Source organism: Canis aureus, chromosome 36, assembly GCF_053574225.1.
Source record: "Canis aureus isolate CA01 chromosome 36, VMU_Caureus_v.1.0, whole genome shotgun sequence".
In the NCBI taxonomy this organism is placed as follows: Eukaryota; Metazoa; Chordata; class Mammalia; order Carnivora; family Canidae; genus Canis; species Canis aureus.
Window position 1 is genome coordinate 6,362,965 of NC_135646.1, and position 576,716 is coordinate 6,939,680.

At 43.0% G+C, this 576,716-nt stretch overlaps 10 long non-coding RNA genes and 3 pseudogenes across 13 annotated transcripts; 7 read left to right on the top strand and 6 right to left on the bottom strand.

The window, feature by feature from the left end:
• The first annotated feature begins 16,462 nt into the window (after window positions 1–16,462).
• On the top strand, window positions 16,463–35,242 carry LOC144306001 (uncharacterized). Its single transcript, XR_013373035.1, has 4 exons — window positions 16,463–16,917; window positions 17,643–17,748; window positions 18,029–18,136; window positions 35,059–35,242. It is a non-coding gene; the product is annotated as an uncharacterized LOC144306001 (long non-coding RNA).
• Window positions 35,243–66,450: 31,208 nt separating this feature from the next.
• Window positions 66,451–67,915, bottom strand: LOC144305797 (potassium-transporting ATPase alpha chain 2 pseudogene; annotated as a pseudogene).
• A 377-nt stretch (window positions 67,916–68,292) lies between these two features.
• LOC144305798 (potassium-transporting ATPase alpha chain 2 pseudogene) lies at window positions 68,293–68,946 on the bottom strand (annotated as a pseudogene).
• Window positions 68,947–72,699: 3,753 nt separating this feature from the next.
• LOC144305939 (uncharacterized) lies at window positions 72,700–126,312 on the top strand. Of its 3 annotated transcripts, none has more exons than XR_013372968.1 (5): window positions 72,700–72,948; window positions 111,120–111,238; window positions 114,170–114,337; window positions 124,135–124,370; window positions 125,930–126,312. It is a non-coding gene; the product is annotated as an uncharacterized LOC144305939 (long non-coding RNA). The 3 variants fall into 3 exon arrangements; XR_013372970.1 differs by lacking the exon at window positions 72,700–72,948 and adding an exon at window positions 96,374–96,497; XR_013372969.1 differs by lacking the exons at window positions 124,135–124,370; window positions 125,930–126,312 and adding an exon at window positions 114,713–114,950.
• A 14,615-nt stretch (window positions 126,313–140,927) lies between these two features.
• On the top strand, window positions 140,928–314,500 carry LOC144305862 (uncharacterized). 2 transcript variants are annotated; one of them, XR_013372885.1, is made up of 5 exons: window positions 140,928–141,184; window positions 155,776–155,888; window positions 220,555–220,704; window positions 310,068–310,219; window positions 312,196–314,500. It is a non-coding gene; the product is annotated as an uncharacterized LOC144305862 (long non-coding RNA). The 2 variants fall into 2 exon arrangements; XR_013372884.1 differs by lacking the exons at window positions 140,928–141,184; window positions 155,776–155,888; window positions 220,555–220,704 and adding an exon at window positions 296,936–297,062.
• Window positions 172,709–180,090, bottom strand: LOC144305909 (uncharacterized). The gene is made up of 2 exons (XR_013372941.1): window positions 179,930–180,090; window positions 172,709–175,201 (listed from the first exon to the last, which is right to left on the bottom strand). It is a non-coding gene; the product is annotated as an uncharacterized LOC144305909 (long non-coding RNA).
• Window positions 240,154–240,634, top strand: LOC144306136 (ATP synthase peripheral stalk subunit d, mitochondrial pseudogene; annotated as a pseudogene).
• Window positions 255,760–265,064, top strand: LOC144306082 (uncharacterized). Its single transcript, XR_013373114.1, has 4 exons — window positions 255,760–256,322; window positions 256,775–256,892; window positions 263,443–263,580; window positions 264,622–265,064. It is a non-coding gene; the product is annotated as an uncharacterized LOC144306082 (long non-coding RNA).
• Window positions 279,692–286,766, bottom strand: LOC144306074 (uncharacterized). Its single transcript, XR_013373107.1, has 3 exons — window positions 286,343–286,766; window positions 286,011–286,178; window positions 279,692–281,050 (listed from the first exon to the last, which is right to left on the bottom strand). It is a non-coding gene; the product is annotated as an uncharacterized LOC144306074 (long non-coding RNA).
• Window positions 314,501–332,736: 18,236 nt separating the features above from the next.
• LOC144305863 (uncharacterized) lies at window positions 332,737–341,436 on the bottom strand. The gene is made up of 3 exons (XR_013372886.1): window positions 341,029–341,436; window positions 340,794–340,873; window positions 332,737–334,989 (listed from the first exon to the last, which is right to left on the bottom strand). It is a non-coding gene; the product is annotated as an uncharacterized LOC144305863 (long non-coding RNA).
• A 14,671-nt stretch (window positions 341,437–356,107) lies between these two features.
• Window positions 356,108–431,448, top strand: LOC144305860 (uncharacterized). Its single transcript, XR_013372883.1, has 2 exons — window positions 356,108–356,563; window positions 431,150–431,448. It is a non-coding gene; the product is annotated as an uncharacterized LOC144305860 (long non-coding RNA).
• A 15,712-nt stretch (window positions 431,449–447,160) lies between these two features.
• Window positions 447,161–459,539, bottom strand: LOC144306006 (uncharacterized). Its single transcript, XR_013373040.1, has 6 exons — window positions 459,288–459,539; window positions 457,986–458,123; window positions 456,525–456,631; window positions 452,512–452,643; window positions 447,888–448,044; window positions 447,161–447,749 (listed from the first exon to the last, which is right to left on the bottom strand). It is a non-coding gene; the product is annotated as an uncharacterized LOC144306006 (long non-coding RNA).
• A 415-nt stretch (window positions 459,540–459,954) lies between these two features.
• Window positions 459,955–495,561, top strand: LOC144305976 (uncharacterized). The gene is made up of 4 exons (XR_013373007.1): window positions 459,955–460,074; window positions 486,851–487,072; window positions 489,271–489,530; window positions 495,347–495,561. It is a non-coding gene; the product is annotated as an uncharacterized LOC144305976 (long non-coding RNA).
• The last annotated feature ends 81,155 nt before the right edge of the window (window positions 495,562–576,716 follow it).

A 576,716-nucleotide genomic window follows, 5' to 3' on the forward strand; every position in this document is an offset into this window, starting at 1 on the left:
CTGCGCACGCTGTTTGACCTCCCTGTGCTGCTGTTTCCACCTCTGTCAGTGTGGGGCGCTAACGGTGGTATCTAACTCGGGGGGTGTAGCAATTGAGAGTCTCTATCTGTACAAACGTTTTGGGGCAGCAGTTGGCAAATAGTAAGTACTCAACAAATGTCAGCTATGTTTATGATCTACTTATTTGATTCCCCACCACCCCCGAGACTATTACATCCTTCAGGGCAAGGACCCAGGTCTGTACCTGAAGCCCCAGTACAATGTCCAGTCTGTGGGGGGCCCTTGATCGACGTTCATAGAAGGAGTTAATTAAGTACAAGGTCGCCAGAGGAAGCTGATAAGGGCTGGGGGGGGGGTGAGGTCAGGAGGTTGGAGTAGGGAGTGTGGGTGTTTGGCAGGGCGCCTTTGGTCACGGGAAGGGTTTGGTGTTTGTCGTAAGAGCGGTGGATGTTTTTTGAAAAATCTCAAGGAAGTGGTGGGAACAGAATGGCATTTTGTAAAGACTGGGGCTGTTTCAACATCTGTTGAAATGTGTTATGCTATGTGCTAGACGCTGGGTTAGATATTACCTCGTTTACTTATAAAACCCCCAAAATAGGTAATACAGCTGAGGAAATGAAAGCTGGGAAGATTCAGTATTTTTTTTTTAAGATTTTATTTATTTATTCATGAGAGACACAGAGAGAGAGGGAGAGAGGCAGAGACACAGGCAGAGGGAGAAGCAGGCTCCCCACGGGGAGCCCGATGTGGGACTCGAACCCGGAATCCCTGGATCATATCTTGAGCCGAAGGCAGATGCTCAACCACTGAGCCACCCGGGTGCCTGGGAGGTTCAGCAGTCTGCCTGAGATTGCATAGCTGGAAAAGCTACAGAAATGCACTTCGGATCCCCTAGCTCTGCATCATTTAGGATGTTGACTCGGCTTCTGTAGCAGATTCCAAATTACTGAACACTTCCCCGCGATAGGTGTCTCTTTCTCAAGTAAAGGCTCCAGCTCAGATCAGGGCTCTACTTATGGAGTGGGTTAGGAACTCAGTTTTGTCACTCAGCCATCCTCAGTATGTGGCCGCAAAGGTTGATCCGGCTCCTGCCATTGCAGCTGCATTCCAGGTGGTGGAAAGCAGAGAAAGGGGAAGGAAAGATCATGCCCTCCTCTTTAAGGACACAACTGGCTGCTTACATTGCCTACAATGTTTCTACCTGGATTACAAGGGCCCAAACTGTCCCATGGCCTCAACTAGTAACTGGCAACTGTTACTTTTTTTTTTTTTTTAAATATTTATTAATTTGAGAGAGAGAGAGAGAGAGAGAGAGAATGGCAGAGGGAGAAGCAGGCTCCATGCAGGGAGCCCGATGTGGGACTCGATCCCGGGACCTCGGGATCATAACCTGAGTCAAAGGCAGACACTTAACCCCTGAGCCACCCAGGCGTCCTGGGAACTGTCACTTTTATGCTGTGCAGCCAAGAGCCCAGCCATTCTTCTGGGGATTTAATACTGAAGGCAGAAGAGGAGACTGGGTGCCGGGAGTAACCGTTAGCTTCTGACTCAGGCTCCTGCGCCCCGGGGAAGGAGGGCCCCTCTGTGGCCCCTGAGGCAGGAGGGGAGAGCCTGCACCATGCTCCCTCCTGGAGCTGCACCGAGGCATGCCCATCGGGTAGACACAGATGTGGGGGGCGGGCAGCCCGGGTGGCTCAGCGGTTTAGTGCCCGATTTCGGCCCAGGGCGTGATCCTGGAGACCTGGGATCGAGTACCACGTAGGGCTCCTTGCATGGAGCCTGCTTCTCCCTCTGCCTGTGTCTCTGCCTCTGTCTCTGTCCCTCATGAGTAAATAAATAAAATATTAAAAAAAAAAAAAAAGACACAGATGTGGGAAAGCTGCACCGCTGATCCCACACAGGGGCCGTGAAGGCCGGGTGACGAGGACTGGGCACGGTGACAGCGCAGTGAGTCGAGAGGTATTGGTCTGAGCAGAAGGTGAGGAGTTTGGAGGTGGACGTGCTGAGGGAAGCAGCCGTGGCACCTGCTTGGCCCCTCACAGCGAGGGGAGAAGATCCTGGAGTCCGTGGCACCACGTGGAGCGGCTGCACAGCCCAGGGCTCTCCCTCTCTTGCGGGAAGGGCCTGACGTGCAGGGCTGAGCCCCCACAGCCGTGTCGGTGCATTGGGGGTGCCCTGACCGCTGTGGCCCCGGGGCCAGGCTCCGACTCAAGGTGGGGCCTCCTTGACCACTTCAGTCCAGGGGCCAGTGTCTGACTCAAGGTGGGCCCCGGGGGTGTGTGGCTGTATGAACAAGACACGGGAGAAGGATGGTGCGTGGCTCAGTCCCGAGGACAAGGACCCGGGGCTGCACTGGGGCCCAGAGACTGCAGAGAGCGGCCTACCCAGGGCCACGCAGCCCGGATGACGCCCCGGTACTCCCTAAGGCTCAGGAGTGCTCCAGGGCTGCAGTCGAGGCGGCGGGGTGATGGAGAAAATGAGTTGAACCACAGAAGGGTTGGCGTGCGTGTGGGGGTTGAGATTCATCCCCATCTAAAGGGAGGGGAGGCAGAGGAGGGTTATGAATGGGACAGGGTGGGGGGGCTGCATGGTGTGTAGGGATGAGGCGGAGGAGGAGGGTCCTGTGAGGAAGACGGGAGCTCTCAGCCTGGGAGGAAGCGCTCAGGTCTTGGCAAGCAGAGGGGGTGAGAGTTCGGAGGAAGAATTGGCCAATCCACCGTCCAGACCCCTGCCCCCCAGCTTAGGATCCCGTCCAAGGTCACTGAAGCTGACCATGAGGAGGTCGTCATCCCCGCTTCCCCTGGGGGAAGGACAGCAGGGTGTGGGGGCCTGGGGCTGAGGAAGGGGCTTAGCACGACGTCTGGCTCTGAGAGGCCCACGGTACTTCTAGAATCGGTGACTCCATGGGTGAACAGGAGGCGGGGGGCGGCCAGCAGGTGTGCACAGCTCCTCCAAGAACCCTGACTTCAGGGCAGCCCGGGGGCCGGGGGGGGGGGGGGGGGGTCCCCAGCGGTTTAGCGCCACCTTCAGCCCAGGGCGCGATCCTGGGGACCCGGGATCGAGTCCCACGTCGGGCTCCCTGCATGGAGCCTGCCTCTCCCTCTGCCTGTGTCTCTGCCTCTCTCTCTCTCTCTCTGTGTCTCTCATGAATAAATAAATAAAATCTTAAGAAAAAAAAGAACCCTGCCTTCAGCCCGCTGCGGTTCCCTTCTTTCCCGGTGCGCTGCTCTGCTTCACGCCGCCGTCAGCCTGCCTTCAGGCTGGCCTGGGATCCACCTGCTTAACCCCCGGGGAAGGGAGGTGATTTGTCCTGGAAATCCGAAGCCCCCTGGGGGTGGCCCTGCAGAGGAGCTGTCTGATACCGCACCTGGCTCTTTCCTGCGCCAGTGTGGGCAGGTGCCCGCGGGGAGGGAGAAGGCTTCTGTGAATGCGGCTCCTTCAGATAACCAGAACGGCCGACTCCATCCCAAGTGGGCAGATAAGGGAGGTGAAAATCAGGTGAGAGCCGGCGCCTTTGTGCGCGCCCGGGTTCCCTTACAGCCCCTCCCGCCCTCCTCGGCGGGACTTCCTGCTCCCGCCGCTGATAACCCAAGCCCGGGGGGGCCTTGAGGAGGCCGGGCCCTCGCTGCAGCAGGCGCCGGAGGGGGTGTCCGGCCCCGCAGGGCAGCCCAGCCCGACGGGGAGGACGCCCAGGGAAGCCGGTTCTGCTCAAGTCGTCCCTCCCCCTCTTCTGCCCCCATCCCCAGGCCTTTCCAACCGACTGGCCTTTCTCGCTCTTTCCCCGCCTCCCCTTCCCCGTCCTTGCTGCTCCTTCCCTCTTCCTTCCCGGCTCCTGTCCGTCCGTCCATCCCCTCGCTTCCCATCTCATTGCTTTGTCCCCCAGGCCGCCTTCCCCATCCCCGGCCAGTGGGGTCACCGTAGACCGGCTGCAGCTCCTGGCTGTGGTCCTTCGGGGTGCATGGGCCCGGGCCCTCAGGGGACAGGCGGGGCCTAGGTGGGGGTGTGGGGGGGCGTGTGGGGGGCCGCGGGAGGGCTTCGGGAGTCCAGACCCGGCGGGCTGAGGGTCTGGGGGCGACCAACCGGGCTTCCCAGCGCAGCCCCGGGCCGGGGGCTCCCTCCAGTGGCCGACAGGGGACTGCGGGCCCCGGGCAGAGGGCCGAGGGCTGAGCTGGAAGCGGAGGGCAGCTGGGCGCTTAGAGACAGGCAGGTCGTTAAAAGCTCCAGCGGAGAGGCGGGAGAGAGACCTGGAGGCCCTGGTTCCATCCTTTCCTGGAGAAGTGGAGCTGGTCCAGAGCTCCTGGGTGGCCTGCTTGGGGGCCCGGTGGGAGACCCCGCAGGTGGCCAGCGGGGGCTGGAGCCACTGAGACCCTGGCCGCAGGGTGAGGCTCCGTGGAGGGGCCCCGGACTAGCAGCCAAGACACTTGTGTACACTGGGGGCTGGCCCAGAGAGTGCTCCTCCTCAACCTCCGCGCCCTCTTCTCTAACACATGCCTCCGGGCCCGACCCTGTCTCTGGTGCCTTCTCGCAGCCCTGCGTGACCTAGCCCCGTGTTCTGACCCTTGCGTCCACGAGGCCAATGAGCCCGCCTGCTCCTCTCCCTCCTCTGGCTGCGGGGCAGGCGAGTGTCTCCGAGGCGCCCTTCCACTCGCCCTTTGGAATGACCCGACACTCTGTGGATTGTATTCTGCTCCCTTGTGTCTCTGCCTTCGACAGGAGCACATCTCTGCGGGGGTCCGGCCCCTACGGAGTGGGGGAAACAGTTGCTTCCCACTCTCAGGGCCCAGGAGGGGGCGTGGGAGGGGGGTGGGCAGGTCCGGGAACCAGGAGGCAAGCATCCGCATTCCCTAGACTTGGTCACTCGCTTCCCTCCTCTGCAAAGTCAGTGACCCCCCTGGAGATGGAGCCTGGGCATCCACGTTCCTCTTGAGGGCTCCCAGGCCACCAAGCTCACCAAACTGCCCCCGGTCTTTATGAGAGAGAAACTGAATCTGACAAAAGATAAAAATGAGTAAGTGAATAGGCCTCTTTCCCACCCCAAAAAGGAGTGATGGTGGGCGCGCCCCTGCAGAGGCAGCACTGAAGTTGGGATACCCCAAGTGACAGAGATGAGAATCGTGAGGGCAAAGTGCGTGGTGGGGGAGGGGGAGGTGTTTTCCTAGCTCCCGACTCCAGGCCAGTTGTTTGACCTCTCTGTGCCTCAGTTTCCTGGTCTGTAACACAGGGCAGCAATGATAATGTCACATAAATATTAGCAGTCCTTATGTAGGGTGTCCAGCTTGGTGTGGCATGCTGGGAGGGAAGTGACGTTTAGGGACTGCCCACTATGGGTGACATGCACAGGATCCCGTTTACGGTGGACTCAGGAAGGTGTCATTATCAGTCCCATTTGACAGATGAACAAACCAAGGCCCGAGATGTGACACTTCCATTAGGAGCCCGGCTAAGGATTTGAACTCACAGCTGTCTGCTTCCAAAGGCTCATGGGGGAAAGTATAGATGGCGTGGGGGCAGGAGCCCGCGGGGGGCAGAGTCCTGAGAAGGCAGGCATGTCCTTGTGAGACCAGAGAAGAGCAAGACGGGAAGGAGGGAGGAAGGCAGCAGGGGGAGGAGCCTCGGGGCTCATGAGACCTGGTGACCTGCTCATCTCCCTGTGCCCTTGGTAGGCCGACAGCTCAGAGAGGGGCAGGGACTCTCCATATGTCCCTTGGCGTCGAAGAGCTGGGCTGGTGCAAAGATTCGGTGACTGAGAGTCCTAGGACCGTCACCAGGAGGCTGAGAAGGCCAGATGTCATCTGTGGGCGCTTCTAGGGGAGGATCCAGGGCGTGGCCGGCTGTGAGCGCACAGGGAAAGGGGGGTGGTGGTGGGGAGAAGCCGGGGGTCAGCGTGGGGCCTTCCTCCCCAGGCTGGGGCTGCAGTAGTTTTAGGAAAGGAGGCTGTAGAGGCCTTGGGAAGGAGGATGTCGCCTCCTTGTGGCCATGGCGGTGGGACTACGAAGCCAAGGCTGGATGACCAGAGGGATGGAGTCCTAGGACCGTCCCAGGCAGCCAGAGGTTGTCGCACTTGCTCCTCCTAGGTAGGCATCGGGCTCCCTCCGAGAGAGGGTGGCGGCTGCCAGGCCTCGCTGCCGTGAGTGGTCTTCTCCGCAGGAACCCCGGGGCTCTGAGGGTCCAGGCACATTCCAGGAGCAGGGGTGACAAGGACTGCACTGAGCTGCTGCATGAGCCGGGCCCTGGGCTGGGCACCAAGGACCTGGAGCTGAACAGGACCCGGACCCTGCCCTCCACCGTCCCCGCAGGACCCAGGCGGGGGAGCAGCTGACCATCACGCAGCCTGTCCAGGATGGAGGGACATCGTGTTAGGGGCACAGCCATTTCTCCTACCGAGGGGTTTCTGAGGAATACCCTCCCTGGCCTCTCTCCACACCCCTCTCTATCTTTTTTCATGTCAGGAGGAGGGATTCATCGGGTTGGGGAGCTCTGGAGGAGAAATGGAGCTCCTTCTACCTCTCTCTGCCCCTCAGAGTCAGCAAGCTTCTAGAACATTTGCATTCCAGTCTCCTCTCCCATGTGGCCGGAGGCTTGTCCTGGGCAGGGCCCCCGCGGTTGTTTGGTGCCGCTCATCTCTGCTATGGGAGGGTCTAACTCTGAGAGCCATGGGAGCAAGTTAGTGTGGCCACTGCTCCAAAGTCACCTTCTCCAGTCTGCTCCTCCGGTAACGTTTTGATGATCTTCTCGACTTTGGGTCAGTCAATTGTTTCTGAACTCAGGTATGGAAAAAGGGCATTATTTATCATTTCTCTAAAGCCCTAAAGTTCTCAACCAGTGGTGGTTTTGCCTGCCCGGGTGACCATTGTCACAGCTAAGGGTGGAGTCCTCCTGGTGGCTAGTGGGTAGAGGCCAGGGATGCTAAAACAAAAAATTCTAAAATGCTCAAGACAGTCCTTCAGAGCAAAATTTATTCAACCCAAATGTCCCAAGTGAGAAGCCCAGCCCTAAGGCATAGGGTGTTATGAGAAGTTACAGTACAGGTGCCCGATTCAGCCTTGTGGGGGGAGGTTGTGTGAAGCGGGAGTTCAAGGAAGGCTCCCGGAAGGAGGTCATATCTGACTTGGGCTTGAAATATAAGTTGGTGGTTTTCATGCAGGTGACGGGTGTCAAAGTCAGACATGGGGAAGACTATCGGGCAGTGGGAACAGAGTGTGCGAACTCATGGCAGCAGAGAGGCCGTCGTGCACCTGTACAGGTCATGAGCGCATGGTGCACGAGTGTGTCTGAGGCAGGGATTGTGCGTCAACAGGGAGATTAGGCTGCGGAGGTGGGGGGGGGGCAGGCACGGAAGGCTTTGCACGGCTTGCTATGGAGTAGGTTTTTATTAAGTAGAGAAAACCACAAAATACATTCAGAAACATGCACAAAACACAAACGTATACGAAAGTAGAGCTCAATAAATTATCAATCATGTGGTGGAGTTTCCACCTCTGGCTGCCATAAATAAAGCTCCATAAGCATTTTTGTGCTTGTCTCTTGGGGTTCATTCTTACAAATCTCCTTTGGGGCATAAACCTGGTAATAGAACGGCAGGGTCGTGGGGTATGCGTGTGTTCATCTTCAGTTGGTATCATCACATAATTTTCTAAAGTTCGTGTAGGGATCTACAGCCCTACCCATAGTGCCAGAGGGTTCCCATTGGTCTCCATCTTCATCAACAGTTCATATGGACACTTTGTTGAATGTCAGGTTTTCTGGAGTATGCGTACTGGCAGGAATTTCATTGTGTTTATTAAAAAATAAGGTTTATTGATATATAATTTATATATAGCAAAATTCACTATTGTAGGCCTAAAGATCTATGAATTTTCACTAACCTATATGTTTCTGTAATAATGTTACATAGAATTTCCACTGCCACCCTACCCACCCCCGCCAAGGTCCCTGCTTCTCTTTATGGTCGATCCCTTACGTTAACCCCAGGACCTGGCAAGCATAGATCTATTTTTCATCTTATTTTTAAATTTTTATTTATTTTTATTTTTTCTTTAAATATTTTATTTATTTATTCATGAGAGACACAAGGAGAGAGAGGCAGAGACACAGGCAGAGGGAGAAGCAGGCTCCATGCAGGGAGCCCGACGTGGGACTTGATCCCGGGTCTCCAGGATCAGGTCCCGGGCTAAACCGCTGAGCTACCCGGGCTACCCTATTTTCCATCTTTCTAGTTTTGTCTCTTCCAGAATTGCTCTGTAAACGGAATCGTAAGGTGAGTGTGGCCTTTTGAGTTTGGCTACTTTCGCTTAGCCGTATGATTTTGACGCTCACCCAACTTATTGCATGGATGAGCAGATGGGAAGTGTCAGAAGTGAGGTGGAAGCTACAGGAAACACCCAAAGGGAAGGCTCGAGATAGAAGCCACAGTAACAGGAATGAAGAGGCTGTCGAAGGGCTCACCTCTCTCTCCTTCTGCAGCATCACGTTCAGCCTGGGCGGTTGGCGGATACAGGGGAGTCGCGCGCACGAGGAGGTAGGTGATGGGTTCCTTGGTGGCGTGTGCTTCTTAGAACACTATTTCCTTTTGCCTGGTTTCAGAGCAAGAAAGCTCTGGTTCCAATGGAAGGTGTGGCCTCCCAGGGCTGCCAGTGCCCACCCAGCTCACCCGCCGGAGATACCACACGCTCGCCCTGTACCCCCTTCGGTCCCGCTGCGTTCCAGCGCAGCGCGCAGCCCCTGGGTTCTGTGCTCAGCGAGTGTTGCCAACAGCTGTGTGTGTCTGGGCTGCAAAGACCATAGTGGGCAAGCTTCCTCTCTGCTCACGGGCACGCTCCACTGGCCCCTGGGCTTCACTTAGGAAACACGGGTTCAAAGGCAGATTCATCAAGGATTCGTGGCAGGGAGCGCAGAACGCGAAAGGATGAGCGTGCGGCCCTGCCCAAGCTCGTGGCTCACTCTTCTGCCCTGGCTGCTCTTCCGCATCCCAGGTGCCTTATCCAGATGGAAATTAATGTCTCTGTTTGAAAGTTTTATTTGGGTTTGTTCTTCTGTAAAACGTTCCTGTTTCCTGATGAGCATTTTAGAGATTATCCAGTTATTTTCCACAGGGATACGCTGACGGCCAACCCCTATGATCCCCGCTCCCTTGGCCTTCCACCTCTCACCAATATCATCACCTGCAGTCCCTCTTTTGCCTACTTTTGGACCTTTATAGAAGGCGCCTCTTTATTTCTTGTTACATAAGCTATAAAAATGTATCTTGACTCCCTCACGTTGGAAGTTGAGGCTATTTGGGTCCATTTTCCTTGGCCAATTTTTCCCCTTTCACATTTATCTTTTCTCACGTGTGCTTTTACTGGCTGTGTTTGTTGGGGTAAAACTAGATGCTGAGACAAATATGTCTCGAACGCAGTGACAGTTTACTTACGGCTCACAGAGCGGCACCGGGGGATGCCTAGGTTGGCAGCTGATTCGTTGACTTAGGCTGATGGAAGTTTCGTGAATTCAGTTGACTAATCACGGGGGTTTCCATGGTAATGATCTGCTTCTCAGCCATCAGGGAAGAGTAACGAGCATGGACAAGAGGACACGGGCGATGTCTGTGGCCCAGACAGATGCACATCCCTTTGGCTGGAACTCAGACCCACGGACACATTTTATTGCAGGGGAATTTGGGAGATGTATTGTGCTTAGCTGCCCAGAAAGAAGAAGAAAACAAAACAGTTAATTTTGGTTCATAACTAGCAGTCTTTGTCCCTTGTATCTCACCAACTTTGTAGTCTTTCTATTCTCTTCTTCACTGATTTCTTCATAGACTGTTAGTTTTTCATTTATTTATTTTTTAAACAATTATTTTATTTACATTCTATTAATTAACATATGGTGTATTATTACTTTCAGTGGTAGAGGTCAGTGATTCATCAGTCTTATATAACACCCAGTGCTCGTTCCATCAGCTGCCTCCTTAATGCCCATCCCCCAGTTACCCTGTCCCCCCACCCCACTCCCCTCCAGTGACCCTCCATTTGTTTCCTAGAGTTAAGAGTCTCTTTTGGTTTGTATCCCTCTCTGATTTCGTCTTATTTTATTTTTCCTTCCCTTCCTCTATGATCCTCTGTTTTGTTCTTAAATTCCACATGAGTGAGATAATATGATAATTGCCTTCCTCTGATCGACTTATTTCACTTAGCCTAATATCCTCTAGTTCCATCCACGTCGTTGCAAATGGTGAGATTTCATTTTTGATGGTTGAGCAATTTATTTTATATATATATCTCACATCTTCTTTATCCCTTCATCTGTCGATGGACATCTAGGCTCTTTTCATAGTTTGGCTACTGTGGACATTGCTGCTATAGACATTGGGGTGCCCGTGCCCCTTCGGATCACTGCATTTGTATCTTTGGGTGTAATTGCTGGGTCATAGGGTAGCTCTATTTTTAACTGTTTAAGGAATCTCCACACTGTTCTGCACCAGCGTGCATTCCCACCAACGGTGTAAGAGGGTTCCCCTTTCTCTGCATCCTCGCCAACATCTGTTGTTTCCTGACTTGCTAATTTTAGCCATTCTGACTGGTGTGATATGGTATCTCATTGGGGTTTTAATTTGTATTTCCCTGATGCTGAGTGATGTCGAGCAGTTTTCATGTGTCTGTTGACCATTTGTATGTCTTTTTTGGAGAAATGTCTGTTCATGTCCTGCCCGTTTCTTGACTGGATTGTTCTTTGGGTGTTGTGTTTGACAAGTTCTTTGTAGACTTTGGATACTAGCCCTTTATCTGATAATACATTTGCAAACATATTCTCCTATTCTGTAGGTTGTCTTTTGGTTTTGTCGACTATTTCCTTCGTTGTGCAAAAGATTTTTATCTTGATGAAGTCCCAATAGCTCATTTTGCCTTTGCCTCCCTTGCCTTTGGAGACGTGTCTAGCCAGAAGTTGCTGTGGCTGAGGTCAAAGAGGTTGCCGCCTGTGTTCTCCTCTAGGATTTTGATGGATTCTTGTTTCACATTTAGGTCTTTCATCCATTTTGAGTCTATTTTTGTGTGTGGTGTAGGGAAATGGTCCAGCTTTATTCCTCTACATGTGGCTGTCCAATTTTCTCAACACCATTTGTTGAAGAGATTGTCTTTTCCCCCCATTGGATATGCTTTCCTGCTTTGTTGAAGATTAGTTGACCATAGAGTTGAGGGTCCACTTCTGGGTTCTCCTTCATAGGCTGATTCTAAAGCTGAAAGTCAATGTCCAGGGTTGACATGAACACAACCGTATGGTCAGGGTTCCAGTGCAGGACAAAAGCCACTCTAGATAGGTTAAGTGGGAAAGAATTTACTCAATGAATCTCAACATTTGTGAGGAGGAGAAAAAACAGAAACGAGGTTAAAATTTCAGGAACTGCTTTAGAGACCATCCCTGAGGATTCTGTGCCTTCCACAGTCAGGGAGCCACCATCTCCAGAACCACACTAGCCAATTCTGTTCCTTTAATGTGGAGGGAGCTGTCTTGACGGGGAAGCCACCACTGCCACTGGCTCTGGAACCATGTGGAACTCACCAGCAGCAGAACGGCTGCCTCCAGCCCCATCTCAGCGCCCCTGAAGCTTTTCGCTGGACACCCAGGTGTCTGTTAATGCTGGGCACAGAAAAACCAGCACTTCCAGTGCTGTGTGCACCATCCGGAAGCAGCATCAGCACTAACAACCCCACCTCTGCTTTCAAAACTCTGAGTGCATCTGATGGAACGTAAGTCACATTTCAAACTCTAGCTGTATGGAAACCTGGGACATGTAGCTGTCAGTCTAGCCTCTCCCATACAGAAATACTTAGCCATATCCAAACTATATATGTGTGCATCTGTACCCAGGCATATGCTCAGACATTATATCCGTAGCCAAACACGCACACATTTATACACATCTATATCTGTATCTATTCTCACATCTCCTTATATCAAAAGCCAAGGTCACACCAACATATCTACTTCCCTAGGTTTTATTCCCGACTTCTCCCTTTCCATATTCCCTGGTCCCAACCCCCAAAGTGAGAAACTTGGCTCCCAGTATCCTGCGTATACTCCTTATCTGTCCCCTCTCTCTGGGTCACTAATGTGACCTGCACGCAACCCCCACCCCTCTTGCCTAGACGCCGTCTTTATTTTGCACATAACATACTATATTCAGCAATTATTCACCGTTTATCTGAAATTTCAGTTCAACTGAAATAAATATGTAATGCCTTATTTTTACTTGCTGAATCTGATGAATCTGGATGAAGGGCTGTCCCAACTTCGGTGTCCCTGGGGAGGGGGGTGAGCGGAGGCCTTGGGGTGCCTTCGCGCCCTTCGGCGGCACAGGCACAGGTGTTGTTACCTGCTCGTCCAGAAACTTCCTGCTTGCAGGTCTCCACCTCAGAGTCGGCCTCCTGGGCGCCTGACCCGCAGCGGCGAGTCTGGGCTTTATTCTCTCGCTGGTCCTAAGACCCCTGACCACGCTGGTGGAAGTCCCGCTCCCTTCCCCAGCAGCCTGGGGGTGACTGCAAGGAGGACCTGGGAGGAGCTCGGGCTGCCAGCCTGCACGCTGTGCTGACCGCCGTGCCCACCAGGGGGCAGTCTTTACCCACAGGTGAGCAGCCCGCGGCCCTGGGAGGGTGAGGGGTGGGCTCAAGGGGTGCCCTCAAGGGGAGGGCGTGTGTACGTGCGGGAGGGCACGCTCGGGCGTGCAGGGGCCCTGCGTGTGTGCGCATGCGCCTGTGCCCAGGTGAGCGCCCAGGTGTGTGCTCAGGTGTGTGCCCAGGTGTGTGCCCAGGTGCCTGGCCCTGGGCAGGTCGCTCCTGTCATCCGGACCTCAGCTTTCTCACCTGTCCAATGCCCCCCTTCCCCCCATTTTGAGTCTGTGTGCCTTTGTCTCTCAGCACCACCTTTGGGTCAGCTCTAGAAATTTCTCGCTTTCTTTAAAAGAATGCAAAATTCCAGGCCACTGATTTGAGGTGGGGGCTCGGTGGAGAGAATGGGAGAGGTGTTCTTTCCTGCTACCAAAAGCAATACTTTAATTGATTAAAAAAAAAAAAAATCTGAATTTTCATTTCAGCCAGTTTTTTTTTTTTTTTTTTTCAAAATAATCGGAGCTCGTAAATCCTGTGCAAAGGCACTAGTGCCCCTGGATGGTGCTTCTCTACGCATTTGCAGGAATCTGGCCCCATCACTAATTCCCAGAACCACTGGGACTTTCCAACCCAGTGCCCCTTACGCAGCAGAGAAAAGTGAAGAGGGGAGAGAGCGAAGGCGTCAGGGTCAGCCTTCCTGGTCCTCGTTGGCCATTTGATGGCTGTGCCTCAGATCTCATCTGTGAAATGGGAACAGTCACGTCCACACAAGTCCTGGTATCACTATTATTCCTGTGCATCATAATGAATTATTATTAACGGTTGAGTCTTCTAGTCTCGGCTGCATCATACTAAAGCTCCGTGACCTTGACTCTTGTCCCTGTGGGATCTTCGTTTCCTCCTCGCCAACAGGGAGAGGGACAGCGCTCATTTTGTGCAGTTGTGAGGAACAGGGAGGATGTTTGTGAGACCACTTGGTGCAGAGTAGATCCTAAATAAATTCCAAGTTCCTTTCCCGGACTAGGGCTGCTGCCCCCAAACTGAGTCTGCTGCCCCTCTGATGTCCAGGAGGTCACAGTGCCAAGTCAACTGACCCACGTGTGACAGATCTTTCCAGGACGTCTGCCCTTAGGGGACAGCGAGAGTGCAGGCATCTAGGAAAGCTCAAGGGAGCCCCTGAGCCCCTGAAATATCACAGGTCTGGCTGGGCCGCTGCTCTCTGCCAGCCGGGAAGGGGCAGGGCTTGCAGGGGCAGAGGTGGTGTGTCCCCTGGAAGCCACCTCTTTGGAGGTGGGGCTGTGTCGCCTACCGGTGTGAGAAAGCGGGGTCATTCACTGTTCCCGCTGTGTTTTCCTGCACTCTCCCCACCTCCCGTGTGCACAGTGTGCTCCTGCGGGAGCCTCTGCTTCAGGCCTCTGGCCCTGCAGGCCGAGAGCAGCGAGTGCTTTTACACGCCAGGTGTCTCTGGCCTTTGATTCTACTTTTTTTTTTCTGGAGGCTTGAGTTCTTGGAGAGGTGAGCCCTTTGAGGGAGGAGTCCCTGAGGCCCAGTGGACCCAGTGGGCAGGCCTGGGGTGGACAGTGTGACGTGCTGGGGACCAGGTTTCTTGGGCACTGGGTGGCTCGGAAGCTGCAGAGCCCTGGGCACCTGGGGACAGTGTGGCCTTGGACCGGGGGTCTCGGCAGTAACCAGAGCAGGGGGCAGGTCTCCAGTGACCCCTCGTGCTTCCCTTCCCATGATGTTGGTGACAGAGAGGTGGGGCCGGCGTCTCACTAACCAGGGACACTGAATTCTCTGCCTGCAGCAGCTGGGGGCTCAGAGACAGCTTTACCTTGATTCAAAGACATTGTTATTTTTATTTTTTTTTAAAGATTTTTATTTATTTATGAAAGACACACACACACAGAGAGGTAGAAACACAGGCAGAGGGAGAAGCAGGCTCCGTGCAGGGAGCCCGACGTGGGACTCGATCCCCTACTCTCCAGGACCAGGCCCTGGCTGAAGGCGGTGCTAAATTGCTGAGCCACCCGGGCTGCCAAGACGTTTTAAAAATCACGTTTCTGCATACCTCCAGTTGTGGAGGCCGTTTGTAGCTGCCTGTTCTGAATCTCCCAGGGCTCCCGCACGGCTTGTCCACAGCAAACGCTCCCACAGCCGCGCTCCCTAGCTGCCGGCCACCTGTCGACGCCTCCCGGTTGCTCGAGGCCCAGCGCCACGGGCACGGCGGCCAGAGGCCAGCACCGGCTCCCCAGACCGCAGGAGCCTGGGGGTCGTGCCCCGGGGTCCAGCACCAGCTCGTGGGGCTTCTCGGGAAAGGTGCGAGGATGCATGACGATGAGAACAGCCCCCCAGGGGGATCGAGTGCCTACAGTCTGCTCCTGAGCCCCCTTTGGGCATATCATCTGCTTAGTGTCGTGCTGCAGCGTCCCCATTTGACAGATGGGCAAGCTGAGGCTAGTCAGGTGAAGTCCAGCACCCGAAGTAAAGACGCTAGCAAGCGGCAGAGCCAGGGCGCTGACCTGGGCGGCCGGAGCCCAGAGCCCGTCATTGGAAGCATCTGGAGCAAGGAAGTAGACGGGCTCAAGCACCCACGTGCAGAAATAATAAATTAGATCCGGGAATGGCAAGGCAGGCCGCGTGCGGTTCCTGCCTCGCACACGTGTCTTCAGGGGGCCTTTGCCTCCCCGCTCGCTCAGGCCCACCGGCCGGCGGGGAACAGCCGGGTCACTTGTGGTCTCCGCCGGGCCCTCTGGGGGCTTCGGCTCCTAGGCTGCGTCAGGGATGGACATTCCTTCTCTTTCTCTCTCCCCAGCGCCGTTTTGTTAGGGCAGAAAATCCTTGAGCGGTGAAGTCACATTTTCCGTGCCCCGCGAGCTCCCGAGCGCGAGGAGTATTATTGTAACCAGAGGAGGCCGAGGACAAAGGAAGCTTATAATTTTGTGAGCGGAGGCTTGGGAGAGGCCTGCCCGGGGTGGCTTCCCAGGGGGAGGGAGAGGGCAGCGCCGAATGTGGAACACCCGAAGCCGAGACAATCGGGAGAATCCCGGGCCTGTTCAGCGGGGGAGGCCTGGCACCCGGCAGAGACCCCCTGGGGGGTCGGCTCGCTGGAGGGGGTGGGGGGCCTCCCAATCCCCCCTGCCTCCTGCCCCAGGCCCCCGCCCCCTGGCACCCCCGGGGTTTCTGCTACGCTCCACGCCGGCTTGCTGTGGCGGCAGGGACGCTGGGCTTGGGGCTCTGGGCCCGGCTGGTGAGAAGCCCTGGTTCTTTCCCTCGGTTTCCTCATCTGTAAAATGGGATGGTGAAGGAGGTGCCCCGGGGTGCGTCCCCTCCGCCCGGTGACTGCGCGGCACTGCTCCCCCGCCTGCCCGGAGCTCCCACCCTTCCTCGCTGTCTTTGGGCCTGGCCGCAAAGGCAGGGGTGTCTGCCGATGGTACTGTCCTTCTGGGGCGCCCGGAGGCCTCCCCTTGCTCAAATCAGGAGGACAATAAGAGCTGGTAGTGAGTGCTCTGTGCTGAGTGACCTCCTCACAAGGGAGGTGCCCGGCCACCACCTGCATTTTACAGGATTACCAGCGGCAGGGTGCAGACCAGGGTGGCAGGAGGCCAGCACCTCACATCCTCCAACAGCAGAGCTCATGCCGACACCCTGCACCCTCTGTTTGCAGACCTCACCCTGGCGCCCCGCGCCCTCCATCTGCAGCGCTTTCCCTGGAGGCCTGCGCCCTCCATCCACAGGGCTCACCCTGGCGCCCTGCACCCTCTGTCTGCAGGGTTCCTGGCACCCCACACCCTCCATCTGCAGGGCTCGCCTGGCACCCTGCACCCTCCGTCTGCAGGGCTTGCCCCAGCACCCCGCACCCTCCGTCTGCAGGGGTCACCCTGGCACCCCACACCCTCCATCCGCAGGGCTCGCCTGGCACCCCACGCCTTCCGTCTGCAGGGCTTGCCCCGGCACCCCACGCCCTCCATCTGCAGGGTTCATTCTGGCGCCCCGCGCCCTCCATCTGCAGGGTTCATTCTGGCGCCCCGCGCCCTCCATCTGCAGGGTTCATTCTGGCGCCCCGCGCCCTCCATCTGCAGGAGTCATCTTGGTGCCCCGCGCCCTCCATCTATAGGGCTCATCCTGGTGCCCTGTGCCCTCCATCTGCAGGGCTCCCCCCGGCACCCCCGCGCACTCTGCAGAGCTCACGGGCATAACCACTGCGCCCAGAGCTGCCCACACGTCAGGACGGGACCTGGGACACTCGTCACGAAACACTTATTACCATCCTGGAATACAGCTGGAGCCACATGGGCAGGAGGACCTCTGAGACCAGTTAGATGCTTGGCTCACGGTGAGAAGGCCCCACTGGAATAGAGATAGGGAGGGAGAGAGAGAGACAGAGACACTGAGAGACAGAGAGGGAGAGAGAAAGGGGGAGCGCCCCCTTACCAAGGAGCCAAGTGTCCTAACCTAAAGTAGTGCTCTGGGAGGGGAGGGGGGAGGTGACGGAGGGTCGGCTCCCCCTCTGGCCTAGGCAGGCCAGAACCCCCCCACTCCCTTCGTGTTTTGATCTGAGGATGGCAGGGTCCTTGCCTAGTGTGGGAGGACCTCACAGAGGAACCAGGTACACCGTCGTCTCCCTCTCGAGTCCTGTGAGCACCTTGGCCTGGGTGAGGAGGGTGTGGGAGCCTGGGGGGGGGGGGCAATGTTCCTCTGCCACCTGCCTGGGGGGGCCTTCTGGGCCCTGAGGTTTAGAGGTAGAAGTACGAGGGGGCCAGAACCGGAGGAGGGAGGGGAGCCCATGCTGCTCCCCAGGGAGGTGCAGACTGACCAGAGATCTGCTCATTCTCCTCCAGAAACGTTTTCCCCCAAAACACTCACGTGCCCCCCTCCCGGGCCCTGTCCCCGGCCCTGCTGCAGCCCACACCCCCTGCTCTCAGGACCTGCAGCCCAGGAGCCGGCAGACGGGAATCCTGAGGGTGACTCTGCTCCTTCTCCGTCTTTGGATCCTCACCCCCCCGCCCCAGGGTGTTGTATTCTGAGGCTTTACAGGGGTGTTCTCTCCCTGTCCCGCAGCCTTAGCGAGCGCCGCGTGGTGAGCAGGAGAAGGCTGCAGACCCCGCGTGGCCGGACTTGAGAGGGGCCCACGCAGCCTGTCGCAGAGCCTGACCACTAGGACGAGGTCAGAGAATGTGCGAGTCTCCTGAAGCCCCAGTGCCCTCGGTCTGGGGGGCAGAGAGCCGAACCCGGGGGGCAGGGTGCCAGCCACGTGGGCCCCCCTTCACGGCTCGACCCCCAGGGAGCTTGCTTGAGAGCTGCGGGGTGGGGGCTGGGAGTCTCCACTCTGGAGCCAGGCTCCCTGGATCCAAGTGAATCCTTAGCGCTGCCGCTTAATATCCAAAAAACGTGTGCCCCTGTTTCCTCCTTTATAAATGGGATTAATGGTAGTGCCTTCTTCAAAGATTTTGGGATGAAGCTCTTGGAACAGAACCGGTGCACGGAAGCCGTGTGAAGCATCACCTGAAGCTAGACGTCACCGCCCCTCCTGGAGGATCTTCAAAGCTCAGTAGGTATGCTAAGGGGCAGGGCCAGCTCCAGGAGACTTGGGGTAGTGGCAGCATTTCCGAGAATCATTTGCCCAGAGAAACCTCTTTCTGTGCTCTATGGGATTAGGGTACCTGAGCTCCTGGTCTGGGAAACATTGCTAACCCAAGCTTCTCACTTTGACAGTCCAAATGAAAGTGGAGGCTGCCCACCCAGCGACTGGGGACCAGCTGGGGCTCTGGATCAGGGGCATTTGCTCCAGCGGGGGGAGGAGGCTACACTTGGCCCCAGGATTGTGCCAAGGGCATCCCGTTGTGCCCCCAAGAGCCTCAGCAGCCAACGTCTCTCCAGGGTGGGCCCCCCGGGGGAGTGACCTGCTGTTGACCCGGGGGGCTGGCACCCACACTAAAAAACGGCGAATGTGGATATTAGAGGGGGGCCAAGTGGCTCTGATCCTTGAGGGCCTGGGCTCATCAGCTTTTACTCCCAGGACGTGAGGATGCGTGGGACGGGGCAGCAGAAGGGAAGACGGCACACGTCAGAGCTGGAAGGGTCCTTGGGCATGGCTGGGTCTAGAGATTCCTTTTCTTTAAATGAAGGATACAATGGAGGCTGCTAGAAGGGACGAAAAGAGAGAAGTGAAGTGAAGTGAAGTGAAGAGAAGTGAAGAGAAGTGAAGTGAAGCACCCCAGTTAGTAGGCATGGGGAGGCCAGGAGAGCGTGATCTCGTTCTGGCCCTCGCTGTTACGGGCAAGGGAGGTCGTCCGGAGCCACGTCCTCAGATCTTTGCTACCTGCCTCTGCTCGGTGTGTAACGTGTGTAACGTGTGTAACGTGTGTAACGGCTCCTGTTCTGGGAGGTACCATGGGCCCTGTCTATAGGGGGTTGGCGGCTGCCGAGGCTCAAGCCCTAGGCTGTGTGGCTGGACCCTCTCTTCTTCTGAGCTAGTCTTCACCCCTTCCTGGCACTTCTATGGTGGAACCTTCTTTACTCTGGGGAGAATAGGACCCTCAGAATCACATGCCATCCCCGTCCTGTGTCTGGAGTCTGGGGGCTGGAGTCACTGACCTCCACCCTGGAAGGATGATCTCTGCTCACCAGCTGCTCTCGAATCCCACTCTGCCTCCTTGGGAAGCATGTCCCAAGCTCCAGCTGCCACCGTATCTTCGTGATTTCTGCCATGATGGCTTCGACCCGAGTCTTAGTGGGTTCCCAAGGTCGATGCAACCTCGCTGTCTTACCAGCCCCTTTTTCCTCTCAGTGCAGCTGGTCTCCTAAAGCCACTGTTTTCTCCTGAGCGTCCGTCTCTGGGGCATCCCGGGTTTGCGCCAGAGCTAACCCATGTTCCCTTGTTGGAGGCTCTTCTACCTGGGGCAGGAGACGCTTGGTGAGGGAAGATGCAATCCTCCCACAGCCTCGATTCTGAGGGGTCACGTTGGCCGCCCCAGCACCAGGGGTCCGCTTAGATTTCTGTAGCCCTTTTTGTTTTGTCCTAACGTGTTCACTTGCAGGGAATTTTTTTTGACTCTTTGGGAAAGCCACCCTTCTCAGCGCAGCCTCTCCTCTCTACCCAGATGGGGTCTGCCCTTGCAGAGGTTGGATAGATGCTGGTGATGGTCCAAAACTAAGTCTGGAGGGCCCTGAACGTTGTGCAGGGGCCTACGAATGTTCAGACTCTGGAGCGCCCACTCACCTGGAAGTTGGCATCTGCCTGGTTGCCTGGCCCACGAGTGTGGATGATTCTCTGAGTGTGCATGAGAGGGAAAACGGGGGAACGTGCAATATCTTCTTGTCCACGCTGGGACCAGATGACCCTGAGGGGTCAGGCCTTGCAGGACAGTTTCCTGCTGGGGAGGGAAGAGCCAATGGAACTTGGCATCATGGTGTGTGACACTGTAGGTCCCAGATCTTGTCACAGCCTCAGAGCCCTCAGGGGTCCTTCAGCTGCCCTGGGAGTCAGGGGTCCCAAAGGCCATACCTTGGCCCAGGTTGGTCACATGTCACATTTACGTGGGAACCAGAGGTAAAATGTGCATGGAGGTCCACTCCTGTGGAAAGGGCCAGGCTTTGCCCTGCGGAGCCTTCAGGCTGTGGGGACATACACAGTCCTGTTTACCATCCCATATGTCCTTCCAGAGGGTATGCCAGCGGCTTGTGGACACTGTGGGCTCTCATTGGAAAGCCAGGGGCTCGGTCCAGGAAAGTTGATTTTCGTCTCCTGAGATGCTTGCACAGGCCCCAGGCCAAGCTCTGCTGAGGGCTGGCAGCAGACTGGGAAATGCTCAGCCCTCCTGTCATTGTGGACTCCAGAAGCAGCCTCTAGGGAGGAGAAAATCCTCGTGGAGGGCGGAGAAGCCTAGCCATGCTGATGAGACAAAACAAAAGGGGGGAGAGTTACTGAGGAGGGGACGGACAGATGTTCCTCTGGGCTGGCTAGAAGTGCTGACTAGTGAATCTGACCGAGGGAGGCAGGGAGAGGACAGGCACGGGGAGGGAAAAACAAGGGAGATATTAGAGAAGCCTAAGGGGGCACAACTGTCTCCTTCTGGAAGGGAAGCCATGGAGAGCAACAGCTAGGACAGGAGTTGAACTTGTAAGGAGACAATAACTGGCGTGATGCTCCGGGATTCAAGACGGCGGTGCTAGAAAGATTGACTCCACTTGGTGAGTGGAGAGGCTTCAAGATTAGGCAGGGGGAGTGCTCTGGACTTTGGTTCCATCTCTGCTGGGCTTTCACTAGAACGCAAACCCCAGAGGACAGGCGTCCCTGTCGGTTTTGTTCATTGCTTCAACCCCAGTATGTAAAATAGAGGCAAGGACAGATTAGGGTCTCAAGAGAAAAAAGTTTGTTGAATGAGTCAGTAATTTGAGTGCAGGGATATAAGGAGAGGAACATTGTATCTTAGGGAAAGAACTGAAAGTCTCTTCCAAATCTACCCTGGAGTCCTAGAAATGCTTGTGACCGGCTATCTTAGGGAATGTTTTGGGTCGTGCACTGTAGGGAACCAACAGCGGCCTATACGTGGGGGAGAAAGCAATGAGGATATTGAAAGTTGACCCCAATTTCAGGAGGGGAGTTGAAGAGCAAGCCAGGGGTTTGGAGCATCAGGAACTCCGGCCTTGAGCAAGCCAGGCAAACATGTGCTTTTCCCAGGCACCTGAAAGCCACGGGTGAAACCCATCCGTCCCGTTCTCAGAGGTGTGGGGACGCCCAGCCTCCCTCCGGGGCTCCCACGAGGGGTCCAGTTTCTGTTTATGCTTACACAGTCTGCAGGCTGTGCAGGGTGGTCCTGCGAGGGGGGTGACTCAGGGTGGGTGAGGAGGGATGACGAAGCTGCAGCGGGTGGGCCCTCTTCTGTCGGCTGGTCGCTGGGTCTTGGAATCCTGGCCCAAAGTACGTGAGAGACCATTTCGGGTGTTGGTTTTGCAAACGCTCACTGAAAACTGACCCCGGGCCGGGCGCTGGCTCACGAGTCGTGTCAACAGTGGCGAGTTAGAGGCAGGTGTGGTCTCTGGTCTCTGCTCGTGGGGAGCTTAGCGCGGAGCGGGGAAGAGAAGGCCTCATCAGGTCACGCAGGCAGGCTGGGAGGTGGGTTTTAAGGAGGCATCAAGCTCCGCCTTTGCAGAGAGGCCTGTTAGAGGATTTGAGGACCTGTTTGAAACCACGACGCTGTCCAAACCCAGACCTGTGACCTCCTCCCCCAAACCCGATCCAGCCGCCTGGTGCCTATTAGAGCAACCGGTGCCCACTGAGCGAGCCAGGAGCACACCCCCTTAGGGACCAGATTGGGTGACCTGCCTCTAATAAACAGAATACGGTGCCAAGGAGGTTCTGTGACTTCCAAGACTATGTCAGAACAAGCCCTGTGCCTTCCATCTTGTTCCTGTCCCTTGAGTCACTCGCGGGGGCAGTCGCTGCCGCCTTGTGGAGGTCCTGGAGGTCCTAGAGGTCCTGGAGGTCCGCGTGGCGGGGGGCCGAGGCCTGCACCTCCAGCCAGGGCGGGAGCGCGCCGTATTGGGAATGGACCCCCCAGCCCAGCCCAGCCTTCAGAGGGCCGCGGGCCCAGCCAACATCCCGCTTGTCACTTCATGAGAGATCTTGAGCCGGAAGCTCAGCTTCGCTGCTCTCGATTCCCCCCTGGGCAGAAACTGTGCGAGATGATCAGGCGGCTAAGCAGACGGCGACGGCGGGCGTCAGGCGGCCAGCTGTGCGGCGTGGAGTCAGACTTTGGGAGCTGACAGCATTTTGATGGTGGTTGAGCCATTTAGGAAAACAAAAGAAGAGAGAGAGCCCCAGATTGAGCCGCGAGAGGTCTGTCCCTTAGGGGCTCGGGGTGGAGGAGGACGGGGGTTTCTGGTCCAGTGGAGGGGGCTGAGTGGATGGATGGAGGTTGATGAGCAGCTAGGCCTGCCAGGCCTCTGGTCTGACTCATGGTCCTGCCTTTTCTGTTTTTAGGTTGGGGTTTAGGGTAAGATTCATTTGGGGAGAAGCCAGCATCTGACTGTAAAACATCACAAACTGCTAACCTGGCGCCATTTCTGTTTTCATAGACGAGGAGGCTGAGGCTCAGGCTGGCCGAGTGACTTGGCCAAGGGCGAGTAGCCTTGCGAGTAGGCCCTGGGCTCCGTCAGGTGGTCTGGCTGTGCAGCCTCTTCCCTCCAGCGCCTTCCAGGGGGCCCTGGGGAAGAGAGCTAGGAGAGAGGCAGAGGATGGGAGGGGTGTCTTCCCTTGGCGTTGTACCCCTTGGGACAATGACATCCCTCCACACGCCTGCATCCCCTGGGAAGAGGGATGCTCTGCTAGGCCTGTGGCCGGCCTGGGCCTCAGTCTTCTGGTACGTCAAGCATCCCTCCTCACGAGGGATGGGATGGGGGGGCGGTCAGATGAGGTGGTGGTGGGGCTTGTCACCAGGGAAGTGCTTCCTAGATGGAGCAGGTAGGTCATGGCTGGCCAGGGAAACACAAACTCCGGGTCTGTTCCTGGGCAGGAGGGAGACCTGGGAGACCCCTACACTGACCCTTCTGCTAGAGCAAATCCCGGCCAGCTGCTCAGAATGCTGCAGCCGCTAAACTTTCAACACCCCGGGACCCCTGCAGGTCAGGATGTGCCCCTGGGTCTGATTTGCGGTGCCAGTGGACTCCTGGCTGTTGCAAGTTCTCCTGACTCTTAAGCACCCATCCTCCAGGACCCCGATTCTACAAACCTTTACCCCCAGTGATCTCCCTGCCAAATTTGGAGTTGTATGGAAGGGGTGGTAGAAATAAGAGGGTACCCACTGTTTGAGGGGAGGCTGAGGTCCGGGGAAGTGAAGTGCTTGTCCACAATGACACTGTGCTCTACCCACCCGTGTCCTCCTTGGTTTTCTTGGAGTGATGCTTGTCACCAGCAGACCCCACATAGCTGTCCTTCCTTGGCCCCCAGGCCTGCCCTAGCCTGTTCTTCCCTGACCGTCCAGCCTACGGCCACGTGACCTAGCTTTCGCCCTAACCCTGCTGCACCCCTGCACTCGGCTCTTGGACCCAGTCTGAAGCTTGTGCTCTATGGCTCTGTGATCTCCCCTCTAGCTGCCACCCCCCTTCCATGTGTGACATGTGACTCTTGAGTCTTCTCAGGTGAGTGGGGAGCTCTCCTCAGCCCCATGCCTGGCTGTCGTGTACCCTCATCCCTCCCCATTCTTCTCCATTCCTCCCCATCCCTCCCCAGTCCTCCCTGTCTCTCCCCATCCCTCTCCAGTCCTCCCTGTCTCTCCCCATCCCTCTCCAGTCCTCCCTGTCTCTCCCCATCCTTCTCCAGTCCTCCCTGTCTCTCCCCATCCCTCTCCAGTCCTCCCTGTCTCTTCCCATCCTTCTCCAGTCCTCCCTGTCTCCCCTAAACCTCCCCAGCCACCTCTATTCCTCCTCATTCTTCTTCATCTCTCTACATCACTCCCCAACTCTCCTCATCTTTCCCCATTCCTTCTTATCCCTCCTCATCCCTCTCTAGCCCTCCCCATCCCTTCTCATCCCTCCCTACCCCTCCTCATCCCTTCTCATCCCTCCTCATCCTTCCTCATCCCTCCCTAGCCCTCCCCATCTCTCCCTACCCCTCCCCATCCCTCCTCATCTTCCTCATCCCTCCCCACCCCTCCTCATCCCCCCAGCCCCCTCAAGCCTCCCGGCTGCTTCTGAGGTTTGGAACCAGCACAGACTTTCCCCTGACCCTATATTTTCTCCTGCCACTTCTCTTTGCTTGAAACCATTTGTAAGCAAAAAACCATTTGGGGTGTTGTGTTTATTTTTTCCTAGTTCCACGGGAAATTACTCAGAATGTATAAGTATGTGTTTTCCTTAGAAAATGGATTCCTTTACATCTTGGCTTTGTGGTTCCCAAGGAAAGCGGGGCCCACAGAAGCCTGGGCTGCCAAGAGGGCTCCCCATCCAGGAGTCCTGTTGGCCTCAGGATTACACCCTTGCTCCTCCAGAGACTGGTCACCCCCTCGCGCCCCCTCTAGGGCCCCTCATCTTCTCAAGTCCAAGGCCTCAGCCCCGTGGGCCAGACGTCTCTCCATCCGATTCTCCCAGATGCCTCGCCTGCAGCTCCTCCTGTCTGTCTGGGAGAGATGTTGAGGTGGATCAAGGCAGGGGAGGTCTCTGTAAGGGTCTCCAGCACGGACCCCAAGCCAGAATTTCCAGCTTCTAATCCTGGCTCTGCCTCTTGTTAGCTGGTGACATGGGCAGAGCTTTTCACCTCTCTGGGCCTTGTTCTCTTTCCCCGAAAATGGGCACATTGACAGTATTTGCGCAGAAAGCTGCCCCGGGGGTTCGGGGAGCGCATGTGGCGGGTGGTGAGCGGGGACCTGGCAGGGGGAGGCTCGGCGTGGTTTCTCCTGTGCGCGTGGCTGACACGCGCTGCAGCCCCGGCCCCTTCCTCCCGGCGGGCCCGAGGGAGACCCAGGCGGCAGGGGCCAGGCCTGGCTTCTCCCCAGCCCCCAAAGTTCAGGGCTCCCCTCCCAGGCTGGGCTCTCTGACCCAGCGCCCTTCCCAACCCTCTCAAGAGTCGCCTCTCTATTTGCACGCCCGTGTTCGCAGCGGTGGCCTCTGCTCGCCGTAGCCCAAAGTGGGAGGAAGACACATGTCAGCAGTGGATAAGTAACATGCGGTGTTTTATGTGTAATGCTTATAAATATTATATGGAGCAATATTCCATTCAAGTGGAAAATTATTCAACCTAAAAAGAATGAAATTCTGACACGTGCTGCAACATGGATGAGCCTTGAAGACAGTTTGCTACATGAGACAAGCCAGACACAAAGGGATCCTGGATGGTCCCATTTCTAGGAGGTCCCTGGGGTAGTCAGATGCAGAGACAGAAAGGAGAAAGGTGGTTACAGGGGCTCAGGGGCGAGGGGTGTGGGGTTTACTGTTTCATGTGTGGAGAGTTTTCATTTGGGATGATGAGGAAGTTCTGGAGATGCGTAGGGGTGATGGTTGCAGGACAGCGTGAACGTACTTGGTGCCAACGAACGGTACACTGACACGTGGTTGAAATGAAAAATTTTATGTTTTGCATAGTCTACCACAATCAAAAAGGCAGAAATAAAGATGTACAGATGACTAGTAATAATAGTGGATTTGCCTTTTGAGACCCTCTGCGAGGGGTGCTCACGCCAAAGTGCTCCTGCCCTGTGGTTGGGGGGACGGAGGTAGGTGAGGGACTTTGGGGCAAGGGATGGATCCATACACAATGACCGTAGTGCATCCCATTAAGGACTTGTCCTAGTCCTGAGAACGGAGCTCTGGGGAGCCCGGGGGGGTTGGAAAGTCGGCCTGAAGCCGGGTGGTGACGTGTGAGCTGGACTTTGCAGGCCACGTACGCGTTTCCAGCTCGGGCTGCGGGGAGAGACGAGTAAGAGCCCAGGGAGAGCGTGAGGTCGAGGCACCTGGGTTCATCTGTGTGGCTGGCCTGTGGGAAGCCAGGGGAGGCGGAGGACACGACCCAGGACAGGAAGCTCGGGGCCGGAGTGCGAGGCCGCCGGGCCCATGCCAGGGCAGCTGACACCAGACTGGTGGCTCTCCTCTCTTCTCGGATCCCAGCATACTGCTACAGGAAGGCAAGCTTCTTTTTCTTTTCGTCTTTAAAAGGGACAAAACTTCCAGGCGCCAGCACAAGCTTGTAGGGGGTATTTGGTGGCCGCCCAAGTCTTTATTACCTCTCACCCCAAAGGTGGTGGCGGGCTGTCTGGTTCCCGCTTGGCCATTGTCGCTGAGGGTAGTGCTCTGGGAAGCCTGTTCCTTCCTGAATTCCTTAGCCCCTCTGCCCCGGCTTCCTCGGGACTCGCCAGGACGCACCTCCTCCAGGATGCCCTCCTGGGATTAGGCAAGGACAGACAACTGAATCCATCTACTTCCCGTCAAACCCAGCTCTCTTCCTCTCGGGCAGAAGAGTGTGGTAATGAGAGACCTACACTCTGGGGCCAGAGGGGTGGGGTTGGGCTCAGCTGCTCAGCAGCTCTGTGAACTTGGGTAAGTGACTGAACTTGTGTGCCTCAGTTTCCTTGTAGGTAATGATGATACTTGTCTCCACCAGCCATGCGGAGGCCAGCAACCCGTGCCGGTCATGCTCTGCCTGGCGCTCACACAACCACGTCCTGGCCCCTGGCTGGGCTGTGTGTCCGCAATAGCCCTGGGCAAGGGACAGCTCTCCCACTGGGGTATTTCCAAGCTTGCCCACGTGGTGCACAGGGAAGAGGGGCTGCCTGGAAGAGAGGCTAGCCTCCCCGGGGGACCCCTCCGTGCCCTGGGCCCTACAGCTTTCATAGGGAGCAGCCTCTCTGCCACAGAGATGTAGTATCTCCTACACCTTTTGGGGACCAGGGGCTTGGCTGCTGGTGACCCGTGTGTAGGGCCCTCCTGGTTCCCGTAGCACTCCACTTGGTCCCAGGGTGTGACTGCACATCCATCTAGTATTAATTAGGCACCCCTGTATGCTGGTAGACTGCCAGGCACTGGGGGTGCAGAGCCAGATGGTGCCCTGCTTCAAGGGGTTTTCGTTCTCAGGGTCAGGGGTCAATTTTGAGCGCCGGGACCCCCCTGAGAGTTCACTGCATTCCTCCTTTGGGCTCTGCCGGCAGCCCTGGTAGGTGGTGTGGGGCTCTCACCTTAGGAGATGTGTTTTTGCCACGGGGAGATGCTTCAGTCTATTTGGAGGTGCGAATGGGAGGCTTGGAGGCCCCAGTAATGAGAGGTTGCCCTGCTGTCCCCATCTTCCCCATTAGACAGGAGTTTCTTGCCTTCAAGACTTTTTGCTCATTTGAGAGCCTCCTCTGGGGCCAGCAAGAGGCCCCGTAGACCCCCTGGCACTGTCGCCTGCAGCCTCCAATGACCTCTATACTAGGTCAGGGATGGTGAGCCTGCAGAGCAAGCCCAGCTCAGAGCTCCCAGGGGTGTCTCTGAAAGTGGGGTGCAGGGTGATGAGGTGGCCAGGTACAGAGGACAAAGACTGGAGACCCCCGCTATACAGGCCCTAGGGCTAGGAGGCCAGCACCTACCTGCCAACGCACCCTTTCTGTGACCATAACTCGGCAGCCGGATGCCCCACTTGGGGGACGATCATAGGGTGGATGGACCAGGCGTGGTGCCGGGCCTTGCGGGCTGCGTGCGCAGAAGCGGTGATGCCCCTCTCATTACCTCCTCATTTGGCCCTTCTGTTTTCACTTGCTCTGCTTCCTGCTAAATTCCCTTCCCAGGCTAAAAGTTTCCATCTCTGGGCTTGGCCCCAAAGTGACATTCTTCGGAAACTTTCAGCTGAGTTCATTTAGCTATTGTCGGGTGGGAGAGGGTGGGTGGGAGAGCCAGTCCGGTTCTGCTTATTTCTGATATTTCACATGCCAGCACGGTGAGACCCGGAACATTCCCGCTGGCTGCTGGGATCTTAGCTGGTGTGATGGAGGAAAGTGATGTAAAGCAAAGAGCTCAGGGCGGGGGTCTGGACCCCTTGATTCCAGCTCTGGCAAGGATGGGTCTTACCCTCTTGGTCTGCTGGTCAAGGTGCTTTAACTCTTCAAACTGATTTGCTGATTTTTAAGGCTGGGGGGTGGGGGGATCTTTTGGATAAAGGTTCTTTGCACACAGCCCTGATGCTGGGTGATGGATGCTTCATCGTGGTGTGATTTTTCTTTGCGATGGTTTCGGGGCAGCCATCAGAAATTTCTAGCTTCTGCAGATGCCTGGGTAGCCTTGTCAGTCTCCAAATCCTAACCAACAATGGCTGGACCACAAAAGTCTCAGGCTTGGCCTGATGGAAATCAGGCAGCTGGCCCGGAAGGAATGAGCCTTGTCCTGCCCACCCTTCTCCCCTGTTTGTTTGGTTTTACTTGTGTTCTGCGTCAGGGATGAGTTGGTGGGGAGAAAGGGTATGAAACTTAGATCCTAGATCCACACATGTTGTTTGGTTTGGGAAATTAAAAACAAAACATTTGGTTGATTTTAGTCCAAGAAAGTAATTTTTTTTCTTTTTTTTTTTCTTTTTTTCTTTCTTTCTCTTTTTTTAGAAAGACAGGTTGTTGGTCTGGATATAGCTGAATTTTGTTTTCGCCCTAACATAAAAGGTAAAAAAAAAAAAAAAAATCAGCCTTTATTTAAAAATAAAAGTTTGAAAAATGGTCTCTGTGAATTAATTTCCTGCTAAGATGGTCTTCTGTAAGCGGGAGCACTGCTGTACAAGTCAGATGAGTGGGGAGTGGCCGGAAAGGAAGAGGGAGACAGGCCAGTGTGGGATTTTCAGGTCCCTGGAGATTTCTGTGGCTTTGACACCATTTCTGGGGCATATTTGTAAATTGTCTGAAATGCTCAGATGGAGAGGTAGGGGCTGCAAAGTCCCCTTTTTCCCAGAGACCAAAAAGCAAGAAGGTCTCCTGGTGTCCTTGGGGTTTCTTAGGAGTCTCGCCTGGAGATAGGGGGGTGGGCGAAGCGACCTCCAGAGGGCCTGTTGATGCAAACAGGTAGAGGAGCCCACCTCTTGGGCCGAGTGCACAGGATTACAACCGCCTAATTCGCTGGAGGGGAGACCTTCGTGAGCTGTCTCTCCCCGAATGGGATCTCAGCTCGTTCATTCTCTTTCCTCTTCTGTCCTTTTTTTTTTTTTTTTGATTTTTATTTATTTATGATAGTCACACACAGAGAGAGAGAGAGAGAGAGGCAGAGACACAGGCAGAGGGAGAAGCAGGCTCCATGCACCAGAAGCCCGATGTGGGATTCGATCCCGGGTCTCCAGGATCGCGCCCTGGGCCAAAGGCAGGCGCTAAACCGCTGCGTCACCCAGGGATCCCTCCTCTTCTGTCCTGAGTTGAGAATCTATTTAGATTATTCTAGAGACTCAAAAAAAAATTATTCTAGAGACTCTTAGTCCACTTAAAGAATTGAGATATAATTGATATTAGCAATGTGTTAGTTTAAGGTATGCAGCATGTTGGTTTGAAACACCTGACTGTGCTTTTTATGCCTCGTGGATGTTGAGCTTCTAGGCACGGTGAGGCCCAGGCATTACTGTTGTCCCTTCTAAGCTCACTGCCATACTTTGTCCTCAAGATTCTTGTCTACAGTTTCACAAACAAGAATTTGAATGGCTGATTTGAAGATATGAGGGAAAGACTGGGAAAGGGCAGGGAGATATTTTGGGATGGGAAGTACCTCTCATTTTTACCCTGTGGGCACCTGCCTCTTACCTGGCCCTGAAAATGTCGGTGTGCAGTGTTACTGAGCAGCTCTAATGTGGGGGCTCTGCACGTAATTCATATCTGACAGCTTGAGGAACTGAGGTTCTTGCCCAAAGTCACACCTTTGGGGAGATGCAAAGCCGGGATTGGGATCTCGATTTGCCATTCCAAGCCTAGGATCTTAGCCGGCACGGTCTGCTGTCCCTGGGGCGCCAGTGGACATGACAGTCGCCAGTAATTCCTAGTGGTTGGTGATGCTTGCTGTGTGCCCGACTCGAGGAGGTCCTCACACCTGGGCCATGTCTCCCCAGCCCTGACAGAGCCTCTTGCTGTGGGGGCCCCAGTCTGATTGTTATGGGCCTGATGCACTTTGCCCTAGTAGGGGCCCCTTCCTCCATAGGAAAAAATAAATATATTTTAAATATTTTATTTATTTATTCATGAGACACACGAAGAGAGAGAGAGGCAGAGGGAGAAGCAGGCTCCATTCAGGGAGCCCAACGTGGGACTCGATCCCGGGTCTCCAGGATCAGGCCCTGAAGGTGGCACTAAACCTCTGAGCCACCTGGTCTGCCCTCTGTAGAAAAATATTAAACATTATATGATGACATTGGTATAAAGACAAATATAACTCAGGCCGAATGCATGATTACGTATTCGTTCTTATTATGCTGATTTTTGTCCTACGATATTTAAAGAAACTAAAACAAGAACATTTTTGAGGGATCCCCCAAACAGCACGGAGCCTAGGCGCAATGCCTGATGGGGAGATCCGTGTGCTGTACGTGATGGGGTGGCCCTGGGCTCTGAGAATGGCCTGGACCCAGCTGCCCCTGCTGCCACCTGGCATAGAGACTTTGGGCACTGGCTCCAAGGTTCGGGAAACCAGGACTATCTCTACTTCTTCCCCATTTCTCGAAAGTCTTGCAAGCCTTGCAGAGAATCACACCCCAAAGAAAGTGATCCCCCGGGGCCCCTTCTTAAGTCCCTAAGGTCACCTCCCTTCTCGCCACATGAATTCTTTGATCTAATCTCTTCTTTCCCCACCTCTTCGGGAGTAGCTGATGTAAGCCCAGTGACCTCGGCAACTCACTGTATCCCTAAGAAGCTCTTTTTCTTTCTGACAGAGGAAGGTTGCAAGCTTGAATTTAGGGAAGCCTCTGCTGGGGTGAATCCTGTGGAAATGGGGTTGCTGCTCTGGGATTTGGGCAGTCGCATCCTACCTCCCCCAACACCCTTTGCAAGGCTTGGCACCCCAAAGCAGTGGCCCCCAAGGACTTGATGGGGAGAAGTGACTTCTCTAATAGCACTGGGATGCACTACACTAGGGCTAAGTATTCACAAGTTATAAACAGAGTTGCAGACTGCGTGTTCTTTCCTCCTTCTTTGACCAAAAAAATCCTTTATAACCACTCAGAAGATCAGCTTCTAGTCTAGAACTTTAGACTCTAGAGTTCTGTGCCAAAATATACCAGAACAGGGAAATCTGTCCCTGGTCCCCGCACACCAGACCCACCCCTCAGCCCTCCCTGCCCCGTCTCCAACCTGAACCTGGAGCTTCTGTGTGCATGCACCAGGCGGCACCACGTCCTGCGGCCAAGCTTGGCCACCCCTCATATTCAGGTGTGTGCGTGCCAGTGGAGAGCTTTGGTCCGGTCTCTGGGTGGAGGCAGGCACAGGTACCCAGTGTGGTGCAGAAAGGAGTGCTGAGCTTTGGGCTGGCACTTTCCCTTTGCCCCCCAAGTCCTTGCCCTGTGAACATTGAGGCCAAAGGACGAGCAGGTTAGGGCCTTTAGGCCTGGCGCAGGGCGGGGGTCCATCTGGCCTGGCTCTGAGGGTGGTGCTGGCCTCAGCTTCCACTGGGCTACGCACTGTCTGGCCATATATTTAGATTTGCTGACTCAACTTGTAAGAAGTCTGTTCCTGTCCTAAAAAGAAGTGAACTGCTATTAGGGCATGTGGCCGTGGTGGCCCTTTGCTACACATGCCGGACACCCACACGTTGGAAACGAGCAGGACTCTTTATTAAAACCATTTCCGAGCAAAATGAAGTCTTAAGAAGCAAGTTTGCAAAGAGGCGAGCCCTTAAGAGCAGTAAGGTAGCTTTCTCCCTCATACTGACGGCGCTCGGAAAAAGTCGATAATTTCATCATCAAAGCTTTTGTAGGACATTTCTTATGACATACCACTTCAGCCAAACTCTGCAAGGGTATGAATAACTCCCAGGCTTCAAGCAGCTCGTCTTATTCTCTGAATCGAGAAAAACATCGTGAGTGCTGAGTGGTAGAAGTTGTGTTTTAATCCATAACTGGATTATTTGAATGAGGGACATTCCTTGGTTCCTCATTCGAACACTGCCACGACCAGTCTGAAATGCATCCCTTCGTCTCCCCGTGCACCCGCCCCCCCCCCGCCCCATATGGACACAAAATGGAGAGAATATCAAGCTTGGTGCCCGGCCCTATTCCTCCAGAGGAACGACTCTCCAGTCTCCTTAACCCGTTAGGTCAACCCCGATCACTGAGTGCTGACCGTGTGCCAGGCACCTGGTTGGCTCTTAGGAAGCAATGTGAATCCCACAAGTGTGGTCCCAACCCTCCGGATGTCTGCAAAACCTATTTTTTTTTAAAGACTAAGAAAATCCTCCGTCTCCTGACAAATCACCTATTGCTTTAAGTTTAAATACAATGAAGCTTCTTTAACAGCCAAGTTTCCCCTCTTAGCCAGGAGTGGTGTGAAAGTTTCTCAGAGTCTCTGTCTGAAAGGAGGTGTGTCCCTAGGACCAAATCCTTCAAGCAATGGAGAGGCCAAGAGTGTCTAAAAATCTGTCACAGGGGAGTTGAAAAAAGTCATTTACTTTCTCTGAGACTCAACTTCTTCGGCTCTACCACAGGGCATCTGACTCAGTCTCCCCTTCCTCCCTGCCGTTCTGTGCAAACTATTTTTTTATTTTTTTAAAAAGATTTTATTTATTTATTCATAAAAGACACAGAGAGAGGCAGAGACACAGGCAGAGGGAGAAGCAGGCTCCCTGCGGGGAGGCTGATGCAAGACTCGATCCCAGGACCCTGGGATCATGCCCTGTGCTGAAGGCAGATGCTCAACCGCTGAGCCACGCAGGTGTCTCCACAAATGTTTTTAAACAGTCAAGTGTTGGCCCCAAGAGACTTCACTGTGCTCCCCTGATGCCCACCTTGAACTGTCCCTCCCCAGGGGTAGCCTGGCCTCGCTGGGCAGCTTTCCTTCTCTGATCTCGAGGTCTTCTATCATCCCTGTACTGCTTAGGAAACTGCAGGCGGGATGGGTCCCAGCTGCTGGTGGCCTTTGGGGTTTCCCAGAGCTCTCTGGTTGCAGAACCCAGCCCGAGCCTTTCATGATGATCACTTGTTCTTCCATCTGTCCGACGCTTGTCGTGCCTCGCGGTGGTCTATCTATCCCCCGCCAGACGGATCCATTCATCGTGCAGATATTTATTGAGACCCTGTAGTGCCAGGCATTGTTTTAGCTACGGCAGGGAATAGAACAAGCCCCCAGGGGCACGGGACATACATTCCAGGGGAGAAGGAGAAGAGGGAGAAGCACACACACAGTGATGCCAGAGAGTGGTAAATGCACGAGGAATAGAAAACAAGGGGATAGAGCGTGAAGCAGAAGTGGTGTTATAGCTTGGGTGATTGGGCCTGGGGACTTTCTGAGCAGGTGACTCAGTGCCAGAACTGAAAGAAGAGAGGGCCCGGGCCCTGATGGTGTCTGGGAGCAGAGTGGTTCACGGAGAGAGAACAGCAAGAGCAAAGGCCCTGGGGCGGGAGCCGGCAGGCTGGGCTCCGGGAACGGCACACGGCCAGTGTGGCTGAGATGGGTCAGTGGAGGGTGGGAAGCCAGAGGTCTAGAGGCCGGGTCTTCCAGGAGCAGAAGGGTATGGCTTTTGTCCAATGCGTGATGGGAAGGAAGCCCTGGGGGGCTTGGAGAAGAGGACAGAACAAACACGATCCGATCTGGGTTTGATACGACCCATCTGGCTGCAGCGTTTGGAAGAGTCTGAAGCAAAGGAAGGCTGGAAAAGCAGGCGGACTCGTTGGGAGCAGAGCCTGGGAGCCCAGGGTGGGGAGGACGGTGGCCGGCCAGCCTGGAGGCCGTGAGGAGGGCTTGTCTCGGGGCGTGTGAGTGTGGGCACAGACCATGGATTGTCACCAGACATGGGGTCCGGTGCGAGCAGGTGCTCAGAAACGGGAAAGAAGTGAGAGAACGTGGCACAGCTCCAGAAAGCCCCCTCCGAGGCTCTCGTGGCGTGGCCCACTTCTCCACGGGTGTCATGGGGATACCCTGCGTCGGCTCATCCTCTTGTTCAACCTGGCGGCGCCCAGCCCCAGAGCTCTTGCTGTCCCCATAGGACCCCTTCCTTCTGGGGCAGTGCTTCCTCCTCTGGGGCTGTTCCCTCACCCCCATCACATCAACATCTGCAGCCCCTCTGAATTTGCTGGGCCTTTCCCCTCCCCTGGGCCCTCACCGCTGGCTTCTGGAGATGCACCTGTTGCAGCCACCGCGATGGCTCCTGCCGGGGCTGCCCTCCCCTGGGAGGAGTCGTGGCCTCCATGGCTCCTGCCACATGGTCCCCAGAGGCCCTCATCCCCCCTCGCCCCCCAGCCGGGTCTCTGATGGAGCGCAGTGCCGCACAGCGTGGTGCCTGGCCTCACGGGGGTTCCCTCAAGGTGCCAAGTGAGGCCATAGCCCCGAATGCCGATGGTGGGGGGTCCAGCAGATCAGTCTTCCCACTTCCTCCATCTGATGGGCTGTGGTCAGACGTGCGGTCAGGTGACCGTGCCCGTGTGCATGTGGCCTTTCGGGGAGCCGAGCGCCAGGCGGTAGTGCGCTGCCCGCATTTGCTCCCTTTTCCTCCTGCCCACCCACCTTCCTGCCGCGGGGCCGCACCTCCCAACAAGCCTGACCACCTCAGTGGTGCATTTCGGGCCTCAATGTCTTGGGGGCGCCCCTGCCCCAGCTGCGTGATGCCAGTGGGCTCTGGCCACCAGTTCCCAGTTCCGTGGCCCCCGCCAGTCCTCATCTGGTGTCTTTTTAGTCGGACCAGGAGGAACAAGAGTCGTTCTCTCGGGCATCGGACCCACCGGAGTGCCTGGGAGCTGCTGGGGCCACCGGGTGGGGGGACGGGAGCTGGCCTGCAGAGAGCAGACGGGAGCAATGAGGGGACTGAAGCCAGCGGCTCCTGACACTGAGCTGCTTCCCTGTCCTGCCCACAGTTCCCTTCTAGGAGGCGACACGCTGCTCCCCTTTCCTGGCGGGTGTGAAGTGGCTTTCTGTCATTTGCTGTGAGTCACGGTCCAGACAGCACAGAGCGCTCGGAGTATTTCACATGCAGAGAGTTGGACTCAAGAGATTGCAGGACCCAGAGACCAAACCAGGAAATCGTTGTATCAGGAGGATTCCAACACCCTGGGGGCTGGAGGGGTGGGTGGGGGGCTGCTGCAGGACGGGGGTCACCTGGCAGGGCTGAGACCATGGGCAGCCTGTGCGGGGGACATAGGGCCATGGGCTCCGAGGTGCTGCCAAAGCAGAGAAAGGGGCAGATGGAGCGTGGTGTCCCTGCTGCCCCTCGGCCCCCGTCGCGCCTCCACCTTGACGCTGTCCCCACGTCGGAGGGCAAGGCAGCTCGGGATCTGCAGTTCTCTGCGATCAGAAAGTGGGGAGCAAATGGGCAAATGCCCCTCACTCTGGTGGTCGAAGAGTCAGTTTATTCTACTGGGGGTCTGCCTTTGACTGTGAACCCCAGAGAGCCCCCCGGGTGCCAACCGAGCCTGTGCCATCCCCCAGAAGCTCCTCGCAAGGGACTGGCCACGATCGCAATGGTGTGGGCCATCCCCGGGAAGTCCTGCTCCCTCGGAGAGCGGGATTGGTTCTCCGTGTGCCCTCACTCCAGGAATCCACGGGAGGCTGAGTTCATCATTTAGGGACGCAGCTGAGCCACAGAGAGAACCGAGTGTAGCCTCCGAGTACCTCCCAGCGCGGCCGCGGTCACGGTGCGCTGCCTTCGGCTCAGGCTGAGCAGAGCTGGCCGGGCCGTGCTGAGTGTCAGATCAGCCTTGGGAGGCCTGGGACACGATTGGCCCGTGTCATCTAGAAGATGGCATTCAGGATGTCGGAGAAAAGGAAACACGGTCACGTTTTGAGTGTGAACCAAGTATGGACTTAGTGGATGCTGATGATGTGGCCGAGGGGGCGGGGGGCAGGCGCGGGCGGGGGTCACGGGAGGGATTTTCAGACTCCACAGTGGCCGGAATGACTAGCTAGGGGTCGTCCAGGCCGTGGGGTTTGAGGTCCAGCTGTGCTCGCAGAGAGGCCTCTGGGAACCTAACGGGGACAATTTGGGGTTTTGCAGATCATCTGAACAGAGGTTGTTTCACATATGTTGGAGGGCACGCAGCTCTCTATATGTCTATATTTTAAAGTAAATAAAAGGCTCTCTGAGCAAACCACACGGTATTGGATGGACTCAGATTCCAGTTCTGAGGCCTCTGCTTTCTGGCTTTACAGGAGCCTGTGGTGACCGCTCCGGGCTGGGAGTCCGGTTGCTGGGTCAGCTTCTGGCTCCTGCCAACGATTCACGGCAGTCCCAGCGGACGGGCGGCCTGCTGCGCCTCGCCTCAGTTTCGCCTTTCTGTGGAACAGGCAGACGGGCTGGGGGCGTCGGGTGTTGTGAAAAGAGAGGAGACTTTAGCTCAGTATTGTGGGTTGAATTGTGTCTCCCCCAAATGAAGATGCTGATGCCTTAACCCCCGGAAACTCAGAATATGACCTTGTTTGGAGACAGGGTCTTTGCAGAGGTAATGAAGTTAGAGTGAGGTCATTAGGGTGGATCCTAATCCAAGGTGACTGGTGTCCTTATAAAAATTTGGGCACAGGGGGCTCCTGGAGGGCTCAGTCAGTGAAGCATCTGCCTTCGGCTCAGGTCCTGATTCCAGGATCCTGGGATTGAGGCCCATGTTGGGCTCCCTACTGAGTGGGGAGCCTGCTTCTCCCTCTCCTCCCTGCTTGTGCTCTCAGTAGCTTGTGCTGCTCTGTCTCTCTTAAATAAATACATAAAATCTTTTTTAAAAATTGAGGCATAGAGGCAGACACAGGAAAGAGATGATGTGAAGTAGGCCACCTGTAAACTGAGAGGAGAGGAAGAACAGGTTCCTTCCTCATGGCTCTCAGAAGGAGCCAACCATGCCAAACCCTTGATTTGAGTCTTATAGCCTCCAGCCCAAGCCCACAAATGCCTCCTGTCTCTTCTCATTGTGGACGTGTCAGGAGAATCCTAATTCCCCTTTTCCCATGCTCTACTTCCTTCCCCACACTCACTCCTGTGTCACCCTCACAAGCACACTTCAAAGCTCTGTATTATTTTCCATCCAAAAAATTTATGGTCACACTTATGCCTTCAGCTCTGCAAGCTTCTGTCCCCCTCGAGTATAAAAGGAAAATGTCTCTTTGTTGGAGTCAGGGGTCAATAGGGATGCCATTGAGAGGGCCATCCGTCAGGGAGGGCGGTGAGCCAGTGGGGATGGAGGGGAAGGAGGCCGTCCCCGCTGCTCCCCCGGAGACCTGGATGGGAAGTGGGCCACAGTCTCGGAGGCTTGGCCAAAAGGCAGTTCTGCGTGAAGACAGACCAATGAAGAAGACCAATGAAATGACACCCAGGGGCCTCGAAGACTCATTCCCAAATCTGGGTATGTCAGATTACCTGGAGAGCTTTAACATTTATCATCCCCCTTTGATGTTAATGAAAATGCAAAGCACCACCGTGAGCACCCTTGTACCTACAGGTATTGCTGAGATTAAACTGTGCGAGTAGAATTAAAAGCACCCGGGTAGGCTTCTCATTTTTAGCTGGAGAACTTTAAAAGTCATAGACATCCCAGCCCTACCACAGACACTAAACCAGGGTCGTCGGAGGTGGGGCCCGGGACTCTGCATTTCCCAGGTCATTCGGGTGGTTCTGTGCAGCTGCGGGGACAGGGCACATCTATGGGTGTAGAGATTACATCTAGGAGCTGCCAGATTCTCTCTCCAGGAAGAAGCTCCACACACCTCGCTGTCCAGCACGCTGGCACTGGCCGGGGGAGACCAGGGAGGGTGGGGGGCAGGCAAGGGGAGTTGAGGGGCCTCAGGAATCAGGCAGTGCTGGTGGCCAGATACTTGGGAGCATTTGTGGAGAAGAGAGAAGCCAGAGGGGGACAGAGGTCAGAGACAGTATCTCCCAGTGGGGAGAAGCTGGAGGACTGGAGGACGCCCTTGTATCAGGATCTGGGGAAATGAGAACCAGCCCTCTCCTGCGTCGGTTTCTAAGACAAGCTTCTCTTCCTGTTGGAGGGAAGCTAAGATCTCACCTCTTGTCCCATCTGTCCTATATTCAAATCTCTTCTTCCTTTTCTAGTTATATGATCGTGGGCAAGACACCTTGACCCCTGATTTCCACCTCTTGAATGTGGAGCGAACACTATCTTCCTTACTCTATAGGGTAGCATGGTTATTAGAGTCAAGTGAACCGACGGTCATGCAAGTACTTGGAAACCATAAAGTGTTGAGTCTATTCATTCTTCAACGTCAACACAGAGAATTATCTCGTCTGTCACACCTCCCTAGACCCCACCCTTCCCTGCCAGGCCAGGAACAGTCACCTTAGGCTTCCTTCTTCTGTCCGGGATCACATCACAGTGTCGTTTAAATCCTAAGTATTTGCTTCCACATCTGTTTCGCTCAGCAGGCCGTGAGCCCCGTAAGGACAGGATAAACGTTCCATTCGGGATTGCATCTCCAGGGATGCCTGCCACACGACAGGCAGTTGGCAAATGTCATTAATGAACGAAAACTTTAGGTGGAGTGGGGGCACTGAGCAGCCCCTGTGGTCCAAGCCGTAGCGCTGTGCCCTGGGCGAGTCCAGGCATGGGTAGATAAGGGACCGACGTAGGCCTCTGCACTACTGCTGAACCGGTAGGAGGTCCTGCTTCCCGTTGGGCTTCACCCAGTGCATGGCTTCTCGTGCTTCAGCCAGCTCCCGCCAGTGCCTCCTGCACCCCAGTCTGCCGGGGCTCTAGGGCAGCGGCTTCACTTGTGTGTCCATTTCAGAAGGCAAACATGCAATTTCAGGTCATGCCCGGTGCCATTTGGAAGGAAGCTCAGATTTCCCTAAGTGGAAACAGCATGTTCTAAAAGCAATTATGGGCCGAGAGGCATGTTCTGGAGCGAGACCCATCATTTATAAGCAAAGGTTACCCTTCCTGCCTGGTGACAGGACAACCCAGGGAGGACATGCTCAGTGCAGTTAACCCCTACATTATCCCAGGACAGCCTGCATCATCCCTGGCACAGGCCTTTGGTTTTCGATGGCCTTGTGGGGACCACTGTTTCCCACGTTAAGACCTTGGAAAATGACTATACCAGGCCTCTCATTGGGAAAGGCAGGACCTTGAACAATCACACCCCCCTCGCTTTTGGTATCCTGATGAGGTCAAGCTAGAGTGTCTCTGACCAATTGTGCACTGGTAAATACTCCTGCCATGGCAGATTTCAAGTTCTGGTGTGATGTCATCGAATGCGGACTTGGGGAGAGATGCTTGCCGACCGTTGGGAGCTGGCATGAGCCATGAGAGCCAGCCCAGCACATCGCTGCTTCTGACTCTGGCACCTGCAAAGCTCTTCCACTGTTACCCAGCTGACTGTTCTCCAATCCTCATCTTCTATGCACCTGGGCAGGTGTACACAGGGCTGGCTACAGAACGTGCGGACCCCCGTGCAAAATGAAAAGGCAGGCCCCTCGTTCAAACAGCAGGGGAAAAAATGCCATTGAAGCTACTAAAACATGAAACTCTTTTCTTTCCCTGCCCGGTCTCTTGAGGTGTTTTTAACTTGCCATTTAACGTAGCTCTAAGTAAATAAAAAATTAGAAATTAAATGATTTGCATGAATTTTATCGTTATATTGGGCGATGCCAGTCTTAGATGAAAATAGAAGAGCATTTAAGTGGTGGAGCCACCAGAATGACACAGTTGTACATCATAGTTTACATGAGAATGGTGGGAACTCTCACAAGACGAACTCTCTGGTTTTCATTTTGTCTCTTGATGTGGGCACGTTCTGTAGCCCTTTCTACCGTAGCTTCCTGGCTGGGGATCAAAGACCTGAAAGGAATGAGATCCATGCATGGCTCTCTTTTCCCCTTCCCTTGGTCGTGCATGTTTCTTAGAAGCTGCTTCCTTCTTTCTGTGTTCAAAGCAAGCTCTAGTTTGAATGGAAAACAGCTTCTTGAGATCGCCAGCTCCCGTGTGACTCTCGCCACAGACATAAGTGCTTACCTTGTACTCGCTTTGAGTCTTGGGGAGCTACCATGTATCATGAGCCTGCTGGAACTTTGTGCTCAGAGGAATTACACATGCTGTCTGCAGATGAGGAGGCCAAGAATGGTGGGCGAGCTAATGCTCATCTCTGTTCCGCTCATGGGCACGGTTGTGTCCTATTGGGCTTCACTTATAAAACACAAACATAAAATTACTAAGAACTCCAAGATGGTGACAGCAGAGCCTCATCAAGGCCAACGCGGGGCGCTTCTGAGCTCAGAGGCTCCACATGTGTGCACAGGTTGCACAGATAGGAGCTGGACTTGGAGGCACCAGTCCTTGTGTCTGTGGTCCCAGATTTGCAGCTAAGGTCCTGGTGCAGTATGCGGTGGGAGTGACAGGAACCCTTGGAAGTCCTTGGCTTACAACCACTTTGTGTTTCTGTGGCAGAGGGTGAATTTTCAATTTGAGAAGCACTATTGCAAAGAAGGCAAACTCTGAAAGGAGGGAGAGGCCACGGGCCTCGGGGAGGGCTTGGGCTCAATAAACATTTGTTGAATAAATGGATGCATGAAGGAAGTAAAGGGAGAAAGAGGACCCAAGAAGCCTGGAGATGTTAGGGACAGGTGAAGTGCGCACTTTCCATCTAGTCCTATGTACCCCACCCCTTCCCACCTTTTGAATGAGATCACAGCATTTAACCCAGGACTGAGAGTAGAGGGGCACCGTTCCTGCTCGTTGAATGGCCGAGGTCTGTGAGGAGTCCTCCAGAGCCCAGGGACTCGTGGTGAGCTGAGGGCAGAGGAGATGAGATCTCAGAGCTCTCTCCCAGTCTCGTGGGCTCTGAAGTCACCCAAGGGCTCTTGGTGAGACCCTTTCCACATGCAAATACAGCAAGGCTCTTTTAGGAGCTCTCAGGTGTGTGTGTGTGTGTGTGTGTGTGTGTGTGTGTGTGTGTAGGGGGGAGGCATGACAAGTCCCAGGCTGAGGCTGGAGCAAGGTTGGAGGAGGGGGTGCCCACATTTCGGCTCTGGATCCCCTTCCAGGCCTTCAGAGGAGTGCTACCAGCCGCCTCCATCACCTGTTCCCATGTCTCACCAGGGAAAGTCAGGAGCTAAATCCCCATGGATTTGGCTGTCTGGGGCACAGAAATGCCACCTGGGTCAAATGCCTGCTCCCTGCCCTCCAGCTGGAAGGCTCGCCTCCCTTCCTGGAACCTCCGGAGCCTTTTATCTGCACCTCTGCCTCTAAGACGCTTGTCGCAGCCAACCTTGTGACTTGGTCGGCACTTGTTCTGCTGGCAAGCAGGGCCCGAATGATTTATCCCCGTGCACCTTTCTACACTCCCCACCCCAAGGACTGATTTAGCACCGAGCTGCCTGGGCCTGGCTTGCAACACAGTAGGCGGGATGAAGGCTGGAAGGTCTGTGTCCTGTGGTTCTAATGCAGGGCAGGAGGGATGCTGGGGTGGGGCCTGGGGGGCGGTGCTCTCCTTATGGTGGGGTGGCATTCACAGCCTGTCACTGTGCAGCTCCGACGCATGTTCACAGGTGCCATGGTGGGAAGGTGGCACGATCCCCAGGCAGGTCATCCGTTCTCTGCACGGTGCTGGAAGAGGGTGGCCGAGAGGCACATCCTGTCCCCAGTGGCTCTCCAGATGGGAAGGGACCCAGGCCGACAAAGAGCAGTGGACAGAACCCAGGAGCAGGGTCCCTAGTGGAACCGGAGCTGCTGGGGGGCCCTGCCATGGAGCCAGCGGAGTCTCATCTCGTCATCTGTCAAGTGAAAACAACAATTAGATGACAGACGAAGGATGTAGAGGATCTAGTGGCCTCCCGTGTCCACTTTTAGCATCCGCGTGCTCTGGTTTGGCTTCCTTTGCCCTGTTTTACTTCCCTCCTCCATGGGGACCCATCCAGCAAACCCCGGACAGGTCACACTGTCCCCTTCCTTCCCTCTGTCTCCAAGTGGAATTATAACAGAAACTAATATTTAGTGGGTGCTTCCCGTGTACTCCGCACCTTGCTAAATTCTTTTTTTTTTGTTTGTTTGTTTTGTGCATTAACCCGTTTAATCCTCATGGCAACCCAGTGAGGTAGGCCCTTCTTGTCATGCCCATTCTCTGAGGAAACCAAGGCTCAGAGAGGCAAAGCCACTTGCCCGAGGTTGCACAGCTAAGAAGCTGGAGAGCTGGGTCTGCAAGCAGGTTTGTCTGACCTCATGGTTGGTGATCTTCTCTACCGACCTCCTGAATGACTTCCCCATCTCCAGCGGCAGATCCCTGCTGGTGTCTGGCTGGTTGGTTTTAAAGCCAGTTGGGGCTAAGGGTCTGGCACTTGATGTACTGGCCTTTGGCCTTTTAACTGACCTCTTGGGCTTGTGGCCTTATGGTAGGGGCGAGAGCCCGTGATGCTGGAATGCAGGAGGTTCCCAGGCCTTGTGCTGTAAGACCAGCCCTCCATTCTCCCACGTTTCTCCTTGGAGAAGCCCTGTCCCTCCTGCTTTCTGCGTCTGAGACCCCAGCCCCACGCAGCAGGTCTCGTGGTGGTGAAACGTAGGAGGTCTGTGTTCTTCTCTGACCTTGGGTTCCCAGCACAGTCGGTGTCTGAGATCTATTTCAACTGCCTGCTGGCTCTAGGGACAGAGCTGAGTTGGACAAAAGGCATCCACTTTGGCTTCCAGAACCATGGAATCTCCTGGCCCCTTCAGTAATCAGATTCATATCCTCTCCCAGCTGATGAGAGAGTAAAGGCAGGAGGGTGAGTCTTTGCGGCAGATAGGACTTGGGACGCTTGGGCCCCGGGACTCCCATGGATGACCTCATGGAACAGCTTCCTCTGACCCCAGAGAGCTGGAGAAGGTCACGGCCCCCGAGAGGCACTGGCCGGCGGCACGGCTTCCTTCTCCCCACTTTGCTGGGAGGCCGCGTGGGCAGTCATGGGGCCTGTCAGCCTGCAGCTTCTCTGCCGTGACATATGGAGCACATCTCTTCACATTCGTGCCTGGGTTTTCTCATCTGTGAGGAGGGGATAATGTGTCCGCTCCACTTACTCCCACAGGGCGCTGTGAAAATCCTTGCGAGATAAGAAACACATGTTGATGAGTGGGAACTGCTTTAAATATAAATGAACATAAATGAAGTAGCCGTGGGCTCTGGGGTCATAAATTAGACCCTTCAGTGGTCATTTGAAGGTTCCTAACTAGGGGGAAAGGCAGTTTAATAGAGATATTGAAAAATCCTCATTAGGTTTTTAGTAAGACCATGGTGCAGAGTAGTTAAAAACAAATGGCCCACTCATGCGTCATTTTTGCCCTATACTGTATTTGTGCTTCTATTGTAAAGGGTAAACTCTTTTATTTTAGCCTAAGTCAGGTATTATGCCTGGATAAAAGGCAAACTTTTATATGGATTATGGAAAATAAAGAGCTGATGCCACTCTGGTCCCTGGGGGGAATTCATATACATTCTCATTTCCCCGTAGATATTAACAGAGTGGCCTTGGAGTAATTGTATTGTCACCTCGATCCATGTGGAAGCATGTGGAGAGGGAATGTATGGACCTGGGGATCACCATGGGGCTGGACCCTATATGGGAGCCCCAGGGCCGAGCGTCCCAAGATGCCCAGGTGGGGAATGGTTTCCTCTTTGTAACTGTTAGTTTTCTTTTTCTTTTTAATTCAACAACTATTCATTGAGTTCTCATTACCTGCTAGATCCTGTTCTTAAAAATAGCTTTATGGAAGTGTAATGGGCACACCACAGACTCCATGTATTCAAGGCTTACGAGCTGGCAAGTTTCAACATACATATATACCTGTGAAACCCTCACCAGAATCAAGTTACCAACCTGTCCGTAATCCCCCAGAGTTTCTCTGTGGCCCTTGGGAGTCCTCTCTCGCTCCTCTCCACCATGAGATCAGTGATCTGCTTTATGTCTCCATAGGTTGGTTTGAATTTCCTAGAGTTTTCTACAAATGGAAAAATATGTTTTATGTTACCTTGTTTGGCTTCTTTCACCCAGCATACTTATTTTGGGATTCATTCATGACATCGTGCATGTTAAGAGTTCGTTCCTCAGGGGCGCCTGGGTGGCTCATTCAGCATCTACCTTCTGCCCAGGTCATGATCCCAGGATCCTGGGATCAAGCCTCGCATTGGGCTCCTTGCTCAGCAGAGTTCCTGCTTCTCCCTCTCCTTCTGTCTGCCATTCCCCCTGCTTGTGTTCTCTCTCTCTCTGTCAAATAAATAAATAAAGTCTTAAAAAAAAAAGAATTCACTCCTTGTAACTGCTGCATAGTGGGCCATTGAATGGATAAACCAGAGTTTGCTTGTTCACTCACCTATTGAAGGGTTGTTTCAAGTGTTTGGCTGTTACGAATAAAGCCACTACGAAAATCCATGTACAGGTCTTTGTATAAACATATGCTTTTATTTCTCTAGGGTAAATACCCAAGAATGGGTCATATGGTAGGTGTATATTTAATTTTTTAAGACATTGCCCAACTGTTTGCCAACGTGCTTGTCCTATTTTAAATCCCACTGGCAGTTTATGGAAGTCCCAGTTTTTCCACATCCTCACCAACACTCAATATGGTCAATCTCTTAAATTTCAGCCATTCTAATAGTGGTTTAGTGTGTTAAAAAATACATGGAGCTATATTACAAACTTTAATAGTTTATCTGAGTGAACATTGATATGAGTCGGGTGCACCAAACTGGAAGTGGTTAGGAGTGCTCCACGGACAGGAGCTCAGGGAGAGATTTTATAAAGAAAACATGAAACCAAAGTAGGGAGATTATTGATTGGCTATAGCTTAAAGACGAACTGGCTGTTTGTGATCAGCTATCGTTGGGGTTTTGGTTTTGTAACCTGGAGGCATTTATGTGCCTCCTATAAGTTTGATTTGCTTACATAAGTGCCAGGGCATTAGAGCCACCTCAGTCCAATGGCCATCTTATTTAATTAGCTTCCCAAGTGGTATGTGCTTGTGGTTTTAATTTGCACTCCCCTAGTGAGTAATGATGCTGACCTTTTTCATGTGCTTATTTGTGGTCCGTGTCTCTTCTCCGGGAGAAGTGTCTGTTCAAATCTTTTGGCTGTTTTATTTATTGGCTGCTTATTTTCTTATTGAGTTGTGAGAGTTCTCTGCATAAACCTGTATCGAAGTCCTTTTCGTTAGAATTATGACTCGTAAATATTTTCTCTCAACGTGTGTCTGACCTTTTCATGCTGATTTTGAAGAGCAGATGTTTTTAATTTTGACAAAGACCAGTTTATCAATTTGTTCTTTTATCACCTGTACTCTTGGTATTATCTTTAAGAAATCACAGAATTTCTCATTTAGGTTTTCTCTATAGACGATTTTATAGTTTTACGCTTTACATTTAGGTTTCTGTTTTGAGTTATTTTATTTTTTAAAAAAGATTTTATTTATTTATTTGAGAGAGAGAGTGTGTGTGTGCAAGCATACAAGCATTAAGAGGAGAGAGGGACAGAGGGAGAGGAAGAAGCAGATTCTCTGCTGAGCAGGGAGCCTGCAGGAGAGGGGGCTTGACCCCAGGACCCTGGGATCATAACCAGAGCTGAAGGCAGACTTGTAACTGACTGAGCCACCCAGGAGTCCTGAGTTAATTTTTTTTTTTATATGCTGCAAGGTACTATTTCTGGTGCTCCTCATTCCTTTCTGAGATTCAATATCCATCTGGTTTCATTTTCCTTCTGCCTGATGGACTTTCTTTAACATTTCTTCTAGTGTGAGTCTGCTGATGACTTATTATTCTAGCTTTTTTATGCCTGAGAACATCTTTACTTCACCTTTTTAAAAGAAAGAGTTTTCACTAGGTATAGCATTCTGTTTTTTTCTTTCACTCCTTTAAAGGTGTGGTCCTACTGTCTTTCTCACATAAAGTGTTTGGGATGAGACATCTGCTCAGATATTGATCTTTGTTCCTTTGTAATCTATCTTTTTGGTCTTTTTTGATAAAAAAAAGATTTTATTTGTTTATTCACGAGAGACATAATCAGAGGTAGAAGCAGGCTCCCCATGAGGAGCCAGATGTGGGAGTCAATCCCAGGACTCCAGGATCGCACCCTGAGCCAAAGGCAGGCGCTTAACCACTGAGCCACCTAGGAATCCCTAAGAACATGCTTCTCTTTATCACTGGTTTTGAGTAATTTAATTATATGGTGTGATTTTCTTCCTATTTCTCTTGCTTGGCATTTGTTCATTTTTTGATATATAGTTTTCATTAAATTGGGAGAAGTTTCTGTCAGTTTTTCTTCAAATATTTTTTCTATCCTCTCTGTCCCGCAATTCGATGGCTCCAATTATACATATATTAAGCTGCTTGAAGTCGTCTCTAGCTTCCTGATGCTCTGTTTTCTTCCCTCCCCCTTGCCCCCACCAAAATGATCTTTTCTCTTTCTGACCTTTTGGATAGTTCCTCTCACTATGCCTTCAACTTTACTATTTTTTTCCTCCTGCAATGCCTGATTTCCCATTCATTCTAACTAGTGTATTTTTCATCTCAGACATTTTAGTTTTCCTCTTTAGAAGTCAGCCCCAATCATTTCTTAACTAGAGTCTTTGAACCAGCAAATCAGATATTGGCATCTAGTTGCCAGAATGTTGAGTACCGTCTGTATACTTTATACTGTATAATTGTGCACAGTGCTTTAAAAATCCCTTCAGATGTTTCTTACACTTAAAAAAATCAAGAGATCTCATGAAAACCATGAATTCCTTTAAAAATTAAACAAAATTGGGCTATATTGCAACATGGCTTCCATTCCCTCTGGGAACAAACAGCCTGAGAGTGGCCACTCTCTTTGGATGGATGAGACATTTCTACAGCTCCTCATGCTTACACACCCTAACTGAAGGCACTTTTGTTTGAGTACTTGTTGTCAAAGATCAGTTTTCCAGAGGCAGCCCTGAGATGTGTATGCGTGTACACATGGTTTGTTAGCAAAGGACTTCTGGGAGAAACTTGAGATGGAGTGGGACAGAGGACAGAGGAAGGGTGAGGTCAAGCAAGTATGGGGTTTCAGGGAAAGATGCATGGAGGAGACTTTGGCTTGATCCTGCCAAGGGATGAGGGTGGGAGAGTTTCATCCCAACTAGAGGGAGGGGACCCAAATTTTCATACTTCTTTATTAGTTAGGCATACCTGGCAAGGTGGGCAAAATGGGGAGGGCTGGGCATCAGCATTTCCAGTTCATGCTTTCCAGCTGCACCGAGGAATCTGTGTAAGGGCCACCTGGGAGTCTCCAGGGGTCCTGGATGGGATGGGGACCTGAAAGGGTGCTAGGCCCATAGCATCAAAACCATGCAAGCATCTGCAACTCATCTCCAAGACTTTATTGGCAGGAAGAGCAATTGAAATAATCAGGGGAGGCTCATTTCACAGGCAAGGAAACTTGGGTGCAATCAAGGGAGGGGGCTGACCCAAGAGCTGCTGTCTCCTTTTGTTAGAAAGCCTTGCTGATGTTGCCTCACACACATCTGTGCTTTGAAGAGTGATCTAGATTTAGCATTATTGTAGTCTCCCGGTGTCCCTGGGGAGAGGCACCTAGTAGTTTCTCATTCATTCAATCATACATTCACTGACTCATGAACATTTATGGAGCCAAACAAAATGTTCTGAAGAACTGTTTGAATGAGAGCACTTTGAGCCCTTTATAAAACAGAGCCTTACCCCTCTTCACTGACCTCCTACTGCCAAGTCCCAGGAGGAAATCAGGTGGTCTGCTGTCATCACTCCAAAATCCTTCAAATCTCCTTTGATCTGTGCCTAGGGAGGAGAAGTTCTGTCCCTTAAGTCACCGACCTGGGAGTTCAGGCACGTGTGGCCCTTCCTCTCTCTTGATGGGTCTCTCTCTGTCTTCTTCCTCTCTCTGGATCTTCACTTCCCTCCATGTGAGTGAAAGCCACCAAAGCAGGAATCAAGGGGCTGTGCACAGCAATCCTGGGCATCTAGGAGAGATGAAAATGAACAGATGGAAATAGGGGATCAAGACGGCCCCTTTGCTAGGCCACCCTGACCTCCTCAAAGCTTTGGAGAGGAGTATAAAGAACAAATCCCCCCTCTGGGGATCTGGAGGGCTGAAGGAATGGGCTGGACAAGGACCAGGGGGAGAGACTGGGCCAGGTGGGGGCTCTGATTCTCAGGCCATGGTCCAGCTGTGAGCTAGAGACTGGTGTGGAGGCCAAGAAAGAGGACAGGAAAGGAGAAGAGAGAGAGAGGAATGGAGAAAGGGGGTGGGGAGAGACACAGAAGGAAACCAGGAGAAAGAACAAGAGAGAGAAAGGAGAAAGAGAGAGAGAGAGAGAGAGAAAGAGAGAGAGAAAGTGGGTGTAGGGGGTGGGGGAGGAGGCAGCCGTGGGGGTGCTCTGGTTTGGAAATTCTCGGGGTATTGCAGATGGAGAGTGTGGTGAGATCGCCTCAGGGTCCCGAGAAGCTCCCAGTGGGCCCGTGCCAGGCCATAATAACAGCCTCTCAGTGGCTCCAACCCGCTTTGGCCTCTCAGCTCCCGGGAACACTCAATTCACACAGGCGCAAAATGCAGCCTTCCTCAGCTCGCGCTGCCTGGTAGCTACCGTGGTGTTTGCACGGTGCCCGCAAGCATCACGGGCAATTAAGAAAGTCGTCCGTCGCAGTCGTGGGCTGCCATTTAAGGGCTGGAGCCTGGAGCCCTCTGATGAGACACAAATGAGCAGGGGAGGAGTGTTGTTTCCCGGGAGAGGGACCCCTGCCATTAGCTGGCAGATCCCAAAGGGAGGTGAACAAAGGCTGCTGCGGGCTCACGGGAAGGGAGGAGGAGATGGGGCGGGCAAGGGGCCTCGAGTGTGCAAAGGACACGTGCACACACAGGGACACCTCACAGGCTGGCGTGCATTTGCATATACAGGCACGCAAACCCACCTCGAACACAGTCCCGAGGACAGGCTGGGGTGAAATATGTGTGGAGCGTGCACGCACACACACTTGCACGCATGCACACACATTTGCACAAATGCACAAACTCATGGGCTCACACAGACATCTGCACCAAGTCTCAGCATCATGGGGATATCCGTTTATGTAAACCCACGCTTCTCATCTGGCGCTCTCACAAGCACAAATGTACGTCCATACTCACACGGATAAAAGAGTGAATAAACTCAGGCACACACATACGCACTTACGTATATTCTAATCTTTTAATCTAAAAATCCCCAAGCAAGGCAGCTCCAAGACCTTTAAAATATGCACCCTAGCCTTCAAACTGCTTTCATGGCCATGAGGAGAAACGGATTTGGGGACTGGGCCATTAGTCTGGTGGAAGAGAGAAAAGAATGTTTCTTTGTTCTACTTTGAGCCACGGTCAGTATCATTTAGGCGGCTGGAAAATAATTCCTGAGGAAAGGTGACCAGCATCTTTCCAGGAGCCTGCCACCAGCCATTTGACCCGTTGTCATTGATGCCACGCTGATGGGTTTTAGGATGTCAGGGAAGGAGATTTCAAAATATCTTTTTTTAAAAAAATTGAAATGTAATTACTACACAATGTTACATGAATTTCAGGTGTGCCACATAGTGGATCGATGATTCTCTACATCACGCACGCTCACCGCGGCAAGCCTTGTCACCGTACGAGGTCATTACCGTAGTATTGACTGTATTCCCTACGCGGTACCTCTCGTCTCTGTGACCTGGTCGTTCCATATGGCGTGAAAGCAGGGCTCCCCTCCTCGCTTCAGCGAAGCATCTCCTCGCCTGTAGCCTGCCCAGAGCGGGGGACTCGAGTAGAGGGTTGTGTACGGTGACTTTCTCATTTTTGAAATAGGGTTTAGAAGTGTTTTCATCCTTTTCTGAGGTTTGGGGTTTCTCTCTCTCTCTCTCTCTGTCTCTCTCTCTCTCTGCCTCCCTCACCCCTATTTCCCGCACTGTTATTAGGGCAAGAAAATTGGAGACCATGTCCATTTTGAGAAGGTCTCCCAGAATAATTGTGCCGTGACACGCGGGGAGCGCAAACGAAAAACAGGAAGCCAAGCTGCAAGGGCTCGTTTGGAATTGGCAAACTCTGCAGCAAAGTTTTCAGCCAGAAAATCCACAGCTGGCAGCCGTTTCCCACAATGCCACTTCCCTCTGTGTCTGGTTAAGAATGGGGCTGCCATTGGCCTGCTGCATCTCCTGTGGTGGGGATGGTGACCTTCCACATCAGACCCCAAGACCAAGTTCAGCGCATTGGTTGTTAGCTCCACGTGGCAAATTCTGGAAGCCCCAGCAGCCTCTGACCACCCTCCCACTGTTGTGGCCCATGGAGCCAGGGCTCCACTGGAAACCTGCCAAGGACATTGGTTTGGAGGGTTTTTGGCAGTTTAGATTTGGGTCAGAAGTGGCTTCAAGAAGCCTAATTGACTTAAGTATTTTCATTGTACTTTTAGCACCTTCTTCACTTTAATCTTCCAATGTTTCTTAATTGACAATAGAATGTACCAGAAAGTCTGGAATATTTGAGCACTGGGGCATTTGGGATTCCTGAGTGGACACGATGCAGCTGAAGGATGTAGACATGGAAGACAAAGGCGCTCCTGCTGCCACTCCTGGGGCTGGCTCTGGGTGGGAAGGATGCCTGGGGTGTGCTGTTCCTCTAAAGCAGGGGCTGGAGGGTGGGACCTCCCCCCAGAGCCGTTTTGGTGTGTAGGGGCAATCATAATCAGCTATTGAAATGTAATCTTTAAAGGGCAGTTCCCCCCTTCCCCACCCCAGACAAGGAATCAAGATTATTCAGTATGGCTCCAAGGGTTATTATGGGGCTGCATCAGTTTACATTTTCCGCATAGCAAAATATCCCAAATCTTAGTGACTTAAAACAACAACCATTTCTTCAGCTCCTAATTCTGAGGGCATGCAATTTGGGCTGGGCTCAGCAGGGCAGTTCTGCTGATCTGGGACAGCTGGGCGGATCTCAGCTGGGGCTCACTGGTGCATCTGCGGGCGGCTGGCAGGCTGGCTGTGGCCTGGCTGGTCTAGGATTGTTCAAGCTGGCATGACTCAGCTTTCGCCCGTGTGTTTGTTCATCCTCCACCAGGCTACCCTGATCTTGTTCTCATGGGACTGACAGGGTTCCAGAAGAGTGGAAGTACGCAAGACCCCTTGAACCCTAGACTCCAAAAATGTCACGCTACCCCCTTTGCTGCATTCTGTCGGCCAAAGCAAGGTGTAAGCTCCGTTCTGCAAAGTCATGTGCAAACAGTGTGGGAATAAGAAGGGCTGGGGAATGGTGGTCATTTTTCCAGTCTACCATGGCGGGGGGCAGATTTTTTGGACTTGATATTCAAAAAACACTTTCTAATGAGTTGGAGCTGCTTAGAAGTGGGGTGGACGGACTAGCCTGCTGTGGGCCTGCTCTGGAGGGGGCACCACCTCCCTGGCGAACAGAATGGGATCACTGTGGCCTCCAAAATCCCTTCCAATCCTAAGTATTTATTAGAAACTTATTTTTAACAACCCAGAATCGAAGATTTTCATAATCTGAGAATCAGAAGAACTGGAATAATTTCCCAAGCCTCAGAAAGCCCCCATCCACCTGCCGGGGCCCTGTTGGGTTGGAGGCCGGGAGCAGAAGAGAACAGATCAAGCAGGCCCCCAAAGACAAGGGTGGCCGGGCTCCGACTTTCTGTTGTGGTCTCTAAAAAAATGATGTGTGTTGGAGGGGACAAAAGAAACAGCACATGCGTATTTTTCAGAGAAACGCACACGTGCAGAGAGTGGAAAATAAGAAAAGCCAACAACCTAACCCCAAATCGGTTCTAAAGGAGGAGCTGTAAACTTGAGCCCCAGAATCGGAGCCAGGGCAGGAAGTGGGCTTGGCCTGCAGGAAGGCATATGCTGCCTGGAAAACCATCGTGCTCCCGGGCTCCCTGTCTTCTTAATTCCCTTCAGCCTCTAGCCCCTCCTGACCCTGGGAACAATGCAGCTCTGTCCTGAAGGGTTTCCAGCCCGAACAGCCGAGACTGTGCCTTTTGTGATGGCCCGGAGAGGAAGAATGGAGAAGCTGGTCCGGACGTCTGCGTGTGTGAATCACCCACGTCACATGGCCCGGCTGGCTGCAGCGGCTCCCCGGGTCTGCACAAGGGCACGCGGGAGCGTGGCCCGAGCCCACGCCTGGGGCCGGTCGGCCGGCTGCAGGGTGCACAGCTCTAAGCTACATCAGTGGAGAAAGGACAGGCGATGGGGTGGGGTGGGGGTGGGCGAAGGTCTGGCACAGCAGGGCCGTGGAGGTCACCGTCAGGGGCCACGGGCCAGGCTCTGGGCCCTGGGGCTCTGCCTCCAGATCGCAGAGCGGTTGCGGGTTCTGGGCCCGAGGCTCTCGAGTTCACAGCATTTCTGGTTCACTCTTGGAAGCTGCAGGGCCCTGGCTTGTCCTTTTACTTAGGCAGGTCACCACGATCCCCTCAGCTCAGGGGGTTTTCCCCAAGGCCTAGAATTTGTCCAGAGTATGGAGAAAGCACCCTATTCTGGGGCAAAGAGGATACAGTGAGCCGGGCTGCTGCCCTATGTCCCAGAACTAAGGCCTGACTTGGGAGAGAGGAATGCTGAGGCTCCTGCAGGCTGCTGGGAGGGAGGGAGGAGGGACAGGAGCCAAGGGACAGGAGCGAGATCCCGGCTCCTCCGCAGAACAGGCTGCTGAGGGCGAGGATGGTCCTCCGAGACACCCCCCCCCCCCCCCAGCAACTCGGGGAGAGCTGGCCCAGCCGCAGGCAGGGGGATCGATCCCAGGACCCTGGCCGGGGACTCTGCCTACCTGGCCCGGCCGCGGTGCCTTCTCCCCGAGGGCCTGCAGGGGGCAGTGTGGTACTGCGGGCAGAACTCTGCTGCCTCATCAGATTTCCTTTCCGCCCCACTGGCCTCCTAATCTTTTCAAACCAAAGCTGCTTAGACACACACAACCTGAGCCCGGCTCGGCTCGAGTGACAGGGATTTAGCCCTGTGCTCCGGGACCCCTCTGCCGAGAGCCCCTGGCCCTGGATCTGCTCGGAGCGCAGGCCTGACCCCTCTCTCTGCCGTGTCCCTACCCCTGACCCAAATCCTAAAGGTGGCTGTGCAGCCGGTCAGACGGTTTCCCAGACTGGTTCTCATCTAGTCCCCACAGCAGTTCTGAGAGGTCGGTACGACTCCGGGCAACCTGGGAAGGTGCAGATACAAGGGGGACACTGGTCTTCTAACCCCTGGTCCGGTGCTCATTCCACCCCTCTCTGGTGCCCCTGAAATTCAGCCTTCCACCCAGCACTTCCCAACGGGCCATCGCTCTCTTTGGGGGTGTGCTTGTCTCCCAAGTGACAGGTGAGAAGGTGCCTCTGCTCCTTTCCTAGAGTCTTGTGTGACTTTGGTCCACTCTACCGTCTTGCCCAAGTCACTTGCCGCGTCTGGGCTTTGCCTTCTCCACCAGGAAAGTGATGGTCTCTAAGATGGCTTGGAAGCTCTGTCTTTCGAGGTTCCGTGTCCCCAGGTGCAAGTTAGTTGCTGGGACTGAAGACTCAAATCACTGCTCCAAGGGCAGCGAGGTGGAGCCACAATGCAAAAATTCGAATTATGGGTCTGACCAAACTCTTTACATTTCAACTGGTTGTTTCCATATGGTGGATGCAGCCTTTGTCTTCCGGGGCTCAGGAGGGGCAGATCAAACCACATGCGAGTGTTGTAGACAACTTGGGTGGCAGCAGCTGCGCCCTCTGGAGCCCCACACTTAGGAGCTCCCTGTCAGGTGCCAGGGGAGGTGGCGCGCTCCTTGAGGGGTCTCACCCTCGTGGCTCAATCTCTCGGGCGGGCAGCCGTGTAGAGCTGCAGCAGTTTGGAGGTAGCAAGGCCACCTCCGTGGCTGCCTCAGGAGAGCTGCTCTTTTCCAAGAGGGAGGTATCCGACAAGGGGGGCGGCAACTGCCCAAGGTAACGTCCCGGGGTGTGTGGTACGGGGAGGAGTGGAAGGACAGAGCAGCACAGATGGTGCCTGAAAGTCAGAATTCCTTCATGAACGTCACCAACCACCATTCTGTGAGAACTAAGTCACCCAGGTGGTATTGTCAATATTCTTGTTTTGTGGATGAAGAAAACTGAGGCCGAGAGAGGTTGGATGACCCGTCCGAGGTCACGTATCTCACCAGAGGGAGAGTTAGGATGGCAGAGCCCATGTCCTTAGTCACTCCTTCAGACTGTGACTCTCTCCATGAGATTGGACCTTAAAACTATGGAGCGTTTGTGAGGCATCTGAGGAAGAACATCTGCTACCTTCTATTGATCTGTTGAACTATCAGTTTATCATCTATCTATCAATCTATTGGTCTACCTACCTCATTATTTCTCTCTCTCTCTCTGTATCCCAATAAGTGGAAACTACAGAAAGACCTGAAGTTGGTTGTCATTTCTTTGTCCATATTTTCATCTGTTCTTCCAGGAACCTCATAAATAGGGAGAGCTGGTCTCCCAGAGAGGAGGGAGCTGAGGCTGTCAGAGGTCAGAGACTTGCTCAAGGCTCCACAGCTGGCTGGTGACTAGCCTGGGATAAGAATCCAGTTCTCCTGATTCTTGATCATGGTGTCCTGTTGACCACAACATGGGAGGAGAGCGCTGGCTTGAACAGTGGGGAGGGGAGTGCTGGCCTCCCATCCATAAGGGTCTCAGCTCCTGGGAATCCCAGGAAAATCTGTGCCCAGAGACCCAGTTGTGTCTTTGCCAGGCACACCCCAGGGGACATGGGCAGGCATAAGATCTCTGTCCTAATGCAGGTTTGGGTGGCAGGTTTGGTGGAATTTATCCTGCTCTTGAGGTCTGGGCTTTCTCGTCGAAACCACAGCCATGAACCGTATCAGGGCTGAGAATCGAGCAGGAGTGTTGAGCTTGTGCTTCGAACCACGGCTGAGCACCAAGCCATTGCTGTAGCCCCGCTGTCCCGGCGCAGCTGAAGACAGGGAGAGTCACAGGAGGGGGCCCCCCAAAGGGGGAGGGCTCAGGGGCATTTGCATAGGGTTTCATACCACGTAGGTGAGGAGAATCTTAGATTCCTGAAAAATGATTCCACCTGGTCCGTGTGGCTTAAGGGAAGCAGGAGACTGGACATAACGATTTTTAGGGATTTTTTTTTTCTACTTAAATTTTTTCTTCCTCTACCTAGTTTCCTGCTTAAAAACTGCAAAGGTCAAATGCTTATAATGTAAGAGTTCATTTATTGGCCTTGACAACAAGCTACACCCTTCCTCAGGCCTCCATCTTCCTCTTAATTCTATTTTTCTAACTCCACTGAACAACCCTGCGCCCTGGGGGGAAGTCCCCTGTGTGGCAGGCTGTTGTTGTCAGAGCATGGGTTGTACTTGCAACAGATCGGAGTTTGAATCTCAGCTCGCAGGCTCCAGGCTGCTGTGTGAACCTGGGCAAATCACTCAGTCTTTCTGAACCCAGGTTCATCCCCTCGTAAAATGGGGATAATGATCTCTAACTCTGCTAGTCGTTGTGGAGATCTAAGGAGGACCTAGGAGTTCTTACAACCAGAAGCTCTCAGAATCTGCTGGAATGAGGCAGTTTGGCGAGTACGGAAGAGAGGATCTACTGAATGCAGGGAAAGCAAGTTTTCTGAGGTTGATTTTAGTCACAAGGTAATTGCGTTCCTGCAATGTGACGTGTGAATGTGTGGATTAGCAGATGTGCTTTGGGGCATTTGTGGTCAACGCCTGCCCTGGAATTTGCCCGAGTGCATGGTGATGATGGCCATTCGTGTGGGTGTGTGGGACAAAAGGAGGTTCCCCAGAGTCAGGGATTTGGTATGATTCAAGCACCTTAGGAAGTAGGACGTTGGAGGACTCTGCTATGTGGGGTGGTCTGGGAAAGGACCAGAAGGCTGGAGAATGGAATCATATGGCATTAGTCTTTGGGGGAGGACGGGGAAGATTTAGGTCCTTTAAAAGAGACTGGAGAAGGTGGGAGAGGCCAGGAAATGGAGTGCTTTGGCACTCCGTCAGTAGAAGGTCTAATTTAGGTGAAAGAAGTTTTGGACAGTGGCGGAGAATCCAGCAAAATATGGGGCTTGGTGAAAGGGGAAGGATGACACAATTCTATCAGCTTTCCTTATGAGAGCTCCCCCTACCTCAGAGAACATCTTAAAGTTGCTTATTTGTTTATTTTTTTCATTGCTTTGCTGTATCTGACAGCAACCCTCAAACCAGCATGCCAGACTCAATTCAGTCTTGACAAACACTTAGCACCAGATGACCTGGTCTCCCTGTCGCGCCCCCTCTGAGCCCCGGTGCCCAGGCAGATGGGCTGTGGGAAGCATTGGAGAAACATCTCGATGTGCTTCCATGGTGATTGTCAGAGGGAGCCCCACGGCTGTGGCAGGATTGGAGGTAGGCCGCTGGCAAAGTTCAGGCACCAGCTTTCATACCCTCGGCAACATCTGGTGGCCATGATCTTCTCATAGCCTCCTGGAGGAAAGCTGCAGTGGAGAGGAGGAAGCCAAATGGTCGATGTCTTGTGTTCACATCCTGTGTCCCTGCATGATCCCCATGATTTCTAAGCAATTCAGCCTAAGCCGCCTGGGCCTGGTAGGAGCTTTTCCAGGGAGAAGCAGATTGAGTGTCATTTGTTTAGATTTAGCTTGTTTAAAAGGGATCGATTTCTTGACACCTCTCAGAAAGTCCTGTCAAGTGACAGTGTGTGTGTGTGTGGGGGTGAGTACTCATGAGTTGATGGGAATATAATTGGGTCCAACTGTGCCAGGAGATCGTGTGGCATATGTATCAAAAAATCAACAATATATCACATGGTAATGTAACATCTAGGAATATATTCTAAATAAACGATTAGGGGAATCCACACGGTTATATATGCAAGATGGGGGGACTTATTATACTGTTTATAATACGAAAAAATTGGAGACACTGTAAGTATTCAGTAATAAGGATTCGTTGAGTAGATTATGGAATATGAGGATATGTACAGAGCCATTTGAAATGGTGACCTGGGTTAGAGGTTACACATTGTTAAAATTGAGAGGATAAAGAATTATAAAATATGTGTGATTCCATTTTTATGAAAACAAAACCTTAACAAGTGCATATAAAAAGTCTGGAACTTACGTACATCATGTGGGAGGGGAAAGAAATTAAGGGGGATTTAAAAAAAGCTTTTCCAGTTGACTGAATTTTGATGTTTTGCTATAGCAAACAGAGATTGGTTCTTTAAATAAAGAAATCATAATAATTTAAATGAAATCGAGACCATGGACACAGACATAAATAGCGGCCAGCCGACATTTCCATCAGAATCTCGAAGTCCCTATTTTTCCTTTTCTTTAGACTAGATTAGCTTCCCCGGATTCTAGAGACGCAAAACACAATGGTTCTTAAGCAATTTTACCGATTAATCCTATGCTAAAGTACTAATTCGCCCAGGATATTATTTTCGACTATTTTTCGTTGACCGCATTTTTACTTTGTTTGGGCTGAAGGAAAACTGAAGAGGGATTCGTAGCCCTGTTTTCATTTTTGCACAACTGTCCTTTCCAGCTGCAGTTTTGGAGAGGAAACACACACTGAAACCCCACCAGGGAGGCAGCTGTATGCGTCCCAATCAGTCTGGCTGGAAGGAATCGCTCTTGGAAACTGACCCAAGGGCAGAAGCTCATTTCCCGTTCCCAACCCTGCCACCCCGGCTCCACTTCTCCTGGCTCTGTCTGAGCCCCCCTCCTGGAGGGCTTTTGGAACGGGGGTTGAGGCACCTGTACCTTAGTTCTGTCTCCCAAAGGAGGTTTAACTTGTCCATGAGAAATGAGTCAGCATGCAGAGCCTGGAGCTGTAAGATACTTCTGTTCTGAGATTTGGAATCTTCTGGATGGTTTAGAAAGACATGTGTTTGGCGGGAGAAGTCTCATGGCCTAAGATGGGGCATTTTCGGTTTCTGGCTTGATTAGACATGTTCTCCAGAGCAGGCAATGCTATCATGCTAAAAACAGAAAGATGCACTAGTGTGGGGTTTCCAGGTTGGTGAGAACAGATCTTGGCCCCCACCAATCCTGGCCCCACACTGTCGTGAAGTGACTGGAAATAAAGATGGAGCAGAGAGTAGGGAAGACAGAGGTGGCTGATTCAGGAAAAGTGGTCCATTTTGCCAAACTAGCTTGCATGGCTGGGGTGGTATTTGGGACCAGGATCTGGTCACAATTCTGTGTTCCCCCCCCCATTCCTGCAGCAGGAACAAAGTGACCTGGGTCTTGTCTCTCCAAGCTCCCATGCAAGTGGTTTCTGTCAAATTTTGTAACGTGAGAGCTTCCCTGGAGGTCGAGGCCTTCATGCTTAGCTGTAAGCTGTTGAGATGCTGTTTCCAATCTTTTTAGCAAGTGGATTGGTTTCCAGATTGACAGCCTTGGAAACCAGACCCCTCTGTTTTTCCCCAAAACAGGTATCATCTGTGAGCAGCACACGAAGGCAGAACACGCTGTCCAAGGCCAACTCCAGATTTTCCATGGTTTGGGGTGGGTAGGGGAGGGTGAGGGAACATTTGGAGAGCCCAGAGAAATGATGTCTAGAACCTCAAATTAATAATGATTATGAAAAGTCAGCAACCTGCATTAACTCCCCTGCTTAACAAGATGTTTCTAAAGTTAAGTAGCTGAAAAGTGACCTTTGAACAATTTCATTTCTAGCTGGTCCATGGCTGTGAGGTTGCCCTCCAAGGCTAGAGTTGATAAAAAGCAAAGAACCTGTTTATGCCCCTATTCAGGCCACAAGTAACAGAGACAGGAGAGCCCATGCTCATGAACCCGATCCTTCCCCTCCTTGCCAGTCATACATCTGAGGATCTGATGAGAACTGGTTCTAGAATTTCAAATGGATTGTCTTATTTAATCTTTTACAGCAAGAAGAAAGACAACAATAATAAGAGTAGCTATGGTTTATTAAGTGCTTACTATGTGCCAGATGCCTTAATATGTGTAATTTCTGATCCCCAAAAGTAATCTTGCAGGAGCAGTGTTGTCACCCTCATTCTACAGGTTAAGAGTCTGAACACTGAGTCTAGGAGAAGTTATCACTTGGCCAAATCTGTGTTATTCAGAAAAATGGGGATCCAGGTGGTATGCTCTCCTTTGGAGTCAAGAGTTCTCCCCTCCCGTGGTGCTCTGGGCAGACTCTCGCTCTTCCATCCTCCCCTAGATCCAGGACAGGTCAGGACCGGGGAGGAGAGATGGCCACTGCTTACCCAGCTCTTGGCTCCTTCACTGCACAGTTCTTGGCTGGAACTCATTGTCCTGGGTTATTACATGACTGGGAGAGGGAAGGGATTAATTTGTCTCTCAAACCTAGGAGAGGTGGAGTAGTCAGGATGAGGGATGACATGCATGGGAGGAACAAGGGTGGAGATGCGACATGAGAAGTCAGTTGTGTTGGTCTCAAGAAGGGTTTATAGACATTTCTCAAGGTGAAGGGCATATTTCCTTTGTCATTCCCATGTTCTTGGAGATGACAATGGCCCGGTCTAGGGAAATCGCTTTAAAAACAAGTGCACAGGTATTACAAGTTTCCGATTTCTCTGGCAAAGACTGATCGACAGGGTCCAGTTAGATCTCCACCCACTATCTTGGTTGTCAAAGAAAAGCATTTCAGAACTGCTCTGCCACTCTTCTGCTCAACACCTGTGGTCCTGGGGTCTTCCCAAATTAATTTGGGGAAAATTCTGTTCCTGTAGGCCCAATATGGCTGGGAGGAGTCAAAAAGCCTTGGAAGACACAGAAGTGTAAGGCCATTAACCAGAAAGATGTCCTGAGCCAGGAGCTCAGAGACCCTGATAGAAGATGGTTCCAAATCCAGGAACTAGGGGCCAGCTTCACCACAAGGAGGCAGCTCTTCAATGCTTGCTGATGGGTCACTTCTGAATCACCTCAGTCACCACTCATCCGGCCCTGCCCACCATCCCCACATTCTGCTCTGTGTCTAGTGCTACTTCCCAGCCCTACATCTCCCATTGTGCTACCTGGAGATGACCACAGTAAAAAGCAGTAAAAAGAACAATGTTCCCCGGGGGGTGACTCTACCAGGCACCATGCAAGGTGCTTTACCTACGTTAACTGATCATCTGCAGAGTATGTCCATTTTACCAAGACTCAGAGAGGTTCAGTGACTTGCTCAGGATCACACAGCTCCTCACAGAGTCAGAATCCAGATTCAGGTCTGTCGGACTCCAGAACTCACAACAAAGAAGAAACAGTAAAAGCAGTCTTTCTAGTCATAAATGCCAACATTATTGCTCAGCCATTCCAGTTCTCAGTGTGCTCTACAGAATTCTCAGTGCTGGGTGCTGTCAGCCACAGATGGGGAAGCTAAAGCTTGCAGAGGCTGAGTGAAATATCTACAGCCTCAAACAGGTCAGCAGATGAACCCGAACCAGAAGTGGGTGGTCCATTAATTTATTACCTCTTTTGCAAAAACTGCCAAGGGACCCAATTGGTTGCATGAAAGATATCAACTCAGGGAAACACATCAGTCAAACTGATAAAGATGTCAAACATCAAGATGCCTGTGTGCCTGTGAGCCAAGCGGTAAGAAATGTGGGTGAGTGGTGGTGTCTCAGAATGCTGGCCAGGGCAACTTTCAATTCACGGTCTCACAGAATGCAGAGGTGGAAGGGCTCTGGTGAGGAGCCATCTAGCCCTCACTGCATCCATGACAAGCGGTTACCTAGCCCCTTCCAGGATACCCACACGGTCAGGAAGCTCCATTTTCCAGAAGCTGCAAATTCTACTTCTTCCACTTCTTCGGGACATGTCTGACTTCTTGGATATTGAATCCATAGATGTAGAATGTCAGTCTCCTTAGTCTGAGATCTGATGAGTACAAATGAGGTCCCCGTAAGAGTGGGGATGCCAAAGGGTCCAGCCACTTTGGAAAACAGTAGGGCCATTTCTTATGAAGTTAAACATAGTTACCATAGGGTCCAGTGATCCTACTCTTAGCTATTTACCCAATGACAACATGTGTCTGCACTAAAAGCTGGATGCAAATGCTTCCTTCATAATCATCAAAAGCTGGAAACAACCCAAACATCAACAATAGCCCATCAACTGGTGGATGATAAGCAAACCATGGAGTCCCCATATGTGGAGCATTCCTAGCACAGCAAGTAAAAAGGACCTATGGCTGACTTGTGCAACATCATGGATCATGGATCAATTTCAAGGCCTTATCTATAGAAACCAGACTCAAAAGGCTGCCTACAGTTACAATTCCTCTTATATGACATCCTGGAAGGGGCGACAGATAAGTATATTTGTGTGGGTCCCACTTAAACCTGGATTTTTAAAAATAAATACAGCATGTTAATGTATTTTTTCTTTCTTATGATTTTCTTTTCTTTTTCAAAAAATAGTTTATTATTTACTTAATACAGAGAAAGAGAGAGAGAGAGAGAGAGAGAGAGAGCAAGAGAGCATAAGCATGGGGAGCGGCAGAGGGAGAGGGTGAGCAGGGAGCCTGATGTGGAGCTCGATCTGAGGACCCTGGTATTATGGCCTGAGCCAAAGGCAGACACTTAAATGACTGAGCCACCCAGGCACCCCATTCTTCTTTCCTTTCCTTCTTTTCCTTTTCCTTTTCCTTTCCTTTCCTTTTGTAGAGAAAGGAAGGGAGAGAAAGGAAGAGGAAGAGGGAGAGAGAGAGAGCATCTTAAGTAGGCTTCATAACCAGCATGGAGCCTGAGGTGAGGCTCAATCCCACAACCCTGAGATCATGACCTGAGCCAAAATCAAGAGACGGTTTGCTTAACTGACTGAGCCATCTAGGCGACCCTCTTATGATTTTCATAATACTACTTTTTTCCCCCTCTAAATTACTCTATTGTAAGAATGCAGTATATAATGCATACAACATACAAAATATGTATTAATCAATCATTTATGTTATTAGTAAGGCTCCCAGTCAACAGTAGGCTATTGGTAACTAAGTTTTGGGCAAAGTTATACATGGATTTTCAACTCTGTGGGGGGGTCAGTGGCCTTAACCCCCTCATTGGTCAAGGGTCAATTGTATGTATTAAGAACAAAACAAGAACAACAACAAAAAAAGAAGAAAACAAGTGGTTGCTAGAGGCTGGGGCATGACTACAAAAAGTATGGACTACAAACAGGCATTAGGGCACATTTTGGGGTGATGGAAATGTTCTGAGTCTTGATTGTGGGAGGGATTTTACAATTGTAGGCACTTGGGAAAATTTATTAAATTGTACACTTAAAAGGGGTAAATTTTACTGTAAGCAAATATATATATTTACTGTAAGCAAATATATATATTTTTCTACAGCTATATATATATATATATATATATAGTATATAGTACACAGCCATCAAAAAGAATGAAATCTTGCCATTTGCAACGATGCGGATGGAGGTAGAGTGTATTGTGCTAAGTGAAACAAGCCAGTCAGAAAGAGAAATATCCTTTGATTTCACTCATATGTGAAATTTAAGAAACAAAACAGAAGAATATAGGGGAAGGGAAGGAAAAATAAAGTAAGATGAAAACAGAGAGGAAGGCAAGCCATAAGAGACTCTTAATTCTAGGAAACAAACTGAAGGTTGCTGGAAGGGAGGAAGATGGGGGATGGGGTACCTGGGTGATGGGCATGAAGAAGGGCACATGATGGGATGATCACTGGTGTTATATGGAACTGATGAATCCCTAAATTCTACCCCTGAAACTAATCACGCAGTATATGTTAACTAAATTGAATGAAAAAAGAAGATGCAGACACAAGAGTCAGTGATAGTTGGATGGTCTCCATCTGTGTAGCTGTAAAGTCTTGGTGCTTGTGCAGTGATGGTCATGGGAGGACCCCTCCTACTTCTGGAAGTTTACAAGCGCTGCCTCACATGGGTGTCTGAATCCTTCCAGCTGCCTCAGGGACCGGGTCGTTATTCTCCTTGGGCCAGTAATTCTGATGTTCCTGCAGCTCTGTCCCAGTTTCTGTCTCTGAAGCTGTGCTTGGTCTATAGCCTTTGTCAAGGCCTTTCCAGGCTTTTCTCTAGGGTACTGATTGGTTCCTTACTGTTCCAAGCTACCTGATAGTTCTTTTTCTGCCAAGACAGAAATGGTTTCCTTGTCTTAGTGATCTACTTCTTTGTAGTTCCTTCTGAAAAATTGCTTGGGTCCTTAGATATCATGGCTCTTTTTATGCTTACAAAAGACCCTTTCCTCTCAATGTATGTATCACTGTGGTGCCTGGGGCTGGGGATGATTAAAGCAGGAACACCACCTTACTGTTCCTGGAGTCCCCACTCTCACTCTTGAAGTCCAGATCCAGGGCTATGGTCAGCAGCACTTTGATGTTTTTCTCCCTGCCCCTTGTGGATCCTGCCTTGCTTCTCCCATTGAGATTTGGCTTTTCTTGTCATGTTCTACTCACACACTTCAGATTTACCATGTCTGTTTCTACGTCTGAACCCCCAGTTTGGCCATGGTGCAAGTTCAAGTTCTTTCCCTAGGATATCCTAACACCCCATGCAAGTCAGTGCTGTAAGTAAATTGGGGGTTGGGGAATCCAGGGGAGTACCTAACTTCAGAGATTTGAAATAGCTCAATTCTAATGTTGGACTATAAGATGTGTTTTGCATAATGAAGATGTGTTTGCCTTCCAGCTGCTTCTGTCCACTGTCACCATTCCTTACTGTCACAGAGCTGGGTAAATCTAACGCCTCTTCTAAGTGACAGGCCTTCAGCTGTTTGAGGACAGTGATCATGTCTTTCTGAAATCTTCTCTCTGGCTACCTTAGCAAGAATGCCATGTCTGCTGGGAAACTGTATCTGGAATCCTGAATTGAGATGTGGCACCTGCACCTAAGAAGGACCTAGAAAAAAGGAGAGGTAACTCAGAGGTAAACAAATAGAGACTCCCACACCAGGCTGTGGGGAGAATAGGGGCTCCCCAGACCTACCTTATGTTCTGGACTTGCCTTTCCTTCCATCACAGAAATGTCTGGAGAACAACCTGTCATTGCCATGTCATGAGTGAGCAAAATAACTCCTTCCTGTCTGGAAATCTGGAGCGAAATGATACGGCCGTAAAAGTTCTCTGTGGAGCTATTGGCATGCTTTTGAATAAATTATTTCTATTTTTTGGCTCCAAAATGGACCTAGCATCTCTTGGGAGTATTGGCTTGGGCTGGAGTTTGTGTGGAAGCCCAGAGGGAGGAAAAATCCTGGTTTTAATGGAAGAAACATCGCAGACACATGGGGAAAGGACCAAAAACAAAACCAGAGAAGCATAATGTACCCAGCCCTCCTCAAAGCACATGGGAGTTGGCACTGTGCGCAATTCTGGTGTTCAAGCAAGGTTGAAACATAACCCAAACGTTGGCGAGTCCATGGGCCAACTCCCTACATTTCTGGAATGGTCTTCCTGAGAATTAGAAATACATTTTATCAACCAGAATTCCCATTAGTCTTTACCACACAGGCTGCCTCATCTGCCTTGTACTGGACAAGACCCACCCATTCTGAGTACAGCTACATTTTCTGAGCATAGATGGAGACTCCCCAGCCCTCCTTCCCCAGAATTCTTTTTTTGAGGAGGGCCTGTATTTAGTTGGAAGAAATATTTTGAGTCACTATGGGTGGAGGGTGACACCCAAGCTGTGCTGAAGTAGCAAAAGACACCTTTGGAACTGCATGTGTAGGGCAAGGAGGGGAATTTGTGTTGTTGCTGAGAGGCCAGTGAGGACACAGTAAAGGAGAAAGAGGTAAGGGGGCAATCAGGGGATGGGAGAGACCTTGGGAGTGAAGGGAAGGGCACGATCTTGACTCCCTCTGAAGGTTTAAGTTTTTAAAATCACCAAAATGGCTGGTGGGAATGAGCTTGGGGGTGGGTATGCTAGAGAGGGGGCTAACTATTGTGCCTAAACCTGAGTGGAGGGGGCCACAGACTGTCAGAGCCAGAGATACATTTGTTGCTTTTCTATTCTCCCATTTGATTAGAATTCCTTCCTCTGGGGGGCTGCATCTTTGTATTTCCAGTGACTAGTGCTCAGCCCCAAACATAGAAGGCCCCCAAGAAATGTCACTTAAAGAAAATAAAGATGGAAGGAGAGACAGTGGTATCTTCTCATTTTATAAGTCATAAAACATAAGATTTAATTGAGAATGTCCCAGAAAAATCAAAGTCCCAATATTGATTTTTTGTAAAGTCTTCTGATTCATCCAAAGGAAAATGGAATCAGTGAAATTTTTCTTTAAACACTGACTCCCTTATCTTGACACTGTGCCTTCCTTTACTCTGGCCCAGATGCACCTGCTCCTTGAAACCTCTTCCATTCCTCTAACTATAGACATCATGGTACATGACCGAGAATCGTGAAAAATTAGAATTGAAAAAGGATGTCAGAAGTCACTTACCGAAAGTCTGATCCCTAGACCTTTCTTATGTCACTTAATACTTTCTATCTTTATTTGTTTTAGAAAATGTCTCTTACTTTAAAATGAGTTCTCTCTGGGCCTGTCAACATAGATGTGCGCTCTACACATGAATAAACCAAAGTCAAAAGCGTGAAACAGGATTGGCAAAATGTCAGTGCTAGAAAGGGCTTTGCAAATGCTTTACAAGAAATAGATATTACTATTTCAAACCATAATGGCTTCCTGGTAAATGAAAGATCCTTTTGTTCAGTTGAGCCCCTTGAGTTAGGATATGCAAAGTGGACTCGGAGCTCTGGTTTTAGAGCAGGAGTTAGAGGAAGACAGTTTGGTGTTCTAGTGGTAGGGGTAAAGGGCAATCTGAGAGGGAGGAGGGGAGGTGAGATGGGAGTAGCTAATTCAAAAATGGCCAAGTGAGACAGCGAGGGGTGGGGGGTAAGGAGTCACATGCAGGGAAAGCATGCCGGCAGTCTCAGAGAGTAATGAAGATGGATGCCCAAGTTCTTATGATGTAACCCTGCCTCTACCTCCATTTCCTGCAAATCTTGAGCTGAATTTTTGGACCAAATTTCCCCAGAAATTCACAGAAATATTGGGGAGGGCATTGGATCTCCAACAGGAAGTAGGATAGGCATTTGGGGAATCCTCTCTAAAGCTTAAGAGCAGGGAGATCCCAGCCCATATCGGGGTTATACAAGACCATTTAATATCATGGAAACCTGTGTATGTACAAATATGTTTTTCTTCCCTTACGGCATCGCCTTGAAATTCTCGTATTTGAAAACAGGAGATAGAAGTGGAGATGAAAGTCATGCACGAACAGCCAAATCTCAGTTGTAAAGTACAAAACATCAGTCGAATGCCTTTCATGTAATTTTGTTTTTGTTCATACTCTAGTGTGAATTTTGATGATGTGATCATTGTACAAGAGATCTGAAGATATCACCAATATGAAGTTGGGAGACATGGGGGAAAAGGATGGTCTTAGCGATATATTATCCCCACAGCTTCTACAGTAAAGTCTGATGAAAAGTTTTCACACATGATTATACATCCAAAGAAGAATGGCATGTGGCATATCCACAGAGCAGTCCTGTGCCAGGAACACAGTAAAATTCAGGGCTGTGTTACTTCTAAGGCCATAGGAAAGGAATAATGCTATGATCAAGCATGAGACAATCCCTGCCTTGATGGCTTTATTTCTGGAAAGATCATGCTCTGGACGAAATTGCTCTGGATCTTCCTCATGATCAGATATACTATGTGTTGGACCCTAATAATTCCAATGAGAGCAGCTGTGTAGCCTGTCCATTGTAGGTATTTCCTCTGATACCTTGCCCATTCTTGTCTTCCCAGTCATTCATGCTGTCCTTTCCCATTGCCCCAGAGTTAATGAACATACTGGGGCTAAATCTCCCCCTGCATACACAGTGACAAAAGCAAAAGCTCCCAAAGCTTGTATGAGGCCAATGTGTAGGAAGCAGTACAGGGCAGGTGGCTTGTTCATCAGCCTGTCCATCTTCCTATGGCGAGGCTTCTGGTTCATAATATCATTTTCAGCTTTCTCGGAAGATAAAGTGATGAGGGAATTATATCTGTGTCTAAACTGATGGACAAGATGGTAAAGATGCCAATGGGCAGGGCAAGCTCAACAGTAAGGTAAATCAAAAAGAGGCAGACGAAATCAGAGAGGGAGACAAACCATAAGAGACTCTTAACTATAGGAAACAAACTGAGGGTCGCTGGAGGGGAGGTGGGTAGGGAGATGGGGTAATGGTGATGGACATTAAGGAGGGCATGTGATGTAATGAACACTGGGTGTTATATGCAACTGATGAACCACTAAACTCTACCTCTGAAACTAATAATACACTCTATGTTAATTAATCAAATTTAAATTAGGAAAGGAGGGCAAAGCTCAGCAGTGTTCTAGGCTAGAGTGTAAGCAATGATCTTTAGGTGATCTTTAGGTTAAGCGACCTTCCTCCACTCTGTGACCACAGGTGCAAAGATGTCATTGTCACTCAGTAAGACTGTGTGGCCTGCCTTTTTAGCTGCCTCAGAACCTGCTACCTCCACGACAATCCCAATATCTACATTCTTTATTTAGACTGGAAAGTCATTCACGGCCTCCCTTGGTCACGGCAACCCCAGTGTCCTGTCTCTAACAGCCTACTACAATGATCGGCTTTTGCAAAGATGATTCCTGAGTGGTTGGTTAAGAGCTCACCCAGGTGCTCGAGACACACGTCCTTCTGCTGCTCCATACTGGCCACTGCAGTGGCTTTAGCAGCCTGTTCGCTACCTTGTTCCACATCAGTGGCGAGGCACTTTTTGATGTCTTCTATCATCCCAGTGTTGGCTGAAATGGTACCTACACACTCTTGGTAGTGCTTTGGTTATGAAGGACAGATACTTGCAATCATAATGACCTTGATCCCAGCACTCTGGAATTCAGTGAGTGCATCAGGCACAGTGGATGGAAGGGGATGGGTCGTTGACAAGAGCTCACTAAGCAGAAGTTGGAGATGGGAAAGGTCATGGTATCTGTCATTTGAGGAGGTTTCTGAGAAGTTGTTTGCTGGCAGGTAGAGGTGATAGAGGCCAAGAATGTGTCTCCCGTAGGCCATCTAGCTCCATGCGCTGTGAGGGAAGCCTCAGCTGTGCCTTTGTCTGGGGGCTAATCTAGGGCATTGATAATGATGGCGCTGTGCTCTCTAAGACCTTCTCAGGAAGAAGCTCTCATCATCATGAGGGAATGTTTATCACTGGAGCCATCCCTCTCGTATATAAGGAGCTGGAATTTGTTGGTAGAATTAAAAGAGATTTCAGGCATTTTGCAATTTTATTTCCTAATTCCCATTATAGCACCTACAGTGACCTCTGAGAATTTCCAAGGGCAGTTTCGGAGGCATACAGTGTTATTATCTTGTATAAGGAGGCCTGGATTCCAGAGCTTCCTGCAGAGACTTGGTTTGTCGGTTCTTCATTTGTGTCAGCCATGTAGATCTGACTGTCAGACTGCTTGTGGGTCCTGTGGTGAGTTTCAGTTTTGTTGGAGCCAATGATAGAAGTGGAATGAGGGTCTCCACTGCATCTGGGTTCTTCACCAGGAAGTTCTTCTTGCCCATCCATTTTTCTGTCATCGACAAGGTGACAGTGACAATGACTAGGAGGCCCTCAGGTTCATGAGCCACAATGATATCAGTGAGGAAGATGGTGGAGTCCAGGCCATAGTTCATGTACACTTCTTAATGAAGAAAAGGATGCTGGTCAAGTGGCCTCTCCTGCCGCAATACAAGTGAAATGCCCAATCTCAGTATCTATGGGTGTCTTCTCATTTCCAATTCCAGAAGCCAGGGAGGCAGTCTGTCCAATGACCCTCTTTGGGTGTTTTCACTATGTCTTTAGTTCCATGGAGATGCACAAGGTAAATTTTTGGCATTGTTTTGCCCATAATGCTGATGACATGGGTGCCGGTGGACTGAGGTTGGTCATAGGGTCCTGGGCCACAGAAGGACACAGTTTCAAGGTGTGATCCACACTACAGACCTGGAGCCCAAGGTTCCATTTGTGGGAGCTTGAGGTAGGTGAGCTGAAGGGCCAGGCTTAGACTGGATCCTACACCCATGCCAGGCAGTCTGGTGGGTTCAGGGCCTGCTCCTGGTTTTCTCTCTTATTTCTTGTCATCTTTGATCTGCTTTTCCAGATTAAAAGCCTCTTGAGGGCAGAGGCTATATTTTTTTTATCACTGTTTTCTCATCACATGGGCATTTAGAATAGGTATTCCCTGAATGACTAAATAACCTCACAAAATCTGGGGCCCGTGGGCTTGTAGCCACCACTTGGAAAAGTAATGTAGCCACTGACTGGTAGTGATAAAGCTTGAATGAATGGGCTTATAAAGTGAACCAGGTCAGCAGTTCTCAACTGGAGCCCCTGGAAATCCTTTCAGGGAATAAAGTACACAAGTCAATCTCAGCCTCAGTTTCTGCTTCTGCAAAGTCAAGATGAAAATAGGGGAATGATAGCATTTTTTTTTTAAATTTTTATTTATTTATGATAGTCACAGAGAGAGAGAGAGGCACAGAGACACAGGCAGAGGGAGAAGCAGGCTCCATGCACTGGGAGCCCGACGTGGGATTCGATGCCGGGTCTCCAGGATCGCGCCCTGGGCCAAAGGCAGGCGCCAAACCGCTGCGCCACCCAGGGATCCCGAATGATAGCATTTATTTTGAGGTTGTTAGGATTCAATAATTCAGAGAGAGCACTGAGAACTTTCCTGGTACTAAGTAAACACTCAAATTTGGTTATTGATGTTACAGTTAGTAATAACAATAAAAAAGTAACATCTTTTTTACTCTAGAGACTGCAGCTCTATTTCATTCTATTTGTCAACTATTAACTATGTATGGCATATGAGTCCTTGTGGAAGAGAAAATATATTAGCCTGATTTAGCATGATTTAGCAATCCAAAGGTGGCAGGCTGGCAGCAGCATCACTGTCCCTGTAGATGGGGTGCTCATTATAGTTCATGATGACATTTTTGGTAGCTATTGACTTTGTAAGGTTCATGTAGAGGTATTTTAGCTATCTTCTCAAGAGAAATAAATATATCAAATCTTTTAACTGACTAACTAACTGACTAACTAACTCACCCTTTATGGAGATCTCTGAAGGATGGGAACATGTCTTATTTATCTCATTGACCCGCATATTTAGCACAGCACATGGCATGCAGGAGCTGCTAACTACAATTTCTGAATGAATGACTGAAACCTATTCATGGAAGGCATTGCCATTGCATATTGGTTTAAAATAATCCAGAATTGGTGGTGGTTTAGTACTAATGGATTCGGATCTAAGAGCTTTCTTAGACACCTCTCCACACCCAGAAGTTCCCATTATGTTATGGTGCATCCTGTAACCAAAAACCCTGTCCCTACTGAAACCCACCCCATGTTTGGATCTAGCAGCTGCCTCCACAGTGAAGGGAGAGTTAACCACCACACTTGTCCTAATTATAAGTCATTCAATATGGGCTTTGGAGGGATATAGTCTGATGTAACCCTCATCAAATCCATCAGCAATGCATAAACAATTTTAAGAGTTGAGCTGATGTGGCTTATCAAGGGACCTTAGTTGCTATGATGCCATGGCCTGGCTTGATGCCCTTGGCTAAAGCTAATCATTGGGTGGGTAGCTTGGCTCTCTCGATGGCCTGCCTGGCCTATTCTGGTGGTATGTGTCAGGGCAGCAAGAATGCATTGCCTAAGCTAGGAAGGTGGACCATCTCTGAGAGCTGGAGGAGGAGACAAATGGAGGAAGAGAGCTTTGATTCTGATGGTGGGACAAGAGAACAGATTGTTCCGAAGGAAATGTAAATAGTCCTTGACTCCAGTATCCTTGCTGTTATCCATAGTTACTCACAGTCGACCATGGGTATTGCTCTGGGGCAGGGAAAGGGTGGAACCAACCCACGAGCAGATGACAGGGGACATTCCAGATCCAGTGTGCATAGGTAGCCCTGGAATAAAGTGGATGTGGCTGGGATGCCATGGCCATAAGGGAAGCCCCGACTCTTAATCCTTAGAAAGAGGTCTCCTCATCCCAGGGATATATTCAGAGCCCATCTTCTCAAAGAGGCACATCCTGATGTGATGGTCGGAAGGACACCAGAAGTCCTGTCTTCTTCCCATCCTCACCTTTCCCCATCCAGACAAAAAAGGGTCACTGATAATCTCATTCCTGTTCCTTTGCTAGTTGTTAATTAATTTTAGCATATGGAACATTTAAAATAAGAACAGTTTCACCTCATTGTGTTGGAATATGAGCTTGCAAGGCAGGGCGTTTAAGGCTTTGAAATGTTTTCTAGAAAAGGCTGTATGGGGCTCCTCTGTTACCAACAACCTTTCCCACTGGAGGGAACTAAACCACTTCTTTGAGTGACTCATCCCGCAGGCGATAAAGTGGCTGTGGTTTAAGCCTCTGGTGCAATGGGCTTAATAGCGAGAAGAATATGTTCTTTTTCCTCTCTGCTGCCATCCTAACCTTCTGATATTCCTAGAATATACCCAGCTTTCTCCTGCCTAGAGACTTCACTTCCTTGGTTTTTGCATGACTGGCTCTTTTTCATTCTGCAGATCCCTGCTCAAGGTCAGCTTTTCAGAATGACCTTCCCTACCACTTGGGTCTAAAGTAGGTGCTCCGGCTCTAGCTCCTCCAGAATACTCTAGGACAACCTTCTAGTTCTTTTCTTTATGGCCCTATTCACAATTCTAACTGCATTTATGCCTCATTCACTCATTTATTGTCTTTAGAGTGTGAGCTCTGTGATGGCAGGCTTGTCTTGTTATTGGTGTATTTTGGGGGCATAGGACAGACCTAGCATACTTAAAACATTTGAATTTCTGTCACGTTTACTTTAGTATTTGGGGGTATTCTGGGGTTGTGAGTTGGACACAGTCTCAAAGCTTAAGGCTCAGTTGGGAAGATAGAAAATTTATCAGTTGGCACTCACGGTAAGGGCTTGGAGAGATGGAGGACAGGGTGTATCTGGGGAAACACCCAAACAAATCTGCAGAAGTTAGGGGGGCGGTTTCTCCTGGAAAATAGAAGAACTGAGACCCAAACAGCTACCCAGGTAGCTGAAGAAAGGGAAAAGGGTTCTGGGCAGAGGGTGTAGCATTTGCACAGGCCTGGAGGTGGGAAAGATGGCATTTCTGAGGATCTGGGAGCTGTTTAGTAGATAAAAGAAGGTGAGCAGCATGTGATGTGGATGCAGACATAGCAATGGCTAGAGCATAGCATGGTGCAGCCATACTAAATTTGCATTCTATTCTGTAGGAAATGAAGAGCTACTGAAGAGTTTTAAGTTAAGAGAGGCATGATGCAGTGTTCACTTTTGAGGAATCACTCAGCTTTGTGGGGAGCAAGGAGTTGGAGGGGCAAGATTAAAGAAAGGGTGAATGTGTAAGGGACATACTGGTGGTCCAAGGGAGCAAAACTGGTGGCCTGGACTAGAAAGGTCACTGTGGGGCTGGGAAGCAGGAGAACATTTCTCAGTATTTAGGTTCTAAAGATAGATGAATGACTGCAGGGGAAAGAAGTGGAGACTGGAGTGCTTGGGTGGAGTAAAGGACAAGGCCCATGTGACCCAGATATGTGTGGGGGCAGGGATGGCATTCATGGAGGCAGGAGAGACAGAGGGAGGAGAGGAACCACACACATCACTACCTTCAGGCCATCTCTCCTTTTCTCTTTCCCTCAGGAAATTCCAGCTGTCCTAGAGGCCCAGCACAAGTGCCATCTCCTCCTCGAAGTTTCTTCTGGATCTTCTTCTGAGCTACAGCACCAGCAACTGGCCCACAACCTCACCACTGTGTATGTTGTTCTGCATTATTTCATCCAAGTTAGTCTTGTCTTTCCCACAAGGTTCCATACTCCTTGGTAGCAGAACCATATGTTCCAGTGACTGCCATGGGGCTGAGTACACGACAGATGCTCAGTCCTTGGGGATTGTGTTAGTAAGAGTTCTCCAGAGAAACAGAACCAATAGGATGTGCCTGTATATAGAAATAGATTTATTATAAGGAATTGGCTCATGCAATTATGGAGGCTGGCAAGTTCAAAATCTGCAGTGTGGGCTGGCTGGAGATCCAGAAAGAACTGATGGTGCAGATGAAGTCTGAAGGCAGCCTGCTGGAGATCTCCCTGTTATGTGGAGAGACTGCTCTTTTTGTTCTGTTTAGGCTTTCAACTGTTTAGATGAGGCCCATTCATATTACAGAGGGTGAGCTTCTTACTCAAAGCCTTCTGATTTAAATGTGAATGTCATTCAAAAACACTCTTTAAATTGACACCTAAATTCACCATCATAGGGGTTACCCAAGTGATTTTATGCAAATTATAATCCTACTTTTAAGCCAAATGGGTGGTCAGATTGGCAAGGCTGTGACTGCTTAGATCTCACAGGCACAGGATCCTAGAGAGGTGAAGTGATTTTCCTAAGGTCACCAAGCAAGATAAGTCTGGACATCCAGACTTGTGTCTTTTCTACTATATCTCATAACGGACAATTTGTGTGTGTGCACGTGTGTGTGTGTGTGTCACCCTGTCAAGAGGCCAAGATACCTTATTGGAGCTGTGATTTCTAGCTTTTAATTTGGAGATTAGAAAACACAGAGAAAGGAGATAACTTTCTCCAGCTGTGTATTCTTTGTTAGTGAGCTTCTAAAAACAACAATTTGGATTGGAATTCAGGAAAGGTATGACACAACTTAGCCCTTCATCAAAAATAGCTAGTTCCAGGTCACTGAACCGAGGCAAGCTCATGCCTGGGGGCCCCCGGCAGTCTGGGTTTTTATAATGAGTCCAGAGGGCAAAGTAGAAATCTGTCAAGTTGTAAGAGACAGGAAAGATTTAGGATCCAAACTAGAAGGTGGGGTTCCCCCAAGGCCAGAAGTGCTCACTAGTCACAAAGCCTCACACAGGCCCAGAATCCAGAGTTCCAGCTTGGGATGAATTTGGGAATTCTGGATAAGCATAGGGAACTTAGGTAGGCAATGGAATTTAGATCAGAATACTTGGGACACATTCTGGATCAGGGACTTGCCTGTTAAACTCTGTTGCAGGGTAACTAGGGTGTGGTGATTGAGCCTGGGGGTCTGAGTGGCTTGGGCTCAATTGCTCTGTCTCTCTTTTTATCTATCTCTTGGTCTTTCTCTTCTGGTTGGAAGGTGCCGGCTAGCATGTGCCACTCCACGGCAGGCATTGAAGGTCTGCATGTGAGGACTGGCTTTTCAGGGGACCCTTACGGCTCTCTTCAAACTCTCCAGGCAGCAACAGGAATTCTAAGCAGGTGGCCTCTTCTTTTGCAAAGTCTTTGATGCAGCAAAATCCAGCATGATATAAATGGACAGCCCTTTGAGGCTATTGTAATAAAATTTGGTCTGCATAGTTTCAGTATTTGTCAAGGCAGTAGAATCAGATACCAGTTATGTCCACATGATGCCAACTACCCAGATGGAAAAGAACAATCCGTTTGTCACTTTGGCCCACTGACATTCCAAAGACCAGAAATTCCCCAACTTTCAGAATCTGTGACATGGTAGTGACTGGATTCATTGTGCATTCTTACTCCTAAAACTGCTGTATGGCTGGATTTCATTTTCTTAGCTAAAGAGATTCAGATTTAGCTTAGTACAAAAGAACTGGGAATCCCCTGGATGTCACATGAGGGAGCTGGGTAGTCAGTGAGGTTGAGCCACCTTATCACAGACTTTCAGACCCACAGGCCTTGCCTTGAGTGCTTGGATGACTATATTTAGCACCAAGACCCTGGAAGGTGGGAAGTATGGCAACTAGAAGGCATCATTAATTTCAAGAGCATGGTGAATATATGGAGTTGTAATCAAACTTGATCACTTCTATACACACCAGAGCCCTTGTGAAAAACCAAACTGTGATAACAATGGGCAAAGTGCAAAAGCCTGGGTGGTAGGAAAAAAAGAGAAAAACATGGAAACCTTAATGGGTAGATGAAGGACAAGTTGGTCTTCTTTTCCACTGTTTTTTTTTTCCATCCACAGAATAACTCAATAATTGGATAAAAGGAGTTCTGTAGATGTTACAGATTTGGAATTTTAGGAAAAAATGAGATAGGACTCCTTGTAAGTCTCAGTTTAAGGTGCAGATTATTTTGGGAGGCACTACAGCCAGTTCTCTGCTCAAGTGAAGGTCAGAGGGACGGGTGGTAGCAGCCATGATATCAGTTGCCAATATTGGTGTGTATTGTGTGATGGACTGGCTGGATATTTGCAGCCTGAACCATTGAGGAGCAGAGCTTCACCCCTGCCCAACCTCTTCTCCAAGACATGTGTGGATTCTGGAATAAGAGTTGTTGGCAGACAACAGCAAAGATTCCAGGATGGAACTTTCTAGATTTAGAGATTCTTTCTTGGTGGGAAGAGACAGGAACTTAAAGTCCAGCCTGGAACCACACAAACTAATACATCTGGAGACAGGAATCCCAGATACAAATATCTGAGCATTAAGGAAAAAGCTGGAAAAAATTAGCACTAAGAGAGACCTGGGGCAGGAAGGAGAACTGCAAATTTGTTTTGTACTTGCCCTTGACTTACCACTGGCTGACCCAGAGCTGAAGGATGAGGAGTGGTGGGTGGGAGGTGGGGCAGGGAGGCAAGTTGTTTAGAAGGAGAAGCCAGTACTATTTAAGGCTGCAAACAAATACAGCTGTAGGTCATGGGGAAGGGCAGTCAGTGACCTTGTGGATGCTGACGAACCATAGCTATAAAGAACTTAGAGACAAGAGTTTGTGTCCCTGGATTGACAAATTCTGAAGGAGGTTCAAAGAGGAGAGGGCCTGAAGCTCAACATGAGGTCAGGTTAGCATCACTACTGAACTGTTTCTGCTTTGCTAAAGGATAGCATTTTAGGATTTGCTGGTGGTCTGCACAGCATATAAAAGAAAACTGCAGAGAAAAGCAAGCAGAGAGCAAGATACGAATGTTGCCAGAGTAGAGGATAAAGAAGTGAGAACTGGAAGGATTCCCAGAATCTCTCTCATCTACTCTTTGAATGTCCAGAAGGAGGGGGATATGAAGGGTGTGAGGAGGAAGGATTTTGGCCTCTGAGCTTTTCTTGGGTTTTCTGATGCAGAATGAAGTGACAAGAGGCTTATGTTAGGTTCATGATTGTCCTCATTGCTCTCTTTTAGGGATGGAGAAAAGGAGAAAAGTTACAGCCTGGGTAGATGTTGAATTGGAGCAAACAGCAGAAAAGGTCATTTCAGAACACGTTTGTTGTGGGGGGGGGATCTCTGGAGCAATCCTGAGTGATCTTTCAGGGTTTCATTTTTTCCCTCATGTCCACGGGAAGCCTTGCAGGTAGGACAGTTTGAAAAGGATGACGTACGGGAAGAAGTTGACACTGTTGAAAGAAGCAGAATGAGCTGATCTCTACATGAAGATCTTTCAGGGTCTTCACTCAAGGAATGCCTTTTCTGAGGTCTCTCCCATGTCCCAGGAATGCAGAGTTTCCCTCACCTTGTTCTCATAGATCCTGGGGAGTACAGATTTCAGAGAGATCTGGGGAGCTGACAGATGCTGTTCCATCCAGAAGACCCTGCTAATAATTGTAGCTACATTTACTAGATTGTTGAGTCCTTACTCTGCTACTTGTGACAGGGCTAAGCTGGTTGCTAAAAATCACCAAGGAATGTGGTTAAAAGCAAAGAGTCTACGACTCCCTCCCAGAGATAGATTCAGAATCAGAAATTCAGGGGTGGGAACTGCAATCAAAATAAAAAAAATTTTTTCTTGATAAATCTAATGTGCAGTTAGGTTTGGAAACCTCTGTGTCTGGAGTCATTACTCAGAGTTGGGTTTTTACCTTCTAGACTAAGTTTTTGATGTAAAACAGATAGCATCAACCTAACATCTGCAGTGCTCTCAGACCATGATAAATAATGGCAGTAAATGTTGAACAAATATGTAAGATTTATACATACGTTACATAGAACTCAAAGATAAATATATTTGTGTTGCTGGAATGTCACAATCAATCTAGACAATGACAAAATATGTAGGCATTTAACTGGAACATGCCTTCTCTTTTAATCTACACAAGATGACCTTCCTCCCTACCACCATGGTTTTGGTTTGCTCAATTTTCAAAGCAGTTCCTTTCAAAGTGGTTTCTAAGACCGGGAAGCATAAGCCCTGTGCAGAGTGTAAGGGCTTCTTCAGGAGAAGCAGGGCTTTAGAATCCCGTGAGAAACGGGATTTTTCAGGTTGTGTTTGTGTGTGTGTTTGAGTTTCTGTGTGTGTACATGCATAGACTTCTGCAACATTCGATGGGTTTCTAGACGTTTAACAGAAATGCCTTATACTCAGCATGTAATCTAAGAAGTGCAAGTCAAATGGATGGGGCTGCCATCAACAGGTAGCTAATTTCATGATCTAGCGATGGAATTAAATCGATAGCCTGGCCACGACAGCCAGGAGGCCAGCACAAGAACTGGCAAGGGGGTCTCATCAGTCTCCTCCACCTGCGGAGGGGATGGATTGATCATCCAAGAAGGAGAAGAGTGAGGAGCTTGGAGGCACCTGTATGGCTCCTGAGGATTCCAACAGGCAACATTGATTTTGTCAGCTCCTCAAACAGGTTAGCAAGCCAACAGGGCAGCTTCCCCAAAGCTGGAGATAGTCTTTGCTGCAAACCAGTTGTTTGCTGGATAAACAGAACAAACCCCTGGAGAGTGTTGAAAGAGAGGGGTGCGGCCAATGCCTTTGGCTGACAGCACATTCAGAAGAGCTAAGAAAACAAGGGTAGAAACTCAAAAAATCTTTTAGGTTTCATTTACTCAGGCAAAAAGGAGTCCAGACAACAGCAATTAAGTGAGTTTGATGAATTGGGATGGCTGACCTGGGAAAGCAGGCCTGCAACCCTTTTTTCTTTGGCAGTAGACTATATGTCTTTACCTTCCTTCCCTGACCCTCCCCTCTGCTCCCCCACCACCCAAGCAAACACACATTCTTTTTCTGCCTGTGAAAATTCAATTTCACTTTTTTTTATGTGATTGATTTGTCTGCCAACGAAGGGAATGAGATACATTGGATTTTATTGTTTCCTAATTATTTCATGCAGGAAAATCTTATCTTTCTAGAGAACCAGTGCTGTACATTATGCTGCTACTTCTTTCCTTTTTTTCTTTCTTTTTTCCCCTCTTTTCCTCCCTCCCTCCCTCCCTCTCTCCCTTCCTTGCTTCTGCCCAAGGTCTGCCTAGCTTGTGCTGGGTCTATGTTGAGCCTCCATTCATTGGTCTATTCATTCACTTAACTATCTGTATTGAGCACCTGCTATGTGCCAGTCACTGGGCTAAGATCTGGAGATACAGAAGTAAAAGCCATGCTCTCATTCTTCAGGCTGTTCATACTCCAGCAAGGAAGATCTCAGATACTAAGCAATCAAATTACATATACATGATTTGTTTAATGTAATTGAGTCTCTGTTGTTGACATTTACAACTTTGTTTTTTTTTAAATTAATTAATTAATTAATTTATGATAGTCACACACACAGAGAGAGAGAGGCAGAGACATAAGCAGAGGGAGAAACAGGCTTCCTGCACCGGGAGCCTGACGTGGGACTCGATCCCGGGTCTCCAGGATCGTGTCCTGGGCCAAAGGCAGGCACCAAACCGCTGCGTCACCCAGGGATCCCTGACATTTACAACTTTGGAAATGGGTAAGTTGGAAAGATATTTGAAAACTGATTTTAAAACCACCCAAAGGACCAAGATGATGGAGCCAATCAAACATGGCTGAGGGAGTTCCCATGTTCCTATTCCACTCTTTACAGCACCTATAAGTGACCAGACTCTGAGAAGGACTGGTTTCTAAAGAGGGTGGGAGAGGGCTCCTGCACTCCTGTGACAGAAACCCAGGGGGCAGGCAGGTGAAGCCCAATGACCATGCAGTTCTAACCACTTGTGACTCTGACTGTGAAATTTCTCTCCAATTCTCCTGGGGCTTGGCATACCCTCCCAAGTCCAAAGAACTTGCTTTAGGCTATCTAGTTTTCCTGACCCTTGAGAATCATTCTCTCCTTCATGGCTTACGGAGATGTAGAGCCAGGTGTGCTGAGGGGAGGAAACAGGAGAAATAAAAGAGAATATCCATTTAACAATCCCTCAATTATAAGAATAAACAAAATCTGCAAGGGAAACGAACACGATTCAGAGGAGGGGCTATGTGTTGCCAAAGGGGGCTTTTTCCCACGGAGCAGAGTCTGTGCTTACTGCAGGGCAACTCAGATGAGCCTTGGTGTGCATGAAAGAAGATCACTTTGGAGTAAACTGTTTAATTTGATCTGGGGATGGAATGTACCTAGCTCACCTCCTTCTTCAAGGAACTGATACAGTTCCAGCTTATAATTCAGTTCACTTAAGATGAGGACAGAACAGATTTTGGCATTTCCAGGAGGTCTAGGATGGAAAAATTTCCTGTGTGCATGCACAGTCTTCACCCACAGGGTGAAACACCAAGCTCCAGCAATTTAGATTCCCATATGGCCATTTGGTTGTTACTGCGTGAAGAATATTGGCTGTGGAATGAAGTTAACTGCTTGAATTCTTATCTGGAAAAATGGCAAATATTTCAAATACATGGTGCTCACACGTGGTGTACAGTGAGTCCGATCCTTCCTGGATAAGAATGCGTATCTTGTGGAACGGACTTATATAGACCCTCTGTTGGTAGAGCAGCCTCTGGATTCATTACCAACAATAGTAGATTTGAGATTTTGAGACCTCGGGAATACATCAAATGTGACTATGACTATAAAAAGGGATTTGGGAGACGTATCTCTCAAAATATGGGGAAATATGTACGTTTAGAAGACTGAGCCTACAGACATTTTATAAGTAATAGGCAATACAGTTTGAGGAATTCTGTATGTCTTTCCAGGTTATGAATAGTTTTAATATTAAGAATTTGGGAGGCACCTGGGTGACTCATTGGTTAAGCATCCAACTTTTGGTTTCAGCTCTGGTTGTGATCTCAGGGTTGCGGAGACCAAGCCTGGCATCGGTCTCTATGCTGAGTGTGGAGCCCATCTTGAGATTTTGTCTCTCCCCCTCTCCCTCTGCCCCTTATCACCTGCTCCTTTAAAAAAATAAAATAAAGAATTTGAGCGAGCTATTCTCTGTTTACTAGGGAACCCTCTTTCTTCTTCCTTCAAAAGGAGAAAGTGAGCTCATAAAACAACCAGAAGAGGGACGCCTTGGTGGCTCAGTGGTTGAGTGTCTGTCTTTAGCTCAGGGCGTGATCCTGGTCCCGGGATTGAGTCCCACATCGGGCTCCCTGCGAGGAGCTTGCTTTTCCCTCTGTCTAATGTCTCTGCCTCTCTCTCTGTGTCTCTCATAATAAATAAATCTTTAAAAAATAAATAAAATCTTAAAAAAAAGAAAATAGCCAGAAGATTCAAATTAGAAACAAAGGAAAAATACTCTAACTGTTCTTAACAAAGGGACAAAAGTACTAGATGACTCTGTTAGAGATCTACTCTTGACTTAGTTGTCTTTGAGTCTGTTCATGCAGGTTAAATTTGACTATGTCTTAGTGTCTTCTGGAATTCTGTTGCATTGATGTGTACGAACAATCATGCCAGGCACTGGAAATAAGGATAGACAATATTTCAGGTTTCCTTAGGTGAGTCAGATGGGTGACCTGCCGACAGAGGGCCGTGAGTCTCAAAGTGTAGAACTGCCCTGCTCTTTATACCAACCACCATGGCAGTGAGCTTGACCCAAGGAAAGATGGGAATGTTTCCAAGAACGACAGAGTGTCTAAAGGGTTGTTCTTTTGAAATGCTGGTTTCAACAGATCATCCACATCATCATGATTACAGTCACAATGATTAGGATTCATTTGAACTTCCACTGCAGCCCTCAAGATGGTGGCATGTGTACTATGAGGAGGGAAGTTCTGGAGGCCTCACCATTTCCAGGGATTCAACTGAACAAGTCAGTCTTGCCATTTTTCATAAGGGTGATATGGGTTAAGAAGTCACGTGGGCAGCCTTGTTGGTAATAAGACTCTTTAAGATTGATGTCACCCCACCATGAAACAATTCAAATAAGGCAGGGAAAACACTCAAAGGAACAAAATCAACTTCTTCTCCAACTCCTGTTAGGGGTTCTTCTTGGGATTTGTTGCTGTGGTAGGGCTTGGTGTCAACAGTGTATGTGTGTGTGTGTTTGTGTATGTGTGTGTGTGTGTGTGTATAAGAGAAAGAGAGAGAATATTAGTGCCATATTTAACTCTTAAAAGTGAATACTGAAATATTGGAATTGGAGCTTATCTGCCAAATATTCTGGTTTCCTGTAACTGTGGACTTGCCATTCCAGAGTCTGCTTATGACAGTAAAAGGAAATATGCTGTATGCTACAGGCTTTCTGGACATGCAAGGCAGTGGTCGCTGTGTCTTTTCTCAACTTTCTCTTTCTCCATAGCACAAATGCCCTTGGTGGACATGTCCCCATTTCCCTAGCCCAGATGAGGAGGTGAAGATGGAAACTGGGGGTGAGGCAGGTGGGACAAGTGTTAGCAGAGACCCCAGCAGCTCTTCTGAGACCATGTCCTACTCAGGTTTGGTGAGGTTTGCTGCTGGGCAGGAGACCCACAGAACCATCTCTTCCCCAGCTCCATGCCGCTGAGCCACCCATCCTGAGAAGCACAAGTGGATATGAGGAAAAGTGAAAGAAGCTTTGTGGATAAGCAATTTTTGGTGATCCCAGTGGGCTGCCTAAGTTTTCAGTAATGCCTAGTGAACCAGAAATAGCCATCCAATATTCAAGGGACCTTAGGGGTCATGACTGTAGGGTCTGGTGATGAACAACCAGTGACAATGTGTAAACTGAGTCAAGGGAATGGAATTGGTTTACCCAAGGTCATTCTGGATGTTACCGGCTGAAGCAAGACCTTGTGCATCCCAGCCCAGAGCTTCTCCTCCTTAACTGTGAGGCTGTCTACTTGTGAGTGTCCTTTTTGGAGATTTTAGGGTGGGATCATTCTGCTTCCTGGTCTCAATCATGACCTATAGGACTTTCACCCTATTTCTGCTCAGCCAGATCCTTTGTTCCTCTCTTCCTGTGCTCTAGCCATCTGCTCACCTACCCTGAAATTTGTAAAAGAAAAAGAAATCTGAGTGACCCATGGAAAATTCTATTGCAGACAAAATCAGTCCCAATCCCTCCCTGCTTTGTTCCATCTCGAAATCAATTTTCTTTGGCCTGTCATCTGTAGGATTTGCACAACTCTGGAGATGCCCTGACTCTCAGCAGTCCTGCTGGGTCACCATTCCTCAGTCAGAATTTGAAATTTGCTACTGTTCCTTAAAACCATGTTTCAAGGAGTTTGCAATATCAGCTTGTCTTATCTTGCACTCGATTAGTTTTTGGCCTGATTTATTTATTTATTTAGTATTAGAGTTTGAATTGGCTAACAGACCTGTTGGTTTCATCCATCACCAACTTGATGCAAATTGGTTTTGGTTCTTAAGCAGGGCCTAGCCCCAGGTAAAATTGTGAAATAGTTGAAATGTGTCTCTGGCACCCAACCACCTTCCTTTCCAGCCCCCTCCTATCTCATGCCCTTTCCTTCCCTGGGTTTGCCTGGTGCTAGCTGTTCTTCTGGAAAGTATTTGACAGCTATAGCCATTTTATCTCATTAACCAATTACATTTGTATAATAACAGTATTTCTAGCTCAATGTAGGCATCCTTCCATGCCTACCACTCTTCTTGGTTGTCCCAGAGGACAGTGGCCTCTAAACTTGGTTGATCATAGAATATCTGGAGATTTTTGTTCCAAATATAGGTTCCCAAGCCTTATCTAAGGAAAAAGAATGGAATCCTGGGCTGGTGCCTGGGAAATGGTATTTTTAAATAAGATCTCCAGGCAAATCTGATAATTAACCACTGATTTCCAGTGGGAAGTTTCCTTCCAACCCAGAGATTTTGTGTTCCTACAATTTCATTTTTATCACAGCCCTGAGAGGAATTAACATCATCATCATTATCATCATCATCGTCATCATCACAATAGGTAATTTATTAAGCTAATTTATTAAGCAATCATTAGATGTCAAGTTCAGAGCTAAGAACCTTCTCTGAATTATCTCAGGGATGAGGCTATTTTAAATTTTTCTTCAACAGTGGAGAAATTTAAGGTCCATAAGACCTGGTTCAGAACTGACTAGGATGTCTTAGAATTCCTGAAGCTACCAGCAAGGCAAAAAATCCTCCCAGTTCTCCATTCTGAGTTCCAGGGCTCTTTGTAGGGCATAGAGTCAGTGGAGGTGGTCTCAGGCCATTTGAGCTGCAGCCCAGCTGTGAAGGCCTTCAGGACAGGGAATGTGTTTCTCAGTCTTTCCCATTCCCCCCCAACCCCAACACATCTAAGCACCCTGTCTGGCAAAGAGAAAGCAGGCCCTCGGTGGATGTTTGCTGACCTGGAACCAAGATAAGCGAGGTTTTCTGACTTCTGGCCTAGGGCATTTCTATCTACTACCTGGGACTTAATGAAAGCCAGGACTCTAAGGTATAAATTGAGAACAGAGCTTAATTAGGTGTTTCACAGACAGATCTTTGGGATTTTAAAGACTCAGATCATGCAAATGACAAAGATAATTATCTGTAATGATGAAATTTCAGGTGCCTGGATGGGCAGACCAGCTTTGGAAAGGTGTAGATTCTAGACTCACGTCTACACGGTCACTTGTTTTTCAACAAAGGCACCAATGGTCTTTTCAAAGTACTGGAGCAACTGGATATAAATACATAGGATAAAAAAGGAGACTCTTGGCCCCTACTTCATACCAAAAATATAAGTTAATCTGAGATGGGTATATATTTAAATGTGGAAGCTAAAACAATAAGCTTCTAATGGGCAACATGAGAGGATAACTTTGTAACTGTGGGGTAAGCTAAGATTTTTTTTAGGCAGACCACAATGTTAATAACTACAAAAAATTGATAAATTGGACTTCATCAAAACTAAAAAACAAACAAGCAAATTTCTGTTTGTCATGAGACACTACTAAGAAAGTGAGAAGGCAAATTATACTTTGGGAGAAAATATTTGCCAAAAGACTAGTATCCAGAGTAACCAAAGAGCTCTTACAATTCAGTTACAACAAGATAAACAACTCATTTTAAATAAGTGTGTTCAGGGGTGCCTGGGTGGCTCGATTGGTTAAGCGTCTGGCTCTTGGTTTTGGCTCAGGATGTGATCTCAGGGTAGTGAGATCGAGCCCTGCGTTGGGCTCTGTGCTGAGCATGGAGCCTACTTGGGATTCTCTCTCTCTCCCTTTGCACACCCCCCCCCCCCCCTCAAATGTTCACACCATGGAAACCAGCAAATGCTGCAAAGCAGGGTTTCACTGGTGGGGTGGGAGGGATGATGAGTAAGATGGATGTTCTTTTCTAGAACATCACTGCTTTACTGCCCCAGAATCAGACCCTGAATGCCTACACTTAGTTACATCTGTAACTGTTTGTATTTCAGACCTGAACTTTATCCAGCAAAATTCCTCTATGTGAATTTAATTTGCTTACATTTTATTCTCTTACAAACCTTTTTTTTTTAAATGTGGGGTTTGATTTGATTTTACCCTTGACTTTCTTACTCCTTCTGCTTCTTGTCATTTTAATTGCAATTGGAATTGATTTGGTCTAGCTTGGAGTTGCTCCACTCTCCTCCTGACCTCGTTCCTACACCTCCTCAGGGACTGCTACCCTCTCCCCACACACCAGGCTAGTGACCACACAAGGCCATCGGCTCCAAGACCTCAGTCTCTGTTACTACCATCCAGGGATCCATCTTTCATGTCTTTTTCTTTCTTGGCATTCCCGGGCTGCTGGAGTTAGTTAGTTTTGACTAACAGGTGTTGATGTGTTGATCTCTTGAAAACAGCCTTTTCTTGTTTGTCAGCTCCCAATGTGTCTCAGCATTGTCACCAGCCACCCTGAAATATGATGGCCAGAGCCGGAGACGATAGAGTGTCAGCTCTCTGGAAAGCGTCTAGGGCTCCATCAGTCAGCAGTGGGCTGGGAGGGCCGCGGCACGGTGCTGACCCGGCTGCTGGGGCTGGGAGGCACCCGGGGTGATTTCTTTCAGGAGTGCGTGGGGCACGTCAGTCTTCTCCTTAGCCTCTCCCTGTACTTGAAGATAATTGTGAGACAGCTATTGAGGTGTGAGCAAACCAGCTCATCCACGGACCAGCCCATGATCCTGGCAGCCGGATCTTCCCGTCCATCACATTTATGGAGTGCTTGCTGAATACCTGCAGCTCTGCCAAGTGCTTCAACAGCATTGCCTCATTTAATTCTGACAACAGCTCAGGCAGGAAAGCTAAGCCTCAGAGAGATTAAGTAACTTTTTCATGGTCATATAAGCAATTAAATGTGTGAGTCAGATTTGAACTCCAGATTGTGAGATTCCAGGCAACATAATCTCCTGACCTCTTTGCTATGCTCTCCAGGCTCTCTGGAGGATATGGTGATGTAACTCTCCATTAATAACACCTATCTATGTGCCGGACCTGGGGCTGGGAGTGCAGGGGTACATGAGACACAACCCTTGCCTTTGAGAAATTCTCAATCTAGTGGATGAGACACAGGTTGAACACAAAGAATTATAATCAGGGAATCAGTAGGAGTTCAGGGAGGTGATGTGAAGTGATTCTGGGGATGCTTCCTAAAAGGGGCTGGGGGTGTGTGGGGCATCTGATTAGGATCTGAATGTATAGGACCTCCCTCCTTACAGTGAGTGCAGACACTGTCTTCATGGAGACAAAGTTGATAAGGCTTCCATCCTTAACCATGCCCCTTCTCAGGAGGCAATGCCAAAGATGGGCCTCCCTGGAGCCTGTGGCTCACACCTGCTTCTAGACCATGTTTCTGGTACCTGAAAGTCTGAAAATTTCCTGCTCAAAAGGCCCTGAGCCTTCCCTGGGTCTATCTTCCCAGGGGTGGACTCCACGGTCAGTGTGCCACGGGGATGGCAAAGGAGAGGCTATTTGCAGGATCAGGGGGCCACAGCCTGGGTTTGGGCAAGCAACCTACAGCATCCACATGTGTCTCCTTGTATGGGAAGGCGCTGGAGGAGGGAAGAGAAGAGAGCCGAGCCATCAGCCAGAGTCCAGAGGCTGGGACCCAGAGACTTACCGCCACTTCTAAATTCAAACCTGGTCTTTGAAGTTATGATGAAGGATTTTGTTTTTTTTTTTAAAGAATGTTACTGGAATTACAAAAATAGTACAGAAAGGTCTTATAGATCTCTGACTCAGCTTCCCCTAATATTAATGTCTTATACAACCACAGAGCCATTATCGAAATAAATCAACATTGGCATGATACTATTAACTAAATGACAAGATTAAACACTAGTAACGAAGGCCGAAGCCAGAAAGACCCTCGTTTCTGAGAGGCTGTCTGGGGCTTCCAAAGCTGGAACCGCCAGCTTGGAGCGCGGGATTTCCAGGCACTCGAGGGGTGGGCCTTGCCACTGTACCACCACCCTGGGAAGCCGGAAGCCTCAGGGGGCTTAGAGTCTATCATTTACAACTGGATGAGGGAGCACAGAGTGTCCTCAAGGTCTATCAGGTGCATTTCATGAGAAGCTCCCAGGACCTAACTGTCAGGACACCATGAACATGAGATCATGTTGGATTTTGGAATATTAGATTATATCAGACAATGCAGGTGTTTGAAGAAGCCCAGTGCTGCAGGCGGACACACGCACACGTAACAGGCTTAATTCCCCTTTCTTCACTTTGCTCTCTGCTTGCTGCAGAGGGGACAGCACCGGACTGCAGTCCGGAGCGCCTGGTCTCCCCCGGGTCTCCATGGCCTTGGGCAAACACTTTGTCCCTCAGAGGAAACTGAACTGCACAGTCTCGAGGCTTTTCCCGTCTGACTTTGACATTCTCTGTTCTGTTCTTCGGCTGTGATTTCTTTTTTTCTTTCTTTCTTTCTTTCTTTTTAAAAAAAGATTTTATTTATTTATTCATAAGAGACACACAGAGAGAAGCAGAGACACAGGCGGAGGGAGAAGCAGGCTCCATGCAGGGAACCCAATGCAGGACTCAATCCCAGGACCCCAGGATCATGCCCTGAGCCGAAGGCAGATGCCCAACCCCTGAGCCACCCAGGGGTCCCTCAGCTGTGATTTCTCCTCTACTCATCTTCCCTCCCCCACATTCTTCTCGTTCTCCTCTGTCCTTCCCTAACTCACTTTTCTGCTTCTCCTGTACTTTCTCCTTCTCCTCATTCTGTTGCCCTCTTGCTCCCCCCCTCCCACTCCTCTCCCATCTCCCTTTGACACCACCCTTCCCCTCTCCCTGCCCTCCCCACTGGCACGTCCCTCCCTCCCATGTAGGGACAAGGTGGGCTATGCCTGGAGCTTCACGACCCACCAAGTGCTTGTGGCAACTGTTTCAAATGAGAGGGGGGGGATAGAAGAGGGAATTAAATCATAGTATTGGCAGCTGGCAATTTGCTTCAATCGCAGAAAAATGTCCCGGGCTTCCTCAAATATTGAAAGGCTGATGAAGAACAGATTTGCTCTGGCAGTGTGAATTCCCCTCCGTCTGCCTTTGGCAGAGGGACTGCCTTGCATGATATTATTATAGGAGCTGCGATGCGCTCCCCGTTTAGTGGAGCTGGGACGCGTTTCAGCCAACCCCTGTATTGATGTAACACTGTTTTTATTGGTAATAAGGGTGTATTAAAATATATATACATTTCCACTGATTCCTGGCTCTGGGGAGGCCGGGATCTGATGATGTCCAGGCCGGGAGGCCTGGGTTTTTCCACCCTCTGTCCATGGGGAGAGCCTGGAATTCAGGCGCTCCCCCTGTCTCCACCCCTTGTTAGGTCTCGCTGATTGTAATAAACATTTTCCTCTCTTCAGTTTCCTCAGTGATATAGAATCAGATATGTCAGCTGGAGGGGTCTTCCAGAGGTCATTTTCTCCATCCGCCGTCCACACCGACAGCGCCTGCATCGGGCAAGGCCCGAGTGAGCCACAGGGGAGAGATGGAGGGAAGGGAAGTTGACACGTGGAGAAAACGTACCTCTACAGATTTGCAGCTATTTTGCTGCACATGCAGGGGGACCCGGGAGCGGGTGGGTGACAAGGGGAAGGGGCACAGAGGCTGGGAGGGAGGCAGGCCGACTGGGGAGTGAGGGCCCCTGGGACCCCCGGAAAGGCCAGAAGCAATGGCTCCTGACAGGCAGCTTCTCTTTTTTGGCAGAACGTTTGGTTCTGTCGCAGTACGTCCACCCTTTTATTGGCAGGTCGCCTCCTCACTTGAGCACACCTGGACGTGGAGCTCTTGGGTTAAGGCCACGGCAGTTACGGTCAGAGAATTCCAGCGTTGGCTGGGCTCTCAGAAAGGACAGTACAGTTCAGGGATCTTAACCTGGAGCTTCTGAAAGATCTGGTTCAGTTTTGCTACCTTTGTCATTTCTCGCCGGCGACTCTAAGGTCCAGCTCCTCTGAATGGTTCTCTTCGAGGGAAACAACAGGCAATTCCACGCCTTGGGTGCAAGCTCTTCCTTTTGTCCAAAATACCCCTCCTCTGGAAAGGCCTTCTTATTTTTTTAAGACTTGCCCCCAAGGTCCCCCCACTGTGAAGCCTTTTTTGACTCTTCTCGGCTGGGTTGGACCTCCCCCTGGCCTGTCAGAGCTTATCACAGGGTTTGGTGAGTGTTGGTGGAGATGCCCATGTCCCATCTGGATGGTGGATTCCTAGAGGATAGGACTGTCTAGAACATTCTCTCTGGGAACCACTTTGTCCTCTCCCCAAGGGGCTGGGAAGGAGTGCTGGTGGCCTCTAGTGAACGGAGTTCAGAGATGCTGCCCAACAGCCTGCAGCAGCCATGAAAGCCCCCTACAACACGAAATTATCGGGTCCGTAATGTTGGTAGTGCCACCGTTGAGAAACCCGCCACGGGAAATCAGTTGACCTCTGATGGAATCCCTGAAACACAAGGATGTGTGCAGGGTTAACACCGCCTGAGAGGAGAGTTGTTTCCATCTCCTGGTGGACAAGACAAAGGTGTGGGCTCTGACAACAAAATTTTAAGGAAAGTTTTAAGCACTTGATTTGTAGTCTAAGAACTTTTTGTGAATCTCCGAGCCCTTGGATAAGATGGCACCGAAGGTTCCTTCCAGCCCTGCTATTCTAGATGTCAGGCACATTAAATGTCATAAACAGGCAGGGATAAAGGCCACCAGCTCTTCGAATGGGAGATCTCATTTAGTAAGATTACATCTTTTTGAAACCCCTCTCATGCTCTCAAAGGCACTAAATTTCTTTAAATGAGGATTCCCCCTTCCTCATTTGAGAAACTATTGCGAGATAAGAGAGACCACAAATAGATTTTTAGGTATATTATACCTAATCAGTCATATTCTTGAGTGTTTATCTTGGAACAAACACAAGGATGAACCACTCTGAAATAGTCAGCATATAGACTAAGGAATTTTCTGTAACTCCCCATAGGTCATTGTTGGGGAAGCATGCTGTTAGGAAGGCCAGGCCAGAGACAGTGCCAGAGTGAGGGTCCATCGGTAGGGGGCTGGAGCTGGGGTGCACAAGGTGGTGACATGGAAGGGAAGGAGAAGGTGGGAGTGACAAAAGAAGTACGTTTGGAGGACCTGGCAGCCTAAGGAAAGGCGAGGGACAGGAGATTGGCACGTGGTGCCACAGGGCAATGGGGGATGGGCTTAACAACATGTTCTTGGATGAACGAAGTCTTCTGGGGAAGAGCCCAAGGCCCCAGGAAAATGTTTCTATATCACTAAAAGCAATGGCCCCCCACAAACCCAGCCACTCATCACAATTATCTGAGACCCTTTAAAAAATATTCAGATTCCAAGGCCCCATTTCGAATCTGGAGGTTTCAGTGAGGCCCAGGTGATTCTGATACACATCCAGGTTAGAAAAAAACTGAGGGGTTGCTGGTGGCTGAGGAGCTGTGAGGGTGCTAGTCATTTGGTTGAAGCAATTGAACAGATTTGGGACCACCTGAGGTGCTGAGATGCAAGACACAGGGGTCTCTGTCCTTGAGGATCATGGAGAAGGGATCAGAATAGGCAGTGGGAACACACTGAAGGAGATAGACTATGCGAAGGATGTGTGAAGGTCTTATAAGTGGCAACAGGGATGATCACAGTGGCTGGGGTGGGTGGTCAGACAATGTCAGGTGGGAGTGAGGGAGATGTGAACCCTTCTGGAATGGTAGGTGTGATTTAAACGGGGATGGTAGACTTAGCTAAGGATTTCAGGCCTAGAAAGGCAGACACTCTAAAAAAGGAGGAGGTAATGGGTTGAAGGGATGACATGTCTCGAGTTTGGACAAAGGCTCTCACTCACTCACTCAGTCTATCTATTGTCTATCTATCTATCATCTGTCTATCATCTATCTATATATCATCTATATAATCTATTATCTATCATATATTGAGATTCATTAAAAGGAATTGGCTCATGAGATTAGAGTCTGACAAGTCCCAAATCTGCACAGCCAATGTCCCAGTTCAAGTCCCAAGATCAGCAGGATGCTATAGAATCAGGAAGAATTGATGTCACAGTTCAAAGACCTTCAGGCAAGAGATTCTTTCTTGCTAGGTTGAGGGTGGTCAGCCTTTCATTCTATTTAGACCTTCAGCTGATTGGATGAGACCCACCCACATTATGCAGAGCAATTTGTTTTACTCAGTCTACTGATTTATCTATTTATTTATTTTTATTTTTAATTTTTTAAAACTATTTTATGTATTTATTCATGAGAGACACAGAGAGAGGCAGAGACACAGGCAGAGGGAGAAGAAGGCTCCCTGTGAGGAGCCTGATGCAGGACTCGATCCCAGGACCCTGGGGTCATGACCTGAGCCAAAGGCAAAAAACGCTCAAGCACTGAGCCAGCCAGGTGTCCCCAACCTACTGATTTAAATGTTACTCTCCTCCAAAAACACCTTCACACAAACACCCAGAACAATATTGGACCCAAAATCTGGGCACCCTATGGCCCAGATCAGTTGACACAAAGTTAACCATCACAAGTACCTTGAGGATCAACATCCTTGGGATCCCTGGGTGGCGCAGCGGTTTGGCGCCTGCCTTTGGCCCAGGGCGCGATCCTGGAGACCCGGGATCGAATCCCACGTCGGGTTCCCGGTGCATGGAGCCTGCTTCTCCCTCTGCCTGTGTCTCTGCCTCTCTCTCTCTCTCTGTGACTATCATAAATAAATAAAAATTAAAAAAAAAAAAAAAAAACATCCTTATTTTGTGGGTGAGTCAGGGAGGCATGGATAGGTGAAGTCATGCGCATCAGGTCACATGGTGGTAAGAGAGCTGGGCTTCATGCAGCCTTTGCCTGACCTTCTTAAGCTCTGGCCTTACTGTCTGCCTAATGAAGAGGGAACAGGAGCTACTCTTAATTTGATGCAATAGACCAAAGTGGACGCCTCAGGCCTTCGAATATCTCTACACCACCTTGCTGGATGCCTGGGCTTCCTCCAGGGACTAAAATAATTTTGGAATACCATTAAGCATTTGCCTTGACTACTGTTCTTTGTTTCCTAGGGGCAGAGGTGTGCATGTCTTCTGGTGAGTCAGTCCATCAGCAAGCCTAATGCTGTGTGGTTTACCTACAACACTGCACCCTCACTGGGCCAACGGATGGCGAGCTGGATAAGTGTTCTGTTGGAGCAAGTTTGCTTTCCTGTCCCTATGTGCCCCGTGGGGTTATCCCCAACAGTCCTAGGGCAGCAAGAAAGCACTTGAACTCCTATAGAAAGTAACAGGCTTCTACAAGAAGCCATGTTTCCTTAATATTCCAGGGGCCTACTTCACAAAGTAGGTCATTATACTTTTAGGAGCACTAATGGAACTTTCTTCTCATACTGAAATTTGCTTCCCTTTATTCTGGAGTAATAGAATATATAGTCTCTTCTGACATGAACACTTTTCAAATATTTGAAAATAGGGATCACATCCCCCAAAGACCTTTTTTTTCCCCCTCTAGGCTAAATGCTTTCAGTTCCTTCCAGCATTCTTTTTGTGATTTGGTTTATAGATGCTTTTTTTGACCTTGTCTTCCCCTGGCTATGGTCTATGCCCTCCCTACAAAAACAAAAAACAAAAAACAAACAAAAAATTCCCAGATGTTCTAGTTCTGGTCTGACTAATGCATTTAGTAGAGGAGAAATATCACCACTAACGTTTTGGACATTAGGTATTTATTGATGTGTCCAGGTTGCTTTCATTTTCTTAATAGCATTTGTTATTTTTTTTTATACTGAAGCTGCAGTCAACTCTCACCATGCTGTGCTTCTACACTTAGTTTTTTAATTTTAAGTTTAGAATCATCTACTAATTCTCATTAATTTCTAACTTGGATCCATACTTCGACCCGACTCTGCCATCTTGTTTGTGGTTAGGGGACAGATTGGAGAGGTCCCGAGGAGGAAAGCCCTTTTAGTTGACACCTCTGTCCATGGCTGTTCTGTTGGTGAAGGAAGGAGAACGGAAGAACCCAGGAGTTATCCTGGTCAGTGGAAAATCATGAGCTTCGTGGGGTGGGATTAAGATCCAGGCCAATAGGAGGACAGTGAGTTGCCAAAGTGGAAAAAGAACACTATGCCATTTTTTCTTTTCTATTTTTGTTTGTCCCAGGGCTCTGAGAAAAAGGGAGCCTGCATAGGTTAGGGACACCAAAGTCTGGGTAGAAAGACTTAGTGCAAAGGGTCCCTTGCTGTTCAGAGCTCTTCTACATACCCTTCATGTTTCCTTTGGGTCTAATTGCTTTCAGAGTCTTGGGCCCAAGAGCAATGAAAGAAGTGGTCCTTGCCCTCAGGGAGAGAAGCCTATGATTGGTTTGGGGAAAAAGACTTGCATGTGTGAAACCACAGCAAACTGGCTAGGAATGCAGACAAATTTGTGCTAAGTGGCATGGAGCTGACCACAGCCCACATGGGGGTCTTGGGCGGAGGAGGTAGGAGAGGGACAGATCCACTAGGGAGTGGCCCAGAGGAAGTGGGAACGGAGCGGAGTCCTGCAGGATTTGGAAGGAGAAGAAAGAAGGAACAGCTTTACAGGGTAGAAAAGGGCGTGAACAAAGTGGGTAGTGGTGGAGGATTCTGCGGAGACGCGGGGATGGAAAACAGACTGGTTCTTCTCCAGGCAATGGAAAAACTCGCCCATGAGAAGTACTTTGTGGCAAGGACCTTTCAAAGACCCAGTCCTTGGCTCTGGCTCAGCTTCGCTATTTCTCTTCCCACCAGCCCAGTTGGGCCATTTTCTTCCTACTTCTAGACCGTGAAGTCTTCTCTGATGATCTTGCTTCTATCTTCCTAAACTCTTTCTTACTTGAGATGCATATTAAACTTTTTTTTTCCCATCAAATATTGGAGATGAGCAAGATACAAAGAGGCACGTGAATGTGGTCCTAATTTCAAATATTCTTTCCCATTGTCTTTATTTGTGGCTCCCTCCCTAAGAGCTCTTGCATCTCAGTTTTTCACTTAGAATGTATAATAATAATGTTAGTATTATTTTTTGAGGTTATTTATTTATTTATTAATGAGAGACAGAGAGAGAGAGAGAGAGACAGGCAGAGACATAAGCAGAGGGAGAAGCAGGCTCCTTGCAGGGAGCCCAACGCGGGACTCGATCCCGGGTCTCCAGGATCACACCCTGGGCTGAAGGAGGCGCTAAACCGCTGAGCCACCTGGGCTGCCCAATAATAATGTTATTAATAATGAATAAGAGCAGCTGGCATCCAGAGTGAACAGATAGGCTAGGTTCTATGGACACCATGAGTTAAATCACCCAGTGATGTAGGTATTATTAACATTCCCATTTTGTACATGAGAAAAGTGAAGTACATAAAGGTTAAATATATTGCCCAAAGATGCACAGAGAGTAAGTGGCGGCGCTGGGGCAAACACAGGCAGTCTGATCCCAGGTTCCGTCCTGTTTACTATACCCTCCTACCTCATCATGGAAAACACAAGCACATAGCCTCCCGGAAGAAAGAGTTGGAAAGGAAAAGTTTGTATCCTCATCTGGTACGTGCTACCTTTTGTGCTAAAGCATTGCATGTGTCTCATCTCCAAGCGTCCTTACTCCACCCCGAGAGACAGAGATTTTTACTCCTGTTTTACAGATGGAGGAGATGAACGCCAAATGACGTAGCTGGTTGTGGCACACAGCTGGCACAAGGGGCAGTCAGATTTCAAGTGAAGTCTGTCTTTCCCCTGGAGTCCAAGTGTTTCCATTGCAAATGTGAACTAGTTCCGGAGCAGCTGGTATAAGGAGGGTCAGAATGAGCCACGCGTGAACAGAGAGAGTTGGAGAAAAATTTTCCTAACTCCGAAAAAGCACAGCATTTCAGTCCATGTGACACAGCTGGGCACAGCTGGAAGAAAGCATTTAGACAGTATCTGTGGCCAACGTGCTGGGGACTCATGCATTTGAGAACAAAGAGTCTGGACTACGTTTACGTGCAAAGAATCTGAGAGAGTAGCAGGCATGTCGAGCACCAGCTACTGACTGCATCTAAAAGCATCCGTCCCCTTTGCACAGTAGAGTCAAGGGCTATCCACTCACAGTGACCTCTTTAGCCTAAAGCCACCACCAGGTGGGTAAATGCCACCCAGAGGGTCATCTTTGGATGACCAAGTGGGACAGAAACCTAATTTATGTGATTGTGGAAAATCTGGACCCTCTGTCTCTTTAGTTGCCTCCCTTCCTGATGGGCTAGGAGATAGGGAAGGCAGAGAGAGAGAGAGAGAGAGAGAGAGAGAAGAGGGAGATGCCTGTCACTGGCTCCTGAAAGAGCTGTGTCCCTCCATCTTTCCTGCATGTCAGAGTTTCCCGGAGGTGACTTCCAGGGCCGAGGGGTAAAACAAGGTTGCAGAGATGAAATTTTCTAACAATGGAATTGCAGGACCGCTTCTAGAGTTCCTGAGTCACTAGGTCTGTGGCAAGACCCACAAATTTGCATCAATAACAAGTTCCCAGGTGGCCTGTGGACTACAAGTGACTTCTTCAGGGTTGACAGCTCCCCTCTTTTCCTTTTTACCCTCTGCACTTGCATCCTGGATGCATGAGTTGAGGGTCCTGGCAAGAAATAGCATTCATCTCGGGTGGTTCAACTAAAACTTCAGGGAAGGGGCTGCTTACAAAGTGTGGGAGTATGTCAAAGGGGCACACAAGGGAAACTGAGGCACCTGGAGACCAACTCCCCACCCCCCCAACAGCAGGAAGCCATCCTAAGGCAGGAATGGAAGGAAACAGTGTTTCTAGGCTTGGAGAGGGATGTGTTTGTGGAGGCTGGGCTTTATTTGGGGGTTGGTGGTGCAGGAGAGTGATTGGTATAGTGCAGGAACATGCCAGAAATGTAGCTCCAGAAGGATCTCTGCTCTTCCACTCTCCAATTGCCCCCGGAGTGCCCCATTGGCTGAATCTAGCTGGGTGCTGGAGGGCAATGGATGCAGTTATTTCCAGGGGATCCAGGGCCCAGAACGGAGCAGAGAGTGGCTCTGGGGTGGGGCGGTGTGAGAGTGTGAAAATGGAGAATGACCAGCATAGCTAGTGAGCAAGACCCTGCTCCTTTTCCTCCCTCCGTCCCATCTCTCAATGTCAACCTTTGCTTCTTCTAAAAGCTTACTAGAAGCCACTGACCCAAGAGAGCAGAGGGACTGCCTAAGGTCCATAGTCACCCTTAGGCTGGGACCCCACCCCTGTCTCACCGGTGCTTGGAGACATCAGGACTTCCAGAGAGACTGTTAGTAGAGCTGTCTCTCCCTCCCAGGGTGCATCCTCCTTAGAAGCCTGCGCCCCTGTCTCAGATAGGCTGGTGATGTTTCCACTGGCCTTCTCTGGCTTCCACATGGTCAGGGAAGCTTGGAGAAAGGCTTGCTGCTTCTGGAGCAGCTTCATGACATTCTGATAGGAGAGCTAGCTCTGAGGGATTGGGGATACAATGTGGGATGGTTGGCGGGTAAGGGACAGAGAGTTTCAAGTTATTTCCAAACCAAACCGTAAGGAACACACAGTGCTTGGCATTGGCTCAGAAAGACCTCTATGGAACAATGAAAATGAAATCTCTTAATTCTTAGGAAAGAAAACAAAGAGAGAAGGGGGAGGAGACAAGAGGCAGAGGAGAGGTGTTTATGTTTGAGGACTGTCCTAGAATTGCCAGGCAAAGGGCCATGTTGCTACTGGCCCCGGCTGGCGCGAGTTTGGCGTCTTGATTTACCTTTTTGTGGCTGTTAGGATATTTTCCTGAGCCATGCAGCAAGATCTCTGGGTCAGATAGCCCCCTCTGTGGTAAGATAATCTTTGAACATTTTAGGGGAACCGTGGGCCGGCCAGCAGTTTTATAACTTGACATGGAAGCCAGTGGGCGGCAGACAAACTTGGAGGTTCTGACACCCTCAGAACAAGGAGGACAGGCTCTCTCCCTGGACTGGGAGGCGACTCTTGGCTGTCAGGCTTCAGGAACATCTCCTAGGCCAACAGCAGTCTGGTGAAGTGGTCTAGGCCTTCCCTAGGTAGATTCAGATCGTCTCTTCCCAGTTAAGGAAGGAACTTCTGGTTCCTTTTCTTCTTGAGATAAAAAAAAACAAAACAAACAAACCAAAACCAAAAAAAAAAAAAAAAAGAACTGAAGCCAGAGTCTGTCAAGAATCAAGGAATCAAGGAACTCTTATGAATTAGGGTCATACAGCTTGGGCTGGAGACAGAGAAATGGACTTCCTGCAGTTCAGTGGCTTCCCCTCCATGGTTCTGCATTTTCCTAGAGCCCTGGATAGAGACCTTGACCTTACCATCCTATTACAAGAGCCTGATTTTATCCTTGAATTCACCCCTCTGCCATTTTGAGCCCTGTCTCCCCAGAGCACAGAATCTTCTTTGTCTCTTTTGGCTGAGATGACACAGAGGCAATTGGGCAGAATGAGAGCTTAGGCTGTGCATTTATGATGTCAGTGATCTGGAAGGGGACAGAAATCATTTCTGCCTGGGTCCCGTGGAAGAGGAGGTGCTGGTGTGGGAGAAATCCTGGCAGCATTAGGAGGAGGCAGGCATAGGCTTCTTTCCTAGATGGGGTGACTGTTTGTCCTTTGTCAAGGTTTCCTGTAACAGGCATCTCTTACTGCCCCCATGACACCCTCCAGCTGGATGGACACCTAAATAAATCACTTAATCTGGGATACCTGGTGGAGTGGAAAGAGTGCTGGATGGCAGTTTGGGGGTCTCAGGGTTGAGTTAACCTTTTGTCATTGGCCAACTTGGGAAAGACTTGGTACAGCTGGTTTCCCAGAGCTCTAATAAGGGGGTCTGGTTAGATGAACTCTGAGATTTTGTCCAGCTTTGATATTCTGTGATTCTATAGCGTGGTGGTGGCCTCTTTTGTATTTCTTGCATTCAGAGATCTCTCTGGGATTCACAATCATACTTTATTTAAAGAGGAAAACAGAGAGTTGCCGGGGTGGCTCCATCGGTTCAGAGTCTGATTCTTGGTTTCAGCCCAGGTCATGATCTCAGGGTCCTGAGATTGAGCCCTGCATCGGGCTCCATGCTCAGTGCAGAATCTGCTTGCCTCTCTCCCTTGCCCCCTGCACCTCTCCCCTAACCTCACTCATGCACACTCACTCTCCCTCTCTTAAATAAATTAGATCTTTAACAAAAATAAGGAGGAAAGCAGAGATTTGAGAATTTACCACATTTGAGAAATGTATCTTCCCGATACCACTTTGGTAATTACAGAAGTGGGGCCCTGAGCTCTGCTCACTGTGATTTTCAGAGAAGCTCAACTATTAGCAAGTCAGGGCCCTTTACTGCCCTTGAGCCTTGTGTGCCATGGATAATAATTGTATTCAGATACCTTTTCTTCTCCTAGAAGCTCCACTTCCATAGGTTGATGCATGATTCTGACCCAGACCTAGGAGTTATCTCCTGCCTCCCAACTTGGCTACATGATGTTCAGATCTAAATCAGGAGCTAGGATCAATAGTAGGGCTAACAGATGCGGGGAACATGCGAGTGGGTCGGGCTGGTAGCAGAGACTCAGAGCTGATGGAAGCACCATGAAGGCCCCATCCTTGGAGTCTGACAGATCCAGGGCTCAACCTGATGGATGCCACTCACCAGCTTAGTGATTCAGGGCTACTCAGTTCATTTCTCCAGCCTCAGTTTCAATATCTGAGAAAGGTTTACCCCCCTTTCATGATAAAATCACACCCACTTTTGGAGGTAGCTTGGAGGGTGAAATAAAAGCCTGGATGTAAAGCATTTCCCTCATTTCCTCCTTTGAGTTATATATTCAATTCATGAGTTTTCTTTTCTCCTCATTCTTTCAAATTTCTGAGGGAAGTGAAAGAGGAGAGAGCCATTCTAGAGAAAAGAAGGTCAAAGGATGATTTAGAAGTGACCTTGACATACATAGGAAGGAGTCTCACATGCCTGCACGTTATACCTTAGAGAAAGGAGAGCAGAGGAGCCCATCAGAGGAAGCACCTAATTTTAGTAGACACAAACACTCAGGGCGAGGGAATCAAGGTGGGCAGCAAAGGTGGGACCTATTCTGTGGAGTCCTGCCCATAGATTGTCAGTGGTGGATGGGCACCTAGGAGTTCCTTCTCACACTTGTCCTCACCTTTCCTCTTCCCCACTTCTGGGTCTTCTCTCTGCCTCACTCCCTACTTATTTTGGCCACTGCGAGCCAGAGGAACCCTCCGGTCTTCTGTAGCAGCAGGCTGTGCTAGGTCAGGTTTCTGAGAGTGGAGCACTGGTCACACATAGACCTTTCCTTTGTTAATACTGGTGCAGAGAATTGCTCAGAAAATTATTATGCCAAAGGAGTCTTTCCCCAGAGTCAGGAGGTCAAGGGGTGAAGAACCATCTATCCCATTCTGTACATTAAAAGATGGCCCAGTAGCCTTTTTAAGCCTCAGTAGACTCATACCATCCAGTAGCTGGAGGGATTTAGACTAGATATGAGAAAGACTGTTCTAACAATGAGACTTCAGGCCCTAGATCAGGGGCACAATACAAATTTTACACTCCTTCCCCGAAACAGAAAGAGACCCTGCTTTAAGAAAGTGGGCTTTCAGGATCAGGGGGACAGGAGAGAGACACCCTCAAGGCATTTTTTTCCTTTTGGGTTCCATGAATTAGTTCAGATATGGCTGGGTCTAGTGACCGGGCTGCCTGAGCATTCAGGTGGGGATTTAGTTCTCTATGAGCCCCATTCTTCTTTTTTTTTTTCTTTTTTCAGATTTTATTTATTTATTCATGAGAGACACAGAGAAAGGCAGAGACATAGGCAGAGGGAGAAGTAGGCTTCCTGCAGAGAGCCTGATACAGGACTCGATCCCAGGACCCCAGGATCACGACCTGAGCCAAAGGCCAGACACTCAATCATTGAGCCACCCAGGTGCCGAGTCCCATCCTTATGCTTCCCAAGCCCCATGTCCCCAGCCCCCTCCATGCATGGGGCCCAGGCCCAAATTCACAGCATGAGTTCTCCCTCTCTTGTGTTCTGCAAAGACCTGCCTTTGTTCTGTTACCCACTTCCAGCTTTCTCTGCAACAAAGAGGAAGTCCAGTTACAAATGTCCTCTTGCAAAGTAATTAAGCTCACGGCATGGGGGCCAGTGCTCCTCAGGGCTGGTCAGCAGGGAAGGGTTAGAGTCCATAATAGGTCTGCCAGGAGGGACCTGCTGGTTCTCACGTCCTTCCATCCTCTGCTGGAGGTGGTCCTCTTACATGGCTGTCCAAGTGGGGACATTGTGGGCACAGGGGCCTTGGGATATGTCCTGGGTGGTGCTGGCACAGGGCACGGAACCTCTGCTTTCTGGATGCATTGGCCACTGGGAGGCTGCAGGCTCACCCACATGTGGCCGTAGGGAGTGCTTAAGGAAGGCCTTTGTTCACTCAGAACCTCTGAATAAGCTCATAAAAGAGAAGGCTGGGTTGCCACGGGAGTGGTGGGGGAGGAAGAAAAGAGAGGAATTGATTACTCTGTGTGTAGTGTAGGGACCCAAAGTACTCTTTCTTTGCAAAGGGAAATGACAGAGATTACAGTTAAAAGGATTTAAGTGAGAACTGAGCACCAGGACAAACAGAGAAACGTGCTGGGTTGCTTTCCTGTGGATGTTCTCCAGAAAGGAATAAGCTATATATTTGAGAATCCTAGCTGGAGGCAAGGAAATGAATTCCCTGGCTGTGTATCATACTTATTGGATGTGACAGATTGGAGATGGCCCAGGGCACTGGACCTTGGCATCTTCTAGAATTTCTGCTATGAGTTAGGAATATTTCAGAGATATCTTTTCCTGTAGGTACAACTAGAACCCACAGAGGTTTTTCGGAAGGAAGACTTTGGCCATCCAGAAGGAAGAACATTCTAACGACCAAAGTTGTAGAACAGTGGAAGGGACTGTTTTGTTAGGACAGTAAACTTAGAGCTTATAATTCCTTTTGGTGGAAAGGTTGTTTCATTAGGCCAGTGTTTGTTTACTAATTTATTTCCTTGTCTTTTGAATACCTACTATTTACCAAGTGTGCAGACACAAAAATGAAAAAAGCATAGATATTCTGTGTTTGGGGAGTTCATCGTGTAATGGGAAGGCAGACAGAGAAACAGAGCAATTGCAATTTTGCATTGCAAGGACTATATAGAAGCACCAAGAAAGAGCTATGGAAATGCAGAAGGGGGGAATAAGAAACAGGTCTTACTGAGGCAAGAAGGGAAGCCTTCTCAAAAGAGGCAATCTTTCAGCTGGCAGGTGTCTCCTAATCCACTTCCATTCCAATCCAGTCCACATAGGCAAAGAGAATGGATGCAAATATAAGTTCTCTGAAGAGCTAGTTATTCAGATGCAAGTTCATATTTGTGCCCTCAGAGCTGTGTGCCTCGGGATGGAGGAGACATAGATGAATAAAGCCTGGTCTTCAAGGAACGTCCATTCTTCTAGCAGCCTCTCTCCAGGATGTGTGCACCTGGCTCCGGTGTAAAAGGTGGATCAGAGAGAGGGAGTGAATAGAGTGACCACTTGGAAGGGGTGTCAGGGGCAATGGTAGGGAACCCAAGCTTTCATGGGGTGGAAGTGGCATCTAATATGTGGCTGGCCAAGCAAGGACATTAGGATACAGAAAACAAAACATGGAGTCCTTCTATCTCCGGTTCATAGCCCTGGGTAAGAGGTCTATTGAATGCCAGCAGGAAGTTGGGACATGCTTTACTGTTTGCTTATTGCCTGGGTGCAGCAAGAGGTAGGGAGGGTAAGGGTACTGGGTGGGGGGGGGAGGGGAAGACAAAAGTCATCTCTTTTGTTCTTTCTGTGCTATTGGTACCACTGAGGAACTCAAGCATCTCCGAGGGAGTATTGGGGTATCAATCAGGTCCAATCATGAGTCAAAACAACTGGTCTGATTTTTACCAGAGGTAATTTACCCCAAACAATTTACCCCAAACAAGTTGGGGTGTTGAGGAGATGAGGAGATGCCAGACCAAGATATTTGCCAAAAGAAGTCAGGTTTTGGCTTCTGAGTTAGTTCATGTAACACCAGCTACTGAAATAAACACGAACTGAAAAATGTATTTTAGCTCAAAGACAATATAATTTTTTTTCTAGCTCTCATAAGTCCAATAACAGTTTTTTTGATCACTGACTGATTCTTTTCTTGGATCCCTGGGCGATTCAGGGACCAAAGTTTCTTCTCTTTTATGGCTCTGTAACTTTAGCACATGGCATCAAGTTTGCATACTCATCTGTATCAAGCCAGCAAAAAAAAAAAAAAAAAGAAAGAACAGGGAATATGTGAAGTTTTCGTGCACCCGGCCTAGAAGTGACACCTGGGGCCCCAGTCCATTGGCTAGAACCTAGGGGGACACATCTAGGTGCCAGGGAGCAGTTAGGGGAATATAGTCTAGTTGTATGCACAGGAAGAAGGGAGAATGAAGAACTAAACAGCCAGATTCAGCCACAGGTCGTAGACAGGTTAGTCTTTCAGCAATCTTACTGATGAATGCTGGCTGAGCCTACCTCATGCCACGGGAGTGTGCAAGGAAGAGGAGTCGGAGAAGGTGGGGAAGACGCAGGAAATAAATGCCCGAAGAAATCATAGTTTATTTTTTGCTTCAGAGCCTTATGTTGCCATGGTGCTTTTGCTTTCAGGGAGGTTCTTCATTTATTTCGATCCTGTTCCTGGGAAGAAGAGGATGGTAGAGAAGATTCTTTCCACCTCTTTTTCCTTTTTTGTTTTCAATTAGTGAAGCAATCCATGCTCACTGACAAAAGAAAAAACAACAGAATTCAACGAGTATGTATGTTGGAAATATGTTCCTCTCATTTTTTGCTTGTCTCTTGACTTTGTTTATGGCATCTTTTGCAACAAATGTTTTATATTTTAATATTGTAAACTTTATTATTAATTTTTGTTATTTCCCCTTCCCTACTCCTAAGTCATAAACACGTCCTCCCATATTTTCTTCCAATACTTTCATGTGCATATTGTTAAGGTTTTTTAATCCATCTGGATTTTATTTTTGTGAATGACATGGCATAGAAATCTGATTTTATTTATTTTTTGACCAGATGATGAGCTAATTATCTATCCTTTTCCAACTATTTGAAATGATGCTTTTATCATATCTTAATTGCTTCATAATGCCTGCTGTATTGGTTTCCTCTTGCTGTTGTAACAAATTACACAAACTTAGTGGCTTGAAACAACACATATTTAATATCTCACAATTAGATATCAGCATCTCAATGGTTTCTTGGGGCTAGAGTTAAGGTGTTGGCAGGGCAGCATTCCATCTGGAGGCTCTAGGGAGAACCTGTTTCCTTACCTTTTCCAGTTGTCCACATTCTTTGGTTCATGGCCTCCTACCATTTTAAAGTCAGTAATGGCCAGTAAAGCCTTTGCTTTATTGGTTACTCTGGAACTCACTCTCAGGACACTCTCTTTCACTTTTAGGGACCCTTGTGATTTACAATGAGCCTACCTAGATAATCCAGGATAATCTCCTACTTTATTCAGGGTCAGCTGATTAATCCCATTTGCAACCTAAATTTCCCCCTGCCATGTGTTAAGGGACTGAATCTTGTCTCCCCATAATTTATATGTTGATGCCCTCACCCTGAGTACTTCTGAACATGACTATATCTGGAGATGGGGTCTTTAGAGAGGTAATTAAGGTTAAGTAGGTTGTTTGGGTGGGCCCTGGAATAATCTGCCGGGTGTCTGTAGGGGAACATTTGGACATACAAGGAGACATGAGGGATACATGAATATGGAAGAAAAGACAATATAAAAAGGCAGTAATAGTATGGCCATCTGTAGACCAAAGAGGGAGACCTCAGGGAAGACCAATTTTGCTGACATCTTGAACTTTCAGCCTCCAAAACTGTGAGGAATTACGTTTCTGTTGTTGAAGCCACCTCGTCTGTGGTGCTTTGCTATGGCAGCCCTAGCAAATGAATACACCATTTAATACAACGTATTCATAGGCTCTGGGGATAAAGGCATGGTGGGGGAGGGAAAGGCATCTTTGGAAAGCCATTATTCTTTCTACCACACAATTGATTCATAGGTTTTCTCTTCTGTTGCACTGATCTATTCATTTATTCCTGAGCCAATACTGAATTTTAAACATGGGTAGTGTTATTATAGTTATGTTATCCAATACGGAGAATTTCCTCTTCTGCACTTTGTTCTCGTTTACTCAGTATTTTCTCAATTGTTCTTTTTTTTTTAACATCTTATTTATTTATTCATGAGAGACACAGAGAGAGAGGGAGAGACACAGGCAGAGGGAGAAGCAGTCTCCATGCAGGGAGCCCGATGTAGGACTCGATCCCAGGACCCCGGGGTCATGACCCAAGTCAAAGACAGACGTTCAACTGCTGAGCCCCCCAGGTGCCCCTCAATTGTTCTTCTGCACTTGTTCTTCCCTATCAATTTTAGAATCATCTGGCCAAGTTTCCTGAAAATTGTGATTGCATTAAATTTGCAGATTAATCTGGAACAACTGATATCTTCCCACAAAGACAGTATTTTCCATTTAATTAGATCGTCTGTATGCCTTTCTTCATAATGTTCTTTTACATTTCCTGGTAGTAGGTTTTTCAGAAGTGCTTTATAACTGTCATTGATATCGGAAATAAGTCAGTTCTTCCTCCTTTATGGAAGGAAAACAGGCCCATAGAGTGAAAGGACTTATCCGAGACCACACAGAATCATGAAACTGGTTCTAATGGAATACAAGCCTATGCGTCTAGCCTCCTCCCTGTCCTATCCTTGGCCCTATGGAGCCACTAGGCCAGCTTCCATTAGATCCAGGGTGCAGTATTCTGTTTTTGTTCAATGCTCACGTGTCCATTAGAAAAGTGCTGGGCTGTGCCTGGGAACAGGCTGCCTTTGAGCTTGGGATGGTGGAGAGGTCATATAAGAGTTCCTCCTGTTTCATAGATGGAAGCATTATCGGGTAGAGGGCGGGTGAGGAGAAGCTTGAGGAGCAAGGAAGGGAGCATCTGTAGAATCACTTACTTCTTAACCCTGGCCCATTAAGCAACTATCATCTGGGAAGGAGTGTGTGCTCATAAAAAGTAATAACAAATAGAGCTCTTATCCACAATTCATAAGAAATAAAAATCCAGTTCCTGCTCACTAGGGAGCAGTAAATAGGCCCCAGAACTCTTCATTAGAATGACTAAAGAGATTAAGAATGATGAAAGAGAAATGTTAGGTTAATTTGACCTTGGAGGAGAATATGTACTATGTCCCAGAGATGCTAAGGGTCAAGGAAGGCAGAGGGAAGTGATGAAAGACTGAGTGTCTCTCAGGTTGGCAAGGCTACCTTCTTTCATGGCCCCAGCTGCAGGAGCAGCAGCAGGTAGCAGAGGTGGCCTTGACCTTGACCATCTACCTGGACACCCTTGGGGCTCCTTTAAGTAGCTGCCTGGTTTGGATTCCCTCAGCCTCTCACATAGCCTTAATCAGGGGTCATGATCCATTGGCTACACTCAAGGATACTGCCTTTGCAAATACTTTGGGGGATTTTCCAAGCAAGTATCTTTCAGCAGCTGCATCTCTAAATGGCTGGTGTCTGAGAAGTTGGGGAATATTGCATATTCCCAAACAAAGAGAGGCTTTTGAATTCCCAACTCTAATCTGTACCTGAAGGCCTCAATTTCACAAACCAGGAAATGGAGTTATGAGAAGGAAGTTATTTGAGTCAACATTGTCCATTAATCCTAAAAGTCTTAGAGCGTGGGGCTTCAGAATAGTTCACTCCTAGGATGCGGCCCTTCCCCTCACCCCTGCTAGGCTGGTGGGTCAGATTATGAGCCATGGAAACAACAGAGACTTATATGTCAATAGTGGTAAGTGTGTATGCTTTGGGAAAGAATGTGCAGGAAAAAGGGAAAGGTCCTTTGTATGTTCAGAGGCAGAAGACTGTTGCTCCTCCACTGACACAGAGGAAATGTTCTATCTGGAAACTGAGTATTAGATCATTTGTCTATCCAACCGTTCATTTGTCCATTCATCCATCCAACCATCCATCCAACCATCCATCCATCCATCCATCCATCCATCCATCCATCCATCCAGTATATGTATGCATGCCCTGCACAAGTAGTGTTTGGATGCTATGGAGTCATGAGGTGCTTTGAAGATAAATTTGGAGTTAATCCTAGAGTCAATGAGGAACCATCGAAGATTCTGGGATGGGGGAGTGGTTGAATGTAGGAGCTAGTTTAGGAACAGCAGGGCAGCATAAAGAGAGATCTAAGAGGCAAAGTTCAGGTATAGTCCTCTTACAGGTCTCCCAGGTGAATTTGAATGCATGTCTTTTCTGGTTAGGTTACTGAGCCACATTTGGGTCTTGACTGAAAAGAGATCAGACAAAAATGAGATGGATGTAAAAATTGGCTAGAAACCTGAGAAAACAAGTTCTCTGATGTGGAATTATTTGGGGGATATTCAGCTCAACAGACATTTGCTGGGTACACAGTCCTTGATTCTTCTAGTAAATTTTCTTTCATCTTTCAGCCCAAGGGGCTCTGTGCTTTCTGGTAGGACTGCCAGGGAGGACAGGGCTGAGTATTTGTTGCTCATTTCAAGCCACTCCAACAAATTCGGCAACCTGGTCTATAGAGCAAGTTTGGGAGTTGAGGTTACATTTTGTATGCAGAGAAAAGGGGAGAGTGAAGATAGGGGTTTGCTGGGAAATAGGCACCAAGAACCAACAGGAGGGGCAGTGGGAGAGAGACTGCCTCCGCTGTCTTCAATGAAACCATCACCTGCCCATGCCTCTGTGTGGAGATCCCTGCCTTCTGGAGGATTACGGCAGGGGGTGGAGGAAGGAGCAAGAGATTTAGAGTCACACAGATCTGCTTACCAGCTGTGTGACCTGAGCCTGGCTTGCCTCAAGCTTTCTGAGCCTCAGTTTCTTAACTAGAAAACAAGGATCAGAAGATCATCTGACTCATGGGATTATTTTAAGAACTAAATACAATAATGTATATGAGAATGACTTTGTAGAATGTCAGTCACTGTTTAAAGATTGACTATGAATAATAACAAGAATTTTCCAATGTAATTGCCATTGTCCTTGAATGTAAGCACTTTAACCCTCTTCTGAAAGTCTTCTGTGGTGATGCATCTAAAGGGGCTAATGTCTCATAGCTAAAGGATGACCCTGGCCCCTCCGTATTTACATGTGAGGGCTGTGTTCTTAGCCACACCACAAATCCATGCGTGTAGGGATGAGGCACCCTGCCTTTTTGGGAAAGAACATGGGTTTGTTTTTGTTTTTTGTTGTTGACACTTCATGACCTTGTATTGGTTTTTAAGGTATAATTTATTGTGCCATTACATCTAGTTGAACTTCTCATTTTTGTTTGTTTGTGTGGTTTCATTGCGTCTTGTTTTGTGAATCAAATCTCGAGAAGTAAAACACCACTTCAAATGATTGGAGTAAAGGAAGCAGGGGAGGGAACATGGCCCCCCAGTTGAACCTAATGAGATTAGGGGCAGAAGCCCACAACTTTCTGGAAATGTGGTGGCCAACTTCCACTTTCCCCTTGTCTGGAAGGAAAGCCTCGCTGCTTGTCTGTTGCTAGTACTGGCCTGGGGACATCTTTGCCCTGGGGACAAACTGCCCAAACTTGCTAGTCATCCATCCAGAGTGGCAGGGCCAGGGCTGGGGGCATGTGCCATTGTCCAGAGATGGGAACACGGAGGGTGGAGGGTAAGCAGGGAGAAGTAGTTTTCCTGGCAGCAGGTCCTGCTCCTGGGGGAATGAGGGATGTGAAAATTGTCTGTTTAGTTATAGCTTTTCCTGTTCAGCAACTGATAATCTCCATTTCTGTTGAAGGCACGGATTCAGTTAATGCTGAGGCTTTTTGCCTGTTAAATTGTTAAAATGCAAAACGACAACCTCTTTGCTGGTTAAGGATATTTATTTCAAGTCCTAAATCAATTTCAGTCTTCCTCTCTCTTTCTCTCACCACTTTTCTCCTCCTAGTGCACTCCTCCCCTGTGGAACTTGGGAAAATCCAATTTCCTTCCTGCCTTAATCTCTCTCCAGCATTTGCACTGGCTCTGCTCTGCCCGCACCTGCTCCTTCCAGCTGTGAGATTCCTTTTGGTAAAATACTTTGTGTCCTGCCAAGTTGTCGATAGACAAGACCCCCATGGCTGCTTCCTGGCTCTCTTAATGAACACAGTTGTTCTGTTCCCCCAAGTCCCCAGGAGCTCCCTGCTTCAATCTATTAGCCTGTGGTGGTTTCCACATTTAGAGTGAGACCCCTGTCCTGGGCCCCCAAGAGCCTGCTCTTGACTGAGGCAAGAATTTGAAATCTAGCACTCCCTGTGCTGGTACTAAGTAAGTGCTTTGAGTTTTACAGCCCTAACTCCTGTATCACAGGAATGTCAGGCTAAACAGAGACTCCAGAGCTGCCGTCTCCCCAGCCTTGGGGCTGCACTATCATTATTAATGACAGCAATCACCACCCAGAACTCAGGTCATAAATAATAAGTGTCTTTCAGCAGTCACAAGAATGGCTGCAAACATTCATCATCTACACACCTCTCAAAATAGCCATGGGAATGAACAGCAGAACTGTTATGGCCAATTTCTATCTCTATGTCAATGCTAACAACTTAGTTTTATTTAAAAAGAAGTCCAAAGCAGCATGAACTTCGGATGACAGTAATAGATACTCGCCAGAAAAGGATTCTATGGCTGAAGTTGGGAAAACTCTTTGCTATAGGAAAAAGTTAAATAGATTTCTTTATAGAAAGGCTTTAATATTCTTAATGTGCACGGGGCATCTCCAAAAGAGGTAAGTTGTGTTTCCCCAAAGTATTCGACCTTAACTTTTTTTCCTCTCTTGGCATACCATGTTACATCTTGCAGAACACTATTGGACAGTGTGCTGGAAAGGTTTAATAACTGGCTCTCCGGGAATGTTGGGGAAAGCCCTAATTAGGAATGTTTGCTGACTTCTGTGGGGTAAATACTCCCACCATAGCTGATTTCAAGCTACCCACATGAAACAGGAGTTGGGATGAGGTGCACACAATCTGCATTCTGAGCTGCTGTGAGTTGGTGCCACCTGGCTCGAGCCTACCCTTCTGGCCATTGGGAATGGGGGACGTGACTGGTGTCGGTCTCCTGAGGCAGCAGGAAGAGAATACGAAAGTCCGAGTCCACTGATTTTTTTGCTCACTGCTCTAATCAATGATCTGAGGGGACCTTCTCTGCTTGAGACCAGCTGATGATGGACGTTGGGTTCTTTGATGTACTTTCCTGGCCCTCCGATCTGATACTGAGAGCTACTCCAAGGCAGATCTGTCTTTGCTACAACTTGACTGGACTCCCCAAGGATCGATGCATCGGCGTCTGTCCACTCTCTGGACAGCTCTGTGACATCCTACTCAGTTGGAGTCAGAAAAACCTTCCTGACCAACTTCCCTGCCAATACTTGGAGAACTTCCTTTGACCTCGACCAGAAGGTTAGATGGTATTGTTGGACAGAATTCACATAAGTCATCTGATAACAGAAAGCAGTCGATTAGATTTATATCTCAACAGCATTTGGCATAGCGGAGCACTTTCTTCCTTTTTAATCATTTTCTTCTAGATTCCAAGATGACACACTCTCTCCTGGTTCCTCTCCTGCCTCTCTAGCCACTTCTGCTTTCTTGGCTTCTTCACTTTGCATCTAAATGCTTGGGTTCCTTCATCCTAGTTTCTTTTCCCCTTACTCCCTTCCATTGTCCTCTCTCAGATGATCTAATCCATTCTCGTGGATTTAAATGCCATCATTATTCTAACTCCCAAATTTATAATTTGAAACTAGACTTTTGGGATCCCTGGGTGGCACAGCGGTTTGGCGCCTGCCTTTGGCCCGGGGCGTGATCCTGGAGACCCGGGATCGAATCCCACGTCGGGCTCCCTGCATGGAGCCTGCTTCTCCCTCTGCCTGTGTCTCTGCCTCTCTGTCTCTCTCTGTGTGGCTATCATGAATAAATAAATAAAATCTTTAAAAAAAAAAAAAAGAAACTAGACTTTTTCTCTGAGATCCAGATTTATATAACTGACAGCCTACCTGGCTTTTCTATCTGAATACTTATAAATTTCTCAACTTTAACTTGTACAGAAAGGAACTCATTGTCCTCCCCACCCTGTTTCTCTATCAACGTTCTTGATCTCAATAAATAGCATTGCCTTCAATCTAGCTGCCTAAGCCTGAAATCTAGAATCATTCTTTTTTTTTTTTTTTTTTTTAAGATTTATTTATTTATTTATGAGAGACAGAGAGAGAAAGAGGCAGAGACATAGGCAGAGGGAGAAGCATGCTCCTTGCAGGGAGCCTGATTTCCTATATTCAATCTCACAGTTTGAAGGAATGAATTTCCCTCTACTTTTTTCCTTTTATCCTGAGAGTCATTGTCTTATATTATACTGGAGCCCTGAAACTATTTACTGGGTCCATGCTCTACTCCTTTAACTTATTAAAAGAAGGATCTTGGAGAGGTGTGTTTCAGCTGAATTACTCATAATTAGATTTTCTTTGGATGCCTCTCCAGCTCCGGAGGTTACCAACCTCCCCCAAGTGTCTTCCCTGTCATAGATCCCAAAATGGGTATCTCTGTTCAATGGATTCCAGTAAGCCTAGGCTCCTTTCACATTTTCCTTATATTCAGTTTTTCTCTGGTGGCCTTTGCCAACTCATGCAACCCTCACTCCCAAATACAGATGGAGGTCTAGTAGGACAAGGTACCTTGGAAAAATTCAGGTAAAATAAGGTATATATTTTGAGAAACACTGTTTTTTTTTTTTCTTTTCTTTCTCTCACGACTGTTTCTAGGGTGTTTTTGGTTTTATGGTGATTTCCTGTGGATCCCAGTCTCACTTTGGGAAGTAGGGAATGCCAAGGACTGTCTCCTCATTTTAAGATAGAGAACTGAGGCTCAAGTTGTGACAGGACAAATTCAAGATCATGTAGACAAAGTGACAGAGTCATGTGGTTCCTTTGACCTCATTTCTGGCAGGTAGAAATATAGGCCAAAGCTCAGGTTTCCTCAAGAATCTGCTGTGATGAGGGATGGGCATAAGGCAGGGCATGTACAGGTTCAGTGGGGACTTATGCTTGTACAACAAGTGAGGGGCATGCTTTGGGAAGAGTGATACAATTCCACACAAGTGAACATTTATCTAGAATGAGAAAAAGAATCACAACTCATTATAAATTCAAAAATGCTTACAGAACACCACGAGCACCATGGTATCCAGAAAATAACATTTATGACTTTATTAACATACTTACCCCTATGATCCTTTTTTCTACATTGTTGGATGCATACCTTTTCATTATTTTCTTTTAATATGTCACAATTTGGTAATATTTTCTTTATTTTATTTAAAGTAGGTTCCATGTCCAGCATGGAGCCCAACACAGGGCTTGAACTCACCACCTTGAGATCAAGACCTGAGCTGAGATCAAGAGTTGGACACTTAACCGACTGAGCCACCCAAAACCCCATGGTAATATTTTCTACAGTGAGAATACAAAGATAATTTAGTTTTTTTTTATAAAGTCGATTATAATTAGCTTTTTAATTATTGGTCATTTGTACATTTTCTCTCTGTTTTAGAACTTGTTATTGGTAAAAAAAAAAAAAAAGAACTTGTTATTGGTGATGTCATGTAATTTTCAGGGTTTTCTAATCCTGAATTTGGGAACACCTCAATAACTTCTCTGTCATGTATGAGCTATAAGATTTAAGGCATTTCAAATTTTCTTTCTTTGTTGAGATTTAAAAATTCTACTGGTGGTAAAATACATATAACATGAAACTTACCATCTTAACCATTTTTAAGTGTACCATTCAATAGCATTAAGTGCAATGATCTTATTGTGCAACCAATTTCAGAATATTTTCCAGCTTTGGAAAACTGAAACTTTGAATCCATTTCCCCCTCTCCTGGCTCCTGGAAGCCACTAGTCTACCTCCTATCTCTATGAATCTCTCTTGAGTACCTCGTGTAAGTGAAATCGTATAGGCTTTGTCTTTTCGTGACTAGCTTATTTCACTTAACATAGTATCTTCAAGGTTCATCCATGCTGTAGCATGTGTCAGAATTTCCTTCTTCTTTAAGGCCGAATAATATTCTACTGTACATACAAACCATATTTTGTTCACCCATTCATCCACTGATGTACAGTTGGGTTGTTTCTACCCATTGGCTATTGTGATGAACATGGGAGGACAAATATCTCCTTAAGATCCTGCTTTCAGTTTTTTTTTTTCTTGCTTTCAGTTTTTTGTGCATATACCCAGGAGTGGAATTGCTGGGTAATATGTTAATTAATTTATTTATTTTTATGTTAATTTATTTTAAATTTTTTGAGAGACCACCATTTGTAACTTGAAGTTTTTCACAGCAGCTATACCACTTTGTGTTTCCAATTTTTCCACATCCTTGCTGATACTTGTTATTAATTAATTAATTAATTAGTTAATTTTTTTGACAGTAGCCATCCTCTGGGTATGAGGTGGTATCTCAATGTGGTTTGGATTTGTATTTCCCTAATGATGAGCAGTGTTGAGCATCTTTTCATGTGCTTATTGGCCATCTGTATTATCTTTTTTTTTTTTTTTTTGGAGATGTTATTCAACTCCTTTGCCCATTTTTTAATCGTATTCTTGTTTTGTTGTTTTTGGTGTTGATCAAGCTTTCTTGAGCAGCGACTAATTTTAAATGCCTCTTGAATTAATTGTGCTCATCAACCAATTTCCCTTTCATAGTGTTTTTTGTAGTATCATCTTGTGAGTTTTGTTATGTTTTTAGTGCCAAGACAGCTAGCAAGAGATTAAACTCTTTTTTCCAATATATTTATATAACTTTCTTCTCTTTTAAAATTGAACTACCTACCAATCCAACAGTCTGTTACTCCTATTTCAAATATATCTCTATTAATGAATTGCAGCTTTTGGAACCATCAAAAATTTTTTGGTACAATTCACTTATTGGTGTCAGAGTAATCTCTTGATTTCTTGTAGGAATCTATGAAAACTAATTTTTATTATATAAGATGTTTATGGTTTTAAAGGTAAAGTTATCAAGTGTACTCCTGGTAAAAGAACACTTCTTTTTCATCTAGAAACTGATAAGAACTGGATCTTCCACTTATAATTCTATGCTTTTGATGCCAGAATAATTTTCCACAGCCTAGCTCTGGCTTCTTATATTTCAAACTTGAATTTTTCTAAATTATACAAATACTTCTAATTCTAAGGCCATAGGGATACATTTATGTCATCATAGGCTCTCCGGCCTGGCACCTTTATGCCATGACACTGGATGAGTCAGTAGAGTGCGTATATAGGAGTGTTTCTGGAAGCCATTCCTACAGTGGGACAGCTGGAACTAAGAAAAGGAGAAACTGTGAACCACATAAAAATATCCCACAAAACCCAAACTAAATGTACCCTAAATTCAACTCTTTTACACTGTTGGTGGGAATGCAAGCTGATACAACCACTCTGGAAAACAGTATGGAGGTTCCTCAAGAAGTTAAAAATAGAGCTACCCTATGGCCCAGCAATTACACTACTGGGTATTTACTGCAAAGGTACAGGTGTAGTGAAACAAAGGGGCAACTGCACCTCAATGTTCAGAGCAGCAATGTGCACAGTAGCCAAACTGTGGAAGGAGCCAAGCTGTCCATAGACAGATGAATGGATAAAGAAGATGTGGTACATGTATACACAACGGAATATTACTCAGCCATCAGGAAGGATGAATACCTACCGTTTACATCGATGTGGTTGGAACTGGAAGGTTTTATGCTAAGTGAAATAAGTCAATCATAGAAAGACAATTATCATATGGTTTCACTCATATGTGAATATAAGAAATAGTACAGAGGATCATAGGGGAAGGGAGGGAAAACTGAATGGGGAAAAAATCAGAGAAGGAGATAAACCATGACTCTTAACTCTGGGAAACAGACTGAGGGTTGCTGAAGGGGAGGTGGGTGGGGGGAATGGGGTGATGGGCATGAAGGAGGGCACATGATATGATGAGCACTGGGTATTACACGCAACTGATGAATTTTTGAAAACTATATCTGAAATTAATAATGTAATATATGTTGGCTAATTGGACTTAAATAAAAAAAAAAAATCCCCCCAATACCAACACCACCTAACATTAGAGGATGTGTAGGTGTGGGGAAGTTAGAATGGAAAGAAACAATGCTCTTAATTGATTATAATTCATATACCCTTCTTTTGCAAATTTTGCTCTAAAGAAAAAGAAAAAGGAAAGTCTACCACATAAACAATCTCTAGGACTGTTTCCAGGCCCTTGAAATTGACCTGTGTAAGCGAGGGCCCTGCTTCACCTTCATGAACTTCAGGATAATCTGGTCTGGATGCAGGGTGGATAAGTGGAGTCCTTGTTTTTCAGGTGGCGTGAGATGAGGAATGATCCTGCCAATTCTCATCTGGAGGACCCAGGGTCCCAATTCGGGACCCAGCACATTTCCTAGTCTTCCCTTCCTTCCTCTTTAATCACACACCACATGCTCTGTGTTTCTGGAATGGCCCATTTTGGCTGGGGACTATGGATTTCCTGGTAAGATGTCAGCAAGCTGTGATATTTTTATTTTACTGTCCCACCATTCTTCACCTACAACAAATGTCGCCTTAATTGCTTCAGCATGAGCCCCGGCTGACATTCCCCATTCCTAAGGGTCTCTCAGTCCCAACCTCACAGTAAACTCAAGACATCCGAATGGTGCTGCCAGACGTGGCAGCTGGAATCCAGACATCACGGCCTATTTGAGCAATTAGCTGAGCTCCCATCCCGGGCTGGCCTCATTAGGGGTATCCAGATGTCCACTGCTAGAGTTGCCTTCCATCCCCGGGGGCAGGCTGTCTCCCCAGGTGAGGCCAAACCAGTGTCTGTGGGAGGCATGTCAGAGCTCCAAGAGCCCTTTCTCATTTTCAGGGCTGCTAATTGAAGTGGAGTGGGAATGGCGGAGGCACTGGCCATGGCTGCTGGTCCCCGAGGCTCTCTGTTTCCCCGGCATAATCACCGTCTGCACAGAGCTCTCCCCATCTGGGGGCAAGCCCAGCTGCCACAGCTCAATCGGTTGTGAAGGGTGTTCAGGCCCAGTCATGCTGTTCGTCCGCAGCTCGGCTCCCACCATGACTAAATGGGAACATCTGGAAAAGGGCAGGGCAGGGCTGGGGTGAGGAGCATAAGGGCAGGGGAGGATTAAAACTGCTCTGTCTTTATGGGAAGATTTTCTGTGGTAATGTGCGCCTCTTCTTTCCCATGTGGTGGGAGGTGGGGAAAAGAGAATTTCATCCTAGAACGACCTGACAGGGGGCCCAGCCAGAGACACCAGCTGTTGTCAGGGCCACCAATGCACTCTGCATTGGAGCTCGTTCTTATCACAGTCTGTGTGAATGGCGCCCCCGGGGGTGTGGGGGAGCGTGACACGTGTGACCATAATGCACAAGCCCTGCCAGTTAGACCATGGGCCTTGGCTTGGCTGTTCCCAGAGGCAGAGCCTGAGGTAAGGATTTAAGCACAAGTCCTTTATTTGGGAAGTGATGCCAGGAAACACCAGGGGGGAGTGTGAAAATGAAGTGGGGAAGGCAAAGAAGAAAGCTGTGTTGGGTTTCAGTTGACCAACCATCCTGTTTGCCCAGGACTGAGGGGTTCCCTTGGGAAATGGGACTTCCAATGCTAAACAGGGAGGGTCTCAGGAAAACTGGGACAGGGTTGGTCACCTAGCTGTGTTAGTCAGTAGGTTACTCCTGCAGGCAACTGGGCCCAATCAAATTCATGGGGATGGATGACGGTGTAGACCCTGCCTTTAGATTGTAGACAAAGGAAGGCAAACAAGTGGGCCTGCTTATCCACTAACTCTGATCTGTCATCTATTGAGGGCTGCTCCCGAAGATGTCAGTTCTGTGATGACTCTGGCCTGCCTGCTCTGAAACAAGCATGATGCCATGGCCAGAGAAAGAAAAGAAACCCAGAAAAGAAGACAACACTAATCCTGCCTTCAAACAGCCTGGTGTTATAAGAAAGCAATCTTAGGGCTGAAGAGGTCCCTTCTGAAATGTGATTTTTCCCACAGACCTTTCTTCTCTGCAGGTGTAATTTTATCACAGATCTCCATTCCAGTCCCTTCTGGGTTCTTCTGCCCATATCTCCCTATACTCCTGGGAAGCTGGCCTTCAAGGTAAAGGATGTGACATGAGGTGTGACAGCAGCGGCAGCTGGTAGTGAGTGTTGCTTTGCATGGCGGGTGAAAGAGCCAGGTTTGACCCCTGCAGAGGCCACACACAGCGGATGTATCTGTCATAATGGGAATCCCAATTGTTTTATAATCTGTGCTCTCAGCGGGGGTGGATTGGCCTCCCTGATAGGGAGACTAATGCACCCTCACCCACCCTGTAGATGCCCCTGCCAGACCTCTGGAACCTGCGGATAGTTTGTATTACATGGCAAAGGGGAATTAAAGTTGTAGATGGAATTAGGGTTGTTAATCAGCTGACCTTAAAATAGGGAGATTAACCTGGATTATCCGAGTGGGCCCAGTGTAATCATAAGGGTCCTTAAAAGTGGAAGAGAGAGGCATAAGAGGAGAGTTGGAGAGGAATAGGTGCCTATGGAGGAGATGATGAAGAGCTGCAATGTTGCTGGCTATGCAGACAGAGAAAGGGGACTGCATGCATCGCCTGTGGAAGCTGGAAAAGGCAAGGAAAAGGATTCTCCCCTAGAGCCTCCAGGAAGCAGCACGGGGCCTTCGATACCTTGATCTGAGCCTGGGGAGATCCGTGTTGGACTTCTACCTTTGGGACCTGTAAAACACTACATTTATGTGGTTGTAAACTACTAAATTTGTGGCGATTCGTTACCAGAACACTTATACCAGGACCCTGGTACAAGCTCTCTTTGTTCTGTTTTACTCACTCATGCTTCCAAGTTAGAGTTCATTTAAACTTAGAGTTCCAGGGCAGAAAACCTAAAAACCAATGAATCAGACCAATGCAGTCCCCGCCTTCTCAGAGTTGACAGTCTCTGACTGTTGTGGGGGAAACTGAGAATCAGAAAGGCTCATGCAGTGGGATAAAGAAGTTTCTAGGAACGGGATTCCTAGTCCGCCTGGGAATAACTATGGCTTTCTGGTATTGAGGCCTGTCTTCAAGGTTTGAGGTTGGTTTCACACAGGAATGACTTCACAGGCCCTCTTCATAGGGCCCTGGAAATGTTTGTGGAATGTAATTGAGTTGAGTTGAATTTGCGGAAGTAGGTTTTTAATTTACACTGATGATTTCCCCCTATACCCTGAGGAAGCCCTAGCCAAGTTCATCTGGGAAGGCTTCATTAATGGAGATGTCACGAGCACCCCCAAGACCTCCCTGAAGGAGCTGAGTCACCATTTCTTTTGGGTTTATCTCTAACTAGTGTGGTTCCTTCCACACATAATTCCCAAGACCCTTTCTTACGTTCCTTGCTTTTTCTTCAGTGGCACATGGGTCTGAATGAATTTTATTTATTTGAGCATGTGCATCAGCTGTCCCAGTGTCTGTTCTTCCCCAGAACAGTATTTGCACATCCCCCAGAGCAGTCATTATTTTATACGACCAGTTGTGTTCTTTCCATTGACTGTCCTGTTAGACCATGAGCAGCCCAAAGGTCCAACTGTGTCTTACTCAGTTTTGTTGAGTGACAGTTCTTAGCAAAGTGCTGGGGGCTTGGCATACTCTAGAGGCTCTGTAGATGTTTATGAAGGAATTGATGAATGAGCCTCTGCCAGGATCACTCTCTAAGTTTGTGTTTCCTCCATGGAAATACAAAGTAGAAGTTGTGAATTCAGACCGACTAGAATGCTTTATGGAACACAGGTAATTGGGCTGACTGCTTAGAAAGGAACAGGGCAGTGGGGTGGCAGTCATGCTGCTGCGGGTGTAGCAGGTGAGGAGAACAGCATGGGCCCAAGTATAGAGTGTTTTGGGGGACTAATGACCAGACTGGTGTGGCTCCAGCACAGAGTACATGAACAGGGTCAAAGAGAACTCGGTTTAGGATTGTAGACTGAGTACAGGTCCTGAAGGGCTTTCAGTAAAGTGCCAGGAGCTTGGGATTAACTCTGGGCACTAGGGAGCCAAGGAAAGTTGTGGAGGCTGTCAGAAAGTGTGTTTTGGTGGTGGTAGAAGTGTACAGGTTTTGTGTAGGCATTTTGGAGAGTTTCCTCCAAGGTTAATGAGCCTGAGTTACCAATCTCTTAGGCATCTCAAAATGACTGTAAGTCAACTTCCTGGGGATCTTTAATCATGGCTCTTGTTGGGGTGCCCTAAGAGATATTCTAGGCAGTTTTTCAGTTGTCTTCAGCCTAGAAACTTTGGTTTGTGATTATTCCTCTTAGTAGTAAGCATGTGTAGATGTTCTGTGCTGGAAGAGGGTCTGGCGCTAGATGTCTCTAATGGAACCAGCCAGAGGTCTCCAGGCCTGCAGAGGATATTAATTATTGGTCTCAGGCAGCCTCTTGGGTCCAAGGGATGATGATACACCTGAGGTGTATGTAGTACATGACGACTTGGCTCCTTTGTGAGATTACCCAAGAGGAATTCACAGTATGTTCTAGAAGGCTTCCAGGAAGTGTGCTGAGAAACTGTTGTACAGTTTTGGATTTTCTCTCCCTGGATCACCACTCTGCCCCAGTATCTGCAGAGGGCGCTTCTCTCTTAGGAAGAAGTATCTTGATCCTAGGAGCTGGAGCGTAGCCCTACATCTGAATCTTCTTTCTCTTTGTTTCTGTGCCTAGGTCGGGCTGGAGACTTGATCTCAGGTCTTGCAGATGAGGACAGACATCATGCTCCCTCCGGCCCCATCCAGCTTCCCTTCCCCATAGCACAACTAAGGCCCAAGGATTGCCGATGAGGGCTTGATTGAGAGAGGATGGCCTGCCAGTGTGTGGCTGGAGGAGAGCCTGAGAGCGCTCAGGAGGGCGTGTGTGTGTGTGTGTGTGTGTGTGTGTGTAATTTGGGGGCCCTAGAGAGGAAAGATGAAGGTTGAACTCACCTACCCCTGCTTATTAGAAAAAGATGAGACAGCTGAGTCTCTGCCCTGTCTGAATGGCCTTCTAGCATACCCCTCAATCTGTCCCATGTGTCCAATCCTTCCCTTTCTTAGACAGTCTTGGAAAAGAAGCATTTGGCAGAGGGTCAGAGAGGTCAGGGGGATCTTTGTTCTTTTGGACCTTTTCTGGACCAGGGACATGGGGGGCAAAGTGCCATAACATGGTGGGTGGCTCCTCATAGGCATTTGTCCATGGGCTTTACAGAGCCACATTTGTTGGGTTGAAGAGAAAGATACTCAAGAGGAACTGTTTTTTTTTTTTTTTTTTTTTAAGATTTTATTTATTTATTCATGAGAGACACACACAGAGAGAGAGGCAGAGACACGGGCAGAGGGAGAAGCAGGCTCCATGCAGGGAGCCCTACGTGGGACTGGATCCTGGGTCTCCAGTATCACACCCTGGGCTGAAGGCGGCTAAACCACTGAGCCACCCGGGCTGCCCAAGAGGGACTGTTTGATATGTTTGAGCGTGTGCATAGGTTTTAGTTGACGAAGTACTCTGGAGGGGGCTGGTCTGTCCTGTTTTGCTGGCCATCAAGTCGTAGAGTCCCTGAGTCCTGGAGCTAGCGAGCACACCAGATAAAGATGCCCTTTGCATCCCTCTGTCACACACACAGAGCATGTGAGGTCCTGAGCGGTGGGGCTTTCTCAAAGTGGCACAGTGTGTCTCATGGTCCACACAGGCTGGGGACTGAGCAGAGAGGATGCAGGATTGGCAGGGAGCTCCCCCCCACCCCCCCGGGCTGTATTTTTCCAAAAGCCGGAGATGAGAGGATCATCTGAATGCCAGTCCCACAGGAGGACAGGAAATAAGAACTGACGTTGAGAAGGATTCTCCTGGAACCTCCTGCACGGCGCGCTCTCAGTTACCCTGGCTCAGGAGCCGTCCACGCGCAGCTTGCTCATGAAAAGGCGTGCAGCGTCTGTGCGGCTGGCCTTGGGAAGCTGCCAGAAGGCAGGGCAGCGTTTCCAGAGTGCTGGAGTCTCAGGGACTCCTTGGGGCCCAGCAGAACTTCCCCATTAGCTGGGGCTGGGGTGGTACTCATGATGCCGTCTGCCCCAAGCCCTGCATGGCTAAATGAGAATTGATACTAAAATATAAAGGCCACAAAACAGTCACTCTTCGGTCTTTAGGTTGGAGCCTTTGCCACCCAGGAGGGGGCGCTACAGGTTGAAGGGAGGGACCTGTCACTTAGACCAGGGAGGGATTTAGCTCAGAGTTCATTTTATTTTTTCTCCACTCTTCCTTATTCTCTATTCCAACAGTGAGTCCCTCTAATTAAACTGTTAAATCAGGTTTAGTTCCCTGTCTCGGTGGGAGAATCTAGCACATGATCTGTATGTATTTCAAAATTCCTCCTAAGAACGTTAGCATCATTTTTCCCATTTCAGTGCTGTGCCCGAATATTAAGAATAACCTCCACTTTCCAATTTTCACTCCATTGCTGATATCTCCCCTCCTCTGCCCCCAAATGTGGGAGACACACATTAGTGTCTACAAGGCCCAGAGAGGGGCCTTTATTCAAAATAGCTTGGCTGAGCGGCCCAGGATTTTGCTTTGGGAAGATTAATCCAGAGTTCTACTCCTAGCTCAACGTTGATGGATGCTGTGGCCTCAGGAAAGCAAGTTTATTTCTCCGCACTTCTGTCTCCCTCTGTGCAAAATGAAGAAGCTGGTTTAGATGGTCTCTGTAGACCATTCCCAGCTCTGCTCTCCGTCCTCGCCCCGCCAGGCTGCCCCTCCCTGCAGCCTCTGCTGTGCAGCAGGTGGACCCGCTAACACGTTGGATTTATGTGGGACACTGGCTTCCTCCAGAAGCTCGTTTCCGCTGCTTATTACCAGGGGGACAGGAGCCCTTAGCCTGCTTTGCTTACTGAAGCCTTCACTCCGAGATTTTATGTAGTGATGGCAGCTTTAACCCCCAGTACTTACTGCAGCAAACTTTCCAGTTGCACTTTATTAATCCCAAACTAGGAAGTGACTTGGAGCACTACTGGGTGGGGAGGAGGACAGATGCTTTGAACCTTCAGTAACTGCTCACCTTGGGTGAGTGAGGGTGGGGGTGTGGTTGAGTGAGGGTGGGGGGAGTGAGGGAGGGGGTGCAGGTTGGGAAGGTGAGTTGTACCTCGGTTTCTTCTTTCTGTTGGGATTTTGAATAGTCGGGTTGACAGTGGTATAAGCAGGGTGGGAGGAGTAGCTGTAGCCTTATGTGGAAAAGGAGTGGGTGAATCATGAGTACAAATCATTCTGTGGATGGTGAATAGGAAGAAGGAAGCAGGCTTCCCCTAGAATTAGTTCTTGGTAGTTAACCTCGGCTTTTATTAGTGTTTTAGGATAGTAGATTAAGACTGACTCTAGACAGCCGTGGTATTTTTCAGCAGGAACCCAAAGATTCTGTGGAGAGGCATCTTCCCAGGAGCTGGTTCATCTAGAATTTCTGTCACACTAGTAAGCACAAGAACTGAGTATTTCGTGTGGCATCAATCCTACCAGATGCTCAGGGAGAAAAGGGTGCGTTCCAGTAAATTAAGAAAATGCCACAAACTCATTTCTTGGAGAGGAACACCACGAAATACTATAGTAAACCCTCAGATACCTTACAGGGCCTGGAAAACAATTTCAGTTTTTTTTTTAACCCTCAGGCACTAAGTGTATTTGAGAATAGAACCCTCTACTTTTTAATATCCCATGCAACCAGTGTTCTGGGGGTCAGACTTCAGTCACCCTACTCCAGAGTGAACTCTGGCTCTAGAAACCATTGCTCTGGGTCTTCTTTGCTGCACAAATGCAGATCTGGCTTACAGTCTGTGTGAATGGGATTTTCTTTCTTTCTAAATCCCAGGGAAGGCGTGTACATGGGTTTATTTTTTTATTTATTTTTAAAGATTTTATTTATTTATTCATGAGAGACCCAGAGAGAGAGAGAGAGGCAGAGGGAAAAGCAGGCTCCCTACAGGGAGCCTGATGTGGGACTTGATCCCAGGACCCCGTGATCACGACCTGAGCCAAAGGCAGACACTCAACCACTGAGGCACCCAGCTGTGCCTGTACACGAATTTATATCTTAGTTTTGATAAATTGACCAAGGGCATCCTAAATCTGTAAGCTCAAGGTGTAAAACCAAAAATACATGAAATGAAAAAAAATGAATATAAATCGTTGGCATAACAGTTGGAGAGGTATACTACACTACTTCCTTTTGGGAGGTAAGTGGTTGGAAGAGGGAGGGAATAGAAGAGTGAGTGGGTGGGGGTGAGGGCGGCCTGCCTAAATTAATCCCTCCAGCTGGAGAGAGAGTAAGGATAATGAGGGCTGTTTTAGGCTACATTCTTTAGCACATAGAGCCGGAGGCCAACATGCTAATAGTTTTTTTGGAGAGTGCAATCTGAGGGCAGCAAGAGTGAGGGATACAGAAGAGGAGGCAGAGAAGGAAGGAAAGAAAAATCCACAGTGGTACATACAGAGTTGGCCACAGCCTTCCAAGAAGACACTCAGCAAGTCATTTGGGCACATGGGAAATCTCTCTGGAGCAATTGTAAGGAATAATCTTGGAATATCTTGGAACTCTCCTTTCGAGGCTCTGCTCTGGAGAGTAGTGGGAAGAATTTATCAGCTAGATCCTTGGTATTGTTTGCCTGTCATTATTCAGAGTTCACCCTTTTGGCAGCTGCTGGAAAAGGTGAATCCAGCTGGGTCAGACCTGGGTAGTGGAACTGTTGAGGCTCCGTAACCCCCAGAACACTCACCCCGAAACAGGTGTGTTGGAGGCCACATGGAAACCCAGCTCCTGTTCTGCGAGGAGGCTGAGTGAGCTGGCAGTTTTAGGAGATGAGGTGGTGCAGTAGTAGCAGCTGAGACTCTCCACTGTGCAAGCAACTGAGGTTTAAGGGCAGGTGGAGTCAAGTAAGTCTGGGAAGAAAAGAAACTGAGTCTGGTATGAGGACTATTCTGAGAAATAGAATAGAAATAGAAGAGGGTTATGATCCCTCTGGAAGGTGAGTGCAGTAGGTTACTTTTCCATTGTCAGACCTTGGGACCCAGGCATGATGAGAGAGGATGGATAAGGCAGGCCAGATAGTCAAAAAATCAACTTGCTAACCATCCCGCATTGCCTTCTGGAATTTGGGCAAAGGCCACATCCATGCAATGGAGAGTGGATATGAGCCATTTTATACTCTTTCTCCAAGCATCAATCTCTAGTCTGGCCCAGGACGTGAGAGGCTTTCTGTACCAGGAGGTAGTTTTGCCTGTCCCAGCATTCAGACTATGACAAGTTTATTTTGGTTCACCCTTGGATCATCTACTCCCAGAGACCCATGCCTCCTTTGTGCGGAAACCCTCCTTCTCTTTGTGGTCTCCAGCTTGACACTTGGCAGGCCTGGCCCAGCTGGGAGGCCGTCTAGAGTTACATCTTTGCAGGGGCTCACAAAGATTCTTTTCCCCAAGCTTCTCAAGTGTTTTGCAAAAGAAAAACAAAAAGAAAAAGAAAGAAAGGAAAACAACGCCTCCCCTTCTACCACATTACTTGGGCAAGGACTCAGTGGCTTCTGGGTCTCTGGCCTGCAGGGACAGAGCATCCTTTCCTTCTGGAAGGTTCAGCACTTAGCAGGGTGCTTCAGAACCATGAGGCAAAATGAAACTGGGTGGGGGTTAGAGGCCTGCAACTGGGCATGAGTTCTCAGGGCTGGACCAGGTCGGACCCTGAGCTACTCTCTAGTTGCCATTTTCACACTAGAAGCTGCTGGCTGGCTCGGGGTGGTTACATAACTTCCCTAAGGTCACACAGTGGCATGTGAAGTACTGGATTCAAACTCAGGGATGCCTAATCCAAAGTGTCTCTGAATTTCTTTCTTATGCTTTAGGCTAATACCTCTCTTCAAGGCTCTCAAGCTTGGCAGGCAGTGATGATATTTGACTCTTTTAGGTCTTTTTTTTTTTTTTTTTTTTTTTAGATTTTATTTATTTATTCATGAAACAGAGAGAGAGAGAAAGAGAGAGAGAGGCAGAGACACAGGCAGCAGGAGAAGCAGGCTTCATGCCGGGAGCCTGACATGGACTTGATCCCGGGTCTCCAGGATCACACCCTGGACTGAAGGTGGTGCTAAACCGCTGAGCCACCCGGCTGCCCAGCTCTTTTAGGTTTTAAACTCCCTGAAGATTGGCAGCATACTCCTGTCCCCAGAGGTGAACACTACTAAGTTAAGATAAACTTAAAACCTGAGAAATGTCAATGTTGTCCACATTGCTAGTCTCTCTTTGTCTCTTCTAGACACTGGCCCTCCTATGAGGAGAGAGAAAAAGTTCCTGGGGGTAGTCCTGCCTGCAGGTGAAGCCCGGGTGTCCTTGTGGCTTGAGGAATTTCTGATCTGTGCCGGGCCTGGCATCTATTTGCTACTGTGACTGCACATTGCAGAAGTCATTGTGGTCATTCCACAACTTCTGAGCATCATGGTTCCTGAAGAAAGACCACAGCAGGAGAAAAAGGCCTTGCTTGTTTTTGTTCTGGTTAGTAATTGTGAGATTATCAAAGTGTTATTTATTAATGTGTTTGCATATAAATAGAACCCATGAAAAAGTCATTCTAATTTTGACTTTACTTTGAAGGACCTTCCAGATAACTTATGTCATTGCTTGACAGAGTTCAAGCCATTTTTAGCATGGTTGTTACTACATCTAAAAGAAATAAGATCCTAGAACCAACGTTCTCTAAAGAAGGACCATCCCTCCCTAAATATGCAACAAATACCATGACTGTCCCATGGAGTTTCTTAGATGCTGTTTTATTTCAGAGGCAAAAGGAGTTTATTTCCTCTTTATAAAGACCAATACAACTCAAGAATAATATGTTGGCTCCAGAAAGGATCTTTGAAAGGATCTAGTCCTGGCCCAGACTATGTGGGGTTTTCATATATATTTTATAAAGACTTGGGCCTCATAAAGGAGGTTCAGGGATATCACAAACATTTATTTTATTCACATTTCATTCTGAAAAACATATAAACTATTTCAAAAGCTCCAATTAAGACAACATGTATCATAGAACACATTTTCAGATGTGCATTTAAAAGCCCTCAAAAGTTAACTTGTGTTGGCCAGGTAATTAAGGTAGTGCTAGTTGCTCTAAAAAAATTACATAATGGATCAAGTACACTAGAAGAATGAAGCCTAAAATGGGTGTTTCTGAATGCTGGCTGGCTTTCCTTCAAGCGGAGGTGTGGGGACCCAGGCTCCTTCCATCTTGTGGCTCCACCATCTCTCACCTCCAAATTCCAGGTTTTCTGCATCCCTCTTCATCAAGCCAGCAGAGGAGCAAAGAACGTGGAGAATCGTGTGTCAGAGTTTCTTAGAGGGGCTGTGCACATCTTTCCACTCCCATGTTATTGGCTGGAAACGTGTCACGTGGCCACATTTAATTGTGAGGGACTCTGAGAAATGTATCCTACCAGCTACCTGCCTTACCAGGTTACTCGCTTAGGCACATGCTTGGAAATCAGACATGGTTATCTGAGGAGTAACCATTTTAAAACCATTTATCTGTGTGAATCTGAATTTTGAGATGGTGTAATTAAATTCAGCATAAGTTCTCAGCTTTTTCTCCATAGCTCCGGATCTGATATTTTTGTATTCACCGAAACAGCCTCATCAGCCCCATTGTTGATGTAAAAGTATCAAGTAAATATCATACATTTGAACTTAGGAGGTGTTGTGTGCTAATGGGATGCTAGTTTACCCTGCTGTAAAAAAAATATGAAGTCCTGAAACCTTGAAAGAAATACTGATCAAGTATAATATCCTCTTTTTATAGGAAATAGGGACAGAGAGAATGAGCCACTTGCCCAAGGTCATATCCCAATAAAGAAACAGCTGGTATTTGAACTCAGACTTCCTGGCTCTTGCTCCAGGGCTTTTCCTTCTATTTCAACTTGTCCCAGGACCTCACGGCCCTCCTAACTTGGATGTTTTTCAGCCTGTTTTAATTTTCTCAGTCTGTGAGTGAGAGAACAGCTGAAGCTCGGGGGTTGTTAATTCTGTCAGAAGATGTAATGTCTTGCATTTTGTTCCAGCTGCTTCATGAATCAACATCCGAGAAGCATTTGTTGAGCATCTATTATGTCCCACATGTTTTGCCAGAGCCAGGGTTGCAGTGGTTCAACAGGCGCCTTCCCGTGGGGTCTTGCAGTCCAGCTAGATAATAAAAAAACGGAACAGAAGTGTGAATGTATACATCTGCAAATAGGCGAAACAAAGGAAGCAAACAAGAGACTGAGAGAGAAACCCTGGGTAGGTGAGCTCCGTCTCTCAGATGGGGCGATTGGAGGCCAGGGGCTGCTGTCCCCTCTGAGCGTTCCCAGTGAGATTCTTGACCTGCACATGCACGTTCTCAGTGTTTTGCACGGCGTAAGCAACATAAAACTGCAGAATGTGCCCAGATGCTAAAATAAGTACAAATAATTAAAAGATGAAAGTGAGTCAAGATGCCTCTAAGACCCTGACGGCTGATGAAGTAGCTAAGTCAACTATGAAAAACAAATAGCTTTTCCATGTTTGAAAGGGTAGGTTGGGGGAGATTTCTATTACATATTCATCGGCATCCTGGTTGCCTTTTTCTTGTCCCTGAGTTTTACATCTGCAACCTGCAAAACTGTCCTCTGCAGATGAGAATGAAGACGGAGGAGGCAAGGCCATGTGGCGGCAGGGGTACTGGAGTGGACGCAGACCATAGAGCAGTGAACATAGATCTATTTGTGGTGTGTGTGCAGCATGCATAGCATGTACGTGATATGTGGCATGTGCTCTGTGTGTGGTGTATTGAGTTGAGCACATGCTGTTCAGCCAATAAAACAGATTGAAATCCAATGCCAGGGAGGAGAGCATCATGGGAGTTCCCACCAGCTTCTCTAAAGGGGAGTGAAATGCTGGGAGTAAGCACGTGACATCTTAAAGGCCAGGATGCTTGGGGTGCCTAGGTGGCTCAGTCGATTAAGGATCTGACTCTTGGTTTCGGCTCAGGTCATGATCTGAGGGTTGTAAGATTGAGCCTTGCATGGAGCAGGCTCGCGTGGAGCCTTGTGCTCAGCACAGAGTCTGTTTGCAATTCTCTCTCCCTCTCCTTCTGCCCCTCCCCTCATTCTCTCTCATAAATAAATAAATAAATAAATAAATAAATAAATAAATAAATAATAAACAAATAAATAAAATCTTTAAAAAGAAAGAAAGCAAGCCAGGGTGGTAGATATAAAAGGGAACTTAAGGAGCACCTGGCTCAATTCTCCTATTTCCCGTGTGACAACAGTAAGGCCAGAGAAGGGAAATGACATGCAGGATGAATCAGTGATTGACGCTAGGACAAGAACTTCAGTGTTGCCATTCTCACCCCAGTCCGTGCCAGGACACCATGGGGTCAGAGTGAAGGATGTGGCCTTTGAGGAGCCTTGGAGTAAGGATTGCTCTAAAATGAAACAAAACAAAACAAAACAAAACAAAACAAAACAAAACAAAACAACCCAATTCTATTCCAGAAGACAAAGCCATGCCCTTCACCTGCTTTGGGAGCAAAATAAAGTGGTTCATACCGAAAGGGTTGGAGATTGAAATTCTAGCACGCTCTAGTGACCATTGTCACCCGGGGCTGCAGACAGTGGGACTTCATATGGAAACCTAGGTGGAAGAATGCAATTATTTTTAAACATCTCAAGTGGAAATGGTGACCCCCTCCTGTCATTCATTCTTTATGGGCACAGTGATACTTTTATTTATTTTAATGAGATTTCCCTTTTTGCCCCTTCTCTCAAAACAGTAAATTTTTTTTTATCTTTTTTTTTAAATTTTTATTTATTTATGATAGTCACACAGAGATAGAGAGAGAGAGAGGCAGAGACATAGTCAGAGGGAGAAGCAGGCTCCATGCACTGGGAGCCCGACGTGGGATTCGATCCTGGGTCTCCAGGATCGCGCCCTGGGCCAAAGGCAGGCGCTAAACCGCTGCGCCACCCAGGGATCCCCAAACAGTAAGTTTATACAAAGCAATTGAGTTCATTTATTTTGGGTGAAGACAAGGGATCTAACATAATGATTTTTTGAGTCTTTGAAGTCTTTCCCTCTATTCATCCTTCTTGCTTCAAGTGCCATTTGTGGATGGGTGACTCCTAAATCCATATTCCTTTTGTGGGTACCCCTGTTGGATATTCATCTTCACGTCCTTGTAATGCCAGATCAACATCATTCCTTTAAGCTGGGTTCCCCAGAAAGCTAGGTTCCCCTGAGACAGAGACTTATATGTTGTGTTAGGGTTCGCTAGAGAAATAGAACAAAAAGAATGTATATTTACATAGAAAGAGATTTCTTTTAGAGAACTGGCTCATGACATTATGGAGGACGGTAGGTCTAAAATCTGAGGGTAGACCTGCAGCCTGAAGACCCAGGAAGAGCTGATGCTGCAGTGTAAATTGTTGGGAGAAGGCAGTCCTTTATACTATGCGGCCCTTCAACTGATTAGATGAGGCCCACATCCACGGATTTAAATATTAATTTCATCCCAAAACATCCTCACTGAAACACCCAGAAATAATGTTTTACCACATATCTGGGCACTGTGGCGCAGCCAAGATGACCCATAAAATTAATCATCCCATGTGTGAATACTTTATTTCGGGACTCCAAAGAGGAGTAAGGGAAAAGGAGAATGAAACAGGAGAGAGAGAGATCCATTACAAAGATAGATTGCCAAGTTGGCCACGGGCAACTGGGTGACCCAGTTGAGAAGGGGAAACATTTCCCATCATCCCCATCACCTACTGGGTGCTCAGTGGGCATTAATTCTCCTGTGCTTCTGGGTTGGGCGTATGTGAGTGCCCAGTGGTTCTATGAGGCATGCACACCACTGCAGGCCAGAGAAGCCCTGGTGGGAGATGCCCCAGGGAACGTGCCCAGGCCAAGGTGGAGCCAGGCTGCACCAGCTCTGAACTGGTGGCCCCTGTCTGGAACTGGCAGCTGAAGCTTGGCTGGAATCAGGAGGAAGTGAGAGGCTGAATGGAGCTCATGCCCAAGAGGGCACCAGTGCCTTTGTCCCAATAGCCTTCTTCCCGTAACCCGTGCTTTGGAGACTGACCCTACATCTTCCAGCTACCAGGTCTTAGAGTCATTCTAGATTTCTCCATTTCCCTGACTCCTCAGATTAAGGGCTGTTACTTCCATTTTTTTTTCTTTAGTATGTCTCACGCATGTGTTCCATCTCACCAACCCCTGTATGGCCACCGCCACCCATCAAACCTCACCAACTCTTCACTGGGTTCTTAAAATAATTCTCCAGCTGGTCCCCTTGTATCCAACCTTGGACATCTCCCAGAATGATCTATCTGAAATGCATGGCTGACTGCGGACTGTCCCTTGCTTAAAATCCCCCAGCAGTTCTGAAGTTTGAAGACTACGTTTCTTCAAACTCCTCCGATTGGCACATGAGGCTCTTTGTAACTTGGCCCCTGTAGCCCTCTCATTTCATCTATTGCAGCGCTGCTCCTCAGATGCTCTGCTCCTCTAGGGGAGAATCTTGGAGGCCAGTCCGGGCAACATGCTCTGGCACGCTCACTGCCTTTGGTCATGCTGCATCCTTTGCCTGGAATGTTCTCACTCTTCCTCCCTCCTCCATCTCCAGCCCAAGTTTACCTAGTGAACATGTACTCCTCCTTCAAGACTTGGCTCGTGTCTCGTTTTTATTACGAAATTGTCCTGGGCCTTCCTGGTGCAGAATCGACCATGTTTGGTACCCTTTGTGCACCTCTCCAAACAGCCTTTATTAGGTCCATATGATATTTAATGCACTCACTCTTTACATATCTGTTTTGCTCCAACATACAGCAGTAAGCACCTCGGCAGCAGGGATCCTATTCTGGCCATCTCTTTGTATACACTGTGTCGTGGTCAGCCTGGCACAAAATAGATGCTCAGCAAGACGGCTACAGATGAGGAGACAGGGCTCCAAAGGGACTGTGTCTAGACCCCTGCTGGAAGGACAATCCTGCCGTAAACCCTGAGACAGGAGGCAGGGTGCAAAAACCGATGAGCTTTGTGCCTTTGAGTTGTGTTAGGGACAGCCTGGCTCAGTGGACTGGGACGCATTTGCCCCCGTGGAGCCCCCTCCCTTACCAGCTGAGTCTTAAGTCAAATGTAGCTAAGTTGTTAAGGTCGAGCCAGAGTAGGTTGTGTTGGCCCGAGGCCCGAGGAGCCAGTGCTTCTGGGTTCTGAGAATTTGTTCTCTAATCTCTGCTTACAGGGCTCCAAGCGGCTGGAGTCTGCATGAAAGGGGCCTTTGTCTGATATGGGAATGGCTTTGGGGGCTAATCTCTTCTTGGATGCATTTTAATTCACTTTAATGACTCTGCCTCCTGTCAGGCTTTTCTTCGGGGCTGGGGTAGGGGAGAGGTTTGTTAAAGAGATTAGAAGGAGTGAACCCGAGCCCCCAGATCTAGCCTTCCTCCGAGGGTGCTATTCTAGGGAAACCAGTGTTCTGCAAAATGTATTAGGATGCTCTGGGAGCGAGAGTGGGGAGGGAACAGGCTGGAGAGTCGGAAAATTATATATCTAATGAACACAAGCACAGAGGAACACCCCAGCGCCAACCTGCTGTAGCTTTCACCGCCCACCTCGTCCTGCCCCCGTTGTTGGAGCTGAGGCAGACAAGACAGAGTGATGTCATCCCCAGGACACTGTCCTTTCTCTCCCTCTCTCCCTCTCCCCACTTTTGTATAAACACAGCTGTTTGTGAGGAATGCTGGCTTGGGAAAACATAAACCATCAGCATTACGGACCTTTCCTCCCCACCACGCACCCCTTCCTACTGAATGTGGGAGACTGGAATGCTTTCAGCCCAGCAGACCCATTATCTTCACGTCAGCAGCACCAGGCCTTTCAGCTTTCTGGTGGGGGCCTGGGGTGACAGGGCTCAGGGACTGTGCAAAGCCCTGCAGGCCAGACAGAAGCTCTGGTTGCAGGTGACACCTGAGACCACTCGCGGGACTTCTGGAGGGATGCAGAGAGGGGAAGAGGGCTTCTCTCTCAGGCTAGGGGGTGTAAGGTGGAGGTTGGAGGGGTGGAGGGGTCCACAGGCGAGGCAGGGGCTCCCCGATCTGCTGGCTTGGCCCACCGAGCCCAGCCTCTGGGAGCCCAAGGGAACAAAATAGCAATGGTGGGGTGTGGCCTGGCCTTAGGGTAAAGCCGCTGATGAGCTGTGAAGAGGGCAAGGTCCCACAAGCATCACCACCACCCATCCCCCTTTCCCGGGCCTTCACAGCCACAGTTTGGGTCCAAAAGCCCTTTACCCTTTTAAGGAATAAAAATAAGGGCAGCAAAAGGGAGGAATTAAGGCTGAACTCAGCTTCTTTTGAAATCCAGAGATAATGTGGCCAGCAACGATTTATTGGGGATGCTTTTCCATTTTTAGATGGTGACCTCTGGGCCTTGGGGTTTAGGGTGGTTTTGTTGTTGTTGTTGTTGTTGTTGTTGTTTTCCCAAGCTACTAAAACTTGGCATTTGGCTGAGAACATGCTAGCTTCCTGGCCCCAGCTCCCATCCAGTCTACTAAGCCCCTCTCTGTGCCCCACTCTCCTGGGTGATTTTGTGGCCACAGGTGGAAAGGTGGAGAAGCAAGGGTGAAGACTCCCTGAGATGCCCTTTCCAAGGGCCAGGCCTTCCCCCCCTCCCCAGAAGGATGGCCACCATTGTGGAATGAATGGGATTCAGGCCTAGCGAAATGGCGCCAGGTGGGGAGCCAGTGAGTCGTCTTCTTCAGCCTCCTTTTGGGCTGCCATGGGAAGAGAGCACAAACTTTCACTCACTTTTCCATGTTAAGTGGAAATCTCGAAGTCCCTGCTCTGGAGCCACTGAGGCAACATTTGACTCCTGGTTGCCTTTCATGCCTGCAGTTTGCGAAGCAAGTGTAGATCTGCAGCCTTACACTTCCTTGGTACCTGCTAAGTGTCAGGCAGGTGCTAGATACTTTGCATCTGTTCCATTTTATTCTCACAATAACACGGTGTTATTAAACAGTGTTATTTTATAATTAGCGATAAAGAAACCGAGATAAAAGTAGTTTAAGGAACACTATCCAACGAGGTAGCTATGGAGCCAGGATTCACACCAGAGCTAATTTCAATGTCCATGCAGTCCAGGAATTCAGGAGATAGAAGGAGTAGAAAGATCCCAACAAACCTAAGGGGGAGAGAGAGAGAGAGAGAGAGAGAGAGAGGCGATTGCCTAGGTGGGGTGATTTGAGACATAAACATTCCATCTCTCACCTCCTCAGATATTCCTCCTGCAGCTTGGAACTCCATATTACAGAATTAAGAATACAGAATACAGAATTAAGAATACAGAATTAAGCCAAACTCTGTTTTTGAATGCAAATATTTCTGGGAGGGGAAGTCATTCAGCCCCTAAAATGCTCTATTAAAAAAAAAAAAAAACCAACAACTCTCATTTTCTTTTAAAATGTTTTACTTTAAATTGTGTTCTTTGTAAAGTAATCCTTAACAAAGTAGTTTGTATCAGAATAAATGTCTGGCAGGAGACCTCTTAAGGGAGTTGAGAAGTGTTAATCTTTGACATTTACTATTATAAGCACTTTTTAAGTAATTCCTAGAAACTGATAAAATCTGTTAGGAGAAAAGGATTTCTCTCTCCCTTTTTTTAAGTAGTAGAATATTTCACTCTTCTGATCTGAATAAAAGATAGACAGGGTGTTAACTTTCTGAGATACACCTACATAAATGTAATCGCATGGGATTCTGCTTCCAAGAAGAAAAAAAGAAGGATATTCGAAAGATAGTTTGAAAGCTTCAAATATTATGAGATGAGATGATATTTGTTAAAGCACTTGGAAAAACCCTAGAATGAAATGAAGAGAAGCTATTATTATTTCTCCTGGGGCTTGCATCCATCTACAAGAAAGGAAGAGAGGTGAGAGGAATAACCTCCTGAGGCAGTGTTTCCTGAGTTTTCTGTGGATCACTGTGCCTTAGGTTATCAATAAGTGCTCCTTGATGGCACCGTTTTCTGGTGAAATGCATTTGGAAAACCCTGGGTTAGGCCAAGTGAAGCATGTTTCTTTACAATAGGAGTTAGCAGAAATTATTTAATAAGTAATTGTGCGTTGTAATTCTCCCAGAGAGTGGACACTATAGTATAAAGGGTTTCCTAAAAGTAATTTTTAGGAGATGGGTGGGGGTGGTGGAGGAGCTGTCATTTCATAAGATCAGGATTCCCTGGGACATAGTTTGAGAAACACAATCCAAAACAATAGTCTATTTGCGATATGTTACGGTAGTTGAGGTGAGCTGGATTTACATGCTAGCTTTAGCACTGAAAACAGATGTAAGCTTGGGCAAGCCATTTAACTGCTCCATGCCTCAGTATCTTCCATCTGTCAGAAGGGACAAGCAATACTTTCTATTTCCTCAGGTGTGAGGATTAAGGGACAAGCAATACTTTCTATTTCCTCAGGTGTGAGGATTAAATACCACGTACCTGCTATAGAGTGAGAGCTCAATAAGTATTAGCTGCTGTTGCTATTTTTTTTTTGCATTTTGTCCTGGTCCCTTCTGTGTATGCTGAGCTCCAGAAGAAAGGGAAAAGCCAACCAGGCATCTCTCCATCTTTGTTCATGTTCTTTCCTCCACTCAGAGAGCTTTGCCTGCTATGTCCATGCTGCACAAACAGCAAGATCTATCTCAGTGCCACTTGCCCTACAAAGATCCTGGATCCTTCCAGCTTTCCATCTTCTGAACCATCAATATTCCTATGTAGGGTTCTTAGACTCACCATATTTGACTTTGTATTTTTGTGTATTTTCTCTTATCCTTGGAAAGATGTCTTACTTATCTTTGATTTGCTGGTACTTGGTGTAGTAGCTTCACTGGCTGGATCTCCACTACAGCTTGGCTAAACTGTTAAATTTCAGAGCCCTCCACCTAGGTGCAAACACTTCTTAGTGAGCTAAGTCCTTACCTATATGTGTGTCACCAAACTTTTTATAAATTGGCGAGGAGTGGTGAGAACAAGCCCTCCCACAGGTGAAGGAGGGGAAGCCAATAAGAGGAAAGAGGATTAAGTATGGACTGTGATGGTATGTCGTTTTTTCTTTTCCTTAGGAACTTTCCAATTAAAAATATTCTCTCCCATTTTTCCTACTCATGCCCACCCTGTGCATGGATTTTTGGGTGGGTATTGTATGCTTGGGGAAAGTAGAAGAAAAGCAAAGACAACTCCTGGCTGCAATCTCAGTTTTACTGACACAACTGTTAGACTCTGTAGCTGTGACATTATTTTGTTCATTCAACAAACATTTACTGAGAACCTGTGTGCGCTGAGCACTGGGCTGTCTTAGGCATTTAAGAATGAGAAAGTCGGACCTGATCTCTTACCCTCATGAAATTGTAGTTGGTTAGAGCCACAGTTAGATAAATAAAACACGCAATTGCCAAGCCCTGTACATAGGAGGCGTGTATTGATGTTTATTTATTGATTGATGGAATAAAAGAATAGAGAAGATGTTGCTCCAAGCCAACCTACATCTGGCAGGGCTGCTCTGTGGGGCTGCATGCATCTCGCATCCTGTGTAGCTCTAGGGCCTCTATTTACAGAGACAAGATTTGAAGTTGATCCTGTTCAGGGTGAGGTGGAAGATTGTTTTAAAACAAAACCATGTTGGTTCTGCTTCCACATGGAGAGAGCATTCCTTCCTACTTACCCAACCTTAGAACAGCACACACCTCTGAACCTATCTTTCTTTCTTTCTTTCTTTCTTTCTTTCTTTCTTTCTTTCTTTCTTTCTTTCTTTCTTTCTTCTTCTTCTTCTTTCTTTCTTTCTTTCTTTCTTTCTTTCTTTCTTTCTTTCTTTCTTTCTTTCTTTCTTTCTTTCTTTCTTTTTTTTCTGAACCCTTTTTTAGCTGTGGTTGCCTCTCTTGGAGCTCACAGCCCCGAGAGACGACGCCATGGTTGGTTAGCAGCTTTGCCATCAGCAGTGTGTCTGTCCCCTTGCTCTAGGCTTCATGGTGCCCATCCTGGTATTCCCTGGCCCTGGACACAGAACCTGGCATGCAGCAGGTGCTCAGCATGTGATTGCTGGGAAAATGAGAAAATGTCCTATGTGACATCTTTAAACAGACGCCCAGAAATGGCTTCTCATGGTCTGAAATGGTCTGAAATCTGAACCCCATTAGCCAGCCTTTTCCCTGACCCCGGCTTGAACTTGAGTCTGCTAAGCCGAAAAGAGAGAAAAACTTACAATGGGAAGAGGAGCAGACGTCCCCTGCTTGCCCATGCATTCTAAGCCTGATCAGGAGCCAGGTGGAGCTGGAGGATGTGGATCTTGATCCTGGGAACCTACACAGCCCATAGGGGGTGTGCAGGGCCTGCTGTGACCCACAGCTGAACCACTGAGGTCTGTTGTGAATACCCACAGCTGCTCTGGGGGCAAGAAAGCACCATGTGAAAGACACAACCCCCAGCACACTGGTGGAGACTGCTCTCTGCAGGCAGGGATAATTTTTGAAGGGCTGGGGTGTCTTTCCCAACTGGGAGAGGCCTGTGGCAGGAAGCCCCACAAGCCACGGAGAATGCAGAGATTGGAGGTAGAACATAGGGGGATGACCTGGGTTGGAAGTCACTCCCTCTGCTCCTTGGAGACAGAGACAGAAAGAGAGAGGAACAGCAGGAAATCTTTCCATTCTATTTGCATATGAAAATGAGACAGAAATGCTTATGTTTTATACAGCCACTCACCTCCTCTGATTCTGGGCAAAGCCTGGCAGAAAGGTAGAGAGAGCTCCCTCCATGGAACACGTGAGAACACGGAGTCCAGAGAGAAGCTTGTTGGCTCAATTCTTAAATTCCAGGAGTCTCAGGAATTCCTTTCTAGGAGAGGTTATAACTAAGCATATGTGGTCTGACGTGACTTCAGTGATTCTTCAACCCAACCTTCTTGTTTTTCACATAGCATGTCTGAATGCTGTTACATCTTGTCCCAGGGGAATAGAAGCATATTTGGGGATGCAGTTCTGGGGGTCGAAGAAAAGTGATCGCCTTGTGCATCCTTGGTGAAGAGGAGGGGGCTCATGTGGAGCCTCTGAGGTTCCACTATGCAATTTTGTTGGATCCCTTATTCCCTACAGATCTGCCCTCTGTGTTCCCTGTTACTCAGGGACCCCTGGCTGACTCAGGGGTTTAGTGATGGGCAGGGAAAGTAAGAGTTGCATATGGTGTGATTTGATGAAGGCACTCTCGGGGTAGGGGTGAGGGGTCCCTTTCTCAGGACCTGGCCTAATTTGTACCCAGCAGAAGTTCTCAGGGAAGAAGTGGAAGCGACTTGCTACATTCCAGCACCAGTGTAGCTGGACCCTGGAATGGAACGCATGGATTTCCAAAGGCTAAAAGGACGGGCAGGGGGTAAACAGTAAGGACTGGAGCCCTTGGCTCATTCTTCAAGGTGTTGCCAGGTACTAGGCTAGAGGCAGAAGGGTGGTGTGCTTCCACCTGAATGAATTTTGTTTTGTCCCAGAGGCTCTGGCTATCCATAGAGCAAAACCATATTTTTTTTCAGGTGGGGGCTCTACCGCCACTACTCTTCATCCCACCCCTTTCCTCCCAACCTGACCCCACTCTTGGTTCACAGGTTCAGGGGCAACAGAGAGGGGATGAGATGAGAAGGAAAATAGATGGGAGTTTGGAAATGGCCAATTGCCTTATTAGGTAGACCATGAAGTTCAGCTAGATAAGTAATATCAACTTGGTTTATATTTGGGAACTGAGGACTACAGAATGTGTTGGCCAGTCTCCTCAGAGGTTATAGGAACAGGCACACTATGTCAAATTTCAGTTCTTGTTTTTTTTTTTTTTTTTTTTTTTTTTGAGATACAAAGGAATAAGGAGTGTGGAGTAGCTTGATGTGACCTCTCAGCAGCATGGCATGTGGGTGCTTCCAGGACCAAGAGGTATGGCACTAGAGCAATCTCTTGACCTCATTTAGGATATACCATGACTTCCAGGAACTTGCCTTCTTCCATATGTATTGACTCTTGTCTATTGGTTAGGATGTTTCCAACTGCAAGAAGCAGAGTCTCACACTTCTTTAAGTAATAAAGACACTTAAGATGGCACATAGAGAACATCTAGAGGTAGTACAGACTCTAAGCAAGGGATGATGATTGGATCCCTTTCTTTGTGATTTGTGTGGTTCTTTTCCCTTCAAAAGGTTGGTCTTGGCTCCGGCCACCTTCTGTCATGGTTTCAAGATGGCTGCCCACAGCAGCTGGGGCAATACGCTCTCTTATTTCATATATAGGCAGAAGGGAAAGCATGGAATAAAAATTCTTTGCCAGCATGGAATAAAAGTCCTTTCCTTCCACCTGATTGTTCTCCTTAAGTCATGTGCCCATTTATGGACAAATAATAAGTGTTAGGGGGATGCTCTGTGCTTAACGGCTTAAACCTGAGTTCTTGAACACTGATCAGGGAGATGGGGCTGCCATGATTGAGGTAGTGTATTTAGAACCCACATTCGAAGGCACATAGAAAAAAAAGAGAAAAAAAAAGAAGAAAAAAAAAAGAAGGCACATAGAATAGATGAGGGAGAACAGACACTTGAACAAAACTGGAGCTTAATAGGAAGGAGAAAGGGGTGAGAGATGCTGTATGGATACCCAAGTGAGTTTATAATGCCTAGCATCGAAGCATGTCGAAAGGGAGCTGCCAGTACCTGTGTGCTTCCTGAATAGCCTGTGTGCTTCCTAATTTCACACTGTTTCATCTCTGAGCTCAGTGATCTTTTTCACTCTCAGCTGGTGTATTGTTGTGATTGCTTTTGACTGGTCCCCTCTCCCTGGACAGAAAAGTTGTGGCTAGGTGGTTTTGCTCAACTCAAAGCATAAGTTATAGCAAGTTTTGCAGGAAATGACTGCATGAAGGGATTCATATAACTGGCCAGCTCCTAAGAGCTTTATGGTGGACCTGGTTCAGAAAGGTTAAGGTCATGCACTGCTGAGCGGCAAAGCCTGCCCTAGAAACAGGTCTTATGGCTCACATTCCACTTATTCTTTCCATAACTCCAAGGAAATGTCAATGTGGCAAACATGACATCAGTCCTTTGGTGGTCAGAATATGTGTGAAGAATGCAAATTTTGACCTTGGGCAAGTTCCTTAGCTTATCTAGGTCCTAGTTTATTCACTACTAAATTAAAGGGATCTTATTAGGAGATATTGAAAGTACCTTCCAATTCCAAGAATCTATGAATAGCTTTAGATCATGCTTCTCTTCCAAGAACCTGACAACACTTGTTCTATTAGATCATTTAACTGCAGATTATTTGTTTAAATAGTTTCCCAGGAGTGACCCAGAACATCCTACATAATAAACCAGTTGTTAAATCATAAACAATATGGACAGGATTCATCATCATTGTGCTTCCCAACTGAACATCCCTGGGGCCTTCTAGTTACTTGGACACTTTGGCTAATGGGGTGTTGTCAGGGATTCCCTACATGAGTGACCACTTTTCTAAGAATTAGAAACAACACTCTGTAACAAACACTAGAGCTCTCCTGGAAAAAAATGTGCTCTTTTTTTTTTTTTTTTTTGATGAAATAAAACTGTGAAGAACTAAAGAACTTTGTTTTCTTCTTTCACCTCTTTCTTATCTGGGTGCTGTTGTTACTCACTCCACACTCCATTATGATCAAGTTCTCAGCTTGGACTATGAATTCCCACTTAACTAGTTGAGGTTTAGCCTGTTATAGTTCCCAAAGTATTTGTAGGAAATTTTAAAGCCTTCAGACCCAAAGGAATATATGGTTAATGATGGCATTTCTGGTTCAGCATAAGAGCTGTGATGGGGACAAGGATGTCTTCTTGGAGCATCTCAAGCAAGAGAACCTACTCTGTGTCCCAGAAAGTATAAAAAAACCTCAACATTTCAGTTGTCCTTTGCAATATTAGTTGGTGCTATAAGGAGGGCATGCAGGAGAGGAAGAGGAAAGGGTTACTTAAGTTTGAGAAAATTTATGTTCAGGGCTCTCACTTGATCCCCTCACAACAGCTCTATGTTATCCTGATGAAGAGAAGACAAATGATGTGCAAATACATAGTGTTTAGAAGAAAAAAATGCAGAAAAATAAGAATAGCATGATTTTATTTGTATTATCCAGGATTGTCTAGGCTATTCTTCAGTAACATAAACATCAAATCTGAGAGACATATCACTACCAAGGCTTATTTCTTGCTCATGTCCCACTCCAGTGTGGATCTGTTGGTGCTCTGGTGTGGTTTTCTTCCAAGCAGGGACTTGGAAGCCATGCTGCCTCCATCTTGTAATCTCATCATTTTAGAATTCTTTACCTCTGGCCAGGGGGATAAAAAAGAGGCAACAGGACGAAAGCATTGCCAACATAATTGCTTTGGACCAGAATTGACAAGTGACTTCTGCTCACACTCCCACTGGATGTAACTCAGTCCCATGTTCTCAACCTAACTGCAAAGGAAGCTGGGAAATATTTTCTGCTATCTGCCCAGGATTGAGTAATAATGTGGCAAATACATTATTTGCCAGTATGATATGGTTTTTGCTACACTGTTTATGTAAAAAAGAATAAGACTACCTGTGTGTGTGTGTGTGTGTGTGTGTGTGTGTTTGTGTCTGGAAACTTAGATAAATACAAAGAAAAATGTCTAGAAGGATATCACTAAAGTCACCTCTAGGAAAGGAAGTGGGATTGAGATGATAAAATAAGGTGGGCTTTCAGGGCTGAATCTTTCTTTTTTTTGTATTAAGTTGAAAATTTTTTTCTAAAGATATACCTATCCATTATTTCTACTATGAAACAAAAGATGTCCTCCCAAATGCACATCACAATTTGTCAATGGTTTCATAGCAAGAGAAATCTGCCGGACTCCAAAATTCTTGCTGTTTCACTCTTCAAGTCAATTCATTGTGCCCTCCCACAGTCTGCTTTTTAGAATTTTTCTTTGGTCTGTTGGGGGCTAGTGTTGGTGACTCAGATGATTTAGTGATGCCCTACTGGGAAGGAGGAGTGGAGGGTTCACTTTTCTGACACTTAATGAAGAGCACAGAGATGCCACGAAGGATGTTGGGATTGGTATCAGCTCTTTTTGCTTCCAACCCAGAGATCTAAAGCTCAGAGGGAGAGCCATTTAAGCTTTGGTTGGCTCCAGACAGACAATGATGTTGAGACTCTATCACCTTGCTCTCTTCTGCAGTGGCTCTATCCTCAGGGAGAGCTCTCTTTAAGGTGGCAAAATGGACACCAAATAGTCCCCAGCTTAGGTAATGGCAGCTGAGTATCCCAAATGGCAAGTATCTTTTTGCAGCAGTTATACTTGGAAGCTCTTGTGCTGAGTCTGTCTGGCTTGTCTTGGGTCATGTGCTATCACCCTGGAAGAAGTAGGCAGGGCAGCAGAGTCAGGCACAGGGCCCAAACATGGGTCTGGGCATGTGGGGAAGGGTGGTTTCCCAAATTACATTTACAAATTGAGGAGAGGACTGTTTATTCCATGGTTTTGGGCCAGCAAGGAGGATGGTTCCTGCCAGAAAGGTCTTTCAGAACTCTTGATGTACTCCCAGGAAGGCAGCCATGTGCTCACGTGGGACCAGTTGCTCCCCTTTCTAAGACGGGGTCTCAGAGATGGTGGGGTCCTTCATCGTACATGGTGGGGTAGGTTAGGAGCGTCCGGAGCGCCTGGGGAATGGAGCCGGGATGGTGATATCTGAATCAGATTTAGTTCGGGCTGCTTAGATGGAAAGACTGCCTTGGTCTGAGTCATTTTTACACTCACAGCTCAGGAAGGTGGAGGAGGGCCCAGCAGGAGCCAGGATCTGCAAATAAAGCCGCCATCCGGCGAACCATGCCCTCGCGGCATCTTGATGACAGAGCATGGCGCTGTGGTCATGCTGGCCTCCGGGTCACTATGGGGCTTCGGATTTGCCAATCCCTGCTGTCCGCTTTACCATGGCATATGCTGACCCACACAGGCTGATAATGCACCTCAGCGGGTCTCCAAGACACCTATAGGGGCTGTCCTCCTTCTGAGCCCTCCTGGTAGCATGCCGCCTGTCCTCTTTGCTACTTGTTTCACAATGCAGGGACCCTGGGATGTCACCCAAGACCCAGTTTTGCTCTTTGGGCACACGGAGACCTTCTCAGAGAGATCCGAGACTACCTCCAACCCCCAGGCCTCGTCTAGATGGGATGGCAGAGATGGGACAGCTCTGAATTTCCAGGAAGGAACTCCGTCATTCTCACCCCCTCCCAATACGAAGGTAAGAGGATCTATTGGACACAGTGATCCAGAGTCCAAAGCCGTGGATAGGTCTCCAGGCGTGAGTCAAAGAGCGCCAGAGGGGGAGCATTAACTTTATGAAGGTCACATGATTATTCAGTTCCTTGGTTATTTTGGACAGACTGAGGCAGCCAGAACCCAGAATTTGGTTCTCTCTTGGTCATGGCTGTCCTCTATGACTCCGCCTCCTGGATGGCTGTCTCTGAATGAAGTGGGAGGGCACCAACCCAACAAAGTCAGGAGGGCAAGAAGAGCCTGGGGTTGGGGACTATGGCTGTTCTTTAGGTTAAAGAAGTTTTCCTTGTTTGTGTTTCTTTGCCATTTGCCAAGTTAGAATGCCAGAGCCACAGGCACTGGAGGGCTCTCCCGGTTGTCCATTCCCTTTGTGCTTTTTTCCTGGAGAACTGCTGGGGAAAGTCGCAGAGAAGGGGTGTCCCACGTCACAAGCCGGGCCCCAGCTATGGAGCTAAAGGAGGTTGGAGGGAGGTAGGGGTCAGCCAGACACTTTATTCCATCAAACCCCGCCTCACCATCCTGGGCTGTCCCACTGTGAAACGGACTGTCCTGTGAGGTTGTGGGCACCCTGTCAATGGGGGTGGCCAAGTAGAGGCCAAAGGACCCGGGGACGGGGAAGCTGTGGAGGAGGTTTCTGTGCAAGAACGAGCTCTAAGAACTTCTAGAATTCCCTGAGTCTATTGCTCAGCAGAATAAAATTCCCCCAGGCCCAAGATCTATGGAGCTCCCCTGCTGTCCTCTCTCTGGTCTTGGTCTGGCTTGGATGACCTGGCTGACATCCAGGAAGCGCGGGCACGACGCCAGGCCAGGCGGTGCCTTGCAGAGTGCGTGAGCCTGCTGGGACTTCCTCTCAGGTCCTCGTCAATGACTGCTTGGATTAATCTCCAGGACGATGAGCGCTGCCAGGCTCGTCTCCACTGAGCTCTCTATGCCACCTCCCCCGCCACCCACCCCCTCAGATCCACAGAGCTCGGCATTATATCTGTGCCCTCAGAGAGGGGACACAGAGAAGGAGAAAGAGGCTTTGACTGTCTCCTGAGGCCCCCGAAGGGAGCATGCCTGCGAGGGTGAAGCTGGAGAAAGACTTTTCCATCTGTTTTCTGTCACATGCCCCCTCAGAGTGGACCCGGGCAGGGAGAGAGCGTGGAGGCGAGCAGGGAGAGGGCAGCTGGTGCTTGGCTCGTCTGGTTCTTAGATTGCTCGTCCCCAGTGGGCAGTGAAGCCAAGAATGGACAAAGACGCGAGACCACCAGATAAGAGAGGAGGTGTAGGACTGAGCCCCTGTGGTTGTGCCTGGGCTGTGTGGGGCCCACACTCAAGGGGGTGGGGAGTGCTGCTGAACCCTGGCCTGTGGGGCTGGCGTCCACCTCGTGACCTAGTTGCTTAGAAGGGGTCAGGGCCTGGAAAGTGCCACGGGAGCTGTTGGCGGAGCTCGGGCAGGCCTCTGAGTTTCCTGCTGTCCTGTGCTCCTTCTACAGGACAAGCGGCGAGACCCCCTGCTCTTTCTTACCTGGCTGTGTGAACAGGGTCCGCAAATGTCTGAGCTGCAAGAGACGCCCCAAATTTTCTGTCTCTTCCCCCCTCATATAGATAAGACTCAGAGCAATGAAGTGCTAATAAAATGCTCGGGAAGAGGAACCCACGGCACTAGGCTCGTGGAACGCGGACAATAACCCACCTTGCTCAGAACCTTTCTGCTTTTCCAGGGCGCTTTCACAAACTCCACGCCATTCCCATTGCACCCTGCCGTGGCCCCCGACGGCCCGGAGGTTCCCCGACGGCAGTGATGAGGGTCCGTTCTTAGGCTGGGAGCACCCTGGGGTGCAGGCCCTGGGTGTGAGCAGGAGGGCAGCTCCCCAGGGGCCTGGGCATCATCCTCTTCTCCTCCCCCATGCCTCCTTTTGGGGCGACTGTGGTCACCTGTCCCTGTTCCCCGTCCCTCAGCAAGTCAGTGGCAGAGTGTACCGTCCACCTTCCTGGCTGGCCTCTGGGTGGGTGTGAGGCCCCGCGTGATGCCCTATGTGAGGCCCCACGTGATGCCCGCGTGAGGCCTAGGAAGGGCGAGCCCTGCTGAGTCAGGAGGTTCGGCCCCCGCGCCTGTAAGCCCCTTAGAGTGTGTGTTGTGACTTTGACAGGTGCTGGATGGGGCAGGACGGGGTGCACAGGTGAGAGCCTCACTGCGCTCTGCATCTTATTACCCTCCATGACTGCAGAAGGATAATCAGGACACCGGCTCCCCGCATCCTCCTGCTTATCCCCCCGTAGGGCCTGGGAGCTGGGGTCTCAGGGCTGGGAGGGCTCTGGGCAGAGGCAGTGGCGCCTCCACTCCTGCCCTTCACGGCCCTGGCATAGTTGGTGCCCGGCCTCTCCCTGCAGGCAGCACCAGGCCCACTGTCCCTCTGTCCTGGGCTCTGTCCACTGCCTGCCGTCCTCAGGAGTCTAATGTCTCCGCTGCCCCAGGGGTGCCCTCAAGACCTTGCATTAATCACCCCTGGCACATGGAAATGGATCCCACGCTCCAGGAAGGCGGGCCCCCGGCTTTTCCTGGGCACTTGTTCCCTTACCTCTGCTGCCTTCGCTGTCGGGAAAGTCTCTGTTGCGCCCCCGACAATCCACAGGCCGAAGTGCTCTTTCCAACCACTCAGTGGGCGGCGGCATCTGGGGCCACCGTGTGAGAGAACCCAGGGCTCCCTGTGATTCTCCTGTCACCCGTGTCTACCTCTCTCCTTCCTTGAAGACGCGCAGCTCAACCAAGCATGTCACCACCACCATTTCATTTTTTTTAAGACTTTATTTATTTATTCATGACACACACACACACACACACACAGAGCGAGAGCGAGAGAGACACACAGGCAGAGGGAGAAGCAGGCCCCATGCAGGGAGCCTGATGTGGGACTCGATCCCGGGACTCCAGACTCCAGGATCATGCTCTGGGCTGAAGGCAGGTGCTAAACCGCTGAGCCACCCAGGGATCCCCCATCATTTGGTCTTTATTGCTGTGAAGAACACTGACCTGGAATTCCTAAAGTGGGAATGACAATTTGGTGAAGACAATTCAGGGATGAGGCCAACGTCACAAGGTGTGGAGTGTGGGGGGGGTGTCATCTGGGCTCCCATCTGTGTGTGTGTCTCTGTTATCACTTTTGTCACTTCCCTGGGCAGTCCTGCCACTTCTCCTGGGGTCTTCCCTAGCTTACACCTTCGTGGCTGCCTTCAGGTTCCATCTGTGTTCCCTCACCCTTCCTGTGCCCCAAGTTCTACATCCTTGAGCAATACTGACACAGTGAGACCTCAGCTACCGTGCAGACACACACACACCACACACACGTGCACATGTGCACAAGAGCACACAGAGACACTATATACACGCATACCACATATATACACACACACCACACATAGCATCATACACACACGCACACATACCACACACAGTTACCACATATAACACCACGCACACACACCACACATGCATGCACACATTCCACACACAGATAGAACACATACCATACACACAGACACACGGTACACATGCCACACACATATAGCACACGTATACACACATACTGCACATACATCACAATACACACACATACACATATGCCACACACACACCATACACACATACACACTCAAACACACACCACATACACACCACCCACACACCACAAAGACTGAGCACATGAGAGAGGCAAACAACATCAAGAGTAAGACCCAGAAGTAGAGACACAGAGGGATGGAGTCCAGAGGAGATCTGGGTGAGTGCAGAGGAAGGGAGGACGAAGTAGGGAGGGAAGAGAGAGGACAGATCAGAGTTTGTGTGTCGGAAGGCTGGGGTCTAAGTGTAGTTTCACCACTTACTGGCTGAGCCACTTGCCAAAGTCACTTAACCTCTCCGAACCTCATTTTCCTATCTGTAAAATGGACATTATTTATTTAATTAATATTCATGAAGGATCGCCTTCTAGGTGTTGGGGTACATCAGTGAACACAAGAATTAAAAATCCTGCCTTCTTGTGGATGGAGATGAGATGAAGGAGATACACACCATAAGCAAAGGACATCGTGAACTAGTAGAGAAATGCTAACGAGTGTTAATCTGGGTCTTCTGAAAACTGAACCCCAAGTTAGGATTGAACATGCAAGGAGTTCCTTAGAGGAAATGCCTATGGGAGGGAAAGTAGAGGGCTTAGAGAAACATGGGCTATGGGACCACCATGCAAGTATGGCTCTGAGGAGAGGGACAAGGCTGAGTGGAGACTTCCAGGGTCAGCAAGACCATCAGGGAGTCAAGCCTGAGCCGAACATATGGAGCCCCAGTCTTGTGGGTGTACTCAGTTGCTGGCTGAGGGTGGTATTTGGAAGGTGTGGTCTGAGCTCAAATGGGTGTGAGGTCAGAGCAGTTGAGGCCCTTGGCCAAGACCAACTCCGGCCCTTGTGCTGCACAAAGTTGGTCTGTAGGGTGCATTCTCACGTGACATATGAGAAAAGTAAATTCTAAAGAGTGGAGCAGGTTAAGGAAGATGGGGGTGCTGGGATGTGCACAGGTTGCAGTTTTCATAGGGTGGTCAGGGTCAGCCTCATTAGAGAAGGTGACTTTTGAGCAAAGATTTGGAGGAGGTGAGGGAGAGAATCATTCAGATGTCAGCGCCACCATCACGTTGACATCATCATGGGGTTGGCCATGCGTGGGAAAGCACTTTGTAAACAGTATAGACTCAGCTGACAGAGAACAAACAAAAAACAAGGCCATTTGTCCTGGCATCTTGGGACTTCCATGTCCCCAAGAGAGGAGATGCTGGCCTCTGTCCCAGACCACGCTGGACTCCTCTGTTGGGGAGGAGCTGCTTGGAGGACTGCACTCCCGTTGGGAAAGCAAGGTATTCTGTTTCCAGGACATGCCACTCCCAGGGGTCCAGAACTCTCTGAAGGGCCAGAACAAATAACCCCCAAGATCCCCAGAGGACAGAATCTTATTTTCAGCTTAACAATGGGAAATAAAACAAACTCTTTTCTCAGACAACTAGATGAATATGTTATTATCCCTGACAACTGGAGTTAACAATAGCTCCTGATAAGAGATCACTTCTGTCTCCGTGGCATCCTGGTGGATGGAGTATCGTTAGTAAAATCCAAAGGCAAGAAGGAAAGGGTTGGAGGTCACCAAGTATCTATTCTGTGCCAGGTGCAGTCATGTGTTTTTTATGAGTCTCGGAGTATCCTATCCCCTTTAAGAAAATAGGAAACTGAGGCCCCCAGGAATTCATAGCTGGTAAATGGTGGAGTGGGGACCTTAACTCTGCTGGCTGTGTTTCCAAAGGCCATACTCCTTAATACACTGCTTTCTACAATGGCTCATCATATTTACCCATTTCTTATTACACCTCTCACATCAAGTTGTATTTTAATTACTTGTCTGAGATCTGTCTCTTCATCCCTCTTCACTCCCTCATCTCTGTCTGTGCACTGTGTGCCCCTGAAGGGAACAGGTGGGTTGTATTGATCTCTTTGTGGCCCACAGCATGTGTAGAGGGCCCTGATGTGGCAGGCTCTCAAGCTGCGTAACGGATGGCCACGTCACACTCAACCAGATGTCTATACCTTCCAGCTGAGAGAAGGATGGCAATATACTTTGGTATTCTTTGGAACTAGAGTTTTTAAATAAGACCCTATATAAGAATCACCTGCAGGAAGTTTTAAAAAATACAGATATGCAGGTCCTGTCATTGGAAATTCTGATTTGCTGGGTGCCAAGCAGGCCCAAGAATCTGCATTTTAATAAACACTTTTACTCTATGAGAACCTACACCTAGGGTGGGCAACCGGTAGGCTGGGTCCATTTGGTGGCATTCCTAGGGGGAAATGGTTACTGGTCTTCCTCTTGCCTTTAGGAAAAGGGCCATGGAATAGGTGGTTCTGGTGTCCTTGGAAAATACCAAGGTGCCCTCCCTGTCTCTCGCTCTGGTCACAGGACAAGGACCTGGATCAGAGCAGAAGGGAATTTAGAGGTCTTGAGGGGCTCATGCATTGCCTTTGTGTGGTTCAGCTTCCTTGGCCTGTTCAGAAATGCCCCCTGTAATCCTTCAGAGGAAGGTGGGCGAATTTACCCAGAACTTGACCCTGTCCCGGAGATGTATTCTATAAGCTGGTAGAGACCTCAGGGACATTTTCATCTTGTCCCCCTCATTGGCGTATGAACAATGAACTAGTGCTTGAGAGCGGAAGTGATAGTTTCTGGTCACATGACTAGCAGTTCCAGAGCTAGCTGTGGAGCCCACGTGTTCTGATCCCCAGGTGAGTCCTTGCTCCCTACTTGAAGCCATAGATGCATGGTGCCCTCAAGCCCAGTGTCAGCCATCCAGCATGAACCAGCAGACCTTCCAAGACGTGCAGGGGTGCATGCTGGGCCTGACCAGTGGAGAGCTCTGGGAGATGACTCTCCTGTTCCCAAACCCTCAACGTGTGGCAGGGGTAATGCCTCCTGGTACATCACAACTAAAAGCTAGTCCCACTCCCAACTTTTCATACTCCACACTTGTTTTTCTCCCATCCCTCCCTCTGTAATGGACTAGAACTCACCCTCTTGTTCATTGTTTTCAGAAATTCGGTGGTATATGAAGTGATTTGAGATGTAAGCAGACCAATATTTTAAGAGTTAACATGCATTGCTTGCCCTATAACAGGCTCTATGCACTCTGGATATATTAACTCATTAAATTCTCAGAACTATCTCCCGAGGTACTAGTAGGTCTCCATTTATAATGAAGAAACCAATGTACTATGAGGTTGAAATCTCCGCAGGGCCACAGAGTGGGTACGAGGTGGAACCACGTTTCCAAGCCAGGCTCTTGCGTCCAGAGGGGGCATATTTGTCTGCTATGGGGGCATATTTGTCTGCTATTCCATGTTTCAGTTTGATTTTATTCCAGTATGTATGAGAAAACAAAACAATTTACATGCCCGTTGGGGGATCTGTACTCCAACTCCTATCTATTGTTGGTTCTCCAATAAGACAAGGACATTTTTTAAAAGAAGAGGAGCTGCCTTAAAAGCTGGTTTGGCATTTTTCAGATAAAGAAACTGAGGCTCTGAGGGCTGAAATCACCGCCCACCCCGCCATGTGCTACTGGGAGTTAGCGGCCGGCCTGAAGCTGGAATCTGGTTCTCCCAATGCCAGTCCCATCTCCATTGCTTTTCCCCTGAATGTCCTTTTACATGGACTTGGTGAAAGTCAAGTTTTTCACAATTTAAACCATTTAAACTTTACACATATAGTTTAAGTTTGGAACCTGGCATGCACTATGGTTTGCTTGCATGAAAAAATTAAGCTCAATGCCCTCAAAGCTTTTTGGTTAAAAACATGGTTCAGAATCTGATGGGGTTTCATTTAAACCACCATGACCATGTCTCAGTCCCCCTACAGTTGATTTCTAAAGGGATATGTGTTATCTTTAAGTGTTACCAGCTTTTTCTTTTCCTGCTCGTCACCTCTCCCTCCTAAAGCTTCTTCTCCCCAAAGAGGCTGCTCCCATTTGCCCCTGCCCTCCCTGCCTCCTTGTGCTGGGATGACACTCACACGCTGATGCACAGCCTGCTAGGCTGCCACTTACGACTCCCTTCCCTTTGGGGTGTCTCAGGTTCCTTACCTGTAAAATGATGATTAGGTCTGATGGTCACTAAGAGCCTATCATTGACCCAATAGTGCTAATACTGAAATACTGTTGTGTTATTTCCTCTCCTCCTCAGACTCAGCTGTCACAAGCGAGCCGTGCAATTTCCCATTCCTCAGGAAGTCCTCAAATAAAGCTCATTTTTCAATGGGGGTGGGAGGAGCTGCACATTATTCTTTTTCAAAATAATGACAGGAGAAGAAAAAGAACCAGAAAAGAAAAAATGCCAAAACACAACAAAAACAGAAGCAGGTCAAAACAGGAAAATCCACCCTTGTAGGAGGAGGTAGGGAGAAAGGTCAGCACCCACCACATTCTGAGGGAGCTTCAGCCTCTGGCTCTGTGGTTTTATATATTATTAGAGTTGTTACAACAAATAAATGGAGAAGAGAAGCTGGATGGTGCTGACAAGTGGGGCTCTGGATGGGAAGTCACTCCTGCCCAACAAAACGCTCTGTCTAAAAATACACAGCCAGGACCTCGTTGTTTCCATAAACAGATGGACACCACGGGCCTGGTGGAGGGGCAGAGGCAGTGGGAGGAAATTGTATCTGACAATGATAAAAATCTGGCATCTCCCAGAGCTTCACATCCTGGACGAGTCCAGCCTGCTGTCCATATCCCCCGCTTGTGCAAGTGAGGTGACTGTAAATAGAATTCTCTGGACTCCCACCACGGCTGCCCCTTGTAAGGAAGGGAGAGGGGAGGGCATGAAGCATATCTCCTGCTTGCCCACCTGCCCAGTGTCATCTACAAAGAGGAGGCAGATGAGATATGGAAGCTGCTGGTGGGGTGGAGGAGATGAGATAGGGCTCTATGGCCACCCTCATTCCTGGCTATAAGCCTAAGCAGACCATCCATGTTGTGGGCCTGGTTGTGTGACTTTCAGGAAGTCTTACTTCTTTGGACCTGACCTTCCAGATCTGTCAAAAGGGAGGGACACAATTCCAGAAGTAGTGCGTTCAGTTCTGAGAGACATGCTTTAAGAGGGATAATAACCAAGTGGTAGGGTCAAGTGGAGAGAGCCCCACAGATATGATCACCCTGTGGGGACCCATCAGGATCTGGGATCTCATATGAAAGAAAATGTGACTTGCTTTACATAGTTCCAGAGGGCAGAAAGAGAATGACGACTTTTACATACAAACTAGAAATGTACGTCACAAGGGAGATGTACATTGCCCAGATTGAGTGGGGACACCAGGAGCATGGAATCATTCATCGCTTAGGCATAGCGACAGAGATTGCAAGACCATCTCCAGGTATGTAAGTATTGGATGTAAGAACAGACCAGGTGACCTTGGACTCTAAAGCTCCTTCCGAACTCTGATTATTGGAGCGTGTTCTCCTCCTTCATGAAATGGGCCTCTGGGATGGTTAAGGAGATGTGAAGAAACTTAGCATGACTTAAGAGAGAAAATATAATGGTTGAGAGGTCATCCAATACAGGTTTTTGGTACATGAAAATAAACCACATTACTTGCAAAACTGGTGATCTGGGCACAGAAAAGATGATGAAAGCAGTGGTTCACTGTTGGGGGTTCACAGATGTCAACTATCTCTTTCTGGGGATCCCTTCAAGCAAAGGACAATAGAGATGGTTAAAGATAGAGCTCTGAAGTAAGGCTTTCTTGATTTGCACCCTGATGCACTTACCCAGTAGCTGTGCATCTCTAGGCAAGTTACCTAATCCTTCTGAGCCCTTGTTTCCTCATAGAATAATGAAAATTTCTACTTTATAAAATTATTGTGAAGATATAGTGAGATAAGACATATATAGTTGTGCTGGGTAATCCCCTTTTGCCCCTCTTGGATAATTTACTCTTCCCCACACTACTTTCTACCCTACAGGCTAGGCATCAGATCAGTGAGTTCTCATGTCTTCCGGTGAGTTCTCATGTCCTCTGGTTTCCCATTAGTTTGGCTAATGAGGAGCCCCAGCAGGACAGCAGAAGGCAGAAAGATAGTGAGCTGGTTATTCCTCCAACTTTCTCTCTGAGAGGACACAAGGGGTCAACTCGTCCCTAGACTGAAGGTTATAACTCCTGTCAGGTGGCTCTGCCCACTAATTTTCTCTGGGGTTGGATAACAGCTAACTTGCCAACCTGTCAAGTCCAAGGATAATAATTGTAGTCCACTGTTACTTGCCTTGGGGTATTGCAGGACTACTTGTTAACTTCCTTACACTCCGTCCACATTTATTAAATCATCTTTTCATTAAACCCACCTCAAATGATACCAATCTGGTTGTACCTTTTGTTTCCCACTGAGACCTGGGCTGATACTCTGTGACTGCCATAAAATTAACGTTCAATTTATTAACTCAACAAACATTAGTCAAGTACCTACTGTGTTTGAGGTCTACTCTACCTACTGGAAGTTTTATGGGAAATGTAAGCAGAGATTCCTGCCCTAGGCATTAGGTTCTGCGGTTCAATATTGTGCAAAGAGGGTAGTGGGGATTAAAAAGGTCAATCTCCATCCCAAGGATAAAGAGGCCTTCATTTCTGTCTCTTTAAAATGAAGGGCACTGGACCAGTTTCTCTGTAGCTTGTCCTCAGGAGTTGTCTCTGCATTGGAAGCCTATTTCTACCCATCGCTACAGAGATGGACAACTTATATGACCTGAGAACTTCAATTCAATTTAATTAAAGTTGTTGTCTGTTGAACATTTATGATGCTCCAGGTTGTGTGTGAGACTGCTTGTGGATATAAGGTGCACAATGGAAGGTTTTTATCCACTGGATGGTCACCCCTGGAATTGGAAATCAGAGAAAGGTCCAGGGGAAAGTATAATTGCTGGAACTTGGTAAGATGGTAGTTGTAGGGGAAGGCCTCCAAAGGGCAGCTCGGTCCTCAGCTAGGGCTATTCAGCCACTGCTAGCCCTTGGACAAGAATGGAGGAACTGGGGAATAAACATCTACATCTCTTGTTCTTCCTGTCTTCCAACCTCCCCCACTGTCAGCTGTCCGTAGTGGAACCCCAGAGGGATCCAAGGCAGCCAGAGGGAATGGGGGTTTGGTTCATGCATTCCTAAGGCATCATCGTCTAGGGTCCCAGAGCAGGATGTGGGTAGAGAGTGGACCTGGGGGAGCAAGAAGGGAAGACCTCGTCTTACTAATCATGTCCTTGCTCTCCTCTCTATAAAGATGCTGTACATCTGAGGAGGCCACCACGGTGTCTCCTTCTGTGATCTCCCTGTTTCTAGTCCCGTGTCTTGCCCCTATTGGAACCCTAAGTGTCGGTTAAGAGATTGGGAGTAATAGAGCTGAGGACTGGTGGCAAGATTGGGTGATTTCAGGGGGAAATGGTAGTCTCCAGTGCCAGAGTGAAGAAATTTGGTTTCAAGTGATCCCTAGGAACACCAGTCCTGTCTGGGCTCAGGGAGGTCACCTGGAGAGTCACAAATATCATGTGGGGATGATTCTGTATGAGAATTCTTGCATCTGCACCAGCATCAGGAGGACTGTTTGCTTTTGCCCTGTAGTTGGTGAGGCGATGGGGCCTCCGTGGGGCTCTCCTTAATCAGAGCCAGGACTTCCCTCCCCCATGTCATTATAACACTGCACATTCCAGCTGTGGCTCCACTTTTCTTATGTTTAATTTCAGTCCACTTATTCCAGCTATTATTATCATGGTGATTATTATTTATGGAGTGCTGACAGAAGGGTTGGCGACAAGGCAGATAAAGAGATGCTGAGATACGTGCCTCCCAGCTGTTGCGACTGCCACCACCTCCTCCTTTTGTTCTGGAAGATTCTGCTTTCAGAATCTATCCCTTGTTAGGTCTTGGATGGGAGGTCATAGGGCAGTATTTTCCAAGGGTAAGGGCATGTACCACTTATAGCAGAATCCGTTTGGGTGCTGGAAAAATACAGATTCTGGGGTGCCACTCCACATCTACTGAGTCAGAATCTCAGTGTGTCCCGGGGTCCTAGATTTAAGCAGGTGCCCCAGGAAATTCTTAGATCTAAGGAGAAATCCTGCTGTGGGAAACTCATTGAATAGAAAGGAAAAACAAGGAGAGAGGCAGGGTATAAACATGGGATTTGGTCCCCTTGTCAAGCAAGTCACAGAGAGAAGTGAGCAAGAACGTTTTCATGAAGAAATGCTGCCTACCTCTGTTTATAAACACTGATAAAAGGAATACAATATGAGCTAGAAAGCTGGGCTTGGGATTGCTTGGTTTTAAACTCCGAAGCTTTGGAAAGAAAGGGGTGGATATGAGAGAGGTCTTACTAATAAAGGCCCCTAAGCAATATTTATAAAACCAATCATAGTAACCATTGTTTATTAGGTGTATGATAGTTGCTGTACATTTTTCTCAGTACCTTCCATGTGCGAAACTCACTTCGTGCTCAGTACGACCCCTGGAAGTCTGTGCCAATAGTATCCCATTTTGAAGATGGGGAAGCTGAGGCAAAGGGCGGTTAAATACATTGCTCAGGATAAGAAAACTGGCAGGTGAAGCTGGGGGCAATGCCAGGCATTCTGCTCTCCTGGACACACTCTCTGCTGACTTCCAATATGGAAAAATGAGGTTTGAGTAAATGTTGCATCTATGGTTCGTTGAAGAAATTCTGAGTTGCCTCCTGTGTGCTAGGCACTCTCATAGTTACCAGGAATACACAGGGCAGAAGACATCCAGTTGATTTTATTGGTTTCTCTATGTTTCAGTGCAGCTTTTTGGGGAGTTCTATGCAAAATGCTAAACTTGCTTAAGTGAGTGGGGAATGTGTCCCTGGGCAGGTGGCGTTGCAGCTGATTCTTTAAAGACATGTTGGAGTGGCTTGGGCAAAGAATAAGGGAGAAGCGAATACCAGGGAGAGGAAAATGTACATGTGAAAACACAAAGCAGGGGAAAGAATGAGGTATTTATATGAATCATGGCTGTCTGGGGGGTTGAACACAGGGTCTGTGGTGTTTAGGGGGCAGGACGTGAAATTGGAAGGGTGAGCTTCGCACTTTGTTGTGCCAGACTTGAGAACTAACTAGGGCACTTGAGCTTACTCTATCCACTTATTCCAGCTATTATTAGCATGGTGATTATGATTTCTGGAATTGATAGGTATTGGGGGAACCCCGGGAGGAATGGCATAGTCATAAGATGACTGGTAACAGTGGGAAAGGGTGGAGATCTGTCGAGAAGGTGTCCAGGAGACCAGCTTTAGCCTCTGAGAAAAAGCTTAGGTAAGAATTTTGAGGACCTGAACTAATTTCAGTGGAAGGGATGATGGAGAAGGAATGAAATGGAAATATATTCACAAAGGGTGAAATGCTCTTGGAGAGCAATTTGATACTAGAGGCTGATGGAGAAAGAAACATACAGGATGCCTTAAAAAAAAAAAAAGATTTATTTATTTTGGTGGGGGGGAAGGGGCAGAGGGAGAGGGAGAGAGAAACTTAAGCAGACTCTGCTGAGTGCGGAGGCTGATGGGGGCCTGGAACTCAGACCCTGAGATCAGGACCTGAGCAGAGGCCAAGAGTCAGATGCTTAACCGACTGTGCCTCCTCGGCACTCCAAACAGGCTGACTTTTGGGTTTTAGGCTTGGAAGACTGAAAAGATGTTGCTCTGAAGGTAGAGAATATAGGAGTTGGGGGTAGTTTTAGGGGAAGAGTAAAGGATTTGGATTGTGCCATGTTGCCTTAAAAGGGCCAAGAAATATGAGTAGGGAGCATAGGAGGGAGATCAGGGATGGAGATATAAAAACAAGATTTACTTTTTATTACTGAAGCTATATAACTATCTGATGGTTCTACATGCGATTTCTATAGATCTCTACTCCCAGCTGGAGAAGTATTTTTTTTAAGGACACATTTGCATTTTACTAGTTGATAGAGAACATATGTACCAGGTAAAACCATCACTCAACTCAGATTTTTAGATACAACTTAATTTTTCTTTTTTTCAGAATTGAATTCAACTGCTGCATTTACTGATGGTTTAACCCCTCGCCCCCTTTATCTTTTTCACTAGTGCCCACAACCCCCTCTACTCCGGCAGCCACCTGTTTGTTCTCTGTATTTAAGTCTGTTGTTGATGGTTTAAACTTTTAACCCTGCTCCTCAAAGTAAATTAATTACTCATGGTTTGAAATCTGGTCTATTTCAGGTTAATTTTTTGAAATAGAACTTGATTTTCCTTTCCTTCCTCCCTTCCTTCCTTCCTTCCTTCCTTCCTTCCTTCCTTCCTTCCTTCCTTCCTTCCTTCCTTCTTTTCTTCCTTCCTCTCTTTTTTCTCTTCTTTCTTTCTTTCTTTCTTTCTTTCTTTCTTTCTTTCTTTCTTTCTTTCTTTCTTTCTTTCTTTCTTTCTTTCTTTCTTTCTTTCTTTCTTTCTTTCTTTCTTTCTTTCTTTCTTTCTTTCTTTCTTTCTTCTTTCTTTCTTTCTTCTTTCTTTTCTTTTCCTTCCTTCCTTCCTTCCTTCCTTCCTTCCTTCCTTCCTTCCTTCCTTCTTTCTTTCTTTCTTTCTTTCTTTCTTTCTTTCTTTCTTTCTTTCTTTCTTTCGTCCTTTTCTTTCGTCCTTTTCTTTGTTGGTAGTTTTTGAGGAGATGTAAGCTTTCACAGCATCATGGTGGGACATGGAGGGTCTTAAGTGATGCCTAGGAAACTTATTTATTTGTCTTCTGTCCTTCAAACAAATTTTGAGGGACGCCTGGGTGGCTCAGCAGTTGAGCATCTGCCTTCAGATCAGGGCATGATCCTGGGGTCCTGGGATCGAGTCCCACATTGGGCTTCCTGCAGGGAGCCTGCTTCTCCTTCTGCCTCTGTCTCTGCCTCTCTTTCTGTGTCTCTCATGAATAAATAAATAAAATCTTAAAAAAAAACCCCACATTTTGAAATGTTCATTTGTAGGTGTTTTAATCTGTTTTTCCCTTCTCAAGTTTCAGGGAGGTAACTTGTGAGAAGTAGAGTTTATATCATAATCACAGACTCTAGAGACAGACCATCTGGATTCAAATCCCAGTTCTGCCACTGTCCAGCCATGTGACCTCAGGTAAGTTACTCAGTCTCTTTGTGTCATCACTTTCCTTGTCCATAAAAATGGGATAGCAGTATGACCTACCTCTTAACATTTTTGTGGGAATTAAATGAACTAGCATATAGAAAGTGCTTAGAACTTTATGCTTTATTGCTTGTGCACTTATCACATAGAAAGGTTGTATACATTTCATATTTTATTAATTTATATTTTCTTGCAGGATGGATTATAGAGGCTACGTTAAAATTAAAGTTTCTCTCTGTCTTTTGTAAATGTCTAAAGCTACCAGGATTTTTTTTTTTTTTTTTGGTGTCTTATAGTGGGAGGGAAAAAGAAGGAGGCAAATATCTTGGGAGTGGCATGGCAGAGAGTGAACATCCCCAGAGAGGTTTGGGGGTCCTGCTGGTGCCCTGGAGAGGCAGCTGATCTTGGAGGCAGTGGCAGGGTGGGGGTCCAGGGAGGCTGGCCTTGGGGTGCAGTGGCAATGAACCTGAAGGGACTGGACTCTTCAGGCTGGCACAAGGACATCCTAGCAGGTGACAGGTGGGTCCATTACCCATGACCAGAAGACTGTCTCCAATGTTGGCACCATTCTGGGGAGAAGTGTCTTAGGAGAATGGAAGAGGATTTGTTCTGTTTTGCTCCTCTTAGTAGGTAAGAGACCTTGGATGAGGTACAAATGGATTTAAAGAAAATGACAATGGAAGTCTCTTGTACCTGTGAGCTAGTGGGTTCTTTGAACTCCACAGCCAGTTGCAGGGACGGGCATGGATGGCGGAGCAAGCACATGCTGCCTGTGTGATTCTTTGTTTCCAATGAAAACAAAACAAAAAACTCCTCCTTCTTCCTTCTTTTGCCTCCTCTTGGAGAACTGGAAGCAGAGTCCTAGGTCTCTGAGCTTAAGCAGGCCTCCCCAGAGCAGCATCAGGCAGGAAGATTCAGCTTCATTCCCCTCCACTTCCCTTAGACCCTCCTCAAGACTGACTGCCCTTCTGTGTTTCACTTCCTTTCCTGGTCTTAAATGCTCCCCTGTGCAGCTGTTCCACAGCTGCTGGCCCTCCGGTCACCTCCCACCCCCATCACTTCCCTGTTGAAGGGGGCTTGGGGAGAATGGGAAGGTGCTACATCAATGCACGACATTTCCTCCCCTGTCCCCTCAGCTGTGCAGCTCAGCTGTGTGTCCTCTGGCACCTACAAAATCAAGCACCTGCCATCCAGATGTTTGCACCTACAGGCCGGCAAAGCTGACTATAACTAGACCTTTAGAATGGAGACAGGTATTTAGTTGAGGGCAAGATTTAATGGAATTCTTGGCCTGAAAAGCCTTGGGTGGGGAGGTCATCTTTTCCATTTCTCTCCCTTCAGGAAGGATGAAGCTAAACATTCAAGTTCTTCCACAACTTCCCTTGGGCTCATTGTTGGGGGTTTTCCTTTATGATCAACCATATTTCTTTCTAATTTTGAGAGGTAGGCTAATACCATGCAGAGCTTATACATAATAATCATTTTACCTTTCCCCCAAGGTCATTACTATGGAGAAAGGAAGGGTGGTGATGTAGAATGAACATTGTCTTTGGGGTCCCACAAACCCATGTTCAAATCCAATCTTAATCATGTACTAGCTGTGACCTGCCTTAACCCCCAATTTCAGTTCTGTCTTCTTTAAAATTTGGATAGTAGCATTTGTTCAGATGAGGATTCAATGGATAATGTAGTGTTGTTGCTGGCTCAGAATAAGACCCCAGCAAGTCGTAGCTGTTGCTGTTATTGTTATGGACAGTCTGTTTCTTCATTTAGGCAAAAAATAATTCTGTCCAAAATTACTATCAGCGCATTTATGCTGAGTGCTTGCTGGTCTAAGTACTGTATAAAACAAGGCATCTCACTAATACCTTTACTTAGTGCAAAATTTCTTAGGTATGCTGTGGTCCACCTGCATCAGAACTGCTTGTGAGCACTTGCTAAAACTGCAGAGTCTATGCCCTGGCACATGTACTGATTCAGAATTTGTTAGCTAGGGTGAGGGAATCAGCATTTTGTCAAGCACTTCAAATAATTCTTATCATCTTAAATTCTGAGAGCTACTTTTAGGGTATATTACTAAGGTCAGATGGCTCATAGGTCAAAGAAGGCATATCACTTAGTGTTACCTGGAATCATAAGGGCACATAATGTTAGCATTGAAACAACCTCAGAGATCGCGTCATCCAATCTCTCACCAACTATAAGAATCTCTTTTAAAGAAAACTATAGAGTGGACTGCAGGTTCTCCAAGGCATGTAGGGAAGGTGGGATGAAAGAGCAGCCACCCAGGAACGAAGAAACAGTAAGAACGGTTAACCAAGGACTGGAGCAACTGGCAGTATTATGGGATACTGGTTGTATGCAGAGCCCAGCATTGGCTGTGGTGGGAAGACACAGAGGAAGGAGTAGATAGGGCTCGAGGTATCTCCACGATACTCTGCATCGGAACAGAAACTGAGAAATCTAGCCAGTCATTTCAGTGTTTTTAAGTGACCAGATGTTGCATGCCAGATTGTTGAGGAGTTCAGGGTCCCTTTGGAAGACAGAGCAGGGAGCAAAGAAAACACATGGAAATAGACAGGAAGAAAAGGAAAAGAGCCCAGCAAGATAGAGGTTAGTTGGTTATTAAATTAATGAATTCATTTATGGAGTCCTGCTAGGTGAAGAGCCGTGGATTTACAGAGAGTAATCAAACACAAATACTCTCTTCAAGGGGCTCATAATGTGTGGGAAGAATAAAGACACTGGAATAAGATTCAAACTGAGTCTCACCACTTAGTAGCTCTGGGAACCTGGCAAGTGCCTTAATCTTAACTGAGCCTTGGGTTTCTCAACTATAAATGATGCTAATAATACCTACCTTTCTGGTTGTGGTGAGGACTAAAGCAAATAATGTGTGAGAAGTATCTGGTACGGTGTCAGCACATAGAAGTACTCAACAGTTGTTACAGTTCCCTTCTGCAAGAGGAAACATAACTCCTACCTAATCACTCATATGCAGTGGCACCACAAGTGTCCAGTTAAGGTTGGTTTTGCTGTTGCAAGGGCAGGATGGCCTTAACTCTTGAAGATGGGAGCCCCGGTATGTGATCATAATGCTTTATTCAACCAGTAAAAACTCACAGAGCCCAGGAGTGACTGCATTGTTCATTAGATCCTTGAGGTATGCCTTAGAGCTTTTTGAGAGTCCTTATCAAATGATCTTGAGTCATGTTATGTGGAGACAGAGACAGTAAAACTACCCATCCCTCTGAAGGACAAATCTAGATTGGCTAACCCTTTTGGCCATTTTGTTTTCTTATTATTTAAAAAATAATAATTAGAAAAATGTAGGAAAAAATTAAAAATCACATGTATCTCTTCAATTTGGAAGCATTACAGAAGAAGATTCTGGTTTTGGGTAAGATGGAGACACTGCAACCTGTGTCTCCCACTGAATCCAAAGCCTGGATGGAATGTGTAGGGTAGCTATTTGAGAACTCTGAAAAGTAAACAGTATCATGTAGATTGGGAGAAAAGGTTAGAATTTATATTACCACTTAACTGGGGGGTGAGTTTATTATTTCTCTCCCACTCTGATATTTTCCTGACTTCAATCAACCCAAAATCTGTGAGCAGGTAGGAGGATGTAACAAAAATGTCCAGGAGAAGTCCTCAAGTTCGGGTTGAAGTGGGAAAGAAAGCTCCTAATATTCAGAGTGTAGAAGTCCCTCACTTTTCTTTTCTTTTAGTTTTTTATTCATTTTCTTTTGTCCCAGCTCAAGTAATTCCAAGGTAGCAGTGGCAGTGGGAGCCTGCTAGAACCTGAAACTGTAGGGAAGCCCCTTAATGTGCTTTATGGATCCCTGGTCCAACCCTCAGGGCTGCTCATGTTGTAGGCTTAACCCTAAAGAGTAGATATAGATTTTGAGAGCTGAGCTATAGGATATATACCACTACCCAAATTCCAGACTGGCCACTGAGTAGTATCCAAATAGTATGACAAAGGCTTTAAAAGTTGAATCGATCTTGGAACCACAACCCTTATAGAGCTAATTAGAACTTGTGGCCTAAATGCATTCTTTGTAGGATTAAATACAACTCAGAATCTCAGAAAATGATACTCAATATGTTGAGGATACAATCCAAAATTACTTGGCACACAAAGAACAGAGAAAGATGATCAACAGAAGTCAATGTCTCACTAACAAGGACAAAAATTTTAAAGCAGTTATTATAAAAATGCTCTAACAAGTAAGGGAGAACACTCTTGAAATGAGTGAAAAGATAGAAATTCTCAGCCAAGAAATAGAAGGTGTAAAAAAAAAAAATCCAGGAAATTTAAGAAAATGTGTTAACCCAGAGGTAAAAATAAAATCTCACTGGATGGGTTTAACAGTAGAATGGAGATGACAGAAGAGAGCCAGAACATGAAGATAGATCAGTAGAAATGATCAAATCAGGAGGAAAAGAGAAAAGATTAAAAAAAAAACACCCAAAAAACCCCCAAAAAACAGGTCCTCAAGGACCTGTGGAATAATAACAAAAGGTCAGATATTCATGTCATCAGGGCAATAGAAGGAAAGGAGAAAAAAATATAAGACTAAGAAAAAATTGTATGAAAACTTTCCAAATTTGATGAAAGTCAGAAACCTATAGGTTCAACAAACTCAGTGAACCTCAAACCTTAGGTAATTCCAAAGAAAGCCACATCCAGATACATCATAATTAAACTGCTGCAAACAGAAGACAGGAAAATCTTGAAAGCAGCCAGAGAGAAATGATACATTTCCTCCAGATTTGTAGGAAAATCTCATTCTAGTAACTGTGGAGTTCTCTGATTTCTCATCAGAAACCAGAGAGCCAGAAGAAACTGGAATGACATTTTTCATGTGCTGAAAAAAGGGAACTCTTCATCTAAAATTCAACATCTGTGAAAATATTTTCAGGGATGAGGGCAAAATAAAAAATTCTCTGATGAGGGAAAGAGCCTGTTATCAGCAGACCTGATCTAAGGGAATTGGTAGAGAAAGTCTGCAGACACAATGGAAGTTATGCCAGGAGGAAACTGGGAACATCTAGAGTCAAAGAAGAGTAACAGAGATAATAAATATCTCAGGAAATTTAATAGACTACTCTTCTCCAACGAGTTCTTTAACGTCTGTTTTAAAAACAACAATAACAAAATACAATGTCATCTGACAGAATTTTCAGTGTATGTAGATATAACCTAGGGCAACTAGGACAAAAGGGGGAGTGAAGGGGCCAGCTGGTAGTTTCTACATTCCACTTGAAGCAGTAAAATATTGAACCAAACTAGACTGGAAAAGTTAATTATGTGTATTGTCATTTCAAGAGCAACTACTGCAAAATCTATACAAAGAGATACAGTAAAAAAAAAAAAAATGAAGCAGGTAGGTTAAAATGGAATACTAAATATTATTCAAATCAATCTAAAGAAAGCAGAGAAGGAGAGATAGAGAAACAAACCCCAGAGAGTATGAAGAGAACAAAGAACAAAACGGTGAATTGAAATCCAAGCGTATCAATAATTTTTATATTATAAAATACTCCCTTCCAAGGATAGGTGTTTGTTAAAAGTAAAAGGAAATGGTGATGATCTGTTAGGCCAACACCACCTGGGGGAGAGCTGGAGTGCCTGTACTAATTTGAGACAAAGTAGATCACAGAAAAGAATTCCAGGGGCAAAGAAAGACATTAAATCTGGTAATAATGATAAAGGAGTCAATTCACAAGGAAGACCTAGCACGTCTAAATGTTTTGCCTCTAACAATGGAACATTAAAATACACGAAAGAAAAAAGCAGATAGAACTGAAAAGAGACAATTTCACAGCGGGAGACTTTAGAAGTCCTTTCTCAGAATGATAGAACCAATAGAAAATCCGCAAATAGGTGGAACCGGATGACGCCATCAGCCGACTGGACATGATCTTCACCCCATAGCGGCAGGATATACATTCTTTTTAAGGACACACAGAACATTCATCAAGATAAGCCATATCCTGGGTTATAAAACAAAACTTCACAGAATTTTTTATTTTTTGATAGAGAGAGAGAGAGAGAGAGAGAGAGGCAGAGACATAGGCAGAGGGAGAAGCAGGCTCCATGCACCGGGAGCCCGACGTGGGATTCGATCCCGGGTCTCCAGGATGGCACGCCCTGGGCCAAAGGCAGGCGCCAAACTGCTGCGCCACCCAGGGATCCCAAAACTTCACAGAATTAAGAGACTCAAAATCATACAAACTATGTACTGTAATCACAATAGAGTTAAGTAGATAACAGAAATGTTCTAGAACGTAGGAGGAAAAGAAAAACCTTTGTGGCTTTGGGTTAGGTGAGGGTTTCTTGGGTACAGTTCCAAAGCATGCTCCATGAAAGAGCAACTGGCAAGTTAGACTTCATCGAAATTTAGAACCTCTGCTCTTTGAAAGACTTTGTTAAGAGAACATAAAGTTGAGCCAGGGACTGGGAAAGAGTTTGCAGCTTACTTTTTTGACAAAGGACTTGTATACGGAGTATGTGAAGAACTCTCATAAGTCAATAAAATTTAAAAAATGAGCAATTTGAATAGACACATCACCAAAGAAGATGCACAGGTGGCAAAGAAGCACATGAAAAGATGCTCAACCTCATTAGTCATTGCGGAAACACAAATTGAGACTATGATGAGGGAATGCTGCTCTCCTGTGAGAATGGCTAAAACGAGCAAAGGCCACGGGTCATCAGGGGTCTAGCATGGCTCTGGATGGGGAGTGGTGAGGAGTGTACAGGGGGATGCGGTGTGGGTGTGATCAGATCACGTGGGCCCAAGTCCGGGTCTCACGACCTCTGAGTTATTCCATGGTGTTTCCCAGAGATGGGCTGGATTCTGATCCAGGAAATCTTCTGTTTCTCAGGGCACATGGGTGGCTCAGTGGTGGAGCGTCTGCCTTCAGTTCAGGGTGTGGTCCTGGGGTCCTGGGATTGAGTCCCACATCAGATTCCCTGTAGAGAGCCTGCTTTTCCCTCTGCCTGTGTCTCTGCCTCTCTCTGTGTCTCTCATGAATAAATAGATAAAATATTTAAACATTTTTTCTATTTCTCTTGGGGCCAACAGAGCTTCATTTTGAGATACTCACTTTTCCCCTTTGATACTCCTTAAAGCCTTGGGAAGGAGAAGGTGCAGAGCCCCATGGGTCCTGCTTCAGAAGATGAAAGGTTTGTAGGGTGTTGCATAGGTAACATAAAGGCATTTGGAAGTTTTCATAAAGAGGAAGCCCACCACAAAAAGATATGGGGCTTTGCATTTTCTTCTTTCTTCTCCATGGACAAAGCTTTTGGCCATGCCACATGGCTGCTTTGTCTAAGCACTTACCCTTTCCTCCTCCTGTCCTTCCCAGCCCCATCCCACCCGACCCTGACCTGCTGTGTGAAGCTATCCATTCTGACCCACTCCAGCTCCTTACTCCTGGTTCTGGGGCTTATGTCTAGATTTCAAATCCTGGTGGTGGTTGGAATTTGGGGATTGTTTTCCTTTTCTGACTTGATTTCTTTTTATGTTGCATCTAATATCTCTGAGTACAATCCCAAGCACCTTTGACTCCTCAGTAATTATCCCCTGAGATGGTGTATAGGGTTTCGTGGGGAAAGGCTGCATGCAGAGTTCACAGCCTGAAGTTATGACGGAGAGTCAGGCAGTGTCTACACAATGCATTTATTCGTTTGAGAAATGTTTATGGAATACCTGCCATATTCCTGGCACTGTTTAAGGCTAGCAATGAACTCTAAATGAGCTTTCATTCCAGTTGGGGAAGAAAAGGAAACCCTTAGGAAGAAAATCAGAGAAGCATAAGAGAGCACTGGGAACAAAAGGGAGAATGGCCACTTGGTGTAAAGAGAAGGAACAAGTCACTTTTAGCTCAGAGACATTGAGGTAAACCACGGATCCAGATCATGCAGCTGAAAGCAAATGTCCTTTGGTGTTTCAATGAACAGCCTGGGCAGGAACTTTTAAAAAGAATGAGATTTCACTGGGTGCCTGGGTGGCTTAGTCTGTTAGGAAGCCGACTTTTTGTTTTGGCTCAGGTCATGATCTCAGGGTTGTGGGATTGAGCCCTGTGTTGGGCTCCATGCTGGGCATAGAGCCTGCTTGGGATTCTCTGTCTCCCTCTGTCCCTCCTGCTGCTCGAGCTCTCCCTCTCAAACAAATAATCTAAGGAAACACATAAATAAAATGAGGTTTTAGAATAAATAAGCAGTTCTGCTCCAAGCTAGAAGTGTGGCAGGGATGCAATGCAGACATCCCCGTCCCCCCGATGAGTTAGCAGCTCCGATTCCCAACCTTGATCTCACCCAGCGCTGTCTCTAAATACACTGTCTTCTCAAAAGATGGTGCTGCAGATTAAGGAGAGACTCCTTGACAGCTGGTTCTCAGGCTGTCTGGGGAGTCCCTCTGGCAGGTCTCCAGGTATCCTCTGCCTCTAGGGCTCACCCTGAGAGTGCCAGCATCCTCTGAAGACCTCAGGCAGCCCCACTCCCTCCTGGTCCCAAGCACAGCAGGCTGGAGTGGTCACAGAGGGAAGGGAGTCCTGGTGGTCCATCAGGTCTGTGCTGTTTGGTTGTAGGGTAAGGACTGACATGACATCAGGAATGCAGAAAGCGTAGAAACAGCAAAGATGGAATGGGACAGTCTCCCTGATGCCTTGTACCTCAAGAAAGAACACATGGATAGCCTTTGGGTAAGGGAAAGTGGGTCTCGGTAATCACGGGTAGCTGGTACTTGAGCATTGTTGGGTTCTGTGTAGGAAGATTGGTGTGCAACGTAATAATACTCACGGGGACAACGATCCCTCTTTTAATTACTGAACATCTAGAAAAGTGAAACGGCATTCACTTAACCCTTTTTATGTTAGTTCCATTTGGAACAGTTAGCTCCAGTTCTTTGTAATAGTCCTATGGGAATGCTTTGGGATATTCCAGAACAGATTTTGGGCTGGGGTTCGGTGAGTTCGGCTTCTGTGTGTTAAGAGTGATTTATTCTGGTAATTTCTTACAAAAGAGAACAGAACTATGTAGAAGCGAGATGCTGAAGGACTGCCCATAAGAAACCCCACATTAAGCCATGGGTTTCTTAGATGATTTAGGTGTAACGGGTTTAAGGCTCTCAAAATTAATTTTATAGACCTCAAATAAAGAAATGAGTTCTGAGTCAGTGTCTTTAACAAGAAATTTCTCTTCCACTTTATCCAAGCTTTGCATTCTTCAGTGGAAATCTTTGAAGTTTGGATTGCTCATCTGTAAAGTGGGGCCAATATCATTACCACACTTGGTGGTTGTTAGGAAGAAGTGAGGAAATGTCGGGAGAGGGTCTTTAATCAACATTTATAAAATAAGGATATGTGTTAAACAGGTCCTGTGTCAGGATCGCTCTAAGGAGAAGGACACAGGAAAATAGGTGCATGGGTGGCTCAATTGGTTAAGCGTCTGCTTTTGGCTCAGGTAATGACCCTGGAATCCCAGGATAGAGCCCTGCATCAGGATCTCTGCTCAATGGGGAGTCTGCTTCTCTCTCCGACATTCACCCCTCTTGTGCTTTCTCTCCCTCTCTCTCTCTCAAATAAATAAAATCTTAAAGAAAAAAAGGAAATAAGAAAGCTTCTTGGAAAAAACATGCACTCAATTCCAGTGTTTTTTAAAATTTATTTTTATTGTGGAAAGGTATATATATATATATATATCTTATATATATTATGTACATTCATACTGTGAAACCATCACTACCGTGTATCTTACATGATCTCAAACTGAAACTTCAAACTCACCAAACAATAACTCGCCATCTCTCCCTTCCTGCAACCCCTGGCAATGACCACCCTACTTTCTGCCTCTGAATTTGACTACTTGAGGTGCCCCCCAGAAGTGGAATCATACACTATTTGTCCTTTTGTGTCTGGCTGACTTCTTTTAGCATAATGTCAAAATAATGGAATTAGGGGTCAAGGCTAATTTTTTTTTTTTTTTTTTTGTCAAGGCTAATTTGAAAGAAAATAAAAACGACCAGAAAGACTGATGAGAGACCTATTGGAGAAAACAAGGCACTAAATTCATTGATGCTAGGGAGGAAGAAAGACAAATTAGCGATGGCTTTTACAGCTAAACAACTGTGAACAGGAAAGAAAAATCTCTATTTATTTTATTTTATTTCAAATTTTTATTTGCTTTATGCGTTAAGTACAATTTCTTTCATGATCAGTGCTGGAGACATTGCTTGGATTTTCCCAAATGTGTACTGCACTCCATAAGAGGGGTACCGCTCTGCAGCTTTGATGTACTTATCTGTGGACAAAGGAAACTGCTCCCTAGATCCCCAGAAGTCTCTAATTTCTCTTCCAGCTTTGGTTCCCTGGGCTGCTGTGACCCGAATTTAACTTCTCAAATGTTTCTAGATTCCTCTGCTGTGACGTTAGGGCAGACCACTGTTACTTTTTTACCGAGACCCTATTTTCTCCCCACTTCAGGCAGAGCTGTTGAAAGCACAAATCTGAACATGTCACCCCCATTAAAACCTTTCAGTGTCCAAACCCCTCCCTCACCTTTACTCCTGCCACTGATCTCAGCGTAAGACTGAATTTCTGATGTGGCCTTCCCTGTCCTCACTTTGTCGTAAGTCACTCCACACTCTGCACTTCAGCCACCCTGGGGTGGTTTCAGATCCTACTAGAGCCTGCTAGCCCACTGCAATTCATCATTTGAAGATCTGTCTTCCCTCCTCATGGGGACAGGGGCTCTTATGTCCACTGCTATGACTCCCATACTTGTCACAGCACATGATACAATGGCTATTTACTTGACTGATGGATGAGTGATATTAATCAAGGCCCTTTATTCACTTATTTTTTTAATTAAATCATCCATCCCATCAACAAATGAATGGGAGTTTTATCTGAAAGTAGCATAAACCCAACTCTACTAGCTGAAGTTTTTAAAAAGTGGAGAGTAAAGTGGAAATTGTAACAGGGGGAGAGGTGTATCCTCCCCCCCTTCATTTCTGCTCACATCCCTACATCACTTTTCTAGCATTGGCCTTTACTCTATTCTCCAAGAGATAGGTTTTTCCTCCTTCAGTGCTTCCAGGATTCATATCTCTCTTGTTCCATTCTTCCAAAGGTAAACACCTTCTCCTCCTGCTTCAAATGGCAGAACCATAGGTGGGAAGGGGGCTGGGGCCAAGGGGACTCTGTGGCCTGGCTTGAGCCACATGTCCACATCCTAGATTGCACCTTTGATTAGGGAGATGTGGTTCTCCGATTGACCATGCCCCAGCCAGTGTCCACCCCTTGTGGCAGGAGGAGGGTACACTAATACACAAGTTGCTCATAGCATAGGATTAGGAGCACAAATTCTAAACCTAGATCTTCCAGGTTCCCATACCAGCTCTGCTGCTTAGTGAGCGACCTTAAGCAAGTTACTTAACTTTTCTGTGCCTCGGATTCCTTGTCTGTAAAAAAGAATAAGAATAGTATTTGCCTCATAGTATTATGTGAGGCTTAAATGAATGAATATATGAAAAAACACACAGGACAGTGTTGAGCACATGGTAAGCACCATGTAATTATTTGTGAAATAAAAATAGCCAAGCAATGTAATAGAAGAGATTCATTCAAGGAAATTACCACCTCGTTCATATTTACTAAGCATTTCCTATGGACCAGGCAGTGGTCATAGCTAATGGGAAAACGATAAAATTCCTTTTTCACATTCCAAAGTGTTCATGCACAGGATACAGAAGGAATAGTCTGCATCCTTGAAGAAATAAGTTGTTACAGGCCCAGAAGCCTCAGTGAATTGTGCAGTTTTTGTTGTGCAAGAACCTAGTCTGATTAACAAGAAGCTACCTCTTAACTGAGGACTAGATCATTGCCATCCAGCAGGGGGACACACCAGTGGGAAGGATGCTCATGCAGAAATGTTGCCGTGCACAGAGGTGAGGAGTGGTCTCAGGGTACACAATGGTGAGTGGAGGCTCACTGAAGCACTGCCCCCTGCACGCTCTCACGGTGGAGAAAATCCAACTTTAGGAAGAATGGGCTACTCTTTGAGCAAAGTGTTTTTGTTTTCCTAGAGGTGAGTTGGGTGAAGGGTGGCAGCAGGAGACTCAATCTGCTAGCTAGAGCTGGAAATCAAAGGATATTGGGGGCCAAACTGAAAGGGACCTTTAGCTACTATAAAGGATAGTACTTTCTTCAAGAACATATATAGGCCTGTGGAACCCAAAGGGGAGGAAGTCCTTTCCAAAGCGCAGATGACTCCCAAAGAATGAGTCAGGTTACAGTTTAAAGCCATGGGCTCTGAAGAGGCTCAATTTGCAAAGTCCCTAGGTTCTGAATGAAAAAATCTTTAATCAACATTCTGGAAACCACATACTTGCTGGTTGAGGCCAAACGTTAACTTTACTACACTGGTCTGGGGGGAGGGGAGCTCAGCGCATCTCTGTCAAGGGTATTGTAACAAGCCCTTCACACGCATTAAGTTTTTACATGCACAAAGATGAAGGCTTTGGTACCGAAATCGAAGACCCTTGGGTACTCAAGAATCTTCTCAGCTTATATTGGACAGATTGTCTTTTTTAGGAATGAAGAAAAATTCTCCCATTTTTGAGCCATTCTTTTATGTCAATTCTACAAAATTGCATGTAACTTTATATTTTTAAAAGATACAGTTTTGTAAATATTTAATATTCTGCTAATTTGATTTTGAATTATAAATGTTAATTATTGTTTCTGGGGTTTTTATGTTTTATTATACTTTGTTAAAAAAGAAAAATTGTACATTTTTGGAATGTTTTTATGAGTAAATTTAATGTACTGAAAATAAAAATTAAAACAACAACAGCAACAAAAGAACATATATAGGAAGTGGAAATGCATACTGATTGACTTTTTTATGATAGTCCAGGTTCTCAGTATTCCTATGAATACCTTTAAATTATCCATATAGTGCAGAAATGATGTTACTCTATTAAGTGTAACTGCCATCATGAAAATATTTTACAACAAATCATTTATCATATTACAGGATTCTGATTTTGACAGGGAAAGATGGCCACAGAGGATGCTGTGTAGGGACACACTTAGCACATGACCCAAATTATCCATGAACGATGTCATTCCATAGTCAGATCATATTTTCTCTGCCAATCTCCTCTCATTGCCTATAACTTGTGGCCACTGGATGGAATCTACCAGATTTCATTTTCCAATGAGACAAACATCTATATCGGCTTTGTCATCTTTTGTATTCCCAACACTTGATAATGATAGCAGCAAATTCTTACTGAGTGTAGAGACTGTGCTACATACCTTGCTAAGCCCTTTGTGTGTCTGTTGATTTAATCTCCTCAACATACGTTCATTTGTTTCTTCATCTTACAATAGGAGTCTGTGGCTTGGATAGGTTGTTCACTCCCAGAGATCATATACCTTATAGGTGGTAGGGCCAGATTTGAACTCAGGAAGTCTGAGTGGAGATCCCATGGTTGGGCCATTATGCTAGCCTGGCAGCTGTGCAGAGGTTCAGTTTGTGTTGAAAGAATAAATTGCAGGATGGGATGAAACCAAGTGGCTCATTCAGGGACTCAGCTCTTTAAATATGGCATCAAGGTCCCTGGGCCCTCATCTGCCGAACTGACCAGGACAGAGCCTCAAACTCTAAAAGATGATCCCAAGCACCCATAGTTGGTTGTGACAAAGGGGAAAAGCAGGGAATTTTCAGAACACTGTCACTGCTCTGGAGCAGGTAGGGAAGCACTTGATCTAGAACCTGGGGTAAGGATTTACTGATGCCACCACATGCCCTACAGAGACAACATCTCATTCATTCTAACACAGACCCAGGAACAGAGATGGTGAAGGAATTGTTTGATTCATTGGAAAGGCTGGAGCATGGGGGCTCACAGAAGAAGTATCCTTATACTCCTTTCACACTCAATGGGTGTGATTGCTCCTCTGGAACCAGAGGAGTGCTTGCTTTGCAGCTTTCCTGCCTATTCACCTTCCTTTGCCATGTATGGTGCTGCTTTGGGATATTTTGGTGTTTTGCTATTGGAGTGTGCTTCTTGAGACCAGGCATGATTGCCAGCTCATATTAGACACCTAAGAAATAAATATCAATTAATGTATGCATGCATTATGTGTCTTTTAAAATAAACTTTCTATTTTAAGTATATTTTTAGACATATTGAAAAGTAGCAAAGATAGTACACAGAGTTCTCATATATCCCACAGTTTCCCCTACTGTGGACATCTGACATTGTGATGGCACATCTTCCACAACTAACAAATCAATATTGAAATATTATTTTTATTATTTTATTTTTTCACATTTCCCGAGTGTTGGATGGATTTATTTATGTATGTATGTATGTTTTATTGAAGTTTGATTTGCCAACATTTAGTTTAACACTCAGTAGTCATCCCATCAAGGGCCCTCCTCAGTGCCTGTCAGCCAGTTACTCCAACCCCTTGCCTATCTCACCTTCCCCAACCCTTTGTTCATTTCTCCGAGTAAGGAGTCTCTCATGGTTTGTCTCCCTCTCTAATTTTTCCCACTCATTTCCCCTCCTTTTCCCTTATAATTCCTTTCATTATTTCTTTCTTTTTTTTTGTAAATTTATTTTTTATTGGTGTTCAATTTGCCAACATATAGAATAACACCCAGTGCTCATCCCATCAAGTGTCACCCTCAGTGCCCGTCATCCAGTCACCCCCACCCCCCCACGCACCTCCTCTTCCCCCACCCCTAGTTTCATTATTCCTTATATTCCCCATATAAGTGAAACCATATGATGATTGTTATTATTTTAAAGATTTACTCATTTATTTTAGAGTGCATATGAGTTGGGGGAGAGGCAGAGGGAGAGAATTTTCAAGTAGATTCCCTGCTGAGCACGGAGCCCACTGCGGGGCTCAATCTCATGGCCCATGAGATCATGACCTGTGCAGAAGCAGAGTCAGATGCTTCACCAACTGAGGCACCTAGGCACCTCTGAAACATTATTATTAACTAAACCCACACTTTATTCAGATTTTATTAGTTTTTCCTAATGTCACTTTTTTTCTGTTCCAGGCTCCCATTCAGAATAATGCATGACATTTAGTCATTTCTCCTTAGGCTTTTCTTGGCTGGGGCAGTTTCTCAGACTTTTCTTGTTTTTGGCACCCTTGACAATATTGAGGCATATAGCTCAGATACTTTGTAGAATGGTTCTCAGTTTGGGTTTGGCTTCTATTTTGTTTGGACTAGGGTTATGGGTTTTTGAGAGGAAGTTTACAGAGCTGCAGTGCCATTCTCAATGTACTGTATCAAGAGCAAGTGCTATCAACTTGCCTTATCACCGATGATTGTTGACCTTGGTAGCGTTTGTCACATTTTTCTTTTTTTTTTTTTGTCACATTTTTCCTCTGCAAAATTAGTTTTTAATTTCCCCTCTCTTCATACTGTAATCTTTGTAAGCAAGATTGCCCTACATCTAAGAGGTAGAGGGTTATAATCTACTCCTTAAGAGGGCAGTATCTCCATAAATTATTTAGTACTCTTCTGCGTGGGAAACTTATCTATTCTCTATCATTTATTTATTCAAAATTCATTTTTGTCAGTATGGATTCATTTGTATTTATTTTATATTTTGGGTTATATAATCTAATACTATGTCATTTATTTTGTTGCTCAAATTGTTTCAACTTTAGCCATTGGGAGTTCTGTTGGTTCCTTCTTTTTTAAAATTTTATTTTATTTATTGATTCATGAGAGACACACACAGAGAGAGGCAAAGACATAGGCAGAGGGAGAAGCAGGCACTATGCAGGGAATCCATTGTGGGACTCGATCCTGGGACTCAGGGATCACGCCCTGAGCCAAAGGCAGATACCCAACCACTGAGCCACCCAGGCGTCCCAGGTTCCTTCTTTTTGACATTTTCCTACTGTTTCCTACTGTTTTGTTTTTTGAGCACTTCCTTACTTTCTGACCCTATAGGATGCACCAGGCTCATCTTGTATTTTCCCTGCTCCAGCTCTAAAATCAAGAGCTCTAGTCCCTTTTGTTGTATAATGGAATTAGAAACCAAGATCTGGGTGTTGGGGGTGCTTGTTGCTATTAGAATCTCATTACTTCTAGGACCTCTTAGCTGTCAGGTCAGGAAAATACGTATGTGTATACTAATATATATATCTATAATTATTTTCATATTTACCCATTAGTATCTATATTAAGCTAAGCATGAGTTCATCTGGTTATCTCTGGCTAATCCAGTACCACATGGTTCATCCCCTTCTTTATCTGTAACCTCCCACTCCAACAGTGAGAAACATTGCTCCCGGTATCTGACATCCATTTACTTTTTTGTTTAACCCTGGGATACTCTGAGCTGTCTCAGAGATGTCAGCTTGCACCACTGTGAGAAACAACTCTACCAACTAGAGTACAGCACAGTACATAGTTCGCTCATAAGTACTTAAGTTACAACAGATTTTTTTCCCTAAGAATTATTCTACCCAATGCTAGACCTCTAATGGTTTTTTCTTAAAAATATTGTTTCAATGTGAATGTACTTAATGCCACTGAACTGTACACTTAAAAATGACTAAAACAGTAACTTTTACGTCAGGTATATTTTACCACAACAAAATAATATATTTCACTTTCCTTCAGATATTTTAATGAATTCTTTTCTAAATCGGGCTGATTCTCCAAAACCAGGTGTTTGTAGTATGAACCAACTTGTATTTGTAACAAGTTTCTTAAGTGATTGGCAGCCACTTCTGAACTAGTGGACTCTTTTCTTTTCTTTTCTTTTCTTTTCTTTTCTCTTTTCTTTTTTTTCTTTTCTTTTCTTTTTTTCTTTTCTTTTTTGAACTAGTAGACTTTTTCTTTTAAGAAAAGAAAATAAAGGGGCACTTGGGTGCCTCAGGTCAGGATCCCAGAGTCCTGGGACCAAGCCCCATGTTGGGCTCCCTGCTCAGCAGAAAGTCTGCTTCTCCCTCTCCCTCTGCCCCCTGCTCATGCTCTCTCTCACTCTTTCTCTCTTTTTCAAATAAATAAATAAAATTTAAAAAGAAAAGAAAAGAAAAGAAAAGATATACACATCTGGGAGGTCCTGGGCCCTGGGATCTCCAGCTGCATTTCCAGCATCATGGCAGAGGCAGGGGTCCTTTGGGACCTGCCAGCAGTGTTTGTTGTCCCTCCATGTGATGAGGAGAGGTGTGGTCTTCTCCACAGGCTGGCCCAAGGACCTCCACCAAGCCTTGCTCTTCATCCTCAGCCCAGCCTGGCTCAGCAGCCCCAGTTTTGAGCTGTCTGGGCATCTCCCACAAAGCCTGTGCTGAGTTGCAGAAATTCAGAGCTCTGCCTCCCGCTCTTCGGCATGATCTCAGCATGTCAGAGTTGCCACATGAAAGAAACCTGCTTGTTTCTCAGAGCAGGTTGCCAGTTGGATAACCAAGTTTTGCCTCCCAGCCCATAATAAAACCTCCATTAAAGCCCTTTATTACCTTTCCCAGTCTGTAGAGCAGGCTTGTCTGGGACCAAGGGCTGCTGAAGTAGGTTCCAACGTGGGTCCCCTGGCCCTCGCCTGCAGCTGTCTTCTCTGACACCTTGGAGGCCAGTAGCCTGGCAGTAAGTGGGGCTTTGATTCCAGAGTCTGACCTGCCCTGAGTAATTAGATGCTTTGGCTAGACCCTATCTCATGTCTGAGTCATTCAGAGGAGGGTGCAGTCAGTAGGTTCTGTGAGCCAGTCCATCCCCTTGTGCTGAAAGCTTCTGTCTCTAAGGAAAAGCATGAGCAGACCCAGGCCACTGTGTGGTGTAATTCCAGGTCCTCTCCAAATCACTGACAGCAGCACAGCCCAGATTTGGAGGAAGGAGACTTCACTTTGTCTGGATGAGCTGATGAATCATCCTTGCTTTTTACGCTGCTTTGTGTGTTTGAGTGTAGGGTATGTAAATGAGACTATAATCTAACCAGCCGACACTTCCCAGACGTGAGAGAGCATGAGAGCAACTGGGGACAAACTCTGGTGTTCTCATGGGTCTAAGGTCAAGATAGCCACTGGAGGATATTTGAGAGAGAACCTGAGGTCAGAAGATGGATTAGCCACTCATTGACTCAAGGATCTTGGGAAAGTCATGCATCTTTTGACTTTCTCTTTCCTTGAAAAAAAAAATGGAGTTAAAAAGATTGGTACATAAATTCAGTAAGAAAATGACTGAAAGTATTTTGTAAACTGTGACCTGAGAGGTCAGTGTATTATTGTTAGACCAGATCAGATGGGTAGATAATAACGCCACTTTTCTAATGTGCTCTTTGCTGGCCTCATCTTTCCCTCTTCTATGCAATTGCTCTGGGTAGTCTTCCTTATTCACTGCTTGTGGCACAGAACACACTCACACACCTCTTCCTCCACAATCTTCAGGATTATCTCTTATTCTAAAGCTACATCTCAAAGTCATCTTCTTTTTAATTCTACTTTATTAAAATTGCTTCTCTCCAGAATTCGTTCATATGTCACTCTGGTGAAGCTGTCTTCTTACCAACTTTATTCAGGTGTTCCTGCATGGTTCCCTGCCATGTTCCCAGGTCCCTCCCAGAGTGACTTGTGCTCTCAGCTTTTCCTTAGAATAGCTTGCTACAGAGCTGTGTCCCACCTTGACCATAACCATGGCCATTTCAGTCCTCAGTGAGTCCTTCTCCTTTGAAGTGCAACCATCACACCACGCTGCTCTTCTCACTTGTTCACACGTCTTAGCACAGCTTCTCTGACAGAACCGTGTGGTTCTGTGTGTCTGGCACAATGCAAGATAGACAGCACTTGCTCAATAGAAAATGTGTCAATTGAATGACAATGCCACAAACTGTAGAGCTGTGACTTCTTCTACACCCTTTGGCAGGGGTTCTTTATTCAACACCACCTGTGTTTCTCAGTTCTGATTGGTAATTTCACTCATGCCATGGGCCAGGGAAATTCTTCAGATAAGTAACCCTAACTGCACCCCTTGCTTCCTATGCTCATCTCTGGCATGGTAGAGGGGAGTTGTTCTCACCTTCTCCTCCTTTTGCTTCTTGGCTCTTCACCTGCTATGAGTTCAGGCTCCAGGGAGCTGACTCTGCATGTAGTCCTAGGATTCAGTGAGGGAGGGAGAGGTCAGGACGTAGTAGCATGGGCATCCTAGAAGACTCTCAGTGGTGTTCAAGCAGAAGGACAGTGATATTGATCTTTGTCATTCACATGGATTATCACTATGATTCTACACAGATGCAATATGTGAAATCCTAGGAATGAGAAAAGCAATGTTCAAAATCCTGGGAATGAATGGGGCAAACTATAGGAAGCTTTTGAACAAAGATCTATGCTTGGGCTCTGAGATGTGACACTTGGAGAATAAGTGGGGCCCCAGAGTCAGACTGGTTATTTGCAATCCTGTCTGAACTCCTTAACAGCTATGGGATTTGGGAATATTTGCTTGACCTCTCTACTGTCATCCTCTCAGTTTCTTCTGATGGATAATAGTAGTATTTGTCTCCAGGGTTGACTAAGTTTAACTACATTAATGCACACAGTAAATGTGCAGTAAGGGTTAGCTTTTGATAAATAACTGAGGAGTTTCTCATAAACCAGCCCATTCTCTTAAAAGTGTTTTCTTATACCCTCTTCTGCCTTAGAATCCCTCAGTTTTTCTCCTCCCTTCCATGATCAAATTTTGGAAGAGTGTAACTCAATGCCTTCATTTTTTTATCCCTCAAATCCCCACCCTTATAATTTGGCTTCCATTTTTATCATTCATGGAAGCTTCTATTTTTAACGTACTTGATAACACTCTAGTCTCAAATTCATCACAGGACTTCGAAGCCCCCGTCTCTTAACGGAATTTAGCATTCAGAGGCCGTCTATTTCTTGATGTCCTCCTCTTCCTTGTCAGTCCTTGAGTTATACAACTCTTAATACCCCTTCCTTCATTCTCCTTCTTTGATTCTTCTTTGGCTCTTTCTCCTTTGACCACATTCCTTCAGTAAGCCCTTAGCACTCCCCAGTGTGCTGTCCCCAGCCCTCAGTACTTTCAATCCCTTCTCTCTGCATGGGTGTTTCACAGGCACTGCTTGAAGATGGTTCACTGCACAAAGAGGTGTCTCTGATGTTCAACTTAGCATAGCATCAACTTCATGAGGAACAGGCAATAATTTAGTTCACGCAGGTGGTTCTGGCCACCATTCTACTCAGTGAGCTGGTGATGGCAAATGGGCTTCCAGTGTTTCTCTTATAACAGATCCTAGAACACAAGCCTGCTACACCTCTAGGTGCCCCAGTGGCCCCTCTACCTCTGGAACAATCACTGACCCTCCTGGACTTATGGCATGATTGGATCTCAGTTTCAGATGTTGCATCTCCCTGGAGGCTCATTTTGCCTCTGCTCAACAGTAACCTTGAGTGTGGCCTTCAGAACCTAACCTCCACAAGGTTGCATTACAGTCACCTCCAACATAGGTTCCTGGCTTGTCTCTTGCTAAGTTATTTATCTGTGACAGATTCAACTTGTCTAAAACTAACTTTATCTCTACTTTCCCAGTCCCGTACCTTCTGTGTTCTTTATTGGCACATTCTGCAAAACCTTGAACCAACACTTGGTCTTTTTTATCTCAATACTTCTTTATTCTTTAGGGTATTGGTGGTTCCTCTTCTGGACTCTGCTAATAGTTTTCCAGGAAGTCTCCTCCCTCAGTCCTCCACCCTTCTATTCTCTCTCCTCATTCTGGCCAGAAAGCTCTGTGTAAAGAGCAGAACCAGTCCTACCACACCCTTTCTCCAAAACATTTCTTGACTCTACATTTGATACAGACTGAGGTCCCAAACCATCAACTTATTCCTTAAAACAGAAGCCTTTCCTGTTGCCAAAACTTTGCCAGCTATGTTCACTCAGCTTGACATACATTTCCCCTTTTCTGAATATTAAAATCCATTTCATTGTCAGGACCTCTTCAGATGGTTCCTCCTCTGTCAAGCCTTCCTGGATCTTGCCGGTACAGAATTAAGGACTACCACTTAGGTTTCTATCACATTTTGTTTATATTTCTGTTATTACACTTAGCACAGTCTGGCTAGTGGTTACTATGTAAGAGTCTATCTTCCCCATGAAGTGGAGGCCAGGGCCTCAGTGGTCTGCTGGTCCCCATCATCTTTCAACCCCTCAGGGCCCAGCCCAATGGACTGCACTTGGAGGTTTTCTATAAATATTTGCTGTTGAAGTGAATTTATTTTGGGTGTGGTTGTATGAAAAGGTTTTCAAGTGGCAAGTGTGGTTCATTTGAAAAAAAACTTTGAGATTCTCATTCTGTTCTAAGGCAGACCATGTTTTGGGGAGAGGAGATCCTGACTATTTGCCAGCAGTATGTGCCACCCCCACTTAAGCCTCCCCTTTCCTTTTGAAGTCAGTTGCCCAGGAGTAGCTGGGTTTACAGCCCACAGCTTCTGAACCCAAATCACTAACAATTTGGATAAATACTGGCTGAGGCCAGCAGAGAGAAGCTGTGTTTGATGTCCAGTGTCCCAAGCAAACCACCAGGGAGAAATGGACTCGCCCTATAGTTTTTCCCAGGCTTACAACAAATGTCACATGTATTCTCTCCTCTAATAGTCATTATCTGTCCTTTGCCTGTTCCCTACTGTGTTTTTAGGGGATACATAGGAAGTAAGAAGAACAAAGCTTAACTTCTTAAGAAATCTGCTTGAAAAAAAAGAAAAAAAAAAGAAATCTGCTTGACACAAATGATTATTTTCTCAGATCACCTTTGTTCAGCTTTTTTATAACACCACTATTTCTCAGCACTTCCTTCTTGGTCTTCACTTCTGGCTCCTTTTCCTCTGCCCACTACTGAACTGTTGTGTTTCTGGAACTTACTCTTCTTGCTCCTTTATCCATTTCCATAACCTGAACATCTCTCTCCCTACTGAGAACATCTACATTGGTTCAGACTCTGATTCAGATATAATTTCTTGCTTCCCACCACAAAACCCCTTTCATTCTCTCACCTGTTATTTCTGGAATCTTATCTCCATTAAGCTATGTCAGGCCAAAGGATCCTTATTTCCATTTTACAGAAAAAAAAATACTGAGGCTCAGACACGAAAGGCAGACTTAAAGTCTCATAATATGGTGGCCAACCTGCAGGACCAGAAGAGCACAGACTCCTTATTCTGGGTGTAGGGTTGAGAGCTTGTAGCCATGACACAAGAATTTCCAGGCATGGGGCTTCACTTGAGACACAGCACAGCACATCTTGGAGTACTGTCCACATCTATTCCCTGGTAAGATGAAAGACTGTCCACATCTATTCCCTTCTCTTTTGTCCTCACAAAAGTTGTTTGTTCCTAGACCTTTCGTTTGCCACGTGCAATCTGTTTACTCATGAGAAACTCAGCTTGGATGCCACATCTCTTTTCTTGCTTTCTGCTACAAAATTCCCCAGATGAGTTTGCAGGTAGGAGAAAGTTGAAGGATTTATACAGTTGTTGTTGTTGGTGATACGTCTGTGTGTGTGTGTGTGTGTGTGAGAGAGAGGAGAGAGAGACTGAGAGTGTCCGTGAAAGGGTTGCTTACCACTGTTACCTGGACCTTGATCACTCTGAAGTTTTGCTAGCCTCATAAGTCAGAGGGTGGTCTCAGTTTCTAGGCATCTCAGGATTTATTCCAAAAGCCAATTTGTTCCCTTGTGTCATCCTGAATTCATTCATTGCCCTGCTGGGAGGAGGTCTAGGGGCAGACGTTGCTCTTTCGGTCATGTTCCCCGAGGGGCAATCATTTTATTCTCCCTCTGTTCCCAGCTCCTACTGGGCCAGATTTGAGAGCCAGACCCTAATGGGGGGCTCTCTGTCTTTTCCATGCCTTTTCTCTGTTGCTCAGAGCCCTCAGGGAGCATGGACCCTTGTCCCAGCACCGCCTCAGCTCTCTGGAATGCTTTTCATCCTCAGCCTGGGTGAACCAAAAGCTTCTTCCTGTTTGAAGCTCATTGAACATCCCTCTTGTTTCCTTTGGCTTCCCCTGGCCCCCAGCCACCCTCTGAGGCCTGTGAATGGCTGTTCATACCATGCTGTATTTTTCCTGATTGTACATGGATGAGGGACTTGGAAGTTCACAGAAGATGGGGGGTAATGGGTACATGGATCCACAGTTTCCTCAGTTTATATGGTTAAGAAGCCTGCTCAGGGCCACATGTACAGTTAGTTGGCAGAACTAGAACTCAGGTATTCTGACCCCGGCATGGTGCTTTGTTTTTTTTCCTCAGGAGTATAACAAGATGAGGAAGAAACATTAGGAAGTAAGTATAAGAGAACCATACATGGGAAGGGGCTTTTGGCATCTGAGTCCTTTCAGAGAAAAATGAAACCAATAGTTCTAATCCCATCAAGACCTCTCATGGGAACACCTGGGTGTCTCAGTTGCTGAGCATTTGCTTTTGGCTCAGGTAGTGATCCTGGATCCTGGAGTCAAGTCCCGCAATGGGCTCCCCACAGGGAGCCTGCTTCTCCCTCTGCCTTAGTCTCTGCCTCTCTCTCTATGTCTCTCATGAATAAATGAATAAAATCTTTAAAAAAAAAAAAAGACCTCTCATGGATTTTCTAGTAATCTGTGTAGTCATTACTTACATATGGAAGCTTCTCAAAGGAAGAGATACTGAAAAAAAAAAAAAAAAAAAAAAAAAGGAAGAGATACTGGGAGGAACGGCTCTTCCTTTGGGTTCAGGTCATTCATCCCAGGTCTCTGCCTCTGTAGGTCAGACATCATTATGTACCTAAGCTCCTGGAGAGGGAAGATCAAACAGAAGTTCCAGCCTCCATTCTGGGAAAACTCAAGGCTTTGTTGTGAAGACTGGCATCATAGATATGAAACTGGCTGAAGCGAGTGAGTTAGATTTACCAATCAGTGGAGGAGCCAGTTGAGATTAAAATGTACTCCTAAGAAGGTGAGGTAGTCTCTAGAGAACAAGCTCCCCTTAAAAATAACCTACCTGCTTTGATGCTACTCAGCACTGATGCTGACAACCACCGCTGATGAACCGCCTCTCCATTCCATGATGTGCTTGTAGGAAGTACAATGTTTTAGGGGAAATTAAGACCTAGAAGAGAAAGGATGGATGTCTAGGGAGAGGAAGGCTGAACCCAAGGGAAAAGGAAGTAAACCCCGGGGGAGAGGAGGTGCCAGAAACAGCTGGTGCTGGCGTCATGGATGTAAATTGTTCCATCACACTTGGGGTGTAGACTGGTGTCTCAGACCATTTGGGCTGCTGTAACTAAATACCACAGGCAGGATAGTTTATCAAGAACACGAACTCATCTCTTACAGTTTTGGAAGCTGGAAATCCAAGATCAGGGTATCAGCATGGTTGGATGAAGGCCCTTTTCCAGATCACAGACTACTCATTTACCTTCACATGCTGGAAAGGGCAAAGGATCTCTCTGAGGTCTGTTCTATAAGCACTCTAATCTTACTCATGTGGGTCCACCCTCATGACTTAATCACCTCCCAAAGGCCCTAATACCATCGCCTTAAGCATTAGATTTCCAACATATCAGTTTTAGGAGAGCACAAGATTCATACCCTGGTAAATGGGAATTTCCTTTATTCTTGTAATAAAATTCCTGCATGTGCAACAAAATCCACATCTAAGCCCCAGCTTGCAGGGAGGTTACAAAGTACATTTTTGTGTCCTCCACCCCTCACCATTTTTGGTTACATTCTTGGGTCAGTAGTCTTTCAGAACTTATCTTGAAGATACCCACTGGACAGACTTGCATGACCACTTTATTTTTATTTTTTTAAAGATTTTATTTATTTATTCATGAGAGACACAGAGAGAGAGAGACAGAGACTCAGGCAGAGGGAGAAGGAGGCTTTTCTCAGGGTGCCCAATGTGGGACTTGATCCCAGGATTCTGGGATCACGCCCTGAGCCAAAGGCAGGTACTCAACCACTGGGCTGCCCAGACCCCTGCATGACAATTTAAATTCAACTTTAGGTTTGGCCACAGGACCTAGTCACAGCTTCCAGAGTCTCAATATCCAATACTTAGTCACTGGCCAGCTGTGTGAGAGCCCTATCAGAGGTTCATTTCGGATGTAGCCTTTGGGTAAGGACACTTTGTGCTCTCCTAGAACTTGTCACACCTTACCCTCTCATATATGAAAAATACAACTGCAACCTCCCTGAAACTGGGCCGCGGTCTTCCTGTGCATAGCAGTCTTCATCTCCTTCTCTTGGGCAAACAGTCTAGAAATGTCCATTGATCATAACACTAACTAACCCAGGTAAGGTCTTGGGCCACTCATGATCCTATAAAGCATTGGTGTAAAGGGATCTTGGCTTTTTTTTTTTTTTAATTAAAGTGTGAACCATAATATGCTTCATCTTTGCGGTCATTGAGCTTCAGATGACTGGATGCAAATTTTTGTATTCATCAAATGAAATCTATTTGTTTATTTATTTATTTATTTATTTATTTATAATAATTTATTTTTTATTGGTGTTCAATTTGCCAACATACAGAATAACACCCAGTGCTCATCCTGTCAAGTGCCCCCCTCAGTGCCTGTCACCCATTCACCCCCACCCCCCGCCCTCCTCCCCTTCCACCACCCCTAATTCATTTCCTAGAGTTAGGAGTCTTCATGTTCTGTCTCCCTTGATCAACTTGATACTAAATAATTATTAAAAATCTGAACTTATTTTAGAATTGATCTTCTGTGTTGACTTAGGATTCTTCATAGAATTTTATTAGAATAAAACCTGTACATTTTTGGAAGTCACTGGAGAAGGTGACCAGACAGCTCCCAGCTCGGGCTTGGGGAGGGGGGCGCTTAGGATTCTAAGCAGCTGTGCATATGCTGACTCTACAAAGCACTGAATGACCCCCATCCTTTCTTAGCACTGACCTGTCTTGCCTCAGCCTCCTCACATCACAGCAAGGAAGAAAGAAAGGGATAACAGAGCCAGCAGTGGGCTGCTCCTCTCTCAGGAATTCAGGGTCAGTGAGATAATGTCTGTGGAAGAGCCTCTGCAGGGGAATCTGCTCTGCAAATACAAGGGGCATGCTTGTTATTTCTGGGCCTCCTGAAGCAGCCCAGGTAACCTGGCTCTTTCATCTTAATGGCCAGTTGATGCCGTGTCTAACTCCTTTCTGCCAGAGTTAAGGTTTTTCTTAAAAGAAATAATTAGCAGGTACTTTTAAACCTTTCCAGTGACTCATTCTTCTTTGAAATATTAACCTGAGGTTGTCTCCTTCAGAGAATAAAATAATGATGATAGCAATTTTATTTCATAGCTAGAGCCAGGCCAATTAGCACATGCCCTATGCCCAGAACTTAAAAAAAAAACCGAAAAAAAAAAACCAAAAAAAAAACCTAGTATTTTTTCAGCCCCAATGTGTCCATTAACAGGGCTTTTCCTTTGAATGCTTGGAGTCTCCATAGTAGGAAACAGGTCAATGAAAAAGATCAGAAGTGGAGATCCCATAGGCAACAGCTTGGGAGTCTACTGGACTTTGGACTCCTGCCCATCTAGCAGATAGCAGAAAGCTTTCATAGGCCTCGAGAGTCAAGTCTTCAACCAAAAAGAGAATGGGAGAGGTCTCTTTATCATGAAGTTTCACAGTCTTCCATTTGTTTTTATAACGTCTCAAGGATGGTTAGGAAGAGTACGCGGCTGACCAAGACTCTCTGTCCTTTGTACTTGTATAATACAAAACATTATTGACTTTCCTTTTAAAAGCCCATTCTCCCCCACCCCCATCCCACTTTTTCTACCACTTTTGACTCTTGAGGCAGGCAGCCCCTATAGGATTAGTGAGGCAAGGATATCACCCCAGACGAGAAGAGCTAAAGAAGATACCTTGGAGATCAGCTGTATCAAATTCTCTTATTGTCCAGACAGGATGACAGAGGTCAAGAGGGAGGTAGAACCCCTTTAAAAGGTCATTACATGTGTTTTGATGCAACTGAGATGAAACCCAAAACGTCCTGACTTCTTTGCCTTTCTTACTTCATAGATTCAGATATTAAACTTTTACCGTGTTTACAGGAATGCGGGCCAGGTTTGGGAGTTAGAAAGCCTACGATCTTGGCAGTGGCCTTGCGTGTCAGGTTAAGTTATGTCCTACTGTACTTTAGGTCTCCAGTCCCTATTTTGATCTTCAGTGGGAATGAAGGGAAGTGGTCAGTAACATTTTAGCCAGCCAACAACTGAGGCAGCTCGCTCTTGGAGGCTTATCACTCTGGTGCATGTCTCCAAGTTTCTTCTTTCACTTCAGTTGAGGGGAGGAAGGTGGTACCGACTCAGGAGTCTGAGGAAAGCCTGAATCTTAAGTGTTTGGCAAAATGTTCCCATGTCCAAAGGAAGATTCTGAACTGTTCCGGGAGTGGGAGATTAGACCAACCCCTCTAGTTGTTTGGCCAAGAGAATTGAGTGCTGATAAAACGGGCATGGAGTTCCACAGTGTGAGGTTTGTAACCAAAGGTAACCTCATGCTACCTTAACATTTATCTAGCAGTTTTATCTATGTGGGTTTTGGCCTATAATGTACTAAGCTTGAACAAAGTGCTCAAATTTGCTCACCCACCTAAGACTCTCTTTTCTCAAATATAGAATGGGAATAAAAATAATACCTGCCTCCTAGGTAGTTAAGATTGAGAGAACAATCTTTGTTAAGAGCAAAGAGACATTACGTGTACAGTGTGTGGCACATGGTAAATAATCCATGACACTAACTTTTATTGCTGTCATTTCTTGGCATTAGCGTTAACTTAATTCTTTTTAAGGAGGAATCAATGATCTATCTAGTAGGCTAGATGGTGTGTGAGTTGGGGGTGGGATGTGGGGGCTATGATTCTGTGCTCTGTTCCTTTCTTTGTAATGTCTGTTAACCAGCCTGATAGGGCTTTCCCTGAACCATTCTTCTTGTGCTCTCTTGTATGAAAGACTGCCAGATTTATCTTCTCGCAGCTAGACAAAGGACATCAGGCCAATTTCTCTCTCTTCATGACCAAGTCAGAAGAAATCCAATTGGAGGGGGACAGCTCACCACCTTCCACGCTTGTAAATGAGAGCAGCCCTCGTCCCTCACCCGGAGCTAAGTTATTCTGAGGCTATAAAAAGATCCCTGTCCACTTCAAAGGACTTTTTATCAGCTCGTCCATACAGATCCTGTTCAACTCTTCTCATTTTCAAAGGCAGAACAAAACCCCTTGGCTGAACCCCCAGCTGGGCTCTTACCTTCCTTAAAATATCTTTAACTTCAATTAAACTGATTCCTCCTGGCTCCTTTTAGCAAATAAGTTGCCTTCACAAAGAGTTCCCTAACACTCCCTCCTCCTCCGCACACCCACCCCCAGACCCTATCCCCAGTAGGTCATTCTGATCTGCAGGAAATTTTGAACAGAGTTGGGCAATGTGGCTCAGCCAGGCCCTGATGCCGCTAGACCTGTTTCATCCACTCTTGCTTAAGAACATAGCCCGCTTGATATCACGTCTGTGCCTTTGAGAGAAAGGCCATAAATTAAGCACTGACTTGGAAATTCACAGCCAGGGGTTGTAGACCTCCTTCCATCCCAGACTCCTTGTATGAGTTTGGTTAGGCCTGGGCTTCATTTCCCTAAAACGAAGGAGGCAATAATCTTGCTGTCATTGCCTGTTTCTGTCTTCCTAATAGACTATGTTCCTTTAGGGCAGAAGAAGTTTTGTACCTCTACATCCAAATTTCTTGGAAAACATTTGTTGAGTGAAGGTACTCGAGCTCTATCTAGTACACTTTTCCATCATGACCATTTCTATCTGTCTATGCCAGCTCTGGGCCTCTGGGCCTCCTTAGCTTTTTGTAGCTTGATGATCTCCCAAACCCTCAGCTGCCTTCCTCTGCCAGGGCAGCAGGTTCTGGGTGGAGGACACTGAATGCTGAGCCCTGTGGCTCTTCCCATCTCTTCCAGGTTGGGTGCAGTGCCACACTCCAGGTTGAAGATCCGGCTTCCCCAGTGACTTTTGAAGGAGTTCAGGTGATGCAACCCAGAGCAGGAGAGAGTGGGTAAATTTTGACCAATAAGGGAGCAGAAATAAGAGAGTGTCTACAGAGAAACCCTTGCTTTTTTTTCTTTCCAGGACTTTTTTTTTTTTTTTCTGTACAATGTGTGCAGAGATGTCTAGTGTGATTGGGTGACCCTTTGGACTTCTCTGAAGCATGTGAAGCTGTGGCTAGGCTAATGCTGTGGTCTAAATGTGCCTCCCCCAAATTCATATGTTAAAATTTTAACCCAAAAGATGATAGTATTAAGAGATGGGGCCTTTGGGAGTTGCTTAAATCATAAGGATGGGGCCTTAATGAATGGGATTGGTGTCTTTAAAAAGCCTTGGAGAGAGATGCCTAGCTCTTTCTACTACATGAGAACACAGTAAGAAGCACCAACCATGAACCAGGAAGAGAATCCTCTTCAGAAGGTGACCATGCTAGGACCTTGATCTTGGACTTCCAGCTTTGAGAGGTATGAGAAATAAATTTCTGTTGTTTAAAAGCTAAACAACAGAAATTGTTTTGTTTTAAAGATTTTATTTATTTATTCATGAGAGAGAGAGAGACAGAGAGACAGAGACAACTGGCAGAGGAAGAAGCAGACTCTATGCAGGGAGCCCAAGTGGTACTCGATCCTGGGGCTCCAGGATCACGCTCTGGGCTGAAGGCAGGTGCTCAACCACTGAGCCACCCAGGCATCCCTCTGGTGTTTTGTTATAGCAGTCCAAATCAACCAAGACGATGATACATAACCTTTGCATCTCATTCTTCCTTGTGTCATGGCCGTTTTCTTTCACTTTTGACACCTTGCAACTGTACCTCTCAGTCTAAGTCTACTCAGATCTTGTTTACTTGGGAGACCCGAGTTAAGGTGTCATCTGTCCAAATCAACCTGTCTGAATCCTATTTATTCATGGAGTTTCATGGAAAGTCAGACCTAGAAAAGATGATGCTATCCACTTACTCGTTTTGATAGAGAAAGGATGTGACTTGCTCAAAATTAGCAATTGGACTAGTACTAGAACCCAGTGTCTCTAATTCCTACCCCCAAGATCTAGGAATAGGAGCATGGAAAGGGAGGAACAAGTACTTTCTTATTCCTGTTTTGCAGCCAGTGGTTCAGGGAATGAGAGCTCTTCACAGTGGTGGCAGGATCACATCACAGTGGAACTTCTCTTTCCAAGTTGGTCCCTGTGCTGAATGATTTGTCAATAATGTGGGACCATGTAAGCAAGGCAGGACAAAAGACGTATTGTACAGAGAGGAACCATTTGCTTTTGATCAAGAAAAACAGAGACACCACCTTTGATGGGACTGAGAATCTAGGTATCTGCTATACACAGAGACTTTGGAAGCAATGCAAAATGAAATGGTATCTTTGCTTTCTCATTTGGGCTTAACTGTTATTCTAGTTAAAAGCAAGGGTCTGGACAAGACCTTTTGAAGGGTCCTTTAGGGCTAACAAGTGAGCCATTGTGCATAGCACCATATGAGCTCCTTCTTCTTTTTCCCAGGGATGAGACTAACAATTGTGAGTATGAGTGCTTATCCACATGACCGTTGTCTGTTTCTAGGATAAGAGAAGCAAAGAGAACAAGGAGCTCATAGAAACACAGAATGGAAGGGAGCTTGGGATTCACATAGTTAACCATTTTACTTTACGCAGATGAAGAAACCAAAGACCCAAAGGTCATGTGACCTGACCAGGGTCAAGCAGCTGATTGGGGGAGATCTGGATTTTGAAATAGCTTAATTTTCTAATTAAGAAAGGTACTTTAGAAAAGAAACTGAAGTTTTCCAGAAGACTGGATAGGACAAGAATCATAAAGAAGGCTCTCTCTCTTCCTTCTTTCCCAGTCCCAGGACTAAAACGAAAGGCATCCTCATGCTAATTTTTAGAACGTTCTGTGGTCTCAAATTTCCATGGCTCTCCCTCCTTTTCCTGTTTCTTTCCTGAGCTGTGTGAGAAGAGAGAATAATCTGAGAGAAGCACTACGGTGTTACAGGGATAGAGACAAGGGCCATCTTACTACCTTGGGAGCTTGAATGAATCATGCAACTCCTGAATCTGTACTTCCTTATCTCTAACATGGGGATAAGTATATCTGATTCATAGGATGATAGAAAGGAAGAGGTGAGATAACATATGTCTAAAAGTATCAGGAGGGTCTTAGACGGCACCAAATGAAGAAGTACACTCAGGATATTTCAAGGAGGGTTTACTTTGTAAAGAAAGGACTCTATAAAAGTGTGGTCAGAGTTGGGATACCACGTGGGTGGAGCTATCCCAGCATTAGGAGGGTTGGGGTAAGAGAGGCCTGCTAGGGCACCAAGGTAAAAAGGGTGAGAGGAGGGAGTAATTGCCAGAACCTGGAAGGAGAGAATCAATGGTCTACAAGAGGGTCTTGGATAGGAGCCACTGACCTTCAGTTGGAGGAGGTGTCCAATCCAATGTGACCTTGCAGAAATGGAGCCAGGGCAACGGCATGCTGACCCCTCTCTTTTTCCTCCCTCTGATCTCCTGCCAGGACTCTATCGGCTGAACCCAAGTGGGAGTCAGAGGGCATGGGAGCTTGCTGATGTAATCCATACAGGTCAGCCTCCCGGGGCAAAGAGCAGGATGGAGAAAGGCTGAGCGTGGATCCAGAAGGGCAAAGGGAACATGCCTGTTAAACTATGAAGTGTTTAACATAGGGTAGTGGATTCTGTGTTGTGTCATCCAGAACCACCACAAATGAAGCTTGTATTCCCCCAGATGCTTCCAGTGTTCCTGGCTGACTGCTTACAGCTCAGTCCTATTCCAAGACTTGCTCGTGCATGACAGGCCTTTTCTCCCAATGTCATACCCCTTTCCCCAGGGCAACTCCCACCCCCTGACTTATCTATACAGTGTGTATAAATAAAGGTTCAGCCCATTTGCCCAAATCCTGGACAGTTCAGAATGACCACCCCAACTGCAGAGCCCGCTAGAGGAGGGGCTGAGACTTTGTTCCAATTACATCATGGTTCAATTTCTTCTTTTGCCCTGCACGGCTTCCTTCCCTCCCCCATAGTTGTTGACTGTTGATCCTGGCCCGTGTATCCCTGAATGGGGATATTCAGCTCTGAGTCTTCTTATTGAGGAACCTGACCTGCGGCATATTAGGAATGTACCATTATTATTGACATGAAGATTTTGAATCACTGTTGTAAGCCAAGCCTTGCGCTTCGGCCATAGTCGTGCAGGTTGTACAAGACTGTACAGGAGCATCCAGCCAAGTAAGTCTAATGAGAGCTGACACGCTTTCTGTACAACACTCGGTAAGCTGTTTGCCCTGGCATGGGCTTGTCTTATTCTAATTTACACAGTTTCTGTATGGGCTTTTGCAGCCTTGGCTTTAGGCACTTGATTTTCAATGACATGTCCCCAAGGATGAGAGAGAAAGGAAGAACACAATGTCTGGGATGAAGTTGCAACATCTTCTAGAAAATTAAGAACAGGTCGTCTCATAGACTCTCAGAAGATGGCATCAAGGCTGAGACAAGCTTCCTCAGTTGGCCCTCCGGAATTAAGTCTGTGTTTCCCATTGCCTCCCAGCTAGTCTCATTCACTAGAGTGTGGCCAGTTAGAAGTGACTTAGAGAAGGAGTGGGGTTCACATCAACTTCTAAATTAAATTCTCTTGCACAAGAGATTTGCTTTTTTTCTGAACTTGAAAAGCCAATTTTGCCTTTCTGTGGTCACTGGAGAGGATCACTAAGAATGCTATTAATTTAGCTTCGACGCTCTCATTTTATAAGAAAATGAACTTGGGGAGGGAAAATGACATTCTGCAGGCCCTGCAGCTCTTTAGTTGCAGACTACCGGTCCAGCATCTTGATTGCATCAGGCTCTAGTCTCACTGAAGCACTGACATTCGATCTGGATGGTGAAGAAGTGTTGAGGAAAGGAAGCTGGGGAGGGGGCAGTGGCGGCTTTTCCAGCAATCTCAGCTCATCCTCCCCTTGACAATCCCAGGAGATCACTGGCAGTGGGTGTGCTTCCTTCCCTCCCTGGCTCCAAGTAAACTTTTGAACTCCCAGGGCAGGATCCGCAGAGGCCACAGGGAGCAGAAAGAACCAGGCCTTTGATGTAGCTCCAGAGGGAGGCCACTCTCCTTGACCAGTGGCTCGGGTTTATACTTGATGTAAACATTTCCCGTCTTTCCTTTGCTTAAAACATCCCTGCAGGAGATAAAGTATTATACATTTATAGCTTTGGCTTGCCAAGAACAGCCCCTGAGCTCATCTCATAAATCCCACCAAACCTCCCTCCAGTAGCGAGTCATGGTCAGTCCTGCCAAGCTTGGGGCAGAGCAGGAGTCAGGCATGGGCCAGCCCCAGGCCATTCGCAGAGCCACTCTGCACCCTTGAAAGCGTGAGCCTCCCTGTCTTTCTTGCCCCCTGAACTTTGAGTCACAACGTTCCCACCAGCAGTCCACAATTACCTCCAGAGATAATTTATATTCATCCTTTCTCTCTTGCTCCTTCTCGCCACCCCACCCCACCCACTATTCCACTCTGCTTTGTTTACATTAAATGCAAGCTCTTTCTAGTCACTGGTTCAGAAGACTCAGGCCAGGCTCATGCCTCCTGACTCCAATCACAGTACTTAACGTTTCTAGATGAAAGCATGTCTTCCAAACCAGCCACGAGACTTGGGTAGATATTTCCTCTCTGCTAGCTGGGTGTCTCTACCTGCCTCGGAGAGAGAGGACCCAGAACAGGCAGGGAGGTGGCTCCGTCTTCTCTCGCTACTCTCTCTTCTCCTGCCAGCATTGGGCTTCCCTACAGGTTGCCTCTGGTCTTATCAAGTTGTAAGTTGAAACAGCACGATTGATTTCTCCGATTTCAAAATATTTGCCTCTTTCGATGCTCTTCTTGGCCTCTCTTTTCCAGGTGTTCTTCCTTATGCTGTGCATCAGACTTGGTTCTCTTGTCGCTCTCTCTTTATTCTGAAGCTCCACCTGCTTCCCTATGCTTTCTCTCTCTCCTTCTGCTGCTTTCTCTTCCCTTCCAGTCTCTCTAGCTCATAGGACCGTAGGTGTAGCACAATGTCATTAGCAGGATCCTTAGCCAGGCACTCTCATGTCACAGGAGAAGAGCCTGAGACTTGAAGGGGTGAAGTGTCTTGTCTACTGTCATCTAGATAGTGGATGCCAAAGCTACAAATAAATCTCACAATGCCTTACTCCTTAACCAGTGTTTTTCCTATGGTACCACACTGCTTTTCCTTTTCCTTTGCTTTCAGGAATTCATCATTCATGATTGCTTTCTGCTCAAACTTCTGTTTTGGTCCTTTTTAGTTTCTACCTGTATCCCAATTTTTGTGGACCCTGGAGTGGGAGGGAATAGGAGAAATCCAGGGACTCAAGTTGGAAGGCTTTGCCTTGATCACTAGGGTGGTTGAGTTTGGAGCTTAGTTCCGAGGTCAAGTGACATTTTCGATGATATCAGATACCATGGGTATGGGTCCCAGGCTGCTTTAAACACCTGGGAGGGTGACCAGTGATGAAATGATCTTGTCACTGGTCTGATGCTTAAATGGAACGAATGCTGAAACATATTTCTTAGGTAAAGGACAAAACAGACATTTTGTTCCTTTCTCAGCCGCCCAAGGAACACAGTTGTAACCCTTTCTCTTGGAAAGAGAAATCAAAGGTTTCCAAGTAACCAGAGGACTCATGATTCATTTTCTCTCTGGAAATGAAACGTGCCTTGTCCTCTGCTCACTCTTCTCAAGAAACATCATCTTACTTCTGGGTACTGCTGTGCCGCACAATCAGTGTTGCTTCTAGGGAAGCTGAAGATGACAAAGCTGAGAGAGAAAAGTGATGCAGACAGAGACAGAGAGAAATACCTTCCTGCCTGAGCACACAGGAGACCAGCTGAGTGCTGCAGAGGGTTCGTTTTTAGTGGAAAGGTCAGGGACAAGCTCCTAGCCAGGTCAGAAGGTTCTGCGAGATAAGAACCATACTTCTCTGAGGGGAAGGCTGGTAGAGGGATCTTTCATGTCTCTGTCATGTCTTGCTTTGGGTCTAACATACCGCAGGCCATCTTACTCCAGGTATTGGATGTCACATTCCCTAGGATTGAGGGTCCCCAAAGAGCCCTTTGGAGATCAATTTCTCCCAGGAACATGGCAAGCTTTTGAGGGCCCTGTATTTTAGAGCAACCTCAGCCAGTAGCCAAGTTCCTTGAAAGGTAAGGTAATTCCATTATTGTGTGGGCACGAAACTCTGCCAGTCTAGGTGTCTGCATGAGGTAACAGAGAAAACACTGCCTTTGAGCCACACTGACCTACACTAGAATTGCAGATTTCTTTCTCAAGTCACTTGATATCTTTGTGGCCTTGGGTGAGCTCCTACAAGACTCAGTTTCCTCATCTGTAACACAGGGTTAGTAATTCTAACTTATGTGGCTATGGAGAGGAAAAAGAGGGTCTGTAAGTACCTGGACATGTGTCTGGCCCCCAGCAGGTGCACAGTCAAAGAAGATTTTAAAGTAGTTAACCCCAGGTAAGCATCTACATGACCCTGAACTAAGGTTTATTATTATCTATTGCTTCCAGGTAGAACTTTCTGGATGGCTAGACTATTTTGTATTGAATAGATATAATCTCTATATTATAGGGAATTTGCGATCTAACAAAAATGGTAAAATACAAATCCTTCCATGGCTTTCCATTTTCCCCTAGTTTGCACAGCCTACAAGAAGCTCATCATGAGGCCTCTGCCTACCTCTCTCTCTGTTTCAGCTCCCCTGGCTTCCTTGTAATTCTTGTGCCTCTCTCTCTCCTCTCCCACAGCCTGATTCCCCCAGATAACTCTTATTCATTTCTGAGATCTCAGCTCTGACATCCCTTTCTCCAGAAAGTTTCCCCATCCTTCAAACCCCCTCAGGTCCCTCTGAATTGGCTCCAATTGCCACCTGTACCTTTCACTCTTGCCACAATTATGATTAGATCACTTACCATGTCCTGTTATTTAATGTCTGTCTCCCCTTCTTGAACTTCACTTCCATGAGGGTAATGCTTGTCTTCGTCATCCTGGTAACCTCAGTACACCACACAGTGCTTTGCCGTTGTAGAAACTCAATGGGTATTTATCCATTTATTGTATGGATGAATGAATATGTAAGGTTAAATCTCACTGCAAGAACCAAGTTATTAATTTAGAGAATAATGCCGGGCACCAGGCAATGCCTGATATGAGACTGACTGGTGCAAATAGTGGGATAGATGCAGAATGCTCTGAGTTCAGGGTTGTGGGGATCAATGTAAATTGGGCAGGCTTCCTGGCTGCAGATCCTAAATGCGTGTGGGCCCCTTTATTCCTCTCACATTCCAGCTCATCAGGGTTTAAATCTACAGACAACTCTGCCCAGATTCTTAGGATGTTTCCATGGGCCAGAATATCAACACGAATATTGTGCTACTGTTGTGCCAAGTTTATCCAACAGTGGATGCTGCAGTGTATTGGCTAGAATTTGTTGATCTCTTATCATGGCAAGGTCCAAGGCCATGTCCAGTGGCTATTTCTGGTATATTCTTAGGGTCATACTTCTAGGATGGTGTTAATCCTCCTACTAACTTACAGTGGACAGCTAGCAGCTGGTGTGCCATCTTAGCAGCATCATTCTTCTGGAATAATCCACAATGCCCAGGGGAGCATACCCTTCAATACTTTCTGTTTTTCTATAGATACCTCACATTAGGGCAGGCACCAGGTGGAGCCCCGAGCATTGTTGTGTACTGGGGGCACAGAAGAGATCAACAGGGATTAGGGAAACATAAATGGAACAGCAGATATGTCCAGTGTCTGCAAAAAGGACAATCTAAAATAGGAGGCAGTGCATCTGAGAATTCTTTGCCGTCATCACATGCTCAAAGTATACCAGAGTGCTAAGTATTTCACCTGGAACTATGAATAATACATCTTTTCACTGCTAATTACTCTTTTTTAGCTCTGTGAAAATTGGCATGGTGATTATTCTGCAGGTATTTTTCTTTTTTAATTAAGATGTAATTGACATCCAACAAATTACATACATTTAAAGTTATAAACTGATGAGATGCAGTGAAAGAGTGAGACACCTGCACCCAAGTGTTTCTAGCAGCAATGGCCACAATAGCCAAACTGTGGAAGGAGCCTCGGTGTCCATCGAAAGATGAATGGATAAAGAATATGTGGTCTGTGTATACAATGGAATATTCCTCAGCCATTAGAAACGACAAATATCCACCATTTGCTTCGACTTTGATGAAACTGGAGGGTATTATGCTGAGTGAAGTAAGTCAAACGGAGAAGGACAAACATTATATGGTCTCACTCATACTGGGAATATAAAAAGTAGTGAAAGGGATCATAGGGGAAAGGAGAGAAAATGAGTGGGAAATATCAGAAAGGGAGACAGAACATGAGAGATTCCTAACTCTGGAAAACGAACTAGGGGTGGTGGAAGGGGAGGTAGGTGGAGGGTGGGGGTGACTGGGTGACGGGCACTGAGGTGGGCCCTTGAAGGGATGAGCACTGGCTGTTATTCTATATGTTGGCAAACTAAACACCAATAAAAAATAAATTTATAAAAAAAATAAAAAATAAAAAATAAAAAAAGATGAATGTATAAAGAAGCTGTGGTCTATGTATACAATGGAATATTCCTCAGCCATTAGAAATGACAAATACCCACCATTTGCTTCAATGTGGATGGTACTGGAGGGTATTATGCTGAGTGAAGTAAGTCAATCGAAGAAAGACAAACATTATATGATTTCACTCATACTGGGAATATAAAAAATAGTGAAAGGGATCATAGGGGAAAGGAGAGAAAATGAGTGGGAAATATCAGAAAGGGAGACAGAACATGAGAGACTCCTAACTCTGGGAAATGAACAAGGGGTAGTGGAAAGGGAGGTGGATGGGAGGATGGGGTGACTGGGTGATGGGCACTGAGGGGGGCACTTGACGGGATGAGCCCTGGGTGTTATACTATATGTTGGTAAATCGAACTCCAATAAAAAAATACAACAAAAAAATTAACTGATAAGTTTTGACAAACATATACACCCACGAAACCATTACCACAATCAAGATAACCAACACATCCTTTATTTACCATCAAGTTTCCACTGGTGACTTTGTACCTTCAACTCATTCTTAAGCAGCCACCAAGCTGCTTTCTGTCATATAGATAAATTTGCACTTTCTAGAATGTTGTGTAAATGGAAATTTACAGTATGTATTCTTTGTTGTCTGGCTTCATTTTTTTTTCTTTGAGATTCATTCATGATGATGGGGTTATCAATTATTTGTTTTTATTGCTGAGTAGAGTCCATTGTATGGATATAATATGATTTGTTTATATATTCACTTGTTCGTGGGCATTTGGGTTGTTTATAGGTTTTGGTTATTACAATACAGCTGCTATGAACATTCATGTACAAATCTTTATGAAGATTTTTGCTTTACTTTATCTTTATCTTTAGTAAGTATCTAAGAGTGGGATTAGGATGACTGAATCATATGATTAATTTCTTCAACTACCAGAGTGATTGCACCATTTTATGTTTCCACTAGCAGTCTATGAGAGTTTCAGTTGCTCCACATCCTTGTCAACAACTTGATAGGATCAGTCTTGAATTTTAGCCATTCTAATGGGAGTGTAATACTATGTTGTTGTGGTTTTAATTGGCATTAAGTTAATTTGCATTTTAATTTGCACTAAAGACTAATGATAAACTTGGCATCTTTTCATGGATTTATTTACCATTTGTGTATCTTCTTTGGTGAAGTGTCTTTCAATCTTTTGCCCACTTACAATTTTTTTTTCTTATTAATGAGTTTGAGAGTCCTCTATCTAGTCTGGATACAATTCCTTTCCAAGATATGTGACTTGAAAATATTTTCTTCCAGTCTATCACTTGTCTTTGTATTTCCTTAACTATGTCTTTCAAAATATAGAAGTCTTAAATTTTGATGAAGTCTGACTTATTACATTTTTAAAATGAATCATACTTTGGTGTATTTAAATATTTATTACAATTTTTTTCCTGTATTTTCTTCTAAAAGTTTTATCATTCTACACTTGCATTTAAGTCTATGATACATTTTAAGTTAATTTTCTGTATATGTCACAGGGTATGAATCAAAGTTGATTTTTTTTGCATATGGATATCCAATTGTTTCAGCATCATTTATTGAAAAGATTAGATTTTCTCTACAAAATTTATATTGTACCTTGTCAAAAATCAGTTGTTCATACATGTATGTGTCTACTTGTGAACTTTCTCTTGTTTTATTGATTCCTGTGTCTATGCTAACATGAAACTATTGATTGCTTCAGCCTTATAGTAAGTTTTGAAGTCAGGGAGTGTTAAACCTTCAATTCTGTTATATTTTTCATTTTTATATCTCCATATGAATTTTAATATAAACTTGCTATTATAATAATAAATTTTTTAACAAGAAATAAACTTGCTGATTTCTACAGAACAGTTTGTTGGGATTTTGAATTGAAACACATTGAATCTATATGCAAATTTGGGAAAGAATTATTATCTTGATAATATTTAATCTTCTGAACAATGCATGAGGTATATAGTTCTATTTATTTAAGTTTTCTTTAATTTTTCTCAGCAATTTTTTTTGGTACAGGCATTGCATATATTTTCTCAGATGTATGCCTTAGTATTTGATATTTTTTGATGTTCTTGTAAATGGCATTATTTCTTAATCTCACTTTTGATTGTACATTGTTGATATATAAGAATACAATATTGTATATTGATCTTGTTTCTTGCAATCTTGTTAAATTCACTTAAAAGCTCTACTATTTGTGTGTGTGCATGTGTAGATTCCAAGGGATTTTCTACACAGTCATGTCATCTGCAAATAAAGATGGTTTTTTACTTCTTCCTTTACAATACAGATGCAATTTAGGTGCTTTTAATTTATTTTTCTTGCTTTACTGTGCTGGTTAAAAGTTCCAGTAAAATATGGAATAGAAGTGCTGAGAGTAGACATATTGTTTTGTTTTTGATCTTAGAAACAAAACTTTAATATTTTATCATTAAGTCATGTCTTACTATGGTTTTGCTATCTGGGTAACACTAGCCTATTGAAATGATTGAAAAATATTTCTTCTCCTTCAAATTTTTGCAAGAGATTGAGTAGAATTGGTATTCTTTCTTCCTTAAATGTTTAGCAGATTTCACCAGGGAAGATTAGTATGCTTAGTGTTTCCTTTGGGGGAAATTTTTAGCCACCAAAGATACAGAGCTATTTTCTTTTATAGATACAGAGCTATTAGGGCTATTTCTTCTTTCTATTCCACCTCGTCCTCCTCTTTCTCCTCCTCCCCCTCCCCCCTCCCCCCTCCTCCTCCTCCTCCTCTTCTTCTTCTTCCTCCTCTTCCTCCTCTTCCTCCTCCTCCTCCTTTTCTTTCTTTCTTTCTTTCTTTCTTTCTTTCTTTCTTTCTTTCTTTCTTTTCTTCTTCTTCTTCTTCTTCTTCTTCTTCTTCTTCTTCTTCTTCTTCTTCTTCTAAAATATTTTATTTATTTATTCATGCAGACCCAGAGAGACAGGGAGAGAGTAGGCTCCCTATGGGGAGCCTGATGCAAGACTCCATCCCAGGACCCCAGAATCATGACCTGAGCCAAAGGCAGATGCTCTACCACTGAGCCACCCAGGTGTTCCAAGATTATTTCTTCTTAAATAAGCTTTGGTAGTTTTGGCCTTTCAAGGAGTTTCTAGGCTTCATCAAATTTGTCAAAATCATTTGAATAAAGTTGTTCATGCCATTCTCTTATTATCCTCTTAATATCCATAGAATCTGAAATCATGTAATCTTTATTCCTAATACAGGTAATTGTGTTTTATTGACTTTCTTGAAGAACCAGCTTTTGGTTTTGTTGTTTTTCTCTATTATTTTCCTGTTTTGTACTTCCTTGAGTTAGGTCATATTCTTTGTTATTTCCTTTTCTCTGCTTACTTTGGTTTTAGTTTGTTTTTCTTTTCTAGTTTCTCTTAAGGTAAAAGATGAAGAGTACTAGACAGGTATCTTGTTATAACGTCCTTCGATTTGAGTTTGTCTGATATTTTCTCATGATTAGGGGTTATGGATTTTTGGGCAGAATACCACAGAGGTGAAGCACTCCTTTACCACATCTACATGATCACGTGACTTATTACTGGGGAAGGTGGTTACTTATTACCTTACTTGGATAAGGTAGTATCTGCCAGGTTGCCATTTTGCTTTTCTGACATTCTATTCTTTAAAAATGAGTCACTAAGTTTTAGTGGACACTTAGAAGGGAATTAAACTCCAGCTCCTGGAGAGGAATATCAAAGAATTTGTGGACATAGGTGGAACTTACTAAAGTAATTAATAAATATTTATGGGAGATATCTTAAGACTATGTAAATATTCTGGTTCTTCTTAAAGTTTCCACACTAATTTGCCATTCATTCATGGATTTTGTCTGCATCTACTTTAGTATTGTAATGGTGACTTTATATTTCTCTGATTCCTTCTACATTCATTATTTGGAATTTTTCTGTTAGAAGTATTTATCCCTTCTCCTTCACCTATTCATTTACTAAATAATTTATTAATAGCAGTATGTACTCATGGATATTTATTTTATTTTACTGTTTGGTTTTTGAGTACATTGCATAACATTCTGTAAACATCTCTACATTTCCTTTGAGAGAATTCAGACACTTTATCCATTAGACAATGCGACTCCTCCACTCCACATTTCATATATTTGTAAAGTAGATTGCCATGAGATACAGGACATTGAAAATATATAATTCTCACGAAATGATTTGGCTGTCTAAACTTTACTTATACACATAAGTGAACAGAAACCTATTTTTTCTTTTCACAACTGCTTTTGCTCCAAATTCCTAAGACCAACTCTGAAAATCTCAACAACTTCCACAGGATTGCTATAATCCTGTCTCTGTTGCATGTGGACACACATCTCTGAAGTTGACTGGTTTTCATTGTGTTTTGGGGGAAGTATGGGCAGTAGCAGAATATGAAAACAGGAGATAGAGAAAGAATTCTGACCTGGACAACAATGGATCAACTGCTTTTTATCTACACACATATAATTGAAAATAGTGGATAGAAAATTTTGTGATTGGGTCAGAACTCTCATTGTTTTTCCAAAGAAAAAATAAAATCAGGTGGAAAAGAAATAGCAGAGAAGGTGATTTAACCTGAAACATAAAGCCTCTTACCATTTGGCAGATTTCTACCTTGCTACTTGATAATCAAGAATTTTCAAGGCTGAGCTTTCTCTTCACTGGACAATGGGTGAGTTCTCTGAGCTCACAAGTTTATCTGAACATGACTCTCCAGCTAAGGCTTCCAGATTCTAGAAACTCTATGAGAAAGTGAAAACTATATAGTCTATCAGGTGTTGCCATTACCTACCCGGATTCATGTAACTGCTTTGGCTGAGATTCTTTATTGAGTTGGTTTCTTTTTTGCTAGCCCTTCTGAACTGAACAGTGCTTTTGGCATCGACTAGACCCCATTGGATGTCCTTAGCAGTTGTACATTTATGAAACAGAAGGGGACCAAGCAGGGCAATCTGGGCTTCTGAATGACCCCATTCATTCCACAGAGGCATTGCTTCCTGCCTCTCAGCCTCCCCAAAGAAAGCTCTTTCCATTTCCTCTCTGGTTCTCCATGGCTCTATAACTTCAGCTTTTCATTCCCTTGCCACGTGGGTCATTTCCAGTCTAAGTTTATTTAGGCCTGGTGTCTTTCTTCATCTACATGTGTACGTTGGGTTTTTCAATGTGCTCAGTTTCCTCTCCTCACCAGCTGCCTTTTTCCATGGCTGACAGTGTTTGCACTCAAACAGGAAAGAAATACGTCCTCTTCTTTGCTGGGGCAGCCACCTGCCTTCAGCCTCTGGAGCACTCCTGTCACATTCTTGCTTTGGGTGAAACTGTAGAGCTGGGTATGGTAGAGCCAAATCCCAGAGACATGTACTTCAGCAGTTTACATCGTTTTGACCTCTCTTAGCTAGCTCTCTCTATCTCCAGTTAGGTTCAAATTCTTTTTTCTGGACTCTCTGGCTCATAAATTTCAACTTATGTGTGAGCTCTGTGTCCACATTTCTTAGTTTGCTCTGACTCACACCTGAGGGTAGTTGGAGCAGATGAGTGGACCATCAAGAGTGTTTTAAAATGCATAGGCACTTCTACGTATGCACACATTCATTTAATTTTTTTTTTTTTTGGCGTTGATGAAGCAGAGAGGAAGCACATATCATGAACAGATAATCCTAATGTATTCATTTATTCATTCAAAAGCCATATCCAGGGCAACTCGCACCAACATGTAGCTACTACTGTGGCTAAAAGGCACTGCCATGAACTCATTCATGAAGTTGACTATGCAGCAAACATCGGCTGAGAACCAATTTTGTGCCAGTTTTTTATTTTTAAGATTTTATTTATTTATTCATAAGAGACACAGAGAGAGAGCGGCAGAGACAGAGGCAGCGGGAGAAGCAGGCTCCATACAGGGAGCCCGATGTGGGACTCGATCCCAGGCCATGACCCGAGCCAAAGACAGACATTCAACCATGACCCGAGCCAAAGACAGACATTCAACCACTGAGCCACCCAGGTGCCCCATGCCAGTCTTTATTCAGAGTTCCAGGGTGGCAAGGATGAACAAGACAGGGAAGTGTTCCTGCTCTTAAGAACTAATATTCTAGTGTATTCATGCAAAATGCAAAAGAATAAAGCTAACACTTGTGTTGGATACTTTCATATAATATAGTAAACTCATTAAATTCTCACTGACAACCTATAAGGTATTACTGATGCTTTTATTTTATCTTCTTGAGATCCTCTAGTTCTCCTACCTGGTCCATTTCTCATTATTTGATCTATCGTGAAGTTCACATGGATGACACAGACATGCAATCAAATATCATGCTGTGAGACATATACCAAATAGAGATATGGTCAAGATGCTAAGGGTTAGGAAAGAGACATTGTTCACTGCTCTGGAAGGTAAGAGTCCTCAAAGTTTATTGTGCATGAGGATTACTTGGGAAACTTGCTCAAAGTTTTTATGCCTGGCCTCCAGTCTTAGAGATTCTGATTCAGTACATTTAGGTTGGAAAGCAGAGATGTGTGTTTTAACAAATGGCCTGAGTAATTCTAATGGAGAGAATATTCAGATCACTTTGTGGTCTAGGAGTAGGTAAGACTCCTAGGTCATTCAGGTGACTCCTTTAGGAGCCCAATGTGGCCATTAGTCTAATGAATGAAATACCATTGCCAGATGGATTTATTTATCCATTTCTTGATTTTTTTTCTGGATATCACTACCGTTTAATACCTTAATGTGAATTATATCATCAACTGCACTGATCCTTGACAGAAGAAATGAAGGCAGTATAAAACACAAAGTGAAGGTAAAGAATAGTGGGGAAAGGCAAAGAACCAATTCCCAGGGCTCAGTGGAGAGACAAAGCATGAGGCTCTGCGTGAGACTTTTCTCACAAGTCACTGCTTCATGGCTACATCCAAACAGGTCAGGTATATGGAGACTAGCTCAGTGCCCCTTGCCTTACTTCTTCTGCCTGAGACCTACTTCATGTACTATTTCCTCTTCTCTGAACTCTTTCTTTACTGATCAGACATCTGTCAGAATTCTCCCTGGAGCCTTCTTGGCCTTCCAGACATAACTTTACCTCTTCACATCATCTCTCAAGATTCCCAGGCCCTTTGTGTGTAGGACTGAGCATGTGTTCCTGAGTATCCTATTGATTACAGGTATGGCTCTTAGCCCACAAACTCAGGTGTGCAAGAAATACTGCATTTGTTTTCTTTAAATCAGCAAAAATACAACTCCGATTCCTCATCTCTTCAGACCATTTGGAAATTCAATCTGATATCCTAAGGATCTCTAGACAAGAAGGTCCCAGGGTCTTATGAGCACTGGAACTTTGGAGAGGCCCTTCTAGTCATGGACTATGATCTACATTGGTTAGGGCTGCCTGCTGTTCCTTCATGGTGTTACTTCCAGTTTGGTGGCTCTGCTTACGTGTGTCACACTGAGAACAAGGAGACTTTGTGGAGGCTGGACACCCATTGCATGTGGACTAAGTCCCTTTGATGTACTCACAGTTATCCTCTCTGAGTTTTTGCGCAGTATCTCCAATACTGCTACCAAGAAGGAAGGCATGGGGCTTCATTCATGGTGGGAGCTAGAACAATCTGTTTGAATAGTTTAGGTTTTGTTTAGAGATGAAATTGAAAGCCAACTTCTCTTGTCTTTTTTTGTAAAAGTCACTGATGAGAGAAATAAAGGACTTGTGCAGTTTTTTGCAGTTAGAGAGGAGGGTAAATGATTTATTTTTTGAGGATTGTTTGTTTGGGAAAATAATATTGACATTGAAAGTTTACTATATAATAGGACTTTGATTATACTATCCTATCCAATCTTTATAACACATTTAGAGAGAGATAGCAACCTCCGGGTTTTTCTATTATAGGAGAAGAACAAGAGGCTTTAAGAGAGTATGGGATTTTGTCTACTACAAGAAAATTTAGGTACAGAAAAGTGAAGTGACTTGCCCTTGCAGAGAGTAAACATGGGTCTCTTGGCTCTGAGACCAATATTTGTCTTCCCACATCACATGAGTCTATCTGCCATTGCTGTACATTTGACTAAAAGGATTATTCCTCTAAAACCCTCTTTCTTTAGGGAGTAGTGTGCATTTAGATTGCTAAACTGTTTTTCCATTCATGATGATAGCTGTAAAACATCTTTAATATTTGGAGAATGAAATCTTAGCAGATGTCTAGAAGTTTCATTTAAGAGTTTCTTTGGTCATTTGTTTGTAGGTATAACGAGTCAGAGAAAAATAAACTTTGGAAAGTTACATACTAAATTGCCATAACCACTGAGCATCATCCTCTATCTGACTCTTTTTCCTGACATTAAATGTCTAATTTGTTATAAAAAAAGACAAAATCCTACCTTCATGGGCAAAATGATTTTTGTGTTTTGATGGAAATCCTCCAGTGTCTAAAGCCACTTTGGGAAAGTTAGGTCACTTTCCAGTATGTGTTTTATCCTCTAAGTGGCCTATGGCTAAATCAACCCAGAATGATCCATGCATGGCCTCATTCAATTTCAGATTTTCTAGAGGAAGAAATCCTTCAACTTTTCTTCTTCCATTATTTCACAATCCTTTATCTTAAGCATGCTTTTCTACCTGTGCAACTTAACATCTTGCCTGCTGTGATTTCACTGGTTTCCTCTTGATACATCTTCAGAAAAGATGGAGAACAGCTGGGCCTCTGCTCTGCATATAATAACTCCTCTGAGACCTGAATGCTGTTATTCATTTCCTTACCTTTAGTGGAAGACATTTTTGCTGGACATTTTGGAGGGTCCACCGGATGCAGCTTTTAATAAAATATCCATAAGCTGGAGGAAAGCCACCAGATAGGAGATGACCTCTCTTAGAACCAAAGCATCATCAGGACCATAAAATTCAAAGGCAGAACCATCTGGAGGAGTCCAGGATGCTGGGAGCCACTTCCAGCCCTGTTTTTCTTCTTTTCTTTTTCTTTTTCTTTTTTCTCTTTCTCTCTTTCTCTCTTTCTTTCTTCTTTCTTTTCTTTCTTTCTTTCTTTCTTTCTTTCTTTCTTTCTTTCTTTCTTTCTTTTCTTTCTTTCCTTCTTTCTTTCTCTTTCTTTCTTTCAACAAGTCAGTGTTTTATTCCAACCAGTGTGGTGGGAACCATCAACCAGTGGCAAGATACTGGCACCATTTATATTTACTCTCAGGTAACTAACTTAAAAACAAAGGGAAATAGGTTTAGATATGAGTAAATCACAGCAAGGAGAACAAAAGAAGATGTAGGAGGTTGTCATCATTGATATTTTGGTGCTTGTTAATTCCAATATCTGATCATCTCACAATGATTTATTCAGTTCTGTGGTGTCCCAGGCACTGCCCAAGACACTGGGACAAAAACAAAAATTAGAGAGGAAAACAAACCATGAGATATTCCTAACTCTGGGAAACACACAAAGGGATGTGGAAGGGGAGGAGGGTAGGGGATGGGAATGACTGGGTGATGGGGCACTAAGGAGGGCACTTTATGGGATGAGCACTGGCTATTATACTAAATGTAGGCAAATTGAATTTAAAATAAAAAAGGGAAAAAAACCAAAAACCAAAACAAAACAAACATCATAATTATTATCCTCTTAGAGCAAATATCAAATTCCCTCAAACAAATCTTATTAATTACAATCCCTGACACTTAAAACTCTTTAACCAAGATACACGGATATAAATCCATTGAAGGAAAGTAGAAAAATGAAAAATATTTAAAAATGATAGGCAGCATAATCTTTGAAGAATCTGGGAATAAAACAACAGACTCTTACAATCGGAGGATACCTTTGGCAACTGTAAATACAAAGTCTTTGAGGATCTTGGTGTGGTCAAGGAATGGGGAGAAATATTCAAGGAGCACTGTCAGAGGGGAGCAGTGGTAGGAGAAAGGTCAGGGAAAGCCAGAGGCTGGGCTGCTAGGGTCTTGCAGACCAAGCTGCAAACTTGGGACACTTTTGGAAGCCACACACAGAAGAAGGGGTTTTTAGGGCCCCCAAGAGGGCAAAGACTTGGCTGTATCCTCAGCTTATACAACAGTGTCTGGCTTGTAAAGGTATCAATAATTATTTCTTACATTGATGGGTGCATTTGTGCTCATCTGATGTGCATCGTCTCAAATGCTATCTTGTCTAGTGCCTTCTTTAAAGAGTCAGGGGGTTGAAAGCACCCTTCTGAACCTGTCAGACCATTGGGCAAGACTAGCACCTCCTTCATAGTACATTTTACATCTATCCCTACAGCCATGAGACATTTGCTTCTAAAGGAGCTTTGTCTCAGGGCTCATGTGAGATTGTGTGGAGGTCAGTAGAATAGCATGTACCATGCTTCTCATGTGGAGCCAAAGACCGGGGGTAAGTGGCAGCTGCTTTCTCTCTTAAGCCACCTTCCCTTCACTAGTCTGAGCCAAGATGCCTTACGGTCTCTACATGTAACTTTGAACCAAAATGGGGAACTTTATATTTATCACCATTAAATTTCATCTTTTTGGTTCCTGTTCTTTGCCCTCTGGAGAGAGCTGAACACACTTGTTCTTTACAACGTGGGTGAGAGGCCATGCAGTCTTCAGAGCAAAGGCTCAGAGTGTTTTGTTAGGAAAGGATGGTGGGAAGAAGAGTGTGTGGTGGGGGGCTGCCACCAGAGACGAATTAAGAAAGGCCTGAATTTGTGTAAGATAGGGTGGACTTGGAAGTCCTGTTAATTTACGTTTAAATCCCAGCTCTGCCACCTACTGTGAATTGGGCACATCAAATAATCCCTCTGACCTTTGACATCAGGAAGTTGGAAACAACAGACTTCAGTGTTATTTTGACCATAAAAAGGCAAAGGTGGGAATTGGCTAGAACTCACAGCAGACCCTGACTAGATGAGGTGGTTACTACTGGCTGAGTGGTTAGGGCAGTGCCCTGATGGCATTCTAACACTCCCAGGATCCTCGTGCAGAAGACATTATTGCATCCGGTTCCTAGTTGTAGAAACTGTGTGGTTAAAGATTAGTGGCAAGTAATCACCAAGGAGTGATAGGGATGCTATAAGAGGTTTTTATCATGGGGCAGATGGCTGAGTCAGAGGGAAGAGCCTGTAAGCAGTGTGCCAGCGAGGGCCTGGGACCCTATAAACAGCAGAGCTGCCCGGATGTTCCAATGAGACCACAGAAGCAGAGTCAGGGCGGGGCTGGCCGCCTCTAAGTGCTCAAAAAACTTAAAGAGGCTGAGGATAGGTAGACTCTTAGGAAATCAGGGCATTCACTTGAGCTTGTAGTGACTTCAGGCTTCCTTTCTGCCCTATTCACGTCTGTTGGAAGAGTTTTTTTTTTTTTTTTTTTTGTTGGAAGAGTTTGATCAGCCCAACTGATCCTTTATATTACCTGGAAATGGCTAAGCACCCTTGAGGGAAGGCGAGAGCTGGAGGAGGTAGAGAGAGTAGCCACAATGTCATCTTTTGACAGTATTATTTACCAAACACCTAGTCTGTACGAGGCACCATACACACCGTCACACTTAACCCTCACAGTCTCTTTGCACTGAGCCTAGGTTTTATGATCCATCCATGATAGGGGCAGGCCTGGAAGTTTGACCTTAGACTCTCAGCTTCAGAAGCTCAGGTGAAGCTGGCTCAGCAAGGGGGAGGGTGGAGAAGGAGGTGTCATGGTCTAAGCTTTGGCATGCAAAGAGCTTTTGCAATGCAGGGCTAACAAACGCCCTTACAAAGAGCTGGCCATTTGTAAGGTCTTGTATATCCAGGGCTTCTGGTGAATCACCTGACTTCATTTTTCCACTCAACACTCTCAGGTCAACTTGGGTGGCATAGTCAATACATCCCGCATTCAGATTAGCCTGTTTGGACATGCCAGGAAAGCATAAAACGTCTGCATATAAAATTAATGATTTAGGTTCTTCTTCAGAGAGAAGATGGGAGATGAACTGTTTTAGATAACTTAACACATCCTTCTTTATATGCTCGGGGGGCTTGAGTTTTATTTTAAGCCCCACATGTTTCACGGGGCTCTCACAGCTGATGTAGTAGCAAGGAATAACTTAGCAGCCCTTGAACAAAGTTATGCAGTGTGGTGGTGGTGGTGGGGGGAAATTCTCTATTTCCTTATTTTCAGTTCCAGAAGAATCCAACCTTCTGTGTAGGCTGTCTGACATAGGCCATGGCCTTGTCGGTGGCTCCTTAATTAACAAAGAGGTTTTTATTTATCCAGTGCAAAGCTTGTCTTACCTCCTTCCCCCATCCGCTAAGCCAGCCATGCAAATCAGCACGTACCAAGACCTCAAAGAAATCCAACAGTGGACTTAAAAGAATCCATGCAGCTGGCCAAAGGGGGGGGGGGCGGCAGTTAATAAGCCTGGTCTCTTCTTTTCTTCTCCTTGCATTCAGTTTTTATAAGACTGTCAAGGCGTTTGCTGGGGGAAAATGCTGGGGCTCCCAGAGGCAGTCAGGGGCTTGGGGTGGTAAGGGGTGCACTGGGAAGGTAAAGGGAAGTGTGCCTTGGACCACAGCCAGTGATTGGACAATTCAGAATTTCCACAGTCTTGTGCTTGGGGAGAAAACTTGGCAAAGCTATAACCTGAAATATATAATCCTGGCTTTTTAGCCTCCAGGGCGTCAAGCTGCATATGTTCCCTTCCTCCTGGAAGCCTCAGGCTAGCTTTAATCTCTCTTTCAGAGTCCTAGGCTTGCTGGCCAAGAGAAGCTGGACTTGCATCTGCAGGCTGTGGCCCCCCCAATAGTGGTGAGGCCTCCTAGGCCATCCACCTCTCAGGGAGCAGCCCCTGCTGCTGGCAGCCAGCCCCACGCTGGCAGATTTACGTGGTGACTGACACCTCCACACATTCCATAGAGGGAGGATCTACTTTCTCCAGGAGATAGTGAGAGGACCTGGGGTGCCAGGTTTTCTGTGATCTTTGCTCTCAGCTGAGTCGTTGGGGAGGGAACCAGCTACAAAGACACCATGATTACTGATTGCCTCAGTAATCCCCTCTGAAACTCACTCATCAGAATGAGAGGAAAAAGATGAGTAAACAACAAAGTAGAAACTGTTTCCCAAGGCCGGGACCTTGGCTCCTTTTGCCTAAAAGCCTCCTTTTGCACCTCCAGTTAAAGCATTAAATGGTAGAGGGAAGGGATCAGGAGCTTCCTGGCTGTCAGAGTAGTGAGCCACCATCCGCTCGGTCCCTATCCACTGGGTCCCCATGTGTGGTGGAGACGTTCAATACTCACTTGTTATGCATGTGCTTCTTTTGTAGTTGGATTGGAGCCATGTGAATAGTTCTGGCCTGTGGCTGTCCTCAGAAATGATCTGTGCTCCTTCTGGGCCAATGCAGTGAAGAGCCACTGTGCTACCTTCATCTTTTTTTTCTTCTGATGGGGCAACTTTGAAAGGAGGATGCTGAGATGGAGAAGCCATTAGATCTCTGAGTCATTGGTTGGCAGAAAACCCCTGCCAAGCCACCTTGGACTTCCAGTCAGTGAGAATTAAATTTTTGTTGCATTAAGACACCAAGATGAGGCGCTGGCCTATGCCAACCACTGGCAATAATTATCCTAATAGGTTGGTGTTGGGATGATTGTTTCCAGGGAAAGTATGCTAGCAAGCAGTGGCTTCTCCAGTATAGGCCGATGGAAGCCTGTCTCTGCCTTGTCCCGCACAGCTTCTACAAGTTTTCACAAGGTTCTTCTGTGGGAGTCTAGAGTACTAGCCAATTCCAAAAAGAGGTCCGTGAAGCTTGATGATTGGAAAATACTTCCTCAATGTTCAGAGAGCTCCTACTGGGTCTATCAACATCCTGGCTGCACCAGTCACAACCAATGGATCTCACTGCATTGATTCAGTCAACAAATATTTACTAGGTACCTACAAAGGTCCAGACAGTCTTCTGGGAGGTGGCATTTACAGTGGCATTTCACCTCCTTCATGGCCCTGCTCTCCTCCTCCCAAGAAGGGAACATAATGGAAGGCATATGTCCAGGAACTGAGCTAGATGCTGAACTATGTCAAGGACCTCCTTCAGCTTCTCAAGAACCCACTAGGTAAGAATTCCTCCTCTGCTTGCTCTTACAGATAAGGAACATGACTTCCAGACAGCCTCTGGGTTAAAAGGCCAGGAAGTACAGAGACTTCTCAGTTCCCAGATTCCCTAGCTTCTGTTCTTTCTCCTATATATGGATATTCCAAGATTCTTTCCCAGGTTAGTCACATGAGATTCTTGGGATGTTGTCTCCATGGTCAACTTTGTCCAGTAAGCAGAGACCTTTTCTACTGGTCACAGGACAGCTGACTCAGATTTTTGGTGAGCAGGTGTGGCTCAAGAATCAGGAAGTAAGTATGTTTCTAAGAAACATGGATATACACTCCATAGAGTCAGAATTAGAACAGGGTTTGGAGGAAATCTGGACTGGTTCCTGGTGTTCTTCTCGGATTATAGCATGCCGTCCACTCCCTCCCCATTAGCATATTTGTTGAGGAGGATATAGATGCTACCACCTTTTTGGATACCTATTTTCTGTGGTCTACCCTCGTTGGCTGGCAGGGAGATTTTGTCTTCCATTCTAAGTGCATTTTCTTTGATTTAGACTTTAGTAAAGAAAGAGAGTAACTGTGAATTAATCCATCAAAGGGTTGCTATAAAATATGTCTGTGGCCCTGGTGTGATGTTTTAATAATAATGATTACTGGATCAGGGATAGGGAGAAAGGTGGGAATTAAAAGAAATTTTCTAAAGTCAAAATGCATATTCTTGAAGTCAGAATGCGAGAGAAAGGAACAGACCCAAGATGTGACTAAGCAGTCATCTTCTTCCAGAGCCAAAGAAATCGTCAACTCAGTAAAACATTGCCTTTGATGCTTTTGCTGTAGGGACTTTCTCTTTAATGGGGGGTAATTAATTATCATCATCCACTCTTACTTAGTAATAATTCTTTTATAGGCACTTGGGCATTCCACATGCATGCCATTGTCTAATATCTAGGCTTGAGGGAAGTGGTTCTGGGGTGGATGAAAATTGCATCCCTGGAGAGCTTCTGCCTTGGGGCATATTCTCCCTAAAACTCTGTGACTCACTGGGTATATGGAGCTTTGAGAGCTAGACTATTTTTTTTTTTTCTTCCCCAAGGCCTGTGAAACCCTGGGTTCTCACATTCAGGATGGCCTGAAGGAGTGGGAAAGAGTGGACATGACCCCATTCTAGCTCGGAAGGCAGAAGAACACAGTGAGACTCCTGGTTAATAATGAATGGTCATCCACAATGTGCTGGTTCAGTTCCATCTCTGTGCTACCCGAACAGTACTGGGGAGATCATTTCCTGGGCTGAGCCCTCCCACCCGAGCCAGGCGTAACATGTGCTGCTTCTCCTGACCTCACTCAGCTGTTTGTGAAGGCAACTGAGCTCCGCCAACGGCTGAGAAGGAAGGAGCTCTTCAAGGACAGGTGCAAAATAAATAGAAGCAATTAAGGTTGACCTCATGATGATGACATGCCTCAAACCAGTGTTGCAGCAACCTGCCCCTGTGCTCGTGGCCTTTTCTCTGGTTACTTTTTTGGCTGAGAGCCTGTTCTCTATCATGAAGGTGGATGGTGGAAGGTAGGATGGGGGGCAGGGACTGACAGTTAGAGGGCATCTGAGCTGCTCCAGTACTTGGCCAGGGCACTTCATCGGCACGCCCTTGCTGAATTCTCACCGCTGCTCTTGAGGTTGTACCACTTGATTTGCAGATGGAGAAAGGGGGCTCAGAGAAGTTAAGCGACACACCGAAGATCACGTGGCTGAAGCTGGTGTCCATGGAGCCTGGAGGCTGGGCTGGTGTCACTCTGCAAGACTTCCTCTTAGGTAGAAAAGTAAGGGCAAGAGCGAGTCAAAAGCCAGGAAGAAAATGAAGCCAGCTTCACTTCACCATCCCTACTCTTCCCATCTATCTTTATTATGTTTTATTTATTTATTTATTTATTTATTTATTTATTTATTTATTTATTTATTTGAGAGAGGAGGGGCAGGGGCAGAGAGAGGAAGGGAATTCCAAGCAGACTCCATGCTGAGCCTGGAGCTGGACACGGGGCTCCATCCCAGGACCCTGAGATCATGACCTGAGCTGAGACCAAAAGTTGAATGTTTAACTGACTGAGCCACTCAGGCGCCCCTCCTTCTCTCTTATTTCATTCCTCCTTTCTTCTAACTTAAACTGTGTCCATCCTGAGAGATTGGACATGGTGAAATGGCATGACTGACTATCTCCAGTCTCACCTTGCATTCTTGATGGCAACATCTCCTTCCCCTACTCCACCCATCTAGCTGCCGCTGGGAGTGATGCATGTTCCCCTCCTCCTCCAGGGCCAGAGCACCTTCCTTTCCTCTTGCTGCTGCTGCCCACCTGGAGCCTCGCCCTAGCTCCTAGACTTGCCAGGCTCCTGGTGACAGGGAAATCAGAGGAAGAACATGAGCTGCCAGGTCATGTCAGGTACCTGAGACCCATCTGGTGAACTAAATGGAGCGCCCTGCCCTTTCTATGTTTTCTGGACTGCTGAGAAGATGGAATTCCAGAGATAAAGTTCCTTCCCTCTCCTCATCATCAGCTTTCACTAATGGAGCCTGTTGATTTTGGTCTTTGGAAGGGGGTGGAGGGGGACCTTCAGGAGGGTGATGCTATAGATGCGATGCTATAGGGCAGCCCAGAAGCCACGCTCTTGGTGCTCACTTCTGGAAAGCACCTGTTACTCTTTGTCTCTCCTCTTTAACTACCATGAATGGCATTTTCCCAGCTGACGTGTGGTGAGATAAACACTAGCTAAGGAGCCAATATTGAACAGAGAGAAAGTACTTTACATCTGAGAAATTGATGATCTGTATTCCAGCTTCTATGGGGTTGGAACTGAGATGAGAGATGTGGTATGTGTGCATGTAAGAGAGAGGGATGGATCACTGAAGTCAGATATCAAGAAGAACTTCCTACTTGGGAGGCGTATGATGCTAGGGCTAAAGTGGAAGAAAAAGGGGGGACTCCTGGGGAATCTTGCTAGAATGCTGTTTCTGGTTCTCTAGGTTCAGGATGAGGGGGCCGAGATTCTGTATTTCTAATAAGCTCCCAAGGAATGCTTCTGCTGCTGCTGCTGCTCTGGAGTGCAAAGATTCAGTGCTCTTCTTTCTGCGGTGTTAGAAGTGCCCTTTAACTGAGCCCTCTAATATGGTAGCCACTAGCTGCTGTGGGTATTGAGCACTCAAAATGTGGCTAGTGAGTCCAAGGAAGTGACTTATACATTTTCTCAATTTCAATTAATTGACTCTTATTGTGTGGCAAGTGGCTACTCCCTTGGACAGCATGAATAAATAATCCCTGAGATCTGCCACTGAGGAGCAGTGTGACTTTGAATAGGTCCATTAGTCTCTAAGCACCCAAGCTTTCCCACTAGTAAAGAAAAAATGACGGTGAGGGATAACTCTTTCTGTCAGCAGGGTCATTGGCGTAGGGGCAGTGGTAAGTTCAAGAATAATTTGTAGGCTATATAGACCTGGGTTACATAGTAATGAGGTTGTTGTTGCTGTTATTATTATAGAACAGAGTGGTGGGAAGGAAAAGGGCATTGGAATCAGACAAACCTGGGCTCAATCTCCACTTGCAGACTTTCTAGCTATATTTTGGGCCCTCTCTGAGCCTGTTTCCTCATCTCTAAATCGCGAATAGCAGTTAACTCTTTCACAAGACTATAGAGGGAACTAACTAGGTAACAGGTTAAGAAGTGACTAGGACAGTGCCTGGACACAGAAGGTGCTCAGTTCATGTTAAATGTTAAATGTTAAAATGTCACAGTGGAGGTCCGCCCTCCGATGTCAATGGACTGAGGTTCAAATGCAAGATCTAGCACTACTAGTTATGCAAACTGAAGCTACTGATTTAATCTTGCTTGGCTTCAGTTTTCCCACCTTTCAGATGAGGATCATAATACTTGTCATAAAAGGTTCAGTTGTTCATTAATTTTGCTATTCAATGAACATCAGTTGAGCTCTCTCTTTACCTATCAGATTTTGTGCTAGGTGCTTGAGGTTAATGGCAAACAAAAATGGAAGCTGTCCATATGATGTGCTATGTGCTGAATCACTCATCACAAAAAAGGTTAGAGTACTATGAATCAGAGACCCCAAGGGGATGCAAACGTCTGTACGGGGGGCTTTGGGGCAGCCACCCTGGGAAAGAGACATGGCATGGGCATGACCATACATTCGCCAGCTGGAGGAGGAAGACAGGGAATATTAATTCATGAGCTGTCTACTCATCGTTGCTGGAGAGCAAAGGAGATAAGATCTGTATGGGGTCAAGCATAGACTATGCCGGAGGGACTCCACATGTGAGCAGCTCATCTTGTCCCCTTCCCTCTGTGGAGATTTGGAGCAGCCCAGCCTCTGTACTGGAACTTCCTGTCATCTTTGTAGCTTAGATCTGCCTGAATCTGGAACAATTCCTCTTTCCTAGTTGAAATGATTCATTAACAAATCTAGAGGCACCAAATAAAATGCCATGAGAAATGTACCAGTTGGTGGACATTTTACTTCATTTCCAAATAAACAAAACCCTCATAAATTCAGCCTAGATGGAGAATGAGATCTGAAAGGATTTTCTCCCCAGGAGATCTGGTGGCCTGATTTTGAGTTACTGGTCTGCGTGCAGTATCTCTGAGCTTTGGCTGCACTGTAGTCTCTCTTGAGCCTTTGCCACCGTGGAAAAAAAGGATCACTTATATCAGTGAAGCTTAGTAGTTTTGAATAATTAAAACATTAGGTTTATTTCACAAGGGAAAGGTTTGTTTTGAGAGAGGAGAACATGCCTTAAGCCTCTGGATCTTTGCATAGTCACTAGCACTGCGGTCCACTCAGGGTGCTAGTTATTGGGGTGACTCAGCTCCCTGGCCCCTGCCCCCAAGGCAGATTGCAGCCTCAAAGGGGATGAGAAAAGCCACAGCCTGCTCCACTATCCTGAAACCCTCGCTTTGAAACTTACTCCTTTTTCCCACTTTTATATATTTTTGAGTCTGAGTCAAATTCCCTGAAAAGCAATTATTAGAAGGCCAATTTGCCAAATCATCAGTTTCACCTATTGACTAATGTGCCAAATATACCAAATTGGATAATTTGTAATATTTGACTAGAATGGTTAGCCACTTTAATTGGGATGTCTTAAAATTAATATAAATATCTCAGTTTTGTTATGAATGATGCTGCATAAAGAAACATATTTTATCATTAGTCATGCTATTTCAGTATTTCACATGGGAAATTTCCAGTTTATGCTACTGTTTATGTTAACTGTTTTAACTGATGGCTACCTTTGAATTTCTGTGTATGTTTTGGAATATAAACTTTAGTCTAGTTTAAAACTGATTCACCTTGCAAGTTTTCTAATTTTAAATTAAATTTAGGATCTTCTTTATATTGAAGATTTACTTTAAATTTAAATTTAATGGAAAATACTGGTGTATTTTCCAGTGCTTTTGAATATAAATAGAACAATAAATTTAAGTGTCAAATTGCCTGGAGTACAAAAATTAAGGGATATATGAACACCTCTCCAAAGGTTGCTTGATGTTTAGAGAAATGGAAAATAATATTGTGGCACAGTATATATTAGAAGTGGTTAAGAAAACCTCATTCCCCACATAGTGTTGCTGTGTAGCACCCAATAAGGAGAAATTGAGGTTTCTTGATTTTGTAGATATTTTCAGAAATAAACCATCTCTCATCATAAGTAACATTGTCCCTTTTTGGCAAATCAGCTAAGTAACTGGTAGATATTTTTAAATGTCAATTTTGGTTTTTGCCGATCTTCTTGTGTTTTTACTATTTTGCAATGGGTCAATCAAGGTAGATTGCAATCAATGTACTTTGGTTTATTATTTTCAGTCATTAGTGGCCACATTTAAAATGCAAAACGATTGCTCTTGCTGCTTCTGTATCGATTCTTACTTGACTATACGCCTGGTTCTTGACACATGACTAGTGTAGCAAATCTCTTCTGGTCATCCCAAAAGCCCTTCCGCTGTTTTGGTGTGCCCCTTCCTCTTGAACCTTCCTGCAAACTGCTGGCAAGTCAATGTAAAAATCTTAATTAAATTTAAAGGAAAATAAGTTAACTTTAAACAGCAAGGAAAGTGAAGCAGAATTTCAGATGTCATTAATGTATGATTTGCAATTTAATTCCACAGCAAAACCATTCAAAATAAATCAGGATTAGCTGGAAGGAAATTTCCAGTTAAAAATTATAATATGCCCAAGAGATTTCCTGATTCCATGCTGAAATTTCAGTGGATAAATATTTCCATTAAACATCACAATTTGGAAAATTTAGTGAATTTGGAAAATTCAGTGAATTGGTAATTTGGCAAATTTATCTTTCTAAGAACTGGCTTCCTGGAATTTGCTTTCAGCAAGTTGGCCTTTCAGAGTATTAATTGTTACTAATTGGATAGTCACTGAATGATGGATTGAACTGAACTAATGGATGTCTACCCCTTTTCACACTCACCTCTGGATTTTTCTAGAATCCTCAATTCCTCCCACAAAGTGCCCCTGTGAATCTCTAACTAGCTGGATTTCTCAGGGGTGCAGATTCATTGAGAACACTTGATGGCCAAGTCTTTAGGAGGTGGAGGGAATATTATATGATTTTTGGGGGCCTTTGGCATACCAGAAACTTATGGTTTCAATGGGTCTAGATATATGAATATGGTGTCCTTGTCCTTTCCCCGGCTTTGCCTTTAAAAAATGCAAAACTACATGAATTCCATAAATGAGTTCCATTTATGCAGCTAGAGGGAAAAATTAAGGCCTTTCATTTAGTTCTGGAGTTGGAAGAGACCTACCACCACCCAATCTAGGCCTTCTTAGCCTCTACACTGCTGATGTTTTGGATCAGATAATTCTGTATTGTGGGGAGACTTTCCTGGGCACAAGATGTTTAGCAGAATCTCTGGGCTCTCTATACTAGCTGCCAAGTTGTGATGATTGAAAATGCCCCTAGATGTTGCTAAATATCTCCTGGGGAGGAGGGGAATAAAATCATCCCTGGGTAAGAACCTCTGATCCTACTCTCCCATCCAATCTAGAACTTTCCTTTACATTTTACAGCATACACCCTCTGAATGCTGCAGGACCCTGCGAACTCACCTTCTCACTTTGGTGTTCCTGGAAGTCAGCTTCACAGATATCAGGAGAAGAGCATGGGCTTGGGGACCCACCCTTGGGTCAGATAGAGTCTCTGACACTCAATAGGAGTGACCTTGGGCAAACTTCTTAACTCATTTCAGCTTGTTTCCTGACATGTCTTAATTCCTGCTCCATAAATTTATTGCAAGGACTAAATAACTATGTATATAAAATGTTTCACCCTTTGGTGTGCTTGGTAACTGTATTCCCTATATTGGGCCCCAATCCCCCCGTCTTTAATTTTTCACCTGCCAAGGTGAGTGTTTGTATCCCTCAAAATTCATATTCTGAAATCCTGATGCCCAATGTGATGGTATTACGAGGTCGGGCCTTTGGGAGATGATTAGGTCATAGGGTGGAGCCCTCATGAATGGGATTAGTGCTCTTATCAATAGGTCCCAGAGAGCTCCCTTTGCTGCTTCTACCTTGTGAGGCCACCAGAAGAAGTCAGCAGTGTGCAACCTGGGAAAGGATCTTTAGCAGAAGATCCTGACCTTGTCAGTGCCCTAATCTTGGCCTTTCAGCCTCAAGAACTGTGTGAGAAATAAGTGTCTGTTGTTTGGCGCCATCCAGTCTGTGGTGGTTTCTTCCAGCAGCCTGAAAGGACTAAGACAAGTCTCCCTGGCCAAGGCCCTGTACCTCAGTGCCACGAAGACTACCAAATTTTTGGACCGTGTGACCGCTCTGAATTCAGCTGTAGCAGGTGTCATCCTATACTTGTTCCTTCTTAGCTGACCAGGCTCTATAAACCCTGGCTCCTTCTCAGACAGCCCAGAGACAGCAGCACATTGCATTTTAAGGAGAAGTTCATCATTAGGTCTGCCTGAAGCTGGGCAGAAAGGAAGCTTGCAGCAGGCACCACGATGGAGCCAGGGGACTCTTGAAGGCCTTGCCTGGAAGATGTGCTCCTCCAGATGCTGCAACAGTCACCATAGAGGAAAGGGCTGGGTGCTCCCTCAGCCTGTGTCCAGAGAAAGTGGCAGATGAGCTGCCTAAATAGAAGCCAAACACTGTGAGCATTCCTGTCATCAGTCACATCTTTTTTTAAAAATTTTTATTTATTTATTTATTTGAGAGAGAAGGAGAGAGAGAGAGAGAGAGAGAGAGAGAGAATGAGAATGAGCTGGGGGAGGAGCAAAGGGAGAGAGAAGCAGACTCCCCACTTAGCACAGAATCTAACACAGAGCTCGATTCCAGGATCTTTAGACCATGACTTGAGCCAAAGTCAGACGCTCAACCAACTCAGCCACCCAGGTTACCCCCCCGCCCCCCCATCATCAGTGACATCTTAGTGCTGCATACCCCACGAGGTCTCAGACTAGGAGACTGTGGTCATGCTGCCTTTGGCATCTCTCTTTCCCTACCAGTTGCCTATTTGGAAATAGCTCCTGACACTTTCCAGGAAGTATAAATGAGACATGAACCCTCGAGCCTAATGATCTGAGAAGCCACATGACTCCTCCAAACCGCCAGCATTTGCTGAGCAGTTTTAAAAAGAACATTGGCGTCAGGGAGCCACCAGATAGTTCTCCTAGGGGACTTCTAAACTCTTCCTCCTTGGGGAGGCCATTGGCTGGGCTCACCTGGTATGCCCCCATGTGTAACCTGGACTTAATATAGCTCAATTGCTCCTGTTAATTTCATGTCTGGAAAATATAGGCCCTAAGTTGCTGCCTTGGGACACAGGAAGGATTCTGAGTCAAAGTCCTGGGGATCCAGCTAGCTGGTGCCAGAAAGAACCCCCAGTCAGAGATGGTAGGCCCCGGATGGAGCAGTGGATAGAGGGGATTTACTTCAGTTGATTTTGATAGATTTGAGAATATTTTCTTAAATGCCAGAGCTGACTTTTGTTTCTCTGGATGAGGGAAGAGAAATTGACTCTAAATGTCTATAGTTTGAGAGGATGGTTTCCCAAAGCCCAACTAGAACCAGATTGAAATCATGGATAATATTGGGACTTGCATAGGAGGGAGTCCTGTCTGTGTTCCCTGGAGCAGAAGAGCCTGTTGGCCAAGGGAATTAGACCAGATGGCTTAAATATGGAGCCACTGCATCTGGCCTAAGGCTCTGTGCAATTTACTCGCAGACAATCTCTCAATTTATGAGTCTAAATCACATTGAGCGCAATCATGAATCACCAGTATGGATCCCTTGCAAGGTTTTGAAGATAAGAGCTCCAAACAGATTTCCCTGCACCCAGGGAAGAAGACCAGACCTGTCATCTGTAGGTCCATGAAAGAACATTAAGCTGCTTTCTGAGCATCTCTGAGAAACTTTGGAAATGTGAAGAGGAGGAGAGAGGCATTTTTAAGGTCTTTTCTTCTCTGTGATCTGACTTGGCAGATGAAAAGAAGGGAAGAGTGAGAAGTGGCCACTCCCATTGGAGATACCCCACTAGGGGAGTCTCTACTCTTTATGGAAGGTTTGTGCTGTGCTGGACCTTCTTGAGACCAACATGGCCTCAATCCCTCCAGAAGCACTGAGTCTTGGGCTGGAAAGGATGTCTCTCTGGATCTAGTTCAGACTCTGATTCAGTTTCCTGCCTCAATTGTAAGGCTATACTCAAACTTTTCCTTAAGAACCATTTAGGTTGGGTTACAAGGGTCTTTTGAGATGGTCAACCCCCATGTCATGACCTCAGAGGAAGTCAGAGAGCTGAAGGATCTCCGAGGCCAGCCAGTTCAATGTGACAGCTCTGACGTTAAAAAAATCTGAAGATTGGAGAAATGTTATGACTTACCTAAAACCACACCTTGATTCAAATCAGAGTCTGGACCATGATACACAAGTCTTTCCTCCCAGTCCTCACTACTTCAGTGGAATTTTTTCCTGCCATGCTGTCCAGTTCCACCAACTTAAGGGTATTTCATTGCTTTTGTGGCGTTCACTTTTTTCTTTCCTTCATTCTTTTTTAAAGGTTTTATTTATTTATTTGAGAGAGAGAAGGAGCATGCATGAACAGGGGGAGGGGCAGAGCGAGAGGGAGACGCAGACTCTCTGCTGAGCAGGGAGCCCGATGTGTGCTTGATTCCAGGGGATCATGACCTGAGCCAAAGGCAGACGCTTAACCTACTCAGCCCCCCAGAAGCCCCCCACCCTTTTTCTTTTCTAAACTGCTATCCTTACCCTGGATCAGAATAATGAGCCATGCAAAATAGTACCATTCTTTAGATTCTCTTTTTTCTTTTTCCTCTTTGTTTTTTCAGCATGTTATTTTTAACTTAAAAAAAATAAAGACTATTGACATATAGCTGACATATAGTGTTATGTTAGTTCCAGGTGTACATGATGGTTTGACAATGCTGTACATCACTCAGTGCTCACCATAAATGTAGTCACCATCTGTCACCGCACAACATTCTTACAATATTATTGACTGTGCTGTACTTTTCATCCTCACAACTAATCTCATAACTGGAAATTTGTACCTCTTAATCCTCTTCACTTCTTTTGCCTACCCCTCTACCCACCTCCCCTCTGGCAACCGGTTTGTTCTCTGTATTTATGATTCTGTTTCTGTGTTTGTTGGTTCATTCGCTTTGTTTTTTTAGATTCCAAATGTAAGCGAAATCATGTGGCATTTGTCTTCCTCTGACTTGTTTCACTTAGCATAATACCCTCTAGGTCTATCCATGTTGTCACAGATGGTAAGATGAAAAGAAGGGAAGACATTCATTCATTCACTCAGACATTCATTCATTCTTTTTGTAGCTGAGTAATATTCCATTATCTATCATCTCTCTCTCTCTATCTCACATTTTCATTATCGTCTATTGATGGGCACTTATTTTTTTAGAGTTGTTTTATAGGCTTATAGCAAAATTAAGAGGTAGGTATAGCGATTCCCCACACATGCAGAGCTCCCTCTTGTCAACATCACTCACCATAATGGTACATTTCTTTACTGTGGATGAACCTACATTTACACATCAAATTGTTCAAAGTTTATCTTTGGTATCTTTGGTATCTTTAGTTTATCTTTGGGTTAACTCTGGATATTGTGCATTCTCTGGATTTGGACAAAAGTGTAATGACATGTGTCCACCGTAACAGTATCCTGCAGAGTGTTTTCCCTGTCCTAAAAATCCTCCCTGCTCTGCTTATTCGTATCTTCTTCCCTTCCCCTAGCAACCACAGATATTTTATTGTTTCTATAGTTTTGCCTTTTCTAGAATGTCATATATGTTGGATAAACATACATACATATATACATACTGTATGGAGCTTTTCAAATTGGCTTCTTTCACATAGGAATATGCATTTAAATTCCCTCTATTCTTCTCATGGCCATGTGGCTCCTTTCTTTTCAGTACAGAATAGTAATATTCCATGGTCTGGTTGGACCACAGTTCATTTTTCCATTTATCCACTGAAGGACATCTTGGTTTCTTTTAAGTTTCAGCAATTATGAATAAAGCTGCTATAAATATCTGTGTGTAGGCTTTTGTGTGGACATAAGTTTTCACCTCCTTGGGTGAATATCAAAGAGTGTGACTGCTGGAATGTATGATAAAAATATGTTTAGACAGCCACACTGTCTTCCAAAGTGGCTGTACCATTTTGCACTCCCATCAGTAATGATGAGGGTTCCTGTCACCCCACATCCTCGTCAGCATTTGGTGTTGTCAGTGGTCTGGATTTTGGCCATTCTAATTAGGTGTGTAATAGTTTCTCATTGTAGTTTTAATTTGCATTTCCCAGATGACATATGATATGGAATATCTTTTCATATGCTTATTTACCATCTGTATATCTTTGACGAGGTGTCTGTTAAAGCCTTTGGCTCATTTTAAAAACCAGGTTGCTTGTTTTCTTACTGTTGAGTTTTAAAAGTTCTTTTAATATTTTGGAGAACAATCCTTTATCAGGTATGTCTTTTGCAAACATGTTTTCCAAGTGTGTGGTTTGTCTTCTAATTCTCTTGACACTGTGTTTTGCAGAGCAGACATCTTTAATTCTAGCGAAGTGAAGTTTATCAATTATTTCTTTCATGGATTGTGCCTTTGCTTTTGTTTCTATAAAGGCACCGCCATCCCAAGGTTATTAGGCTTCTTTCCTATGGTACCTTCTAGGAGTTTTATGGTTTTTAATTTTACATTTAGTTCAGGATTAATTTTGAGTTATTTTTTTGTGAAGACTGTAAAATCTGTATCTAAATTTATTTTCCAGTTGTTCAAACACCATTTGTTGAAGAAACTAACTTTGTTACATTCTATTATTTTTGCTCCTGGGTCAAATATCAGTTGACTGTATCTGTGGGTTTTTTTTCCTAATATTTTTTGAATATTAACTTGCTCAACAACGATCATTGAATACTGATTGAGCCCTGTCTACGTGCCACGGATGATGTTAAGAGCCCTGTGTATATTACTGCATTTAATCCTCAAAGTAACTCTAAAGTATCTACTCTTGGCATCTCCATTTCGCAGACAAGGACACAGAGCCTTGGAGAAATAACCTCACTGCCCAGTTTGCACAGTTAGACATGGATTTGAGTCCTAATTCTGCCATTTTTCTCCCTGGTACTTGAGTTGATGATATTGAGTATTATGCTAGATCTCCTATTCATTATTAGTTAATTCCAGTTTTAATTCAAATTAGCTCTGAGGTCATAAATGGCCGTAAGTGTTTCTACAAAGTTGGCCATTTACACACTAGCTTGCAATGTTTTACCTTACCAATATTGTTTCTCTTTTCATAGGGACCTTTCTGCTTTTCCAGCCCCAGGTGGAAATGAGCATGTCCATCTTCAACTGGGCTAGCTCTATTTCTTCAGAGCTGGAAAACACTTTGGGCAATGTGAAGCTTATGGAAGGTTAGATAAGATGCATCAGCCATACCGCTGCCAAAGGTAAAACATTTTTTTGGTATTTTTGTCTTCTAATTCAAAAGTGTGTTCTGAAAGCTACAAATCTTGATGCATCAAGTATTATGAGGCATGTAACTTATGGTGAATATCAAAGTTGGAGACATCAGGGAAGAACTGAGGCCAAATAGGTCTGAAGTCTGACGTTCCAGATGCTCCCTGCGATGGTCCCAGCCCACCTCTCTGACAGTGAATATCTCCTGCTCCCTCCCTAAATGCATACTTCTTTGTAGCCCAATTTAATCACTCACTGTTTTCCAGATATGGTCCCCGGAAATTGGTCCCAAGGGTTTTTATGTCTCTATGTCAGTGCTTGGTAAAACATTACCTTCTCAGGGCACCTGGATGGTTCAGTTGGTTAAGTGTCTTGCCTTTGGCTCTGGTCATGATCCTGGGGTCCTGGGATCAAGCTCCACATCAAGTTCCCTTCTCAATGGGGAGCCTGCTTCTCCTTTTCACTCTTCGTCTGCCACTCCCCTGGCTTGTGCTCTCTCACTCTTTCTCACAAATAAATAAACAAAATCTTTAAAAACAAAAAACCCCCATCACCGTCTCAGTAGAGCTTCTGCTAGGTTTCTAGCTGGAAGGAAATTTCCCCGTCCAGAGTTCCTCCTCTAACTTCTCATCACACTTGGCACAGTCCACTTGGTAATGTAGCTGGATGCTGATGAATCTTAGCTTAGCTGACCTTAGAAATGAGAAGCCAGTGAAGGATTCTAAGCAGCAGAATGAGGGTCAGATTCCTGTTTGGATGCTGTTCTGTTTTCTTATGCAAAGAACTTGGCCAGAGAGAGTTGGATAGAGGGTGAGATTGAAAAGAAACTTCCTGACCTCTGGAATGACTTGGTAGAGACAGTTGGAGTGATTGAAGCTCTGCAATCTTTTGGGGGGCATTCAGGGAGCTAAGAGTCTATTTTTTCTGGCCTCTCTTCCCCATCCTTTGCCCAAAGATATGTTGCAGTTCAACATATCTTCCCCTTTTTTTTTCTGACATATCTAACTACACAGGTGCACATGTGTGTGTGCATGTGTGTACCCATGTGTGCTTGTGTGTGCGTGCATATGCATGTGTTTGTGCTGACCTGCTATTGTTGTCACCACTGGGGCTGGTGTCCCGGACACAGATGCAGAGAGATAGAAAGCCTATAAATGACAGTGGGTCTAGTTTTGGAATGAATAGGGCTGGAGATTAGATGTTGATAAAGGAAGTCTATTTCTGCTTGGCTTCCTGAGTGTCAAAGTGTTGGGAACCCATGAGCAGGTGACTGAGGGGGCAGACTCACCCTTTGACCTTGACAGCTTAAAAATAGGAGGACCTCTCTGCCCATTCTATAGTTGCATCTGTTCATAATGGGGGAAGGCCATTGGATGGGAGGCAAGGGCATTGCCAGAATGACCTGGAGGGCCCTTCTGGGATGAATCGCCTGTGATGTTGTCTCTTTGGCTTCCAGGAGTGGGGGGTATGTGTTATTATTGTAGCCATATGAACACTGAGAACACTACATAAATTTGTGTTATTAAGCAAGAGCGGTTATGGCGACTTGATATGTTTTCACATTTACCCTTGCAATTTCTCTGCGCTTTCCCTACTTTGGTTTATTTAAAATTATGGTCTCCTCCAGAAGTGGGGATAGAGGCTGGCTTAAAGGCAGGACCCTAAGCCCAGAGGAGCGTGGAGGAGAGGGAAGGAGGTTGTGGCAGTGGCTTCTCCCTGGACTTGGTAAGGACTGTGTGTGCTTGAGAGGGAACATCGTGACCTTGTAAAAGAAACCCAGAGCAGACACGTGGCAGCTCCCAACTGAGCCCTCGCCCTGGAGAGGGCTGCAAATTGAATTAACAGAGATCTCAGTTCTCTTTAAACCAGCCAGGGTAGCAAATTTATATTTACATTTTGTCAAGACTCAGTTTATACCGTACTAGTTTTCTTTGTGATGCTAAGTCCTGAGTTGTATGATGCAAGTTAATTTCGTTTGCATGCATAATATGGGCGGGGAGCCAAGGATGGTAAGAGGAATGGAGGAGTCTAAAGCTTATTGAATATCAATGGAAAGACACTTGCAGATAGTCTTTCACTAAAAGAAAATTGGCATCCAGATTTAAGTGATTTGTTCAAGGCCACATAGAACATTAGTGGTAAAACTGGCCCGGAAGCCAAGGGACCTGAGTTTAATAAGGCTTTATTAGTAATCCTAAAAAATTAGCTTTCTTATGGTCAAAACAGTCTTAAGAATTCCCTGAGTCAATAAAGACTTCCAGATTCTTTCTCTCTTTGTCTGTCTGTCCCTGTCTAACACACACACACACATACACACACACACACACACACACACACACACACACACCATCAGTACGAGAGAGAATAGCCATCTTCAAAGTACATTGAAATTGGAGAGTAAGCTCCCAGGTCCAACATGGTCAACTGCAGACCACATCATCTGGAACAAAGAGCCAGATAGAATATGGTAACGAAGAGGGAGGTCTGGGGGTTTTGGTCTAGCAGAACCGCAGATAACATAACGCCCAGAAAGGGAAGTTTGCACTTGAGTGAAAATGAATGAGAAGAACTCTGAGACCAGGTGGCTGGGGAATTGAATGGAAGGGCTTAACATTTCATGGGACAGGGGTTGGCAGTGTGGGAAAGGAATCGCTTTTGGAGGAGAGGAGGTCACTGGGCAGGGGTGCTTTTGGAAGCCTGTTAGTGTAGGGAAATAAGGAAGTGAGAGTATTCTACCAAAAAAAAAAAAAAAAAAAGGGAATTTCAAAAATCAGGAATATGATATACCCATCCCTCCCCCCAGAAAGTGCCATCAATGAAAGAAACTACACTTTCCAGTACCAACAGAAGAGGGTGCTCTTGAACTAAGAAACATTGTTGGTCACCCAGACACCCATAATTGTGCCTACGTACAACCACGTATTAACTCTTACGAAAGAACAGAAAATTTCAAACAACACCAATACCAGGCTAATAAGGAAACAAAATAGGAGAATCCAAACATTTCAGCAGGTGCAACTGTTCCTATCAAAATCAAACATGAAGCAGAAAAGAACTTCGACACAACACCGAAACTCCACTTAAATATCCTAAAACAAGCATTTGGAAATGTAAAAGCGACATCCTAAATCAGAAATTTCGAGGTTGAGAACAGAAACAGACAAAAACCAGGGAACATATGAGGTAAGAGCTGAATGAACTCAGGAAAGAAATGAAAGAAAAAGACAAAATCATCTTAAAAAGAAAGGTTAAAATACACGGTCCTCATGGGACAACAAAGCTCCCTGAAAATCTAAGAGACACTGAGGAGAGTCTGAAAGCAGATGAGAAACAAGGAATGAGGCAAAAATGAACACAGAGAATATCGTTGATAGAAGATAGGCCCAGATGAGCCTGCAGAGGAAAAATAGTCCAATGGAAAGCAACTACAATTTCACACTGTGAACTAAGACAAATTTCCAAAGTTAAAGGAAAACTTGAATCGGCATGTTTAATTGCCCCACTGTGTTCCTAGGAAAATTAACGTGGTATGGGGACGTCCAGGAAATATACCAGGAAAATATCAGACTTAGTTAAAGACAAAGAAAAAAAATCTGGGTCTCCAGGCGAAAAGACCAAATCACTTACTTAAGAAAGAAAATTAAGTAAGCATCAGACTTTTCATATAAAATGAGAGAACAATGGGGTTGCATTTTCAAGAAACAAAAGGAAATGCAATAGAAATATTTTTCTCTAGATAACCTCATCTCCAGGGATGAAGACTGTGACAAGTGGTTTTCTATGTGCAAAAACTCAGAGGTCACTTGATAATTGTTCTGAACATTATTCAATCAAAACAGGAGCAAGGGGCACTTGGGTGGCTCAGTGGTTGAGCATCTGCCTTTGGCTCAGGTCATGATCCCCAGGTCTTGGGATTGAGTCCCACATCAGGCTCCCTGCAGGGAGCCTGCTTCTCCCTCTGCCTGTGTCTCTGCCTCTCTCTCCCTGTATCCTATGAATATATGAATGAAATCTTAAAAAAAAAAACCAAACAATAACAACAACAAAAAAACAGAAGCAGGACCAGGAAACTTTGGCAAGGAGACTGAGATTGAGCATCAAGTATATTTTGGTGTAAATCTGTAGCTAAATAAGGATGGGGCAGGAGTGGAAGGACAGTGCAGCTGTTTCATATTCTGAATGGAAACAATACACTGTTGTATAGATAAGGGGTGGGAATGAAGGATATTACTTGGCTGACAGACCAATAAGTGAAGGCTGATAAGAACAAATGGACTAAGGACATTATGATAGGTATTGATGAAAAGCTAATCACTGCAGCAAAAAATACTAACCTTCCTTCCTAAAGACCAGAAGAAATATAAAATGGGCACAGAAAACAAGCTACATAGAGGAAGAAAGCATATGTACAGACGATTTTATACAAAATATGAGTTGAGACCATCAGTCATATTAATGAATATCTGTTATATCATTATAATTTGTTAATAATCTTATTAATAAATTGCAAAATACCCTCATTCAATATGATATAATTGACTCACAGCAAAACTTAATCCCATGAGATACATAAGGCACACCTGTACGTGGTTCAGAAAGGCTAAGAATCAAGGGATTAAAAAAGATATTCCAGAAAAATGGGAATAGTAAAATAAGTAGGGTATAAAGAGCTAATCATCATAGCTACTAAGGTGAGCATATGGATATGTAGCAAATCTCAAGCCTTGGTAATATAGAGAATATACTCTCTTCTCAAAGCACAAGCATGATGTTCACAAAAATGATCCTCATGTTGGGTCACAAAGAAAGTCCCAGTAAGTGCCAGAAAATAGAAATTAATAATTAAATTCAAAAAGGTTCTTCTACCTGGAATTTGAACAATGAAATAAATATTAAACTATTACTGGGTGAGAGGGGATACATGAACCAAAATTTCAGAATTAAAAAAAACAATAATTAGAATGAAAAATATGCACATTCAGAATTTGTGAGACACAATTAAAGCAGTGATCCAAAGAAAACCCATGGTCTTAGATACTTTAATTGATTACAAAAATGAAATTTAATTCCCAAGGTAAAAATATGGAAAAATGAAAAAGATCCATCAAAAGAAAGCACAAGGAAAGGAGTAATAAAGATAAAAGAAGAAAGTAATGTGGGAGAAAACAGTAAAAAGAGTAGAATCAAGTGAATCAAAACTGTGATTGTTTGTGGGGAAAAAAAGTAAAATAGACACACCAATAGCCTACCCAATCAAGAAAAGAAGGAAAGCAGAAACATACAAACTAAGGTAAGACTAGAAGGGAATAAATATAGTAATAATGAAAATAAATCATAAATAGACTACTTTATAAAACTACAAAGTCATTAAAAATGTGAAATTGATTATTTTCTATAAAAATGTAATTTACTAAAACAGACCCCATGTGATATAGAAAGCTCAGACAGACCACTTTCTGGAGTGGAAAAAAGATGGAAAAACTTATCAACAAGTGATAATATAGAAACACCAGAGCCAGATGTTTGCACAGGAGAATTCTACAAACCTTCAAAGATCAGATAATCTTAATGCTTTGTAAATTGTTCCATAAATTGTTCCAGAGTGTGCAAAATGAAGAAGAACTTCCAAATTCTTTTTAAGAAATAAGTATAATGTTGATATGTAAACCTAATAAAGATTAAAAATAGCAGTAATGATGATAATAATAATGTAGCCTAGCAGAAATTACAGACTAGTTTCCTTTGTAAATATAGATATAAAAATTAAGTAAAATTTTAGCAAAAAGAATTTTAAACCACAATGACAAAATAAAACACCAATACTAAATTTTAGGAGTGTAAGGAATTTCAATATGAAGAAATCCATTAATATAATTTACCATATTAGTAGATTTAAGGAGAAAAATCATTATCTCCATGAGTGCTGAAAGACTTTCAACAATGTTTCACATCTATTCCTGAGAAATGCACTCGTTAAATAGGAATTAATAAATACTCTTTAGACAATTTCATATATGTACACACACATATATATGATTTGTGTATATATGTGTGTATGTGTATATATCTATCTATTTCTATCTATCTGTCTATCTATCATCTATCTATCTATCTAATCTCCTAAACTTAGCATCTTATTTAATTGCAAAGTATGAGAAGCATTCCGGCCAAGACTACAAATAAGGTAAATATGCCCTCTTTCTCTATTACTATTTAACAGTGTATTGGAGTTGTTGTTCAATACCATTATATAAAAGTATAAAAATTTGAGAAGACTATCTCTATATACAAGTGAAATGATACTGAACCTTGAAAACCCAAAATTCATGATTAAACAAATGGAAATTAGATAAGGAATTTAGTAAGATAGTAAAATATAAAATTGATGCATAAAATTCAATGGACTTCATGTATATAAAAATAACTAATTACTGGATACAGTGTAAGAGGAAAAGCTTATTTTCAGTTGCAATAAAAAGGTGAAACTTAGGAAATATGTATTTTAGATCTCACATATAAGTAAAATCATATGGTATTTGCCTCTCTCAGCCTGAGTTATTTCACTTAGATCCCTCAAGATCCATCTATGTTATTGCAAATGGCAAGGTCTAATCCTTTTAATGGCTAATATTCCTGTGTGTGTATGTGTGTGTGTGTGTGTGTGTGTACACACACATATACACATGTATACATATATCTTCTTGGTGGTGAGGAGATGGGAAAAATGGGTGAAGGGGAGTGGGAGATTTTGGGCTTCCAGTCATGTAATGGATAGGTCATAGGGCTGAAAGGTACAGCATAGGGCATATAGTCAATGGTAGTGTAATAATGTTCAGATGGCAGCTACTCTTGGGGTGAGCATAGCACGGTGTATAGAGATGCTGAATCACTATGTTGTGCACCTGAATTTAATGTAGCATCATGTATCAACTATACTCAAGTGGAAAAAAAAAGTAAAATCTAAATGAGGAAATTTTAAGATGCTCCCAAAAGACATGAAAGTAGACTTGAGCAAATAAAAAAACATCCATTGTTCTTAGAGACAACTACTCGACATCATTCAGATGTCAGTTTTTTTTCAAGTTAATGTATAAATTTAACCCAATTGTAAGAAAAATGCCAAGAAGCTTTTTTAAAAAATAATAAAGTTGATTCTAAAGTCATGTTGAAAAATTAACACACAGGTGGAGCTAGGAAACTTTGGCAGGGAGGAGGAGGAAGCAAGAAGGGAGAATGATCTTATCTGACAGTAAAACAGATTATAACTGGTTGATGGTGAATACAGTGAGGTACTGACATACAAACAAGGAGACCAAAGAAATTGAAAAGGAAGTTCAGAAATGGATTCAAGTATGCACAAAAATGTATTATTTGGTAAAGGTGGCATTTCAACTGGAGAAAAGGTGTACTTTTTAATAAATGGTGTTGACACAGCTGGGTAGCCATTGGAAAAAAGATGAAACTGGATTCACACCTTATGCCATGTGTCATAAACTAAAAGGATGAGAAATATAAACGTAAAAAATACAAAATAAACAATCACACAAGTACCAGAAGAAAACATGGATGAAAGGTTTAGTAACTTGAGTGTGGGAGAAAGGTTTCCAAATGCAACTCAAAATCCATATGCAACTCAAAATCCATATGCAAAAAAAAGAGACTGATAATTTCTACTATGTAAAATTGAGAAAAAAATTGCGTGGCAAAAAGTAAGCAAAATCAAAAGAAAAGTCAATCACTGGAAAAAAAATGTTTGCAACGTGCTGTATCAGAACTAAATGACTATCTCCCTCACGTCTAAAGTATTTTTAAAAATTGAGAAAAAACTTCCAAGTCACCCATTTCCACAAAATAAGAAAATGACCCTTAAACATATGAAACGATGCTCAACCACACTCAGAATAAAAGTATTGTTGATTGAAACTGTACTTTTTTCCAGAGGTCAAAATGGAAAAACTCACAAGTTGGACAATACACTATTGGCGAGGCAGTAGAAAAACAGGCTGTGTTTATTTGCTGGGGCTGCCATTAAAACCTACCACAAACTGGGTGACTGACACACAGAAATGTATTTTCTCATTGTTCTGAAGGCTAGAAGTCCAAGATCAAGTTGTTGGCAGGTTTGGTTTCTCCTGGGGTCTCTGTCCTTGGCTTGCAGATGGCTGCCTTCTTGCTATGTCCTCACATGGCCTTTCCTCTGTGCAGCACATCCCTGGTATCACTCTGTGTGTCCAAATTTTCTCTTCTATGACACCAATCAGATTGGATGAGGGTTTGTTTCACTGGCCTTATTTTAACTTAATCACCCCTTCAAAGGCCCTTTCTCCAAAAATAGTCACATTCTAAGGTACCGAGGATTAGGGCTTCAATATTTGAATTTCAGGGGGAGACAATTCAGCCCATAACACAGGTACATACATTGCTAATCGAAGTTTAAATGGTATAATCAATTTGGAGGAAGTTAAGGCAGTATTTAAAAAATTATCAGTGCAACAATTACCCTTTGACCCAGCAATCTTACCCCCCAGAACTTTGCCTTGAAGATGACCCTCCAAAACAAACAAGCAAGCAAAAAGCATATGCACGAAGTTATTCATAGAACTATGATTTGTAGGAGTAAAATCATGGAAACAACCTGAGTGCCAATACAGGAAATATTGGTTAAACAAGCTGTAGTACATCCACACAGTGGAGTAACTATTCAACTATAAAAAGAATGGGAGAAGATCTCCACTAATTGTTCAGTTATTTCCAAGATAGGTTTCACATTAAAACTATAAAGTAAAAAAGAGGGCATATAGTAGCTACCTTTTATGTAAGATAGGAGAGGAAATAGGAAAGAAGAACACATACACACACATTTTTATGAAAAAACAAAGCACAAAACAAAACAAAACTTGGGAAGAATAAACCAGAAGCTAATGAAATAAATAGTTGCCTCCATGATAGGTATAGGGTGGGAATGAGAAAAGTGTAGAGGGATAAGTAGACAGTGACACTTTTCTGAATTTGCCTTCTCATATAGTTTTTACTTTTAAATCATCAAAATGTTATGCATATTCAAAAGTAAGTAAACAAGAGCCCAAATCCCTAATTCGAACAAAAAGAGAAACGAACCCTACTGTACAACCAGTTGATAATAGAGCCCCACAGAAACTGAAGATCATCCCAAACTAACTGAACCCAAAACTCTGGCTGCACATGCCTAGTGGGATATAGTCTAAAAGCAAAAAAGAGTTGCAAAGAAATTTGGGCTTTACATGGTAGGTTTGTTGTTGGTTGTGGTACTGGGATCACAAATCCCATACTACTTTGGGAAAATTGTAGGGTAGAGCAGATGAGTTAAAGCTGGGTGTTTTTAAGAACCAAGTTCTATCACAAGAAAAGGGAGCTACCAATAAGAGATGAAGTGCTCTCTGCATTGGATAGTAAAGTATCAGAATGACTCATGATTTCAACACATATTTCTTAGCTCTGTTGAGTAGGGTGTCAGGAAAGGAAAGTACAAGTTGAATCTGAAGTATCTTCCTGTCCCCGAAAGCAAGAGAGTCTTCAGAAACCAGCGAGGACATATCAAGTGAACACAGGAGCTAGCTTGAAGAAGTTCCAACTGGCCAAATTAGGGAAAGATTGAGTATCACAAGAACAATGATCATATGTCTTTTATTAAATTGAATTAAAAATGATAATCATAAACAAGCAAGTATGCAACACAAAATGCGATGAGAGAGTGAAAAGGGGTTCTTTACAGAAGAATGCTAGTAGAACCATAGAAGGAAATGACCAAGAGAGAAAATGACCATTTTGTCACCATTGATGTAATGATTAATTCAGGCAAGTATTAGCAATGGAAACTAAAATCTTTCAGTAAAGATTCTTGAGTAACAAGATATTCCTACCATTTTAAAGTTTAACCTTGTAAGTTACTTACTTATTAAATAAAAGTTATTTCAGTGTATCTGGATGGCTCAGTGGTCGAGTGTCTGCCTTCGGCTCATGTCATGATCCCTGATCAAGTCTCACATCAGGCTCCCCTCGAGGAGCCTGCTTTTCCTTCTGCCTGTGTCTCTGCTTCTCTCTGTGTGTCTCTCATGAATAAATAAAGAATGTTAAAAAAAGAAAATTAAAAAAGTTATTTCTACTTTGAAATAAATCTATTAGGCATCTTTTAACCAATAATCAAATAGCATTACCCATAATAGGATAGTCTGACCTCTTAGTGTGATGCTTCCTGATGTGATGCATTAAGACTCAATGCCATTTACATTATATCCTTGCCAAATATGTCTACTCAGAATTTAAACATAAGAAAACAATCAGGAAAGTCCAAGTCTGCAGGACTTTGCCTGGATGTTGTAAAAATCTCACTCTCAATGAAAGACAAGAAAAAAAGTGAAGGAGTTGTTCATGAAGAATAAAAAGACATGACAAATAACTGCAATCTATTTTGCTAGATTTGACCTTTGATTAAAAATAATTAATTACTGGGATGCCTGGGTGCCACAGCAGTTAAGTGTCTGCCTTTGGCTCAGGGCGTGATCCTGGAGTTCCATGATGGAGTCCTACATCGAGCTCCCCGAAGGGAGCCTGCTTTTCCCTCTGCCTGTGTCTCTGCCTCTTTCTGTGTCTCTCATGAATAAATAAATAAAATCTTAAAAAATAATTAACTAATAAAGACTTTGTCAAGATAATTGGGAAAATTTGAATATTTATTGTATATTAGATAGTATTATGGCATCAATGTTAAGTTTCTCGAGAGTGATTATGGCATTGTGGATATGTAGGAGAATGTCCCAAAGAAGAAACTGGTCCTAGAGGGGATATTTAGAAGCAGGAACATAAGGTGATGAAATCAGGGAAATTGAAGACCTTATACCCCTAAATATCTCTAAAGTGTAAGTGGGATTTGAGGTCTGTTTGGACAATAAGAGAGGATGGACTTGAAGATAGTGTATCTAATTTGAGTGAATGGATGTATGAAATTGGTAAGTGTACGTACTGAGTTGAGAGATCTACAAGATGTTCATGAGAAAACCTACAAGATACCATTAGAAAGGTTAGCCTAAAAGGCTAAAATTCCAAACTAAGTTGATAGCTGAAGATATTGTGGAAGATAACTTTCCTAAACAGTAGAGCAGGGGATGACAATGGGGCTGAGGATAGGACATTGGAAAACATCTGTGTTCCTTCTCCTATTGTCCTATCCATCCTCCATAGGAGCACATTCCAGCATATCAGAGCTTCAAAGAACATGGCTTCACTGTCAGTTAGGAACAGCTGTGCATCAGTCAAGTCCCACCAGGAAACAAAAGTCACCGAGATAGTCTGTCTTCTGGTGCCATCAGAAGAGTTAAGGAAACACAGAACTGGGGGCACCCAGTCTAGAATGGCAAGGGTGGAAAACCATTACCACTTTGATATCAAGGGGCACAGAGAAGATATAATGCTCTCAGTGCCTGGTGTGGGTGGGAGCCATGGAGGAGGGACTGGCCAGTGGGAAATTTAGACAGAGAACATGCTTGCTGCCAGAGAGGCCTAACTGAAAAAGTAGGAGAAAAGTAGGAGAGGGAAGAAATATCCCAATCTCTTTCACTTTCACATTAAAAATATTGATATATAATTCACATAAAATTTCATATAACATAAAACTCACCATTTTAAAGCACATAACTCAGTGGTTTTTAGTATATTCACAAGGTTGTGAAATCATCATCATTATCCAATTCCAGAACATTTCCATCATCTCAAAAAGAAACCCCATACCCAGGAGCTGCCAGTTGTCTCCTTCCCCCAGCCCCTGGCAACTACTACTCAATTTTCTATCTCTATGGATTTGCCTCCTCTGGACATTTCTTCATATGAATAGAATCATACAATATGTGGCCTTGTGTCTTTCTTCTTTCACGTAATATTTCAAGTTCATCCATGTTGTAGTATGTATCACTACTTCATTCCTTTTTATGGATGAACAACTTTCCATCGTATGGATATACCACATTTTATCCAACCATCTGTCAATTGATGGATATTTGGGTTATTTTCACTGATTTATTACTTGTACAGAGCCTCAAGGTCAGCCAGGGCCAATTCAGGTCTTTTGTGAGAATGTGTATAACTGTATGCATAGGTATAATCTTCTAGATTTTCCAAGCGCCTATAGACAAGTCACTGTCTAGCTTTTTTTTTTTTTTTTTTTCTAAGCATTTTGTTTGGTCTGTTGTTTTCCTGCATTGACTCAAGCAGCGCCCAACACTAGGAGATAAATGATTCTGACAAATGCCTCTACTCCCAAAGGTTTTCAGCACTATGTAAGTTCTGAGGTGGGTGAACTGAAGACTTCTGAGCGAAATGTAGCTTCCTGAGTATGACATATAGAGAACCAGCAGACAGGTCAAATAATTATTGTTCTTTGGGAATGAGTATCTGAAAGTGCTCCAGCTTCATTCTGCTCTGTCAGGTACCAGGAATGAAGGATATTTCTCAAGGCTACCACTAAGCTGGGGGAGTGGGGATGGGACTAGGGTTAAGAGATGCTGCTCTTACTGAGATTCAGTTGTTTTTCTTGAACAGATTACTGGGTTGCTACAAGCTTTTGATTCATTTCCAGAGTTCTGAAAAAAAATTGATTCTGACAGTTTTTGCAGCTTTTTAGGGGGCTGCTTCTATTCAGGGGATTTTTTGGAAGTCCTTACTCTATCATTTTGGTGACATCACCTTGCTACCTTATTTTTAATAACCTGTCAGTGGACAGGGCATAGTTGGCAGAAAATGGAATGGAGCAGAGGTGAATGCAAATCATTAGCCCACCTTAGAACAGTATTCAGGCTTTAACATAATACAAGATCAATGGTCAGTCAGAACCTTTAGGTCTCGGTATAAGAAATCAAAATTCTCCATTGACCCCTCTAAGTCAAAAGGAAGTATAAAAATAATTTTTGTCAAGAGATCTTTTGACACCAATATGGCCATGGTTTCAACATCTTCTTGCCACCCTCATGCCCACTGTTTAATCCAATATCCTTACTATACTCTAAGGAAAATCTTTCTCAAATTAGCATCCTCTTTAGGAGGACTAGATGAAGAATTTTCTTCCCTTAGTCTTCTATCTAACAGACGATCAGGTCTTATAAAAAAGAGGAAAGAAAAACATACAACCGAAATCCATATGACAGTATACTATCCCTCTCTTCCAGAGCTTTATGCTAGCCATTTAAAATATTTTCATTTTTATAGGCAGTCTCAGAATACTCCTTTTGTCCTCAGCAGGCGTGAAGAATAGCTTGACACCATCTTATATGAAGCAATTCTTTACAAAATTGAAGACTGTTATGAAATGTGTGGGTCCTCCATCAAATATCTTTCTCATAAAACCAATATATCTGTGGGTAGAAAACTTCTGGCCCTGTAGGAGAGGGACTTTGATGTGGTCTACAAATTTATTGGGTTCCAGAAAGCAATCACTGAGGTACCACTTACTCAAACCGTTTACTCTCCCTATGCTGTTAGAATCCCACTGACTCCTCTCTCTCTTTCTTGATGAGGCAGGTGTGGGTGAAAAGGTGTATTATTTAGGTATTCAACCAGTGATTTTATTTTCTGTGACTAGGCTAGTTTTTCTGAGAGGGGACTCTACTGCTCTGTATTTGTCACAAAAGAGCAATATGAAGAACCTGCTTGATGAGGGTTGGGAATGCTATCTCTTGATCCATGGATGTCTAGAACTCCTGTTGGGATCTTGGATCATCCAACTACATTCATTCTACTCCTACTACACACATTGCCACAAGAGACCCATGAGAAAGCTAGATTCCAGACAGAGTTGCACAAGGACAATGGCAGACCTGGGGAAAAGTGGTAGAGTAGTGATATGGCATAAATTAGTGGTGGCAGGATTTGATCCTGGGCTCTTGGCCAAAACTGAAATCTCTCCTCATGTGGAGTTTCTCATGTGTTCAGCCATTTTGCCTTTGCTCTGGACATCCTCTTGCTTTTGGCATTCTGAATTCCTATATTCTCAAAAATTAATGCCCATTTGGATTTGATTTCCCAGTGTTAAATTAATTAAACTAGGCAGCCTTTAGACTGAGGTGGCTTTAATGCCTTAGTAGCTCATGTAAGAAAAGCAAAACCTAAGCCTGTAGTGCCTAAGAAATCAAAACATAAGGATAACCAATCAGAAATAGCTAACTAGGTTTTCCCAAACAACGCATGAGTTATAACCAATCAAATAATTTCCTTACTTTGCTTTTGTGTCTTCTCTATAAAAGTCCTTTCCCTAGCTTCTGTTGGTGAAGTTCTCCCAACCATTCTGGTTGCCCAATTAGAAATTATTTTTGGTCCAATAAACCCTTAAAAATGTAATATGTCTCCATTTATCTTTTAACACCAGCATACCATGCTCCAAATTTTCCCCCTTTCTTTCTTGCCATTAAAATTTACCTATCTAATGTCTCTATAGCATCAGAAAGTTAGGCTGACTACTAATATATATCAAGATGACAATCACTAAAAAAGATTACTGTCATTTCTTCTAGGTAACATGTTTGACTTTTAATAGTAGCTTTCCATCTTTTAACTTGAAAGGGCAATCAATGAAAATTCCTGGAAAGACAGCAAAGTGTGTGAGCTGGATATTTTATGGCTACCATTCCATTCCTCTCCCATCCATGCCAGGTCTCCATTGGACATTTTAAATACACAGTACATTCAATCTTCATGATCATCTTATGAAGAAGGTATTATTATTTTATCATTCATAAAGATGAGTGACACAGGAAGTAAAAGGTGGAGCTGTGATTTGAACCCAGGTCCATCTGATTTCAAAAACTTAAGTGCCTCTCTTGGGACAACTGCCTTGGCTTGAGGCAATTTGGACCAAATGTCTCCTGCCAGGGACATGGTGCTGGGAATTCACATACTTGACCTCACTGCATCCTCCCCTTTTCATTTTAGTCAGATAGGTAGCTCTATCCAACTCAGAAATTTCCTTCCTTACTCTCATTTTTACTTCTTTCTGGATTTCAAAATATTATTTTTTTTCCTCCCATTTTGGGACTGAACTGACAAGAGAAACCTCAGGCCTTTCTCTTTTGGTGGCATCAAGTTGCTCAGAGACCAGGGAGAAACAATAAAAACCACTGTTCCATTGGAAATGGTACTTCCACGAGTCTTGAAATTAGTGAATGTTTAATAGCTAGGTAGCCCAGAGTAGGGTTCTGGATGAAATGAAGGGCATAAATAACATCATGATCTCAATAGAAAGGCGGAAAAACACCATTATGCCCTTCTTTTCTCCTCCATATGTTGTAAGTTGTGAGACTCAAGGGAAAGGCACAGTGTGCCATGAGGGACGTGGGGGAAATGTGAGCTCCAAGAATGATGTTTATGAGCACTCTGATCTTAATGAAACACCAGGTTGGGAATGTGGTAGGCACGAGTCAGGAAATTCAAAGGCCAGCTCGCGCTGCAGGGAGAATAGCTAACTCCTGATTACCTGTGAACGGGGTATCTGTGAACAGGTTGGGACCACCTGGCTTCTTCTCCTACCATTTATTCAGTTGGGCAAGAAACCCAGGGCAGGTGGGCTAGAAATAAATTATTCTCTTTTCAGTCTGCCACATGTTGGTGAGATTCAGGCCCAGGCAAAGAAGGGATTATATGTTTGAATTTACCTATGATTATTACATAGAAATCAAAAGCCAAATTTAAATAATAATTGCTTGCATATTAGCTAAGACTCTTTTTTCATCTATGGCTGACTGAGGTAGGTAAGTGAGTTGGCTGAAAGTGGTCTTGATTTCCACACTAGGTTTGAAGTTGTCTAGAGATACAACTCTGGGTGAACATAAGGACTATGTAGAACTTTGGTTATATTCTGCAAATGTCCCCATAACTAATGTGGTGTTCTGTTTGCCTTTACAGGATTCTATTTCCTGATATTTTCTCTTTTCCATAATTTTCCACTAGTCTTTACAAATGAACAGGATGTCTCACACATTTAGCCTATACTAGGGGGAAACAAAGGCACTCAGAGATCCAGGGGATGGTGAGGATGCCATGGGTGAGGACGTTGGGACCCCATGCCAGAAACCCAGAGGGTGCTTAGCACATAGTTGGAATTGGATCTCAGTCCATATGTGTTGATTTTTCACAAAATGGTGGTCTCTAGATTTCAGGTTGTTGGCAAGAACTAAATATAAGGTGTGGCAATGTATTTGACCAAAGTTAGAATTTTTTGGTTGTGGTGAAATCTGAGGGCAAAATCAAAATCCCTTCTTGCTCCCCCAACTAAAACCACTGAAAATAGTTCCTCATTGTGGTTTCTGAGACTCAAAGAAAAGACAGCTCCCAGTGGTTTATTGCACAAGGTTCAGAAGGCTCATGGACATCTAACGTTCCCACCACGCTGGATTTTGATGGGTTAAGTGTAAAGTGAATCAGGAACATGAAGATTAAATTTCCTCTCCAATACACATGGGCTTTAAATGAGGGGAAAAAGGTGCTTGGGGCATAATGCATTTATTTGCCAAACCCAAACATTCAAAAAATAGTTCAAGATGTCTCAGTAAATTCAGCCAGCTGCCCAATCCCCTCTGTCCCTGGAGTCATCGTCTACATACACACGTTGATAGGTATACAGAGAGCCATGCCTAGTCTTCTGGAACACAAGTCTCTGGTACAGATAACTGTAAATTCCCAGATGGCCTAGCGATAGTTTTAGCAGTCTTTTCCCCAAAATATGAAACAAAACTTCCTCAAACCATCTCCTTTCACCCCATGTCTACTCAAATCCACATCTCATCATGTAAAGAGATTTTGTATTAAACAAGAACTGTTCCCTCAAATATTTAGATTGAAAGCCTTACTTTGTCTCCTATTTGTATGCAGCAGCATATTAATAACTATCTGTTGGTCTGCATTGAGACCCCTAAGTGGTGACTATGTGGCTCAGTTTCTCTGGATCTAAATCTACATATGCTAGAATAGAGAGCTTAAAGAGAGAGGAGGAGGGGGGCACAAGGATATAAATCGGAGGCTATGCCAGGCATCTGGTGGTGAAGAAGAGAGGGGAAGAGCTACAGAGCTGGGGGAAGCTGAAGCCCAAGAAAACTGCTGAGTCTACATGTCCTGTGGCAAGTGGACGGGAACAAAGAGTTCCACCAATCTAATTTGTTTAGGCCAATTTTAACGATGAAAAGTAGAGACGGGAATTCATTGTTTCTTTATGCTGGTGGGTTAGATTGTCTTAGGTCAAACTTGTTGTATTGCAACAACACACTGATCACATCGGGCTCTACTGTGGTCGTGTCTGGCTACCCACTGCCCCTGATATTGGCAGGGTTTAGAGATGGAGTGGATATGGGGGTAAGGGGCGAAGGAGAGAGAAGATGATTTCAAGTGATAAGCTTGTTACTGGGCAGACTGAGACTCCAATGCTGGAGACCGAGAAAGGGGATAAGGTGATGATATACAGAGATGGTTCCTTGAAGTATCATTGGTACATATTTATTTTGGAATTGTATGTATTCTTGTGCTGGTTTACAAACTGTTGTAGGGGCATCTGGGTGGCTCAGTGGTTAAGTGTCTGCCTTTGGCTCAGGTTATGATCCCAGGGTCTTGGGATCAAATCCCCCATCAGGCTCCCCAGGGGAGCCTGCTTCTCCCTCTGCCTATGTCTCTGCCTCTCTCTGTGTCTCTCATGAATAAATAAATGAGACCTAAAAAAAAAAAAACTATTATACTTTAAGTCATATAAATAGATGAAGCTGTCCTAAATCCTTATTTCACTTCCCAAGAGAAGTACATAGTACAGTACATAGCATACTACAGAAAAAATCTCAGTGAATTGCATTTTTATTTATTTATTTTTTATTTTATTATTATTTTTTTTGAATTGCATTTTTAAAAAAGATTTTATTTATTTATACATGAGAGAGAGAGAGAGAGAGAGAGAGAGAGAGAGAGAGAGAGAGAGAAGCAGGCTTCATGCAGAAGCCTGATATGGGACTTGACCCCAGGACTCCAGGACCACGCCCTGGACTGAAGGCAGGGGCTAAACCACTGAGCCACCCAGAGATCCTCCAGTGAGTTGCATTTTGATGGTCACTTCCATTCCTGAATTTTTATTTCCCCTGAATTCTCATTCCTCTCTATTCCTTGGGACTTCCTTTATCTGTTCACTGAAACATGGAATTATGCTTCTTTAATTTTAAGAACAGTGACAAAAACATTCATTATTAGACCTTTATCACCCCCCAAATCTGTGGATTTCCATAAAATCTTCTGTATATACAGAGCTTTTAATGATATTTCTGTGTAATTAATATTCAACTCTAAGCTTTACAGGTCAAAAGACTCTATCATCACTTTCAAATGAGTACTTAAATAAGACTTGATTGAGTGCCTTGATAAGATGCCATTTCATTTCTAAGTTCCTCTCAAAACAGGGAAAAAGAAGTAAGGTTGCCATTGTCCCAGTTATAGAAATTAAAGCAGAGGGGTATGTACTGAACCTAAGTAATGCTGTGTGTAATGGGTGATGTTAAGAAGAGGAACCAGAGACATCAGAGGGCATCAGGGAAAGGAGAGGAGAACTGAAAAGAGTCATATGGATGATTAAAATGGAATAACTATCAACACGTGAGCACCAGGGCAGCAAGCATTTTAACTGATAGTATATGAAAAACAGAAATCAGATCTCTGGTAGATGTATGAATGGGCACACAGCTGACTGCACACATGGCTCTCCAACAAACAGAGGTCCACCTGGCAGAGGATGAAGCCAAAGTGTGATAAGTGGGCTTCCAGAAAACTCAAAGGTGGAACGGACTGTTGCCATCCTTTGCATTCTGGATGAAAAACTTGATAATAGATTTGTTAGGCTGGAAAATATCAAACTAAGAGGATGGAAAAAGCAAAGGTAACAGGCATAGAAGACACAATAATAAATGTTGTGAATAAAAAAAAAAAGGCAAGAACATGGTGATCCATGTGGGGTTAAAAATCAAAGTTCCCCGAGGGTCCCAAATTCTGTTTTCCTCTAATCAAAATGCAAAGACAAAGCATTCTGGAAATTCACACAACCTGATGAGTGTGTGCTTTAGGACCAGAAACTGTGTGAGGTGCTTTCAAATGTAGTATTTTGAGTCTCACACTCAAAACAAGTCACTGAAAAAGGTTTTATGATTTTTTTTTTTGATCGACTGTTGAGGAAGCTGATGTTTGAAAGGACAGGACTTGCCCCAAATGGCAGAGGTCATGAGTCTCAGAGCCGGACCTGGAATGTGGACTTCATGACCACACACTCCATGTTTCTCGACCATGCCACACTTCCATGATTTTTGGGAAGGATATTTATATGTCACTACTGAACAAAAATGGGCCTTTATATAACAGAAAGTCTAGACTGTGGGCCGCAGGGGTCAGTGAAGGATCCCAAGATGGCTGGGCGAAAATTTGCTCTAAAAACCATTGACTGGGTAGCTTTTGGGGAGATCATATTCCGAAACCAGAAGGCCATTGCCAACTCCCTGAAATCCTGGAGTGAGATGCTTCCTCCAGGTTGGCTACTCTTCCTGAGAAACCACCTGCTATCGACTGGGCTTACTACAAGGCCAATGTGGCAAAGGCTGGCTTGGTAGATGACTTTGAGAAGAAGTTTAATGCCCTGAAGTTTCCTGTGCCAAAGGATAAATACACTGTCCAGGTGGATGCCAAGGAAAAAGATGTGAAAAGCTGTGCTGAGTTTTTGTCTCTCTCAAGGGCCAGGATTGAAGATTATGAGAAAAAGAACTGGAGAAGATGAAGAACATAATTCCATTTGATCAGATGACCATTGAGGACCTGAATGAAGTCTTTCCAGAAACCAAGTTAGACAAGAAGTATCCCTACTGGCCTCACAAGCCAATCAAAACTTTATAAACTTGAGTTGGGGAGAAAGCTTTGGCCCTCATATTATAAACATTGGACATTAAAAATAATGATATGGAAAACCCCCCGGAAAGTCAGAGGATTGGACACAGGACCTTTCCTTTAGCTGTTCAGGGCTGTTGATTCTCTCAGGACCGTATTTATGGGTTTTATTACTGGTCCTGTTACTGTCTAGCCATGTAACCATAGACAAATCATGTAGTCACTGAAGTCTCAATTGCCTGGTCTGTAAATTGCAAACATTGAGCTGTATCATGAGCGCTTGACCCTCTGACATTCACATCTGCAGGGATCTTTGGAGTTACTGCTCATCTGCCAACTCTGAGTCTTCAGGGTTTCAGAGGCAACAAATCAGAAGGGAAAGGACAAGAGTAAAGACCTGTTTCTGCGACAGCTGGGAAGTGAGGAAGTGAAACAACCTGTCCCTGACCTTGCCACAACTCCTGATGGCCTCTTTGATTCTTTAAATGTCTACTGTGAGTTTATACCCAGAAGTCCTTGTGTCAGTTACCACTCAGCCAGCTCTCCCAAGAGTTTGTCAACACGGGTTTAAAGTGTTATCTTGTCCCTAGAGTACTTACTCTTAGAGTTGACTCTAATAAGTAGAAATTAAAGGTTAAAAGAATAAAGCCAATGGATTTTTAAAATGTCAATTTCACTACTGTGTTTAAGAATGGCTCAGAGGAGATGGTTGTAGGGAAAAATGCAGTAATCGGAAAAATATGGCCATAATCAAACCCAAGTTTGAATCAGAGGTGTTTGAAGGGGCCCAGGAGCCCAGGAGCCTGCCCAGAACACTAGCAGTTGGACGGAATACAGCTTTACCACCCATCGACTGTTGCTCATCACCACTTTGCCTTGTACATCCCTCTTCTCCTTTGGCTTTTGCACCAGGCCAATCAAATGAACCAAAAGTTCCAGATTCTGACTGTGTTACTTTGCTTTTCCTCTTAGTTTCCTCATCTGTCAAATAAGGTTGTTTTGAGGACTAAGTCAGCTGGTTTTGTGAAGCACCCGGGTGGTACCTGCCACTGGCAAGACATGCAGGGGAGTGGTTAGGAGAATCGAGTCTGGGACTAGACAATTTGAGGTAGAGCTTAGCTTCCTCCATTTACTAGCTCAATGAATGCAAGCAGCTTACTTAACCTTCTTATGCCTCAGTTTACTCAACTGCAAAATGCTGCTGATAAAGGCATCTGCCCCACTGAGTTGTCAAAGGTAAATGAGTTACAATGTGGTGGAACAGGGTCTGGTTCCTAGTCACTGGTGTAGACTTGGTTACTCTCCTTGCTGTTATTATGATGGTTTGCTTCTGCACCTTGTTCTCTGGCGGAAAAACTGTCAGTTCGTTCTCACTCATGGCCAGCCTACACTCGACCTGCTATAGGCAAAGCCCACCTCGTTTGTTCAATTCATATGACAAGAGGATAAGCAAACAATGACGGAATGATTTGAGGTCTCCCCGTCTTCATAGTTGGGGGAGTCAGGAGAAAGGCTCTGAGCTTTTTGCTTGTGGGAGACAGTGGGTGACTCACAGTGTATAGAAGCCCAAAGTTGTCCCCATTCCCACTCCTCTCCGCACATGAGCTGCAGAGACACAGGCTCCACGGTTCCCACCACATTCTGAGTTTGCTGTTTGCCTCTTCGGAGCACCCATGTGAATTTAAATCCTAGCTCTGCAGTGGGGCACAGCTCCTGGGGTATCCCTAAGATCCCCTCTGAGCTGGGGTTCGGGGTGTTTCTGAGCTGGGAGAATGTGCATAAAATCTGCCAAGCCGCAGCTTTGAGAAACCAAGCAACACCCACAGGGGGGCCTGGTTTGGGGCGCAGAGACCCCCGGGGAGCCAAATCACCAAACAGCGAGTTGCTTATAAAGATGAGTGGAGGGTGGGAGGCGGAAGAAATCAGTGCAATCCGTAGACATCCTCTGCCAACCTCGCACCATCACAGAGGAGGAAGCAGCGCCGCAGACCCTCTGCAGGGTGAGTGCGGTGCGGGTGTGTGCAGGCGTGCAGCGCATGCACACGCACACACGCGCACATTCGTTCTATAATGACCCCCACGGAAAACTCCTCCGCCATCCTTCCCATCCGCGGTGTTGGAGCAATTAGGTAGGACTTGGGCAGAATGATTCATGCTTCAATAAATTCAATTTCAACAAAACATAATTATGGTGAGTCACCTAATCGCAGCTGTAATCACGGCCCGCCCCTCCAGAAGTCAAAACAGTTGAGGGCATTCAGCAAGGGCGTCTGTTCCCTCATTATGACTGAAGTTTACATCTTTTGCCAAGCAGCATACTTGGGACTACAGTTCCTTTCTAATTTTTCAAATTACGGAATGTTTCAGACATATATAAAGGTGCAATGCATACCCTAGTGAATACCCCTGTATGCACCCAGCAGCTGAAAAATAAAACATTGCAAACATGCTTGAATCCCTGATCCTGTCCCTCTATTTCTCCATAGAGACAACAGTATTTGCTTTTGGTATTTATCATTCCCATGGCTGCCTTTATAGATCTTCTCTCTCTCTCTCTCTCTCTCTTTCTCTTAAAATCACAGAGCATTGTTTTCAGGTTTTAAAAAAGTTTTATTTATTTATTTATTTATTTATTTATTTATTTATTTATTTTTTTATTTTTTTATTTTTTTGAGGAGGGGAGGAGCAAAGCAAGGAGAGGCAGAGAGAGAGACTCTTAAGCAGACTCCCATCCAATGTGCAGCAGACACTGGGCTTGATCTCAGGACCCTGAAATCATGACCTGAGTGGGAATCAAGAATCTGTGCTTAACTGAGCCACTGAGGCGCCCTTTGAGTATTCAATAAATAGCATTGTTTGTGCATCCTTCTACAACTTGGTTTCTTTGCCTAACTTTTTGATATTTTTCATATTGAATGTCCATCTCTAGTTTTCTCATATTAACTGCTGTTTAGATTTCCATAAATCAATATATCAAAATTATCATGTTAACTGCTGTTTAGAATTCCATATATAAATATATCGAAATATAAAAATGTATTTTTTATCCATTCTCCTTTTGAGGGATTTAGTTTGTTTCTAACATTTTCTAATACACGTGATATTTTCTTAAATATCCTTACACATGTTTCCTGTGCTCATGTGTGAGTTTCCCTAGGGGTGTCCCAGGAGTAGGGTTGCCACTTATTGGATGTCTGCTTTGTCAACTTTAGATGCTCCCAAATTGTCCTCTAAAGTGCCCATTTGCATATCCACCAGAAGTTTAGAAGTGTTTCTGCTGTTCTGTGTTTTCCCACCAGTAGTTGGTACTCTCAGACTTAATTTTTGCCTATTTGATAAGTGTGAAACATTTCCTCATATTAGTTGTAATTTACGTTTTCCTAATTCTTGCTGAGATCAAGCAGCGTTTCATAGGATGAGGAACCATTCAAATGTCTTTTTTTGTGAGTTGTCTGCTCATGTAGTTTGATGGCTGTCTATTGCTTATCTTTTGGGGAGGTTTTGATAATACATTAAATCTGTTTCAAATATGGCAACTTATAATTTCTGTTTCTTTCCTTATCAATTTTAATAAGTTGTATTTTTCAAGGAATTATTCCTTTTATTGAGGTTGTAAACTATGATGGTGTAAAGTTGTTTCAAAGTTCACTTATTTTTTTAAATGTCTGTAGGATTTATGGTGATAACCCATTTTTTATTCCTGACAGTGCTGACATTTGTTTTTTTTTCTCTCTCTCTCTGGTAAGTTTAGGAACGTGTTGATTTCATTTTGTTCTGTTTTGTTCTTCAAAGAGCCAGCTTTTGACTTTGTTTACTTTCTTTATAAGCCATTTTCACTTTCATTGATTTCTGTTCTTATCTTTATTTCATTCCTTCTACTTTGGGCTTACTTTGCTCTTCTTGGTAGAGCTTGTGAAAGTAGATTAGGCCATTGTTTTCAGGCCTCTCTTCTTTTGTGGTTAAATCTATGTTTCCCTTTGAGCACTACTTTAGCTACATCTTATACATTTTCATGCTGTATTTTCTTTATCATTCAGTTCAAAGTATTTTCTGATTTCCTTTGTGATTTTGTATTTGACTCATAATTATTTAAAGACATGCCATTTAATTTTCAAATAATCAGATTTTCCCAGATATCTTGTTATTGATTCATTCTCTTGTGATCATAGGATACGATCCACATTATTTCAATCCTTTTGAACTTATTGACACTTGTTTTATAGCACAGAATATAGTCTAGCCTGGTGAATGTTTTATCTGTGTTTAAAAGGAACTGGTACAGCCACTCTGGAAAACAGTATGGAAGTTCCTCAAAAAGTTAAAAATAGAGCAACCCTATGGCCCAGAAATTGCACTGCTAGATATTTTAGATATTTATTAATATCTACTATGATTATGGAATTGTCTGTTTCCCCCCATAATTCTGTCAAGTATAGATTCATGTAGATTTCTTATTAGAAGCAAACATATTTATAATTATTGTCTTCCTGGTGAATTGTCCTTTAAAAATTTATCCTTGATTATTATATTTTTTTAAAAAGATTTATTTATTTATTTTAGAGAGAGAGAGAGTACATGAGCAGAGGGAGAGACAGAGGAAGAAGCAGGGAGCAGGGAGCCCAACACAAGGCTGGATCCCAGGATCCCTGAGCCAAAGGCATACACTTAACTGACTGAGCCACCCAGGTGCCTTTTGATTATACTCTTTGTCATAAAGTCTATTTTAAAAGCCTGATATTAATATAATTATCCCATTCTTTATATACTTACTGTTTCATGGTATATTTTTTCTTTTTTTAAAAAAAGATTTTATTTATTTATTCATGAAGGATGCAGAGAGAGTCAGAGACATAGGCAGAGGGAGAAGCAGGCTTTATGCAGGGAACCCAATGAGAGACTTGATCCCGATACTCCAGGATCACGCCCTGAACCGAAGGCAGATGCACTTAACTGTTGAGCCACCCAGGCATCCCGGTATATCTTTTCCATCCATTATTTTCAAACTACATGTGTCTTCATATTCAAAATGTGTCTGTTGCAGGCAATGTAGTTGAGTCTTGCTTTTTATATTGACTCTGACACTCTCTCCATTTTAATGCTTAGACCATTAGTATTTAATTTGATTAGTGTTCTGGTTGAATATAGACCTACTATTTTATTACATAACTATTTGTTTTCCTGTTGCTCTATTCTCCTTTCCCTGACTTATTTTGGATTACTTGACTATTTTTAGTATAGTATCTTAATTTAAATACTGGCTTAAAGTTATACATTATTGTATATTTCAATGGCTGTTTTATGTATTTATAAAATAGATAGATCCACAGCCTATTAAGAATTAATATTACCACTCATATAAAATATATAAACTAACAGCCCAGTGGGTCCCTTTATTACACACCCACAATCCTTTATTTTAAAGTTGTCATATGTATTACATTTACACACTGAAAACCCTGCCAATATACACTTTTTTAGCTCAAGCAGTTAGATGTATTCTAAAGAGCTTAAGAAGAAAGAAAGTGTTTTATATTTACCCAGATATGATGGTTTTTTTTTGATGTTCCCACTTGAGTAGGTTGAAATATAACTTTAGTAATTCAGTGAAACACAGATCTAGGTGCTGCTGTGAAGGGATTTTGTAAATATGTTTAAAGTTTTCAATTATAACCAATTGACTCTAAATTAGCCAAAAGGTATATTATCTTAGGTTAGACCTTTATAAGAGGGATTAGGCTTCCCCTGAGCTCAGAGGCTCCAAAACCTGTGAGATTGTAGCCTGCTGATTCTCTCCCCTTCTTTACCACCTACTCTAGCCAGACCCATAATTGTATAAGTCTATTCTTTATAATAATCCTCTCTCTCTTTTTCTCTGCCTCTGTCTTTATCCCTATCTATATACTTCTCTGATTGAGCCATGAATTGTATACTTGATATGTACTATTTACCATTTTTGATCATCTATTCTTTCTAGAAGATGTAAGTTTTCTCTAACAGCATGTGCAACAGCCTAAAGAACTTCCTTCAGCACTTTTTTTTATAGTACAGGTTTGCTAGCAAGGATTCTCTTACATGGCCTTTATCTGAAAGCATCTTTATTTTTACCTTCATTTTTTAAAGGATTTTATTTATTTATTCATGAGACACACACACATACACAGAGAAAGAGAGAGAGAGACAGAGAGAGAGAGAGAGAGGCAGAGACACAGGCAGAGGGAGAAGCAGGCTCCATGCAGGGAGCCCAATGTGGGACTCGATCCTGGGTCTCCAGGATCACATCCTGGGCTGAAGGTGGCGCTAAACCGCTGAGCCACCCAGGCTGCCTTTTACCTTCATTTCTGAAGAATATATTGCTGGATACAAAATTCTGGGTTGATATATATTTTTTTTCCTTCAGCACTTTAAAGGTGTTGCTCTACTGTCTCTTTGTCTCCATGGTTTCTGATGAGAAATCTGTTGTCACTTAAGTCATTGCTCTCCTCTGTGTAATGTATCATTTTTCTCTCCCTACTTTCAAGATTTGTTCTTTATTCATAGTTTTCAGCAGTTTGATTACAACGTGTATAGGCAGAGCTTTCTTTGAGTTGATCAAATATATTATTGGGGTTAGCTTGGATTTTTCTTGCACCAAATTTGAGGAATTTTTTGATTATTATTTCTTCAACTATTTTTTTTGCCCCGATCTTTCTCTTTCCTTCTGGGACTTCAGTAACATGCATGTTATGCTTTCTGATGGTCGTTTTACTTATTAATTTTTGGAGTCCATTTTATATCCCATATACAAACTTTTGTCATATTTGTGTGTACAGATATCTTTTGCTAATCATTGATCATCTTTCTACTTCTTATAGTACCTATTGTTGTATATAAATCTTACATTTATTTTAATGGAAGTGAATATATCAGTCCTCTTTAAAGCTGTAGCTCTAAACTTCTTGCTAGACATGTGTCCAAAGTCAAGAGAAACAAAGGCAAAAATGAGCTATTGGGACTTCATCAAATTAAAAAGCTTTTGCACAGCAAAGGAAACAGCTGAAAAAACCAAAAGACAGGGATCCCTGGGTGGCTCAGAGGTTTGGCGCCTGCCTTTGGCCCAGGGCATAATCCTGGAGTCCCAGGATCGAGCCCCCCATTGGGCTCCTTGCATGGAGCCTGCTTCTTCCTCTGCCTGTGTCTCTGCCTCTATCTCTTTCTCTCTCTGTCTCTCATGAATGAATAAATAAAATCTTAAAAAAAAAAACAAAAACAAAAGACAACCTACAGGATTGGAGAGGATATTTGCAAATGCCTTATTAGATAAAGACCTGATATCCAAAATCTATAAAGAACTTATCAAACTCAATGTCTAAAGAACAAATAATACAATCAAGAAATGGGCAGAAGTCAGTGTCCATCAAAAGATGAATGGATAAAGAAGATGTGGTGTATGTATACAATGGAATATTACTCATCCATTAGAAACAACAAATATCCACTATTTGCTTTGATGTGGAGAGACCTGGAGGGTATTATGCTGAGTGAAATAAGTCAATCGGAAAAGGACAAACATTATATGGTCTCATTCATTTGGGGAATATAAAAATTAGTGAAAGGGAATAAAGGGAAAGGAGAGAAAATGAGTGAAAATATCAGTGAGGGTGACAAAACATGAGAGACACCTAACTCTGGGAAGTGAACAAGGGGTAGTGGAAGGGAAAATGGGTGGGGGGTTGGGATGACTGGGTAATGGGCACTGAGGGAGGCACTGGGTGGGATGAGCACTGGGTGTTATGCTATATGTTGGCAAAATTGAACTCCAGTAAAAAAACTAAAAAAAAAATAAAAAAAAAAAAAAAAAAAAAAAAAAAAAGGAAATGGGCAGAAACCATGAATAGATATTTCTCCAAAGAAGACATACGAATGGACAACAGACACATGAAAAAATGCTCCACATCACTTGGGGGCAGGTAAATACAAATCAAAGCCACAATTAGATACCACCTCACACCAGTCAGAATGGCTAAAATCAATAGGTCAGGAAATGGCAGATTTTGCCAAAGATGTGGAGAAAAGGGAACCCTTTTACACTGTTGCTGGGAGTGCAAGCCGGTATAACCACTCTGGAAAACAGTATGGAAGTTCCTCAAAAAGTTAAAAATAGAGCTACCTTATGGCCCAGCAATTGCACTGCTAGATATTTACCCAAAAGATACAAATGTAGTGATCCAAAGGGGCATCTGCACCCCAATGTTTATAGCAGCAATGTCCACAACAGCCACCCTATGGAAAAAGCCCAGATGTCCATCAACAAATAAGTGGACAAAGAAGACATGTATATATATATATATATACACACAGTGGAATATTACTCAGCCATCGAAAAAAAATGAAATCTGGCCATTTGCAATGACATGGATGGAACTAGGGGCTGTTAAGCTAAGTGAAGTAAGTCAGAGGAAGCCAATTATCATATGATTTCACTCATTTGTGGAATTTAAGAAACAAAAACAGAGGAGCATGGGGGAAGGGAAGGGTAAATAAAATAAAATGAAACCAGAGAGGGAGGCAAACCATAAGAGACTCTTAACTATTGGCAACACACCAGGGGTTGCAGGAGGGAAGACAGTGCATGAACTGGGTAACTGGGTGGTGGGCATTAAGGACACACTTGATGTAATGAGCACTGGGTGTATATAAGACTGACCAATCACTGAACTCTATCTTTGAAACTGATTATGCAGTATATTAATTGAATTTAAATAAAAAAATAAGTAAAATAAGTTGTTGCTGTAAACATTTTTGCATGTATGTATTAAAAACATTCTATCTCATTCCAAGGTTTTAAAGAGATGCTCTGATTTCTTCTAAAAGGCTTTAAGGTTTTCTTTCTCATATCTATGTATTTAATCATTGTTAAGTACAATTTTGCTTAAGGAGAGATGTAAGGGTTTAATTAAATTTGTTTTGCATATTAATAACCAGTTATCTTAACACCTCTTCTTTCCTCCACTGATCTTAATGTTATCCCCATTTTATATTGTGTTCTGTAATATGTCATTCTCCTTATTTCTTTAGAAAAGTTTTTACCATCATCAAGGGACAGAAATTTTCCATCTATGAAAGAAAGAAAATTTCTGGTATCCAACCAATACCAAAAAGGAGGACAAGTAAACTATAAGTGATTTTTAAAGACCACTATGCACTGTATTGGCCATTCCAGAATATTTTTAAATTTATTGCTGATTTTCTAGAAGAGCAATTTAGGGGAGGGAGAGGACGTGGTCAACTGGCAAATCCAGTCTCACTAGCTTTGAGAGGGAATGGCTGTTAATGAAGTGTTTTGTAATGCCCAAAGACCACCAAGTTTATTAAAAATCAGTTGAACTTGAGAAAGAACCCTTGGCTGCCTTTTCCCATCACTATTCCAGCTATTAAAAGCTATTCTTCAAATGAACACCAAATTTTGAGTGTCTTTGGTAGAAATAGAGGCAGTTAGGCTCCCTCAAACTCCACCTAAACTCAAATATCTCAAGCTCAAGTCAAGCCTTTGTTCTTGGAAAGAGCTCTTCTCTAGCCTTTCGTGGTGATCAGTGAAGAGCTGCAGAGAAGAGAAGGAAAACCTCTTTTGGCGTTTTTTTTTTTTTCCCCATGTTGAGCCACATTCACAGCCAGAAAGCATTTCAAAGGATTGGTTTGTACTTGGCTAAAAAAACTGGTGGTTGTGATGTACTTAATCCTTCAGCTCTTTTGACCTTGCAATAGCTAGCCAATTCAGAGCCTGAACTGAGTGTAGGGATCAGGTTCTCTGGGGCTGTATTTGTGTTGACTTAATGTTTAACTGAGCGTTTTCTTTATTGTTGCCAGAAAGAGTTAACACAAAAGTCTTACTCAATGATCACTGAAGAAATAAAAGACTCAAAAAACCTTTATCTCGTATGTACATTGTACCAAAAAGCTAGTTTGAGAAATCTGAGAAATACATCTATGCAATTTTTATTTTTGCCAAATTGACCTTAGAATATAACAGCCTCTCCTAAACATATACATAGATTAGAATCTTTGTTTTTATTTTCTGGTAGGCAAAATCCTCTGCAGTATATTGTCTATAAATCCTCTGTCTTCTCCTGACTGTACTCTAGGGCTGGAAATGGATATATCACTTTGCTTCTTTTCTTTTTATTCTGAATCCAAAGCTCTGAGAACCATCCCTCAAACACACACACACACACACACACACACACACACACACACACACACTCCTCAACATAAAAATGAGGTGAAGTCTCCTAAACCTTCCTTTGGATCTTTCCTTGGCCATTCACAGATAGTCAGTAGTTATCCTCCTGAATGGTCACAGGCACATCTGTATCGACGTGCTGCTGAGCTGGCTCATGGACTATAAAAAATGATAGAAAATATGAAAACTGTAGATTTTGACTTATTATGTCACTTCTCTGTCTTCCATAATTTTTGTCTTTAGCTGCCTCAGGTCAGCATAGCTATAGAGCAAGAGAAGTGCTCCACAGGAGAAAAGCACTGGACCAGGAGCATGCGGTGCCTGTTCACGTCACCCTGATAGTTGGATACCTCAGTCAAACCATTTTTCTGGTTCTCAGTTTTCTCATCAGCAAGAAATCAGGAGTCACAATGCTGATTAGGGTAGTCATTTCAGGTAAATGAGATAAGCAGGCCTGGTTGGTTCTTTGATGTCCTAGAGTTTATTTTCCCCCTCTGACATGAATCGAAAGAGGAGTGCCCAAATTTGATTGTTGCCAGGGGACTGAGGTTCACTGTGTTTCCAGATCTTCTGCTTTTTCTAGAGATGCATGCAGTTATGTGAATTTTTTAAAGAGGGAAATATCTCAATATCGAAGCATTGGCAACTAACTCAGAAATTTAAAAATTAAACTTTCCGTGGCCCTAGTAAAATATGTCTCAATCCCTGGGTCACCAGTTGTAACCTCTAGACTAAATGGTATTTAAAGTCTCTTCCAGTTCCGAAATTTTATACTTTAATTATCCAAATGGTCTGAATTGAAGGCAGAACTGGTGTTTGAGCATGAGGAAGATTTTCCTGGCACCCAGTTCTTATATTTTGAAACAGGTGACCAAGGGAAATTGTGAAATGTCCTTCAAGTGATCTTGAAGAATAAGAGACACCTCCTTCTGTCTGGGATTAGTTAGGAGCAGTTGCCGGGAGGGGATGGATATGTGCTCTTGCAATTCTTCCCAGTTTAGATGTTGTAAAAACGGCATTTTGTGTTTTATTTCAAATGTCCTCGGGTCTTTTTAGGGGAGAGAGGAGGTGGTAGTTTGGTTTCTGATTCCCAGGGCCTCTCCCTTCTCAATTCCTGGAATCATCCTGGGGGACTCTGTAAGCTGAAATGTAAAGTTTCAGTTTCTAGCATCTCTTCTAAAGTTTAGATTAGGTTTCATAACTTGGAACTGAAATCAGGGCAGTAGTTGGAGTGTGGATGAAAATGTCTACAGCTCCAGTTGTCTGCATACTAATGAAAAGCAGAGAGGGCAATAAATAAAGGTGGAGATGAGTGATGGCAAAGATAAGAGACTTTTAAGCTCACTTCGTTTTTGCTGCAGTTCAGTCCTTAAGAAAATTGATCATGATGACTTCCATCCATTTTCCTATGGATTAAAAACACCTAGGAAACACACAGACATCTTTTATACACTCAGTGTGCTCAAGCCCAGTCAGCAGTTCAATAAGCAGATAGAATTCAGCATAGTTACTGATTGTATCAGGTAAGTCCTAGGTCTCTTATTCCAAAGTAACCACGGCAAACTACATATACCACCACCCTTAGAAAGAGGCAGGAGATAGAGGCCAGAAAGGAAGAAAGAACATATACATATTTAGTTATTAATTGAACCTGTTTTGATGGCATAATGCATATTAACTGGGGAGAGGAAGTTGAATGAAGCCCAGAGAAACCAGCCTAGCAAAGGATCCACTTTCATGTATAAATGAATTAACATAGATCATTGAGCCCAAGTGCTTTTGATGGCTAGTTGGGAAGATAGGGATGGTTGCCCTGGGAATTCTCTCCATCTCTTCTATCATTCTCAAAATTTAAGTGCTAATATTATACTTGCTAAGGTGGATGAGGGGCAAGAAGATCTACTTAGATATGATACATGTTGGCCATGTGTTGTCTGCCTCTCCCTTCTTCTATGACATCATGGTGAATTTCCTCCCCTAGAAGTGCACACGGTCTTGGTGGGCGTATCAACCAACTGGCAACACGATAAATGGTTGGATCTAAGTAGCGACAACCAGATTTGCTTTGAGGAATTTGAATAAGTGGAGTGACAAAAAAGAAGACCAGAGTTCATCCTGACAGAGCATCTTGAAGAGACAGTTGATTTTTTCCCTAATGCTCTTCTGGGCTCTGTCCTTTTCTGAGGTCTGGAAGTTCATTTTCTTTCTTCTCTACAGAACTATCCCATAGCCTTAAGAAAAAAAATCTTACTTTATATTTAAGTAAGCCAATCACTTCCGTTGCTTGCAATCCAGGAAACTTAAAAAGTATGTCAAACATCTTCCTTGTGATCTGAGCTGAGAGCTGATGGTGAGGAAAAAACAGACTGAGAATCTTTTGATAAATCATTAGAATTAGTAAGGGATTTGATGAGGTTACTGTATCCAAATTCAATATACAAAAATCAATCTATATACTAGCAAAAAATCATTGAGAGATAAAATAATTTTATAATAGCATTAAAATATTAAATATTTAGAAATAAACTGAGAGATAATTGGGTGATGGCATTAAGGAGGGCTCTTGATGTAATGAACACTGGACATTATATGCAACTGATGAATCACTAAATTCTACCTCTGAAACTAGTAAAAAAATATCAAATATGTAAATGTAATGATTCTATAGTATACAATCCCTATATAGACATCTATGTAATCTGATTGAAACTAATAAAGACTTAAATAAGTAGATTGTCTTTTTAAGCTGCTAGTTTGAGAGATTTCCGAAACAGAGCTGACACAGTCAAGTTCATCTTTTTTACAGATAAAGAAAACAAGACTAGAAGAATAAAACAGCCTGTTCAACAGCTTAGACTAGTTAGCCTAGAAAGACCTCAAGTAGCCCACTACTACACTGGCTTGGTGCCCCGGGTGCCAATCTGGGCATCCCTACAGCTGGGGCTAAACCACACTCCTTGTCTCCAAGGACCAATGCTTAATACTGGCTTTGAGTTGACTCTGCCACTTTTCTCAGGGTATTCTAGCAATGGAGTGTCTGTCCTCACTCTCCATCTTCCCTGAATATTCTAGTACCTATGAAAAATCAGCAGGCTGGACTCACTAAGAGATTGTCTTCCTGAATTAGGCAAGTAAATCCATGTTGATTTCAGGGTTGGCAATCTGTAGTTCTTCTGACTCTTTGAAAGTAGCAGGTTGTTTCTGGGAGACACACTCATTCCATGTAGCTCAAGGGATCACAACCCAACAAGAGGCATCTTTTAATTACATTTTTCCAATTTCTGGTCACAGACATTATATAAACTCCCATTTCTTCTCTTCCTTGTGGAATAACCAGACTTTAGTAAGCAAACTTAGACTAAGAAGTGTAGTTTCCTCCCAACCCCCATGCTTGACTTTCCCTCTGCTGTTTTTTCCTCTCTTCCATGGGTTATTTTTTCCAACTTGGGAGACAAGGAGAATGTGTATCCCAGGTAAAGCGAGGAGGGAAAGGAGGAGCCATGGCAGAGACACATCAAAAGAGCCCTTTGTGCTCAGGGCACATTATTCCTGGAATCCAATCAAGTGCCCAAAAACCCAACCAAGCTTTTCAGACAGCACAGAAACCAGTCATGCAGGCCTCTTGGGCTTTGCTTTTTTAAAGCTTTATAGGGTACACTGAATTATTTGGTTGGGTCTTTTCAACCGTGTGACATTTGGGTTTTCAATGGCACAAATGGAGTTGATCATTAATTATTTGGACGCTTTAATTAAAAAAAAAACCCAACTTCACTGTGGATTTATGAGGGTCTGCTGGGGGGCAAGGACAAGGAGGCCTTTAGTGATTCCCTCATTTGAATGAGAGTGAGGGTTGGGAAGGTCTAGAAAGGAACGCTATAGAATCATCTTCCAGGAAGGTCTTAAACCCAAGTGAGGGTTTATTTGAGGGAGGAGAGGCCTATACTGAAGAAAACGGAAAGGACATGAGGGAACGGAATCCTGGGACCTGCCAAATGCATTGGGGCAGGGTATTTAATAAAAATCAATGGTTTAGCAGGGAGCCAACGGGAGCTCCTGAATCAATATGAAAACCAGGAAGTCCAATGGATTGGGGTGGGGGGGATGGCTGGTTTCTGAATCATTTGATTAACTGAACCACATGGGGGAGTTTGTCAGTGGCATGTTGAATGCCCAGAGGGACAGGATCAGTGTCCTCTGGTTTCAGAAGAGGCAGGTAGTGAAGGTATCACATTTGCTCTCTTCCTTTTGGGGGCATGTTCTGCAACCTTGCCTTTTTCTCTAACACAGATGTGTGTCCTGCTTGAGTCTCACACACTCTCCATTTTCTGAGATCTATGCTCCCAGAGGATTCCACTCTTTGGTGCCTCTCCACAAAGGCACCTCATCTCAGTGACAGGTGATCTCGGATGGGCTTGGGGAACATAAGAAAGGAAATAAGCTCTTCTCCGGAGACATCAGGAACTCCCATTTATTCAGTCTCTTGCATCCAGGAGCCTCAGGAAAAAGAGACTCAGCACATTCTAAAAATGCTGATGAAAAGTGCTTATCTTTGACATCGCAGTGCACAGCCATACCATATGTGGAAAAGAAACACAATGATTTGTGTGCACCTCTTTGCTGATTTCCCCACTTGGATTTTTAAAGCCCCTGCTTCTAGTCAAAGTAATTCAATATAAAGAAAATAAAATCACAAAAAAACTTGGATGTCCCTAATGTCTTTCCTTCTAAAATGCAAGAAATTATTTTAGGAATTGTTCCTATGGTGCCAGTTGACTAGACAGTATTATTTATCCCATTTTGCAAAGGAAAGAAACTGAGTCTGAAGGAACTCCAGCAACATGCCAAAAGTCATAAAATATTAGTGGGCTGGAATTTTGGCCTCTTGGAAACAGGCATTTCTCACAAAAGACGTCACAATCTTATCCACGGGATTATAGAACTAGGCTATCCAGATGGTGTTTCAGGAAGAAATCCAGAGCATTTATAAGTGGGTTATTTGTTTTTCCTTACAGTTACTTCCACGCAAAGGTATGCATCCATTTTAGAGAAGAGGGAAATGAACTTGATCCAAATTTTTTGTAGCGAGTCGGTCTGAGGTGTGGTGATGGTGGTGGTGTTCCTTCTGTCCCAAGTTAAGGGATGGAGGGGTCATGAAAGACTCTGAAGATAAACTTGGCTGAAGTTGATACTTGAAAGTAAAATGAGAGGACACCTGAATAAGAAGTATGATATGATGGGCCTGCTCAACATGAAAGCACAAGTGAGATTTAATGACTCCTCCCAGGCTTAGAAGATCACACTGGAAAGGACAGTGCCTGGGAGGAGGAGTCCAAAGCCAAAGAAAAAGGATTGGACCACAGCTTTCACCCCTGCAGGTAGAGAGAGGAGTGGGTCATTGTTCCAGGAACTTGTGGGCTCCCCAGGAGTGTTATTTACCTCAGTCAAAGAAAACACAGGGACATCAACAGTGGGTTTCAGCAGGTAAAATAAAAAGACATGGTCTGAAGAATGTGTTGTTTTACCTCAGTTTTCCTCACAGAGAGAGGCAGGGGCTTCACTTGGGTGTGGGGGTCATGGGGTTATAGTGATTGAGAGAGGTTAAGTATTCCAGGTGGCACTGCCCAGCCCCAAGGCACCCACCAGTTTTCATTCCAAAGTACATGGGTAAAAGCCAGTCATACTCTTGTATTTACACCTACATTTAAGATACTATATTATGATAAAGTTTTATCATCTTATTTCTAACTCAGGGCTTATAGGTTTCAACACATTCGGGGTTGTCTGATGATGAAAGATAAGACCTGCTACATGAGTAGTATTTATTTGGGGACTCAAATACTGAAACAAAACCACTGTATGTGTTGTAGCTCTTCCTAGAAACTTTCCCCTGATCTTTACCCAATAGACTCTCATCTTCTTCATTCCTATCTCAGCTCAGTGTCACAGCTCCTTAGAGATGCCTTCCTGTACCCCTCAGTTTAAATGAGGTCTTCATGCAAGGTTCCTCCAAGTGTCCTGTATTTTCCTTCAGAGACTTTATCACCTGAAAAGGTAGGTATAAACTGATAAGCTATTTAATTCTTTCTGGCTCTTTCTGGCACAGGTAATAAGGTCCTTGAAGGTAAGGACATTGTCTGTAATGCATGTTTGTAATGCTTCCAACTGTCAGGCAATATTTGTTGAATGAAGGAATGAATGGCTCTGTCAGGAAGGCTGAAATTTAGTCTGAAATCTGCCACTGTCTGCCTGGATGCCTGCGGCCCTCCTTGGCTCAAGTGTCCTTATCTGTTAAGTGATGCTGTCAGAACGGATATATTGAGGCCCCCTGTAACAACACCTATGATCCATTGTAACCCACCTGTGATTGGGTCCTTCTTGGACAGTTCCTTTGGCTCTTTTAGTCACCCCCCAAATAATCCCAAGTCCTCAACGCATTAATGACAAAAAATCTTTTCCTATGATTCCACAGCTCTCTTGGAGGGTACTATAGCTCACAACTCTTACCACTCATTTCCCAAGTTCCCATTTGACATTTCTTCTTGATTTGCTTTTCAACTCTCTGCTGCTGTTTCTCCCTTCCTGGGCTTCTCGCCACTCTCTGCAACCTGCCAAAGTTCTCTCTTTTACTTGAGAGCAGTTGTACACTTGCCTATACACTCTTCTCACACGGCTGCCTCAGGGCACGTGGTTGTTGCTCCTCAGACATCTAGTGTACCAGCTCCAGCTCAACCTCACTGTGTTGCTTTTTTTTTTTTTTTTAAGATTTTATTAATTTAATGAGAGAGAGAGAGAGAGAGAGAGAGCGCAAGGAGCCTGAGCAGGGAGTCTGACACGGGGCTCAATTCTAGGATGCTGGGGTCATGGCCTAAGCCAAATGCAGACACTTACCTGACTAAGGTGCCACATCACTGTGGGTTTTTTCCCACTCCGCATTCAGTGACATTGTATTGGTAGCTTAGGTCAGCCACCGTGGGAATACTTGCCACAGAAATTGGCAAATGCTATACCAGGGAATTTTCTCTATTGGAGAACCCATTGTTACACAATTATTGGCACATCACTGTCTGAGCTCCTCTAGCAGGTTATCACCTAGCTTAGGAAGTTGGTTGAACCCAAACATCCTTCATCATTACACTTACAGTTTTTATTTCCTCATGATCTAGGCAGAGTAGTAGGAGCTGAGAAAGGTTCATATAAAATGGTAGTTGTATTGGTCAAGGTCTCTCCAGGAAAACATAATCTATGCCAGATAGGTCAAGAGAGGAACCTTAATATGGGAAACTAGCTACATATTAAGGTTGATAAAACTAAAAGGGCACATGGGTGAGGCAAGCTGTAGATTAGCAGGATGCCAGTACTACTCTAGGGCTGGAGTGATGGGGAGGGGAGGTGATGTTACCAGAGTTTTTAAGCTAGAACTGTAAAGGGAGAGGTTTCTCAGTGGAAGTGGGACTCCAAAAGAGACTAAGTTGCTCTTGGGATGTCTCCTAAAACATGGAATGAAGAGAGTACCTGGGATTTTTCCTTCCTCCAGGGAGGATATTGGCCAACCTTAATCTGAAACTAGTTGGAATGGAGTTTGGGAAATGTAGCAAGCAGGGGTCAGACCCCTATAATGCAGAACAGGACAGATCAGGGCTGGCAATGAATCTGACGATAAACATGAAAATCATTATCCTAATAACTCATCATATTCTAGATAATAATATCCCTGAAGGAACATCCAGTGCCTTCAAGGCTACAGACAGTCACATGGTTTTCCTAGAGTCCCATAGTCAAACCTGACTCTATGAACCCAAATAACCACTTTGAGTCTGGCTCCCAAATCCATTCTATAGTGAGGACAGATTAAGTTCCAAAAACTTGTTGTAAGATACTGACAATCCTAATATACCTTCATGGTCACAAGAACCAGGGATGATCACATTTGTGGAAAGGTAGAAGCTTTCCCATCTTTTATTAATGAGGCCAAAATAGTAATAACTAGAGACATTCTTTTTCCCCATCTTCCTTTTATTTATTTGTTTCTTATTTTCTAAGAATCCAGGCACTGTACCAGACACTGAGGTTACAAAGATATTTTAGCACTTGTCTTCAGAGATCTTACCGCATGGATGAAAAGCAGATAATCACAGACAGTGGACAAGGGGCTGGCCAATGCCAGATTCACAGACCAATCCTAAAGAAATACAAACTTCTGCATCTTGGCCAGCTTTCACCTGGGCTGGCAGCAGGGGCTGCAGGTCGCTGGGATTTTTCTTAGCAGCTTCAGTGGCTCCCTGGCACTTGGACACTTTGGAGTTAATCCCTTTCTTACTTACAGGAGGGTCATCTTCCCCTGAGGATATTTCGATGTTTGCCTTTTAGTAAATAGGCTTTTCCACTTGGCTCTCTGCTTATCTTCCCATAGGAGATAGTTTCAGCAACTTGTCTCTTGTATTGCCAGTGACTATAACTCTAGTGTGCTATCAGCTTAGAAAATGTCAGATTTCTTCCCTGCATGCAATATGAGTCTGACTTTTAGGCCTAGATGGGGCTGGTCCTAGCGATGTGTTGGAGAATCGTGTCTGTGCTGTGGTATGTTCCTGCCAACACACTCCCAGAATTGGGGCCCCTTGTCATGTCTGTCATTCCAGCTTATCGAGGGATGCCAGAGTTAGCCAGTGCTTCCCACTCAGCTCAGATCTCCAGCCTGTGCCCTCCTAGAGAGTCAGACACAGGGAGCAAGAAATGAAGAGGGTGAATGTGAGACTGAAAATAAGAGTATGTGGAGAGTGGGCGTGGGGGAGAGAGAGAGGGAGGCTCTTTTCTGCTGCCACGGTGGCAGTGGCAGTGGCAGGTACTGGGGAGAGGAAAGAAATGTAAAGGAGTTTCAGGGGGAAGTTCTCTGTGTGCTCTGAATTTCCAGCGGAGAACACTTGTGCTGTTTCTTTAAAGAAACTCAAAGACTGGGGCACCTGGGTGACTCAGTCAGTTAAGTGTCTGCCTTCGGCTCAAGTCATGATCGCAGGGTCCTGAGATCAAGCCCTGAGTCGGTTGTCCCTCTGCCCCTACCCCTGCTCATGCTCACTCTTCTCTTTCTCTCTCTCTCTCTCTCTCTCAAATAAATAAATTAAATCTTAAAAAAAAGAAACTACTTAAAGAACAGCATGTATAATTCAATTTTGTGATTTGAGGTGCTTTCAGTTTAGGAGGTGGGGTTCCAAGAAACTCAGCTATATTCAGGATACCTTTAGAAGGCCTGGATTCAATAGATTGAATTACCTGATGTTCAATTATGAGCAATAGCAAGCCCCTGAAGAAGCAAAATGCATGTGGTGATGGACAGAGCCCTGGATGCAGTGCAGGGAGATGTGTTGGCTGCTTCCTTCCCACGTGCACTCATGCAAGGCTCTCATCATCTGCTCATCAGTGTCCTCATCGGCACAAGGCAATGATGAGTGTCCTGGCCAATTTACTCAGGTCCGTTGGGAGGCCTGGCCAAGTGGAAGCACTTTATAAATTGGAATGTATTATAGCCATGCAAGGAAATATTATTTAAATGACATTTCCTGGTAGGATTCGGCTGCCTTCCACAAAGTGAGGGTCAGCTTACTAATGCCACCCTAGTAGATGAAATGGTCCCTACTCCCATCTTCTATTTTTCTTTTTACTCCATTAGAAACAAAACACTCCGGGCTTGTAGGTGATAATTGCTAAATGGTGCATCTAATTTAGAAATGCCTACAAAAATTCCACTCGACCTGGTTTAAATTGTCTTCATTGTGGAGGAGGAAGCCATAAAGGTTTCTCCAGAAGGAAATGCGTGACCCAGGCCTTGTGGGTTAGAACTTCGAAGGGCTTGAGGCTCTAGCAGCCAGAGGGCCTTCCAGAGTGCATCAGAAGTGAGTTTCTCAAGTTGTCAAGGGCATGTTCTGAAGCCCAGTCACCGAGCCTTTGTGTGTACGTGTGTCTTTGTGTGTGCTAGTGCATTTATTAGAGGATGTGGTGGTGGCTTAGAGCAGGTAGGTTTCCAGTGCCAACAAACTGCTTGCTTTTCAGAATGAGTAGTTTTCCTTGGCTCCACTGCCAGCTGCTTTATCTGTTTTCATTTTAAAGATGTGTTTCCAAAGCACCATTTCCTGAAATCTTTTGGCTGCAGCCAGGTATGAGATTCCCAGTTGCAAGCCCAGGGAGAAGGTGAGCTGCCAGGGAGAAGTTTACAATAGGGTGGGTCGTCCAGAGGAGCGCCAGCTGAGGTCTTGCCAGGAAGTGGAGAGGGAGCCAGAAACAAGGACCCTCCATGGGAAAAGTTCTCCCTCCAGCTCTGACTGGAAAGTCGTGTCTAAGAATTTTAGTTTGAATAATCAGACTAAGTTCTTGTAATGGATGAGGAGTATCAAGCTTCAAGTTTAACAGAGTAAGACAAGTTGAAGTGAGTCCTTTCCCATGAAGCCTTTCTGCTAACTCCCCTTATAGCATCTCCCTATGTTTAGTGTCCACCCTGTCTAACCTTGATCACATCTTTATGTTCTTACTGCTGCTTGGGTAAGTATCTCATCTTCCCTACCAGAGGTAGGATCCTTCTATATGGAAAAGCATTGGAGAGTCTCACAATTTCTCAGGAGGAGCCTCTGCTTCTCCCACAATGGCTGGTATTCTTCAGATTTCATCGTGGGAGAGTCCTATTTTATTTTATTTTATTTTTACTTATTTTATTTTATTTTATTTTTACTTATTTTATTTTATTTTATTTTTACTTATTTTATTTTATTTTATTTTATTTTATTTTATATTTTTATTTTTTTTCGTGGGAGAGTCCTAAAGAACACGGGCTTGGCCGAATGGCAGTTCACACTTTGTTATATTTGCAGAAATGGGAGGAGCCTGAGAGTTTATGAAGTTCAAACTCCTCCAAGCTCAGAAAGGAGATACACCTGAGATCATGCCAATCACATGGCCTAGTGCTGTAGTGTAGGTTTTAGCTCTTAGAATCAAAATTGGGGGAGGGAAGTATCCTTTGTCTCTAATTCCAATAAGGCAAGCAATTCTCCATAGCTGGAGGATTTGAAACCATGCTGTGTGAAGAACAGTTGAAGGACCCAGGCATGCGTGGCCATGGAAGAGGGGAGAAAGGGGACACATCAGGCTCAAAACAACTGACACAGAGAAGGGGGTTATAGTTTTCTCCTGTGTGGCCCCACAGGACTGAGTTCTTGTGAGTCCAAGTTACAGAGAGGAAACTTCTTTCTCAGCTCAAGGGAAAGGCATTTTGTTGTCTAACAATGAGTACACACAACTTTAATGAGCTCCCTGCTATGAGAAGTTCTCAGGCAGAGACTAGATGGAAAGTTGGTGGGTTCTCGAGGTGGCTTTTACCTTAAATGACCTCTTAGAATTTGAGATAAACCATGGTTCCTGCTTTCCTCTGTCTGACGATGGTTCTGGTGACTGGGCACCAGGGGAGATGCTCATGCTATCCTTCTCAGTATGCCAGAGCTGCCGCACTGCTCCTTTCTGACCTCTGTCGGCCAGGGGCTGAAATTGCTAAGTGTAGCCTCATGGAGGGCAAGTAGACTCAACTTCCTGCCAACAGACTGGTGATGGCGGCTCCTAGAGTTTGCTGGGAGGAAAGTTGAGACAGCAGGAGAAGCTATGGTTATGAAGCCAAGTTTTGCAGGGCTGGCAACCTGCTGGACACAGACCTGCCATTCTGGGTCATCTCTGCTCTTCCCACCTCTGGCCTCCTCCCCTGCAGATTCTATACAGAAACCTTTTGGCTGAAATCCTTCCTCTTGCTATAGTTCCCATCAGTCTTTTTCCCCTTCTTTCCCTCCTAATGGTTCTGGACTATGGCTTCTTCCCTCTTCTATGAAATAGGCTTTTCTGGGACCATCGTATTCATAAAAGCAGGTTGAGGGGTGAGCTAAAGATGTCCAGGAAGTCTGCTCTTCCCTGTTCCCTTCCCTTCTGCTATCAGCAGGACCAATGCTGAAATCTCATGGAGCCTCATTAAAATGGAAAGACCATCCCACCTCCACCCAGGAGGAGTCCTCCAAATAACAGCTAGACTCCAACTATGTAGTGCAGACTGTTTCCCCTGAGAGTATGGGGGCCTGGGTGGGGAATTCTTTTCCCCTGAGAGTATGGGGGCCTGGGTGGGGAAGCCAAAAAAAAAAAAAAAAGAGGGAGCTGTCAGGGTGTTACCATAGGGCAGGACAGGGGGCCACGAGACCTGGGAGCTTCCAGACCTGTATACTGTTTCATTTGGAAGGCGCCTAGTCCCACTTCCTCTCTGAGAAGATGGGGAAACCTAAGACCCTGGAGGCAAACAGATTTGACCAATGTCATGGGTGGCAAGGGCACAGTCCCCATCTTTGCTCCCTTTACCTTTAGGAGCCCTTGAAGGTTTCTGTCTGAGGGCTTTCCCAGGGTGGGAAGTGGGTTTCTTCAAGTTGTAAAGTTTGATACGTGATGGTCTGCAGTATTGCAGAGCAACAGAAAACATCGTAGGGCTGTATCTCAATTTGAAGCTGTGTCAAGGCCAATCAGTGCTCCTTCTCTGGTTCATCTATTCTGGGGGAAAAATGAATAGTAATTTCCTTTTTCATTGAAAATGTAGGAACCACGAAAGGATGCTCTTGGGTTTCCAGCTCTGGATGGCAGATCTTACATTAAACATCTTCTCAGGCCTTTGTCTTTAACATTTTTGCCTCTGGAATTCCTAGCATGAAGTAGGTGTTCCCCACAGGCTTTCAAGGTAGGCTAAAACTCCACCGTTCCCACTTGTGGGAGGGCGTTGGGGTGGAGAGAGGAGACGGACTGAGATCCTAAAGATATTACCTGCTATTGTATGGATTCTCTGTGCATCTCATAATGGGATTTCCCAGACAAGTGAGAGATGTTGGGACCACTTACTGCCCATCCCAGGGGCTCAGTGGAAGGGCGGCAAGATGTCCTTGGTGGCCTAGGGCTCAAGTTGTCCTGGATGACCATATCACCGGTGAGCAGCACAGAGGCTCAAAATGGTCTTGTAATCCCTTTCTCCCTTGGGGAGATTGTCGGTGTGTGTTGTTTTTTTCAACACTTTCAAAATCGCAACTGTTTATAGTAACCAGAAATGGCAGAACCTGGCTGGAGGGGGAGGCTGAGTTTTATCTAACCCCTCATTTAGCTCTCTTAAGTTTGTCCAAGTTCCTGAGACGCTTTTCCCCTGTAAGTTAAACCATTGTTTGTCAAGGGAAATATAAATTAAGAGCTCTATTTTCTGAGTTAGATGGAAACTTGGTCCAGGGAAGCAGATTCTTGCTAGCTCCTCAGATCTCCAATAGAACATAGGAACCGGAGTCGGCGTAGGACTTTGACTTGATGAATTCTGGAGGAATCCAAAGCTCAAGGAATGTGGGAATTATGCAGAGCCAGGAACCCAGCCTAGGTTTGACTCATCAGAGCTTTTAATAATCAGGTCGGAAATTCCATGGCATTATTGAGAGGAGCAAATCTCTTTCCCTTTACACAAAATGGATTCTGAAACTATCCATATTCTCTAATTGGACTCCTGGATGGACGAGCCAAATGCTATGCTCAGACCAAGAACAGTGACGCCATGGTCATCCCCATGTTTATTGTAGAAGGGCAGCTAAACTTCTAGTACTACATAAACTGTCCAATTATGGATCTCTGGATTGTGTGATTTGGAAGACGCACAATTAAGGGGATAGCTCTGGCCAAACTTGAATTTGTAAAACTGGTATGGAGCCAATAAGAAGTAACACAAACCTCCTTCAATTTCTCTTTGCAGGGCTAGAAATCATGCTTTGTAGGCTTTGAGCCTTTGCAGTGAAAGACAAAGATATTGGAAATCATGCGCCTTCATGGACACTCACAAAACACTATAAATCCATCTTCTGCACCTCTCCGATCTGACGACCAAGCCAGAAAGCCAGTATTTCCCATGGTTACCTTCACAGACCTCAGAAAACATTAAGAACAGATGATGAGAAAACTATTACAAAGTATTAACAGGCTGAAAACAACAGCCCTATTTAGCTAAATTATTAAAAGCCACCACAGATAATTCAAATAAGTCCCCTTGGGACAGTATTTCTCAAGAGTGGTCAGTGGCTGAACAGCATTTAGAAAATACACTCGGGGTTGAAATGCAGATGTCAGGACTCTACTTCCAAACCCACTCAACTCAGGTTTCTAGGGGTGGGGTCCAGGGATCTGCATGTAGAATAAAAAGTTGCCATAGACTGAATCGATGGTCAGCTTTGCACATACAGGTACTATGATTTTTTTTTTTAAGATTTTATTTACTTATTCATGAGAGACACACACACACAGAGAGAGAGAGAGAGAGAGAGAGAGAGGCAGAGACACAGGCAGAGGGAGAAGCAGGCTCCATGCAGGGAGCCTGACGTGGGACTCGATCCCGAGGCTCCAGGGCAATGCCCTGGGCCGAAGGCAGGCACTAAACTGCTGAGCCATCCAGGGATCCCCGGTACTATGATTTTTAAATACAGCGGATGCTGTTGTGATGAGCAAATACAACTCATATTCAGAGAAATGCTGAATTTTCATAGCTTTGGGCTCTGATGTACTCTCTTAATCAATAGATACTAGTCATAAGACAGCAGTTTATGAAATTCCTTGGGTTTAAAAAATGATATTCACACTTAGCAAAAGTTGGGAGCCATGCTCTAGAAGAAATAAGCATTCAGGGGTTTATTATTGATGGTGGCATCTTTCTGAGATGGTAGATGGATTCAGAAGAAGGGACACTGACTGGAGGCTTCTTATGTGCTGGACACGGAGCTTCCTAGCTATTGATGGGCTGGCCTCCAGTGCAGGTCTCAGGGGTTCAAGTTCAGCTTCTTACCTAGAACCGTCTTCTAGAAGAGATGTGAGCAGAAATATTCTGACCTTATGGGGAGCAGGGATATCAGGAAAGCAAGTAGGGAAAGGATGATAGGAACCAGAGATATTTAGATTTAATATTTTACAAAGGCTTGCTCTGCCCATAAATATAAAATATACATTACTTGGCTGCAGCCCTCAGCCCACAGATGTGGCATGCTGTCCTGCATGCTATGGCAGGAGCCCTGGATTGTGCTGGAATTAAGGAGGTGGGAGGAGGCTGGCAGAGGCGCTTTGCCTGAGTGTTCCGAGGTCTGGAGAATTATGACTCGGGATGAGGTGGAAATTGGCACCTCGTGGCTTTGTGAGGCTACTCTGACTCGTGCCTTACTCTTTCAGGGTGCCAAGTTGCAAGATTAGCTCTATTGCTTTGGGACTAGACTTGGTGTTTGGAAAACTGGTGACTCCTTGGTGTCATAGCACCACCACACCCTCTTCCTGCTCTTCTCCATGTTGACCACCCAGCCTGCGCACACTACCTCCTACTCCCCGGACGGTGATGCGGCCTGACCTCTGCAGAAGAGGGCTGGGAAGTCCTTTGGGCAGTCCTCCTGAGGTTACCTTGGGACACGTGTCTTCGATGCTGTCCTCTGGGGCTTGCGTGAGGAAGTCAGGGGTCCCTTCCAACTCCAGTTTGCTGAACACACGGATGTGTCATCACTCAGCAGGAGCAATTTCAGAGAAACAAAGCATATATACCACTCAGATTAATTATGTAATTGTTTCCTAAAAGCTAAAAATGACAATTTTCTACAATTATTCTCTTAATGCTAGGGGTATTGAAAGTTCATCACCTCTTTTTTAGATATTTAGAAACATAGCAGAAGAATTCCCAGATGTTGACTTTTTTCCTCTGATATTTACTCCATCCACCCCACCCAGCACTTATGTGTGTACATGCATGCCTGTGTGGGTGCTCCTACGCATGTATACGTACGTATGCACATGTATATGCTCTTACACAGATACACACAGGTATGCACACACACACTCTTTACGACCTAGTGGAATGTTCTCAGGGGAAGGTAAGGCTAACATCACGTCAGAGAATAGAAACAAAGGCTATCTTTGGTTTTAGTTTTTTTTTTTTTTTTTTTAGTATTGAGATATAATTGACGCATAACATTATATTAGTTTCGGGTGTGTGAAATAATGATTCAATATTTGTATACACTGCAAAATGATCACCAATGAGTCTACTTACCATCCATCACCACATAGAGTTATCAAGCCCACGATCTTAGGGAAATGGAGAGGAGAGGACCCAAAGCATAGGACAAAATGCCTGGGAGAACCATTATTGGAAAATAGCCCCCCACGCAGAAATGGAGGAATGGACAGGAAAACTATGAGTTTTTTTTACCTTTGGTGGATGCTGGAAAGAAAGGCCCTGCTTCTGAGACAGAACCTCAGGCTGGGGATGTCTGAGCTGTGAGTCTCAGCCGAAAATGCCATGCTGACGTTTCCCGCAGGCAGCAGAACGGGATCTATATTTGCAAATGGCAGCACAGGGAGTCCCAGGGCTGAACTGGAAGGTGGTAGGAGTGAGGAGTGAGCTCAGTAGCAATCTGCTTGGACTGGTTGGTGACCAGGTACGCAAAGGATATCTCTGCAGACACTCATATGGACAGGTGCTTAGAGGTGCAACAGGCCTCCGTCCTCTGTGAGCCCCAAAGCTAGTCCCTGCCTTGGGGAAAGTGAAGGATTCTTGACATGATTAAGCATACACACACCAGAATAGCACCTGAAACCATAAATTTAGTTGTTAACCCCCCTAAAGGGTATGTTTCCTATGTTCCCTGGTGGTGGTCTGAAAGCCGGTGCACCTCGCACAGGAAAGGCTACTGAGACTTGTCAGAGCTGGTGGCCACTCAGTTCCTGTGTCTTGATTAAACACCTGTGATGCTCACTGGAGCCCCTTCTAGGCTTAGAGGAGGCTCCCCTTTTACCGCAGCAAACTTCAGAGTTAGGACCAACGGAAGGCTATGTTAATGCCTCCTAGTCAGGATATTTTCTTTTGAATCTGCATGATTTGGAAAAATGTGAGTCAGGACAGATGAGAAAGACAGGGAGAAATGTGACATCTGAATATTTCTAGGTTCCGTCCTTCAGGCCCCCAAATGAACATCTACTTTAAACCTTTTGTCTTTCATTGGGCTCCTCAGACATGTTCCTACTAAAAAGCAATTTTGAAGGTGGGGAGGGGTAATCGATTTATGCCATGGTACTGTGGGCATCCTCCCCAGAAGTCTAGGAAATGTCTTGCAGATTTCAAAGGCTTCTTAACCTTTTCTGACATTTAAAAGCAAACAGAAACTCTGCCAGATAAAAGTGAACTGAAAACAACGGTCAAGTTGATGTCCAACTGGAAGGAGCCTGGTTCCTCCAAATTCTTTCCCTTTTACACACTGTCCATTATGAAATGGCACCAGAGAACACGGATGTTTCTCTCTTCACACACACACACACACACACACACACACACACACACACGCTCATGCACACACATGCACACACACACTAAAGTTGCTTGTTGTGACTAAAATAAGCCCAGGGCAGACTGTCAACAGAGCATGGTCCAGATTATATTTTATCCCTTTTTTTTTATCATTAGGGTTTTCAGGGTGGGATTTCAAAACTGGGAGGATTAGAACAGAGCAGTTGAGAAATTTGTAGCTGAGCACGTACTCTCACGGACCCTCTCTCTCTCTCCCCTCCCTCCCCATCTCTTTAACAAGTTAGCAGCATGTGGCTTGCCCTTGTTCCAGCAGCGATTATTAAAATAAAAAACACCTTTGGCCATAAACACAAGTGAAAATTGAAACACGCTCATGAAAGTTTATTATTTTTCGCTTCAATAACTTCACCCTACGTGGAGAACTTTATTTGCCTCGGGAGGTCTTTGGGTTAGGTAATGAAAAAACATGGGGGGCTAGGGGATCCCAAGTCATCAGGGTTGGGAAGCAGCCGGGGGTGGCTTGTATCTTGGCCTTGGGCCTTCAGTGCTGCTCAAGCGTGGAGGCTCTCTGGAGCTGGAGCCCGCTTCCTCCCTCTCTCTCTCATTGGGGCTGCCCTGCCTCGAGGGTCATGTCCAGAGAGCTGGGCACTGAGCTGATTTGAAGCCAATCTGCCCCTCTGCTGGCTTGCTGCCCCTCCTTCAAGTCATCTGGCTGATTCTATAGGCTTCCTGCAGCTTTGCTTTGACTTAAGGCACTTTTAGCCCTTGACTGGAATCTTCCACACTCCTCAACTCAGAAGGGATCTGGGAGGGGGTGGGAGGACAGATATTGAGTGGACAATGAAGAGACACATGAATGAGAGGAGGCCTACAATTGAAGAGGAGAAGTTGAACTGGAATAATTTACTTTTGAGAAAAGACTTGACTACAAGACCTGAGAATGATCTTTATTCCTAGAGAAAGAGAAAAAGGACTTGAAATATAAGAGTTGGACCTTGCTCTAGGCAAGAGAGAAATAAACATCTCCATTTATCATGACGTCGTTTTAGGTTTTTTTTTGCCACTTGCAGCCAAATCTAGTCCTAAATACATAATCACCTGTTATAGGGTATAGGCTGTCTTGTGCAGGGAGTGAACACAAAGTTTGAAGGTAAGCCTTCCAGGACAAGTGTGATAATCTTACTCCATAACATTCTTGGGGACCAAGACTCCATGCAGCTTATCACTCCACCATTCTTGGAATATGGCCCTTGTCATCATGGCCCAAGATGGTGCCATCCATATTCAAGGCAGGCAGATGGAGAAAGGGATGATAAAGAATAGGCCGAGGGGGCAGGCCATCTGTCTCCCAAAAAAGGTTCCCAGGGGCTGCTACATGACATTTAAGTTTATATTTTACCAGCAAGAAGCTAGCCCCTTGGCCACACTTATTGCAAAAGGAGGCTAGAAAATTAATCTTTATTATGAGTAGCAATATGCTCAGCTAAAAATATTTTATTCAGGAGGAAAGACAAATTGCTGGAGAACACTAGCGGCCTCTGTCACCACAGTTGCCAGGAGCCGAGTCCTTGCCTGTCTTTTTGGCCTGTGTTGGGCTGGTCATTGTGTTCCTTCTATTGTTCCATGAATCTATGTCCTCATCATTTCTTCATTAATTTCATCTCCATGACTTTTTGTCAGTATTTCTCCTCTGTGCTTTCACACAAATTCCTGTTCTTTGTGCTGTCAAAATCTTCCTTGAGGCATCTTTGTATGAAACGTGCTGGCCTCATACTGTAGACTCAGAACTCAGAGCAAAGACTATGGAGAGAAAGATGTCAAGTCTATTGACCCCTTTTTTGGCTTTCTTTCTTTTTTTTGGCGGGGGGGGGTGCACAGGAGTATGTGCCATTTTACATAGCTTATTTTGCACTCATCAAGTGGTATAAACCCAGCTAGCTTCACAAAGCCTTCTCAGGAATGGATTGAGACCAGAATCTCCTTTGGATTCTATCCAGCTCAGGAACTGGTGTTTTGTTTCCCTGGGGGTGCTGCATGGTTTCAGCCCCTCATCCTAAGTAGCATGACTCATATCCCATCCCATCTCCCTTTTGCTTGCTCGATCTCTCCCGGCTGCCTCTCTCCTGTCCATGTGAGGCGTTTCTGGCTGCCTCCCTTTCCAGCATAATTAAATCCAGTAGGCCTTCCAATTGACCTCATGAGTGTGAGTTAAGCCCATTTATGAAATATGAAATGATCCTAAATGCTCATGATCCGGCTTTCCCAGGGGGCTGTGGAGGCGGGTCATATGCTAAGAGCTTCCTGCTGGAGATGCTGCAGGGAAGGCAGATGTGGCATCCCTGGAGATAAGCAGTGCCTTCCATGGACTGATCTCTGGTCTCAAGTGGCAGCAATGATTCTCAATGTTCCCTAGGAGCCTTCCATCATCTCCCTGTTTCATTTCTTTTTCCACTTGAGCGTACTTGCTCTTATTTTGAGCAAGCGAGGAAAGCCAAGAGAATGTCATGTCATATTGGGCTAATGCTTTGTGCTGAACTCTTCATTTCGATCAGAGGTAATGGGACAGAATTAAATTAATTGGTCTATATGCTCTCAAAGGCATTGTGTGCATGCCTTGGTGATAGGCCTGGGTTTATTCCATCCAAGATTCAAGGTTACCTTGACCTCAAAAAGAGAATGGGAGAAAGTATGAATGACTCAAGGCAAATCTGCTCCATTGGGGAAACAGAGTTCCAAGACCCTTTGCACGGGTGGGATAATGGTACACAGAAACAGTCATGATATATATTAGAGACAAGGCCCGGGAAAAGTAGACATCACCCATTACTTGGCTTTTTGTGTTTTGTTGCAGAGGAAAAGGGGCTTCTGCTCTATCCCTCAGGAGGAAACAGAATTGGAAGAATGCTGCTGGCGCCTCTCTCTGTAGCTCTCACCTACTGCCTGCCCCTTCTTTCTGACAAGCAAGGAGGGAGAATGACTCATTGATCAATGAGATCATATCCAAGGTCTTTTGGTGGCCTTCCTCTCCTGGTAACTAGCTCAGAATTCTCCTCTGCCTTCTCCACCATTCCCAGATAGTTCCTTGTATTTGTATTATTGGGGCTGGGGGAGGGTGGCAGAAAGGAAGCTTCCTATAGAACTTTTTGAACTCAAAGGAGGGTTGAGTCACGTCCTCCAACACAGTAAACCAGAACCCCTCTATTTGGGGGCAGGGGAACAAAGCTAATGCTTACTTTGATCCTCATCTGAGTCCTGGTTTCAATTTTGTAGGAACCTGGGGGTGGGGGAAAGAAGGCGTGACAATAATTGGCTGTATGCCTGGCCCTCAGGCCCCACTCCCAAAAGGCCCTCCTGGCCTAGGGTTCCTGTTGAGTGTTTTTCTCCTTCACTCCAGAATAATTCTGGTGTCCTCTGTTGTACTTATGAGTAGGGAGGGAGGGTGATAAGGTAAAGAGTTAAGGTAAAGAAAGGTAACTTACAGTGGGAAAGTTCTGTGTGACAGAAAGGTGAAGTGTGAAAGTGCACAGAAGTGTGTTAAGGAAGCCGACAATTCATCTTCTGTCAGTCCTGGACTTGAATCCTGATCTCACTTCCTTCTAGCTGTGTGGCCTTACAAAACCTCTCTGACTCCTCCATGCCTTAATTCTCAGGCTGTAAAATGGGCAAATTATAGTGCCTACCCCACGGGATTGTTTTGAGGATTAACTGAGTTATATAGTGTCAGATGCATAGAAGGTACTGGGTAAGTATTGGCTGTCACCACTGCTGTCACCATAGGAGGATGACTATGCCTTCACAAGCATGGCGTTCCTAGACATAAGCTTATGTCTGACTTAGCTAGTGAACAGGAGTCAGGTCTTATGCTTTGAAGGAGTCGTAGGGATAGTGTCAAGGTTCTGGACCAAGAAGTGACATACTTGACTTCTAGTCCCTTACGTGTGGCCTTTGGCAGTGATTTCCTCTCTGAGTCTCAGTTTACATGGGTGTAACTAAGGAGTTTGGTGTTCGGTGGTTCCCGGAGCTTGTTTGGAGAGTGGGGCTGGGCTGGCCACTTGAGTCTTACTTGAGAGCTTGTTACCAATGCAGATTTCCTGCCCACCTCCATCGGGATTCTGATTAGGTGGGTCTGGGTGGCTTGGGAGCCTGGGTTCTTACCAAGTTTATGCTGTGCTTCCCCTGTACCACCCTTGCATCTGGGCATCACCATGGCCCCAGGGCATCACTGGGGCCTAAGCTCTTAAATGCTCTGGTTGTGTTGCAAGACACATATGAAGGGATGGAAGGAGAGCGCGATTTGAAAAACAAGTGACGGAGTAGAAGTTAGTTGGCAGAAATTGAGTGAAGGATTATCCTTTACCATATTGCTCATTCAAAAACCAAGAGTTTCAGCCCAAATGCATAACAGACTTCAATTCTGCATTTCACCAAAGCCAGTCAGACCCATTCTCTTCTGTTCTGAGACACAGAGCCAGGAACCGTTGTCACTGCCAACAGCAGGTCCCCGGAGGAAGAGGAACTGCCCCAGATAAGCACGAGGAATCGTCTTCCCAAGGCCCGTTCCCAACATCTCCCTGTCCCTTGGCCAAACGCTCATTTGATTAACCAGGATTTCTGGCGACCAGGAGCAGCAAAGAGCATCCATCTTGTCACTCCAACACGGGGTGAGGCTGTTCTCAAACTATCCCATCTCTGAGACTCTTTCCCTGGCAAACAAGATGGCTTTGCTGTAATCCCACAGTGTTTTTCTCTTTAATCCAAAGAATGAAACAGAAAAACAAAAACAAAACAAAACAAAATGGTTCCTTCCACCATATAAACTGGAACCTCTTTCATCCATTGAATGACATGGTTTCTTGCTTCTTCCCTTCACCATGGGGACAGGGTGGAGCCCACATTCCCTTAAGGAACCCAAGGTCACGACATTCATGGTGAACACACTGCAGCCTCTAGAATGCATTTCCAATTAACACACACAAAGCGTTTCCTACTGTCTCTTAAATTATGGTTCTATATTTATCGCTGCCAGACCCTCCCTCCCTTCCCAGCGCCCCCCACAGTCTCTGCTCTCCCTTTAATCATTTGCAGAAAGTGTTTCCATTCTTTCTTTCCATTTTCGGAACAATTTTGTTATAAGAAGAATGTAATTGTTGCTAACATTTTGATTTCCCTGTTCAGGGAGATTTACATGACGCTGAGGTTTTGTGATATAATTCCTCATTTGCTTCCAAGTTTTCTGTTGGGCGTTTAATCTGTGCAGAATTTCATTATCGTCTGATTTACTGTGGCCTCAACATAAGGAAAGACTTTTCAAATGTCAACTTTTTTCCTCTTTCTCTTCCCTTCTCTCTCTGTCATTCTGCACACACACACACACACACACACACACTCACACACTCACACATGCATGTTCATGCATACTTCTCTCTCCTTCCTCTTTTCTCTCCATCCCCCTCCCCCATTTTGAGTTTCAGGATTCACATCTGATGGATTGACTTCTTGGCTTTGTCACCGTCCCCAATCATTTTTCAGAGAGCTCCTCTGAGCACAGCACCCGTAGGGGTCTATTCTCTGGGAGAAAAGGGAGCCTCTCCTTTTAGGGGAAATTATGTAGGGGATCCAGACAATGCCCCCTAAAGTCCTTTTGAATCCCAAGACTTAAATTATGGTTCTATATTTATCATAGGGGTCTGATCCTCAGTCTACTGGAAGATGAAGATGGGCCTCAGCTTTCTAAGGGGACAGAATGAGGAAAACCTAAAGGACATGTTTTTTGCATAACAGTTATATAATGGTAAACCTATAATTTGTGTGTGCTCAGTGTGTATGGAGAGAGAGAGAGAGAGAGAGAGAATTCCCATCAATTAGCAGGACTCCTCCCCTGGTCCCCATCTATGCACCAGGCCCTTAGAAAGCAAATGTGCACACAGGGTGAGTTTGTGGATTTTCACAGAGGTAGGGGATTGAGCTCCTCAACTCTACCCAAAGGTAAATTTTTGTCATCCATATTCAGTTTCAGGGCCTTTTCTCTTTTGAACTGTTTTCCTAATACTTATCCCCCTGCCCCACCCCTTTAGTGACTTTTCCCCTTCATTTTAACCTACCTGCCTTTGTACTCCTTTCTCTTCTCTTTTCCTTCTCTCAAACCATTTCTACCCTGCGGCTTGCCTCTACTTCTTCACTTGTCAAAATGTATCCATTCCATGTGGCTTAACTGTCCTGAGTCTCAAGGCTTCTTTCTTTTTGGTGGTGTGACTGGGTGACTAAGAAGTTGATATGTCACATTTTTACATGTTAATAAAGGAGACAGACCCAGAGAAGCATGCTGGATGATGGGAAATCTAAGCCCTTACAAAAGGTATGAATAGACAGCACTTAGGTCCTCTCAAGTCACACTTTGCCTACAAAGTTCAGAGGGCACCTTACCTTATTAAGCCAGGGAGACAAAAATCATTCTTGCATCCATAACTCTCCAATGGCTAGCCAGGGAAGGCAAGGCCCACCTGGAATCTCCTACTGATGTTTAAGAGACCATTTTGCTGGAGTTCTTTTTTGCTCTCTTAAGATCTTAGGATTCTTACCCTGTCCTTGTTTGTTGAAAGTTGGTGGGTGTCCACTCTGCTCCTCCCTTAGTGAAGCTCTCACTAGTTGCTGGATGTGTTCTGATGGATGTCACTGAATTCCCAGCTTCAGGAACCTGGAACATGAGTGAGCTCATTCTTTGTTTTTAATTCTTGAGACATAAGCTGTGTCGTAAACTAATCTGGGCTGAGCTGAAGGATTCGGGAATGCCAGAAGTCTGGAGAATTAAAAATGATACTCCTCATTTTGGGGTTACTGTTGGCCCAAGGAAACCCCTACATTTTCATCTTGACTCAGGGCCTACCTGGTAATTAGTTGGGAAGAACCCCCAAATCAGGTCAAATGAAAATTGACCTACTGTGGTGGTTTTATATTGTGTCTGCAAATTATTTGGCATTCCTCCTATCAAAAGTTGGAGCCCAGTATCCCTCCCCTTGAGGCTGGGCCAGGCTTTGTGACTGCAGTGAAGAATAGAATAGGACATATGTTATGCGGTGTGACTCTGAGGCCTGGGTTATACAAAGTGATTTGGCTTGTGCCTGGGTCTTTCTCAAGACATTCACCCTGGGAGCCTCAAAATCATGCCCTGAGTAAGCTGCATGGAGGGGACACATGGAGAGTCCTGGCCCCAGCCCCCTCTGATATCTAGCTGATGGCAGGATCAGTCGCTATACATGAGAGTAAACAAGTCTTCAGATGATTCCAACCTTCCAGCTGTCCCAGCTGATGTCCAGTTGAGCAGAGAGGAGCTGTCCTCACTGTGACCTATCCACATTTCAGATTCACAAGCAAAATATGTGTGGTTGTTATTTTAAGCCACTAAGTTTTGGGGTGGCCTGTCACACATCAATAACTGGAAAAACTATCTCCTCCACCTCTTTCTTTCCAATAGATGTAAGTACTTTCACATTTTCTGAAATCCCTGACTCTGTCTTAAGACACTACTTCCTGAGTGCTCGAGTCCTAAAATGACACACTTCCAGAAATCGATCCTGTGGCATGCATCCTGACATGGAAGTGAGTTTACCTGTTTCCACCAGTAATGAGCCTTAAAAGTACACTACTGGCCTTGGGAATGAGTTTCCTTAGATGTAAAATGAGGGGATTGAGCTAAATAATTCCGAAGGCTACTTTTAGTTCAGTTTTATCTCCTTCCCCGTGGATCTGCTCTGGCATCAGAGGTGAGCTTGCTTTATAGAAGGTCAGCTGCAAATGACTAAAGATGATTTAGCTCGCGTGATGTCTCTTGGTAAAACTCCCTGATCATTGAATGGTGGCCTACAGTGCCTTCCTCAAGTGGAAGGAAGGATGGGGCAGTTCGGGGAATGGCTGGCTGCTCCATACTGGATACAGGACATTAGTCCAGCAGATCTGACTGCTGCAAGATGTTTGTGACTACACTTGACTAAGCTAGCTTAGTCATTGGTTCTCCTCTTCCTTAGGTGGAGCCTGAGATAAGTAATCAAAGGGTTCCCTGTCTCGCACAGAAGGCCGAGGCTTCTAGGCCAGGAAAGACCTATGGGGATCTAGAGGGTGGATGTTATACCTCCACTTAGAGACAGTGTGGATATCTGAAATGCCCCAGCATTCTGAACCTCTTCCTGGTCTCATTGAAAATGAGTAGTGTTTCTTCCTTTCTCGCAGAAATGGGAGAAAACTTGTCATTAGTGAGGAAACCCCCTGAGAAGAATTCATGTCCAGAGAGCAGTTGCTTCTTAGTCAGTGTCTCCTGAGAAACAATGAACTGGCTCAAAGAGACAAGGAGCAGGCCAAAGTATGTTGTGAAACCAAAAGCAAAAGGAGAAGAAAAAAAGGCTGGAAAAATAATAAAAAGGGTTGGAACTCTTATAAAAGCCCAGACCAACAGTGGTAATTCTGAAAAGTGTAGGATTTGATTACAACGCCTCATAAAGGATTTAGTTCTGAGCATTAACTACTAACCACACCCTTTACCCCTTGCTTTGGTTTGCCTGGGCAGACCATGGATGCTACCCAGCCACTTCCGGTCCTGCTTGGAATCTGGGGTCCTTCTCTCATGGCAAATGATACCAAAAGCTCTGAATTTACTATCGCCCAAGTGCCAGATTCTTAGCCTGGGCCTGGAGCCTCTCAAGATTGTGCAGCTGGGTCTCCAGGTTTTCTTATCATGAGCACTCTTGCCAAATCCAGGCACCCCTAGCCTCCACTGTGAAACCTTTGCTGATGCTTCAACCTGTGGAGGTGCCTGGAATCCTTGAGTTCTTTGGGGACTCCATTGTTCTGTGCACTTCTGTTACCAATGGGTCATTTTTTAATTATCTAGATTTTAATAGGAAGGATAAATAAAAAATAGGGAATAATAGGAAGAATAAATGCTTGTCTATGGTTTAAAGAAGTGTATAACTAGATGTGCGTGCATGTGTGCGTGCGCGTGTCTTCCAGGGCTATTCCATGACAATATAAATACGTAGACAGAGAGACATGGGGTATGTCTGGGGGTGTGGGAGAAGCAAATGAGAATTAACCCTTTTGTACACAAATGGTAGCTGACATATTTACCATTTTTCAGGTTATATTTGGCTATATTTAGCTTTTTATTTTGCCATGTATTTCGGAGATCCTTTGTTATCAGCATGCTTATAGCTACCTCAGTCTTACAATAGTTGCATTTTTCTTAGTGTATGGAAATATCATCCTTCATGATATTAGTCACCTAGTGCTGGGCCTTCAGGTTGTATCCATGTTCTGGTCACAGTAAACCATAAAGGCATCCCTTGCTCTAGTGTAGCCTACAAACTCATTAGGGGCCAGGCCCAGGGTTTGTTCTTTCACATCTCTCCCAAACCTATTGTCCAGCATTTGCCAAATATGCTGTCCTTTTGAAATTTATTAGTTTATAGCATTTACATGCTATTTTGCAACCATAAATCTTTTCTACTTTGTCAATGGTTATATGAATACTGAAAATGAATAACCAGTATTTGCAAAACATTATTTACTCCAGAGGTGATAGTGTATTTAGGCCTATAGAGAAAGGGGCTGTCTGTTGCCACTTAAAAGAAAATGCTTCAAGGATCAAGATAAAACAGCTGATAAAAAGGGAGGAACACAGGTAAAGAACCCTGCCTTGTCTCTAAGATAGATAACGAGGGGCAAAAGAGTACGTAGCGTAGAAAAATGACCAGCCCAAAGGCCACCCTCATTTGCTGTTCAAGGGACTATGGAAAACAGAAACAAAGACAGAGAAAGAGAGGAAGGAAGGTGCTGAGTAGGAGATAGGATGGTGGGTGGAGACAAGGACATAAACATCCAAAATATCTGGACATAATGGAGTTTGAGGGCGAGCAAGCATCTCTGCTTCCTCTTGGATAGGCTCACTTGAAAAGCCACAGCCTGGAGATGCACTCATCAAAGTAAAATTGCTGATGCTCCATGGTTTGGGAGAGAGAAACCTGGATTTAGTTCTCTCAAATTGTCCTGGTACCTGTAACGGTATGAGCCAGATGTGGCCATCCCAACCTACAAGTGGGTATGAGAAGTTGGCCAAAAGACTGAAAAAGAGCTCACTGAGGCAACGGGAGTGGATTTCTGCAACAGGGCTAAACAGCACACCTTGTAGCTCTGGAATGGGTTGTGCAGACCAGAACCAGAAAAGTCCCAGTTAGACCTTTAGCATGACCCACAGAACATGGAAGCCCTGTCTGAGACAGGCCAAGAGAGGACAGCTCCTGGGCTGAAAGAGAAAAGCTGAAAAAGAGGTTGAACCATGCGTTGTTACCCAAAGTCAGAAGATTGCCCAGGAAAAAAAAGTCTTCCTAAAGACTTTTTCTCAATGGTGATAGTCAACGAGGTTCCTGAGGGTGCCATGTGGATTCAAGGACCTCTTCTCTCCTCACTGCTTTGAGGAGACAATAAGCCTCCTTCACTCATAAGCCCATATTGGGAAAGGAAGGGACAGGAGATTTATGAGGTCAAATTCTGAGAACGTGAGCATTCTACCTAAAAGCATTGTTTCAATTGTTGCATTTGACTGAAATTACATTTACAAAATACAAATTACATTTGATTGAATTGCATTTACTTTTTTTTTTTTCTCAGCACATGTGGGTATCTGGGGAGCATCATATCAGTTATGAAGAAGCCACACTTTCTCTGCACATCTGGGTGTTGTATGAGTCTCTGAGCCCAAGAGGTCCGGGCTGTAATTAGATATCTTTTTTTTGTAACCACCCAGAGTAGAAATATCTGGCAAACATCCTCTGGCCCAAGAAGGCCTGTACTGTCCTATAACAAATTTGAGATTATTCACAGTCATGGGGGACAGGGAGAGGCTGGATCATTGAATCTTCTAACAATAATTCAAAATTCTCATTTTTGCTGAGTGTTGACCATTGACCAAATTTTCCAGTTGCTTGGATGTTGCCAAATGGACTGACTTGAACTGTATCTCTTTATTACCTCTATCAGAAGAGTAAAAGAATCTGTGATATAATTAAGCACAATCTTTATTCCCTCTAGTTGCTGGGAAGGGGTGTGGAGGTGGGGCCTGGGGCTGTGGTGGGTCTCTGAGTTAATCCAGGAGAGCCCTACGGGTTTCTCTCAAGCTGACCATGACCTCCCTCAGAGCTCTTCAGTAACTTCCCAGTGCACCTAGCATAAAACCTAAGCTCCTGCCCTGGCTGCCTGCCTTTCTGAGCTCATTATGCCACTGCTTTCTGCTTTACACACTAAGCACCAGGTGCTCTGCATTATGTCAGTGTACTTTTTCATTTTTTATACAATTATTAGAAGACCCCAAGTTCTTTTTAAAATTTTATTTTATTTAAATTAAATTTGCCAAAACATATAGTATAACACCCAGTGCTCATCACATCGTGTGCCTTCCTTAATGCCCAGTTACCCCATCCCCCCACCCACCTCCCCTTCAACCCTTTGTCTGTTTTCTAGAGTTAGGAGTCTCTCATGGTTTGTCTTCATCTCTAGTTTTTCCCACTCAGTTTCCTCCCTTCCCTTATGGTCCCTTTCACTATTTCTTATATCCCACATATGAGTGAAACCATATAATTGTTTTTCTCTGACTTATTTCACTCAACATAATACCCCCCAGTCCCCAGTTCCATCCATGTCAATATAAATGGTAGGTATACATCCCTTCTGATGGCTGAATAGTATTCCAGTGTGTGTGTGTGTGTGTGTGTGTGTGTGTGTGTGTGTGTATGCCACGTCTTCTTTATCCATTCATCTGCTGAAAGACATCTCGGCTATTTCCAGTTTGTCTATTGTGGACATTGCTGCTATGAACATTGGGGTGCGGGTGTCCTGGCGTTTCACTACATGTGTCTTTGGGGTAAATACCCAGTAGTGCAATTGCTGGGTTGTAGGGTGGCTCTATTTTCAACTTCTTGAGGAACCTCCATACTGTTTTCCATAGTGGCTGCACCAGCCTGCATTCCTACTAACAGTGCAAGAGGGTTCCCCTTTCTCTACATCCTCCTCAACATTTGTTGTTTCCTGACTTGCTAATTGAGGCCATTCTCACTGGTATAAAGTAGTATCTCATTGTGGTTTTGATTTGTATTTCCCTGATGACAAGTGCTGTGGAGCATTTTTCCTGTGGTTGTTGGCCATGCGTAGGTCTTCGGAGAAATGTCTGTTCAATGTCTTCTGCCCATCCCAAGCTCTTTTCTGTCCCTTAAAGTCATTACTCTGTCTTTTTTCTCAAAATCTTCTTCACTCAGTTCTTTCCACAGTTGTCTTCATGTCTTCCACAATAGTTCAATTTAAATGTCTTCTTTACAGGATAGACTATTGCGTTATCTTCTTGACTTTCCATGACCTCTCTTGACCTTCTGTGACTCTGCCCCCATTATAACCTTCCACTGCATTCTAGTTGTTGCCTTCTTAAGCTCTTCTCACATATTGCCATGACTTATTTATTTATTGGTGTGCTCCTTTGTCTGTCCCCTGCCCTGGGATACCAGCTCCCAGAGGGCCACGTCTGTCCTACTCCTCACTAGGTCTCCAGTAGCTGCATGGTGCTGGGCAGGTACTTTGCTCTTGAAAGCAGACAATTTGTTGAACAATAAAGTGGGAAGACATTGTGTAATGCTCTAATCTCAGTTCAGACTGATGTAGCCAAAGGAAGAGGAGAGACAAGTCATCCCGGATGGTCTGTAAATGGGGTAATGTCCCTCAAGGTGACTCTGACCTGATTGTCCCTGTTGATTCTGTTCAGGGAGACAGAATAAGTGTGGAGGATGCAGCAGGCTTCCCAGTGGCAGAGGGAGGGTTAAAACTGTGGAGAAAGAAAAAAGACAAATGAAATCTTCTCAAAGCAAAACAGATGTTTCACCTCATATCCACTTTGTTTCCATGAGGAAAAAGGGGAGTGGAGTGCTGGGGGGAGATGATGGGTATTTGCCTGGACTTCACTTCCTCCTGAGTTGTCTAGTCACTGGAGACCTGGGACCCTTGGCTCCCTTCTCCCCTTGACCCCTCTCTGCCTCAACAAATGAGTCATGACAAAAGCATCTGTGCAAAGCACACGCAAGTGGTAGAGAGGAAGGGGCCAGAGAGAAATTTCAAGAGATGGCTGCACTCACCCACAAAAGGCAAGAGCATCTATCTTCTAGACCCCAGAGAGAAGCTGGGTCCCTGAGAACATATGGGTTCCTGGGAGAATCACAACAAATTCTATGAGTAGTAAGGTGCCTAAGACTTTGGGGCCATGAAGATCTGGAGAGCTCACCCCTAACTTCAGGTGGATAGAAACCTCACTTGAGGCAAGAGAGAATCAAAGTACTTGGTTTTTGACAGGATGCTTGATTATTGGCAGAGAAACATATTGTGGGGTATGATCCTGGAGTGACACACAGATGCTGTCTGACATGGCTGCTCATATTCAAATAATAGTTATTAGGCACCTACTGGGTGCCAGGCCTTGATCTTATAGAGAATCAGCAGTGAGCAAACAGCAAAAAGTAGCCCTTACAATACTATGTTCCAGGGGGCTAACGACTTGTGATGAGGGCTCATGGAATTTATATTCTCTGTACTTATGTTTTTGGGACCCTCTAATGCTGAAAGTAAAGCTATTTTGTTTGGAGGTCTCTAAAAATTGTGGCATTCAATAGTTTCAGAGACAGAGGCAGTGGCAGTTAATATCTTGAAAGAGGGAAAGCAGAAAAGGCATTCACAGGGGAAATGACTATTTGAGCCCATTGTGATGTGGAATCATGAGGGGCAGGAGCTTAAGAGGTTCTCAGAGCCAGGATGAGACTGCTCCCGGGAGCACAGGATGCCCTCCGTGGGAAGGGAGTAGCTGAGTTTGCTTATTTTGTGTCCCTGCAGACAGTGGAGCAGATTCTCACCGCTCCTCACTGCTGTTCCCAGACCATTTGTAATTTGGCCCCCCTAACTGCCTCCTGAGGGGCGCTGACTTCCAGCTCCACTAGCCTCTGCTCCTTTGCAGCCCTGCCATCTGCAGGCAAGTTACCCTGGTTCCTGGCTGTGCCCCATTGTTCTCGCTCCTCCCCACCTCTTCTCTCTCAATGCTCTAGATGTGGGTAAGGCAGAGAGGGGGTGGCCAGGGCCATCAGGAGTTGGCGACTCTAGGGGTTGCTGAGAAAGGATCATCCTTAGTTCCTTCTCCATCCTCCCTGGATTTCAGCAACAGAACCGCACCGCAAGTGCTCTCATCTCCCAGACACCTCCTTTGATATTGAAAGAATCACTTACTCCTCACTGACCCCACCTTGTCTTCCTTCGCTGCCCTTGCTCCACCACTGGAGCCGTGTCTTAGAAGGCACTGAGTGTCTTTGTCCTCTTGAGTACATTATTTGATAGCCAGTCCCCTCTGACTCAATTTTACTTCTTTCCTACTCTGCAGAGACCGTGCATTATAACATTGCAGCCTTTGTTGTAAGAGGAACATAAACCTTTTTCAACCTAAGCTATTATTAGTTACATACCTATTTGTTGCGGCCAAATATTTTCCTAACCAATGGATCTGATCTCCATGCTCCATTTGCCTGGATGCTGCTTTGATGCTTTGCTGTAGTCACTAAGAGTTCCCGTGTGTGTCCTCTCATTATAGAGCTTCCATGCTGTATGAGCCCACCAGAGCTGGGACAGCCCTTGGATACCAACTCCCAGTCTCCCGACCTTAGATATGGTACACTAACAGGCACCAAGAGAAAGTAATATGGAGAGTTGGTGGGATACCCAGGACTGGAGCCCAAGGATCTTAGAAAGGAGCCCAGTGTTTTAGTGCCAGCCATCTCCCTAGCTCCTTGATTTGCAAGAGTATCAAAGGCGGAGGGCGTGAAGAGACTCTTCACTCCCTTGCTGTGACAACAATGGCCACATGTGGATAGGCATTGAGGGTAGTGCCCTGAGGCTCTGACCATCTTGTGGAAAGACAGGCCCCGAAAGCATGGTCAGTGATCACCCCCCTGGAGAGTGGGGAGGCCCCGGGCGCTGGCTCACCACGCTTTTCTCTCTGCACCTCCAAACTGCTTTCCTGGAGACATATTCAGTCTCTGCTCAGAGTCTTGGAAGTCAGTCCCCCAGAGCAGCACTCAGGCGTGAGCTCGGGGAACACACTCTTGCAGGCTGCGTGAGCACAAGCTAATTAACTAGGGAAGGTGCACACACAGGAAACACGCTGCTCGCCGGCTGTCGTTTCTCTTTGTCTCCCTCTTACCTTGACTTCTGTTAAGTCCCGTTTAAGCATTCGATATCTTACTTTTCTCTCCTTCATTCTCATATGTGTGACATCTTCCCTCACTCTTTGAACACTTAACACTTAGGGACTCTCGTCTTATTAATTTTCTTTCTATAAACCCCAGCTTTAGGTGAGGTCTTTGCCCTTCCTGCCCCTTCTTTCAGGAAGGCTCTGCCTTTGATCCTTTGGTTGTCCCTTACGGCCACGTCAGCCTCAGCAAATATACCAACTCCTTGGACAAGCCTCTGCACCCCAGCCCCCAGTCCCCCTGCTCCCTGGTGCTCGCCAGCACGCCACTTCCTTCCCTGCACAGTCTAGACATTTTCTTTCCATTATAGTATTTGGCACCAGTTGAAATGATCTTATTTGTATGTTTACTTGTTTAGTTTCCATTTTGCCCATTAGAATGCAAACATCTCTCCTAGGGTAGAAGCATGCATCCTGGTGCCTCCTGGTACCAAAAACTGGCTGGCTTGACACAGACATCCCAAATTAGTTTGTAGAACTAAAGCAGCCGGGAGAAGATGGACTTCTGAAAGAGTCCATTCTACACCATAAGTTGTCGGTGCTGTGGGTATAGGGCAGCTATCAAATGCCAAAGGCCAGCCCTCATGCCAGCTCTTGGTCTTAGGTGCTGAGTACAATGAAGGACATTCACGCAGTGATGATCCTCTTCCTCCCTCCTTCCCAGTGTTCTTTCCTGCACAATTGAGGTATCAGATGTAACTCACAGATATTAAAGAAAGTCCTTTTATATCTATCCCCACCCAAAGTGTGGGGGTTTTGTTGCTTTTCTAGGATGGGGGAGATTTCTCTTAAAAGCTTTGTTAGCATGCCCTTACTTGCTGGTTGCTAATCCCACCTCCGCCTGACTCCGAGCTCTTATGAGAAAGTATCCTGCTTTCTCCCCTTGATCTGCCTGCACTGGAAACCCTCAGGCATGAGCAGAGTCCCTGTGATTCCCCTTGAGAGACCATAACTTCTTACATACGTCCACAGGTATTTGGATGGACTCTCAACTTGGCTGTGTATGTCCCCTTATATTAAATGCAATCTCTTCAGTTTGAACTTTGAGGGCTGCCTCTCCCCACCTCCTCACTTCCCCAGCCCAATTTCACCATATACTCAACTTCCCATAATTTGCAGGCTCCCCTAAAATGCTTCCTGGTCTTGGTCTGCATACTTCAGCCTCCATGTTTCCCATCTCTAGCCCATCACAACCTGCAGAGAACTATCCTTGCCTCTCTTTGTTGCAACTTTCTCTTCATTCACAAATCCATACTCAAATTTGTCCCTTGGGAGAGCTTTCCTGATTTATTCTGTCCTGCCCTACCTGAGTATCTCCAACTGTCTCTCCAATGTATCTGTGTGTCTGCACAAAGCTATCTCAGCAGGGTCCCAGAGTGCACGGATGTGGGTAGATATCAGATTTGGGGGCCATTTAGCCTTTCTGTTTGATGAAATTTTTGTTTAAGTAAGAAATTTGATTTTCTGGGGCTGGGATGGCAACATGTCTACATTTAAAAAAAAAACGAACCCCCTTTCTCTTTAGTGGGCATCAGAGTAGCATACAAATAGGAAGACTATAAATGAGTAATCGTGATTCCAGGTTTTTTCCTCCTCGTCATCCCCGCCACGACTGATCTGCTCATCCTCTCCATAGCCTGTGGCTGACAAATTGTGACCCAGAGAAATGATCTTGAGTCAAACAGTAAGTTTCCTCTTTAAGGTGACCCAGCACAGGCTTGGCAGGAGGCAAGAGACCAAAGAGCCTGTGGCCTCAGGGGTCTTAGAGTTTGTCAGAGAAGGGGAATCACAAACCAACATAAAGGAAAACATGTGGAGGGGGAAGCTGAAGGCAATGGCTTGAAACCCAGAATCTTGGCTCTTGGAACTTTGTTTCACCCACCATTGACTCTCCTGGCAACTGTCTAGGAATATTTCAGAGTCACTTGGGTAGAGACCGAGAATGAATAAAATGTCTCTTTTCATAGACCCACCAGGCTGGCCGGGAGCTGGGAAGGTCATTCTGCTCATTCCCTTGCCCCAGGCCAGACCACATCAATTCCGCCTGCCCAGTCAGGGGTATCTCCTGTTTCCAAACCTCATCCGAGACAGATCCTACCCTGCTCTCGCTGTCTGCTCTTCCTGCCCGGTGGTTTTGAGCCTGGGCAGTGAATGGCTGAGACAGCTGCATTCCTTGGACCGCCTTGAAGCCATGCATATTTGTCGAGCACTCCTGGGGAGGGACCTCAGGGGATCTAGAGGCAAGGGCTTGTGCGGGTCTGCCGAGCCATACTCAGCTTTTTCCATTGGGCGTCTCAACTGCATTCTGTCCCTGCTCCAAGGTGGGGAGGTGGATCTCATTTGCAAGGAGATGAATGCTGGCATTTGACTTATTGCTGTATCAGGGCCCAGAAGCCCTGGCAGAGAATTTGTCTCTTTAATTTGGAAAAAAGGACTTTGAATTCCACCTGCCCGCTTAGTGTCCAGCACCTCTTTTCCTTCCATCCTGCTTCTCTCTTCTCACCTGTCAGAGGAACAAAGTGGTAACATGGGATGCCGCCTGCCAGGCTAGGACCCACCGCTGGCCCTGTCTTTGCTTCGGGTTCTGTAGTTGCTGTCCTGCAAGGTGACTGCTGTCAGGTGATAACGCTAGGTGTTGCCAGCTGAGGCTCTGAATGGAACCAGAAGTGGCCTGGGGGAAGAGGTCACATCAAATGAATAGAATGTTGATGGATGGCTGAGATTTGCATATTTTATATATATATAAATATATATAACATATAATATATAAATATATATACTTATTTATTTTTTAAAGACAGATACCTCTGTTGAGTTTTCACTGTGAAAACTTACCTTCCTTCTAGATCACTGCAGCTTTTCTCATTCTGAAGAATGACTTTGTAGAGTTTGGTTGTCAACTGCACAGCCACTGATGACAAAGAAGCAACGGCCATCAAACAAGCTATTTATTCTCTTAGGGCATGTTCTCCACCCTCACTCTTCCACCACATTTCAGCCATTGCTGGCCTCACTCCTCAGAGGCTTATGGACTTCCCTGGGTGCTGTTTCTTCAGTCCAGGGAGCTGCTCCTGCAGCCCAAGAGAGGAACCAGGAAAAAGTGCTCTCACAGAAACCAAGAGAAGATAGGGCTTTCAGAAGGGAAAGTCTCAAAGAAGTTAGTAAGAATTGAAATGTTCAGACTGGGCTTAGAGTTCAGCAAGAAATCAATCTTTACTTTGAGAGAGACTCCAAGGTTTGCAAAGTTGTGAACTTTGAAAGGGAGTGAATGAGAGTAAATTGCAGACAGTATATTTAGATCACTCCTTCAAAAATTGACCCATGACAGTAGAAGAGCAAAAAGGCCATAGATAAAGACCAGGAAGCAAAAAAGGATGGTAAATTATTTATGCATTTTTAAGATGGAAGTGAGTTGAGATATACATAGTCTTGGGACATATGGTACCTTGGATATTCTCTATTTATTACATCCAAATCCATGCTTGACCTTTTCCATGTGTGCCTCAAGACACTGACCTTTTATGATTGTGGTAGGGGCCCCATGCAGTCTGGCTTCCAGGTGTATTTGGCTCCTGGCAAGTACCAACAGGCCATTAGAGAGTGCGAGAAGAAAGAGTTTGGGTATTTGCTCTCTTGTTTCTGTTCTTATCTGGTCAGGGCTTGGCAGTGGACCATGAGTCTCTATCAAAGGCATAAGCCTGCCAGACAATATCTTCTCTAGCCATGGCTCTGACGCTTTGCTAGTTCTGTTGACTGCTTCCTTTCTCTTTGCTTCTTTAGGCCTAAGGATGGTGTCCGGTTCCTGTTTTCGTTGACCTTGAGAGCTTCACTAATCCTTCATGATTTCCCTTTACTCTGACCACACCCTTACAAATAATCCCTTTATTAAACTCTCCTGAATTACCCTATTTGAGTATGCCGTCTGTCTCTTAGTGGGGACTTGACTGGCAAAGGGAGTGATAGTGATTAAATACCCTTCATCAGAAGTCTCTGTCTCTGTCTGTGTCTCTCCCTCTCTGCCTGTTCATCGTCTCCTCTCTCTCAGCCTTTATGTTTTCATTAAGCAACATTTGGCTTTGTTCATCATGTCTACTGATTGCTGCTATTTGATTGGGATGAGATAGAGTTGAGCTGGGCAATGGGAGAAGGTGGAAGGCAGGTAGAGAAACAAGGAGCCAGGAGCAGAGCCAAGCATACCTGGGGGAGGAGCCCTGTTAGAAGGTGGTCAGATTTGGGGCCCAGGTGGATATATATATATATATATATATATATATATATGATTCTGCTTATCTCCCTGGAGATCCCTAATACAATGAGAATACAAAGCTCAAGGATACAAACAATATACAGACAGAAAGAAAATTATACATACAGAACACAAGCATGTGATGGAAAGGAAAGATGTATGGTAAATGGATTGAGAGCCTTCAGCCTTCCTATATATGATTAGGAGTTCTAGGGGAAAAGTGCAGAGAACACTATAAGTTCTCCAAATTGAAGTCTTGAATCCTTAGGTTATAAGTTTACATAAAATGCAAACAGAACAAATAAAAATAAACTTATATCTATTTATGCTGTAGCAAAACTGCAGGATATGAAAGATAAAAAATGAATATTAAAGCTTACCAGAAAGAAAAGACTGCTTAGCTACAAAGGAATAACAATTAGATTGAAAAAGGAATTATCTTTAGCCACATAATACCCCCAACTACAAATGAGCTAATATCTTCAAAACACTGAGGGAAAAAAAGGAGTTAATCTCTAATTTCATACCCAGCTAAATTATTATTCAGTTGTGAGGGCAAAACAGGGACATATTTGGCAACATAAAAAATGTGGGTTTTTACTGCTCATGGACTCCTGCTCATAGTTCAGGAAGGAGAAAACTGAAATTAGAGGGAAGAGTTGGAAGGAAGAAAAACTAGTTGTAAAGTATTTCAGGAAGTGTGTGAATTATTGACAATAGAAACATAAATTTTGTGTTAAAAAGGAGGGAGAGTGGGAAGTTGGTATAATAAACATCAAAGAATGTTTATGGTTAGAAGTGCTGAGTAGTTAAAACATATTGACATCCTTGGCTTACACATGAGGATACTAGAGATAATAAATAAATTTAGGTCTAGAAAAAATGTATATGAGTATGTGTATTAAAAATTTGTGCATGAGATGCCTGAGTGGCTCAATCAATTGAACATCCAGCTCTTGATTTCAGCTCAGGTCTTGATCTCAGCATCTTGGGATTCAGCCCTGTATCAAGCTCCCTGTTCAGTGCAGTCTGCTTGAGTTTCTCTTTTGCCATCTCCCTCTGCCCCTCCTTCCCCCTACTCTCTCTCTAAGAAAAAAAAAAAAAAACTGTGCATAACCATTAGACTAGCAGAAATGCAATTGAACTTCTAAACCAGAAATCACATGGGGGAAAAAGTGGTGGTGGTGGTGGGGAAGAGGGGTGTGAAGATTGCTACAGCTCTGTTAATACAACTAAAGACAGAGGAGAAAAAAAAATAAGAATTTAAAAAAGAAACATGAGAAGAGTAAACATAAAATGAGTGAAAATAAACATTGGTTTTAAAAAAAGCAAGTTACAGAATCTTATGTACAGCATGACACCATTTATCTTTAAAGTTACCAAAATCACACAATAGTAGTAAATATTTTTTTATAAAAATGTACTGAAAAAGCACAAATATCTGTGCAGGTGGGATACACACCTCTAAAGATGGGAGAAAGGAAGGGGGAAAGGAGTTTCAGTTGCATCTTTAATGGTTTACTTTAGTTTTAAAAAAATCTGAAACCTATCATATTAACATTTCAAAAATAGCTATGGTGGTACATGCCTATGTTTTGTTGTTCTGTATGATTTTGTTTATTTTTAAAATATCTCATGATTTTTCAGGAGAAAAAACTGAAAGAACTGTATAGCTGCAGAAAGAGGTTGAAAACCAGTATGGGTTGATGTCAATGTGGGATTTTCTTAGGTCCAAGGAAAGACTCGTGAAGGGTTCCCAAGGTCATACCTAGGTAGAGATACAGGATGAGTCTGCAGTTAAGCGACTTTGTATTCCTGGATTTTGCTCTGGTCTGTTAAGAGCTAAGAAAATGTAAGATGTGTGTTGTAACTAAATCACGGGTTAGGTTCTAGGAGATGCGGCACTGGGGAAGGAGTCTTGGCCTAATGGAAAACCAGTAAGCAGCTATTTCCTTCTCTCAGCCTGCACCAGGCTAATCTGTACACACCTGAAGTGACTGTAGAATTTTTACCTAGTACTCATGGAGCACCTGTTATGCTCACACCTCTAGACTAAATGCTTGACTTACATTCTTAATCTTGTTTAGCTCATGGGTAGGTAAGCATTGCTTTTATTGACTCACTATTTCTTTTTTTTCTTTTTTTTTTTTAAGATTTATTTATTTATTTTAGAGAGAGAGCAAGAATGAGCTGGGGGAGGAGTAGAGGGAAAGGAAGGGAGAGAGAGAGAGGATCTCCAGCCAACTCCCTGATGAGAGCAGAACTTGACCTGGGGCTTGATCTCATGACCCTGAGATCATGACCTGAGCAGAAATCAAGAGTTGGACACTTAATCAACTGAGCCTTCCAGGTGCCCCTTGACTTCCCCTTTCATTAAGCAGCAGGAAAATGAGTGATTAGGGTCAAGGACTCTATACAGTTAGGTCACAGATTTGTTCCTTAGTAGCCACGTGATTATAACAGGTCGCTTAACTTCTCTATGGCTCAGTTTCCTCATTTCACTATTTTTATTTTTAATTTTTTTTCTAAGTAGGCTCCATACCCAGGATGGAGTCTGCTGTAGGGCTCAAACTCATGACCCTGAGATCAAGACCTGAGCTGAATCAGAGTCAGACACTAGACTGACTGAGCTGCCCAGGCACTCTGAGTTTCTTCATTTTAAAATGGGAATGGTAATAGTGCCTACCTCACCGCATTGTTGTGTAGATTAAATGTACAGACGTATGTGAAGGCTTAGAAGACTGGTAGGCATGTAGTGATTGCTATGTAAATAGTTACTATTATTGCTATTTTGGATGAGAAAATACGTCTCAAAAGACAAAATAACTTGCAAAAGCTCACAGTAAGCTAGACTGTGGGCAAGACTGCAGTAGCTACCTTATGACCAGTAGTTAGCTAGTATGAGGACAAACTCGCACAGTGAGGGTGGTAGACCAGAAGGATGGTAAGAACCTGGACCTTGTTAGTGCCATGGAGCTCTCAATTAACCAACTCTGGAACTTACCTACCCATGGACTTTTGTTCTGGGAAGTAACATGTTTTCTTAATTGTTCAAGCCAGTTGAGATGTACAACTTTCAAGGCCATTCCATGAACTGGATCATCAGCTGCTGGAGAAAAAGAGCTCCCCCAGCCCTTAACTCTGAGGAGCTCTCAGAATAGTTAAACAAGCACCATCCAGAGCAGGGGTGGGGTGATGATGCTTTTGGAGTTTCCTCCTACTTAGATTAAGATGCATGAAGGTAATAAAAATCACCCAAAAAGAACTGTAAAAAGACACCTCAGGAAGCCCATCCAAGAGAGTGAAAGGAAGGAGAACAGAAGGAACCCTGGAAAGAAAATCTTCCAGACCAAATGACGGTCCAAAAATAATGAGACCAAAGTTCAAAGAAGAAATTTAAACCAAAAAAGGCAGGGAAGGCTGAGCCAGTAAAGGGAGGGCTCACTCTGCAGGGAGCAGGCGGGCAGCAGGGGTGGAGTTACGTGGAGTTCAGTTTGGGACAGCCCATGGATCAGGAAGGAGAAAGGCACTCATCTGCTGGCCTGGTCAGAGAAGGGGGCCAGGCTAGATGGGTGCCCTCTTCCCTCTCCCACAGCAAGGAGCCAAGGAACCTCATCTCCACCCCCACCACTGGCAGGACTGCTTGTGTTTGCAAAATGTACCCTATCTGGGTGGGCTCGCTGTCATTGCCAGGGAGAGCCGCTGGGACCAGGCAAGTGAAGGAAACCTTACTTGGTTTGAGCTAAACTTCTTTAGGCCCTACTTTATATTTCATTTCAGCAAAGAATTACAGGGATGCCAGGGATGATGGATGCTAAGCCCATTAACTGCCTTCTAAGTTTTGGACTGGGGCTTTTGTTGATCCTATAGTCCAGGTAATTGCCTAGCGGCTTAGTGTGAGCATCCATCTGGTTCACTAGTGTATTCTGCATGTGGATGTGTGTGTGTGATGTACACATAAAAAAAGTTTCTGTTTACCTTTTCTACTTACCATAGTCCCTATTCTACACTGAAACTCCATACCTTCCACCACAGCCTTTTAAGGCACAACAATGACTTAAAACAAACAAAAATGAAGGTTTTCACAAGACTTAAGCATTTAGTGAGGTCATGGAATGAACATGGAGAATTTAAGTTCCTAAAATGATCTAGAAAGGTCTTCCTTCCATGTGCCTGCCTTGGTTATGATCTCTCATATGTATTCTCACTACTGAGGACAAAACTGAGCTATGTGCCACACGCACCGATGGATTCACACTGCATTGAAATACACAAAGAAAATGTGGCTCATGTGGCTTTTATAATCTTTCTATGACTAGTCTGAGTCTCAATGGAACTGGCTAGGGGGAGAATGACCTTGCCATGTAATGATACTTCAGTCTCTTGGGTTAAATAACGCTAATCCCCAAGAGAGTTGGAGTTGTTTGGCTTTCTCCTCCTCCCTGATGGCACCTGGAGGTTAAGGTGGACTAGAGAAAATTCATTGTAGAAAGAAAGAAGGGGGCTCTGAGTCAAATGGGATCCCCTTGACTTCTTCCAGTCTCTACTGTGGAGTGGATGGTCTGGTCCGGTTTCTGGGTTAGTGACCTTTGGTCTCAGGTGGCCTTTGTGGGGGCAAAGTTGTACCTTCTTCTTACCTTAGGACCCTCTCAGCACTCCTTGGCCTCTCTCTGGAGCACTTATAAACTTTTGGGTTCACTGCTCACCACCATTGGCCTGTGTGTTGGGAGCCTGGGAAGCACTGCTTTAGGCTTGCCTATCCAGCCATTTCTATGCTCTACTGCCAAGCTACTGCCTGGGCCACCAGGACTGTGGCTTTGTGTATGGCCTTGCCAACAGGTTCACGAGCTCCTCCAGGCTGTCTTTGGGGAAGAGCACCTACCCCACATGTTCTCAGGTTCCTCTTATACCTACCTAGAAATTTCCACCATGCCTCCTTTGGCCTTGAGGTTCATCCTAGGAGGGGAAAAAATAAGGAGATATAAGTCTTTTGCCCTACTCTGTCTTTCTCTTCTTCCCATACTTCCCTTGGGGACACACAGGTAGTTTCCCTTCCACTCTGGCCTGCAGGGTGGAGTGGGTTTGGAACATTCTTCTACTCTCTTCCCACCTGAGATACTATTTGCCCTCATTTTCTGAGTCATGAAGGCAAATAGAGTACAAGGAATGAGAACTTGTTTTCACAGATAAGCATGCATTACTTTTGAAATGCTTACAAAAATATAGCAATTACATTAGCATATACAGATGACTGAGGTTGGCTGGGGCTCTGTATAGGGAAGGATCTCGGTAAAGGCTGTTTTCTGGCTGAGAATGGAAAAGGAAAGAGAAGAGTTTAGAAAGCATGGGATAACATCTTTAAGGTTTCTGCCAGTTTCTTTCCCCTCTGAAATATGGGTTTTTGACTACTCCTACTATTATTTATTTATTTATTTATTTATTTATTTATTTATTTATTTATACATTTTATGTATTTATTAATGAGACACAGAGAGAGAGAGAGAGAGAGAGAGAGAGAGGCAGAGACAGGCAGAGGGAGAAGCAGGCCCCATGCAGGGACCCCGATGTGGGACTCGATCCTGGGTCTCCAGGATCACACCCTGGGCTGAAGGTGGCGCTAAACCACTGAGCCACCCGGGCTGCCCTACTCCTACTTTTAATTTCAATACAGCACATACATCATCTCTCACCATCCCTCATGGTCCTACAGGATGTTCTCAGGATCAATAGCTTCAAGGATTAATTTCTAGATCCATGTGAACAGGGAGTCACAAATGAAGATGCTCCCAAGAAAGACTCTCTAATTTTTTTTTAATTCAGAAAAGTTAAGGGAATAATATAATAAGCACACACATCTCCCTGCTCATATTTAAAATCTTTACTTGTCACTTAGGCTTCAAATGGTTTTAAAATGTGTTTGTGTGTGTGTGTGAACTATATTTTTGGTTAAAGTTGAAAACAACTTTGCTCTTCTTTCTTATCCCAGGCCTGTTCCTATATCTCCAGAGACACCACTCTCAAGAATTTGATTTGTATCCTTCCAGCCCATGTTTTTATTAGCTTATTACAGATTTATATATCAGAAATAGCACTGCTTTGTATGTTTACATTTTTTTCCCTAAATGATATCATATTGCATGAATTGTTTTATGACAGTTTTTTCAGTCCACAATGTTTTTGAAATTTAGTCTTTTTAGGCATGGAGACCCAGTTTATTCATTTTAAACTGCTTGTGAGTATTAAATTTGCAAGTCCATAACATATTATTATTAACTTCCCATTGAAAAATACTCAGATTTTTTCCATCTTTTTTCCTGATATTTTATTTTAAATAATAGGAACTAGTGGCTCATCCTAAAACTTTAATTTTAGGCCAAAATTGTCCAGATGACTTGTTGCATATAAAGCAATTTAATTGTCCAGTTGACACTGACCTACTATCAACCAGCAGGTATTGGAGCCTCCACATGTGTCCCATACAGTTGCAGACTGTGTATCCCTGAGCCTCTCTCTGACTCAGTTTTCTTATCTGGAAAATGGGGTATTTGTTTCTATCTCCTTAAGTCGTTGTGAGGGCTTATGGATTAATATGGTGAAGTATGTGCCACCCTTCTCAGTGGATAGTAAGTCTTCTGTTAATCAGATGTCTATACTAAGTAATGCCTAATAGAAAACTAGAAACCAGGCTCCACCCTGGCCAATTGCTTTCAGGGACATTCTCTGCCTGCATTATCTCAGTTAATAAGACCCTGTCTCTAATAGTTTATGGTCTGTGAGGACACAAGGCCAACCCACAGGAGGCAGGGGCGATAGACAGAAGCAGTAGGCTGTAATGTTAAGTGTTGGGCTAACAACCCCAACGCTATCAGGACTCATAACTGCTGTTAGCCGACAGCTGTACTCTGGATCATTCCGAGCATGTCTTTGCAGAGCCTGCTTGGGCCTGCCCTAGTTCTGCTGCCTGCAGGAGCACAGCTCAGAGCCCCTGCAACAGGGCCTAGTCTTTGCCCAGGTCTGGCCAATCAGAGCTCTGTTGCTACGCAGCCCCTGCAGGCAGAGCTTTTCTTTTCAGTTCTGGTCACAGCTAGCAGAGCTGTCCACAGACATCCCTTTGCTATTTTTGTTTGGATTGATTTTTTAAAAAGCACCTGATGCATACTTTTCCTTTTATTGTTCTCTTCCTTTTCTTTACTCCATTCAATCTGTACCCAAGGCCTCACCACCACCACCACCACCACACACACACACACACACACACACACAGGTCAAACTCACAACCATTAACAAAGAAACCTTGGTCCAAGACAGAAAACAACCTTTAAAAACACCCTTACGCCATGCCTGTGAATGCTAGGAAAATCTACTTTTTCTGATATTTGGGAATACTAATTACGAGCTGGCACCGCTGCCATATATTTAATTTCCCACTCTTCTCTGCTTCCAGGAGCAGAAAAATCAACAAGAGAGAGATGATAAGGTTTCAAACGACTGCCACCCACCTTCTATTACCATCTCTCCCAGGAGCACAGCCACAAAGCTAGTGTGCCTAGACACAGATTAGCACAATGAGGCTCACAGACTCCCTGCTTTTCTCTTCCTATGACAGAACATTTGGATATTGTCTGCTCATCTTCTCCCCACCCTACACTCTGATAAGAAAAGGACAAGCACATTCTTGAGAGGGGAGGTGCTGCCTACAACAGAGCTTCATGATACTACCTGAGCACACTGCTGGAGGAGACTGATGATTGGGATGCCAAGAGGGCAGGACACAATGGCAAGAGTGAAAGGGAAGGGTCTACCTCAGCATGAAAGTGCAAGGGGTCAGGGAATTAGAGACGCTAAAGAACAGGAGAAGATCAGGATACCAGAAGCGACCTTGACCTATATTGTTGAACCTCCTGAAATGTTAAGAAAGGGATGTGAGTAAAGGTTGGAAGACCCGTGTAGCTGTGGTGTCTTGAACTCAGTACCACTTTGGAACTAAAACATGTCCCACAGCTTTTTAAGCATTACACTTACTTACTCTGACACTTACCTTCTCCCCACCTTTAGGCAATCTGGTAAGAACATTCATATATACATAAATGCCACGAAAACAAGGGCTACATTTTTAAAGTCATGTGGTACAGGGCAGATTTGAAAGGGAAGACTAATTTTCTAGAAACCTGGCTACCGATAATTGTTAGACCATCATTATTAAAAGAAAAAGGTAATTAGGCAGAAAGCCATGCTAACTTCCTTCAAATGATTTTTCTCTAGAGATCAGATCCTCTGAATCTCTCTCCTCCCTTCTCTCTCACTGGATAGATGTGCCTGAGCAAGGAGTCTTAGTGTTCTGTATAGAGCAAGAATAATGTGAAAATTTTGAAGCAGGAATGTAAAGAAAAATTCAAGCACTTGATGACTTCTGATTTTATTTTTGAAGAATATAGCTTAAAACCACATGCAAAATGAAAGCTCTGGCCTGAAAAGCCAATGTCTAAAACAAAAAGAATTTTAAAAAGTAGTGATTTCCAAATCTTAAAGCTTTGCTGCTCCTCCCCACTGCTTCCCCACCCCAAACAAAGAGCCTTCTTCTAGGAATTAATATCTCATGTGGTCAGGAAACATTTTTCTGATATTCAGCAATTACTTCAGTTTCCTAACAATCTTTTTCTTCGTTTACATTCAAGCAAACTTAGTACTTTGGATTTTTTTTTTTTAAAGTAGCAGGCATTAAGGCCCCTTTTTGGTCAAATTATGCCCGTCTCTGTATATTGAGAAATGTCAGGAATGATTCTTCCTTACTATTGGCAAGTGTTATTTTTAATGATGGATATTGAGGTGATTGTTCTCTTTTACCTTTTTTTAAGTTTTATGTAATTTTGGAAACTAAGTGTATTGTTTTCTACGGATGTAAAATTGTCTTAAAAAAGGAGAAATCAGGCAGTGTCCTGAGCAGTAATTACAGGCCAACTACATCTCAAGGTAGCTTTCATGAGGCTTCTGGTGGGTGTGGAGGGGGGAGCCACAGTGTTGCGGTGCATCTATTCCCAGAAGACACTGCTGTGTCTGAGCTCAATGCAAGCAGGACCCAACAAAGAGAGCAGAAGTAGTGAATGGGAGGAACAACTGGGGACCAGGAAAATGAGACATGACTCAGCAAAAGCACATGAGGAAATCGGAAAGTTGCCCTTCCCCCTTGCTTCTGAATAGAACAGTTTCAATTAGGTGGGTGCTCCAGCCTCTGTTGAGTAACCTTTGAGAGGAGATGGGAGAGGAGAGAGGGAGAAGTGTGCCAGCATGACTTTTCTCCTGGCAAAGCAGGTGAGTGGGCTCTCCGTTGTCAAGGTGCAAGCAGGAATGAATGTCCTTTCTGTAGCTGGATTGGACCGGGGGAGGACGAGAGGCCTCTGCTCCAAGGTCAGCACTTCTCAGAAACGCAGCGGAAGTCTCCCAGACAAAGCAGACAGGCTGGCATCCCTTTCCTGGGAGTCAGAAGGCAGGGAAGGAGTGAGGCATGCCTAGCCAACATACCAGGGATGGGGGGGGGGAAGCTTGAGGATCTGGGGGGTCTGGCCAGCCATGCTTGGGCAGCCACTCTCTGTGCCCTCACCTGGAGAAACCGCACGACCTTGGCTGCCAGGCCATAAAGGGAAGTTCCTGGGCTGAAGGACCAACCTTCTTGTGAATTCACTTCCTGGTGCCAGCTCCCACTTGTGGGGATCTGTGCAAGTCTGAGCCCCTCTGCGTGGGTCCTGGGACCCATAGGGGATCCATTCTTGGGCATGTTATCCTCTGTCATCCTCTTTGGCTACTCTCCTGCCTTGCCAGAAACACCATTTTGCAGTCATCAATGCCTAACCACACTTGTATCTGGTGTAAACAAGAGCTCAGACTCAGAGCTGAAATCCAGTTCCCACAGAGATCCTAGATCACTAGGCTTCCTCTTTTACCCTAACTCCTCATAAACTACAAAGAAAATAACACATGTAAACAAACAAAAAAATCAACAAAGAATAGAAAGACTGTTTCTGGGCTTTGGGTTGGAGGCACAGCAGGAAGTGATAGCCACATATCTATGCTCTTTAGAGAGAGGCATGTGTCACAATCCTCAGGCTGAGCAACTCGAATGCAACACCAGACTGCTGAGGTGCTGACATCTGTTCTCTTGCCCTCTGGTAGGTCAGCTCTTAGCTGTAGTATAATTTTATAGATGGAAAATTCCAGAGGGAAGTGACCTGCTCTGTGTTACAGAGCCAGGCATAAGCAAAATGAAGAGACATAGGCCTAGCCCCAATTATTTGGCATTCCAAGACCTTTCCTTTATAGTCTATAGCAGCTCAGCTGGGTGGATATCTGGCAAATGATTAGGATGGGAGGCCAGACTGGCAGGCCTTATTGTTTTCAACTCTATCTCAGTTATATTAACTTTTCCTACCTCATTACCTGAGTTTGGGATGTAAAGTGGAAAAAAACACATTTGCTTGGAACCGTACCAAAGAAAGAAAGTAGAAATCCATATTATGCGTGTGTTTCCAAGGCCGCAGGCTACCTGACCTGTTCCTCCAACTCAGGATCATTACTCCTCCCCTGTACATCTGATACCAATCCAGACCATTTATATACCTCACTGATAATGTAGTGGACACTCTGGTTGACTAATTATGATCCACGACAAAATGAGCTTCCTGCAAAGAGAGAAGTGGAGATTATACAAACAGACATCAATTTACAAAAAGAAAGAGTGTGTAGAGATGATCAGTAACGTCTTCAGGATGGCAGGACTCTCCTCCAGGCCATGGCACCTTCCACTCACAGTCCCGACAGAGACCATTCATATACTATGAAAGCAAATGCATTACTTTGTCTCTCTCGTTTACCACTTGAGTGACTCATTAATGGATGTTTATCCTCATTATAGGTGAATGTGGCCCAGAACAAGAGGCTCCAAAGATTTACCCAAATTCTTTACTGATGCTACCATATTTGACTCTTTAGTGTCATATAAAATTGTTTAGCCAGACACTTTGATTACACAGTTTATGTCCCTGACCAAGGACTCAAAGTTTGATTAGATGCCACTTTCCTCCAATTCACTTTTATTTGATGTGCAGTTACTCGCTGCAATAAAGTACATCCTGTAGACATGAGAAAGTTGAGAAAAGGAGATGCAGGAGGAATCATGTTGCACCCTTAGGGTTGAACTTGCGCAGGAATCATTTGGATAGGCCATGTGTCCTACGCTGGATGAACAAATCCACCTGTAAGACTCAGTCAAGAGCTTGGTCATAGAGGACTCTATCTATCATGATTGATATCCATGTCAGTGCTCCTCAAACTTTCACCACTCCTCTCTTGTTTTAGCTCACTAAACTGAGGTGAGATAGGTGGATCTCACCCTCAATTTATCAATATGGAGGAATTGGCTTTAGAGGTTGGATTATAGACAAGTCTCCAAGCTGGTGATGGGTAGAGGCAGAGGAGCATCCTACTTTCCCATCCTTTCCCCCCCTTGACCCTAATGCCCTACAATGAGGTGTCCCTAGAAGCCACAGTCATGTCCTGTTTGTGAGCAAACATGAATGTATCTTGGCCCAGAGCTCTTGAGGAGAATAGAATATAAAGAGACATTTCCTCTGTCTCGCCAGATGGCTTCAGGATAAAATTCTTCCCCAAACCAAGTGTTAGAGTCCAGTTGACTATTTCAGGGAGGGCAAGAAATAACAGGGAGAAGAATTTAATCCTCCTCCTCCCCTAACACACCATTACATCCAAGCTTGGTGGGAGCAGATCCTGCCAAAACAGGCAAGATTGTTGAACTGAAATCAAAAGGAGGGGCCCCGGCAGAGCAGACCCTTTCAAAAATGAAGATTGGAGGCTGGGGAAATCCACAATCCACAGATCTGAGGTTCCAGACTGGACTCAGCTCCTGGGAGCTGGCTGGGCAGGACATGGAATAAACTGAAGAATACTGAGCCCCATCCAACCCATCTGGGAGCCCACAGTGGAAAATAATGGGGGTAGTACAGTGGGACAGCCCCAACTTCTTGAGATCAATGCATACCTCTGTGCTTGTCTGCATACTTTGTATAAATTTTCATTTTGAAAAAAAAAAAAAAAAAAAAAAAAACCCTGAACGGTTAGCATTAAGAATAGCTGCTCATTCTTAAAATGCTTTGGAGAAACCAGAACTTGGAGAAGTCAATGCAAAGGAGGGTGGGGATAAACAGGGAAAAATAGTCTCCCAAAAGAAACGTGAAGGAGCTGGATGTTTGGTCTCAAACTCTCTTATACTAAGCACTTGAGCATTTCATGCTTGGTTTTTGTCACAGAATTAGCATTAGGACCTTCGAATGCATTCATTCATGGGACGTGCATGATGCTCCTACTTAGCACCAAACATTGGCAAGGTTAAAAACAAATAAGAGGGGATCCCTAGGTGGCTCAGCAGTTTAGCGCCTGCCTTGGGCCCAGGGTGTGATCCTGGAGTTGCAGGATCGAGTCCCGCGTCAGGCTCCCTGCATGGAGCCTGCTTCTCCCTCTGCCTGTGTCTCTGCCTCTCCCTCTCTTTCTCTATTTCTCTCTCTCTCTCTCGTAAATAAATAAAATCTTAAAAAAACAAATAAGATATGGCTCTGTACCTAAGGGATGCCAACGATAATGAATTAGCCTCTAATCAAATGAGACTGAATTACTGAGTAATCTTGGTAAATTCAATCACCTTAAAAACAACAACATAGACACACATACAATCAGTGGCAGATTTTCCCAGGTCTCCTTTGGCTCCTTCATCCAATGTGGCACCCACGTCTCCTGAGAATTGCCTAGTTATCCTCCATTTGCCTTACATCTATTTAAACCTGGAAGCAGAATGTTAGAAGGGACTAAAGACCTGCAATACTAGCTTTCCCCAACCCTCCCTTGTGTAAATGAAGGAACAGAGACTCATAGAAGACAAGCAGCTGAGCAGCTTCCTGAACAATCTTTCATGTTCTGTGTCTCCCACTTGATGGATTAGCAGCACCTAAGGTGACTTGATCTTAATGAGACAAGACTTCAGTTGCAATCTCATAAGTAACAGGAGACCATCCCCCCACTCTAAGCTGACCAAGTGTGGTTTGCTCAGGTCCATTCCATGCCTCCAGCCCTTTCTGCCGTGTCCCTCCTGCATGTACCCATCCTTTAGTGAAAATGGGGGCTTAGGGCTCTCTAACAAGTCTTTATCCTTTCTCTGCTCTGTACTTTCACTCCTGAACTTGCTGTTTCATGACATTTTACGGTAACTTCATACTGTGAAAATCATGTTCATCTTTCAAGACCTACTCCTCTTTCCCTAGGATTCAAATCCGTTCTTCCTGTTTTGATTCTCAACAGTGCTGTGTTCTTGCTTTGTCATCAAGGAGCTGCTTTTCAGTAGGGATGATGTCTTATGTGTAACTGTTGATTGTAGGGTCTGACATAGAACTGTCTACTTGCTGGGGAAACATTTCTTGAAGAGAGATACCCCATAGACCTCCAACTCATTGCTTGCAGGACCAAATTTGGAACTGAAGTCCCATGACTCTTACACTTGTGCTCTTTTTTTTACACCCTCTGACTCCTGGTTCACCAATTTGTGGAGCTTATTTGAGGTCTTGTTTCACACCATGGTAGTAGAAGCTTATTGCCTATTTATTAATGACACTTTGCTGAATTCAAAGAGAAACAGAGTCTTTGAAAGCATAGACTTCCATTTAGATGTTGGCTTTCACCGATCTTTCCTTCCTTTTTTTTCTCTTCCCTACTGTTTCTCTTCTCCCTCTTTCCTCTCACCTTTTCTGCAATCCCCCATCTACGTCTGCTAATAGAAGACAGTCCAGGTGTTTGGAGTTTTGTAAATACTGATGCAGCATCTGCCTGGCCTGAAGAGACACAATCTTACACCAGACCTTCAGTGTATGGGGTCAACAGAGCATTCAGGGGAATCTCTAAGTGGAGGCTGATCCTAGAGGCATCCACCCTGAGTTATATCTGCCTTTGTACAGCTTCATCATACTGGTAGGTCTAAGAGGACCAAACAGGGCAAATAGATAGATTGGAGATCTTTCTGCCTCATCATGGCCAAGGAAGGATAGATAGGCAGGAAAGCTCCAGAGTTCCTGGAGCCTAGAAAAGCACACTTGGGCTCACCATCCCTGGATGCTGGAGTCTCATACGCCCACTCCCTATCCCTTCCTTAACCCGTTGGCATCTCCTTAGGTTTTGTGGTTCTCTTTTCTATCCTTGCCTCTCAAGCACCAGTACCTTTCAAGTGCCCTGTTCTCTATCCTCCTCTATCCTCTTTGTTTTCACAGAGAGCTTCTGAGTCCTCTCCCATGATTGGCATTATCACCTGGATGTTGTTGTCTCTCAGATCTGACCTCTCTCCTGAAGTCTAAGCCTAACTGATCATTGGACACTGGAACTAAATTTCCCTCTCAGTTAGGAAACACAGTCTCACACCCTCTCCTGTGTCTCCTGCCTTAATAACTGACACCACTGGACACGGTATCCTACCCTAGCAATCCAGGCATGTCCTAGATCCCATCCTCACTGTAACCCTCCCAAAGAGTCATTAACTACTAATCAGTTTCTAGAGATCAGTGGAAGCCACTTGCTTCTTGTGTTCTTCAGACCCTTTCAGTCCCATATGCAGCTCTAACAATAGCCTCCTGATCTTCAGGTGGTCTTCCCCCTAACACGACCACGACAGGAGCCTTTAGCTTCTGCTATTTCTCCATCGGAAAGGAAGGGCATTGGACTACATCTCCGAGAGCTGTCCCAGCCCTGATATTCCTTCACATTTGTCAGCTTGCATATATCACAGGCCTAGAGTAAAAATTTGAGTTTTCTGCCCTTTACCCATTCCCTGCCTCTCAATAACTTTTTTATTCCTCCTCCTCCATTCTGCTAAAAGAGCTTTTGATTGAAATGTGGCAGCCCTAGGACACAAATCTTTAGCCAGAGTATGATTTCCCAGACATTCCCAAGGGAGACAGTCCCGTGTCCTTTCCTTCTGCAGGGAAGGGAGTTGTCTGGAGCCAGGACTTGCACAGAGTGGCCGTTGTTTTCCTCTTATCATGACTGTTATTGTTTTGAGGGCACTGCTCCTCCACTCAGCAGAGGCAGACACACAGATGGAAAGTTTTAAGATGTTTTTCTCCCTGCAAATTAATCAGAGGGCAAATCAAATCTTTGACCCCATTGCACCCTCACCGCCGTCCCTTTAGACACTGGGTTTAATGAGGTGGTTCCTAAGGGTTAGTGTTGCCCTGAGGACCAGGGCTCCTTTGGTTTTGATTTAGAAGCTTTAGTGGAGGGACACCAAGGGGAGCAGTGAGATTTGCACCTGCCAAGAGTTGGTGAACTCGCCATCATCTCTGAAATAACACCTCTGTCTCCACGTTTGAGCTACTGCCACCCTTCTGCTCCCACGCTGACCCCCTCACTCTCTTCTTTAATTGGGAAGCAGATTGCAGGGCACATCACAGGCTGGGAAGCAGTGTGATGCCACACTGGCTCCAGTTTGTGTGTGTATGTGTGTGTGTGTGTGTGGGGGGGTGCGGTGTCCCCGGCTTTCTAGATACTAGAGGTTGCTAGACAAGGGACAGAGAAATGCAAGTACATCCCATGCTGATTCTGGTAAGAAGCTGGCAAAGACTATTTGAGGGATCTTAAGACATATCTGAACCTTATGAAATATTAGAGCCTGAATAGGAATGTGAAGTTATGTATGTACTCCCCAACTGCACCTGCCATTTTACAAGTATGGAAAATAAGACTTACAGCAAATTAGTGGAGAACTCTCAATCCTGTGTACTTCCCATTACAATCTGCTTCCTAACTGGGTGTGGGTTTCCTTATTCTCCAGAGCCAGGGAGCATCAACATTTGGCTTCAAAAACACTGCTAAATCCTGAACAAACAAACATGAACATGCAAGGTAGTGTTCAAGCTCTCTTACTCTCAAACCTACATGTAATGCTTGTGTTGAACTCTGGGATCCAGGCTTGTTTCAGTGTTTCCCCAACTTATTATTTATAGGTAGGGGAGGAAATATGAGGCCCACGGATACATACGTACTCCCCAAGCTCCCACGCTGATTCTTAAAAGATAAGGGGGTGGGGGTTGTTCGTGTGTATGGAGCAGAGACAGACTTTCCTAAATTTTGGTCAGCAGTGTTTGTCTTAGATCTGGGAAGCATGGTAGAGTGGAGGAGGTTTCAATTAGAGGAACTTCATAGAGAACTGAGTGGGTTCCCCCTTTTGCCTTCCTCCTCAATCACTGAGTTACATTCCAACTTTAGAATTCTTCAAGATTAAAAAAAATTGGGAAACAAACAAGGTTAGGAGTCAGAACCCCTAACCTGGTTTTGCTCCTGTAACTCATCCATATATTCGTATATTTAGGACAAAATGGTCATTGAGCTACTACTATATGACTGGAATATTCTAGGTGCTGGGTATTTGATGTGGGCCAGTGCAAAATTCCTGTTTCTCTAGGTCTCACATTACAGTGGGGAAGTCAAAATTGCCACAGGAGTAATATTATCAAATGCTATAAAGAAAACAAAAATTGGATAAGGCAGTAGAGAGGACCTGACAAGAGAATGTGTTTGTGTGGGGTTGTGTCCTGATGTTTTAAAATAGGTCCATAAATTCTTTCATACACTTCAAAATGTGAAGCCTAATTCCCCTTGCCTTGAGTGTGCTCTAGATGTAATGACTTGTTCCTAAGAAATAGACTGAAGTGGAAGTCATGGGGTATGACTTTGGAAGCTGGATAATAAAATCACTGTGTCTTTCTCCTGTTTTGTTTTTTATTTTTTGAAATGTCTGTTCTGTGGGAAGTTTACCAACATGTTACGAGGACACTCAAGCATCTTAAGAGGCTCAGGTTGCAGGGAACTGAAGCCTCTTGTCAAAAGCCCTGTAAGGAACCTCTAGGAAACTGGTTCTCTAGCCTCAGACAAACCTTCAGATGACTGCAGTCCCTGCCAACATCCTGATGGCAAGGGAATGAGAGACACTAAGGCAGAAACACCCAGATAAGCTGATCCTGGATTCCTGATCAAGAACAACTATGCGGTAAATATTTGTTGTATGAAGCCAGAGGTTTAGGGGGTGATTTGTTTAATGGTAATAGATAACTAATATATAGGGATGTTCTCTCTCTGGGAAAGGAGTAGTTGAACAGAGACCAGAATGAAAAGGGAAAATGAGCCAAGTTAAGATACATATGAAGAAAGCCTGAAGCAGAAAGCATAGAACTGGCAAAGGCCTTTTGGTAGGAACATGCTGGAAATGTTCAAAGACATGTCACAGAAAAATAGTCCAAGATTTGGAAATGGACAAGACATCACTGGACAGCCTTTCAGAGGAGAGCTGAGCATCATCGAGGGTATTTTCTGGGGCTTACCCGATTATGCTGAGATATTTCTCTTTGACTTTTTTTTTTAAGATTTTATTTATTTATTCATGAGAGACAGACAGAGAGAGAAAGAGAGAGAGAGAGAGAGAGAGAGAGAGAGAGAAAGAGAGAGAGAGAGGCAGAGACATAGCGAGAGAGAGAGGCAGGCTCCATGCAGGGAGCCCGATGTGGGACTCGATCCCGGTTCTCCAGAACCATGCCCTGGGCCGAAGGCAGGCACTAAGCCGCTGAGCCATCCAGAGATCCCCTTTGACTGACTGTTTTTTTTTTTTCTTTTGACTGACTTTTGATTGCCTAAGTTACTTTACAATTCCGTTGAGGTGGAATTCAACTTGTAGAAAACTTATATGAATGCAAATGATTCTTTTCTAAAACAGTATAATTAATTTTGTCCTGTAGAGCTATAACTGAATTCTACTCTGTAGTAAAGAAGGCCCTAAACAATACAATTTACGCAGCTTTGAATTAAAATTTTAATACCACACAATTCACCCATTTAAATCAATGTTTTCTCAGTATATTCATAGGGTTATGCAAGCACCACCACAATCTAATTTTTGTCCACCGCATAAAGAAAACCCATACCCATTAGTAGGTTCCCTTCCTTCCATCATCCCCTCTATTATCTCTCTCTCCCAGATCAGCCCCAGATAATCACTAATCTACTGTCTGTCATAGATTTGCCTATTCTAGAAATTTATATAAAGGTAATTATACACTATGTGGTCTTTTGGGATGGGCTTCCCTCATTTAGCATAATTTGCATGGTTCAATCATCTTATAGCATGTATTAATACTTCAGTCTTTATTGCCAGATTCAATTGTATAGAAATGTAATATTTTGTCTTTTTATGTATTAGTTGATGGACATTTGGGTTTTTTCTACTTTGGGGATAGTGTGACTAATGTTCCCATGAACAACAGGTCTAGTTTTTATGTGAATGCATGTTTTAATTTCTTTGGGGTATCTACCTAGGAGTGGAATTGCTGGGTCCTATGACAAGGCCATGGTTAGTATTTTGAGGAACTGTCAAACTATTTTTTAAAGTGGCTGCACCATTTTACATTCCCTCTAGCAGCGCGTGAGGGTTCCAATTTCTCTACATCCTTGCCAACACTTATTATCATCCATCATTTTGATTATAGCCATTTTAGTGGGTATGAGGTGATTTCTTGTGGTTTCAATTTGCATTCCCTAATGACTAATGATGTTGAACATCATTTCATGCACTTATTGGCCATTTTTATATTTTTCTTGGAGCAATGTCTATTTAAAGCCTTTGCCAATTTTTAAATTTGTCTTTTACTGTTGAGTTTTAAGAATTCTTTATATATTCTGGGAAGAAGTCTTTTATCAAATATATGACTTGCAATTATTTTCTCCCACTGTAAGAGTTGTCTTCACTTTCTTGATGGTATTATTGGCAGAAGAAAAGTTTTAAATTTTAAGTACTATTTTTTCTTTTCTTTTTCTTTTTTTTTTTTTGATTGTGCTTTTGGTATTGTATTAAAGAAACAACTGCCTGACCCAAGACCATAATTTGCTTTTATGTTTTCTTCTAAGAGTTCTGTTGTTTTAGCTCTTACATCTAGGTCTATTATTCATTTTGAGTTAATTTTGTGTATGTTACATGGTAAAGATCTATATTAATTCTTTTTGTTCTCCAAGTTTTTATTTAAATTCCAGCTAGTTAACACACAGTATAATATTAGTTTCAGGTGTAGGATTTAGTGATTCATCACTTACATACAACACCAGTGCTCATCACAAGTGCCCTCCTTAAACCTCCTCACCTATTTAACCTATCTTTCCCCTCTCCCTTCCCTTGGGTAACCATCAGATTATTCTCTATAGTTAAGAGTCTGTTTCATGGTTTGCTTCTCTCTTCCCCCCACCCATGTTCATCTGTTTTGTTTCTTATCCTGTTGTCACTGCACCATTTTCTAAAGACTATTCTTTCCCCCATTGAATTATCTTTGCATCCTTGTTGAACATTAATTGCTGTGTGTTTTTATTTATGGGTTTTCAATTCTATTTTATTGAGCTATGTGTCTATCTTTATGCTAGCACCACATTTTCTTGGTTGCTATAGTTTTGTAGTAATTTTTCAGGTAAGGGAGTGAATTCTTCAACTTGGTTCTTCTTTTTCAAAATTGTTTTAACTTTTCTGAATCCTGTGAATTTCTATAGGAATTTTAAGATTTCTAAGGAATTTTAAGTTTGTCAATTTCTGGGGAAAAAAAGGCAGCTGGTATATTGATAGGGATAGTTTTGTATCTGGGGAGTAAAGTCATCTTAACAATATTGTCATTTGATTTATGAACATGAAATATCTGTCCGCTTATTTAGATGCTCCTTTATTTCTTTCAGTGACAATTTGTAATCATCAGTGCATGTCCTGTACTTCTTTTAAAGTGTATTCTTGGTCGCTCAGTTGGGTTAAGCGTCTGCCTTCAGCTCAGGTCATGTTCTCAGGGTCCTAGGATAGAGCCTCGTGTTGGGCTTTCTGTTCAGCGGGGAGTCTACTTCTCCCTCTCCCTCTCTCTTTGTGCTCTCCCCCTCTCTCTCAAATAAATAAATAAATAAATAAATAAATAAATAAATAAAATCTTAAAAAAAGTGTGTTCTTAAGTATTTAACTATTATAAATAGAATTAAATTATTAATTTAATTTTCAAGATTTTCACTGCTAGTATGTAGAAGTACAAGGGATGTTTTTATATTGATTTTATATTTTCCAACTTTGCTGATTCTAACTTGTTTTCATAGTATTTTAGTAGATTCCTTGGTAGTTTCTAAATATTTTTTTTTTAAATTTTATTTATTTATGATAGTCACAGAGCGAGAGAGAGAGGCAGAGACACAGGCAGACGGAGAAGCAGGCTCCATGCACCGGGAGCCCGATGTGGGATTCGATCCCGGGTCTCCAGGATCGCGCCCCGGGCCAAAGGCAGGCGCCAAACCGCTGCGCCACCCAGGGATCCCTCCTTGGTAGTTTCTAGATACAAAATTATGCCATATGCAAGTACACAATTTTACTTTTCCCTTTCTCATCTGGTTGACTTTTATTTTTTTTTCTTGCCTAATTTCTTGCTCGACCCCCTAACAATGTTAAAGAAGTTGTAAGAATGGATGATCTTGTCTTGATCCTGATCTTATGGTGAAAGCATTCAGTATTTCACTATTTTTTTAATGTTTCAAGTTTTTATTTAAATTCTAGTTAGTTAATATTAGTTTCAGGAGTAGAATTTAGCAATTCATCAATTCTTTATAACACCCATCACAAAAAGTACCCTCCTTAACACCCATCACCCATTTAGCCCATGCCCTTCCCACCTCTTCAGCAATCCTCAGTTTGTTCTATGCAGTTAAAAGTCACCTTTATGATTTGCCTCCCTCTCTTTTTTTCCTTCCTGTATGATTATCTATTTTGTTTCATAAATTCCACACGTGAGTGGAATCATATGGCATTTGTCTTTCTCTGACTGACTTATTTCACTTAGCATAATAAACTAGCTCTATCAATGTCATTGTAAATGGCAAGATTTCATTCTTTTCCGATGGCTGAGTAATATTCCATTGTGTGTGTGTGTATATATATATATCACATGTTCTTTATCTTGCATCAGTCTTTGGACATTTGAGCTCTTTCCATAATTTGACTATTGTTTCTTTAAAAGATTTTGTTTATTTATTTGAGAAAGAAAGAGAGAGTGTTTTTTATCCTTTGGGTAAATACCTAAGTATTCATAATGCAATTGTTGGGTTGTAGGGTAGTTCTAATTTTAACTTCTTGAAGAATCTCCATCCTGTTTTCCAGAGTGGCTGCAGCAGTTTTCATTCCCACCAACAGTGTAAGAGGTTTCCCCTTTCTTCACATACTTGCCAACATCTGTTGTTTCCCCTGTTGTTAATTTTAACCATTCTGACAGATGTGAGGTGGTATCTCATTGTGGTTTTGATTTGTATTTCCCTGGTGAATGATGATGAACATCTTTTCATGTGTCTATTAGTCATCTGTATGTCCTTTTTGGAAAAATGTCTATTCCTGTCTTCTGCCCATTTCTTAACTGGATTATTTGGTTGTAGGATGTTGAATTTGAGTTCTTTATAGATTTTGGATGCTAACTCTTTATCAAATATGTTATTTGCAAATATCTTCTCCCATTTTAAAGGTTGCCCTTAGTTTTGTTGATTATTTCCTTTGCTGTGCAGAAGGTTTTTATCTTGATGATGTCCCAATAGTTCATTTTTGCTTTTGTTTCCCTTGCCTCTGGAGATATGTCCAGCGAGAAATTGCCATGGTCGAGGTCAACTTCAATTTTTTTTGTAAGTGTTCTGTGGTTCTCAGAGTACAGATCTTTTACTTTTACCTCTTTGATTAGGTTTATCCCTAGGTATCTTATGGTTTTTGGTGCAATTGTAAATGGGGTCAATTCCTTGATTTCTCTTTCTGCTGTTTCATTATTCATACATAGAAATGCAACAGATTTCTGTACACTGATTTTGTATTCTCTGACTTTACTGAATTTGTGTGTCAGTTCGAGCAATTTTTTGGTGGAGTCTGTTGGGTTTTCTACATAGAATATCATGTTGTCTGTGAATAGTGAAAGTTGAGTTTTGTCCTTGCCGATTTGGAGGCCTTTTATTTCTTTTTATTGCCTTCTACTATTAAGTATGATAGCTGTGGGTGTCTGTATATGGTCTTTATCACAAAGAAGGAAGTTCCTTTCTTCCTAGTTTGCTAAGTGTTTTTTTTTTTTTTAATCATGCAAGGTGTTGGATTTTTGTCAGTTATTTTTTTCTATGTTTATTGAGATGATCATATGGATTTGGTCCTTTTTTTTTTTTTTAAATGTTTGGATTTTTTTTTTTTTTTAGATTTTATTTATTCATCAAAGACACAGAGAGAGACAGAGACACAGGCAGAGGGAGAAGCAGGCTCCCGCAAGGAACCGATGTGGGACTCAATCCACTGGCCCCGGGATCACGACCTGAGCTGAAGGCAGACGCTCAACCACTGAGCCACTCAGGTACCCCTAGATTTGGTCCTTTTTAAAAAATATGGTATATTACATTAAGTAATTTTCAGATGTTAAACTAACCTTGCATTTCTGGGATAAGTCCCACTTGGTTTGGTGCATAATAATTATTTTTATATGTTGCTTAATTCAGTTTGCTAGTGCGTTGTTGAGTATTTTTGGTGTCTGTATTCATATGGGAAATTAGCCTATTCCAATATTATTTTCTTGTGATGTCTTTGTGTGTGAGGATCAAGTAATACTGGTCTCATATAAGGAGTTGAGAAGTGCTCTCTGCTGCATTTTTGGAAGGGTTTTGAGGTTTGTATTCATTTTTCTTGAGTGTTTGTCAGCTTTTAAAATAACTGATTCCATTATTTTACTTGTTATAGATCTATTCCTATTTTTTATATCCCTTGATTAAATTTCTACTATTTCTCTCTTTCTAGACATTTATCCATTTACCATAAGTTATCTAATTTGTTGGTATACAGGTGTTCATGGTATTCTTTTATATGCATTTTTATTTATGTAAGATTGATTATGACGTTTCTTCTTTCATTCTTGATTTTAGTAATTTGAGTCCTCTCTTTTTCTCTTGGTCAGCCTACCCAAATATGTATCAGTTTTATTGATCTGAACATTGTATTTCATTGTCTTATATGATATTAACCAGGTTTGCACTTATTAGAAAATTCACTTTAACATTTCTGACAGCCTATGTATACACATATATGTCTGTTCTTCAAATTTTCTTCTGAACCAATCTTAAGTGGTTCTCTCACTAATGAGTTGAGTAAAATATTTGACATGTGTTGATTGCATATTTTAATGGAAATAATGTTTTAAGCTTTTGAAAGTTATACTTTAGCATAAAGTAGAAAAATCAATGAGAAGTCAGAAGGGGTGGAAAATGAGTCAGAGAGAAAAACACAGAACAGATCATGTATGTCTTTGTAGGCCATGCTAAGAAGGTTGTTTTTTGCTCTAGGTGAGAGGAAAAGCTATTAGCATCACCTCAGACAAGTTCCATCCTTAACTGAGACCTCAAATACCGATCTGTCTCTATGCCATTTCACAGGATGACTGTGAGGATGGAATGGGATTATAGAACTGAAAATGGCACTTAGTCTGGTCATCTGTGAGGTCAGTTTTCAAGCACTCATGACTTGGTCCAGATTTTTGTTTTCAAATCCTTACTTATTGGCAGTTTCTTGAGGAAAGAAGACAGGGAATTCTAGAGGGCTGGACCCTGGATCCTGAGAAAAGCAGTCTTATCCATGAAGATACTGGGAATTTCATACATGAAATAGGGGCTAGGATGGTCATTAGACCCCACAGAGAAGAGGAAATGGGATTAAGGCAATTTGAGGGTTCAAATGGTGGGCATGGCTTATCTCACTATCTCTGGCTGGGGCTGGTTCTGGGTGATTTGAGGGTTAAGGTGGTGGAGAGGCAAGTCTGAGGAGTAGACAGGGCATGAGAGAGAGATGCTGGGGTGTGTTAAATACGGTTGATAGAAGGTCTCTGAATTCAAAGGTCAGAAGTTTGAGCTTGAAGTGGAAAGCAAAATTCTGGCAAGTAACTAAGCTGCAAAATAGGTTTAGGATGTGAGTGTATTATGGTGCTTAGGGCTGGGAGAGACAAAGGCCAAGAAGAGAGATGACAGTGAACCAGAGAGAAAACACCCTTCAGACAGTTTGCCTTGGACAAATGACCAAGCGTCTCTCTCTAGCCTGCACATGAGAGTATTCATAGATGGAAAATGAATCAAATAAATATCTCTTTCATTCAATCTTCTTTATCTTTATTTTATTCTGCCCCGTGGCTTGATCTAAATCTTAAACTATTCGTGGAGATTTTAAAATATATTCCAGCCCTGGGAATCCTCCCTGGACAACTTTTGCTGGTTGTATAATTTAAATTCCTGTTGTTTATGCTAACTCCCATTTTCTCTTGTCTTTTCCTCTGCAATCTGTCTTTCCCAGCGTTCAGCTCAAGTCCTGAGGAGCAGTGGTAAACCCCAGACAACCTGCAAGGCAAGTCTAATAGGCTGGAATGGGTGGGCCTTCAGGGAAGGAGAACACTCTCAGGAAATGGTCTGACCGCACAACCCTGGTTGCTGGAGGTAATAGAAACCCAAATTACTCGGCTCACAAGCCTACTTTATCAGCATGACCTGAGTACAGAGAGCTATAAAGTGTGTTCTTTGAGGATTTTCTTTTCTTCCTTTTTCTCTCTTTGCAATTAAGAGTAGAAGTCTCCAGGAAAAGAATCATATAAACATAAGGGTAGAATTAAGATAAATGCATTCCTTTTGCTTAGGAAATTTTCCATGATGAATGAATAGCTCTCTAGTCCTTATTCAGCAAGGTCAAGTGCTGGCTCTTTAAAGAAGATTCACTTTTCTACAGCTGAGGCTGGGTGTTGGGGCTGGGGGCCTTGAGAGAGAAAACAATTTTATAGAAAAAGAGAACTAATAGTCAATGCTGAATTCTCCCAAGAGATTGCTGCTCCTTGGTGGTTTCAGAGCTGATGGTGGACTCTATGATTGCTTTGGGGTCTCTCTCCTAGTCTGCCTCTGGAGCTGACTTGAGTCTTCATTGTTAAAGCTGTGAGACCTAAGAACACTTTCTTTTTTTTTTTTTAAGATTTTATTTGTTTATTTATATGAGGGACAGAGAGAGAGAGAGACAGAGACAGAGACAGAGACGACAGAGGGAGAAGCAGACTCCATGCAGGGAGCCCGACATGGGACTTGATCCCAGAACTCCAAGATCATGATCTGGGCCAAAGGCAGGCACTGAACCACTGAGCCACCCAGGGATCCCCATTAGAACACTTTCAATAGAGGGTCCCATGCTCATTCCAGATGGAAACAAAACTTCTGCTTTTCATTTACACCCCAGAGTGAACAAACCTCAAGATAATATGATTGGAAATGCTTCATGGAAGAAAGGTTATCAGAAAACCTGGGTCCCAGACCTGACTCTGCCACTAACAAAGCTCAGAAAATGCAAATGATATGTCTACTCCCTGACCAATGCCACAGCTGGTGAGATTGGCAGGAGTTGGGCTATAATTTCTAAGTTCCTCCCAAACTCTGACATTCCATGTCTGAGTGTCATAGAGACCCCTGAACATTCCTAAAGGTCCACTTGCTTTTTCTAATTGTCTTCTTATATCCCTTCCTCTGTACCAAATTTTTAGAGGGCTTGGTGTAACAAAGTTAGAAAGCTGCTGAACAGACAAACATTACCTGAGGAATCTGGCTCGGTTTTATTCTTAGTTTTGAAAGCAAGTAGGGATGAAAAGACTTAGAACATAGGATGTTTGATATTTAGGATTGTCAGGCCTAAAGGACATACTAGAGCAAAATCTTACACATTAGGAAAAAAAATCATGTTCCTAGAGGTGAAATAACTAGAGGAAGAATGATGAAGTCCATCTTTATAGATGTGCTTATTGCATTCTAATTTAGAGGTTCTGCTTATCAAGGGAAGACATACAAGTGGAAGAATAGATGGACAAGAAGAAAATGATGTAGGAACACAGATGGTTCATTACTTTGTCACTTTGTATGGGTTTTCAGGACCTCTGGCCTTTACCTTAAGAGGTGAATCTCCATTTGGGCTACACTGTCACCAAGAAGTGAATAGAATCCTGGACCCATTATAGAGATATCTTGGCCAGTTCTCTCTGAAAGGTTATGGAATGGATTCCCATGCCATACACATTAATAAAATGAAAATTAAAAAGAGGAAGAAAAAGAAAGAAAATAGGAGAATAGTTCTATCAAAAGAGTCTAGTCTTCTAGCAACATTTCAGAACTTAATCTCTTTGTTTCATCTTTAAAATAAAGGTTTTTGTACCCCTTGGCATCGTCCTCCCTAATCCTTAAATACTGTTTAATCACTTTTGCATATAGCTGACATCTTAAGACCAGATTTGTTTAAAATATTCCTTTCCACTCACACTGAACCCTTTTCTTGGAGTCCAACTTCTTAGAAACTTGTCTATTTCCCTGAAACTTTTGACCATATTTCCACAAAAAATAATCTTTCAGACATTTTCAAATATTTGGCAGTGGTAACCCAGAAGGAGTCCAGTGATGGGCAAAGCTGGAGAAGCATGACTAAACTTTCTCAGAATGCTTGGTTTTTAGCTAAACAGTTTAGGAAGGCAGAAGAGGAAAAGGAAGAAGAAGAAGAAGAAGAAGAAGAAGAAAAAGAAGAAGAAGAAGAAGAAGAAGAAGAAGAAGAAAGAAGAAGAAGGGGAAGGGGAAAAGTAAGAAGAAAGGAAAGGAGAAGGGGAGGGGGGAAATGAGAGGGAGAGAAGGAAGGGAAGGGGAAGGGAAAGGAGGAGAAGAGGAAGAGGAGGAAAAGAAAAGCCATCATCCTATATTCTCTCACCACTTCCTTTGCTCTTCTTCACCCATTTCTAATCACTTCCTTCTTCAATAAGAAGGTGGCACTAACACAAACCGCCAAGTTGGCATTATGGAGATATCATAGAATTATCTGGTGTTTCTGGTTCCTTGGGGCTTAGTTAACTCTCTCTGAGGTCCTAGCATGCTGTATTCATGCCCTTCTCCGACTTACTCAGGTGTAGGCCTCCTGGCCCAGAAATTCCTCTCTCACCTTCCCACCCATGGTTTACGACAGGCAGTGATGCCAGCAAGTTGAATTGGAGAGGCAGTGGTAGAGATTGGAGACTCGGCCTGGGGGACAGATGATCCACTAGTGATGACCCCTTTAGGAATGTAGAGCTCTACATGCAGCTGCTTGGTCTGGAAGAGGTAGGAAGAATTCCTGTGAGTAAGCTGGTTCTGGGAATTCTCATAATCCCAGGGGATGTGCAACTACAGTGCATGAGTCTAACAGCTTCCAGGTTCTGAGTCACAGCTCTGGAAACCACTTTGTGATAATGGTGGTAGTGGTGTGCATGTGGGGGAAGGGTAGGTGTCCAAAGAAATGCTAGTTGTCTGAGAAATGATCCTAAAATGCACACCAGAGAATAAGCAAGTGTCTAAAGGCACAATCAAGTAGCGTGGATTCTGGTATCTTCCAAGTGTTTCATATCATGGGAATCACTGACTACAAAGGTATTCCGTTGACTGGTGGGGGCAGGGTGTTAGACAATCTGCCTGGCTGCTGTATCTGTTGTGGGAGGGAAGTCTGAGTTCTTTCACTCAGAATAATTATTTTGAGATTCATCTATATGTCAATTATATCGGCCCTTAATTCTTTTTTGTTACCATGATATAAGCAATATATACCACATCTTGCTTAACCACTCACCTGTTGAAGGGCATCTGGGCCATTTCTAGTCTGGAGATATTATAAATCAAGCTGCTATAAACATCTGTGTGCAAATTTCTTGTCTGAAGATAGTTGTTATTTCATCTAGGTGTGCAATTGTGGGTCTTATGACAAGTGTGTGTTTAACTTTTTAAGAAACTGTGTTTCAAAGTGGCTACACCATTTTGCTTTCCTACCAGTAATGTATGAGTTATAATTGCTCCACATCCTTGCCAACAGTTGGTGTGAACCAGCGTATTAAATGTTCACAACTCCAATAAACCTGTAGTGATATCTCATTGTTGCTTGATTTGCATTTCCCTAATAACTAAAGATGATAAACATCTTTTCATGTGCCAAATATACTTCCTTTTTTATTTTTAAAGATTTTATTTATTTATTTATTTATTTATTTATTTATTTATTTATTTATTTATTTGAGACACACACACAGAGAGAGAAGCAGAGACACAGGCAGAGGGAGAAGCAGGCTCCATGCAGGGAGCCTGATGTGGGACTCAATCCTGGGACTCCAGGATCTCACCCTGGGCTGAAGGCAGGTGCTAAACCACTGAGCCACCCAGGGATCCCCCAAATATATTTTCTTGAGTGTCTGTTTGAATCTTTTGCCCATATGTTTTCCTTTCTTTTTAATTGATTCTTTAAAAGATATTTTATTTACGTATTTGAGAGAGGAAGACAGAGAAGAGCTGGGGCAGGGCTAGAAACAGACTCCATGCTGAGCAGGGAGCCTGATGCAGGGCTTGATCCCAGGACCCTAGATCATGACCTGAGCCAAAAGCAGATGCTTAACCCATTGAGCCACCCAGGAGCTCCCCATTAATGAGTTTTGAGAGTTCCTTACAAATTCTGGATACAACTATTTTATCAGATATATTATTTGCAAACATTTCCTCCTAGGCTATGCTTTGTCTTTTAATTCTCTTCACAGGAACATTTGAAGAGCAGAACTTTTACATTTTGATTAAGTTCAATTCATGAATTTTTCCCTTTTGTGGATTGTGCTTTAGATGTAGTGCCAGAGAAATCTTTGTCTAATCGAAGTTCACAAAGGTTTTCCTCTGTGTTGTCTTCCAGAAGTTTTATAGAATAGGTTTCAGGGCATAGGTCTTTTATATCTTTTGTCAGAATTATCTATGGATATTTAATATTTGTATTGTTATTATAAACATACTATTTTTAATATCAATTTGCAATGATTATAGAAATACTATTATTATTATTTATTATTATTATTATATTCCATTTGATATTCTTCCTGGGCAATCATGAGGTTTGTAAATAAAGTAAGTCTTCTTTCTCCCTTTTTAGTCTGGATGGTTTTTACTTTTTCTTCTTGCCTGACTGTCCTGATTAGAATCTGCAATACAATATTTAATGGAAACAGTGAGAGCAGAACTCTTTTTCTTGTACCTGATCTTAGGGAGAATATATTTATTATTTCAGTATTAAGTATGCTTAAAGTAGTTCCCTTCCTTTCCTAGTTGGCTGAAAGGTGTGGGTGTGTGTATGTGTGTGAACACACAGATGTGGTGTGTGGTGTTTAATTAAAATTAAAAAATTAAAAAAAAAATTAAAAAATTTTAATTTTTTTTGGAAGGAGTGGATATTGGATTTTGTCAGATACTTTGTTGTATCTATTAGCATGATCCTTATGTATTTGTTTCAGTTTGCTAATATAGTGAGTTACATCAATTTATTGTCAAATGTTAATCTAATCTTGACTTCTGCTTGGTCATGTGGCATTTTCTTTATACATATAGTTGGACTTGATTTAATAATGTCTGAGTTTTGCACCTATGTTCACGATGTCTGTTAGCCTATAATTTTCTTTTCCTATAATGTCTTTGTCTAGTTTTTGTATACGGGTAATTCTGGCTTTATAGACAGATTTGGAAAATAGTCTCCCTTTTTTAACTTTCTGAGATTGCTTATATAGTTACTTCTGCCTGAGATATAATTAACTAAAGGCATATAATTCACTAAGGCATCTAAATCTGAGGGTTTTGGGGGGTCCGATTTTAACTATAAATTTAATTTCTTTCTTTCTTTCTTAGATATTGGGCTACTCATGTTGCTGTGATCTATTTCTTCTTGAGTGAGCTCTAGTAGTTGGGGTTTTATAGGAAATGTATCCATGTCATTTATGTTCTCAAATTATTGGCATGAAGTTGTGTATAATATTCTCCTACTATCCTCTTTATATCTGTAGAATCTATAGTGATGTCACACCTCTCATTCCTGATGTTGGCCATTTGTGTCCTCTCTTTCTCTCTTTCTCTTTGATTTTTCCTGATCAATCTGATTATAGGTTGCTTGATTTTATTGATACTTTAAAAGAATTACCTATTATTTTGTTGTTTTTTAAAAATTTTCCTATTATTATACTCTTTTCTATTTCATTGATTTTTGCTTTGATCTTTATAATTTCCTTTTGCAAAAATTTATTTTGAGTTTAGTTGTTTTTCTTTTCCTATTTTCTTAAGATGGAGGCTGGGGTAATTAATTTGAGATCTATTTTATTTTTCTAATATAAATATTTGGTGCTATACATTTCCTTCTAAGTACTACTTTAGTGACATACCACAGATATTGATTTTAATTTAGTGAAAATACTTTTAAATTTCCCTTTTGAATTCCTTTGTGATAATCTGATAATTTTCAAAATGTGACAATTTGATAGTTATTACAATGTAAACAAACAGAGCAATGGATAGAAAATAATAGGGGACTGTCTTTACTTTAAACGAGAGGATAGGGATCCCTGGGTGGCGCAGTGGTTTAGCGCCTGCCTTTGGCCCAAGGCGCGATCCTGGAGACCCGGGATCGAATCCCACGTCGGGCTCCCAGTGCATGGAGCCTGCTTCTCCCTCTGCCTATGCCTCTGCCTCTCTCTCTCTCTCTCTGTGTGACTATCATAAATAAATAAAAATAAAAAAAAATAAACGAGAGGATAAGGGAAGACTTTTTAGAGGATATGACATTCTATCCAAGACCAGAAAAGTAAGAAGTAATCAAGCAGGTAGCATTGAAGCAAGAGCCTTCTAAGCATAGGGTCAGCAAGTGCAAAATCCCTGAAGCAAGAAAGAGGCAGAAAGAATCTGAAAAGAGGCAAAAGGTGAGAGAAAATTTGTCCTAAGTTCTATCATGAAAGTATGCTGCTTCCAGGTACTACAAAGTACAGGAACAGGTAATAGCTGTAAGGACAGAGGACTTCCATATTTTTTTTTAATTTAATTTTATTTATGATAAGCACACAGTGAGAGAGAGAGAGAGGCAGAGACACAGACAGAGGGAGAAGCAGACTCCATACACCGGGAGCCCGATGTGGGATTCGATCCCAGGTCTCCAGGATCGCGCCCTGGGCCAAAGGCAGGCGCCAAACCGCTGCGCCACCCAGGGATCCCGAGGACTTCCATATTTAGCCTAACTACAGCTCTTCTTAGCGTGAGGGTAATGGGTCAAATTGTCCCTGGAGAAGGTGTGCCACCCTTAGGAATTCTGCCCATATTAAGTTGTTGAGGTATGATTCCAACCTGAGAATGTGCTGCTTTACGTCCTTAGTAAATTAAATTTTTGATCCTTGAACTATGCCATGAGTGATCACTAGATTATTATTTTCTTTTTAATTCTTTTATGCTCTAAAGAAACTTTCCAGATTGACCTCAAATAACTCATTCATATCAAATATATTTATTTGCCTTTTCCTTTGCTCTAGTCTCTCTGAATGGGGCTCTTTGATTCTTGGCGAGAAGACTATAAAATGATAAATCATGGATACAATCTGGTGCCATCCATTTTCAACTTTATTCTTTTTCACCACAAGGGATCTGTGATGGAAAACACTCTTCAGTCAGCCACAGCTGGTTCCTGGACCACAGTGAGTTAGTACACATCTGTCAAAGACAGGCTGAAGACGTGCCTTCCCCAAATTGTTCTCTCCAAGCTGGCTCACTGAAGAATTGTTCTCTCTATCTCTGGAAATCTTTTCCTGAGCTCTTTCTCTCCCTTAGTTCCCTGAGCATTCATCAGCAATTCCAGTGCTGTCCTCAAGTGAATGATTCACAGCTTGTATATCTCTCCCATGTCAGTCTTGGGAAAGTCTAAAGAGCAGTCTATCTTTTCTCTAATGATGAAAACTCTGCTATTGGGCTCTATGTCCCAGGTCTCTTAGACCACCACTTCACTTTCCAGTGGAACATGGAGAACTTGGATTTTACAAGCAGGGGCATTATTTTTTTCCCTATCCTTGGGACCAACCAGGAAGGCTGCAGGGTGCAATCAATCAAGGATATCTCACCATGAATGCAGTTCCCAGGATGAAACTATTTCAAGAGGAAGAATGAAGAATTCTGTGTCACTTGGAATATCTCTCCTCAAGAGCAGAATGGTTGAGTTCTCTCCTGGTCTTTAAACATTCTGAGGGAAGATCTTTCTAAAGTTTTTTCATATGATGTTTTTGTTTCTCAATTCCCCCAGGTCAGGAAATCCTTCCTGATAGCTGGAAGAAGGGACAATTATATTCCTCTCTTCACATTTGTTCTTTGGCTTGTAGAGAGGGAATACAATGCTTCCAATCTTATCCCTCCAATTGCTTATTTTCTCCTCCCCAAGGGAGAAGGAGTAACTAAACTGACTGGTGAGGGCCTGATCTTCACTGAACAACATTTAATAGTGAGTAGGGTGACAATGTTAAATGTTACACAGAGTTGACTCTTGGTATTGTTTCTGTGTTCTCTCAGGACAATTGTGGGCTTATAGTGTTGGGCCTTCTCCTTCTGGTAAACTCCATGTGGTGAATTCCCCTGAGGAAGTTCTCCCAGTATGGTAGGGGAAAAGAAGGATATCCATTCTTTCTCATCTTCTAGCTGTGGAGGGAGGCCTATGATCTTTGCAGTAAGCCAAGCAGGCAAATTCAGATCCAACTCCACAGATCAGCTATCCAAACAGGTGGGATAGGTAAGTATATCCTCCTTCACATACATAGTCTGAACTTTGTATCTTTACTCTCAATGGGGTAAAGCCTAGAGGAAGAGACTATAGCTCCTCTTCCAGCCTCCTTTAAAAGCTTTTATGCCAAATGTAGTCTTTTAAAATGAAAAGGAGTTTTAAAGCTATGCCAGTTGAATGTCTCCCAGAATTCCAAAGATTCTTGTTGTGCATATATGTGTGTCTTACCTCCATTAGTATTCGTTTCTGAAAAACTCAGAAACATGAAGTCCATGCATCCAAAGAAATGGAAACCCAGAGAGGTCAGCTGCCTTGTCTAGAATCAGAGATATATTGTCAAGCCCTTCCTCGTCACATCTTTCCTTTGGTATTCAAATTGAAACAGCACATTCATTGTGTCTCCTTAATGATGGAAAATGAAGATGCCACACTAACAAGGTCAAAATTACCTCAATTCCTTCTGCATTCCCATAAACCACCCTTTTGAGTCTATACAGAGTTCTGCATCTAAAATCTTGGACCATAGTCCTAGAAACAAAATAAGTCCTCTAGGCCCTTGAAGACACTTGATTAAACCATCATCTACATCAATATCCAGTGTTGATGACCCATTATTTCCCCTCTACTTGTGCTTATCACCATTGTTGTATACTCTGCCAATGGAGCGGTGATTCCAGTCACAGGGTGAAGGCCTTGGATGTGTTTAATTTCCTGCCATACTCTGTGACAAAGAGCTAATTTCATGTCTTGTGATCAAATAACTGTAACTTTGAAAGAGCAAAATTTGTTGGAATGGGGATACGCAGGGTCGTTGTGTGGCTTGGGACATTGCCAGGACAGCTATGGGGTCTGAGTGAGTGTTTTCATTTTACTCGTGCTTTATTGCCCCTGTGCCTAATTCTCCCATTTCAAAATGTCGTGGAGTAGGCTGGTGTCATTTGTTTTCATAAATTAATGTCGATTGCAATTTATGGCCAGATGGGCCCTGAAAAATAAGAGGCTTGTGTGTCTCTTGGAAGGTCTAAAGAAAAGCAGTGGGCATGCTTGGGGTGAACTTTTGCACTTCAATGCTTCATTCTGCAGGGAGAGTAAATACTTGTGAAAAATCCTGTTTTATAACAGCTAAAGACAAAGGACTCCTTATTAGGATTATTTTTTTGCCACTGCTTCTAATTCCTTTAGCAACTAGAAAAAATGTAAATATTGTAATTCTTCCTACTGGGAAGCCATGTGTAGTATGTTGGAGAACAATTTGGAATCAGAGATCTAGAGTCTGAATCCCCTAGATATCTCCACAGCCAACTAAGGGGGTGGGACTAAGGGGGTGGGAAGGTGCATATTGGATCAAAGCATGTAAAAGCTTTCTCTCTCTCTCTCTCTCTCTCTCTCTCTCTATATATATATATATATATATATATATATCTTTTTGCTACTCCTTCATGGGCTAGGGAGAAAAACTGGGTCAGTGAGAAGCACAGAGACAAGAAAAAAAAAAAAAAACTAGAAAATTTGATGAGTCCATGATTCTAGGAAATAATGGTTTGTGGGAAGCTGGAATCCAAAGCCAAAGAGGAGGCCTTTTGGCCACTGTAAGCATTTGAGACCACGTGCAGCTAGATAATGCTTCCTCCCACAAGGGCACATGCCTTAGGGTATGTGAGGGACAGGACGAGAAGACCCTTTTTGTTAGCCCTCTTGGTATGTAGCTACGTGGCAAGTCACATAGATTCTAAGCGGATTGCCTGAGTAAAACAAAATATCTAGACAAGACAATTTCCAGGGTCCCTTCCATCTCTAATATCCTTTTGATGATTATCTTTGTTTTATGAAATTATGTTAGGATCAGAGTATTATTTTATTTTCCCACTCAAGTAATTCACATTTAAATTATTAATAAACATAAAATTTTCTCATGATCTTTACCCAACCAATGTCCTGGTCCCATTTTTGTAGACCCTTACAACTTAAAAAATCATTGTCACATATAAAAACTCTGTGAGGTAGATAATACAGGAACTATGATTTGAACCTCATAACTGGACTGGGATTAAACTCAGTTTCTTGAAGATGTCACCACTCTATCATTTAACAAAATTGCCCAAATATTTTTGAGCCCATACTAGATGCAACGTACTTTGTTTAGGAAAAAAAATGCATTGGTGAATAGGACAGATGCAATCTTTGTTCTCAGGTTGCTCATATTGTGTAGAACAAAACAACACTTAACTCTAATGGAGTGTGGTGTGTGTGATGGAAGAGAATGGGGACATCCAGTGGGAGAATTGATCCCAGAGAAGAGATAAATAAACATCTTGCTGGAGATATGACATTTAATTCTTCTCAAGAATAGAGTTGCTTTAGTTAGGAAAAAAGGGAGTTTGGGAAGAATGTTCTAGGCAGCAGGGGTAACATGGCCTTTAGATTAAGACAACATTTCTCTAATACCATGTGTATGGGTTGGAGGAAAGAATATAAAGATAAGGAAAGGAGGGACCCTTGGTAAACAACAGGCACCTAGGAGATTATTTTCCACTGTGTCTACATATAAAATAACCTTTGAGACTAATATCTCCCATGAATAGTTATAGCTACCTTGCATAAAAAATTGGTACATTGTGGTTAATTTAATAAAAGATCAAATCAATGTCCATGAAACTCTGAATGTCCACGTATCCATACTCCCCTTCTGTGGAAAGAATCTGCAATAGATATTCCCTTCCTTAGATGTCAACAGGATTTATACCATGTGATTGGACCTGAGAGACATGTGATTGGACCAGGGAGAGATGTCTGAACCAGTGGCAGTCATAAGAGGTGGCCCAAGGGAAGAAATGGACTCCACAGACATGCACAAAACTGAGTCATGACTAACCATCAGTGTGTTTTAAGGGAAACATAAAGACAAAGAGGCCAAGAAGACACACTATTGCTTCAGAAAGTGATAGAAACCAAGAATAAGAAGAAACCACAGTAAGAGTGTGGAAGATTAAAGAAAAAGCTGAGGACAGATTAGCTGCAGTACAGGACTGGGTGGGAAATGAAGGCGAAGGCCACAACAGAAATAAAGAGAATGCTGGAAATAGAGAATGACGGAGAAGCCATGGATTCAGTTAGAAAGCTGCAGAATGCCAATGGTTTGGAATGGATTTATGCACTGCTGTTGGGAGTGTTGCCAGGAGCAGTCTTTCTGCAGAGCAATCTGATACAACTTAGTAAAACTAAAATGAACCTATGTGTATTTCTCAAGAGTATCTCACACAGGCCCATAAGGGGATGTGCTTGAGGATGTTCATTATAGCATTGTTTGTGGTGACAGGAAGTTGGCAGCAATCTGAAAATCCATCAGTGGAGATAGGCAACACATGGCGGGTATATATCATGGAGCATATACCAACACTGAGCATGAACGTTTAATAACATGGATGAGCTCATAGACAGTGATGGATGAAAAAAGAAAGATAGATGACAAAGTACCATTTTTTCAAATTGAAAACACATACATTAAAAAAAAATGTACTTGTTATACAAGAACAGATACAAGCCAAAAGATCTACATTAGACACAAATGAGAGTGGTTGCCTAAAGGGTGGGGGCAGAGAAGAATAGGACGGAGTGGGGATAAAAGTAAGGAAGAGGACAGAGAATAGCCATGGCCTGAAAAGCACAATGTACTCAGCCCTCTGCAACTGACAGAGGAAGGAAACGTGAAAATGAGAAAACACGAGGAACAGGGCATCAAGGATTCTTTGTTTGGAGACAAGCAGACCAACATGGTTTGGTCGCCCAAGTTATGGCAGCAATAGTGTGAGAGGAAAGAATAATTTTCTCTATCTTGGAAGCCTGGCCATGCAGCTGTGGAGCTTCCTAGACTTTCATGCCACATGTCTTTATAATAAACCCTAGTCCTCTGAGGTCATCTGAACAGGTCCCCATCCTTTGAAATCTTGTGGTGCCTAATAAAAAGTTGTAAAATGGGATATAAATGACAAAAAAAGCCACTCTTATCAGACAATTATTATGTACCAGGCCCTAGTGTAGTTTTTTTTTTAAATATAAGAAATATCTAATCCTAACAACAAAGGCATTATTATCTTTATTATACAAATAAGGAAACTGAGACACAGAGAGGTTAAGTCATGTATTCAAGGTCACACAGTCAGTAGGTAGTAAGCTGGAATTCAAACCCAGGCAGTTTGGTCCTAGAGCCTGTGCTTGTAACCACAGGACTGTATCAGAAGATGCTCTTGAATAAGCTCCATTTGAGTGGCTAGTTTTGCCTAATGTCAGGCTTGGTTAACTTCTTAAAATTCTTAGATTGTTTCCCTCGATCGCCCCCATACAGGCAGTTAATAACACTTAGACTGATTGGGAAGTACTCAGATTTGGAAAAATAATTGTTATCCCTGTGCCATGCTGCATTCATCTATAAAACTGCCATCTCCCTGTCCCATTGCTGAGATTTCGTACAGAGGACACTGGGTCTAGAGTCAATGGCTCTGCTTCTCCCAGGACATGTGACCTTGAGTAAGTCCTCAAGGACTCGCTTTCTTAGTGTCAGTTTCCTCACTTGAAACACCAGGGCTAATAGCAGTTCTCCTGTCCATCATTACTGGGATCAAATGAGATGATACAAACTAAAGAACTCAGCATGGCAAGCCTATCCTTGGTGACTGGGACACTATTTGAGATGCTCCTTCAAGCTTTTATCCTGTGCCTTTCACTGCATCTCAAAACCAGCTGGGACAGCCTTGGCATCTTATTGCCATGGGTACCTCATATGACTTTCAACCTGGGAGTGTGTTTGTGGTCACCACCAACCACATCCATGGTGCTGGCCTGCCTGGTAATACATGTTTGTGATCGAGTTTGACTTCAGCGTTGTCTATTTTTTCACCCTGTGTGGGGCAATGTGGCTCTCCTGGGTCCGTTTTCAATTTTCTTGGCAATTTGAACATCACAAGACAAATTTCCCCACCCTCACCCTCTTGGTTCTTCCATGCTCTTGCTTATTGTTGATTATGCCCATCCTTTGTGACAACATTTCGTGGCCAGGTTGTCTCTGAGTCTCCTCCAACACCAGAAACTGATGTGTCCTTCCTTGGAAGTCCTTTAAAATTAAATTTGTCTTTTTCTCATAAAGTGCCCAATCATAACTTCTATTCCAGTGATGCATGTGCTTATCTTTTCTATGCCCTGTTTAGAGTAGGGTTCTAGAGTGGGTCCTTACATGTTTTACCTTTAGGCTGGTATCTGCCACATAGACACAGAAAAGATGCTTTGTGAACCAAAGGGCACAGGTATGTGCTCCATCCTGGGCTGGCAAGATCACTCGGGTCCTCCAGGCTGCCCATCCATCCTTCAGGTCACCCACACTGCATGAAGTGGGCTGCATTTGATGAGTTTCAGGTCCTAGTGGTATAAGGAAAGTCTTGGGGTACCAGTGGCAGCATCTTACATCAGCTTTCAAGCTCCCCATCATTTTTTTCTAGAATGGTCATACACTTAGCACTGTTTTACTGCATTGGTTCTAAGACACAGATCTTCCGGTTATTACTATTCATGGTTTATGAATTCATTCAGGAAACATTTATGAAATGCTTACTTGTGTCTGACTGGGGGTGTGGGAGTAAGAATACTAAAACATGACTCTTGCCCATGAGAGGCCATGGTCTGATGGGAAACATAAGTGGAGGCAAAAAATTAAAACACAATAATGAAAAGACATAACAATAGGGATGAGGGCAAATGGGAGGGAGGGGAGTCAGACTTCCTCAATTCAGATCAGGTCCCAGTGACTATTAGGCTGACTCTCCAAGTGTCAGTTTCTTCATCCATCATGACACTTGCCTTGTAGGGTTGCTGTAAAGATTGAAGGAGATAATTCATGGAAAGCTTTTGGCATCATGCATGGCCCATAGGAAGCAATAAGTAACTGTTGGTTGTAGTTCTTGTTCTTTGTGCTTTGGTTTTATTCAGCTGTAAAATCAGGGTGGGCATTGAACCTCACCTCATAGGATTACTATCAAAATCAAATCATGAAATACTTGGAAGGTGCTCAACATCCGTGCCTGGCAGAGGAAGCACTTGGTAATTGGTAGCTACAATTCTTAATCTGTATAAAGTAAAAAAGAAGGGAACATAGAAAAGTTTACAGGCATAAAGTAGTAATTTAATGCCTACCGCTGACTGTGCAGCACATCAAAAACCAAGTGGATCACGTAGACGGAGATGGAGAGATGGAAACAAGCATAACAAAATCTTAACTGTAGAGTATAGATGGTGGGTACGAATGGGAGGGATCCCTGTACCATTTTTTCAACTTTTCTGTATCTTTGATATTTGTCATAATAAAATGTTGGGAGAAAAATAGAGAGTGACTGAATGTTTGGATGATCTGTAGAGTCTGAGCTGGGAAATTGTGTGGAAGGAACAAAAAAACCTGGAATTGCCTGCTCTTTGCTTGCCCTTCTCTGCCTTGAGGAGAACAAGTGCCAAGGCTCAGAAACAGGAGGGAGAAGATATCCTTTGGGAGACTGCAAGCTGCTGAGCTGAGATGAAGGTGCTTGAAAAAGGGGCAGAAGTTGTGGTGGCTAAGGGAATAGGCATCCTAGGTTCAAATCCCAGCTCTGCACTCACCAGCTTTGTAACCTGCCAGGAGTTGCTTACATCCTTTGTGCTTTAATTCTTTATCAAAAGAGATAGCTATCTACTTTGTAAGATTGCTTTATTTTTCTTTTAAGATTTTAAAATCCCTGCAGGGACCCTGATGCAGACTTGATCCCAGGACCCTGGAATCACGACCTTAGCCAAAGGCAGATGCTCAACTGCTGAGACACCCAGGTGTCCCTGGTAAGATTGCTTTAGATATTAGATGAACTAATATCATTACCATCATCATCATCTTAGGAAAGCTTGTTGCTCTCAGAACTCTTCGAGGTTTGTAGTCCTCTCCATGGTTCCACCTTACCCCTTGCTGAGTGAGACCATTTTAGAAAGACTACTCTGCTGGAGGAAGGAGGGGAAGGGAGGAAGAGGGTAATAGTGGGTGAAGTTAGGGGAAGAATTGAATGAGAGTCTGGGGTCTAAGAAAGACAGATGCTCCGGCATCAGTCAGGTAGATGACCTCAAGGGGCCCAGGCTTATTGCTTGCTCAGAGTCATGCACTTGGCTTCTAATGATATATTTAAAATGCTGGCGAAATTATAATCCTGTTGTAGTTCCTTTGGAGGCTCGTTCATCAACCTGGGCAGTGCGTGTGGCTGGCAGGTAGCCAGCATCATCCCCTGCCTCCTGCCTCCATATGACTCAGCACAAATCAGACATTTTAATAGCTCCTGATTCCAAGTTTGAACTTGCTCCCAAATGAAAGCCTCCCTCCCCCTGACCGTTCTACCCGCATATTCACAACCCACTCCCCACTTCCAATTTATCAGCTAGTAAATTCTGAGTTGAACTTGGAGCCAGAGTTTCATTTAGTTTTGGCAAAGGATCAACTTCTTCCAAGAAAAGAAAAGAAAAAAAAATGAAGGAGGGGTGGAGGGGTGGAGGGGAAGGTTTAAAAAAAGCTCAGCTAAACAAAAAGGGCTCATGGAAACAGCCCTGCAACATTAAGTAACTCAGTGCAGAGAGAGCTCTGCTTTTTGATACATTAAGTGTAAGTGAATTTGAAGGTGTTTGAAATGCTCTGAATATGCAGCTGGGGTTACCAACCAAGCCCAGATGGGCTCCTAGTTTGGAAAGGTTATGGGGTCACCAGTCATTAGCTGGTGACTTTAGAAATGGAGAGAGGGTTGGGAGGTGTCCATGGCACCTACACTCATTTTCATTCTGGATTGTGTGGCCACTGTCCCTGGGCTTGTGGATGACAGAAGACCTGTTGACCTAACTAACGCTCTGCCCTGTTGGATCTACCAACCCCCTGAAGAGCTGGGGACATTTCCAACAAGATATATAACATCCTGAGTTACAGGAAAAGACATGAATAACTCATTCTCACTCATAATGGAAAAATGCAAACCGAATCATCAGAATGGAGAAGGTTTGATATTGTCCATCAGCTTGAGGGAAAAAAATGTTTTTAAAGTTCAATAGCATCTAATGCTGGAGATACTATGGGAAAATGGCCACACTCTTACATTGTAGGTAGGAACACAAATGATAATACCTTTGTGGAAGGAAATCTGACAATATCTTTCTCCACCTCCTGCCTCCTCCCCCCTTGATTCATTCTTTCTTTCCACTTTCTCTCCATGGTGAGCTTGTACCATGTTCTACTTAACAACACCCAAGTGTTGGACTCCCCACTTGCCTACAACTCCTCACCGTGGCCAAAATAGAAAAAAAAAAGGTGCAATGAATATATACATGAATATATCCTTTATGGACATATATGAAGATTTCTCTGATGTATTTTTCTCTTCTCTATCTCAATCTCTATTATCCCTGTATCATCCCTGTATCATCCCATCTCTACACCTACATCCACATCTATATCTATATCAAGGTAAAATTATTGGGTTGTAAAATCAATGTATTTAATTTGATTAAATAGTCCAGCAATTTGACAATATCATCTCAAATTAAAAACTATACATACTCATTGTCTTGGCATTGCTAAGAATGTACCCTATAGATATAATTCCATATGTTTGCCAAAATTGATTTATAAGGATATTAATAGAAACACCGTTCATATTACAAAACCCTGGAAAGTGCTGGAGTGCCAGGGGAATAGATGTTTAGTTGTGTCCCTTTACTTTGTAGAGAGTGAGAGAGCACAGTCTCTGGGGAGCCAATTCATGTGTTGAATCCTGATCCTAGCATTTACTGGCTGTGCACGTTGCACAGGTACTTACCTTCTTTTGCCTCAACTTTCTCAGTAATGTAATGGGGACAAGGGCACATGTTTGTATCGGAGTCCCAGCAAGAAAGAAGCTAGACATTCAATTGAGTGGTTTAAAGAGAGTTTAATAGAAAGGACTATTTTCAGAGGGATAGAGAGGGTAAAGGAAGCTGTAAGAGATAATGCAAGGCTGGCCATAGTAGAGAGCCCTCAATACTCCACACCTTGAATTAGTGGGAGAAAGGGGCAACCTTTGAAATACACAAAGAACTCTGTGGCAAAGGCCACCTGACAGGTGATGTGGCCTTTACTCCAAGAATGGAGCAGTACCCGGTGATCATTAGGGAAGACCAACTACTAGGGGACTTGACTTCTCTCTTCACTGTCCCTCTTATCTCTTCTGGTGCCACATGGTAGCTGAATTCAATTGGAAGCCAAAAGCAGAGGAGCCCTTGATGCTCTACCTACAGTTTAGACCTTTGGTGCACCCATCAGAGTACAGAGAGGATTGGGGAGGGGGTTGGGCAAGTAGAAGATACTCAACCAAACACTTCCTGTGACTTGGGGGAGAATTAAATGAACAAACACACAGAAAGTGCTTAGAACAGTGAGGGGCATATCACAAATGCTTAATAAATATGAGTTTTATTTTATTAAGATTAGTTTTTATTAAGATTAGTATTAATTTCCCATTAAAACCATTTGTCAGATCCAGATGTGCCACAATGGGCTTAGGTCTCCAACATAAATACCAATGAAAAGGGAAGATTTTGGGGAATACAAAAGGGAAAGGCTTAGTATAAGAAGTATGTACTCCTTTGTGTAAAAATGTTTTAAAAAATTGGCTAATGCTATTTGGCGTCTTTTGTGGTTCCATACAAATTTTAGTATTAGTTCTATGAAAAATGTTGGTATTTTGATAGAGATTGCACTGAATCTGTAGATTGCTTTGGGTAGTATGGACATTTTAACAATATTTCTTCCAATCCATGAGCATGGCATATCTTTCCATTTGTTTATGTTGTCTTCAATTTCTTTCATCAATGTCTTACAGTTTTTAGAGTATAAGTCTAAAAGGAGTTAAATTATCACTCAACTCCCTGGTTAAGTTTTCCTGGGTATTTTATTCTTTTGGGTATAATTGTAAATGGAATTGTTTTCTTAATTTTTCTTTCTGCTACTTCATTATTAGCATATAGAAACTATCAGTTTCTGAGTATTAATTTTGCCTCCTGCAACTTTACTGAATTCACTTATTACCTCATTAATAGTTCTTCTTGGTGGGGTTTCTATGTATATTATCATGTCATCTGCAAATAGTATATAACCAAATAATTAAAAAAAATTGTTGCGTGGCCATTGTCTGTAGAGAGGGTTTGAAGATTACATGGGAGTGGGAAAAGACTTTCATTTTTCATTTTCTACCTTCTGTCATAATGTTTATACTTTTAAACCATGCCCATGCACATGCATGCATTATTTTTATTTTTGAAAAAGTGAAAGATGTTATTTGGGTGGCTTGTTCATGGTAGATGCTTTCTTTTTTTGTTATTCTCTGTAATTTTAAAAGTATTTGTAGGTTTAAGAATAAAGTACTGACTGAGAAGCACACTGTGTTAGAATATTCTGAGTATCAAAATTGGCCTAAAATAGTATTTTTGAGAATGCACAGGCATCTGGTGTGCTCATTATTTATTACTTAAAGGTCACCGTGGTCTCACATTCCCTCCTTTTCTTAGTTCTAGAATCTGTGCTTGGAATGATTGACTTCCAACAGTCTTAAGCAATAAAAAGGGGTCTTCATCCCACGGAGCAAGTTCTTGCTGAATGGGAAGATTATATATGTCATACAGGATTTATATATGTGTGTGTGTGTGTGTGTGTGTGCGCACAATTTGTATATAAATACATTATTATTTCTCTGGGATTCTATGTATGTGTATTTGTGGATTTTACAGATATATGCAAATATCTACATATATATGTATATGTATGTGTGTGTGTAGTTTTTTTTTTTTTTTCAACAAGGCACAAGTGTGCCATAAAGTGTAAGCAACTTGGCTCTGAAGTCATGCTGCCTCGATGATAATTCTGGCTCCACACTTACCAGCTAGTAATTTTACCAGCTAGTAATTGTGGGAAAGTTACTTAGTTCTCTAAACCTTAGTTTTCTCACTGGAATGGCAGTTGCTACCTACTTCACAGAAACCTTAGAGGTTTAAATGAGATGAGCATTCTTGGCATTTTAGTTATCACTCAAAATATATTGGCAGTTATTTATTGTTAAATGTAACAGTCCAAATAAGTTTTGCCTAGTGAAGAATTTTGTTTTATTCCGTCCCAGTTTCTCTAAATCATTTATCAGAAGTTTCCCTGATTGGAAAAGGGATGTAGTGGATGGAAATGAATATCTTCAGACATGCAGCTCTATAGAATTCTGAGATTTTGAGCTCAACTGTCCTAACTTTAGCCTTTTCATTTACACCAGTGGGGAATACAATGTCCATGGAAATTCACTGATTCATCCAATCTCACAAGGCTGGGACTTCAAAACTGGATGTCTTGACTTCCAGCAAGGTACCCTTGAAGTATTTAGGACCCTATCTATTCATAGCCACCAGTGGCTATTTGTTAAGGATGGGGAGAATAGTACCCACAATGAATACTCTGGGTGGAAGAGTTATAAAAGGTCATCTGATCCATTGCCCTGCCTGCACTTCCTCTTCTGCTTTGGCATGCACTCATGGGCTAGTGGCCAGGAGCAGAGGCAGCTTCCAGCATGCAGGATGAAGTAGACCTTAGCAGGCCATGACTATGACCTAAGTGCCACCTTACTTGCTCCTCACAAATAAGTTTATGCTTCTCTTTGCAGCAGAATCCCAGCTTTTCAACTCAGATGCTTTATGGACTCATTGTTATTCTTTTGAAATCTTACTGTCCAAAAGACTGGGCATTTTTAGTGTCCTCTGAACTGGACACCAAGCCCTACCACCCTGAAGGGAGTTCTGCTGTTGTGTGATCTCCAGGAGAAAGGAAGTGTCATCTGAACCAATGTCGCCATTGTAATTGTCACAGAGACTTTGGCAGACCAAAAGCCCTGGGCATCAATTCAAGCCAAAGGACTTAAAAAAAAAAGTCCCTTCCTTCTAGAACCTGGCATGTTTTTGGTTCAGTTTTAAGGAACTTCTCATCATTAGAGCTGTCTGAAATGAAATAGCAAGTTTCTCATCTTTGAAAATGTTTAATCAGAGATTGGCAAACCACTTGACATAAATATTGTTGATGAGTTAGATCATCTCAATGTCCTTCATTCTAAGACAAGGCGTTAGCTTTTCCCTTAACCACCAAAGAGGTGATGATGTAAATGAAGGGGACTCTATAGAGAGTAAAGGGAAATTTTATTCAACTTCCCATACTAAAAATTGTTTCCATGAAGGAAAACCAGTGTGTGAATATGATTAAACCTTGGACTTGGTATTAAGACATCTGGCCAGGATCTATCAACCAGCCAAGTAGCTTTGTGTTAGGTGTTTCAGCTCTCTGGGTCCCTGTTTCCTCATCTATCTCAGGAGAGGATGGGAACATCTATATGAAATGAACATATGACAGGTCCACAGCGAAAGAATGACCAATGTCCAGTGGTATGCTTGTCATTATTTACTTATGTTCCTGACTGAGAGAAGTGCAGATTGAGGAATACCTTGAGGTCTTGAAACCTCCTGCACCAACTGATTAAACTGGTCATGGAGGTCTGTTCACCAAATAAAAGTTCCGGTGTTTGTAGCTTGTGCTTCAGACCAGAATAAAGAGAGTGTCCTTGTTTTAAATTCCCAGGAGCCTTGGCTTCTGCACGCTCGGAAGACACTTCCATTTCCATCTATGCTGGAGCTACCAAAACCAAAGTACCACTGATTGAGTGGCTTAAATAACAGAAATTGTTTGGCTCACAGTTCTGGAGGCCAGAATTCCATGATCAAGGTATCTGCAGGATTGGTTTCTTTGAGGGCTATGAGGGCAGAACCTGCTCCAAGCCTCTCTCCTTAGCTTATAGATGGCATCTTCTTTCCATGTCTCTTCACACTGTCTTCCCTCTATATGTGCTTCTGTGTCAAAATTTCCACTTTTTATAAGGATCCCAGTCTTATTGGATTCGGGTCCACCCCAATGACCTCACTTTAACTTGATTACTTCTGTAAACACCTTATCTCCAAATGAGGTCACCTACTGAGATATTGAAGGTCAGGACTTCAACACATGAATTTGGGCGGGGGACATAATTCTCCTTATAACACCATCCATATGATTGCACCCACTCCACTGCAGTTCCTAGGTCATGTCACAGTTGGCAGGATGCGCCTTTGGTAGTGAGTCCAGAAAATGACCACGTTCTCCTTTAGGCTCATCCATCTCATTTAGCCTCAGTCCTCCTCCCCTCCCCCTAGTTCTTTAAACCAGTATTTGTTTCTTTTTTGTTTTTTATTTAAATTCAATTAGCCAACATATAGTACATCACTAATTTCAGATGTAGGTTTCAGTATTTGTTTCTTATATTCACAGTCCCTTTGATTTGGTGAGTGGCACATACGTATGTGCATGTGTTTGTGTGGGGGAGAGAGAAACATTAGCACTCAGTTCCTTCCGTCAGTGCTCCTGCTCTGTAGAGAAGTGGCGCATTCACGTGTAGGCTGTATATGTGTCTAATTCCAAATACCTAACTAGCTTTGGGCTCTTGTCTTAGGGTTTCCCTGGGGGCAATCTTGATAAATGAACAGTAAAGCTCTGACTTCCTGGGGTGAAGCAGTAACCTCACATCCACACCTCCCGGAAAACCGTCTCAGTGTAAATCAAGTCTCATCTCAGCAATGATCTCATCACGCATTTATTTTGGGTTGGGTCCCAATGCCCTACCATAATAGCCATCATCTCCATTGTGGACTCAAATGACCCACTTTGCAGTTGAGTTCATCCTGGAATCCCGTCGGGAGAATGGGGAGAGTGAGGGCCCCAAGGAAAGTCTGCCACTGGTGTCTCTGGTCCTCAAAGGCTGAGGCCACTAGACTTGGTGGTGTTTAGGATGGAGAAACTATCTAATCAATGCCCACCTGTCCAGGGATCTTAGCAGCACATGACTTCCAAACTTGGGCTCCCAGTACATTTTTGACCTTCTTTTGGGTTTAACTACTAAAGTTAATACATGGTCTTGTTAACCCTATGACTAGTTAAGTATTTAAACTAACTGGGCATAAGTATCTTAAGCCCATTCCCCTAAAAATGTTCCAACTTCATGTACTGGGTCTTTGTAAAGCATGAATGAAGCAGAAGCAGGTGATTTGGAAGAGGTAAGAACTCACGCAGGGAAGGCTAACAGCTGGATTCCCATCTTCATTGACTCAGTACATGAAGATGAAGCCTTTAACTCCTGGTGCCCAGTTGAAAGTCCATTCCAGCAGACAACCCCACTGTCTGATGTGATTCAACTCTGTAAAGCTGCTGGATGAACATTCCAAAGCTGATGGATGAGTATTCTGTTATTCACTTCTCAGTTCTGTCAATCATGATGACACTGGACCTTCCCAGTTTCCAGGGTTGGAGAGAGCTTTCTCATTCTAACACAGCACAGGTGGTACTGGGGCATGCTGGCAAATTACAGCATGAGTTCTACTTATCATCTGAAAGTAAGCAAACAACATAAAGCGAATATGGGATGGACAGAGGGAGGAGTAGGGAAGGGGTAAAAAAGCTCAGGATTCTCCATCCTCTGAAGATCATTGAGAGTTGGTAAGAAATGGACCACACTGTCTACCACTTTCAGAGTGAACAGTAATAATAGGTGATATTTATAAGACATATGTTGTGTGCCAGGCTTTGTGCTAGGTGCTTGTGCATTTTCCCATTGAATCCTAACAAAAATCTTTGGTAGGAACCATTTCTAAGAGTAGTGAAGATCAAATGTGCTAATGAGCGTAAAAGTACTTAGAAATGATGAAGTGTTATCAAGCCACAAAGATTCAACACATGCTACTATTTTTTTAAATGACCCCTGAAATACCTTTTAGTCTAAGGCTTACATAGTGAAATAATAGATGCCTAAAAGATATGTGATATGGCCCTATCATATACCACAAAGCGTCACCCAAAGAAATGACATCAGCTTGTTAGAGAAGGAGAGAAATGCTGTGTGACCTGCTCAGGGAACCACAATTATGTAGAACCTTCCTTCTAAAACCATGAGGGGACTCCGGTCAAATAAGTTGGTGACCCACTGAGACATGCATGTGGTCACCCCCTAGCCCTGGTGGAAAAGAGGTCAGATTTTGCACTGTCTTTTGTACTCTGACTAGTGGCTCTGATCAGGAATATAGAATTTCCAAGGTTTGATCTCTCCTGGACTCAGTCTTCATATTAGTGGAACAGCACTAAATGAGCTGATGTATTTGAAAACATCTATCAAAGCGCTGACATTCGGGAAGTAATAAAAATAATAATTAAACACCCACTGTTCTAGCTTGGTTGGGAAATGAAGACTCAGAACTGGTGGGGTTTATTTAGACTGACACATTCTATAAAATGGGTGGTGTTTAAAGGAAGTGAGTCTAGAGGCATCGGAGCTAGTGGAGTCTAAATGCCCTTTGGGCAAGAATCTTGTTTGTTCCTATTCATACAATGCCACCCACCTTGTCATTTGATCATTTGCTCTTTGTTGGCAATTGTTTTTTCTGGAGTGTAGAGGCCTCTGAGGCAGTTTGTGAGGGGACATTGTAGAGTTGTCTTTAATCTCATTAAGAAATATTTAGTGAGAGGGGCACTTGGGTGGCTCAGTTGGTTAAATGCCTGCCTTTGGCTAAGGTCATGATCTCAGGGTCATAGGATCAAGCCCACATTAGGCTCCCTGCTCAGTGGGGAGTCTGCTTCTCCCTCTCCCTTTACCCCTCCCCCCTTGTGTTCTCTCTCTCTCTCTTAAATAAATGAATACAATCTTTAAAAAAAAAAAAATAAAAAGAAAGAAATCATTAGAAAGGCCAGGACTAAAGCTGAGAACATTCAACTGTATGAGGGAACACCTAAAGAAAATATGTTGACGATGTTGAGCAGCAGCATTAAAACAGGGACTTCAGAATTTGGCAGACTGGTGTGTTTGTGGGCAAATTCCTGAACTTCTCTGAACTTCAGCTTCAATAATGAGCTATGGCAATTCATAGAAAGCACTTGACCCATGCATAATAGATGTTCCATATTATTATTTTCAATGCACTTTTAAATACATCGTTTTAAATTGTTTTATTTGGAAGTGAGATGAACAGGGTAGGAACTAGACACAGAGATTTTCAGGTCAATGGGCTTCTTAATACCTCCAGCTCTATTCTAGTTCTGACCCTGATAACAACCCGATCCAGCAGCTGTTGATCTGCCCTTTGCTATCGGGTGGAATGAGACTAAATCATCTTCATATGATGTCCTTCAAATGACTGTATAATCACATGTGTTCCAGAAGTGGGAGATGAACTCTGTCAATAATTAGAAGTTGAGGTCTGAGGGCAGAGAGGGTGGAGAGGTGAAGGTCAAATCACATGGCTGCCAGTCAATCACAGGTTCTTTTGAAGGACTGGCTGGTGAGTTCTGGAAGATGGATCGTCCCTAGCTCTTGGGCTTCAGAGTTGCAGAGGCAGACTCCCAAATGAAGGAATTCTTGGTTCTTTCCTATGGCCTGACTGCTCCACACAAAGTTGGGGTGTTGGGTTTAGGGGAAGGCCTGGCTACACTGAGATGAAGGAGACAGATGGAGAGATGGAGCTTGGCAGATTTGGTGACTGTGGTGACTGACTTCTTAGGGGCTATAGCTCATCACAGCTAACACCCCAGATACCTGTAGGCCGGCTCTGGTCTGAGACGCCTGGAAATTTCCTTATGCACAGTTTCCCCCAGGTAAACTTAGTTGAGGGGGGAGTCTGATTCCACATTGCCACTGCACCCTGAGAGCTTCTGGTCCCAGCCCAAAGCCCGTCTCACCAATTTAACCATGGAGAGAGAGTGGGCAGCTCACATGGTTTTGGGAGGGGACATCAGCAGCGTGCCTGGGATAAACTTGCCTGTTGATTGGATCCAGCCTTCCTGTTACACATGTTCTTGAATACGCTGCTTGTCTTGTCCTCCATATGCTCAGTGTTAAAACTCTGAAGTCAAATGTAGCCACTGGAGATGATAGATCACAATTACACAGCGTAGGAAAGGCAACATGGTCTTCTGGAAGCCCAGCATCTTCCCTCCCAGTGGAGTAGCAGCAGAAAATTGGTGCTGCCTTCTGCCCATTCTCTACACCCAGATCCAACACGCTGACCCAATGCATTGCAGCAGGCTTTTTTATTTTATGTATATGCAGTGTGTGTATTCTGTGTGTCTGTTGTTGGATTACTTGTTTAAGATAGACTGCTGTACCTCAAACAACACTCTTCTAACAGCAAGGACCCTCTCCTTCAGAGTTAGTCTCTAGAGCTTTGAGTCATGGGTAAACAGTCTGCTCTGCCTATTTGGTGGCTTATTACTCAAAATATATCTTTTTTTTCCTTTGGCAGGGCAAAGAGAACTTGGCTAGAGTGACAAAACCTAACTTCAGGGCCCCTGAAAAACCTTTATTCTTTGTCACAAAATGGTCTCAGATTTTGTCCTAGAAATGGCAACCTGCAGAAATTCTTTTCTTAAGCTTAAGGCTTTGTTCCCAGGCAAGATGCTAGAAAAGCTCTGTATAAGAGGACACATATTGCTCCTATCTCTCAGGATGAGTATCAGCTTTTACAGAAAATTAATTTTGCCAGGGAAGAGATGAGGTTGTTTGACTGGGTTGTCAGGGAGGAAATGGGAGGAGGCTGGGAAGGCTGGGAAGTGGGACTCCCTTTAAGAGGACTGAGGCACAGAAATAACCCTGCAATGATAAAGAAGCAAAGCTTTCATTTTTCATAATTTTGAGGAAAACCTGCCCTGATGGTGAGGATCTGTGAACACCGAGGTGCGCTGTATTCTGTGCTTCTCTTCAGCCAAGCCACTGTTAAAGGGTAAAGCCACAGCATTACAAAATGGACACAGGTCAAAGATTTTCTGTAACTTAATAATTAATGAGGGAACCGGCAAGATGTGACTACTGGTTTGAAGGAGAGTCAAAGAACTGCACAACCACAGACTGTGCAGGATGCCCAAATCAGTAATAAATGGTGACATTTCCTGAACTTGCCCCAACTTGAATGAAACACCCTATCACCAAAAGCCTTCAGTGCCCATTTTATTGATTGTGGGACTTGGTGTCATCTCCAGCAGCACTGCTTCTAGTTTTTGAAAGTGATAATAGCAACCTGATTCTGTTGCAGTTAATCGTAGAGGATTGCTGCAAAGAGGGTTTCCCAGTGTTGACTTGCAAGCCTCTGGACTGCTTTCTGCAGAGGGAAAGGCCCTGTCTTGGAAGGGATGACAGAGATGCAGGGATCTTTCTTCTTCACCGCTGACGTCCTGTGTGATCTAAAGAGATCCACATCTCAGTTTTCTCTTCCCAAAAAGAGGGATGAAAAGAACAGCTTTGACTTAATTTTCCAAAAGTCTTTGCAGGAAAGCCAGGAAAATGCTTGTCGGGTGAATTTAAACCACCACCGGTCCCATATCCCAGGACATAGAAGTTGTTTGATTAAGAGGAAGAACGTCCATGGCCCTGCCCAACCTGGTTGGTGGAATCCTCCTCAACTCACCAACACCCTTGTCATTTCTCCTGGCAGCCTTCTCCATGCTGTTTGTTTGCAGGGACATGACACGCTGGCGCCTGGAGACAGGGCAGGGCGGGGAAGGCTTTGGAATCTGTGCAAGCCATTGCCCTCCCCACCCCCGCAAAGCTTTGTCCTCAAGCTCTGTCTCTGAGGCCCTTGGATCAGATTGCTTGCTTCCAGGTGCCAGAGAGACACTTTTCTGTTTGCTCTCCCACCCAGGCTGCCCTCGGTTTGTCCTTCCCCTAGGTGGGGGTGGCAAGTGACGGAGGCCGTTGAGAAAGGAGTCTTTCTTCTTTTTCCCCTCCCTTTCTTCCCCCTACCCCCTCAAATTGCAAGAGCATTTTGGCTTCTTTCCATCACTTGGGGCTTGTGTTGGAGATTTGAATCTGCTCTTGTTTCCTGTAAATAGCCCAGAAGTTCAGGTACAAGTGCAGTCTTTACAGGTGAGCTGTTTGTGGAACATAAGCAGGCATGCATGGAGCTGGCTGCATTGCTGATAGAGGATCTCTTCTGAGCCCAGTCCAGTGTAGCCTATGGTCTCCCCAATATTTCCAGCCTGGTCTACGTAACCTTGTCCCTGGCTTATTTGCTAATTCCCTCTGGCATAAAATATCACGGAATTTGAGCACCGTTCATGCCCCCAAACAGCTGGCAAAGATTCCTTGTCCCGCTGTTAACCTCTCTGGCTTATGCCTCTTTCCTAAGCGTATTGTCTTTTTGAAGAGGGGAACTATTGGTTATTTGGATGGCAGACCTTGTACTTTAGGGAGGAAATTTTATGTTGCAAGTGGATAGAAACCCAGCTCGCACTAGTTTAAGCAAAAACAGGAAGGGAAGACTTCACATAGCTGAGAAGTCCAGGGGTGTAGATGAATGCAGAGATCCAAAAGATGTCACAAAGACCAGGCTTCCTGCTGCTTAGGCTGCCATATTTAGCAAAGAAAAATACAGGACACTCAGAAAAGCTGAATGTTGGAGAAATAACAATTATTTTTTTTTAGTACAGGTATGTCCCATATTGCTTCTTATATTTTATCTGGCTACATCTACCTGACACAGCAGACTGTGTCAGCTTTTTCCTCCTGCATATGTTGGGATTACTCTGAGGCAGGCTCTAGCCATGAGGCAACAGAATGGCTACTGGCAGCCCTACACTCATATTTCAGACCTTAGGCACCATGGAAATAGGGCCCTTTCCCCCAAAGAGTTCTAGCAAAAAACCAAGATTTCATCTCCTTGATCTGGCTTGGGTCTTGTGGCCACCTCAGAAGTGACCACTCTGTCCATGGGAATAAAATACTGGCTAGGTCTGGTCATGTTTCTGCTTCTACTGGGATATAGATTTAGCCATGTATGAACCCCTTGGATTAAGAGTTGGTGGGAGAGTCCCCAAAGGGAAACCAGAGTGCTGTTACTAGAAGAAAGATGTTAGCCAGAGGTCAACTCTGTGGTCCAGTGGTTGGCATGCCCTTGAGCAACGTTCCTTGGAACTCTTCACATCACACACTGGCTTCTTAGAGTCTGATGCAGATCACAGAGGAGTGGGGCATGGTTTTTTCCCCTATAGGATGAGTTTGGAGGATGGGTGGCAATCTAGGTAGTTCCTGAACCAAACAGCAATGGCAGTACAAAAACATTTCTTTAGTACCTTCTCTCTGTGGTCTGTGCTACCCAGAATGAGTCCTATGTAAAGATAAAAAGGAAGGCATTGCTGATGTCCATGAACTTACCTTCTAGTGAGAGATATCATCATGTTATACTTTGTTCTAGGATCTCATAATACTTTCTTTGTTTCTATATACAGGTAATTCTGAGTATATAAAGAGGGAGTGAATTAATTCCAGATAAGGCTTACTGGAGGCGATGCATTTGAGCTGGGTCTTAAAGGATGGGTAGAGTTTAGACAGGCAGTGATGAAAGAAAGAAAGAGAAAAATCCCAAACAGGGGAACTAGAAGAAGCAAACCTGTTGACTTCATGTTGCTGCTAGCCTGCATAAGATGGCATGGCCTTGACATCACTCAGGGTCAGACAGATGCTTAGAAATCCCAGGCAAATGAATGGTTGGTTACTCTGGCATTCCTTCAAATACTTGTTCATAGTTAATTTAAAAGAGAAGGCTGAGTGATGGGGTGGGGTGCAAAGGAGAGTATTTGGGGGAAGAGGAACCCTAAGTGGGAATACTCAGCTCCTTTTCTACTGCCCTTGGTAATTCCACTCTGGCTCCAGACCAACATAATCCACTCAACAAAGGAAAGAGTTGTGGATAAGTGGACTCGTCTTCCTTATTTAGCAGCGATCAGGGTAACTTATGCCTAACTCTGGGTGGAAGGGGGGCCTTAGCTCCTTGATCTTGGGTTCCTTTTATACCGTCTTCCTGAGGTGTGTTCTAATCCATTCTATTTTCTTATGTTGCCAAGGTATTTCATTTCCCTGGTGATGTGATGGTCTGCCTCTTCCTCCAAATCTGACACTACTCTAAAGGGCTGAATATTGGAAAACATTTTGCCCCTATAGTCCATGGCTGCCTAAGTGTGCTGCTCAGAGAGATCTGAGTGTATGCTGCTGGCCTCCGAGGCAAGGGCCACACAGAGTGTGAACTTTTCTCCTGGAGAGACCATCAAAGGCTGTAGTAAAGTCTGGGAGCATGGACTGTGTCCCATTAGGATGAAATTCCTGGGTCCTCCATTTACCTTACACTGAGTGATCCTAGAAATTCAGGATAAGAATTGAGATGCCATTGTCCATCTGATTATGCTTCTCTGAGGACTCCCACCTTCAAGGATGCACATCTCTTTGGTGGTGGTAGGAAAAGTATCCAGCCCTTGAGCCCACAGCTCTTCCTACTCACAAGCTGCACTAATCCCTAGCCCAGAGATCTCTTTCACTCATGCCTCCAATTGATATTGGCCTGATGAGGATCCTTACACAAAAAATTCTGGATTAAGTTTTGCTCGAAAAATGTTCTTGTTTCAGGTTTGTGTCTTTGAGATTTTTTTTAAATGACAGATTCCCGGATGTACTATATGTCAGCTAATTGAACTTAAATTAAAAAAAAAAAAATGAAGACACATTTCCCTGTGTTATAGTGAGGATCCCCTAAGAAATGAGCTGGGATATGTGACTCTAAAAAAAAGAGCAATGAACAAAAAACTATCCAGAAAAATAATCATTTTGACCCACATAGGGTCAAGTTATACTTTTGAAACAGTGAGTGGAAATTTAATTAAACTAGACAAGAGAAAAACAACATAATGGAATAATATGGAATGCAATGAAATAATAGATCTAAATGAGGTTGTATCATATTCCTGTCCCCAAAAGAAATCGTCCCTACCCTCCTGGGGCAAAACTGAGTTGTATTCTCTACCAGGGAGGAAATGGACCAAACTTCGCTTCATTTTAGGGCTTGGCCATCAAGTTAGTCTTTGTGGACAAACTCAAGGTCCCATGGGCCCCCCCGCCCTACCCTCCCATGGTGTGTGTGTTTATTTGTGCCCCTGCTCTTTACCACGTGCATGTGTTGCTCCTTTTATCTTGGGATTTCCTCCTCCAGAGCGACTTTGTCTTTTGTTTTTCAGCTACTGGGTGCCAAAAACAATAGCTCAGCCTAAAATTTGTCTTTCATCTGTTCTCATTCTCCTCATCTCTCTTGAAAGGCTCTCTTTTCTTAATGTTTTAAAAAGGAGTCCTCCTCAAGGAGCCTTAAACGCACATGGCCAAGTGAAAGAAACCAGTCTGAAAAGGCTGCATACCATATGATTCTGACTATATGATGTTCTGAAAAAGGCAAAACTATAGAAACAGTAAAAAGTTCAGTAGTTTGGGGATACGGGAGAGGAAAGTATAAATACGTGGAGTACAGGATATTTTTAGGACAGTGAAAAATATTCTGTATGCTATCATAATGGTGAGTGTACAACATTTACGCATTTGTCAAAACCCATCGAATGTACAATATGAAGAGCAAACCCTAATGTAAACTATGGTCTTTAGTTAATAACAATGTAATACTATATTGTCAGATGTACCACATTGATGCAAAAATAGGGAAACTGTGCATGGTAGGGAGAGAATATATGGCAACTCTCGGTACTTTCTGTTCAGTTTTTTAATAAACTGAACACTACTCTTTAAAAAAGTCCAATTAATTTTTTTTAAATGTCCTTTTATCCCATGTACTTTCCTCCTATTTTTCCTATCTCTGCGTCTCCCTTCAGGAATGTTTGAGTTGAAAGTACTTAGATTTACGGAGAGTCAAATTTAGATCTTCAAACACTCCTGCATCCTCCACACTTCAAATTATTTCATTAAAACAAAACACAAATTTCTGTTTCTGTGCTAATCATAAATAACTGGCACATGTTCACTTAAAACATGAAGCTGAGTCTTGGGCAAACTTCAAGTTAACAAGATGTTCTTGCTGCCTTTAATTCTGTTCTTTCAGATCACAATGTCGTGGTCCTTTTTTTTTTCCCCCTTTGCCTTCTCACTGACATAAACACTGTCCATAAGAAATTAATGCAAGGTGCTTGTAAGCAGGGATCTTGTGCGTAACTTTACAAAGGCCCTTTACTCTTGGCCTGGTTGGGGAGAACTTGATCGCATCTCTTGCTGACCCCTTCTGACCATCCTTACATGCCTCCCAGGAGCTGACCAGGGAATCCAGTGGGTTTGACTTAAGAGTGTGGTTCATTATCTTAAAAACCCTGGTCACACATATCTGGGATGATCCCTGAAGACTCTCCAGATATTTATTTAATGAGAGCAGCAAACCCAAACAGAGAGCTGTGTGGTTACAAAAAGAATTTTAAACAAAGTCCTTGAGTAGTGTTTGACCCCTCTCTTCTATAAACAGGCCCTCTCTGTCATCACGCTGGCTATTCCACAGGGGCCAGAGTTATCTGTCTTAAGACACTGAAATCATGGGGTACTGTGCTTCCTCAAGACAGAGAAAACAGTCCCAGACCTCAGGGATGGAGGCTCACTGGCAGATGTGTTGGCAAGGCTGTCTTAGGAGCCCCAATATTGTTATTTCCCCACTTTCAGTCCTGAAAGTAGGGTTCCAGGCTGAGAAGTAGAGAAGGAAAACTCCTCTTGGGCATTACAATATGTCAGGCACCGTTTGAGGCATTTTAAATGAGCCGCTCTACTTAGCTCTTGGAGGTGGGTATAAGGATTCCCCTCTTTACAGATGAGGAGAATGATGAGCAGAGAAAGAAAGGAACACATACAAGGTGAAAACATTAGGATCGGGCAGCCCTGGTGGCTCAACGGTTTGGCGCCTGCCTTCAGCCCAGGGCGTGATCCTGGGGTCCCAGGATCGAGTCCCACGTAGGGTTCCCTGCATGGAGCCTGCTTCTCCCTCTGCCTGTGTCTCTGCCTCTCTCTCTGTGTGTCTGTCATTAATAAATAAATAAATAAATAAATAAATAAATAAATAAATAAATAAATAAGAAAACATCAGGATCATCCCTCTAGGGTGACACTATCCAATGGTAACGTAACATAATGCACGAATGGGAGCCACATATATAGTTTTAATTTTCCAGTAACCATGTTTTCTTAAAAATTAAAATAAGCAGGTGAAATTAATCTTAGTATTTTATTTAATCCAATACAGCCAAAATATCATTTAATATCATATGATAATTTTGATGAGGTTATTTCCCCCTTTGGGGTTGTATGAAGACTTCAGAATCTGGTGTGTATTTCAGGCTTACAGTTATCTCATTTCAGACCAGTCACATCTCAAGTCACACAGGGATCAGAGCCTCTATATTAGACAGTGTGTTCTGGATCTTTTGCCCTTATCCTTGGTCTGTTTTGCCCTAGCATCACCTATGGTCTGTTTTGCCCTAGCCTTCCACTGAATTGTGTATTAACGTGATGCCCTTGACTTTGAGGGAAGAACACAGCCATATGGAGTGTCAAAGCCTCTGCTGTGGGAGAATTACTGACTATAGATCATTCACTACCCCTTACAGCCTCATGCTGTATCAAGGAAGTGTTTTATTGTTGTTCGTCCAAAATGGTATGTCCCTTTTTTTTTCCATTTTGTAGCTGATTCTGCGTTTTGTTTTGCATTGGCTACCAGGAGGCTTGGGGCCAAATTGGACACAATTTTCACTAAGGGGGAGCAATACAATAACATAAATATTTTGGACTTTGTGAAGATGCATGATATGCTCACAGTAAAGTTTTCTTTTTGGTAATGGGCTAAACATACGTGTTTCCCTGCCCAGGCAAAAGTTACTGTATATAATTTAATATGTGAATAGCCCTGAGGAATCTGCTGTTAAGTTATGAGATATAGCATGAATAATTTTTTAAAATTTTAACATACTTTTGAGGCTTTTAGTAGGCTTTTCTTTCTTGAAAACTTACACTGTGCTTCCAAAATTAAGTAAACCATGAAGTACTATTCTCGCTTTCCTTTTTGTGATATGAAGAAATACAGAAGAAGAAGAAAGAATAATATTTTTCTGAATGATAGCAAGAAGAAGACTTTCCTACTTCTGTAGAAATGATACATAGCTAACGATCTCTTCCTCTGACTTCTGTTAAATTTACAGGGGTTTAGTACTATTCCCTCTATTTCATGAAGCCAAGCCAGAGAGGTCCTCCCAGCTGGTGTTGCTGCATTGTTGGCTCTATCAAAGGTATTTGCAAATCACTGTAGAAGATAAGGTGATCTTTGGGGTCATCCAGTATAACCCCCTTATTTTACAGAGAAGGAAACCTTAGCCACATCACCCACAGGGATCAATAACATTTGTAACGGTGTCATTTAACAGATTTGCAAAGAGTGGGTGCATTAATGGACTCTGCAAGAGGAAAGGAAGGCCATCTCACAGACATGAGAATTCATAGGATGCATCTTCTTATCCAGACTCCAAACCTGATCATTTGAGCTCAAATGCTTTTTAAATCCTCAGTGGTGTCACCCTGCCAACTGAAGCCCAAGCTCTCACCACTTAAAGAAAGTTTGTTTCTGTCTAAAATGCCTTATATTGTTGGTTTATCCCATCTTTGATGGTTTGGGCCACCAGGTGGAATTGGAGTGCTTGTATATATATGTGTATGTACCAGGCATCCACCAGAGTGATGCAGAAAAATAAGATAAGCTCACGTTCCTTGCTTTTAGGTATGCAATGGAACCCCTCTTCTGCCTCCTTTTTATACTCCACCACCAAGTCTTTTTCTCTTTTAGTCCCCTCCATCTTACTAAAATTTGCCATACCACAGTGAGGGACACTGGCCCAAACCAGGGGGTCATCCTTGATTCCAAACTCTGCCTTGCCACCAACCAAAACTCTCATCCAGTCATTTACCTGTGTTTCCAACTCTAACTCCAGCTCACCCTCTCCACTCCTCTCCACCTGCACTGCCATCAGGCTGGATTAGATGCCATCACCTCCACGTGAGCTCCTAGACTGTCCTGGCTCTACTCTCCCTCCTCTACAATCCATTCTTCACAAAGTAGCCAGCAAGGACTCTTAGAGATCGAATCAGATTATGTTACCTCCTGCTGAAGGCCCTTCAGCAGTTTGGGTTACATGCAAACTTTCCAAGACGGACTGTAGCGTTTAGCCCCTTCCCACCTCAGCAGCCTCATCTCACTCTGCTCCTGTCTTCACTAACAAAACCCCAGCCACATGGGGCCCCTCACATCCCCTTGGCTGCATTACCTTGAATTAACCTCACTGTATTTCTGTATAAACAGTGTGATGTACCTGTTAGTTGAGTGTGCAAGTTGGCTTCCATCTGAGCTCTAGGGGGGAAGTTAGATAATATTTTAATCACCCTAATAAAGAATCTATGCTCCAGAAATGGCCTCAGCAAGTGCTTTAAATATCAATTTCTAAATCTGTGTTAGAAGACATATTAATTACCATACATAATGCTAAAAATAAATTTTCACTGATGAAATAAGTGGTGTTCAAGATATATGATGGGCTGGAAGATTGTATAACACCTCCACCTTTGTATAAATAAAATGTGAGAAGCTGGAAGGTCCAACGCCTCTGAACTTTCTGAGTGACATCCTTGGTCTAGACCTCCTTTTGGCCTTGGGTGCCGCTACTTACTAGATGGCCCTGACAACACATCCTAGTGTCAGAATATTGTTGCCTTTACCTCAGCATTCACATTTCAGACAAGGTATTGTGGGTGCCCTGAAGACCAGAGCAGGATGTGTGGCTGTCTTTCTATGTGCTCACTAATAAACATTTGAACATCTGGTGGCATTTGCTCTGAGGCTTGCTTCCATTGCAGTGTGCCACCTGGCACATGGTTGTGGAAGGGCCATGTGGCTAACCTCCTACTCTGATTGTCTAAAGAATGTGATAGAAACAGCCAGATTGGCCTTGGATGAGGCCCTGTCACCTCCAAAAAGACAGAGCTCCTTAACACCTCAGGAACTTCCATTTCTTTTGCCAGGAGTGCTCTCCTTCCATGTCTCCCTTGATGGTCATCTGATTTTGCTAGTTTAAACTTAAATTTCAATTTTTTGGAGTGGCTGTACTTGACCACTGTTTCTAAGTAGGTCCTCCTATGTCAGTCAACCACCTGATTGCTCCCTGCTCATTTCCATTCCACTGTGAATCACAGGGAATGGGCTCTGGCTAGATTTGGCCAATGGGAGGCACTAGTAGCATCCTGGAGGGTGGGGAGAAGCCAGGGTATTTTTCTCTCTTCTGCTTTATCTGAGTTGGCATCTCCCAGTAGATCGGCCCTCACTTCTAGTTCTTACTTCCACGGAGAAACAACCCTTCTATGATTGTAGCTTCCAGACAGTACCAGGTTCTGGGCTCTGCTCATATCACCTCTTTCCACTGCCCTCCAGCCCTGGGGGTGGCAGAGGACTTCCTGTGTTACTAAGCTCTGACGGTTCTCATAGCCCTTTTTCTTTCCATCATGTGTACAACATACTTCTTGTATTTAATTTTCTCTGATTATGATACCTGGATGCCTCTGTTTCCTGAGTGGGCACTATTCTAATACGCCCTGTAATAGCAGAGTATGTCACCTTGTTTTGTTTTTTTCTCCATAGCTCCGTTCACAAGTTGTAATTATTTACTTGTTTATTTGCTTATTAACATCTCATCTGTTTCCCACATCAGACTGGTATCTCCATGAGAAGGGACTCTAGGATGTGGTCACAGCACATCTTCAAAGTCTTCAGAAACCTAGGTGCTTGATAATAATTTATTAAGAGGATAAATAAATCTAGTGCCTGCATTTTGAAATCTTGGATCTATGAGCCACTCAGGGGACCCATGGATGAGCTTCAGGAAATAAATAAACCTTTGACATTGAATGAAAATATTTGTATTAATTTGTTTGTATGTTTACCTCTCATTGGCAAGAGTACATGACTTTCACTAGAGGTTCAGCATAGTAAGACTTGAAAATTAAGACAGTGCACCTAGTAGAAGAGATACCCACATGTTACATTGTTATTAGACTTTTATAATATTGATATTAACTAAAGTACAAGAGGAGGATTGAGAGGCCCTCTTTTCAGTTGTTGAAGCCAAAAATGTAGGAGTCATCCCTGACATCTCATTTTCCCTTATTCTTCACATTCAATCCATCAGCAATTATATCAGTTGGCTCTACCTTCAAAACACACCCAGAATTCGACCTCCACCAACATCACTCTGGTCCAAGCCACCATTATCTCTTTTCTGGACAGATGAAAAATGACTCCTGTCTGCTGCTACAGCTCTTCCCCTTAAATAGTCTATTCTCAACACAGCATCTCAGTCTGACAGAAGGCAGATCATGTTAGCGTTTCCTCCAAATTCTTTAACAGGTCCCATCTCACATAGAGTTAAAGCCGAAGGCCTCCTAAAGCCCTCTATCACGCAGCTTCTTGCTCTTTCTCATTCTCTCTTTCTTTCTCATTTCCTACTTAATTCCTCCATGGTCCAAACAATCTGCCTAGTTGGTCTTTCTTTTCCTACCACAAGACCTCTGCTCTTTTCTGCTGGTATGTTCTTCTCCCATACAGCTTAATTTTTGTTCTTTCAGCTCTCCAACCACGCAACAAATAACACCCATACACCCCTATCTCTCTAGTCTGCTCATCATGCTTCACTTGTATTCATAGCATGAATACATACATTCACAGCCATCAAACACAGTAGAGATTACCACCTGACACAATATAGATCACATCTTACACAGCAGGGATCATCATCTAACATTACACAGCTCACCATCTAACACAACAGGACCACAATCTAACACAGCAGGGATCCCCATCTAACATAGTATAGATCGCCATCTAACACATGAAGGTTCCCTACCTAACATGACAGGGATCACCATCTAACACAGCAGGGATGATTATCTGGCACAGCATGGATCGTCATCTAGCAGAGCAGGGATCACTGTCTAACTTAGTATACATCACCGTCTAACACATTGAGGATCACCATTTAACACATGAGGGATCACCATCTAACACAATGAGGATCACCATCTAACACAGCAGGGATCACCATCTAACACAGCAGGGATCACCATCTAACACAGCAGGGATCACCATCTAACACAGCAGGGATCACTATCTTACACAGCAGAAATCAACATCTAACATAGCACAGTCACCATGTAACACAACATAGATCACCATCTAATATAGCATGGGTCACCATCTATTTATTTACTTATTTATTTATCATCTCACTTTTCCAGTAATGTATAAGCTCCACCAGGGCAAAGACTTTGTATAATTCAAGTCCAGAAGAGTGCCTGGCACATGGTAAGTTCTCCCTACACATTTGTTGAATGATTGTGATGGTGGCAACAACATTCATAGAATCCTAAAAGATGAGTCTGATTTGAAGGGGCAAAGAAGGTTGGGTGACCGGGAAGGAGAAAGGTAAGTGACAAGCATCTGTCAAGGCTTGCCTGGGATAGAGTTCTCTCTTCCTCAGTCTGTTTTAGTTTCAGAATTTTTCATTCACCCATCACCCATTTTCCCTCCCCAAAAGTCCTGCCTCATCTGTAGAATTGGCTCCACCTTTTAAATTTCTTAAACTTCTTTCTTTCTTTCTTTCTTTCTTTCTTTCTTTCTTTCTTTCTTTCTTTCTTTCTTTCTTTCTTTCTTTCTTTCTATCTTTCTTTCTCTTTCTTCCTTCCTTCCTTCCTTCCTTTCTTTCTTTTTCTTTCTTTCTTCCTCTTTTCTTAGTCCATGGATATAAGTGGCAGAGGTCAACTACTGACTTAAAGGAAGTCGGGCTAGAGAGTTTTTTAGGTTCTTGACTTGAACACTATTACATTCTTGACAGGTGTGTGCCTGGCATACTGATGAATAATGTAGCAGGTGATTGGATTGGGGGGGCAGAAATTGTTGATGGGGCAGGGGCAGTTAAAGTTAAAGCTTGAGCAAAGTTAAAAGGACATATATGCATCTTACATATATAAGTGAGAGAGAAAGAGAGAGAGAGAGAGAGAGAGAGAGAGAGAGAGAGAGAGGCTGAGGCGAAACAAGACCTTCCTGAACAGTGGAGGAGTTTCAGGTCATCCAGTAACTCTCGTCCAACCTCTCCATCTGTCATCCTGAAATGCTGGTGAGATTGACTTCAAGGAACACAGTCAACTTTTGTTTTTGGAGACTGCAGGGTAAATATTACAGATCTGGAAATTGCTGGCTTACAACTTCAAAGCCTTGAATAAAGCTGCTGGACGATTTGGAAGCCACCTGGCAGGAAATTTAACTTTTGCAGTTTTGGATACTTTTTTCCTTCTCATTCCTTAATTCCTACCTGCCTTCTGCCTCCTTCCCAACTCCAAATTAGCTATTTGGATGCTGTAGATGCAGTTTAGACCTGGGTACCAGCCAAGGTCAGGAGGCTCAGTATATGAGAAGTGAATGCCAGCTGTATTTCAGACAGAATCTCCAAGGCTGGAGAGGCAGAGGAAGGCAGACCTTGGTTTCCTGATGCTGGATTTTCTGCTCTTTTCTATACGCACACGCATGCACACGCACACATGCATGCATGCATGCAATGCACTCTATCCCTTTCTACCTTTTCTACTTTTAATTTCTTGCTTTTAGAAAGAATGGTGTGGTGACTCTGTCCCTTTTCTGTCTGGATTCAGTCCTCCTCTCTCAGCCCCCTTCTCCATGGAGGCACTAGCTCTATCCTCGAAAGGGTAAAAATAGAGAACAGTCAGTAGGGAATCAAAGAAACAAAAATAATAAATGGACCAGAGGGTTCTCCAAAGTTTAACAAGGGCTTTTGAAACCTAACTTCACACTCCAGAAGGGAATAATAAGCATTATAAACTGTGATAACTCAATTCAAACAAAGATGTGATTATAATTATCAGGAATCATAGAAACATGGCCCCAATTCATGAGTTTGCTAATTATTGACACTGCTGTCAATGTTGAAACTAAGTTCAGGACTTTCCTCTGGATTATTATATATAACAATAAGCTGTATCTATCTACGTACCCATCTATAGCGCTATAAATAAATATAGATATGATCTATTTCTATGATGGCTCAATGTTCGCACTCTGTGGTCAGCGTACACTCTACAAGCATGTGCTTGGTGTGACCCATAGTCAATCTGTCTCTGCCTTCTAAATACTTAAGATCAACCCTGTTTGTTCTTTATGGTGTTGACCCTTGTACTATAGAATTTTGAAAATCTGTCTGATATGAAAACTAAAATAAAAGCAAAGACTAGGTTTAAGATATGCCTCCTCATTAACTTAATGCAGCCCCTCCTTATGTATCATTGTAAACATCATATTTGATTTGCTTTTAGAAAGGTCATATCTTGGTTCCTTCACAACCCCCCAAAATCTGTATTTAAGCAGTGGGTTTATAAATGTGACACATTCACTCAGCAAACTTTTTTTTTTTTTTTTTAAGTATCTGCTATGTACCAGGAATGGTGACAGACTCTAAGGGTACAGAGTAAATGAAATACTGTTTGCCTCAAGGAGTTCACAGTGCCACAAAGATTCATGCAACAATAGTTCAAGGTGACAGGTGTTGTGATACAAGTAGTTGACACAGGATAGGGTAGGAACCACCAGAAAGTATACCTGACCTCCAAGATGCTCTCCAGGGAAGGGATTCTGGGGGAGGTGATGGAGTTTTGAAAGACTAGCAGGAGTTAAGGTGAAGGGGAGGGTGTGGGAGGTTAGAGAGTGTGTTCAGAGAGTGGGTGTGCAAAGGTGCGATCTCCTCAGCAGGTTGTGTGCCACTGAGACTTTGTACCTGGCATCTCCAGAGCAAGGGTGTGGAGAGATTCAAGGCAAGCAGGCTGACAAGATACTGAGTGAGAAATAAGATCTTAATGGTTTAAAAGAAAAAGAAAAAGAAAAAAAAAAAAGAAAAACCCTAGGTACATTGTGATCTAGAGGCCAAATTTACAGTTGAGAAAAATCCTTTCTTCCTTAACTCTACCCCATCATTGTTTCAAGAACTGGGTCCTTGTTTTACCAGTTTTACCAGCAATGAATATAGCTCCTGAGGAAATGACTTTTTATTTTATTTTATTTTATTTTATTTTATTTTATTTTATTTTATTTTATATTTTTTAATGTTACAGTATTTTTCCTTTTTTAAAGATTTTATTTATTTATTCTTGAGAAACACAGAGAGGAGAGAGAGAGAGGCAGACACACAGGCAGGGGGAGAAGCAGGCTCCATGCAGGGAGCCTGATGTGGGACTCGATCCCGGATCTCCAGGATCACACCCTGGGCTGAAGGCGGCGCTAAACTGCTGAGCCACCTGGGCTGCTCAATAAATGACTTTTAAAATTAGATTCTACAAAATGATGAGCACCAATTACAAGCAGAACCCAGATCAAATAGAACAGTTGAGTATATCCTAATTTTCAGAGATATAGCAAATGTCACTACCAGATGTCTATTATTTGATTAAGGCTGGTAAACTTTTAAGGATTAGCAGGTTTTTAAAACCCTTGGCAATGTAATGCTAAGAGGTGGTGGCCTTTAGGGACTCTAAGACAAGTCCTAGAGTGGAAGGTCATCTTGGTTTCTGACCCTTGCTGGCAATATTAGATGAGAGAAAAGGAAGAAACCTTCCCAGCATGACCTCCGTGAGAGACTATGTGTCCAGGTTGGGGATGGAGAATGTAGTTTGGATCCAGACTGGAAGCTTGGCTTGGGGCTAAGGGTGGAATCTTGGCTCCTCTACCTACTTATCAAGACTCCTTCTCTGTGTCTCTGTCTCCCATCTGTAAAATAAGGATACTTACCACAGCCTACCCTTTGGGGCTATGTGAGAATTAAATATAAGTGAGAGTGTGTCCAACATTTGGACCCATGCCTGTTGGGTGAGAGGTATAAAGGAAGGAATATGGTCCAGGAGCCAGGGGACCACATGACCTACTGGTGGTCCACTCGGCCCTCAACTGTGGCTCCCTAAGCAGAGCCAGGGTCTTGTCCATGGTGTGTGAATTGTTGGTTGTTAGTCTGCTGAGCCCTCTGCCCTGCTGCGGGGAGACACACAAAGCACAACTTTGCCCCTGGGAAAACTGCATCCTTGCCATGCCTGGGAGAGTGCTCTGTGCCACTCTGTTCCCCGTTGGCTTTGGATTTTCTCCTTCAGTCCAAATGCATTTGCATTGTTCTCTAAGTCTGACTGAGGCTTGAGAGGATTCCATGTAATCCCTGGGCTGGTTTCCTTTGGTTACACACACACACACACACACACACACGCATGCTCACACTTCATTCTCACCAGGGTCCCAGGAGGTGAAAAGCCCACTTTAAAATGTGCCAGGTTTAGGCTCCGAGGCGCCCTGAGACTTCCCCATGAGCACAATGGGCTGATTGTGCAGGCTTGTCTCAGTCCTGTGGCAGGTCGGCAGGCCAGCTCCAAGCTCATCTTAAACAACTGCCTCCGACCTTAAACCCAAACACCACGGCTGCGCCCCTGGATCCAGGTCTGTTTTCCTAGAATATCTGGTTACAGCATTTTAAAAATGAGCAACCTCATTATCAATAGTGTTTCTGAGAACCCGGCATTCTTTTAGAAAATGTTAGCTCTCCAGGGCTGGCAAGAGCTGCAAAGTAGACACATTCTCTTGCCTGCCACCCCTCCCTCAGGTGACACCCAGCCAAACCCAACAGCCTGGCTTAGCAAAAATGAACACCAGGACTCCATTTCCACCGAGGAGCTGAGGTCCTGGGTGGCAGAGGGAGGGAGTAGGGTCTCCTTCCCCAGAAGTCTTAAAGACGAAGAGAGACTTTTTACTTGTGCTGAGTCAGCATCACATTACCCTGTGAACACTGGGTTAGAACCTGGGTTTTGTTCCCCATCTATAGCATGTAGCGTTGTGTAATCTCCAACAAAGTATTGCAATTTACCGAGCCTCTGTTCTTCACCTGGGAAATAATACTTATTGTGAGGACCAAGCGACATAATGTACGGAAAAATGCCTTCCAAATTAGAAAGGCTTCAATGTGTAAAATTACCCCATTCCTCCTAATATGATCTTTCCTTGTTTCATACATATATGTGTATGTATGTGAACACATGGGACTTTCTTATTCCCTTCAACCACGTTAGAATTTTGAAGGACAGAAATTAATTTGAAATAAATTTAATATTAAAATACTGCTCTTGACATGATCCAGGGCAGGGAGCAGACAAAAAATAAATGTATGAAGGAATGATTAAATTATGTTGTTCATCATCTATTTAAGAAGGTAGGGAGCTATGCACTGAGTTCTTTTTAAATTCCAAATTTATCTCTTTCTATCATGGCTTTCTATCGTGTGTGTGTGTGTGTGTGTGTGTGTGTGTGTGTTTCTTTAGTTTCAAAAAATAACTATCTCCTTCTAGTAGACCAACACCCAAGGGTTTCTTATGTTTGAGGGAACATAGAGCATGGAATCTTTACTGAGAGATACCATTCAAAAGTCTTGCCCTTGGGGCGCCTGGGTGGCTCAGCAGTCGAGCATCTGCCTTTGGCTCAGGGCATGATCCCGGGGTCCAGGATTGAGTCCCGCATCAGACTCCCTGCAGGAAGCCTACTTCTCCCTCTACCCAAGTCTCTGCCTCTCTCTCTCTCTCTCTCTCTCTCTGTCTCTCATGAATAAACAGATAAAATCTTTAAAAAAAAAGTCTCTCCCTTTGCTAACTGTGACTTTAGGCATGTTACCTAACCTCTCTGAGCCTCAGATAGGACATCGGTAAAATTGGGTCAATGTCTATCTACCTCACCAAGTCGTGGTGACGATGGAATGAGATAGTATATGCAAAGCATCTTTCATGTTGCCTATTCAATCCAAGTCTGACATTTTACCAATGTGGTGAATAGGGGAGGAGGAGGCGGGGCGTGGCAGACATATGATAGGGATAACACATGAAGTAGGAGCCCAAGGCAGAGAGGAAATGCCCTTTGAAGATCTTTCTAAGAATAGAGCCCGGCCCTATACTGCCATAGCCCTCGGAGTACAAAGAGGATGAAATCAGCATTTTGAGACTGAGTGTACACTCCCATTCTGATGAGAAACTTATGGTCACTCAAGACTGACCTCCCAGGAGACCCATTTGAGAGATATCAATGGGCCCATCCAAGGAAACAGTTGAGGTTCTGACTTAGGCATGTGAAGAACTGAGATGAGAAATGGGGACTACATCATGAACATCTCTTTCTCCATTCTCTCCCGAGGTCATACCACCGCGTCTCAAAGCTTTAGACATCACCTATGTGCTGATGACTGCCACTCTGTACTTCCACTTTGGACATGTCTCCCAAACTTGAGGCTTACAAATTTAGTTGTCTACTTTATATCTACTTATAGATAAAAATACAGATATCAACTTAAAAAGTGCAAAACTCAGTTCCTGGTCTTCCTCTCTTTCTGTATAATTATCTCCTAATATCCCTTAGATCTCATGATTGGGTCCATGTTGTGTAATTTTTTAAAAAGCATTAATTGAACCATGTATCTATATGGTTTGAGGGACTGTGTTCAGCACTGGGGAAATAGAATAAAATAAAGGATGGTTCCTGCCCTCAAAATGTTCCCTAAGTAGTAAGGTTACATGGCACATTGTCCTGAAAGTATTTTATTATAAGTCTCCACATTGCAACATATGCTGTAGAGAGAAAGGACAGAGAGATGTCCCCACAGAGTGATACTGAAGGGGTGACATTTTGAGTTCCTTCTTGAAGAATGACAAAGAGGCTACTGTTTGTGGGTACTGTGGTGTTCCTGTTCTCAATTAGTTACTCTTGACCTATTTGAGAGGATTGCACATACCCACACCATAGATCAGCTTTGGCTGTGGGACTTGAATTTGGCAAATGGAATGTGAGCAGAATTGTTGCAGGCTGTGTCTGAGCAGAAACCTTCAAAGGAATCACCCGGTTGTGTTGCTCCTTTCCTTCTTTTGCAAGCACACTCTTTCCCAGGGAGCAGCGTCTCCTTCAGCCTGGGTCTCAGAATGAAGAAGATCCATAAAGAGCTGCAGCCAGTGTAAAGGTCAGTGAGAAATAAAACTTTGTTGTTGTAAGCCACCAAGATTTTTGAATAGCTTATTGCTACAGCATAAATGAGTAAAGCTGACTAATAAAAATATTGGTACCAGAATTGACGTGCAACAGAAAATCCACAATGTGTGCCATTGGCTTTCAGATTAAGCACTCCTGCAGCAAGGAAACTTCTTTTTCTTAAATTTTTATTTAGATATATTTTAATTAACATATACTGTATTGTCAGTTTTAAAAGTAGAGTTTAGTGATTCATCAGTTGCCTACAAGACCCAATGCTCATTACGTTAAGTTCCCTCCTTAATGCCCGTCACTCGGTTACCCCATCCCTCCCCACCTCCACTCTGGCAACTCTCAGTTTGTTCCCTACTGTTAAGAGTCTCTTATGGTTTGCCCCCCTCCCAGTTTTCATCTTATTTTATTTTTCCTTCCCTTCCCCTATGTTTATCTGTTTTTGTTTCTTAAAATTCTTGATGTCTCCCATTATTCAGAGGAGAAACATTTGGTAGACCTGTTGCTTCTAGTATCTTGGAAGGCAGATTATGTACCTGTATAAGAGCTAAATCTATGTAAAAATCTAGTGAAAAACCACCCCAAGGCTCAGGGTACACAGAAGTAAGCAGTTTTTTTTTTTTTAATTCATGTACCTACAAGTTGTCTAGAGTTCAGATGATCTAAAACTGGATCTGGCTGGGCTTGCTGCCAGCAGTATATTGAGCATATCTACCTTATGTGTTTCTGCAAGTCCTTGGATCAGTGGCTAACTGAGGCATTTGCTTCTTGGGATGGAAGGTAGAAGTAGGGATCTACACTCCTCCCATGGAGTGGGTCAGAGAGGCAGTGGATATTTGCTAAACCATGACCTGGTTTCCTATAGTATCTAATGAACTTGGGACTTTAAGTGAGTAAATGGGAAAGAACACAGAGATTGTAGTCATGTGTACTATTTTATTTGTCATCCAACAGTAAGTAGATGCTTGCCTTGGGCAAGCCACAATTTCTCTAAGTCTCATTTAAAAACCATGAAAAGCAAACCAGTAGTTTTTGCAAGGTATGGAAATCCTAGCTAGCTCAAATAAAGGTAGTGATTGGGTAATGGTGTTTCTCATCAGAAACATTTTGTGGAGTCCAAAGGAAGCTTAACTCTAACTGGGACTTAGGACAGAGGAATCAGCAGCCCAGGGGATCTTCAGTGACCTGCGGATCTTCATTGATTGTTCTGCAATTAATTTGACTTAGATGAATCGCATGTATCTGTTTCTGTTCTAGTGAACTTTAGTTATGTGTGCGTTTGTGTATAGACACACATGTATTGCAATCTTATATACACACAACACTCCCAAATCTTTCTGTGATATAGGAATAGAATTCATTTTGCTCCTTGGAAGGATGGGGATATAAAAAGAGAGCTGTTCGACATGCAGGTTTTCAGTAGAGTTAACTAAAAATATGGTGTTTGGTGCAAGAATAGTTTTTCCTAAAAATAAGTCAGGTGGTGGCATTTCAAGTTTGGGTTGGTGTGAGGCAAAGCAGAAATTGTATTCAGCTGGAGATTAAGGGACCATGAATACATACATTCTGAGAAAATAAGAGATGTTATGCATGAAGCTTTGGGTTTAGAGGGAGTTTGAATTAAGTTTGCCTAAGTCTGATTAGCTTTATTCCAGATCCAGGTGACCAAGGTCCTTATTCTGGGCCCTCCACTTCAGAGGATCCCTTCCTGGCTCTCCTGCAACTGGAACATTCCCTTTGGAGTAAGGAGTTTTCAGAGTCAGTGATATGCACATCTGGGACACATGCCCTTCACAGGACTCTGGAATCTCCAGCCCAAATGGTTTCAAGCTGGTTTCCTAGGTCTGCACAGGTCTCTTGCCTAGGACCCTCTGAAGAGAGCATCACCCCACCAGTTATATACTTCTAGGCCAGAGGAGTGGCTAAGGAGATTTGGTAACAGACATGTGGATATAAGCTGAGTGTTGGAGCCTAAGATGACTACATTCATACATGTGAGGCCCTTCTGGTATTGATGGGATGGGAAGAGTAATGGTGTGGACAGACGCCTCCATTAGTACTCTGACTCCAGACCCTGCAAATCTGAGAGGATGGGTTGTATCTGAAGGACAGGGAGCCCCAGCTGACATCCCACAGAATATAATTTGAGGAGCATTGCAAAGCCCTGCCTATAATACAGGGAATGCTTTAGGCAAGCATGCCCTGAGAATTAACCACGAACCTCCTTCCTAACTAGTATAGTAATGAGGCAGTAAGAAAAATCCAGCTACAATTTTAATTTTCGAAAGCTCATTATACATTATGATCTTGTAAGAAAAATATCCCATATGCGGCCATCTGTAGAGTGAAATAGGCAAGACTGGGTACTCACACAAGGCAGTAATTTCTCTATTTGGAATGTTAGCAATGTTCTCTCCTTGGAAAGTTTATAGAGCTTATATCCTGCCTGTATGCCTTTAATAAAGAAATGTTAAATATTTTAAAATAAACTTTCTTTAATAGGCTAGAAATACAAATCCTCCAGGTCTTTTGCTTCTTTAAACATCCTGAGAGCTATAAAACCCCCTGGGTTGGACCTAGTGCCACGTCAGAGTGTGCCCACTTCACTTAGTTTTTGGGGTCCTCTCTGGTTTATGGGACTGCAGCTGGGGCAGGGAGAAGATTCTGGACATCGCCGTTCATTTATTTGTGTCCGTCATCTATCTATACTCTTCCTTCTGCTTGACAGAGTGAACTAAATGCTTTCCAGCTTCTGTCCTTACTTTTCTTTGCCCAAAGAGACTTAAACTCCTCATTATGTGTTCCCCATCCACACAGGACTCTTTCTGTACAAAGCAGTGTCTAACCTCTTATCCCCACTATCCCTCATCCTTCTCCAGGATTCCTCTCCTGACTGTAGCGAGGAAAGGGTACTGTGCTTGGAACCAGATGGCCAAGATTGCAAATCTAAGGCTCTTCATTGACTAACTGGGTAATGTTGGGAAAGTCAGTTGAAATACTTCTATTATAAAGAAGCCAGGCATTCATCAATTCCTTCAAAAAATACTTACCCAGGACTACTACATGTTAGCTGGGGAGGCACCAGGAAAGCAAAGATGAAACTCCCAGGTAAACAGGGAGTGAGCAATTTACCTTATTTCGTTATTTACGTTATTTCTTAAAGAGATGAGTAACACCTCCCTTGTCTTTCTCCCAGGCGAGTGGTGAGGGTCAAATGTGGGACTACTCTAACTGGTCTACTGATACAAGTGGTCAAATAGGAGAATGCAAAAAAAACAAAACCAAAAACCAAAAAAACCTAATTTCAGAGTTCTGCACATAGTTGACGTGCAGTAGCTGCCCGAGCCAAGTAAATCTACCTTTCCAGTATTTGTAACTATTGTTTATTTTTTGTCATCTCATCCACAACTTCCTTTAAAAATATGCGCAGGAGAGCAAGAAGGTTGAAATGAATTACAATAAAGTTTGTTTTGATGATTTGAAAATGGGATCCCCCTGGGATATTTCAAAACCAGGCTCAGGACCTCAGTCTTGGAATAAGTGGATGGTCTTTCATATTTAGAGAGGAGGAAAACAGTGGGGAATCTCCAGTCTAACAACAGAGATCATTGTACATGGATGGGGCAATGGGGTCAAGACTTAGAATCAGAATAATCTGAATACAAATCATGATATAGAAAAAGGAAATTTTCCATCTCTACAAACTCTATGAGCCATTGATTAGAGTTACAGATATGCTCTTCCCTCAGCAGAGATGTATTAAGACCATATGTGAAGATAAATATTCTGGTTGGAGCAAGATAGGAAAACAAAAAGCGAAGAGCACATCAGTGGGGCACCTCATGGACTGCTGTGTTTCCACCCACACTAAAGAATACTCAGAACCACAGGGGGTTTAGATCCTGTTCGCCCTTTCATTTGCTCATTTATTCAACAAATATTTATTGAGTGCCTGCTGTGGGCTGGGAATTCAGAAGGAAGCAAAATCTGGCGTGGTCCCTGTTTTCATGTGTGTTAGTAAAGGACACTGACATTAGTCAAATAATCACACAAACCATCTTTAGTTGTGGTGGTGATGGTTGCTGGGAAGGTGAAGCACAGGACACAGGAGGCGACCACGCAGAAGAGATTGGTCCTCTCTGTAAGAGAAGACGCAGTAGGGTCTGCTGAGGATACAAGGCTTGACCTCTCCTCTCATTGTCACATCTTTCTCACTGTGCCTCCTGCCCTTACCCGCCATCTTTTAGGGATCCTTGTGACTACATTGGGCCCACTTGGATAACCCAGGATAACCTCCCCATTTCAAGGTCTTTAACTGAATCACATTGACGAAGTCCTCTTTGATACAATAGGTGGCATATTCACAGGTTTGGGGGATTAGGATGTGCATGGACTAGCTTTGGGGAGTCATTATTCTGCCCACAACACCACAGCATCCGTATTTAAACGTGAGAAGGCGTGGAACAGTAAGTGAAATATGGAAAGCCATTTTCGGTTTTAAGTAACTGGAGATCATAGCCTAACGGCATCAGGCTCAGTTGAAGAAAAGTACTGCAGGAGCAGTGCTAAGTAAATGAGATGCAGAACCCAGAACTTAATGCCTGAATGAAATGTTTATGGTGTATAAGGCTGGTTCACTCTAAAGGCAAATAAAATTCTTGATAATCCAAGGGATTTGCGAATTGATTTGAAAGTACATGCATTCTGGCCCTTTGCCTTGCCTTGTATATAGCCGGGCTGCCTGCGACAATCCTGGGGTGTTATTCCTCTAAATGCATCACCTTGCCCTTGGAAGGAGTCTGGTTTCCTGCTTCTTTGAAGATTCCAAGTGTGTGCTGTTTATTAGCACCACGATCCACTCCTCACACATACCTCTTTTCAGAAGAATCTATGGTTTAATCATGTTATGTTTCCCTAGTAGAATTTTTCCAGTTCTAGCTTTCCCAGTTTGCTTTTATGGTAGTATTTTTTTCTTCCCTCCTCACCTTTCTCAGACATAAAAAATGACTGGCTCCCTTGAGCCCACACCCCCCCCCCCCCCCCCCGCCCGGTGAAAAACTCAAGGGCCTTTAGGAGTAGAAATCAAGGGAGCACCGAGAAGAGATTCTACGCTGCACCTACTGTGCCTGGTAGGCTCAGTGGCAGCTGCGGTTGGCAGTGTTTTGCTAATGTTGACTCAAGCCTTCTCTTTGCCTTCCATTTTCAGGGTATAGGGGAGAGACCCCTCACATTCTCCTGACCTGTAAGAGGCAGATAATGACATCCTATCTCAGGGGAGATGATGTGTGATAATGTATGCGAAGTGCTTATAACAGGCCTGGGATCTAATAAGCTTTTTTTTTTTTTTTTTTTTTTTTTATGATAGTCACAGAGAGAGACAGAGAGAGAGGCGGAGACATAGGCAGAGGGAGAAGCAGGCTCCATACACCGGGAGCCCGACGTGGGATTCGATCCCGGGCCTACCAGGATCGCGCCCTGGGCCAAAGGCAGGCGCTAAACCGCTGCGCCACCCAGGGATCCCTAATAAGCTTTTTTTTTTTTAAGATTGTATTTATTATTTATTCATGATAGACATAGGAGAGAGAGAGGCAGAGACACAGGCAGAGGGAGAAGCAGGCTCCATGCCGGGAGCCTGACACGGGACTCGATCCCGGGACTCCAGGATCACGCCCTGGGCCAAAGGCAGGCACTGAACCACTGAGCCACCCAGGGATCCCCTAATAAGCTTTTAATCCAAGGGGCAGGATGATGATGATCATCATCGTGATTCCTCAATTACTTTAACCCTTTTCTTTTGGTTGGGTTCTCTAGCTTCAAAGAGGTGGGGATGCTTAAAAAAAAAAAAAACCTTTTAGTCCTTTTTCATAACTTGCTATATTGATAAATAAAATTCTAGTAACTAACCCTACCCCTTGCTTATTTGGCCTACATTTTTCTCAAATTTAGCTTCAATTCTTTGTTATTTATGCCTTGGTTGGTTTTCATCAGTTATCATCTCTAAGTGACTGCCGTGTGATGTTGCTTGTCAATTATGATCCTCTGGGGAGTAACTCTAGAGAGAGAGAGAGAATTCTATCGTTTCTAGTTCTTTAGGTTGCATTCCTCCCAAAGCACTTTTTAAAAAAATGTGAACTGTGAAACATGCTGAGCTGTTCTGGCTTAAATCATTGGGTTACACATTTCCCTTCTCCTTGTAAGTTGGACAGTTCAAAGTGGGTTGTGAAGATGACCTGCTAAATGTTTGTTGCCCCCCTCAAATAACCAAGTTGATTAGAGACAGACCAGTGTCTCAGATTTTCCTGAAGACCCCTTCATGACCCTTCTGCTCTTTCATGTCTTGCCCCCAAGGAGCCCTTTCCCATCTCCCTCAGAGGGTCTAAATGCTTATTTACAAGACTCACAGAGGGAAGGAAGAAAAAGAACACCAAAATGATGGTTCATTGCTCAGTGCAGCCCCTGACAACAGATCCCCCCAGCTTCCCCTCTTTGCAGCCTATAAACTGCTCTGTAAAAATTAAAAAGCGTGAATTTACAGGGCCCAAGAGGAGCTAAGAGGTAAAGACCCATCTCCAACCAATGGGTCAGGCATGCTGATGAAGCAGGAATATGAGGCCTTGCCAATTTCTGGCCAATAAAATATCTTCCCTGCCTTCCCAGATCCTTGACCTTCTCTTTCCCATGCAAAACTAAGTAGAGACACAAATGAAGGGGAAAGGTCAACAAAAAAACCAGCAAAACAAAGCAAAATACCCAGCATTCCCTGGCTTTGAAGCAAAATAGTTGGGTCACAATGGCCTCCCTTCTGGGCCCTTTATTCCTCTGTGGATCCATTGGCCATCCTGCCTGCTTAAGCGCTTCCTGATTTTCCATTTCAGGGAAGTCTGGGTTGGTCACTAGCAAAGATTGTTGCCAAAAGACTTCCAGCTGGAAATAGAAGCCTAAGGTCCTATGGAAATAGGGGTGATCAAGTGAATCCCTTTGAGGTGATAGAAGAGAGACAGGAAGAGGCTTGAGGGACATGGCTGGACTGTGCCGGCTTTGTGATTGGCAGGCCACTTTAAATATGTTTAAGTCTCAGCTTCCTTATCTATAAAAGGAGGACAGTGGGCTGGAATGGATCTTGAGATTTCTTCATCTGATATCCTCTAGTTCTGAAGCAGGTCTGGGACCAGGGCAGAAGGGGTAGCAGGAATTGGCAGGGAACAAATGGGACAATATGGGACTAAAGCTCTGAGCCTTTGGCTTAACCTGTATGACCACTGTCACCTGCATGTGGCCCATTTATCTAACTCTGGCCAAGATTACAGATCTGTGTTCATATGGCTGGAATGTTTCCAATTCTCTGAGTTTGAGACAGAAAATGAGAGCAAGAGTGGGAAAGAGAGAAGAACAAGATTAAGGATGGACAAACCTGGGTTGGGTAAGAGGAATAACTCTTACAGAGGTACCAAATACTGAGACAGACAAAATTATGATAACATTCCTTGGTTTTTCATTTAAGGATAAGAAGTATCTTCTCTGTAACTTGAGGATGCAGCCAGTTACCCACCCCACACAAACTTCCCGGGCAGGCAATGAATTTGAATTACCACCAATCATCTTGTGGCATGTTGTATACAGGGAGCATAGCAGTGGGGATATTCAGATGAGTTACTGTTTGGGTAATGAGTTGCTGCAGAAACCTGAATTTGATGAAAATAGATATGGCATCCCCTTGACTAAAAACCGCTAGAACCCAGAGAAGGCATCAGTTAAGCCGCTGGGTGGGCTTGGGCTAAAACTAAGGGCTAAATGTTCAAGGTTCATCCAGACCAAGATGTATATGTAAAACAGGGATGGTTCAAAATGGACTTTTCAAGGTAAAAGAAGGTCAAGACAGCCTTCCAGAGATGTACCAACTCCAAGATCCTGGATGCAGTGAAAGAAATACCTGAACTAGAAGACAGGCTCTAGTTTCCTCTGTTGAACAAGATAATCGAAGGTTCAGAAAATAGAAGTAGTTTATTTAAGGCCACACAAATGGTTAACTAATAGGCTGAAATTCATACCCACGTTCATTCACTCCTTCGCCAATAGATATCAAGTATACCTGTTGTGGGCTCTAGGCTCTGCGCTTCAGTCTCCCAACACCTGCCCAATTCTCTTCCTGGTGGATCATGAAAACTTGATTAAATGTAGAAAATTGGCAAAACTGCATACTTCTTTCCTTGCCGAACCTTTCTTCCTTTTGTTGAGATAATGGGTTGGAGAAAAAAAGCATAGATGATAGATGTTTTCCATTTGGACCGAGAGTTGTGATCCTGAGTTAGGGATGAGATCTCTATATGTATTCTATAAATACTCCCAAAGTAGCCTGAGCTTCTTTACCTATGGCCCTTTACCAATAAAGCACTCTAAGGGGCTTTGCAGGGAGTTGGGGTATATCTTAGAGCCAGGGAGACATATTCAGAGGGGAGGTGCAAGTTCAAGCCTTGGAGAAGTGACTCAGGAGAGCAAATCTTTGCTAATGCCCACTAAGTCAAAGTTGTTCTATAAATAATATTTATTGCCTCTGTGGTAAGGTCTTGAGTTTAGTGGTTATGTATTTTTTTCCTTGTTCAGCTTCTTCCTTGGTCGTATATGTCTTCTGCATCCAAAAATGGGCTTTGGAGCTCCCAATGTATACATCTGGGTGTATGTGTGTGTGAGTCTGTCAAAAGAAGGACATCTGAGCCTTGTTATTTAGGGTAGATAGGGCTCAATGAGGTCAGCCGGGGTTTGAAGAGTTCAGGTCAAGACTCCCACTGGCAGGGAACAGTCACATCTTCCAAGCTTACTAGCCAAGTGCACGCTCTCCTGAAAGTCACTGAGCTGAAGATAAACACGGAGCTTGTAACAGCTTTTTCACTTGATGTCCTTTATTACATGTTCCACACTTTAAATTCCTTTGCTTCACTCCTGTATTCTTCTGGCTCTTTCAGAACAAACATTGAAGTGGTGTGTGTATGGGGAGGGGGGGGAGGCAAACTGCTCTTTCCCCTCCATCCTTCCCATCCTTTCTGAGTGACTCACTTCAACTGGAACAATTAATCTTAATCAAGATGGTATGACAGTAGAACGAAGATATCCATAGCAAAGCCCCTCGGTGCCAGAGACTTGGTGAAACAACCAGCTCCTTCCTCGGAGCTGCAGTGGGGGCAGCCTGGAACTATTTGGTTGTTTTAAAAATAACATTTTGCAAAATTAGAGCTGCTCATATCTGCAGGACAGGCAGGAGTTCAGGAGTTGTGAAATGCCTGTGCTTACCACCAAGTGTGAGCAGGCACTTTTAATAGTGTTGGCTGGGAGGTGAAACGGATCACCAGGCCCAAATGATCAACTCCACCTTCTCTGGGGGAGACGGAGGACAAATCATTCCTCGTGTTTGCACTCGTGTTTTTCTCTGGAGAACTCAGAGCTTCCGTGCATGTGGCCTTAGCCATTATCCTCATTTTCTGACAGGTACAATTACTCATCTCCTCTGCTCTCCTCTGCCCATCTCCTGTTTTGTTTTTCTCGGCATGGGTCACACTTTCCAACAAGCCAGGGCTACACCTGGAACTCTAGAAAGGCTGGGTGAACAGAGTGTACTTCTTGCAGACAGCTTAGCAAGTCCTGGGACAACCAGAAGGAACCACTTCATCACCTTAAGAATGTGGTCACCTCTTGTAATTTGCAATTAACTGGTCAAATCCTCATTAACAGGAAGACTACTATTCCTCTCTTAAGGTCCAAGAACTCCAGGGACACAGTCCAAAGTGTACAATCTTATTTCCAGATACAAAACTGAGGGAAAACTGGAGCATACTGTCTACCCAATTACAGATGTGTTGTTTTAGCTCCTTCCACAGGTGCCTTTCTTAAAAGTTCCCCGGGTACAGACTGATTACCTGCACTCTGTGCCCTTGGGGGCCAAGATATGAGGTTTTGAGGCCACACATGGGCACCAGGGTTCCAGCCGCAATGACTGATGATGTGAGAAAGGCTGTAATTAGAGGTGATGAGGTGGTGGTGGTGTCGAGGGAGAGGTTGGTAGAAGGGGTTTCCAGTTCATTCAGGCAAATTCTCTCCTTAAGAGGCTGTGGATCCTTGACTCCTAGCAGATCTCAGCTGGGACCATCCCAGTCTTCCTAATGTTCTAGTCAGGCCACTGTAACAGAATACTGTGCACTGGGTGGCTCAAACAACAGAAATTTATTTCTTGCAGTTTTGGAGGCTGAGAAATTAAAATAAGGATGCCAGTAGATCCAGGACCAGTGAAAGCTCTCTTCCTGTATTGCAGATGGCCTCTTCTTCCCAACATGGTGGAGAGCAGAGAGACGGGAAGCTTCTTGTGTATCTTCTGATGAAGGTACTCATCTGATTCATGAGAGCTCTACCCTCTTAACCTCATTACCTCCTAAAGGCTCCACTGCCTAATACCATCATGGGGAGGGTTAGGATTTCAACATATGAATTTTGAGGGAACACAAACATCCAGTTCATAATATGTCTCAACAAGGTCCCTCGCTCAGGGAGCTCTTCAGCACTTTTCCCCTCTGCATTTTTGTGAAAGGTATCAGGCCATTAAGGTTTCTTTATACTCTTTCCCCAGAGGAATGGGGAAATACACCGGCTGGCCTTAAATTCACAAAACTAAGAAAAATCCAGTTATCTTTCCTATGATCTGCTACCTGTGGCTTGCTACCTTCTCTTCCAGGAGTTTGAACTAATGATTTTCTATATCCTGTCTTATGGTACACACTGTTGTACTGGAAAGAGGAAAAAAAACATCCTTTGGTTGGATTGTGCTCCAGGGCACCCAACAGCCTTCAGTATTATTCACAAGTACTGGGTGCTATATGAACCCAATGAATTATTGAAGTCTAATCTGAAACTAATGATGTACTATATTTTGTCTAATTAAATTAAAACAACAACAACAAGTCATTGGTTGGAGAACAGAAGTCATAATGTAAGATCAGACTCCCCTGGTATCCCTTCATATTGGGTATGTCAGTTCAGGCGCCTATTGATGGAGCATTTTCCAAAGTCTATTTTCATTCATGATGTAGGCACTTCTTGAGCACTGACAGTATTCCAGGCACTCATTGGGGGATATTGTAGTACAGAGAGAAAACATTGAAGGTACCTGCAATAGTTACGTAGTCTAGTGAGGTGGGGTTGTGTGCATAAGCAATCGTGACATAAAATAAAAAGTAATAGGTTTGAGTAGACTCTTGAGAACAGAACCAGATGCAAAAGCTATCATGCTACTTCTTTAATGGGGAGTGCAGACCTATGAAAGGAGGAATGAGGAGAAAAATGTGTGAGGAAGGAAAGGGGAACAAATGGTAAGAAGATGTTCTACGCAGCAGAGCAGGATACCACTTGGTAACAAGTGTAACTAATGGCTCAGTTGCATAGGACTTTCTTTCTAGAAGCCTATGAACTGAACTGCCAGGACCCAGGAAAGTACATGAGGGATTGGGAAAGGAGAAGGGAGAAATAATTCACTGTTTCCTGTCTCTTATTGGCCAGAATTTCACTGCAGGAGACATTAAGTCCCTGCACTTATAGGTTTGTGAATGTATATGTTTCATGGATTCATGGATCTCCCATTGGGTTGAATGCCGCAGTAGCAACAGGACTTCCACTAAAATAGAAGACTAGGGGTTCCAAAGAGAGACATGAAGGAAGTCACTGTTGGATTGTACTCATATGAAATTGGTCAGAGGCCACACAGGGCTGCTTGGTGACAACTGAGGCAACATTGGCCCCCTGAAGCACCCTAGAACTGGGGAAATCTGAGGTGATGCATAATGGGAACTTATCCAGTAACATAAGTATGGTCTAGATAAAGTACTTTGGGGATTTAGAAAAGGAATTGTTTCTTAGAAGCAGACTGGGAGTTGAGGGAAGATATTGGAAAAGGTGAACCCTGGGTGGTTGCAGATGGTTGGGATTGAGGGGTAGAGTTGTGTGGGGTGGGGCTGGGTGGAGGCATCCTGAAAAGGGCACTATGATTGCAAGGACATAGGAGAGTACTGAGGATGAGTGAAGACCAGGCTCTCTTGGCCAGGGAATGGGAAATGTGAAGGGATGTCGAAGGATAAGGCTGAAAATGTAGTTGGAGCCAGCTGGTAGAGCTGGGGTGAGGAGTTTTGATTGGAATCTTCTGACAATGGGAACCATTGGTGCTGTTGCAATAAAAGTTTTAATTCAAGGATTTGAGTCCCTCTTCTTCGCTAATTCTGTTCTGTGTAGTCAGCCACTTGAGCACATAGTGACATTTTAAGCAAGAATATTATGGACTAGATTTTTAGAATACCAGATGTCTATAGAATATACTTAAAAGTTCAGTATACTGTCTTTTCCATTTGCCAAAAGAATGCATTGAGACTTGCAACACATCATAATTGAGATTCTTACTTTTACTGGTTCTTGTATTAGAGTCCAGCGGAATAGGTCTGGATCAGGCATGGGCTGAAACTGAGCTCAGATGATGTGGTCAGGACTCTACACACTCCACTTTCTAACTGTCCACCCTCCTGTCCTGGCTTCAATCTCAAATAAACACCCCTTGGTGACAAGGGCCATCAGTGGCTCCAGGCTTTAGCAAGTTCCAAAATTAACAGTGACTGGAGGAATAGAATGCCCCATTTAGAGAGAGAGAGAGCGAGAGCAAGAGAGAGAGAGAGAGAGAGAGAGAGAGAGAGAGAGAGAGAGATTCTGGCTAGAAGTGGAAATGAAAGAGAATGGTTGTCCACCTCCAAGATCAGAAATGTATTGGCTTTACTGAAATTAGAGCTTAGTTCTCAACTGAGCTGTCTCTTGGAATTGGTGATAGAGAACAGGGTGGAAATAGCCATTACTACTTGTTTTTTATTTTTAAAGTTCTTTGGATAAGACAGCTTAGATTAAGGTTCAGACTTGCTGAAAGAAGTCCTATTCAATGTTTTGTTTTGTTGTGTTTTGTTTTAAAAAGGAGACCATAGCCTTACCCTACATGCAGCATTGCTTATTTCAGCCTTTCTTCTCTTGGGGAACTGAAGTGGGAAGCTTTTCCTCTGCATATTCCATGAGGGGGAACAAGGACTGGAATGTGGCCTTTACTACCCAGCCATTCTGGAAAGGAGCTTAGGCCCTTGCATCAGAGGAGTAGACATAAAAATATAATCCTTTTAGAGAATGAAAGATGGCATGTCACCATTTTGGGTTTTTGTTTCTTTCTTTCTCTCCCCTACTTGAATTAACATGAAGTCAAACCAGATCTTAGAGCAGAATTGGCTGCCACATAATTTAGACATGTTTGCATAACATTCCAAAAATAATTCAATAAGAATAGGTTTTTCTTGGAATTTATCACTGCCTGGCAAATTAGAACCCAAACACAACAACTTTGTGCTAAAAAGGCATGAGACCCAGCAAATGGAAATGACAGTGGCAGAGCAAAAGGAAACCCAACAGCCAGTCGACTTTCATTATCTGTGATGGTGTGAAGCAGAAATAGAAAACAAGAGACAGGAGCAGGGACAGACACAGCCTGTACTTCAGGCTCCCCATCTTATCCCAGACCGGGCAGCAGCTGACAGGCCAAAGTGGCAAGAGAAGGGTATCTTAGGTCTCCAGGAATGGTTCTGAGAAATTCCCTCATGCTGTATTTTTCTGCATCTTCAGCTGAACATTTTTTTTTCCTTTTGGGTTCTAAAGGAGAGGATCCATATGTCTAGAAAATAATAAACTGACAGAAACATATAGAAGCAATGAAGAGTAATTTCTGAGGACAGGGACAGCGCAGTAAAACCTAAATCAGAAGATCTGGAATGATTTTAGTGTTTTCCATTCTCACCGGGACAAGTAACGTCTCCCCTTTTAAAATGAGAGAGGATGGGATGCCTGGGTGACTCAGTGGTTGAGTGTCTGCCTTTGTCTCGGGTCGTGATCCTGGAATCCCAGGATCAAGTCCTGCATCGGGCTCCCTGCAGGGTGCCTGCTTCTCCCCCTGCCTATGTCTCTGCCTCTCTCTGTGTGTCTCTCATGAATAAATAAATAAAATCTTAAAATAAAATGGGAGAGGATGCTAGGTAGCTCTGATCACAGGGAGAATCACTATTAGTGTAGTACTTCATAGCTGGGGGGCATTTTAAAACCCACAGGATGTATATAGGAAACCTCGGTGTAACTCTGGCCCTTTCATAGACGGGGGTTCCTTAGGTACCACTGCTGATAGGCCACAAGCTAAAGTCCTTGTAAGGCCGATTATATGCTCAGATCACCTGCCTGTGGTTCAGTGTGTGGCCATTGGACTCTGCCTCACTTTGGACCTTAGTAATTGAGTGCTATGGGCAAAGGGAGGTCTCTGCTCCCTTAATGTTGGTATCCCCAGGACTCATCACACTTTCCCCCATCTCCCTGGTCACCTCATCCATGCCATGGTGGTATAGTCCTCCAGATGTACTGCCCAGAACCCATATCTTTAGCTTAGACTTCTCTTCTGATCCCCGTTGTCTACTCAACCCCTTGGACTTCTGGCAGCATCCCACCTGCACTTGTTCCTATCTGAAACTGGAATTGTTCTTCCTCTTCTTCTGTGCCACAGGGTCTTAGGTGAGTTCAGGTAACTATAACAGAATACCATAGACTGGGTGACTTAAATAATAGCACTCATTTCTTACAGTTCTGGAGCCTGGGAAGTCTGTGACAATCAAGGTGTCAGCAGATTTGGTGAAGGACTTCTTCGTGGCTTTCAAATGGCCACCTTGTTACTGTGTCCTCACATAGTGGTGAGAGGAAGCTCTGGTGTCTCTTCTTCTTATGAGGCCACTAATCCCATCATGGGGGCTCCACCATCATGACCTCATCTAAACCTATTTGCCTCCCAAAGGCTCCACCCCCTAATACCATCACATGGAGGGCCAAGGACTCAACATATGGATTTTGGGGGAACACAAACAATCAGTCTATAACACATAGTGAATGATTCTATTATCACTTTAGGTGCTCAAGTCAGGCACCTGGAAGGCAGCCTTGCCTTCTCTCTCTCCTTCACCATCTATTTTAAATATATCAAGGTCATTCTGGTTTCTATCAGCCCTCAAATGTGTCTATTTTTCTCTATGATTGCTACCACCACCCTAGCTCAGGTTCCTGTTCTCTTGTTCTGGACTTTGGTCATAGCCATCAGATTGGTCTTACTGTCCCCAATCTGTCCCCTTCTAGTTCCTTCCCCATGCTGTAGCCAAATGATCTTTCTAAAAAGCAAATCCCATCATGTCTCTCTTCTACTTCATGTTCCTCTCTGGCTTCCCCCTGACCTGAGAATAAACTCTAAATTCTTTAGCATTACTTACAGGCTTCACTTCCTCAGCTTGTCCCACCCCTGCCCTCAGCCCTGTTTAGTGCCTTCCATGCACTGTGGTCTCTGTGCTTCAGAGATCCGAATCTTCATACAGGATGAACAATCTCTTCTATGCCTTCGCCGGGCACTTGCCCATTCTTCAGGTAACTTTTACTTCCTGGAGAAAGCCTGCCTGGATTCTCAGTCTTACTTAACTGCAGTGAAAGAGGAATTTCCTAAGTCCAAGGTAGAAACTAATACCAAGTTCTTTTCCTCTACCTAAGTGACTTTTCTACAGAAGGGACAGGCTCATCAAATCTGAACAAAGCAAAAGTAAGTTTTATTGTCATCTCCCGTCTCTAGTGGACCCACTGAAAGGGGAGTGGGAGTCCCTAGCTCGTGGGAAAGAATATTTAGACTTCTGGGCAGAATGCAATCACTCAGTGTTAAGGGCATATGGTGTCTCAGCACTTGCAGGTCACCATAGGGTTTTGGGTCTAACTTGCCTGGTTGGGGGGAAGTTTGGCAGGTTCACCAGTAGCTTCTATCAGCTATAGTAGCAATGACATAAACAATGAGTGCACATCCTCCATGACAGGAGCAGAGAGAGGCCCCTCCCTCTCAGATGCTGAACTCTTCCAGAGCAGCTAGGATTTAGCTAAATCATCTTTTACAGATAATCATAAACATTCTTAAATATTGCCAAAGCCAACTATATTCTAATAAATTCAAAAGTAGTATGCTGGCTACAACACTTTAAGAGAGATATATCATCTTGTCAAAAACTGAAGGCTATAGTTTTAATTGATTTAGAGAACATTCTGGGGACCAGAAGGAGTCTCATTACAAGGTGGCATTTCCCTGAGACAAATGTCCTGAAGGGGGGTATTTTTCTAGGGACTCCTATGAAGCCTCCTTCTTGGGTGGAGCTAAATGCACCTTCCTGTTCTGGGATACCATATATCTGCATACTTTTCCCATCATAACTCTTGATTCTTTGCCAAGGTGGCTTATGTAATACTTCTCCCTCCCATCAGAGCCTAAACTCTGTAAGTGTAGGGACCTGGAGTAGATTTTTTCAGTGCTATTCCCTAGTCCCTGAGATGAACTATGAACTCAGTAAGTTATGGTGGAAGAAGTGCATTTTTTTTTTATTTATTTTTTTTTGCTGCTCTTGCTCAGGACACTGGTGGGAAGGGGGAATAAGGCCTCTGCAAGTGCACTGGCTTCCTTCTGAACCAGACAGAACAGCACTTTCATTTGAAGACAGAGTATTCTGTAGAGAAGCTACCCTATCCTTGGGTTAAGAGCAACAAACAGAAAGAAGCTTGTCATCGTAGCAACCATAAAATGAGGTGGTGGTGGGGGAACAGACAGAGGTGACATTAGAAGCCCATAAAGCAAGGAGAACCTGGTGTGTAGGGTCAGAGGGGAGGCAAGTAGGGCAGCAGACACTTGATCAGTTTCTCTCGTGTCACCTCAGGTTTCACCAGCAATTAGACTGATGGAATATGTTCCAAATCCAAACACCTCATGTCCCTGAGGCCCTGGTGGTCTTGATGAATAACCTCCATTGTGAGGCAGGCTACAGGCACTGCCCTGTCTACATATAAATCATGCCGTCTCTCCCTTCACCCATTCTACCCACCTCACCCCCAATCCCAACCCTTTTACTCCCTTTTGTGCCACAAACTATTAGGAAGACATTAGGTAAATCATCCCAGCAGGAGTAAGACTGCAGGAGAAACACTTCATTCATAACCACCTCACCACTCCCTTTGTAAAAAGCAGGGTGAAATGAAGACTCTAGTGTCCTTTGGAAAAACTCAACATCTGGGAAACATGTGCTAGGAAATGCTGTTTCTTCTTCTCCAAATCTTAGGTAAGATGGATGACCCCACTGTGAGAGGGCAAGAAAGCCGGGCTGGGGAAGCCATAGATTGCTGTTCTCACTCAGCACCCCTGAATATCTCCAAGATGGACCATGGTGTTTGGGGATAGGGGTGGGCCTGAAAAGGAACCACAGTGAACTAAGGCACACCTTAAGATCTTACTTGTGGACCCAGATCCACACTACCAAAGTTGGAGTCCCACTTGCACTACAGCATAGCTATGCGATCCTGAGTTAAGTTTCTCAACTCCTGTAAGCCTCAGTTTTTTTTCTGTGAAATGAGGATAATAATCATACCTAAGTAAAGGGTAATTTGGCATATTGAATAAACTGATGCAAGAAGAGGACTCAGTAGAAGGAATAGCACCTAAAAAGTCCTCAGTAAGAATAGATATTATTAATATTGATTCTTGGTAAAGCATCTAAAGTGGCATGCTTAAAAAATTAATATGAAGACATTCACAGAAATGTTAAAAGAAAATATGACTTCAAGGAAATTTCCTGACTGTAGCAGGATACCTGAGGTTATACCCATGATACATAATTTACTTATCTTTTCTTTTTAATGGCTTAATTGGAAAGTTTTTGAAGCCTTGAGTCAAATACCCTCCCCATTCTATTTATCTGTGTGTCTCTCTTTATCCATCCATCCTTCTATCTTCTATCAATATTATTTTGTAGTTATTTAGAAAACAGAATTGAAGATCTAAGAGAACATCTTAAGTTGTGAAACCAGAATCAAAACCTAGAACCCAGAGTTTTTGTTCTTTTTTTAAAAATTTTATTTACTTGTTCATGAGAGACACAGAGAGGTAGAGACACAGGCGGAGGGAGAAGCAGGCCCCCTGAAGGGAGCTCAGTGTGGGACTCCACCCGGATCCCAAGATCATGCCCTGAGCCAAAGGCAGACACTCAACAAGTGAGCCACCCAGGCGTCTCCAGAGTTTTTGTTCTTTTATCCATTCCTATTTATGCTGATGCTCACTATTCCCAGTGAGCTTTTGAGGCACACAGGGAGGGCTTTCTACATGCCATTTGTACTCCTCATCCTGAAAAGTGGGCATGGTTATTTCCATTCTGCAACTGAGAAAACAAAAGTTTGGATAAGTAAAATGAGCTGACTTGAAGGTCATGGTGGCATTAGTCTTTGACCAGTTGAGCTTGGATGTATCAGATGCCTGAGAAAGTGCAAGGAACTTTGCATTCTAGCAAGAGAAGGGAGGATGAAAGCAATAAGAGGGGAAAGATGTTTGAAGGTCTGTCCACTGATATATCCTGAACATCTAAGAACAGTGCCTAGCACTTAACAGATAGTCCATAAATATTTACTGGGAAATGCTAAGTGAATAAACGGATATTAAACATAGTAAAAAGCCAATTCAAATGTTTTTTTTTTTAAATTTTAAAACTCATGAAAGGCATTTGCATTACTAGTTTGCCTCTTACTAGCATGTTAGTCACTTTCTCTTTTTTAAGAAACAAAAAAGAGTTGCTTCTTTTTCTAGAAGCAACAAAAATTGGTAAAACCCAAAAGGTTTAAGAAAAATTACACTCTATACCTCAGAGATCATAGAACATTCACCTTTTCAATCTAGAAAATCTCTCCTCCGCTGAATTTCTGTGTAATGACACTCTCATGCTTCTTCAATAAAATCATCCCTAAATTTCTGACATCCACTGTCATATTCTTCTGTATTCTTTCCATTGACAGATTCATTCATTGTCACAATTTCTACTACATCCTGTGTGGGGAAGACCCTTAAGTCCCTGGTTTTAGTCCCACCCTTTCCTTCAAGCTTACTACATAATTTTGGTGCTTGACTTGTCAGCCTCATTGTCTTTCTTGCTGGTCAGAAATGGAAGAAATTCTCTTCTCTTCTCCTGGCATGCTCATTTCAGTTAAAGACCTCACCATCCTCCCAAGCACTCCATCCAGAAACTTCTGTCATTAGTGACCTTCTCTCTCCCTGACTCAGCACATCCAATTAGTCACCAGATCCTGGGAATTATACTTCCTCATTTCAGTCCCTTTCTGTCCCTTTCTGAGACTAGTGCAAACTTATACACTATTGTTTGACCAAACATCTTGAAACCCAGCCCATTCCACTTCTCTCCATTGTCCATAGTTTCACATCACTGAAAAATAGTTGGAGCACCTCTCAAGACTCTCGTTATTCAACCTGAACAAAATTTTTACTGATTTCCTCCAACCTGCCTTTATATTATAGTACTAGCATTTCCAAGTTTTCAAGATATGCCTAACTCCTCTGGTCCTGTCTTTTGCTTATGTTGATCCCTTAGCCAAGATGTTACCTTTTTGCTCTTCTTCCTCCTGCAATTTCTGAGCTGGGATAGAAAAGGTGAGTACCACATGAAAAGATTGCCTCCCTGTATCCCCAAATACTGTCTGTCCTCTGAGCCTTATAAAATACCATATTTTCATATGCTTCTTGTCACATCCAAAGATGTGTCACCATTTTAGATGAATATGTTGTGTCCAGCCTACTAGCTGTGAGTCCTTTAGGATCTATACCTGGTAAATGTTGCGGAGGAGCCAAAGACTGACATGATACCTCACACTTGTGCCAGATTATTAGTTTTTACCCCATCTCCTCTTTTCCCTCTTTCTTTACTTCTTTCTTCTTTACTGAAGATGGACTTTGGCAAGATTTAGTAGATGTTAACATAGTAATTCATCAAAATTTTCCTAAGAGGCAGAATTTATCAGTACAAGGACTAGTTCAAGTAGTTCAGCACTGTGAGGGGGACATGAACATGAAGCATAAGAGAAAATGAAAATTAAGAGGTTCCATGGGAAACAAGGACACCTCAGCTGAGGTCTGGTGTCTGTGATGTCATCAATATAATTTTTAATGATGTGCATTGATGGATGTTTCCCTCAAAGATGATGAAATCACTTACTGATAAGGTATATCTCTTAATTCTCATGAGCTGTACATTAGGCAAGCATCAAACACTAAGTTGCATGCTGATAAAGCTGGAACTGGGATATCCCCCTCCACACCCCCGAATCATTTAAAAGTGTGTTTACCTAAAAAGTCACAGAAATCCTATGTAGTTTAAAGACGTAATGATTTCCTTTGCTCACACTGCAAGAAATTCAGAAGTAGGCACACTAGAAGTGGGTATGGCAAGAAATGCAGAAGTGGGCACGCTGTGGATCTGAGATGTATCAGGAACCCAGGCTCTTTCTCTTCTTTCTGTTTCGGAGCATTTACCTTCTGCCTTCTTAGTCACATAGTGTCTGCTGCACCTACTAATTCCACATCTGTGTTTTAGGCTTGAAGAAGGCTGAGAGCCAAAAGGCTTTACTTGAGGCTTTAACTATTTATTCAGACATTCATTTATAACATGTTGGCTGGATTTATGTCACATGAATAATCCAGGCTGGATGATGATTAAGAACATCAAGTAGTTGACTATCTAGCCTCTTTTACATAGGAAAGCAAGAGAGAAGTTGGTTAGAAATGATTTTTAATTGAGCCAAACTATTTTGGTTATTATATCCTCTGACTCTCCTCTACCACTATTATGGTCTTTGGAAACAGTAACATGCATCTAGCTTGCATGTTAAAACTGCATAGTAAAAACTGGGTTCTGGGACATGTATGTATGTCAGTATGTATTTGCATCCCTGCTCTAGTGCTAGGTATTTTGCTTATGAATCCATTGGTATGTGTTATGATAACTCTATTTGTATCAAATTTTCTTATACATTAAAAATAGGGACATAAGAACTTGGCTTTCAGTAATCTAACTCTGGAGACACTAAAGGAATCACCCCATTCCACCATGACCCCATAGATGCTGAAAGAACACTGTTGAGGAATCTGAGAGTCCTGTCATGTGAAACTAAGCACCACTATTTTTTTTAACAAGTGGAGAAGATATTATTTAGACTTTAAGAATCTTGTCCTTAAAAAAGAGAATGTTGCCCTTCAATTTCTCTGGGTTATAATGTAAAGGGCAATTTGAATTTTGGGCTTTAATTCTCCCTGGACGTTTAATACTGGGAGGCAGTTAAATTCAGGTTTGAATCACTCTTATTCTACTTACATCATATTTAAGATTGTATTGCCGTTAACTTTTGATGAATTGTGTTAGGCATCTCGGCCAGTGACAACTTGAGGTGGGATATAGGCAGGGAAATGGATTTCAATTCTGGGATATTTAACTGATGTACCATTCATATCCATTTCAGAGCCTTCCAGAACAAAGGTGAAACTGTCTTCCGTGATCCAAGGGGTCTACTACACATGGAGGGGAGGTCAAAACAGGGAGAGACTTCACAAAGTGGGAAGTAGAACTGCCCTGAGAGATTCCAAGGGAATAGTCTAACTCCTGGTAGACCATGAGTTCCTTAACAACCAATGGTTTACAAGAACAAAATCTTGAGAGTGTTGGAGGAAATATGCTCCATTCCTCATGTTTTCAAAAAAGGGCGAACATTTCCACCTCATTACTCAGAAAGGAAAAGTAGGGAAACACTCTCCTCTCCTTCTCCACCTTTGTCTTAAGTGATGTGTGATTGGGTTTTAAGACATAGGAGCCTGTGACTCAGTCCCTTCTGAGTTTTCTTTTTCATGGGCCTTTGCCCTTTCTTTCCTACTGAGCTCATGAGGGTCAGAGGCCAGATGTGACTAATTACTAGAAGTTGTGCAGGGGACACACTTTCTCTTGACTGCTGGGGCTTTAGTGGCTGTGAGGGAGTGAATGTGGGGAAGGGATTATTTTCAGCAGACCCTCACACTCCATTGAGAATAGGTCCTAAGCTCTAGGTCTGAGAACTGAGAAGTATTTAGAAGGTCAGTTGTGGCCATGGATCCAGGCCATAGTTTCCAAAGTAGTTTTATTAGCCATCAGGCTGATGTTTTTCTCTCCCCATCATCTGAGTCCTGCGTCTAAGTTTCAGTTGGTGCCAAAGTGAGGTGGAAGAGATGACATTAACTATCTTCTCTAAATCCCCAACAAATATTAGCAAGAGAAATGTTTGTTGGTTCAGTAGAACATTCTCCCTGAGGGATCTGACCAGCCACACTTCCAGGGTGAAGCCTGCGTGAATTCTGTAGGGGACAGATAGAGTTGCACAAAGACTGACTGGGTCCCTAGGGAAAGGAAGAAGGAGAGATGCCCAAGAAAGATGGGATCTCAGGTTGTCCCCTGGGGGAAGACTCTGTATAGACTGATAAGTAATTCAATGAAAAAGCAGAGAGAGTTTTTTTGTTTGTTTGTTTTGTTTTGTTTTGTTTTGTTTTTAAACAGTATCTGGAGCTACCTGGTATTTGTGAATGATTCATAATAACATTTTCTTTCTGGTGCTGTATCAGACCTTCATAGCTTTCCAAATATCACAGGAATTGCTAATGGGATGCATATATCTGAGATAGTTAAGAAATATCTATTAAATGCATTAAATGAATATGAGGATTTCTATTTCATAGAATTAATAAGAAATCTAGCATACACACACACATACACACACAAAGACAAAGAAAAAAAAGACAAAAAAAATCTAATAGGAGATGATTGGAAGGAAAAAGAAAAAAGAAAGAAAGAGAAGAAAGAAAAGAGTGAAGAAGGAAGAGGGAAAGAAGGAAAGAAAGAGAAAAAAAGATTTTATATATATATATATATATATGATATTTAGTGGCAATTATTACACTATCAAGCTGACCTGACACCTTTATATTGAATACTTTCATATTAAAGTCTTTCTTGCAAATTGTTTCATTGTTACTTCAAGCCTGAGGACAATACCCTAGAATGACCCTAGGTGAGACTGCAAATACAGGAACATTCAAAGTATTTCCTTTGTGTTAAATGGAAAATTGTTAGGGTCACAGATGCCAGGATGAAGGATGGAAAAGAGACAAATCTAATCAGGAAATGCGAAAGCTAAGATTTTAGCAAATTAACTCACCCTGATGACTCATCCCAGATGTATTAAGTTTTCACATTTTACAGCCTCTTCATTGAAAATACTAAATACCATCTGTCTCCAACAGAGGAGTTAATGTTAGTCTTAAAGCCTTAAAGTTCACATTTCCTAATTCTTTTGTTTGGAAATAAATAACCTTTATGTTGCAGTGACATGGTCTCGGGAATGTAGTTTCTTTGCCCAATTGGGAGGAAGAAATGCAAAAATTACCAAACTGAAATCTCAGGTTGTGAAATGTTTTGTGGGTCAAAGGTGGTTGGTCCTGTGTACAAGCTGCCTCCACTGGATTCGTCCCTGGGATTCTTTTTAAGATTATGTTCCTTGCCTTTTTAGCCAAATCTCAGTTCTTGCTAAAGTTGAGCCCACGTGCAACACAGGAAACGGGAAATACCTGTCTGGTCCAATCATGATCCTTGGAAAGTGCTTGCAAAGGACAAACAATGGCCCTTGCATTCATCCCGACCCCTATACTCAACAACACTTTTCTTTTTTTTTTTTTTTTTTTAGTAGAAAAATGCTATTTGGTTTGTGTGAAAATATTTGGCTTTGTACACTTTGGGCGCTTCAAGTAGGAATGGGGAAAGTTATAAAGAAAATTCACTGAAAATCTTTTTCACCCAAGGATAAGAAGAATGATAAAGTGTAATTAAAGGGAGAAAAGACTGGCTCTGCTCTTGGGATTCCAGGGACCCAACTACAGACACAAAGCTATACCGTGAATTTGATGGGGATAACGACTGGGTCTCATTCTAAGGTTAGATTCTGGTTCCAAGCTAGTCACCGAGTTGCCAGTGACCATGTGCAGGTGACCTCCTGCCCTGGGCCCAGAGTTTTCCTTCTTCAAGTCTGGAAGTAGGACTGAGAGGGCCTACGGCAATCTACAGATCACACTGAAGCAGAATCTTGAGTACAAAGGGAACAAATTTATGCATGGACACATGGTTTTTGGTAAACTGGATTGGCAGCCCTGAGACAAGTGCTCTGAGAGCATTTATTTCGCTTTGTCCCATGCTCGTACTTCAATTCTGGTGCTCCAGGCCTCCTGAAATTGGGCTCCAACTTATCTTTCCAATTTCTGTTACCACGTCTTTCCTGTGCCTGGGTTTTTTCTGCAAACACCTTTTATGTTCCTTTCCTGGCTGTTTATGCTACCTTCCTCCTTTGCTCACCCAAATCCCACTTCATCCCCTAATCACAAATGAGGTTTTCAGTACATCCTTCCTGACATCTCCTTGCTTAACCTTTTCTAACAATTTAATACGACTTATCTTCCTATAATCTAGGGTATCTGAGCCTCGGCATTATTGATATTTTGGACCAATACTATTTTGATGTAGGAGACTGTTCTGCTCATGGTAGGACATCAGTAGCATTCCTGGCCTCTACCAACTAGAGTATCCCCCTCTCATCCTACCCCCAAGCTGTGACAGGTGACAATGTCTCCAGAGATTGCCAAATATCTCTCAGGGGCACAAAATCACCTTCAGTTGAGATCACTGCTCTAACCCTTCACCCTCCTCATGATATTAATGGGTTCAAAACCATGCAGACCTAAATTCAAAACCTGGCTCCGTCACTTCTTACTCCGTGACCTTGGGAAAGTTACTTAACCTCTCTGGACTTTCATTTTCTTCTGTGCAATGTGAAGGTAATAGTTTCTGGCCGGCAGAATTGTGAGGATTATATGAGTTTTAGGAGTAATTCAGACATGTTTGGGATTGTGGATTGTCTGTTCCTTGGGAACAGCCCTCCAGAAGCTGGTTTGCAGTGGGTCTGAGGAGTCTTTTGAGAGAGAATCGCTTCTCAAGGAAGCACTTGGACTCTTAGCAACCACCACACAAGAAAATACTTATGTAGTGCATCCATCAGTGGTCTAGGTGCATTGGATACAGTATATAAATTAATCTATAGCAAAACTTAACAGATGGATGGAGAGTAGGAGTGATCCTGAGAACACCTTGGTGATTCGCATGTAAGTGACATTAGGTACTGTCCCTGTCATCCATGCCTGGGTTGCTGACATTGAGGGCAATGTGACTAAATGCTAACACAGAAGTTTAACTAAACACCATGTTATTTGTCACACAAGTGTCACTCATGTGGGACCTGTTTCCTACTCCTCCCCCAACCCCTCACATGAAGAGAAGGGAGTTAAGTCTCCACCTGACCAAATTTCTTAGTATATATGTCACAAGGAGGGCTCCAGTTGCAAGGGAGCGGCTGAGGGGCAGTGTCTGAGCCATGTCGGTGACTGAGTTCCCTGGGGGAGCTCTGGTGCTCCCTGGAGCAGAAGGGCAGATGGAAGGCATGTGCAGGTGGAGGGCAGTGTCAGCACGTCAAGTGTAGTACTGCCTTGCTTGGGCTGATGGTAGTATGGCCTCCTGAGGGAATGCGCCATGCCCAGTGGAACAGAGTAACTGCAAGCTAAGCCCTTGTGGAAGTATCCTGGGGACTCCGAGAATTCTTCAGCAGCTGAAGGGTGCAACAACCCTGGGAGATTGGAGTTACTATAATCACTATAGTGCAGATATTATGCATCTACCTATTACACATCTATTAGAAAATGTGTCTGACACCCAGTATGGTGTTAGCTCTACCCTTCGCCCTTGAACTAGGTGGTGATCTCCTGGCGCGGTTGAAATCATCTACCATCTTCACTTGCTGTAGGGCCAGCCTGGCTTGGGAGGATGTTATTCACCGTTTCCATTGTGTGGAAAGAACTCTAGCAATCAATTTGCCCATCAAGTAGACAGCAAAAACCATATTTACAGAAATGCTCATAAGTGTTTCATCGTAAGCAGGGAAGTAAGTGACCTAGGTACCCTGAGGGCCGTTTCATGCTGAGCTTTGGCTTGGTGCAAAATGGCAAGATGGTGTCAATGATGACATCTGTAACTCATGTACATTCCTGGACTTAAGAAGACCTCCTGCAGGCTCTGGTTTTCCATGTTGATGATTGACTTTGGGAAATGTTAGTGCAGACTCAGGCACCAGCACTACCGAATCTTTTACTCATATAGATTGGTTCAATTTTATTCACATACACAGATGTGTCATTTGATTATCACTAGCACAATTCACCAGACACTTCAGGCTCTCTGCCTTCTGGGTGAATAGTAGGATTGCACTTCCCAGTGATCTGTGGATTGGGATGGCGCCATGTGACCTGTGCTGACCAATGAGCTGAGAGTGTAAGCGATGGGTGTCACTTCTATGCTAAAGTATTTAATTGTTGGTATGAAGCCACTCAGAGTTTTCTTTCCCTCTGCCACAGTGACCAGCAGTGCCCCAGACGGCAATTGCTTCATGGGGCTGGATCCTATTGTGCGGGTGGTATGGGACAGAATGTACAGCCAAAACACAAGGGAGGTGTAGCATGAATAAGAAATAGATATTTGTTTTTTTGTTTTTTAAGCCACTGATATTGGAGGAAAGGGAAGGATTATATCATGGCACGACTTGGCTGGTACTGAATGATGCATATCATGTAGCTATAGGTCTAATATTGCCTGAGCACCTTCTTGTGCCATACACCATGTTAAGCTGTCAGAGAAAGGTATGAAGTTATCAAACCTAGAACTTACGACTAAGCCATCTCTTCCATTCCGATGAAAGACCCCAGACAGCTCCAAATTCTGTAAAGCATAATTCAAAATCTTTTATTTTTACTCTCCCATTTACTTCTAATTTCCACTGACCACACTGTAGTTGCCTGGATATTAGAGGGTCTGGAAGACCTATTCTCAGTGTATATCTACCCTAATATATCCTCAGGCAAGAGAGCGTGTGTTTAAAGATGACAGAGACCCTGGAGTGCATCCAGACCACTGGTGTCAGGAACCTCACATTATACCTCTATTTGCATAATGATACCTTACTAGGACACAGTGACTTTTATTTACTTCAAGGCGCTGTCACATAAATTATCTCACTCAATGGGCTGGTAGTTTTAATCTGACTGGCCTGGTTTTCATTACAAAGGGAAAGGTCACACAGCTAGCTGGTAGTGAAGAGCTAGGATCCTTCCAGATCTTTTTATTTTTTCACTCGACATGGTTCCAAGTCCATGCTACAATGCAGGGTGCCGGGCCAAGATGCCAGCTACCACAACCCAGGGCAAATGGAGTATGTGGAAAATATGTACAGATTTCATGCTCTGACACTTACCACCTACCTCTCAACAAATCTTCCTGCTTAACTTTAGCAAAATAGTGTCTTTGAGTGGAAAAAAAAAAAAAAGAAAAAAAAAGTGCGGATCATCATGTCTGAGTATTTGAAGGTCATTCGTCCTAAAGCTGACCTTTAACCCCCTTCTTTTAACCAGATTGATCATCCAATCTGATCTCTTATAAAATTCATGACCAAAGTGCCAATGCCAGTGCTTTTGTCATGAAACCAAAGGGTTCACTTAAGATATATAAAATACTAGACTTTTGACTTATTCTGGTTTGATATTTTGAAATACTGGCCCATGTCTTGCAAAAACAAGTTCTTCTTTCTTCTTGCATTCTCCCTGGCTTCCTTACTCTGTCGCTCTGTTCCTGCTCATCTGTTTCCTCTCCTGCTTCTCTCCTCCCCTTCATTCCTGTCCCCCTTATGAAGGTATATAAATAGTCTCCTGGGCCACAGCAGGATCTGGGTTTCGAAACATGAGCTGAGCCAATCTCCCACTTAGCAACAGGGTCTCTTTCACAGAATTCTTGACAAAAGTATTTGGCCTCTGTTTAAAGTGTTCAGTGCTCCTTCGTTCTCAAAAGAGCTCATTCTAATGATTGATCATTTTAGTAATTACATAGTTCTCCAGTTTTTAATATTAGCGAGATAGGAAAGAGCATACAGGCTGTTTTGCGGGAGACGCTCAGCTGCCTGGTAACTTCGCTATGTTATTTTCCAAGAGTCCTTGGGCAGAGCGAGTAGCTCGCGCATCTCCCCCTCCCAGGCAATGAGTCTCTGATTTTTAGAAACCACAAAGGCTCAGTGTTTGAGACCACTCTTAAGGGCTTTAGTATGCATTTTGAGTTTCAATAAACTAAAGTGAAGTGGGCCCCAAATTGAGTGTGGTATGCAAGAGAGGGCAAGTTTCAAAGCCCTGAGAGAAGGACAGTTGGCAGCTGTTCTCTGAGATTCTCTGCTTCACCCAAGAGGGTACTTTTTGATGACCTATGACCTCCATACACTTCTGCTGGCTGGCTTGCGAATACCCCTGGCCTCTCCCGCATCACTGCTTCTGCTCCTTGCTGTTCCCTTTGCCTACATCTTTCCAAAGCTTCTCGTGAATTACCAACCTGGGCTTTTCTACCCTCTACTAGAACAATTGATATTCTTGCCTCCACTTCCTACCCATCTCACAGTAATAGAAAATTCTTGCCAGTAAGAAGGCAAGAACTAGATATGACTTATGTTTTTAAATCCCTGCCCAGCACCTAGCCCAGTGCCTTGGCTTCAGAATGGGTCTGCAGTCCTAGAAAAGAGAGTCCGTGCCATTTATGGCCTCATTTATTCAAGGTGAGGTCACTCTGATAGGAATTTCACTCCAAGGAAGTAAGTCCAGCCCATCACTCACTGTGAAAAAAACCACAGCTCATAAATCAGCCCGGGCATGTTGTCCTTCCAACGCAGAAGCCTTTAGGCAGAGGACAAGCTGCCTAACCGAGCAGGAGTAGGGGGTGTTACGGAGGAGTGGCAGCGAGGAAGCTGTTGCATGAACTTCCCTGAACCTCTTATGTCACTGACTTGCCAATAAATTGGCTTAAAAGACAAACAAACAAACAAAAAACTAACATGCCCAGGCCTAAATCTGATCCCTCCCCAGAGAGACAGGAACATCAGGCTGCAAGCCATGCCCACACTGCACCCTCTGGTGTGACCTCAGAGGGCAGGGCCAGGAACTGAAATCCTGATTTAGGGGGAAACAGAGCTGTGTAAACTGTGCCTCTCCACTCGTGAGTGATGCCAACATAATTTAAGGGTGACATTTACCTTCTTCTCCTGGCTCTGGTGATAGCCAGGGTGAAAAGCAGAACAGGACAGACAGGAATGAGGGTTAGCATGTCATTGGTGTATGGGATGTTCTCAGGGTGCGTTGGGGTGGATGCAATTTCCAAGACAGTCGAGGCAGCCCTGACAGCTTCCCCACTAGTGACTGAGAAAACTCTGTGGGGCTATGTGCAAAGGTGGAGTGGGTAAGGTAAGAAGCTGTCAACAACATCCCTATGTAGTATCTTCATGCTACTGGAGGAGCTTTCACTTTTTTTTTTTTTTTTTTTTTAAATGATAGTTGTCTGGTAAAATAGAGAAAAAAGGCTGTGCAGGGATATGGAAGCCTCAGAAACCTCACCTGACTGTGCAGGGGGAGGGGCGGCTGTGAGCAAGTCTGCCACTCCCAACACATGGCTCCGAGTCTGGCTCCATCACCCCTCATTCTCTGTAGAGTTCTAAACCCACAAATAGCACTTTATGATATGTTACCTTACAGTAGAACTGTCCGTAATTACATAATTCACATAGTAGCTTAATCTTTTAGTAATTCAAGATAAGCCTTTTTGTCCTTAAATGGTTGTCAATGTCTAGAAAGCTTTCTGATGTTCTCTTTTGTGCCCCATCATGGTTGACATAATTCTGGGCACTACCCCGTGGGTATTTGTGAACAGGCTCCGTAAACAGCTTTATTACCTGACGTTGATAGAATTGTCTAATTTTTATTCTGCTGTGACATACGAATGAAGTCTTCTTTATTCTTCTGTGACAGTCTTCTGTGACACTTCTGTGACAGTCTTCTAAGGGCTGATAGCCGAAAATAAGAATGAGCATGGACACTAGCCATTATCCTTGTAACCCTCTCTATACAAGTAAATGAAGGGACAAGGTCATGCTGTTAAAAGAGATGCATGTGAGTGGCTTAGAGTCCTGCATTGGTCCAACCCCCAAGTGGGTGGCCTACAGTCAACGGAAGCACAATACTGATAAGAGCTCACACTTATTGGGCACTTAGTATGTGCCAGACATGTCCCAAGCTCTTTTTATGTTTTCACGCATTTGATCCCCACAACAGACCCTGCAATTATAACTGTGTCAGAGAAAGGAAATTCTGAGGGAAGTTAAGCAGCTGGCTTCCATGGACCGGTGGGCCTGTCTCTGAACACAGGGAGCCTGGATTCCAAAACCATGCTTTTAATCACTGAGCTGTACAAGAAAAAAATACGTCTGCTCACATTTATACCCTATCTCTTGATCTGTTTTAAAATAGATATGGAAAAAAATTGTTTTTATTTCATTGCAATATGGGGAAATTTCGTTTTACTTTGCTTTCTCAACTGAAATGTTAGGCCAAGCACAGGGTTGTTGTTGGCCATCAGTTTGGCATATAGAGCTATCGATTGGCAGCTTGGATCCATGCATGCAGAGAACATCTCTGGGAAGGGATGTACTGATTAAAGATGAAATGAGGCTGATGTACTGCTCCTGGGAAAAGATTACATGTGCCTCACAATGGAACAGTAGACATGACCATAATTAATGAAGCAATAATCACTTTTGGGCTTATATAAGATCTGATTCTTTGGTTACAAGTGTTTCCATTTGAAGAGAGCTGGAAGGACCCTTTGGCCTGTGGTACATAATCCATAAAACTGTTTCATCTTCAGGTGGCAGTTATGCTTGATCAATTTATCTGTCATTTCCAAAGAGCTTCTGAGGCTTTCTTCTTCCTGTCTTTGTGCTTTCAATTGGTTTTAATCAGAGGCAAGATGCTGATTCAGCTTCTAGCCTGGATTTATTCAGCTGGTGCAAGGAGTCAGTTGGAGGGTTACATTTACATTTTTATCACTGTCTTTTTAAGCCTGAATAATTTATCTTGTTCTTCCTAACCCCTTCTCCCCCCTCATTTTGCAGAACCAGAGTGAAGTTCTTGCTTTTGGAATCAAACTTATTTTGGATATGCCTGTCATTTCTTGTGGGCTTCGGACACCATCCCTTTTCCATCAAGGCAAAGTTTGGGGAATCGCTTCTTGGCCTCTTGGCTGAGATCAAGTGTAGGGCAAAGTCTGAGAGAAACCTTTTTTTGTTTTCCCCACTGACTGATTCATGTTAGATTTGTCAAGATTTCTTGGGTTCCCCTTTCTTTGCATGGCTTCCCTTTCTAAGCGTGTGGATTCTGCAACAATTAACTGGTTACTAAATGAAGATTGCTGGCTAGGAATATATATTTTTTAGAGATGTTTTAATTTATTCATGAAAGACACAGAGGGGAGAAGCAGAGACACAGGCAGAGGGAGAAGCAGGCTCCATGCAGGGAGCCTGATGAGGGACTCGATCCCAGGACCCCGGGATCATGTTCTGAGCATGACTGACCCTCAACTACTGAGCCACGCAAGTATCCCGCTGGCTAGGAATCTGATATGTTCCTTATAAATGTATTTTTTTTAAATGAAGAGTTCAAAAAATGACAGTAAACTCTAGGGACATAATCTTATAGAATTCTACACGGGGGCTTCTTTCTTGAATAATTTCACTGTATAAAAGTAGAAATAATAGTCCTGATAGAGTCAACAAATTATGTTCATGGAAATAAATGCTCCCCATTGTGCCAATAACTGAGATATTATAGTTTATATATGCATGAACATGCTCAGGTGCACACTGGTGGAGTAGATCTGAATGAAATGATCACGTACTTTTGTCAGTTAAGAAACAGGGAGGAATAAACACATATCCATGCACACACACAGCTCAAGCCAAGACATTTAGTGTATAATAGAGAGACATGAATGCTAAAAAAATCACTACTTAATTTATTATTTTCTGAAAAAATTCACCTTAGGTTTGTTAAAAAACGAGCTCTTTTGTATATTTAAAATGGGTGTTGAATTACTAAAACCTTAAGAATCTCTTGATCTTTTTCAGGGACCTGCTTTAGGGTGAGAGCTCATTAGGATTTATGACTCCAAGGGAGTACTAATATTCAGCTGAATTTAGCTGATGTGTTTCCTTCCCCACCACCCCTAGGCACAACTTCCCCAGAGGCACTGAAGCCTGGAGCACATGTGGGAAGAGAGATTCTCACTTCTCACCAATCACGGATTTCTGAGTATAAAATTGGAATCCTTTCTGGGGGAGATTAATAAATGACCAACAATGGGTTAATTTCACATGTCAGCTTGGCTAGGCTGTGGTATGTAGCTGTTTGGTCAGACACCAGTTTAGATGTGGATGAGTGTAGTTAACATGAAAATCAGTAGACTTTGAGTAAAACAGACGACCCTCCATACTGTGGGTGGGCCTCATCCAATCAGTTGAAGGCCTTAAGAGCAAAGACTGAGTTTTCCCAAAGAGGAAGCAGTTCTTCCTCAAGACTGCAGAGTAGAAGCTCTGCCTAAGTTTCCCCACCTGTTGATCTGTCTTGAGGAATTCAGATTTTAAGATGGCATTATCAGCTTTCACTTCTAGCTTGCCAGCCCCCACTTCAGATTTTGTATTTGCTAACCACCGTAATCATGTGACTAATTCCTTAACATCTATTTTGCCCTCCTTCCCCACCCTCCTCTCTTTCCCTCTTCTTCTCTCTCCTCTATCTTCTATTGGTTCGGTTTCTTTGAAGGACCTTGACCAATACAGATGGCAGGCAATCCTCCTCCTTGCTCCCCAGGTTGGTGACACCCCAGCTCAACACACTCTACAGTCCTTTTAACAAAAAAATTTTAGTGCACTTTTCCATGGTCAGATCCAAACTGCAATTTATAGCAGTTGATTTGTAATGGTAAAGAGTGAGATTTCTGCCATTCCCAATGATAAATTTCAACTCTGGCTTCCTTGGACTCAGTTCACAGACCACCTCTTCCATAAAGCCTCCCCTGAGGAATCTTCCCCATCCCTAGCCTGTGGCAGGTTCCCCTCTTCTCTGTTCCCATGGCCCCCTCTGCATATATACTACTTCATCATGTTTAGCATGCTGTTTTGGAATTATTTAAATATATCTTTCCTCTCACTAATCTGAGCTCTGTAAGCCTGGGGTTAGAGTTTACTTATCCTTATATCTCTGGTAGATAGCATAGCATTCCCACAGTGTAGGTGTGCATATATTTTACCCTATAAGTGAATAAATGACAGTTTTATTTCATGTCATCCCTAGAAGGTTTGCTCTATATCTCTAGAATGCATGGAAAGAGTATAGACATTGAGTCAGACACTTCTGTCATCCGTTCCAATTCCCTCAGCATCTAATCTTGGACAAGTCTTTCAATGTCTTTGGCATCTTCCCTAATTTTTAAAACAGAAATGATAAATTGTGCCTCCTTTATTGTATTATCATGGGGACTAAATGAGATAAGACGTGTCTTTTCTCTCCCGTATCACCAAGGATTTGTTCCAACACTCATCTAAGTTCTTCGAAGTTGTGTTTTCAGAATGCACAGTGGTCTCTGGCTATCCCCTTCAGTCCCTCATTTCTGGTCCCTTGCTGGAAGGAGGATCTGAGCACTCTAGGCTCTGACTCAGCTCTGGTTCAGGATAATCTCTCACTCTAACTAGAGGTATTTCTTTGGGGTCTTTTGTGGAGGCAGAGGAATTATTTTATATTTACTCTCTGAGATCCACCTCAATTGGTGATTCTTAACTGGCAGTGATTTGGGCTAGCAGGGACATTGGCAATGTCTGGAGATATTTTGCCACAACTGGGGTGGGTGAAATGATACTGGCATCTAGTGGGTAGAGGCCGGAGATACTGGTCAATAACAATGCAAAGGATGTTCCCAGACAACAAAGAATTATCTGGTCCTAAATGCCAATGGTGCTGGAGTTGAGAAACCCAACGGACACTTCCCTCTTCAATACATAAAGGAAGACACAAGTCACAACCATGCGTCAGAAGGTTGTTCTGCATTTTAAATTGTTAACAAATTTCTCCATCCATCTTCCCACTTTGTTTCCAGACTAGATTACTATTTATTTATTCTTATTCTACACTAACATTATTTTCTTAAAGTGTATATTAATATAAATATGAGTTTCAGTTGGATGCTGGGCCATGGCAGAAATTTATTAGCATCAGATGGTCATATAGGATAGAAATGAAGTGAGGTGCAACAGCACACTCACCAAATCTTCTAGCTTTATTGGTGGTTGGAGATATTCAACAACGTAACATCACTCCACTCAGGCTGCCCTGGTGTCCTTCCCTGCTCTGCCAGCAGAGAATATAAGCTGTGTGATATCGCACAAGTTACCTGACCTCTCTGTACTTTGGTTTCCTCACTACACAATGGGAATAGTGCTTGCCTCAGACTTGTAAAGATAAGTTACATAAAACAAGGAAGAACTGTCTTTACCTTGGCTCTGCAACTTTGTGATTCTGAACCAGTAATTTACCCTTTTCAGGCCTGAAGTGCCTCACCTATAAGATGCGAATATTGATAGTACCTATTTCTCGTGATTGTTGTAAGCATAAAATGGGTTAACATATGGGAAATGCTTTTGTACAAGTGAGCCTTGATAATCTGTAATAGTTTCTCTTCCTTGAACAGCTGCTGCATGGAATCAGCTGGATAAATCATGGTGATTCATTCACTCAGGATGAAAGATAGGGATTGGTCAAGGGGGCCCAATGATCATCCATGAATGTCACTGTCTGGACTTGCTCTCATTCTCTCTGGGACTAACACAGTGAGGAAGGGCCATCTGTAGAAAATGGGATATAGTAAAGCAAGAGTAAGTTCAGTACCATATTTCTTGAAGCACTTAAAATATTTCCTTAAAGCTGAGGAGAAACACAGGCTATAGAGAACAGAATCCTTTCTCTGCTTCCCATCACCAGCAACATGTTCACATTCCCTTATTCCCATGATATTCTGCAAGTCCAGCTTGGAAGACTGGCCTAGTAACAGAATTAACATGGTGGTAATTTGGGGAAAAATTTCTTTCTCAATTGGCAATAATCACTTCTAAGCTAACCCCCTGGGGCCATGATCCTGTCACTGAGTGGGGCTGAGTGATGTTGGCCTTGGACTTATGGGTAAAATGTAAACTGCAACATAGGGCATTAATGTGGATTCAGGCTAATTGGTTGGGGGGAAGAGCAGGGGACCATCAATCTGTCTTTGGGTTTAGGCTTGCCCAAGGGCAATTATAGGCAAATTAGAGACTAATTCTGTGAATAAATGACATCAAGAGAATATCCTACTTGCCTGGTAACTTTTGGCAATAAGACCTACCCTGTATCGGGGTAGAAGATGGATGGGAGGAGCTTCAGAATTTTATTTTTATTAAGGGATTATTATTAGTGTTAATAATTCACAGAGAGTCATGCCTTACGTTATGTTTGGGTTATGTGAATTTTCTGTGGGGTGGTGAAAATTAATCAGAAAGCATCTAAAGCACTAGAAAGAAAAGGAGATATTATAAGTAGGTCTTATTTCCAAGCCAAATTATACCCTCCATATCCCATACAAAAGTGGTTTACTTTATTGGACCTTGCAAAGAAAATGAGCAAAGAGATAATAAAGATGACTGGGGAGATTTGAAAAAGATACAAATAGGACATGAAAATTAAGAATAAAGGTGCCAAAATTAAATATTCAGTGTATGGGAAAATAGCATATTATACACAAACTAAGAGATAGTTATTGAATTGGAAGATTGTGTGAGCAAAGTACCCAGAATGTGACACAAGGAGACATGAAAAGTAGGGGAGTGTGAAGAGAGAAGGAGGCAGAGTGAGGATGTGGTGGGAGAGTAGAGGAGAAAAAAAGAAGTATAAAACAAGTGGAGGAAAAAGTATTAAAAAGGAGATGGTAGAAATAAATGCGATTATTCCAATAATCTCAATAATCTGACTGGACTAGACCTAAATTTAAAAGGCAGAGATCCTTTTTATTGGGGTGAAAGAAGTATCAATGATTCTTTTTACAGGAAACATAAGGAGATGGAATGCCTGAAAGTGAAAGTATAAAAAAAGAAAGAATGGGAAAATGCATGGCAGAAAAAATACCAAAAGAAAAGTCTGGTAACTATTGAAAGCAAAAGGTATTATAACTGTTTGAGAAATACATAAAATTTTTACAATGTTGAGTTTATCAATCCATATTTTTGTGTCTTTAATGTATAAAAAGTATAGATACTGAAGGTATACAATTATATATATAGTGAGAAAAAGCACAATCAAGCTAAATAACTTGCCCATTGTATCTGCATAGTTCCTACTGTGTGTGTGTGTGTGTGTGTGTGTGTGTGTGTGTGTGTGTTTGAGAAGATTTAAGGTCTATCCTCTTAGCAAACTTCAAGTATACAACACAATGTTGCTAACTGTCGTCATTATGCTATAATTCGATCTCCAGAAGATACCATTTAAAAAAATATAAGGGACACCTGGGGGGCTCAGGGGTTGAGCATCTGCCTTTGGCTTGGGGCGTGATCCCAGAGTCCCAGGATCAAGTCACCATCTGGCTCCCTGCATGGAGTCTGCTTCTCCCTCTGCCTGTGTCTCTGCCTCTCTCTCTCTTTAGTCTCTCATGAATAAATAAATAAAATCTTAAAAAAAATAAGACTAGTCACAGACTTGGAGAAAATGATTTGCCACACATATAGCCTCTTTAGAATGAATGGGTATTTTCAGCTTGGGGGACACAGTCCATTGAAACAATAGGAAAAAATCTTATTTTAATATCTCTCTTTATAATGTCCATAAACATATCTGCATGTTTTAAAAATTTATATAAATGACATATTATATTTATTATTTTGCAAATTAAAAAGGTATTTTTAGTAACAGAAAGAGTTACTACATAATAATAAAAGAGTTAATTACATAAGAATTTTTTTAATACCAGGCAGCCTGGGTGGCTCAGTGGTTTAGCGCTTGCCTCCAGCCCAGGACGTGATCCTGGAGACCAGGGATCGAGTCCCATGTTGGGCTCCCTACATGGAGCCTGGTTCTCCCTCTGCCTATATCTCTGCCTCTCCCTCTCTGTGTCTTTCATTAATAAATAAATAAAATCTTAAAAAAATAATACCAATTATAAACTTGTAAATAATTGACTATGCTTGAAATAATGAAAAGAAATTAGATGTACAGTGAGAAAAGTATAAATCTACTGTCTTCATGAGACATTTCAACATATACTTCTCAATTATTGATAGATCAAGTAAAATAATAGTAATAGTAATAGTGATGATGGTTAGCATATTAATAAATGAATATTAAACCACAAACCTGGCTTAATAACATATAGAGAAGCCATATCCAAAAAAGCAGTACCATATATCCATTTGAAGTCTATGTGGAACATTTATAAAGACCGGCCTTATTCTACACTATGTAAGTTTTCACAGATGTCCAACATGTAGATATTTATTTACAGGGCATGTTCTCTGACAAAGTGAAATTAAAATAGAAATCGTCAACAAAAAGATGAATTAAAATATATCGATTTTTGTTAATTGAAGAAGGTCTAAATGTCTAATGTTCAAAAATAATAACATTAAAATAAATCTTTACAACTAAATGAAAATACTACATATATAACTTTTAAAGATTCAGTGAAAATAGTACTAAGAAGTAAAGTTAGAGCACCGTCTAATTATATTTGACAAGATGAAAAGTTTCTCTTTAGTAACTTTAGTAACTGAAAAGTAATGAGCTAACAATCCAAATAAAGACATTAAAAATAAAATAAAAATAAAATAAATCTCAGGAAGTAGAAGAAAGGAAATAATAAAGATAAGAATAGAAATTAACAAGATGGAAAGCAAATGAAATGAACAAATGAAATAGACCAACAAAGCAAAACTTGACTTCCTTAAATGTTTTCAGAGAAACATCTTTTGCCAAGATTGACTGAGAAAGAGATGGCACAAATAAAAATATGGGACATGAAAAAGGAACATAACTATAAACATAAGAGAGGTATACAAAACAAGAAAATAGCATAAAAATTTTGTGACAATGCATTTGGAAACCTAGATGAAATAACATCCCTCAAAACATAATAAAACAAAAAAGGAAGAAAAACATCAAAACTGAGTCAATGAAAAATAGAAAGCCCAAAGGGTTCTATAAAAACTAATGAAATTCAATCTGTAGTTGACAATAAGCCTGTGAAGGAAACAATAAGCCCAAATTATTTTACAGGCTGGTGTGTTGTAAGATGTAATTTAAAATCATTAACAATGAGTATAGCGTGTGTCCTAAACAATCATGTTCAATGCCACTCATGAACAGTCGGCATAGGCATGCTGCTACGCATTTAACCGAATGTCAGCACAAAACTTTCAAGAAAATGATCGTTCCAATATTACGAAAATCTCTAGAGATTAGAGAAAGGTAAACTTTCCCTTAAATCATTCTAGGAGGTCAGCGTAATTTTGATTCAAAATCAGGCACGGACAGAAAGAAAAAATAAAAGTACAGGTCAATCTTACTCTAAACATGGATGTAAAATTGTTAAATAAAACATTAGCAAGATAAATTGAATAGTACATAAAACTATGATACATCATAATAAAATTCAGTACATTCCACAAAGCAATAGTGTTTTCACACTAGAAATCTATAAATGCAATTTACTACATGAACTGAACACAGAAAAAACAATATATAATCATCTCAATAGATGCCAAAAAGCATTTGATGAAATCCAACACATATTTTATAGATTTAAATATACACGGATACATGTGCACTTTATAAATACTTATGTGTATACATAATTACATGTTATATGAATATCCTTATATAATTTTATAAGTATAGTCTTAAAAGTATATATAATGCATATATGATCTATACTTATATAAATGTACAGTTAGATATAAATAGCATATATATGATGATAAATGCAAATATTTATATACATATTTACTTATATATGAATAAAGGTATAGATATGTCATTATATATGAGTATAAACATAGATGTATGGTAGGATTAAGTTCAATTGTATGCTTTTATTTTGGGAGTGACTTGGTTATTCATGGCTCTTTTTACTTCTATCTAAATTTTAGAATTCAGTTGCCAAGTTTCTAAAGAATCATTTAGGGCTACTTTAATGGGAATTATACTGAATGTATAAATCACTAAAGATGGAAATAATTCTATCTATGATATTTAGGCTCTCCTTTCATGTAGCTCTTTTTTCAGTTAAAAAACTGAAAATATAAAGGACAATATTTTTATTTTTCTTATCCTTGAGAAAGGAAGAGATCTCTTAAATAAGACACAGAATGGCTAGCCACAAAGAAATGAATAATAGGTATATAATAAAAATGAAAATTTCTCTTTATTAAAAGATATTATAAAGAAAGTGAAAAAGCAAGCCATACGTTATAAGATGTTTTATTGGCCCAAGAATTAACAATGCCCCTGCATATTTGAAAATGAAAAAAAAAGAACTTCTGCAGGTCAGTAAGAAAAAATATTAACAACAGAAAAACAGAAAACATTTGAAACAGCACTTAATAGATGAAAATGTAAATGGCAAATAAAAATATAAAATGTTTGGTCTTATTAATATACAAGAAGACACAATACTAAGATCAAAATGAAATACCCTTTAAAGTTCTTCAATTGGCAGTATCAAGAAGTCTTATAATTCCAAGTGTTGGTGAGAAAGTATGTTAAAGTGAATTCATAAGTTGAGTCTATATTAATACAACTACTGTGCGAAACAATTTTGTCATTCCTTATAAAATTGAATCTTTGCATTCCTCCAGACCCCATGCTTTTTACATTTAGGGGTATACTCCAGAAAAATCCTCACGTATGTGTACTAGGAGACATGTAAGAGTGTTTACGGCAGCATCATTAATGAGAGTAAAACCAGGAAGTGTACACTGATAAAAAAATGAATATTCATTGGTGGCATTTTGCACAAAAGAAGAGTTTGAGTGGAAATGATTGATCTATAACTACAGGAAGGAACAGCAATCAATTTCAAAAACAGAAGTTGTGTGGGAAAAAAGCCAGGTGTGGAAAATTCTGTAGTAGGCCTTGCCATTTTCATACAGTTTTGAATTTAGCAGAAGTACTAAATTGCGGGGGTGGTGGTGGTGGTGGTGGTGGTGGCAGTTAAGTACAAAAAAAGGCAAGGAAATGATCATGACTGAATTTAAGAGAATGATTAAGATAGGTGGTATGGAATAGGAAGTACACATTGAGATAGAATGGAGTGGGTAATGGTCTAGCTCTGAAATCGATATACAGGTACATGAGTTTCTCTTATTATTGTGGGTCAAAAATGTATAAATATTCTTTTGAATGCATCAGACAGACGTATGTAGATAGATCTACACATATGTAGTATAAGCTATGTTCCTGACATTTGGAATCGAGAGAAGTCCTAATTTCCACTAAATGGGAGCATTGCTCTTCTTTGATTAAATTAAATAGACTAGGCTTTAATGTAATACATCAGACAGAAGAATTTTCCAAATATTTAGAATGAGAGTTAGCTCCTGTAATTTGAAGGAAATTATTGAAATGAGAGCTCCTAGAAGTTTCAAAGTAGATGGTGGGTGGAAGATGAACCATAAGGTGACCCCCAGTGAACCACCCTCTGTGGGTAACTCCCTTGAAAGTGGTCAGAGCTGATGACCTGCTTCTAATCAAGAGTAGAGCAAAGGTGATGAGATGTCAGTCCTGTGATTAGGTTACATTATAAGGTGTAAGTGCGAGAATGTCTCTCCCTCCATTATGTTTTGTTATATAGCCTTTGTCTTAGAAAATAATAGAGAGAGGGATGCCTGGGTGGCACCGTTGGTTGAGCCTCCAACTCTTGGTTTCAGCTCAGGTCATGATCTCCCCAATCTGGGGTCGAGCCCTAAATAAGGCTCTGTGCTCAATGGGGAGTCAGCTTGACAGTCTTTCTCATGCTCTCCTTTGCTCCTCCATTCTCTCTCTCTCTCTCTCTCCCCTGTGAATAAATGAATAAATAAAATGAAATGAATAAATGAATAATGAATAAATGAAACCTTAAAAAGGGCAGCCCCAGTGCCTCAGCAGTTTAGCACTGTCTTCAGCCTGGGGTGTGAAGCTGGAGACCTAGGGTCGAGTCCCACATCAGGCTCCCTGCATGGAACCTACTTCTCCTTCTGCCTGTGTCTCTGCCTCTCTCTCTCTCTCTCCCCCATCAATAAATTAAAATCTTTAAAAAAACAAAATAAAACCTTAAAAAAAGAAAATAATAGAAATTCTCTATGAAAAAAAAAAAAGAAAATGGTAGAGAGAAATTTTCCTTCTGTCCTTGAGGAAGCAAACAGAGAATGCCATGTCACAGAAAACCGTGGGCTGTCTCTAGGATCCCAGGGCTGAGAGCCAGTAAGGAGCTGGGGCTCTCACCCATATGAAGGAAATGAAGCCTTCTAACAGTCTGCTTGAGCTTGGAGTGGATGAGAAAGTGATTGGGCCGATACCGTACATGCAGCCTGGGGACATCTTGAGCAGAAGACCTAAACATGCTGTGCTGGAACTCTGGACCCCAGAAACTGTGAAGTAGTACATGTGTGTTATTTCAAACTGCTAGATGAGTGGGAACTTGCTATGCAGGAATAGAAAACGAATACATGGATGTGTCTGCTTGTTTCGTATTCCTACAACACAACACAGTGCTTAACTCAGAGACAGCAGAGTGTCAGTGTTTTTTTGTGGCAGACGGATGAATGGAAGAAGTAAAACAAGCACTCCCCCTCTCCAAACCCGTCCACCAGGATGCTGAGCAAATGCTCCTGGCAACAGAGAAAGGCTTCCGTCTTGGAAGGTGGGTGGTAGTGAAGCCAGATCCGTGAATTGGTAGGCAGGGAGAAGGGAGTGTCTGGCCCCAGACTGTTTTCTCAAGCTCTTGACACCTGGAGAAACATTCTCAACAGCAGGGACAACTCTAGCGAGAAGCTGAAGAACGTAAGCATCAGGGCCTCTCCCTAATACCAGCTGGGAGAGTACCTCGCAATTTTGTTTTTGTAATTCTGTAATCATTTCATTTAAGAGGGCCTCATAGACTACATACGCAGAAGGCCCCACAAAACCTGGATCCACCCTGAATAAAACAGAAGGGAACAGGTAGCCTCAAGTTTCACCTTTGAACTTGCAGAAGATCAAATATGATGCTTGCAAATAGAGGTATTAAATAAGTAATTCAACAGCATTGCTAAATCCCCAGAGGAAAGATTTCTTTCATTCATTTGTTCCTTCCTTCCTTCATGTATTCTTAAAACTGGAGTTATTGGTTGCTTATTGTTGTTTATAAATTGTTACAGTGTATAATTGTTACTCTTTGATTTGTTACTTTTTTTCCCTTTGACTTCTGCCTCTAGGCTTCCTTGAGCTTGGTCATTTCTTTAGTGATCTAGTCAGGAGGCAGGGACTTAGACCAAATCATCCAGTGAAGTCCTATCCAAGTTCAGAATCTGATTATCTGATCTATCCAACATTTCTCAGCAAATAAATTGTTTTGTGGAAGAACAGTATCTGTTTTAGGTTTTAGGTCACACTGGTCTCATCTGAGGACCTCGTACATGTTCAAGTAAAAGCCACAGTAGAAATCTGAGTCATGAAAAGCAGATACAAGTATTATTAACTTTGTACCTCGTCCCTATTTTTATCAGTGGATTTCTTCCTTTCCTTTCTTTGAATTACCAGTTGTTGGATGTCTGTTATTTTGCCAGGTGGGGTCCTACTATGTGGGTGGACATTCTTTTGGAAGTCTTTATATCTGTCCCCTCAGAAGTGATAGACAATTAAAGCCATGAATCTCCAATAATATAATGAAAGCATTTGAATGAGGTTATTCCATAAAAAACATCCAGCAGTCATCCCTTCCACCTTCTCCTTCAATCTGTCATAACTGGGAAAAAGACAGACTTTCGTAGAATCTCTGGAATGTTCTATCCTCCTTGCTCATCACCTCCTCCCCACGTTCTTATGTCTAGAAGTGTCACTAAAACTTAGTGTCTGGGAAGTGAGTCCATGTAAATACCCCATTTTCTTCAATATTTCTCAGAGCCTCTGATTCCCTCTACCCCCTCTCCCACCCCTGCCACTCCTTTGAGCTTCCTGATTGCTGCACAGACTACTTAATGCCTTGTGGGCTTAGCTGGTACTTGCCAGACTCAAGGCAAATCCAAGCTCCATTTTAGTGGAAATCACTCAGGGCCCTAGATTCTTCTGTGTCTGCCTTTAGGCACCATGTATCAGTTCCTAGAGCCTCAGGACACACATTTCTCTCCCATGGACTCTTTTGCAACCACTCATGTTCTGCAATGCAAACTGATTATACCATTGGCATATAGGGGAGTGATGTCAGTATAACACGGTCAGTGGGAGTGCAGAAGCCCCCAGAACTGCTGCTACATAGCCTTGAGGAACTTTTCAGCTGTATTTGAAGAAAATTAGAATTTTTCCATTGCACTCAGGGTTTTCTCCCCAGGATCTCACCCCAGAGGCCTGTGGCAAGTTGCAAGAGCTCTTTGGCCACCATAAGAGCAACACCAGCTGCCCAGAGCTCTGCAGCAGTCAGCCTGCCCAGCACCCTCATAGGACCTGCTCTAAATAAAGCAGGCCACCCACAGATCCATTTGACAGTCATTGGGCATTTTTAATGTTCAATGACACTGTGGTTCTGATGATTTTTGTTCATGTTCTGGTCACTAGGCAGATTTGAGGTAATGTACCCTCTCCCACTTTTCCATTGGCTCCATTGTTTGTAGTGTACAAGGGCTTTGAAATGTTCTTCTCACATTGGGTCAGAAATGCACATTGTTGATGCAGCTCTGCCCCTCCAGAAGTGTGCGCTGAGGTGCCTAGGATCTTGGAGACCTCCCCTAGGTGCCCCATCTGCTATAAGTTTGCCTGTTTCACAGTCATGAGGTATATTACTTCTTTAAAAAAAAAAAAAAACAAAAAACTTTTTTTTTTGTAGATTTTATTTATTTATTTGAGAGAGAGAGAGAGCACAGCAGGGGAAGTGGCAGGCAGAAGGGGAGAGAGAAGCAGGCTCCCTGAAGTAGGACCCTGATGTGGGACTTGATACCAGGACCCTGGGATCATGACCTGAGCCAAAGGTAGATGCTCAACCGCTGAGCCACCCAGGCGTCCCGGTACATCACTTGCCATGTCGTAGCTTCATGCTGGCCATGCTTATTCCCATCATTTGAGCCCAATGAGCAAAGAACTTCTTTCTCTTAATTTCATCAGCTTCTCACCTGTTGCAGGCTTTCTCCCATACCTCTTGGCCAATGGGGTCATCACTGTCTTTCTAGAAATCACACTGTGCCTGAGTGTCTGGGGATCAATGCTGTGTTTGCTTTGCAGGAGGAGGCTGAAAAGCCCAGTGCGACTATATAGTTTGACACTGCCAATTTCCCCCCAAATCTGTTAATGCGCCCTGGAGCTGAAAGTCATAGGCCACAACTGCTCCACATTGAATGGATAAACAAACCATAAATAACTCCAGGGGCACGTCGTAAAACGTGGGGCCAACTTGCCTTTTCCAGTCCATCTGTCTCTAAAAGCTAAAGGGGTAATGCAAGGGAGGGGGCCTCCTTCCCAGAGGCTTTGAGCAACACGAAGGAATCAAAACTTAAACCAGAAGTTCCTCTGGTGGGAGGGGAGCAGCTGGCCTACACCTTTCCTAAAGCCAGGCTGAGAGGAAGGAGGTTGCTGTAATTGAAGGAAGGGGAAAAGGTAGACCGGAGGAAGAATCAAAAGAACCAAGACTTGGTTCTAAGGGGGATGGAAGGGTTTTTTTGGAAAATACTTAAAAATAAATCTTTTGCCAATGCATGGACATGCACACATGTGTGTGTTTACGTGCACACACACACACACACACACACACTTCTTTGTGACTAGAAGACACTTTGATCCTCGCCTGTAAAAAGAAAAAGAGAAAATTGTAACCAGATCTGAAAATAGGCCAAAAGCAGGTTGAAACTGGCCTGTATGTGGGTTCTCTTTAGTTCACAAAGGTTTATAAATACTTGTGAATAAAATGCCTTCAGAAAGTGTATGTATTCTACAAACTGCCATAGTCTCCACCATTCCCTAATGTCACACCAGACACTCTTCACTGTGTCTGTTGCCTCTCTGGCCCCTAGAACAGGATTTCTCAACTTTGATACTAGCAATTCTTTGTAGTGGGGGCTGTTCGTCCATTATTGTGTGCTCAGCAGCATCCCTGACCTCTGGGGATGCCCATTGAACCCACTAGCTCCCTACCACACCAATATTTAGTGACATCTAAAAATTTCCAGAACAGAATTGCCCCCAGTTGAGAATATCACTCTAGAAATATGTGACTTCACCATCCACAGGCTGGAGGTTTTCTGAGACTGAGAGAGGCAAAGGGATGTACTGGCAGTCCTGTAACTACTTAGTGCCAGTCCCAGAGGTAATTCTGTGAGCTCATACTCTTATCACAGTGCTCCCTCTCCCACAATGTGGACAGTGGATCTCCAAGTCCTTATTTTCCTATTATGTTCCCTGAGTCGGATAAACAGTATTTATCAGAGGTAGCATACTTACCAGTTTCAAAATACAGTTTGGAGTGAAATAGTCAGGTGTATAACTTTGCGATGACTTTCCCCATCTCTGAGCTCAGTTTCCTCACCTGTTCAAGGGAGCCATGGTGGTCCCTGATACCAAGCTATTATGTACACGTATGGCCAGAGTGGTGGCTGAGGTGAGCATTTTCTGATTGGCTTGTGGTTCTGGCATATTTGTTGTTAAATATTTCAAATATCTTCCTATTTTATAATTTATTTATTTGCTGTGAGGATTAAGTAAGATGACACAGTTAACATTCTAAGCTCATGACACTGTTACCTATTATTTTCATTGCCCAAAGTCACAATCAGGTAAAAGGAGGAAGCCATCTACCACTTTGACATTATGTCCTACCTCACTCTACTTTTTGAGGATGACCCACTTTTTCAGGACCAGCTGTAAACTAGCACACAGCTTGCCCTCTTTTTTGCTTCTCAAACCAAACCAAACCAAACCAAACCAAACCAAAACAAAACACCCACCCTGTTCATTGTAAGACTTTCTATCTAAATGTTATGTAAATGTAGACAGGAATAATATAAGTACTAAACACAGGGAATCTTATGGATGTCTGTGGATCCTGACTCATTTTCTTAGGTGGTACATTCAAGATTACTTCTCTTTGAAATCAGTCTGGTTGGCTTTCTCTCCTGAGTGTTAAACAGAGGAGCTTTAATTTTATGTTAGCAGGTGGCTGTTTTTATAGGCTCCTCAGCCCTTCCCAGAGCTCACATTCCAATCAACTCTCCATATACATGCTGCTGGAGCTATGCTCGGACTTTTCTTAGAGAGGAGGAGGCTACTCCCTTGCACTCTCAGAGACTCCCCCCTTCAGTGGGCTGTAGACACTTCGGTCATCTTCAGTTCTCACTCCAAAAGTGCACTTTGTCTTTCCAGATGATCTCCATTGGCCCCACTGCCTGCCCAGGTGACTCAAATCTTGGAACATCATTTTGACCAAACACCAGAAGAATATGTGTAGAAAGACAGTACTCTGCAGACCATCTAGGCTTTGTACATGAAGGAGATGGTTACCCATCTAGGGATCTAAACAGCAGGACAGCTGGATGCTTGAATGGAAATTCAACATCAGAGCAAATCTCTTTATAGAGACTCAATTTGCCACCTACAGGAATGGCCACTCTTCCTTTGATGTTACATTTAAGAGCTAATTCTTGTTACTTCACTCTTGCAGCCCAAGCTATTCAGAGTTTAGCAAGTACATCACAAGACTCATGGCTTTCAGAGTACTGGGAACATGAATGCTAATGGGGCACATGAGTTCTCAGTGGTCAGTCCAGTGTCATATTACTTCAACACCAAGTGAACCCTGATATTGTGCCAATCTGGTCTTTTTTAAGTGAGAATTAGTTGGGGCCCAAAGATAATATTTTTTCTGAGACTATAAGAGGGAAACATGATCAGTAATAACACAGATCATCTGCTTTTGCTCCTGCTTGCTCAGACACAGCTTCCCCAGGTGTTTCTTGGAGTGTACCCTAGAATTCACTCATATGTTCACCACCCAATCTGTCAACTGTGAGCCACTATCAGCTTAGCCTCTGTATATTTTCTCTCTCATGCCCTGGTCTCCAGATCATTGTTTTCAATTTCCAAAGCCATTTAGAGGACTCCTAAGGATGCCAGTGTTTATACCAAGTGGAGCACCTCTCTCAGTTGTCTGTCAAGCATTGTCATGATGGCCTAGGCCAAGGTAGGGCAGTGACACACTCCTCAGTTCTCTGTTGCATATATTTCAATTGAAATACAGCTCTTTTTACTAGAAGTCTGAACAAACACTATTTTTTTCCCTTTTTATCACTGAAAAACTATTTTGAGTGAATGATCCCCATTCCTTTTCCATAATTATGGTCAGGAGCCTGAAGGGATCCTGATTTTCCCCTTTCCTAGGCTCTCTATTGTGGTTAGAATGAAGATTTTCAGAAGTGTGAAGATTGTAGAGATTTTTATGATTCTTTTGTGATAAAGATACCGAAGGGAAACTGGAGAGATGAGTGATATATGACATCATAATATTAATAATTTGATTATATAAAATATGCTCAATGAAGTATGCAGCATGCAATATGTCTGGTTCAAACAAGGGCTGAAAATATTTAAATACAAGCACATTTAAACATTTACTTTTATTCACTTGCATATTAATTTACTTATTGCTCACTTTGTTCTAAAACTGATTTATGACAAGAGATCTAATTTGGATTTGGTTCATGAGATAGAGGCCTACAAGTTCATTTAACCCACAAATTCAATGTGATCCTAAAGTAATAACCTCTTGGTGACCACACAGTGTAGACCCTGTCTGGAGAGAAGGATTCATCCCTGCATACAGCACCTTATGAGGGCAGACACAGATGGAACAGAGAGCAAGATGTATAGGATGGTTAGAATCGTCATCATATGAAGAATTTTTGAAGAGCTCAGGGATTTGAGATTATTCTTGGGAAGTAAAGAATGAGTCTGTGTCTGATAATATATTCAACTATCAAGAACTTTCAAATGGAGCAAGCAGCACTGCTTTCTAAGGCTGCACCAGGATGGATATCCAAAAGTTGTAGTAATGCAGATTCTCATGCAATAAAAGGAATAATTGCTAAACAAAGATTTCTAACAGAGCACATACTGACTTGTGAGGCCGCATGTTTACCTTTACCAATGAGGCTTAGAGGCTCAGTGACCACCTGCAGTAATATCATATGGAGAGTTTGTCCTCTCTGGTCCTCTGTGAGGACATGAGTCAGGGACGCATGGCCTGGATGCTGAGACAGCCCAAGTGGCAACAGTTACTGGAATAATAACACCCTTTACCTCTTTGGTTAGGTTTATTCCTAGGTATCTTATGCTTTTGGGTACAATTATAAATGGGATTGACTCCTTAATTTTTTTTCTTTCTTCAGTCTCATTGCTAGGGTATAAAAATGCCACTGATTTCTGGGCATTGATTTTGTATCCTGCCACACTGCCGAATTGCTGTATGAGTTGAACCAGCCTTGCATCCTGGGGATAAATCTCACTTGGTCATGGTGAATAATCTTCTTAATGTACTATTGGATCCTACTGGCTAGTATCTTGTTGAGAATTTTTGCATCTGTGTTCATCAGGGATATTTGTCTATAAAAACTACAGAACACTTCTGAAGGAAATTGAGGAAGACACAAAGAGATGGAAAAATATTCCATGCTCATGGATTAGAAGAATTAATATTGTGAAAATGTCAATGCTACCCAGAGCAATTTACACATTTAATGCAATCTCTATCAAAATACCATGGACTTTTTTCAGGGAGTTGGAATAAATCATCTTAAGATTTGTGTGGAATCAGAAAAGATCCTAAATAGCCAGGGGAATATTAAAAAAGAAAACCAGAGCTAAGGGTATCACAATGCCAGATTTCAGATTGTACTACAAAGCTGTGATCATCAAGACAGTGTGGTACTGGCACAAAAACAGACACATAGATCAATGGAACAGAATAGATAATCTAGAAATGGGCCCTCAACTCTATGGTCAATTAATATTCAACAAAGCAGGAAAGACTATCCACTGGAAAAAAGACAGTCTCTTCAATAAATGGTGCTGGGAAATTTGGACATCCACATGCAGAAGAATGAAACTAGACCATTCTCTTACACCACACACAAAGATAAACTCAAAATGGATGAAAGATCTCAATGTGAGACAAGAATCCATCAAAATCCTAGAGGAGAACACAGGCAACACCCTTTCTGAACTTGGCCTCAGCAACTTCTTGCAAGATACATCCATGAACGCAAGGGAAACAAATGCAAAAATGAATTATTGGGACTTCATCAAGATAAAAAGCTTCTGCACCACAAAAGAAACAGTCAACAAAACTAAAAGACACCCTACAGAATGGGAGAAGATATTTGCAAATGACATATCAGATAAAGGGCTAGTATCCAAGATCTGTAAAGAACTTATTAAACTCAACAGCAAAGAAACAAACAATCCGACCGTGAAATGGGCAAAAGACATGAACAGAAATTTCACCAAAGAAGACATAGACATGGCCAACAAGCACATAAGAAAATGCTCCGCATCACTGGCAATCAGGGAAATATAAATCAAAACCACAATGAGATCCCACCTCACACCAGTGAGAATGGGGAAAATTAACAAGACAGGAAACAACAAAAGTTGGAGAGGATGTGGAGAACGGGGAGCCCTCTTGCACTGTTGGTGGGAATGTGAACTGGTGCAGCCACTCTGGAAAACTGTGTGGAGGTTCCTCAAAGAGTTAAAAATAGACCTGCCCTACGACCCAGCAATTGCACTGCTGGGGATTTACCCCAAAGGTGCAGATGCAGTGAAACGCCGGAACTCCTGCACCCCAGTGTTTATAGCAGCAATGTCCACAATAGCCAAACTGTGGAAGGAGCCTCAGTGGCCCTTGAAAGATAAATGGATAAAGAAGCTGTGGTCTATGTATACAATGGCATATTCCTCAGCCATCAGAATCGACCCACCATTTACTTCAACGTGGATGGAACTGGAGGGTATGATCCTGAATGAAGTAAGTCAATCAGAGAAGGACAAACATTGTATGGTCACATTCATTTGGGGAATATAAAAAATAGTGAAAGGGATCATAGGGGAAAGGAGAGAAAATGAATGGGAAATATCAGAGAGGGAGACAGAACATGAGAGACTCCTAATGCTGGGAGACGAATAAGGGGTGGTGGAAAGGAAGGCAGGCAGGGGGTTGAGGTGACTGGATGATGGGCACCGAGGGGGCACTTGATGGGATGAGCACTGGGTGATATGCTAAATGTTGGCAAATTGAACTCCAATAAAAAAATTAAAAAAAAAATAAAAATAAAAATAAATGAAAAAAAAAATAACAGGACCTCTTAAGAGGTCCTGTGCCAATGAAAGGGATGCAGGCAGTAAACCCGGGAATGACATTGAAGGATGGAGAGCCAGGTGTGTCCTGAATAGGTCACTAAACATGAAGGGCAGGACAATTGGAAACAGGATGAATAGGGTAGGGGTGGCTGGAGACAAATGGGATCTGATTTCATGGACTCAATCCACTGGTAGTTGCATTTTACTAACAGGCAAGTTGATTTGTTTCACTGATCCAGGTGGGTATTTTTAAATCAGACACCCACTCCTGACAGATTCCTGCTTTAGTAGGAGGTTAGATTCCTAGGTGATATCCTACAAGCCAAGAAGTCAATATCCGTTTTTGCTTGGCTCTCTTATTTCTGTCAACGGAGTCCCAAGAATAACCCTATGACTTCATGCATACCCATACCCTTCAGGTTCTTGCATCTTCTCAAAAACTTGAGTATTAGGTTAGGGAGCTAAATACCTGACCTTAACTGCCCTGGTCTTCAGATTCCTTATCTGTAAAAAGAAGGACCTGTGAGAAATTCTCTTTTGTCACTTGCATATATTTTTCCTTACCCCAGGCATCATATTCCACGACAAATATTAGCTAATATATTTTTTTTCTTTGGCCTCCAAGTGCATTCCTCTGGTTCCCAAATGATGTTACAATCTGGTGAACCATTTAAAACATGACTGAATTACTTCTCTAAAAGTACTGGCTCTAGATGTCATGGGACTCTGGAATGTGAAGATTAAACAGAGCCCAAACAAGGTGGTAGGAAAGAAGAGTGTCAAAAGTGTCTACATATGGGAATATATCTTCAAGGCCTAGTTTTAAAGAGATTTGTAGAATGAGAGCAATGTCTAAGTCCAAATAACAAATTCTTACTGTGGGTTCTCCCAAAAGCAGAGTCTTATACAAGGCAGCTGTGTGAGTGGTATACTGAGGAGTGTGATCCTAGAGTGTACATGTGAGTGTCAGGGCAAGTGATTTGGGAAGGAGGAAGAGTCCATCAAAAGTGCATCACTGGCTTGGTAACCACTAGGGGTGGCTAGTTCTTTGGCCCGTTGGACTGTCTGAGAAGCCTTATAAAATGAGTCTTAGAATTATTCCCCTGGGGGAGGAGGGGATAAAAGGACATCTATCCATTAGTTCCCATTTCCCATTTTCAAGGATTACCCCCACCCCCACCCCTGGTATTAACCCTGTAACTCCTTAGAGCTATAAATGGAAGCACTGAGGGATTGCCATGAGCATCCTAAACTGTGACATTAGCGAAGCTTCAGGGCATGAAGCAAGGAGATGAGAGCTATTGGATAATTCATGGCTAAAGCTTGACAAAGTCTTCAGGGAACTGGTCCCCACAGCCACTGGGGAATCGGAGTGAAATAGATAGGTTGTGCAGTAATACACAAGAGTTGCCCAATAAATATGCATAACCCATGTTTCTTTAGATTTTATCCTTTAGGGTATGAAAATTGAGTGACCCCAAATTCCCTGCCTCTCACTGCTACCCCAAAACTGTAGTTCCCAGCTGGTAATTTCACATGTGCTCTTGAATAAGTCTGATCAGCTTCCCAAAGGATCCACTGAGCACTCCTTCTGCTTCTTTGGGGGACCATTGGTCCCTTTGGGGTGCTGTCTCCTCTGCTGGGCATCTCTTTTAGTCCTGCTAAGTATCACCAGCTCTGTTCCTAGATACCATGATATACTTAAAATCCTTTTTCCTCTGCAATTAACCTCAGGGCTTGGTTATCTGGCCAGACTTCTTATTCCTAACTCATTTATTTTGATGTATCCTTTTCCAAGAGATTTCTCAGGCCTTCAAGGAAATAGATTCTGGGCAATGGGTAAGTGTAAACTTACCTAAATACTAGCCTGAACACTTACTGTAGACATAAAACAAATGTCATTTATGAGATCTATTCAGAGGAGTTCAAAACAGATGAAGCAAGGAGTAGAAGATAAAGAGAGATGATGGGGAAGGTGCGGTAGAGAAGGAGAGTTGATGCTCAGCTAGAAAGCAGAAGAAGTAAAGGGCACCTGGGTGGCTCAGTTGGTTAAGCATCTGCCTTTGGCTCAGGTCATGACCTCAGGGTTCTGGGATCGAGGCTCACGTTGGTAGTTGGCATCTTTGCTCAGTGGGGAGTCTGCTTCTCCCTCTCTCTCCCTTTGCTCCTCCCTCCTATTCATGCTCTTTTTCTCTCTCTTCTCTCAAATAAATAAATAAAATCTTAAAAATAGAAGAAAACAAAAGAAGTGAGCATTCCAAGCCTCCTGTATTTTGCCCATGCTACTATGACAATTTCACATCACTTGATACATGAAAAGTGATTAATGGTCTTGGTACAAATTGCTATTCTTGTATAGATTCTGTAAGTCATGTCCTCCATGTTCTCAAGTTTCTAAGATTTTCCAGAGAGGGTATTTCCGTAACTTGCATTAGCTACCTAATCCTATTAAACTGTGCTCACTATCTAGAATTCCTTGCAAAAGATTACTCTAAAGCCCACATCATATCCTGAGCTTATTTCTGAGTCAAAACCCAATAGAAATGGAGAATAGCTGCTATATTCTATGTGCCCTGTGGAGTTTATGAATATGCTTTGACCGATTAAACTAGGTAGTTACTCTTTCCTGCATCTCAATTTCTCATATTTTTTGAGAGCCAGGGATGAGTCGCTACTCAGTCATTCCAGTGCTGTTAATTTTGGTTCCAACAGAAAACACAAGGAAAAGCCATCAACAGGGTTTCAGCCTGCAAAGGCTTCTCCTCTGGGCACCCCTTGTTCTCACTCAGAGTGTCCTTAGGGCGCTGAGGCTGAGGCTCTTTTCAAAGTCACATAGGGGCACCTGGGTGGCTTAGTTTGTTAAGTGTCTGCCTTCAGCTTAGATCATGATCTCATGGTCCTGGGATCGAGCCCTGCATTGGGCTCCCTGCTCGGCAGAGAGTCTGCTTCTCCCTCTCCCCTGGCCTGCCCCTCCTCCTGCTTGTGCTCTCTCTTTTTCTGTCAAATAAATAAAATTAAAATCTTAAACAAAATGAAGCACAACACAAAAAACAAAGTCACCTAAATCCTTTTGAAGATTAAGCTAGCTTATCTTCTTATGCTCCTTGTTGGAGGGTGTGAGTGAGAGTGAGAACAGGGTAGAGGCAGGGAGCCATGAAGATGCCTCTTCAGGGTCAGCAAGAAACTGTCAGGAAGGGTGACAATATACAAAATATTGGAGGGTGAGACAAGTTTTTTTTTTTTTTTTTCTTTTGAGAAAGAGATAGAGTGCAAGGAGGGGCAGAGAGGGAGAATCTCAAGCAGGCTCCACACAGCGTAGAGCCCGATGTGGGGCTCAATCTCACAACCCTAAGATGATGAACTGAGCTGAAATCAAGATTCAGATGGTTAATCGACTGAGGCACCCAGCCACCCGTTGGGGGCTGAGACAAGTTTGCTATACAAAGTCTTTTCCTGTTTCTTTGAGCTCAGCTCAGCTATTTTTGTCTGTTGATCATGGTCGCTGGACTAGTAGACACTGACAGATAGAAATGGACCCATTATCCTCATTTCATATATGAGAAAAGAAAACTAAGGATCAGTATGTCAACATTTTTCCCCCACAATCACACAGCTACTGAGTGGGGGTCAGGCTGCAACCTAGGATTTAAACTAGTTTCTCTCTCTCTCTTTTTAAGATTTTGTTTTATTTTGAGAGAGTGCATGAGCAGAGGGAGGAGCAGAGGGAGAGAGAGAATCTCCAGCAAATCTATGCTGAGCACAGAGCCTGATGTGGGGCTCTATCCCACGACCCTGAGATCATGACCTGAACCTAAATCAAGAGTGAACGTTTAACTGACTGAGCTAACCAGCCACCCTAAATCCGTTTTAAAACTGTTTTAGTTAGTTAGTTAGTTTTTTAAAGATTTATTTATTTATTTATTTATTTATTTATTTATTTATTTAATTGAAGTTCAATTTGCCAACATATAGTATAACACCCAGTGCTCATCCCATCAAATACCCACCTCAGGGCCTGTCACCCAGTTATCCCATCTCCTGGCCTTTTTCCCCTTCCACTACCCTTTGTTCATTTCCCAGAGTTAGGAGTGAAGAAAATCAATCAGAGAAGAACAATCATCATATGGTTTCAGTCATATGGGGAATATAAGAAATAGTGAAAGGGATTATAAGGGAAAGGAGGGAAAATGAGTGGGAAAAATTAGAGAGGGTGACAAAATATGAGAGAGAAGATTTTATTTATTTATTTGTGAGAGACACAGAGAGGGAGACAGAGACATAGGCAGAGGGAGAAGCAGGCTCCCTGCAGGAAGCCAGATGTGGGACTTGATCTCAGGACTCTAGGATCATGCCCTGAGCCGAAGGCAGACGCTCAACCACTGAGCCACCCAGGTGTCCCTTAAAACTGTTTTAAATCTGGCTTTATACAGGTGTCTCTGATCCCAGTGGCCCAGTTCTTAGCTACCAACTAAACTGACCTGGCATATATACTTTTTCTTGTTTGCTTTGAATTGTAGCAGATACCACTCTGGCCTTTTAAGGCACAGAGGTAAATAGTAAGGCAGATTCTTCTGGTTTTCTTAGAAGAAAAGACAACAAAATGAATCATTGTAACATGAAGGAAGGGTACTATAGATTCAGATAAACCACTATTGAAATAGAGCAAATGAACAACCATATAAAGCACTGTAAGCACTGTGGGAATAAAGGATTTAATTAGGAATTAGTCCACTGCTTGAGATTTATGGAAAGGACTCTGGGCTCCTCATCCGTTCTCATTTGCCAGAAGGATCCTTGATTTATGCTCTTTGGGGTTGTGAATCCTTCCTTGGCAGTTCTGTCCCTCCCGGGGACCACAGCCTGAGTTTTGCATAACTAGCTATTAGTAGAAGTGTCACCAGAGACTGGCTATGGCTACCTAGCCAGACCACCACATGCTTCCTCTCCCGGGTGTCCATGGCACTTCTTACATGTTCCATTTATATTTGCTTCCTATACAGCTGGTTCAGTGTGCACCCCCTGCTGGTTTGGGCTTAACAACTGGGAAAATGCAGAAACCCACTTCCCTTCAATATATAAAGGTAGCCTGGGATCATTGTCTTCTTTAACCAAAGCACTCAAAGTCTTTATGAGGATGAATAGAATTGTTACTTCAAATAATGCTTAAATCATTCAGTATTGGGGGATTTGAGTGGAGAGGAGGGAAATTAAAGTGCACAATTAAAATGAACAACTAAAATGAAAGAAAGATGGTTTTCAGAAAATATGCATAAGCAGATGAATGAATGAATGAATGAATGAATGTGGTCAGATGTTGAAGGAACCCTCTGACACGGTGGCCACAGGAGAACGTAAGCTCCACTACTGGGTGGGACTTTGTCCTCACAGCCCGCGTGCTACTCTGTAGAGATGCTCAAGCGGCAAGGCTTGCTCAGTGAAGGACTCAACCAAATGAGGCTCATATCTTATGAATTATGCAAAATGAAAAGTCAGTAGAGAGTGGGCTTGTCACTGAGTAGGCTGGAGTCTGATTGCTCTTGGCAAAATAGTTCAGCCTCGTCAGAATAATGTAGGACAACATTGGCCGATGAAGGACCGACCAGAACCTCACATCCTGATTCCCAGGCCTGGGCCAATTCAGTGTGACCAGAGAAATTTCACTTCTACACTTCTCCGAGCCTCAGTATCCCCCATTGGCCAAATAACATTGGATTAGGTGGTCTCTAAGAATATTTTGAGCCGTGTGATTGGATAGAGTTGGGAAAACACAGAAAAAGCCAGTATCCATGCTGGGAAGGAAGTGGGAGATAGAGGTGGGAAGGAGGGTGTGATACCTTTGAAAGGCCCCCATCTTTCATCTCCATCCTTTCCCCTTCTTCCCCTCCTTTCCACTCTCAAGGTTAATGGGCTCCTTGCCTGGCCTCTACTCTGCCCGGTGCCGATGTTTCCTGGCATCATGCTTGGCAGGCACCCGTTGGAGTAGAACAGAAGGGGCATCACTGAGCAGAGCAGATGAGGATAGAGGTCACAGACCTCGACGTGGTGCTGGGCTGCGCCAGGCCAGACTCAGAGGGCAATGTGTGTCCCGGCCAGAGCCAGGAAGTGGCAGAGGCAAGCCAAACGAACACCCTAGGTCCCTCTGGACTCCAACCAGCACTGGAAATTTTCACGAATGCTAAATCCACTTGCTACTTGACAGGAAAACTGACCCTTGAGCCATCTTTCCTCCAGCAGTCCCAATTTGTTTTTCCAGTGACCACTGCGATCTGCCCTCGGGCTCATGGAGCTAAATTGACCCCCTTGTTGAACCCCCAGAGGCACTCGCATGCACACAGGAGGGAAATCACGTGACCACAAACACCCACACTCTCCCATAGGCCAAAACACATTTGTGTGCTTCCTGGAGTCACCCCCAAAATAAATTTCTGGTCATTGAAATTTAAAAAGAACCGAGAAAATTCCAAAGCAGAGTTTCCTGCCATTTGAACACCTAAATTCAAGACCCACCCTCATTCTAGTTCATCATCCTTATCATCATTTTGGAGAGCAAACTCATTAAGGTGACGATAAACTTATTTTGGCATTTCAGATTTTATTGTCTAAGAATTTCCGTGTAATCCATCCATTTCTGTGATCCAACGAAATCATCTGGCAGAGACTGGGAAGATGTGTACAAGTATGTACCGACTTTCTGGATCGCTGTTACTGCTACTTATGGTTATCAAGAAGGACAGGGCAGCCCAGGTGGCTCAGCTGTTTAACGTCACCTTCAACCCCGGGGAGAGATCCTGGAAACCAGGGATCGAGTCCCACATTGGGCTCCCTGCATGGAGCCTGCTTCTCCCTCTGCCTGTGTCTCTGCCTCTCTCTCTCTCTCTCTCTCATTCTCTCTCTCTCTCTGTCTCTCATGAATAAATAAATAAAATCTTTAAAAAAAATAATGACAAACAGGAGGATTGTGCTTGAACACAAAAAGTGGTAGGGAGAACACCAGGCTTGGATTCAGAAGCCCCAGTTCAAGTCCTCCTTACCAGCTATGTGGTTTAAGCAGTGTAATCCCTTTGAACTTCAGTTACCTCCTTGGGAAAACTGGAATAACAAAATCCAAGTAAAAGATTTAAAATGAAGTTTAAGAGAAACAACAGAGGTGTGAGTACCTGGCACACACAGACATTCGGTCACCTGTAAATCAACTACGATTCAACCACGCTCAGTAGAGTTAATTAATCTCAAGGCTTGGAAAACCTAAATAACCATATTTTCCTCCTTGGTCCTGGTGATAAGTATCGTTCAAGATGACATCTGTGAAGCGTTGCAGAATTTTGGTGTGTTCCACGAGTAACCAAATCAAGATGAAAGCATATGGTTTTTATATTGCAGGGATTACTAATTTTTCAAGAAATTAGCAGGCAATAAAATAATTTGGGTATGAGGCAATGCTCAGATTTCAGATAATGAATGCAGCCAATTAACCAGAATAATTCAGTCTCACTGACACAATCATTTCCATGTAAGGAGCCACACCTGCCAAACTCAGAAAAACAGATCCTTTGTGACTTTTTCCTGGAGCTCTAGCATTGAAGAGCTGCCACGGGGAAAGGAAATGCCCTTTTCAATTCTCTTTAATTCCTTTGACCCATATTCATCAAGATACTGAACATTTTCAGAATGGCTGGACTTCCTCCCTCATTCTCTCCCCTAGTCACTCTGCTACCTAGAGGCTACTGAATGGGACACGACAAAGTGCACTTTTCTCTGAGACGCCAACTGGGCTTTCCTTTGAATTCGATGCCCAACAATGTTTGCAGCCTTAATTCTTTAGTCTCCCATTTAAAGTCACAATTAAAAGAATGCTTTGGGATGATTTCACCCTGGTTGCAGAAGCTTCTGACTAGATAGCCATAGAGGCACTCATGGGGCTGCACTCTCCCTGCAGCCAGGCTCCTGGATAGACTGGGCTATGGCCGGACAGGAACAAAGGTCACTGGAGGAATATGTGTGGGGTTTCTTCGTAATTGTCGGGCCCTTCACACCTAGAAAATTGGGGTTGCTCTACCCTTCTGCATCAGCAAGAGGCGTTAAGCCCCTTTTCAACTTCCTTTCTGCCTCTTGGCTCCCTTAGAAAGACAATCCAGTTATTATCCCTTGACAGAGCTGGATCTGATCAGGAAATCATTTTTTAAAGAGACCGATGAAGTGCTGTGAGGGATAGAGATATCTCCTTCAAGGAAACCCTTCAGTCTTCCTGAATACAAAGAGAGATGGGAAATTCTTTTCTCAGTGAAGTTTTCCTTTTTATTTATTTATTTTTTTGAGTTGGCACAGAAGTATCTTTCTTTAATGAACATGCATGTAGTTTAATTTTCCAGAAAGGAGCATAGTTTACCTGAAATTTTTTTTATTTTCGAATTGGTTCTGTGTACAAAACCTAAATATAAACTAGATAGAGGCATCTCAGAACTTTCAAACATTTACTAAACCTCATTGTTCTGAATGATACCATTTTTGGGGACTTGAGTAGATATATGTCACCTCCCAACTTTGTAATCCTAGATCAACTACCTCAAATGTCATAGGACCTAGACCCTCTAATGATGGATGGGATCCAATAAGACTTTTGTTTGTAGTTCTTATAGTTAAAACATACAAACAGAAAACCAACTTGAGAATCCACATGGGGTTATCCAATCTGGCAACCTGTGTCCTTTATTTGGAGAATACAGCTAATATTTAATGTAATTACTGATATAGTTGAGTTTATATCTGCCTTTCTTTTTCTTTTTTTTTTTTTTTTTTTGCTATTTGGCTCATCTGTTTTCTGTTTTTTTTTTTTTTTTATGGGTTTTACCCTTTCTTGCCTTATCCTAAATTGAAAATATATTATTACTATTCCATTTTTTCTTCTGTGAACATATTTTTCTTTTTTTTAATAAATGTATTTTTTATTGGTTTTCAATTTGCCAACATACAGAATAACACCCAGTGGTCATCCTGTCAAGTGCCCACCTCAGTGCCCGCCACCCAGTCACCCCTACCACCCACCCACATCCCCTTCCACCACACCTAGTTTGTTTCCTAGAGTTAGGAGTCTTTCATGTTCTGTCCCCCTTTCTGATATTTCCCACTTATTTTTTCTCCTTTCCCCTTTATTCCCTTTCACTATTTTTTATATTCCCCAAGTGAATGAGACCATATAATGTTTGTCCTTCTCCGATTTTTCTATTATTTTTTAGTAATTATCCTAGGATTATAACATGCAGCCTTGATTTGTTATGGTCAAACAGATTATTACCTCGACCACTTCCTCAACATTGCTAGAACCTTCTGATTTTATCACTTCCCTTGTAAAGCATTATTTTTGTCATTAATTTTAGTTTTATGTATATTTTAAATATAAAATATTGTAATTACTGTTCTGAAGATAATATTATTTTAGTTTTGCCCATATGTTTACATTTTCCAGTGTTCTTGACTTCTCCTAAGGTTCAGTTTTTATCTGAGATGATCTTTCTTTTGCTAAATTAATTTTTTTTTTTTTTGTATTTCCTGTACTGCAAATATAGTAATGCAAACTCTGGTATTTTTTTTTCTGGAAAAATGTTTATCTTTCAGTTTACAGTGTATTTCCACTGGTTATAGATTTCTGTTAGATATTTACATTCTTTCAGTACTTTAGCTGTCTCTTATCCCCTTATTGTCTCCTGGCTTTCATTGTTTCTTCTGCAAAGTTAGCTGTCTGTCTTATTGATACTCTTTAGAAGGTACATATCTTTTTTTTTATTCTGAGTATTATTACGATTTTTCTCTCTGCCTTTGATTTTCAGCAGTTTGGCCATTTTGTGTTGGACATGTTTTGTTTTGTGTTTATCTTGCTTGGGTTTCTTTTTTAAAAATATTTTATTTATTTATTCATGAGAGACATAGAGAAAGAGGCAGACACAGGGAGAAGCAGGCTCCTTGCGGGAAGCCAGATTCAGGACTCAGTCCCAGGACCCCAGGATCATGACCTGAGCCAAAGGCAGATGCCCAACCACTGAGCTGCCCAGGCATCCCTCTTGCTTGGGTTTCGCTGAACTTTTCAAATCTGTGTCCTTTATTAGTTTTTGAAAATTCTTGGCCATTATTTCTTCTAATATTGCTCTTGGCCACTTTCTCTTTTTACTTCTTCAGGAATGTCAATCATACCTATGTTAATCTTTTGGCATATTCCACATGCCTCCTCCAGTCTTTGTATTTTTCCCCCTCCCTCAACCTCAGTTTAGACACAGCAAAACACTTGAATCAAAAACATCTTACCTGTTATTGAGCCCATTTATTGAATTCTTAATTTCAGACATTTGCACCTTTAAATGCCTACCTGACCCCTTTAAGAAAATATAGATTCATATTGCCTATGAAATTTCTGCATACTTCCAACTCTCCTGTCTATCGTTTCCTCTATTTTCTTAAAATATTGTGTTTATAGGCATACCTCATCTTGTCACACTTTGCTTTATTGTGCTTTGCAGGTATTGTTTTTTTTTTTGTTTTGTTTGTTTTGTTTTGTTTTACAAATTGGAGATTCATGGTAACCTTGCATCAATTGAATCTATTGGTACCATTTTTCTAACAACATTTGCTTACTTCATGTGTCTGTGTCACATTTTAGTAATTCTCACAATATTTCTAATATTTTCATTATTATTATTTCTACTTTGGTAATCTGTGATCAATGATTTCAACTCACTGGAAGCTCAGATGATGGGGAGCATTTTTAGTAATAAAATTTTTTTAAATTAAGGTAGGTACTTTTTAAGACACAATGTTATTGCACACTTAATAGACCATAGTAGAAAGTAAACTTAAATTTTATATGTACTGGAAAACCGAAAAATTCATTTGACTTGCTTTATTGTGATATTTGCTTTATTGTGGTGGTATGAAACTAAACACACAAGGTTTTTGAGGTATGCTTGTATTTCAAAGCCCTTAACTGCTAACTCCAACATCTGAATTATCTCTGGATCTGTTTCTATTATAGAATGTAGGTTGTGTATAAAACAACCACAGATGCTCTGAATGAAATTAACTTCTACCCAAGAAAGACCCACCTTTCCTCTATTAGGTAGAAAAGACAAGTCACTGATCTCAGAACAGTCAGGAATGGAGCTTGGTCCGGGATGGGTTGCAGTTATAAAACTCAATTCACTTCTGATTTTCTTTTGTTTGTCAGTTATGAATCCAGGCTTTTGATTGAAAGCCTAAGTCCCAGAATACTATGGAGATTTGGTTCTGACCTTCACAGATTTTTAGCCTTGCTCTTTAGCCCTGTCCCCACATAACTTAACAATTTGGTGATATCTTGAGGCAGGGTTCCTCCCTTGTGGTCTTTGTTTCCTCTGCACCATGTGTGAAATTTCACTTGTCCTCTTTAAAGCTTTCTGCTTAGTTCTCCAGGCTTCCTTACAGACTCACAACTTAGTAAATGTTCCATGCAGCCATGCCTTTGAAACCTAAATTTTCTAACAGATAACTTCTGCTCCATACGACTGTCAAAATCTTTTTATTATTATTATTATTATTATTATTCTTTTCCCTTTCCTTCTGTAAATGTTCTCTATCTTGGAAAAGGCAACTCTCATCCTACCACTAAACTTGTCAAATGCCCCCTTTGAAAAAAAGTGAATGATGCTGATTGTATCACCTTAAAATAATTTCTTCTCTCTGGCATTTTAGTTGTTCCAGTACTTATTGCTTCCACAGATCATTCATCCTTTAAAACTGTGACTTCTTTGGTAATTTTTCTGGATTTCTCTGTCTGTGGCAGTAGGAACAATGACCTACTGTGATCTACTGCATTCTTCCCAGAAGACTTTTTGGGAGATTTTTTTCCCAAAAAAAATCATAATTTTCTGAACCATGCCCTCATTGGCTGATTCTAACCATTGTCAATTTTTTATTATAATGAAACATGGGTGCAATAGCATATGAATAAACTCAAGACAGAACTTGCCCTTTTTTTAAGTCCTCCAATCTTTCAAAATTATAAATCTGTTATTTTGGTAGGCACCCAATCAAAATTTAATGCCAGTTTTCTTTCTAAGAACCTGAACATCTATTTAATAGCTAATATAAATTGTAAGATAAATTTGGAATTTTAATACTCAACAACTGAATATTTTGCTTCTAACAGCTTGCAAGAAAATCTCTCTAGAATAATGTGACTATCAGCAACTCTTTTGGACTTTTTATCTATATTTGACACCTATAACAGACACCATTAATAGGGAAAACTACATGATATAGATCCTTCTATGATGTTTTTGATATTGAACATATATCCTTACATCTTAACACAACTATAAAAATAAGTGTTGGGTAAAACTATCTGACAGATTATAGAATACATTCGAGGGCTCTAAAGTATATTGTGTTCTGGTTTCTCTTATTTTTAGCCTACTATTTGATTAAATGAAATAATCTTCAGATGAACAAGACACATGTGCTGATGCAATAAAGAGTAGAGAGTAAATTATGATTTTATACACTGATAATATGGTTTCATTGTCACAAATCAGAGATGATCTTGACAGTTGGATCTAGCCCTTAGTATAGAAAGTTAAGTTCAATATCAGCACTGGCCACATTTTTTTCAAATTTCAGTGGGTTTCTATCAACTTACTCCAAATGGAAAACTAAATTATTTAATTTAGAGAGATGTATTTAGCAGTTATTTCAACATAGTAGATTCTCTAGGAGTCCAGGCACCCCAAATTGGTCATTCCTTAGAAGCATTATTGAGGCTTTAATTTTTTTTTTTTTAACAGAGAAGTGGAGCAACTGGTTGGAACTTTTTTCAGTGGTAACTAACCTTGGCAAAAGCTCCAAAATGAAGCACTTTGAGAAATCAATTGAGCTCTTTTGTGTGCTGGAATCTTATCCAAAGTGCCTTTGAGGAGATGGCAGATGGCAGGCAAAAGGCCTAGGGAGGCTGCTCAACCTTCCCATCAAGACTTGGAATATATGCATCTGCTCTCAGATACTTCCACGAACACTAACTATTCAGTCCTCATCAAGTTCAACCTTGAATTGTCTGCTATTTGACATAATGGAAACTTGACGGACAAGAGAGATTTTAAAATCTGTTTGGTTCAAGTTTGACTTATCTGGGAGAATGGGCATTCTAAGGCTTTAAAAATTGTTTGTTTAATTAATAAAAATTATGTCACTTATGCTCTGCGATGCCATAAAGAACTCAGGAGCACATATGAACTCTTTGCTATATTTATGCTAGCGCTTTGGTCTATATATCTGTTTTCTTCCTTGTCGTGGTCTGATTTTTCTACTTTTCCATTTTTCTTTGTTCTTATTTAACCTTTACTTCATTGAGTATATTTGTGCTATAAGCTACATCAAGTCTTTTTGAGCATGAGGCAGCATATAAATACATATATAAGTTGAATGTAAATTTCCTTGAATCTGTGGTATCTTCACAGCTCTGTGACTCTTGTCAGTTTTGACGGATGTTCAAATGATACAAGTATCTACTCACTCTAATCATAACTCTAGTGGGAACTATCTGGATAAATTCTCCCTTTGAATGATTAAGAAGAGGTCATACATTTTTCTGAGCTTTTAGTTCTCCCAGTGCTTCTTTACTTCTGTCAGGATTTGAAATTATGAGCACTATGATTTTGAAATTGCATAATCCTATTTAATATAGTCACCAAATCTATCATCTATCTATCTATCTATCTATCTATCTATCTATCTATCTATCATCATCATCTATCTATTATCCATCTATCATCTATTTATCTATCTATCTATCTATCTATCTATCATCTATCATCATCATCATCCATCTATCTATCATATCAAATCTGGAGCCAAGATAGATCTGGTGAACCAGGAAGCAGAAACTGGGGGATAATCATTCCCTCAGGACTTTATTTGCATGAAGACCCTTCAAAATGACACCGGAAGGGGAATGTAAAATAACAGCAAAACTCTAGAACACTTAGCTGCTACTTCCCTGCACTTCTATGAGATGAGTACTGACCCAGATATAGAAAGAAAGTGTTAGTAGGAATTGAAAGTGCTGTTCTGGTTGAGCCTTTTTTCCATGATGAAATGTGGGATGTTCAAAGTGATCCTTGAAAACTAGATGTTCAAATTCACTCCAGAATTAAACACTAGGACAAACCTGTGCAAGGTCTACCACTTGGTGAAGGAGGGAGCACAACAGTAGCCTAGCAGGGGACTAGAGGAGCAGCGTTTTCACCAGGGCACCCCCACAGCAGCAGAAGTGGGCAAGCACTTCCCTTGCAAGACCTGTGAGTACCACTTTGCCACAAGGAGATAAGAAGAGACAAGAATTTGAGCACAGGTCAAAGCATGGATGAAAGCAATAGGAAATAACTGGTTTCTGAGTGCAGATGAGACTCTACTAATACCTCTTAGAAACTGTTAGGGGAAGACTTCAAGACTCTGCTAATGCCTCATAGAAACTGCTAGGGGAGACCACAGCAGGTGTGAGAAGTCAGTGCAGTGTTACTAATGTCATTGGTGAGAGTTAGAGCAAAGATGTCTGGTGTTCTCTCTGCCCAGGATTTTGGCCAATCAAATATTAACCCTGAGACTTGAGTCAAATGGGATCAGAACAACAGCTTTGCTGTCCAGATGATAAGGCTTCCTGGAAACTATTTTGGGGATGCAGATTAAGTAGGAGGCCAAAAGTGGGATTCCTATTCTCACATTTTAAACTGAACTAATTGGCTTCCACTATGACTGCCTCTCCCCCATTCTCACCCAGCCACTGGTAGAGAAGCAAGAAAAGAGAGAGAAAAAATCTTGTCACTTATCTACTTAATGTGTAAATGAGTGCAAGGCAAGCCCACTACAAATGAAGAAAGTGGGAAAGAGAAAGAGCTTCTTGGTTTTGAAGCCAAGTCACCTTACCTAGTAGCTCAGGGAGGGTGATCTACTGGCAATCAGAGCCTCACCAACTAGAGAATGACTCTTCTTCTTTAAGAGGAGAGCTAGTAAGGGCTAAGAAAGACTCAAAAGGTGACAAGAGTTCCTTTCTCTGTGGGTCAAGACAATCACTTGGTTAGAAAAAGAGAAGGCTTCCTTCATGTATGAATGCTACCTCACTGAGCCCATTGGCTGGTGGGACCTGGCCACATCTGGGTTATATGCAGACAAAGGCAGGCCTTTGTCACAGAGTATCTACAGATATGTCTATGGGGACAGTGGTTACAAGACAGGTACAAGATCAAGAAGGCAATGGGTGGCCTAACTGTGAACAATTATCCAGTGGTGCTATAGATCTGTCTGCTATAACCAAGGACACGTGGCCAGTGTTGGAAGGTGTGACCTGTGCTTTTTACCTGTTGCTCCCCTTCATTGAGCTGTAGCCTTTCAGGCTTTTAGTCAGTCTTTTGTGGTGAAGTTCTCTGAACTGTCAATACAGCCAATTCACAGAGGCAGTTCTTCAAAGTCATCTTATGGGGATGGTAATGGACAAAAGCCTTTTGAGGACACCCTGTAAGGGCAAAGGCACAGAAGTATATGTAATGAGGTGTAGGTAAGGGAGAGCTACGAGTACAGTACCATATGTTCTGGATGTTTGTGATATACACATGCCTTGAAAAATCCCCAGTCTACGTCAGTGCTTTTGCTTGTAAGTGTCCCCGTCTCTCTTGTAACAAAGCCCTACTGAGAAACATGCACTTCAGATTCAGTTTGAATCACATCAACTGACACTGTGATACAGGGGCAAAGGACAGAGCTAGATAGTGATTCAGATTCATGCCCCCAAAACATTACAGATTATGCTTGTAACTCGTGTCTTTCAGGGTCATTGGCAAATAGACACAACTAGAGACTGTAGGTTGGTAAGTGATGAGAGTTGTTGGAGATGGGAAATGAGTTGGGAGGATGCGATAGCATGTGAGGTCAGCACGGAGGGCAGATATCAGTCCACTCTCTTTCCAGAGGAAAGCCTTATCCTGAGACAATGTGGAGTCAGGAGAGACCTTGAGGCAGAGCCCTGCCAGGACCATGTCCATGAGCTGTGTGAGGTGAGCTCTGAGCCTGGCAAGGTAGAGGATGCATACAATCAAGGCAAAATGTTTCAGTATTTTAATGATTCCAAATTATATATTCCACAGTACTTCTTTCTTTGAAATTATTTACTATTATCTTGTGGACTATTTGCACAACACCATTCACTTGCTAAAATTAGAACAATTGGATAAGGTACTAAGTGTTGTTTTGCCTATTTGAAATCCCAAAAGTAAATCTGGCAAATAATGCCACAAAATGGCCCAGGTGTTTATTTCGTTGCTGCCATCGTCCCTTGTTTTTTATTTTTATTTTATTTTATTTTATTTTATTTTATTTTATTTTATTTTATTATTTTATTTTATTTTATTTTATTTTATTTTATTTTATTTTATTTATTTTATTATTTTTTCCTGTTTATCTTTATTTCTTCCTTGGTTTGGTTTGGCTTAGTGGTGTGATGCTGGTATTCAAATTTATAAAGCTGTTTCATGGCCTTCTACTTTTCACGTGGAATCCATCCAGTGGGCGGCCTGCCCCAGTAGCCAGTGAGGCCCCTGAGTCCTGTCTTCTGCATCTCATAGTATCTATCTTCTGTTCAGGAGAGTTAAGTGTTAACCTTGTCCTGAATGCATTTGCCTTTCAGGAAGATTGATGGGAGTTCAGCCCGCAGCAGATAAACTCATCTGGGAGGGGCAGGCCAGAACTAAGCTGTGTCAACACAGCCTAAGGGCCAAGGAGAACCAAATTGATTACCCGGGTTATGTTCACCCTCCTCCTAAGTCCCCCTGCATTTTCAAATCTAATATAATGTGATGTCTGTATAAAAGTGGAGGGGGAGTTGCTTGTGTGGCTCAGTTGGTTAAGCTTCTGACTTTGGCTTAGGTCATATTCTCAGGGTCCTGGGATGGAGTTCCACGTTGGGCTCTGTGCTCAGTGGGGAATCTACTTCTTCCTTTCCTTTGCCCTCTGCCTCTCCCCTGCTCGTACTCTCTATCCCTCTCAAATAAAGAAATAAAATCTTTTTTAAAAAGTAGAGAGAGAGAGAGAGCACAAACTTATGGAGGACTGTTTTAAGTGCTAGTCCTTATGAAATGCTAAAATGTACCTAGAAATTCAGCAAAATGGACACACTTGAGTTTCCAAGGAAGAACACCTCAAGGCATTGTGAAGGTTGGAGGAGGGATGCAGGTACAGATAGATGATGTCCTTTCCCTCAATTCCTTTCCAAGGAGGGTGAAACTGTTGAGGATGAGATACACTTTTACTAAAAGAGGGTTACACAAACTGTTTTGCAATAGAGGCAGAGGGCCTCCCCAAGGTCACCCATCCTTTCCTCAGTCAGCAAATGACTATCATCTCAAATAAATTATAAAATAAATATTCAAAGGAAGGCACCCAAAGTATTATGCTGCCAGGGACATCTGTATGGAATTGCATCTCCGGGATCTTTTCTGCCTGGAGACCTTCTTCTGGCTTCTGACATGGATGGGGGCGGTGTTCAGATGGATCTGCTTTCACCTTCTGTGTAGTAATGGTCTCTGCAAGGTGATCGTGGCTTTAAAACTCCTCCTCCAAGATGCCCTTAGTTGCCAACATTTGGAAAGTTTCTTCTCAACATTTCCCCTGGGATTTCCTCCTCTCTCTTAAGGGTCTCTCTGTTTAAATGATGCAGTGGTAGGGTCAACACCTTCAGGGAGGTTTCTGGCTCTCCCTGATTTAACAGCAGTGAGAAGAGCCATTCGCTTGCTGTAAGACTTGAAATGAGCCACTTCTTGGGCCTCCATGTTCTCTTTACAGATGCATTACTATCTCAAGCTATCAAATTTAATTCCCTCATTCACCCAGTCTTGCAGGATTGTCATATAAGATACATGATGCTGACCTATTAAGTAAACATTAGCTCTTGTTAACACTACCGTCACTGCTAATGCCAATAATAATGAGGATAATAGTGTTATTTTGCCAGCATTATAGGAATTAGAAAATACTACAGGACTATGACTTAGTAGTCATATACATATATTTGCATCAGAAAATAGTGCTATCTGCCCCCCTTTACACCTCCTGTCAATATAACTTTATGAATCGTTGCTATGGATGAAATGTTTGTGTCCTTCCCAAAATTCATATGTTGAAACCCTGATCCCCAGTATGAAGGTGTTTGGAGATAAGGCATCCAGGAGGAAATCAGGTCATGAGGATGAAACCCTCACGATGAGATGAGTACCCTTATAAGAGATATGAGCTGACTTTGCTTCCCAATCTGCTAACGTGTGAGAACAATGGGGGAAGATGGTCATCTGCAAACCAGACAAAGTGCCTGCACCAGACACCAGATCTCCACTGGCACTTTGATCTTGGCCTTCCCAGCCTCCTGAACTATGAGAAATAAATGTCTGTTGTCTAAGCTTCCCAGTCCATGATAATAAGCCAAACTGACTAAAATGATGGTCATGTGCTATAGGAGGTCATGCAGTAAGATTTCTGGCTGATCTCAGGGTCCGCAGCACGGATGCCACAGGCAGTCCTTCTCCCCAAGTCCTCCTTCCTTACCCTCTGCTATAGAAGAATTTTCTTCTGTGGTTCAGTGCTCATGGTAGATGGATATGGGTGACCCCTTACCCTCATGTCCATGGATATACAGAGGGAAGATTGTTGTCCCCCCTCACGTCTGCTAGATTGGAGTGTCCCCAGCTGAGGACAAATAACACTACAGGAGAATGAAACTCCTGAGAAAGAACTTGCTCTAAGTGACAGGGCAGTCTGAACTTAACAACTAGACTCAGCCCCGAGGTCTAGATCATGAGAAGGAGGTAGGGAAAAGGGGCACAATGTGCTGCCTGCACTGGAACTTCCAGATCCAAATGGGCATATGTGTCCTATGAACACAGGCCAGGTGAGTGATACAGTTATTTCAGTATAAACACTGCCCCGTGTTGATGCTCAAGCAGCCAAGTGCAACACAAAGGGGCATTGTCCTTCTCATTGCACAAGGTCCATAAGGAGGACTCTAGCTTTGCCATCTCAGGTCATCATCATTTGATACGGCCGGCCTCCTGAGTAACTGCCACCTGGGCCTCTAGTTTCAGAGTCTTGGCTTGAAGGGAGCAGCTATGCTCCTTGCTTATAGGAGATCGGCTAGGATTGATTTGCAGTCATGGAATATTCTCTGGGATAGTAGACCAGAGGAATCTTGGAATGAGCTAGACATTCTAACTAAGAAAGGCTATATGGTTTCAGAGCATGTTAGCTTGGGCATAAAAATGTGTGAGATCTAATTAGTTAGTACTTGCTATTTGAAGAGTTCTATTGCACAAGGTGACCAGTTCCCTAGTTTGACTGAGGGACTGAGGGTTTCTCAGGACCTGAAACTTTCCACTTTAATAAATAAATAAATAAATAAATAAATAAATAAATAAATATCCATGTACATAGATATAAACATAACAATAAAAATAACCAGACTATATGTGAGACGGTGCAACAGTCGCTGTGGGAAGGCTCATCCTCCTTTTCACTTGTCATGTCTTGGACTTCACTCATATTAAGGAAACATTCACCCAGATTTTCAGGTGGCTTAGACCAGAGAGCTAACCTGCAGAGGGAGGTGAGCTATTCAAGAGCCGAGCTGGAGGAAAGAAGGATTCCCAACGGCAAAGAATAGGACTTGTTGTGCAAAGTCTCCACCACCTGGAACTGCCCCCCTACCATGCATCTCCACCGGCACAACTTTCCTTCCTCTCGCCAGGATATGTTAGAATGGATTCTTTCCAAAAAGGAAAAAACAGAGCCCCCAACAGAAACAGATCTCCATTCAGGGAAAGGAATGCTTTCTAAAATTTTCTATATTGCCCCATTCAGAAGCCCTCCAGGAGGCAGGCTGATTCTCTCCCTTGCAGAAACTGTTACTATGAGGCTTTAATGCGGGACCCTAAAAAACTCCCATTTTCAAATTGAACAGTTTATCTTGTAGGTGGGATTTTGTTTTCTTTTCATGCTGGACCTAAATTTGGCATCCTATGGAAGTTTTATTGCACAGCATTACTTGAGACCTCAGCCAAATCTCCCAGTTCAAGAATGGCAGCTGGGAAAAGTTGAATGAATGGGCTATTTTTTCTTTATTTCTTTCCTTCCCTTAACTCCATATGTTTCTCAATTTCTGGCTCATAAATTTAATTAAATAAATATTTTTAAACACAGAAGATGGAGAATGTGAGAACTTGGTAAATATGAAACAAGATTCTAAGTCTATGGGTGTCCATTTGGAAGCTAGTGCTATGTATTTAGGGAGATAGGTATTGCAAAGCCTTCATAGGGAAGATGAATTGGGATCTCTCTGAAAAAGAAAGATTTTGGCATTGAAACATATAGATAGAGAAGACATGGGAATATGGAGAGCTTGAGGAGGTAAACCTCTTACTATAAACTTGCAAATATATTTTTGGGAAAAGGGGTATTTCTATAATCTATTTTTTTGGATTAACTTCTAGGGTGTTTCCTAGAGACATGGGTTAACTCCTGCAGCAGTATCAGAGCCCCAGGAAGAGATTTGAGCTTATTTTGGAGATAATTGAAACAAGGCTTCAGGGCAATGTCTCAAAGGGATACTCAGGAGGGGAAATAAGCCTGTGCTCCAATCTGATGCTAAAGGAAGAACTAATTCAAGTATTCTTTGACTATATGTGCTCAGGCCAAACAATGAAAGAAGTCTAAGCCATTGTTGTGCTTATAGAATGAGATTTGCTTTTCACAGAGGCATGGATTAGCAATTTTGAAACTAATCTGTATGAATTTTAGTAATGATAAAATAAGTAAATGTAGTAAAAATAATGTGACCCAGTGTCCTTATTTCCAGGACAGGAAGTAACATGGTGAGGAGAACAGATGAATGAATCCAGTGGTGTTGGATTGGAATTGGAGCTCTCAGTGGGAACCCATGGCATTTATTACAGAGGGAGATGGAGGCAAAGACAGAGACAGAGACAGAGATGGATGTGGATATAAATATATATATATATATATATATATATATATATATGGGTGTAGATATGTTTGTGTGTGTGTATATATGCATCTGTTTCCTAGCTCTGTCCTCTTAAGGAGCATAAAGCCAATAAATCCCCGTAGTAATAAGCACATCTCACTTTCAGATCTTGGTTTCTAAATACCATTCTTTACTAAAAGGAATTCAGGTTCTTTGAAGAAATTGCTAATTCCATGGCTAGAAGGAAAGTAAAAGATGAGTCTAGAATATCTTTGTGTTTCATGAAGTAAGAATATGCTCCATGAATGAAGAAGAAAAGTCAAAAAGAATACAGAAGCAGCTTAAAAGAGCTTCCCCTGGGAAGCTTTGGAACAGTTTGGACATCAAAGTAAATTATGATAGTGAAGGATTATGGTCTGTTGAATAAAACAAGAGTCCACTAACTGAACTTAAATGAGCAACAGAAGAGAAAGCTCTTCCTTACATTAGAGAGTCAACTAATAAATATAGAAGGGATGATGAAAATAGAAATCACTATTTGGCAACTATGGCGGACAGAATGGAGAGCATGTCTGTAAGCCCTTTTAAACTTGTTTGTAGGATCTCACTGAGCTTGCTGACTAACCTTTGAGAGGCAAAGTATTTGAATTTTGCAGCACTGACTATATAAATCTAGACAGAGACACGTCTTGCTGTTTAATAAGACTTGTGTTAAAAGCCTACCATTTCGGATGATGTGCTGGGTGTGGAGTCAGGCACCTCCCCTGCCAGGGACACTGGTGATTTTGCCCCATGTTCAGACTGGTTTCAAGTTGAAGACAAGTGCAAAAGGCCCTCCATAGCCTCACCAAGCCTGTTGGGTTGGAGGGACTGTGCTCCACTCACAGGGAGCAAAACACATCTTTGTATCTTTGTATCTCCTATGGGGCTTTGAGCAGTGTGGTGCACATGGAGAGACCTAATAAATGCTTATTTTTTTAATTTTTATTTTTTATTTATGATAGAGAGAGAGAGAGAGGCAGAGACACAGGCAGAGGGAGAAGCAGGCTCTATGCACCAGGAGCCTGATGTGGGATTCGATCCCGGGACTCCAGGATCGTGCCCTGGGCCAAAGGCAGGTGCCAAACCACTGCGCCACCCAGGGATCCCCAATAAATGCTTATTGAGTGAACACATGGACAAATACATAAAATCATGGGTAAAGTCAGAGTTAAGTCTTCAATTAGTTATTGATAAACCTTAAAAAGAAAAAAAAGTTTCAATTTAATTATACTCCAATAGTAAAATTTATTCTTTTGGAGCCTGAAGACATTCACAATCTCTGTATCTCTATTCTTTAAAAATCTAAGTTCCCCTGCATTTATGAATGACAGAGTGTGCTGTGTGAAATACAGCCTTTGTTAATGCTTCCTGAATTTGAACATTATGTCGCTTTTTGATTCCTTTCACTTGGGATTCCAAATGAGCTCAAGTGGATTTGCTGGGGTCCTTGGATAGCTGGGAAGCAAGGCGATAAGGCACACACACACACTGTACACAAGCACACGTAGGCCAACAACATAAACAGACACCTAACTAGAAACAGCTGTTCAGAGCTATTTAGTAAAATGTTGAGTAGCTGGAACCAGCAGGATTGGGTGGGAATGAGTTCAAACTCCCCCCATGAGGCCTTCCTAAGGCTTTGCAGGAGGGCAAGAACAAGGTCTGGGAAGTGGAGAAATGGAATGGCTCATCCTGTCCTCAGTGTCTCAGTCCCTGCTGACTTTCCAGTTCTGCTCACCCTTGCAATATTACACACTTTTATTTATGTAACATTCAGGCAGAAAGCAGCCTGAAGTACTCTGGGGTTATTAATAAAGAAGAAATACAAATCAGATCTGAACAAAGGAGAAAGAAGCCTCAGATATCTGAATGGGGAATAGGAAGGATGTCACATTTGACTTTACCTGGCCTCTTTCTGGCTCAGGAAAGTCGTGGATAGATGGTAAAATTTACAGCGCATGGCTGAGTGGCAAAAATTTCAGCATTTAAGTCTGAGTTCCTGGCATGAGTATAATATTTGCACTCTCCCCAATTCCCTGTTTCCAAAGGAATCTGGTCCATCACTCAATAACATCTCCTCAGGCTCCTCCATGTTCTGAAGTGGGATGGTAGCAAAGTCATGTCTTTATTAGAGGTGAGAAATTTAGATTATTTTCAGTTAAAATGCTGTCTTCTGAGGAACAATATATAGTAGAATCACAGCTTTCAAAAATTGGAAGGATCTTGGAAACCGTATAGTCTAAGCTTCTATCACAGAGGAGATAACTGAAACATGGAAGGAGGAAGGAATTTTCCCAAAGTTTCAGAAAGACTAAGCTGACTTGGCATTGTGAACAAGAGCTAAAATCCCAATTCCAACCCTAAAAAGATTAGGTGGCACACATCACCGTCCATCTCTGAACTGAATCCTCTTTCTTTCTCATCTTCTTCAGCTGTCATCCAAAAATATCCAGCTTGATCGCTCATCTTAGTCATCTGTTGCTCCAGAGCCAAATAAAATTCTCGTTTAGCAGCTACAGGAAGCAATTCCTATTCTGTCCAATTGCCTCAGGGTAGTCAAGACTCTGGATCTGACACGAGGGATTCCAGTAAAGTTTTGAACAATGGTGGCATTGTTGGAAAGACGTGTTATTCCCAAAACGCATGAGTTGTAATTGCGTGTTACGGTGGTTAAGTTCGGAGTTTGAATATTGGCTCTGCCACATTATAGAAGGATAAATTTGGACAAGCTCTGTACTGCCTACCTCATAGGATTAAATAATATAATGTGTATAAAGCACTTAGTACTGTTTTTATTATGTTAAAATAATCATCATTTATTTAAAATGTAGTAATACTCCTTTATCACTTACGCTTCTAGAATAAATCTAAGTCAATATTTTGTTAACTTTCAGACACCGATATGCACGGGAGTTTGTCTTCTGGCATCAAAGCCATGTGAAGAGACCCAAGCTGGCCTGCTGGAGGGCGGGAGACATGGAGTGCTGTGGCCCCATGGCCCTGATGGGCAGCTCAGCAGCTGTCAGATCATGTGAGCAGGACCATCTTCAATCATCCAGCCTGCAGCTGACCCTCCAACTGATTATATATGCATAAGCAAACTCAGGCAAGGTTAACTGACTAGGCCTAGGCCAGAAGAACTGCTCTGCTGACCCAGAGAATTGTGATTTAAATAAATGACTGTTGATTTAAATCAGTAGTTTTTGAGATCGTTTGTTATGTGGCCCAAACTAACAGATACAGCGCCTTGATGTGTTCATGCCCCCAAATGAATGAGAGATGATCTATGTAAAGAAGACGCCAAGAAGTCTCCCTAAGGAGAATTCTTTTTTTCAGCAGACAGGGTAGTTTTACGTGGAGTTATCCCCACACTCTCTCTTGGCCCCTCCTTTTCTGGTGAGGAGAGTAGTCTGTGATCCCAGAATGGAGACTGTTGGTTGGGTGTGGTGGGGGACCAGGGTACGACCTGGCCTCATTAACACCAAGCTCTAACCAGCTGAGCCAATCGGCCTGTCCCTGTCCTTCTGGAAACTTTTACCACCCACTGTCTCCCAGACCAGAGCACTCCACCCATTAGTCTTCCCTGAGAAACAAAGATGCGTGCAAGCACGTAGTGGAAATGCCAGGCAATGAAACTTGGCAGACTCTTGTTTCCCAGTACTCTGTGTTGGGGTTCCATGAGGGCAGATTTGCCACATTGGAGTCACAGGTGCCAGGAAGGCCTTGCTCCTGGCTACAACAGTCTCCTGTGGGGGTGTCTCTAGAAAGAGAAATCCACTTACTCAATAAACTCATTCTTACCTTCCCAGTCTTTTTTGGGAAAAAGGTTCTTACTCATGTTGTTATTTTAATCTATTTTATCCTAATCCTAAGCCATTTCAGGTTCCAATTTTATTAGCACTGAATACTTCAAAGAAAAAGATCTGTTGTCTTGAATGTGTCAGTCAAACCCTAAGATCCTCTTCTTTTTACCAGCATGCAAGGGTAAGCGGAGAACTAAAAATTACATCCTCACACAGGTCAGTTTTACATGGTCTAATTCACTATTGCATGGTTCACCTACTTCTACTCTTGTTTCCCTGGGCTCTTAAAGGTAATGGCATATATCAGAGCGTGATTTTGGCAAGAGCTCCAGGACCTACCTTCTCTGCCCTAACACACTCATGCCTTCAACTCTTAGATCCTAGACACTCTGACTGCCATTTGATGAGTTTGCCAACTATCTCAGCTTTCCCACCTGGTTTGGTTTCTATGCATTCATATCTCTGAATTTAGCTTTCCCTGTTCTGTAAGAGAGAAGCCCCTGCTCTTGACCTTAGTCTCATGGAGCATCACTCCATCTTGGCCAGGACCCACCAGTACTCCTCAATCTGTGACAATCTGGGGACAGTCCCTACCATCTTATCCTCAATCAGTCCGCCTTTCCAAAATCAGTATCTCTAAACTATTATGAATGCTTTAACGTCCACCATTAGAGAATCTTTGTTTTAAGTCAATAGCCAGAAAACTTTTTTTTTTTATTCAGGGCATAATAAATATTTTAGGCTTCACATGCCACATTTGGTCTCTTTCTTTTCTTTTTTCAACCATTTAATAAGGCAAACACCATTCTTTGTTTGAGGACTGTAATAAACAGTTGTGAGCTAGGTTTGGCCCATGGTTTGCCTTAACCTTTCGATTCAGGCAAAGTCTACTTTTAAAACACAAATATGACTGGAAATGGTAAGTGAGCAACTAACAGCTCAGTGTGAATTAGTTCATTTTCCTTCTTTCAAGTTCCAACTGGACGAAACAAGTTTTGAAGAGGGGAGGAGGGAGGTAGGGATGCTTCGGCCAATCCTGTTGTACAGTCAACAGGAAGAATGGAAATCCTGGAGGCTTGAGCAAGGAGGAGGGAAGAAAAGGACACCAAGTCAAAGTATTCTATCATGTGTTGACGGGGCTAGGGGTGGTGTTCAAGGTATGTCAAAACTGGTAAGGTGTGGGCACTGACCACAAGAGTAGGATGTCAGGCAGCCTTTGTGCTGCAACAAGAACTAGAGTTCCTGCTTCACTGAGCATTAGTGCTCTGGCTGCTAAATCATACACGGAGAGGTCCAGACTCATCTTGGTAGTGGGGCTGGGAGGTGAGAGGGAGTGTGGATTACAAGGCCTAAAATTCTGTGCTGCTTTGACATCTTTGAGCCTCACAGGGCTCCAAAGGCCTACCCATGAGTTCCTCTGTTCTCACCAGATGCTCCACACTCAGGAGGAAAGGCTCCCCACCTGGCTAGTTCCTCTATCAGCTAGACCAAGTGCACTGTGCCAGGTCTCAACCTAATAGGCTTTAGTTCCCTGCCAGTCCACAAAAGTATTCAAGTAAACCAATTGCATCCTCCTGTGGGAACCAGGGGGCACCTGCTCTCTTGTTACTAAAAAGCCTGCTGTGCATAGGTCCTGCTTATTCAGCTTATCCCCAAGAGCAGCTTTCTGGTGGTCATGTAAGGCATGCCTGTCCTTCTCTGGGCTGTGAGTGTATGTGACTAACACACTGCTGTGAATTTTATCTCCCCAGTGTTGGGTGTTATGCGTTCAGCCATCCCAGGCTATTTTGCGTGTTTATTGAGGGAAGAGAGAGGGGGCTTGGGAATGGATTTGTCCCTCACAAGTGGGTGAATAAGAGATGATCAGAACAGGGTGTCACTCTGGATCCTTTGGACAGTGAGTATTTACCAATTTACCAACCAGAAAAGAAGCATTTTAAGTTTAACAACCAGTATTTGAACAACGGATAGGGTTATAATGTATTTGGATCCCTGCTACTCCCCTCCTTTAGATTTTCTTATTGGACAATGTCACTCTCTAATTAAGGAGACTGTGAACTGATCCCAGTACTTTAGAGGTGACCTGGCCAGAATAGATTAGAGAGGCTATCACATTGTGTTCAAAAGTGTACTTTTCTAAACAGCTCTGCAAGGAAGAAACTCTTAGGCTCCCAACTCTTTGGGAGTACAATTTTTGTGTTATTAGGACTTGGAGGAAATAAGGTAGAAATGGTGAGTGGGGTCATCATGGAATCTCAGGACCAGAACTGAACTCGCAGTCATCTGGTGCAGTCCCTTCATTATTCAAATAAGGACACTGAAGCTCAGGGAGGGGAAGTGATCTAAACAAAGTCACCACGGAGGTTGGGAGAGGAACAGCAAAGAGGAAACAGGAAGGGAGAAGGCAGGTATGAAACAGCAAGATAGGAATGATGTCGTAGGGATCCCTGGGTGGCGCAGCGGTTTGGCGCCTGCCTTTGGCCCAGGGACCCTGGAGATGCAGGATCGAATTCCACATCGGGCTCCCGGTGCATGGAGCCTGCTTCTCCCTCTGCCTATGTCTCTGCCTCTCTCTCTCTCTCTCTCTCATAAATAAATAAAAATTAAAAAAAAAAAAAGGAACGATGTTGTATGTAGTTTATGGTTGCCCAAGAATGAGGAAGTGAAATTAGAGCCCCTCAATGAAAAACTTGTCAACTGCTTGCCTTCTAGTACCCAGAAGCAATTGTTTCAAAAAATACAAGTAGAACTTGCAATTAAAAATATTGATACCATTGCCGTTATTAGCCAAATTTCAGACATACTTATGTTAACTTACTTGACACCGTTACCTACACTGTGAGATAGGCAAGATGCAACTCTGATTTTTATCAACATCATACTCCATACTCCAACATCATACATCCTATGACTTTATCTCCAGTCACACAGCAGGGAGATTCTGACTCCAGGTTTCCCATTAAAGCAATTCCCCATTTTATGCAGGGGAAACTTTATCCTTACTGGATGTGTCTCACTCTTTTAAGTCAGTAGGTTGCTCTATTGTAATGAAATCCAGGGGCTTTTACTGAAAGCAGGTCCTAGACTGTAAGTGAAAGCAGGCATCATGAAGAGCTCTCCCAATTAAGAACTAGAAGAGGCAGATTCTTGCCAAGGCTTTGGCACTGACCAGCTGTGTGATCTTGGACACATCATGCCTGTCAACATAAAACAAGGAATCTGGACCAGGTGATGTCTGAGATGCCATCCAGTCCTACCATCCTGAGGCTGTGATGGTCAGATGGATTTTACTTCCCAGTCAGCTGGTGAATGGATCTGGTCCCAGAGGGAAGCACTCACAGAAAGGCTGTAGGTGGAGCTGTCTCGTTAAGGCACTTCGGAACCCAGAAGAGTCTCACTTCCTCTCAGAAGTTGCAGTGAGTGAGCAGGGTGAGCCCTGGAGTATTTTTCTCTAGGGTCATCCAAACAATAGGCCTTTAAGATCTGTGAAAAATCATAACATTTAATTATGATATGGGCAAACCTGGAGGGAAAACAGACATTTCCCATCTGTTATTTATGGAAATGTACGTTGGTGTCACCGCATTGAAAGCCACTTCATAGTGTCCTTCATAGGATCTCAGGCAATATCCATCAAAAGGACAAACACACATCCTTCCTACCCAGCAATTCATCATCCAGGAATTTATCTGACAATCTGCTAACACACACACCATGTTATCTATCACTGTATTGATTTTAATACAAACGACTGAGCTAAGTATCCATTAATAAGAGACTGATTAGTTAAATGGTTGTTCACTAGCATTCTCCATAACTCTAAGTTAAATGAGAAAGATTTTAATAGAGGATAATTTCTAAAATGGATTATTAGATGAAGAAAGCAACGTGCAAATTAAGGAAGTGCTCAGAAGACCACCCGATGATAAGATGGTTTGGTGATGGGCATTACGGAAAGAATGGGTAAAGAAGCTGTGGTCTACGTATACAATGGAATATTCCTCAGCCATTAGAAACGACAAATACCCACCATTTGCTTCAACGTGGATAGAACTGGAGGGTATGATGCTGAGTGAAGTAAGTCAATCGGAGAAAGACAAACATTATATGGTCTCATTCATTTGGGGAATATAAAAAATAGTGAAACGGAATAAAGGGGAAAGGAGAGAAAAACGAGTGGGAAATATCAGAGAGGGTGACGGAACATGAGAGACTCCTAACTCTGGGAAACGAACAAGGGGTAGTGGAAAGGGAGGTGGGTGGAGGGTTAGGGTGACTGGGTGATGCGCACTGAGGGGGGAACTTGATGGGATGAGCACTGGGTGTTATGCTATATGTTGGCAAGTTAAACTCCAATTTAAAAAAATAAAAAAAATAAAAGCCTCAATTTAAAAAAAGGAAAGTATGTGATGTGATGAGCACTGGGTGTTAACTGATAGATCATTGCACACTAAATCTGAAATCAAGTATGTACTTTATGTTGGCTAATTGAATTTAAACAAGAAATGAAATAAAAATAAAGATTATATCAAAGGAACACAGGTGTCAATTGAAAGAGTTCTCAGTGGTCCAAATTGGAATAATTTGAGGAGCAAAATAAATAAAGTAGTACTAGATTATGTTATGGCCTGAATTATGTCAATTCATAATTTAGCGACCTACCTCTCAGTATACCTGTATTTGGAAATAGGGTCTTTCAGAAGTAATTAAGGTTAGATGGGGCCATACAGGTGGGGCCCTGATCTGATAGGATTTGTGTCTTTAGAAGAACCCTGAAGGAGCTTGTTCTGTCTCTAAAATGAGGACACAGTGAAGGCGGATCTCTGCTAGCCAGGAAGTTTGCTCTCACCAGAACCTGAGCCAGCCAACACCTTGACCTGGGCTTTCCAGCCTCCAGAGCTGTGAGAAAATAAATTTCTGCTGTTTAAGCCACCCAGTGTACTGCATTTTGTTATGGCAGCCTGAGCTGACTAATACAGATTATAATACAAACTATAAAAGAAATATCCATGGGTCTGTACTGCTATAAATAAATGACTGAATAAATAAATAAATGTGGGAAAAGAGATAAATCACCTGTGTAGAATTCCAAGTAATTTATTCAGATACTTGGTCCTCAAGGAGGAGGTATAGAGTGACATCTTTCCAAATAGCACCAGAAGGAAAGGGAGGAAAATGTGTAAATTTATGGCAGAGAAATCTGCCAGGTGATCATCATCAGCCAGGTGATCTGATCAAGGTTAACATCAAGAGTGCTAAGTCATATTGATGGTGTGTACTTTTCATATGAAAATGGCACTTGATCTCCATGATCTGATTTCTGTAGCCTTCCTCCCCAAATTCATATCCCCACCCTAAACATGAGAAAATCTTCAGAGAAGTCCCAGCTGAAGGACATTCTATGAAATACCTGACCGGCACTTTTCTATAAATTTAAAACTATCCTAAAATTAAGAAAAATTATTTAAAAACAACAAAATGCAGAACAATATGTTCTTCTCTGTTCCCATTTGTGTGTTTGTGTGTGTTTAAAGGGCAACTGGAGAAGATTAGAAAGAAGAAAAAAGGGAAAAACAAATGTCTCTGGAAGAAAACTCACAAAACTAGAAAGAAGCTTGGTAGATAAGAGTTTTTACTGTGTTTTCTTTTGCACATTTTTATTTTTACGAGAATATTTTTATCTCTTTTTTAAAGTATTAAATATTTGACGTAATGAAATATCTTAAATATTTAATATTAAACATCACTAAAACAATGAAACCTCAATAGGAATTACCCTTGGGAGTGGCATAAGAAGAGAGGGATGATCTTGGAGCTCCCTACAAATTTGGATTTGGGAAGCCAACTACAAGGTGGATGTGTCCATATGGCAGGTGCTTCGTGAGAAAGAAAAACAACATGTGGAGCAAGGTGCCATAAAGGTGATGGAGCTGCAGAGACTTAATGAGTTCAAGACATATAGACCTCAGCATCTGGAGAAGGGAGTTGAGGGACCACAGGGGTAGGAGCTAGGTCACTGCAGCTGCCCATATGGTCTTCACTTGTTTTCGGTCTTCTGCACACTCCTTGTCCTCAGGAAGTGATGTGACAGGAGTGCTAATTGGAAGTAAGAACTTGGATGCTGGAAAAGAAAATGCCCCCAACCTTTGCCCAGAGCTTGACCCAGGGCTCTGGGAGCTGCTAAGGAAGTTCCATGAGCTTCTTTTGTTTATTGCTTTAAATATACATAAATATTTTTGTTTTTTTGGCATTATTCTTCCTTTGGTTGAACTAGTGTCCCATCATTTTCTAGGCTCCAGCCCGGAAACCTTAGTTTGGAGAATTCCGTGGACAAAGTCATATTTCTTTCATCATCTGCACCATATATTTGGGCCCTGGTTAATTAAGCACTCAACGCCATCTGTGCACTTCCTTGTATTGTTCTCCAGAGAAAGCAAAGTGTAAGTCTTGTGTCCTATGCATAATCAGCAAACTCCTTGGAGGAATCATGTCTTGTAAGTCTTATATACCCTGCAGGCAACTCCGGGTTGGACTGACTATTTCATGCTTCTAGACCATCCCGTTACTGGTCTATTCCCCAACTTCTGTGTGAGTGTTGTCTTTCTTAGTTGGGGTGGTGGGGGCATTGCATTTATTGTTCTTAACCAGGACACTTTTGAGAGGGAAAATGTGGTGGTATTAGTAAAACTGAGGGACACCAGTCATAAACTGGAACCGTCTTACGGCAAAACTGGGACATGAGTTTAGGCCCTCTCATAGTATTTGCAATGTCAGGGGAAGAGGACAAATGGAGGCTCACATATCACATCTAAGTATCTAAAGCTATGCATGAAGCTAAGAAAGCATTAATAAATATATACTATCTTTCTGTCTCAAAAAAAAGGCCTTTGTAATGACAATACTCATACTTACAGCCTTAGCCTCCTTTCCAATTAATTGGGAAATCCATAGGAAAATACCTGTATTCTGTGTGTAAGTTTGTTTACATATGGGTAGAAGGAGGGGACCAGGGGACTCTTTTATCTCTTGTTAGAGGCTTCACTGACCCCTTCCCTACTGTCCCTCTCTAATCCCCACCATCCAGATGCCTTCAGAAGGGCCTGAGAATAGTGGTCTCAAGCTTTTTATTCACCCTACTCAAGTCCAAGACTGGCAAACTCTGTCCACAAGGTATCCTAACCCACCAGCCCCAACAGTACAGGCCTTTTAAGTTCTTTAAAGAACACTGAAGCTGGAAGGCCAGGTTTGGGTAGAACTCTCAAACTCCTCAGAGGACCTTGCCACAATATGGTGACAAGTAGCCCTCAGCCCCAGATCCTGGATCCTGGCTCCTGGATTACCTGCTTTCTGTTTCCTACCCAGACTCCTTCCCATACCTTGCAGGCATAGGTATGGACACCCCAGCTCAACAGTTCCAAGCTATGTTTCTGTTCCCCACAAAGAGCTGCCCCTTAGCCACTCCCAAGTGAGAGGCATGGCCCTCCCTTGGGAAGGAAATTCTGGGGTCCTATGTCCCCAGAACATGGTATAGAAGGTAGAGAATCAGTTATGGGTGGGCATGATCCCATGATCTTACAGATTTTTCATGCTCTGAAGAGAGGTTCAACCAGAGGAGGCTATGCAGTATTGTCCTCTAAAGTGTGGGACTCCAGGGCAGGATTCCTCTTGTCTGAATTGTATTGAGGACTGAATTGTGTCCCTCTAAAATTCATTCAAAATAGGTTGAAATTCTCAGTCTCAGTGTGACTGCATTCGGGGTTAGGTCCTTTAAGGAGACAATGAAGGTGAAATGAGGCGATAAGTGTGGGGCCCTAATCCAATAGACTGGTGTTCTTATAAGAAGGAGAAAGACACCAGATATATCTCTCTCTGTCTCTGTCTCGTCTCTCTTTCTCTCTGTGCTTGCACAGAAAAGGCTGAACGAGGACACAGTGAAAGTTGGCTATCTACAAGCCTAGGAGAGAGGTGTCACCAGAACCCAGCAACATGAGCCTCTTTACTTTGGACTTTCAGCCTCCAGAACTATGAGAAAATTAATTCTGTTATTTAAGGCATTCAGCCCATGGTATTTTGTTATGGTGCTCCAAGCTCTAAGTAGGCCAATACACTTGGAAATGAGTGCAATCCTGTGCAGATTTCCCCCCACCCCCCGACCCCAGTCTTAAACATGCTCTCTGCCTTCCAGATATAATGAGGAGGGAGGCCTTGATTAAGAAAAGGAGAGTGGGAGGTGGAATAAAGAAAGCTGATGGATGCAGAGCATGAACATTTCCAGGAAAATTGTACCCCAAAGGGCATTGTTCCTCTGTTCCCATGTTCACTTAACAAGTACCAAATTCCCACTTTTGCCAGACATGGGTGAGGCAGTGGAAATGCAGTTTGAACAAGATAGAAAAGGTCCCAGTTCTCGATGTGTCTACTTTCTGGTAGGATCACTGGATAGTAGTATCAGGGTGGTCTCTGAAATCCTAAAGAGATGGATGAATAGTATCCTCTTAGAAAACCTCAACCTCATTCTCCATATGTTCTTCATCTGAAAGGGTGACCCAGGAGATGGACGTGGTGGTGGGGGGAAATCCCTCTGTTGCCTTGGTGATTATCCCTCCCCCTGACACCTCTGGCAATTGGAGAAGGATGGGTGTGATAAACCCTTCCAGCATCTGAGCTCAGCTGGGCTCCAGATGTGGCTCTGGGGAGCCAGGTTAGATGGGGAGGTCACCGAGAGGTGAGCTCAAACAGGTGGTCCAATTCCTGGCTCTATATGAATAGGTGTGGTCAATCCAGTGACTTCAGAGTTCCAATCCCTTACCTGTCAAACAGTCATTGGACTAGAAATTTCCTTGACTCCTGGCTACTTAATCCACCTGGGATTAGCCTCAGTTTTCACCAGCCCAAGATGGGTGCCTCAACGATTTTTTGGTTTTTATTGCTAAAGGAAACAGGAAAATGGGGGTCCCTTCCTCCTCTTGCCCACATTCTCTTTCCCCCTCCCCAAGCAGAATATGGCCCTGACTTTTCAGGCTTTGCTCGGTATTCCACAAATGGCATCATCACTCTGAGCCTGATAATTTGTGATTCTCCAGGCCTTGAAATAAACTTGATCTGATTAGCATTGATCATCTAAATTAAAAAAGAACTAATAAAAGGGATTTGTTTATTTTCCCAGGGAAGAATTTTCTTTATTTCTACATCTCATCTCTTTATTGTCAGCTCTTTTCAAAGCTATAAAAGCACCAGTTGGCTCCATACCAGTACATGCCTGTGGGCTTTCACTATTGTAGAATTGGGAGTGGGGAAGAACCTAAAATTTGTTAGCTGTAACTTCCCAGTGACAGAATTAAAGAATACCAGGTTGCACTCATACCTGGACCATGAGACCAGCCTTCAAAATTTTTGGAATACTATTTTGATTTTCTCCAGTTATCTTTCTGGACACTTTAAGCAAGCAAATCTTCATATTGAAATGATTTGGAAGAAGAAAAATTCACCTCCAAAATGCTGAAAGAAAGATGAAATCCCATTTTTAAAGCCAGTTTTACCTAGAGGGGCAAGTGATAGCCTATGGTTCTGAATGGTATGGTCCGTCACTTATGTCCCTTTTTATTGGGTCTGTCTTCCTCAATTCTTAGGGTCTATCAAGTCACCTTGCAGTACTAAAAGGATCTGTGTAAAAGCATTATGCAAACAGGGAAATTCTGCTTCGATTTGAAGGAAGAGATTGGAGGGAGTAAATATGTGAATTTGCTAAACTGGAAAGATCTATTCTGTTTTTCCCAGATGTTCATACGCCTGTGCCTATCACCACTGCCCCTAGTTATGCCTGTCTCATGGGACCTATAAAGTCTCCCACTTATATATTCCTAGAGCACCTTAGGCCCCAGTATTTAGCCTTGAATCTTCAGGGGCTCCCCTCCCAGATCCCCACACCCTCACATATCATCCCCACCCAGTTTCTGAATCTAAAATTATCCCATTTCCCAGAGTGCTCAGCCTCATCTCTTTGGCTCTTCTTTGGGTTGGGTTCCTGGCTAGCAATAGGGCAGAGAAGTCAATAGGCTTCTATTCTTCTCTAGGTCCCCAAGGAGGCCATAGCACAAGTATCTAGTGACCAGGAGCTGCTGTTACCAACATGTTACTGTATCCTAACTTGGCTGGTTGATCCTGGCCCCGTGCCCCCTCTCCAGTCCTTCTACAACTCCTAAGATTTCTCCTCCCCCTCAGAGCCCTCTCAGGAAAACCAAAGGGAAAATGAGAGTGTGGGGCCCTCGCTAGTGAAATGTGCTCACCCTCAAAATATACGGCATAGGTCATCGTGGGTTATCTACTCAATTGGCAAGATAGAACATTCACTATAGGCATCAGCTAAGCATGAAATAGCCAAAAAATAAACAAGTTCACCTCTGATAACCTTTCAAGAATTTTGCAATCAAAACATCTAAGGTAAAAAACTTTTATTGCAGTAAAACTTCTAAGTCTTGTCTTTTTAAGTTGGTGTTCTTTATTTTGGAAGTCTCGTTAATTATTTTTCCATGCCTAGGGTCTTTTAGTATCTTTTCTGACCCCCACATATCACAGAAACAGCACATGGTCAGGAGTCATTGTAGGGGAAGAACTAGCATCTAGGTACCCTAGTTGGATGTATGAACTTGTTCAAGTCGTGTAACTTCTCTGGACAGTCCTTTCTTAATGTGTGAAACAAAAATCGATCTCAATGTTTAAAATCACTTTCAGTTCTAAAAGTCTGTGATGCTACAACTTTACATTCCTTTACATGAGCCAGCTAAGGCTTAAAAATTTTAATTAACTTATTACTCTCATCTTGGCTGGAAGCCTCAGATGCCATAGTTGTGTGTAGGGCATAAACGAAGCTTTAGCACGTGCTTTTGAATGGCTGCTCCTTTGGGACATGGCACATGACTCTGTGGCTTGAAGTGGGATGGAGAATACACCGCTCCTGAAACAAAGGACTCTGTAGGGTCTGGATGTTCAATACAAACTATAAACTGGAAATGACCTCCATGTTCTAACGAAAGAGGCTGATGAAAAACAGGTCCTCGGACCATGGTTGCACAGTTCCTGGGGACAACTCAGCTCCTGCTCAGCCTATCGCTCTGCTTTGTCAGTAACGGAGAAAATGGAAAGGACATTTCCTGGCCCCATATCCAGACCCAATCCATGCATCCCCAGGGGGAATCTTGATTAGAATCTCCGTGGGCAGTGACCTCTTGGGGAATGTAGTAAATCCTATCCAGTAGGTAATCTTTAAGGAGCCTTTAGATTTTGGTGTCTTGTGACTCAAAACCTGGGGCCTTAGGAATAGGAGGTCCATTTCCGGGGAATTAGCCAAAGCTAATTCTGCGACTCCAATGTCTCTCGGTCATCAGCTCTGCCTCGGGTGGGGAGGGCGGGCCACCCAAAGTTGGAGCAAGCAACCATACAAGAACAGAAACTTCATAGCACTGACGTGTTGTTTGTGGTCTGGAAGGAGGCACGTGCAGTTTCTGCTTGAGAGAATCCAGGAAGTCTTCCTAGAGGAAGTGGGAGCCTGGGAGTGTTTTAAAGAGGGAGGAAGAAGGCAGATTGATTGATTTGAGATTAAGAAGGAAGGAGGCTTTCCACAGGCAAACCCAAGCTGATTAGCTGCCTGAATGCTAGAGGCTGTGAACTCTGGGTACCCACTCAGTGGGTGGTCTGTGCTATTGTGAGAATTACCCATGCACCCCCAGAAAGTTGTGGGCTGCGCTGCTGGGTTTGGGCTGCTGTTACTTCTCCCTTGAGCCTGGGGCAGGAGGCAGCCACAGGTCTCAGCCTGACAAGGACCTGAAGGAGAGGTGAAGGGGAAGAAGTGACGGACCTGGAGGACTGTAGCAGGCCCGTGGTCCGGAAGCCTTCACCTCCCACCCAGCCGCCCTTCTTCTCACCCTCCTCCCCTTCCAAGGCCCTCTAGAACAACCGCTTTTCCCGCCAGATGTTTTGAATCTCCTTTCCCATCCTAATTAAAGACAGCTTTTCTTTCAGCTTGGGAAGGAAGGGGAGGAATATGCCCTGCAGCCCTATCCCTTGGCTCTTCCCTCCTTCCTCTGGGGTGAGATGCTCTCCATTTCCAAGCAAAAGGTGGAGTCAGATGGTTCAACCAGCCCCTTCCCAGCAGAGAGCAAGTCTCAGAAGGGCTCCAGCCCCTTTTCCTGGAAGGAGGAATGTGGTCTTCACCACATCTCACCCATCCTCTCCCCTATAGCACCTCAGTAAGATGGCTGCAAACCCCTTATCCCCAGAGAAGCTGCACTTTCCAGCTGTCAGTGGGGAAACAATGCCTCTGCCTTAGAACAGACATCTTTCCCAGGAGAGAACTGTGGCTAGTTAGAGAAATTATTCACTTTTCTGGCCAAGTACCACTGGAACCACTCAATTAGGGATAACTGTAGTTCAGCACCAGCTATTCCCAAAGGCAGCCATGTAGAACAGAAATCCTGTCAAGATGCACCCGTGGGCCTGCACAGTCTTCAGCCAGCCCCAGTACTTGGGTCCATCCGGTTTGATATTCGGTAATTCTGGGCATCATAAGGCAAAAGTGCAAAGACCTCTATAGAGCAATGTGGAGGGTCACCCTCTCATTGGATCAGTAACCTACATTTTTCAGACCACCCAAGCCTGAGGATGAAAATAGGATCCCAAGAGCAAATACAGAACTTCTCCAGAAAACTACACTTGTGTTCTGCGGGACTTCCAGCTCCCTCTCAAATTTCTTTAAAGCAGCCTTGAGTGTCTGTCTCCCTTGGTGTCTCATCAGTAGCCTCAGAGCAGAGAGTGTCCATTATGTGATCTGCAAGGCAGTCCTCAGGGCTACCGTGTGACATCTGGTGCTTTTATCTTTTCCCACTCTGGCTCATTTGGGGTAATGACTCCCATTGCTACTGAAACTCTGTCACTGATGTCTGCTGGAGGCATTTAATTCTTGCCAGTATCCAATGTCAAAGTCATTGCTGTCTATGGTGGGGCATCCTCCTCATCCGTTACAAATGAAGACCCTGGCACCAATTCTACAGATGCCCTGCATGCTAATATTCCAGCCTTTTTGTTTTGTTTTGTTTTGTTTTGTTTGCTCTTTTACTGGTCCCACAAAATCACAGTGACTTCCATCAAGGAAAGGGAATCTTCTGGGGCGAGACATTCTTTCCTCTAGAACTGGTGAGTCTGTGTCCTGAAAGCAAACACATGTGACCTGACACTAACTCCACTCCATGGTTCCTTGTATAAATAACTGGCAGACTTATCCCATCAGCCCTCCACGTATGGCATGTCTTCTAAATCCTAGCACTCAGATAGTTCTAATTTATGATTAGATGGATTCAGAGTTACTATGACTGTGGTAGTTAATAGCTTGGATTTGAATCCTGGTTCCACCACTTACCTGCTCTGAGCTTTAGTTTCCTCACCTGTAAAATAGGGAAGATAATAATTCTCCCGTCACAAAGTTGTGTTAAGGTCAACACATGCAACTTAACATACTGTTTAAATGTGGTCAATAAATATTGACTATTATAATTTTTATTAAAATTTTCTTAATGAAGAAGGGGTTGAGGTCAAGATGAGTGAGGTGACTTATCTACTACACAGCCAGTGAGTGGCAAGGGTAAGTCGATATACCTCTAGGCATCTGGCTTAAAGTTCAGTCTTCTTGAGTAACATCATCTTTCCACAGTTCCACAGGTATGTATTTGCTTAGCAGTTTTTTTCCATTTAATGTCACTGATGAGCCCATGCCGAAAAGACTTAATATGCAGACAGAGTTAAGGGAAGGCAGGAAGAAGATGAAGGAAAGCAGACTACAAATTCTGGTAAAGCAGAGAGAATCATCCATGAGTCATTTAACGGTAGCCAGCATCTTCAGGCTTCTTGTTTTATGGAGGAATTCACAAGACAAGTCACCTTCACAGGAAAATTATGAGGTTTGGAGACTAGTCAAACTATGCTCAATTCCTGGCACACTGGCCAACTATTGGCTGGGGTCTTTTGATAATGCATTGACTAGCCAATATGAGGGAACAAGAAGGGACCTTAATAATTGTTCCTTTATTGAGAAAGCTCAAACTTGAGAATTACAAAGGGAAAAGAATTTTGCTAAGGTGACACATCCAAGATCTGGGTGGAGCTGGAACTAAAATTCAGGTCTTATGAATATTTTAATGTGGTCTAAATCTTAAATATTTTCCCAAAATCTCCAGAGTGAGGCCCTGAGAAGGGATACCTTTCTTGACTTGTCAGTCACGTGCAGGGTTGCTCTGATAAAACGACCAGGGTTATTAAGCTGCAGACCAGACACAGGTAGTCAGTGGGAAACCAGAAAGCCCTTACTTTTGTATCCTCTTCTTGTTGAATCTCAAGTGCTCAGGTCTTGGTAGAAAGAATGTTCTCCAATAGGCTAGTTTTACTCTTTAATAAAATAGGTAGCTGCTTTCATGACGATAATTTAAGGCGGGGGGCAGGTTAATGCTCAGTACTACCTGCCTATTGTATGACACATTAAACTTAGTGGCTTAAAACGCAAAACTTTTATCAGAATTTCTGTGTGTTGGGAATTTGAGACGGACTTGGCTGGATGGTTCTGGCTTGAGATCCTTTATGAAGTTGTGGTCAAGATAGGAGCTGGGGCTGCAGTCATCTGAAGGCTTGACCAAAGCTGGGGAATCTGATTCCAAGGTGGCGCACTCACACAGTTATGGATTGGAGGCCTCAGGTCCTCATCACATGGAGGTAGAGGGCCAGTCTTGGCAGGTGATGCCCCCAGAGGGAGTGGTCAAGGCAGAATAAGGAGGATGCTGCTTCACTTATGATCGAGTCTCAGGAGCCATAGACTGTCATTTCTGCCATATTCTGGTCTGTAGGCATGAGTTACTAAATCCAGTTCACACAAATAGAAGGGGAAATATCAAGAATTTGTGGATATATTTTAAAATCAACACATGCTTTATCTACCTGAGCATTATCCATTTGTTGGAAATTTCACCATCGGTAAATTCAAGAGAAATTAAAAACAAAACAAAACTCATTTTCAATTTTCAAATGATTTAAATTTATGTTAATTGTGAGTGTATGGGATGGCACTAATGAGCAGTTGGATGCTCAGGTTCTTTTTTACATTGCCTCTGGCATGCCATAGGCCTTGGACATGTCACTTCTTCTGGACCTGTTTCTTCCTTTGTAAAATAAGGTGCATGGACTACATTTTTACAGAGTCCCTTTTGACTCTGCTATTCTCTCTCCCAATATTATCTATCATGTTTCAAAGTCCATTTATGACAATATCTCCTGTGTATGCTATCTACCCATCCATCCACGCATGTATGTATGAATACATATGTATATATTTAACATGTTTTATATGTGTCTCTATATGTCAAAAGCCTGTTTAAATAAATCTTTTATGGCCCTTTAGTTTTAGAAGTAAGGTGAGGCTGTTTATGTTACAAGAACATATTTTATTTGCCCACAGCAGCCAAAACACAGCATGCTATTTCTATAAATGGGGCATGATGATGTTTTGTTATGAAATGCCTTTTGATGTAGGACAGCCACAGTCCGATGACTTCCAAATATATTTCAGCCTACTCTAAAGAATAAAATGATAGATCTTCTCTTGGCCACAGGGTCTCTGCACACATTTCCAGGAACTTGAGACCATTTACTAAATCTAAACAGAGAAACATTGTTTTAATGGTTATAGATGTGTCCACTCAGCTTTGAACGAGCCCTCCCTCCTACTCCTAGACCCTCATGTCTGAAGCCCAGCATGAATTAGTCAGCCTGGGTCACAAAAGGAGCAACATACCTGAGTGTCTTTTTAAGACAAAACACCAGCAGTCCAGGTTTTTCCACAGACTACTGTGACTCTTCCTTGACCCATCATTCCACGTGTAAAATATCCATTAATCAGGGTGTGTGCATGTGGCGGGGGGGTCTCTTTATTTTCCCCAAGGACTATACACCTATAGAACAAAATGTTTCAGGGAAAAAATATCTTAAAACTATGCAAAATAATTTAGGAATTGAAGAAATTGAAAGTATTGCTCTAAAGATTTTTCTAGTCTCTGGGTCTTTCCTAGTAGCCCTACTGTGCATATACCTCCCAAGGAACTACTCATACAGGTACAGAAGAGGATCTTGCTCCAGATTTTCATAGTGGTAGTGTTTGTAATAATGGGAATTAGATTCAGTTAGATGTCCATCTTTAGGAAATGGACAAGTTCGTGTGGTAGAAGCATAGTATGGATACTGAGCAATGATTAGAAGTGTATCAGCTATCTATTGCTGGGTAACAAATTACTCAAAATTTAGGATCTTAAAGCAACAAATATTTATTATTTTGTAGTCTCTATGGGTCCAGGGCCAGTATAGCCAAGTTGGGTTCTTTGGCTTAGGACCTCTCATAAAAGGGCAATAAAGTGAAATCCAGAGCTTTAGTCATCTCAAGGCTTGACTGGACTGGGGGAAAGTTTACTTCCAAAGTCACTCACAAGCTGTTGGCAAGATTCAGTTTTTTTGTGCTATTGAACTGAGGACCTCAATTCTTTGCTAGTTGTTAGCAGGAAAGAGGCTTCCATTTGGGCCTCTGTAGAAGGCAGCTCTCAACATTTCAGCTGGCTTCCATCAGAGTGAACAAAATAAGAAAGCAAGAGAGGAAGATGGAGCTGTAACAATCTTGTAAGTGATATCCATCACTTTTGCCACATTCTGTTTATTAGGATCAGGTCACTAGGTCTGGCTCACATGTCAGATGAGGTGATTGCACAGGGCATGAGTACCAACAGGCTAGAGCCACTTTAGGAGCTGCTCACCAGAGGAAGTGACAAAGTAAAGGACCACACAGTATTAAATACAGTACTTAACAAAAAAGGGTAAGAATTGGGATGAAGTCTGCAGTTTAATTTGCAATTTGTGCAAATTAAAATACAGAGGAAGCCTTAAAAAAAGCATACATGTTTTTTAAGGATACAACAAACTCAAGGGTATATACCAATTCATGGCAATGTGTGCCTACTGGGCATGGAGAGTGGAGGAAAAGTGAGAATAAATAACTGCATAAATCCAGAGTGGGGCCTTGCAGACACAGAAGAAAATGGTTAACTGAGAACTCATGACCAAGCTCAACTCTCAGCAACTGAGGTTCAAAAGAAAGGGCAAGTAGTGAAACAAACCCTGTAGGTCTCCTCATACTCATGCCTTCACAGAGGTTTCTCACCAAGATCCCACACTCCAATATCACAGTGGATTAAAGCCACCTCAAGGGCTCAGAGACTTCTACCAAGTAAAAGTAGCAACTGTGTCATCATGGCTTACCTTGCAGTCAGTAAGAAGCTTAAAAATTCAGTGTGCAAAAGATGCGCCCACAGGGTGACCAACTGTCCCAGGGCCAAAAAAGTTCATGGGATTGTGAACACTAAGATTAGAACAGTCCTGGGAAAACTGGGATGAATTGGTCACCTTAACAATGTGGAGCTCATAAAAAATGCAAATGGCAGAACCTTCACGGGAGACTGTGATTCAGTGTGCTGAGCTGGACCAGAAATCTGCATTTTAAGCAGCACCAGAAGCCCTTCTAGTATAGTTGGTCCACGGATCACCCTTTGAGAAACACTACTGTAAAAGGATACTTTTGAAAGGTATTGCTGGTAGCGTGAAGGCTCTAGCAATTCCCAAGTTCATGATCACAAATCTTATGAAGCCTTCTGAGAGTAATTCTTCTTTACTTGTTGATAATCTGAGAGCTCTAGTTCACAGTTCACTGATTCCTAGAATTTGTCTTCCACATAACACAAACCCCAAGATCTAGGAGGCAGAGTTCAGGAAGGGGTCAAGACAGAAGTTTAGGAAAGAAGATTTCCCTGACTGGCTGTTAATAGAAACCACACCCCATGGCTGGATTAGTCAGCTACAGAAAAGTCTCCTGAAAGTCACCCACCCCACAGTGAGATCTGAGGAATGTGCTAATAAGATTAGAGTGAGAACTTATAGGTCTTCAGGAAGGAGCCTGCCTAAAATGTAATCCCTATAAAATATTTTCCATATTTGGAAAATTAAAAGGTTACGCAAGTACATTGGGAGGAGAAAATGCGATGAGGTAATGATGAGGGCCCAATAGGATCTAGCTGAAGGAGGGTGGGGAGTCCTGACCTCACGGGGAGAAGTAGAGAGATGTGGATCATGAGTGGCTGCAGTTGTACTCAGGTAGGTCCATCCTTATGAGGAAGGGTGTGTCAGACCACAAAAGTTTGTCAAACACTTGTAGTGACCATCAGTTGTTCTTGTTCTATTTTTATATTCATTAAACAACTTCTGAATCTCCCTTTATTCTTTGTTCTCCAAATGTAGACTGAAATAACTTCTGTGTGAAGGGTGCATGGGAATTTAGAGTTGTTTGCACCCTCCTTAATTTTTTGATTGGATTCCAGGTCTAATGAAGGTAAATTCTAATGACCAGAAGACCAAAGCAAACAAAGTTCATTGGTGGGTTCAGAAGTCATCTCCAATGGTAAGAGCTGTCATGGTTTTAGATTCCTCCTGAAGCTGACCCTGAGATAAGAATTCAAGTGTCCTTTAGGTTTATTTGGGAGAGGATCCCAGGAAACAAATGTGGAACAGTAGAGAGTAAGACAAAGAAGGAAGAAAACTGTTAAAGGTACATATAAGCTAGCTACCATTAAGGGCAACTGGCATTACAGTCTGGTTGGGAACTCTGAGGCAATATAGACACCATACTCTCTCTATCTAGAATATGCTTCAGAGTTATTCTAAACAAGGCATATTCATCTACTAATTCTCCATCTGTCATCGGTTGAGAGCTGCTTCTCAGGGGATTAGATCTCAGATACTTCTATTCCATCCTATGTGAGGGCTGAGCATGTTCTCATGACTACACAGAGTCACAGATGTTTTCCATAAACAGCCTTGAGACTGTAGAGATGAATACCAGGGGGTTATGGGTGGGCTATCAACAGCGTCTGCTATAATAGCTCAGATTTGCTGCATGCTTATAGGATTCCATGTGCCAGATTAAATATGTATCATCTCATTTAATATCTGATTAATATTCCCCATTTCCCAGATCAGGAAACAGATGTAGAGTGCAAAGTGACTTGCTTGTGGTCACACAGTCAGCTAATAGTATAGTTGGGATTTGAACGGTACAGTTCATTTTTAGAATTCAAGCGTTTGGCCCCTTCATTCTACTGGATCCTAGAGTAGTTTATGTCTAGCTCAGGGAATAGAAATAGATTTCAAGATGTGGGTGTAAAAACCACCTGCTTCATGAAGTGTGGATTGGATTTCAGTTTGGGACTCAGCACTGGTCTCAAGTATGGACATGTGGATGAAGTTTAAGAATCACCAAGGGTCCTGTTTGGCTGGAATATAAATCACAGGTAGTTGAGAGTAAGTAATATTGGGGAAGATTTTGAATGCCAAGGTGAAGAGTTTACATAAAGAGATTGGGCAATAAGGAACTCTTGAGGCTTTTAGAACAAGGGCATGACAGGAGGTGGGCTTGAGTAACATCAAAGAGTGTCACTAATATAAAACAATGTTAATCAGGTAACACTGAGAGGAAACAGGGAATTTGTTGAGTTGACCAAAGGAGAGGGGAAAATGGAAAAACAGGTTGGAGTCATGACAATAATTCAGGAATTTGAAGATACTTCTTTCAGAGGCCCAGAACCAGTGTGGATTGGCATGGTTGAACAGGTGAGAAGAGCAGTTCTGATAAAGACTTCTAGGCCAGATGATGGACCCTGAATGTTAAAGGACTCTAACATTCCAGGCTTCAAGGTCATTAGTGGAGCACACTGGAGAGAGGTGACCAGACTAGCTACCTTGGACTTGAGTATTGCTGGACTTTCTAGCTCCACTTCAGCATCTGGTCCTAAGCTTTCCTATTTATTTATTTTTTTAAATTTATTTATTTATGATAGTCACAGAGAGAGAGAGGCAGAGACACAGGCAGAGGGAGAAGCAGGCTCCATGCACCGGGAGCCCGATGTGGGATTCGATCCCAGGTCTCCAGGATCGCGCCCTGGGCCAAAGGCAGGCTCCAAACTGCTGTGCCACCCAGGGATCCCTCTAAGCTTTCCTATTTAGAGACAATTTGTTTGTTTGTTTGTTTATTTAAATATGCATATTTTATATTGAAGTTCAATTTGCCAACATATAGTGTAACACCTGGTGCTCATCCTGTCAAGTGCCCCCTCAGTGCCTGTCACCCAGTCACCCCATCCTCCCACCTGCCTCCCCTTCCACTACCACTTATTCATTTCCCAGAGTTAGGAGTCTCCATGTTTTGTCACCCTCTCTAATTTTTCATACTCATTTTCTCTCCTTTCCCCTATAATCCCTTTCACTATTTCCTATATTCCCCGTATGAGTGACACCATATGATGATTGTCCTTCTCTGATTGACTTACTTCACTCAGCATAATACCATCCAGTTCCATCCACGTTGAAGCAAATGGTGGGTATTCGTCCTTTCTAGAGACAGTTTAATCTTCTCACTCTGGGTTGACCAGACTTCATGTGAATTGATGTGATTCATTTCACTGAAGAGAAAAATCAACGAATGATGGTTTAATAAATCAATTCACCATGACATTCATAATAGCTTCTGAGATACTTAGGTTGATAGGCTAGTTGATGCATTGTCTTTGAAGAAAGGGACTCTTCTCTCTCCTTTTGATAGCTACAGAATGACAAGTGACCAGAACCCTACATGCACACCTAGTCTAAGATTTTATATTCACCTTTTGTCTGGGCATCTTAATCCAGGCTCTCAGCTATGCCTCTTTGCTGATGACTTTTAAGTTTGTATCTCCAAAATTCATCTTTTCCCTTGAATGTAATTTCCAGCTGCCAGGTAGGTGTCCCAATCAGGACGTTCTGATAGCACCTCAAACTCAGCATGGTAAGCATCAAGTTTGTCACACTCTTCCACAAACAAGTTTGTCTTTCTGACTTCCTAATTAATAGTAATGATCCTATCATTCCAACTTGCCAAGACTCAACCCTGGGGATTGGCTTTCACTCCTTTTCAACTGTCTATTCTATCTAATGGGTGTCAAAACCTGTTGATTTTACTACTACAATATCTCTTTAAGTTGGTGGGCCTCTCTCTCTTCACATTACTATAGTATATAAACATATATATAATAGCTCAGATTTATTATTTATTTATTACTATATTACTATATACTATAGTAATATAGTATATGTATAGTATACTATAGTAAATATATATGTATATGTATATTTTTTAAGATTTTATTTATTTATTCATGAGAGACACAGAGAGAGAGAGAGAGAGAAGCAGAGACACAGGTGGGGGGAGAAGCAGTCTCCATGCAGGGAGCCTGATGTGGGACTCGATCCTGGGACTCCAGGATCAGGCCTTGGGCCAAAGGCAGGAGCTAAACCGCTGAGCCACCCGGGCTGCCCACTATAGTATATTAATAGTAATAGTTTTGTAATTAATATAGTATAGAAACAGTATAGTATAGTAATAGTATAGTAATTTGTATGGCATAGGAATTAGTATAGTAATAATAGTAGTATAGTAATTATTATTATTTTTTAAAAGATTTTATTTATTTATTTATTCATGAGAGACAGAGAGACAGAGAGAGAGAGAGAGAGAGAGAGAGAGGCAGAGGGAGAAGCAGGCTCCACGCTGGGAGCCTGATGCGGGACTTGATCCGGGGACTCCAGGATCATGCCCTGAGCCTATGGCAGGCGCTAAACCGCTGAGCCACCCAGGGATCCCCAGTAGTATAGTAATTAATGTAGTATAGTAATAGTACAGTAATAGTAATTATATAGTTCAGGTTTTCATTGCCTATTATTACTTAGCTTCCTACCTATATATGATATAGGTATATCCCCATTCCTTATACATCTGTCAGAATAAATGGGGCCTCATCTTCATAGTATTTTTCTGTATATTGTCAATTATATTGACAATTAATGATTATCAGTCACATTTCAGATGAGAAAACTGAGATATAGAGAGGTTAAGTGACTTTCTCAAGATAGCCCGATAAGTGACAGGATCTGAGTTTGAATCTAGATCTCTGCCTCATCTATGAACAAAAGGCCACATTGAGCTTCTTGGCGTCTTTTCTAGATTTTGAGCTCCTCAAGGTGGGGGTTGTTTTGTATAACCATGGGACTCTCGCACAATGTCTTACTAACAGTAGCTGCTGCTGGATTTTTTTTTTTTCAATGAATGAAGATTCTGCTTGATGGTAACATTCAGGGGAACGTGAAGCTGGAGGTCACTTGGTCCTGCTGTTCTATGGAAGGGAGATTGTTCCTAATCCAGTCTGATGACAGACTTTAACCATCCCAGATCATTTAATGAGTATCTGGCTAGGGTAGAAGGGACCCAAGAGAAATCAGGCTGCAGTCTACATGAAACCAGGCATTCAGCTCAAAAGCATGTGCTAAGCTGGACTTTCTTTGTTGCATACTTGGAAACTCATACTCTTAACCTAACAAAAGAGTCAGAATTGGAGACTTAAAAACACAGAATGCATGTAAGAGAGTGTTTGCAAATGTAGGTGGAGCAGCTGCTCTCTGGGAGACCCAGTAAAATTACTTTCTGGCTGAATGAGCTTGCAAACCCTTTCTTGAGGCTGAGCAGTGCTATTTCATGCCTCTACCGCAGGCATTTCTCTCTGAAAAATCAACGACCCAAGAAAGCGGTTGGTGGTGGGAGGAGGGGGAGTCCCTGAGCTAATCCTTGAGGTTGAGACAGAAACACGACTGCTTTGGATTCAGCCTGGGGAGATCAAGGGAAAGCATGACTGCTCTGTTTGGAGAGGCCCGTCTTCAGCTGGCACCATTCTGAGCACTCAAGTTCTCTGTCAATAAGCACTTTACAGGGGGAGATAAATGGATTTGAAGCTGAGGATGGGAGGAGGGTGTCTGGGAAAGAATAAACACATTATCTGAGCCCTTCCACCAAGCCCCTTCTCTGACATGCTCAAGGACTTAGACCATGTGGTTAGCAGAGGCTGGGTGGGAGAGAGGGACTCTATACCCCTGTGTTAGCAGAGGTCTGGTCCAATAATAATAGAGAGTATTTGAGACCAGGCTCTGTACTCTGCTTCACCCACAGCGGTGCCAGGTACTGTGCTATGGGATCGAATATCAAATACCAATTTAGCTACCATCTTGACAGCAAAACTAGAAATAATTGACTTTTTGCAAAAAGAGAGCATGAATATTCATTCTAGGCAGGTAGGTGGGTGGCAATATTCTGCAAACACAGAACCTGAAATCAAACACCTGGGCAGATTCAGGAAAATTTGACTATGTCTATGTATTCTTTTTTCCTTAAGTGACATCCCTACCCTACATATTTTTAAATGCAAGAAAATTCCTTACCAAGGGAGTGTGAGTTTAGGAAAGGGTAGATTCAGGCACACTCGGGTCTTGAGATACTAAATCGATCAGTAATGGCTTTATTTTTATTAAACATGACCTCCCCCGCTGAATCCAGGGGAATCAGGCACCAGTATTCAGCATTGAAGAATACAGTTTTGAAAAATGATATACTTAGTTAGATTCCCTCACAGTGTTACTTGGGTGTTCTTAAAACCCTTAGAAGAGGCTTGTCCTTTTAGTAACATCACTAAGTACATCCTTATCAGATAGAAGTGGCTTCTTAGTTCTAGTACATTCCTTGCCCCACCACATTTGTTGATATGGTGCATACACACTCCTTTTGTTGCCTTTATCCTATGTCACCCTACTTCTAGGCACTTTGTGATCTGGCGGCTATTTTTAGCTCTGGTTTTAATATATGTAACCTCGTCTAGGGTCAAGGGTTAAGAATTTCTTCCCTTTACTTCCCATTACTTCCTGTCTCTCCTCACTTTCCTAGTTCTTGTTCCCACCATCTCTGAGCTGGACAATGGCTAGAACATGCTTCTATCTATTTTCTACATTACCTCCAAGTAGATGCTATGAAACAGGAACTTTCCCTGTCATCTCACTTCTAGCCCACTTACCTCCAATATCTCAACACTCCTCCCTTTCCCCTTTTGGCCCCAAATCTATATAAGACAAGGGAGAAGTCAAGGGAGGAATCATCATTTCAGTGACTTATCAACTGGATGGGGACTGGCCTCTTTCCTAGGCCAAGTGACAGAGCTACCAAGACAACAACTCTTTGAGACTCTGGATGCTCCAAGAAATAAAGCCTGGGATTCCAGTCTCTCATTAGAGGTTTCTTGGGTAGCACACTTGATGAAGTTGACAAACTTCCTTGCATGCATCTCTCTTCAACCCCCACCTTCACCTCCAGCAGGGAAAAAGAAGACTGGATGGAGAAGAAGAGAATCTGCCCTCCTTCCTTTTATGTTGCCGTGGAGACATAAGATTTCTTTGGGTCAAGTGTCCACCACAGAATGGAGCTACATACCTGCTGTTTGGCTGTCTTTTCTGCTCTCTTCCACTCAGGGAGGGTGACCAATGTGCCCTGGCTCCCAGCAGCAATAGGTGGTGACATCGAGCAGGTAAGGGAAAGTGCTGTTTGGAAATAAGAAGCTGGAGACCAATCTCTCTAAACTGGACAACTGATATGAATCTCCTTCCTCTGAAGGGGTGAAGAGGAAGTACTGGAGTGTCAGCCGACGGAAGGCGTCTACTATCAGCCATATTGGTGAGAAAGGCACAAATGGCCATGGGAAAGACAACTACAACAGAGACTACTACTTAAGCAAGATGCTCTTATTTTCTCTGTCTTCCGACATCTGGCACAGGCTAGAGCCTTGAATAGGAAGAGGGATAGGTTGGCCTGGGGCAGGAACCCCTCTTCTGGTTCCTCTAATCACAAAGAGGAGAGAGGAAATCCTTAAATGGAATATGAGATTATAGCTTTAAATTGGAGCATTTCAATAACTGAAAATGACCCCAAACTGGCCATCAGGAAATTATGCTCAAGATGTCATTACTAAGGCCAGAAAGCATGGTGGAAGACCTGGGGGAAACTCATCCAAACTACTTCTTGTTTGCAGCCACTGAGCAGACAATATACAATGACTGACTTCTCATCATGACCCGCAAGTCTCATCATGTCACCCTGCTGATGAAGAGTTCCCAAAGACTCCTATTCTTTCCCCTACAGGATAAAAATGTGTTCTTTGCATGACTCACAAGGCCATTGGTGATCAAGTCCCTTTATGCCTCCATGGTGTTATTTACCTCTTAATTCCAGGTTTGACACTTAAACAATTATCTCAGGGTATCAGATTCTCTGCCCTTCTGCGTCATTGCACACAGCGTCCTCTACCAGTAGAGCCCCTTTCCCAGGGGAAGTTCCATCAAGTCTTGGTTTAAGCGTGATCTTGTCTGTTAAGCCTTTCCTAATGTTTGGAGGCAGAATTACTTATTTCTTCTGCCATTTAACCTGTATGTACATACAGCTCAATTATTTTATCAAGCTACTCCTTGTGGCAGTATTTATATATCTGTTTTCTCACTAGACTCTAAGTTCCTTGAAGGCATCAGCTGTGTACTCTCCCTCATAACCCCATGTGTGGGTGGGGTTATGAAAAATAGTTTGAAGAATGAATCTGGAGCCTATGCCAAGAACATGAAATTTTCTTCAAAGAGGCTGCCTTAACTCTGAGATGATATGGCCTTTGGGCTAAAGAAAGAAAAAAAATCTGATTTTATCTGTCAGGGTTCTTTCTATTTGATATATGCTCCTCTCAAAGTCTCTCAATTTGATGATATATCATGTTATTTCTAGTCGTCTCTCCCTGGGTGGAAATCCAGTTTTATTTAGATTACGAAATTCTAGAAGGCAGGCCTTATCTTGCTATGCTTTCCACATGGCAGAGACCTGTTCGATTCTATAAAAGATTTCCTAAAGTCTTACCTGTGCCAGACACAATGCTGGAGTAGCAGACATTAAGTGAAGCAGTCATGGCCTCTGTTCTTCAGGCCTCCAAAGCCTAGTCCTTCTCTGTCTTGAAAGGTTGTCCTCTTTGACCTTGAGAGAGGTTCCTAAGAGGGCCTATAGAGCAGTGAGGACAGAGAGGGGTGCCAAAGCAGTTGGGCCAAGCCATCAAGAGATTCACTTTACAAAGACTGAGATGACAAAAGTCTCATCCAAATTATCCTCCCAACCTTTCTTGGTTCTAGCTCTAGAGACCTTTGCATCTGTCATACTCAGTGTTGACTGCATAGTAGTTGCCACTAGAATATGAAATAGTGGAAAGAGATGGTTCTTAGAATAAAAAATGATTGAATTCAAATTCAATTTAACCTAGACTGAGCTGGTTGGATTTGTCACTTATTTGTCCTGTTAAATCTTAGCTAGGTTGATCGACCTTTTGTAGATCTGATATAAATATAGGAGGGTTGTTGGGGCTGAGGCATAATGTTCCAGACATTTCCTTGCCTTTCCCATTCCTTCATTGGCTGCTGCCCCATTATAAGTGTGTCCAACACACACGCACACGCACACACACATACATGCACTCACTCCTAATGCACCCATCTCTCACTTTTCAACTAACTCCTCTCCTTTTCCCTGCTATTATTCCTTTACTATCACCATCTCTCAAAAATCTTGCTAAATTGCAACAATTATCTTTATTCTGTTCCCATAAATGAAGTATTTCCTGCCTTCCAGGCTTTTCACCTCAATAATTAACATATGTTTCTGAAATTCTAAATATACATAAGTCTGCCTTGACATTTCTTTAGTTTTAGAGAAAGATGTGTATACATCTAGTCTACATACAGAGAGACTGGGTATGCGATGTGCGTGTGTATCATACACATACGTGTGTATGTAACAAGCAGACACATGATACATGTAATAAACGTAAAGTGGAAGTATACTTTCTACTTCAAGGCCTTCACTCTCTCTCTGGTCTTATTTCAAGGACAAAAGCTTTGCCTCCCCCCAAGTCACAGAGCCGCACCCCCTTCATTTCTTAAACCAAGTTTTCTCTGGTCCTCTGAATTGCACTCTGATTGGCCGAGTGCAGAGGCCCAGCCTCCAGGCTAAACTCTGGTGTGTCTTTTAGTTACTAAGGCCATAAATCCTCCCCTTAGCTCTCTCTCAGGCATTATTTAAATTGGTCAGATCGAGAATCCATCCATTTCTTTCAAGCCCAACCCATGAATAGCTGTTAACACAATGTGAGAGTTTAAGGCCTTAAGCATGTACCTGCCTGCACTTCTCAGTTCTTCCTCCTTCCCTCCAGGAGCACTTGCCTGTAGTCAGGGGGAGAGGGGAGAAAGCAGAGCCTAAATAAGCTGATTTCTCAGGAAAAGCATTCCTCTCCATCTTTGCCATTTTAATAAAGCTTAGCTCGGGGAGAGATTTGGAGTCCTTCAAGAGCAGACCCGTTAAAACAATCGGGGAGTGTGTAAAACAGAGCTCAAGCCCTGCCTGCTGGTCTCTGAACTGACGTCACCTCATAAATCCACAGGCTCCGTTCCCGGCCCCCGATCTGCAAGGCACAGCCTGGACCCATCAGTGAGCTGCTTTTTCTGGAGATTAATTATATGTTCAGACAGAGGTCAGGTGGAGAGTCTTTAAAAGATTGCTTCAGTGTTTCGGCCCACCCCCTCTCGTTTGGGTGAAAAAAAAAAAAAAAAAAGTTTCCCTATGCAGCCAAGCTGCAGAAAGGAACATCATGTGCCTAGAAACCAATCCACCGAATGAGAAGGGGTGGGCCCATCATTTGACCCACACTGCCCAGCAACAGGGGAGGGCCTGAGAGCCAGGGTAGTGAGGGGGCTGTCCCTTGGTTCTTCTTGCCTGCTGCCCCAAGGTCATAGGTCTCTGATTGGTCCCCAGGGCAGTCTGAGGTCAGAACGTGCATGCAACGAATTGAGAAAGGCATAGGGGTAGGAGCAGCCAGCTGACAGAGGGACAGCGTTGGGAAGTGTCTGCATCCAGGGGGCCATGGATGCTGTTGGAGGCTTTGGAGCTGTCCTGCCAAGACAAGGTGGGGTTTGCACATCATCCGCCTTGATGTCTCTCTGGGGAATCACACACACACACGCACACACACACACACACACACACTTGAAGAAAGGGCAGCAATCATTTAACAGAAAACAGAAAAGAGAAAGGGTGAGGTATAGCAGTTCAATGTCGGAGTGTTTCCAGAAGGAAGATAGTCCACACTGCGTGCTCTGAGGATGCTGGGGAATGGATTTTTTTTTTTTCCTGAGAAATTGAAGGGATTGATTAAGCCCTGGTGAATCAAAAACTTTCTTCAATTTTGTTCACAGTTTAGGGGGGTGGCTAGTAGGGATTTGTTGATAAATGTTGATAAATCTAACAATGATCTCTCCAGGGGACAGAAGTCCTGGTTTCTGTGGTGTAAACACTCTCATCTTTGGTGCTGACTTCAAGTCCCAGTGCGAGGACTCTGAATGCGGAGATGGGAGCTCTGTACGCTCTCCCGAGCTGGTGGGAGCTGCCTCTGGCTCAGGCTGGTGGTAATGGCCACACGAATAAGTTACTAAGCTATATTCTCCATTCTTGTGCTAAAAGAGGCTGCACAGGGCAAAAAAAGTCAGAAAAAGTCAGAGCCCAGTGCAAGCGTTGATTCTGGCCTGGCCACCCACTCCCAGCTCTGCCTTTAAACTTTGCACACTTCTCTGTGTAGGTTATACTTCAAAAAAAAGTTGAAACATTAAACAGCTTAAAATGAAGAAGCCTTCCCATCCCTTGCAACTGTGGATACGTAAGATTTGGTGCCACCATTTCTCATTGTTCCATAGTTTCCATCTTTGATAAGGCACGGGATTGTGCTCCATTGTCAGTGAGTGAAAAGAATTCCAGGCTGCAGCTAGTGTGTGGTCCCCTTTTTGAGGAATTGTAAGAGAAAGCCTAGCTTCCTTCCAGGTAAAGGGCCTGATTGACATAGCCTGATGGGAATCATCGAGAGTTCTGGAATGTAGCTCCATTCATAGCCCTTGGCTCCTGTGCATGCCCCAAATAAACACAGACTGTTGATGGTGGTTTCAGATGAATCCCCCTGCAAGTGCTGGCATAACTGTACGGCCACGGGGCCTTACCCTCCAGGGAGGGAGCCCTGAGCACAACTGCATGGGGGATGGTGTTGGAAGGGGCTGACGAGGGGTGAGGGAGAGAAAGGGTCCCTGAAAGCCAATCACGGTGTCCTGTGGTTTGGCAGTTGGCCTAGGAGCCCTGGGGCCTTCTGGGGAAAAGCCAGAAAGAAAGGACAGGGTGAGGCAGCGAGGGAGAGTGTGGGAGGAACATGCTTTCACAAGGCAGGGCTGGCTGTGTGTGCCTGCCAGGGTCAGAATTGCTGGCTCTTTCCTAGAGTGGCTTTCTAGAAGGAAACTAATGTGCACTGGACAGGGCATGTTCACCATCTCTTTTTGACCTTGCAAGGCAGATTTTATCACCATTTCTTGATGGAGAAACTGAGGTACAGAGTAAAAGGCTTGGCCCTGTGCCATGCAAATTTTAAATGTTAAAGGAGATTTGATCCCACCTGTGCCCAGGGCCCTGCTTGCCTTGGTCTTATGCATCTTTTTGGCACCTCTGGATCACACCTTTGGATCTGTCAACCAATCTAGTCCAACACCTGTTTGTCTGATTTTCCTTCGTTTCCTTCTCTCTCTTGCAAACAACCCTTTGGTTGTTGGAGTGATTGACCAGACTGATTGTGGTGGCCTCTGGTGATGACAGGGAAGGGGCACTCAGCCTGCAGCTTCTCTGTAGGTGCAGGTTCAAAGCATACCCGGCATTGGCATGAGAGATCTTAGGTGGGTTGGCATAGCCAGGCCTCCAATGCAGCCTTCTGCCAGAAAACTGTTAATGACACCAAGGATTTCTTTAAATTCTGACTTTGGGGCCCAGCAACCTGTGTTGAATCAACCATGTGTCCTCACCAGAGTATTGACACTTGTCAGCAGCTCGCTCAGGATCCAGGCACGGCTATCTCTCTGTCCATCGGCCTCTGTGGCCTCCAAACTCTCCCTGCACAAACACGAAAATCAACCACAGACTCCTTGCAAAGGCGCTCAACCCTTGGCGCTCATTCAGAATAAGCAGGCAAGTCTCTGGACCCTACCACCCTGCTCCAAAGTGAAACAAAGCCGGTACGGCCTGCCACCTCTCTTCCTGCATCTATCCCATCTTCTGTGTCCCTTCTGTGTCCCACTGCCATTCTGTACTTCTCCACTGAAAGGGAAACACTAAAACCCCTAATTGCTTTCTTTGAAGAACTTTTGTTGAGTTTTTATGGTTTGATGTTCGTTTTTCCCTGGTGGTAAGGTGGTAGTTTTGCTGGCTGCGCATAACAACAAGAGATTTTACTGTGGTCCAAGTAGGTCTCCTTTATTGTTTTGGAAACAAGACTACATATATTAGAGCTTTGTAGATGCTAGTGATAACAGTGCCCAGCATTAGTGGTCATGGCAGCTATCATTTATTGAGCATATACTATGTGCTGGGCAATCCTTTAAGTGCTTTTGAAAAGTATTAAAGAATCGTCATGACAGCTCCATGAAGTATTATTTATATTTTCATATGAAGAAAACGAAGCTCAGATGAGGTAAGTTAAAATTTACTTACATTTTTGGAACTACTAAAAAATAAGTCTGGCACTAGAAACTGTGTCCTTAACAAATGTTCCATGTTGAGATGAACCCCAGAATCTGTATGTGTGTGCATCAAGAATATTAAGCTTAATTGTAGAAAGTGGCCATTTGTAGGTCAGAAACTAACATAGGCCACCTTATGAGGTTCAACGTAAGACAGCAAACCCAGAATCTCCAATGTGTGGTCATCAGACTCAATTTTCTTTGTATTTTGGTGCCCTCCACAGAACAAGCCCTCAATCTGCAAATGTTTTCCAAGCGTAAGAGTGAGAGATTGAATGCCTGTGTAAGTGGGAACGAGATAGGAATTACCAGAAGCAAAGGCAGGCTTCAATCTCAGGGAGAAAGAGTTTGGGGGCAGGGCAAAGGATGTGTGTACACATACTTGTATCTGGGCCACTGATGCTTGGGAGTCCACGTCTCTTAAGGAAGTCCCACCTTGTCTCTACCTTCACCTCTGTGCAACTGACTGACCACCATGTTTCCATCCCATATTTCTCACTGTGTATCCTAGTGTCAACCTAGTACCTCCAAAAGAAATGACTGACGAGATGGTCTTTTGAAGAAAGAATTCCCAAACTCCTTTCTAGTGCCAGTAGTCTGAATTGAGAAAGTACTGGTTTCGGTTGGATGGAAACTGAGAGAGAATCATCCCATGGTCCAAGCCTCGGGATCAATCCATCTTCTTCACTTTTACTTTCTCCCTCTTCTCATCACCAATAGGACCCAAGTGATCTAATGCCAGTTCTTTGTAACCTTCGAAGCCCTAGGAGGACCTCATAGGGAAGGCCTCTGAGGAGGTTCTGGAGGGGTGGCTGAGGGAGGTCCATGTGCCTTGGGGTGAGAACTAGACCATCAGAGAAGAAGGTGGGAAAGGTCAGAGGCAGCTCAACCTTGCTAGAGGGAAGGGTATCGGGAGGAACAGAAGTCCTAGGGAATGTGTGTCTGCAGTCAAGGCTGAGAACTATAGAATAATTATGCTGATCTGCCATTGTCCACTGTGAGAGCTGTTATGTTCCAGTTCCTTTAACTAGTCAGCCCTAACTTACCCATATGTAGTTCGGAGTAATGTGATCCCACTCAAAAAAAATTATACGTAAGTACATAAATGTATGAGTGTAATAAAGATGTGTGCAAATACACAACAAACAGTAAATGTTGGTCACTGCGGGGACAGGATATTGAAGAACAGTGAGTAGTAGATTATTAAAATTTTCTTTATACGTGTCTTATGCAGCTTGAATTATCGAAATGCACATTTCTTTTAAAAATAATTTTAAATGACAACAATTTTTTTACAAGGGCATATATTTTTTATTGAGAGGACAGTCTTAATAAAATTTTTTCATCATCAAGACCTGGACTTGCCCATAGAGTCACTGTGTTCCTCTTAATGAACAAGAATATCTTTTTTTGGAGAGAAGGTTGGAAGAGGGATGTTGATTTAGGGTAGCCAGATAAAATACAGGATGCCCAGTTAAATTTGAATTTCAGATAAACAGTGATTAATTTTTTAGAATAAGGAGGTCCCATGAAATATTTCCATGCATGATCCAGAGAGAACCTTGTTGTTTACATGGGACATATATATTTATACTAAAAAATTATTCATTGTTTACCTGAAATTCAGATTTAACTATATTTATATTTACCAAATCTAGTAACCCATTCGGGCTGCCATTACCACAAATGAGCAGCGCTGGTCTTAAGGAGCTGCTTTGATCTGCACCTGGGGCAGGAGGGGAGTGGAAATGTGCTGTTTCCCAGGGGATTATTTTCATCAGTGGCTCCCAGCTGGTATGCAGTGGGGAGATGCTTCTAATTCATCCTGCTATGATACAACAATTATGAAAGTAGATTCATCTCTCAGTATCTCATCCTCTTGCCCTACTTTTCCAAGACCTTAAGTTTCCTAAATTTGAATTCCTCTTCTAGAGGTATTTTTAGAAAGTTGACTGGAGAGAGATACAATTCTTCAATGTCCCAAATAAGCACATTATTAACCATGAAAGGCAAAGACTTGTTTTAGTCTTTGCCCTCAAAGAATTGGTAATATGATAGATTGATAGTATGGTACTCCACTATTTTTATTATATCTCTACATGCAGCACAGTGCTGGGACCATGGCAAGCCATGTGTGTGCACAGGTGTGCCTGTATGTCTCCATAAGTGCATGCATGTGTATAGTCAGAAATCCTCCCCTTATATACACAGCCTTTCAACAACTTGTCGCTAATTGCTGGTGTTCAGATGGACACTTACTTACATGGGGCTTGCAAAGAACCAAAGCACACGAAGCATCACACAGCTCTATTCATTGAGTTCGAGTTTTAGATTCACCAACAAAGGTTTTGTTCTTTTCTTTGGATGATCCAGGGATAACTTCAGTTTCAAACCATTTTTGTAAAATCTGCCCCAAAATGCAAATCTTTGAGAGATTAGCCTGGGCACCTGCCTCAGGAAGCTACAGTATGCTTCCCTGGGGAGTTTAATGATGTGGAATCCTTTGATCCAGAGCTTTCTAATGTCTAATCCATTAACAAAATTGCTTTTTTCCATCACATCTCTCTTCACCAGACTCAATTAGTTCTGCCTATAGAGTTCATAGCACAGATAGAAAGGCAGATGCTTATCCTAGTTTCCAAGCACTCCTATATGCGTCTTGAATGTGAACCAGGCTAGTGTGACAGTCGCATTGGCTCTTCTGAACTCAGGCCTTCATCCTACCCTGTCTCTAGCTTCTCAAGTACACAGTAGCTATGGGCCAGAGGACTCGACTGATTAAAATTTCTAGAGATATGTCACATGGGAAGGAAATCTTCATTCGATACCTGGAATGGTCCAGCAAAGTCATGTTGTTTATCCTCCCATTCCTGGAAACAAGCAGCAATCTTTATAAAGGCAAATTCTTGGATAAAAGTAAACCTACTAAAAGTGTCTGAGTGAGAGTCTACAAAACCTGAAATTGTAATAAATAAGGTAAATACACCAAAAAGGGCAAGAAAAACAACATATGCACTTCTTGAGAATCTTGGAAGGAAAAGAATGCTGTTATTTTGAATAATTAGGATTAAATGAGTCTAACTGCAAAGAAGAGACCCTCTCGATTTCCAAGTCATAAGGAATACCATCCCCATCTCCACTCCAGGCACTTCTCTCCTTGTCTTGCACCCTTCCTTTTATACCCTCCATTCAACTTCTTATACTGACTCTTTTGCTTATCTTGTCTTGCTTTGTCTTTGGATTGATTTATCTGTTGTTCTGGAGACAAGGAGCTAGGGAATAGGGCCCCTTAAGAACTGTGCTTGCCCTGTGGGTCTGGGTTCCAGCACACCACAAAAGCTAAAGTTTTGCTGTGAACTCATCTGGCAGAAAGGTTTCCATTTGTACACAGAACATTCTCAGTAAAGACAAATCTAGCTTCCTCTAAATAGAAATAGGTAAAAAAAAAATCTGAATTCTTTAAAATACTGACCACGTTGGGGTGCCTGGGTGGCTCAGCTGGTTAAGGGTCTGCCTTTGGCTTAGGTCATGATCCCAGGGTCCTGAGACTGAGCCCCACATCAGACTCCCTGTTCAGTGGGGAGTCTGCTTCTCCTTTTCCTGCTACCTACCACTCCTGCTCCCCCTTCTTGTGTGCTCTCTCTTTGTGCGTCAGATAAATAAAAAAAATCTTTAAAAAATAAAATAAAACACTGGCCATGTTGCTAATGCATCTGAACCCACATAACACTCCTTCCCATGCAAGTTTCTGTATCTAGGGAGGATTTGTTAGAGGTCTTTTTTTCCCCTTTAATTTCTCTAAGAGACCAGACAGTAGTAAGTCATCTTTTACAAATATATGCAAGACAGTAAGCTAAACTCAGTTGATGATACTTCAGTAAGGAGCTGTTGAAGGATGAAAGAATGATGGATTTGCATATACTTTGTGTTCTGCTAGAAGGAGATTAAGTCCAGGTTACAGAATAAGGTGGTGGCAGAGAGACAGCCAGAGAACAGAACATTGCTGGATGGCAGTTAGGTTTCCTTCAAGATGCAAAGACACATACATAGTATCTCTTCCGCTACACAAGAAAGCAGCCAGGAACCCTCCTGCGCCTTCAGCTATACCTGAAATTTATGCCATAGAAAGTAGTTATTCCTCAGGCAGAAAATAACATAGAGTCTAGATTCAAAACAATCTGTTTTCCATTTGGTAAAGGAAAGAAGAACACTCATAGAGGAAAAAGAAATATATTAGTAAGTGTAAAACATCAAATGAAGTATTGAAGTATATTATGAAAAGTATATTTCTATGTAATAAAGATATGTGAATGTCACTCAAAAGGATAAGGATATTCCCTTCTCTTTGATTGAAGGATGATGTAAAATGATCTTTACCAATAAACATTGGTATACCAGTCATGCACAATTGTGGACGTTTAATCTTGAAGTTTTACAGTGGCTAATTCAGCCTGTAGTTGTAAATTCCCTGGGGCTGGAGTCAATGTTTCCTTATCCTATGATAACAATTATGCCTATGATTAATATGAGTAAATGCTAATATAATTAATGATATTCAATAAATAGTTGCCAAGTTAATGAATCATTCAAAATAGTTATTCAACTAATAGTTGTGGGTTGCTTATCTTGAAAACATGGGCGTCGGAAAGGGGGGACTCTATACTCAGCACTCAGCACAGTAAATTTTTCTCCTGTACTCATGGGTGGCATAAACACACAAGTATAATTTAAATCATGCACACACATGCATGCAAAATAAGTAATCCCAGAAGTGAGGGCAGTAGGGAATCAATAACTATTAGTTAATGAGCAGCTAGGAGAGTCACATACTGAACTAAGAGAGAATAGTACTCCAGAAATAAGAGTTAAATTAAAATCATATATTTTAGGGATACATACATTTGGCTCTAGCCTTGGTATTCTCAAAAACATCAGCCCTTCAACTTTAGCTTCTTTCTTCTTCAACATTAATCCTGCCACTTCTCAACTTTTGTGTAATTAAAATCATGTGATCTCATAGGGTCCTATCAGAAATAGTCGGCATAACAACACTAGTAATATGAACGATGCATATTTATACACAGAATCAGGTAAGTATAATAAGTGTAGCTTTCAATGATGAGTTCCCTCTGTGCTAAGTGTTGAAAATCTTTGTCCTTTGAGGTAGACATGTATGTAACTTATTGAAAGAGTGATGGAATAATTATAACAATTATGAAAGCTGTTAATCTCATGAACATAAAACAATTGCTAAGAATTTTCAATTAGCAAAATAAATGGGAAAAATGCATTTCCAGTTAATATTAAAATTGAAAGAATATATTAGCTCGATAAATTTAGAAAGAGCATGCTTTTTGAGGTAATATACTTATAGACATTTCAATAATAATGAGTCAGAATAATAAGATATCTTCCTGGATAGACATATTTTGGTCATAATTTTGATCTTTGTGAATTTTTTGGTATACTTGCATTTATAAAATAAAATTAACATGAAGCAAAATACAAAATAAACTTCAAGCACCATATTTAATTTTTAATTATTTAATTAGATTCAGGTCATGAATCACTCAAGACAATACAAACTTTATTAACTTTCTAAGTATAAAAGCAGAAGGCTTACTTTGTCATCTCAAAATTTATTAAGGACAAAAGATCAATATCCTTGATATATTCCATATTAACATAATAAAGAATATAAGGGTGCCTGGGTGGCTCAATCGGTTGAACATCAGACCGTTTGGGCTCAGGTCATGATCTCATGGGTCAGAGGATCAAGCCCTGTGTGGAGCTCTGCACTCAGCAAGGAATCTGCTTGATGATTCTCTCTTTCTGCCTCTCCTCTCAGCCCGCTCTCTCTGTCTCTCTAAAGTGAATGGATATCTTCTCCCATTCTGTAGGTTGTCTTTTAGTTTTGTTGACTGTATCCTTTGCTGTGCAAAAGCTTCTTATCTTGATGAAGTCCCAAACCTACAGAATGGGAGAAGATATTTGCAAATGACCTATCAGATAAAGGGCTAGTCTCCAAGATCTATAAAGAATTTATTAAACTCAACAGCAAAGAAACAAACAATCCAGTCACGAAATGGGCAAAAGACATGAACAGAAATCTCACAGAGGAAGACATAGACATGGCCAACATGCACATGAGAAAATGCTCTGCATCACTTGCCATCAGGGAAATACAAATCAAAACCACAATGAGATACCACCTCACACCAGTGAGAATGGGGGAAATTAACAAGGCAGGAAACCACAAATGTTGGAGAGGATGCGGAGAAAAGGGAACCCTCTTGCACTGTTGGTGGGAATGTGAACTGGTGCAGCCACTCTGGAAAACTGTGTGGAGGTTCCTCAAACAGTTAAAAATAGACCTGTCCTACGACCCAGCAATTGCACTGCTGGGGATTTACCCCAAAGATACAGATGCAGTGAAACGCCGGGACACCTGCACCCCGATGTTTCTAGCAGCAATGGCCACAACAGCCACACTGTGGAAGGAGCCTCGGTGTCCATCGAAAGATGAATGGATAAAGAAGATGTGGTTTATGTATACACTGGAATATTACTCAGCCATTAGAAATGACAAATACCTACCATTTGCTTCGACGTGGATGGAACTGGAGGGTATTATGTTGAGTGAAATAAGTCAATTGGAGAAGGACAAACATTATATGGTCTCATTCATTTGGGGAATATAAATAATAGTGAAAGGGAATAGAGGGGAAGGGAGAAGAAATGGGTAGGGAATATCAGAAAGGGAGACAGAACATGGAAGACTCCTAACTCTGGGAAATGAACTAGGGGTGGTGGAAGGGGAGGAGGGCGGAGGGTGGAGGTGACTGGGTGGCGGGCACTGAGGGGGGCACTTGATGGGATGAGCACTGGGTGTTATTCTGTATGTTGGCAAATTGAACACCAATAAAAAATAAATTTATTATTAAAAAAATAAAGGGAATGGATAAATCTTTGAAAAATAAATAAATAAAATGTGAAGAAAGAAAATGTTAGAAAAAAAAATCACTACTCCCAAAGTACCTTACTTCACCACCGATCACAAATGAAAGAGATCCTATTTAATATTACATTCAGTGTTCAGTAATGAACGCATGAGCAATATGATACCTGACTGTTCTGAGAAAATACTATTCTGGCACTGTAATTCAAAGTTTAAAAACTTAAATATTTCATAGTAAAACTTATCATTATAACTGAATTTTTAAGCAAAATTCCAGAATATTTTTATATCCCCATGCTTTATTTTACAATAATGGTAATATTTACCTTCACCTTTTATTTCAAACAAGTATGATTTTAACATTCTCTCATTTCTTATTTGGTCAAAACGTTTATTCAGTGTTGCCTAATTACACTTTTTTAAAAGATTAAAATCAGTTCCTTCCTACAGGCTCTCACATATACTGTTGGGAGAATATAGAACAATTTTTCTGGAAAGTTATTTGTCAACATTTATGAAAAAGAAAAAAAATCCTCTGAAATATTTAATAGATTGGAGCTTAGGTATGGCTGCTTGTGTACATCTGATGTTCCCATTAAAATTCCCAAAAAAATACCCAAGGGAGAAAAATAAACTATACAAAACACATTCATCAACATAACTCCATTGCTGGCAGGAATGTCATCATAGTACAAGCCTTATGAGAGAAATGTGGCAATATTGAATAAAATCATGTGTACATGTGTACTTTTGGCCTGGAAGTATAACGTCTAGAAATTTCCTTGAGGATGGGAAGGGTTATACATTGCAGCACTATTTACAATCGCAAACTATGGGAAACAGCTTATATAACCAGACATAAGAAAGTTGTTTCATAAACTGTGTTATAATCACACAGTCAAGTACTCTGTTGCAGGAAGAAGCAATGAAGAAAGAATTCTCTGAACTAAGGTTGAGGGATTTTCAGAATATATATATATATTTTTTTTAAAGATTTTATTTATTTATTCATGAAAGACACAGAGGGAGAGAGGCAGAGACATAGGCAGAGGGAAAAGCAGGCTCCATGCTGGAGTCTGATGTGGGACTAGATCCTGGGACTCCAGTACCAAAGGCAGGGACTAAACCACTGAACCATCCAGGGATCCCAATTTTCAGGATATATTAAGTGAAAAAAGCAAACTACAATGGAGTATAAATGGTATGCTTACCTTTGTTTAAGGGAGAAGGATAAAAAAGCCAATGACATGTGTCTACTCACAAAAATAATAATAATACCATAAGGATAAACTAGAAACTAAATTGACCGGTTGCTATGTTATTGTGTATTACTGCAGTGGCTGAAGACAAAACCCATCTATTAACTCACTGTTCTGTAGGCCAGAAGTCTGGGTGGGCTTGACTGGGGTTTTGCTGAGAGTCTCATGCAGACGAAATCAAGGTGTCCGCCTGTCTGAATTCTTATCTGGAGATTCTGGGGAAGAACCCACTTCCAAGTGTATGCAGATTGCTGGTAGAAATCAGTTTCTTGATGTTGCAGGATTCAGGGTCCACGTTTTCTTGCAGGCTCTTAGCCAGAGGCTGCTCAGATTCTTGGCTCTGCCTCTACTCCTTGCCACACGATCCTCCCATCTTCAAGACAGCAATGATGTGTCAAATCTTTTGAGTGGCTCTGACTTCTGATTCCAGACTGAGAAAATTCTGCTTTGAAAGAACTCATGTGATTAGACAAATCTCTCTTTTGCCTTATAACATAATCATGAGAGTGATAACTCACCATATGTACAAGTTCCATGCACACTCGAAGGGGTGGGCCTTTAAAATGGCCAAAGTCATTGAGGGTCATTTTAGAATTCTGTCCACCACTGTTACTTATAAAGGGTGAGTGAGAAGGAGGTTGAAAGGATAGATGAAACTGGGAGAATCTCATGTTTTGACACATATCTGTTGTGCACTTCAGACTTGGGCTATTGTATTAACATTTCACATAGACTTTTTTTTTAATTCAGCGAGGAGAGGAGGAAAAAAATCCTAAAATGTGATTCAAACAAAAGCAAGTGGACCAAGCCAAAAATCAAATAAATAATATAACCAGGCTAAAGTGGGAAAGAAAATCTAGCCTGTATAGCTTCTGAACATAGTATTTACACTGTATGCCCTAAGGCTCAAGGGAAAACACCAACAATTTTTAAATAAACATTGAACTTTAGTTAGTAGGTTCTTTTTATTCAAAGAAACACGGGTTAGCATTTTTTAAAATACTTTTAATGTACTGAGCAAATAAGTGCATATATTGTAGAGAATAGATGCCATATTTCTCACTGTTAGATAAGGAAGTTCCAGCTAGATACGGGAAAGAATGGAAAGAATCCTATGCCACTGAACTTGCGTGGGGGGATCCATGGAAACTCATAGTTTCAAGCATGTAGATATTATATTTGCACACACATGAACTTGTATGTATGAGTGTATATGCATGCATACATCCGTTTTTTTATATTTGCTGATAGGATTTAGAAGCAATCATGCCCATAGCATTGATCTAAATGCCATTTGCCACTAAAAGGAACCAAGACGTTTTTGAGAAATGGTGGATTCCGGGGCTAGAGTAGGGAAAAATACAAAACAAGATGAAAAAAGTCTCCACCCCAAGATTGCTAGAACTCATACAGCAATTCGGTAGCGTGGCAGGACACAAAATCAATGCCTAGAAATCAGTGGCATTTCTATACACTAAAAATGAGACTGAAGAAAGAGAAATTAAGGAGTCAATCCCATTTACAATTGCACCCAAAAGCATCAGATACCTAGGAATAAACCTAACCAAAGAGGTAAAGGATCTATACCCTAAAAACTATAGAACGCTTCTGAAAGAAATGGAGGAAGACACAAAGAGATGGAAAAATATTCCATGCTCATGGATTGACAAAATTAATATTGTGAAAATGTCAATGTTACCCAGGGCAATATACACGTTTAATGCAATCCCTATCAAAATACCATGGACTTTCTTCAGAGAGTTAGAACAAATTATTTTAAGATTTGTGTGGAATCAGAAAAGACCCCGAATAGCCAGGGGAATTTTAAAAAAGAAAACCATATCTGGGGGCATCACAATGCCAGATTTCAGGTTGTACTACAAAGCTGTGGTCATCAAGACAGTGTGGTACTGGCACAAAAACAGACACATAGATCAATGGAACAGAATAGAGAACCCAGAAGTGGACCCTGAACTTTATGGTCAACTAATATTCGATAAAGGAGGAAAGACTATCCATTGGAAGAAAGACAGTCTCTTCAATAAATGGTGCTGGGAACATTGGACATCCACATGCAGAAGAATGAAACTAGACCACTCTCTTGCACCATACACAAAGATAAACTCAAAATGGATGAAAGATCTAAATGTGAGACAAGATTCCATCAAAATCCTAGAGGAGAACACAGGCAACACCCTTTTTGAACTCGGCCACAGTAACTTCTTGCAAGATACATCCACGAAGGCAAAAGAAACAAAAGCAAAAATCAACTATTGGGACTTCATCAAGATAAGAAGCTTTTGCACAGCAAAGGATACAGTCAACAAAACTAAAAGACAACCTACAGAATGGGAGAAGATATTTGCAAATGACATATCAGATAAAGGGCTAGTTTCCAAGATCTATAAAGAACTTATTAAACTCAACACCAAAGAAACAAACAATCCAATCATGAAATGGGCAAAAGACATGAACAGAAATCTCACAGAGGAAGACATAGACATGGCCAACATGCACATAAGAAAATGCTCTGCATCACTTGCCATCAGGGAAATACAAATCAAAACCACAATGAGATACCACCTCACGCCAGTGAGAATGGGGCAAATTAACAAGGCAGGAAACCACAAATGTTGGAGAGGATGCAGAGAAAAGGGAACCCTCTTGCACTGTTGGTGGGAATGTGAACTGGTGCAGCCACTCTGGAAAACTGTGTGGAGGTTCCTCAAAGAGTTAAAAATAGACCTGTCCTACGACCCAGCAATTGCACTACTGGGGATTTACCCCAAAGATACAGATGCAATGAAACGCCGGGACACCTGCACCCCAATGTTTATAGCAGCAATGGCCACGATAGCCAAACTGTGGAAGGAGCCTCGGTGTCCAATGAAAGATGAATGGATAAAGAAGATGTGGTTTATGTATACAATGGAATATTACTCAGCTATTAGAAATGACAAATACCCACCATTTGCTTCAATGTGGATGGAACTGGAGGGTATTATGCTGAGTGAAGTAAGTCAATCGAAAAAGGACAAACATTATATGTTCTCATTCATTTGGGGAATATAAATAATAGTGAAAGGGAATATAAGGGAAGGGAGAAGAAATGTGTGGGAAATATCAGAAAGGGAGACAGAACGTAAAGACTGCTAACTCTGGGAAACGAACTAAGGGTGGTAGAAGGGGAGGAGGGCGGGGGGTGGGAGTGAATGGGTGACGGGCACTGGGGGTTATTCTGTATGTTAGTAAATTGAACACCAATAAAAAATAAATTAAAAAAAAAAGAAAGGCAAAAAAAAAAAAAAGAAAATATTTTGTGCCAAAAAGAAAGGAAGTGCACAAAGGATGATGCAGATATGTCAGATGGACATAGAAGCCAGTATGAAAGAGCTTGGATTGGCAAAATCTGGGACAATCTGAGCTCCAAATAATCAGAGCAAAGGAATGCAATCCACTGAAGAGAAGAAAATCCATTAGTCTACACTGACCCAAATGGGTGAATGAATTAATAAACAAAATAGATAAGAAGGGGATGCTTTTCTCACAGAAGAAAAGCAACAAATAATCATAGAAAGAATGATGGAATTAGAACATTACTCTTAGGTAACCAGTATAATAATAATTGATTTAAACAAAATCCCCAATGAATGCTAAAACTAACACGTGGGAATTTAAGCAGTACCAGGATACTTCTATAATCTCACTGTCCCCTCCCACCCCAAGGTACTTATCTATTACAAGCAAGAAAATAGTGACTTTTTAGTGGAGGAACTGGGCAGACACCATCTTAACCAAAAGATCAAGAAAAGCACCTCCAGATATGAGACACATAGATGCCAGGTGCCTCCTCATCTAATGCGTTGAGAAGAAAACAGCATCACATCTGTGGGTTTTTTGCCAAAGTCATGTAACCTAAATCTAATCGAGAAGAAACATCAGGCAAACCCAGCTTGAGAAACCTTCTACCAAATAACTGGGGTTTGCATCCTCCTCAATTGTCACTTTCATCAATGGCAAAGACTGAGGGACTGCTAAATTAAAGCAGCTTCGAGGGACATGGCAATCAAAAGCCAAGCATGATCCAGAATTTTCTTCCGTTATTAAAAACATCACTGGAACATTTGGCAAAATATAAATAAGGCCTGTAGATTAGATCCTATCTACACTGCATCAATATTAATTTCCTGGTTTTGATCATTGTTTCGTGTTTATATAAGAGAATGTCATCATTTTCAGGAAGTACACGCTGTGGCATAGTAGTGTTTAGGAATAAAGTAGAAAGTCTGTAACTGACTTTCAAATGATTCAAAAATATGTATATGAATATTTGTGTTTGTAATATATATATATATATATATATATATATATATATATATTGATATAGCAGCCCCAAATATAATTCCTCAGTGTCCACCTCTAGAAATGGTTGGAATGGAGGAAGCAAAGTATATGTCCAAAGTGGGGCTTCTGGTTATTTCCTGCTGAATAAAGACATCTCATCTACACAGCAGGGTCAGCTAGAGGCAGATACATTGGAAAATGGCATGTTCCCCACTGCAGGGAGGCAGTGTCCTGGGGAGTTACTACATGAAGTTCAAGTACATTACCAAATACAATACGCTTGCTCCATCTGTTCCCTTGGGGAAGCAGAAAAAAGAAGCAAGAGCCTTGCTAGGACTGTGATCTTCAAAGCATTAATCAATGAAGAAATATAGTCCCCACAACTTCAGGCTCCCACAAACACCCAGGTTATGTCTACCTCGATTGATAAAGAGTCAGGATTTCCCTTTACATTATGTTGGGAGAAAGTTCTACCTCTCTAGACTCAGAGGGGCAAAGTGTAAAAGGTTCCTCCCTACACCCCCCAAAAGGCTGGCACTTCTTCAGTCCCTGCCACAGACAGAGCAGGACGGAGAACAGAATACTTGTGAATGCCTAGCCATCAAAAATGTTATACTGCCCAGGACAACCCAAACCTCAAAGACCATGATAATGCTTGTGATATAAGCAGTTCTGACAGCAGTCCTGTCCTGTCTGGATACATTTGGAAGTTGGAGAGAAGTGGAGCTTCTTCAGGACTCTTGGGGAGACCAAAAAAACCCCTCCTCTGACCTCTTGAATAGAAATAACCATTCCCATCAATATCAGATATGTACTCCTTCCAGTTGTCTTTTCCCAGTTGAGTCCCTATTTTTGTTAAACCTGGTGATCACTGTCAATACTGCTAAAATAAACAGATATACTAGCTACTTAAAAAAACAACTAAGACTCATGGCTGCTAAAGCTAGCCCCCCACAACTTATCCTGTCAATTACAGCTATACCCTAAATAAATCTCCTTCTCTGTGATCTAATTCCATCCTCAGCCATGATACTATCTGCCTCTTCTAGTCTAGGGACACCAGTCCCTTAGACTACTAGACCAAGAAAATGGACCAACTGCTAAGTACAAATGATCCAGGCTTCCAGTGGTTTTGTGCTTTTTAATATTAGACTTTATGCAGTGATGATTTCTGGTACCTGTATGTTGCTGATCCCATCCTAGGTAGATCTCTGCTTCTCTCACAGCTAACTAACCTTCAACCTCAGGATAACGTCTTAATAAGCATTAGTGCTATAAGGAAAGCCCAATTTGAAGCATACATAAAAATGACAAGAGAAAAATAGTGTTGTGAACAGTGAGAAAATACACATTTTTTTTCCTTAGGCCATTTGGCCATTTTTTTTCCTACCAAGGCCATTGGCCTGTGGTCAATCATTCTGTCGTGTAAGAGAAGAAAAGTAGAGAGAAGTCTGAACTTCCTTTCTTTTTAGGAGACAGCAACTTCACTCACTTGTAAAGCATGGCCTGCCAAAATGCCAAACTGACCAACTGTCTTGATTTTGTTCCAACACCTCCATCCAGGTCCCCCCAAGGGTGACTGCAGGGAGCTAATACACAGAGGTTGGTGGAGTGAGACAGGGATGGAGAAAAGGGTCTGAGCTGCTGAGGCTTACTACTGTTGGAGTCTGTTGAGGAACTGTGTAGAATGTGCCTCAACTTGGTCCTCCAAATGGCAGTGAAACTTGAAGTCAGCACCAAGGAATACACCCTAGGGTGCCTATATCATCTGTTACTAAACCAACAATCAGATTAGCAATTCTTCTCCTTCTGGTGAGTGTTTGGGCATGGTGGTAGATGTTGGATCCACCAACTATCAAGAGCAGGAAATAAGCCCTGATCTTATTAAATGATGCCTAAAAGAAATGACACCTATAAATTTGAGTATCTTCTGCTTCTTCTCTCTACTGTGTACCCTATAAGTAGAGGCTTGTCTCTTGTCCATTTTCAGATCTCCCAAGACTTCTAACATTGCCAGAACAACTCCTGGAAATAGCTTTGATTCTTTGAATTGTACTAAGGGTATAATTCTATTTAAAACAGTGGTATATTAGTTGTCTATTGCTGTATAGTCAATTATCCCAAAACACAGAGGCTTCTTGTTGAGATTGTAGTTAAAATGTTAGCCAAGATTGAAATCTTATGAAGGCCTTGATGGAGGCTGAAGGATCTGTCTCTAAGATGGCACACTCACATGACTATTAGCAAGAAGTTTTAGTTCTTGACTGGCCTATATCAAGTGACCTTGGTTGTTCTGCATGGGGAGCTCTCCTTAGGGCTATGTCCTCATGTTATGGCAGCTGGCCTCCCCCAGAACAAGTGATCAAAACAAGAAAGGAAAACTGAAGGTGTAGTGTCTTTCTTTTATTCTTGGAAGTCTTACTCCCTCATTTAGCCTCATTATATTTGTAACAAGTAAATCACTGAGTATAGTCCATACTTAAGAGAGGTAAATAATTTATGGGCATATTTTAAAACTACTGACCACATGGGAAGAATAAAGTCTGAAGGGTCTAACTCCTTGAGTTAGTTATAACTCCTTGAATTCAGCTGGAGTCAACATATCACAGCGGGTTAGAGTGAGATTTGTGCTGAAGTGGATTCAAGTGCAAGTCTTGGTCAAGGCTGGCTTTAGGGGCACAAAGCTAGTGCATCCCCCAGAGCCTTATACTGACAAGGCCCCTATGCTTGGTTTATTGTTCTGCCATTGCCATGGCAAAATCCTTAGTAATTGTATCTTTTTACTTGGGTTTTGTAAGTGAAGTTCAATGGGACCATGGAGCATGAGGAAGCCACAGAACAAGTGTTTCCTGCTGTTTCTTGGCACTCTATTTGCATATAATGTTCATAAATCCCATGAACACAGCATTCTGGTAGAACCACAATGAACTGGAGTTTGGTGAGACTCAAAGCAAGTACCAGGTGAGCAGGTGGTGCCTATGACGGAGTGAATTGGGCCTCCAGCAGCCCAGAGAAGCCACATTTGCCATTGGAATGCTTCATGTGCAACTTGCTTCGAAGGCGATGCCATTCCAAGAAACAACAGTAAGTAAGGAATCTTATCACATCCTTTATTACTCATGTTACTTCCCTGTTAGTCAACCACATGCATGGAGAAGGATGACAGAAAGAAAAGGAACATTTGGGCAACTCACTGTTCCATTCCTTCTCAGCCTTCTGTACTCACTGGCAACTCAAGATAGTGTTTTTTTTATTAAAAAGTTAAGTAAAATTATTGGAACTAGTTTTGTGCAGTTTTTACATTGTTCTGGTAAGAATGAAACGTGTGTACATAGGAGCTACAAAATATGAATTGTGTAATTCAGTGATTCTTCACAGGAGTACAATGCTCTTATATTTGCATTTAAAGGTATTATTGCACAATATAGGGGTGAACAATAAAATCTATGCTAATAATATCTGGTTTTAATTTTCCTTCACTTACAACATTAAATACAGTAAATTAAAAATACCATAACAAGTTAAAAGACTTTGTGAAAGAATGGAAATAGCTCTATATTTTATAACACATTTAATGACAATTTTTTCCTGTCTTTTGAACAAGGAATCCCACATTTCCATTTTGCATATTTTGCACAGAGCATGAAAATAAGGTAGCTGTGGTGGTCCTGGCTTGCTCTGCTATTTCTCTGTTCCATAATGATTCCTGAATGACTTGTTTCTCCAAACTTCAGTTTCCTCTTCTATAAAGAGGATCTCAGTAGTATATATCTCATAAGATTGCTAGAAGGATAAAATGACAAGAGGCTTGAAAAATATTTAGCATAGTGTCTGGCTGGCACTCAACAAATCAATGATAATGCTCAATAAATAGATAATGGTATTGCCAGCTGAGAGCTGGATATAGACTTACCCTGGTCTAAAAGTCCCATCTGATCCTGAGAAAGGAACATTGATTTCTCAAGAACATGGGTGAGTCCTTTCCTGGGAGACCACATTGAGAGAAAACATCCTCACTAACTTCTTGCTCTTGTGGTGAGCTTAGCCCAAGAAGAGTCAATCCTCAAGTAGTAAATGCAAGGAGTTCTTAGGATCAATGACTCCAATGTTTTAATTTTGCAGATAGAAAACTGGGGGCCCGGGTAAGAAATAAGGACCCTGGGGGGATCCCTGGGTGGTGCAGCGGTTTAGCGCCTGCCTTTGGCCCAGGGCGTGATCCTGGAGACCCGGGATCGAATCCCACGTCGGGCTCCCGGTGTATGGATCCTGCTTCTCCCTCTGCCTGTGTCTCTGCTTCTCTCTCTCTCTCTCTCTGTGTGACTATCATAAATAAATAAAAATTAAAAAAAAAAATTCTAAAAAGAAATAAGGACCCTGGTCACCTGTTTAAGAACTGGCAGATTCCAGTCCTACCTTTGGCCCTTTTACTTCTCAGCCATTTAACTCACTGTGGGAGAATTTTCTCTCATGAAATCCAGTTGGCTGGCATTGGAGCTAGAGGTCTCATCTGGAAAGGACCAGTAGACCAGAACACCTTCCTCAAAGGAGATGGGGCCTTAGGTCCCATTTGCAGAACACTTTGGATGCCTATGCTGCTTAGTTCCCAGTGAGTTCAATTGAGTGGTAGTCACAGGAACAAAAATAAGTTGTGTTTTCATAGTCAATTCTGCTGATAAGCAGTGGAAAAATGTATGAGATGTGCAGAGAAGAAACACAAGCCGCCTCCTTGATCTTCCCTTTTACCCCGACAAAGCTATTCCCAGGAGAACAAAGACAGTAACTCAGCATACCCCTTATGGTGGAGGTGGTGGTGCTGGTGGTGGGGGAGGCAGTGGCACATACTCCATGAATAAATGATAGTATGGTCAGTTGGTAACCACTGGAAATGTACTCCTGCGGTGAGAGAAATGGTGGTGGTAGAAGTCTGGATGAAGTGGTAGTAGAATTGGGTCGTCAAAGTCGGGGGATGCGGGGGTAGGGGTGAGGAAAGTGTAAGGGAGATATGGGGAGGGACATAGTGATAGAGGAGGTTGTGATGGGAGTGGTGGTGAAGGGGTTAGCAGAGGTGATAGGGTAGGGAGGTGGTGGTGTTAGAGGTGGAGTGGTGGTGGACATGGTAGGGAGGTATGCAGGAATAGGTGTATGGAGTTGGGTGTAGAGAATGGAGTGTGACACAAGATAAACCCAGAGCTCTGACTGAGTCTGACCTTGGCATTCTCTGTTGAAAGAACTGCTTCCCTTATCTCTTGATAAACTCTGAATTGCTTACTGTGGCCCATCACTACCTCTTGAATTTCATCTGCCTTAAGGCTCTTTACTCCTCTCCCATTTTTCTCTCCAGTCAAAAACCAACCTACTAAAAATCCCAAGGCTCACTTTGCAGTTTCATAGCATCCTAGTCAGGTAGTCTGGCTCTTGCCTTTGCAAATGATGTCTTCTCTGCATTTGGAAGAAATGCCCTCCCCACTCTTTATTTGTCCTTTAAATCTCAGACATCCATCAAAATGCTACCCTCACTTCCCTCCCAGAGGCTTCTCTGGGCTATGTGCTCACCTAATCTCCCTGAGGTCTTACCACTGACTAATACTAAATGCTGACTCTTGGTGTGCTGGACTGACTAGAAAGTACTGCTAGCAGTGGAGGCATAGGATGAAGGACTGGAGACTCTGAGAGGAATGATACACTACTCACAACTAGGAGGGAAGTTGAGGAGAAACAAGAAGGAGGGAATATGTGTGAGGCATTTTTGTCTGTTGGACTGGGGATAGCAAGAGGGAGTGGAAACAAAAGATAACATGAGACAAAGACCCCAGGTCAGAAAATGTCTCAGTCTGGGCAAGGTGGGGCTTATCTGCCAATAAGGCCCATGGGAGGGTTTTAACTCACCCAAGAGATGGAATTTTCCCTGTTTGTCTTAGAATGTTAAATGTATTCTCCATTGTACTACATCTCAGATGAATTGACCCTGGGATTCGTCTTTGGAAACTTCTGAAGTTTGATCACTGATACTTTTTCTCCTTAAATTGTGTCTCATTCACTGACTAAAGCCATCAACTGAAAAGAAAATGCTGTCTTACTGCTAAGTCCTCGGGATTGTCTAGTTCCAGTTTTGCAGGATTGATGTCAGTCCCTTCCTGCACTTGGGTGGACAGGAGGGGAATTTCCTCCTACCTGTAAGCATCCATGTCTTGCCTCCAGTTGCCATCCCAGCTCTTCCAAGACCATCTTGCCTGTCTCTTACCCACAGAGAGTTCCGCCTCTCACACTTTCTAAACTATGGCAAGAGAAAAATGCAAAATAAAACAATAATGAAAAGTTTAATGACAGTGTCTTCTGCTATACTGTGTTAATTGCCCTCTTAAGGAATCCAATATTATACAAAAAAAAAAAAAAAAACATGTTATCAAAACCACTATTACTCTGGGAAAATGCAAGTTATTGACAAAGAAGGTGTAGATTAAAAAGGGTAATTTTTTCCCTGAAGTAATGTAAAAAAAGTTGATTTTAATAGTTTTAAGTTATTTTGTTATGACTTAAGTAAGCAAAATATAGCAACTTGATTATCAAGGGATTAAAATAAATTTAAATGCCTCTGAGAAAAATTTTCAAGAGGGCAACAATGTTCCAAATTAATGAGTAAATACTCATTACCTAAATAGGTAAATAGTATTTAGTTATTAATAAACAAGTATTTAGTTATCAATGTTAAACAAAAATGCAAGCTGCCAAATGAATAACCAGCTACTCAGACAAAGCAGCTGTAGATTCCTACAACATCTTTGAAAGTTGTTTTTTTTTTCCCTAATACATGCTTATGTGCTATACTAGTCACCAATTACAGAAGCATTTTAGCCAGCAGTAGAGGACATGGGGCCAGGTACATAGAGTGAGGTTATGTAACCTTGAGTAGCAATAGAAATGACTGAAATACAAAGGGATAGTTTGTAAGGAGTTGAGTATAAAAATTAAGAATTAGCATCCTCATTTTTACATTGCTTGTAAAATAGATGCCATAAAGCTTTAAAGGAGATATATTCACAGGAGCACAATATAGTTCAAGCTGAGGGGGACAAGGTGGCATTCATCAGTCAGATTAGGAGGATTGGGAAAATTCAAGGAGAGAGAGATTCTGATTCCAAGAAGGAGAGAGCAGAACAGGAAAATAAGGAGGAACTGAGAAGCTGGGAAGCAGACATACATATGGCAGGCCCAAGGCAGTGGATCTGGAGTACAGAAACTGGGGATAGAGTCAAAGGGAGAAAAGGGCAGGAGAAGAGACAATTAAACATCTCAGTTTAGACACATGTTCCTGAGAAGAGAGCCAGGACACCGGTAGAATGGCCAAGTGATGTGGCCATGATCTTCAGCTCAAAGAATGCTAGAGTGGGAGGGACCCCAGAACTCATCTAATTTAAACCATTCATTACCAGAAGAGGACAAAAGAAGGCTATGACTTACCCAAAGTTATGGAACTGGATGTTCCAGCTTTAATTCAATGTTTTGGGGTTTTTTATTTTTTTATTTTTATTTTTTCTACATCATGAAGCCAGTTATAGATCTTATGGGAATACTCAGGACCTATATCAGAACATATCTTTCTCCTCCAGAAACAGAAGGTAGAAAGGTGATCAGTTGCACTTGGAAATAGCAAATGTGGTAAAAGAACAAGTCCTAAATCCCTGCCCAAATTAATATCCACCAGTAATTACCAAGTTCAAGGCATGTGCTAGGCACAAGACAGATTGTTCTGTTGCTAGACGATAAGCCCATCAGGGTCAGGGACCAAATTTCAAGTGCCTTTCCATCTCCAACATCTTGGCATAGTCATCTCTTAATAAATATTTGTATCTTTCAACCAGGAATGACTTTATCTCTAGGGTCCCTTGCATCCCTATTCCTCTCATGTTGCATAAAGATTCACTGAGATCGGAGAAGAGAAAAATCTACAGTCCCAGAGTGAATTAAGAACAGAACTCAAATCTATGCTTCCCTTTGTTCTCACCATTGCTTTTGCTACTTTTTTAAGAGGTCTAAGACACAGGTAAGGGCTGAAACAAAAATTAATCATAATATAGCAGTTGAGTAATCTTAAAGGCAGAGTCTAGATGAAAGACCTATAAACTGAGAAATGAAAACCCAATAAGAATTTCTTTAGAGTCCAAGGCTGGGACTGTTCATAGCCATCTTGGTATCTGCAGCATCCAACACAGGGCTTGGCAGATAGCCCCACATTGCTACTAAAGGAAGCAGCTCCAATTTTAAAGTAATAAACAGTATATCCTGTAGTTAAACTGCTCCCCAACTTCTATTGAGCGCCAGCTTAGTGCTTCACACTTGAATTAAGTTGACAGAAGCCTTCAGAACAATATTGTGTGAGATAAACACAATGGTTGTAGTCTGTGACCTGAAGTTCTTTTCCTATGGGAAAGCCAGTTTCAACGATGATTTGAAGATCAAATGAGGTCAACATCCAAACAACACAGTATGTACTGTGCTGCCGGCAGTTAGGGAGGGGAAAGAATGGGTGTTTTGGAGCACTAGACATTGGGCAACAGTCATGCTGCTTGAGAGCCTTATCCAAAGATGGTGGCAGTAAGAGGGATTCAGTAATTGGACTATGAAAGAACACAATTTGAGCTATGGGTAGAGAACAGAGAGAGTCATAATCCAGGATCTCTTCAGGGTTTCTCAATCCATTAAATATTTTCAAAGAAGAGATACCCACAGACTTCCCAGGACCATCATTCCAGGCTATTGTACAACAGTGCTAACAGGACAATTAATGACATTTTACCAGAATAAGATAGCAATTCATATGGGTTGGATTTTGTTTTTTAATTACTAGGGAGAAAACAAATTCCAGTTACTTTTTTGACCTAGCGGAGCAGCCTTTACAGAAAAAGGAATAAAGCAATGTTGTTGAAGAGCAAACACAATTGTCTTGATGAAGGAACATCAGATCAGAATGTAATTCCCTTGTTCATGTTTTTCTTAGAAAGCGTTTTCATTCTGTCTGATTCTGGGAACAAAGCCAAAGCCTGCTTTAGAGGAACAGAGATTTCCAGGAAGTTGGGCGGGTGAGGGTGGCTGGGTGGGTGGGAGCCTGGGGAAGGTTTGTAGGGGGAGATAATTCTGGTACCTAAGTGCAAGCCCAGGAAGGATGAGGTCTACAGTCTGTCTCTTATTCTCTGATAGGGCCTCTGAGAAATGTTTAAGGGCCAGGGAGAGGTAAGATTGAACCAGAAGACACAGCCTGGACACCTCCCATTCCCTTGTCTCAAGCAATTAACAAACCACAAAATCAGGGTGGGAAGGGAGGGAGGCAGTGAAGCCAAGGTGGAGATGGACACCATTCCCCAGTCTCTGCTGATTACACCTACCAACGTCAGGCTAGACACAGGTTTCACAAGGCATCAGCCTGTGTTAGAAGCAGTCCCAGGAGAGCAAGAGCCGCTTTCCTCCTCCTTTCCTGTTCTCTACATCACTCTGTTTCATCTATGTTTCCACGATAGTGAATGAAAACAGAGAAGAAGTCCAGGATCCAGAAAGGAAATGAGGATATAGACTAGGACTTGCAGAAAACAGAATTGTACAAGACATTTTTTTTGTTAGGTGTTTTATCTACCTGCCTCACTCATAGGCTCTTCACAATTCTGAAAACCCAGGCTTCAGCCCTGGTTCTTAACACAAAAAGTGTGAGTGACTGTGGACAAGTCACACAACTTTGGTCCCCTTACTAAGAAGTGCACAGTGTGTGTAGGATGGGAATGATGATATTTTCCTGGCAGCCCCTGAGAGCTGAGGTAAAAATCAAATGAGATTAATATACGAGGAAGCCTTGGTGAGCTGTGAAGTGCTGGAACATATGGAAGGGATTATCATTAGTTAATAAATTGCTCTCTGAGATCCCCCCTGCCTGAGAGATGGGTGTTTCCTCCATGAATCTCAAATGTGTATTCTTACCCTGATCCCAAGTCACTTGGACTCTGGCCTTAAAGACCTAACCAAATCTTTGGCACCAGCCAGCATGCCAAACCTCTCTTCCTTCCACTGTCTTCCTTTGCCGTGTAGCTTCTGAAGCAGGAAACCAAATCTCAGGTTCTAGTAATAATGAAATAAGGGGCCTCAAAAGCCCTACATCCTCACCTTGAGGTCAGCAAAGAAGGGAGAAGCATCAGGGTGTGGTGAGAGAGGGTGCCATGCAGAGGGAAGGTGGGTGCTGAGCAGCAGGAGGGAGCTCGTTGTCCTGATGGTGGGAGCAGGAGTTGAAAAGGTGATGTATCATTTTCATGGATGGTCTGGGATAAAATAAGAGCCACCAGAGGAGAAAATTAGAGACGGAGACTGTGGGAAAGGAGACATTCGTAAAGGAAAGGAGAACACCGAACATGCTAAGCACCTGCTATGAAGCTGTGCCACCCACTTCCATGTACATCTATCATCCCATGTCCTCCAGCCCATCTCCTTCCTTGCTTGGTTCTAATGTATGACATCACTGGATAGCAGACATCTCCGGGTGGGAATATTCTAGTAGCATAAACTCTTTAGGAATCCAGACAGTACCCACCCATTGACTGCTGGAATTAAAAGCCTGGATCAGGAAGGGAACTGGTGGACAGAAAGACAGAGAGGAACTTGGGGGTGATGTTGACGGTAGAGGCACATCCATCTTTATTAGGAAAAATTCCCAAACAGTAAGTCAGACTCCTTCACAATCAAAGCACAGTTGGAATACACTGAGTTTTCCTTTCCTCCCTCCCCAGCTGTTGTCTCTACTGAGCATCTGCTAGCCCTTCAGAGATTCTCAGGCTAAATGATGGGCTCAATTTCTAGACTCCATCACTGTGATCAAAAACTGAGATATATGGATAAAGAAGCTGTGGTCTATGTATACAATGGAATATTCCTCAGCCATTAGAAATGACAAATACCCACCATTTGCTTAGATGTGGATGGAACTAGAGGGTATTATGCTGAGTGAAATAAGTCAATCAGAAAAGGACAAACATTATATGGTCTCATTCATTTGGGGAATATAAATAATAGTGAAAGGGAATAGAAGGAAAGGGAGAAGAAATGGGTAGGAAATATCAGAAAGGGAGACAGAAGATGAAGACTCCTAACTCTGGGAAACGAACTAGGGGTGGTGGAAGGGGAGGAGGGTGGGGGGTGGGGGTGACTGGGTGATGGGCACTGAGGTGGGCACTTGAAGGGATGAGCACTGGGTGTTATTCTATATGTTGGCAAATTGAACACCAATAAAAAATAAATTTATAAAAAATAAAATAAAATAAAATAAAAACGTTTAAAAATAAATATAAATATAAATATAAATATAAATATAAATATAAATAAAAGCTGAGATATGTTCAGATCCCAATGCCAGTTCCTCTACTAGTGACCTGTGTGGCCCTGCTATGTCAGTTCAGAGTCAGTTGTCCTATCAGAGCTAATAATGTTTGTTAGAAGTTCAAAAAAACTCAGATATATATGGAAAATCTCAATCCCAATGCCTAGTTCAATAATTGGAGGGCTTGCTATTGCCTTATTATTAATCATCCTTCTGTTACCTCCTAGCTATCTCTACTTCCTCAAGGACAAGCATTTAATACACTTACTATGTGCCAGGCTATTGTAATAAAACAGAAAATCCCTGACCTCAAAAAAAAAAAAGAAAATCCCTGACCTCAAAAAGCAAGCAATCCAGTGTTAACAAATAAGGAGAGCTTCAGATCACAAGGAGACGTACTGGCCATGGGCCTGCATTTGACAGAACATCACATGGATGGATGGAGAGGGGTAGGCTTGTTTGAGGGGCTCCAGAGGACTCTGTGGAGAGGTGGGGAAGGGTATTGGGGTAAATTCCTGAGTGGGGTTATATCATCTCTCATCAAGATTCTGCAGAGAAGCCCCTGCCATGGCTTATGCTGGGCCTACAGCCTTCAAGCTTTGTTCCAGCCTAAGTAGACTGAGACTTTGAAGAGGCATTTCAGTGCCATTTGGAGGGGGGACTCATCCAGAGCAGTTTTTGATTGTATCTGTTTCATAAATTGGTAATCTAAGTTAGATTTGAAGAAAAGGTCAAGAAGATAAACATGTTCAGAGATTTCCAGGCTAAACGATTTCTGAGATCCTTTCCAAAGATGGGGTGCTAGTCCAAGTGCAGAAGTCCCTGAGGCTGACACATTGTGGTTTCCTGTTCATCTGTCCTCAGGGCCCGAAGGCTTTGTGCAAAGCAGTAGTTCCCTATCCAGGGTTCTTCCATTCCACCGTGCTGTTCACAACATATTTCCTAGCACCTCCTTATCATTCCAATCCTTCTCCACTTCCCCTCTCAACACAGCTCATTCTTGCCAATGCAGGAATCAGAGAAGAGGTCAGTTGATCCAAAGAGAGATTTAATCTTTTGAGAATTACTAGAGAAGCAAGTTTTCTGTTTGCAGAGGGACCTGGTGAAAACATAACAATAGGTCAGACAACCATTGACTTAATTTGAACTCTATTTCATCGGGTCAAAGTCTTGACCTTCAGGTCAAATGTCAGGCTGTCAAAAATACGTAAAAATAAGCCCTCCAGGGAAATAGGAGGCTGAGTGTCCCACTAAGGAAGCCCTCTTTCAACTCTGAAGCCCCAGAGAGGCTGGAAGGGGACTGTTAGGCTAAAAACAGGGCCTGGTAGGAATTTTCTCATTATGTGGGGACTGCTCTTAGATTGAGCTGAATTCTACATTCCAGTACAAATTGGAGGTGAACAGTAATTCAAGGTCACTGCTGACTTCTTTATCACTTTGTGGTAAAGGGCAATGTCTCTTGTTTAAAAAATAAGGAAAAGAAAAGAAAAGAGAGGGAAGGAAGGGGGAGGGAGAAAGAGTGAGGGAGGAAAAAAGGAAGGAAAGGGAAGGAAGGAAGGAAGGAAGGAAGGAAGGAAGGAAGGAAGGAAGGAAGGAAGGAAAGGAAAAAAGGAGGGAGAGAGGGAGGAAGGAAGGGAGAATCTTTGGAAAATAAAAATCACATTTAGTAAGTGAATTCCAATGTGCTTCTTCAGAATAATAGCCTGGGGTACAATCATGCATCTTAAGTTTTAAAATTCTAAATATTTTTTAATGGGGCTATAAACTTGAAACAGAACACAAAGCTGTCAAGACCTATTTGCAACCCCATGTTGGGAGCAGCTGACCAGGGAGTTCAGCCGCTGCATGCAAACCATACAATAGACACTTTATACATAAACATCTTTGTGTTCCTAGCGGTTCTATCCCAAATCAGCCAATTGTGTCATGTGTCACAGTCACGTGTTAAGGGAAATGCCCATCTTTCTGTGAAGGTAGCCAGAAGTATCCATGTGAAATAATTATGCTGCAAACCTTTGTAAACTTCTTATTAAGCACATGTCAAAATTTAATTTTATACATCCACTCATCCATGTCTTGAGTAAAATGGGTTGAAATCACAATTTCTTGATGCTCCACATGTTTATAAGTAAGGATCTTAGTACAAGTTTTAAAGTCTCATTCTTCTGTTTGGAAATTTATCTCATATGCACCATGGATATTTTGCCCACAATTCCAGGAACTCTGCCTAGATAGAAAGCTATTTTGCCTAGGGTGGCTCATCTACTCCAAGGGGTGGGGGAAGTTCCATGGCACTGTTCAAATCAGCTGGCATGAAGCACTGTTGCATGTACACAGAAGGAAGTCAGGTGAAGATACGTCGGAGCATCCCTTTGCTCTCGAATTACCTGCTGGTCTTACACAAACCTTCAGAGAGAAGCCCTCTCAAATGTAGCTGTCCCGTGCATTGTTAGAGCAGGATTTTAGTCAACTTCTCCAGTATTTATTAAGGTATGTGTTCTCAATATTTTAAAGTGCCAGGTAAGAGGCTCAAGATTTTATTTCTCATAGCCAAGTGCATGTGTTGAAGACCACTGGGGTGCCTTGTATATAAAAAGACCCTGCATTGGAGTTTGCAGCACATAATATTCACATCCTTCTCTTTCAGAGTTCTGAGCTAATCTAGACCTATACCCAAGAATTAACTGGAGATCATAGGCTTAAATGGTTGTGGAATTGAACCAGAGAGCACTTCGGATATGAATGAAGTAAAACAGACTGCCTTTTTATTTGCCCTTGTGATGAAACCTGGGGCCCAAGGCCGAATAAATCTATATTGCACAGCTGATGCTTATTCGGTCAGCCAAAAGGAAAATGGAAACTTCCCCATGAAACAGCAAGTCTTGGTGGGATAGAAATGTGTGGATGGTAAGCTCTGCTGTGTTTCTGACATTTAACTTGCTAACTGCAAATAGGCAGGAACATGGATCGGTGGATTGTGGCCTTCCTCTCTTTTCATTAATCATATAAATCTCCTCCTTCCCATGGGGAGAACCCGACTGAGTCTAGATGGGAGTTGAAGGGAGTTCTCAGTAATGATTTTGTCAGGGCAGAAGTCACTCTTCTTTCAGCCAGCAGTGTGGGGAGAGGGAAACTCTCTGTCTCTATGCCCTCATCACTGGAAATAGCAGGATAGGGGATTTGGCGATAGAGGACAGCATAGATTTTGGACCCTGGCTGCCTATGTAAGCCCTCCTTCTGTCACTGGTTGTGTGCTTTTTTTAACCTCTCCAAGCCTCAGTTTCTTTAAAAATAAAATTAGGATAGTGAGTGCTTTTTTTCATATTATTGTTGTAAAGACTTAAGAAAATAAAAATTAAAGTCCTTGCCACAATGCATAGGCAGCAAGGAATGCTAAATATACATGGGTTCACTATTGTTAGTTATTTGGGCCCATTGGAAAGAGACTTCTTTTCTTAATTTTGCTTCCATGCTTGAGTTTCCTTCCTCATACCCATGCTTCTATGCTCCTGTGATGGCACAAGAATAAAAGAAGCCAAATCTGCTGAAATGGGATGATTAGGGCAAAGATGAGCAACTGTCTGCTATAGACTCAATTTTCCAAACCTTGAGTGCCCATTTTGTGTGAAGAAAATTGGAAGAGGGATCCCTGGGTGGCGCAGCGGTTTGGCGCCTGCCTTTGGCCCAGGGCGCAATCCTGGAGACCCGGGATCGAATCCCACGTCGGGCTCCCGGTGCATGGAGCCTGCTTCTCCCTCTGCCTGTGTCTCTGCCTCTCTCTCTCTCTCTCTCTCTCTGTATGACTATCATAAATAAATAAAAATTAAAAAAAAAAGAAAATTGGAAGAGTCACATAATCTTATGTGCCTAGCAAATGGCCCTTTACCTCTGATGGGCCTACATTAGCCCAAGTAACTGAGGAGACACTCATTGCAAAGGAAAGACTTCCTGGTGTATTCTTACCTGAGATGATCCCCACTGATAAGTCAAGGCTAAATAAAAAATAAAAAGTTAGTGAAGCTCATCTCCTTTTGTAAGCCCCTTCCTTCAGTGACCTGATAGACCATGGGGCTGGTTTGAAATGCTCTGGTGTAATGGAGCTGAAGATGAAGACCAGAGTTCCCTGGGTTTATCTGAATGAGAGATAATGAGAACTTTAATGGGTTGTGACTATGAGAATAGTAACTAGGATAGTTGAGATCTAACATTTTATTTTTTTAAAAGATTTTATTTATTCATGAGAGACACAGAGAGAGGCAGAGACACAGGCAGAGGGGGAAGCAGGCTCCCTGCTGGGCACCTAATGCAGGACTCAATCCCAGGACCCTGGGATCACAACCTGAGCCAAAGGCTCAACCACTGAGCCACCCAGGCGTCCCGAGGTCTAACATTTTAATATATTTCCAACTTGTGTATGCTAGATTTGTTTTGTTCAAAGAATTAACTGTAGTCATCAATTTTATTGGATTTGCGTGTTGGTTTTCCAATCATTCATTTCTGTACTTGCTGTATGATACCATGTTCTCAGTTTTTCCATTGTTTATTTTTTCAAATAATTAAAGGGAATATTTTATCTAGTTATTTTTATTCTGTCTTGTTAATAAATGAAGTTAAGAATATGAATTTGTTCTCTCAAAAAGGTTTTGGCTATATCCCATACATTTAGTAATATAATGTTTTGTCATAGTTTAGTAGTTCATTAAATGCCATTGTTTTCTAATGAATACTAATTGCAGTTTTGATCTCTTACATCCAGTAGTCACACAATAGAGTTTCTTTTTATTATTATAGTAGTTGTTTGCCTTATGCATTTTTAAAATTTTATTTTTTAAAGAGTATTTATTTATTTATTTATTTATTTATTTATTTATTTATTTATTTATTTTTTTAGAGAGATTGAGCCAGTGAGAGCACAAGCAGGAGGGAGAGGGAGACTCCCATTGAGCAGGAAACCTGATGTAGGGCTCCATCCTAGGACCCCAGATCATGACCTGAGTCAAAGTCAGACACTTAACTGACTGAGCCACCCAGGTGCTCCTACAGTTTTTGTTTTAATATCATTTTAATATAATATTATATATCATAATTATATTTCATTAGCATATATAATGATATATAATGTCATTGATTGTTGGATCAACTATGTGGTGGCAAGAAAATATTACCATTATAATGATTTTCTTTTTGGTAGAGTATATTACCAGTATTTGAGGATATTGTATGGACAAATGAAAAAGAGGTGTGAGATCTGTTTTTAGACTTAAATATATATATAAATAACATATCACATATATATCATATATCTGTATATACACATATATATCAGATACACACACACATATATATACATATATGTACACAGGGCTATATACGTATGTATTAATATATCATTAATTTTACTATTTACCTGCTCACTGACTTAATTTTTGATCTACTTCATCAGTGGTGAACTGAGTGTGTTAGAGTCTCTCATAATAACTGTGTGTTCATTTTCCTTTCATTTTTCCCTTATATTGTACTTCTATGGTACCTGGGTGGCTCAGTGGTTGCACATATGCCTTTGGCTCAGGGCATGATCCCCGGGTCCTGGGATCGAGTCCCGCATCCGGCTCCCGGCAGGAAGCCTGCTTCTCCCTCCACCTATGTCTCTGCCTCTTTCTCTGTGTCTCTCGTTAATAAAATCTTTATTTTTTTTTTTATTTATTCAATTTTATTTTTTTTTTATTTTTTTTTTATTGGTGTTCAATTTACTAACATACAGAATAACACCCAGTGCCCGTCACCCATTCACTCCCACCCCCCGCCCTCCTCCCCTTCTACCACCCCTAGTTCGTTTCCCAGAGTTAGCAGTCTTTACGTTCTGTCTCCCTTTCTGATATTTCCCACACATTTCTTCTCCCTTCCCTTATTTTCCCTTTCACTATTATTTATATTCCCCAAATGAATGAGAACATATAATGTTTGTCCTTCTCCGACTGACTTACTTCACTCAGCATAATACCCTCCAGTTCCATCCACGTTGAAGCAAATGGTGGGTATTTGTCATTTCTAATAGCTGAGTAATATTCCATTGTATACATAAACCACATCTTCTTTATCCATTCATCTTTCGTTGGACACCGAGGCTCCTTCCACAGTTTGGCTATCGTGGCCATTGCTGCTAGAAACATCGGGGTGCAGGTGTCCCGGCGTTTCATTGCATTTGTATCTTTGGGGTAAATCCCCAACAGTGCAATTGCTGGGTCGTAGGGCAGGTATATTTTTAACTGTTTGGGGAACCTCCACACAGTTTTCCAGAGTGGCTGCACCAGTTCACATTCCCACCAACAGTGTAAGAGAGTTCCCTTTTCTCCGCATCCTCTCCAACATTTGTGGTTTCCTGCCTTGTTAATTTGCCCCATTCTCACTGGTGTGAGGTGGTATCTCATTGTAGTTTTGATTTGTATTTCCCTGATGGCAAGTGATGCAGAGCATTTTCTCATATGCATGTTGGCCATGTCTATGTCTTCCTCTGTGAGATTTCTGTTCATGTCTTTTGCCCATTTCATGATTGGATTGTTTGTTTCTTTGGTGTTGAGTTTAATAAGTTCTTTATAGATCTTGGAAACTAGCCCTTTATCTGATATGTCATTTGCAAATATCTTCTCCTATTCTGTAGGTTGTCTTTGAGTTTTGTTGACTGTATCCTTTGCTGTGCAAAAGCTTCTTATCTTGATGAAGTCCCAATAGTTCATTTTTGCTTTTGTTTCTTTTGCCTTCGTGGATGTATCTTGCAAGAAGTTACTATGGCCGAGTTCAAAAAGGGTGTTGCCTGTGTTCTTCTCTAGGATTTTGATGGAATCTTGTCTCACATTTAGATCTTTCATCCATTTTGAGTTTATCTTTGTGTATGGTGAAAGAGAGTGGTCTAGTTTCATTCTTCTGCATGTGGATGTCCAATTTTCCCAGCACCATTTATTGAAGAGACTGTCTTTCTTCCAATGGATAGTCTTTCCTCCTTTATCGAATATTAGTTGCCCATAAAGTTCAGGGTCCACTTCTGGATTCTCTATTCTGTTCCACTGATCTATGTGTCTGTTTTTGTGCCAGTACCACACTGTCTTGATGACCACAGCTTTGTAGTACAACCTGAAATCTGGCATTGTGATGCCCCCAGATATGGTTTTCTTTTTTAAAATTCCCCTGGCTATTCGGGGTCTTTTCTGATTCCACACAAATCTTAAAATAATTTGTTCTAACTCTCTGAAGAAAGTCCATGGTATTTTGATAGGGATTGCATTAAACGTGTATATTGCCCTGGGTAACATTGACATTTTCACAATATTAATTCTGCCAATCCATGAGCATGGAATATTTTTCCATCTCTTTGTGTCTTCCTCAATTTCTTTCAGAAGTGTTCTATAGTTTTGAGGGTATAGATCCTTTACATCTTTGGTGAGGTTTATTCCTAGGTATCTTATGCTTTTGGGTGCAATTGTAAATGGGATTGACTCCTTAATTTCTCTTTCTTCAGTCTCATTGTTAGTGTATAGAAATGCCACTGACTTCTGGGCATTGATAGTTAATAAAATCTTTAAAAAAAAATTGTTCTTCTAGCTACTTTTGGTTTTTATTTTGGTTTTTATAGTTTGCTGTGAAATTCCCAGTGTATAAAGATACCATCATCATAGATTATGTTATTGATCAACATATTTTTCAAATCATATTAATGCCTTTAGCCTTTAATTTTACATTGTTTAAAATTTATATTGGTACCTCTGCTTTTGATTTTTGTTCTGTTTGCCTCTTAAATACACTGTGTTTTTGTGCATTTCTCATGCCATCTTTAAGGCATTTCTCTTAAAAGCAACATGTCATATTTTTTATTATAATCCAATTTAAAATCCTTCATTTTAAATTGGGGAATTCACAGTGGGCATTTGGTATCCCTCATCCCACCCTGCTGTATGGAAGTGGGACAGTGCAGTGACTGGAAATAAGTAAGTGAGCCTCGGTTGAGCTCTTGAAACTGCATCTTACATCTGGGAGACTTCAGGAAAGTGGTTTATCCTCCACCAGTCCCTGTTGATGCATCTGTAACATTGAAACAATAATATTACTATGGTTTTTAAAAAGGGTCAATAGCAATAACAGAGCAAAGCACCTAATAGTGCCTGGCACATCACAGGCACACAATAAATGTTGACCAGCCTTTTATATATAGTGATAAATCTCAATATCATGCCATTCTATACAAAGATCTAATTATTTTAAGTTTTGTGTTTGCCATTCCTTTTATTCCTTATTTCCTATCTTTAGATAGGTGGACTAGTTTTGTTAGCTTTTATCTTCACTAATGATTTGAAAGGCATACATTTGCTTTTAACTTAATTGTTTTAATTTTTTAATATCTTTATGTTTTCCAAAGACATTATATGAATCTTTTTTCTGTCATTATCACTACCAAAAATCACTTCCTCTTATGTAATACATGGAGTTTTGATGTCTGTCTCCCTGATCTTTATTAATATAACCTGGGGTTTCCATTGACAATTCTTTTATAGTAAGTTGGTATTTATACAATGTATATTTTCTTCATAAAACATAACATTTGCTTTGTTTTATAACCCTATTTTTAATTACTTAGAGACAACTCTGTGAATAATAGATTTAATATGAACCACAAGTCTTAAAACACCCTTAGGTCCAAATTTTTAACCTTATCTTTTTCATTTATTTTTCAGTTTCCTGGAATATGTCATCAAGAAAAATCTTCAAGATGAAAATGTACCAGACATCTATTTTTAAAGCTCTGATATATCTGGAGATGCTTTTACACCAAAAACAAGTGACCAAGTGTGACATCCTTACAGTACAACCCTTTGTCCAAAACTCTGAGGACCTTGTCCTAGCTGGATTTGGCTTTGCAGTACGGAAGATAATTCTGCAGTAGACATAAGTTCTGGCCCTGTGTTTTGTTTTGTTTGTTTGTGAATGTGGGCCAGATGCCTCCCTGCCGTCTCCCTGTCACACCAAGGTGGAAGTGAGGGGTGGGAACCCTGTAGAAGGACTAAGGTTGTTGCTATTTTGGCTTTTTTATCATCTCAGCAATAGTTAGCTTTTATATAGAATCTCAGTTAAAATTTTACTCTTTATAACACACAGTATTTCACCTGAGTTTATGTGGAGATATTCAGAGTTGCTAGAGGGACCACATAGACACTTTTTAGGGGAGAATGGGGAATCTTTCCCACAACTGGAGGAAGGATCACAGGAGGAATGTAGGAATCTCCCCTTACAGAGGAAATTGAAGCCTCATTAAAAAGTTCTGACTTGAATCCTTTCCCATGCTTGGTCCAATGTCCTCAAATAGGAGAGTCCAGGGTGTGTTGGGTTTTATTCTCTTAAGTTAATGTAGTAATTCACATGTTACTTGGGATGGAAAAATTAGCCATACAGCCTGTCCTCAGATTGTTTACACTAAGCCAAAAGGGAAGAGAAGAATTGAATAAAAATTGTAATATATATATATATATATATATATATATATATATATATATCTGTATATATACAGAAACATAAAACATAAAAATTATGTTAAAGACTCCAGGTAGCCTGTTGACCAGCACTTGGGGCTGAAGTGGGCTATTGATTAGCATGTTCTCATCAAGGTCTCTGGGCCTGGAAGTCCCTTTGGATGACCACTAATGTGGATAATGTGTGTAAAGAGATAGACCACCTTCCCAATTCTGAGATTCCTTGAGGATGAAGGGAAATTAAATAACAGTGTCTTGGAATATCCCTAACTTGTTTCCCTCTCCTCAAAATGTCTGTGTCTTATTTCGTGTTCCTGGGCAGTCCCCAAATCTCCAGCACATCCACAGCCTGCCCTACTGTGGTACTGTCACGGCAGCCACTCCTATAGCTCTTACATATACTGTAATTATTTCTCTATAAATGCATTCTTTCCTCTAAGAAGAGTAAGTTCTTCAAATACAGGGATAAATCCTAAAGCTCTAGATAATAGAAAGATATGAAAGGATACCTGTCATTCTGTTAGCATTGGTTTCCTCAGGAGGATGGAAATTGTTGTCTCAAGTATATGAGGTTTTACTTTTTTTATTAAGAAAGTCAGTGAAGGAAAAGGAAAGAAAGGTCAAGAAAAAGCAAAAAGAGACAAGAATAAGGAGGAAAGGAGAATTCTAATTATCATGCCATCATGCCCGTCCAGCCAGAAACCCTGATGATTTGTTGAACAAATCCATTCCCTACTTGCCCATATTTACCTTTCATTCTGGGCTCACCTTTGGGCTCTTCTCTCCAGGCTGCTGATTTCACAGAGACGAGGCATCACTACAACTTAACTTCATTCTGCTTACTCTGGCCCCACCAGACCAAGGATACTCCCAAACCCACAGAAGATTATTGTTATTATTATTTCCTCTCCACTTCCAAAGGGGGGAAGAACTAAAAACCACAGATAACAGAGGAGAGTTTCCTTTCAGGCTGAAAGCCTCTGACGGGAAGGAAAAGCAGGGCCTCCGATCCTGCCCGCCAGCTCCCGGCCAAGTGTGGAACAGACCCACGTGGTGGTTTGGGGATGAGGGCTGAGCTCTTTCTTCAGTTTGGGATCCTGAAGAGCTTCCCAGCGTCCCAGCTGCCCAAAGCCCCAATTTCCTCCACCACACTCAGATGCAGCTGAGTCAGGCTCGGGCCAGGCATCATGATGAAGGGGTTGTGTTTGCTTTTGGTTCCAGCACTGCCTGCCTTCGCAAGCCCTCTGGCCCTCTCCTGGACGACCTTTGGGCACTTCATCTGCCGGGCTGTGCTTCTTCTTCTCTGCCCAGCAATCCAAAGATCATTTCTCTTACACTCCTACTGAAACTTGCTGATCAAAGTGGAATATAGGAAGCAATGCCTTGCCTGCAGATAGCCCATGAGTTGTGCAAATTTTCACAAGTCAGTTTTCTGGATTTCCCTCAAGGCAGAGGGGGTAGGAAGATCAGGGACCATCAGGGTGAGTTGCCAGAGCATACTGGACATGCCATGGCCTCTTGTCCACTTGTAAAATGAGTGTAAGAATTACTGCTCACAGGAGAGAGTGGAGAGGTAATGAATCAGTGTTTGGCACACTATAGGCGCTCCGTATCAGCTCTTCCCAGTGTTTCTTTTCCAGCAGAGCTTGCTCTCTGATAATTCCTTCACATCTCTCTGCTCATGCCTCAAGCTTAACCAGAGGCATGGCTTAATAGGAGAGTCAGGTGACAGCTGCGCTTTCTTGCGGTGATGGCCTTCTGAGACATGACTCGTGCTTTTGTTAGCTAACCTATTAGAGGCCGTAATGGAGAGAAAGGCGCACATACTTGTGGATTTGTGGAGACTGCCAGTCACAAGACATTTGATACACAGGAGTCTCCAACTCTGCTTCTAGAGGGATCTCTCATCACCTCCCCACAGTCTGATCTTTGTCTCCTGTCCCCCAAATGAGTGATATCTTACCTAGCTCTTTCACCACGTCCATTAGCAGACAGATGGATCTTAAAATCTATCCCCTCTGAGCAGAGGCTTTCTCCAGTCACACATCACTTAAGCCAGTGTCTGGCAAGCTACATTCTTCTTGTGAAGAAATGAACTGAAGGGAGAGAAAAAGAAACTGGGAAAAGGAAGAAAGCCCTTGGGGAAGTTAATATCTAACAAAATAACAAGGTTTGTGGCGGGGGGGCACACCAAGGTGCTTAATAAATGCTGAATAAACCAACTGAGTTATTACATTTCCCCTCATGTCTGAAGTTTCTAGGCTGAAGGTTCGGTCCACTCTTTCTCCTGGGAGGAGACTACACTGTCTCAACAACCCAGAGATGGGGCATTTGGGAGGATGAGGATAAATGGCAGGAAGAGAAACCCACAGTCAGCAATGTATATTCCATGACTTTCTCTTGAGTTGGGTTTCATACAAATTATATCTACTGATTATGCGTTATCTGTCAGGTGCTCAGCTCCTTAGAGTGATAACCCCCACCCCGTCTTTGTAGCAAGTCCATGAGAAAGGTGCTGTGATGGCCTCACAGTAGAGGTGAGGACTGTGGGCCTCGACCAGGCTGTGAAATGAACCCCAGACACACAGCCAAGTCATGGCAGGGGTGTATCATTCACAAGAGTCAAGCCTTGATCTTACCATTGTACCATATCGCCTCCTCCGTTATTAGCTAGTGTGACCCCGGACCACCTGCTTCTTGACTCTGCATCTCACATTTCTTGTCTACTGCATGAAGGGGTGGGTGACATAGTCTCTATGTTTCCTCTACCTTTACCTCTTCATAGCACTTTCAGTTCTCTAATGCAAAGGGAGTTTAAATAAAGCCTATTTTTCAATTCTCAGGAAAGCTAGTGAGATTCCAATTAGTTAGCATCCCCAGACCACCACAAAAGCAGAACTTTCCTCTAGGTTGTCACTCCAACTCATCCGCTGCTCATTGTCCTTGCCCTTTGGTTAAGGTTACCAATGAGAAGAAAGGATCTCCAAAATGCTTTCCCAAGGTATTCCTTTTCCATACCCCCACCACTCACCCCAGCATTTGCCTATTCCTGATGCCCACAGGCAGGTTTAGGTAGGATGACACAGAGTCATACTTAACAAAATAATATTAATCCCCCCCCCCAATATTCAAAGTGAAAGAGGAAGGAAGTAACTTCATTTAAGCATGGAAAATAAAACTGCACACAGCATATGCCAGCTCCAGACCCAAACCAGTTCCTCACATTCGGTTGTGGTTGCACAGAGTTGAGGGAAAGGGGGAAAAGTGCTATTTTCAGTTTCTGTAAAGTATTGAGGAAAACTGCAGAAATACATCCAGACTCCCAAGTTTGTGCAGAAGATATCCAGTTCCTTCATTCAGTGTAATAGCAGGCTAATATTAGAATCTCTGCCTTAATAAGCAGCTATTTAAAAAAGAAAAAAAAAAAGAGAGAAAAAGCTACCTTATTATAGGGTGGGAAATTCCCAGGAAGAATATGGGAAGGAATCTGCAGCCAATATACACAGCTTTAAATGTTACTTTAAATTCAATTTTAAAAGAGAAATTTAGCAGCTGTGATTAAAGTCTCTTGTCTCTGAATCTGCAAACACAGAAATACGGTGCTGAGGAATTTAGACATCTATCATGGGCTTTAGATAGCTTCTAACCTTTCAGCTGCCTTTGGGTATTTTAAAGTTGTACATATCTGCTTTTCTCTCCATAAATATGAGGCATCACATTTATCTAGCAGAGAATGAACATATTCTGATAGCAGAAAGCTCTTTTGTATAGAGAGAAATGGAGGGAATGGAGTAAAAAAATAAAATCGTAGGGCTTCTCCTTTCTTACTTTTGACTCGGTTAAGATAAGTAGAAAATCTAACTCTAAATGGCTTAGGATCTTAATTTATCAAGCTTCCTTCTGATTGAACAAGAAGTTCGTGATCATGGTATCTCCCCTGCCAGGTAAGTATGAACAAGAAGTTCATTAAGGAGATTTCAAAATTGGCTCATTCAGTGACTCAAAGATATCATTATGGATCCAGGGTTTGGGGTTTTTTTGTTTTTTTCCTTCTTTCTGGTCTGTCATATTCAATCTATCAGTTCTGTCCTCGAGCTCTTCCTCCTCATGATCACAAGATGGCTGCTGAAGTTCCAGACATTACATGCAGATGTTGCAACTTCAAGCAGAAGCAGTCTTCTCTTCCTGTATAACTATTTTGGGAAGCAAGGAAATCTTTTCCAGAAGTCTCCACATACTTCCTCCATGATTTATAAGACAGAATTTCATCTTATTTTTATTGCATGGCTAGGATCATGAAACTACCATGACAGTCTTAGATTAACTGTGACCCTCTTGAAACATATAACCTTGTGGTGGAGGGTAGGTTTAAAATGTAACCAAGTCCCTAGGAACTTGGAAATTTGAAAGAAAATAATGGATGTTCAAGCCAACCAATAATGCTAGTGTGCTCCAAAATGAAACATTCCTAATAGTCTGCATTACTGAAAACATTCAGAAGGGAACATTCAGGAAATATGGAGAAATATATTTTCTTATATCTACTGCAACTATTTTTCCAAAATTGCAGATCAGATTAATATAAGTGTCTTTAGGGGAAATAGTTGATGGAAAATAATTTGAAAACTGAGACTTCTGTATTTAAAAAAAAAAAATCCAAGATATACAAGCACTCTACATTTCATGGTTAGATTAGAATACAGGTTAAGTGCACAGACTCTAAAGCCACCGTATGAGGGTTCATATAATGCCTCTGCTACTTACTAGCTGCTAACTCTGGGTAAATGATGTAATTTCATCATGAGGATGATAGTGGCACTTAGTTGTCAGGAGGACAAAAGGAGTTAAGACTGGTACAGAGTTTAGAACAGTGCCTGCCACACAGAAATTGTTACACAAATATTACCCAAAATTGTTATCTAATAAGTATCTTATCTCTTCATATGCAAACAGATCTTTTGAAACCTCTATCCTTAGGTTCAACGTGTGTTCAAGAATATTTGCTGAACAAAGGAATGAATAGAAAATTACCCCTTTTCAATCTTTTCCTACACGGTATTTATCTTTGTCAGGAACTAAATTAAAATTTCTTCTCTTGTTAATTTTTTAAAACCACAATCCAACTAAATCTAAAGCAGATAAATAGACTCTGAATTTCTTCTAAAATTGAAGGCTCCCTGGTCAGGGGCCATGTGTGTTTTCTGCACTACTCTGTCTCCTGCTACTAGATGCATGTCTGGCACACCTAAGAGTTCAGTATATATTGTATTTTGTCTTTCTGTAAATGAATGAGCAAATAGACATAAAAGTTTCTGTCTCTCTCTTAAGTCTGCCCCCATAGGCAAAATTGGGTAAGTGGAAATAGATTCCTCTGGAAGATCTCAATCTTTTTTCCTTAAGTTCCTCCTTTGGTACAAACTTTACCAGTTCCTGTCTCCATCCTCCATCCTTTCATAATCTATCTCTTCTTCCCCACTGAACTTGAAAGTATCTAACCGAAAGCAGGTAAAGATGAAGAAATTCATAGCAAAATGAAATAGGTAAAAAAAAGACTCAAAGCTGTCTTCTGCTTCTAGCCATGACAGAACAAGTTGCATCAGACTTACTCTCTGTTATGGATTTAATTGTGTCTCCTAAAAAGATGTTGTATTCCAACCCCCTAGTACCTGTGAATGTGACCTTATTTGGAAAGATAGTCCTTATAGTTCATCAAGTTAAGGTAAAAACAGTGGGGTGGATCTTAATCCAATATGGATTAAGATTATAAAGGGAGCACTTTATGTAATTGAGTACTGGATGTTATATGCCACTGAAGAATCACTAAAATTGACCTCTGAAACTAATTTTAAAGGGGGGGGTGGCAATTGGAACCAGAGACATTGACAGAGGGAAGAACATGTGTAGACACAGGAAGTACTTCCTCTACAAGGCAAGGAATGCCTAAGGCTACCAGTAGCTAAGAGAGAGACGTGAAATGGAATTCCCTTCTGAGCCTCCAGAAGGAGCTGACATTTTTTTTAAGGATTTTATTTATTTATTCATGAGACACAGAGAGAGAGGCAGAGACATAGGCAGAGGGAGAAGCAGGCTCCCCACAGGGAGCCCGATGTAAAACTCAATCCCCAGGCCCCAGGATCATGCCCTGAACCAAAGGCAGACACTCAACCGCTAAGTCACCCAGGCATCTCCAGATGGAGTCAACCTTGCTGACAACTTAGTTTTGGACTTCCAGCCTCCAAAACTATGAAACGACAAATTTGTTTCTTAAGTCACCCTAGTTTGTGGTGCTTTGGCAGTCCTAAGACCCTCCTACTGAAAACAGCTATAAAACTGGACAGAATTTATGAGGGAACTGCTTGTAGACATTTGGACAATAGTTAGTACAGGCTCATGATCCTTGAGAGAAGACAAACACATGAAATAAATAAAAGTGGAAAGAATTCGTCACCAGCAGATCTGCAATATAAGAAATGTTGAAGGGGATTCTTCTGGCTTAAGGGAAATGACATCAGATGAAAACAACCCACAGGAAGGATAAAGATACCAGAAATGAAAATATGTGGGTAAATCTAAAGAGTGCTTTTTTTGTTCTCTTAACTTCTGTAAAAAACAACAGATTATTTAAATAAAAGTGTTAACATGCAGTTAAAGGGCTTACTACATAAGTAGATGTAGAATAGATGTCAAAAGTCACAGAAAAAGTGGGGGTAGGGTGCATGGGATTTCACAGTGGTAAGACTTTCACATTTTATGTGAAATGAAGTGGTATAATGTCAACTCTAGGTACTCTGTGATAAGTTAACATTTTATACTGTAATTCTTGGAGGAACCACTGAATAAAAATATAAAGAAGCATAGCAAAAAGCCAATAGGGAACAAAAAAGAATACTAAAAATATTCAATTAACTAAAAAGAAGGAAGGAAAAGAGGAATGGAGGAACAGAAAAAAAAAAACGATGAGAGAAATAGTAAACTAATAAGGAGATAGAATTACACACAAATAAAATTATATTAAATTGTAAATGAACTAAATACTCCAATTAAAAGGCAATAGTGTCAGACTGGACAAAAAAGCAAGAGATCCACTTTATATATAAAGATGCAGATAAACTGAAAGTAAAACAATGGGGAAAAGTTATGCAAAGAGCAAGCACAAATAGATGATGCAGCTGTATTTGTGCTAGAGAAATAATTCTAGCTAAAGAACTCTGCTAAAAAAACCTTAATACAGGATTGATAAGGATAATATTATCTTTCTTTCAATAAGATAAAAGAGTTAGTTATCCAGAAAGATATAACAATCCTAAATGCATATGTACCCAATAACACAGCTTTAAAATACAAAAAGCAAAAAGTGACAGAATTAAAGGAATAAGCAGATGAATCAATAACTTGAGTTTGATATTTTAACACTCTTCTCTTATTAATTGATAAATCAATTAGATGTAAAGTCAGGATGGATATAGCAGATCTAAATCACACTATCAACAAACACAATCTCAATTGAAGTTTATAAAACATTTCACCCAACAACAGTAGATCACGTAGTCTCTTCAAGTGCACAAGGAACATTTACCAAGCTAGGTCAAACAATGGGCAATAATATAAGTTTCAATAAATGTAGAAAGATTAAAGTCTTGCAGTGCCTGTTCTCTGGGTACAGTATAATGAAATTAAAAATCATATGATGCCCAAAAATCCCAAAACATTGTAGAACTATAACAATACATTTCTAAATAATCCATGAATGAAAAAATCACAAGGGGTAATTAAAGTATTTTGAACTAAATAATATAAAAATACAATCTATAAAATTTATGATACATAGCTAAAGCTGCACTTAGTAGGAAATTTACATCATTAAATGCTTACATTTGTAAAAAAATGTTTTAATATCAGTGGTCTAGCTTCGTATCTCAAGAAGCCAGAAATAGTAAACTTCAATAAAATAGAAGAAATTAAACGTCTTTGAAAAGATGAATAAGGGATGCCTGGGTGGCTCAACAGTTGAGCATCTGCCTTTGGCTCAGGGCATGATCCTGAAGTCCTGGGATTGAGTCCAGCACTGGGGTCTCTGCATGGAGCCTGCTTCTCCCTCTCTGTCTGTCTGTCTGTCTCTCTCTCTTTCTCTCATAAATAAATAAATGAAATATTAAAAAAAAGAAAGAAAAGATGAATAAAATGTGTCTAATTAACCTGCAGCAAAATTGGCTGGAAAGGGAGGGAGAAGTAACAAATTACTAATATCAGGAAAGAAAAATGAGATATCACTAAAAATCCTACAGATATTAGGAGGATAATAAAGGAATATCATGTAAAATAAACATTAGGCCAATAAACTCAACAACTTAGAAAAAACTGGATAAATTCATTGACAAACACAATTTACCAAAACTAACATAAAATGTATTAAAAAATCTGAATGGCCTTGTATCTATTAAAGAAATGTAATTCATAATCAGAAACTTTTCCAAAGAGAGAACTCCAGGCCAAGATTATTTTGCTGGGAAATTTTATCAATTAGTCCTCAAAATTCTGTCAACTATAACACACACACACACATACACACACATATGAAAAGATGCTTGATTATAATTAGTCTTCAGGGAAATGCAAATCAAAATCCTACTAAAAGTTACTACTTCATACACATCAGAATGGACGTGAAAACTCCGACTGCTGGCAAGTATATAGAGCCACTGGAACTGTCATATATTGCTTGTGAATTATCCCTCTGGAAAGCTTTCTGATACGTTTTTATAAAGTTAAACATAAATGTACTCCATGACTCATCAATTCTGCTCCCAGGGATTTACTCTGGAGACATGAAAACACCATCATGAAAATACTAACACAAGAATGTATGTAGGAGTATTTTAAAAAGTGGGGACAAATTTCCAGTCATAAGATAAACATGTTCTGAGGATCACAGTATTGAAACTACCATTGAAAATATGGTTTTATACACTTGAAATTTGCTGAGAATAGATCTTATGTGTTCTTACCATACACATGCAAGTTAACTATGTGAGGTGGTAGATTAACTTGATTTTGGTTCTCATTTCACAGTGTGTATGTATATTAAATCATCAAGTTATATACTTTAAACATGTACAATTTTGTCAATTATTCCTCAATTAAAGTGGAAATAAATAAATAAAAAGTAATAGTCTAAAACAGGAAGCAAATCAATGTCCTTCAACGAGAAAGGAGATAGAATAGGGTTTATTTGTATTGTGGGATAGTACTCAGCAATAAAAAAGGAACAAACTGCTGATAGATCAAACACTGGTAAAGCTCACAGGCATCATGTTGATGGGAAGAACGAAGACACAAAATGCGATTTCATTTTCATGAAGTTCAAGAACAAGTGAAAGTAAATCTGTGGGAATTTGCTTCTGTGGGCACAGAGGATTGGCTGGAAAGGGGCATGAGCAGTGGTGTGCTGGTAACCTGGCTCACTAGGGGAAAAAACATCCCTTGTTTATAGCGTTTGTTGATTCCCTACCTTGGCCATCTTTAAACTAACGATATTATTTAGGGATGAGATGTACCAAATTGTCTGGGTAGTAGCTGACTGCAGCACACCACTGGCACCATGGGATTTTTTGGCCTGATTAGGTACATACCCAAGTCATCCTAGAAACTAAATTGGCCCCATCTCTCAGACTGGATGGAGAGTCTTCGTTGGAGTTGGCCAGTAACCTCCTCCAGTCAGGCCAGTAACCATCATCCTGGGACCCATTCCTCCTTCTAGCATTATTCTTACTTCACATTCTCTGTAACTTTCCTCTGTAGGCATTTTTGTTGTCCTGGTCTTTGACTTCCAGGAGTAACAAACAATGTTTCGCTGAATCCATTCATTCATTCTCAAAACTCTTCCTAAGTGGCAGCTTTGTTTCTGGACTGCTCTATGAGGCCATGTGCAGCTGGTTAATACAAACGCTTTGAAGATGGTGTTAATGACTCCAAGCAACCAGAAGCACAGCAGCAAATAATGAAATAGTCATCCTTCAGCAGATGACTCTGGAACCGAACCTAAACCTTGTTTCCCTCCTGTGAGGGTCTGACCCCTCGCAAACAAATCTTCCATTTGGACTCCACCAGTCCTGGGATAGATAACAGCCCTCCCTTATTAAGGGATTTGTTGCTGAGTATTATTTGGTATTTAATTTTATTTTGGGTCAAAGGCTTCAAAGCCTCACCTTTTTTTTTTTTTTTGTCTGTAAAACTCCCATTATCTCTCCTTATAGATCTGTCATTGATATGGGCCTATAAATACATATGGCTTTGTTTATAAAGACATACAATATGCACACCCGATTGCTATCTGTGCACCAAGCTTATATTTGGAGAATCCTTTTCAGAGCTAAATTTGATACAGTGCAGAGGCAGCTGGTGGATTAGAGGGGCCAGGAGGGAGAGTCACTGGTTATCAGTATAGAAAGACTGGGTGAGGCATGGATGCTCTGAATGCCAAGTGCCAAGTATTCACCGGGGACAGGGAGACTAAGGATGCAGGAAAGAAAAGGGACAGAGACAGGCAGGCACACAGCCATTCAGCCCCTCTTTTGTTTAGGGTTTTCTACCCGTAGGGACATGCTCAAAATCAAAAGTCTTAGTGGAGGGACCTCACAGCCCAGCTCTGCCAGACAATTTTCTCCTCGTGCCTTCAAACTTACCTGCATGATTGAGAGGGCCACTTGCTCCTAAGCAAAGCCTGGGGACTCGGAGGGTAAAGGAGAATAATTAAAATAAATTAGAGGGTGAATGGGGGATGGGAGATCATGCCTGGTCCTGCTGCTCAGCCTGAGGCTCCAAAGGAGCAGGGCCAGGTAGGATTATTGCCAGGAGACGATCTTCCCCAAATCATGTCCCTATCATAATGATACAGACGTCTGTCTCCTCCCAGAGTGATGCTACTGTCCATTCAGTCTATGGCTCTAGGATCTGGTAACTTTGTTGGTAAGTAGCAACAACTGCCAGCTTGCACATATTTAAAACAGTTCCACATATTTTTCTGTCTTTACTATTTTACAAGGTTGGTTTTTGGGGTTTTGTTTTTGTTTTTGGTATAACAGCGGTTCTGAACCAAGGGTGATTTTGCTCCCAAGAAACATTTGGCAATGTTTGGAGACATTTTTATTTGTTGCAATCGGGGTTGTGGGTGGGGTGGGTTGCTGGCACCTAGGGTGGAGTTGACAGATAAAATACAGGACACCCAGTTACATTTAAAATTGAGATAAACAAAGAATTCTCTGGAGTTTGTTGTTTGTTGTTGTTGTTTAGTATTAGAATGTCCCAAATGTTGTACACATCATATTTTCTCTAAAAAAAAAGTATTCATTGTTTATCTGAAATTCAGTTTTAGTGGCTTTCATGTACGTTTATTTGCTGGATGCTGCTAGACACCCTAAAAGCACAGAATAGTGCCCTCCCTACCTACAAAGAATTATTCAGTCCAAACATCCATAATGCTGAGGCTGAGAAACCTGATGGTACATGGTAACAGAAGCATAGTTCAGGTGTTAGAAAATAGACGATTTCAAATTCTGAACAGATATACCAAACGTGACACCCGTCAAATGAACACACAGCCTTTATGAGTCATTAATATACATTTATGTGTACAACTTGTTTCACCTCTAACTTGAACCCTTTGAACAAAGGCATCATCAGCCTGTGCCCCCTCATCTTTCTGCAGAGGTGTTGGTGGTCATCTCAATAAAGGTCCCTAAAGATATCAGGTCCTGGGGATACCTGGGTGGCTCAGTGGTTGAGCATCTGCCTTCGGCTCAGGTCGTGATCCTGGGATCCAGGATCTAATCCCACATCAGGCTTCCTGTGAGGAGCCTGCTTCTCCCTCTGCATGTGTCTCTGCCTCTCATGAATAAATAAATAAATTTAAAAAAAAAAAAGGTATCAGGTCCTAACCCCTAATTAATGTTACCTTCTTAGGCAAAGGGGTCTTCACAGATGGGATTACATGAAGGAGATTATTTTGGATTATCTATGGACCCTGAATGGCATGACAAGTGTCTCCTGTAAAAGAGAGATTTGGCACCCTCAGAGGAGAAGGCAATGTGGTGGAAGCAGAGTGAGCAGTGAGGATATTGGCGTCTATATTGGAACAAGGCATCCACAGCCAGCAGCTACCACAAACTGGGAAAGGCCAGGAACCCATCTACTATAGAGTCTGCAGGGAGTGCAGCCTTCCCACACCTTCATTTCAGCTCAGGGAAACTCATTTTGGACTTCTGGCCTCTAGGACTGTGAGAGAATAACTTCGGCTGTTTCCGCCACCAAGTTTGTGATAATTTGTTACAGCAGCCCCAGGAAATTAATACAGTGTTCTCCTGAGGATCAAAGCCAGAGTCCACTCCTTCCAGGAGGGTGTGTTCCAGTGTCAGAACAAACATAACCTACTAGATCCAAGACAGGGAACCAGAGGCAATGTGGCCTTTGTTGATATTCATCTTTGTGTCACAATGCAGGATATTTCTGGTGATGAATTTTGAGCTCTGTAATGGTCTGTAGTGGAAAAATAGGCAACTCCTCAGATCTCTCTACAATTTTAATAGGGAACATGTGTGAATGTCTAGGCACTGTGAAGCCCATGTCTAGAACTTGGGAAAAAAGTTGCCTAAATGAAGGCCTACTTATGCTTGCCTCCCAGCAATTGTGAGTCAACTCAGCTGTGGCTGGTGAGCGGGCTTTTGGGGAACAGGAGACTTTATCCCATGTGGTCCCATCTAGAGCTGAGGCCATAGGATTGAGGAAAATAAGCTTTTGGTTCAGAGGAGGAAATACCATATTTTGTGTGGCGTGTGTGTGTTTTCTGGAAGGTCAGTCATTTGAGGTCCTTTGGAAATATCTTGTGAAGAGATTGAGTCCCGAGGGATGGCTACACATTTCTTTGAAAGCCTTTGGACATTTGGCTGTGCTCTGGAGATGGATGGCCAACATCAGGAAAATGCATGCTTCCAAATGAAAAATAGGAAAACATGTCTCAGTGCCAAGAGTGATAAGAAGTTCTTATCTCTTGAGTAACAAGAAAACATCCCGTGGTTATTATAGGGGAACAAACAAGCAGAGACTCTGTGGTCTGTCCTGGGTCTGCACCTCTGGCTGGAATCCCTTCTTTTTCTCCTGCCCGTCTTAGTTGAACCTGGGACTTGAGAGTTTTTAAAACAACCCAAAGAAGTGCAATGGGCTTTGCCAATTTGGTGTTGGGAGATCAGCAGTCATCTCTTTGTTGTAGTAATTTCTGGAAAGAGATGCCAAGTTACTCACTTTACTAGAATGCTATGGAGGGATTGGTGGTGGTTGTGTGGGGGGAACAGGGTGTGTAGCCTTGAAGTGGCTGCAGCTCAGACAGCTGGATCCTGCTGGGCCTGAATATTCCTCGAACAACATGAAGATGGCCAGAGTTCAATGATCAGTCGGCCTTACCTCCAAGGGGCAGACGCTCCAGATGGCCTCTTGAAATCACTCATTGCTGTTGACCAGAAAACCTCACTCTTGGGGCCAAACTTCATTCCTGGGTTAAAATCTAGACTCTGGATTCTCCTAGCTTTTCAACTATCAACCTCTCCAACCCTCCATGTCCTTACACATAAAATTGGAAGAAAAATACCTACTTTACAGGATTGTGACGATTGTGTGAGAAAATGTATACAGAGTGCTTAGCGCAGGGTGTGGTACATGGCAAGTGCTCAATAAATATTATTAGATGCTTCATCAGGGCACTGAGAGTGATCGGGGAGGAGGTGGTAGGAATCGCTATGCTTTAACCTGTGCAAAGAGACTTTCCATATATATTTTATACCAGTCTTCATAATAGATATCCTGAGTTTTTCCAAATTAGTCTGATAATATGGAACACATTAACATGCTAGGCAGCTGTCACTGTCATCATTTATAGGACCCCACCTGTCACAAAGAATGCAAAACTCGCTCCCCAAATACCTAGGATCATGCCCTCTGTGTGCGTATGTGTATGTGGGTGTCTTGGAAATATCTCAACTCTACCATTTTATGTCAAAGTCAGCTTACACTTTAATCCAGTAGCCCGAGGACAACAAAATAATGAGATATATGAATGTGCAGATGAAAAGAGTTGTTTTACAATTGCTTTTCAGTTTTCCATCCCTCACTAGTCAAGGAAGGGTAGTGGCTAACAACAACCCGTACTGGCATTTTTATTTTGCAACACAAAACGAGATGTGGAATAGGGTTTTCCCCAGAGCTCATCTTTTCTCAGTAAAGCTGTGTAAATTATTTCTTCACACCTACGGTCTTTCCAATATGCCCTGGCCACCTCTGTGTGTCTGGGGTTATAAAACATAACTCCACTCTTGGTGCTCTCAGTGATATTAGCTGCTCTGGAGCATGACCTTTCAACCTTGGCATTATTGACATTTTGGGCACAATAACTGTGCACTGTGGCACTGTCCTGTGCACTGCAGGATGTTTAGCAGCATCCTGGCCTCTACCCATCAGATGCCAGTAGCATCTCTTGAGTGTGACAATTGAAAACATCTAAAGAGACATTGTCAAATGTCCCCTGTAAAAGCCACTTTTCTATCTGGCTTATAAGGCTCTGCCTGTTTCCATCCTGCCTTTTTCTGTGGTCTCTCTCTCAACACTGCCTCTCTGCTCTGTGAGCCAGCCAAGTGGAAATTATTTCAGGTCGTTGACAAGGGCTCCTTCACGTCTGCTCCATCCAACTCTGAGTTAGGGGCCTAGGAGATATTTCTTCTCTCACAGCACTTACTCACCACATGATAACTGCTGTATATTTTTCTGTGACATGTTCCCTTTCCAATGCCCTCCCATGGCTGGTCAGCTCAATGAAGGCAGAGGCCCCACCCCTAGTGCTCCCCGCTGTGTCCCAGTAGCCAGCACAGTGCCTGTCATTACATAGATGCTCAATAAATGTTTATTTAATGTGCTCCTTAAAAAAAATCACTCTCTGGAAGAAAGGAATATTTTCTTTGAAGCCCTTTAATTTGTGGAGACCATAAGTAGGTCTTGCTGACCTGTTTGTCCATATATTAGCAGATCTTAATTATAGGATAGATGTTCTGGATTTTGAGGCTCATTTCATCAATCCCCCTGACTTGATGCAAGTTTATGCTTGAGCATTCAGGGCAGACAATTGTCATTAGCTCTTAACACATGATCATCAAAACATTTTTAAAGGAAAGAAAGGGGGCCCGGAGCCAGTAAGTCCCAGATCTGGCCCCTGAGCTCCTAACAGGGGCAAAAGCCAGCACAGCATGGGGTAGGATGAAAATCCAGCTCAGTGCAAACATAGTTAATAAGGGAGCCCTAGAATATGAAAAGCTGCTGACAAAAATCAGGACTATTTAGTCTAGAGGAGAAGATTGAGAAGCAATCTGATAGTGGCACTTTAAACTACCTGTAGCCTGGGGCCATTGCAAACAATTCAGATGGATGGTCTGTTTGAGGTGAGTGGACAGGCCCAAACTTGTGTCTACTGAGAGGGGATTGCTTGTTAAAGGAATTTAAGTAGGCACTTTCGAGGGTGTAATTTCAACTGAGCTTTTGGAGCAAGTCTGAGAGTAAAAGGCAAAACAAACTTTGCTTAGGGACTGTCCCAAAATTTCCCACTAATAGGCTATTTACTGTGGATTTAAGTTTGGAACTTAAATGAGAATTGCAGGCCATCTGGTTTTTCCCACTGGCTCCAGACAGGACAGTATCCAAACGGAGGCATATGTTGGCGGCTTCTTAAAACACACACACACACGCACGCACACACACCCCTACTTTTGCACACGAACACATACTACTTCTTGCTACTCCCCATGATACATACTGCCCCTTTTCTTCCCAGGTCCATTTCATGACTGTTTCTTTGCCTGTTATATATTGGGTTGCTTTTACCTTCCTTTAGAGGAATTATAGAATTCAGTAAGAGAATTTTCAAGGTCCTCACTATATAGAAGAGGAAGCTGCAACACAGCAAGGATGAAGAACTCTTCCAAAGCTCAGAGGGATTTAGAATATTTGGGCCTAGTGCCAGTTCTTTGGTCAACTCCCAACAACATCCTCTACTTATATGTAATCAAGAGCCAGCATAGAGAATCAGAAGGCATTAGAAAGTTAGATCAGAAAACAGTTGGTGGAACATTTAGTATTCCTTGGGTTCAAGCAACCTTTCTTGGCCAAGGTTTTATGCAAAACTTAACCCCTACAGAAAGTGATTCGAGTTAACTTTTTTCTCAGTTCTCCTGGAGTTGGCACATATCTGGTACCATTCTAGAAGAGAAGTTAAGCAATTACATACAAGTGCTAGGGCATTAGGGATTCATACTCTAGTGTAGGGGCTAACAAACATTCTCTGTAAATATTTTCAACTCTGTGGACCCTATAGTTTCTATCACACCTTTCCACCCTGCCTTCTGTGGCATGAAAGTAGCAACAGACATTACATAAATGAACGGGAAGTGGCTGTGCTTTAGTCAAATGTTATACACTAAAAGAGGCAGTGGATAGATTTGGTCTGCAGGCTGTAGTTTGCCCACTTTTGCTTTAGTGGAATTGTAACTGAAGAGTATTGAGTGCATGCAACAGAATATACTGAAGAAGAAAGAGAAGTATTCAAAGAATAACTCATAGAATAACTCAGGAAGGAAAAGCCCTTGGGAAGCTCCAGGGATCTATATACCCCTTCCCTGGGGTATCCTGGTTAGGGAAAATCAGTAAGTTTCTAACAGGGAATCTCATTGGCTTAATTGGTGTCACAAGCCCACCACTTAATAGGCAATCCCACCATGGATGAGCAGAAGGGAGGAGAGGTAACTCCCCACACAAAAGCCAAGGGACTCTAGCAAGAAGGGAAAATTGATGTGGGGCCACCAGAAAAAAAAATCATCTCCATCCTTTAAAGAAACTTTCTGAATATAAAGGGGCATGTTAAAAAATAAAATAAAATAAAGGGACATGTTCTTTCTGAATCCTGGCATTGGTGCCATATAGAGAACGTTCAAAAACAAATAAAACAACTTTAGACTCAGCTGCAATTTCAACTGCTAACCCAGATCCTGAAATCTTCAGCACAAGAAGTGTGAAATGGGGTCATGGAAGAGTCATGGAGAGAGCTTGTCCAAATTCCAAACAACCACACCCTGAGTTTTCAATCTCTATGCTTAACCAGCACTAGACTAGCAGCTCCACACTGCAGAAACTAGGTCTGTTTTGCTCACCTTTGCAATGCCCGAGACCTATCAAGTCAGACACTTGCCAGTTCATTCATTCAGCCATTGATTCACTCATTCATTTACCTAACAAGTATTTGGGAACCTTCTCCAGTCGAGTTCTGGGGATGCAACGGTGTGCAAAGGTAGGCATGGTCCTTGCCCTTATAGAATTTAATATAAGGGTGGGAGAAGGGATGGACTCTAATTTTTAAAAGTCAAACAAATATAAAATTATAACTGTGATAAATGCTGCAATGTAGCAGGAGAAGGATCCATCATACTTGCAAATACTGGGGTAATAGATATGGTAAGAGTAAATGTGGGGCAGAGCATCTTCAGCAGAGAGAACAGCACATGCTAAGGTCATGTGGCAGAAGGGAACATGAAAGAAAGCTAATGTGGCTACAGCATATAGATGACAGAAAATCAAGGTCCAGATGAGGCTGGAAAAATAAGGACCAAAATGTGTGGGGCTATATAGGGCCAAGTTAAAATGTTGCCTTGTATCCTAAGAGTCTTGGGAAGCAGCTGGGAGATGCCATTCAGATTTACATATTGAAGATAAATCTTGAATTGCTAAATAGAAAATAGCCTGGGTGGCTCAGTCAGTTAAGTGTTTGCCTTTGGCTCAGGTCATGATCCCAGGATCCTGGGGTCAAACCTCCCTGCTCAGCAGGAAGTCTGCTTCTCCCTGTCCCTCTGCCCTTCCCCAGCTGTGCACTCTCTCTCACACAGGCTCTCTCTCTCCCAAGTAAATAAATACAATCTTTTAAGAAAAGAAATAGAAAATAGCTCAGGGTTAGCAGGAGTGGATACTGGATGAAGAAACTAGTTAGTAGGCTATTGACAAAGACTTGATTAGGGGTGGCAATAATGAAGAGAAACTGATGGTTGGAAAATACTTGAAAGGTAGAAGAGTTTGGATTGGCCAATGGATTGAATGTGAGGAGTGAGAAAGAGGGAGGTATAAATAGAAACTTCTAGGACCATTGGTATCCAATAAATATTGTTGAATCATTTAATGAATACCTGCTCCTCCATCAGAACACAGGGACATCCTTAGATGTCTTCCTTTAAAGGCATGAATTTAAGGCTCACTGATTACTTTTCCAATTTGCTGTCAAGGTTCTGTTCAAATAGCTCCTCTACTGAGAAACCCTCATAACTTACGTTAGCCACTCCCTCCTCTGTATCCATGTTACACTGTTCATACAAATAAATTTATGTTTATGAGATGGATGACTGGCGGTAGATGAAATGGAGAGATTATAAACACATTTAGGGCAGGGGCTGTATCATACTCACCCATCTTTTACCAGTTTACTAGTTCTGTATATGCTACATAAAAGGGGCCAGAAAAGTTTGTCACCTTAGTTAAATTGGGTTGGAAGCCTGCAGCTCTCCTCTCAGAGCTTCCAGTCTAGTTTGGTAAATAAGACAAAAAGACAGTCTAAAAATATTGTTTAAAATCCAACTAAGGAACTGAGCATGACCAAGGTCTGAGGGATTTGATAGAGGTTATGAATCAAGAGCATTCTTTGGGGTTTGAAGTTATCTAAGGACACTTTGTGAGCATTGCATGGAGAGCTCCCTGTGGATGTTCCCAACTTTGGAACTGCCTTGTGTAATTCTATTTGGAATGACTTTTTTTTTTTTTTAATAGCCTGTTGGAACCTCTCTGAGCTTCCTCCCATCTTCTATTCCATCAACTTTTTTTTTAATTTAAATTATACTTAGTGAACATACAGTGCAATATTCATTTCTGGAGTAGAAGTCAGTGATTCATCACTTACATACAACACCCAGTACTCATCACGAGTGTTCTCCTTAATCCCCATCACCCGTCTAACCCATCCCCCACCCACATCCCTCCATCAACCCTCAGTTTGTTCTCAATTGTTAAGAGTCTCTTATGGTTTGTTTCTCTCTCTCCATTTTTTTTCATTCCCCCCTTATTATATGTTCATCTGTTTTCTTTCTTCAATTCCACACACGAGTGAGATCATGCTGTATTTGTCTTTCTCTATTTCACTTAGCATGTTACACTGTAGCTCCATCCATGTTGTTGCAAATGGCAAGATTTCATTTTTTGATGGCTGAGTAATATTCCATTGTGTATACATACCACATCTTCCTTATCCATTCATCTGGACTCTCTCCATACTTTGGCTATTGTCAATAATGCTGCTATGAACATCAGAATGCTTTCACTTCTTAGAATCTTATTTTTGTGTCCTTTGGTTAAATCCCTAGTAGTGCATTTGCTAGATTGTAGGGTGGTTCTATTTTAACTTTTTGAGGAACCTTCAAACCATTCTCCAGACTGTACCAGTTTGCATGGAATGACTTTATAAACCCCTCGGGTTGGTCTTGTGGATTCCCTGGGGTCTGCATTATGGAGAGGAGTGGGGTAGTTTGTGGGGAGAGCTTCGGCAAAGATTGGGAGAATGGAATAAGCACACGCAAGCACAGGCCTTGAGAATTCTGGCTTCCCCAGAGCTGAAAGAGGCTGGGTGGTGTAATGGAAAGAAATCAGGAAGCTGTCAGATCTTGTCTTTAATCTTGATTCTGCCTCTTTACTTAGCTGGGTGCCCTAAGGCAAGTTGCTAAACTTCTCTCAGTCTTGATGTCCTCATTCCTTAAATGAAGATAATAATAATTAACCTAACTTGTAGTGTGTGTGTGTGCCTGTGTGTGCGCGCACATGTACATGAATCAAATAAGAAATTGCACTTGAAAGTGTGTTTTGGAAACTAAAGCAGGGGTATATATTTCATTTTTTCTGGAGCTCTCCCCAAAGAAACATTGAATTAGAATCTGGGAGTGGGGTCACAGAACAATATTTTTTGAAAGCTTCCAGGGTTATTTTGATATGTTGCCAGTTTTCAAACCTATACATCCAAAAGTCTCTAGAAAGGAAAAAAAAAAAGTAACTTAAGAGGTTGTTGGCAAGAAGTTGGAGCAATGATAGAGGCTCCTCAGGGGTTTATAGATAAGAAGGATGAGATGAAGATCCCCCATTACCCCTGTCCTTTCTCTCTTTTTAGATGCTCCACATCACCTCCAGGGTGAAACCTTCATCATTTCATGCTTACTAATCAGAATCTTGGCTAACAGTCTCCCTATGCTGCTTATCCCTCCAAGGCAGATCTGTTTCATTCGGAGACAGGCTGAGGTATTGGGGAGGTGGGTCACTGTGGGACACACTAAGGATCAACATCCGGGGGAATGAAGGATGTGGGTGGGACAGAAGGAAAATCAGGCAGTCAGGACAAAGGCCTCAGCTGGCCCCATGTGGAGCTCGGGACCTGTGCATGTGCTCCACATGGGGGTGAGGGTACCAGTCGCTGGAGAGGGTGTGGCCCTTCAAAGGGGTTGGCTGTGCGCTCTCCAGGGCCAGCACTCTCAGCATCTGGAGAATTAGTGCTCAGTCCTGAAAAGGTCTGGGCAACAGAGCAAAGGCTTCACTGCAGGCTCACTGCCAGCTGGAGCTCCAGTGTAAGTCCACCTTTCCCTTATGTAAAATCTATCCCCCTACTGTCCACCCAACAGGTTGGCATTCAGAATTCAGCAGCCTACACTTGAACTATACTTTCAGACTGATTCCCTACTACTTTCTTCTTTTTTTTTTTTTAAAGATTTTATTTATTTACTCATGAGAGACACAGAGGGAGAGAAGCAGGGACACAGGCAGAAGGAGAAGCAGGCTCCACGCAGGGAGCCCGACGTGGGACTCGATCCTGGGTCTCCAGGATCAGGCCCTGGGCTGAAGGAGGTGCCAAACCACTGAGCCACCCAGGCTGCCCTCCCTACTACTTTCTTATATGTTTATTTTACTCCAGCCAAACAAGACAGCTTTCCTTTTCCCATGACTAACCTCTACTTTCCCCTGCATCTTGGGTCAATTAGCCCTCACTTTTTCTTTCTTTAATCTCTCACCATCCTTCAAGGTACACACAATGGACAATTTAAAATTTTTTGACTGCCTACAACTTCCCCTTTTCTTCTGGTAACAATATATGCTCCCTCCTGACTCCCACTTTCCACCTCTCTTTCCCTCTCCTTCCCTCAACACACACACACACACACACACACACACACACACGTCTGTTTTGTACATAGAGTATCTTGGCCAAAGGTATTAGCATAACGATTAAGGTCCAACCAATTATGAAAAGAGCAAAAGATATATTTACTTTGAATATAAACACTTTCAAATTACTCACTAAGTCAAAACTCTGTGAAAACAATCAAAGATTGTGGACATAAGAAGGTAGGTCTTTTAGCTTGATTTTCAATAAGCTTAAAACACCCAATTTTTAAAAGGTCTCTAGTCCAAGAATGTCAAGTCAAATGTTTTTATGGTTTCAACTACTCTAAAAAAAAGTGTGTTGGGGGGAGAACAACCAGACCATGACAAGAACAGTAGACTTAGAGCAAGAAACTGAAGTCAAGTCTCTGTATTCTTCCAATTTGAAAAATTATGCCTTTGAGCAAGTTGACTTCTTCCTCTGGATTTGTATTTGCCCATTTCTAAGAGGAAGGGTTGATGAGCGCTACAGTCCCCATTAGTCCTAACGGTCTGTGACTGTAAGAAAAGGAAAAAGGAAATGGAAGCCTACCCACTGCCATCTCTTCCCATTCTCCTGCCCCCTTGTCCTTCAGGATAAAGTGTTATTGAGCACCTTACACTTTCTCAAGTGAGCCATGTTTTTTTTTTGCTCCCAGGCCATAAGCACTCTCCTTTCTCGAGTCACTTTCTTCTCGGGCTGATTAACTCTTATGAATCCCATGAATGTCAACTTGTATGTTACTTTACCTAAAGAATGGGACCCATGGTTTTAGGTTGGGAGTCCCTAGAAGGCACTCCCATAGCATTCTGTATTGTCAAAGACTACCTTTCACTTTATGTATTTACTCAGTTAATTGTCTCCATCTTCAACCCCCACTCCCCAGATAATCATCTCTGAAAGAGCAGGAACACATGGGAGGAACTTAAAAACTGACACCTGGATAAATTAATTGATGAACAAATGTGACATAAACCAATGTAGAAACAGTGCAAGACTGATGATCATTTGCTTCTGGTCCTATTTTTTTTAATTCAGATATTTATTTATCTCTTTCCCACCATGGGACAGATGTTCACATCCGACCCATGAACCATCAGTAAGAGAGGTCATTAACTTCACCAGAGGGAAAATGATGCTGACTGCAATTTTAACCTCCTTTGACTTTCCAAGAACTGCTTTGAGTACATTCTGTTTTCGAAGATCAGCCTCTCTCCTGCTTCCAAAAGCCTGTCCCAGCCTGTCCAGCTCGTCTCTGGCCCTAGATGCAGGGGGGATATTGAGTCCTTCAGTTTCTGAGCCAGTTCCAGCAGAAAAGCAGAGCTTGGAGGAAGCTGGATTTGATATTCTTGGCCTCTGTATGCTCCCTGATTATTATTTTTTAATATCCTGAGAACAGATTAGGATGAAGCAGATTAGGGGAAGTCACGAGATATGTCATAACTGAGCTTCTTTCTCCTGCAGGCATTCCCCTGAGGAGGCAATCTGGATGTATCCCATAGTATCACTGGGTAGGACTTAGGCCTGCTGAGTGGAGGAACCAACTTAAATGCAGTCCATGAATAAGCTTTCCTTTTTCTTCCCCCACCTGACTTATTCATAGAAACTGGGTTAGGTGACACATGTAAGAAAGATCCAGTCACTGAAGGTAATGCTACCTTGTCATTTCTCCTTCCAATAAATATGTTGGCTTTCTTCACATACATACTTGTCTCTTCACAGATGTTCCTGAATCATGAAGGATCCTGCCTTTCCTCCCAGTTGTGAACTGTTGAAATCCCAAATCCAAGCTTTGAGTTTTTGGTACCAGAGGTTGAAGTCCCAACTGTGTCAATCCCTTACATGGGATTGGCCTCACAAGCCTTTGGTGAGTGTTGCACATGATGGCAGAGATGACAGAATCTGACACAGTCACAAACACAAAGTGGATTCTCAGTTAAAACTCATCCATCCAGTCACTTCCATGGGTGACCAGGGACAGACCAGGTTGATGCCTGTTGTCTGAATAATTATAACTAGTGTGTCCACTTTCCTCTAATAAGTGTTCCATTTGGGTGATGAATTAGGGTTTTAGGGTTATGGCCATCCTACTTATGACTCAGAATTCAATGTGATTCATTTTTTAATTGTTCACTAGAGGGTTCTTCTGAAGCAATGACATTTATTACAGACACACTTTCCCCAAAGTGCTCAGCTACCCCTCATTTTTCCATCCTTCTATCCTCTCTTTCTTAAGCCAAAGGCATATTTCCCACTTACTTGTACTGGGACAACCCATTTAGAGATCAGAAAGATGTGATATAGAAACCACCCCACACTGGATCTATTGGGAGGGTGCAACTTTTATTTTCCCCACATTTCCTTCTAAGGAAGCCACTTAGATCCCTTAAGGCAAAGCCTAGAACATTCCAGAGTACTCTGGGGGTAGCAAATATTTGGCCAAGAAGGAAAGATATGACAAATGGCAAGTTCTTGAAGAATCCAACATGGCATTTTATACCACATGATTCAAGCATCAATGGTTAACCAACAAGTGCTAACAGGAGAAATCTCTGAGTTATGGAAACATAGTGGTATATGTGCCCGTCCACAGTGATCAGCAAAATAGAGAAAATTCCCTCTGCATCTATCTGCCTGTTGACTTCAGTCTGCTCAAGAGGGGCATAGTATTCCTCATGAAAATAGGTTATATTTTGATTAGTATAGCACCATTCTAGAGTATATAGCTCATTAACTTCCAATATTAGTCTGCCACATAGTGCTTTCTATATGACTCTGTGCCCCTGTACATGCTTCCATTTGGTTCCACACCTTCTGTCAACATTTTCAACTTGAGATTAGTTCAATGAGCTTCTTAGTCTGGTTTATGGACTACAGTGTTTAATCTCTTTGTCAGTGAGCCATTCTACACAAAATCCCATCAGCACGTCTCAGACACATGACCCTCATTTACCTCTGGGCCAGAGCATTGCAGGTGGAACTCAGACTGCCCTGTCCATCCTGAGTCCCTCTTCCTCTGATGCTTCCATAAAGTGGAGCTGATCTGCCTGGATCTTCCTGTGCCTCTCTAAATGAACGAAAGTCACGGGAGCCAACTGCTACCAGAGATTAAAAAGATTAATAATAATAATGATTAAAAACCCCAATGGAATGTCAGCAGAGAGCAGACCCTGTTCACGATGCGGTATGTTTTCTAAGCCAATGTGGAGGGGAAAAAAAGGAGGGGGACTGGAGCAGAAACCAAGAATAACATCCGATTTGGTGCTTCCAGCCCATTCCAGGTCTTGACAAACAGGAGGCTGTATCCAGGCTGGTTTCTGGGAAATAGAGTGGATCTGTGTGTTTGCTGGTAGGTGCAGTAGGAAGCATCTGCCTGCCAGCACAGCAGTGAGCAACATGTTGCCGTTGGATCGATTGGACTTAATGTGCAGCTGTGCTCTCACTGAGTGGGGAGCTAATTACTGCAGAAAGACACAAGCTGCAAATTGGGTGACTTCACATGGAAACTATGAGTAAGGTGAACAAACAAGGACTCTTGGAGTTAAGGTGCACAGGCTGGTAAAACAGACGGAGAACCATGCTCCTATCCAAAGGGCTGCAGATTGTGCCTCTGCAGATTGAAAGGGGCTCCAGAATTGAGTCAGAAAATGGGTAGAGGGAAAGAAGAAAGACAGAAAACACCCACCCCAAAGTACACAGTGCATGTGGTCTCACAGCAAGTGTCAGAAAACATCCTTCCCATACTTTCCCCTATCATATTCTTTACCCTCTAAGGGTCATCTTTCTCCTCTAAACAAGAGTGAAATTGTCCTCTTTGTCAGATGACTACTTTCAATATGCATACCTACCATTAAGAACGGTGATCACTATAACTTCGATAGTCCATTCTGAGATTTCCTGATCTTCACTTGGTCAAAGTTTCCTCTGACATGTGATTTGCTGTAAATTTATTACATTATTATCTCACTCAACTAGATAGAAAAAATAAAAGGAGAACACCTTGTCCTCTGGCTACTTATAATTCAGAGGATGCAGTTCAAAAATTGTGATATTTCAAAAATCAGACTGTTCAACTAGTATGTTGTGACTTATGGGAAGTCAGTGAACATCTCTGAAGCTCAGTCACCCCGGTTACAAGGACGGCAAGACTGGTCCCATTAACCTTATGTGACTATCTTGAGAAGCCAATATAAATAATTTAAAAATGGTTTGAAAAGTATAAAATGTGTTTCCAAATGCAAACTAAGGTTATGTCTTAAGAATGACAAAGATCGATCTGTGACTGATTTAATCATTAAATTAAAAGATCGACTTTCTTAGAAATTTTTGAAAATTGTAAATAAACCTACAAATCTTTCTTTACCAGAAATAAAAATTTTAAAACTCCAAACAAACATGTTCCCAGAGCATTTCCTTAAACTCACATTCTGTTTTGCAGACTCTTTGAAAACTACAAAAAGAACTTAAATTTCAGTTGTGGAATAAACATTTTGACTATCTGGAAGGGTAAATGTCTGTTTCCATTAAGTGATCCCAATTTCAAAGGCCTCATCTGAGCCATAAGCCATCATTCTCTACTTGGAAGGCAGAGGAATAAATTCTGACAAGGACAGAAACTCAAGAAGTTGGCAACTTACAAAGATTCTTTATTTTCAAAAAACTATGGTGAGAACAGTATTGGCAAACAGCGATGCTGTATATGTGTAAAAGCGTGCATGTGCAGGCAAGTGCATTTTTCCATTTTAGGATAAAAGTAAATAATAGTGAAGTGAAAGCAATAAGCAATTTTTGCTTTCCCAACACAGTTTCAGAAAAGCTGGTTTCAGAGAAAGGGACACCTAGAAAAATTAAAAGGAAAAAAAAGGAGAATATATATATAGAGTTTGGGTTTAGTTACCGGCTTTGGTGACTTTTGGTGCAGATTTTGTTGGTCATCCTTCCATCATTTCACCCTTTCCTAATTTTTAATGGAACCCTGCTGTGGAACAGGAATTATACCCTTCTCCACAAAACCATATGTTTCACATCACAAGCATGGAGATCCCACTGCCTTGCCAGTGACTAGTTTTCAGTGGGCATGTGCCCCCACATTTGGTTAGACACTGATATATGAAAGGAAGTCTTCTGGGAAGTTTGTAGACATGATACCTTCATTGATTTCATGACATAGCCTTTTGTTCTGCTGGAAGGTGTCAGCCTTCTATGGCTGGAATGAGACAGCCTTGTCATGATCTGAGAGGAAGTAGCCGAAGTATGGCAGACCAAAAGAGTAAAGAGACTCCTATGATAAAGTAAAGAGGTTCTCCTGACATTATTGGGTGGCTGCATAGCCAACACTGGCATTGCCCTCCTTCTGGATTTTTTTTTTTTTTTTGTATGAGCTAGAAACAGCCCAGTAAGTTAAGTCAGCTGAATTGGGGGTTCCTACAAGTTTGCAGCCAATATTATCCTGTTTCATTCTCCACCTATGTTTAAAAATTGATGCTGTTTATGATATAGAAATGACACTGAATGTTGGAAAATACGTGGGCAGAGTGGGTGCCATGTAGAGAAACATGAATAAATCGCAGCTGAATGACTTGCCAAATGGATTGAATGCATTCTGTCTTAGGCATCATGCTAGGTGCTCTTTGGGAGCCCAAGATCTAGTGCTACCATAATTTCAAGTACATGGTGCTGCATTCTCACAAACCATGGAGTATACACATTACACATATGGTCCCGAGCCATAATTTTTCCCACAAAAGAACCTCTGCTTCTTTGTGTCTCAAATTGCTTATTTACAATGATGTACTCACTACATATATATTTTTCTCAATCCATTTAAAGTAAAAAGGAATGCTTTGGAGCACCACATCTCGGTTTGACTAGGACTTACTAAACAAATGATTGTTTACCATAAAGCACCTGTTATGAACTAGACATAATGCCAATGGCTTGAGGGGATACAAAATTTTAAAGGCAACTCTTGTCTCCAAAAGGTCTATAGTTTAAGAGAAAAGACGTGTAAACATGTAATTACTATATAAGTCCATTTATGTTCTATCAACAACATGAATGAGGTTTTCACGAAGGAGCAGAGTGTGGCAATCCACTTCTAGTTGGTACTGTTAGGCAAGGCTTCATGAAAGACACAGAATTTGAGTTGTACCTTGAAAAACATGTCGGCTTTTGATAAACAGTGGGGATCTAAGCATGAGAACTATAATGGAAAGACCAGCATCAACCCAGGGTGGCAGAAGCAATCTGCAAGACCTGTTCACAGATGGGGCTGACCAGACATTGAAATGACTTAGGACCAGGATGGCATGGCTAAAATATTTCAATGACAGGAACCAGACTGCAAAATATCTTGACAAGCTGGAACCACAGACTGAGTCTAACATGGTGGAAATGAACCGGATGAAATATACCATTTTGCATTTAATTATTAAAGGGGAAAATATTCATAATCACAGCTGCTTATGGTAAAAAAGACTTCTTGTTTTGGTTGAAAGTGAGCTCCCTATGTATCAAAATAGTATTGTCTAAAAAGCAGAGATACGCCTAGGTTAAATTTCTCTCCAAATATATAGGATGGCTTTAACTTTTTGTTCAAAAGTGATCATAACAGACTGTATTAGCTTTCTATTGCCACCATAATAAATTGTTATAAACTTAGAGGCTTAAAACTCATAAAATTATTATTTTTATTATTATTTTTTACAAAATATTCTTTTAATAGTTCCGGAGGTCAGAACTCCAGTAACAGTTCTCACCAGACTGAAATCCAGGCATTGGCAGCCTATATTGTATTCTGGGGCTCTATGGGAGAACCCAATTCCTATTTGTTCAGACTGTTGGTGGTAGCCTATTTCTTGGGTTTGAAGGGCCAATGTCCCTATTCCTTTGCTGGCTGCAAGTTGAGGGCCATCCCCAGCTGCTGGAGGCCACCACATTCCTTGGCTCATGATCTTCCTCCATTTTCACAGCCAGCAATGGCAGGTTGAGTCCTTCTCATGACACATCTCTGTGACACTTCTTCCATCATTGCATTTCATTTTTACCACCAGGAAAGATTCTCTGCTTCTAAGGACTCATAGTGTTAGACTGGGCCCACCTGGGTAATTCAGGGTAATCCCCTCATCTCAAGGTCTATAACCTTAGATACAGCTAACATCCCTTTGCCATATAAGGTAGCATATTCACAGTATTGAAGATTAAGGGATGGACGTCTTTAGAGGGTCATTATATTATCCTCTTACATGAACTGTTCTGCTCGGTGCTGAGTACCACTCTTGATAATCTGGGGCAGATCTATAGGAAAGTGATCACAGTGGTTGGAAAATTCAAAACTGTATCCTGTGGGGAGTGTTGGAAAAGGCTGGGAACATTTTCCTTGGAAATTTGGGAGTGAAGGGAAGCATGATAGCTGTTTCAAATCATCTTAATGCCTGTCATATAAAATGGGCTTATTCTGTGTTGCATAGAATGTAGAGCAGAATCAAAGGAAAAAGAAATAAACTTTAACTCAATATACGGAATGTGACTGCTAGTCTCCAAAAATGGCCCTGATGAGGTGAGCTATGCCTCTTGGTATTCATACCCTTATGTAGCACCACCCCACCCCACATTGAACTTGGCCTGGCCTGTAATTTGCATTAATCAGTGGAATGCAGCAGAAGTGAACATGCAAGACTTCTAACTCCAGCCATGAAGAAATCCTGGTAGACTCCTTTTTCACACTTTGTTAAACCTTGAACCTGCATATCAGAGATCCAACTACCTGCTACTGGGAAGACCATGTGAAAAAACCATGTGGAGAGGCCAGATGACGAGGAGAGGACCCAAGAATACACGAGGGAGAAAACACTCAAAGTCTTAGTTAAGCCTCTATTTGACTGTAAACTCATGAGAGACCCCAAGTAAGATCAAGAATAGTGTTTAGATGAGCCCAACCAAATCCCAACCCACAGAATCAGGAGCTAAAAAATGATTGCTATTTTAAGCCACTGTTTGAGGGTGTTTTGTTATGTACCAAAAGCTAACTTATTCAGCTGCTCACTTCATTGCATGTGTCTATTTGTGTACATGTCCAAGCACATTTTGAATTTTTCAGCTTACGAACCAGAATTGTTTTTCTTTACTTTTGATTGCAAACTAATGCCATTGGCTTTCACAAATCATTTCAACCTCTTGCCAGCATCATTCTTGATTTATTGTGTTGCTTGTAGACATGTGCCTATGTATATTTGCTTGCCCTGACCTAGTGATTTCCTTGATTGCCCAAATGTATGGAACACTCTCAGTCATTTTGCTATCATAATTCATCTGTCTTTAAAAAATAAAAAATAAAAAATTAAGTATATTTCAACTGGAACATGAGTCAGTAATTAAAAACAGATGGTTTAAAGAGTAGGTTTGAAGCGAGTGAAAATACACCAAATAATGAAAAAGAAGCGGAGAAACCAGAAACCATCCAAAATTTCGATGGACACAGTGTTGTCACAGGGATTTCTTACAACAAAATTGACAGCAAAAATGGGAGCACTCTTCCAATGAGAACAGAAGTGAATTGAGAATATGTATCAATCATCAGTTTAAAGAAACAGACATCCTTCCATCTTGGGTTTTAATATTGTGGCAATTCAAATGAGCCTAAATCAAGGTGGTTTTCCTCTAAAATAGCTGCATAAAACTATAAACTCTGCAGTCACATGTACACACACACACACACACACACACACACACACACACACCATGTATTCCTGCCAACAGTGTCCAAGCGTTCTAATTTCTCCATATTCTCGCCGGCATTTGTTCTCTTTTGTTTTGATAACAGCCATCCCAAGAAGCATGAGGATAATCTCACTGTGGGTTTGATTGCATTTCCCTGATGATTAGTGATGTTGAGCACCTTTTCATATATCTGTTGGCTATTTTTAGGTCTTCTTTCGAGAAATGCCTATTATAAAGTTTCCTTAAAAACTTAAAAATAGAACTACCATGTGATCCCGCAGTCCAACTTCTCAATATCTAAAAAAAACTGGATTTTGAAGAGATATACTCCCATGTTCATTGCAGTATTGTTCATAATAGCCAAGATATGGAAACAACCTAAATGTTCATTGACTGATAAATGGATTTTTAAAAAAGCTGGTATATACATACAATGGACAATTATTCACTATTTAAAAGGAAGATCTATATGAGGTGATGGCTGTTAACTAAACTCGTGGTGGTAATCATGTCATAATATGTGAAAATAAAACCATCATGCTAAATACCTATAACTTATACAGTGATGTATATCCATTATTTTTCAGTAAAGCTGGGAGAAAAAAAGTACTAAAAAAAGAAATCCTGCCATATGTAGCAACATGCATGAACTTGGAGGACTTATGATAAATGAAATAAGCCAGTCACAGAAGGATGAATATTCTATAATCCCTCTTATTTGAGGTATTTCAAATAGTCAAATTCATAGAAACAGAAGAATAGTGGTTATCAGGGGCTGGGAGTAGGTAAGGGAAGTAGGGAATCATTCAACTGGTATAAAGTTTCAGTTATGCAAGATGAGTAAGTTCTAGAGGTCTTCCATGCAACCCAATGCCTATAGTTAACAATACTATATTGTACCTTGAAAAATTTAAAAGAGTAGATCTCAAGTTAAGTGTTCTTACCACCAAAAAGGAGGAGACAGAAGGAAACCTTTGGAGGTAATGGATATTTTATTACTTCAATTATAGTGATGGTTTAAGGAATGCACGTAGATGTTCAAAGTAATCAAATTGTATACATCAAATGTAGGCAACTTTTTTGTATATCAATTATACTTCAGTAAAGCTGTTTAAGAAAACATGCAGTTTTGGGGGCATCTAGGTGTGGCTCAGTCAGATAAGTGTCTGACTCCTGATTTCAACTCAGGTCATGATCTCAAGGTCTTGGAATCAAGCCCCAAGTAGGTTTCTGCCCTTAGTGGGAAGCCTGCCTGAGGATTCTCTTTCTCCCTCTCTCTCTGCCCTGCCCCTGTTCACATGTGTGCGTGCACTCATGTGGACTCTGTCTCTTAAGTAAATAAATAATTTTTTAAAAAAATATTCCATTTTGTATTATAACCTCCAAAGTCTTAGACATTGGAAGAAAGAGAAAACTTAGGAGCAAAACAGCATTAATAATGACTGGTTTTGATGCGATACTTATGTGATGAGCCCCGTGCAAAGAACTTTGTGCATAGGACATCTTTTAAAGCTAACAGCAATCCTATAGGTTATATATTACTATTTTCTATATGTCACAGATAAGGATATCATTACAAAAGGAAAAATTTTTATTGCCCGTCTAATTGTACTTTTTTGGACTTTTTACTGATCAGTTCCAGTATCACCTTGGTTAGGAAAGCTCAAATAATAAGAAAAAAATATGGTGAAGGTCTGCATGGTGACATGCCAGAGTCTATTTGGGATGGGGTAGGTAAGAAGCATCAAAATTGAAAAAAGTGTTCTTATCAAATACCACTACTAAATATTCTTTAAAAAAATGTTATCTTATAGTTCAATGAATGCATGAATTTTAATGATTTTACAGTTTCACTGAGTTTTTATGTTGGCTTATTTTTAACAAAGCTGTGTCCAAACAAATGAGAAGAAATCTGGAGTGTGGAAAAAGCAGTGGGAAAAATAGCTACAGTAGTAAGAAGAAGACAATACTTAGCTCCTTAAGCATGTTGCATTCAATCTTCAAAAACATTCTTTAATATAGGTGCTAGACATCTACATTTTATGCAGCCAGGAACTGTGCCAGACACAGTCAAAGCCTCCATTTTATTTATTCCTCATGGGCATTCTGCAAGGAGGGTGGCATAATTTTTACAATTAAATGCAATGAACTCTGAGAGGTTAAGTGACAAGTTCAAGTTTGGGCCGGTAGAATGAAACGGAGCTGCCATTATCATTTATATCTTCCTGATCTTGCACGTTTTATTGCATTCTTCTACCTGTTACCTAATAAAAGATACCAGTAGTGATGGCAGAAAAACAAAAAATGAGCATCATATTACTCTCAGGGCTCCAGAACCCAAGGGACCTTCAGCCATGAACAGCTGTTGATTTCTAGTTTCCAAGAACCAGGGCAGGGGCTTTAAACAGGTTCAGGTTGCAGTTTTGCCACCATCCAGTTGGGTATCTCCAACTTCCTGGGTCTTAAGTTCATGATGAGTAAAGTGAGAACTCAAATAAGACAACCCTTTAGAACTTTAGATTTGAAGGAGTGGGTGCAATAAGACAGGATGTCTTTTCCAAATGGCTTACATCAGCCTACATTGCCATCCATAAAGGAAAGCAACATAGAGGTAAATATTTGAGTCATTCCTTAAACCCCATCAATCCCACCTCTTGGACCTCCAAAGTGTCTTGCATAAAGATATTCATGACAATGTTCATTTTAAGAGCAAAAAAAAAAAATATGGAAGCAAATCATTAGTTAATGAATTTCCTTTTTCTAGATATTTTGGATATATTCATTTGGTAGAACATTATGTAACATATAGAACACTGCTTATGGGAATAACCAAGAGTTGTTTTTAAGTGAGAAAAAAAAAAGTGTAATCATTATATGTAAGAAATGATGACAACTAAATAAGAGTTCATGTACAAAAAAAATAAAATAAAGACCCATGCATAATGGCTCCACTCAAAGATAGTCATAATTAGTATCTTAATATGTTTTGCCAACCTTTTTTCCATCTACTTTTCTGTATGTCACCTGATATACATCAGATCCCATCAACTCCCATCCATTGACCCAGGTTAATTGGGAGTGGTGCAAAGTCTCAAGTGTGCTCACATCCTTCCTTTCAGGTACTGTGGACAAAAAAAGCTTACAGTGTTCTCCACTTCCAGCATTTTGTTAAAGTTTGATATCTATGAGGCCAATAGGTCACTTCTCATCATGGTTGTGGCTGTTGCTCTCCTTTATAAAACTAATAGTGGAGCCAAGTGTATCTTTGTTGATATTCTCCAAACTATCATCTCTAAAAGTCCTGATCAAGTTCCCTGAAGGAGAAACATGCCCTTCCTTCAGCTTTTGCTGGCTGATTCTCTCTCTCTAGATTCTAGAACCTAAGCGTTGGAGCTTAGGTAAAGGGAGCAACAGGTGAGAGGGACAACATGCCACCTTTCCCATGAGGCTAAGTAGCTACATGACAAGCTAAATTGGTTTAAAATGTAGCCAGCACTCCAGGAATGGTTTATTCTCCAGCAATTCTGGGCAGTCTCTTCTATATGCCAGACTTCTAGCTTCTATGCTGTCTTGGACTCTTGCTGCTCAAAGTGTAGAGTGTAGACTGGTAGCTTCAGGGTGACTTGGGAGCTTTTTGGGAATGCAAAGGTTCAGGCCTTACCCTAGGCCTACTAAATCAGAATATACAGCTGATTTCTATGTACCTTGACATTTGAGAAGCACTGTTTTAGACCACAGTCCTCTATAGTCTTTTCCCTGAATTTTGGGGTTAATGAATCAAATCAGATTCTAGACAAATTATCTCTCTTATTCTACTTGATGTCTAAACTATATAGTATCCTAACTTAATTCTGGTTCTATTTTTACATTAATTCACAACTCAGTTTCTTTGTAAGTAGTAAAGAAAACTCTGGAGGAATACTGACAGATGGCTCTGTACTAGGAGTGTGGCCTTGGACAAGTTACTCACTTAACCTCACCCAGCTTCATTTTAATTTTTAAAAAAATCTTATTTATTTATTTATTTATTTGAGAGAGATAGAGCACAGATTGGAGGAGTGGCAGGCAGAGGAAGACAGAGAAGCAGGCTTCCTACTGAGGAGAAATCCCAACTTGGGGCTTGATCATTGTGACCTGAACTGAAGGCACATGCTTAACTGAGCCATGCAGGTATCCTAAACAGCTTCATTTTTAAATATTTATTTATTTATTTGAGAGAGAGAGAACAAGCAGGGGGCATAGGCCTAGGGACTGGGGGAAAGAGAATCCCACACCAGGCTCAATCTCATGACCCTGAGATCATGACCTGAGCCCAAACCAAGAGTTGGATGCTTACCCAACTGAGCCACCCAAGTGCCCCTCTCCCAGCTTCGTTTTTAGAAGTGAAAAAGACAAAGATAACTTGAAAAATGAAGCATCGGAATGTTGTCATTCTTGTTTCCCAGACAAAACTCCAGTAAAGAATTATTATTTCATAAATTAAAGCACCACTTCCAGTACAACTGCAGTCTGCTAATAGGAACATTATGGATGAACACGAGCTCCTGAATGTACTTTACCTTCTTCTAACAACTGCATTGATAGGTCTGTTTGAACAGTCTCAACTATATCCTCAGCACCCGAAAAGAATATAGATAAGGAGAAGAAAATTAGCCTCAAAGGTTAGGCTGAATTTCTCTCTTTCTTTCTTACTCTCTACTTTAATTCTGTCTTTCTCATCACGGGGACTTACAGCAGAAAATGATTCCTCCTTTAGGATGGATTGATTTATAGAACTAAAGATCCTGTACTGCATCCTCAAAGCTGGATCCAGGAATCCATTTTGTTCTCCTGTTGACCACACACACACTTAGTAGGAGTAGGAGTGAGGAGGAATCTGGGTAATAGAGTTTCTCAGAGATCACAGGCCAAAGTATTTCTGAATAAAGTGGAGAGGTAATGGCATCTGGCCATGCTTGCAAAGACTGAGCTCCATGATCTGTTCTGCATTCCTGGCTTTTAATTTTAGGTTCTTAACTAACTGGACATCTAAGACTTTACATTTAACTATTTAACCCTGCCAACTCTCTGCCTCATAGCCTACTTTTCCTTCCACTAACTTGTTCATAGGAGTTACTGTAGGAATTCCTGATGAGTAAATCTAGAGACAATGAACTTTCTGGGGGCAATTCATTGGCATTCAGCACTCTTTTTCACTAGTCTTATGATATAATTTCTTTTGGGTCGCTTAGTAAAGAAAATTTCCCCAAAGTAGCAGTCACTAAGCTTAGATTACTCTAGAAAGAAGAAAAGAATGATAGATAATCTATTTTAAGCAATTATTTTTTGCTAACCATTTTATATGTTATAACTGCTCTAACCACAACTACTTTAAGAAGGAGATCCTATTAGTCTTATTTTACAAATAAAGAAGGGATCAGATAGCACAATAGATTCAAATCAAGGGTTCTTATGGTGGATCCATGGGCTATCTCCTCAGGAGCTTGTCCAAATATGGCAGCTTCTGATTCCAAAGGAGAAACGCTCAGACTGGTATTTAGGGACCACACCGATAGGGTCCTTTGGAAAATTCTTTCTTGTTTCTTTGAGAAGACCATAGCTATGAAGACCTTGAGTCATTTTGTATTTTTATCACAACTTTTGGATGGATGTAATACTTTCCCATACATGTAGGACACATAGAAAAGAATGCAGGGTGTAGCACCCAACCTGGAAAATTTGTTCTTTCTACTTTTGGTCAAAGGATGTGGCCTACTTATATCATTTGGTGAAGAATCTGGGGCCAGGACACAGGTCTTTACTACTAATGCTGAGATTTGTCCCACTGTCTTGCACTCTAGCTTCATGGGGACAAATAAAAATGGTGGTAGCCAAGAAAAAGAACAGAGAGAGCAATACAAATTTTATCATTGAGGGAAAAGTAATAAGGAACCATAATCCTTTATCCACAGAATTTGTTAGCAATGGATCAGAGTCTGGAAAGGAAACAGTAGTAAGCGCACTAGAAGGGGTTTTCAGAAGAAAGGATGAAAGGAAGTGTGATATGTGAGAAGAAAATTAAGAGTGAGGGACCTGGACATGAGTCCAGTATGCCACAACAAAGCTAAGCAGTCTTACATAAGTCACCTCCCCTCTCTCTGGGCCTCAGTTCTTACATGAAAAATGATATGAGGGAGAGGGGTTTGGTGATCTCTAAAATTTCTCCCTGCTCAAAAATTCTGCGTTCTGTATGTAGCTATGCAGCAAGAGGTGGTTAAAAACTGGCTTCTCCCCAGAAAAGCCTTTGGGTATTTTGCTCATTAAAAGGATTAGCTGTCCATTTGCAGGGATGTCTCTTCAATGAGGTAGGGACAGAATGGCCCAACACGGTTTTAGTTTTGATTCGCTTTATGAAGTACGGATCCAATTCCCTGGCAAGTTAAGCCAAGCACGTCTTCTCATGTGTTTTAGGAATCAAGGCATTTGGCTGAGACAAAGAGCAAATGCCTCTTATTAATGTGTGACAAATCCATATGGAGAAAAACACTGCTTCTTCTCTCCCATATGGCATAGCTGAGTAACACTGGCTTTTCTGGCCTTGAAATGGTTCCATGAGCCAGGTGGGTGGTTTATTTCACAGGCTAGTGACAATCCAGTGTGTCTCTCCCATGGAGATGAAGAGGGGAGAGAATTCTTCTCTATAACCCAGGACTGTCAGCAAGGTCTGTGACATGGACCATTGGCTCTTCTATGAAGATGAAGGGTAGATAAACTACTGAGAGGAAGAGGGGAAGAAAATCCCAAACTGATTTGAGTCCTGGACCTGAACTTTCCTTGAACCTCAAGATTTTTGCAATTTTGTCTTAACAAGGGTGGATCAGCTTCTTACCCTCAAAAACCCTCAAACCCCTTCCCACCCAATTTCAATCTAGTAAGTGTGATGAAATCTTTGGGGGTGGGGAGAATGAGCAAGGAGGAGGCAGCTCTGTGACTTAGCTTTAAACTGTGGGTCCAAGGGATTACCACTCAGGGGCTTCTAGTGTTAATCTCATTTTGGTAAAATGGGATGGATTAGGTGTTTCCCCTTTCTGATGTTTAGGGTACAGAAAAAATATAGGGAAGATTGCATTGACTAATATGAAATATAATCAAAACAATAGCAGCAACAAAAGTCCAAATCAATCAGTAAAATAATTCTAAAATCTACCTTTTTTAAAAAAAAATATTTTATTTATTTATTCATGAGAGAGAGAGAGAGGCAGAGACACAGGCAGAGGGAGAAGCAGGCTCCATGCAGGGAGCCTGATGTGGGACTCAATCCCTGATCTCCAGGATCACGCCCTGGGCCGAAGGCAGGCGCTAAACCGCTGAGCCACCCAGGGTTCCCTGCTTTAATATGTATTAATTAATCAATACATTATTAATATGTATTATTATTCCTGTCATCTACCACATAACTAGAAACAAGCACATGTGCATATTTTTCTCTAATATGTAAGTTGCCATCATACTCAATTAAGCACAAATGTAAAAAGTTTGCTTAAAAAAAAAGCAGGTAAATGACAGCTTGTCAGGTTTGGAAGAAAATACTAACAGTCTTACTACATTCTAGGTAATCAGAACCAGGCAAGTTATGAAAACAAAATTGGACAAACCCACACATGTGTGCCCCCAAACAAACATATACATTTTGATTTCCTAGAAATGGTGATGGTAGATTCGAACTTGCACTGTATTGAGAAGGTTCTATGTTGAACATTAGAGGACTTTTACCTATGAGAATGATTTAATTGAGTGGTCAAAGGAAGCTGTTTTCCTTCTTGGATTCTTTCTTAAAATTCTAAAAATCTAGGATTTTTTTCCAAGTTCAACTAGTCCAGTGGAGAAATTCCCCTGTAAAGTTGCCTGGTATCAAATTAACCCACACTTGCTAGACTGTTTCAAGGTATGGAAACATATACCAAGACATGTTCTAGTGTCATACAATTGCAATAATTAAAAGAGTCTTCCTTATATTATTTTTTTTTATTTTTTATTTATTTATGATAGTCACAGAGAGAGAGAGAGAGAGATAGGCAGAGGCAGAGGGAGAAGCAGGCTCCATGCACCGGGAGCCCGATGTGGGATTTGATCCCGGGTCTCCAGGATCGCGCCCTGGGCCAAAGGCAGGCGCTAAACCGCTGCGCCATCCAGGGATCCCTGAGTCTTCCTTATATTAAATCAATATTCATAGTTTTCACTTTTGCCCCTCTGGAGCTATGCAGACTATCTGATTTGTTCACATGACAAATCTTCAGACTCTCCAGTCACTTGTTATATACTTCATAATTCTCTGGGATTTCATATTAAGCATACCAAATTGTTTGAAGTGAATAATTGTAAGAGTAAGTGGAAAAGCCAGCAGGTTGATGAAGAGATCTCAGTTAACATTTACTGGTCATGTAGTATGTGTCCACAGTGTGTAAATTTCTAAAGGTACCTTTGAAAGTCCAACACCCTGACCTAATCTCTACACTCCAAAGGGCTCTTCTAAGATCAGAGTAGAATGGGCCATCACTTAGTATACTTTGCAGGAGGAGGGGAGTATTACTGAGAGAAAGAGGGCAGATGATAAGACTTAACTTCACAATGGCCTTCTCAAACCTGTGATTCTACAAACAACTCTAATTCTATACAGGAACTTAAGACTCTTGGCTTGAAAGCCACAAGAGGGCACTAGACTACTACATGGACCTAGATCTACTTCTCACCCAAAACACAAAGCAAGGGTCAAGTAGTGGGGTTACCTTACTGACAATAGTAGATGGCCACATTGGTTGTACGTCCTAAGCCTGTGTCTGAGATACAGCATGTAATCATGGATGATATACAAAGCTATTGGCTATGAAACATGTATTCAGATGCTAAGCTTGGGTTATGCTAAATACAGTAGAATTCACATGCAATTTGAAAAAAATGAAAAGGAGTAAGGTCTGCTTCCCAAGTTCTAAGAAAAAGCAAGATGGATCTTTAGGCTGTGAGTTCTGAAAACAACACAGGCAACATAGTGATTGTCAGAGACCAACAGCAGGAGTTAGACAGATGGGAGCCTTCTGCATCTACTTTTGGAAAGCCTGACATCTGATGAGGCTCATGTTTGGCCACAAGATTATCTCTGGATGATGATATTTACATTGGGCATCACCAATCGTCTCTGCTCCTAAAGTGCTCTGTACATAGGGTTCCAGGAAAACTAGTCTCAGGCTAAATAAAATACACTGAAGAACCCCTCACCAATGAAAATGAGTCTATTCAATGTCATCACACCATGTGAAAGAGACAAAATTCAGCTAATTAAGTTGTAGGTTAGTCACATCAACCAACAGATTGTTTTGCATCAGTGAAGAAGTATCCACGCACAAAGCCACAACAACCAATCAAGGTAGTTCAGCCAAATGTGAATCAAAAAAGGGAAAAATAATCAAACAGGTTGCTTGGAATCACAGAAATTAAACTCTGGACTGAAGGCCTGAGATTTCCACTTGTAATAATTATGTTGACTATTGTGTTGGAAAGGACTGTTTTGGTATCATAACTATGTATGGAATATACTTATTTGTAAATATAATTAGAAAGAAAGAAAGAAAGAAAGAAAGAAAGAAAGAAAGAAAGAAAGAAGGAAGGAAGGAAGGAAGGAAGGAAGGAAGGAAGGAAGGAAGGAAGGAAGAAGGAAGGAAGGAAGGAAGGAAGGAAGGAAGGAAGGAAGGAAGGAAAGAAAAAGAAAGAAAGAAAGAAAGAAAGAAAGAAAGAAAGAAAGAAAGAAAGAAAGAAAGAAAGAAAAATTGATAGGTTGGTAGATAAATAGAATAACTCAGATTGAGTCTCATAGAAATGAGTTACTTGCTTGGTTTATGGCAGAGGTTCTTGCTGCAACAGGAAAGGCAGGAGAGGGTCATTTTTCTGAGGCAGCTTTTAGCTCTTTGGTGGCAATGAACACCCTCACAGCAATTAGTCCCTGTGAAAGAAGTCTCTAGTCATGAAAGTGGATTTGCAAAGTCAGCTGAAATCACCAAGGATGTTCTCTTCCTCCTAGCTTCTTGTTAATTTGCCTATATTCTAAGTTCTGGATTGATGACTTTCATTTTCATACTGTGTCAGACCTTCCTGATTTTGATCCTCTTGCTTCCATTGTCCTTCTAACATTTGGCTAGGCAATGCTCTGTGGCTCCTCTCCTCCTCTGTGGACCAAACAGAGCTCTCATCTTCCACTTTCTGACTTCAGCCTAACCTTTCTCCTTAGAAATCTTGCTTTTCCTGGAATTGATCTATATATGACATTGCCTCCATAGTTAGGTCCTTTTTAGTGTCAGATATATTGAGACTGTTAAAGATATTTTGACTACTTGAATTGGCTTTGATCAACTTGCTTGCTTGGCTGCTATGTTTTAAGTGACATTTTTTCTCATGGTTTTATACTTTGCTAAGTTCTCACCACCAATTTCTGCATATTCTCTGGGTTTTTTTTTTTTTTCTCTCTCTTTTATTAGATTAACATTGCACTTGAACTTCTATCTTGACTCCTTCAGTTCTGTTTTCAGAGTTCTACCTATAACAGCTAAACCCACCCCAAACTGATGGTGGCCTCCTCTTTGCAAGTTCAGGCTCCCCTCCCACCACAGACCTTATCTTCTGGCATGATCTCCAGCACTACGGGGGGGGGGGGGGGGTGATTTCAGAGGAAAGTGGCCCAGAACCTTCTCTCTGTATTTTTTTCCATATGGCGGGACTTTGAAGCTGCCTTTCTGGCCTGTCTTCCCTCTGTTACCAAACACACACTTTTTAAAATTAGGAAATGAAAATGATAGTTCTACTTCTAGCCAGGAGCTCGTCTAATGTGCTCCAGGAAAAGGATGATTAATGGAGCTAAGGCTTTATGCCTGAGCCAGGGGGCGGCAGCTTGTGGGGAATAATTGAGACGCGCCAACTCAACCATAGCCTCGGATCAGGTGAACAGAACTGGCTTTGGGCCTACCAGAGGCCTTAAAGTTAGCCAGTAGCTCTGGCAGGGAAGTTGCCCCAGTAAGGGCCTGGTGGGCACACGTGGCCCAAAGGAACATGGCAATTTTCCGATTTTTTGCTTTATATAGAGAATCAACCTAGTCAACTCTGGCCTACAGGAATTTGTCAGCAGCTGGAATATTCAGACTGGTTGTCCAGACCACCTAAATTATATGGATAATGGCAAACGTTTCCTTTTGCTGAATGTCACATGGACTCATTCCAAAGTGCTTTTTGGGTTTGAAGCACTATGTGTAATAATCTTTCACCAGAAGGGGGAAAAATAAAAAAGAAAAATGTAGGGAATTTGAATCCTGCTTTGTCAAAAACTCAGAACTGAGAGTAGGAAAATTCTGTATGATCTTGGCTGAGCAGTGGTTTTCCACTTCTCTCAATGTTGAAATTAATTAATCTAACTGCATGAAATACTCAAAAAGCACCTTCATATGGTTTCATATCATCTGAGGTTTGTGATGCCAAAGACTTATGGCATACATCTTAGTTACTCTAGTTTAATATCGGGTGGTGCTTAGGAGTTCACGAGCATGACCCATCATGTACTATATCCAACCCAAATGGTATTTCTTCCATGAGAGCTCACCTGGATCCTCTCTAATAAGAGAGGAACTTTCTGGTTCTCTAGTAGTTGGTGTGGCTTCCTTTGCTCAACTTGTCAGGTTACCATTTAAATTCATTTATTTCTTTTCATTCACAAAAAAAAAAAAAAAAAAAAAAAAGTTCTTTCCTAGTGACCTCTGCAAAAACAAATATGTAAAATAAAAAGGAATTTGCAAAAATAAAACCTACCTGTACTGTCTCCTCTCAAAATCAAGAATTGCAGTTCCTACTCATCATAAGGGAAGGGTGTAGGAACACCAAAGAAATGATATTAAGATTTGAGTAGCACCTTAAAAATAAAACCAATCATTTTTAAATGCATGATCTCATTTGCTCCCTACATGGGGCTCTTCCCTCTTTAGTAAAATGGTGGTTATAATGATTAGGCCTGGAGAGGTAAAAATCACTCAGCATATAAATGGGAAGATTGGAATCAGACCTGAATTTCGTCTGTTCCTTTCTCTCCACCATGTTGAGACCCTGTATGCCCCAGCATCCCCAGAGACAAAGGTCTGGGGGAAACACAAAGGGACTTCTATTTTCATCATTCGGTTCTAACAAGATGAGGATCAGCAGGCGGACAGACACACTTGGGAATAATGGCTCTGCTCTCTCAACCGGGCCCCCTCCCCCAGTTCCTTTATCCCCACTCCGGGTGACCTCGGCAGAACAAGCTCGCTCTGTAATGATTACTTCGTCAGCAGGGGCTGTGTATTTAGTAGCAGGAAATATAAGCTTTTGTGGTCAGTGTGACGTCACCCACCCACTAAACAGGCCTTTATAATTTGACCACAAAAAGGATTGAAAGGGATAGACACATACACACAGATTAAGAGGCGATAGGACTGTCAACAGTTGTCTGAGCAGTGAAAGGAGCATTGTATCTTCCAAATGTTTCCCAAAAGTCTGATGTTTGGTCTGCCGTAGACAAAACATCTGGATGATATATGGCGTTTTCTCTTTGTAGCAAGTGTCCCAACTCATCCATCTTGCTCTTCCTTTCTCCTTCCTTTCCTCTCTCCCTCTCTCCTTTTCTCCTTTCCTCACTCCCTTTATCCTTCTGTTTCCCTTCCCTTCTCCTTCCCTGTTTTACTCTCCCTTAATCTTAAATATCCAAATATATATCTTTAAATCTTTTAATCACTTTCTAAAATTCGGGTGCATGGCATGTGCACACATACACAAACCCACAAAAATCAGCTTTATTCTTCTCCTGGATGCTTCACTACTCAAAGAACAAGAGAGAGTGCTACAAAAACAAAGAGAGAGATAGAGAGAGAGAGAATGGGAAGAGAAACATTTAAAGAGATGGAACTATTAACGTATTTGAATTTGCTTCCCACATGTCTTCGTTTTCAAACTAATTCCATAGAGAAGTAAATGACCCCTTTTTAGAACTAGATGAGAAAGGATCTTTTAGTTTCATAAGGTGCAAGTTCAAGGCAATATTTCACTTGTATATTTTACTTTATTTTTTTATTTTAATTTAGGAGAAAAATGAAGCATATTAAGCACTAATACCAACACTCCCATTAATGACAAATAGTGGAAGAACTTAGAGGTGGATCCGGATAAATGAAAGTCTAGATGAGCTAAGAAAGAAGGGTATAAAGGATCTTCTATACAGTAACCTATATAATACCCCTATATTAACTTTTCACAAGTTTGAGACAAGGGAGACTGTCGAAGATTGAGAGAGACAGGGAGAGGAAATCTGAGAGGTGCTGGCTGATGTGTCTGACCCCTGAATTAAGGCTGATGGAGAAGTATGGCTTCCTCTGATTTGGGCTGCTGTGGAAACGTCCCTCCAAGGGCTCTGAGCTTTCCTCTGAGGTACAAGTAGCAGGAAACACCTGCTTCGCTTCTCTGATTTTTTTCCCCTTTGGGGAGTCTGGGTCCCTTCCTACCCCTTTTCTGCAGTGCACAAGTGGACAAGCAGATTTTCCACATGTCCCAATCTTTCTTAAGAGAGGAAGGCTGGAACCATCTGTTAGCAAATGATGCACTTCAATGGCTTCCTTACTCCTTTCTCTATTTTTTTTTCCTCCTCTTCTAACTGATTTTTTTTTTCTAACTGATTGTTATGACTGCTTCTTCAACCCTACTTTTTTGTTCTATACTAATAATATTCTTCTCCCTGGATATATGAGGCATAAGTAGACTCAAAAAAATCTGATAGGTTGAGTGTTCATTTTCTTCATCATGATTCTTAATTTGGGGTTCTTCCATTTCCCTCCCTGTAATGAAGGGGGAAAAGAATGGAATCCCATTCTGGAAAGGCATAAAAAACAAATGCAAGTATGTATCACATCAAGATAGCAGCCCTCAAATATCCTCCCAGCCAGGGATGCCAAGCAATTAGCAGCTTCTTAGAGGTACTCATCCACTCTTGAAAAACAGCAGCAGAGAAATCATCTACATAATTGCACAAAGAAAGCCATTTTTTTTTTATTATTACGTAAAAAGAAGTTGTGAAATTTAAGAAATTTTCATTAGGCTTGCAAAGACTACAGGAGGTCACCACATCTATTTCTCTTTCTCCAAACAGCAATATCTCCTCCCCAGTCTCTTTCTGTCCTCTAGTAAAAAGAAAACCCTTGGGTAGAAAAGGACAAAAGGCAGAGTAGACCAAAAACAAGCTAAAGTGCTGGTTTTTTATTATTATTTTTTTCATGGGAAGCTCTCTATTATATCAAATAGTGGTCAATTTGGAAGTATAGTTTGCTTTATAAAGAAAGGGTGGGTGGTTTAATAGAAGTGTAACTAATCTGAGTCAATAAATCTTACTGAGTCACTGGAAAAAATGGGGATAGACCATGAGACCAAGATGAATCATCTCTTTTCTCTAGACAGTTTAATCTGTACAATGGGAGGGTTACACCAAAATATGTCTGGGGTTACTTCTATCCATGTTTTGTAATGTATGTGACAGAACAGAGATAACTATTTCATTTAAATTGCTCCTAGAAACCAAGAAGAAAATGGGAAACACCCAAATGAGGAAACAGACAAGGGAATAAAAAGAAGTAATTTACAAAAGAAATACTACACCGGGTCAGTGAACTTATGAACGGATAGTCAACCTCCTCAATGATCAAAGAAATACAAATCAAAACATAGGCTCTCATGATTACTTCTGAGCCTGGCCAAAAGGGAAAAGATAAATTTTCATAATATTTTCATCATAGCATTGTTATAATAGCAGAACATGGACCATGGAAACAACACATATGCCTTATTATGGTATATCCATGTATTAGAATACCCTCCTCCATTCAAAATGATTGTCTGGATCTATGTGTCTTAACAATGAAAATAGAGTAAAGAAAAAAAGAGAAGGTCACAAAACACATGCAACACGAGTCTACTTAAGGAAAATGAATGTCATGTGCATAACTGTACACGCACAGGAAAAAGTCTGAATGGACACTCCTCATAATATTAACAGTGGTTTTCTCAAAGTGTTGAAATCACTGTATAGTAGGCTTCTTTGTACTTTTCCATATTGTTGGGATATTTTACAGTGAACATGTGCTACTTTTATAATCAACAAAATTCATCTTCTTTGGGAATAATACATAATTAAATAAAATGCTGTAGGTATGCCACTCATAGAACATTGCATAGAAAACAGAAGTGAGCCCTATTTGGGCAGTACATGGTAAGGGGAGCCATTAACCTGGTCTGTTTACTCAGAGCTCCAGAATCTTGGATAAAGCTATCAGCCAGTTCCTTGCAGTTCAGCTAGGTCTCTTTGATAATTTGCTTGTATTTCTCAAGCCCCAGTTCCTTCATCTATAATATAAGGATAATGACTTTTATCTCACAAAGTAGTTGCTATAATTCAATGAAATCACACATACATATTTCTTAAAAGGGTCCAGTAAATGTAATTGTTATATAATATAATAAATACAATTGTTATTATACAAAATTACTTCTACCATGCCACTATGCCAAATAATGATTATTGAATTGAATTTGTTAATTGATAGAAACTGGAATGATTTGCCTGTATGTTATTTGTAGTTGTTGTGTGTTAACTACTTAGGTTAGTAGTAAATAGAATATATATATTTTAAATTTCTTGATTTGAGAGAGAGAGAGAGAGAGAGAGAGAACAGAGAGGGGCAAGGGGCAGAGAGCTCCCTATTGAGCAGGGAGCCTGATGTGAAATTAATCCCAGGGCCCTGGGATCATGACCTGAGCTGAAGGCAGATGCTTAACTGACTGAGCCACCTAGATGACCCTAAACAGAATATTCTCAATAGGGTAGGGATGAAAGCTTTGGTCATGAGTAACTTTACTTCCTTTAATGACAGCCTCTGGAACTCTCTACTATGGAGCCTCTGTGCCTTGCACAGCCGTAGAAGCATATCTGGAGCTCCTAATATCAATGCAATCTTGACGTAACTTGACACAATGTGGAACATAAAGAAGAAAAAAGAAAATGCAAATTCTGCCTTCAAGTTGCTTATAATGTAATGAGACAAATAAGCCAATGTTCAGAAAATGCAGTATGATAAAATGTTATATGTGCAACCAAAAATACACACTTGAAAGCTAGAGACATTTATAGGATTCTCTCTGTAGGTGAAGGCGTCAGAGAACTGTGATGCCAGACTAGTTTTTAAGCAGGAATTTTCTCTGGGGAAGATATGGAGAAGGACATTCCAGGCCTTGGAGGAAATGTACAAAGGCACTGGGAATATCATACCCAGGATACACCAGACATTCTCACAGAGAGGTTGGTATGATTGGGGCACAAGACACACGGTGGAAAATGGAATGAGATGGAACTGTATGTGTACAGGGCCAGGAGGAGAGACAGTACCTTGTAGGTCTGAGGGACATAAACTCTATCCTGTGGTCCACAGGACATGTCTAAGAAGTTTGATATGGACTGATCTATCTTGATCTCAAGTGTGATCCAATCATACTTTCCAGTGGAATAAATTGAAATAAATGAACCTGGAACTGTGGTAACATTAGGAGAATTTCACTGAAGTCCAACTGAGAAATGATGAGGATCTGAACCAAGACAGAGGAGAGGATGGTGATGGCCATGGGGGGGGGGGTCACAGTGACAGAACTTATGTGGGGGCTGAGCGGTTCTCTACTAGCTCAACTGTTGGCTGACTATTAGAACTTGGACAGAAATCCCCAGATCTCTGATATTTCAGCTGTAAGATGTAGGGGGAGGAGTGGTGTATGGATCAAATCAACCTACAAAGATTATTTGGTTACAGAACTGGGACCTTAAGGTATGGTGAATAGACAGTCCTGACTATTACGGTGAGGTCCAGTATCTAGAAGGGGCATGTGAGGGGGTGTGTGAAAGGTGCTGGATGGACCTGAGTCTTTTTTCCAGAGGCAGGGGCGAACGTGAGCCGGACAAGAAGCTACCCTTCTCCAGAGAGATACAGGCAAGACGCTGTTGGAGTCCCTCTGTGAACTCACTTTCTGTGACCTGAGAAAGGGTCAGTGAGGACTGGGAGGGTCAGGAAGATGAGTTTAAGAACAAGCTGAGAAAATATGATACCACAGGAGAGTACCGGGAAAGAGCAGTCAGCAGCAGAAAACTCTGGCACCTAATCCTTGCCAGGAGAGGGGGCCAGATTGGAAGCAAGCAGAATCTTTCTGCACTGGGCTCAAAGGGGGTGAGCAGGGGGTGAGCAGGCTGGGACAGAGAGGTCCTGAGATGTGGCATAGGCAGAGCAGGAGTCCTGCCTGGCAAGCAGCACTGTCCCTGTGGCACCCCTGTATTGTCTCCAATGCATCTATCCATGGTCTCTGACCTGCTCCCCACCAAGCCCCACCTGGCCTACTCTGCCACCTGCCTGATGACCTGGGCTGGAAATCAGAAGAAAGGCCTGCCGTGTGTTAGAGGACCGCATTAACATCTGAGCCTTGGGACATTTATCTGTGAAATGAAGATAATCCATGCCCTATGCAGCTCACAGAGTTTTTGGGAAAAGTAAATGAATACTATACAAATCATCTCATAATGTTAAAAAATACTCCAGTGTTTGAAGGATGATAAATCATCATATCAGACCTTAGTTCATTTTAACTTGTCAGGCCAAGATACATTGGAATTTCAATAAAAAAAAATCAGAGTATCTCGTTTTATTTGGCTTCCGTACTGATATTCCTTGGACAATTTAACTGGTACTCCTTTATAGTATATTACAAAAATATTAGTAGATATTATAAAAATTTAGAAAATGAAAGATCTGTTAGTTCAGAGCAAGAAACCAACCCACACCTGAAATTAGCTATATCCTCACACCCCTTGGCTTCTGCTCTCTGGATAACTCAACAGACCAGTGTGGTTGTACACAGAGCCCTTTTCTGAGACCCAGTAGACAAGGACTCTGACCCAAGCCTGGCTGCTCTGGGCTCTACTGAACATTGATTTCCAAAGAGAGGAGATTGGTCTGAAAGACCATCCCACCGGATTCTGACTATGCAGCATCTTTAATACTTATTGAGCACCTCCTGTATTCCTCAAGCTGTAAGGGACTTGGAGGTGGCAGAGGGAGCACCATGAACACTTGTATACATTATGGTCTCTCCATGCCCCAAGAATCCTAGGGTAGTGGAGGGAAAAAAAAAGATGTAAATGTGCAGACACATGAACAGAAAATTAGCAATAATTTCTCTCCTGTCTTATTCCCAACAAATGTTTGATGCACTTGCACATAAAGGTACACACAGTTCAAAAGTAATAAGAGCTGGGAAGGAAATGGAGTCAAGGGGGGTGGCTTTGCACCTGCATTTAATAGAGAAAGGCACTGAAGATTCCCAAGATGAGTTGTGTGCTAAGCTAGAATAGAGACCTTAGTCCCTTGGCTCCTGGTACAGGTAGGTGGTGTGGTGTAGGTGAAAGCCCACGGGCTATAAAGACAGATGACTCCTAACTCTGGGAAACGAACTAGGGGTGGTGGAAGGGGAGGAGGGCGGGGGGTGGGGGTGAATGGGTGACGGGCACTGAGGGGGGCACTTGGCGGGATGAGCACCGGGTGTTATTCTGTATGTTGGCAAATTGAACACCAATAAAAATAAATTTATTATAAAAAATAAAAAAATAAAAAAAATAAAGACAGATGAGCCTATATTAGAATCTCCTCTCTTCTCTGAGTGACCGTGAGTAGGATGTGATCTAATATTTTCATTTCACAGAAGAGTCACTGGGCGCAGGCGGAGTTGCGGTGAGGATTTTGGAAAAAGACATTGTGTGTGAAGTGTCTTACATGGTGTCTGACATGCCATAGATGACACCTGTCAGCTCCTTCTGAAATCTCAGGACATGGGGTTAAAGCCTGCTGGGGAAGGGCAGCCCTGACATGCCCTGGCATGCTCTGCCCTGCTCTTCTTTCGGTCAGATGTATGTCTTCTGCCTCTTGGCTGGGAGTCCAAAAGTATGTTCCTGGTAACTTCAGCAAGCCCAGGGCTGCTGGAAAGCTCTCGATCTGAGGTGGCAATGACGTGGCAGACCTGGACGTTGGGTATAGCCAGGGAAGGGGGAGCGCAGAGCTGCGCTCTTTGAAAGGAACCATGGTTTGTTGAGGTGTGATGTTAGGTTGTTCATTTGAGGTTTTCCTTGTTTCTTGAGGTAGGCTTGTATCATTGTAAAGATCCCTTTTTGGAACTATTTTTGCTGTGTCTCAAGGATTTTGGACCTTGGTGTTTTCATTTTCATTTGTCTCTGTGTATTCTTTAAATCCTCTTTCCTTGACCCATTCCTTGTTTAGTAGCATCTTATTTAGCCTCCACGTATTTGTGTTCTTTCCATATTTTTTCTTGTGACTGATTTCTAGTTTCATATCGTTGTGGGTAGAAAAGATGCTTGATACGATTTCAATTTTCTTAAATTTATTAAGATGTTTTGTGGCCTAACCTGATCTATCCTGGAGAAGGTGCCATGTATACTTGAAAAGAATGTGTGTTTTATATTTTCGGATAGAGGGGGATTAAAAGGTATGAAGTTCCAATTGTAAAATAAATAAGTCACAGAGTGAAAAAGCATAGGGAATACAGTCAACATTGTAATAACGTTATATGGTTACTGATGGTGATCACATTTACTGGAGTGAACGAGTAACATACAGCATTAAAAAATCAAGATGTTGCACACCTTGTACTGAAATTAGTATAACATTGTATGTTAATTATACTTCAATTAAAAAAAAAGGAAACAGGGTTGAACCTAAAAAAAGGAAACAGGGTTGAACCTAAAAGAGGAAACAGGGTTGAACCTAAACAGGGTGAGCCACTCACCCTCTTTTGAGGCTTGAAACAGCCTTTGCCTCATTGTTCTGCAGCCATTATCTCCTCCGACACAGGAGAAAGGGAACAGTGAGGGAAAAGGAGTGTTTTTTTGCTGTTTTTTTTTTTTTTTTTACTTGAAATATTCAACTCTTTTTATAAAATAGGCTTTGGGATGACTTTGCCCACCTGTAGGCTAAGGTAAGTGCTCTGAACATGTTTAAGGTAGGCTAAGCTAAGCTATAACGTCCACTAGGTTAGGTATATTAAATGTATTTTTTTCTTTTTTTATTTGAGTATAAATGATGTATAATGTTACATTAGTTTCCGATGTACAGCGTGGTGATTTAACAAGTCTATCCATTATGCTATGCTCACAAGTGTAGCTGCCACCTGTCACCATACACCACTATTACAATATCACTGACTGTGTTCCTTATACTGTGCCTTTTATTCTTGTGACTTATTCATTCCATAATTGGAAGCCTGGATCTCCCGCTCCCCTTTACCATTTTGCCCTGTCCCCTCTTCCATTAAGAAACCATCAGTTTGTTCTCTGTATTATAGGTCTGATTCTGCTTTTTGTTTGTTCATTTTTAGAGTCCACATATGAATGAAATCATATGGCATTTATCTTTCTGTGTCTGACTTGTTCCATTTAGCATAATACCCTCTGGGTCCAAAAATGCTGTCACAAATGACAAGATCTCATCCTTTGTTACGGCTGCGTAATATTGCATTGTATATGTTTACCACATCCTCCTTCTCCATTTTTCCATCGATAGACATACTTCCACATCTTACTATTGTAAATAATGCTGCAGTAAACATAATGGTGCATGTATCTTATCTCTTAAAATTTTGATTTTATTTATGTTAGTTAACATATAGAGTATTAGTTTCAGGAGTAGAATTTAGTGATTCATCAGTTCCATATAACACCCAGTACTCATTACATCACGTGCCCTCCTTAATGCCTGTCACCCAGTTACCCCTCCCCCCCAGCAACCCTCACTTTGTTTCCTGTAGTTAAGAGTCTCTTATGATTTGCCTCCCTCTCTGTTTTCGTCTTACATTATTTTTTCCTTTCCTTCTCATATGTTCATGTGTTTCTTAAATTCCACATATGAGTGAAATCATGATATTTGTCTTTCTTTGACTGACTTACTTTGCTCATCAAAATATACTCTAGTTCCATCCATGTGGTTGCAAATGGCCGTATCTCCATATCCTCACCAACATCTGCTATTTCCTGACTTGTTAATTTTAGCTGTTCTGATGGATGGGAGGTGGTATCTCATTGTGGTTTTGACTTGTATTTCTTTGATGCTGAGTGATGTTGAGAGCTTTTTCGTTTGTCTGTTGGCCATTTATATGTCTTCTTTGGAGAAATATCTGTTCACGTCTTCTGCCCATTTCTTGACCAGATTTTTTTCTTCTTTAGGGGGTGCCTATATATTTTCAAATTAGTGTTTTCATTTTCCTTGTTTTTGCTAATTCTTCCAGGAGTTTACATATATGTAAGGGGAAACCAACAACATTACATGGTCAGGCACATTGGAATTGAATCTAGGCTCTAATATTTCCTAACAATATGATTTGGGAGAAACTTCTTAACCTCTATAAGTTTTATTTTTTATTTATTATTTTTTTGGATATTTTTTATTTTAATTCCAGTATAGTTAACATACAGTGTTAGATTAGTTTCAGGTATACAGTATAGTGATTCAACAGTTCTATATATTACTCAGTGCTCACCACTCTTAATCCCCTTCACTTATTTCATCCATCCCCTCACTCACCTCCTTTCGGGAAACCAGTTTGTTCTCTATAGTGAAGAGTCAGTTTTTTGGCTTGTCTCTTTTGTTCTTTGTTCATTTGTTTTGTTTTTTAAATTTCACATATGAGTGAAATAATTTATTATTGAATTTATAATTTCACATATGAGTGAAATAATTTATTATCATTGACTTACTCATTTAGCATTATACTCTCTAAATCCATCCATATTGATGAAGATGGCAAGATTTCATTCTTTTGATTGCTGAGTAATATTCCATTGTATATATACCACCTTTCCTTTTTTTCCCCATCTTTTCTCTATCCATTCATCTATTGATGGACTCCTGTGCTTCTTCCATAATTTGGCTATTGTAAATAATGCTGCTATAAGCATATGGGTGCATATATTTTTTCATATTAGTGTTTTAGTATTCCTTGGGTAAATATCCAGTAGTGGAGTTATTGGGTCATATGGTAATTCTGTTTTTAATTTTTTGAGGAACCTCCATACTGTTTTCCACAGTGGCAGCTCTAGTTCTCATTCCCACCAACAGTGCACAAGGGTTCCTTTTTCTCCACATTTTTGCCAACACTTGTTTCTTGTGTTTTTGATTTTAGCTATTCTGACATGTGTGAGGTGATACATCACTGTGGTTTTGATTTGCATTTCCCTGATGATTAGTGACGAGCATCTTTTCCTGTGTCTGTTGGCCGTCAGTATGTCTTCTTTGGAGAAATGTCTGTTCATGTCTTCTGTCCATTTTTAAAATTGGATTATTTGTTTGGTTTAGTTTGGTTTGGTGTTGAGTTGTATAAGTTCTTTGCATATTTTGGATACTAATCCTCTATTGGAAATGTCATTTGAAATATCTTCTCTAGTTCAGTAGGTTGTCTTTTAGTTTTGTTGGTTGCTTCCTTTGCTTTGCAGAATTTTTTTTATTTGATGTAGTCCCAATAGTTATTTTTGCTTTTGCTTCCTTTGCTTCAGGAGATGTATTTAGACAAATGTTGCAATGGCCAACATCAGAGAAATTACTGCCTGTGCTCTCTTCCAGGATTTTTAAGGTTTCAGGTCTCATATTTGGTTCTTAATCCATTTTGAGCTTATTTTTGTGTGTGGTGTAAAAAGGGGTCTAGTTTCATTCTTTTTCATCTAACTTTCCAGTTTTACCAACACATTTGAAGAGATTGTCTTTTTTCCATTGCATATTCCTGCTCCCTTTTCAAAGATTAATTGGCCATGTAATAGTAAGTTTATTTTGGGGCTTTCTATTCTGTTCTATTGATCTATGTGTCTATTTTTGTGCTAGTACTGTACTGTTTTGGTTACTATAGCTTTATAGTGTATCTTGAAATCTGGGATTGTGATTTCTCTAGTTTTGTTTTTTTTCAAGATTGCCTTGGCTATTAGGGGTCTTCTGTGGCACCATACACATTTTTGGATTATTTGTTTCGGTTCTGTGAAAAATGATGTTCATAATTTGATAGGGCCTGCATTAAATATGGAGATTGCTTTGAGTAATATTAACATTTTAACAATATTTGTTCTTCCAATCCATGAGCATGAAATATCTTTTCATTTGTTTGGTGTCATCTTCAATTTCCTTCATCAGTGTTTTATAGTTTTCAGAGTATAGGCCTTTCACCTCCTCAGTTAAGTTTATTCCTAGGTATTTTGTTATTTTTGGTGTAATTAAAAGTGGGATTGTTTTCTTAATTTCTCTTTCTGCTTCTCCATTATTAGTGTATAGAAATGCAATGGATTTCTGTATATTTATTTTGTATTCTATGACCTTAATGAATTCATTTATCAGTTCTAGTAGTTTTTTGGTGCTCTTTAAGGTAATATATATATATATCTATATATATATCTATATAGATATATATATATATCATGTCGTTTCCAAATAGTGAAAGTTTTACTTCTTCCTTACCAATTTGGGTGTCTTTTATTTTTTTTTCTTATCTGATTCCAATGCTATGTTGAATAAAAATGATGAAAGTAGACATCTTTGTCTTATTCTTGATATTAGGGGGAAAGCTCCCAGTTTTTCACCATTGAATATGATGTTAGCTATGAGTTTTTCATATATGACCTTTATTATATTGAGGCTATTGAAATGATTATATAGTTCTTTTCTTTTGTTGGTGTGATGTATCACAGTAATTGACTTATAATTACTGAACCACTCTTGCATTCCAGGAATAAATTCCACTTGATCATAGTGGATGATTTTTTAAATATATTGTTAGGTTTAGTTTGCTAATATTTTATTGAGGATTTTTGCATTTATGTTCGTCAGAGATATTGGCCTGTAGTTCTCTCTCTCTATTTTGTAGTGTCTTTATCTGGTTTTAGTATCAAAGTAATGCTGGCCTCATAGAATGAATTTGGAAGATTTCCTTACTCTTTTATATATTTATCTTTTTGAAATAGTTTGAGAATAGGTAGTAACTCTTTTAAATGTTTGGTAGAACTCAAGCTGTCTGATCCTGGATTTTTTTTTTTTTATTGGAAGCTGTTTTGACTACTGATTCAATTGCATTGCTGAAATAGCTTTACATTTTAATCTACAAAATGGGAATAATAATTCTTGCCTTGCAAGATTAACCTGAGAAGTAAAATAAATGGTTATTTATATAATATATGTTTATTACATATATATATATATATATATATATATATATATATATATATATATATAGTGTGTGTGTGTGTGTATGTGCGTGCATGTGTGTGTGTGTGTGTCATAGAAGCTACAAGAGAAAGTTCATGAATATGGAAGGAAGCTTGGATTTTAAGCTATAAGCAATAGAAAAGAACTGCAGGTCTCAGAAAGAGGACAGAAATAATACAAACAGTTTTTAAAAAGTAAATCTGAGGGCAGCATATAAGGTGGGTTGAAGCAAGAACAGATGGCAGAATGGAGACCAATAAGGGTCTGGTATGATTAACTAGGCAAGTGATGTTAAAAGTCACAGGTAACAGGGAGATGGAGAAGAGTGAGTCTTATGTGACAGCTATAGGACAGTTTTCCTCTCCCCATTACAGCTTACAGACTTGGTGTTTATGCACCCCCCTTCTTCCCCTCTAGCATTTTGAGTTACCACAACTGCTAGGCAGGAGTGATGGGGGTGATATCAACTCGAAGTAAGTTGGATATCAGCCTATCAAAGCATTGAGGCAAGGGTGGACTATGCTCCTGCTAGAATATTCTTTCTCAAAAATATATGGAATGTATGGAATGTATCAGGCATGTTCAAAGTGCTGGGAATATAGCAGTGAATAAAGTGCCTGTCCTTATAGAGTTACTTTTAAGCTGAGGATACCAGAAACAAAATAGATAAGAGAGAATATTTTAGATAAATAATTTAGAGAAAGGTAAAACAGGGTAAGAGGATAAAGAATGCTAGAATAGATAAGTCTCATTATTTTACTTGGGCTGATTAATGACCTCACTGATAATGAGACTTTTAAACTGATTCCTGACAGGGTTGAGGATACTGCCCTTGAGGATATCTGGGGAAAGATTTCCAGGAGGGGGAGAAGGACCAGAAGCAATGAGGTCAAGGTAGCTGGAACACAAGGGCCCAAAGGGAAAGGGATAGGAGATATTCTCAGAGGAAAGAGAGGGAATGAAAGGCTTTTGTAAGGATTTTGGCTTTCACTCAGGCGGAGAATTGTTGGAGAGATCTGATCCAAGGATTAATATGACCTGAATTATGCTTTTTTTTAAGTTTTAAAGTTATTTTTATTGCAAAATAAACACAGATACAGAAAAACAATGTACGACTTACTTCATTTTATGAGACATTACCCCTGTACCATCACCCAGGTGAAAAATAGAACATTGCTAGTCACCCAGCAACCCCTCTATGTGCCCACCTCAGTTACACCTGCCTCCTCCAACCAAGTGACCACCAACTGATTTCATAACAATCACATCTATGTTTCTTTATAGCTTTTGTCACCCAAAGAACATCCCTGGGCGTTATGATCTAGACTCGTACTTCATGCTTTTCATAATTCAAAATGCCTCAAGTTTCTTTTAATTTGCAACTCCCCCCTCCACCTCTTCTTTCCTTTATAATTTTTCCATTAAAGTTCCAGGCATTTGACCTATAGTTTCTCCTAGTCTGGATGTTGCTGTTTGCATATTTGTGGTGCTGTTTAGCTAGCTTTTCTTTCCTCAGAATTTCCTACAAACTTGTTCTGAGGCTTGATAGATCTGAATCATGTTTTAAAGGCTATTGAGAATGGACAGTAGGGGAGCATTGCAGGAATATACTTCTATTTCAAAATCAGTTAACTATCAGAATAATACCAACAATTTATTGGCCATTTATACCATGCCTGGCTTTATGCTAAGCACTTTTTAAACAGCATCTTAGTTAAAACCTACAACAAATCAATGAAGAGATTACTATTCCAAGTTACAGTAAGGAAATAGGCTTAAAGGAAATAAAACATTTACCTTCAGTAGCACAGCTAGCTAGTGACAAAAGGAAGATCTGATTTCAAAGCTTATTCCCTGACCAATATCCTACACAGCCTCTGGTTTTGCTTTACATTCAAATCTTAAATCATCCAGAATCTTAGAAATCAAAGTTGATAGAGGGCTTTAGCCATCAGCTAGAGCTTTTTTCCGAAATACTTCAAGATTCTTTTTAGATGATGGGTAGGCAAGGAGAAGCTCTTTTTTAGGTTATTGTTTGCCTGAATCACACAAGGGGTTGATGATTGAGCCTGGCCTGGTGACCAGATCTCCTGACTCTTCAACCATCATGTCACAGAAAGAGCTTTAGATCTATGTACAGAAATGTAAGCTGTCTATGCTACAGTTGAGATCCAGCAATGTGTTGGTGTCCCTCATTATGCAGGGAAGTGGCTTATTATCTAATACAAATCAGAACACCAGTCAACACAGACCAATATCCTCAGTGTAGCCCTTTGAATGTAGTTGGCAGACTAGATAGTCTTTAAGTAGAAATAATTTCTTGCTTTAATTTTATATTGAATGGATTGGTGTTGACTATTTGGCAATTAATTCAGTGGGAGAAATCAACTATTGAAATGAAATCACATCCTGCACAGAGTTTAAAAAGTTTACAGTTTTCCCCCATTATCCGAGATTTCACTTCCTGAGGTTTCATTTACTCACCGTCAACCATCGACTGGAAGGAGATGATCCTCCTTCTGACATAAGGTCAGAAGTTCAGTGGTAGCTTAATGCTGTGTCATAATGCCTACATCATTCACCAAACTTCATCTCATCATGGAGGCATATCATCTCACATCATCACAAGGAGGAGAGAGGTCACATTCACATAATTTTTATTACAGTATTTTGTTATAATTGTTGTATTTTATTGTGACTTATTGTTAACCTTTTACTGTGCCTAATTTATAAATTAAACTTTATCATGGATATGTATGTATAAAAAAAACCCATAGTATGCATAGATCTTCTTGGACTTGCAATAGGATTACATTCCAACAAGCTCATCATAAGTTTAAAATATTAATTAAAAAATGCATTTAATACAGCTAACTTACTGAACATCATAGTTTAGGCTGGCCTATCTTAAATGTGCTCAGTACACTTACATTAGCCTACAGTTAGGCAAAATCTTCTAAAACAAAGCCTATTTAAAAAAATAAATAAATAAAACAAAGCCTATTTGTAATAAAGTGTTGAATTTCTCATGTAATTGGTTGAATACTGAAAGTGAAAATCAGAATAGTTCTCTGGGTACAGAATGATTTTTTTAAAAAAGATTTTATTTATTTATTCATGAGACACACACACACACACACACACACACACACACACAGAGGCAGAGACACAGGCAGAGAGAGAAGCAGGCTCCATGCAGGGAGCCTGACATGGGCCCCAATCCCGGGTCTCCCCAAGTGAATGAGACCATATAATGTTTGTCCTTCTCTGATTGACTTATTTCACTCAGCATAATACCCTCCAGTTCGTCCACATTGAAGCAAATTGTGGGTATTTATCATTTCTAATGGCTGAGGAATATTCCACTGTATACATAGTTTCTACGGAAAGCATATCACTTTTGCACCATTGCAAAGTCAAAAAAATGTAAGTAGGATCATTGTAAGTCTGGGACCATCTGTATAGGGTTTCATACTATCTATAGTTTCAGGCAACCACTGGGATTCTTGGAATGTGGATAAGTGAAACTAGTGTAATTGTAAAATGTTTGCTGTCATAAAGCAAACAAAACAAAACAAAAATAAAAAAACATATAGAGTAAAATTAGTAAAGAAAATTCTCTAGATATTTTCTTCTTCAGAGACCAATGTGCCAAAATAGTTACTTTTTACTCTCAGCCTTGGAGTTAAATGTGCACATCATGTAACCATGATCAGTTCCCAAAGAAACAGATGCTGCTTGGGTATGTCTTGACCAAAAAGATGTCATCTAGTAATTGCAAGTGGCACTTGGTTAAATTGTTTCTATCACTCTTTCTCTTCATCTTGCATTTTTTATTGGGAAATTCTGTCCTCAGTGTTTGCAAGTCACTGCCTGCCTCTGAAACCTTTTATCCCTTTTGTTTCTTTAAAGGTAGCATTTTGCTTTACTCTTATGAGACCATACTTCTCTACTACTCTTCCTCACCCAGAATAAAAGCAGTAAATTTTTTTTTCTTTTTTAATGCCCTCTCACCAAACTTGAACTGCTCTTGAGATCCTCAGTTTATTACACTTTTCTGTGACTTAGTTTCATATCCACCATATAAATTTCAAGATGCTTTCAAGGGTGACTGGCTGGCTAGTTGGTGGAGCATGCAACTATTGATCTTGGGGTTGTGAGTTCAGGCCTCATGTTGGATATAGAGATTGCTTAAAAAATAAAATCTTAAAAAAAGAGAGAGATGCTTTCAAGTTATTCCAGACTATTGTTCTGACTTAAATATCATTAACTCTGTGTTCTTAGGTCACCACTAAAATGTGTCAAGAGAAAAATCAAAACTTTCCACATTACACACAATTTGTGAGAGGAAAGAACAAAGATAGCTGTTCATTTCCAGCATGAACTTTATGTCTTTACATACTTGATGTTCACGGGAATAGCTAAAGTATGAGCCACTTGTCCTTTTCTGTAAAGAAATCGCATGTTCTTCTCTAAGAAGTTCCTTCATTCTTCTCTTTTTTCAGAATGAAGCAAAAGGGGAAGACATCTTCAAAATCATGGAGGGAAATCTAGATCTCATCCTCAGAACAGAAATGGGATTTAAAATAAATATTGCCAGGCTGGAATGCAGGAATCCAGCCATCAACTGTCCATTCTTAACCCTCCAGGGAGCACCACACTTACATTCCGCCAGACAGATGTGTCTGATGGCCTCCAGAGAAGGGCATTTCACCCCACTCACAGGGCACTTGGTCAATGGGTCTAGTGTCCAAGAAGCTTGTCAGTTGTGAAATTCATTGTGTACCCTGAATCTTCTTAGCCACGTTATTAACCAATATCCCCTTGCTCATTCCCCAGTGGACAAGAAGAACAGATGGCTATTCTCTTCTGTAGAGTAGAGTATTTGGAAGCCTTGGAGTCTTTAGGCAAAGCTAGTCAGTTACTTCCTTTCGTCCATCATCAGTCTTCTTAATAACATCCCCCATCCCCATCCTGTATCCACACCACATTAATTCTCATTAAAATCCTAGGTAAAATACACAATGAAAAATATCTCACTGTGAAAATACTGCAACTCTTGGTTTGTGATGTTGTTGTATCAGCTCCTTCAGATGGGATAATAAGACCTGCATCCGCATTTCTTTTATCCTATATGGTGACACATTAAAGCAGGTTTGAAGTTTATGTCCAACAACTTAGTATCAACATAATGTATTCCTTTGCTATAAGTGAGAGAGGCATTTTTTGTTTGTTTCAGTTATATTAAACTGTTGTTGGTGAATTTGTGGCTGAGATTTTATCAGTTTTTTGCAGGATGTGTATTATTACACTGTTAAAAAGATATTACCTGGATTTTATCAATATAGATATTTGGTAAATTTATTAACAAATATTTATCTTGAAGATCTACAAACTCATAATTATAAAATTATTACTTACTGCTAAAAATAAATTAATCTCTATTCCATTTTAGTGAAATTAAATATTTCCTGAATATGTTTATGTAATTTATTTCTAGAATTTCTGGTAATACATACAATAGTTGTGAAAGGAATGACTAAATATTCCACTCTTACTTGCTCAAACTCCAATTGAAGAGGTGATGGGAATCTTGACAAGATATCTGACAAGCATTATCAAGTTGTGTTCACTGGGATTTTCTGACAAAGTAATGGTTATGTTATAAGGCATATATAGGTTTCATATGAGCTTCTATGTTAGTGCCAGGTATCCAAAAAAATGACATTTATTTAAGATGGGAAGAAATCTCTAAGATTACATGGTCATTAAAGTGTGAATCTGTGTGTTCATGCATGTGTATGTGTGAACTACTAAAAAGGGAATGAATGATGTACTATAATCTACATCCTGAATAAGTCAGACTATTGGCATGTATATTATCACTAACTGATGAAATCCTCTCTCTCATAAAAATTGCAACTTACATTTGAAAGCAGTACTAAAGGTATTTCCCAGAGACTTGATGCTGTTTGATGAAGCTCTGTAATAAACATTATATCAAATAAGCAATTCAAGGAAACTTCAAAAAATACATAATGGAAATAAAACACAGAGCCAGTTAAATATCTTTAGGGTCTACCTCTCCTATATAATTTTGCCTGTGGCCAATGGGCCTGCTTCCTAATCTAGTGTATCTAATTGCTCTCTGAGACAACATAAGACATACAGTAGAAACCAGCAAAGTGCCAAGCAGATAGAAACAGCAATTCTGTGTGTGAAATCACTAGAGTTTACATTAGAACCAGAAACTCTTATGACATATGGCAGTTCCCAAAGCCATTCAACATGGATTCATATGGATTTTTCTAGGGGACAGTTTCTTCTTGAAGTCTCATCATTCTAAAAGCCTCTGAGACCCTAAAATCTCAACACACAAGGATAGCCAATGGTATAGTGCAAGTCAAATATATCTAAAAGTAGGTAAAGCCAATTGCTTATATTTTTGTCTAAGTCAATAGTTTAGGTTGAGAGGTAATGGAGCATTAAGGAAGGAATATTACATTCAGACAAGAAAGAGCAAGGAGGGTTTGTTACCTTTTATTTTTCTGATTATCCTAGGAGAAAGATTTTATGGAAGAAAGCTCTATTTGGTATTTGCTGGGAAAATCACAGAGATTAGACCTTTTAAAAAGAAGGTCGTAAAAGCAATGTCTCAGGGATGGTAGTCTGCCTAAGAAAAAGCTCATAGAAAGGAGAAAAGTGATGATTTTGTTGGAGAGGAGCTGGGAAGAGAAAGGGACCAAGAGAGGGACAAAGAGTGAGAGTGTACAGATTGTGGAAATGAAATGCGACTAGTTCCAGTTGAGGAATCAGAACCCTTTGAGGCCAGTTTCTCAACCATTTCATCTTCCTTATCTCTTGGAGTCTAAAACAAAATGCAAAAATCTTGAGGAAAACGAGTGTTGGAAGCCTATTTTCTTGTCTCCCAACAGATGTTTCTATCACTTCATAACAGCCCTGTCACAAGACTATTGCAGCCTGACTCAACAACCATTTTCAAGAGCTCACTAACTTTCAACCCTCCATTCCTTAGAAAGATGATCCTAGTCATTTGAAAGACTTTCTTTACTTCTTTCAAACTTGAACCATTCTGGATATGGCCTTTCCTTGCATGGACATCCTCAATTTCAGACCCAATGACCTGCTGGTAGAGTATCTTCTACTTCCCTCAGTGCTCAGAGAGCCAAAGCCACAGCCACCCTCTTCCAAGGGGTGCTGAGAGCAGTAGGAAGCCTCTCCAGGTGTATTTGTCTGACTGAGACTTATTGAAACAAACTGGTTTTCATGTCTCAACCTGCTCTAGGCCAACTCTCACTGCCTCATTTCCTAAAATGTATTAATTTAATCTAAGACTTGAATAGAATTCAATAATTTTTCACTACCATGTATTCATTATTCATATTAGAAACTCAATTCATATCAGGTTAAATATAAAAGGTCATTTATCATATGTATACTGATATATACTGGGGTATTTTATAAGACCTGAAAATAAGAATATGGTTGGGCATTAGAAACAATTGAAAATAAGAACTTTATTTTTTTTTAAAGATTTTATTTATTTATTCATGAGAGACATGGAGAGAAAGAGGCAGAGACACAGGCAGAGGGAGAAGTAGGTTCCATGCAGGGACCCTGATGTGGGACTGGACCCCAGGACTCCAGGATCACGCCCTAGGCCAAAGGCAAATGCTCAACCACTGAGCCACCTGGGCATCCTAAAAACAAGAACTTTAATGCATACATTTGTCTCCTTATCTTTATTCTCTGTTTTTTTTCCACACACCTGCTTCCTTTTTCTTTCACTTGGTGGAACTTTTCTTTCCTTTTAGCCACAAAGCAAAATACATATAGTTCCAGCTAACAACATCTGAGTTTTATGTGTGATGGAGATAAGCTGTTTAGTTCCAGTTCCAATGGGCTTTCAAAAGGACTATGTTCATGTGTCCACCTCTAAGCCAATCACCTTGGCCTAGAGGCCACATTTGGTGGCACTCATATGTTTTCATGGTAACGCCTTGATTAGTAAATTGACTGGAGAGGTAGAGAATAGAGTGAGTAGGGGGCCCATTCTGCTGAGGTGTACATATGTTCCTAAGCCCTATAATTGTATCAAGTGTTCTTACTGTTAAGACTTAGCAGGGTTCAGCACAGAACCTTCTATGTATGATATTAGGGAGAGATTTCCATGGTGACCCTCCATGCTACTTAGATTCTTGTTGCTGTCTTTTCACAGAGTAGCCATAACCCTGAGACACCACTCGGCCTATGGGTGAGACCTAGTTTTACATCTGACTCCAAAACTGAAGCCTTCTTCATAATATCTTTCATCTCCATCCTGTATCCACACCATATCAATTCCCACTGAAACTCCAATTAAAATACATAATGGAAAATTTTTCAGTATGGAAATATTGCATCTTTTGTTTTGTGATGTCATTGTATCAACTCCTTCAAATAGGTTAATAAGACCTGAATCCACATTTGCTTCTACATGACGTTATATGAGAGCAGATCTGAAGTTAAGTCCAACAACCCAGTATCAGGATATAAAATATAATCTATTCTTTGGATATGTAGGAGAGAAGACTTTTGTATATGTTTGTCTAAGTTACAGTAAACTATTATTGGTGAATTTGCAGCTGGGATTTTATCAGTTTTTTGGAGAATGTGTTTCTGGGCCTCTGCTTCCTCATCCAGAAAATAAGTGCTTTGAATTCTGAAAGATGCCTTTCAGTTCTAGAATCCTATAATTTTTTTAAGATTTTATTTATTTGAGAGAGAGAGAGGACACCAACAGAGGGAGAGGCAGAGGAAGAAGCAGGCTCCCTGTTGAGCATGGGCCAAGGTGGGGCTCAATCCCATGGTCCCAGGACCATGACCTGAGCTGAAGGCAGATACCTAACTGAGCCACTCAAGTGCCCCTAAAATCCTACAATTTTATTGTACTTTGCACTGTTCAATAATGTATCCAGTAAGAGTTGACATTCATGTATTGACCTTCTCTGTAGCTCTTATGGCATCCAGCAGAAAATGGAAGCCATAAAAAACTCAGTAATTATATGTTGTTTATAGATGATGGTTGTGGTCACAAAAGATCTATCTCAGAACATTGAGAAATCCCAAACAAAATATGCTTTTAAGCACTTTTCTATGTCCATGGTACAAGAAGGTGAGAAAGGTATGCTTAGGCTCTCAGCAAACTTTTGAAGCACATTTATTTAGAAACTGAAGATCAGTTTAAAACTTTAATACTTTCCAAAGGAAATAGTTTCCTGAAAGTAATAGGACAACTATCTTTACATGGGAGAGAGAGATTCAAAAAGAAACAATAGGAGAAAAAAAGAAGTACCTGAAACACTTGCAAAACCTTGAAGTCCTATTGCACCTTGCTACTCAGGCTCTGGAAGCATCCCCCCACCCCACCCCCCCCAACCCCCCGCTTTGGCTGTGGTTCACACCTAGGTCACAGGACTGAAATACCTTGTGACCTCACTCCAGAGAGGTAGGCTGAGGCTGTGAGGATCTCAGCCACTGCACAGTTGGTGTGAGGGCTGGAGTGGGACCTTGGAGTCTTTCTGTTCTTTGGAAGAAGGAAAGAGAGTCACTTAGAACTGTTTAATTTTTACCATAAGATTATTTATACCATCAAACCTAGGTCCTTTTTGTTGCACCCACTCTTGATTATATCATGGTTACATCTTGTAGCCAATTATAAGTTAGAGAATCAGTTAAGAAGGTAAATTCTGATGGGTGCCTCACTCATACACTTTTAGCACAGTATCCTATATTCAAGTTAGCACCCCCTCCACACATGTATTTATCTCAAGCTCTCTCTGAAATTTCATTCTTTCTATTATCCATACAGGGAGACTGAACACTGTAAAGGGGAAACCTAGGCTGAATCAAGAAAGTCTGTGAGTCATAAAGCATACTTCTGTTGCTCAAAAACAGAAAGTCTTTCTTCTATAAGTGAGTCCTCTGGAGTATAATATTTTATATAGTAAAAAGAGAGAAGACACAGAACCAGCACCATCCCGGACCTATACACTGGTACACCCACAAGGGAATACTAACAGATTAGCTGTCGCCATCACCTCCCTCCTTCCCACTACCCACCAACCCAGGCTGACTTGAGTCTAAGAAAAACTCATGGATGTTGAGGTGTTAAAAAGATTTCAGGAATGATGGAACCAGATGAACACCATCAAGGACAATGCTAGGACTGTGGACCATTCAGTATATGATAATTAATTGTGACTATTTTTTTAATCCCCACACTTTTACCCAACTGAAATCGTGAATTGATTACATTGATGTTTCCACTTTTCACTACAGATTGTGGGTAAGATGTTCTAACTGACACCTTTCTCTTAGCTGTGTGACTTTCTTTGGCCAATGGGAGTTAGCAAACAAGACTCAAGTATAACCTTGAAAAAACTTGTGAACCAGTGTTTGCTTCCCTGTCCCATTTGTTCCTGGGCTATGAATATGAGGATATGCCTCTGTTAACTGGATGGATAAAGGTGAGAGGTGCATGGAGGAAGGCTGTTGTTTTCCCAGTAGGAGCCATCCTAGACTAGCCTGTTCCCTTGGGTTCTGTAGGTGATAACTCCGTGAGTGAGTCTAAAGAAGTTTTCTGAAGCTGGCTCAGTTCAACAGAACTGCCACCCAGCCTACAGACTCATGACACACAATAGATGTTTATTGCTGAAAGGCACTGAGTTTTGGTGCAATGTGTTTCACAATAGCTGATTGATAAACCTTCTGATAATGATGATATAATTTTGGGGAGAAATATTGAGAGAATAAGCACAAGTTCTAGCAAGATAGCTGCTTTAGTGTCTCTGTGAGAGAAGGAAATGTGGCATTGTGTTACTAGAGAAAACATCTCCTTTTGCTTTCCTCTTTTTGGTCCACCTGCCACCTTGCAAAGAGGATATTTGCTGAAATTGTTTCAGTTTGTGTATGTTTAAAGGTACTCATGGCCAGAGGTGCAGTGAATGTTCAAGTATGTACACTTGCACTCATGCTGTGGCTTCAGCCTAAAAGGATCTAAAATTGGATCTGAGAATTTAGGCTGGCCTGTCAGATCTCTTTGATCTTATTTTCTGGGCTTATGAGCCTCATGCCCTATTTCAGATAAAGCAGCAGGTATTTGGCACTTTTCCTGACCATTCACAGGGACCAAGTCCAGGAGAGTCAGTGGCAGGCTTTTATAAAAGATATCAAATGGATTGGAGAGTAGGGTGGTTGAGAGAAAGAGGAAGAAGAACATGGGAAAGATAACAAAGAAAAGTTTATATTTCTGCTATCTGGAGAATCAAATGCTTTTCTAGCAGTCTCTAAATGGAATGTATTTGTTCATTTGCCAGGAAAGCTCTTCACAGATTAAAGCCTTAGCTGGATGGTGATGTGAGGTGTGTCCTAACCATCCTTCTGATGCAGGGCATACCTTTGTTAATATCATAGAGATACTGATGAGAACACTTCTTTCTTGGCCTCATATTCCTTTTACTGCATCCAGAGCCAATGTAGTAGGTAACAAAAATGGCCATCGTTCTTTGCGCTTGACTCCCATCAAATGGTGGAATCTATTTTCTGCTCTTTTAAGTTAGGATTGGCCAGATGACTTTCTTTCATTGATGAGACATTAGCAAATGTGACATAAGCAGAGGCTGGAAAGACCTTATATATAGGAACTTGTCTCCTCCCTGTCTCAGAATCCAGAGCCATCATATAAACAAGCTACCATATAACAAGGGTTATCCTGCTGGAAGGTGAGAGGCAAACAGCACAAGTTTTCATTGCACCAATCAATAGTCAGCCAAACTCCAGAACAGACTAACAGCTCTACAGAAACTCAGCTGACTGAAAGTCTATAGTAAACCCAACTAATACTAAAAGCACCTAGCTGAGTTTAACCTAAATAGCTGAGCCACAATTTAGATAAATAAGTATTTATTGTTCCATTCTACTAAGTTTGGACGTGAAAAGTTAACTAAAATGGCCAGCTTACAGTTTTTCCAAGGCAAGAGATTAGCACAAAAATTAAACAAAAAGAAGGCAAAATTTCAGTTTGAATTGTAGGCTGATGTGTATTAAATTTTCAACATAGTTTACTTTAGCATCCTCCAGATGACATTTAGAGAAAGATAAGTACTTGAGAGTATTTATAAATGCCTTTGGGAAGATTTCCACTTAGAAATTATTTCCATCATAGATTAGATAGATATGAAATGTGTATGATCAGATTATACACTAAATAAAAGCTACTGGGGATGGAGAGAGGGTGAAATGGAAAAAGAGGGTCAAAAGGAATAAACTCAGTTTTAAAATAAGTCGTGGAGTTGTGCAACATGGTAACTGTAGTTAGTAATACTGTATGGTATATTTGAAAGTTGCTAAGAGAATACATCTCAAAAGATCTCATCACAAGAAAAAACATTTTTGTAACTATGTATGGTGATAGATAATAACAGAACTTCCTGCACTGATCATTTTGTAGTGTATACAAATATCAAATACATACAAATACAAATACATACAAATATGTTTATTGTACATCTGAGACTAACATAAGACTATATATCAATTATACACCAATTTAAAAAGCTATCAGTTAATAAACTACATAGACAATGAGGAACTTCAGGATCCAATTCTTTTTTATTACTTTCTTTGGTTTAGGGCATGGAGAAGCAAGTTTATCATACATGCTGAATTCTTTTTTGTCACTTTCTTTGGCTCAGGACATGGAGAGGCAATGTAGTATAGTAGAAAGTCTTCTGATCTTGGATCCCACATTTCATTTGTTTGTTTGTTTGTTTGTTTGTTTGTTTCTTTCTTTCTTTCTTTCTTTCTTTTTGGATCCAACATTTCAAAACTGTCATTTCCTTACCCTCAATTTATTTATATTTAAAACAGGATAATGATAATTACATAAATTTATCTGAAGAGGCTGGAACATAGTCGTTATCCTGTGATAGTGGACCTTAGGGGTAAAAGAAATTCCTCATTGACAGATGAATGGATAAATATATATATATATTTATATATATATATCTGGCCAATCCTGACTTAAAAGAGCAGAAAATAGATTCCACCATTTGATGGGAATCAAGTGCAAAGAACAATGGCCATTTATATATATATATATTACTCAGCCATCAAAAGAATGAAATCCTGTCATTTTCAATGGAACTAAAGGGTATTATGCTAAGCAAAATAAGTCAGTAAGAGAAAGGCAGATACCATATGATTTCACTCATATGTGGAATCTAAGAAACAAAACAGATAACCATAGGGTAAGAGAAGGAAAAATAAAATAAGATGAAAACAGAGAGGGAGGGAAACCATAAGAGACTTTAAACTATAGGAAACAAACTGACGGTTGTTGGAGGGGAGGTGGGTGGAGGGATGGGGTAATTGGGTGATGGGCATTAAGGAGAACATTTTATGTAATGAGCACTGGGTGTTATATGTAACTGATGAATCGCTAAATCCCACCCCTGAAACCAATAATAATAAAAAAGAGGGGCACCTGAGTGGCTCAGTCAGTTAAGTATCTGTCTTCAGCTCAGGTCATATTCCAGGCTCCTGGGATCAAACCCCACCAAGGCTTCCTGCTCAGTGAGGACCGTGCTTCATCCTCTCCCTCTTCCTGCCACTCTGCTTACTTGTGTTTTCTCTTTCTCTCTGTCAAATTAATTAATTAAGATACACACAAAAAGGAATTCCGTATGACAAACTGAGGTGTAGTTGTATTGAATAGAACAAAAGTTATCCTAGAAATTCATTTAGGATTGTCTACACAATGAACCAATGAACCTGCACAATGACCCCTCCTTTTAGTGAGAGCAAACATAATGAAATAAACAATGCACAAACAATAGATAAAATTGACAAACAAAAAACTTGTTCTTTGAAGAGTTAGTGAGATTGGTAAATCTTGGCAAAAATGAAGAAAATAAGGAGAGAAAACAAAGTATTATATCAGGAATGAAAGAAAAAATTGCCCATGGAGATTACAAATATTAAAAAGACAATAAGCATATTATGAGCAAATATAGGTCAATAATTCTACAACTTAAAAGAAATAGGCAAATATCTTTAAAAAATACAATGTCTTATATCTTAAATCAATAACCTAATCTTCTACCATATGAAACAAGAAAAAGCAGAACAAACTAGACCCAAAGCAAGGAGAAGGAAGGAAATAATAAATACTTGAGTGGAAATAAATAAAACAGAGGATATACTACCAGAGAGAAAATTAGCAAAACCAAAAGCTAATTCTTCAAGAATATCAATGAAATTGACAACCCAGTAGCTCCACTGATCAAGGAAAAAAGACAATAATCAAATTAATAAAATCGAGATGGAAATAGGTGACATTACTATCAACTTTGGGGAAATAAAATCAATTGTAAGTAAGAAATATGAACAATTTTATGCCAACAAATTAGATAGTATAGATGAAATGGACAAATTCCTAGAAACATAAAAGCTACAAAACTGACTCAAGAAGAAATAGAAAATCTAAATAGACTTATAACAAGTGAAGAGATATAATTAGTAATAAAATTTTTTTCTCACAAATAAAAGCCCAGGGCAAGATTGTTTCATTTGAAAATTGGTAAATTTTACTCAATGTTTAAAGTATTAACACTAATCTGTAAAAAACTCTTCCAAAAAATAGAAGAGGATAGAATACTTCTCAACATATGTTATGAAGTCAATGTTAACTTGATACAAAATCAATCAAAGACAGCACAAGGAAAAAAATGCACAGACCATTACCCTTTATGAATATAGATACCAAAAATACTCAAAACAAACAGTAGCAAACTGAATTCAGAGACGTATGGCAAGGATCATACATCATGATGAGAGAGAATTTCTCCCAAGAATTCAAGCTTGATTGAACATAAAAATCAATGTAACACATGGTGTTAATAGAATAAAAAACAAAAGCCTCACAACATATAAATAAATAAAGAAAAATCACTTGACAAAATCCAGCACATTCTTATGATTAAAAAAAAAAAACTTAACCGACGAGGGATAAAGAGGTCCTAACCTGATCAAGATCTCTATAAGAACACCAAGATTATATACATTAATAGTGAAATATGAAAGCTTTTATCCTCAGATCAGGAACAAGATAAGAGGTAACAATGTTGCTACTTCTGTTCAAAACTGTACTAAGAGTTCTAGCTAGGGGAATTAATCAAGTAAAAGACAATCCAGATTAGAAGGGAGGAAATAAAACTATCTATATCTGCAGGTGACATGATCTTATACACAGAAAATTAAAAAAAAATACACACACACACAAAAAATTATTAGAATAATCAATGGATTCCCAAATGTTTCAGAATGTGAAGTCAGTATACAAAATCCATTGTATTGCTACACACTAGCAATAAATAATCTGAAAATCAAATTAAGAAAGTAACTCCATTTATGATGCATTCAAAACAAGATTCTTAGGAGTAAATTTAATAAAATAAGTGTTAGACTTGAAAACCATCAAAAGAAGCACCGAAAGATTTTATAAAAAGGTCTAAATTAAGAAAAAGACATTTATGTTCATGTGTTGGAAAACTTAATATTGTTAAGATGGCAATATTCTCCAGACTGATCTATAGATCCAATGCAATTCCTATCAAAATCCCAGGAGTTTTTTTTTTGTTGAAATTGACAAGCTGATCCTAAAGTTCATATTAAAAGATAAGAGATCCAGAAGAGCCAAAACAATCTTGAGAAAGTACAAAATTGGAGGACTCACAGTTCCCAACTTCAAAAATTACTACATAGCTACATTAATTAAGACTGTATGATACTGGCATAAGGATAGGCATATAAATCATGAAATAAATTGAGAATCCAGAAGTAAAACCATACGTGATCAATTGGTATTCAACAAGTATGCCAAAACATTTCAATGGGGGAAAGAATAGTCTTCTCAACAAATACCGTTGGAACAACTGGATATCCACATGCAAAAGAATAAAACTGTGTCTCTTCCTCACAACATATCCAAAAATTAACTCAAAACAGATCAGAAATTTAAATGTAAGAGCTAAAAAATAATTTTAAAAAAACCCTCAGAACAAAACATAAGAATAAATCTTTTAAATCTCAGATTAGGCAATGTTTGTTTTTTAGATATGATGCCAAAAGCATGGGTAACAAAAGAAAACTTAAATTGGATTTCATGAAAATTGAAAACTTTGGTGATTTATTTATTTATTTATTTATTTATTTATTTATTTTTGAGAGAGAGAGAGAGCACAAGCATAAGTGGGGGAGAGGGGAGGGCCGAGAGAGAGAGACAGAAACAGAGAGACAGAGAGAGAATCTTAAGCAGTCTCCGTGCTCAGCCCAACACAGGGCTTGATTTCACAACCCTGAGATCGTGACCTGGGCCAAAATCAAGAGTCTGACACTTAATTGACTGAGTCATCTAGGTGCCTAAAAAAGTTTTATGCTTTAAAGGACACTATCATGAAAGTAAAATGACAATCCAGAGACTGAAAAATTTTTGCAAACCATATCTGATAAAGGTCTAATATACAGAACATGGAACAAACTTTTACAACCCAACAATAAAAAGGCAAGTAACCCAATTTAAATAGGGTATATTATTTGGGGACATCCAAATATCTCCAAATAAGATATATAAGTGGCCAATTAGCAAATGAAAAAAATGCTCAACATCATTAGGCATTAGGAAAATGCAAATCAAAGCCCTAATGAAATGCAACTCACACCCATTAGGTTGGCTACAACAAAAATTTTCAAACCCTCAAACATTGCTGGTAGGAATGTAAACTGGTACAGCTGCTTTGGAAAACAGTTTGGCATTTCCTCAAAAAGTTAAATATGGAGTTACCATATGACCCCACAATTCCACTCGTAGTTATATATCCAAGAGAACTGAAAAAAAAAATAGATTTACCATACGTAAATATTCATTCTAGTATATTTCATAATAGCCAAAAAGTGAGACAGCACAAATGTTCATCAATTGATGACTGGATAAACAAAATATAGTGTATTTATGCAATGAGATATTATTTAGCCATTAAATGAATGACATGTTTATCCATATTACAACACAGATAAATCTTGACAACATGCTAAGTGAAAGCCAGACACTAAAGGCCACATATTTTATTATTCCATTTTTGTGAAACATCCAGAAAAGTCAAATACTTAGAGATAGAAAGTAGATTAGTAGTTGTTAAGGACTGAAATGGGAAGGAATGGGGAATGACTGGGTATGGGGTTTCTTTTTGGGATGCTAAAGCTACTCTGAATTAGATAATGGTGATCATCGTACAATCTTGTGAATATAGTAAAAACTACTGAATAATTTGAAAGGGTGAGTTTTATGGAATTTAAATTATATCTCATTATTAAAAATTGAACATATATCTCACCTTTGATACAGCAATTCCAGTCATAAATTCACCTGAGGGAAAATAAAGCATACATCTACAAAAAGACTTGTATGAGAATGTTCATGTCAGTTTTGTTCATATAATCCAAAAACTTTAACTGATCCAAGAGTCCATGATCAGAAGAATGAAAAAGGAAATTGTGGGATAGTCAAACTGTGGTATATGATGCAGCAATAAAAAATAACTACAGCAACATGAATAAATTCAAAAGCCATTATTAAATTGAATGAGAGAAGACAAGCTGAAAACAATAAATACTGTATAATTAATAAACTTTTCTGAAGCTTAAAAACAGGTAAAATCAGCACAGTGGTGTGGGGTTTCACTGGAAGCAGCATGAGTGAAATGTGGAAGGTGACTGAAATGTTCTGAATATTGATTAGAATGGTAGGCAGATGGATATATGCAGTCACCAAACTTCATCAAATTTGACGGCAAAGAGCTATGAATTTCATCGTGTGTAAATTTTATATAATTTTTAAAGTTAATATTTTAAAAGAATGACTGCAATCCAACTCAAGGCCAAAAGAAAGTCAGAGCTTTATTTTTTAATAGCTTTATTAATATTTAATTGACATACAATGAAGTGAAGATTTTAAAGTATATAATTTGATATTTTCTGATGGAAAACATGAACTCATAAAGAAGGACTTCAAGGGAGATTTCAGGGAAATGAAAAGATCTGATGAGGAAATGAAGAGTTTACATGAAGTAATCACAGGAGACTAGGACTTTTAAATTACTCAGGCACAGAGATCACAGGCTATAGTTGAAACTGCTCTAGAAGGAAAGAGAAAGAAATGTTAGCTACTTTCACTCCATCCACCACCTCAAGCCTCAGGAGACCCCAGGTCTCACTCTTTCAACTCATCTCTTTTCTCTTGTATAATACAGATATTTGGGGAAATTAAATAAATAAATAAATAAATAAATAAATAAATAAATAAATAAATAAATTCCTTGTCCTCCACTTTCAAGAACTTGTGTTTGTTGGAAGTGGTGACAGAGTTGGAGATGGGGTGGAAGAGAGGAAACTCTTCCCAAATGAGATTTTTCAACAGTCCCAACCACTTCATGAGAAGAGGGTCAGTGAGGTCTTCTATCTACATTTCTTTCTGGATTTTCTCCCCACATCTCCATCACTGCGCAACCATGAATCCAGTGTGGTTATTATATACTACAAAAAAATGGTATATAATTACTTATGGCCTGGCAGCCTGATTGCCTGGATTTTAAGGCATTGCCACAAAGGCTAGTTTTTAGCCTGGACACTACAGTCCTGGGAAGAGCAACAAAGATCCAGAGGTCAGCCTCACCCTGAGTCCGTCAATGAGTTCACATGATCCTCATCCAACAAGGGGATATTTTTCCAGTAGCAACTCTAGCTTCTGGAACCTTAACCTGTAGATAACCAACGAGGTCATTTAATGCCATGCTTGCCACATCCTCAGCTGTAGTCACAGCTGGACTACAGAGTTTTAGTTCACAACTCTGGACTAAAACTCTCGCTTTCTATCTACCAAAGGTACTCCAAAGTGAGAAATCAGTGAGAAACATAAAACAAAGAGGGACGTGTTACTCTTCTTGTACTTAGAATTCCACCCTCCCACCAGCTCCACCCATTACCCCAGGCCCCAAACCAAAACGTTTACTCTCATTCTACCCAAATAGGCAGCAAAGAGGACCCTTCTCTCTGAAGGTTGCTTGATTTTTGCCCAGGGACCACTCCTAGCCCTGGGGAATATCCCCCTGCTCCAGAAGAAGCCATTATAAAATTAACTGGCGATAAAACCGACCACAGGGGGATTGTGGGGCATTTATCTTTTCAAACGTCTTGTTGTTTTTGTCCATCTGGTTGCATTTAGTCCAGAGGTATAATTTCCAGTGCTGCTCTTTTCTGGTAGACCATACAATTAAGGTATTTGAAAAACAAACAGCTCTTAACCACTGCACGGTGAGAAGCTAGTTTAGCAATCTGTGACCCATTTTCCCAGAGCAAACACAGTTATAGATCCAAGATGATCATAAAGCAAGAATTGAGAGTCAGGAATTATTATTTAATAATAATAATCTAACGTCTTCTGGCACTTCTCAGAGAAGAGAAAATGGGATATGAAGAGGGCAGGGAGAAGAGGCTGTTGAAGAAATTATACTCTTTGTAGCTTTCCAGTGGAAATTCTCAATATTTTCTTTAGGACATATTATATATATATATATATATATATATATATATATATATATATATATTTGGAACACACAGAAGGGAAAGATTCAGTGATAGCTTTTACCAACAGACATGATCATATAAGGGAAATAAGGGTGCCTGAATCGCATTCAAGACAAGCATGGCTATGAAACTTTGAAAGCTGCTAGATCCATGCATGAACAGAATTAAGTGTGCAAAATAATTGATGCTAGAGTCACCACGATATCCTTGCGCTTAAACTCAGGTTATGAAACTTTTGCTTTTATTAGCATATTCTTACAAATAAGCATCACACTTCAATCTCACATGGGAATTTCTATGCATATTTTTCCATGGTGCTGTGGTGCAATGTACTTTGGGAATCTTTCAAAATCTTTCACTAAAAATGAAGTAATTGTATGTGTGTGTGGCTGGTTTTGGTCAGAAGTACAACTCAAGTCATTGATGCTATTCATCATTTGGTTCTGAATGACTTGTCTCCCCTCAAATCTCACCCAACACATATAAAAACATTCTACCAGCAAAGATTTTGAGGGCCCTTTGTTTTGGATTTTGAGGGCCCTTTGCAAAATAAGATTCCCTAGAGGTGTTTTAAGCCTTGCTGGTGTTCTCTGGGGACAGTGCTCCAAGAATTCTAAACCAGAACTCAGAGAGGGAAGAAGCCACAATGATCTTGTAGAGTGTCACCTTTACCATCATAGGGGGTCACTTCCTCAAGGACGTGCCCCTGTTCCTCAATTGTGTCCTGACTTGCCCTGAAAAGAACCTTTCATTTTGATTCCACACTTGAATCAATGAGGATAAATTCCTCTTTGTTACGAGACATGGAAAGATTCGTCTTGACAGTGATGCATCCCCCACACTAGGAAAGCATATGGGTACACTAGATATTGGTATTCAACTTCTGAAGGCTAAAGAATGTATGCATTTAATTGGATTCCTAGTCCTGGTTTGGGTCTTCAGAGGTGGGACTGTGTTACATTGGGTTTGTTGTTTTCTTGTTTCCCTCATTGTATGGATGGCCTTGTAGAGAATCTAGGTATAGGGTGATAAATGAAATAATCCAAATAGAGAGTGAAAAATTGTGGAAAGAAAAGCCTTATGAGCTTCAATATTAATGTCTGTATTCTCTCACCCCTGATCCGCTCCTCTCTCTATTTCTCTCCATTTATTCATTTCCCACATAACATATATACATTAAGCAAAAATGTGCTAGCTACCAGACTCTGTGTGAAGAGTACAAAGGTGATTATGGACCCTCCTACCTTCAAGGGGTCCATATTCTAGTCTCTCCTTTTGTCCTTCACTTTCCTCTCCAGTTCCTAGTCTGTACATATCACCATAAGGTATAAGATATGGATATTTACTTAGGAAAGGGATTTGGGAGAATTCAATTTTTTTTTCCCCAAAAGATGTTACCTTGAGGAAGAAATCAAACTAGAATTATAACAGAAGGGGAAACTTGATGGGATGAGCACTGGGTGTTATTCTGTATGTTGGCAAATTGAACACCAATAAAAAATAAATTTATTATTAAAAAAAAGAAAAAAAGAAATGGACCCCCCCACACACAAAAAAAATAACAGAAGGGGAAGTCAGATCAGGCAAAAAAGAAGAAGAAGAAGAAGAAGAAGAAGAAGAAGAAGAAGAAGAAGAAGAAGAAGAAGAAGAAGAAGAAGAAAGAAGAAGAAGAAGAAGAAGAAGAAGAAGAAGAAGAAGAAAAAGAAAGAAGAAGAAGAAAAAGAAAGAAAAAGAAAAAGAAAAAGAAAAAGAAAAAAAAAAGAGAAAAAGAAAAAGAAAAAGAAATACTGTGAATTTGTTAAGCATTGAAACTCCTTATGGAAGCAGAATTAACTTTCTCCCCAAGGGAGCTCCAAGATTTGGAGCACCTTCCCCTCCCCTTCCCCTCAATTGGATATGACTTAAAGAGATGCACCAAATGAGTAGTTTAAGAAGCCCCGTGAGTTTTCCATTTGACAGTTTCCCAGGCTTTGCTCATCTTCTTCTCCACTCACCCACAACAGTTGCAGCTCCTCCTTTCAGAATGCAAGAGAAAGTTCCAGGGCCCCCTCCCTCCTCTCCACTTTGCCAGCCACCTGTGCAGCTGAGCTCCTCACACCCCTCAGCAGCTGCTGCTGAGTGAAGTCACAAGGTATTTTGGTCCGGATGACAGAGGTGTGAATGGCAGCTTCCACCCAACTCAGATGAGATCATGCATGTGAACTCTCTCTGCAAATGATAAAACCTTGATTAGACAAATGCAGGGGCGGCGGGGGGGGGGGGGGGGGGGGGGCGGGTACTTTACAACTCTGAAGCTCACTGCCTTTATATACATAGCAGACATACCGTAGGGAAAGGATCACTTCTCTTGTCCCCAGAGACAAGGGTCCATTTCCTTCTCCCATTGACAGCATCCCCATTTCCTATATCTGTATCTGTTGGAGAGAATTGAGTCCAAGAGCTAAGGATGCAAAGACAGGAAGGACTAAATAGTCCTTATTGATCACCCCCTGTTGCAAAATGTAAAAGGTTCGCCTCCTGTTCCCACAGGGATGTTAAGTGTCATTAAAGATGAAACCAGCAAGCCTGAAAGTGAGTTCTCTTCGATGAGTGTGAGTTCTTATACTTGCAGAATGTCTGCAGCTCACCTCACAGGCTGTCTACAATGACTAAATGAAGGGAACACTTAAGGCATAAAACTGGATAATTCAAAAAGAATGAGGAAGTGAGAAAGGCCTATTATTTGGTTTCTTTCATTCCCCAGAGGTCTGCTTGCCCTGGCCAGCATCGATATAGACTCTAAATACCAGCTCCTTGCCTCTGGTCTTTTCCTGAACCAATCATTCCTCCACTCTATTAAACAAATTTTAAAAGCAAATCTCATCATTCACTCCCCTACTTAAAACCTTTCACAGGTTCACTTTGCCTAAGCCCAATTCCCATCAACTTATTCAATGCACAGACCTTCCATCCCCTGCCCCTGTCATTCCCCTCCCTACAGGGACCCTTCTTAGCTCTCTTCTCCTGTCTCTTTCATGGGCAATATGTTCATTCTCATCTTTTGTGCTTCCTCCAACACAATCTCTGGGTATTTGTGACCTGCCACTTCCAGGGCATGCCATTAGCCTCCTCCTTGTTTCTTCATAAAACTCCTATCCGCTCTTCAAAACCCAACCAAAACATCAAGTTCTGTAATTCTTTCACTGAATCTGATCTTTTCTGCCTCTCTGTTTTCTCTCCTCCTTATAGTGACCCTCTCATTGGATTTTATATGTTTAATTGAAACATAATGGCTTAGTAATTAAGTTACAAGCTCTGGAGTCAGACAGCTTAGATTTGCATCTTGCTTTAGTTGTGTGATTTAGGAGAGTTATCTAATTCTCTGTTCCTTACTTCATTCATCTGTCAAATGAGGGATTAAAAAATCATACCCATCTCAGAAGTTATTGTGAGAATTAAATGAGTAAATGCTTGGAACACTATCTGGCATATAGTAAGTGCTCAATAAATATCGGCCACTGCTTCTCTGCCTGTCTACCTCAAGGCTGGACTGAGCTACCCCTTAAGGACAGGACTGGGACATGAATCAGCCCAAAACACTTCTGCCCTGAGCCTTAGAATGGGTATTCGTTTTTTCTTTCCAAGTTAATTCTGCAAGTTTTAACCAACAGCTTTGATTGCATAATTTTGGAACTTGGAACTCCATCTTATAAGTGCTGGAGGCCCTCACATCCTTTTAGATAAGAGGCAAACCAGCTCTCACCCAAATTTCCCATTTCAAACCAATGACCCAACAGCACTGACATCTCCTCCCTTTGGCCCTTATCTCTGTCCTCATCCACCCTTCCAGACTCCTCTTCATGCTGCCTGGTTTATCCTCTATTTAGTGCCCACCTGGAGACTCTAATTATTACAGCTGTCTGAACATTTGGAAGTGGGAAAACTAGGACTAAGGAAGCCATTGGCAGGAAGGGACCACAGACAAGGTTTACCATGTGGTGACTGTGAAGGGTGGTCTGCCACAGAGAGAAGGTAACTGTCCTGGCCCTGTTCTCACACAACTCAGAGCGTGACAGACACATTGCCCGTTTCAGAATTGCCCAGGGACACTTTTCAGAGTGCAGCATTCCAGGCTGCACATCCCCCTCCCTTGCTCCCTGCAGCTCTAGTCAACCAGAAGGAGCCCCGTGGGTGGGGTCCAGGATTTTTCAGATTAAATACAACTCCCAGGGTATTCTGTACACACTCACACTCAGAGCCAGTGGCCTAGAGACACGAACTTAGATTCTGCTCCTGGTATGAACTTGAACTGTCTCAGGGTGATGGGGACATCCTCTATTCTGACTAACATACCTCTTCTCTTCCTAAGACCTCCACTTCTTCTTCAGATGTTGATCCTGATTCCAGAAAAACTGACTTAAGCTTCTTTCCTGAGAAAGAGGATCACAAATTACATCACACCTATTACCTTTGATTAAATCTACCTGCCCCATCTCTGCAATTTGGCCATGGACTCCACCAGGAGGTGCGAGTACGATTCAGAGAGTCACAGGCATAAGTCTCTTTGCCTGCCTCCACTTTCCAGTCTAGAGTATTAACCTAGGTGATGTCTTCCTACAGCTTAATTTACTGTTAATTAACATAGCTGATTACTGAGGATGATTTTCTTCTTAGGAACCAAGACTCTACAGATAAAACTGAAGTTCTCCATGACCCCTTTCCTTCCATACCTCTCACCAGATATAACTACTGCTATCATTGGGTATAAGTCTTGCTAGAAATATTTCTGTACATTTACATTTATGGAAATATATACAGAAAACATGTGTGGAGGGGGTAGTTAGGGCTGGAGATATAAAGGTTTTATTTATTTATTTGACAGAGAGAACACAATCAGGGGGAGCAGGAGAGGGAGAGGGAGAGGGAGAGGGAGAAGCAGGTTCCCTGCTGAGCAAGAAGCCAGATGTGGGGCTCAATCCCAGAACCCTGGGATCATGGCCTGAGCCAAAAAACAGATGCTTAGCTGACTGACCTACTCAGGCACCCTTTGTTGTATATTTTAAAATAAATTATACCATACTATATATTGCTTGGTAGAGATTTTTCCCCCCATTTAAATTAGTCTTTGATGATAAAGGAAGGAAGGGAAAACTGATTGGGAAAAAATCAGAGAAGGAGACAAACCATGAGAGACTTAACTCTGAGAAACAAACTGAGGGTTGCTGGAGGGGAAGTGAGTAGGGAGGTGGGGTAGCTGGGTGACGGGCATTGAGGAGGGCGCATGATGTTATATGCAATATTATATAGCCCTGGGTATTATACACAACTGATGAATTATTAAAAACTACATCTGAAATTAATGATGTACTATAAGTTGGCTAATTGAAATTAAATTTTTAAAAAAGAAAAAAACTAATTAGTCTTTGAGGTTTTGCCTTATCTTCATAAAGCTCTACTTCACTGAAAGGAAAAACATACATTGTGCTCTATCTTACGAATGTTCCATTATTTTTAGCATTGATGCAATGAATTGTGTTTAGGTTGTTTCTTATAAAGGGGATTACAGTAAACCCTCTGGCTGGTGCCTCTTGTGGACTCATGTGAGTTTAGCTCTACAAAGACACTGAACATGGAACAGGGGATGAAAGGCCATCCATATTTTAAATTTTAATAGAGATAGGCAAATGCCTTTCCAAATGTCTGTATTAATTTTTAATGCTTCCTGTCCTGTTAGGAAGGTACCCCATTCCCACGTGTGTCAATTTTGTCTTGCTGGTCCATCTTTCCTACATTCTGAGCTTCCAGGTGCCACTGGTTGTGACTCTGCTCTCACATGGCCATGTGAGTGTCTCCGACAGGCTATCTAGGCAGCCAGGGAGGCCCTGCTGCTTTGGAGTGCCCCTGACTCCATCCATTTCAGAAGGCGATCCTGAGACAAAGGCAATCAATGGCCTCCCACCTGTGCTTTAACCAAGTCAGTCCAAACTGACATTTCCTTTCATGAATGAGCCTGATGTGCCATCCTTTGAACAAGAAAGTGACCAACCCATTTCAGGTGGATTTATTGCTCACCTGTCAAGGGTTGGGCAGTGCTAGGTGTTGTGCATTTTAGATGTGAATGCAGACTTTACCACTTGTCCCCAAGGAGCTTGTGACTGGATTAAAAGAGCAAGGTCGGTTGCAAGCATAAAACAAGTATGGGGTGTACTTGGCTGGAGGACTCTAACCAGAAAAAGAAAATCTATGAAGTATTCTCAATCCATGAGGTATTCAGGCTCCAATGGTTCTCTCCAACTTTCCTCAGTCTTGTTAGGTTCCTTGTTCAGTTTTCCTTCCTACCCTAAGAGCTCCCACTGCAGAGATGTGATGAGGGAGGGAACAGTAGAGGATGCATCCCATGACAGTTTGAAGGAAAAGGGAAAGAAAGGCCTTGTTGCTGAAATAATCAGTTACAGAAACTCCATAAGCTAGAGTGCAATGTAGATTTTTCTTTTGAAAGAGATAGAGCTAAAAAAAA